We start from the raw sequence: 576716 nt of genomic DNA on the forward strand, positions 1-576716 counted from the left end.
AAGAATCTACACATGCACATGTATGCCCACAATAGAACAATTTGAGAAAAATGGAGCCTAATGAAAAATGCATGGACTGAGTGTGAGAAGAGCTGTTTTGAGCCTCAGCCCACCTCTTTCGAGCTCTGTGACTTTGAGAAAATCACTCAGCCTCTCTGGCTTCCACTTCCTCACCCTTAAAATGCAACTAATTATGCCTTTGGGTCTGAGCATCCAATTAATCACATTTCTGAAAGAGCTTTATAAATTGAGAAAGAACATTCAAATGTTAGTTTACTAATAAAAGCTGAAACGGGAAATATGCATTAAAAATAAGAATTAAAGTTCACTTGTAACAAGCCATACCATCCATTTATAATCGTTCATCGATCTTCTTGACAATTTTTTAAGGGTCTATTATGTGTCAGGTGTCCCTCCAGGAACATGTAGCAAACCAGACAGGCATGGTAAAGCTCTGAAAAGGAGCACAGACAGTAAATGATAAAGAGGACAATTTAGACAGTGCTAAGTGACATACAAAGTGAGAGGGAAAGTTGAGGTACAGAGTTGGATTGGAACCACGGGAGATGAAGAGGTACCACTTGGGCTAAACCTGAATGGTGATGAGGGGTTGAGCAGGTGAATGAAGAACTGAAGAAAAACATTCCAGGCAGAGGGAACAGCTTGTGCAAATCATCTGGGGTGGGATATGGTCAGATCTTGAATGCTGCATTTCCCCTTTTTTTTTTTCTCTATCTCTGTGTTTACCTGTTTTATATGGGACTTTTATAATACCTTCCCTCGCATGAGATCTATCTGATTCTATGGATCTGGAGGAAGACCACCAGCTTGAAGAGGTCTGGACTTATGTGGCTTCTTCAAGTCCTGAGCCTCTGGGAGCCCAGGGTCTTCTCTCAGGGGCCACTGCACTCTTCCCAGCAGAAGAGGAAACCATTGCTTCATGGGAAAGAAAAAGACAAAAGGATGGGGACTGGTGCATGTTCTCACTGGGGAATCAGGGGCAGGGAATGATTTATACCTGGGCTTGGGATCAGGGGAGGAAGTAGGAGAAAATGGGGAGGTCTCAGACCTTCCCCCCCAAAAGCAGAATAACTCCTCAGGCTTTCCTGCCTTCAATTTGTTCAAGGCCCCAGAACAGCTGCAGCTGAACCCAGGGTCAAGGAGAAGGGATGCACAGGAGTGTGGAACCCAAAACTCAGGAAAGCAGACATATCATTTTCTTCCAACAAATCAACTCACTCCCTGTTCCCTCCAATGTGAAGCAGCTGCAGCACCCTGACCCTGCCCAGGTGTCTGTGTAAGGGACTGTGTGAGTGTGTCATCATCTCCATGGTGACAGAGAGTCTTTGCTTCCCACCAAGGTGTTGCCTCTGGACCAGTGCAGGGGATCTCATTAGGGAAAGTGCCTGTGGGCATCTTCTCCCTTAGGGTTTACCAGGGTCTACTCTGGCCACAGGACAGCTGGTGACTGGCAAGGGCTGTGGACTGGCGTCCCTTGGCATGATGGCTGCAAGAAACTGCTTGGTGTAGGAAGGACACACAAATGCATTCCAGAATTCGGAACATTTCTCATAAAAGTGCTAGACTCTGTGGACCAACGCTGGGATGATTCTAACACGGAATCTCATTCCCAATTTCCATGCTGTGGAAGAACTCGATTTTACCCATATCTATCCACCTTGTTATGTTTTTTGATCAGGGAAAACAAAGGCTATAGAAACAAATCAATACAGCCAGAAGGAGATTGAATTAAAAACATAGTGTCCCTCTGCGATGTTTGCTTATACATATATTTGATATATGTATTATCTATATGGGTTCATCCTGATTTTCCCAGGAGGAAGGATTTTTGTTAATATTCACCTGGAGTGGGGAGAGGGAAGAGGAGGAGAGAACAGGAGGTGAAGCAGAGCTTGTTAGAAAGTATAATCTGGTTATTTATTTATAGTTTATTTCCTCAAAGGGACCTTTAAAAAGGCTGTGATAAGAGTGGCCAAAGTTTCTTAAAGATTAACTGGCATTCTTTAAAAGGGCATTAGTTTTTTTTTTTTTTTTATGCAGGTGTTTGGAGAACTCAGAACTGGGTGTCCATCAGAATATTTTGCTGGTCTGTAGATTCCCTAAGACACACTGCTGACATCATGGTCTCCTTTCTCAGATTCCTCTCTCTCTCTCTCTCACTTTCTCTCCTTCCCTCCCTCCCTCCCTCCCTCCCTCCTTTCCCGTTCCTCCCTCCCTCCGCCCAATCTCTCCCAATCTCTTTCTTTCTCTCTTCAGTTTCTTCAGGTAAATCCTACTCCGACTTGTACCAACTTGTTTTTGACTGACTGTGCACAGCGAGAGCGTTTTCTTCATTCTGAGAGAACCTGAAGACCTAGGCTTCCCAAGGCGACCTGCGTGGAAGGCTCATCTCCTCGCCTTTTCGTAACCTCACATCTAGCCAGGCGCCTGCATTCACCAGTCCTCGCAGGTAAGAGGCACAGGCTTAGGTCAATTCTGGACCATGCTGCTCGCTGGAGGGATTTCTGAAAAACTTTCCTTCGAAAGGTAATGAAAATGTTGTGATTCTTTTGAAACTGACTTAAATCCTTCAAGACTTCCAGGCTTATCTGGGGGAATTTACAAGTGCTGTTTGCCGGTGGAAAACGGGTTTTTACTTAATGATGGGGCAAAAAAAAAAAAAAAAAAAAAAAGCTTTATTCATGCCTGTAAAACAATATCCAGATGTTGTCTTGTTTGCTCTGGGTGTAAGTGATCTAGATGGAGGGAGAAGAATTACTCTGTTTGCAAGTGTTTCTTTCTCCTAGTGTCTGTGAGAGCAAGTTTGTTATTGATTTTTAGTGATTACATGGTTTTTTTGCGTTGTTCTTCAGCAGTTATTTTCCTTCGTCTGTGCAGAAATCAGTTTAGGTTGGCGCAAGGCGAAACCTCGCCGGCATATTTTAAAATCTGTTACCTATCCTTATAAGAAAAAAGTAATGTAAGTTTTCCGTGGTAGGTATAAGGAATGTAAACAATTCTGACTTTAGAAACATTAGGAACCTGGTTCACAACCCATGGCTAATGCGTTTTATAACCTGTGTATAATTCATGGGGGTCTAGACGGTTCTCAGTTAATCAATGTTATACTGGGTGAAATTTCCACATTGTTCCTGTGAAGCTAGTTTTTTATCTCCTCTCTGCACTTCCGCATTTAGTTGCCTGAAGGAAATAAGAATGTGCTCTTCAACAGAAGTCTCTTGACCTCATGATTTCTTTAAGTCACAGGTTAGGAAACTTACAACAAATGCGATGTTCAACTTGGCAAAATTAAAGACCAAAATTAGTCCTACTCAATTCAAATCTTTAGATTTATTTCGTCTTATCAGAAAATATCTTAATCTTTTTGTTTGTTTGTTTATCTAAAGAAAGGATTTTGAAAAAAAAATTACAAGCGATTCTTGAAGTTCTTTTTTTGAAACCTCAAAATCACACTCACACACACAGCTGCTAATCCTAGATCCTATTCCATTCTGTCCTCTCTCATAAATGTTAAAACAAATATGTAATGATCTACAATAGCCTTAGGTGATAAATTCTTTCAATTTAAAATTGTCCTAAAAATCAAAAGAGAAGAGTCAAATACAACTATCATGCATTTTTAAATGCCATCATTTTATGACAACCAAGCGCTTACCTTACACACATCTCCCCTCAGCACTGTTTTCCCCAGGTTTTTTTTTTTTTTTTTAGCAGTTTTCTTCCTTCCCTAGTGATAAATACAGTAAATGGCCAGGCAGGGAGCAACCCAGAGGTCGTATGACAAGTCTTTGCAAACGTCTGGAAAGTAGAAGAGTTTCACCAAATCGCCAGTCATATCTCAGAAACGCTAATCAAATAACGGGGCTGACAGGTCCTCACTGAATTAAATAAATGCCTAAGTAGTTTGGGGGTTTTCTAGAAATAGACTTAGCTGAATTTGGCGATTCTGGTTGCTTAAGGAAAACACATTTTTAAAAACTCCTCCCACCCTCTCATCACTCCTTCTTCCCATCAACTGTTGTGGTCATTTTACGGAAAGTGCTATTTCCCCAATTTCCTCTCCTGACACTTAGAACCAGTGCAGACAGCCCGTGTTTGGGGGGAAAGAGACAGAGCGAGACCCCAGGCTTCCCACGCCTGCGGTCCTGGAGAGCTGACAGAAGCAGGTCTGCTGGATCTTTCTACTCTCGCTCTGCCCTTGTGTGAAGGAAATCTTAAAAGGGCTGAACTTTCTCGTTTGGGTGTGTGTGTGTAATTATGTACCTGAATGACAACGTGCTTTGTACAAGAAGAGCCACCAATGTGTGGCTTTAGGCATCAAAGACAAACATTTTCGGACTTAATCACTAAATGTCAAGCATTTGAAATCTCCTTTCCTGCCACACCCCCTCTCATCTGTCAGAGACACGGGGCAGCCCACTGACTTCCTTCCTGACTCTGCTTCAGAGTCCAGAGATGTTTGTGGAGAGTATTTGCCTGGTGGACGCATCAGAATCTTGGGACCAGCACAGGAGTCCGCAGAATGAACCGTAAGCATGCTAGAGCTGCTGATGACCAGCCCCAGGGAAGGCTTGTTTAAGGCATATAAAGCTCCTTAGTCATGCCCTTCAGCCTTTACTCTGTAAGGAATTCAGCTACCGTCTTCTCCCCTGCAACCATTCAAGCACGTCACGCCAGAGTAAATCAGGTGTCTCCAATTGTGCTGTTTCAATTCTTCTTTCAAGTAAAAAGAATTCTGCTCCAAAAATAGTCAGAAAGCTATGGCCAGAGTTAATCTTAGCTTCCATGCTTGCAAAGAAGAGTGTATTGCTTATTAATGGGTAAGTGAAAGCTGCATGTCAGACAGGGGTGATTCTTCATTCTCCTCTCTCCTGCCCCTCACCTTCATCTTGTAGACGCACCTTGGGAGTGGGGCTTGGGTGCAACTGGAGTGGCCGGGCTGGGTACGGGGAGAGCAGAGGAGCAAAGCGATCCAAGGTGGGTGTGTGGGGGGCTTGCTCTGTGCCCCTCAAGGATGCAGTGCCATGGAAGGGGGCAGATCTGACCCCAAACACCTGGCTCTTTGCTGCCGCTCAGGTGGCCTCCTGCTGCCAGTTTTACAGACAGAGAAAGCACTGTGCGGCCAGAAGGAGCAGCTCCAGAAGTGCCGAACCTTCCCACAGCTAAAGGAACTAAGGGCAGCCCACTTCCCCACCTTGAAATGGAGAATTGAGAGAAGAGAAAATAACTTAAAGTCTAAAAGCAAAGATTCTGGGAAAGAAGTTTCATTTGCTAAGCATTACTTTGTTAAGATAAAAGGGGGAAAAAAAAAAAAAAAGAGCACATAGACGTTCCTGGTAAAAGACAAAGCAATAAAGAGGAATCTGAAAATCTGCCTTCCCTGCAAAATGCTCCTTGGGCCAATGCAGACAGTGATGTGGGCACCTCTGCTCACAATGCAGCTGAGTCCACGTAGAAATTCCCACTGTATTCCCAGGGCTTTTTAACCAAAAACATTTCTGCTTTTCTCATAAACAAAGGTCAGAGCTGGTGAGGGTGTCTGTATACCTGCCTTCCCTTCATTTGGTACCGTGACTTATCTGGTGAAAGGATTCATAAGCCAACAGTCACTGCAATCCAATTGGACTTTAGAAATTCACACCTGGCCTAATTCCAGAATAGTCTGCGCTCCCACACCTAAAATTCTATAGCACAGAATTCCAGATATTTCAGTCATGATCTGAAGATGAACTAGGGTTGCCTGACCAGGCTCACGGAATCAGAAGATACACGAGAAGGACAAGGTGTTGATTTGTGGTACCAAAACACACTTGTCCGTAGGAACCTGTCCATAGGAAACAGTGAAGTAGAAGAGCATGCTTGTGTTACCTGGGGGCTGAGGACCCAGAGGGGCCGTTGAAAGGAATTAGCAATAGAATAAGCACAGTTTTGTTTTGTTCTTCCGCATGACCCTACAGCTCAGATTCAGAGCAATCTAGAAGTGTATTGATCCACGTTAAACAAAGCAAGCAGTTCCTTCCATGGTGGGCTGATCTGTGGCCACCACAGATCAATCAACCAATGGCTGCATTGGCTACTTAGGTTCCCATTCAGGGTTCCGAGTTCAGGGACATGACATCCATGGCCTGACTGTGACCCTGGGATTACAAATCACACTAACCCTCAGTCACTGTCAGGGCCATCAGAATGAATACAAAAGAAGTGGCTCAGAGGAGGAACATTGCAGAAAAGGATCCAGTTCTCAGGGCCCAGGTTTGGGTTTGGGTTTCAATCCACATCCTGTTTCAGCCGAAGTTGCCCTGCTGTGGGACTGATAACTATGAACTTCTTGTGAGTTTTCTCCAGTGCCGGGACCAGAGGCCGATCAAGATTTTATGGCGCTTGAAGATTATACAATTTTAAGAGCCCTCTTTAAGGAAAAGGAATGCAAAATTATGACTATAAAATTAGGTACAAAGCTTTGGAGAAGGTTGGTGCAAGGGAGGAGCCCTGAAGCTTGCATTTCATTAACTTCATGACAAATCCACTCTGTGTCCTACGTAATAAAGGCCCAATACTTGTTTCCTGAAGGAATGGTTGAATTAATTTATGTAAATTTTAGCTGTTGGCTGCCCTCTAAGTAACTCTGAAAACTGATAAGTGAAAATATCAAATAATTGTGCTTATACACATCTAATGATTGGTGATATATGGAAGACTGATGTGGGTGATACCTAGAACATTTCTCATTTCACTGGCACAACGCTGTGAAATGTAGATCCTTGTACTGTGGTCAAAACGTTAGGTCATAACTACCCAGTGGCAAGATGCTAATGGTAAGATGCTATCAGAACTCCTACAGCAGAGTATGTGGGAACTGAAATTCATGGTACACTTTTTCGATTTGAAAAGTCCTCAAGTTAAAAAGCGAAGAACTTCGCGCTAGTCGTGGGCCTAGAACCTAGAAAGATATTAAAGGCATCAAGAGCACACTTCTCTTTTAATAGGCTTGAGGCCTTGCCCAGCGAAATATCTATGTGTCTGGCAAGGGACAGCCTCTTCTATTTCTATGAGTGCTGTTTCCAGTTCCAATCGCAGTTATCAGTGTCATTTCTCAGTATGAATGCTGGCTAAACTCATGCCTACCAGGCCAAATAATGCTCTCACTCAGTGATATTTATGTCTTCAAATATTGCAGATTGGTATCTTGCTCATCCTAGTCTCCTGCCAAAGAATGCAAGGTTGGCTCCCCGAATGAATCTGGCTTTCTTACTTCCTGAGTTACCCCTTTGTCTAGCCCTACCTTCCAAGAATACATTTGAGAAGCTTATCATTTGCTTTGAAATATCATGAAATTTGACATCATCTCTACTTTTCCTACCAATCCTATCCCCACATACCTGCTACAAGTTAAAAATATTACATATGAGCCCAGGAGCGCCTGGCTCCTTTATCAAGAATTCTGTAAATACTAAGGAACGAGAACCTGCCCTGTCCTCGTCCTATTTTCAAAAGTCCATGGAAAGAATTTATGTATAAACCAATAGTGAGCTACATCACATGCAGACATATATATGCAACTAACAAAGGCAGCGTGGATGTGTATTTAGCCATAACGTTAATAATGACACTAACTGTGTAGGTATAGAGGAAATATTCCAACGCCAACAATGTCACAATAAAATGCTGCGTTATTTTCAACATCTTGTCTTGTGTAGTAAATTTCAAATCTGTAATTTACACTTAAGGTCCATAGTAAAGATTAAGTGTACAAAAAATTGCCCTCTAAACAGTGTTGCCATGGTGACAATGATCTTAGCATCACCCTTTAACAAAGGAGGTGGGTATCATATTCATGTGACTCAATTATTGTCCACACGGATGTCGTGATAATCTGATCAAGGAACACTCAGGGTTTCACCTCTTAGCACCACAACCCACCTGATCCCTACTGGCATGGGGAGGTGAGGGGACTGAGGGCTCCACTCCAGTGCCTTCATGACTCAATCTCTTGGGAACTGGGGGAAGACCCCTTGGAAGCTGGCCCTCTACTTCTTGTCTTAGGGGTCCAGGGGCAGGAGCAATCCCCTAGCCAGAAGGCTGAAGGGAGCATCCCAAAACACAATCAAGTTTGACAGTAAAGCAGTATCTCTCCTGGGAAGCTCTGCTGGCCAGCAAGTGGTCCTGAGGAGAGTTCTGTGTAATTCTTGCCCTACAGGAAATAAGAAGGTCTATACTCTGATAGGTTTGGGAAATCTGTCATAGTCTAGAATTCCCTCTTGGAATGTCCCAGTTATCATTACCATATCAAAAAGTCTAAGAAATCCAGCAGCAAAGACATCCTTTAACTTTGAATCCCAAGTTGTTTAAACCATGCTGGACTACAAAACTGTCTGCCGCCTCCTTCCGCCTCCTTGTAACTATTATTCACTCCTCTGACTAATACTTCATGCAACCCCATGGAGGACACTTTTGCAGGCTCTGATTGGAAAGTTTTCACATACTCCAAGAAAAGAACATGTTACGAGTTTTATACTCCACTTGGCTGTGAGTTGTACTTTTGGGACCTATAGGTGACTAGCCAGCCTTTGGGATTGCAAAGTGGCCACCCACAGTCAGCTGCAAATAATTTATTTCCTTTTTGCCTCTTTGTTTCTTTATGTACATCTTATTCCCAAAAGGATTCAAGTGAATTTACAAAGACCCATCCACATACCCTCACACAAATACAATACTAATTAAAAGTAGATGGAAAAGAAAAGTAAGAGTAAGCCTCAAAGAAGTAATTTGATGAAATCATTTACTTATATGAGTTTTAATCTATTTTTAAAAACCACAAATTAATGTACCCTGACCCACAGCAGTGGAATCTTGTTTGTGACTTTAGAATTCAATGTATGTTTTAAAATATGCTTCATATTTGACCCTGGAAATCAATTAGGCACTCCTTGAATCTAGTTTTATGTGCACCATATTTTATAATTCTTTTAAAAGACAATGTTAATTCTGCCTCTCGAGATCTTTTTCTTTTTTTCTTTTTCTCACTATTTCTATAATTTAATTGTCTGTAAGTGAGGTTATAAACTTTCTCCATCAGGATGTAGCTGGTTCATCCCACTTGGTCCTACTTTGCAATCACCTGTCTACTTGTCTCTCTCCCCTACTGGGTTGTAAGCTCAATGTCAATGGAGATTTTACCTGATTCTTCCTCTGTGCTCCCAGAGTTTGGCCCAAATAATTCCTTAGGCAATGCTTGTTGAATCAACATGCATTGACACCGAGGCAAAATTTCTGCTGTAATTACATCTCCAGTTGAACCATGACCTACATCCATCCCATCCTGCAAACATAGAGCATAGGACTTTGTATGTGAAGTGTTTTGAAAATACATGTATCTGAAAACTCCTGACTAGTGCATTTTCTCCCTTGATGACCGTTACAAAGTGATAGATTGGCTGTTAGAATCACTTAAAGGGGGCTCTTAAGGAGGGAGACATATTTGTATGAGTGAGAAGAAACAGGCCACCAAGTACCTACAATGTAGTAGTTGTGTGAACCCCACGGAGGGAAAATAGGAAACACGCAGAGTATTTTGGAAAGAGGGAAATGGAAATAAAACAGAAAAAGTGAATGCAGAGCCAGCAGGGTTTGGTGTGGCCTGAATGTTTGATCCTGGAGAAGAAAATAAAGGAAAGAAAGGAATGAAAGAATTCACTGCAGTCTTGAGGAGGAAAGAGTGATTTGATCCATGGCGTGACCTATCCAGGAGACAAGGGAATTCACATCATTTCAGTCTCCCTCAAATGCTATGTTTAGATACAGTCTGTGTTAGCATACCTGCGGCAATGAGGGTATTTGGCTCACAATGTGTTTTAAATTTTAAGATGAAGAGAATTTTCTAAGATTTGCCCATTTTAAAGATGAAATATTATAGGACTAAAACTTATAAGAGCCACTTTTCTGTGATTACAATCAAATGCATTTCATTCCAACTAGGAGTAGTGGATACCAGTACATGGTGTTTCAGAGTCTGAGGCTGCACGAGGGTTGTATAGTTAAACAGACATTTTACAATTGTGGATTTTAACTTGTCTAGTCCAATATCCTGGGAATGGTCTCTTAACTAGCCTTTTTTGCATAGCACTTTGTTTTGTATTCAATATCCAAAGAAACGGTTTGTGACTTCCTAGTGCTATATTGGTCAAAATGTATATTTAATGAGTTTCTTAATCAACTCCCGTCAGGAATTTGGCTGGTTAGCCTCTGACCCTCAGTTCTCTCTACCTGGTACACATGTGCCGACAGCTTGCTCTGCAAGAGGCTGGAAGGCTGTGTTTCAGAAGATGCAGGAGGAGAAGACTTAGTCTTTAATCTCAAGGAACCTCCATCCCACCGTTGGGAGGAAGTGTGGATGGGGATGCAGGTGGAAAAATAGTAAGAAATACTCAAAACACATCAACGGCTGTGGTGCCCGGCAGAATATGATGAGCATTACATGAGACCTTAACAAAAGTCTGAGGAGAGGCAAAGAGGGAAAGATCAGATCTGTTTGGGACAGTTGGGAAAGGTCTTGGAGAGAACCTTGGAGAATGAATAAGACTTCGAAAATCAGGATGGGGAGGAGAAGCCATCAGAGGTCAGGAGAACGGCAGGCACAAAGGTACACCTGAAGGAAAGGGCAGGGAGGCTTGCAGTGGGCAGAGGGTTAAGTGTGCTGCAGAGAAGGAGTCAGGGAGTGATGACAAGAATCTAGATGATGCTGATGATGGTGGACACTGCTGAGTGCCCGCCAAAGGCCAGATCATTCCAACCGTGTCTTAATCCTCACAACCACTGCCTATCTGGGAGGCTTTCTTATTAACCTTGTTTTAGAGATGAGGAAAGCAGAGAGCAGAGGTTCAGTAACTTGCTTACAGTCACAGGTTTCAGACGGTGTGATCCTGGGCTTTGAAGTGAGGCCATTGGTCTCTAGAGGCCACACCCTGAAGTTTTGCTCTCTGGGAGATGAGCCTTAAGGGTAGGCTCGTTGGGAAGGGTTGTTTGGGGTTTGATAAGCAATGAGGAGCCACTGAAGGTTTTGCTTGAGCTGCATTTTTGAATATCAGCCCAGTAGTGAAGACCATGTGACTTGTCAGAAGGGTATTTCGAGAGGCTGGGCAAAGGGACTGGGGAGTTGGAGCAGAGCAGGGGCAGCAGGGAGGGAAAGAGAGACACACACACGAGATGCACGAAGAAGGTAGGACCTCTGGGCTCGCTCTAGTTGGGCAGGAGTGAGGGAGTGTCAGGACACACAGGCGGGAGAATGAGGGCACCATTGTTTGGAACCAAACATCAGGAGAAGTAGCTGGATGTAGGGAGAACAATGTGAGTTGTGTTTTGGACGAGTCAGTTCTGAGCAGTTCTCTATGGGAGGTGAACCAGGGGACACTGGAAACACAGATTGAATCTAAGAGGGGCCACAGGTAAAGAAATGGGGCCAGGACTGGTCGAGGGAGTAAGGTAGAGGATGCTGAGAGAGAATAAAGAGAAATAAAAGGGGATGGCTAAAAGACCCTGGGGGATATAACTGGGGGTGGGAGAAGGAAGAGGGAAAGTCCACCAGGCAGAAAGAGCATGGATAATCAGGGAAACAGATGGATAACCAAAGAGTCTTCTGACCCAGTAGCAAAAGGCAGAAGGAACTTTCTGAAGACACTGCTACTAATACCTGCCCTGACTCACACATCAGAGAACTGAGAAGCATGTTTGGAAGCTGAAGAAGAGAAGCAGCAGAGAGTCTAAAGGTGCCAGCAAGAAAAGATGTTGGAGGAGGGCTTGGTAGCCCCGTCCCAATTTACTCTCCAGGTAAAAAGTCAGAGGAATTGAGAGATTATCGTTTGGCTGGCCAATCAGAGTCTCAGAGGCCGGGAGGATGGCTAATTCTAATCGTGTTAGTGGCATGAGTTTCTTTTCCTCTATTGCCTGTTTTAAGTATGATTAATCTGCTCCCTTTCCTCTTTAAAGTCAGTCAAGTTATTCCATAGATTAACATCTATCATGATTTTAATAGTCTGTGCTTAGCTCGGAGGGTGGTTACATGTATTCCCAAAGGAAGATTCCAGCAACTCAGGCCCCTGGGAACTGGCTGAATATCTGGTCTTTGCAAGTTATGTGCTTTAGTTTTCTGAGACACTCTAGATAAACTACAAGCCCATTCTTTTTTGTTTTTTTTTAAAATAAATTTATTTATTTATTTTTGGCTGCATTTGGTCTTTGTTGCTGCATGCGGGCTTTCTCTAGTTGCGGCGAGCGGGGGCTACTCTTCATTGCGGTGCACAGGCTTCTCAATGCGGTGGCTTCTCTTGTTGCGGAGCATGGATGGACTCTAGACACACGAGCTGCAGTAACTGTGGCACACAGGCTCAGTAGTTTTGGCTCATGGGCTCTAGAGCACAGGCTCACTAGTTGTGGCGCACGGGCTTAGTTGCTCCGCAGTATGTGGGGTCTTCCCGGACCAGGGCTCGTACCCATGTCCCCTGCATTGGCAGGCAGATTCTTAACCACTGCACCACCAGGGAAGTCCACAAGCCCATTCTTGAATGTGTTTCCAATAAAAAGGGAAAGATAATGCAGCGTCCAAATTTTCTAGTTACTGACATGATTAAAGCAAGACTTTTCAAGTTTATTCTTTTATAAGATCGGAGACCTTTTGAACACAGACAGGATCTGACAGATAGTCTTAACGATGGAGAGAGAGAGCAGGCTGGGCCAGTTCCTTCAGAACAATTCGTTGTTGGCTTTGAATCTACAGTTTCAAGTTTGTTTTGCTGGGACTATCTTCTACTTTTTCGGTGTTGTAATGGGATTAAGCAAAACTTCAGCAAAACCTAAAATGCTATATTATAGTAGTTTTGAAAAATATGTAGGTGGATTTTTAAAAAAGTCACAGTCTTAATTTCTTAGCAAAAGTCAAATGAGTAGTCTTTTGGAAACTTCTGTATAAGAGAATATGAATATCTGATGAGTTCTTTTTTTCAGCTTACTATTGAAGTATAGTTGATAATTACAATGAACAGCAAAAGGATAAACATGAAGATGTAAAAGAGGACATAAAAATCATACAGTGTGGGGAAGGAGAGTAAGAAAATGTCGATTTCTTTTTTTCCAGAATATGTTTGGTAAGAGTTCCTGAAGCCCTAGAGAAAAAAAGTTGGGAGAGGAATGAGAAAAGCCTCAAGGTAGATAACGGTGGAAACTTGACAAACAGAGGGCCATCTGTGAAGAGGAGCAGGTTGGTCTCAGGAAAAGACTTTGGACTTGGGAGCTGACATTCCTGGATGTGAATTTCAGGTGTTCAGACTCCCTTGGGTGAGATGCACTGACCATCAGAGCCTCAGTGTGTACTGTAGAGTGTATGGGAAGCAATCAACAGAGGTTGGTTCTTTCTCTCCCCACTCCTGGTCGCCACCCTCCCCCACTGATTCCTCACCATCACCCCCACTCCCAAGGGCAATGCAAGGCTTTTCTTTAAGGCAGCTGGTGAAAGAAAAAAGTTAAACTTGGGAGTGGAATCCCTGGATTGGAGTCTTCACTTCTGTGCTGTGTGATCCTCCGAAAGTTATCTAACTTCTTAGATTCTCATCAGAAAACTTGAAGAAATTCCTACCCGCAAGAATAAAACAGGAGTGCTCGATGAGCAGATTTTTGTAAAAGTGTGGGGAAGTCCCTCCTAGTTCTATGAATCAGCAGGGAACAAACATTCTCAATATGACCCAAAGCAACCCTCCTTTCTTCCCTGAGGACCTAATTCCCTTTTTATACAATTCTGCTTTTTAGAAATTACTTTATAAAGAAACTCACAATTCCAGAGTCTAGGTTACCACCCTTACAAAATCTGCAAGCAGCTTTTTAAATATTTTTAATTTTTCAAAGGGATTATACCCCTGTAGCTACTCAAACTTTGATGAAGGAGAGTTTAGTTTTGGCAGGACTAGCTTACTGGGTTTCCCTCTAGAAATGACTGTAGTTCTCAATGCAAATTGAATCAGAAATTACCCTTGTAATTTTTTTTTTTTTGGTCCTTCATTCTTTTCTGTTAAAAATACATAGAAGCATTAAAAGGTAACTTTCTCCTAGGTCTTATAAGGAGAGAAGAGTGACAGAGAGAAAGACTATGAACTTGGCATACCATTGAACCATGCTCTGGAATTTGGGTGGGTCTAGGAAAAAGTACTTCAGTGGAAAGCATATATGGGTGTGGGAGAAATCCCTGTAAACTATAAATTGACTACGTACTGAACAGGCTGGTGTGGAAAGAAACCACAAGTCTCCCAAATTCAGAGAAGAGGAGACAGAATCAATTTGGCACCAAGAGAACACCAGGTGCCCTTGGGAGCTGGGGATGTTTGCAATTAGTAGCAGTCTTAACTAGTTCCATGGAACTCAGTAGTCGTAAGCATCTACTGTGGTGTCCTGCAGTTACCCGTACCAGGACCTGCTTATCGTCAAGTTTCTCCATCACCTGACCTCAGTTACCCATGCTCTGTCCCTGCCCACTCAGGCCCCCTGCTCTGTTGCTTCTGGATTCATCCCACCTTGTTGCCTTTGCCTGCAAGGTCTCTTCCCTAAAAGCCCTCATTTCTTTCCTTTTCCTATCAGAGTCTCATTATCCATCCTTTGAGACCCTTCAAGGCCTGTTAGGCTTGGGTTTTCCCTTCCCTTACCACTTCTGCGCTTTCTGAATTTCATTTTCTCGAGGCTGAGTTAAACCTAGAATGTGTCTGTGCCCCTAGGAACTAATCATATATTGTGTCCCGATTTGGACCTTCGTTAGGTACAGGTGTTACCTATTTCCCCCCTCATATTACCAGCTCCAGATGGTGGAGGGCACATCACACTTGACCAAGTGAAAACCAGCTAGCTTCCCTCTGCAGAGTCCCACTTTGCACCTTGAACTGGGTGCATTCAGCTCACTGTTTGCAATCCCAGTCTAATGCCAGGCGAGCTTTATTATCTCTCTTTTTCAAAAGAAGGAAGCTGAAAATCAAGGAGACTAAACCTCTTGTTCAAAGTCGCCAGCCCAATTACCTTTCACAAGGCATCTTACTTCATCAGCAGGGTGACCCCATTAGGTTGGCCCTGGCACCAGCCTTCAGACTTTAAGTAACTTGCACCCCCAGTGTCATAACCAAAAGATCTGAGATTTGAACCCAAGTCTGTGTGTGGCTCCAACCCTATACTTTTACACTCTATCATATTGCTTCCCTATCACCAAAATGCTCAAGACAAAGTTGAGCCTGGAATAATATTAAATAAACACATGATTCATCTCATTTTGTCAAAACCAAGGGAATACGACAAAAACCTGCAAATTTGACCAGAGCAGTAGTATTCTCTCTCTATAAATAGAGAGAGAGTATATGTATATGTAGAGTGTATATGTATATATGTGTATAAAAATATATATAAATATATGAAATATATAAAAATGAAGTCAAAAATAATATAAATATTCAAAGCGTATATATGTATTATTTTTCAATACTTTTTTTAGAGCAGTTTTAGGTTTACGACAAAATTGAGAGGAAGGTACAGAGGTTTCTCATATACCGTCTGCCACCACACATGCACAGACTCCCCCATTATCCACATCACTCACCAGATGGTAGAGTTTTCTTACCAAGAGTGAACCTACACTGACATCAAAAGTCCATAGTTTACCGTATGGACTCACTCTTGGTGTCGAACATTCTACGGGTTTGGACAAATATGTAATGACATGTATCCATCATTATAATTCCATACAGAGTAGTTTCACTGCCCAAAAAACCCTCAGTGTTTCCCTATTCATCCTTCCCTTCCTTCTTGATCCCTGGTGACCACTGATCTTTATCTGCCACCCCAGTTTTGCTTTTTCCAGAACGGCATGTAGTTGGAATCATGCAGTAAGTAGCCTTTTCAGATTGGCTTCTTTCACCTAGTAATATACAATGAAGTTTCCTTAGTGTCTTTTCATGACTTGATAGCTCATTCTCCCTGTATATTTATGGGAAGACCAAGACAACACTTGACTCCTTGTTCTTTGCTTTATAGTAACAGGGTAAAAAGATTTATAAGCAAGTTAATGTTAAAGGGAGTGTGTAACTATTTTATCACCCGGGTCACAAGTACTTCCATACATGCCACATGTCTTATAAAGAATTTTAAATGTAGCAGGTAGGTCTCTAGCACAATTTCTTGAAGAGCCAAAGATATTTCCGAGTGACAGCATCACTCATCTCGTGGAGCCAAGTCCCCCGAGGTACCAGAAATCACCAAAAGCAACAGGAGTCTTAGCTGCAGGAACTTCCATCTTTCTAAATCTTCTCAGTGACAAAACTGGACGGGGCGTCTTCCAAGACAGATGTTCTTATAAAACTGCCATACCTGCTTAAATAAGCTGAAATTTGGAGTCTGGGCTCTGTGCTTTTTCTTGAAATTACACTTCATAGAAAGTTAAAGCTTAAAGGGGTTTCAGAGAAGTGAGTGTGACCCTCTCTCCCATTACAGATGAGGACACTGAAGCCCGGGGGTCATATGACTTGCCTGGGGTTTTGCAGCACATAGAGAAGCTGGTTCTTCTGACGGTGCTTGAGACCCCTCACCAGCGCTCCTCTTATCCCAGGAGGAACCCAAGAGGAAAAGATGAACCCCAACTCAGGGGGATGCCAAATAACTGAACCGTCTTATAGTTTGGAAACTGATGAGAGGAGCGAATGGGAAGAAATAGAAAATCAGTTAAACATTTGCATGTTTTAAAAAGATAGAGGATTCCTGGGACTTCCCTGGCGGTCCAGTGGCTAAGTCTCTGTGCTACCACTGCAGGGGCCAAGGGTTCAATCCCTGGTCGGGGAACTAGGATCCTGCACGCCATGCAGTGTGGCCAAAAAAAAAAAAGAAAAGAAAAATAGCAGACTCCTACTTTTCCTAAACCATTGACCTTTGTCAATAGTTCCTTCTCCGAACTCTCATTCCTAAGGTCGGTCCTATAAGGAAAATCTCTGGGAACTGGGCTGAGTGGCATGTTAGTATTTTTCTCATCAGAATGTGGTGAGCCCATGTACTATGCTGCTTACACTATAGAATCACCCAGGCCCTGGCTGCCAGACCTGGTCATTGTTACGACGTGCAGATTGTCCACATCTTGTCCTGAGGTCATTATGGGAACAGATTGCGCAGGGAAGAAACGTCTGCAGAAATGAATGGAGAGGTCATCGCAAACGAAGGTGCACGAGATCCAGCCAACGTCATGGGAAGTTTCTAGTGGGTTCCCATTTGTTTGTGATAATTATCCACCACAAGGGGCTGCTTAATTACCTGACATTTTAAAAACAAACCACAAAACCTGTGACTTGGTGCCACGATCAGACCCACGAGGGAAAGTGTGAAGCCCCAGGATGGCATTGAGAGCTTCTAAAATGTGAGGCTTCCCCAGATAATTTCCCAAGGTCCCAGTGCCCTTTGGATAGAATTCAGGAGAGAGAAAGACCTTCCAGTGTCCCCTAGGACCTCTGAAGAAGAAGAAAACACTGTGCTGCCTCCCAGGCTTCTGTGGTAATTCTGCTTGGCAGTTTTTTTTTTTTGTCCAATAGCTTTAAGAAAAATCTGGAGCTATATCAGATATAATTATCTTATGATGCAAGGGGACAGTCTTTCATGCATAAAAACCAAGTCTTGTGCTAGAAAGCACTCGTGGCACAAGGGCTCTATCCTTGGAGGTGTGTGAGGGCTGCTGGGGTAGGGACAGAGGCTCCTGCTCGATGCCCAGTTTCCACCTCCGGGTGGAGGGCGCATCTGGCCCACTCTCTCGGCTGTCACGTGAGCACAGAGCCTACAGGTGTGGGTTGCAAACCAGTCTCCCAGCACCTCGAGCCTCTTCCCTGCAGAGCCAGCCTCCTTCATCACTTCCCCAGATGGCTGGGATCTTCAGCTGAGCTGGGCCCCGGCCCCGGGACTCCAGGTAAGACCCCCAGAGCGCTTCCTGCTGTTCACCCTGGGTGGTAGAGAAGGAGGGGGGAAAACAAAACACCCAAACCTCAAAGGCCCAGGGAATTTCTGGAAGGTCCAACCAAAGTGATTCATCTTGACCTCAGGCATGATTTTCTTCTCTACTCTCCACTCTTTTCAATTTCAACTCCTATATATCTTATTGATTTGAAGAAAACTCCAGTGCTTAAAAACGACTAAGCACTGCTCAATGACATTGTAAATAAAACAGAATATTCACTTGGTCAGAAAAACAAGCATTTAAGACTTGTATCTTATACTGTAAGACTGAAACCCGAATTTATTTGCATAAACAAAGGGCTTGGTATAAAACTAAAATGCAGGGGCTTCCCTGGTGGCACAGTGGTGGAGAATCTGCCTGCTAATGCAGGGGACACGGGTTCGAGCCCTGGTCTGGGAGGATCCCACATGCCGCGGAGCAACTAGGCCCGTGAGCCACAACTACTGAGCCTGTGCGTCTGGAGCCTGTGCTCCACAACGAGAGAGGCCGCGATAGTGAGAGGCCCGCGCACCGCGATGAAGAGTGGCCCCCGCTTGCCGCAGCTAGAGGAAGCCCTCGCACAGAAACGAAGACCCAACACAGCCAAAATAAATAAATAAATAAATAAATAAATAAATAATTAATTAAAAAAAAAAAAACTAAAATGCAGTTCGTTAGGCCAAAACCTCCTTTCAATAGTAATATATTGAACATGCTTCTGTAAATAGCAATTAGCTATTAATCCAGATGAAATTTACAAGCAAATATCTTGCAGAGTTAGCGCTGAGTTTTGACCCTTAAAGGCCTTGATTTCAATGACAAGATGTATAAAAACGCAGCTTTTTGAAAAAGCACATGTACTTAGGTTCATTTCTTTCAAGATCATGTATATTATTATTCACAAGTCACAGTGCCTATGGAAAGTGATACGATTTTTCAAATATTAAATGATGGTAGCTCGCTAGCACCCCAGTGATCACATTTTATCTTAGGTTTTCAGAATCTACCCAAGGCCTGGTTAACTCTTATTCACATATTTTGAGAGGGATAAGAAAAAGGTCTTACATATAGCACAAGGAACTCTATTTATTATCCTGTGATAAACCATAATGGAAAAGACTATGAAAAAGAATGTATATATGTATATATATATATGTATAACCGAATCACTTTGCTGTACAGCAGAAATTAACACAACATTGTAAATCAACTATACATCAATAAAATAAAATTTTTTTAAAAAGGTCCTACAGATATTACTCTAAATTAATCTTAGCTCTGTGAGAGAAGTCACGTTTGCATAACTGTATCTAATATCCCTACCTACTCTTATCCTAATATTTGAAAAGCTCCTTCCCTTCCCCCCATCCCCTGAAACCCTTTGACCAATATCTCTCCCTTTTCTCCCATCATTCACAAAGCAATTTCCCAGGCTTGCAAATATTAGAACCCATTCATCTCTAATCATTTTCTAGTCTGTCTTATCAACGTCATATCAATGACCTACCAATTACTCTGCTCAGTAACCCACGACACTTGAGATTTCTCCCACCAGTATTAAGTTGTACATTTTCACAGGGCAATTTATTTTAAAATCAAGATGATCCGTAAAACTAAGGGTTTTGCATGCACAGAGTCCTGTTTGTTCTGCAGCTGCATTTCTGAACGCTAATAGTTAAACATTAGATGTAGATGTGAAGGAAGCAAATTAACTCAGAATTTCACGTGTGCCCTCAGGTTCAGCACTAACCATGCTGGGAGAGAACTTTGAGGTCATTTTGTCCAACGCTCTCATTTTACAGATGAGGAAAACAGGACTAATTGATAGCTAGTTATACCAAATTACAGCTCTCCTGAAACAAGATAGCAGAGTTAGTAGGCTTCTTAATGTGCTCAATTACTATCTGGATTCCATAAGCTGATGAGGCTGCTGTGACCTTGAGCATTTCCATTCTGTGGTTTTCAAATGTTTACATTTCTAATGTGGTATTTGTCATCCCGAGTCCCGGGCACCTTTTACCATAGGCAGTCTTGCCAATACCTAACTCAGAACAGCCCACCTCTTCCTTCCTCAACGAGTGGTTGAACTTCTTTCTTCAACTCTTATCACTTCGCCTCTGTGCTCCTCAGGAGCCAGCATAGGTTTGTTCGACATTTTTCAGCCTTGTTCCTCTTACACCAAAGGACTGAGACATCAGTCCCCAGACCAAGCACAGAGTTCCTCAAGTTTCATCCTCAACTGCTCAAAAATTTTTTATAACTTATCTTTTTTCCTCTGTCCCACAACTGGAACAAGCATCTTGCCTGTACTCTTGAATCCCAGTGTCTAGAAGAGGCTGGAAAATAGTAGGTGCTTGACACATACATGTGTGATGAATGTAACCTTTGCTCTCTTAGGGAATCATTTGTCTCCCTCCAGTCTAAGACTTATGCCCCTGGGAGCAACAGTGTCCCCTTGTTCACCCTCAAATCTCTGACCTCTGGATCATGTCCTCGCTCTCAAAATCGTGCCTCCTTAGTTGTCCACTCTGGTGAGTCTACAGAGCTGTGCCTTCTACTGGTTGCTCCTCCTCAAGCTGCTTTGCTAGAAAGTTCTCTCTCTCTTCAGTACAGGCAGTCCCCAAGACTCTGCCCTCAGCTGCCTTCTTCTCTCTGTATTTTTTCTTTCTTGCAAATCTCATTGACTCATAGGTGGTCAACTTCTACTTCTTGGGCAGTGATCCCCAAATCTCCATTGCCAGCCTCCAATTTATTTCCTAGAGATGGACTCCTACCGTCAGAGCCAGAGCCAACCTCATCGCATTACGGTCAAAACCCTCTGCTTTTCAGGCAAGGCGTCCTCTTCATCCAGGCACCAAAGCCCAGAGTCATTTCAGCTCTTGCTCTCCACCCCCCACTTCACATCTAAGAGGTGTGTGAGGTTTACCTGTTGGTGAACGTAGGTGTTGATGCCCTTAAGTTCGTGTGTTGCTTAATGAATACAGCAGCCTCCTAAATAATCTCTTTACAGCTGTTCCCTCCTTCTCAATCTATCTAGCCAGATGAGCCTGGCTTCTTTCGGCCTGTTGAAAGACCAAACTTTCCAGTTTGATCTCCATGGCCTTTTATTTTATCTTATTTTTTAAACATTTTTATTGGAGTATAATTGCTTTACAATGGTGTGTTAGTTTCTGATGTATAACAAAGTGAATCAGCTATCCATAAGCATATATCCCCCTATCTCCACCCTCTTGCGTCTCCCTCCCACCCTCCCAATCCCACCCCTCTAGGTGGACACAAAGCACCGAGCTGATCTCCCTGTGCTATGTGGCTGCTTCCCACTAGCTATCTATTTTACATTTGGGAGTGTATATGTGTCCATGCCACTCTCTCACTTCGTCCCAGCTTACCCTTCCCCCTCCCCGTGTCCTCAAGTCCATTCTCTATGTCTGCATCTCTACATCTGCATCCTGCCCCTAGGTTCTTCATAACCATTTTATTTTTAGATTCCATATATATGTGTTAGCATACAGTATTTGTTTTTCTCTTTCTGACTTACTTCACTCTGTATGACAGACTCTAGGTCCATCCACCTCACTCCAAATAACTCAATTTTGTTTATTTTTATGGCTAAGTAATATTCCATTGTATATATGTGCCACATCTTCTTTATCCATTCATCTGTCGATGGACACTTAGGTTGCTTCCATGTCCTGGCTATTGTAAATAGTGCTGCAATGAACATTGTGCTACATGACTCTTTTTGAATTATGGTTTTCTCAGAGTACATGTGCAGTAATGGGATTGCTGGGTCATATGGTAGTTCTATTTTTAGTTTTTTAAGGAACCTCCATACTGTTATCCATAGTGGCTGTATCAATTTACATTCCCACCAACAGTGCACACCCTCTCCAGCATTTATTGTTTGTAGATTTTTTGATGATGACCATTCTGACTGGTGTGAGGTGATACCTCATTGTAGTTTTGATTTGCATTTCTCTAATGATCAGTGATGTTGAGCATCCTTTCATGTGTTTGTTGGTGATCTGTATATCTTCTTTGGAGAAATGTCTGTTTAGGTCTTCTGCCCATTTCTGGATTAGGTTTTTTGTTTTTTTGACATTGAGCTGCATGAGTTGCCTGTATATTTTGGAGATTAATCCTTTGTCAGTTGCTTTGTTTGCAAATATTTTCTCCCATTCTGAGGATTGTCTTTTCATCTTGTTTATGGTTTCCTTTGTTGTGCAAAAGTTTTAAGTTTTATTAGGTTCCATTTGTATATTTTTGTTTTTATTTCCATTTCTCCAGGAGGTGGGTCAAAAAGGATCTTGCTGTGATGTATGTCATAGAGTGTTCTGCCTATGTTTTCCTCTGAGAGTTTTATAGTGTCTGGCCTTACATTTAGGTCTTTAACCAATTTTGAGTTTATTTTTGTGTATGGTGTTAGGGAGTGTTCCAATTTCATTCTTTTACATGTAGCTGTTCATTTTTCCCAGCACCACTTATTGAAAAGCCTGTCTTTTCTCCATTGTATATTCTTGCCTCCTTTATCAAAGATAAGGTGACAATCTGTGTGTGGGTTTATCTCTGAGCTTTCTATCCTGTTCCATTGATCTATATTTCTGTTTTTGTGCCAGTACCAAACTGTCTTGATTACTGTAGCTTTGTAGTATACTCTGAAATCAGGGAGACTGATTCCTCCAGCTCCGTTTTTCTTTCTCAAGATTGTTTTGGCTATTCGGGGTCTTTTGTGTTTCCATACAAATTGTGAAATACTTTGTTCTAGTTCTGTGAAAAATGCCATTGGTAGTTTGATAGGGATTGCATTGAATCTGAGATTGCTTTGGGTAGTAGAGTCATTTTCACAATGTTGATACTTCCAATCCAAGAACATGGTATATCTCTCCATCTCTTTGTATCATCTTTAATTTCTTTCATCAGCGTCTTATAGTTTTCTGCATACAGGTCTTTTGTCTCTTTAGGTAGGTTTATTCCTAGGTATTTTATTCTTTTTGTTGCAATGGTAAATGGAGTGTTTCCTTAATTTCCCTTTCAGATTTTTCCTCATTAGCATATAGGAATGCAAGAGATTTCTGTGCATTAATTTTATATCCTGCTGCTTTACCAAATTCATTGATTAGCTCTAGGAGTTTTCTGGTAGCATCTTTAGGATTCTCTATGTATAGTATCATGTCATCTGCAAATAGTGAGAGCTTTACTTCTTCTTTTCCGATTTGGATTCCTTTTATTTCTTTGTCTTCTCTGATTGCTGTGGCTAACACTTCCAAAACTATGTTGAATAATAGTGGTGAGAGTGGGCAACCTTGTCTTGTTCCTGATCTTAGTGGAAATGGTTTCAGTTTTTCACCACTGAGGACAATGTTGGCTGTGGGTTTGTCATATATGGCCTTTATTATGTTGAGGAAAGTTCCCTCTATGCCTACTTTCTGCAGGGCTTTTATCATAAATGGGTGTTGAATTTTGTCGAAAGCTTTCTCTGCATCTATTGAGATGATCATATGGTTTTTACCCTTCAATTTGTTACTATGGTGTGTAACATTGATTGATTTGCATATATTGAAGAATCCTTTCATTCCTGGGATAAACCCCACTTGATCATGGTGTATGATCCTTTTAATGTGCTGTTGGATTCTGTTTGCTAGTATTTTGTTGAGAATTTTTGCATCTATATTCATCAGTGATATTGGTCTGTAGTTTTCTTTTTTTGTGACATCTTTGTCTGGTTTTGGTATCAGGGTAATGGTGGCCTCATAGAATGAGTTTGGGAGTATTACTCCCTCTGCTATATTTTGGAAGAGTTTGAGAAGGATAACTGTTAGCTCTTCTCTAAATGTTTGATAGAATTCGCATGTGGAGCCATCTGGTCCTGGGCTTTTGTTTGTTGGAAGATTTTTAATCACAGTTTCAATTTCAGTGCATGTGATTGGTCTGTTTATATTTTGTGTTTCTTCCTCATTTATTCTTAGGAGGTGTGCTTTTCTAAGAATTTGTCCAGTTCTTCCAAGTTGTCCATTTTATTGGCATATAGTTGCTTGTAGTAATGTCTCATGATCCTTTGTATTTCTGCAGTGTCAGCTGTTACTTCCTTTTCATTTCTAATTCTATTGATTTGAGTCTTCTCCCTTTTTTTTCTTGATGAGTCTGGCTAGTGGTTTATCAATTTTGGTTATCTTCTCAAAGAACCAGCTTTTAGTTTTATTGATCTTTGCTACTGTTTCCTTCATTTCTTCTTCATTTATTTCTGATCCAATCTTTATGATTTCTTTCCTTCTGCTAACTTTGGGGGTTTCTTTGTTCTTCTTTCTCTAATGACTTTAGGTGTAAGGTTACATTGTTTATTTGAGATGTTTCTTGTTTCTTGAGGTAAGATTGTATTGCTATAAACTTCCCTCTTAGAATTGCTTTTGCTGCATCCCATAGGTTTTGGGTCATTGTGTTTTCATTGTCATTTGTTTCTAGGTATTTTTTGATTTCCTCTCTGATTTCTTCAGTGATCTCTTGGTTATTTAGCAGTATATTGTTTAACCTCCAGGTGTTTGTATTTTTCACAGATTTTTTTCTCCTGTAATTAATATCTAGTCTCATAGCATTGTGGTTGGAAAGATATTTGGTATGATTTCAATTTTCTTAAATTTACCAAGTCTTGATTTGTGACCCAAGATATGATCTATCCTGGAGAACGTTCCATGAGCACTTGAGAAGAAATTGTATTCTGTTGTTTTTGGATGGTATGTCCGATAAATATCAATTAAGTCCATCTTGTTCAATGTATCATTTAAAGTTTGTCTTTCCTTATTTATTTTCATTCTGGATGATCTGTCCATTGGTGATAGTGGGGTATTAAAGTCCCTTACTATGATTGTGTTACTGTTGATTTCCCCTTTTATGGCTGTTAGCATTTGCCTTATGTATTGAGGTGCTCCTATGTTGGGTGCATAAATATTTTCAATTGATATATATTCTTCTTGGATTGATCCCTTGATCACTATGTAGTGTCCTTCTCTGTCTCTTGTAATAGTCTTTATTTTAAAATCTATTTTGTCTGATATGAGAATTGCTACTCCAGCTTTCTTTTGATTTCCATTTGCATGGAATATATTTTTCTATCCCCTCACTTTCAGTCTGTATGTGTCCCTAGGTCTGAAGTGGTTCTCTTGTAGACAGCATATATATGCGTCTTGTTTTTGTATCCATTCAGCCAGTCTATGTCTTTTGGTTGGAGCATTTAATCCATTTACATTTAAGGTAGTTATCAATATATGTGTTCCTATTACCATTTTCTTAATTGTTTTGGGTTTGTTATTGTAGGTGTTTTCCTTCTCTTGTGTTTCCTGCCTAGAGAAGTTCCTTTAGCATTTGTTGTAAAGCCGGTTTAGTGGTGCTGAATTCTCTTAGCTTTTGCTTGAGTGTAAAGGTTTTAATTTCTCCATCAAATCTGAATGAGATCCTTTCTGGGTAGAGTAATCTTTTTTTTTTTTTTTTTTTTTTTTTTTTTTTTTTAAACTTTAGTCTTTTTTTTAATGTATTTTTTTTAAACGCAATGTTTACTTTGTTTATTTATTTATTTTTGGCTGTGTTGGGTCTTCGTCTCTGTGCGAGGGCTTTCTCTAGTTGTGGCAAGCGGGGGCCACTCTTCATCGCGGTGCGCGGGCCTCTCACTATCGCGGCCTCTCTTGTTGCGGAGCACGGGCTCCAGACACGCAGGCTCAGTAACTGTGGCTCACGGGCCCAGTTGCTCCGTGGCATGTGGGATCTTCCCAGACCAGGGCTCGAACCCGTGTCCCCTGCATTGGCAGGCAGACTCTCAACCACTGCGCCACCAGGGAAGCCCGGGGTAGAGTAATCTTGGTTGTAGTTTTTTCCCTTTCATCACTTTAAATATGTCCTGCCACTCCCTTCTGGCTTGCAGAGTTTCTGCTGAAAGTTCAGCTGTCAACCTTATGGGGATTCCCTTGTATGTTATTTGTTGCTTTTCCCTTGCTGCTTTTAATATTGTTTCTTTGTATTTAATTTTTGATAGTTTGATTAATATGTGTCTTGGCATGTTTCTCCTTGGATTTATCCTGTATGGGACTCTCTGTGCTTCTTGGACTTGATTGACTCTTTCCTTTCCCATATTAGGGAAGTTTTCAACTATAATCTCTTCAAATATTTTCTCAGTCCCTTTTTTTTCCCCTTCTTCTTCTGGGAGCCCCATAATTCGAATGTTGGTGCATATAATGTTGTCCCAGAGGTCTCTGAGACTGTCCTCAATTCTTTTCATTCTTATTTCTTTATTCTGCTCTGTGGTAGTTTTTTCCACTATTTTATCTTCCAGGTCATTTACCAGTTCTTCTGCCTCAGTTATTCTGTTATTGATTCCTTCTAGACAATTTTTAAGTTCATTTATTGTGTTGTTCATCATTGTTTGTTTGCTCTTTAGTTCTTCTAGGTGCTTGTTAAACGTTTCTTGTATTTTTTCCATTCTATTTGCAAGATTTTGGATCATCTTTACTATCACTACTCTGAATTCTTTTTCAAGCAGACTGCCTATTTCCTCCTCATTTGTTTTGTCTGGTGGGTTTTTACCTTGATCCTTCATCTGCTGTGTATTTCTCTGTCTTCTCACTTTGCTTACCTTACTGTGCTTGGGGTCTCCTTTTCACAGGCTGCAGTTTCGTAGTTCCCATTGTTTTCGGTGTCTGCCCCCATTGGTAAGGTTGGTTCAGTGGTTTCTGTAGGGTTCCTGATGGAGGGGACTGGTGCCTGTGTTCTGGTGGATGAGGCTGGATCTTGTCTTTCTGGTGGGCAGGACTGCATCTGGTCGTGTGTTTTGGGGTGTCCGTGACTTTATTATGATTTTAGGCAGCCTCTCTGCTAATGGGTGGGGTTGTGTTCCTGTCTTGTTAGTTGTTTGGCATAGGGTGTCCAGCACTGTACCTTGCTGGTCGTTGAGTGGAGCTTGGTCTTCACGTTGTGATGGAGATCTCTGAGAGAGTTTGCCATTTGATATTACATGGAGCTGGGAGGTCTCTGGTGGACCAATGTCCTGAACTTGGCTCTCCCACCTCAGAGGCTCAGGGCTGCCCCCCAGCCACATGGCTTAGAAGAAAAGGAGGGAAAAAAAGAAAGAAAGAAAGAAAAATAAAATAATATAAAATAAAGTTATTAAAATAAAAAATATGTTATTAAAATTTTTTAAAATAAAAAAGTAATTAAAAAAAGAAAGAAAGAAGAGAGTAACAAAACCAAAAAACAAATCCACCAATGATAACAAGCAGTAAAAACTATATTTAAAAAAAAAAAAACGGACAGACAGAACCCTAGGACAAATGGTAAAAGCAAAGCTATACAGACAAAATCACACAAAGGAGCATGCACATACATAGTCACAAAAGGAGAAAAAGGAAAAAACATATATATATATATATATATATATATATAAAGGAAGAGAGCAACCAAATCAGTAAACAAATCTACCAATGATAATAAGCTGTCAATATTAAACTAAGATAAACATAAAACCAGAAACAAATTATATGCAGAAAGCAAACCCCAAGTCTACAGTTGCTCGCAAAGTCCACTGCCTCAATTTTGGGATGATTCGTTGTCTATTCAAGTATTCCACAGATGCAGGGCACATCAAGTTGATTGTGGAGATTTAATCCACTGCTCCTGAGGCTGCTGGGAGAGATTTCCCTTTCTCTTCTTTGTTTGCACGGCTCCTGGGGTTCAGCTTTTGATCTGGCCCCACCTCTGCGTGTAGGTCGCCTGAGGGCGTCTGTTCTTCGCTCACACAGGACAGGGTTAAAGGAGCAGCTGCTTCGGGGGCTCTGGCTCACTCAGGCCACGGGGAGGGAGGGGTACAGAGGAGGCGGGGCGAGCCTGCGGCGGCAGAGGCCGGCGTGACGTTGCACCAGCCTGAGGTGCGCCGTGCGTTCTCCTGGGGAAGTTGTCCCCGGATCACGGGACCCTGGCAGTGGCGGGCTGCACCGGCTCCCGGGAGGGGCAGTGTGGAGAGTGACCTGTGCTCGCACACAGGCTTCTTGGTGGCGGCAGCAGCAGCCTTAGCGTCTCCTGCCCGTCTCTGGGGTCTGCACTGATAACCGTGGCTCTCACCTGTCTCTGGAGCTCGTTTAGGCAGCGCTCTGAATCCCCTCTCCTCACGCACCAGGAAACAGAGAGGCAAGAACAAGTCTCTTGCCTGTTTGGCAGCTGCAGACCTTTTCCCGGACTCCCTCCCGGCTAGCTGTAGCGCACTAGCCCCTTCAGGCTGTGTTCACGCCGCCAACCCCAGTCCTCTCCCTGCGATCCGACTGAAGCCCGAGCCTCAGCTCCCAGCCCCGCCCGCCCCGGCGGCTGAGCAGACAAGCCTCTCGGGGTGGTGAGTGCTGCTCGGCGCCGATCCTCCGTGCGGGAATCTCTCTGCTCTGCCCTCCGCACCCCTGTGGCTGCGCTCTCCTCCGTGGCTCCGAAGCTTCCTCCCCACCATCCCCTGTCTCCAGCAGTGAAGGGGCTTCCTAGTGTGTGGAAACCTTTCCGCCTTCACAGCTCCCTCCCCGAGGTGCAGGTCCCTTCCCTATTCTTTTGTCTCTGTTTTTTCTTTTTTCTTTTGCCCTACCCATGTATGTAGGGAGTTTCTTTCCTTTTCTGAAGTCTGAGGTCTTCTGCCAGCGTTCAGTAGGTGTTCTGTAGGAGGTGTTCCTCATGTAGATGTATTTTTGATGTATTTGTGGGGAGGAAGGTGATCTCCACGTCTTACTCCTCCGCCATCTTGAAGCTACCTCTCCATGGCCTTTTCAAATCTCTTGCCAGTATAGCTTCCAATCTGGCCTCGTACTACCTTTCTACAGGTACTACAGTGATGGTCAACCATGGATACACATTAGAAGCAAAGGGGGAGCTTGGAAAAAGTACCCAAACTCAGTCTCATACTCATATGTCTCCCCCTCAGCCACCTCCTTGAGAGATTCTGATTCAACTGACCTATAGTGGAGCCAAGGTATTAGGGCATTTTAAAATTTCCCCAGGTGCTTCTTACATGCAGCCATAGTTGAGAATCAGTGATATGCCCTTTGATCCAATCAAATGAGTGTACTTAGCAAAGTACTTTACCACCACCCCATACTTTTGCCTGAGCAATTCCCCCTGACAGCAGTTCTCTTTGCTCTATTCTTCTTCCTACAGAAAATGCAAGAAGACTTCTGTGATTCTTCCCACTGGAAAGAATCAATCCTTTTCCTGGAAATTGTTAGTACATTTTCATGTATTACATTCATTCATATCAGCAGGGAAGACTCTGTGTTAGATAAGGACAATACAGAGTGTTAGAATAAGATAAGGTCCCTGTCTTTACATAGCTGCCCATCTTGCGGAATAAGAGAAACACATGAACCAACAAATATCATAAGTTTTATGATAGCAATATGGAAGTGTCCATGAGATAGTGTTTAGGCATAAAAGGCTCTATTCTTCCTGGTGCAATAACAATGTATGTATATGTCATCGGTGTATGTTTGAGGGCAAGGACCATGCATCATTCACCTTTATGTATTGCAAAGACCACATTTCTCTTACAATAGTGTTAAATGTTTGCTGAATCAATGAATGAGTGAGTGAGTGAATGAGTAATATGTTGGTGATTAGGAGTCATTGGGAAATAGTGTCAGCTTCAAGGGACTAATGCCATAGTTCAGTGCCTGCCTATGGTGGACGGTGTCCCACTGGAGTTCAAAGACTCATGTCATCGTTTTCAGTCCGAGCTGTGTGTGAGTTCTGCAATTTCCCTCAACTCTCCATTCCATAGTTTATTTTAAATGGTCATAAGAAGATCTTATTAGAAACTAGGTCCATTCTCTCATGACTAGAAGGTGGTAATGGTTTGTCCAAAATAATACTTAGCACCTTTGATTTTAATAAGCAAATCCTAGAGATCAGATGGGATGGTTTGATGGCTGATGGGAAGAACTGGGGGTGGGGGGATTAGAAGAAACACCTGCCCACCCTACAGATCCATGAGACTTCCTCCTTCCCTCTTGAACTTGCCATGGTCTTCAAGTTGTCTTTGGGCCTCTTAAAGATATTGCTGAGAAAGCTGCTAAAATGGCCACCAAATAAATGAAGACGAATAGGGCCCTGCAATAATTTCCAGGCTGATTGGGGTGGGGCTAACAAGTGAAGAACAAATGCACATGTGAAAGTAATTGTGATTCTCCAGTGGAAACCTCTAATCCTTGAAGCAATTAATCATACCCTAAGAAGTAAACCGTTCTCGGGGAGAAAGCCATCTCTGAACATCCACGTACTTTGAGGACACTGGTGAACCATAGCGTAAGAGTCATCAGCCGAGTGAGCTGAAAGGGTTAGCCCAGCTTCCGGGAGAGTCTGAGTCAGGAGAGATAAAAGGAAGTGTTTCCTAATCCAGAGGATTTCAACACCATGGAAACTCATTTCCCACAGAAATACAACAATGTGCAAATATAAATCATTTCCAAAAAAGCCGTTTAGAAAACTTCACATGTCATGATAAATGCGTTGAAACTGCTCACATGTTTTTGGCCATGTCTTTGACATTTATTCATTCTTTAATTTATGGATTGAATATTAATCCATTTATTCATTTATTCGATGACTCATTTATAGAGTCATGAGTATGAGTTATTATTTTTTTGTTTGAGCATCTACTATATGCCAGGGGCTGTGTTACTGTGGGTACAAAGATGAACATGGCCTAATCCCTGCCCTCAGAGAACTAGCCATCTGTAAGGGAAGAAGAAACATGAAGAGAAAATCATACTGTGGTGAGTGTATTGATATTACCGTTTATAATGGTAAAGGAGAGGCAGGATCTTAAATGAAGATGCAGGGGAGGAGTGAGCCAGGGGAAGAACCACGGGGACAATTGAGGGATCTGGTTCTAGGATGGGGTTTTCAGGCAGGGGAGACATTGGGGGCGAAAGCAGGTAGAAAAGTGTGGGACAGCGTGCAATGTGTGGAGAAGTGGAAGCTGCTTGGCATTGTTGTAGCGTGGATGGTGGAGAGAACATCCAGAGATGTGACCAACATGGTAGCCAGAAGTCTTGGACATTGGGTAAACAGTGTATAGGCTTTATCATGTGAGAACTGAAGAACGATTTGAGGGTTGGCACAGGGAACCGACACGGACAAATTCTAATTTTTGAAAAGTTATATTTGCGGTTAGAGAGATTGGCTCTGAAAAGGGGTCAGAATGGAGAGGGGTAAGGAGGGGCCAGGGATGCAGTGAGCAGGGTGAAGCCATAAAAGGGCAGGGGAGCAGGGGGTGGAAACGAAAGTTATTCGGGAGATAAATCTGGATGACATGTGGCTGTGGTCATGAAGGAAGGGGGAGGGGAAGCAGACTCCAGCATCTGGGTTGAGTGACAGTGGAGACACTCACAGAAATAAATGATATAGGACCAGGAGCAGTTTGCAGTGAGGGTTGTAGGCAGTGCAGCACAATGTACCCCCAGGGAACACTGACTTTGTATGCACGATACCATCCATGTCTTCCATTGGTGAGCAGCTGCGTGTGCTACAGGAGACTGAGTCAAAGTGATTTTCCCTCAACTTAGCTCATCAATACAACCAGTATGTAGGAGATTTTCTTTGGAGACCCCAGACTGCTTTTCCAAAACTGGAAGAGTCCAAGCTCCCTTTGCTTCCATTCATGCATTCACTTATTCATACATTCACAAACATGAAGCCCCTGCTAGAACCTAGGCACCAGCATAAACCAGATAATATATGGTAGCCCACATTCCAATGAGAGGCAGTGGGGTATGATGGATAGAGAGCTGGCTTTTGAGTCAGACATACTAGGATCTAAATGTTGTCACCGCTGCTGACTAGGTGTGTGACCTTAGGCACACTCTCTAACTTATCTGAGCCTCCATTTACTTGTTTTGACCAGTGTTCCTCTGAAGTTTGGAGTTCAGGTATATGAACTACCAACACGATGCTGATCACCTATGTTCTCCACTACTGGTAGCTGTTAGTTTGATAATTATTATTGCAATTAGATATATACAAGTAAACAATTCCACTAGACTGAGATAAATATTCTGGGAGATAGAACCACAGGGAAAGCACCGAACCCGTGAGAACAAGCAGAGAAAGCACCTACCTAGAATGGGCCATGTCTCAAAAAAATAGATATGAGAAAGCAGGGAAAGAAAGGAAGAGGGCTTCCAGCAGATGGCTTGGTATATTTCAATGCCTTGAATCAATCAATAGAGGACCAACCCATCTGGGCCACTGAAAGTCATTCATCACGGAGCAGGCTGCAGAATGGCTGGTGTCAAGGCTAAAATGTAGGCGGGGCCAGTTCCTGAAGGTCTCACATACCATGTTCACAAGGTCAGGAGCTGAGGCTTTGGTTTGTAGATAATGGGGGCGTCACTGGACTGGGCAGCTGGGGAGTATTCAGGGAGATCACAGAGGCTGCCCTATGGGGGATGCTTTAGAGGGAGGACAACTTGCTGGAGTCACTGAAGGAAGGATGTGCATCTGAACCAAGGAAGTAGAAGTGGGAAGGGAGAGGCGACAGCTTCAAGGGATATCGAGATAAACCAGGGGGAATTCAGTATCTTTCAGTGCCTGAGGGTCTACAGGAGGAGGGGAGCTGACCTAGACAGTAGATAATGAAGCTAAGCTGCGGTCAATCAAATGGGACAACAGAATCATTCCTTGACTTGCAGTGACGTTCTTGCAGGGGAGAGGGAGACCTGGGATGGAGTTGCAAGGTCTGGGCTTCCTGAACAATAAAGGTGGCATCTCAAGCCATGGGAGTGGATACGGGAGTGTGTTTAGTGAGAAGAAAATGATTCGGAGTATGGGGCCACAGGAAAAATACCATTTTAAGGAGCTGATGGGAGAGGAGGAGTCTAAAATAAAACTGAAAAAGGGCCAGAAAAGTGGGGAGAAGTTGGGAGAAGACTGTAGCAACAGTCTGAAATGCTATGGAAGTGTCAAGTAGGTGAAGAATGTGCCCACCTGCCCACCGGCTGCGCTGGTGGAGCAGAGTGGTGGCCGAGGACTATCCCCCCGGGTTGAAGAGTCATCACACAGCCACCAAAGGCATGGAGGCAAAGCATCACTTCCTTCCTTCTTAAAGCTCTTCTCCATAGCCATCCATTCTGTTCCCCGAAGTCTGGCTTTGTGATACAAGATATACACCTTGTCTCTCCCCACAACCCAAAGAGGGGTGTTTTGGCCTTTTTCATTTCATGACCTTTATCACCAATGATCAAGAGGAAACAAAAGATGGCGCACAGAACAAACAAGAGGGTCGTGCCCAGGTCTTTCAACCACGGTCCCGTTCCCAATTTCACCCCCCAAAAATTGGATCTCTCACCTGAAAATAGCGCTGAAGATAGATCCAGGATAAAACATTAAGAATTGGCCAAGAAATCTAAATTCAGGGGCCAGCTCATCTCAAGCGGACAACTTAAAGGCCTCTTGGAATTTCCTCTTCCGTCCTCTTGTCTCCATTTTCTTTGTTAATCTTGAACATGTGTCCTTAGGTGTTGAGGTGGTTAGAGGCTGAGTCCTGTTGGGCTGCGTTACGTTTGTGTGGAGAGTGGACCTAGAGTCAGAAGAAGTGTCTTTCTAATTCAACTATACGTCACTTTTAGTTGACACCAGTTACACAGTGGAAAAGCTGTTAGATATTCAAAAATGCATTTGTAACCACTATTGCATAGTAAACCAGCTCAGAAATTAAGCTAAGGCATATGGTTCAAATTAGACCAAAGTTGTCTTTCGAAAGTTCTATGGGACACACAAACATGAATTGTTGGGTAGACTTTGCAAATTAAGAGAATCATTTTATTTGTCAAAAATGTGTGTGTGTGTGAGAGTGTGTATATTCACTCACAAATATTCATTGGGGGCTGTATGTATGTGTTTTTTTTCTTCTCTTCTTTTGGACAGAGAGCATTTGTAACCCACTGACTCCCAACATCAGGGTCCCATTAGGGTGAGGGTGTATGGATTTTGCCATTATTAGTCAGAAACTCCTGACTTAGCGCTCTGCCACTTAACGTGAGCACCCCAGGATCTTTGACCATTAGAAGTGGTCAAGACCTTGGTTTCCAGCTATGCTTCTTGTAAAGGAAGTTCCCAGATAGAAGCCAAACACTGGAAAAGAATTGCTGACTCCAGGACTGTTTTGTAAGACTGTACGGTGATTTATAAACAGTGGGGGTTCGTTTGCTATTTTTTTTTTTTTTTAATGAAGTCGTCTAGTGCCCTTGAACTTTCTTGCACAGGTAAAGCCATGTGACAGCATGCTCTTTGGAGGCCCTTTCTCTGTGAGAGAAGTCAGGCTTCATGTCCCCACAGCTTCCTTTGCTTGGAATGAGTTACCTTCTCTCCTCTGCTCTCGAGCAGTGCTAGCTACGGCTATCTGTGGGAGTCACCAATAAACAGTTATTGGAACCACCTTTTGTGTTCCATGCTGTGTGGTTCAGATGAGGAACCAGGGCTGCAAAAGGCTGATTGCAATCCAAAGTGTAGCCACCTCCAGCCTCAGCATCACATCACCTGGGAGTTTGCTAGAAATGCAGATTCTCAGACCTCAGTCCAGATCTTCTAAATCAGAATCTGCATTTTAACACAATCCCCAGGGAACCTGTCTGCACATTAAAGTTTAATAAACACTGGTCTAGAGCAGTGGATTAAAAAATGTACAGTCCCTCTCTGTGTGTGCACAAACACACACACACACACACACACACACAAGAACACTTTGGGACATAAGTGCATCATATATACATTTTTTGTCCTTTACTAATATATGATGTACATTTAAAAATATGCACAAAATGCAACCATTTAAAAGGATGAAGCAGAAGCTAAATGTGAATAATTCTATTACTTTCTTATTGTACCCTCTTAGGTTATTGGGGTACAATACTTTGGAGACCCCTGCTCTAAGGATGCAAATAGAGAGCTGAAAGGAATCTTAGAACACTTTATATATGATGGTCAGGGTTCTTAAGGCCTCAGGGAACACAAAACACACATAGAAAGTAATTTGTTGGGCTAAATTGAATATATGTATGCCACCCATAGGTAAAGCCATATCCCCAGCATATGCATTTATATTTAGTGTTTATCGATTTCATCAGTTTGAGAAATGTAAAACCCATTTTTCTCTTCAAAGTAAGATGTTGTAGGATGTTCTTTGGGCTATGAATCAAAATAGGAAGTCTAAATCTTTGTTTTTTAGTTTAGTCATTCAAGTCAGTAACGTATTTGGTATCCTCTCTGACGCACCTAGCTTTGGACTAGCTTCCCCTCTGACCTAGAACATCATTTAAATGAGTTACATTTGTTACTAAATCTGGATGGCTCTGAGTTCATGTGAACAGCATCTCTGACCGCCCTGTTTCTTTCTTACCATGTAGCAGGTCTTCTGTTGGCATTGGGGTTAAAAGACAAATTGATCACCCCACAGAGCCTGGTTTAAGGAGAAAAAGAAGCTTCACAACAAATCATTACAGCAATACATAAGTCTTATCTTGCAGTGTGGACAACTTGCAAAAGGCAGAAGAGAGGAGTAAGAGGAGATTCCTCTGGAAGCTGAAGGAGGTGACATTTGAGTTGGGCCTTAAGGGATGAATAGGAGTTTGCCAGGCATAGGGCACAGAGAAGGAATTTGGGGTAAAGGGACCTCCCTGAGCAAAGGCATTGGGCAGGAAACCTGCTTTATCAGCATTCCTCTTGGATGAAGTGCAAACTCTTCTAACTCAGTCAGTTAAATGAAATAATTTAAATTGACATGAAATAATAACCCTGAACACTTACTGAACAGTAGGCTCTTGGGTTTGTACAATCGAAACGACTCTGAGAGTAAGTTATTTCATATGGTTTGGCCACGACAGTGTGTGGAAAGTTTCTCAGCAGAGCACAGTAAGTACTTCTCATTTACAGTAAAATCTGGAATGTTTGGGAAAGGTCTGTGCTAGAGAAATTGAATTTTCAGATTAACTGCATAAAAATGGAAAGTCTGGTTTAAAAAAACCTTACTAATTTTGTTTTCCTTTGAAGAGATAACTGCTGTTAATATTTTAGGGACATTTCATTTTAATCTTATCTAGTAAGAGAAAAGCAGAGCACTTATCCTGTCTTTTCAGCTTTACATAATGCCTTTTTTTGGGGGGTTGGCCATGCCACGCAGCATGCGGGATCTTAGTTCCCTGACCAGGGATCGAACCCGTGCCCCCTTCAGTGGAAGCACGGAGTCTTAAACACTGGACCGCCAGGGAAGCCCCCCATAATGCCTTTTTAAAATTTAACATTTTAGCACTTTGCCATGACTTAAAGACCACATAAATATTTCAGCTTATAAATATTTTGTACATTTTAAATCATTTCTATGTTATTGATGATCCAGGTTGGTTTGGAGGTTTTAATATTATAACTAACGCAGAGAACACTCTTACACATAATCCTGATGCATATTTCTTATTAGTTCTTAGACATACATTTGCTGGGTCAAAGATTATGAATAATAAATAGTTTTAAACTTTGGTTATACATTGTCAAATTGCCTCCGAAACAGCTTGGCCAAATTACTCTATCTGAGGCCATGTATGAAGCCATTCGTCTCTGCATGCTTGTGGATACAGAATGTTGACGTGTCTTTTAAAACCTCTGATTATCTGATCAGTGAAAAGCTGTGTTTCTTGGACCCCTGGCTCCTTCTTGTTCTCATTTGCCAGTGTCTCCTGCTCTGCCTGGCCCTGGGGCTGCCCACGACTCAGTCTGGGACCGCTTCTCCCACACCCTACGTCTAGGAGAATCTCATTCACTTACATATTTCACTTTCTATTTGTAGACTTGAACAGTAAAGGCATCTCTCCTGCCCAGCCCTCTCTTTTGAACATCAGACCCATCAGGACAGACCCCATATCACATCTGAGGCAGTCCTAGTGCATTCCCTCGAATCTCACCCCCAAGGCTGGATCCTGTTTCAATATTGGGATTATGTACCAGAGCAAGCTCCACACTGATATAACATTAAGACATTCTAACAACGTGGGTGTCTGATAACGGATGAGTGGTTTTTAGCTACAGAGGAAGTTCCAGTGTCCTTGGAATCAGTAACATACCCACCTCCAATCCATCTCTTTTTCATGCCAGAAAGTCAGGAGTCATCTCTGAGACCCCGTCTGCCTCTCCACCCATGCCCCACCCACCTGTCAGAGACGCCTACTGACTCCATCTGGAACGTGAAACTCAGAGCCCCTGGCTCCTCTCCTCTGATTGCAATCCAAAGTGTACCCACCTCCAGCCTCAGCCTCAGTCCTTGTCCGCACAACCCTAATTTTAGCTTGGATTACTGAAAGCACCTGATAACCCAACTTCCAGCATCTATGTTTGCCTCTTTCCAATCCATTCCCCGTGTCATGTCACAGAAGATGACTTTAAAAGGCAAGTCTGATCCTACCTCTTCCTTGATTGAAACCCCAAGATGCCGCTCGTTCAGCTAAGATGGTGCTGATGGTCCTCAAGGGCCCCACAGAGCCCTGCATGGTGTGGCTCGGCCCTAAGCTCCTGTTCCACCCCCTCCACGCTCCCCAACTCAACACCCTTCCTCACTTCCTGGAAGGCAAGCTCCAGGCCTTTGCAAATGCCATGTAGCCCTGTGCCCAGAACACTCATCCTTCTCCCAGGCTGCCTCCTTACCTGCCAAGTGCTCGTCCTTCTTTATGTCTCCACCTTAAGGCCACCTCCCCAAGGAAGTCTTCCTGGAACCCCAGGCTAGGACATGTTGTACACCCCATGTTCTATTCTAATGATTTATTAAATACCTCTCTTCCCTGCTCTACTGTAAACTACATGAAAGTGAGGACCAAGCCAGTCTTTCTCCCTGCTGGATCTGCAGGCCCCTGCACACTGCAGCGCATAGTAGGTGATCAGTAAACTCTTGGTGTACAAATGAATGAATAATTATTGAAATATCTTCAAGTTTTTTTACCTTTTAATTTCTTTTTGAATTGTTTACTTATAAATGTTACTGTTTGGGGGGAAAACAGTAATTTATTGACTTCTAAGAACTTTCTGTCATCTGTGGTAAATTTCCTTTGGGTAAGTCATATTTTGTGTGTTTTGTTTATTGTAAACACATAACGATAACAGCTAACTCTTATATAATTATTAGTGTGAACAGGCAGAGTTTTATGGTGCTTTATATGTTTTAACCTCACACCACCCTATGAATGGGCATGATTATTAGCACTAGTTTGCAGAGGATGAAACTGAATCTCAGAGGGGTTAAGTAAGTTGTTGAAAGTCACACAGCAACTAGTAACAGAAGCAGAACACTGTACTCTTAACCTTTACACTATGCTGCCTCTGAAGAAGTGTTTAATTTTTTTTTTTTTTTAAGTACAGAGGAGGTAATATTCAACCTGCCCTTTGAAGAACAGGTGGAATTTGACGGAGAAGGAAAGAGCAGGACGAGCACCCTCAGGAAGGAGCAGCTGCTGGTCATGGAGCCATGAACACATTGAGCAGTCGGGAAAAGGTAAGTACACACCAGGCTAAATCCTGGAGGCAACAAAGCTGAAGAGGGTACGAGAGCCAGGGCTTAGAAGAGCCTTTTGCTTTGCAAAGGGGATGAGGATTTGTCCTGTCAGCAGTAGAGGCTGCTGGAGGACTTATAAAGGGAAATATTGTCTGCATTACTCTGTAGATGAGTATGCTTCCTTTTTTCCTGGTAAGAGATATGATGAAATCATGGTAATACAAAGTTGCATGCAACCGAACAGTGTATTAACTGTAAAACTCCAGCTTCACAGTTCTGAGAAATGCAGCCCTTGAGGCTGTGAAGACAGAGGATTACGTGTGTACCTGAGCTGCTCTTTCCTCCTTTGTTTCCATGTAAGAAACTGTACCATCATGTCCAGAGGAGGGCGTGTTGGACTGTCTCCCCATGGGTATCGTTGCTCCAATGACGTGAACACCAACGGAATGGTCACTGCCAACACTAGTGCCCCCAGTGATGTCCTAGTGGAAAGGGAGTTAACTGCAATTCTGTGAAATATCTCAACTATTCTTCCAGAAGTAACAGCATCTTTGTTATCAATGGCAAGGGAGTGTTTGTAGGGAAATCAATCAAGAAGGATTCAGTAGGTTGGCCCAATTTCTGTGACCTTATCAGAATTACTGTATGTAGAAGCCTCACTCACAGCAGGGTTTAGACCCAGGTGCACGGAGCCTGGAGAGATTCGGGGTAGATTCAGGAGTGTCCATGTCCTAGGATGGTGGGCAGGGGTGGGGGAAGAGGAATTGTTTATTCTCAATCACCTCTTGGACTTTTTCTTTTTTACTATGAATGTGTAACACACCACCATCATTTTAGCCCCAACTGTGACTTAGTCATAGTAGAAGTCACAGTATTTCAACATGTAGTTGCTTCAGAAATCTTGAAATAACATTTCTGCTCACCACCCTTTCAAGATGCTAGCTCTTCTTAATACTTGAAAACAGAGCACAATTTTGTTTTTAAAATATTTTAATGAGTGCATTTTAATATTATTGGTGTCTTTTGTAGTCATATTTATTTTATTTTTATCTATTTAAACACATTCTGAGAAAGCAATCTTAGGTCTTACCTGTCTGCCATAAAGAGCTGTAACACAAAGAAGGTTAAAAATCCCTGAGCTACACAGAGAACAGACTTGTGGTTGCCAAGTGGGAAGGGGGTGGGGGAGGGATGGAGTGGGAGTTTGGGATTAGCAGATGCAAACTATTATATATAGAATATATAAACAGTGAGGTCCTACTGTATAACGCAGTAAGCTGTATTCAGTATCCTGTGATAAACCATAATGGAAAAGAATATGAAAAAGAATATATATATATATATATATATATATATATATATATATATATGTATGTATACAATGTATATATATATATATTCGCGTCTGTGAATCACTTTGCTGAACAGCAGAAATTACCATAACATTGTAAATCAACTCTACTTTAATAAAATAAATTTAAAAAAAGAATCCCTGAGCTAAAATATTAAAAATGAGACCAGCTTACTAGACTTACTAGACTTCCTGACACCCTCTGATGTACCATGCGTGAAAAAGCTTTCATCCCATAATGGTTAGAATTGTTTCCAGGAGTCCTAGTACTGGGAAAATCTGGGTTGTTGTTCTTCTAAGAAAGTTGTCTGTATATTGAACCTTGTCTTTGAGTTTTTTGACCTTCTGAGCTACTGTTGAGCATCAATCTGCTCTTGCCTAGGGATGCCAGATTTAGCAAATAAAAATATGGGACTCCTTTGTACTATATCTATATGGTACATATATATGGATTTCAAATAAACAGCGACTGATTTTGAGAATAAGTATAGATCAAGTATTGCATGAGACATACTTCAACTAAAAATTATTTGTTGCCCACCTGAAATTCAGTTTTAACTCAACATCTTGTATTTTACCTGGCAACCCTAAAAACACCAAAATTGGGCCAGTATCCCCCAACGAATTAACTACAGATTGTTAGAAAGTGTTTTCTTACACTGTTTACTGATGGAGATTAGTTAGCTGCCAAAGGTCTCAGACTTTGATTAAATGTGAAGGTATTTTGAAGTTGAAATTTTCTTATTATCACCCAGTGATCACAAACATCTGTATTTTCAACTTTGGGACAAGCAGACAACTCAGAAATATTACCAGTCCTTAAAGTACATTTACCACCATCCAAGAATTTTGGTGTTAACTGTGTCCCCCGAGATCCTGTGATAATCCAGTTTCTGTATCAGAGAAATGTGGTCAAAGTTTAGACTGACAGTGAAACTGAATTTCCAAACCTTTTGACACTCATCCCGTTGTTAAATATTTTGGTTCCAAATCAAGCAAAAGTCATAATTTCCTTTGTCTGGGATGAGATTCCAATCATGAAAATAAGGAACATAGAAATCACTAAGGAGGAGAATTTCACCCTCGCATCCAGGTGAATCACACCAAAGCCCATTAATCATCAATTGATCGAGGCCAACAATTCCAAATTTATTTTTAACAGAAGAAAAAGTAGTCAGCATGAAGCCAGAAAACAAACCGGCCTGAAGTCGGTATGTATATTTATAATGTGATATACTTTCTGTGTTTCTATGCCTTCATCATAGTAAAAAATATTATAAATGTGAGACAAAGAAAGATAGATGTGAGTGGTTAAAGGCAGTGGGTTCAATGTCTTAGTGAATGAGAGACTTATTTAGGGAAAAATCAATCTGAGTGTTGCAAATTATATAATGATGCAATGTAAAAATGCAGTGATCTAGCCTCAAGCAACTTTTGAAGGACAGAGATGCGGGTTTGAGAACACAAACTTGCTTGCTTGCTTTCCGTTTTTTTCTTTGTCTTTTAGTGCTCTGACTATGCCCAGTTTGAAGTTTCATTAAATAGGATATACTAAATAAAATACTTGTTTCTCTGCAAGTACCATCTGCAAAAATAGATCCCTTCCGTTCTGAATTATTTCCAGCTTCCGGGTTATGATCAGACAAACCCAAATGCTCTACATTTTCATCTCCTTATCTAAAGGGAACAATGTGGAGCCGTCTTCTCTGTGTTACATCTGAACTAATCCAGACTAGAATAGTAAGTAAGATTCCACGAGCTAGTTAAATCTCTTCCCTAAAGAGAAAATTGGGGGCAGTGCATTAGTGAGGCTAACGCAGTCCAATCCGCCCCGTTTTATTTCTCCACTCAGACATAAATTTTCCTGTTTTACCAGTCATCTTACAACAATGCATGTCCAAGCCATGCTGTGATTAGAGGGGAGTATATGCTTATTACCCAAGTTCTTCACATGTTGGAGCACGGAGAGACCAAGGGTGGTAAACCAAAGGAAATTTCCATTTGCTTTTTAGCTGCTGCGCATTCTTACTCTATAGGAAAGTTAGCTGTTATTAAGTAATGATGTTCAGCTGAAGTTGGTCACTCGTAACAACAGACAGATGTAAAATGTTTTATTTGGGTTAGCCAACTCTCTCCCAAATAAAGGGCCTGAAATTGAACTGTCTTTACAAAAATATTCAGCAAATGATACCTTATTCCAGTGCTCGAATTCTTTGCCATGGAAAATGGGAAATGAGTCTCCTAGTGAACCCAGTATCTGTTTAAACTTGTCTTTGCCCAGAGAAAACCTGATGTTCTATGGAATGAAAAAAATTTTTAATGAATCTACATTGAGGAGTAAAGGGTATAACTATGCAAACCAAAGGATTTTTTTTAGTTACTTATGGAATTTGAAACAATAATAATGAAATGGAGACATAGGAAAAAGGCTAAATATTTGACCACAGAGGCAAATTGGATCATTAGATGCTCACATGCAATGTAAAATGTGGGATTTGTCTTTAAAGCAGTACTTGTTGCTTTTCCAATGTATAATAAGGCAAAAGAAAGACTTTGCCAGTTCTCCAAGCCATCACTTACAACCTCCAGCCACATAATCCTTTAGGAAGTTGGGTGTTTTTAAGACACTGGTTCTGATTCAGTGGCTCGAGTGTGGGACCCAAGAGCTGGGATTTCTTTTCTTTTTTTTTTTTAACATCTTTATTGGAGTATAATTGCTTTACAGTGGTGTGTTAGTTTCTGCTTTATAACGAAGTGAATCAGTTATACATATACATATGTTCCTGTATCTCTTCCCTCTTGCGTCTCCCTCCCTCCCACCCTCCCTATCCCACCCCTCTAGGTGGTCACAAAGCACCGAGCTGATCTCCCTGTGCTATGTGGCTGCTTCCCACTAGCTATCTGTTTTACGTTTGGTAGTGTATATATGTCCATGCCACTCTCTCACTTTCTGATTAACATTATTAAGTGATGCTGGAGCTGCAAGCCTTTTATTATAAGCTGTCCTGTCTTCAGGGTCCAGGGAGATGGATAGTTCATCTCAAGGTATTTCACGACCACAGAGAAAGATATCTGCCCATCAAATGGACTCATAAAGCCTTGTTTCCATCCCTACTCCTGCCACTGGCTCAGTGACTTTGAATAAATCACTCAACCTCTGTGATCCTCTTTTTCCCCAGATATAAAGTGCAAAGTTTAAACCAGATCAGCACTCCTTGGAGTGTTCCCACATGTCAGATAAAGGCCAGATTTACAGAGTTAAGCATGTTTCTTTGCTGTAGAACTTCTCAGACCCTGTAATATACAAATGTGCTGTGTGAGTCTCCAGTGGGTGGGGACAGTGGGGTGCTTGGAGGTTCTGTAGGCAAAGCTTCCCCAAATTACCTGACCACAAATTGCTTTATTTGTGGAATACCTATACCACACACTTAGGGGAAGCCTGAGCAAGAGAACTGCTAAGGTTCTTCTATTAGCTTCAGTTCCCTCAGCCCTGAAGTCCAGGATCTTTCTTCCGGCCTCTGATGTTCTTAGCCAGCGAACCCCGAAAGCAACTGTAGGATGATATCCATCATCCAAGGAAGAAAACTTAGAGCAATTTTAAACCAATTGCTTTCCTTTTCTCCCAAATTCTCATTTTTCCCTTCAAGACAATTCACCTGAACTTTTATCCCCTGGGACACCTTTCCTGGCTAACTGAAAACTCCACCCGACAGCTACCATATTTGTACATTCAGCCCCACTGATTTTCTCTTCCTTCTCACACCGAAGGGCCCACTCCTTGGCTTGAAAGTAATGAGGCTGAACTTTTAGGCAACGCAGTTTACCTGCTTGTGAATTTCCCACAGATTCTATATAACTCTAAGAGGTGAAGAATGTAGATCATGATCTCAAGGTGTGGTCTCAAGACCGGTAATCTCAGCATCACCTGGGAACTCATTAGAAATGCAGGTTCCCAGGCTCTGCTCTAGACCTACTGAATCAGAGACTCTGGATCCCAGCTATCTGTATTTCAAGACCTCCACGTGATTCTGACACTCGCTGAAGTTGGTGAATGCATGTTATAGAGACGAGAAGCGAGGATTACAGACTCAAACAGACCTTGTGCTATATCAGTTTCCTTACCTGGAAGACAGGAATAATCATATTAACTCTCTCAGAATCTAAGTGAGAGTTAAATTAATATACGGCACCTTGTGTAGGATCTGGAACAGGATAAGCAATAAATCAAAGCTGTTTATTCTATAAGGGCTACTAGCATGTAATGAGCAGGAACTTATTTTACGATGCGTTGCACTGCATCATTAGGACTGATGTTCTTGAGTTCGTTGTGAGGACAGAGGTGCCAAGTGGTTAGATAGGAGACAGATTTGCTTTGCCAACGAGGTCCTCTGTGTATTAACTTTATGAACGTGTGTAAATTATCTAATCTCTCTAAGCTTAGTTTCCTCATTTAGAAAATCAAGAAAACTCTTTCTTCACAAGGTAAAGAGAAGGATTAAATAAAATACTGTCTGTAATTGCACTGAAAAGGGCCTAGTCCTTTTTAATGACATAATGTTTAATTAATGACATAATCCCCTATGTTTATCAACAGATTATGAGGCCACGAGAACCTTAACCAAGGGCTTCTTGCTCCACAGGAATAAGAGTGACAGAATCTGAGGCCCTTATATCTTGCCCTGAAAAGTTGTCTTGCCATGATAAATTTAAGTACTGATTTAGAAGTAATTGAATGTGAAGAATTATTCACTTTTTCTATGCTGTCCTTAGGGATCAGGCAAGTCTTCCTTCCCACTGAAATCCTGTGAGATTTGTATTTATTTTTCTATTCAGTGTTTAGCCATAAACTAACATTTGAAGTTTACCTTGAGGGATATTTCAAGACTTTACAGGTTTTCTTTAAATACAGTACCTTTTAGGTCAGATATTTAATCCTAAAATACAAAAATGTGTAGTAAGAGCATCACGGCGGTCAGACTTTCACTAGGTTTTGCCTTAGTCACAAACAAGTCCAAGAATTCAACCAGGCAACAAGAGTGTTTTTCTCACCTGGGTTGCAAGTCACCTTTGGTTCAGCTGTAGCTCAACTCCAAGTGTCCCCCACCTCCCCCCTACCCCCCACTGCCATCCAGAGGAAGGAGCAGCCCAATCTGAGCCTCACTGGAGAGCAGTGACAGAACCGTGTCATTCTTATGCCTCTGTTCAGGTGAGGCTTGAGTCACTGCAGCTCACAGGCCATTGGCCAAAGCAGTCACATGACCACATCTGACACAAAAGGGTGAGAACATACTTCCCTGCAGGGACAAACCCAGGGAAGGAATCTCATGGATGGACCCCACAGAGAGGGGCAGTTAGTAGGTGGAAGCAACAATCAGCCACGACAACCAAAACTGACCACGGCTCTACCAATGAGGTTCCAAGTTCAAAATACAGGTCATTAGGATAGAGGAAACTAGATGGTGAATTTGCCATAACCTTGACTGGTGCTTCCCCTCAGAGCCTCTTGTTCCGCACAAAGAAGAATGTCCAACTCCACAGCCTCCCAAAAGCTGCCACTCCTTCCAGCCAACCTCAGTCCTCAATGGTCCGAGAGAAAAAATGGGTTTGCAGAAGGAAAGAGTAATTTCCCCAGCAGACAAAACCAAAGGGCCACCCTTTGGAATCTGCTGAGAGTCAACTTTGGCCACCTTGTTCTCTTTAATGAACATGTCCAGTTCTGAGGCCACCTGGGCAAAGCCATCTGTGTCCTCAGCTGACACGGATGAAGTCAAGAAGTGGATTCAGAACAGGGAGCCCAGCCATTGAAGCGAGTCCTAGGCTGCTTTGAAGAGCAGGTAGAAGATGGCACGAGGCCAGTGCCAAAGGCCCCAGTGCATGTGTATGTGCGGCCGCAGTCACAGGACCCAAAGAAAGGATAGCTAAGCCTCACTGAGTTTATTTTCCATTATTTTTAAACCTTTTGAGTTCAGTGAACCCCAACTAGATTCTTGTCAAGCACTTTTTTTCTACTTAATATTTAATCCCATGTACCCTTAAAGTGAAATTTCAGCCAGGTATTTCAGATTCATAGCAAAAAGAGAGATCATTAAAAGATTGTTTTGTCAAAAATATTTGACATCCAACAAAGCTTTAGAAGCAACTTTTCTTACAAACAGGGAACTGTTTTGCCAGAGTTTTCAAGTCAAAGTCCCTCAAATTCTAATTTTAGTCTGGAAGTCCAGAGTTATGGTTGGATTTGGATTTCATTCTTCCATGCCTCACCCCCCATTTGAAGGTATGTAGAATGACATCACTTGAGGCCTGGTTGAGAAATTCCAGGTTTAGGGAGCCACTGCCTCCCCATTTTTAAATTATTTTTCCACAGGTGCATATACTTTGTTAGCCCACCATGGAACACAGAAGGTTTTCCCAGCATGGGTGAACTGAAAACTTCCAAAATTTGACTCAACAGAGCTATCCGTTTTTAGAAGGTCTCAGTTTTGTACTAACTAGGAGGGGAAAAAAAATCATTCTTAAAGCATATTTATTTTTTTCCCAGCCAAGCATCACATGAAAGTTAGCTGTATTATCACATTGTTGAGAATTAGATATCCTGTAAATACAGGTTGGCTAGAAGAATGGTGGGTGAAAGTCTATTGTGGAAATGAGAGACTTATCTGTGCTTAATTTTGGCTAATATATCTACTAGCATTATTTATATTATATATTTAATATAATATGAATAATATGTCATAATATCTATGTGTTTACTGTAAATGTTATATAAGTTAAATAATATATAATTTGTACATATCCTATAACTCATAATACTTACATGATATTTATATGCTAAATATAAATAATGTGTTACAGTTTTGATCAGATTCTCCATATATTGCTGCTTTAAAAAAGTAATACTTAGCCTTGGGCCACTGGGTCATTGACATTCATTTATCTGTAAGGATGGTGAAGATTCTGAAAAGTAATAAACGGATGTTCTCCATGTCTGTGTGCAATAGCGTTATTTTGGAAATGCTAAGGGCAAGTGGGGAATCGGAGATTTATCAAGGGGAGGGGGAAGCCGTTAAGCTTCTGATATGATTCAACACCTATATCCCAGTGTGGTTGTTCTCATTGTGTGTACCTGCAACAGCAGCGTCACCTGGGAATTTTTAGACATGCTAATTCTTGGACTCCACCCTAGACCTACCGAGTCAGAAACTCCAAGCCTTCCAGATGGTTCTGATGCAGCTAAAGTCTGAGCACCCTTGTCAGAGAGGTTGAGAGTGTAGATACAACAGCTTCACACACTGCTAGGTGCCAGCTGTTGAGAACTTGGGTGAGTCACACGACCTCTCTGTGGCTCCATTTCTTCCTCATGGGGATGGTGTGAGGGTTAATTACATTCACACATGGAAAGCACCTAGAATAGTGGCTGGTACATGGCTCTAGCGTTATCTATTTATGATGATGATGATTGTTATTAGTGATCTGAAGCTTTAGTATTATTGTCACTTATCTGAATCTTTATTTTATTATTGTCATTTTATTATCTGGATCTTTCCCACTTTGGACCATTTCTGGCTCTATCCTGACTCTGTTCTTGCTTAGTATTTGCATATGTATTTCTCCTAACTGGTCAGGGACTTTCTGTCCATTTACAGGTTGATTTCTCTCTGACAGGACAGTGTGCTCCAGCTCACAGTAGTTAATTTCTTTGGTCTTCCATTCTTACCAGATCCCCTTTCTTGGATAGAATTCTTCCCCTTCCACTGACGATGGTGATGGGAACTTCCTTTCCATTTCTTCCATTCTCATTGTTTTGTTCCCAGCACTAGAAGTTTGGTTCTTCATATAGATAAGTGTCTTTTTCAATGTGGCTACTGTTTAGTTCTGTTTCCAAAATGTGTTTTTTCCCCCTTTATCTCCAGAAAACAAATGCTACACAGCCTAAGCACTAAGTGACTTCATTCCATGTATATGTTACTGGCCTGAAATAGGAGAGTGTAATATTGACCTCTCCATTCAGTAGTTTCAAGGACTTCACTTCAGTAAAGGTATCACCATTCTAAGAATTACAATCCCAACCCACATGTTGGAATCATATGATGAAAGCTGGAGAAATAAATACAATTTCCAGAGACTATAGAAAACTACTAATGGTTCATACAGAATATTGTTTCTTTGTGGGATTAGGAGAGGGAAAATTAGAAAAGAATATATTTTATTATTCTTTCCATCCTTTACTTTTGGGAAATGGTTATGGTCCCTTAATATTTTAGAAGTGAAACCAGGTAGATTGCAGAATCTAAGGGAAAAAAATCTAAAGCAGTAACATAAAATTATATGAAAGAAGAGTGTGCAATGAAGTAAATTGCATTAAAGAAGTCTGCTGAGGAATGATATACTATAAATTAAGAGCATATAATAATGTGTAAAAGATAAAGCATACAGGTAAAAAGAAATGGGTGCAAAGAAGGAGATGCTGGATCTTAATAGAGCAATGATGTAGATGTCGTTTGCCAAACATACTGTGAACACACTGGGAGAATCCAGTATATAAAAGGCTATACAGACTGATAATTGGGACTACCTAAATGGTAAAAGAGTAATTATTGTAATTATTTACAATAATTAGTAGATCATAAAAGAAGTGTGAAGTGTACATAAGCTTCTGTGTATAAGACAGATAAAAATGTGGGGAGATATATATGTATAGTTTAGGAAGAAGTATTTCAGAAAAGTAGCATGCAAAAGAATCTAGTGGAGTTAGAACAGATTGCATTAAACTTTGGAGGTTTAAGAGGGATTTGTGTACTGACAAGAACTCCAGTCTAGCTTCCAAAGACTTTGGACCTCGTTCTTTCTGCTATGGGCCATCTGTGTGATGAAGACAAGTCACTGCAACCTCCCAGGTCTCCTCGTTTGAAAAACGTGTGTCAAATGCCTTGGTTTTGACATTCTTTTTGAATCTAATGTTCTATGACTCAACAGCAATAATGCATTTCCACAGGCGGTAAAAATATTCTAGACTCTTCCCTTCCAATTCTCACTGTTTACTTCCTCTGCACTTCCCCTTCCTGCCTCCCGGTTTGCTGGTCAGTTGATAGTGGGCTTCAGTGGGGGTGAGTTAACCCACTCTTTCCAGGGTGTTTTGCTATCGAGCTCCCTCCAGAGGGTGGGAATTCTACAGTGAGGGCTGTGATTGGGGCTTCAATTTCATTCCTAAAATACTCCTTGAGCTTGGATCTATTCTGGGCACCATGCCAGATCACCAGGGGTTGGAAGGTGAATGCTGGGGCCCTAGCACTTGGGGGAATCAGTAAGGGTCAGTTTCACTGGGTCAGTTTCTTAGTAAACAGCTGTGAACTCCATGTGTCCCTCTTTCTTTCAGGAAGTAGAAGAATCCCATGGTAGCCAGGTGGGCGAAGGGGAGCGAGGACGATACACCTGCTTTGAAGAAGCCGCCATTTGACCTGCCGAGTGAGTGACCAGGTAGCACCCAGTTCTGAGGGCACAGGAATGTTGAGAGGGAGGGAGTGTGTGTTTAACCTTTGAGTGCTGTCCACCAGCCGCTCTTTTCCACAGAGAGATGCTAATCCCAAGACCCCCACCCCACCCAGAGACTCTAAGTTTTGTTCCCCCATATATGCCCCTCATCCTCTGATAGCCATTGGTGTCACTGATTCCAACAATAGTTGTGCAAAAATGCAGCACAAGAGCTTTCAGCAGAAAGAGAGGAAAGATTCAGCTCATCGCAAGCCTGGCCCATTGCCCCTTTGAAACAGAGGTTAAAACAGAAGCTTCATGGCATTGCCTTCATAGAAACAGGGCCAAGTTTCCCAGAACCTGGTGGAAGGCTGAGCCTGGAGCTTAGCTTGTGCTGCAGGACACTTCTTCATCATTCACACAAGAAAACTTAAGCTTCTGTTTTTCTTTCAGTGGGTTGAATGGCATGCACTTTCCCCTACCAGTTTCTTTTTTTTTTTTTTTTTAAGTGCATGCAATTACTTGTCCATAAGCTACATTTGTCTTGGCAAAGTGTTCTGAGCTTGACTACGCATTTGGGCATGCCAGCATGGCATTGACCTTTTCAAACTTTCATTGTGGTCGCTTTCCTCTTGGTTACTGAGAAGTGCTGCATAAAGTGTCTGATAAAGCCCAGGCTAAATTATATCCTGTACTTTTCATCTAAATTGATCCCCAAATAAATGGAATAGGCTTCAACAAGTAAAATAAACTCTGAATAACTTAGGGCCCTTCTTTGCAAAGAAAATGAAACAGTGACTCTCCTTTCTGAGAAAAAAAATCATTTCAAGGGGCAGTCAGTAAATGACACACTCTTAATAACATAACAGGAAAATTAAAAAGCCCAACAGATTTACTGCATCCTCAACAGGTGTTATCCTATAATGGATACAGTTTCAGATTCCTTGAAGGGATTTGCCCAAAGGATTACTTTAGAAACTTCTATTGAGATAACACTGCTCCAACAGCAAAGATTATTGCATGAATCACAGACCACCATATACCAGTTCCTTTTGAAGGGGAGAAATTTTTTTATTATTATTCTTAAAATGCCGATGAGGTGGAAAAAACTTACCAACCAGGTAGAATTGCCCTATAATCACTCACATTATGTTTTTCAAGGAATGTAGGGGTAATTTATCTCAGTCACCAGGCAGGTACTATAAGATGTTGTGTGGTCTCACACCCAGCTTGTCCCGATCTGTAAACAGAGGGCAGAGCATTGCCCAGGGCTCAGTGTGGGACCCTAGTGCTTCTTCTAGGTAAGTCTGTTCTGCTACAATGTTGGATGCCTGTACTTATTTACCTGTTCATTAGCTCTTTAAAATAGATTCCTATGCTGGTTCTACTTAGCTCAAAAGAAGTAAGGCCGAATTTTTGCAACATACCTCACTGTCACACCTAATATTCTATATTGATAACACTTTTCTAAGAATAACCAACATATTGATCAAGCCGTTAATAAAGCTTAATTATTCACTCTATGTTTCTTTTTGGTTGTTTGATAACTTGCTCTTTTCCACTGTAATCAAGAACTAGGACAGGTCGTGGATTCCCAATTATTCATTGGACTAGGGGGAAACTGAATTGCTACTACAGGGAATGTCATGCAAATGGTAGCTTTTTAAAAACGTTTATGAGTACTACACAAGGTTTTAAATTTTGTATTAACATTTCCCATCACTGTATCAAGAAGTATCTTATGGATGGTGCATTTTAATTATATCAGTACTGGCCCTATGCTCAGTCAACTTATTTTTAAATTTTCTATACTCGGAAATCCATAAGAGCTGAATATACATCAATATTCATAATACTCCATGGAGTGGATTCTTGTGAGTGTGATATCACAAGGAGAAGATTAGCGTCACTTTTTTGAGTGTGAAGCTCTGTTTTGGCACTTTATAGCCATTATCTCATTCAACTATCACAAGAATCCTGAGAAGTAGACTTTATTTCCATATTTTACATATTAGAGATTTGAGGTCCAGAAAGGTTAAATAGCTTACCCCAGGTCTCACAGCAAATAAGTTGGAGAGTCAACATTTAACCCAGGTTTCCTTGTCTCCAGTCTGTGCTCCTCACTCCATCCTACTGCCATCCTCAAGTACACATTGATTAATCTTGCCCTCAGAATTATCCTTTCTTGTAAACGTCCATGTACATTCGTATTTATCTCACATGATTATCCTGTTTCTGTTTTCTGGGCATTCTACCTCATGTGACAACAATGGAACGTCTTTCTTTGTCATTTCCTTAGGTGGTCCCAAAGCCTGACCATGGACCCGATTAACATCAGCATGGCCAGTGCTCCCCTGGTGAAGCACACTGCTGGAGCTGGCCTCAAGACCAGCAGACCCCGAGTCATGTCCAAGAGTGGACACAGCAACGTGAGAATCGACAAAGTGGATGGCATATACCTGCTCTACCTCCAAGACTTGTGGACCACCGTCATCGACATGAAGTGGAGATACAAGCTCACCCTGTTTGCTGCCACGTTCGTGATGACCTGGTTCCTTTTTGGTGTGATCTACTATGCCATTGCCTTCATTCATGGGGACTTAGAACCCAGTGAGCACACTTCAAATCACACCCCCTGCATCATGAAAGTAGACTCCCTCACGGGGGCATTTCTCTTTTCCCTGGAATCCCAGACAACCATCGGCTACGGAGTCCGTTCCATCACGGAGGAATGCCCTCATGCCATCTTCCTCTTGGTGGCTCAGCTGGTCATCACCACCTTGATTGAGATCTTCATCACGGGCACCTTCCTGGCCAAAATCGCGAGACCCAAAAAGCGGGCGGAGACCATCAAGTTCAGCCACTGTGCCGTCATCACCAAGCAGAACGGGAAGCTGTGCTTGGTGATCCAGGTGGCCAACATGAGGAAGAGTCTCCTGATTCAGTGCCAGCTCTCGGGAAAGCTCCTCCAGACCCACGTCACCAAGGAGGGGGAGCGAATCCTCCTCAACCAGGCCACCGTCAAATTCCACGTGGACTCCTCTTCCGAGAGCCCCTTCCTCATCTTGCCCATGACATTCTACCATGTGCTGGATGAGACGAGCCCCCTGAGAGATCTCACCCCCCAAAACCTTAAGGAGAAGGAGTTTGAGCTGGTGGTTCTCCTCAATGCCACGGTGGAGTCCACCAGCGCTGTCTGCCAGAGCCGCACGTCTTACATCCCAGAGGAGATCTACTGGGGTTTTGAGTTTGTGCCTGTGGTTTCTCTCTCAAAAACCGGCAAGTACGTGGCTGATTTCAGTCAGTTCGAACAGATCCGGAAGAGCCCAGATTGCACCTTTTACTGCACGGATTCTGAGAAACAGAAACTTGAGGAGAAGTACAGGCAGGAAGATCAGAGGGAAAGAGAGCTGAGAACGCTTTTGTTGCAACAGAGCAACGTCTGACGGCAGTGGTGTCGCCTCGACTTAACTCTGAGCTGCTTCCACATCTGAGCTCCCTTCAAACCCAGAGGCCACTGGGAAAACAAAAATGTGTGGACACACTCTGAAAAACCGCACAGATGTACAGACCTGTTCCTTTGATCTGGTGTCTAAACAAGCATTCCACCTGTGGTAGGGTTCCTTTTTTAAATGCTTTGTGTGAAGCAAACTCCCCAAATTCAAATTTTCTAAAAGGGGGCTGCATTTCCAAGAACTTGGTGGAGGCTACTTGAAACAATCTGGATGGACAGATATTTCACAATGCTGATATTGAAAGGAAATGCATTTCCATACAAGGATGTCAGCTATAACAAAATGTATTTATTCAATCCAAGTATCAAAGACGAGATGGCCGAGAGCTGAAACGTGGTTCAGTATCCACTTATATCATTGCTCTAAAACACACTCATTTTTTCAAGCAGAGAAAAAGGTATTTATAATGAAGGCTATCTGGTAATACATAAAAAGGGGCAAAGGGACTCTGTACTCACAAAATATAATAATTCTGTTTTTACCTTTTTCGGTGAATGTAATTGTACAGAGTGACATTGATCAAATCAGGAATGCATCGTTGTGAATACATGTACAGATGGAGCTGATGTGATTGTTCACACTAATTTGTTTTGGTTGGAATGTACTAGCCCCTTTCTATTCAAAATGGGTTCACAGGCCAGCAGTATCAACAGCATCCAGGAGCTTATTAGTAATTTAGCCCCACCTGGACTTAGAGAATCAGAGGCTGTATCTTAACAGGACCCCCACAAGTCATTCATGTAAAAATGAAAGTTTTAAAACTTCACTCTGGACAATGTTTTCAAAGTAACTTTCTGAAGCCAGGGGACTCTGTGGGTCCCAGGTCCCCAGTTCTTTATTATGGACAAATATTCCTTTCAGTGATTTCATTCCTTATTAAAATACCTTGTCCGCAAAGGAACTGCCACAGGTATTTCAAGAACAGAATAACACTGTTGAGAGTAATGGTTGTCTCTCTCAAGCTAAGCACATGCTTGTTGATTACAGTGAACACAAAAGAAACATTCAGCTCCATAACAATCGGAAATGTGCTCCTATATTGAAGTCCAGTCCGTGAGGTTGGATGGGACTCCAAGGAACTTGTGGAGCTGAGGATAAGGAATTAAAACACAGACGATTACTTGAAGCATGAACAAAATTTGATACTCTGATAACATGTAAAGGATGCCCTCAGTAATGAAATAAATCTCATACAACTCAGTGTGACACAGGTAACGTTTGGATTTTGGCAGAATTTAGAGCGTTTATTTGGGGCAGAGAATAAATGGGCTAGGATTGGCTAAATGTGAAAAAGGTGAATTCTCATTTCATTCAAACCAGGACAGATTTGTACATTCACTCAAGAAGAATGTGACTTTGAGTGTGTAGACACGGCATGGACGTACACATGAGCCCACATATATGGATACACTGACCTGACCTGCGAGCGTGCACACCGCATGCATGCACACACACAGAGGCGTGCTCGTCCTGGCTCTTTCATCACAATTGTGGAAATTATCCATGAAGACATTTGCAATTAAAAGAGCAAGTCCTGGACAAGTGTGCTCACGTATATTTTGTTCCATAAGAATGAAAACACTGGGGCAAGTAATCTGGATTCAGATTATCTGTGAAATGGTGTCATATCATGATGTTCCCACATTTCAAGTCTCCTTCCGTTAAACAGAAAATGTGGCTAAAACCTCTGACCCAGAACTGAACCTTTAATGCAGCTGTAAAAATCATGGGGTTGAAGCTGTAAAAGTTTAAAATACAATCTCCGTGCACAGGAAATTATCGTCTTCAATTATTCAGGAAGTTTTTTCTTTTTCTTTTTCTGTTGATCATTTTATGGCAGGTTGTTTTAGATCTTCATTCTCTTTTTAAAAAATCACATTAGGACTTCCTTGGTGGCGCAGTGGTTAAGAACCCACCTGCCAATGCAGGGCACACAGGTTCGAGCCCTAGTCCGGGAAGATCACACACGCTGCGGAGCAACTAAGCCACAACTACTGAGCCTGCGCTCTAGAGCCTGCACGCCTAGAGCCCATGCTCCACAACAAAGTGAAGCCACTGCAATGAGAAGCCCACGCACTGCAGAGAAGAGTAGCCCCTGCTCACCGCAACTAGAGAAAGCCCACGCGCAGCAACGAAGACGCAACACAGCCAAAAATTAATTAATTAATTAATTTTTAAAAATCACATTAATGTAGTTAGATATTAGTCGTTTTAGTTATTAAACCTTTTTTTATTGTATAATGTGGTAAAATTGACAGGAAAATAATGCCCTGGCATGTTTACAGTTTTTCTCTTGCACTATTACATTTTTCCACAGTATTTACATCAGTGCTAATTTGAATGTGATCAAAATTAAGAATCTTGCATACTTCTATTGTATATGGTACAATGATGTAGCATAAGATTGAGAAATCTTACTGTATGTTCATTTCGCATACCTATTTCAGCCAAATTTGGAAGACTCGATCATCTGATCTATTGCACTACACACAAAATAAATATGTAGTGTCTTAAAATCCAATACTTGTACAAGTCAATAAATCATATTATAACAAAATATTCCATAAATAGCTCTAAAGTTGCTTCTGGTTTGAAACTTCGCATTTTCTAAGCACACTTATTATTACTCTGTACAAAATGCTCTCGTGTTAACATGCTAACAAAAGGATCCAGGCAAAATTATTTGATTACATCTGGGCATGAATCTGACTGAAACAGATTCATGCTCAACACCCAACTAACAATTGTTAAGCTAACTGAGGATTTTGACCCAAAAATGTTTTTTGCATTTTGAAATATTTCCAATGCATGAGACCTTCTCAGTGCAGCCATTCAAAAATGTCATGTTCCATTTGAGAAACCACAACGTAACGAGCAGCAAATCAGTGTAATCTGCAAGCCATGTCTTATTTAAGTGATAAAATACATTGTACTGACACAGCACCCGGTAGCCAATGGCTCCAGACAGCATAGCAAAGATTCACTCATTGATCCTCACAGCAAGCCATCTTTGTTTCTCTTTCCCACTTAACAGGAAATTACAGCCCAGAGATGAGATTCCAGAAACCTAAAATTAGAGGTTAAAAGTAAAAAATGCCATGAATGAGTGGGTCAGGTATTTAGATGCATTTAAACAACTATTTTGTCTGATTTTTCTTTGAATTAAATTTTCAGTTTTAATTGACTGATTTCAATCCCACCGAAATGTAAATTGACAGATTAAAAAAAAAAAAAAAGGGACACTTCTACTGCAATATGATTCTTTCTCCCTTGCTTGGATCCTCAGTACTCAGACATCATCTGGAGAACGAAGAAAAGAGAAAAGAAAAGCAAGGAAGTCACGAGGCCTTTGCACTGGTAGCTGAGTAAAGGACCACCTCATCCTCGGGCTTCGTTCTGTATTTGGTCCCTGTGGTCAAAGGGTCAGACATCCAACCATGTGGCATAACAAAGCCTTCCAGCCTCTCAATCTTGGCTTTCATTCTTGCTAGACTTTTACTGTTAAATATTAGAAATAACTAGTTTTGAATGCAGGTTATTTTATAATCGTTTTCTGGGATGGGATTTTTTTTCAAATGAAAGGTATTAGCATTTTAAGTCTTGATTTCCAAGTTCTGTAGTGTACACTCGAATTCCAGCATTGGGCTCTGCATAGGTCCAAGGTGTCCTTAATTTTCTTCCCCTGGGAAGACTTACCCCTGAAGGTCTAAATTTAACATTTCACTCCTAATTGACTAACTACACACGGTTTGCCTTTTGTGAATTTCAGCTTATCTGTAATCAGGATGAGCTGCCAACCAGTCCTTGGGTCTCTGGGTAGCAATGAGCAGTTTCTGCTCTCAGAATGAGGTAACTTATGAGCAGAGTTTGAGTCTCCAGAGTATAAATTTGCAATGAAATGGTATAATCAAAATTCAACTGGAATTTTAAAGAATAAAGGAGCTGCTTAATTTCTTGAGGAATTACTATTTGTTGGTAGACTTTGTTTTTATTGTCGTTGTGTTGTTTTGATTTTTTTAAAGAAATCTGAAACAAAGTCTTTGTCTTCAAAGTAAGAAAGGCAGTGAGAAACGTGTAAAAATAAAAGCTAATAGTTGATCAATTAGACTTCCACATAAAAAGACTTCTACCAGTGGAAAAGAACTTCATTGCAGGGGAAATATGGGTCATTCAGTCTCACATTACAACAGACTGTGTCATCATATCCTTCTGGCTTCCCAGGGGTAGCAATTTTCCTAGCCTTTAAGAAACACTGATGTATTAAGCCCCACTTTTTCCCAAAGTTTTTCTACTAGATATTTAATGAAAAAAACACATGAGGCAGAAATAAAGCTCCAGTCATGTCACTTCATCTTGATCTTCTGTCAGTTCTCCTGTTAGACTCAATTTTCTTTTCAACTTGACATGTCCTTGGCTGATTATTCTTCATCTTTGCCACCCATTCTAGCAAGTCAAATAAGCCTGTGGGTTAAAAATAATCAATCAATCCAAATTAGTAATTTGTGGACATTTAGATGCCTAAAAACTGAGGATAGGAACTTTTATCTTTCAGTTAGTATGTTGCTAGTGTGTAAAAATAGAAGACCAAGAAAAACCTGTTGATTTGAGTGAATAGTTAATTCCTAATAAAATTACAAGAATTGCTTATGGAAATTGAAGGACATAATTGGCATATGAGTATAAATGTCAAAGATGTCATATATGTAGATAAAGGACATATAACTAATAAAAGTAAATTTCAGCCAAACACAGGGGACTTTGGTAGATTCCATGCACATTCTTTGAGCCTATCACAGAAGGGCCAGCAACAATGGGCTCTAACTCTTCCTCCACATGATGTACAGGAGCCCTGACTCCCAACCTCTGTTGGAGAATCAGGCTGATGGCTTTGTATTCCTAACCAGCACGGGATGGGCAAAGCCAAAGATGAAGGCATCAACCTAAAAGCCCATCACCAAGTTTTTTGTTTAGCAGCTCCAGCCTTATGAGGTACTTAACTGTGATCTTATCTTTACTCAAGGCCAAATCTTATATAGTATCCATGCCTTCCCAACAACTTAAGATATCCAATTTCACCCCTTAAAAATATTAAAGTTAGAGGTAGAACCTACTCAAAATTAGACTCCAAGGGAGCTACTACAATTGATTGCATAGTTACCCATTCCCCCAAAAAAATCAGAAGTTGTTGATTCTGAGCTAAGAAATATGACCTCTTAGCTTATTATTCCTATGATTGTTATTGTTGCAAATGCCCTTAATATTGCTGAAAAAGTAAAGAACTTCCAAGAACGTGATTGGAGAGAAATTCAAAGGAATGATTTTTTTTCATTTACTATAATATAACCATATTCTTTCATCTGCAATCAATCTTAAGACTAAGGATGTTGCATTAAATCAAATCATTACAGGAAGTATGACTGTATCAGGGACTTTTTACAAAAACAAACTTCCAGATCATGAGAGGAAGCTGTGTTTGTGTGCTGACACAAAGTATTCAACAGCAGTTAGGAGGGGAAGGCAGGATGACAGCCAACTTGGATCTATTTTTGAAGAATTATTTCTGTAGGGTATCATAGCATTGTCAGTTATGAAAAAGAATGCTTTGGTAAACAGTCATCTCCATTCCAAAAGGACCCACTCCAAAATACCACTTAATGAAATTCACGGGAATGGTATGAAGATGGAAATCCCAGATGACATGAGATTTTACAAGCAAACAGTTCTGCTTTTCGTAAATACTGGCAGTGTGCATTTACCAAAATCTCCATCATGCCTTGTTCTCTTGCTATATATAGCGCTCCATCTGATCACTACACCATGCCGCAAGATGCGTGTCCTTGTTCTCCTCTGATTTTTAAACTAGTCTTAGGCTTAAATTTACCTTAGCATAGTAGTGACTCCTGTTTCTCAAGGTTGAGCTACTACTTGGTGCATGTTAGAAATCTCAAACTAACTGAGGTGTGTGTACTTGGTCACTACTGAACCCAATCATGCTATGACCAATCAGCTTTAAATAGGTCCTTTTATGTTCTATGAATTCATTCTGCTATTTGTCAAACCATTTCTTGTTTCATATGTATCTCCATCACCTTTCTTTTTTTATATATATGGAATCACTCTAATCTGTGAAACAGTAGCAAATACAATAAAGCTACTTTTACAGTCTTGAGTTTCTTCTCATTTCACTGGAAGGGTAATGATGTTACAGCTGGTGCTCTGATGGACAGGACTTTAATATTTTCTTAGAGACCTCAGAGATAAACTCATTTGACACAGCCTTTTCCAATGATGGTAACTACAATAATTCGGGGATGACTAGGTCCTTGTTGAGATGGTATTTTCTACCAATGTCTAAAGGGATGTATTTTGTTTCTTTTCTAATCAAAGAAAAGAAAATGAAATTCCTGCTTCTTCTCTTTCTTGTGCCGTGATGCTCTACTTGCTCATTTTATTTTAGTCAATGATTAAAGATCAAGTTAACAGTTTAACAGCATCCTTTCAGCACCTTATTCCTTACCAAAGTCCCTTGCATTCCATTGCTCTTTTACTTTGATGGATGAAAAGAAATAAAACACATAATTATATAAGCCTTAAAGGTATCAGTATGGGTGTGACTGCAAAGCAACACAGCTATTTAAGATCCACACTGCAGAGATATGCACCCAAGAAATAGTCATCGTCCTCCTGTGGGAATACCACATACAGGCATACAACAAAGTAGCCACCAAAGCTCCAAACCCTCTACAGGTGTCTCTTTTGGAACCTGCTCTTTTGGAATCTTGGTTCGTTCATTGCGGTATTCTCATTGCGGTGGCAAGACTAGGTTCTTTGAGAATGTGACAGGTGGAAATATAAAAGGCTGGTGCATATGGTAGGAAGTCAAAATGGAGGATGCTGTTTCGGCAAAAAAGCCAAAATGTTTTCCAGAAAGTGCACAGTAATCTGAAACCCAGTAATGAGGCTCGTCAGTTGGGATATATTTTATTAATTTTAATTTGCATGAAATTTCTCAGACACATATTATTTTCTACTCCATTATCTCCCAGCATCTGCTTGCCCTTGTGGGGTGACCTTGGCTGAGAACTGAGCTGTCCATGTCCAAGACATGAAAGAGCTTTGACTCTACCACACCATGTCTTCGGGGCAGTGAATATATGGGACTTTGTCACAGCAGCATGGGAAGCTTTGGTTTTGGGCAGGAAACAGAGCATCCTGGCAGCCATAATTTCTCAGAAATCCTTGATTTCATTCACCTGGCTTCAAAAAGTCAGATATTATGGTTTTCTCAGGGTAAAGAGTCATGTACCAAAATGTTCACTGCAGCTCTATTTACAATAGTCAGGACATGGAAGCAACCTAAGTGTCCATCAACAGATGAATGGATAAAGAAGATGTGGCACATATATACAATGGAATATTACTCAGCCATAAAAAGAAATGAAATTGAGTTATTTGTAGTGAGGTGGATGGACCTAGAGTCTGTCATACAGAGTGAAGTAAGTCAGAAAGAGAAAAACAAATACCATATGCTAACACATATATATGGAATCTTAAAAAAAAAAAAAAAAAAAAAGGTTCTGAAGAACCTAGGGGCGGGACAGGAATAAAGACGCAGATGTAGAGAATGGACTTGAGGACACCGTGGGGGGGTAAGGGTAAGCTGGGACAAAGTGAGAGAGTGGCATGGACTTATATGTACTACCAAATGTAAAATAGATAGCTAGTGGGAAGCAGCTGCATAGCACAGGGAGATCAGCTCGGTGCTTTGTGACCACCTAGAGGGGTGGGATAGGGAGGGTGGGAGGGAGTTGCAAAAGGGAGGAGATATGGGGATATATGTATATGTATAGCTGATTCACTTTGTTATACAGCAGAAACTAACATACTGTTTTAAAGCAGTTATACTCCAATAAAGATGTTTAAAAAAAAAGTCAGATAAACAAGTTTTATGGTTTAATTTTTCATGCAAAAGTCCATATTCTTTCCAGAAACTATTAGCTTGTTTGAGGGTTTTTTCCCAAAATTTTCTATCCCTTTACTTGAATTTAACACTTCCACTATAGTGCTGAGTGTGTAGTATATTTGAATGTCCCAAATGTGTTTCACCAGTCCCTAGGGCCATTTGTTTTGTATCTTTCTTGGTTGGCCTCTACTGAGTCTGTCAAAAACTCTGTTTACATATGGTTTAAAGATCTGCATGTGATTTAAAGATCTGCCGTTAAGTCTGCTATAAACAACAGACACACAGTTCTACACCAACACAGAACAACGTGTGCTTTTCCTAACCCACACCCCCACCATGAATCTGGCTGACCTGCTACATGGGGAGTATGTTGTAGCGTGTCCTGTTGCAACATGCCTTTTCTCCTCATACAAGCAACACACACACACACGTGCGTGCATGCAAGCAAGTCCCAGGACTTCTGGCCACACCTTGGATTTGCAGAGAACAAACAGTACACACACTTGTAATGTTCTTAATGCTTTAAGCAACTTCAAAACAGTTAATGGCCTATTTTATACCCAACAAAGGAAGTAGGATATGTTTAATTCCTATACTTTACAGAAGACCCTACTGCTCACTAAGGTTCAGTGTCTCACTCAGTGTGACCCAGCAAGCAAGTACAGTGATTCAGGTCTCTCCCTTCTGGTCTAATGTTCCATCTCCTAAATTTACAGCATAGGAATCTCACCATGGAACTGATTTCTACGTGTGATGGGTCAAAATCAGAGCTAAGTGATGACAGAGTAGATCACCCAGGGAAAAGATGAGGCTGGGAGCCTGGAAGAATTACACGGAGGCCTTGCATGCTGCCAGGGGTCTGTTTTTCAGGGGCTGAGCACACAGGATAAGTATTCAGAAGGTAGAAATGATATGAATCCATCAGCTGAAAGAAAAGAGCAGAGGAATATGAATGCTGCTCACTAAGATTTAAACAAAATCTGCAACCCTGCTGTTTATCTATGTAGGGATGAACATTTGGCCGAAAAGTAGACATAAGGGTGACCCAAAATTAAGCAATCCCAAAGGAAAGTCTCGGTGGCTAAGTGTACGTACCCAGTTTAGTTCGAAGTTCCTTACGTCCATTATGATCAAGTTGTATCTCCTTGAAACAGGTAAGCATTGTCAGGATCCCTATTTTATAGACGATAAAACTGAGGCTCAGAAAAGTTAAGTAACTTGTCCAAAGTCGCATAGTTAGGAAGTGACAGAACCAGGAGTAAAACCCAGGACTGACCAAAGTGAAAGCCCATCTCCCTACGCAAGCTCTCTCCTGACTCCTGGATGGGCCATTCCACAGAGCATCCAAAGTAGCCTAGTGGATTTGGTGGTTGATGTTCTTGGAGCAAAGCAGCTGTTGTTCAGCTCTCGTGTGTTTTTGTCAAGTGAAAACAAACCACGGTTGAGTTGCTATGTTGCCATAGACCTGACCCCTGGGTACTGAATTAATACTGAAGAGCAGCGATGCAAATAGTAAGGGATTTGCCAGAGTGCTGCCAATACAGATGGAGTGGTAAGTTTCCAAGAGATTGTTTTGCTGATCTCTGAAAACCTGATTTGCAAGAATTTATACTGGGTTCTTCAGAGAAACTCTAAGAGAGGTAATCATTTTAAGATCTTGGCTAATGGAGAGACAAAGAGAGCTTTATAGAGATGAGCAAACACTACAGAACCAACAGAGCATGCTGGAATTTGATCCTGAGTGTAGGGGGCCTAGTGGGGACAAGTGAGTGGCCCCAGCACACACAGTCACTGCTATAATAATGACCAGGGCTAAGCAGGCAAGATCAGGACCCAGGTGCCAAGAAAAGCTAGAAACACAGGGCAAACACACAAGAGAGTCCCTGGAAGCTGACTGTAGATGGAGGTCCTGACAGATGGGTCCTGATGCTTGGGGAGACAGGACTGCAAATCTCCCCATTTCATGGGCAGATGGGTAAAGGAAGGGGCCAAGGAGAGAGACATGGTGAATGAACCCACCACAAAGAGTGGAGATCAAGAGAGTGAAGTTTCAGGACCCAAACCCAATGCAACCAAATCAGGGGCAGAATCTGTTCCTAAGAGAAGTCAGTGAAGAAGTGAGACAGACAAAACCTTATTTCTGGGGCAAAAATTAAGGCTGGAACTCAGGCATAAATAGGCTGACCATGACAGGAGTGGAACTGGGTAAAATATTGGGAAGAAGGGTTCAAGGAGAACAGGACCTGGGGTAAGGTGGATTGGGTGAGGAGCCAATGGCCCAGAGCATCTTCATTTCCCCTGAGTAGGAATCTGAGCTGGAAACCACAGCTCAAGCCTCAGTGCTCTCCAAGGCAGAGGCTGGAGGGCAGGAAGCAAGCCCATCCTCACAGCCATAGGTGTGTGGTTCACCATCAGATAAAGTGGTTGCTTTCTTCACTTAATTCTTACCCAGCCAAATTAGACACATTAACAATCGCCCGATTACCACACCAGGTCCTTAGAGTGTTGTGGTCTCCACATTAATATCGATTTGGCAACATTTATTATATTAGGAGATAAAAGCAGATTCCTGGAAAAGCCATGCTATTTGTATTCTTTCCCTAGGGCTGCCGTAACAAATTACACAAATTTGGTGGTTTAGAACAAAGGAAATTTATTGTCTCACAATTCTGGAGGCAAGAAGTCTGAAGTCAGCGTAGGCAGGGCGGTTCCCCCTCTGAAACCTGTAGGATAGGATCCTTCCTGGCCTCCTCCATCTTCTGGTCGCCCCAGATGCTCCTTGGCTTGTGGCCGCATCACTCTAATCTCTGCCTCCATCTTCCCATGGTCTTCTCCCTGGGCCTTCATATCGTCTGTCCTCTCTGTCTGCCTCTCATCACTGATGTACGTTCTAATCACCAGGGAGCTAGTTAAAATGAAGATTCTGATTCATTAGATCTGGACTGGGTCCTGAGATTCCACATTTGTAACAAGCTCCCAGGTGACACGCAAGCTGCTGGTCTGAGTCCGCACTTAAAGGAGCCTGAACTAAACTATCCAATTTAGATGAGATGGAGCTGAAGAGCTTTTTAATAAATCCTCTTGCCATGAGTGATTAACATCACCTCCCTCATTCGTATAGAGCTGGGTCATGTCCCACAACTTCCTCTACAGTGTTATCTATCCATGTGGCTGTTAATGATACTAACAATCATATCTGGCATTTATTAAGCACACGTTGAGTGTTGGACACCGTTCTCACAGCTGCACATGAATTTATTCACTTAATCCTCAGTGTAAAGGCAGGTACTCTTATTATCCCATAACAATAAATGTAAAAAACCAAAGCACAGAAAATTTAAGGGACTTGCCCAAGGTCACGGTTGAAACCCAGAGGAGACAGATTCAACCCCAAGCATCACACGCTTAACCATTGTGCTCTATGGCTTCTCCTCAGAGCAATTATCATGCTCCAAATGTCACAGGTTCTGGCCCCAAAATCAGAACCACTAATCCCTGTCCAAGAATCTTCCCACTTTGCCGTTCTTTATGGAGAACCTTATTGTTTCAACATCAGATATGTATTCAGCACTTGCCCTGTATCAGCCTTTGTCCACAAGATGGGCCAGCTCTTCTTATGTTCTCCTGAAAGCGTGTTATCCTTTGCCAACCAACCCAGCATCCAAGCAGTGTCTACTCTTTGAGCTGTTTACCAAGAATGCTGACTGGTGCTCCCTACCACCCTCCTCTGTCCTCGCAGTGGTGGTGTTTTGTTCCAGCAGAACCAGACCCACACGTTGCCCTAGTGTCTCCTCATACCAGAGAGTCCACACCATGAGAGAGTCATGCTATGAGCTTCTGGGGACTTGGGCTGCCATTTTGATCTCTGGCTCCAAGGAGAAGGAGTATTGTTCAGATATCCCTGCAACTTGCAGAAATTCATTGAGACTCTAAGTGGAAGGCAGGGGTGACTCTGACATTCTCTCCTATTGGCCCATCAAACATTCCCATCCAGCCGGTCTGTGGGGAGACAGCTGATAACCTGGGTTCATCATCCATCCTCCAAGAAGACTCTGATTGGTAGTGCAAAGTTTTAAAACTTCCTATTTTCCAGTTGCCTCAACATCCCCACGAACAGGCCGTGAATATACCACCCAGGTGACCAGGTGCACCAGGGTGATAAGGCTATCTATCCCCTGACACAAGTTTCCCTTCTTGCGCTCCCCTGACAGTGACCTGTTGACCTTCAAACACACCAGTGAAACCCACTCCTGCCTTTTGCTTGCATAGTCCACGTGACCCCCATAAAGGCACTGGCCCAGGGGTCCTCAATCTCTCCCACCTGCCTGGTTGAGCCCACTCCCTGGATGCTCTGCCCCAGTGGCTGCTGCATGCCAAGCTGTGCCTCCCTCCTCTAGGACCTGCAAGTAGAATAAATCTCTTCTGTTTTCATATGTTTCTCTCTGGTGTTATTCTATGTCCATATCAGACTGAGCATCAAAAAAAATTTTTTAAGTAACATAATTATTCCTTACAATACATGATTCCTCCCCTAAGCTGAGGGTAAGAAAGCTTCAGGACCCCTGGGGGAGCCTCTGGCAGAAAAGCTTACACAAGTTGGGAGGTGGGGACAGAAAGCTGGAAAAAGGTGTCCCATGAACAGGCACATGAAAAGATGCTCAGCATCACAAATTATTAGAGAAATGCAAATCAAAAGTACAATGGGGTATCATCTCACACTGGTCAGAATGGCCATCATAAAAAGTCTACAAATAATAAATGTTGGAGAGGGTATGGAGAAAAGGGAACCCTCCTACACTGTTGGTAGGAATGTAAATTGGTGTAGCCACTATGGAAAACAGTATGGAAGTTTCCTTAAAACACTGAAAATAGAGTTACCATATGACCCGGCAATTCTTCTCCTGGGCATATATTTGGAAAAGACAAAAACTCTAATTTGAAAAGTTACATGAACCCTAATGTTCACAGCAGCACTATTTACAATAGCCAAGACATGGAAACAAACTAAATGTCCATCAACGGATGAATGGATAAAGAAGATGTGCTATATATATACAATGGAATATTACTCAGACATAAAAAGAATGAAATAATGCCATTTGCAGCAATGTGAATGGAGCTAGAGATTATCATACTAAGTAAAATAAGTCAGACAAAGAAAGATGAATATCATATGATATCACTTCCATGTGGAATCTTTAAAAAAATGATACAAATGAACTTATTTACAAAACAGAAATAGACTCACAGACATAGAAAACAAACTTATGGTTACCAAAGGGGAAAGGGGGGAGGGGTAAATTAGGAGTTTGGAATTAACAGATACATACTACTATATATAAAATAGATAAATAACAAGGACCTACAGTACATATATATACACATATATATATGAATCAGTTTGCTGTATACCTGAAACTAACACAACATTGTACTGTAAATGAACTGTATTTCAATTACAGAAAAAGATGTCCAAGGATCTATGAGTGATGCATTAACAGTGTCCAGTACAGTATACAAGCCTTTCAGGGAGGCTAGAAGGAGGCACTTCCTGAAGGGCAAGGTTGTTGATGAAAAGGATGGATTAGCAAAGAAGACAGAACTAAACTGGAGTAGCAAGGGCTCTAAATGTAGATCTGCCCTGAGGCAGGGAGCTGGACCATTGACCTCTCCAAGCCCTCTCATGTCTATGAGTCTACCTCAGCGAGTTTCAAGTCCATTAGGACTTTGTGGGTTCCATGTAGAAGATCAACCGCCAGCGAAGCTGATGGCCATTGGCCAAGCCCACTTCCCAGTTGAGGACAACAGTGAAAAATAGGCTGGGCAGCTTCCTGGTCGGCCCATCACTCTTACCAAATAGTATTTTGGTGAACTGAGTGTAAATGAATGAGAAACACATGGGTTTAATTTCCCTTGAAATTAGGGACGGGTGAGCCCAGCCACAGTTTGGAATTGCTGAACGTCTCCAACTATTTTTTTCAAATGCTTTTGGTTCAGAAAATCCAAAACGATGGTTCTGGAAAGCACATTCCCCCTCATTTGTATGAGTATTCACATTTTTTAACGGGAATTTGATCTGCATATTTCAACTTCTTTACACTTCACTTATCAAGATGTTTAATGCAATTTCCTGGAAGTCTGAGAAATATTTTATAACTTTTTTATCAATCTTTTTTTATTTAGGGAAAGGAAACAATGAGGAAGGTTGGAAAATTCATATGCCAGAAAATGTGGGTTTGGGTGAAAGTTTACACTTTTGGGCAGTTCTAGGGCCCAGAATTACACACACATGAGGTGTGCAGTCATAATATGCTAAAGGAATGTATTTGAAAATCTCTTCGAAAGTGAGGAAAAGGTGGCTAAGTTCAATAAGTATAGGCTCAGGGGAAGTGTGGAAAATACAATACAGTTTTAAAGAAATGGTCCAGATTTTCTCGTCTCTAATACTCAGGCAGAGTACCCCTAGTAGCCATTGTAGAGTGGAGCAGAATTGCAGCATCTTGGCATCACGTGCCAGTCAGGATCCCCACCATCCTCCATGTATCACATGTCATAAGACCTGTGATAAAGGAGTTACTATGGAATGCTTAGGAGTGGATGGATGACCGGAGAGGGTGGAAGAAATGTGTCACAGGAGGTGGGCACGGGTGGGGCAGGGGGAACCCCCAGCGCCATCTTTGTTTCAGAGATATGGAAACAAAGAGCTATTGTTAAAGAGCTGTTTTCACTTAAAGGTCATCTTCAGGTTCCAGGGGACAAAGTAAGACCCAAAAGGGAAAGAGACAGTTGTCCCCCCACCCCTCACGGAACATTGTCTAGGAAGCACAGAACTCGTCAAACCTTAATGGACCCACTTCTGTTCATAGTGGGATGGGCAGTTAGTGGAGCAATGAATGCTGTCCAGCAGGAAAAAAGAAGGAAATGGCGGGTGTCTGATAAAGTTTGTCTCAGGTGCCTGGGAGACATACCCTGGGGATTCCCAGAAAAACAATTTGTGGTGGGGACTTTATGCAGGAAGCAATAACAGAATAAGGTTTATTATGGTCAATATATCTCCCATGTTAATCCCCAGGCTGCTGTACAAAGAGCAAACATAGATTACACATCTCTTTAAAACTATATTTATTCTGGTTTTGAAATTAGAAGGCTCAAACAGGGCCATGTGGCAGTGAGCGCAGCAGTGATCAATATTCCTTGGACTCCCAAAGTTAGCCAGTTTTCTTTGTAGCTAGGCTGGGGACATGTGATTGGTTCTGGCCAACAGAGTACAAAGAAGAACTTAACCTCTATCCGTTAAGCCATTGGGATTTGTGGGTGGAGGGAAGATTGTTTTTTACAGTAGCTAGTGGTAACCATCCTGACTAACACATGCTGTAAACTTTGAGTTACTGATTTAAAACGTGTCATTGTAATTCTCTGATAGTAATGAAACTGGTGATTTTAGGTTAGATTCTTAGAAGTTTTTGAGAATGTAATGGTACCTTGTATTAGCTTTCTTATTGTTGAATAACAAATTACCTTGAAAGGTGGTGGTGTATAACAAGCACTTCTTATCTCAGTGCTTTTGATGGTCAGGAATGTGGGAGTAGCTTAGTTAGGTGATTCTGACTCCAGGTCTTTATGATGTGCGAGCAAGGTGTCGCCAGGAGCTGCAGTCATCTGAAGGCTTGATCGGGGCTGGAGGATCCGCTGTTGATAGGAGGACTCAATTTCTCACTGGCTATTGGCTGGAGTTTTCAGTCTTCACCACATGGGCCTCTCCATGGTCATTCTCATGACATGGAAGCCAGCATCTTCCAGACAGATTGATCCAAGAGAGAAAGCAAACAGGAATCCACCATGTCTTCTATGACTTAGCCTCTGACGTTGCACTCTGTCACTTTTGCTTTTTTCGCCTATTCTTTAGCAATAAGTCAGTAAATCCAGCCCTTACTCAAGAGGAGGAGAATAGGCTCCAGCTTTTCAAGAGAGTGTCAAAGAATTTGTGGACATATTTCAAACTACACACACCCCATCACCCCAGAACAAGTTTGTTGGTAGCTGAGGGGAAATAGAATGATGGGTTGCACCTAAGGTCGGGAAGAGGGGCTTCAATGATCCACCATAGATCAGGCTGTTGGAGTGTAATTATGTAACTGCTCCTTTCTTACAATGTTCCCTGGTCTCATGAGCAAATGAAGGGAGCACAACCCATTCTATTCAAATGAAGTGGGCCAGGCCGCTGACATGAAGCTGCATACTGAGATGTCAAGGTGAGCATAAAAGCCTTCCTGGTCATTTACTGCTGAAAATTACACACTCCATTATACATGATGCAGAGGAAATTAATTCTCATGAAATAGAGGCCCTGGTTGTGTAGGCAGGTGAAGATTCAACATCCTCCTCTGATGTAACCACCTCTTGCTGACCTCCCAGTTTGCCCAGTGTGGTACAGCATGCTGATTGCTGTTACACACTCAGGGAGTTTGCATAGAAGATTAGGATAAAATAGGATAGACTAGGAAAGATAGAATAAAAAGAGAAACTCTTCCCTTCGTATAAAACATAGTGGACAGATGAAGATGGTCTTGATTTAAGCCCAAATGGTAGAAAATGGCAATAACACTGGAAATGGAAATATTGGTTCTATGAGGGTTGGGATTTTCCTTCTTTTCTCCTGTATCCATAGTGTCTATGAAAATGTGCCCTATACAATAAGCACCTTGCTGAATATTTTTCTTTAATTTATTGGATGAGATAGCACTCACCATAGAAAAGAAAGTAGTGGGACTAGAGAGTGGTGGGAATTCTAGATTTAAAATTTAGATTTTAGGTTACTGATGCCAGAAAATTCCATCCTTGGGCTGTGCTGGTGATAGGCTTGCAGCCTGAGGAAGTGATTGTGTAAATGCCTATAAATGTATCATATTGGGGTCCAAGCCAATTCTGGTGTGGCCCACCCTTGGCTGATCCCATGGTAGGATCTACACCAAGCGGCAGGGCAAGAGCCAGAGATGAAGACTCAGTCAAGCCACACAGTCTTAGGCTGATGATGTTTCAGTAACCAGACAACATACTTCTTGCTTCAGCAGCCATTGAGAGCAGCCACTGCAGACAGCTGTAGAGTGTGGTCAAGCTGAACATGTCACAGTAGCCTGCCAGGCCCTAGGAGCTATTAGCAGCAGTGAGAAGAGGTATCTATTTAGGTCCCCCACCACCGCCATATTTGGGTGGCAACCTCAGGCAGTGCAACAGCACTTGCTCTGAGCTGCAGTAGCTGGGCTGTGAAGGGCTCCAGCCTCAGGGAGCACAGCTGAGTTTGCTCTCCTCATTCTAGAAATAGACAGATAAGGAGCCAGGGGAGGAGTAAACTTCTTTCTCATCTGGGCATGACATCACACTGTTGAAGTAGGGCATCCCTGTTTGAGTTACAGCTTTATTTTAACTTATAATGGACTTTTATTATTTTTATTTTTATTTTTTTGAATATCAAGAGGAGAAAAAATGGAGTATTATGTCACAGAAGCCAAGGTCACTGTCAGCAGTCTCAAATGCAGCTGAAAAGCCAAGAAAATGAGGACTAAGAAGTTTCCTTTGAATTCACTGTCATGGAAATCACTGATGATCACAAGAGAACAGTTTTGATGAAGAAATTGATGGGTGATGTGGGTTGAGTAGAAAATTAAGGTTAGGAAATGGAACCAATGATTATAGATAACACTCTCAAGAAGTTCTGCTATAAAGAAGACCAGAGAGGGAGTTGAGTAGCTAGAGATTAAATAGGTTTTTGAGGGAGGGTTTCACTTCATTCATTCATAAATTCCACTTTTTACTATATAAACATATATATAAAGTAAATGTTTTGAATATGATTCAAATTTTCTGTGTCTGTTTTACATCAACTTCATTTTTGTTTTCTTTTTACCTTTTGATCCCTTTCATCCATTTCTCTCACCTCCTTATCCCCTCCTCCAGCCACCACCAATCTGTTCTCTGTATCTATGGGCTTCTTTTTTTGTTTGTTTGTTTGTTGTATTTTTTAGATTCCCACATATAATAGAGATCATACAATATTTGTCTCTCTCTGTCTGACTTATTTCAGTTAGCATGATACACTTGAGGTCCATCCATGTTGTCAAAAATAGCAATATTTCATTCCTTTTATGGCTAAATAATATTTTATTATATATATATATATATATATATATATATATATATATATATATATATATACCACATCTTCTTCATCCATTCATCTATCAAGGGATACAAATAGTTTTCATATCTTGGCTATTGTAAATGATGTTGCAATGAACATGGAGGTACATATACCTTTTCAAGATAATGTTTTAGTTTTCTTCGAATAAATACCCCAAAGTGGAATTGCTAGATCATATGGTAGCTTTATTTTTAATTTTTTGAGGAACCTCCATAGTGGTTGCACCAATTTACATTCCCACCAACAGTGCATGAATGTTCCCTTTTCTCCATATCCTCACCAACACTTGTTATTTGTTACCTTTTTGATAATAGCTATTCTAACAGGTGTGAGGTGATATCTCATCATGGTCTTGATTTGCATTTCCCTGATGATTAATGATGTTGAGCATCTTTTCATATACCTATTGATTACTTGCTTGCTTTCTTTGGAAAAATTTCTATTCATATCTTCTTCCCATTGTTTAATTGGATTGCTTGTTTTTGTTTTGTTATTGAGTTGTTTGAGCTCTTTATGTACTTTAGATATATTTTAGATGATCGTATATATGATTTGGAAATATTTTCTCCCATTCAGTAGCTTGCCTTTTCATTTTGTTGATGGTTTCCTTTGTTGTGCAGAAGCTTTTTAGCATGAAGTAGTCCCATTTATTCATTTTTTATTTTGTTGCTTTGCTTTTGGTGTCAGAATCAAAAAATCATCACCAAGACCTATGTCAAGGAGTTTACTGTCTATGTTTTCTTCTAGGAGGTTTATGGTTTCAGGTCTTATGTTCAAATCTTTAATCCATTTTGAGTTAATTTTCAGGTATGGTGTAAGATGGTGTTCGAGTTTCATTCTTTTGCATGTGGCTGTCCCGTTTTCCCAACACCACCTATTGAAGAGACTGTCCATTCCCCATTGTGTATTCTCAGCTACTTTGTAGTAAATTAACTGAGCATATACGTGAGGGTTTATTTCTGTGCTCTCTTTTCTGTTCCATTGATCTATGTGTCTGTTTTTATGCCAATACCATACTGTTTTAATTACTATACCTTTGTAAGATAGTTTGAAATCAGGAAGCATGTTACCTCCAACTTTGACCTTCTTTCTCAAAATTGCTTTGGCTATTCAGGATTTTTTGTGATTCTATACAAATTTTAGGATTATTTATTTTATTTCTTTGAAAAATGTCCTTGGAATTTTGATAGGGACAGCATAGAATCTTTAGATCATGTTGGGTAGTATGGACATTTTAACAATATTGATCCTTCCAATCCATAAGCATGGAATATCTTTCCATTTATTTGTGTCTTCTTCAATTTCTTTCATTAATGTCTTATAGTTTTCAATATAAAGGTCTTTCACTTCCTTAGCTAAACTTATTCCTAGGTATTTTATTCTTTTCTATGTGATTTTAAATGGAATTGTTTTCTTTATTTCTCTTTCTGATAGCTTATTAATATATACATATTCAATAGATTTTTTAATATTTATTTTGTATCCTGCAACTTTACTGAATTTATTTATGAGTTCTAACAGTTTTTTGGTGTAATCTTTAGGGTTTTCTATGTACAATATCATGTCATCTGCAAATAGTGACAGTTTTATTTCTTCCTTTCCAATTTGTATGCCTTTTATTTCTTTTTCTTTCATAATTGCTCTGGCTACAACTTTTCAATATTATGTTGAGAAGAAGTGGTGAGAATGAGCATGTTTGTCCTGTTGCTGATCTTAGAGGAAAGGCTTTCAAACTTTTCACCATTGAGTATGATGTTAGATGTGGGCTTGTCACATATGGCCTTTATCATGTTGAGATACATTCATTCCCTCTAAACTCACTTTGTTAAGAGTTTTTATTATAAATGGATGCTAAATTTTTTCAGATGTTTTTTCTGCATCTATTGAAATGATCATATGATTTTTATCCTTAATTTTTTTTTTATTGTGGCGTATCACACTGACTGATCTGTGGATGTTGAACCATGCTTGCATCCTTGGAATAAATCCCACTTGATCATAGGGTATGATCCTTTTAATGTATTGTTAAATTCAGTTTGCTAATATTTTGTTGAGGACTTTTCATCTATATTCATCAGGGATATTGGCCTATAATTTTCTTTTCTTGTGGCATCCTTGTCTGGCTTTGTCATGGTAATGCTGGCCTCATAAAAAGAGTTCCCTCCTATTCTATTTTTGGGAAGAGTTTGAGAAAAATTGGCATTAATTCTTCTTTGATTTTCAGTGTGGCCCTCAAACATGCAGCTGTCACTTGCCCCACAGGCACACATTAATGTGTCTAAATATTAGCTGAGGTGGGATAGAAAGGTCCAGAAAAATTTCCTGAAAGAACCTAAGACTAACGCAACAAGAAAACACACTCACCAATCAAACTTCATTGAAAGAAAACCAAACTATCATCATCCTTCACAATAGCAACAGCAATAGCTACCACTTGCTGGGCTCTAAATGTGTCTCACAGTTTCTGAGAATGTTACAAATGGGTTTATTTGCCTCTTATTCACCCAGATGGTAAGGGAGAGATTCCCACCCTAAGGTTATGGGGATGGTCAGACACACAACACCCAAAAATGGAGAAATGAGATCAATAGTAGTTTATCAGACACATACACTCACAGCCCATGGAAGGAAGATACTGCAAACCATACAGGGGTTGCACGTGGGCACAGAGGGAACAAGCTGGGATTGTGGGGCAGGCTTGGTAGTAACAAGAGGGTAGGGGGGCCCTGGCTCTCACAGGCACCAAAATGTGGTGGTTTACTTGAGTAATTCTGTAGGCTGGCAGGGAACTGAATAAAACCTGCTACTAAGGGATTAGCAAGAACTGCACTTGGTCCATTTTATAAGGAGGGTTGCTTGTTTAGGAGGACTTCATCGGCAGGAGCAGCATTTGGAGGGAACTGGATTCAAAATTTAGGTCATTTGAGGCCCTCCTGATTTGAACAGATGTCAAGGAAACATATAATATTGAGCCTTAATTTTAGGCCTAACATCAAAACACTTCACCATCAAAACACTCATGAAATATTATCACACCATTCTACACATGGTGGATTCAAGGCTGAAAAGGCTAATAGATTGTCCAGTGTTGGCCAGATGATAGGCGACTGAGCTGGTATTAAAATCTGGGTTTGTTTACCCCATAAACCATTGCTCCCAGGGTAGATGTAATAGACCACCTTAGAAGTGGATTAGCAGAGGGGAAGAGAAAGATATTAAGGATATCAGCAAATACACCTCACCCCATAGACAGAAAGCGCAATTAAACAAACACGGTCACTTTTGTTGTTTACCATTTGACTTTCTGAGTCCCATACAAACTTCCCCCAAGGCAGCTGGGTTAATAACACAGCCCCACCGACCCCTAGCAGCCAGGCTCTGACTCTGATGTCCAACCTTGTATTTTAATCAGTGGCTCCTGAAATGCCTACAAGCCCAGCTGCTCCAGACACACTTCTGATTACACAGCCCACAGGAAAGAACCCAACCAAGCAGATCACGTAGCTCCCAGGTGCTTCAAAATCCCAAGCCCAGGATGGCCCTGAATTAGTCACCCTCCTGGATAAGCATGTTGGGCATGCCAGTGGGGCTTGGACTTCTACAATAAATTCCTTTGCACTGAAAGAGACCTTATATCTCATCCAATCCAACCTCCTCACTTCACAGTTAAAGAAACTAAAGTTAAGTGGCATCCCCAAGGTCACAAGCCTAGTTAAGGCAAATCCTGCTTGGGTCCCTTCCTTAAACCCTTTACCAACTCCCTCCTCCCTTGCACCCCTTCCTTTATAAAGGTCTTCGTAGTTAAGGTGACACTCTGACCCATTTCCAGATGTTGTGCCATGAAGGAATCTGCTGGAGGGAATCGGGGAGAGAATTTTCCTCCCTGATAGAAGGCAAGAGACATGCAAAGAGAGCTCTATTGTTTCCCTAGCCTCCTGTTATGGGCTGAATTGTGTCCCCCAGTATGTTGAAGTCTTAACCCCCCAGTACCTTGGAAATTGACTGTAGTTGGAGATGCAGCCTTTAAAGATGTAATTAAGTTAAAATGAGATCATTAGGGTGAGCCGTAGTCTAATATGACTGGTGTCCTTATAAGAGGAGATTAGGACACAGACATGCACAGGCAGAACACTACACAGGGAAAAGATGGTCATCTACAGGACAAGAGGAGAAATCTCAGAAGAAACCAACCCTGCTGACACTTTGATCTTGGAGTTCCAGCCTCCATAACTGTGACACAATAAGTTTCTGTGTTTAAGGCCCCAGTCTGTGGTCCTTTGTCATGGCAGCCAGAGGATGAATATACCATTCCCTGCTCCCTGGCTCCTGTAATGGCCCGGGAGAACATGAAGCTTGAAACCAGAGAAGGTGTCTTTCAACCAGGAGGGGAACCCCCAGAAATGCTGACAGAGCAACATGGCCTGAGACTCTGCATTTCTGAAAGCTCCCAGGGGATCCCCATGATACGGATGGTACACAGACTGCACTTTGAGGAGCTCTTAACCTCTGGGTGTGTTCCCTGCCTGTCCACCCTTCTAGCTGGTGGGTCTGCTCTAACATCACACCCAGACCTTCTCACTATACTCCTGTAAATCCTGGGGTCAGACTGTCCTGACATCCTAGCAGCAACGCCATCAAACCTCAGCTCCTGCACCAAATCCATGATTCGCACCTGCTTCCCCAGGTCTAGGGATTGCCACAATCCCAATGTCACCCTCAATGTTTCATGGTTTAGTCAAGTCACAGGGAGCTTGATTTATAATAAGACAGGAATTTGGAGGCAATGTGGGGCTCTATGGAGATTGAGTTCAATGCAGAGGAGAGGAGTTCACACACTCCAGGATTCCTGGAGCAAGTTGGGGACCTCCCAGCAGGACCTTGATCCCAGGATGGTCCATGGACCACAATCAATCAGTCCCTTTGTTCCAGCACTGTGCCCTAGCCCTGCCAGCTGCTCAAAGCCTTCCCTGACCCCATTCACCAGCCTGACTGCACATCTGTCACCTGTCTGTGCCAGCCACCCCATACCCATCCCTCCCACCCACGGAGAAACCAGTGCCCATTGAGAGCCCCACTCCCTTCAAATACCAGCCTCTGTCTGGTTAAAACAGTGGATAACTGAGACTCTGTGCTTGGTCTCCCCCTACCCTTCCTCCACCAAACTGTGGGTTTGTGCTGCAAGAGTCCTGGTCCTGGAATTTTAAATATACTTAGCAGACAACCCAGTCGTATGGTTTACAATACTTAGAGATACCTACGTACGCACATCTTATGCAGTAGAGACTCCTAAGGCTGCATATTCAGTATGCAATTAAGAATGTATTTTAGATGATGTGTTTAATATAGAATATACTTTAGCTCAGGACTTGGCTAAGATAACAACAAGTGCTGAATGTGAGGGTCCAGTTCATGTGCCTGTCCTGAGCTGAAGGCTGCTGGGCAGATGCCAGGCAGACAGAGAGGCCAAGCCCATGCCCCAGCTCAGCCTCAGGGTCAAGTCCATACCAGGGGTACTCTTGGTGTGGTCTCCCACATAGTAGAGATTGTTCTGAGTCCAAAGTCCTGCCAGGAGGCTCCACTTCCTTCCAGGAGTCCTGGAATTTGTGAAGCTCTGTGCCCCACTTAGAACTAAATCTCCACAGGGTCCCGAATGCCTGTCTTACCATAAGTCCAGCTCTCTATCACCACTAAGAGTAGTCAAAGTTTAGCAAGGCTTGTGGTGTATATAGGGCAACATTTCACAGAATTTTCTACCGAGAACCTCCAGCTGCCAAGGGGGTGAATATGTACCCAAGATCTGGAGGATAGACTGGAGCAGCCCCATGTCAGCATGGAGTGTCTTTGAAGTCTTGAATTTATCCTACTAATTCATGAGCATTTTACATTCTGCTCCAAAATATGCCATATCTATTTTAAATTAAATATAAAATTAGTGATTGTCTGAAAACTCAAAAAAAATATTGATGTCCCAGGAAGCTGTGTCCACAGTTCGCCTGCGGCTTCAAGTCACCTTGGGTGCAGGGCACTGTGCCTTGGGGGTTAAAAAATGCCCCCGTTTGAGAGCACAGATGTAAGTCATTTACCTTACTAACTATTCTAGAACCTTCTCTGGTTCACACTTAGGAAAACCACAGGCCGCCAGAGGCTTGAACTTAAGAAACATGCACGTAAGGTGAAATCAACTAGAAGGCAAAATTTCCTGGAGATATTTGCACATAGGTCCAGGAGACCTTCTAGGGAACCCCTCACCCCCACCCCATGCTGCCAAAATTAAAAAACAGCACCTCACTGTGAGGCAGTGACCCCTAACATTTTGGGGTGTCTGAACACTGCTGTAGCTATGGAGACCCTCCCCAGAAAAGACACACAGTTTCTCAGGTCCATGTGTCCTCTGGAGATTTCCAGAAACCTGAAGCCGTCCGTGGGTCCCTAAGAATACAGGAATCTCGCTGAGACACTTTGTCCTATTCCAGTTGTGGTAGGCATGGGTTTCCTTAAAATGTTTTAGGCCAACATTTAAAAATTGAGAAAGTTCACATTAATGTCTGGAGATTAGGGCCTGACAGCCTTGCAGTTCCTTGCAGGTCCTTGATGATAAGGATCGGCTGCCCCTGTAGCTGGGGCTTTCCCGTCCCCTCCTCTACTGCATCTGATCTTTCTCCATCACAGAAGCTGCCCGTTCCCTGGGGCAACTGTTAATGCACTGCAGCCCCACTTAGGGTGGCCCTGGAAGACTACGGTGAGGGAAAATTCCACCGCGTGGAGATTTGGGCGGTGCCTCTGGTCATCCACTTCATGTAGAAGTGGTTAGAATATATACAGAGTCATGGGCAGTGAGGGATGGCCTAGTTGCTGGTCAAGGAGAAAGATAAGATTGAAAGATCAGGAGATGAGGCGGCCTGGGTATGATGTGTGTGGACTGACACATGTGGGTACAATGTGAGGATATTTGTATGGCGTGTCAGCGCTCTCCAGAAAGCACTCACCACGGAAGATACAATGTATTCGTCTGCTTGCACTGCCATAACAGACTGGGGAGCCTAAATGACAGAAGTTTATTTCCTCACAGTTCTGGAGGCTGGAAGTCCAAGGTCAACGTGTCAGGTTTGGTTTTTCTTGTGACCTCTCCTCTTGCCTTGCAGACTGCCACCTTCTCACTGTGCCCTTGTGTGGTCTTTTCTCTGTGCACATGCATCTCTGGTGTCTTTTCCTCTTCTTATAAGGACACCAGTCCTATTGGATTCGGCCCCACCCTTATGACCTCATTTAACCTTAATTACCTCCTTAAAGGCTGTATCTTCAAATACAGTCACAACGAGGGTTACAGCTTCAACATATGAATTCATGGAAGGAACAATTCAATCTATAACAAGCACTAAGGCACAAATAGGCAGAGTGACTCACCCAGCAGATCATCAACCACTTCAGTTCTGACACAATGGGCTCATGGACAGAGTAGCCATGGTGGCAGGGAAGGAGGGTACACATAGACCCAACAGCACGGCTTCCTACTCACCAAGGCTGATCTAACTCCTACTTCTACTGAATGTTCAACCTGACATATTGGTCCAAGAAGTGACCAACAAGCCACTTGTTGGCAACTGATTACCTTGGCCCATTTCCATCAGGGAGAGGCAATACACGTCTTTTTCAGGAAAAGACGTATATTGAAAATATGGGTTTGTCTTTCCTGCCCACAGCGCCCAAACCAGACTCACTGTCTGAGTATTTCTGAAGGTTTGATCCATCAACAGGGACTCTCAAGAAAAGGCAGTGCTATCCCCAAACCCAGTGCTATACAGCCTCCTCCCAGGAGCCACTGGTCTGAAAGACAGTGGAACGGTCTCCTAAAGATACACCTGAGGCTTGGGGTTAGGCATGACATTCTGTGGGGATAGGGTGCCATCGTACAGAATGTGGCACACTCTAAAGGATGATCATCATATGGTTCTGTGTCCAAAATAGATAATTGATGAGGGTCTAGGAACCAAAGGTTGAAAGTAGAATTTGTCTTGCTGATCATCACTACTAATGACTTACGGAATTTTTGTTTCATGTCCCTACTGTTTTAGGATTTCTGGGTCTAGAGGTCCTAGTTCCCAGAGTGGGGAAATGCTTCCCCCAGAGGGGGCACATCAAGAGTCTCATTGAAATTTAAGTGATGGCTGCCTTCCAGTAACTTCAGGCTCCTTATGCCCAAGGGACCTATGGGTGAGGAAGGGGGTTGCCATGCTGTCAGTGGTGAGGGACCCGATCTTCAGAAGGTGGTCGTGCTGCTGTTACATAAACAGCATAGAATAAAGTATGTTTGGCCCTTGGGGAAAAGACTAGGACATCTCTTTATGCTCTCATGCCCAAATTAAACAATGAAAGTAGCCATGGCCTAAAAAGGACATGGGAGACAGGGACTCAGATCCCTCAGAGATGAGAGTCTGGGTCATCCCATCAGGCAGTCTGCCTACACCTGCAGAGATGTAACTGAGAGAATCGAGGCTGGACAGTTGATAAGGGGGATGGTAAGTACCAGTTTAAGACCCACTGAAGCAGTGGAAGTGGCAGTTGTTCTAATAGTGCTTCTCATATAATTGTCGGGGAAATAAGACCAAACAAACTCCTACAGAAGTTCTTTCCACACAGGGCAAACCTACTGTAAGAAGCAAGTAGATCTGGACAGTGCAAGGGGTAATGACGGTCTTAGTCCGTTTCAGCTGCTGTAACAGAAGACCATAGACTAAGTGGTCTATAAGCAATAGACATTAATTTCTCACATTATGCAAGTTGAAAGTACAAGATCCGTGTGCCAGATGGTCAGGTTCTTCTGATAAGGAACCTCTTCCAGGTTGCAGACGGCCAACGACTTCTTGCTGTGCTTCCACATGGTGGAAAACAGGCTAGAGAGAAATCTGAGGTTGCTGTTATAAGGACACAAAGCCTTATAAGGGCTCCACCCTCATGACCTAATTACCTCCTAAAGGCCCCACCTCCTAATACTGTCAACTTGGGGGGGTAGGATTTTCTTAAACTTTTTATTTTATATTGGGGTATAGTTGATTAAAAATGTTGTGTTCGTTTCAGGTGTACAGAGAAGTGATTCAATTATACGTATACATGTATCTATCCTTTGCCAAATTATTTTCCCATTTAGGTTGTTACATAAGATTGAGCAGAGTTCCCTGTGCTAGACAGTAGGTCCTTGTTGATTATCCATTTTAAATATAGTAGTGTGTACATGTCAATCCCAAACTCCCTAACTATTCCTTCCCCCTACCCTTTCCCCCTGGTAACTGTAAGTTCATTCTCTAAGTCTGTGAGTCTATCGGATTTGGGAGGTAGGATTTTCAAAATAAGAGTTTCGAGGAGACACACACACTAAGTCCATAGCAGATACTATAGGGTTTCATCCAGACCCTGGGTGGAGCAGATTTACTCATCTCCCAGGGGATGGTTTGGCTGCTGATGGCTCACAGCTGCATCCATTGATGGGAACTTCCATCAGCCACAGGGACCTGCGTTGCCTAATCTTATACCTCCTCCCAGGGGACAACTGTTGTCAATGACTGGCTTCTGCAGGGACACATACACTCAACCTCTCTTCCTCAGTTTGGGACAACTATGAAGGATCATCCCAGCCGCAGAGCTCCTGGAGATCAACTGAGGCTCCACCTGTGGCTGTGCTGTAGGCCAGCTCCTCGCTCTGCCCACTCTGCCTCCCTCACCTCCTTAGATGTGCACATTCCAAGAGCACTCCCCGATGAACTTCGCCATCCAGCTCTCTGAGTCTATTTTCAAGGTACCTATGACAGTACCCTTTCCTAAAACTGATCAGTCTGAGAGTGAGACTGCATTCAGAATAGCCCTTTTCCCACCTTAGAAAACGTGTGTCTCACCCACTTCTAATATACTGTGGCTCTTTGTCCTCAACTGAAATACATCCATGGCACCATATAAAAGGTGCCGTACAAATACCATACAAAAAGGTATTTATTTCTTTGATTAAACAAAGGCCATCGAACCATATGGCTTCCTGTCTTTCCCTGCCTGAAAGATATGTCTGTTAATTGGTGAAGCTTGGTATTAGGAATAGTGTATTTGGACCTATATTGTGATATTTTGAATATAGAACAGTCAAAGCAGTTTAGGTCGTTGTCACTTGTTCTTATAAATGTAAACAGAATGTGAGCTTATTGAATTCTTCATGATACATTATATAAAATGTGCAGATAAAAATTTTATGAGATTCCTTCTAAAGTTGGTGTGTTTTATTCAACAAAATAGTTAATGCCATTTTATCAAGTCACATCATATTTAGTCTAATCACCATCCATCATCATCTTCTTATTTCATCTTATAGAGTATTGTATGTTTGTCTTATTTATTACCAAGAAGTAGACTTTTTCAAGTTTATGATGAAAACATTTAGATAGTAACTTATAAATACACACAGAGGTAGATAGATTTTTCAACCTTCTTTTAAGATGTGTGTGAACAATATAAAGTGTAACTATCACCAGAAGAAAAGGGTACCACTCATACATTCCCATATTCTCAAGAATTCAGTAAATAAAGAAACAAGTAAGACAAATAGGAGGCCAAAGTACGTAATGGGTATCCCTCCACATGGGGTAGGGAAGAAGCGTTACCTCCCCCCAGAAATAACAGCCACATAATTTAGATTTTCGGGGTAGACCCCAGACTCCAATACTTTGATCTGTTTTCCTTAGAGAGCATGTACGGCTGTCAGACAGCTTGTCTTCTTTGAGGGAGGAATATGGAACACATAGTCCCTGTGACTACACACCTTGCCCAGCCTACAGAGCCTTGAAGCACAGAGGCTGCAGTGTCCTTGGCTTCCTGGCCAGGTGCTCCTGGCTGGCCCTTTCCCCAGCAGTTCCCAGCAGACCTGCTTCCTGGCAGTTATGCCTTCGCTTTCCTTCCAGGTCTATTTGTGCCCAAAGTTGCAGACTCCCCACCACAAGTCTCCATTCCTTTTCCCCAAGGACCCTATCGGTTTTCATAAAGGAGGGTTTTCCTTGCCCACTCCTGGTGCCTCTGAGTCACAGCCAGCATCTTTGCCAGTGGGCCGCCAGCTCACTCTGTTAGCTAACCAGCAACGCTGTTTTTCCCTACGAGGAGACATCCCTAGTGTGATCATCAGAATTTCAGCCAGAGGACACATGTGGGCAGAGCTTAGACCAAGGGCCAAAGGCAACAAACCCCAGGTGAAAACAGATGTGAAGTCATCTCCAGTGACTGCTGAGGCTCCAAACATACCTCTGGTAGAGGCTGAGGTGTCCCTGGGGTGACCAGGAGTCCTCATTTCCTTGATATAGTAAAGTCAAGTGTCTCAGCCTTGGAGAGGTCAGGAGGCTTAAATGGATATTTTCTATGTTGAGCCTTCACTCCTGTTTCTTGATCCTTGAGGTTATACAAATAGTTAAGCATGAAAAGTCTCACACTCAGATCTCATATGTTCTCCACCAAAAGGTATAAAGCCTGTAGATCCAGAAAAATGTGCACCATCGTCTGTGGTAGCCGTGTCTTCAATTAACTTCTGTTCCAGGGAATGACACTTTAGCTCAGTGAGGGCAGGGACAACCCTGTCTTATTCCTTATTTTATCTGTGATGCACAGATCATAGTGCTGACACCTAGTAAGTGCTAAACAAATATTGATGGAATGAACACTCACTCTGATTGGAAAGGGCATTTATCAAGATTCTTACTCCATCAAACACAGGACGTCATTGATGATGACCCCTTTTGCTCTAACTTTTCAGAGTTTGTAAAGATTTCTTTGCAGGGCTTCATCACCACCCCAACAGGATAAGAGGTCAGCCTTATCCAGCTCACCTGTACTACTTTTCATCCCAGGCACTCATGCTCTCCAGTGCTTCTAAATGAAGGCCCTTTTCTAATCATAGTGAGGTAGACTAGGATTAGAAAATCCCACACTCTACTAGGTGAGCCCATTTCTACTAGGTTCATGAAAGGATGAAGTTGTACTCATCTGAATTTTTTCTCCCTGTCTTGCCCCCCACTTTCTGATAGGCCAGCCTCGGAATATCTCCAAGAGCAAATGTTGTCAGGTCTTTGCCCAGGGAGAAAACTTCAGCTCCTTATTACCAAGGTTCTGTCTCTAAGTATGTTATTCATTAACTGCCTCACTCTCTCTCACCCACTTGTAGGACATGGATTGGAGCTCTTCTATTATCTTACTTCTGCAGTTGATCTCCAATTGTGATCAGGAATATAGGGAAAGGTTCAGCCCAGGAATTCCTAAGCTGGCAGGGAGGGAACATCCCCTCCACAACCATCTTCGCAAATTCCTTTTCATCTTCTGCACCTCAACATCCTCACTTCCCCAAAACAGTCATAAAATAGAACCACAATTTAGGATTAAAAGGTCTCTGAAGCACCCAGGCTGTCTACTATAATACATTGTCATCAACATATTTATAATCATATTTACAACCACAGAGTTTTGGTCTTGCATTTGCTCCAGAGATGCTGACCTCAAATGCCCCAAAAGCATTACAGTAGACTAGAGCGAAGTAGGTCTTCTGAGAATGGCAGGGATTGTGTGAAGATTAAAGAACCAGCCCCTTTCTTCTGACAGTCTCAATAACTTGGACTGTGAGACAATCGTTTTGTTCAGTCTTTCCCACTTCATAACAATCAAATAGTCCTCAACCTCAATGAAGTCAAATGCAACAGCTTCACACAATGCAAAAGGCCACCATTGACTTGAGTGGGAAATGCCCTTTCCTATCCATGAAAACAGCCCGGGAGGGAGCAAGAAACCTACCACAACTGACACTGGCGCAGTTATTTCTGCTGACACTGCTGTAAACCTCTCTCCCCAGAACACTTCCTCTGTTATCAAGTAGAGCAAAGCCAGGAAAAAGTAAGTGAATCAAGTGTTTACTTGGCTGTTGAGTGTTGATAAGATGTTGGCCTCTGTGTGGTTCTGGACCAGGCATGCACTCCACAGCCCTGCCAGCCCCAGGCTACAGAAAGAGCTGAGGAGCAGGTGATAGCACTTAAACAATACCTACTTGCGGTTTTCAGCCCAGCGTTGGTTCCCTTATCCTGGATGCTTGACTCAAGAGGGACAGTGTTTATGCTGAGTCCGCCTCAGGGTCACTTTGGTTGAATGGTGTCCACTGGTGCGGGTCCCACAGCAACAGACTGAGCCCTGATTCCAGGAGAGATTAGGAAACTGCTGACATGAAAGGAAAGGACACAGAGAACAGCCCCAAGTCACAGAGGCTGCCAGGTTGCTGAGCTGATGGGAACTTGTGTCTACTTGCGGAAAATGAAAATCAGTCTCGAGTCTAGTCAACATAATCTTCCAACTGTCTGAAAACCATGGATCGTGGCATGGATTTATAGGCAGCATTTCAGATTGGGAGCCCAGGAGAGCAGAGAGGAGTGGAATAAAAACCAGAGCCAACTTAAAATTTCACTCAGTTGAGACTAGAGCCCATCTTTCCAGAGGGGCAAATACTGATGATAAAGGTAATTATTATTATAATTATTTATATTATTATAATGATAGTACATTACATAAACATCCACTGAGCTGTTTGCTAACTTCTGCTGGTGTTGACGCTTTCAGGCTACCTTGAGGTTCACAGGAGCAATGTGGCAAAAAATAGACTCTTGCCCTTCTGACCCCAAAAGGAAAGCAAATTATCTCAAGTTTTACAGCCTGATTAATCTAATTGAAAAATAAAGAGAATCTAGATATTTGCAACAAAATTAAACCATCATACAAAAGGATATTCTCCTTGTGACTGACCTTATTAAAAACCAGAAGAGTGAAAAGATCTGTGTGTAGAGAGACCCGTGTCTTCCTCCTGGCTCTGCAGTGAATTGGAACCATGGCTTTGAGCATGCTACTGACCTCTGTGTGTCCTCTCAGGTCCAGGACAGTGTTGCTACCTGCTGTGCCTGCCCTGATAGAACTCAAGCAGGTGGGGAAGCCCTCTGAGTAGGGCAAAGTGCAGAACAGAAGCAAGGTCCGTGGGATGTAGATCCTATCACTGCTGGGCCTTTTGCAAGGATATGCATTATGTAATCATTCAGTTTTGTAGAAATTAAACTTACTGGAATAGGAACTGTAGGTTGGAAAAGAACTCTAGTGGAAAAGGCCAAGTAAGTTCCTTTGACCTTTACTTTTTATTTTTGATTACTTAGGCCCCACGATCACTCTAGTATCAGATATCACAGATGAAGAATCCCACACATTCAGACACACAGCCACCCCCAGATCATTTGGTCATATACCTCTAGAGACTCATTTGGGAAAATTCTTTCCAGACTGCTCAGTGATACAGGAGGAGTAGGAGTAGGAGCAAGGGAGGAGCCATAAGTTAGGCATAGAAAGCAGGAACCTTAGACAAGCTTAGTAGAGTGTGGGATGCCTGCCCACACTCCCCCAGTGAAGGACATCTTGCCCCAGCTGCCAGGAGGGCTATCAGCTCCTACTTGGATGGCCCCAGTTGCGGAGAGTTGCTTGACCAAGGTGGCCCAATGACAGATCAAGGAGAGAGTATAAAGGCCTAGCATTTTGGCCATTTTAACCCCCAAGGTCCCCATAGGGTCAGCTGAGACCGTCTCTCCTCATCCCACTCATGCTTTCCTTCTCCTCCCTTCCACGGGTGTCAATCTCAAGGGCATTCTTTAATAAACATCCTGTACTTTAAACTCCATTTCAGAGTCTGTTCCCAGGGAACCCAACTTGTGACAACTAGGAAATAGAACAGATGAAATTCCCCAAGACAAAGAGGAGAATGAAAGGGCAAAAGACAAATCTGCTTTCTTTTGTACTGTCATCACCTTTCCTTGTCTGGGTTTCTGCAGCAGTCAGACTCTGGGGCACAGTGGAAAGGATACAGGAGTTAGCTTCCTAGGGCCACATTCTCATCTGAGCTCTGTCAGTCACTAGCTGTGTGATCTTGGATAAATCAATTTCACAGAGACCCTGTTTGCACACTGGAAAATGGGGAGACTAATGATCCTACATGAGAGTTGATTCATCGTGAGGGTCTATTAAGGTAATGAATGTGAACATGTATGGGGAACCATAAAACTCCATCAGCTGGTGACCACTTCTCTTCCCTCCAACCAAAACTTGGAAAGCCAGTGGCAGCTTGAAAACAACAGCCTGAAAGGAAGAGTTTCTACTCTGCTCTTCAATCCCCCAACTGGTGGAGAGATTGCAGGGAAGAGTTAGGGGCCAGAAGTGATGGGAGGGGGGAACATGTCTCAGTAAACCTTCGTGCAGTAGGTAATTGAGTACCTGTTATATACCAAGCACCACGTTAGTCCCTGTCTTCAAGGTACTCACATGGGGGGTCGTGAACATTAACTAAAAACATCCCACAAACAAATAAAACCTCCCACAGGATATAAGTCAAGTAAGAACAGTCAGCGAAAGCCTCCCCAAGGAAATGATGCTTGAACTGAGAAATATATGATGGGTAGGAGTTATGTCAATATAAAGGAAGGGAAGGTGATTCCTAAATCTGAGAAAATGCAAGTGCAAACTAGCCCCCGTGGTAAGGAGATCAGTGAGCACAAGGCCTGGAAGCATGAGGGTGAAGCCTGGAGAGTCTGGGGAGTGAGGGGTGAGACAGGTCTGCAGAGGTGGGTGAGGGCCACGGCGATCAATTCCTGGCAGATCAGTTAAAGGCCATCATCTTTATCTTAAGTGCAATGAGGAGCCATGGATGGGCTCTAAGTAGAGCAGTCAGATGATTATTCTGGCTGCAGAGGGAAGGACAGATAGGAGGGAGGACAGAGTGGATAATATTAATGACAGCTTGCACTGATTAATTTACTATGTGCCTGGCACACTTGTAAGTTTAAATGAAGTACAGGCACCCAATAAAACAGGTACTCTTGTGATCCTCGTTTTAACCATGAAGGAATGAAAACACAGACAGAATAAATAACCAGGATTCCAACCATGCTGTCTAGCTGCAAAGCCACACACTTAACAATGACACAATACTATACGAGAGGTAGATCAGATGGACGGTTATTTCAGTAATCTAAGTTAGGTGGTAGCAATGAAGCTGGGGAGAAGTGGATGCATTTTGCAGAAGTGTGGGAGATTAAAAGGCAAGACAGAATTCAGTTGTAAATTGGTCATAAGGACGTGAGGGAGACAGTCTCAGGGATAGTGCTGGGGTGGAAGTGAGAAAGGGGGTACCAGTCACTGAGATGTGGGGCACTGGAAGAGAACCAGGGTCGTGGTGCAAGAGGGCTGGGGCAAGAGGCTGAGAACAGCATGAGTCCACTTGGACCTACAGAGCACTGAGGCACCTTGGTGACATATTTGGTTGTATTGAATTCTTGGAAGGAGAAATGGTTCTATCCTCCCACAGGACTGCAGCTCCTTCTGCTTGGTTCTGATCCATCTGGCACATTCATTTGTTAACATGGTTTACCTACTACACACACAGGGGAGAGGGCCACTACCTCCCTTAAAGTCTCTTTGCAGAGGCCAGCAAGTACCCCATCCCTCCTCAACCCTGGAAATTAGCACCAAATCATCCTATCAAGCATGAAAGCATCTACCATGAGGTCAGGTGAGTATGGGGGATGGTTAAGAGCATAGATTTTTAAGTCAGATGCTGTATTGGTCTGCTCAGCCAGCCATGACAAAACACCAAAGACCGGATGGCTTAAAAAATAAATATTTATTTTCTTACAGTGCTGGAGGCCAAAAGCCAAGATCAAGGTGCCTTGATGGTTTGGTTTCTGGTGAGGTCTCTCTTTCTGGCTTGTAGATGGCTGCCTTCTCCATGTGTCTTCATGTGGACTATTCTCTGTGTGCATCAAGGAAAGAAAAAGATCTCTGTTGTCTTTTCCTCTTCTTGTGAGGACACAAGTCCTATCAGATTATGGCTCTACACTTAGACCTCATTTAACCTTAATTACCTTCTCAAAGACCATATCTCTGCAGACAGTCACATTGCTGGGTTAGGGCTTCAGCATATATTCCAAGCCCTATCATTTGTGAGTGTTGAGATTATGCCTTTGCACAATTCATTAATCTTTCTAAAGCTCAGTTTTTCTATCTGTGAAATATGGTTACTGGGAGAATGCAATGAGATAATATATATGTAAGATGTAGAGCACCCAGAGCCTGACATTCAGTGGCCGAGCAATGGTAGCAATTATTATCTCTGGTGGTGATTGTAGTAGATGAACCCTCGAATTGTTGCTCGTTTCAGAGCTTGAATCCCTAGAACCATAGGAATCCCCTCCAATTGCCTCCTGTCTTTAGTCTTTTCATCCTGTGCCCTGTCTTGCAAGGATAGTGGTCATGAGCCATGCAGACAGTGCTGAGATGTCTTCTCAGACAGGGATCCTCATCATCTCAAAAATGTTTTGTCCCTGTTCAGCCATTGCTTCCTTGCATGAAAAGGAAGTCCCACATATGAAGTTTGCTTAGTGAAAGCAAGTGGGGAGGGCAGAGGGAAAGGAGTTTATCTGAAGACAGTCTTGGAAACTGAAAGATAGTTTTTTAATGTGAATAATGGATGGAGCAATCCTCTTTGTAATGAATCCTTCTCTTTCCTCAAGGTTGGTTCCAAGGAAAAAATGTCATCACTTCCTGTGACCCTGGAGGAGTCTTTTCTTGAGATGGAGGCAGGAGTGGTGTCTCGTCTCCACTTAGGAGCTTTCTTCACTGAGGCCTCCCAAAATACAATCTGTCTTGGAAGGCAGTGGGTCCCATGTTCTGTGGCCCCTCATGGGGTGATTACAAAGCAGGCAACTGAGTCATACACTTTATAGCCACTCAGGACACTGGCAACCTCTCACCCCAAGGGTAGGACAGGAAATGGGGCGGTTGAATCCCTTAGACTCTGATTTCACAGTCTGATGGTTTGGAGGTAAGAGGATTCCTAGATACCCCAGATCCTGGGAGGGAAAGTTCTCTGCTTATGAACCTTTGTGGGGCACAATCATGCCTGATTTGGGGGCAGGACTTCATGGGGGAGGGAGACTTTTACAGACAGGTCTCACCCCCTTCTCTGCAGCCCATGGCACCAGCAAGCCACAGGGAATAATGCGGTGTCTTTGCTAAGATGCCTTGAGATTCTATCACTGTTTGCATTAGAAATAAGTAGCTAATTTTCCCAGTAATTATCACCATCTGCACTGAGAGAAGAAAAACTCAAGTTAGCATGCTTTTTTTTGTTTTTTTCTTTTTGTTTTTTTTTAGCACTTTTTTAAAAAAAAAACAATAGTTTTCTTAAGAGAAAAGAGAAAAACAAACACACAAAAAAGTAAACTCATACTTTTGTGTGTACTAGGAAGAGGAAACAACAACAACAAAAGGCACCTGACCCCCAGCTACCCTTTTTCAGGATGGGAGGATTGCGTCTGGAATCTCACAAACTGGGGCTTCGCAAGGCACCCCTGCATCCCTGTTTCCTGGAATCTGCTGAAAGAAAATGGCAAACCAGCCAAGATATTTGACTGAGGTTTGTTAAGAACACACATCTCAGTTTGGGTGGTTTTCTGAGAGGAGAGTCAGAGAGACATGGTTTAAGTAAGAAAATTGCTAATGGACAGTTTCAGAAATTATGACTCTCTCCACTGTCCTGCACGTCGCTGGCTGTAGTTACAGGAAGCAAAGTGGAGCAGTGTTTACAAATTACCTGGGGATGTGGGCAGGATGTACAACTGATTGAGAAGGTGGAAGGCGGGAAAACATCTTCTGTGTCAGCTATCAGGGAAATTCCATAGCTGGAGCATGCGTTTAGTTACTGAAGTGGAAGGAGGGAAGGTTCTGATATCTGGACCCTGGCTAGACTTTGGAATGGAGTAAGAGAATCTACTTCATCTGATTTGTGTTCCACACTCCCCAGAGAAAATGTAGCTCAGGTCTCTGACATCTACCCATTGTGAACCTCAAAGGACCAATCTTCATGCCCTTTTAATGTAAGTCTATTACATGTTAACCGAAGTCTAAACTCTTTGACTTGACTTTGAAGATGATTTTAGACAGTTACAGCCCATAGTGTAACTGTATAAATGTAACTCAAAAGTGGGGTTATTTTGGTGGGTATCAAGCCAATAGACACAACCAAGCCAAAGATCGGGAGAAGGATTTATTATTACTTGCAGCAAATAAGGAGCCATCAGGGATCTTCTCCAAAGTGGTGTCTGCCCAAACAGCAAAATTGGGGAAGTTTTAAGCTAAGGGTACATGCATATTCATGAACGGGCTTGAGCAGAGGAGAATTCAAGTTGACTTGGAGCAAAAGTTGATAGAGTCCAAGCTTTAGTTGATTGAAATCAGGAGGGTCAACATCCTTCCATTCTCTACCTGGATGGGGGCCTTAGTTCCTGCAGAACTCAAAGACGTATTATTATGTATATCCCTTGAGGGGAATAGGACCCTGTTTTGTCATTGTACTATTGTTTGACTGCCTTTTCTCTGTTCCTGCATTCCTTTATTCCCTTAAGATCACTGATTACTGAAACCTGTTCAAGGGCAAGCATTGTGGCCAGGCTTAGATCACAAAACGGCTTAGGCCAAAAATGGGTTCTCTTCTGTCAAGAAAGCCATGCCTGATTCTCTTTCTTTGGGGACCCCCTACCCTGTCTGTTTACATGAACAGTTTCCATAGCTCTGAATCAACCCAATAAATAATAATAACAATTCTAAAAAGCAGATAATTTTCGTTGTTTGACCATCAGAATTAGTTCTTTCTCTCCGGTGTATCTTTGTGGTTACCCTTTGCAGTATCGTGTGTCTGTTACCCTCTATCTATTTGGGGAAGGATAAACTGAAGTTGTGTTACACTTGATTTTGCATTTTGGGTTAAGGACTCAAAAATTCTACCTAACTACCTTCAGTAATCAGTGGAAAATCTTAAATTTCTAGATCATGAAACTCACATATCAGATCAGTCATTTATACGTGGTCATTTGTTCAAGAATTCGTTCATTCCCTCAGCCTATCAACATGTGGTCCATACCTGCAGAAGCCTGACCCCACCCTGAATGCAAAGAGCTTTCCAGGGACACAGCAACATCTGTAACACCATGGGAGGTCAGGGGAGGGCGTGGTTACTTTTCAGGGATGTCCCCAGAGAGGGAGAATATTGCTGTTGGCCTACAAGGATGGGAAGGACTTTGACAGGAAGAAATAAAGGGCTTTTAAGAGGATGTAGGTAGATGATTTTCCAAGTCTGAGCAAACCGAGGAAGCAAGAAATGAGAAAAATTGAGTGATTAAAATGGCGGTTGCCTGTGTCGACTGAAAAAAAAGGTACAACCTAAAAGTTGAGAATTATGTTTTATTCAGCAGACTTGCTAAGGACTTAAGCCCGGGAAACAGCCTCTCAGATGGCTCTGAAGGACTGCTCTGAAGAGGTCAGGAAGGATCCAGGATATACAGGAGTTTTTGCAACAAAAACCAGGTAGTGAGAACATCAAAAGATCACTGTTAATTAAAGAAAACCAGACATCTCAAGTTAATGACTTTAGCGCTTTTCTATGTATGGGGAGATGCAAGAGTCTGGGCTCATTGAAATCACTCCTTTGATATGCACCTTAACTATCTAGGGCCGGTATCCTGCTTTTCTCCACCCTGAATCGTTCACAGTGCACAGTTGTGGGCGGCTGCAGTGGCTGAGGGCTTGACAGGGGGCGGCCCTTTTGTCTCATCCTGAGTTCCCTCAGGGCTCACCGATGGGGTGGCGGTGGTAGCGTGATGGCTGCAACATCCTTTGTTTACTGATATGGACGGTGACATTCTTCTTCCACACCTGGAAGATGCAGGATGGAGTGTCAGGTGGCTATGACAGCAACAAGTGGATGGCAAAACATAGAGCATCTTCAGAAGATAGGAGTTTGGGTCTTTTTTTTTTTTCCTTTGGTAGCGGCTGGGAAGCACAGAAAATGTGTGAGTAGGAGCAGAAAAAATAAAGGATCTGGGGAGAAAGCGTAGACTGCTGTCAGCGTGAAGAATGGATTAAAGAGTTGGATGAGAAATGCAGGGACAAGAGACAGGCCAGAGCAAGAGCCCAAGAGAGAAGGAGTGAGGAGCTAAGTGGGGCATTGCGGAGGGAAGGGAAAGAGGGGGTGGCTGAGGGAGGAGCTTTAGACTAGGGACCCTCAGCCCTGGGCTTAGTCCTGGCTCTACGCTCGGCAGCTGGGCCACCAAGAGTTAATGCTTCCAGACTTCAGTTCCTCCAAAGTGAAGGCAAGAGGCTGGCTGAACCCCAGCCTCCTGTACAGCAGCCCCTCCTGTGAGCCTCTGGAGACATCGTAGGGAGGAGAGCTTGACTGGTTGGGAAAAGAGAAACTTTTAGAGCCGGAGGCGACCTTGGTGATGCTGGTTCCCAAACTTTAGTGCAGGTCAGAATTACCTGGACGGTGTGTCAAGAGGCCGGTCAGCCCAGGACCCACCCCTGAAAATTCAGATGTAGTCTGAGGTTGCCTTTCCCACTGCACGACATTTTGTGAAACGCTAATCTCACAACGGGAGTGTTGTCCGACTCTCTCAGACTGGAGGAATTTGAAGCCCAGGGGCGGCTCAGTTGGTGTCCAGCCCGAAAGGGGCACCTCCCGCCTCCCTCACCATCTAGCCAGGGGACCCCCACCAAGATGCTGCCACTTCTATGGCTGGCTCTCCCTTTCCACCTGCTCCATCTCGCCAGGACACAAGGAGAGCCTGCTGAGCTCAGAAGACCCCCAAGAGCCGAGACACAAGGCTGCGGATTTCAGAGCAGCTTGAGGTGGCCCCGGGGCTGTCCCTGTGCTGCCAGCTGCTCTGCGCTGGCCAGGCCTCATCACCATCAGTCGTCAGAGCGAGGAGGCTCGGCCGGCACACTCACTTTATCCTTTGGCAACTCTTCATGCCTTGCTGTGCAGACCATCACCCAGCAGCGGCTCCTGGAAGCTTATTGGAAATGCAGAATCTCAGGCTCACCCGAGACCCATTATCTGGAGTTTTACAAGATCCTGAAGTGATTTATTTGTGTTGTGTGCACATTAGAATTTGAGAAGCTCTGGTTTCTGCCTCTTCTGCCTCCTGTACATTGTTCTCCCCCAGCATCCCTCCAAGGTAAGGAAAGAAGAAAATGGGAGGGGAGGGGAAGGAGAAGAGGGGAGGAGGGAAGGAAGGAAGGGAGGAAGGAAGGAAGGCAGGAAAGGAAGGAGGGAGGGAGGGAAGAGAGGGAGGGATGGAAGGAAGGAAGGAGGGAGGGAAGAGAGGGAGGGAAGGAAGGAAGGAAGGAAGGAAAGAAAGGAAGGAGGGAGGGAAGAGAGGGAGGGATGGAAAGAAGGAAGGAGGGAGGGAAGGAAGGAAGGAAGGAAAGAAGGAGGGAGGGAAGAGGGGGAGGGAGGGAGGGAAGGGAAGGAGGGAAGGAAGGAAGGAAAGGAAGGAGGGAGGGAGGGAAGAGAGGGAGGGATGGAGGAAAGAGAGGGAGGGAAGGAAGGAAGGAAGGAAGGAAAGAAGGAAGGAGGGAGGGAAGAAGGGAGGGGGGAGGGAGGGAGGAAGAGGGGAAGGAAGGAAGGGAGAGAGAGATTGAGAATAGCTAGAGCTGGCCTCTTAAGGTCAGTCCAGCCACAGGACACATCTTTTCTTTTCTTTTTTTTTTTTTTTTTCACATGTAAGCTTTGTTGATGTCAAGTAGGACCAAACGGTGGGGAATTTAAGAACCCCGAAATCAAAGACCTCTTATGTTTGCTTCCCACTTCCTAAAAGGGGAGGCCTTGGTCCCCGTTCCTGTAAGAGATATTAAGCCACCTAGATTACGGCTGATTGGTCACACAGCCACTTGGAGCAGGAAGTACCTTAAACCCTGGAGTTAGTCGGCACGCATCTAATTGAAACCCTCAATTAATCGGATTAGCGTCCACCTTTAAGAGAAAAGCAAATACTAAGAAAACAAAGCAGCACCTGGCATTTATCTACTACTCAGAGCCAGTGGCTCCGTGCACGGGCAGGCACCCCCCGCCATCCTCCGAGGCAGGGTGGCGCGGTGGAAAGGGAGCTGGCAGTGGCAGCAGGGCTTCCATCCCAGGGCCACCGGGCACAGGTTGGCAAGTTATCTCACCTCCCCGAGGCTTGATTTCGTGGCCTGTGCACTGGGGACTAAAAAAACCAATAACCTGTTCAGTAGAGTCACCGTGGAGAGGATTAAGGACTTTGTGGAACTGCTCACCTGATAGCTTCTCAATAGGAATAAATTCTCCTTTTTAAAAAAAATATAATTAGAAACAATGTACGTCAACAACATGTGTAAAATAAGCCGCAGTTCAAATTAAAGCTGAACCACGAAATCATGAAAATTACCCCAACTAATATTTGCCGTTATATAGAACATGGCACATATTGTCAATAATTTAAAAGTGAATGTCTATTCTTCACATCTCCTAATCCCCCCAGGATCAAGTTCTCTGTCTTAATTCCTGTATCAAATTGCCCTTGTCCAACCCAAAGGGGAGCCCTAGGCTGGCCCCAAGGCCTCACAGACCTGCACAAAGCTGGGAAGGCTTTGATTATGGCCAGCCGACTGTGGTCTCGCTAACACCAGCAGAGCCGGATGTTTCCCACTCTGGGGAATCCCAGTCAAGGTTTCCTCTGTTTTGAAGCAACAGCGCAAACAAAATAAGAGCCTGGAGACTTGACGGGGAGCCTTACTGTGAGAAGCAGGGACGAGTTCCGCTGGGTCTCTTTTGGGAAGCTCCAGCGCCATCTGCTGGTCAAGAGCGGTATTGACTCGAGTCCCTCGTGGGTTTGGCGGGTCTTTTCATTCCCTCAACTGTACTTTCTAATTAGAACCGCAGGGTTTCTTCCCTGAGACACGTTCTTCATTATTTCTTTTTAAGAATCTTGCATATTTCTGGTTTTTGCCTCTCTTCCATCTAAACAGTTCTATTTCTCTCGTTTCACTGGCTCTTTGACCGGACTCTTCCAAGCTGCCACCCTAGTTCCTAAATTTATAAATCAGTCCAAACCTTCTAATTCTCTAAGAGGATTATGTTTATCCTCTTAACACAAAAGGCCTTCCTTCTTACATCTTAGCAGAGGCAGTGGGCATAGCAGCTAAGATCCTGGACTCTGCTGCTGGCGTTAGGGTCGCACCTCCCCTCAGACGTCCGTCGTGTGACCTTGGGCAACTTACTTAACCTCTCTGTGGCTCAGTCCCTCATCTGGAAGACGAGGCTGACTGCAGAAACCACCTAGAATGCCTGGTGTAGAATTAGATGAGTTAATACCTAAAGCACTTAGGACAGGTCCATGACGGATCGGGAGCTAGGTGTTTGCCATCCTTGGTTTCAGGGCGATTCTCCCGCCTCGCAGCACTAACCTCACCGGCTCTGATTTCAGCCACCAGGCAAGTGTTTTCTGCAGTGTGTGCGGTATAAGCAGATTAGGTCTGGGCCACAATCGGGAACGGACATCGTTAACACGCAGGCACAGGGATTCAGATGCACACTCACCTGTGAGCCCCACCCCGGGCAGTGGCTGCCCCTCATCATCTGCCCCGCCCCATACCTGTGTAGAGTGAGCACCTGGCCCCTCGGAACTGCTCTGCTCATGTTGGTTTCCTTCTCCATCTCTTCTGCTACAGGGTTTTTGAATGAACAAAAGACAGACTGACTGGATATTAAGTTAAAATAACAGGACATCTCAGGGCAACTTAGAGTCTGAGTCCTGCCGGTTGTTTTCTCCATGAAGAATACACATGAACACACTTTCCCTGTTAGATCTGAGCCGTTTTTATGAACGTTATCCAAAAAGGAGACGAAATAATAAATAAGTCTCTCATGACACAAATATACGGAAACAAGTTATTGGTGAAAATGGCAGGGATTCTGGCTCTGAATTTAATGATGTTTTACTGTAAAGGGATGCCGTTTCCCTGGTGCATCAACCACCAAACACATCTTTAAACTTAAGGACATCGGATGGAGAGAAGAAAAAAGCAAAACCATCCCTCCCAGACGTGTGTTGCTGAGTTACAAACGCACCGCCTTTTGTGAAGGACTCGCAAGCAGTTACAATGGGGAACGGGGATCAAGTCTGTGCTCTTACCAAAGAGCCAGAGAAGTTTTCTCTGTTTTTATTCAGAAACATGGCCGCAGCCCTCAGCGGTCACCCCTGGCCACGCTGGCCCTGTTTTTGGCACCTGACACCACCCTGTGATGCCATGGAACACACAGCCCTCGTGCCTGAAAGGATTCAGATGCGCCCAAGAGGACCACGCCTGGGTCCTGAAAGTCACGGCCAGGGAAGAATCTGCAGGAGGCTCCGGGGTTCATTGACTGGAATGTCCCCACACCCCAAGGGACATCAGTAGCTCTGCTGACCCAAATCTTCAACGCTGGCTCTTCTCTGGGGGACCTACTTAAATGTTCTCCCCATCAGTATGAACTGATGAACTGAAAGGACATTTGAAGAGCTCTGAGGTTGCAGCTCACAAAATCTAGACACACACACACACACACACACACACACGGAGTTTTAAAAAGAGAAGTGTGTGCCCACAGATTCATTCCCAAGATCTCTCTCCAAGCCCTGCCCAGGCTCACGGGGGAGCCAGCCCGCAGCACGCTGGAGGTAACCTCGCAACTGACCTCTAACTTATTCTGGAGAGATGAGTGATGCCTGAAAAAGAAAATGATCAAAGTTAAAAAGGCAAATGGTGAAGTAGGAACTGGGTCTCAGGTCCCCGACTGCAGTAGCCGTGCGTGCAGCTCCAGCGCCACCTAGTGGATAGATGGGAGTCGTCCCCGCGCTTTCACATCAATCTACCAAGACTTGCCGCCACCTCCTGCCTGGCCCAGAGGTCCCTACGCTTTGTGACAGCACAGTGTGTTCTAGAAGTACTTCTAACCTTGGATCTTCTTTGGGGGGCTCCTCCAGTAAAGAGGGGAACAACTGCAATCTTCTCCCCATTGCTACGAACTGAAAAGATGTTTCAAAGGAATTAAAGCTCTGAGACGGCAGCTCGCAAAACACACACACATACACACAGAACAGACACACACACAGACACAGATACACACACAGAGACACATGCAGACACACAGACATGTACACACAGGGACACACACAGACACACACACACAGATACACACACAGAGACACATGCAGACACACAGACATGTACACACAGGGACACACACAGATACACACACAGAGATGCACACAGGGATACATGCAGACACACAGACATACACACAGACACACACATAGTCACACACATACAGGGACACACAGACACAGGGGCACACCCACAGATACACCCACAGGGACACACACAGACATACACACAGACACACAAACACAGGGACACACACACAGACATGGACATTCAAAAGAAGTGTATGCCCACAGCTTCAATGTCACAATCTCCCTCCAGGCCCTGCCCGGCTCATGGGGGCAGCCTCAGCAGACTGGCTTCCCCAGATCTTGCCAGATTCCAGAGTGGGGAAGAAATATTAAACCCGTAAACCCTGGTGGCCAAAGCTGCCTTATCAAGGTCCTGCCCCTGTTTTGTTTTTGTTTTTGTTTTTTTAAGTCTCCTTTTCTGCCAACCCCAGATAAGGATGCAGGTCTGGGCGTCCCAGGAGAGGGAACAATGGAACAAGCTGGGAATCTTCCGGTGGGGGAGAGATGGCCAATGGTTTACACTCACAGGCTGGCCCTCCTCGGGGCGACGGAAGGTCCGGGGGTTGGGTCACACACCGCCACCCCCTGCCCTCTATCAGGGACTGCTAGCCCACCAGGCTGTGGAGACCTTCCTGGTGAGGGTTGGTGAATCGGGGGCTGGTACGTGACTTAGAGGCTCACGGCCTCTTCCCCAGAAAGAAAAAAGAAAGTGAGTGATGATCTGCGCTTCACAAGACACAAGGTTTACCCTGCTGGAGCCGATGTAAAATAAGTTACGAGCGGCCAGGGAAAGAGGATTTAGAAAAGATGAAGGAAAACGAACAAACAAACAGAAAGTGACAAAAGTCTGCAAGTCCTGACAGCTGCAGGAAAAGAAATCGGCTCCCTTCTGGCAGGAAACCTCGGCTCTCCGACGTGGGTGTGAATATCCTACTTCTGAGCTGTGTGACCTTGGGCAGACCACTTAACTTCTCTGAGCCGCAGCTGCGTCATCCACAAAACGAAGATTCGGATAGCGTGTGCCTCATGATGGAGACCAGATGAGTCAACAATATGTGTTTATCTCAACAAAAGTGGCTTCTTTTAGGGCCACCCTACATGGTAATCTGTCCAAAAGACCCGGAGTTGAATCCATACTCTTTGAAAAGTAATGTGGGCCTTTACTGATTGTCATTTGAAAGTAGGTGGGGAGGCAGAGCCACAGAATACACAGAAGCTAAATTTACTGAAACCAACCAACCAACCAAGCTTTACCAACTTACCTCGCCGAAGTCCCTGGCAGCGGTCAGCTGTCCCAAACCTCTCCTCTCTCTCCCCTGAAAATATTATCATCTTTTCCAAGCATTCCCCCACCCCACACTCATGGTTCCCAGCCCTGGCTGCATTTTTAAAATTCTTATTCATATAGGATAAATACATATATATTCTAATATATATGTATAACTGAGTCATTTTGCTGTACAGCAGAAAGTAACACAACATTGTAAATCAACTATAGTTCAATAAAATTCAAAAGGAAAACCTTTTTAAAGGGCCAACCCCTGGGCCCCACTGCAGATGAATGAAATCTGAATTTTTGGAAGTTAGGTCTTGACATCAGTAATTTTTAGATGCTCTGGGGTGATTTTATTTGCATCTAGGGCAGAAATCGCTGTTCTTAATATTTTTAAAACTGTTCCTTTCAAATGAATCAGTTGACCACCTCTGGCTTCTGTCAATTCTCCTCCGTGTGTCTGTGATCACTCCCTTCAGTGTTATTTGCATAACCAGTGGGTTGAAAACAACCCCAAATCCCTTCGACAGGGGACAAGTCAAATAAAAATGGCACCTCTAAGCAACAGAAAACCAGGCAGCTATGAAAAATGAACCAGGAAGCTTTCTCTGAATGGATGGGGAAAGTCTCCAGGGTACATTTTTAAGTGGATAAAGCAAGATACCCAGCAGGTACCTGTCCTGCCATCTTTCAAATAGAAAGTGAAGAAGGCAGGAGGTTTATTTGTTGGGTTTTTTTGTTGGTTTTTTGGCCACGAGGCATGTGGGATCCTAGTTCCCTGACCAGGGATCGAACCTGCACTCCCTGCGTTGGAAGCACGGAGTCTTAACCACTGGACCACCTAGGGAAGTCCCAGGCAGGAGTTCATATTCATGTTGTCTTGCATATGCATTTTAAAAACTATAAAAGATACACAATTGAACAATAGTTATTATATGTTGAGGGGAGCCTGGGAGGGGGGAGGATAGGGTGAGAAATAAGGCTTTTCACTGTGTGCTATTTTATATTTTCAAACATTTGAGTCATGAGATCATGTTACTTATGCAAAAGTTAAGATAAAATGAATTAAACACAAGAATAAATCAAGGGAGGGGGCATGTCTAAAACTTGCTCTGACCGTCCCATCAGGTGTGAATTGAAAGCAAGACCGAGTCCCTTCCCTAGACAGCTTCCCTTCTGGTGAGGAAGACACAGTAAACATGCAAACAAGTAAATGTAGTGGAGGTGACAGGTGCGATGGAGGACATAATGAAGCAGGATATGAGGAGAGGTGCCCCCACGGGGGGCAGGGGGTGCAGGTTTCAGCAGGGTGGATCTGAAGGTGGTGGTATTTGATCAGGGCCCTGAAGGAAGTGAGGGATGTGAGCCTTGAAGATATTCAGGCAGAGAAAACAGCAAGTGCAGAGGCCCTGAGGCCAGGATGGGTTTTGAGGACCAGCAAGGTGGTCAGTATCCCTGGAGTGGAGTGAATGAAGGGGGTAGTGGGTGATGAAGTCTCATAGGTGGTCAGATTCTACAGGGCATTGTTGGTCACTATGAGGATGTTGGTTTTTACTTTTACTCCCAGTGGGCCAGGCACCACTGGAAGATTTGAACAGAAGAGCAATATGATTGGATTAAGGTTTTAAAAGGAATTTTCTAACTGCCAAATTAAGAATGGAATTGCAGAGTAGGTGGGGAGAATAGAAATAGGGAGACAAGTTAGGAGAGATGGTAGATTGTCTTACTGTCCCTTTACTCTCCCAGGAGTTTGCATCCTGGGCTTACCTGCCTCCCCCTGGCAGAATAAACCCCCCCACCCTGTTGACTGTACACTTGACTGTGTGACTTGTTTTGGCTCAAGGGGCCTTGGGCAGAAATCACATCTGAGTAGAAGTTTAAGGGGCCATTGCCTGACTGGCTCTTACTTTTTTCCCCTCTTCTAAAAGAACAGACATCCCAAATAGGAAGAAATAGAGGATTGTCCTTCAGCCCAGGTCCTTGAACTAGAAAACACAGAGCAAAGCTGTAAGAACTGAACACAGGCACTGACATGAAGCATGAATGAGAAATAGATTGTTGTCAAAAGCTTCTGAGGTTTGGGGATGTTTGTTAATCAGTGGAGCTGACAGATACAGGGCTTGTTAAGGTATGACATTGCAGAGGTATTGGTGGAAGTAATGTGAAGTGAGCTGATTTTTATACATTTTCTGTAAAGTTGAGCCAATCAGATTTCAATTTGACATATGGCATGCAAGACAGAGTTTGATTTTGTTTGGGGACATGTTAAGTTTGAGATCATTAGGCGGCCAAGTAGAGATTGGAGCCCATGGAAGATGTCAACTAATTACAACTTGGGAGTCATCTTTTTGCATTTACAGCCTAAGAACACAGAGATAGTCCTCAAAGACATGAGACTGTGTGGGATCAACCAAAGAAGAGTTCTGAGGACTGGACCTGGGGAGCTCAAAAATGTGAAAGATGGAGATCTGAGATGGTCCTTGAAGGACGAGTGAGCACCGAGCAGGTGGTAATGTGGGGGAAGCACTTCAGGGAGAGGGAGCATGTGTGTAAAGACCAGGAGGGTGAGACAGCCCACTGGGGAGGTGGGCAGCCTACGATTCACCAGCCTACCTGGGCTCATCTCCAGGACCCTGCCCTTCCTTATCTAAAAGGCTTACCCTCCCATCACTCACATCCCCAGTCACCATCCTCTACTTGAAAGTATTTCACTGGGTTCACTCATGGTGGACTACTTCATGGACCCCAAGATTTAAGTCTCTACAACCAATGACAAATAGCCTTTCCCTGTCCTGGCTCAAGCCCTGGTCATCCTTCCTTATTCCAACCTAAACGGAGCTTCATCTCACCCAGCTACAATTTGGCAATGTGGCCCAGCCTTGACCCAGCTTCTACCTCTAGATTGCTTTTGTCACCAGAGAGGTTTTATCTTGCCATGAAAGGCATGCAATTTGTTCAAGACTCCTCTTCTGGGTCAACGTTCCCTGCCCTCAAGTTTATCATTATCTCCCAACAATCTGGCCAGAGCACCCATCAGCAGGTCCTGCCCTAAGGACAGTTGGCTCCACTTCTGTCCAACACTCCAAGAGAGTTAATCAGCCTGCAGACCCACAAGCTGCTCCAGTCACCCTGCAGCCAGTTTCTCCTCCCACCCTGACCTTTCTCCGCCAAACCATCAGAGCAATCCTCCTAAGATGAGAAGGTTGCCCTTCACTTCCTTCCCTTCTGCATCTCCACCAGGTAACTCCATCACAGCTGCTCTCTTCATCACTGGGACCTCAAGTCCCTTGACAGTCCCATCCCTGCTAAGATGCCTGGAATGTTCAGGAAATATTAGGAAAAGTGTGTCTTATTCTTGGAGTTATTGGGTAGAAAATGAACACTGTATGTTCACATATCTTTACTCTATCCCTGACACTTTTTCTGGAATAGGAGAGGAACAAGGAAATGGATGGAGTGGGGGATTAAAGAAAGAGGGGAGAGAGAAGACAAAGGAATACCTTGGGAGGCTGGGGAAGAAGAAGCAAAGCCATATGACCCAGTGGCAGGGACTTTGGCATGGTTGTCTTGGGAAAATTACTTAAACTCACTTTGATTCAAGCCTTCAGATACACGCAGAGATTATGGTGATAATTATAGCACCAGTAAAGAGATGCCAGAGGTCTTCCTCACAGAAGGAGGCACAGAACTGGTCCTTCTAGTGACCATACAAAGGGCAGACATTGATTTTACCCCAATCCACTCACAGTGTATCCCGGGAACCCTATGAATCCAACCAGGTCCATGTGTAAAACACTCGCCATATGGTGTCAAAGACGTCATAGAGCAGGACCAAGTGGCCACATGAGTTCAAAATCATAATGCAAACCAGTAGCATGATGGCATCTGACCCCACCATGATCTTCATTTCATGGAAGGTGCTACAAGGCTGTTTCTCAAAAGGAAGTTTTGTTGACTTGATGCTTGCTACTGCTGGGACCACTCACTACCTGGATTTCTCTAGCCTTTCAGAACAGAAGCAGGACCCCGAATGCTCATTACCTTCCTAACCAGTGCTCTCTGCATGAAATCACATCTTTAGGCTCACCTGATGAGGACAGTCATAAACATTAAGGTTAATATCATCTAGTTTTAATTTCTTGGCTTCATTAGAGAAATTTAGGAACCTTGATTAATAAACTCACAGAGAACATTTGGATTTATCTAAACTAGTATTTCCATTATCTGCAAATGCATAGTCAGTTTAACGTAAAAGGAGTGTTATTTGGGCCCAAACCAACAGATTTGGGTATGTGTTTAGGGTCATTCAATAAAGCACAAATAGCTCTTCCTAGGTTTGTACTTGATTCACCATTAAAAGGCTTGAAACAAGGTCAATCTCTAGAGCAGTTGTTTTTAATATTTTAGAGTGATAGTAAACTTTGGGGATTTGATGAAAGCAATGGGCCATCTCACCAGAAGAATTCCCCAATGCAAAAAATTTTGCTATGCAATTTAGAGCATTACCAGCCCCAGTTAAGGATTTCTGCTTTATGGGTTAAAATACTGAAATCATCTGCACTTTCTTAGAGCATGAAGACTACCATGACATTGGCGTGAAGTGGGCCCAGCACAGACCCCTGAATGTATGAAAAGAACGATGTGGACTCTTCCAAAGAGAATTCCTTCAGACTAGTGGGAAAATTTTTCCCTTTTGGTCACAATTCCCTCATTTCCCTTTGGGTGACAACTCCCCCTTAACCATCAAAGGTTTGGCTGTGATTGAACCAACCCTGGCTCTAGGGTACATGACTCAGGCTGGTCAATCAGTGCATTTTATTTCTTTGGCTATAGTGATGGGTTCAGGGAAGGGCATGTGACCAAAGTCCAGGAGTGACACTTAATTCCAGGTCTCCTCTTTGAACTACTGGGGAAAAACAAATGCTTTTCTGTTGGAGTGGTTGAAAGGCCATGGTGTAGTTGGTGATTCTCAACCAGTGGTGATTTTACTCCTCATGGGATATTTGGGAATGTCTGGACACCTTTCGTATTGTTATGTCCAGGATGCTGGCAAAATGGTGGGTCAAGGCCCGGGATACTGCTGAACATCCTACAAGGCACAGGACAGCAGCCTCACAACAATCATTTGGCCCCAAATGTCAATGGTACTGATGTCGAGAGATCTTCTGTAAGCCTTTACCTGGAGTTTTGTTGTGGCGACTATGTTGATATGACACAAAGCAAGCCCACCCAAAACCAAAGCCTACAGAGAGAAAATAAAGCTGAGGGATGGAGGAAAACCAAGTCATGAAGCCCCTGGAGGCATCTCTGCTTGAAGTCTAGCTCTGAACTTTCCAAACAAATAAAAACATCCTTACTGCGTCAACCTGCCAGGTGCCAGGACACTCCTTCATGGAGGTTTCGACAACAATGATGATGAAAAACAAATATGTAAAAGAGGAGAAGGCCAGTGCCAAGGGCCTTGACGGAAGTAGCCCTGGGGATGTGGGATTGTGCGGAAGGCTGAGTTAGATGTGGTCAGAGACGGCCTTGCTGAGACCCACAGGACAAGACTACTGCTGCGTGAAGATCTGGAGAAAGAGCGCCCCATGAAGTGGGAGCTGCTAGTGCAAAGGCCTGAACTCGGAAAAGGCCATGGGTTTGAGAGAGAAGGAGAGCAAGGGGAGAACTGAGCCATGAAACTAGAGAAGGCGGCAGGGGCAAAGCCTGCAGAGTCTGCAGACCTGGTGAGGAGTTTAGTTTTATTCTCAGCATGATAGGAAGCTTCCACAATCGAAAGTCCCCTGCAGCTCCCTTGTGAGAAGGAACTGGAAACTGAACAATCTCAGTTTGTATCCCTTACAGGCCAACTAGATAGGAAAATATAAAGGATAAAGTACGCAGTGTTCGGCTCTCCTTATAAAGCGTGGCTGCGGTCATGGTCATCGGACCCTCTCAGCATCTTCACGAGGTCTCAAGTTCAGAGCCCCTCGAGGACTGCTATTGTAGGCACCTGTACCGGACAGAGTGCTTCTGACCTCCGAAAAGAGATGCAGGATTCTGCCTTCAAATGGCATTCTATCCCCAGCTGGAAGCACAGGGCATACACTTGTTACAAAGGATCGCCAGCACTTACCCCCGTGTCTGTCCCAGTTTCTGAAAGGACCTTGACGCATTTACATTCAACAAAAAACCACTCAGGTCAGCAGAAAGAACAGACTGTTCTGAGCAGAAAGGTACACGGCTGAGGGGCAGGTGGAGGCTGACGCGGAGTCCATGCTCCCATCACCAAGACCTGCGCCCTGGCTCAGGGATGTGTTGCCTAGAGACCGGGCCACATTGCTGTGAATCGTTCACCCACATGGCTTGTCGGTCCAGAGCATGCACCTTTCCTGTGTGCTGGTGGCGGCCCTGCTGGGAAAAGCTAATAGTTACCCAATCTCCTCTCTCACTCAGTCTCCATGTGAGTGAGCAGCGCGTGCATTCTTCAGACTCCTTGCTGCTACGTGCTATCAGTGGGAAGTAAGCACACTTCGTCACGTGCTTTTTTGTCCCTCTTCTTTATCCTTCCCTCACTGGCGCGAGCTGGATTGCAGATGTTACTCAGCCAAAGACGCATGGCCTGATCTCTCTCACACACACACACACACAGGACCTACCGGGAAGCATTAATCAGAGAAAACTCAAGGGGTCAGAATCAGAAGTGGGCGTATGGGTCGCCTGTGGACACGTTGTTCTGTGGCTGCTAGGGCGCACAGGGCTAGCAGGGCCTGACATCAGGCTGCAGAAGAGGGCCCTACCCTTAGAGGGGTCTAAGCTTGCCTCTTCCAGCAAGACGAGGAGCCGGGATCCAACAGCAGTAGGGGTGGCCAGACTTTCTCTCGAGCCCTGTCCCAGCAGCTTCAGATTCATGCCTGGGGAGCACTGTCCCTTTTCTGGAGAACCAGGGCTCAAAGTCCAAGCCTCGGAGATGCAGTTTCTATGATGTGGCAGAAGGGACCTGATTTGCCACCTCCAGCAAGCACTCAGCTGTAGCTGTTTTTCATGGAGCTTTGCAGGAGACCGGCTGGTGGGAAATCAGTCTTAGACTGGACTTGTAGCCTGAGATGGGCAGTTCCATGTGCTCTTGGCAGTTATTCAAACATTAATCTAGGTGTTATTCTAAGGTGTTTTGTAGATGTGGTCAACATCCATAATCTGTTCACTTTAAGTAAAGGAGATTATCTTTTAATAATCTGGGTGGGTCTCATCCAATCAGTTAAAAGATTTTTTTTTTTTTATAAATTTATTTATTTATTTTATTTGGCTGTGTTGGGTCTTCGTTTCTGTGCGAGGGCTTTCTCCAGTTGCGGCAAGGGGGGCCACTCTTCATCGCGGTGCGAGGGCCTCTCACCATCGCGGCCTCTCTTGTTGCAGAGCACAGGCTCCAGACGCGCAGGCTCAGCAGTTGTGGCGCACGGGCCTAGTTGCTCCGCGGCATGTGGGATCCTCCCAGACCAGGGCTCGAACCCGTGTCCCCCGCATTGGCAGGCAGACTCTCAACCACTGCGCCACCAGGGAAGCCCCAGTTAAAAGATTTTAGGAGCAAAATTAGGGAAGAAAAAATTCTGCCTGTGGACTGCAGTGTCCACTCTGGCCTGAGAGTTTCCATCCAGCTGATTCACCCACCAGATTTCAGCCTCACCAGCCAGATGCCACAATGGCAGAAGCCAATTCCTTGAAACAAATACATACACACATTTGTACATACATACATACATTAATACAGACATACAAGCATACAGACATGCATACTCTACCAGTTCTGTTTTTCTGGTAGAACCCTAGCTGATACATAGCCCAAGTCCAACTTTTGCTTTGCCGTGAATATTTTGGAGTTAGAGCATCAACCTTTGATCAGAATAACCACACATAGTGGAACAACAAGAGACAAAGATCCTGGATTTCCTGACATCACAGATGCCACATCAGCCCTAGACCATCTATCTACTTTTGGATTTTGACATGGAAGAGATGCAAACTTCTATCTTGATAAAACCATTGTTTTTCTTCTTCCATAGCCAAACTTAATTCTAAGTAACTATTATTTGACCAACAGAGAAGGAAAGAGAACTTCTGAGAAGCTAAATGCTATAACCAAGTTCAAACAGCCAGCAAATGGTAGGACTCATTGCATGCCCATGGGGTTTGGAAACCCACACTATTTCAACTACAATCTGCAAAACCCAGAATTTTAGGGTCCTAGGTGTTTATAATACCCCTTTTACATCTGTGGGAAAAGTATTTCTTTAAGCAATATCCTTCAGCCTCAGAAAACCTGAGAGTTGACACATAATTTGTCAACGGAATGACAGAAGAATCAGCCCAAGGTATTTCAGAATCAGAGGGATATCCAGATCTGAGGTCAACCCAGGCTATATCGGCTTAGCCATTCTTAAAGTCTAAAGCAATATGGTAGGTCGGGAAGAACTCATAGGCAGCAAGGTTGAGAAAGCAAGTTGTATTCTTTATCTATTGCAGTGTAATCAATTTGCCCAAAACTTAGTGGCTTAGAACAACAAACATTTATTATCTCACAGTTTCTGTGGGTCTGGAATTCAGAAGCATCTTAGTTGGGGGGTTCTGTCTCAGGGTCGCTCATGAGATTTCAGTCAAAATGTTGACCAGAAATGAGGTCATCTGAAGGCTTGACTTGGGCTGGAGGATTGGCTATCAGCAGGAGGTCTCAGTCCCTCATGGCCCTGCCACTGGGCTTCTTGAGTGTCCTCCTGACATGGCAGCTGGCTTTCCCCAGAATGAGTTATCCAAGGGAGAAGGCAAGGAGAAGGTCACCATGCCTTTTACCATGTAGTCTCAGAAGTCGCACACTGTCACCTCTACAACTTTCTGTTTATTAGCAGGTCATTGAGTCCAGACTACACTGAAAGGGTGGAATCTTAAACTCTACCTCTTGAAGGGAGAAGACTCACAGGAGACTCATCTTAGAGAGAGACAGAATGATGTACAGATATTCATCAACAATAACTAACCAACAGAGAGCATTTGTCACAGGAAGAAAAACCTGGGGAATACCGAAACCCAGTGTACCAAAAGTGAACTCTCAGTCACCTCACAAGAGGAAACGGAGCATCCTCTGCAAGGAGCAGTCAGAGGGCAGCATGTTTCTCAGTGCTGCTAAACATTGCTCCAACAGCACACTGCTGGCGGGTGGGAAACTGTGGCTTCATATGTGTTTATCCTCTTTGTGTCACAGCATTTAAAAAACATTTGAATTGGAAGATACACCATAGGTACAGAGAGTGTTTAAAATGAATATACATAGCAAATAAAGAAATAGCTTTCATGATGGAAAAAAGAACATGGCCAGATTTTTTAAACACCTGAGCATCCCTCCTTGACCCCATCTCTCTTCTTCCCCCTGAGAAGTAATCACTATCTTGGCTTTGAAATCATCAGTCCCTTGCTTTTATTCCTATTTTGGAACACTTTTGCATAATCTCCGAACAATATATTATTTGTCTTTGCCTGCTTTTGAAATCTAAATAAATGAAACCATATTGTGTATGTTTTCCTGATATTTATTTCTTTGGCTCAATATTAAATTTGTGAGTTTCATTCACCATTGTCTATATTTCCATTATGTGGATATGCTAAAACTGGCTTATCTAATCTAATGTAGATGGATTCCTGGGTTGTTTCCAGTTGTTATTATTACAAGCATGCTTATAGGGACACTGTGGTTCATGTATCCTAGTGGACTTATGGAAGGTTCCTGGTTTCCTTTGGAATTTCCCTAACAGGATTTTGGGAATACACTTTGTCTGTTCTACAATGAATGCCAAACTGTTTTCCAAAGAGACTGTACCAATCTCTGCTCCTACCAGTAATTCATGAGATCTCCCTTTGTTTTACATCACCACCATCACCATTCTTAATTGGACTTTTTAATGTTTGCCAATATGGTGGGTATAAAATGGATATCATTTTGGTTTTAGTTTACATGTCCTTGATTACCATAAGCTTGATGACTCTCCATACATTTATTGTCTATCACATTTCCACTCTTGAGAAGTGAGCCATTCAACCCTTTTACATATTTTTCTATTGCTTTTTTCTTACTGATTTATAATAGTTATACATTCTGGATACTAGTAATTTGCAGATTATATGAGTTACAAATACCTTCTCCCAGAGTGTAGCTTGTCTTTTTGCTCTCTTGAATGATATCTATTAATGAAAAGAAGTTCTTAATTTAAACACAAAAAATTTTATCAATATTTCTTGTATTTTTTTTTTTGTCATGTTTAAAAAATTCTTTTGCACCTCAAGTTCATGAAGATATTTTTCTGGAAGATCTTTGAAAATCTCTGTACTTTTGTATTTTAAATTTTAGTCCTTAACCACATGTAACTGATTTTTGTGTGGTATTATATAACACTGCATCATATTTTTTCCCAATATAGATTTCTAATTGTTTTAGCTGTATTTATTAAAAAATCCATTCTTTCTGCACTGATCTTCAGTATCATTTATGATTATATCAGGTATTCAGATATGTTGGATTTGTTTATGGACTTTTCTTCTATTCCATTGATCTATTTGTCTCTTTTTGAGCCATCTCACACTGTGATTCTTAATTACTATAACTTTATAAGATTTAGTATCTGGGAGGATAAAACCCACAAAATATGGACTGTGTTTTCTTCAAGAGTGTCTTCTGTATAAATTCTAAAGTCAGCTTGTACAATGAAAAAGAAAAAGACTTGGGAGTTTTTGATAGGGATTGCAGTAAATTTCCAGATTTTTGCAAATAATAAACATCTTTATAATACTGAATCATCAACTCCATGAACATGATTCACCTCTTTATTTATTTAGATCTTCTCTGATGTCTCTCAGTGAAGTTTTATTATTTTCCCATAGAGATATTGCATATCTGTATTAGATTTATTCTTAGGTACTACATATTTCATGTTATTGTAAATAATATTTTAAAGTTTATTTTTCTAAGTGTGTGCTAGTTATGTAGAAATGCAATTGAATTTTTATTTCAACAATTTTGCTAAGACTCTTATAAATTCAAAAAACTAACCTAAGGATTAATTTGGATTTTCTACATAACAGTCATATTTTTTGTGACTAATGAAATATTTGGTTTTTTTTCTTTCCAATACTTATAATTTTTACTTCTTTTTTTCTTGCCTTAGTGTTCTGGTGAGAACGTCCAAAATTATGTGGAATATAAATGGTACTAGTAAACATCTTTGTCTTATTCTTGACAACAAAGTAAATGTTTCAATTTTAAATCTTTAAGTCTTGACATTTGCTGTATGTTTCTATAGATGCACTTTAACAGGTTAAAGAAGTCACATTCTATTCTTAATTTGCTAATAGTAACATATACCTGTTTGATTATATTAAACACATTTTCTGTGTCTATCAGATGATCGTGTTTTACTCATAATGTACTCATTATGTGAGTTACATTAATTGATTGTCCAATATTAACCCAACTTTGCATTATTTTGATAAGTCCAACCTGGTTATAATGTAAGTGCTTTGTTATACATGGCTGAATTCTATTAGCTAATATTTTGTTTAATATCTTTGCATCTCACGTTCATAAGTGTGATTGTCCTTTTTGTACTGCCTTTGTTGACTTTTGTTATTTTGTACAATTGGTTACCTTAGCATTACAAATTGTATTGGGTCCCACTATTCCCCACGACGCACGTTTCTGTGGAGAGTGCTTTCCCCACAGTTACTCTTGCTTGCTCCCCACCCCTTCCGGTGTCTCCTACAGGAAGAGACAGGACTTACCCTCCCAGAAATCTATTCTGGTTGCTCTCTCCCTGGGTATCACCCTCTCTGAAGAAGGCAGGTCGCTCCATACTCTGCTCACCTTGTGCTAGCTTCTTGGAATATCCTGGCCTTCTAGTCAAGAGATCTTCCCAACTGGCTTCATCACTTCTAGCCCAAATTCTTACTTGCATATTTAACCTCGGCTCCCATCCCTTCCTTAGCACCTTAAGTGGAAAGCCAGCCTTGTCTCCCAGCCTCCGATGCCTGCTGGGAGGTGGAAACGGTTTTAGTCTGAAGCTGGGTTGAGGCTCCCTGGGGCTGCCCTACACTCTTTTAGCTGACCCATGACTAATGCTGAGCAGGCTGGGACCAACAACCCCACGATGTGTGCCTTTATGGAAGAGTGTTGCAGGGGGCGGTCTTCCCGTTAAGTGAGAAAATGTGGAGGGAAACTTCAGCGGTCCTACCAGGCGGCCGCCTCTCCCCATTCACCAGGTCCCTGCGGTGCTGAACGGATATGTACATTTTAACCTCCAAGCAAAGTGGGCTCAAATCAATCTGGAGACATAAAGCCACAGGACAAGCAAATTTGATGGATTGTAATGTCTACATAATGTTTAATCCCCAAATGTGCTCCTGCCCCTTAGCTCATTAATATTGTATATTCCACACATCACTGTCATCATCTCCAAAACCCTGATGTGCTCTTCACATGTGCTTTTGCTCAGTCCCACTCTCAGGTGCTTTGAATGTGATGCAGTTCCTAACATCATTAAGCTCCAGTAAGCCTGGAAAACTTGGCCCATCCCTTTAGCCTCCTCTTTCGGATCCTGAAATTGTCATGTAACCTATCTTCCTTTCAGCCCACAGCACCTGGAGTTGTCTTTGGTGTACCTCCTATATCTTCACCCTAGTGAGGTATAAATGAGTAAGGTCAAGGGCAGAGGCCTGGAGTCTGTCCCTGGGACTTCTCTTCCAGATGGGTATTGATCTTTTAATCAGTACTCTTTGGCTGTGCTCAACCAGTTATGACCTTGCAAAATCTCTAAACTGTTTTATGAAGTCCTCTCAGAATGAAATCCTGGTTACCATTTGTGTATTATTTTCTTTAGGGAACATGCTATGTGTATCTATGAGTCATGAAAAACTCCTATTTCTTTTTTTCATAAAGGTCTTACATTTAACATGCTTCCTGCGTAAGTCTGTAATTCAACATGTTCTGACACAAATGATAATCAAGTAATATTAGGGCTTGCCTTGACAAAATACTATCTTGTCAAAACTTTTTATGAGAAAATGAATGAAGCCATTTCACTTTATAAAATTAATTTAAAATAAAAGTTATAAGTTAGAAGAGTTTGCACAGTGATTTCTGTATAGAATGAAGTTCGGCTGCTTTTTCAATAGAATCAAAAGAATATGTAAATACTATGAAAAAGTTAGCATGAGCCCTTACATTTTCAGCACAAAGGTTTTCAGATTGGTCAGATTAGACCAACAGACTTGTTCAAAGAAGCCCACATTGCCAGTGGGAGAGGCGGCCATGGAGCCCAGGGTGTCAGTGCTGCTGAGTCGAGCCTGGCCTTTTGAGCAACGTGCATTAAAAAGTTTTGACTGGCCAAAGGGTTTTAGAAAATGCTAGAAGACAGGTAGTACATCTATGGTGTTAAGCAGAATTCTAAAAGATGGTCTCTAAGATTCCCAACCCCTGGTGTACATGCCCTACAGAATCCTCTCTACTTGAGTATGAGCAGGACCTGTGAACATGCTGGCTTATCACTCCCATGATTAGGTTACATTCTATGGCAAAAGGAATCTTGCAGATATAACTAAGGCCCCTCATCAGCAGACTCTGAGTTAATAAAACAGGAGATTCTCCTGGGTGGGCCTGACCTAGTCAGGTGAGCACTTAGAAGAAGTCAGAGAAATTTGAAATGAGAGAGGTTCTCCTGCTGGCCTTGAAGAAGCAACTTCCTTGTTGCTGAGAAGGCCACAGAGCAAGGACCTCAAGTGGCCTCTAAGACTTGAGAGTGGTCCCTGGTGATGGCCAGTAAGGAAATAGGACTTCAGTCCTACAACCACAAGGAACTAAATTCTGCCAACAACCAGTGAGCTTGGAAAAGGACCCCATCCTCAGAGGAAATCACAGTCCTGGCTGATTCCTTGATTTCAGCCTGGAGAGACCCTGAACAGAAGACCCAACTAAGTTGTGCCTGCACTCCTGACCCACAGAAACTGTAAGATAATAGATGTGTGTTGTTTCAAACTGCTGAGCTTGCAGTAATTTGTTAGTCAGCAGTAGATAACTAATACACATGAAGGTGAGTTAACAGTAGGGAAGAGAGTTGTTCAGAGGGAGCGTAACTCAGGATGACACTTCCAGAGTAAACTGGCTTACCTGATGGTTGATTTTCATGTGGCCACAGACAAAAATGTTATGGGATTGAGATTTCACACTGAACATTCCACACATAGACACAGATTATCTTTTCCTCTGCTGCAGTGGTTCCCAAACTGCAACATGCTTCCAAATCACCTGTAAGGTGTGTTAGATCTGATGGCTGAGCCCCACCCTCCAGAGTTTCCAATTCAGCAGGTCTGGGGTGGGGCCTGAGAATTTGAATATTTAACAAGTCCCCAGGTGAGGCTACTGCTGGCCCTGGGACCCCACTTTGAGCACCATTGCTCTATGATAAATGAAGAGGTTCCAGTTATTTTTAATATTTGATTTCTATAGCCAACCTTTTCCCCATTTGACATGAAAACATTTCACCAAGATTTTTTTAAACCAAGGTTAAACCAAAAAACCATCTTGGTTTTTTAAACCAAGATAAAAAGAAGGAATGGAATGTGATATACCTTTGAGCAGTCCAAAATCTTTTTCATTCTCCCAGTAGTCATCCAAGAACTTCTATTTGGGTAGCATGATGGAAGACCAATAAACATGATGCTCTTTTCTTTAACCATAGGTTACAGGTCAATCCGGGGGCTTGTGGGATCTCCATGTTTCCCCTATTTGCCATCACCGCCCCACATCCCAGGTGTCAGTGGTCCCTGCAGCATCTTGCATCCATGGCATGCCCCTCCAGACCCTTGTTCCCAGGTGGCAGGGGCTGCAGCAGCGAAGAGGTGCTTTGGAGGAGCAGAAAGTCCTCTACCTGCATCAGTCCTGACAAGTTGCTTCATCATGAACCCCTCTGTCACATAACAAGGACATCAAACTGGGAGCAAAAATGAAGTCTTGACTGAGATTTGGGAATCCGCAGAGATTCCACCATGTACAAATCCCAAAAGACTATTTAAAACAAGAAGAGGGCCCATCTCTTGCCAGCAGAAGGGAGATCCTGCAGGGATCTTGAGTGTACATCAGGGCAAACCGAGAGATGGGAAAAGCAGAGAGAAAAAGGTTCTTGATGTCACTATGAATACGAACTGGAGACTGCTTTGGAATTCGATTCTGCAGGAGCAGAGAGTGAACATTATTTTAAGATATAATTGAATAATTATTTATTTGGGAGAACTCAGCATTATCACGTTATCCAAAATAATCCCAGTTGCTCATGCTTGTCATAAAGTTTGCTAATAATCTGGATGGCAGGGGGAGGTGGGACCCTAACTGAAAACATCTGTTAAAATTGAAAATGAGAATTACGCCTTGTTTTTATTATTTTGTTCATGATACAATCCTGAAAGAGGGGAATTGAGTGATTATCCGAGTAAATGTCTATTTATATGCAGAATGTAGGTGTGCTTCAACTTTGCATTGCAAAATAAAAATGACTGATCTTTCCCATTAAAACAGTGTGGGTCACCCCAGCTGCCAGCTTTTATGCTTTTACTTATTTATGTCTTCCCTAAGGAGATACAGGCACTTTGCGGGCCCTTCCCAAGCTGCTGTAATTGATGGATAGTTGGACTTCTTTTAATCCAAGTAATGCCGAGTGTCTGCAACTTTGGTAATCGGATCCTACCAGCTTTAGAGACCACTGCCAAAATATCCAGAGCACAGAGGTTTGGCAACGTCATTTAATCATCGCAAAAGGATTACAGAGTGCAAAACAAGCCCCCAAACAGCTAGGAGATGGGCCAATTCAGAAACTGACTCAGGCTAGGGAGCTGCTCAGGCTCGCCCCCTCTCACACGGCCTTGCATCCTAGCTCTCGAGCTGCCTTCACCTTGGCCAAGGCTGGCATCCTTTGTGGCACATAGGAGAGAAAAGATGTCAAGGGGAATTGACTTCGGATCAGAGAAATAAACAGTGTCTGATCATCTGTCAGGCTCAGGGTTGGTGAATCCCAAACCAGGGTACCCAGATTATTCTGGTGTGGGAAGGTCAAGGCCACAGTCAACCTGGTAAGAGCCTCTGATGGAGAAGCCAAATGGCAAATTTAGAAGCTGTCACTTGTCTCGTTAGAGTGAGCCATTGCTGCTATCTGTGATGCTTTATTTATCAACAATAATACAGTTTACATGGAGAGCAATAGCTTGTTTGCCGTTCAATGGATGCTTTATAGCAGGAATTAAGGGTGATTCGTGACTAGGTGTGGATCTGGCATTTCTCAATTACAAGCCCAGCTTTAGAGGCCTCTTTCCATTCTGGGTCTAAATCTGGAGGCTCCCAAATGAAAACCTTTGGTCCTTCTGTTCCAGACGGCTCCAGCTGGCAACAAGGCCCCGGAGAGGCCACCACTGTTTGCGTGCCAAGCGTGCCATTTGCTTGGCTCTCCCTTGCACGAGTTCCTGGACAAAGGAGAATTCTAACACAAAACCCACCCCTTGCAGCACAAGTTTCTAAAAGGCAACTTTAGTCACTAAAAAAGTGCAAATGCAGACTCCTGTGTAAATCTGATTTGCCATGCTAGGCCAAGCTTATTTTATTACATACATTCTGCATTCTAAGAACTAATAACTTCATATTGTAAACATTAAGCATACAGAGTTAAAGTTCAAGGCCACATTAGATCATTGATTGTCCCTTTTGTCGTGTATCTTTGGCTGGCCGAGATCAACTCGTAGTGTATAAATGCATAAGTTATATAATTATTATATAAAAAGGAAAAAAAAAACCATTGACTTGTATACTTCATTCTGACAAACGCACAGCGTTCGCGACTCAAAAGGAAACCTGGAGCCCGCCTCGCCCCGATGCCTAGGTGATTTCGGATCACGGTAGCCCAGAAGGCTAGCTCTTACCTGACCCTGTGGAGAGCAGGGTCCCCACCTAAGGATGAGGTCCTGAATGTTTCTTTTAAATATCAGACAATTCCAGTTACAATTTTTCTGTTGATAAACGAACAAAAAGAGAGATGCATGATTTTGTTTCCGAATTCTACTACTTGCCCTGCCTCCGTGACGCTGTGTCCTTCCTCGTAACACTGGATTTGGTACAACACTGACCGAATGGAACCTCAAGTCTCCATGACTCAATTCTCTGCAGAACCGACACCGTCCTAAGTCCAGTCTTTACTGCTCGAGAAGTTTCTTTCCCAGTCCTTGCCTCCTCTTCTGCTTCCTCCTCTCCCACTTCGTCCGTCTACACCCACACGCTTGCCCTCCAGACACGTTCTCAGTCCCTCCCTTCGGCTCCGAGTTCCTGTCCTATCGTAAAGGAGTTGGAAGCTTTGGGTTGTCTTCACAGTTGGAGAGAGCTGACCGCTCTCCATCAAATGGAATGAATCTGATTTCGCCCAAAACTGCAAGTGCTGATGAGTTCCCTATCAATGTCCATTGATGGGCCACAGTCTCTTTTCTTTTCTTCTTTTTCTATGTTGATATGTTTCTCTTTTTAAATACAGGTAGTTTTTTTTTTTTTCCTTCAAATGACATTAGAAATGGCATGTTAGGTCCAGACTGTGTTATCTCTATTGCTTGAGTTTAATCCCAGTTTAATGCATGAGCAGGATCCCAAAGGCTACTCTAAGGTTTACACACTTCTTCAGAACATTTTCTTTGGCACTTCGTTTTTATGACTTCATGCTTCTACTTGCAATGCCTTTTACAAGGTTGGTCCACAGATGATCTGTCCACGTACATTACATTTGTAGCATCCTCTTTATCTCTGTAGTAATATTTTAGTAATTCCCTCCCACTGAGAGTCTCTGGATCTCTTCCCCGGCTTCCTCCCCCTCAGCCCCAGTCAAGCTTTTTCATTCCTCTTGAGGCACTTCTGATTCATGGTCTCCGATAGAGCTTGTGGCAATTGGTTGGCGGTTGCATGTTGCTGGGAAAGGCCTCTCTCGGGTCTTTAGTAGTAAGTGCCCAGATGCGAAGGCATATGGCTGGCTGGGAGCCTAGTGTTAGGGTAGATCCCTCCTGTTGGTGAATTCCAGTATGGGTTTGGGGCAGCAAAAAAACTGGACGATGTCACGGGGAGGGCTGGAGGGTGGGGGGCCACAAAGTTCATCTTCTGCGGGTGGGTGTGATAGGAGCCCATGTAAGGGAGGTCCGAGGGGTACTTGTACAGGGAGGACTCTGGAGGGTGGGGCTGCAGGGCCTGGGCGATCCCGTGGAAGTCAAACTTGTAGGCGTAGCGCTTCCCGTGGACTTTGGTCATGATGTTTTTATCATAGTAGTAACGGAGGGCCCGGCTGAGTTTATCATAGTTCATATTGGGTTTGCTTTTCCGTTCTCCCCAGCGCCGGGCCACCTCATCCGGATCTGTCATCTTGAACTCCCCGTTGGTGCCCTCCCAGGTGATGCAGTTGGAGTTCGAGCTGTCTGACAGGAGCTCCAGGAGAAACTGCCACAGCTGGATCTGCCCGCTCCCTGATGAGGTGGGAAAAGAGAAGAAAACCCCAGTGAGAACAGGATCTGAGCTAAAGGGGGTCTTTCTTCAGCGATAGAAGAGGGGGCTGTGGTGTCCCACCCAGAGTTCCTTTACCAGGCTGGGCGTCCATCCCTCAGCGGCTGGGGTATTGGCTACTCTTGTCCCCCAGCTCCCCCTGCTTGTCTCCAGAGAACGGCCCTTGGCTGAAGAGGAGCTGCCTCATCCACCCCCAGGTAGCCCACAGCCTGATGGGCTGACACAGGGTACCAGAGGCCGGCCCCCTTGCCTCGAAGAGGGACCAGTTCTGTGACGCTGGTCATGCCCCGGGCTCCGCATGGGATCAGACTAAAGCAGGGTTCCAGCTAAGGCCACAAGCTTCCTTCACTTTCCCCTGTCCGATCCTGTGTCCTCACTCCCTCTCTCCTGAGAAATACCCTTAGTTAATCACTTGCACAAGTATCCTTAGCCCAAGCTCTGTGTCTAAGGAACCTGACCTAAGATGATGATCCTTGGTGACTACCAGCCTGATCTACAGATCCAAGTCCTTCCTGGAATGCAAAGAGTTCCTACAGGTCAGAGTTCAAGTTTGTTCCATCCATTTCTGACTTCCTTAGAAGAATAGCCAAGTCAACTTTGTGTTTTGGGGGTGGAAGGGCTTACTTTTCCTCTTTTGTGAGGCAGAAAGTGCTGTTATGTGGCTGGCAATAATGACTTAATACCATTTATACTGGTTAGGTCAAGTAAAATAATAAAAGTCAGATTTAGGAAATGAACTTCAAAAAGTTTATGGAAAAAAATCGAGAATGGAAGTAAACACCGTTATTTCTAACATAACATTTGGCTGGCATGCAGAAAGCCATTCTGTCAAAACTTTTCCTAGAACAGAATTAACCCACTCAAAATGAGGAAGTTTAGAAAAAAGTTGGCTCTGTTTCAAACCAGATCACCCATTTCCAGTATTTAGGCAAATGCATCTTAACGGAAATCCACGTGTTGTCCCTGCGTTGCAATGCCAATTGTGTTAAGCAGAGTTTCCAAAAGAAAAAACTGTAACAATGAGTGATTGCAAGCCCTCTTGGGGCTTCCAACAGAGTCAATGGGACCTCATTTGACTGGGTGGACACAGAACTCTCTTGATCCCATTGGAGACCTATAGATGTGGCTTTTAGGTTTTATTAAATTCAGAGAAAAATCCAGGCACACCATTCTAGACTCTATGCTACAATACTTTAAGATGATTGCTGGCTCCCTAAAAGACAGAAACATGCAAATATCAACAGTCATACCAGGAGTAGCAGAAGAAGTACCAGGAGAGGCGAAGTACCAGGAGTATCTGGTCCTGAGTACCAGGAGAAGCTAAGATGCTTTAAGCAGATTTTAGAAGCTTTGAAAATGGATACATGAGGCAGGCCTTTCCTCCCAAACTCCCAAGCACTGCCTTGGGCTTATTACCAAAAAGATTATCTTGTATTATACTATCAGTAAGTATCAGTAGATATGATAAAATCTTTAAAGGAACTGTTGACTATTCAGGGCATTGAGGAAATGTAAAACTCAATTATAAATGTGTTTTCTCTAAATCCTCCCCACTAGCTCCCTATATAAATTGTCCAACTCATAAATCTTTGTTTCCATGTTGGCTACATGGAAATGGATATGTTTGTGAATTTATCCATACAATAGCAACGTGAGAAAGGTCAGCCTTTTCTGAATTTGTTCTGGAAAATTAGCATTTTCAGTCTAGCAACACATTTGAAATGTATTAACAGCTTGTAGTTCATCGCAATGGAAGCCTTTGCTTTTTCGGGACCACATATTCAAACTGTTCTCAATCAAGTTTTCTTGCCCCCAACATTTCATTAATATGCATTTAAAAAATACAAATAATAGTTTGAGAAAACCATATGGTTTCAGTATATATATTGTAACCAAAGGATTACTACTTGAAAAAAAATTCCATATATGACCTGGGAATAGGGAAAAACATAGATTTTTGATTTAACAGTGTAACATATGTTTCAATATAAACACATAGAGTTGTTTGAAAATAAATATTCACTGTCAACCTCCTCCCATACAGAGAACAATCCCACAGATTTTGTATAAATACACAGATCTTCCTAAACAGTCAAACTTATACTTGGTATCTATTCAAGCCTTGGCATTGCCTCTTGGGAATTTGTCCCTCACCCACTTCCTTTATAAACATGTATAGGAGAGAACCAGTGTACAAAAGTGTTTTCCCATCTCTCCTGTTTCTGAAGAGCTAATAAGTCAGGGAACTAAATTCATGGCTAGAAATTCAAAGTTCAGAGGATGGATGAGGAATTTCTCCCTAGACGATTCTACCCATCAGCCCTTGTACACAGGGTTCGGGCCTCTGAGTATTTCAAGAGTCTATGGGAATAAGACACCTGTAAACAAAACTCATCAGCTTCCGAACCTGAGAACAAAACCATAAATGCAAATCAATTAATGTTTAAGTAGATGTTATAAAATGTAACATTATGTCAAGCTCGTTACTTGTTAAATTTAATATGACAAAATCCACTGCGTTCACGGTCTACAGCAGATTTTCTCCCTGTTCGAGAATCCTCAAGGGGGCACAATGTTTGCTGAGAAGTTATAGTCAGTGGTAAATTAAACGAGTTACTCGTGGCCACTAATTTCGAAAGCAATTTATTAAATTCTTCGTTCACTGTCGAAACAATAACACTTACTGTGCACTGAAGGTACATTTTAGAATACAGAATAGGGATTCCAGAACACGAATGCCTAAGATTTGGAAGCCTAAGAGTGGCTTGGGTATTCCACTGGTCAAACCAACAAGTAAAAGGAGAAGCTCTTGTAAGACCAAACCTTCCACCCAAATAGACTCACCACCTGCACCTCAAGAATTACCTTCTTCGGAAAAACTCTTCATATCTATTTTCTCTCTCTATCCTGATAACCTCCTTTGGAACATCCGTAAGGAGTAGCTACTTTTGTCCTAGTTTTGTCCAAGGTAATTAACTAAAAAGGCAGGACGGGGAGGGGGGGGGGAACCAAAGATGTCGGCTGCCCACCTATAGCAGAGTCCAGTGGGGTGAAGGGGCGTGGGGCGTGGCTTCAAAGAAGATAGAAGGCAATCCTTTCATTCTGGGGAGGAAAGTGGTCTCCGAATGCAATTAGAAGAAAAGAAGAGAAACATACTAGTGAAGAGGTACAGACCGAGCAAAAAAGGGCAAAACATCTAAACGGTTTATAAACCACAGAGAAAAGCACAGCTGTGAGTGACTCAGCAGCTGTGGGTCAAGTAGGAGGGGTGTCCCCAAGCAGGGCACTCAGTAGCCAGCTGATGGAGGAACAGAGCAGTAAATAAAGCAGAGAGGGTCTTTAAAGCAGCAAGCACCACGGTGGCAATCACTTGGGCTACTTTCTACAGTAGCTGGAGGTGCTGCAGAAAAACCCATGTGCACAGCCTGGACCCCTCAGCACATTAGGATCAAGGCAGCAGGCATGTGTCTCAGACGGAAGGCTTTGTCTGTGGCTCAGACAGGACTTGTTGGGGGGTGGGAGGGGCAGGGCAGTATGGTGGCCGGAAGCACCCCTTTGGAGTTGGCACTGTCGCAGCTGAATCCTGGCTCTGCCACTTATGGGACGTGGGGCAGCTCACCCGGCTCTCCGTGCCTCAGTGTCCTCGTCTGCAAAATGCAGGTGATAGTAATACTATCAAGATGGTGGTACTATCTTGTAGGATCACTATGAGGATGAATTCGGTATGTGAGTGCTCTTATCATGGTTTGTTTGAGCTGGAAAGCAGGGTTTAAAGAAAGATACATCCCTTGCCTAGAGCCAGGAGATGCCAAAGGAAGACAACCACCTTCCCCCAAAAAACCCCATGCTGGCCGGGCAAAAGCTGGGAATGGTGGTATTCTCAGGGCTGGCCAGCATCATTGAATGCTGACTGGTACCAGGCATCATTCTGAACATTTTCCATGTGTTTATTTAATCCCCTCCCCCCAGAATCATGTGATAGCCCATTGTAGGGATGAGGAATTAGAGCCCAAAGAGGTAGAGTGACTTATCTTGCCCAAGGTCAGGAAGGGTTGGAACCCAGAGTCTAGGCCTTGGTGCTGAATCACTGCACAACAACACTGCTTTTGGGCCTCGTTTCTGCACACACCTCTGCAGTCTCCTTCAGTCATTCCCTGGGCCTGGAGCTCGGTGGGTTCCCAGTAGAAGACTGGCCACTCCCACCTCCTAACCAATGGCAAAACATCCCTAAAACTGGTCTCTGGTTCTGCATGAAGCAGGTTACACTTTCATGCCCACCATTAAAGACTATCCAGTGAGCACCGAGGGAGCTACTGAACTCTTGCTCCCAAGAAAGCTCTTTCACGGAAAGGCAATTTCTGTTCATCACAGAAGCCACATTAAATGGTCAACCATTCTGACGGGATATAAAGGGGCTATGTCGCTAATATCTGATCCAGGACATAATAATGCAGGGACACACTCTTCTCGGCAGAAGAAATACGTCCAAAGTGCACCCCAAACGCATATTTTGGATGGAGATGTTGCGAGGCTGTTATCATCTTGTGCATTCATACTATATGATGTCATCTTTCCATTTAAAATGGTTTAAAAAAATGTCTGCATTGTGAAAAGAGGAGAGGCAGCAGTTTAAAGTGGTGAAGGATTTATTTATCAGAGACTGGGAAACTAGAATCAAACAGGAGGAAGCATTCTCATTAATAGAATGACAAGACATTCTGGTTTTAGCGGGAAAGGCCACAGGAAAGTAACTGACACACAGCCTAAGGAGAGATGGAGAGAAGGCCTAATTCATTATAAACTAAGTAAAAGAAATCTTTATCTTTGAGTCACAAGTTGGATGTTGCCACTTTCCCCGGGCCCAGTGGGCACAGCCTCAGTGGGATAAAGTGCAGTCTTTGCTTACGATGCCGGTGCTGCTGACCTCTTAGGTACCAAGACATTTTCCCAGGCCAGTGATGGGTCTGCAGTCTCCTCCTTGCTCGGTCCCAGGTCCTTCTACCCCACCATGGGCAACCCCAGGCCGCTGGGCACGGCGTGAATAGACACTAAGCCCTCTGCTTAGGGGGCCAGCAACTCTCTTTGGCCCCAAGCCACCAACCAAGCCACACCTTTGAGCTGCGACAACATGGGCACAGACTTACGTTTCACTTAACCAATTTGTGTGGGTGAAAAGGTCGGTTTGGTTTTGTTTGGAGCAGCTTGACATGTTCCTCCTCTTCATCCCTGACCTCAGCCTCATCCCAAGTATTGAAACAGTTGTTAAACTGAACGGAAATCCTTTCTTTCTATTCTCTTGGTCCTCATTCTCCAAGACCTCCCTCTTCCAGGCTCACTGAGTAGCACTGGAGAGCCAGAAAATGTCAATAAAAGCAGATTTTGGAGACAGAGAGTCAGGGTTCAAACCTGGCCTCCCTTCTTATGGGCTGTGTGACCCAGGAGAAGTTACCTAATTTGTCTGGACCTCTGATTCCTTTTCCGTAGGATGAAGATAATGACCTCCCAGGGCTGTTCTGAGACAGGCATTTGCCCAGGCATGATATGGGGGAGGGGTGGGGGGAAAGCTATTGAATTGTTATTTCACATTATTGTATTAACTTTCCCAGCATGTTCCAGCTTCCGTCCTGTTCCCCTTTCTAATCTATCCTGAACATTGCTGCCAGATCAGTCTTCCTGAAGCCTGACTAATAATAATCATCTCAAAACATAGTAACCGTTTTTATGTGAATGGTTATAAAGGCAGTTGCAAATAGAAAGCTGAGCATAGGCAGGAGGACGGACCAAGACCCAGGAGACGTGGCCACCAGGTGGATGCTGGGGTGAACCTGTGTCCATCTCTCCACCGGAATGGAAGCTCCTTGAGGGTCAAGGATGGTATCTTGTTAGTCCTTGCATTCGTTTATTCAACCAATAATTATTTAGCACCTGGTCTAGGCCCAAGGGGTAGAACAATAAACAAAACAGACCTTTCTCACTTCTAAGCTGCTTAAAAAAATATTTGCTGAATTAGTTAACATTAATCAAAATTTAATGTCAAAGACGTGGATGCCAAATAATGATATTTTATGTTTTCAAAAGTATAGATTCCCTGTGGGGATGTACACTGATTGAACCTAAATTTTCCCATTTCTAACCCCATTTTGGCCTCAATGTTTAGGAAATATACATTCCAGCTTGTATTTGCAATACGCCTATGACATCTTGGCATCTGAATTTGCTGTTGAGAATATGCAGCATATGCTGTGAATTTCTGAAGTGGATGCCAGCACAGCTGGTTCTGATCTGAATACAAACAAATCAAACAATTTGGTTGGCACTGAAGCGTGATGACAGGTAACAATCCTTGGCAAGGGACAGGTTACAAATGGGCCAATTAAGAATCTGCACTTTCTCCTGGCACCTGAGTTCAGAAATAGACCATTCATTGAAGATGATCCTAAATTTGAAGTCTTGTGGGTGTCATTATGGTTCTTTTTTTTTAAAGATATTATTTTATCTGCTAGTGTCATGGGTTGAATTGTGGCCCTCCCCCCCAAATTCATATGTTGGATTTGCCCAGTACCTCAGAATGTGACACTATTTGGAAATAGGGTCTTTAGAGAAGTAATCAAGTTAAAGTAATATCATTTGAGTGGGCTCTAATCCAATATGACTGGTGTCCTTAGAAAAAGGGAAATTTGGACACAAAGACACATATAGAGGTAAAGAGATACAGGCAGAAGATGGCCATCTATAAGCCAAGGAGAGAGGTCTGGAATAGATCCTTCTTTCATGGCCCACAGAGGGAAATAACCCTGACCACTTGATTTTGGACTTCTGTCCTCTAGAACTAGGAGACAATAAATGTCGATGTCTAAACCCCCAGTCTGTGGTACCTTGTTAGAACAGCCCTAGGAAATGGATACAGTTTGGATTAGGTAATGATGCTCTTTGCTGAAGCTAAATCTTAATTTATAACCCGACCCATTTTTTTCCACTTAGGCAAACAGTACAGTGAGACCTACAACTTCAATTTGTTCAGCGGAAGGGATTTCTTGTCTATACAAGTTCAGTTTCAAAATAGCTACAGCCCAAAAGATAACTTTGTAAGAGCAAAATCATCAGCAGTATCTCACCTGGATTTGCAAGGCGGCTACTTGTGGGTCCAAGAATCTGATAAGGATCTATAGCAAAAAGAAAAGAAGTCAGATCCCAAAGACATAGTTGTGAGCAGGTAGGATGTAGCTCCAGCAATAATGCTGACCCGCTGGTGTTTCCAGATTTCAGAGTTGAAAATGTCCCCCACGCCAAAGTCCCCCAGCACCACGTCTTGTATTAGAAAAGAGGTCACATGGATCTGAGTGATGCTTCTTAGTAAAGGTCTCCTAGCTGGTAGCCGAGCTCAGATTTGGCCCAGGGTTCCCAACACCTAGCCCAGCGCCCTCTCCATCCCAGGATTTAAACAGGGCGGATGTATTCTGCCCAGGGCCGCGTGGGCCGTGCGGCTCAGCACACCGGCAGCAGCACCCGTCCACGGTGTTTCCGCACTGGACTTGGCACACACGCTGATGTTGCTGCATGCGACCTGGAAGGTGAAAATCAAGGAATTGCTAGGCCGCAAAGAAGCTGCCTGTGTGCACGCAGCATGTTTTTTCCATATTTATTGCATGGGTTTTGGAAATGTTTTAGCAAAATCTCAAGTCATTCCCAGTTGAGTAGACTGATAATTTAGTCCCTGTTGTACATATGGAGCAGTCCTAAAGAAGACAAAGGAACATGAGTTTAACTTAGAAAGTGACACATTTTAGAAAGATGCTGCTAAACCTGTTTCTTCTTTTATGGCCACCAAGATGCTCTGTGAAACATACCTAGCTGAGGACGCTGGTCTTCAGTTTTGGGCACTGTGGAAGGAGATGGCTGAGCAGCTGAAGATCCGAAAAACAAAGAGACAATTAGTTATAACTTGTATTTGGCTACTAGACTTTGCTGCTGTTGTATCATCATTCCATCATTTACCTTAGTTATTAACATAATAGCCTTACTCTTATAATAAGAAACATGGTAAGAAAAAAATTTCCTTTCTAATGAAACCAAATGTAAATGTGGTAGCAAAACGAGGGCACTTTAACTTATTTTAAACATTTATTTTTACCCCACTTTTTGCAAAACTAAAAAAAAAATTGAGATGGTTTACAAAACAGATTAAAATGAATCAACTCTAAAATAAAAAGATAAAGGGAAACCACCAGGAAAATATAAAGTACGGAATACTTTAAACATGGCCAAGATTAGGAAATCACCCAGTATTTAATCTGTACTCAAGCATCCTATGAGACATGCATTTGTCCAGAAATGCATTACATCATTCATTACATCATTCATTTCTTTTTGTTATAGAGATATATTACATCATTCATTTCTTTTTGTTATAGATATAGGTATAATGCCAATAGAGAAAGAATCATTGCATTTAAAGATCAGTTGTGCTTTGTTGCCAAAGGGACAAATGTATGTTGAAAAAGCATAGTTTGGCTACAGAAATTATCATTTACTGCATCAAGAGTTATCCACTGCCTTGTGATGTGAGGATTCAAGGCAGTGGGAACCAACACTGTACCTTTCGACTGGGGGGTGGGGTGGCCGTGACTGGTCCAGGCTGATCTCCTGGGTGGTTCGTAAGGTAAATCTGTAAAGATAAATAAATTGACTAAAAGATCAATAACATAACTTGATAACAGCTATTTTGTGTGCTTTTTTTTTGTTTTGTGTTTATTAGAATAAATATTGTGCAAGAAAACCCAGTTATCCAAAGTAATATTCAACCTGGATTCCACGAGATTTGGGTTTTATCTACAAATGATAACTTTGCATCTTTTACTAATCTAACAGTTTCACCCATTAATCTGAAAACTCCCATGGACATATTCTCTAGGAGCTGGCTGACTCTTCTAAGGTAATTTCCTGCAATCGTAGGTCAAGACCATATCAAAAGTTTCTTACAATCTAATTTGTCCTGCTTCCAGCTGGAATTGACATAAGTCCATCACCCCTTTATCATCTTCATGACCCGTCTGAAACACAGCCTACAACATTGATGAATCAACCGATTCCTACTTGAGGTCTGACACTAAATCCACCAAATGACATTCACATTCCTTCCTTTTCTTCTTCCTTGGAAACGAGCACTGCCTTCTCTTATTTGCCAGCTGCCTCTCTCAGCCATCCCTCATTTTCCCTCATCCACTTATATTAAATCAGTCTTAAGGGTCGGTCTAGTTATTTTTCTTTTTTTTTTTTTAATTAATTTTTATTGGAGTATGGTTGCTTTACAATGTTGTGTTAGCCTCCACTGCACAACAGAATCATCCATACACATACAGATATCCCCTCCCTTTTGGACTTCCCTCCCATTTAGGTGGGTCTAGTTATTTTTCTACGCAAATGTCTACTCTTTCTCCTTCTCTAAATGAATTTAGAATTTCTCTAAAATGAATTGTAAGACTGAAATAGTACTGCCCCTGCAATACATCAGCTGAAGTATATGCCAATGATTTCTTTTTGTATTTATAATGTATTGCTACTTGTCCCATAAAACTTAATCACACTTTGCATATGCAAATTTAATAATTATACTTCTGCATCCTCAGTGCAAGTTCTATTAATGACTATGACTCTAAGTCATTTCAAGTTTCCTTTAAAAATACATTCCAGAAATGTTATTATGCATGTTCTTACAAACTGTGCCTACATAAAGCTGGGGAGTGGGGTGGCCAGCTACACGCAATTTTATTACAGAACGATTTCAAAACTACGACTTCTTGGATTGACGGGTCTCGGTCCAATGCCATGTGTCATTCTGGGCCAGCTGAAAGCCATAGCCAGGTACTTCAGCAGGTGTTCTGCTGCCAGTCACCTGGAGATGACTATAAAATCTCACTTGGAGAGATTTTAAACTTTGTTTAAAATTGGCAGTTTGGTGGGTCAATCTTGAAAAAGCTTGTTGACTGTGTTGCAGAAGACATGTCTCTTCCTAGTTTCATATCCCAGAGAGAACAGCAATGAAATGCAACGTGAAATCCAACGCAGAATTGCCTTAATTTATTTGGTCTGTTTGGCTACAAGCATCTCGACTAGTGTGGTCTGTGAAATCCTACCCTCCAGAGCTTTGGTTGAGTTCGATAATTTTTCTTTTGAAACTCTTCTATTGCTCACCACTCCCTCTCCACTGGCATTTCTGTATTTTTGGACTGTAAGCATTTCCCACCCAGTTCCTCAGATTCTCACTTTTCTGGTGTTGAGGTTACACATGGGAATTAAATCTGCAGTCGCTATCAATTTACAACTAACTTTCAACTTAAGTCGCTGGGAGCACTTGCACATAGATTCTCATCTAGTTGCATTTTGTCTAGAAAATGGTTAGGCAGAGTTTCAATTTGAGAATTGTTTCAGAAAGAAAAATCTACTAGCAGGGCAACTGTAACAGCATCTCCCCTACTTTAGGAGCAGACAGCCGTATCAATGTGGGGCTTCTGTCTACCAAGTGAAAAAGCAAGAGAATCCAGAAATATGTTCTAGGTCCTTGCTTCTCCGCAGACCAGCAATATTGGCAATGTCTGGGAGCTCATTAGAAATGCAGAACCTCACTCTAGATCTACTGAATCAGAATCTGCATTTTACCAGATTCTGGTAAACAAAAAAAAAAAAAATAGAGCTACCATATGATCTTGCAATCACACTCCTGGGCATATATCTGAAGAAAACCATAATTAGAAAAGATACAGGCACCCCCACTGTTCATTGCAGCACTGTTTACAATAGCCAAGACATGGAAGCAACCTAAATGTCCATCAACAGAGGAATGGATAAAGAAGATGTGGTACATGTACACATGGAATATTACTCAGACATAAAAAAGAATGAAATAATGCCATTTGCAGCAACATGTCTGGACCTAGAGATGATCATACTAAGTGAAGTAAGCCAGACAGAGAAAGACAAATATCATGATATCGCTTATATGTGGGATCTAAAAAATATGATACAAATGAGCTTATATACAAAACAGAAAACAACAAAAAAAATGATACAAATGAGCTTATATATAAAACAGACACAGAAAACAAACTTATGGTTACTAAAGGGGGGGAGGGATAAATCAGGAGTTTGGGATTAACATATACTCACTACTATAAATAAAATAGATAACCAACAAGGACCTACTGTATAGCACGGGGAACTATAGTCAATATTTTGTAATAACCTATAAGAGAAAAGAATCTGAAAAAGAAAAAATATATATACATATATATATATATATACACAGTTTTATATGTATATATAAAACTGAATCATTTTGCTGTACATCTGAAACTAACATGATATTGTAAATCAACTATACTTCAATTAAAAAAAAGAATCTCGGGGCTTCCCTGGTGGTGCAGTGGTTGAGAATCTGCCTGCCAATGCAGGGGACACGAGTTCGAGCCCTGGTCTGGGAGAATCCCACATGCCACGGAGCAACTAGGCCCGTGAGCCACAGCTACTGAGCCTGCACGTCTGGAGCCTGTGCTCCGCAACAAGAGAGGCCACGATAATGATAGGCCCGCGCACCGCGATGAAGAGTGGCCCCCGCTTGCCGCAACTAGAGAAAGCCCTCGCACAGAAACGAAGACCCAACACGGCCATAAATAAATAAATTAATTAATTAATTAAAAAAAAAAAAAGAATCTGTATTTTAACAAGGTCCCATTTGACTTGGGTGTACACTGAAGTTTGAGAAAGCCTGTTCTAGACAATTTCCATTATTCTTTTCTAAAAATATGTGTTCCTACAGATAAGGATTTCAGAAATGCTGTCTGAGTGTGTTAATACAAATAAATGTGTGGAAAGAGTTCTAGATTGAATGCTTTTACCTGAAATATGAGAAATGGAATTAATAGCAAGTGTCAGTAGTTAGTCTGTTACTACTTTAAACATAAAGACATTGCCCATGAAATGTGACTGGAAGAAATCAAACACCAAACTACTAACAGGAAAATATTTTGAAACTCTTAATTCATAAAGTCCTTCTCAGAGTGTGTAACCTCATCAAAATGTTGAGTATTGTGTGTCTCATCTTCCCTTGAAAATCAGTCAGGACCTAAACAACTCCAAGTCTGATTTTTTGCCAAGAACTGGAGATGTTTATATGAACAATGATTAATGTGTTCATGAACATATTGCCATGGAAGATAAGTGGGCTTTTGTTTTTGTTCATGGAATTCTGCTCCAGTGTTCTCTTATCAGCTACCGATCACATGCCATGGGCACCAAGCCCCCCCCCCCGCTCCTGTGGGATGTGACATTGGGGAATGTTGAACTAAGGCTTGCTGAGATGGGTGACAATCATCTCAGTGACCCTGTCAGCAGCTACAACACCTCAAAGCAGAGCCAGCTTTGAGCAGTTCTGCTTTTTGGCTCCTTGAAAAATTATTACTCTGTGTACATTTGCTATTTGCCCCTTATGGAGAGTAGATCATAAGACTTCTAGTAAGAACACAGTTTACATTTCATTTTTGGTGGTCATTTCAATCCACTCTCCATTTCTCTTCAACTTTAATCTTCAAGGTCATTAACTCATACACTTGGCAGAAGGTCCTGTGTCAGGGAAGGCTGCTTTCTGGCATGGGTTCTGCTATTTTTTTTCTGTAACAGACTGTGTTTTAAAACTGAACTTTACAAAAGTCATTTCACAGGCAGCTGAGGGTTACCAAAGAAGTACGCTATATGCCATGATCTAGACCAAAGACCATGAAAACTACAAATAGGGAGTTTGACTGGTGTTGGCTCCCTCCACCCCAGCACCTTCGTTTATTTTCTGGGAGTCAAGATCAGTTCCTGATTCTGAATGAGACTCCTTCCCCCAACCACTCCCTTCCCTAGACATCAATGATGTAAGCAAGCATCCTTGCTGCCCTTCCTGCAGGATTACGTTCACCAAATTTTACACTCTCCTTTCATCAGGATTACTGAAGAACAGCCCACTAGCCCTCTTGACATCCACCCACCACTTTATTTGTTTGAAGGACCAGAACTTGGATCATGGGAGAGCTTATCCTCATGTTGGGGATCCATGCCACATTTTCAAAGTAACTCTAGAGGTCCCTGGTCGCACTGGATGTGAAAGGTTGAATTTTGCCAGCTCTCAATGAACTTCGATGCTAATGGCAAAGACAAAGACCGAGAGCTATTGACCTAAACCAATCTATAAACCCCTATTTAATGCAAGCAATTTTCAGGGTCAAGCCTACTAACATGATTAAATCACTCTCCCTTGTTTTCCTCCAGCTCTCCCTACAGTCTTCTAAACTCCTCTGTCAAAGACATGGAGATCTGGGGGCCTTTTGCCTTCCCTTTTCAACTAGGGGTACAGATGTACAGATCTGTGGTTAGAGTACAGTTAGGGCAAAGCCAAGAATGCATTTTCAGCCACTTGCTGTGATACAGGCTTTACTTAACTGAGGAGACAGTGCATCGGCTGTGTCATCTTGCTATGACTGGAGATGCTGAATGGCACTGAGCTGCAAACTCCAAAGGAGGAATCATTTCAGATTCCGAGAAACCCTTGAGGAGCACCAGCTGAAAAGGGAAAGTCAAGGCTGCACTTGCAGACCCAAGTCTCCAGTCTCCTTCGATAAAATCCTAGATGCGTATCATGGTGCGTGGATTACCACGGTGATGGAGGAGGAGAAGGCGGGGTTACAGATCGTCCTGGGCACACACCAGAGCTTTCACATACACTTCTCCTAGGATGCCAGGCACGGTTCACATCATGAGGTCAAAAACCAGCTTGCACGTTTCTCTGAGCCAGACCTGTCTCTGTTTATGCCACTTGAGGCCTCAAGGGGCCATGGCCATGTGTTCATGGTCAAAAAGCATGTGTTCAGCAAAGAAGGAGGGTGTTTACAGGGGAGATGGGGAAAGGGCTTCTGGTCATAATAACTGACTACCCAAGAAACACATGCGACACCATGAAATTCGATCATAAAAAAAGAACGTAAACGGATCTGCCTATGTGCTAGCACTTTCTAAGAGGAGAGGAGAGACTCATCTAAATGCTAATTCAACAAAGGGATCATGAAAGAGGGTGCATTTTGAATCAGGAAAATTTGGATAAAATTAATAGGAACAAGCATAGAGGGGATGAGGCATGAACAAAAGAGTATATTGTCCATCATGTGTTATCCTGTAAGGTCACTGAACAGTCCCAGACAATTGGTGGGGGGGCGAAACTGAAACGACAGGGCCGGCAGTAAGGGGACTCTGGAATAAATGATCTTTTTGGGAAGCTGGGCCATGACAAGAAGAAAAGGTAGACGGGGGTGGTTACTTGAGGAGGAAGGAAAGGAAGGAAGTGGGGAGGGAACACTGGGAAGCTGGACTCAGCAGGATGACACAGGTGGGAGGAAGGAGTCCTCTGTCTCCGTGGACGTGGGATTAGAGAAGTGGGTGGACACCAAGAGTGTCCATCAGCAAACCAAGAGTGCAGGGGAACGGGAACTTGGGTCTCTGTCCCCAAGGACCCAAGGACCTCTCCCAAGGAAAGTCAGCAACCAGCTCTTCTGAAAGCAGTCAGATACCCACCAACCAAAGGGACACAGTCAGATTCCCAGTGACCCCTTCCCCCCATGATCTGCAACACCCATCCCCCCTGACCCATCACAAACTTCTCCAACTGCACCGTTATAAGCTTTCACACTCACAAGACCATTCCTGCAAGGTTGATCACTGGTCCACGCAAGGTATACAAACAAGTCTATTCTCCAAGTTTGAATCCCTCAGTCTGGCTGACAGCAAACCGTTCTCTGGCTCATTCACTCTGATGTTCAATTCTTTGTAGCTCAGACACTAATATTTGTATCCTCTTTCAGAATCACAGCAGCAATCATCAAAACACATATTTTAGTACAAATCAAGTCTCTTCCAAGTCACACTCGAATGACAGACCCAAGAAAAGAGCATTATCAGGGCTTTGCTAGGTGAATTAGCATTTGCCACCCTTGTCTCCCCCTGGGCTGAAGCACAGAGCGGTGTCCCAGCCAGAGTCCTCCAGGCCACTCTCCTCTCTGACACCTGGACGCGCCGTATCTTCCAAATCCACCATATCCTCAAATAGGGAGGAAAGGAGCTCCAGGACCCATTGTTCCGTCTATGAAGCAACAGGCAGCCGGCCGGCTGCTCCGACCATCATGTTGAACGAACTCATGTGGCCACACAGCCCTGACACCAGCTCACAATCCCTGGCTTTTGCAACTAGAGGCATCCATGAAATTGCTTCAAACAAACAAACAAATAAGCAACCCATGGCCAAATGTTTCACAGATAGCTTTGACTTCTGTGAGTATGTATGGAAACTTCTTTAAAACACTCACAAAACCATTGTGATTTTCCTACACTTCCCATGTCCTCCCAAGGGACCATTTACTGGCGGTAAACTCAGGAATGTCTAGAGCTAGTGTGACACATGCACTTTCATTGTCCTTTCTCAGTACCCACGGCGGGTTTCTTTAGGGTCAATCTAGTTCACTCCAGACCCTGGGTCTTGTCCACGATCAAATGGCCTGTGTCAGAGGTAACTAAGCACTATCGCCAAGACTTTCCACTATGCTTCCCAGGAGGAACGGTGGCAGACTTTATGAGGTTAGAGGATAGAAAATCGCCAGCCTGAAGTCGCAGTACCAGGGCTGTGTCGGGGTGAGAAAAGCTCCGAGAAGCATCTTCACCCGGGCTATTTAGCTCACTGGCCCCCCTGTCTTTTTCACTGGGAAGAAACAGCAGCGCCAAGCTTAGTGCCTGGGACCAGTTCAAACTAGGACTTGGGCAGCCTGGACACGTGACAGACGTCCAAGAGCAACAGCTTGGGTCTAAGAAGATGTCAGTTCTAGATCCACGTGTGAATAGCGAAAAACCATCCCACAGCCCTAATCACGATTCCTCAGCTGTGAGGCTGGCATGTGTCATCCAGTTCATGGGGTTGCACATCCCAGCGAGGGGACAGATGTTTGAGCCATGCTTGCCCAATGTCACCCCCTCCTTCTCCACCTGGCAACACCTAATCCTCCTCTGGCATATGGTCCTTCCTCTGCAACGCTTCCTTCCCCCTTTCATGGAGGGATGAATTCCTTTCCCCTCCTGTTCCCACAGCCTCTGTCGTTAGAGGTGTTGCCTCTACTATAAAATCAGTGCTTTAGGTTAAACATCCATATCTGTCTCTCCGGCTCTAGGTACCTAGCCCGTAAGGTTAAATGTGTATGTGTGTGATGTTTCTGGCTCTAGGTGGCTTTACATCTAGAAACATCTAGAGCTTTAGGTTGTGTGCCTGTGGGCTTGTCCTCTGCTGCACCCCCGTGGCTGGCACTCAGGAGGCTCCATGGATAACTGTGGAATGAACAGCCCAGCTTTCTGAAGACAGGAAGCTTTCTAAAGTCTGGTTCATCCTTAGATTCCCAGAATCTAACATCGTGCTTGGCACTAACAGACACTTGATAAATAGTGATTCTTTTCGTGAATGACGCGTAAATTAATAACCTAATCAAGTCATCGGGAAAGACACAAAGTAAGACTCAGGTGTAAATATGATTGATTACATGCTTCTGCTCTGAAAGACTGGCTCTCGTGACAGCTGGGAACCAGTCACTAGTGTTAGGGGGCTGCCTCCTGCTCTGTGCTGTGCCTTGAGGACGGATAGATTACACTTATGTCCTTCTGTAAACTCGAAACCGGATGGATTCCTTATCGCCAGGCATCCAGGATGCCTTCTTGGCCCATCTGTCTTTGAGAGCAGCTAGTGAAGGGGCTGACCTGCTTATAATCCCACAGTTCAGGGACTGTTCGCGTGAGCTCTGAATGGAACGGTCTGATTCTAGGCGCCAGATCCACAGAGGCAGAATAAGACTGTTTAGAGGTCCGATCCAAGATCAGCTGTCTTTGTGTCTCGTGACGTAGGTCACGGATCTCACAGGACATCCTGGGATGTCTCTCAATAAAGAGATTACACAGGGGTGTTTTCGTACCTGGCCTAGTTGTAATTCTTTGCGTAGCTTCAGGATATACTGAAGTATTTGGGAAAATAAAAGCTGCACCCCCTGCAGACAAAAGGAAAGACAAAACATGTGAAGGTCTTTTGCTGTGGTCGTTGATCTGATCTCAGCAACAGCGCCTCATCTACTTTGCCCCGTGACAACCAAGGGAGGTGGCCTACTAGAACCTGCCACGCCAGACTTCGGGAGAAGGGACTAGCACACGGGTCAGAAACAGATGCTGAAGATGGAAGAGATGTGACTCTCTCTGTGCCCCACTTGGCACAAGGCGTCTTGTGTTTTGATTTTACAGCTTCCTCCTGAAGCCCATCTGTGGGTCTGCCCATCCCCCTGCAAGCTCATTTTACTAAAACAATTCTATGGTGGATGTTTTAATTTTCAAATTGTATAAAACCCATAAAACACTTAACAGAGCCCTTGGAAAGTAGTACCAAAGAATGATAAATATTTTGCCAAAGAATCTATGGATCTTTTTAAAAATTAATCCGTATCTCTGTTCAGATGCACATTTTCCCTTTCTCTCTCTCCATCAATTCTCAAATTGTTAGTGGAAATGATTCTCTTTTCACAGGTCAGTCCGTTTGGAATTTGTTGTCCTGCTTTTCGATTGCTTCTATGTTTAATAGGAAAAATAATGAAGTCAGAGCTTTCCTGACACTTCCATCCTCTGCTAAAAATTTTTTAAATGACTAAGAAATTATCAGAAAGTGTGTGTATCTCCAAGGCATTTCCTAAGGGAGGGGAATTACTTTGTCTAAGGTGCTTGCTATTTCTGGCCACAAGGTCATTAATAGGCTGATTGTGTAACCTACATTGAAAAAGTGTATTACTGACTCAAAGCAATTTTTTTTTAAATTTCAGATTAAAAGCACACCATTCTGGCTATTGGAGATCAACTAGCAATCCCTCTGTAATACTCAAGCCTGGACTCACTCACATCATACATTTAAAAATAACATGGCAAGTATTTGGAAAATGGCTGTATTCCTATGTGAGGGCTGATCATGAATTGGCTGGCTTGCCTATGAGGGGTTACTGAAGTCTTTCCAACACTAGATGGTTTTCTCCCTAGCCTGGTGGTGGCAGACGGTCCCTGCAGGCTGATAACAGTGGGGTGAGCAGCCTGCGGCCATGCTTCTGTAAGTGTCTCCATCACCAGGGAGGAAATGGGTGTGACCAGGACCACATTCATCCACAGAAAGCCCAGCCTCTACTCTCAGCCTTTACTAGGAGGGGAGGGAGGAGGGTTAGCCAGGAAGAAGCATCACGTTAAACTCTATCAGGCTCAGGCAAAAAAAACCAAAATAGATAAATAAACAAAATGTAGAATCAATGGTTAGACATAGAATAGCAGGTATTTAGTTAGTCACTAATTTCAAATCTTCCGAAGTCATAACACAGTTTCCCTCACAACAAAAGCTCCCCAAAAGTAACCGACATTCCCTCCTACTGCCTTTTGCAAATGTACAAAGACTGTGCAAGAGGATTCAAGTCAAGTTGAATGGCCTAAAACTTTAGCAAAAAGGGGAAAGCAAAACTCCTGCTTGTCCTAGTAAACATTCCTTTAAGAATAAAAATTTTAAAAGGAAAAGAAGAAAAAAGGAGCATGCTAAGGGCCCCTTTATATGGAACATGCTTTTAGTTTCTACAGTTAGCACAGAGCATATTTGAGGACTAACAGCAGCAGACTGTAATCCAGCAAATGTGAGCTAAGGCTGTGGCTGAAGGCTAATTCTGCACATCTCCTGGTTGAAAGAAATCCTTTGACTGGCAAGGGAAGCGAGGGAGTGTTCAGAGACCAAAGAGTGCCTCCTGCCTTGAGGCTGTGGTACCGCCAACACACAGCCTCAACCTACCAAGGACCCCTCAACCATCCACCTCTGACTTCTGCCTTCCTGATGCACTGACTGTCCCACATTCTACCTGTAAAGCATGCAACCTGTAAACAAAGCCCTACACTTGTCCTGGGGGGAAGGGGCAGGGCCAGCATTACCTGTGTTTCTAGCATGCATTAACCGTGGAGAGTTTTGTAAGGCTTTATCAACATCATCTGAAGTCAAATGTGGAAGAGGTGCTACAAAACAAAACAAAAAGCAACATCCAAATGAAAAAAGAGAGAGAGAATTACCTTCCTTGAAAAAAAAAAAAAAAAAGAAGAAAAAGAAGGAAAACATCCACCCCACTCCCCACCCTATTATCATGGGCTGCTTGGAAATCTCTCCATGGCCCTGCTACTGGTTAGCATGTTAAAACCTAGATGGGGATCCATATTGAGTTCAGGGAAGAAGTGGTTGGGATGCCAAGCAAAGCATTTACACCAAAGAGTTCACACCACCCACTGTTGCACTATCTCTACTATCTCCTTCTGATCATGCTTGACATTGGAAATATTAAAGCATGCAGCAGACTCTGTGGATTCATGCCTCTCATTGCCAAGACGCCATTCCCATTGTGACAGGCTAAGCCACATCTCAAGATACCAAGTGAAAATGTTCCTCATTTTGTGTTCCAGTGGGATACGAAGGGGAGCTTGGTTTGGCTTTAGGGAAGATAAACTCCACAATTCCCATCAAGTAGGAGCCTTTCCATAATGTTTCTATTTCTATTTGGGCATCATAGAGATGAAATAATGTGTGACCAGATAAAGCTCTGTTTCCCTTTGGCATATGATCTTCTTGGCTGGGGGACCCTGGAGGAGGCAGCTGAATGGTAGTTGACTTTGCCACTTCTCGTAAAAGCACTGACTACTTCTCATTACGCAATCACCTAAGTCATCACTTATAAGCATTCTCTCAGATCCTAATGGGAATTGGGTTAGGGCAGCAAGATGCTGTCGGCAACTGGGCTGAACCCTCGCATCTTATGTTAACAAGGACCTCTTTGCTCTCTGTGGGAGCAGGGACTGCCTTACTCTCTCTGAGGTAGTGGAGATGCGACAGAAGGATGTCAGCGTTGTAGCTCGGGGTGAGCCTCTGAAAGTCGTCTTTGGTCATCTTGCACAGCTCCTTCCCGTCAATATTCTGGAACAATAAGATGTCGACGTCCGGAAGGCCATATTCTTTCACTGCCCACTCCAGCCACTGCCGGACATGGTCCGTACTCCATAGCATAGGATCTGAAAGGGGATGGAAGCGTATTTGGTCAACTCCGGAAGACAAATTTCTGGGGTAGAGCCATATCCCAGGTGGGATCTCCCACCAGCCATAGCTTTCCAGAGCATCCCCTCCCACTCTTCCAGAAGCACAGCCTCAAGCCAGGCTCAGGGACCAGTCCAAGGAGAATGTCTGGGGAAGACCAACTGACTCACAGTCAGAGATCATTGTCTTTAAAGTGAATTGTTCTGGAAGTTTAGGATTATTCACACCACCTGCCCTTTTGTTGCTCAGATAATCTAAAGTTTCCTGTAGGGATGGGATTTTCTTTTTATTAGTTTCTTTTAATTTTTATTTATTCATTTATTCATATAAAAATATGTGTGTGTGTGTATATATATATGAATCACTTTGCTGTATACCTGAAACTAACACAACATTGTAAATCAACTATACTTCAATTCTAAAAAGAATGGGATAAAATGAATAAGAATAAATGAAAACTTTCTTTCCTCAGAAAACTACTGGTATCTTTATATGAAATAAGAGCAACACATATCAGGAAGATGTTAATTACAGATTACCAAAAAAAAAAAAACCCATACAGTATTTGTATGAAATACTGAAAAATACTGACCACAGAATTGGAGATGATGTGTAGGTCAACCAGAACCCTAGCACTTCCCAGGAGCTAGTGTTTCTAAGAGAGAGCCGTCAGTTACATGCTTTTCCAGCAGAGAACTTGGTTTTGCAACTAACTCACACCTGCAGGAGGCAAGCTGGCTGGGGGGCTCTCACATTCCACAGCTGGGGCACAAACACCCCACAGGATGCAGGCGGTGTCATCACGCTTTGCTGCCACGTATGGGAGGGGACCCCTGTATGACCAGGAGAGCAGGTCTCTGGGGAAAAGGAGCAGGTGATCCCCAACGGAAACACAAGTTGGGACTACCCCACACAAACAGCCTGGGTGGAGGGGTACCCAGGGCGCCTCGCCAGCAGACGGGGCTCCTCCCTGGGGTCCCTGAGCACAGAGACACCTGGGCAAAGGAGCAGGAGCCCAGAGTCCTGATCCCAGGGTCTCTCAATGCTGCAGCCTCCAGAGGCTGCTTCTCCTTTCTGTGTCTGTTTCCCATGTGAAATGAAAGCCTTGGTCTGGGTCCTCTGGACAGGCTCATAGAAGGCAGGCGTGCCACGATACTCAGATCATCGTGAGTGAAAATATCTGCTGTGGGAATACATCACCCTTTTGAATTGCTTTCTAGCTAATAGTTTTAGAAGCTTGTTTGGTCTTACTAATGTTTCAGGCTGCTCAAGAATGGGCATGCGATGTGCTGTTGGGATACATTTTCGGTTTCCAGGGTCAGTAGCAGTAACAGTGAGAAACAGCCAGCCAGCCACGGTCACCAGAATTCTCCTCCCTTTCTCCCTCCCTCCCATCCTTCCTTCTTTCCTTTCTTTTTCTTTCTCACTCTCTTTCTGCCTCCCCCTCCCTCCCTTCTTTTGTTCATTCCCTACTTTTTCATATCTTTTTTAATAGAAAGAAATTCTTTCAACTCCAATACAATGCATCCCTAACCTATTCCCCTCCTGGACACTCCAGGAGGACCCACTATCCTGAAATGATACATGCATCATCCCTATACACATCTGAATACTTTTACCATATCCCCTGTATATATATTGTTGTGTGCCTTTAAGTTAACATAAATGGTATCTGATTTGCTTTTGGCGTTCGGCACTGTATTTTCAAGATGTGTCCAAGTCAATCCATGGAGGTATATTTCATCATTTAAGCCTCTCTCGGATATCCCCACCCCCCCCACAAATATACCCAACTTACTTATCAATGAAGACCCCTGTGTCTCCCTCCCCACCCACATGTGAAGCAATCTGCATTGGTCCACAGCCTGGGTTCCACATTAGAATCATGGGGAGATAAAAAACTACTGATGTCTGGTCTCACCCGCGAAGATTCTGAGTTAATTCTGCTGGAGGGCAGCCCGAGCACCAGGGTTGTTAAAAGCTGTCCAGGTAATTCTAAAGTGGTTCAGACCATCTACCCTGGGGCTTCACTACTCAGAGTGTGGTCGTGGGATCTAATTAGAAATGCAGAATCCCAGGTGCTGCCACAGGCCTACTGAATCAGAGTCTATATTTTCATAGGATTCTCAGCTGATCTGTGTGCACGTTAAGCCTGAGAAAGTGCTGGCCTAGGTGAGTACCTAGATGTAGAATCGCTGGTCATAGGCCCCATGTGTAGAAGCTATAAACTAAGAACTCTGGTTCTGCTACAAAGCGCACAACATCTACAAAAGCTCAAATGGCAGTGTTGACAGAAAGCTGTGCATATTCCTTTGTAATCCAAACACATGGAAACATTTTGTTAGCCTGTGAAAACCGAATGTGTATTGGGAATGTTAACTCTGTCCAAGTCACTGAAGTTCAGATGGCTCTTTGCCATTGGGTCAGCATTCTGCTTTCAGGGATAAAATGTTCTAAACTCCAGAATGTTTCCATAGAAAGTCCTTTTTTTCCTTTTTCTCATGGTATGTCATGACTCCTCATTATTCAGGAACAGATCATATATTGGTCTTAGGATGCCCTGAATTCAAGTCCTCTTTTCCTTGGTTCTCTGCAGAGGACAGTTAAACGGCCCTCTCGGAGAGAAGACCCTCCCTTCCACAGGGGTCCCCAAGCCATTTCCTATAAATTCCACCACTAGGTATTAGCCAAACTCTTCTTTCTGTTTTGTTTTGCCTTTAACAACCTGGAAGGACTATATTTTGGTGTAACTACTTCCTAGAAATCAGTTCATTCTAGGAAGGCATTTTCTTCTCTTAATGGTGGAAACAGATATTCTAAAAATGATACATAAACATCTTCCTGAAAGTTCCTGGGTTCATGTAAAAACGGTCAAATGACATCTTAGGAAGATAGCCCAAAAAGAAGTCCAGTCTCTCCAGTATCCCTTGGTGTGCCTGTTAATTGGTTTCCCTCGCTAAGCCCAAGGTTGTAATGGCTTATTCAATTTTCCTTTAAGGGAATCACATGCAAGACCCCAGAGACCAATTCCTCCTTGACCTGCCCTGTTATAATTCTTAAATTCTCACTTTGGATTGGTCAAATGGCCATTCTCTTGTACTGCTGGCCTGAGCGTAAATTGCTACAACCTTTCCAATGAACAATTTGGCAATACATTTCAAATGCCTTTTAAAAAACTGTGTGTATAGTCTCTAAACTAAAAATTCCACTTCTAGAAATTTATCCTTAGGAAATCAGAGAGGAAGTGCGCAATGATTTATTTTCAAGGATGTTCTTTGTAGTGTTGTTTATAATAGCAAAACATTGGAAACACCCTAAATGTCCCACAGAAAGAAAACTAGTTAAGTTGTTGTACATTTAGGAACAGTCCTGTGATATTTAGAAACTAAAAATTACACTGCTGAATGTAGTTATTGATATGAAAACTGTTCAAAATAGATTAAATTTAAACATTTGAAACATTATGGTAGAATAATTATATTTTGCAAAGAAATATAAACATAACCATGGAAAGAATTTTGGAGAGATATACAGTGAAATGGCAACTACTGTCTCTGAAAAAAAGGAATGGAGATTTAAAAGTTTTCTTTTCACTAAACTTTATCTTCTCTCTTTCCTACAATACACATATAATACTTGGGTTAAAAAGTTATTTATAAAAAAAAGTATTCTCTATGTTTCAAAATCAAAACAAGGTTTTATAAAGGATTATATATATATATATAATATATATACATTTGTTAAAGTGTTTTTATAAAACTTTCAAGAGTATAATAGTTTAATGTTACTTTCTCATACAGTTTGTTAATGGAAATTGCTTCATTTGAAAAGAATAAAATTACACAAAGTCAGGTTACTCCTGTATCCTTTTGGAATTTGATCTCCATACCTCTGCCCTATACATTTATAAGCAAAGAATATTAAAAACAAAATACGGCCACTTGATAGAGTAAATGAGATGTTCCTTTCTAACCTGTCCCTGGGGCGTCATTACTCTGGACCTACTCTACAGGTGTAAAGAGAACAGTCTGGGGGCTTCCCTGGTGGCGCAGTGGTTGAGAATCTGCCTGCCAGTGCAGGGGACACGGGTTCGAGCCCTGGTCTGGGAGGATCCCACATGCCGCGGAGCGACTGGGCCCATGAGCCACAACTACTGAGCCTGCGCGTCTGGAGCCTGTGCTCTGCAACAAGAGAGTGAGAGGCCCGCGCACGGCGATGAAGAGTGGCCCCCCCACTTGCCACAACTAGAGAAAGCCCTCGCACAGAAACGAAGACCCAACACAGCCATAAATAAATAAAATTAAAAAAAAAAAAAAAAAGAGAACAGTCTGCAAGGGGCAAATCCAAACTCTTCAGCCTAAAGCACGTGACTCTTAGGTTTCGGGGCTCACCGTCTTCATAGGTATCATCCCCAGTCCTTCCCCAACCCCTTCATCCTACACACATCCAGCTGGCATCTCCTGAACCCACACCCCCTGCCTGCGCCCACACACCACCCACTGCTTGAGGACGCGCCCCTTCTTGCATCCTCACCCACACTCACTACCCGCTTTGGGTGTCTGTCCTCCACGCTCTTAAGGTGTAAGCACTTATCGTGAATCTCTGGGCAGGGAACTGATAACAAGACAGGAGGCCCTGTCCCTGCCCTGATGGCAGAGCCCACCCTGGGCTCCCCACAAACTCCCTGGACCAGGCATGGATGGTGTCACTGTAGACAGTGTTGTTTAGGGTTCAGGTCAGTGTGTGGGGTCCCAGCTCACTCCTCAACTCCACAGAGTGCCCAGTAGAAGCTTCCAGGTCTCCTCCATGGCCCATGACAGGTCAGCAAAGTTTTCTTGCTTCTGGCCCACCCACCGTAACAGAAGGGAGTTCACAAGGTCCCACAAGATTCAAGAGGCCTTTTCTCTTTCCTCAACTATGCATGTGAAGGAGAAAGGGGAGGGGGCAACAGGATGAGCTCCAACCAAGGGTCACCTTTGCCTCTGTTCAGGGGTGGCATCCCACACCCTCTGCCCCAGGAAGTGATGCAGCTCAGAACCTGCCACCTAACCTCACGACTGAGTCTGGATTTTTGTGGTTTTTTGGTCATTTTATTATTATTTTTTTAATTGGAAGTATAGTTGATTTACAATGTTGTATTAATTTCTGCTGTACAGCACAGTGATTCACTTATACTTAAATATACATTCTTTTTCATATTCTTTTCCATTATGGTTTATCAGAGGATATTGAATACAGTTCCCTGTGCTATACAGTAGGACCTTACTGGTTATCTATTTTATATATACTAGTTTGCATCTGTTAATCCCAAACTCCCAATACGTCCTTCCCCTAGCTCCCTCCCCCTTGGCAACCACAAGTCTGTTCTCTATGTCTGTGAGTCTGTTTCTGTTTCGTAGATAAGTTCATTTGTGTCCTATTTTAGATCCCACATATAAGTGATATCATATGGTATTCGTCTTTCTCTTTCTGACTTACTTCACTTAATATGATAATCTCTAGCTGCATCCATGTTGCTGCAAATGGCATTATTTTGTTCTATTTTATGGCTGAGTAGTATTCCATTGTATATATGTACCACATTTTCTTTATCCATTCATCTGTTGATGGACATTTATAAAACAATGTGTAGACTCCAAGGACCCATAGGATAATGACTAAGCTGAATTTAACTGAGTTATTGAGCATTTACAACATACACAAGTATTTCAGGGATTCAGAATTGGCCAAGACAAAGATGCTGAGAATCTACTGAGGTAGGCAGCCATGAAGACAACCCACAAAGCAGAATGAAATCTGTGTTATCCAAGCAGGACGGGAGTACAGAGAAGTAGCAACTGATCCCAACCAGGATAAAAGGGAAAGGCTTCACCAGAAGGGTTTGGCTTGAGCCTGCATTAAGGATTTTGACAGAAGTAGGGTGATAAAAGCAGAGAAGACCTTTAGTTTAGGGGAACAGCTTGAGCCCAGCTTCACACCCACCGAGGCATGAAATATCTGATGGTTTTGAGGAACATGTGAGAAGTTTGGTGTGGCTGGAGTGGAGGGTTTAAGAGGGAGCACAGAGACATAGGAGGATGGAAATGAAAGTTGGAGACAGATCAGGAGAGCCTTGAGGATCTTGCTAAGAAGGCTAGACTTTATGATCTAGGAATTTCAGAGTCATTGAAAATGTCTGAGGAATCAAAGAATGTCTTAAATTACATCAAGCACAGCAAAGTTGGTGATCAAATAAAAGGCTTTATTGGGAGCCAGAATACCCATATTTGGACTCTGATTCAACTGTTCTTTAGATGTAAAAGTTAACCTCTCTAGAATTTGTTTTCTTTTTGCTGTGGGTAATTAAGTGAAATGTTAGGGGAAAAGAAAAGTAAATGAGATAACGTATGTGAAAGCACTTTGCCAACAATAACACATTACAGAGCAATAATGCATCCACGCACTGGATTTTGCATTGCAAAGTCTGCTAAAATGAAGTAAACAATCTATTATCACAGGGTCAGCCTCTTCCTCTAAACACAAAAGTCTGATTTATCACTTTATTTTAAGAAGTTTTCGGAGGTGCTTCTGTGAGATGAACCAAGAGCCACTGCAGATAAGTTGTTTTGTTTTCAGCCCTCCAGTCCAATTGTTTTGAAAACATCTGTGTCATCACTCCACATTTCGTGGACATCAAAATGGTAAAGCCCCATAGTACAGGGTAAAAGAAAAAGGAAGCCATCTCTCTCTCTGCAGTTTCTTATTTGTATCTTAGATTACATGGTTAATATCCAAAAGTTTTACAAATGCTATTCCAGTAAACTGGGATTAAAACAATAAATAAAAGCAAAGCAGAGTTGCACCGTTTAAGGTTTGGGTGGGGAAGCAGGGGGAGGAGGGACAAGCAGTGGGTGGGATTAGGGTTGAACATTTTTTTTACATTTCCCTGAAACTGGATTCTGCCCTAGTAGAGTTCCACTGCTGCCAGGAAAATATTAAGTAGATATTTAAATTAAGCAAAAGGATATTGCATTGCTGAAGACATACTGTGCCTTCTTGAAACAAAATACCTCATGTAGGCAAACATCCTATTTCAGAGACCCCCAACCCCACCCCAGAGGAATGAATAAAAGCAAGATTAAGCAAGAACCAAATTGGTGATAATATAAGCTCTGAGTGTCATTTTTCTTGAACAGTATCAATGTAAAATACTGGCTTCCAGAAAGAAAAATCACCCTTGGTAATGAAAAAATACCAACAAAAATAAAATGTACTTCTAAATCATATCAAAATCCTATGAGGTCTTTGTTTATAAAACCAGACCTTGGTGAGTCTGCCAGTCTGCTGTCCCACACACTCAGAAGCCTGCAAAAATAAGATTTAGCATGTTGCCTCCTCATCGGAACAGACTTTACATTTATAAAGAAGCTTAATAAAGAGAACTAGCTCACATTTGAGCTTCACTCCACAAGAACTTGAACTTTGAGCTCAAGTAAAGAGCCTACATCAAGGTTACTTCTGAACCTTTTCATTTCCATACTATGAATGGGGCTCAGTTACTGTTTTGATAATTACTGATTTCTAATTTTACGGCACTTTGGCCAGTGAAGGAGGTATAAGATACTGATTTTTTGAATACTGGTTGTTACTCCTTTGGTGGCCAATTTCTGCAGATTGACCATGCTTAAAAAGAAGGCTTATCTTCTAATTGTTGAGTGCAGGTTTCTATGAATAACCACTAGATCAAAATTAGTAATGCATATATAATTTTCATGTCATTGATCTATCAGAGACTGAGAAAGGCAAATTTAAATCTCTCACTAAGGTGGATTTGTCTATTTCTCTGTACAGTTCTTTATGTATTTTGAGGCTATGTTATTAGGTATATACAACTTTATCATTGTTATATATTCTTCATAAATGTAAACTGTTTTTATTATGTGATAACCCTCAATTTTCTCCAGTAATGTTTTCTGCTTTCTGTTTCCATTCTTGTCAGCTTTATTTTGACTGAAATTTAACTACTATATCTTATCCCATCTATTTGCTGTCATTCTTTCTCTGTGTTAGATGTTTGTGTAAATAGTATATACATAACTAACTTTAGAATATTTTTTTAAAATCTACTTCATCACTTTCTGTCTTTAATGGCAAGTTTGGTCTACTTACATTTATTGTTACTGATATATCTGATTTCTACCACTTTATGCTTTCTATTATTGCTATGGCAGTTCTTTATTTCTCCTTTCCAAATACCTGATTGGATTGATCTATTTTTCTTTGTTCCTTTTTTGTTTCTCTACTTGTTAATCTTTAAACATAATCTAAAGTTAATCACCAAATGTCCTTTTCCCACAGAATGGAAGGAATTTAGGAACCCTCCACACTAGTCATTCATTCTTATAAGATAATGTTGGCCAATATTTTTATTCCACCTTATTAGAGTCTGTGGCAGGAAAAAAAAGAAAGGTTAAGAGCCCAGAAGATAACTAGAGTTTTGTCAGTTTCTCCCAGCTCACTGGAGATTTTCTTCTACTGCCCTCTGTGCCCTGTTTTGTTGTTGAGAAGTCTGCTGTCCTCATAACTGTCATTATTTTCAGATAGTCTGTCTTTTTTCTTTAGTACTGGCTCTAAAGTACTTTGTCTTTGGTGTTCTTCAGTCTCACCATAATGTAATTAGAGAAGATGAATTCTTATTTATCCTTCTCTGACTGGTGTTTCCTGTACTTGGAGAATGGTTTTGTCCATCAATTTTGGGAAAGTCTTAGTCTCTTCCAATATTTCATCTCTTCCGTTCTCTTAATTTTCTCTTGCTGGAACTTCTATTAGATCTACATAAGACATTACTATGAGTCCTTCCCAACTGTTGACTTTTTTTCTCATTTTCCACCCCTTTATCACGTGCTGCACTCTGAAAACAATCTCAAGTCTCCCTCCTCTAATTCTCTCTTTGATGTTTTCAAATCAACTGTTTAATCCATCTACTGAGTTTTTGGTATTTTTTGATGCTGAATTTTGAATACTGTTTTGTGTTTCTAGGAATTCTACTGTTTCTTCCTCAAGATTATCTATTCTATTCCATAATATCTTCTTCCTCTCTTTTTTGGTTCCTTCTTTTATGTATCTAGTCACTTTTATATCTATTCACTTTATATTCTCTATCATACTTCAATTATCTAATATTCTTGAGGGTTTAATCATATTGTCTGTTGTTTCTGCTGAATCTTGGTCTTGGTAGATTGTTTCTTCCTGTTTTCATAATTTTGGGTTGCAGAATCATTTTCTGTGGGTCTTTGTAGGAATTCTGTAAAGCCTGGATTGAAGGCAAGCTTCTCCAGGAAGATTTTGTACTTACTTCCGCCAGGTGCCCAAGGTTATCACTAGCTCATAACTACTTTTCAATGGTTAATTTCTCAGACTCAGGATTGTTGGACCACACAGTTGTGTGCATGTGTGTATAGAGTAAGGGGAGGGATCAGGTCCAACTCCTGCTTTGTGCAAGACCAAGATCTCATTTCCTGCCCCTAATTAACCTTTAAAACCCACATCTCTGTATTATAGACATTGGAACCCCACCCCCATTCATGCCACCTAAGACAACCAGGTGACAACATGAGAATGGGCTGCCCTGTTCTCAGTTCCCCCCTTTTTTTTTAGTCCCTAAGAAATTCACTGACTTTCTTCTCAGTTCAGCTATGCATTTAAAAGGATGTTAGATTCTATGCATAATTTCCAGCTGCTCCACATGAGATCCTTTTAAATTCAATATTTTACCAGAACCAAGAGTCTTCTCTGCATATTTTTTACCCATTTACTTTAAAACTTTTCCATTTTCAATGCACCTGTCAACCTAGCTCACACTATGCTCCACTTCATTCATTAATTAATCAATTGTCAAAAATTAATTGTACATATGAATTGTTCAATACCTTACAGCACAAAAACTGTAAAAAAAAATGTGCCTACTTTAAACTCTCTGAGAATCAACAATTCCATTATGTATTTTATTCAAAACATACATGCCTACATTATTTTTGTTGGGCTCTGAAGATACCTTTGAAATTCTGACATGCCAAAATATTTCAGTGGATGGAGACATTCTTGACTCCTCTTGAGTGGATTATCTAGCTTGGGGATTTTGCTTTTCTTTATTTGTTCCCCCATTACCTCCCTTTAGTTATTCCGTGACAACGCTGCTTATGCTTATCATGTTTTAGAAATGGAGTGACTTGTTCCATTTCCAAGTCTCTCCCTGCTTGGGTTTTCTTTCTTTGCCCCTCTTTACACGTTGGTGTCCCTGGAGTTTTGTCCTCGGTCCTCCACTCTCCTCACTTCATATATATCCCTGGGCGTCCAGGCTCTCACGTTCCAACTACAACACGCACGCTGTATTGGTTTCCAAGGGTTGCCATTAACAGAGGACCACACACTAAGTGGCTTAAAACAACAGGAATGTGGTCCCTCATAGTTCTGGAGGCTAGAAGTCTGAAATAGAGCTGTCAGGAGGGCTATGCTCCCTCTGGGACTCTGGATAAAATTCTTTCTTTCCTCTTCCATCTTCTGGCGGTGGCCGGCAATCCTCAGTGTCCCTTAGCTTGCAGCTGCATCTTTCCAGTCTCTGCCTCCATCTTTACATGGCCTTCTCCCTGTGTCTTCACATCATCTTCCCTCCATGTATGTCTGGGTCCAAATGTCCCCTTATGATAAGGACACCAGTCGTTTTATCAGGCCCACCTTTGTGATCTCATCTTGACTTGATCAAGTCTGAAAATACTCTATTTCCAAATCAGGTCACATTCCAAGGCACCAGAAATTAGGACGTCAACATATTTTTTTGTGGGGGAACAATTCAACCCATAATACATGCTTATCCCTTGAGCCTAGGGCTTTCTCCCAAATGCCTGACCAAATATGAAGAGAAGAGCTGCAATTTTTGGAGGTATCACTATAACCCAAGCACTGTTGATGCACTTCACACATATGTTTTATTTAAGCCATACAGCACCATATGAGGTAGGCATTACTATCATCCTTATTTTAGTGCCAAAAAAACTAAGGATCAGCAAGATTAAATGACTTCCCAGAGCCAGAAAATGGCATCGTTTAGAACTCACCTGCAGTGACCCATGATAAAGAATTTTAACCCTATGCTCTACATGGGCACACTGAACTGCCTTGTGTGTATCCCGTGGGTACCTTAAGTACAGGATGAACCAAACCAGAATCATCTATCTTAATTTTTTTTTCTACATTTACTAACATCCACCCAGCCATTCTTGCCAAATCAAAGCTATTTTCAATGCGATTCTTCTCTTGGTTTTCAGGAAAAACAGAGAAATCATTATCATCATGGAAATGTAAAGGTTAAGGGCTGAGCAACAGACGATCTTGAACATCTCCTTTATCCCTTGACTTATCACTTACATCTCCTTTGAAAAGGCCATTTCAGAATCTACAACAATTTAACAAATTTATTCCATCATTCTATTACCTTGTGTTCTTCCTGGACATTTTTGATCATGTAGGATAGGAATAAGAGCTCAGACTATGGATTCAGACAGAACTGGGTTAGAATTCTGGCTCTCCACATCATTGGCTAGGACATCTTGGGCTACTATCTTATTTTCCCTAGTTTTAGTTTCTTTATCTGTAAAGTGAGAATAATAAATAGTCCCTAGACCATAGGATAGTTGTGGGATTTAAGTGAGATAATCCCTTTTTAATAAAGAACATGGCCAACTGCCTGACAACAGCGTGCACTCAACAGATGGTGACTATTGCTATTTCTGTCTTTATCATTTCAGTCACACGTATAACCCAATGGCAGTTTCCTCAATTCAGCTCATAGTTTTAAAATATAATTAGTTTTGACTTTAGGATTTAAGTTTTAGTTGGTTTGGTTGTTTAGTTGCTTGACTTAGCATAAAAAATTGTAACCAGAAGCTTATAGAAACACATTCCATAATGCAGACATAATGGGAGAGATCTTTGGAAGTGTTTAGAGGCATGACAAAGTAAAATAAAGAAATGTATAGTTTATAGGAAACAAATGTGTGGTTACCAAAGGGGAAAGGGAAAGGGGGGTACAAATTAGGGGTGTGGGATTAACAGATACAAACTTTTATGTATAAGATAGATAAGCAACAAGGATAGACTGTATAGCACAGGGAATAATACCCATTATCTTATAATAACCTATCATGGAGTATAATCTGCAAAAATACTGAATCACTGTGTTATACACCTGAAACTAACACAATATTGTAAATCAACTATACTTCGATTTAAAAAAAAAAAAAAGAAATGTGTAGCTTTACCAACAAGTTCTTTAAGTATAAATGAGCACAGGCCTGGGAGTTGGCTCTGGTCTCACCCATCTCTGCGTGTGTCCTCGGGAAAGTTGTTTCACCTCCCTAGGGCTCGATTTTCTCATGTTTCAGAGTTTTATGATAGTTAATTGTATGTTTCCACTTGACTGGATCATGGGATGCCTAGATATTTAGTTAAACATTATTTCTGGGTGTGTCTGTGAGGCTGTTTCCAGAAGATACCAGCATTTGAATTGTGAGACTGAGTAAAGCACAGACAGGGAGATGGGGACAGAGAGAGAGAAAGATTGGTTCTGCTTCTTTGAAGAACCCTGACTAATACAAAGCTGAACGAAGATCATCAAGAATCTTGTACATCCATCTCCTATGATTCTGTTATTCCCACTAACTAAAGCTGGATTCCCATTCACTCGAATAAATGCATGTTTACTGACTTCTGCACACGGGCCACGAGCTTGCTGCTTTGTCTGGTGGTGAAGAATATGCAAAAGACATAATCACCAACTCACGATGCTCACAATCTAACAGAACAGACAGGCTTATAAATAACTAACTCTAATAAGATTAAATTGTAGTAATATGTTGGTCATCTGGGCTTGGTTGGAGAGTGTATTCTTCTATTGCTTGTTATTCATCTGCTTTCAAGCCCAGCTTGGAGATGTCATATGTAGAAAGGACCCTGTGCAGGTGATGAGAGACTTCTGCCACTCTGAAAACTCAAAATCCTGACTTTCTAAGAAACCAGATCAGCAAAGACTCACACTGGGCATATGCTCTCTGCCTGCACCGAGCTGTTCGCTAATGTAACTCACTCTGTCCGTGGAGGATGTCACAAGAAGCAGGCTGCCGCTACATGGTACTGCCACTGTGGCAGGAAGGTGGCCATGACTGTAGCCTCAGTGAAGCCCGAACATAAAGTCCAGGGATCCTGCTTTTAGGATTCTGCACCAATAAAAACATTGCCTTCCCTGTGAAACTTTTTTGAAAACAGGCATTAATTCCCCAAATGGCTCTTTTTACGTTGGCCACCAGGAAGCTCAGAGCCATACTGGAAGCTTAGCTACAGCATCTTGGCCAAGCTTGTGGCCAAAATGGCTGCATTCCTCCTTCATGTGACCTTGGTTTTCCATTAATATTTGTAATTGCCTTAGTACTGATCTCTAATTTCTAACTGATCAGTAGCTTGGTTCACATGATTATCAGTAGTTTAGTTCACAAGGCATCTCAAATCCTTCATGGAATTAAATGCTATATCCAGTATACAGATGCATTATAGAATATAATATAAAACCAAATAAAGTGTGGCGATGAAAGAATTGGTAAGACGTTGGCAGAGAAGCAATGAAGGTGCCAGCAGATCAAGGATGGGTTCCTAGACAGGGTGGATTTCAAAGATGCCTTGAAAAGTGAGAAGGATTTGTTAGCAGAGAGAGGAAGGGCATTCCATCAGAGGGAACAGCATGGGCGAGGACACTTGTGAAAACGCAGCACAGGAGTAGAATGATGTGACTGGAGGGCAGGACAGGGTAGGGTGGAGGTTGCAAAGGGATTTAGAAATCTTGTCATCAGGGAACAAAGGAAGCTTTTCTTTACTAGTCATGTTTATAGTCATCTTGTTCCTCAGCTATTTTGAAACATTTGTCTGAATCATTCATTTGAGCTCTTAATCATACTCTCTGCTGTCACGAATTACTTAACTTCATGTGGCTGGGTCTTATCTGCTTCTCACAGGCTTTGGTCATTTCCTCTGTGACTGGTGTGAGAGTAGCAAGTACTCAGTAAATACCTCGCGCATTGAGTAGAAGTTGCCCTGCAGGGAGGGCCTGAGGAAGACACAATACAAGAAGTTCTAGCCATGTGTGTTTGGGGGCCAGGAACAGGGGGTTTTAAATCATATAAGAGCTTTTATTCTTGGTGACTAGAATATTCTAAGTGCTCAGTAAATGAATGAATGGATGGATGGATGGATGGATGGATGAATGAATGAATGGATGAATGAATGAATGAAGACAGGGAGCCAGTTAAAAGGTGAATGTGGCAACTTTTTGTCTCTGAGACTTCTGACTCCCATGAGCATCTGTGCTCAAAGTGGATATTTAGAAAATAAAAATGGAAGTGTTTGAAAAGCCCCATGCCTTAGCACCCATTTTAGGGAATAAAAATAAAGAAAAAGAAAAATCTTCTCAAAATGATGTAAGCTGCTGAAACCAGAGGTTCTGTTGCATTTTGGTCAGCATTTTGCAACTCTGAAGAAAAGTGGATGAAGACCGTGCCTTCCTCTTTGCCAGCTCCCTCAGTTAGCACATCGCTGAGCATATTGTCAAGGCCAAAAAAATAACAGCGACGGCCGGAGGCCACCTGGCACACAGAGGGACAACATCACTGCTGCAGAGGCTTCCTCAGACATCGCAAAACCTACGTTCTCTAGAACATATTAGTTCCACTGTACAAGGGGGACCCATTCTTTCTAAACATCGATCTGTGTTCACAGCCTTGGTGAACAAGAATTGGAAATACCACCTGGAAGTCAGATTCCCGGGTTGTCCCCGAGTTGTCTCGGCTGTTGATGGGAACACAGTAAAATGTATAAGGCTGAGTACTGCACTTGATCTGATCTGTCTGAACGGAGCTCAGCGCTGCCACCAATGAATGGAGCCGCGGGGCTTCTTCCTCAGCTCTCACACTGTGTTTCGTGCCTTAAATGGCCCTGGATTGCCCTGTGAGGGCCTTGATGCAGGACCTTTACAGAATTTATTGTGCCAACCAATGACAGCCCCCAAAACCCATCTGAAGGGAAAAGCTTTAGGACAATTCTTTCTTTTGCCAACTTCCTTTTCTAAATGATGCCTTTATTTCAAATAATGAAGGTGTAGGAAAGCAAAATTTATTTAGTGTCTTCTATCTAGCTTAGAGCACCTCAAACCTTAGAATTCATGAAAATCACACAGGAATGTGTTAACAAGGTAGAATCCTCAACCCCACACCGGGATTCATAAAATTTAGAGACGGGCGTTTTTAAATCACAAGTCTCCCAGGGAATCCTGGTGCAAGTGGTCTGATCATACTTGGGCGAAACATTCCCCAGTCAGCCTCCAAATTAAGCTGAGCCAACAAAGAGCCATTTAACTGGGTCCCATGTCTAGGGCCCCTCTTATTAAGACTGATTTCACTGAATGATACTTTGATCTACAACTGTGAACATAAGAAACAGCCCAACCCCCTGAGATGTAGACCTAGATATACAGATATTCACACCAAATAGATAGATAGATAGATAGACAGACAGGCAGGTATGATAGATAGATATAAATGATAGAGACAGACAGATAGATAAATGATAGATAGATATAAATGATAGATATACAGATGATAGAAAGAATAGATGATTGATAGATGATGAAAGAGATAGAAAAAGAAAGAAAGAAAGAAAGAAAGAAAGAAAGAAAGAAAGAAAGAAAGAAGGAAGGAAGGAAGGAAGGAAGGAAAGAAAGAAAGAAAGAAAGAAAGAAAGAAAGAAAGAAAGAAAGAAAGAAAGAAAAAGAAAGAAAGAAAGAAAGAAAGAGGGAGGAAAGAAGGAAGGGAGGAAGAGAGAGAAAGAAGGGAAGAACAGGTGTGATGTACTGTCCAACCACTACACTTTGAGGCAGAGGGGCACAATCACCAACCTTGCCAGGATGACAGGTGTAAGCCAGGGTTTCCCAGAACGTCTGGCATCTCTACTGATTATTTTTCTTGTGCCTTCCCTGTTACCCTCCTACAATAAACCAAGGAACACATTTATCTCTAGACTCAGAATTAATACCTGGGCCGTCTTTCCCACATTTGTTTTCTTTTTATTCTAGGGACACTGAGGCATGTATTGATTGAGGCATCCCTTTCACACAGCCTGCTGACACCTTGGACCCAAATAACACCCGCTTTTTGCAACTGTGCAGGATTTAAAAGTTTGTGTTAAACATATATACATATATACATAAACATACAAAACCCCCTCTTGGTATCACTGTCTGTTAAGTTCTTACGTTAGCCCATGTTCTCTATCTGTTTACTCTGAAAATGGATTCTGTCTTGTTCCTTTATTTATATTTGTGTGAGCTTTCTTAAATCCATTTGGAAACAAGGAGAGAGTGTAAATATATCCAATGAAGGTATATATTTATTCATTAGGGTTATTTTATGAGTTTCTTTAAAGCTCTTGAGTTAAAGACAGTGAGTCTCAAAACCAGGAACTTTGAGAAGTGAGGAATTCAGGTACAAGAGCCCAATCTGAACACAGACAATATCCCAGGTTCTGCTTTTTCTTCTCGCTAACACACCAATCTTCAGGCCAGTGTGTATCAGGACCATTTTTAGGTCTAGGACATGAATGTCAGTATGTAGGTGATTGATGGTGCAAGTGCTTCGGAGTAAATAATGGGTTTTTTTTTTTGGTTTTTTTTGGTTATCTTTTTGATTTGCACTTATGAGTGCCAATCAATGTGTTTAAGTAGTAGGAACAATATGAACCAGTCAGAACCAGGTTTGGAGAATTCTACCTAAGTATGCAGAGTTCTCTACACCCAAAACGTGCCTGAGTGAGGTGCCTGGATCCCAGAGCTGGGGCCTAAGGTACAGAGGCAGCAGCTGACAGAGTGGTCCCCACGTCCTGCCATCTCTACACTGGGGGATTTTCTGGATTGTGCAACACAGCTCTGTGTGTGTGTGTTCATCTGTGTGTCTGTGTATGAACACACACACAGGAGGCTTGACCAATAACTGAAAGACTCACAACTTGCAAAACCAGCCACAATGAGCTCTCTTACAAACCCTGTTAACTGAATAACTGCCTCTGCATTGGCATGAAGCAACCAAAGGAGGGAACAGCTGAAAGAGGACTTTCTTCAGGAGATGAAACCAGCCTTTACACAAAAACTTAATATGAGCCAATCTGTGCGACCAGGCTTCCACCCAACCGACTGACGTTTAATGAGCACCTACTACATAGATCACAAATGGTGGATGCTCTGACTTGATTAAATTGCTTCTTTGCCTCTTTCCCATGTAAATATGTCTCCTGTTTTCTAAACAGTTTACTTAACATAGGAAGCCGCAAGTCTGGCCCTACTGGAAAGGATATTGATGACATCAAAGGCTATTGCTGGCGGGACAGAAATAGGACCTCGTCAGTTAAAAGGATATAATGGCACCAGGCTTAGCTCCTGGGTCTGCGATTCTACACGGAACCCAGATAAGCATCTTTAACGTGGGCCTCTCCTCAGATTGATTCTCTCACCTTAGAGGACTAAAGACTTTGTTTTGCTTAAACTGAAGAAAATACTTTCTTAAGGAGGAAGGCAAAGGGCGAGATGGGCTTGGGCGGACATCCTCTGGGTTTCTACGTCATCCCGTTCAGCTTCAGCCAGTGTCCGAGGCAACAGAATCCCTGCCTTCCCACTCCTCTCCAGGCACATATCTGTTCTCAAGCCTTTTTTAGGTACCACACATCCAGGATGGGCATCTCGGACATCTGCCCTTCCATATTTCTTCCCATTCAACAGGAAATGCCTCCTGTTCTAAGTCACAGTAACAAGTAATGGGTCTCAGGAATGCAGCTTAGTTCCCATGATCAAACCAAATACATGCCCTCTGCATAAATGTCAACTGTCTCTCAAGAAACACGAAAACCAGCTTTGTCCCTCTCCTAAGGCACACTTGAGACTCTCTCCACTGTCTCCTATAAAAGCCGTACAACGTGTGCTTCGAGGTCAGGGATGGCTGACCCCTTTCGTACCTAACTAACTGCATCAAATCATTTTGCTGCAAAGCCACAGTGACAACCCTGGAGGGAAACCCAGTCCATGAACCCAAGTCAGATGTTTTGCCAAGGACTCTGCACTCTGAACTCTCCTGTTTGGAAAGCAATGGGAACACAAGTCCACTGGATGTGATCTGATGCAGAATAAAGGGCAGGGGTGGCAATCATGGCACGGAGGGGATTTGAACCCGTCTGCCATCACACTTCATGGAGGTGAATAGAGGTGACTTCTGGGGCAAGGGAGAATCAAGTTTGCACCAACCTCACCCATGCACACCTCTTATTACTCCGGCAACAAGGAGCAGACCGGGCAGTACTACCCAGTGGCTAGGCACCCCTTCATCCATCCCTCCCTCGGTTAATATGCATTGAGCACCTAGTACACACCAGGTACTGCACTTGGCCATGGAGGTAGGGCCTTTGTGGGGCTTACATTCTATTGAGGGAGGAGATAATAAGAGAGCTTTCACATAAATGTCCACTATAGTGACAGCTGGGGATAAAGGCAATAAAGGAAAATGAGGCAGGTGGGGGGTTGAGAGTCACTGGGTGGAGTGGGGAGGGGGCGACTCTGGATGGAGTGGTCGGGAAAGGCTTCTGAAGAGATGTTTGCACAGAGCCCCGATGAAGGACAGAACTCCCTGGAATCAAGGGGGTTTCGGGCTGAGGCGACAGCAAGTTCAGCCCCTGAGGCAGAACAAGAGGGGGACCAGGTGGCTGCAATGGGTGATGGGATGGCAGGGGCTACTGCAAGGGGCTGAGATTCATTCCAACCCCCCGAAAGGAAGAGAACGAAGGAGCCAGAAGGGCCTGAGCTCTAACTTGGCCTCTTATGAACTGCAGGCTGACCTCTCCAAGCTTCAGTTTCCTCATCAGGGCACTTGTGACAAAGACACTACCTATTTCCCAAGATTTCATGACACCAAAATTTCCACGTCTCCACATCGCTCACCAAATACCTCATATAGAGTCAGGACCCACTGAGCAGTGATGGTTGTCACTGCTGCTATTGTTGTGGTGATATTTTTGGTTTTATGTAGTGCATTTCCTCTGAGGGGGTTTAAGGCATCCTTCCTATTACCTTTAGTTTTGCTAAATACATAAATTCCTGGCATTTTCCTCAAATCCAGAGCTATTGTTTTGGCTTGGGTTTAGAATTACTTCTGGTAAAGAATTTTTCTGGCTCTCAGAGTCTGTGTTTATAGGTCAGTGATAGCTGGAATTTCAGAGTTTGAGATCAAACAATATAGGGCTCCCAACTTTTAATTTTGCCAGATTAAAAAAAAAAAACTTTTAAAGCCTACCTTCTATTATGAATAGCACTTCATAAAAGGAAGGATATTTAACACCAAATAACCTCAGAGAAAAGCCAATTCTTCCTTCGAGAGGTCACTTTTCATGGATTCTCTCTCTCTCTCTCTCACACACACACACACACACACACACACACACACACACTCACACACACCCAGAGCAGTGAACATTTCGCTGTGGGTGGACCAACTTCTGCTGGCTTCCATTTACAACCACTGCTCCAGGCAGTGGAGGGAGACCAATGCCAAGGGCGAGAAGAGAGAGCCTGAACAAAGCTCTAGGAAGGCGTGGGTCGCTGACCGAGCCTCTGACCTGCTGGCACGATAACTCGGCGCTCGTTCGTGGTCATGTTTGGGGGCGGCATGTGCTTCTCCTCCATGTAGCCGCTGTAATTCATCGCGACAGTGTCCGTGCTACCCACCATCTTCCCTCCTTTGGCCATGCTGCATTCATCGGGGGAGTTCCTGGAGGGGAAGAAGACACATCCTTCCATTACTGCGGCAACCCAGAGCCCTCCTCCCTGTCTCCGCGTGATACCCAGAGAAGCAAGGAGGGGCAGGGTGGAGGGGCATGAGGAAGGGGGAGGAGACTGTGAAAAGACAAATGCAGTGTCTCTGATGAACTGAATGGCTGTGTTTCCTCCAAATCTATATTTGGAAGCTCTAATCCCAACATGATGGCATTTGGAGGTGGGGCCTTTGGGAGATAATTAAGTTTACACAAGGTCCTGAGGGTGAGGCCCCTATGATGGGATTAGTGGCCCTTATAAGAAGACGAAGAGACCAGATACCTCTCTCTCTCTCTCTCTGTCTCTCTCTCCTCTTTGCCACTGAGTTTATAGTGAGAAGGTGGCTATCCTCCACCCAAGAAGAGAGCTCTCTCCAGACATCAACCCTGCCAGCAACTTGATCTTGGACTTCCAGTCTCCAGAACTGTTGTTTAAGCCCGCAGTCCATGGTATTTTGTGATGGCAGCCCGAGCAGACTAAGACAGTGCCCTTGCTCAGTGGAAGCAGAGGGCAGGCACGTGGGAAGCAAAGCTGCCACCTGGTTTCTATTTCTCCAGCCAGCTCCTTCTGAAACTGTCATGTCAAACCCTCTTCCGTGACAACTGATTGGAAACACTTGCAAGGAGCAGGGAACTGGCGCTTGTTCTCCCCGTGTGACTGTAAACAGGCCACGCACACAGATGCTGGGAGACGACCCTCAGCAAGGTCTACCCTAGAGTGCATGCCTCTTCACAACCTCAGAACGAAATCCTTGCACTCAATTTCAAATCCCTGCAGCCAATCTTTAGACACAGAGTTTGACGGCCCCCAGTGTTCCTGGCTTAGGTGCAGGCAGGAAGATCAGAGGAGGGGGCAGGACAGGGGACCCCAGCAGCCCTGTAGGACTGGGATGGGGGGTGAAACCAGCTATGTGCCTGCAGAAAGGAGTCAGCTGCTGGGCCTTGGGGAACAGCTCACAGGGCTGCTGTTCATTAAGACAGCCACGGCCTCTTGGATAAAGACAAACCTGCCTTTTTAAAAAAAGAAAAAAGGGGAATATAAATTTTTAAGTGAGATTTGAAAGTTACTGGACATGGTGAAATCATACATAATGGGGAAACTCCAAACAGAAAATGCAGCTTAACCAGGAAACAGAAAAATGTTTTTTTTTGAGGAATCTTGATGGTTGGGTTATGTCTTCTAAGGTGGATTTCTGGAAATTTCCTCTCAAGTGCTACCCAACACAGTATTTTTCATACTCTTGGGAATCTATGCATCTCCACTGGATTTTAGATTTCCATCCCAATGTCTGAGGCCCTGATGGTTGTGGGCTCCACTCCAGTGAGCCTTCCTTTGTCTCCTCCACGCTTTGTTTGCTGGAACTCTGCAGCCAATTTGCAGAACCTTGGAATTATAGGCCTGGCATGGACATGATCTTCAAGTCAGAGATGGTCTGAGGCATTGAGGCAGAAGGGCACTCTCTGGGTGGGGCAGGACTGAGGTGTGGTGGAGAGGGTCATTCTGACCCAAGAGCCGTGGCAGGGGTGTGGACAGGAAGAGCAGACCAAAGGCCCTGGAAAAAGTTTGTTCAGCGTCTGGTAACTTTGAAAATACAGATGTGTTCTCAGCGTCCCTTGCACATGTCTGGTGCTGATGGAGGGAGCTTAGGGCTGATGCTGAGGGAGAAGCAGGTATGTCTGTGGATGGAGGTTATAGTTGCGGTCGTCCAGGACTAAGTTCCTACCATGGGCCTGGAAATACACAACCCTGTTTCATGGCATCCTCACAGCTGTACTAACATGAAGGAAATTTAAAAATAATAGCAGTCGGAGTTCCCACGGTGGAACCCTCTATATTTCCAATGCTGCCTACACGTGCATTATTTCCTCTTGATGCTATTTTTCCTGGCTTCCAACATTTATCTCTAAAAGACCCATCCTAATATCAAAACACTGAATGTCTTCACTTGAGACTTAGTTTCCTTTCCCTTTGGAAAATTCCATCAGTTGAGTGGAGTATGTATGTTTTGGTCTATTGGTCTCAAGGAGAGAAGTTACTAGGGAAGAGAGTTAAAGGGGTTTGTTTCTTTAGGAAAAAGACTTTAGATGCTACTTAGGTGATGAGTGTCACTCAAGTAACCTCTGTAAGGTCTAAGATGAGCACTGTTCAGATTCATTTGTTCACTCCTCCATTTAGACCATTTTTTATTGAGGGCCTGCTGTATATCAGGCACCATAAATTCTTTCTTCTCCAGCAAGGCAGTTATCCATCTAAAAAGTTAAAAGTCAAAGAGATGTATAGAATTATAGAAAGAGGAAACATGGGGGATTATGGACCCTACATTCCAACTCTCCCATTTTCTTACAATTCTATTGTTCAATTTCCATCTCTGAGGACTAAAGCTCTAGGAACAAATCAGTTTTCCCATGGCATTAAAATAGATCCCTCATCAAATACAGAGATATAATGAGCTATTAAATTGCATTTTACCAGAGCTTTCCAAAAATATGTGTAAGTATTTAAAACAGGGGCAGTCTTCAATAAGGTTACTTTGTCTTCATCTTATAACCAGAAGACATAATTCATCTCATTAAGCTTTTCCAGCCAGCTTTCATTGTGAAAAAAAAACAGCAGAATGAAACCCTATTTCCAAATGTTGTACCTTCAGTTCAATAAAAAAATTGTCTTTTTCCCACTGTATTTTGTTTTAGCTTCAGAGGAAGACAGAAGGGAATCATGTTTGTGATCACTTCAAATAGTTTTTGAATCTAAGTAATAAATCTAACAGAACTCCAACCCCAAAGAGGGGAGAGGTCACCCCATAGGGCCACTGACATATAAGACTCAAGGCAGGTATTCAATAAATACTGGTTAAAGGGGCCCCAGGTGTTCTATTCTCACTGTTCAGTCATTTCGCCTTGTTTATTCTCTTGGAAATTTTAATAGCAAAAGGGTAGCATATATATATGTCGCCGTGTTCTGAGAGCTTCACAGTTACCAATCCTCACAACAGCCTGGTACAGCGGCCGCTGGCATTAGCTCCATTTCTCAGAGGTGTAAACTGAGGACACAAAAGAGAAGGGAATTGCTCCAGGTCTCAGAGGCAGGAGGAGGCAGAACTGAGGCTTGAAGCTGGGCAGCCTCTACTCACTGGCCACACTCATAAGCCCCGCACAGACAGCCCCACCCAGTAAAGGTAAGACGGCTAGGATGGCGGCCCTTTAAGAGGTAAAACAGATCTTTATTTCAGAAAGGAATCAAGAAGGCCCTGCCCCACATGTTACTCTGGCTTAAGGTGTGCACTGTGATACGTACACGCTTCATAGTCTAGGCCACCATCCTTGCCCCTGGACTGTTCATTCCCCAGCACAGCAGATGTGTGACCCATCCAGAGCGCATCTAAAAAGACGGAAATAAGAAAGAGAGGGAAATCCTGGGGGAGGATTTTTTTTTTTCATGGAATTTAGACACTGCTATTTTAAGAAAAAGAAATCTTAACATGATTCAGAGAATTGCAAAGTGTAGGTTGAAAAGTCTCCCAATAAATGCGTTTTCAGCTCTTTGCCCAGCTGTGGTAAGAAAAGATCCACACTGGAAATCTGCCCCTTGCTTACTGCACTGTTTAGCTCTACCTTCATTGTGCATTCCGAGAAGTCACAGGGAGAAGCTTCCCACAAACAGCCTGGTATCCTACCTGTACCAAGCCTAGAACAGAGGATCCCATGTTCTCTATTCTAACATGGTAAGGGTTTGGGTATTCAGTACATTACTTTGAAATGCACGTAGCAAAGAACATCCCTTTAAATATGATATTCTTAGTATTCACATATGTGTTCTTTAACAGTTCCTGTGAACGTTCTAAGGCAATTCATTAGATGCCTGCTAAATGGGTAATTAATTGGTGAATATGAAAGTTCGCTGTCTTATTATTTGGGGCATAAATTTCTTTATTGCTAATAAGCATGGTTCAAGATATTTCTCTCAAAAACTCTACCTTTTAAGGGCATGGAAAAGTGATTATGCAAGTCAAACCACAGTGAGATATCACTTCACACCTGTCAAGATGGCTATTATAAAAACAAAAACCAAAAGATAACAAGTGTTGGTGAGGATGTAGAGAAATTGGAACCCTCGCATACTGTTGGTGGGAATGCAAAATGGTACAGCTGCACTGGAAAACAGTATGGCGGTTCCTTGAAACATTTTTAAAAAAAACAACCATATGATCCAGCAATCCCACTTATGCATATTTATCCAAAAGAATTAAAATCAGGCAAGAGATATTAGCACTTCTAGGTTCACTACAGTACCATTCACAATAGTCAAGATGTGGAAACAACCTATATGTCCATTGATGGATGAATAGATAAAGAAAATGTGGTACACTCATACAGTAGAATACTATTCTCCTTAAAAAGAAGGAAATTTGGAAATAGATGACAGCATGGATGAACCTTGAGAACATTATACTTAGTGAAAAAAGCCAGTCACAGAAAGACAAATACTGCCCGATTCCCCCTTATGTGAGGTATCTAAAAAAGTCAAATTCAGAGAATCAAAGAGTGAAATGTTGGTTTCCAGGAGCTGGGGGAGGGAGAAGTGGTGAAGTTACTAATCCACCAGCATCAAGTCTCAGTCAAGTAGAATGAAAAAGCTCCAGAGATCTGCTGTACTACTTGGTACCTTTGGTCAACAATAAGGTACACTTAAAAATTTGTTTAAAAGGTAGATCTCATGTTGTGTTCTTACCACAATAAAATAAATAAAAAATTATTGTGTCTTAACCATATTCTCAGATTCACATTTTCAGGTCTGGGTTCTATTTATAACCCACAAAACACTGGTCTTGACAACCCCATACAGTATGTGGCACCAGGGAGAGGGAACAGATGGCAGGAAGACCGCTCACAGCAGGAGAAATCCCACATTGGGCTGGGGCTGCCCTGAGAGGGGGAGGCTGATTCAGACTGAAGAATCTCAGGAAGGCATTGGACAACAGCTGGGGTGCCAAAAAGTTGGGTGTATCGGCCTCCAAGTCCCTTAAAACATCCTTGGGGCCACACAACTTTAGGAGTTTAATCTCTGCAGCAATCTAACAGATTTCCATGCCACTTGTGTGTAATTGCGGTCACTCTAGGAAATAGAGAGATAATGTAGAAAGACCCCCTCAACCTTCATGACGAACAAGATAGGGGGTTGGTGTCCTTCTGGTAACTGGAGACACATGCCCAACTAAGATGGCCTGTTGAGCCTCAATTAATTAATCACTCTTAAGTAGCATTTGGAGAATTAAGGTGAGTTGAGAACATGATCATTGACTTCTTAAAACATACTAGTATTATGAATTAATGATGAAAGAACACGGCAAAGAATATCAAATAAATTGGAAAATCTACTATATTTAAATTAAGGTGAGAAGGCAGACATGCTGCCAAACTCCACTGGGTTCTCGTAGGGTTACAGAATCAGAGGGCTGGGAAACTCCATTCCCAAGCCCCCAGGCAGGACTCTCCAGAAGCTACTTGGATGAACAAATGCTTAGCTTATATTAACATTTTTCTAAGGAGGAGAGGCCAACATTTCCCTCTGCAACTCCAGAGTTATATTTATGTGTATGTGTTGTGGCTCTGAATATACCTTCTTCCCCTGTCCTTCCTCAAACTATGTGACATTTGAGGTGAACTGCAAAAACGCACACAAGATATAAACGATCAAAGGAATGGAAGTGAAGGGTATATGAGGGCAGAAAAGCAATTCACCGAGAGATAAAATCAGCACATTGAGTAAGCTTACTATTTATAGTTGTTCAAGGTAGGACATCAATCTATCTCTGAACTTTCTACTTGCCAAAGCAAAAAAGGAAGTCTATCCTGTGACAATTCAAGGTGTCAAAAAGATACACATGAACCAGTCATTCAGCAGAAGCAAGGCTTTTCCTGGGCTGAAACTTGAGAGAAGTTTCTCTCGTGGCTTCTCTTGAAGAGAACTGGGGGATGCGGCAAGCGGTATCCTTCCCAGCATCCCATAACAGACCTGAGAACATACCACACATAAAGCAGGATGCTCCAATCACACAGCTCTCAGCTGCTTCAGCTACAGGAACTGGGAGACTGTATTTCCTCAGCCAGTGCTCCATGCTTACCATTTCTTGACACTGATTTTGGAAAGAACCGGCCAACCAGAAAAATGGGTGCAAAAATACAAAAAATAAATGATTAAAAAATGAAAACAATCTTGAGAGATGGAATGCTACATATTCCAGTTTCCACAGTCTTCTAATTTATATGTTTTAAATTCAAATTTGCCTCTGGGAAATTTACCTAACGCATGGTGGGCAAACAAATATTTACAGACCTTATTTGGTTCATCTTCTATCCCGTATCTGACTGCTTAACTCATGCTAGGGATGGCTCCAAACACTTTTTATGTATTCATGTTATAGTGAAACATTCAAAATGGTGCTTAACACACAACACAGTAAATGCTATGTGTTAGCTGTTATTATTCATCTCATCCACACAATTCCACGAGGTCAAATACCAACAAGCAGCAGCAATATTACACGTGACTTGCAGAGAGGATGGAGGCAGGTTGTGTCCAAGGTTACACGACCAGCAGTGGAGCAGCTGGGATTTGAACCTACAGAGTTGGGGTCCTGAGTCCAAGGACTTGACCACCATGCTATAGGACCTCCCCTGGTAACTCCACACGAATCGTCTTTCACAGACATAACACATAATGGGATGGACCCTCAGAAGACTCAAGGTCATCACTATTGGGTATTTTCTGAAGAATATCCTGGGAGTGGCCCTGAAGACAGTCATGGATAGGGCGGCAGATGTGAGATGAGTAGGGCCAGCCCTGTGCAGACAAAGGCAGAGCCTCCTGGGAGACGCTAAAGGCGGCAATGTTTATTTGGACATACATACGAATTTTGATAAGTCTGGTTTAAAAAAAAGGTGGCCACCTCGATTTACAGTTCAACATCATATGTTCCTCCCGAAACCTTCCTTGAGGCGCTCAGCAGGGTGCAAGCTCTGCAGAGATGATGGGTGAACATTCATGAGTGTGAGGAAATCAGACAAGAAGTGTCTGTGCTCAGAGAGGAGAGTGGGAATGCCTGTGAGTCAGATCGTGGGTCTAAGAAGACAGAACTGAGGACCAGGACAGAAGCTGGACCACTGAGAAAGTAGTCCATCTAATTTTTTTAAGATTAAGTGGACCCCAGCCCAAGACAAAAGCTTCTTTTCGCTGTTTCCATACATAATCCCTTTCTTTGAAAAGGGGTAATGTGCCTATAAAAATGTACCAAGACATTAAAATTGGGGCTTTGGTTTTTGAAAAACAAAATAAACTTGACATCTGACATTGGTTTTCTCACATCAGCGTCTACTTACAGCAGGGCAGATTCCATCACAGAAACAGCCCGCAGTGAAATGGCCTAGATGCGACCGTTAGCTTGACAAGGATACACTAGGCCCTGAGCTGAGTGTGAATGGACCTCATTTATCCAGGAATGTCACTGAACGCAGCCCCAAGTGACAGGGCCGAGCTCACCAGCCACCTTAAATCTGTGATCCACCCTCACTTCACAACAGTCAGTGGAGGCGCTCAGGCCTGAGAGAAAGCCCAAGGCAAGTCAACATCGAATTTGGGCGATCGATATAACTTCTCCTAGTGGGTGAATGCAACCCTGCCAGTCCTCTCGAAAATCTACCCATTCTTCAAGCCCCCTCCTCCTTCTCGTTCCTGAATTCCTCTTGCACTTGGAGACGGCTTTCCCCTGCCTTGCTCTCCATCACATGCTGGTGGAGTATTTTTTTTTTCACATTTGAAATGCATATTTTTTTAAAAAAAACTTTCATTGGAGTATAGTTGATTTCCAATGTTGTGTTAGTTTCGGATGTACAGCAAAGTGATTCAGTTACACATATACATATATCCATTCTTTTTTAGATTCGTTTCCCATATAGGTTATTACAGAATACTGAGTAGAGCTCCCTGTGCTATACAGTAGGTCCTTATTAATTACCTATTTTATATATAGTAGTGTGTATATGTGAAGTAATTCAGACAGAGAAAGACAAATATCATATGGTATCGCTTACACGTGGAATCTAAAAAAAATGGTACAAATGAACTTATTTTCAAAACAGAAATAGAGTCACAGATGTAGACAACAAACTTATGGTTACCAAAGACAAAAGGGGGGGAGAGGGATAAATTAGAGGGTGGAGTATTCTTGAACTTTACTTCCAGAGAGTCTGCTTTCCTGCTACCAAAGTCATCTTCCACAAAGACAAGTCCACGCTGGCCACGTGCAACCCAAGCCCTTCCTCGGCCCATAGAGCCTTCCGACAAATCCACACTCCCTAGATTCTCCTCGGCCATCTGGCCCTGGGCCTCCTCAACTCATTCATTAAAAAAAAATTATTAAAGTATTGTTGATTTACAGTGTTGTGTAAGTTTCAGGTGTACAGCAAAGTGATTCAGGTATGCATTTTATACACACACACACACATATTTTTTTTCAGATTCTTTTCCCTTATAGGTTATTACAGAATACTGAGTACAGTTCCCTGTGCTATACAGTAGGTCCTTGCTGTTTATCTATTTTATATATAGTAGCGTGTATATGTTAATCTCAAACTCCTAATTTATCCCTCCCCTCCCGTTCCCCTTTGGTAACCATAAGTTTGTTTTCTATGTCTGTGGGTCTATTTCTGTTTTGTATTATAAATAAGTTCCTTTGTACCATTTTTTTTAAAAAGATTCCACATATAAGCAGTATCATATGATATCTGTCTTTCTCTGACTTACTTCACTCAGTATGAGAATCTCCAGGTCCATCCGTACTGCTGCAAATGGCATTATTTCATTCTTTCTTTTGGCTGAGTAACATTCCATCGTACATATGTACCACATCTTCTGTATCCATTCATCTGCGTAACAAACACTTACAGAGCGAGTCTACGCCAGGTACTGTCCCAGGTGCTGGGGACCCAGCAGTGTCCCTGTTCTCGTGGTGCCTGCGTTTGGGTGGGTGAAGCCCCTCTCCCCAGCCCCACATACTCTGCCCTGGAAGACCACGGTCCATATCCCATCCAACCCTTTTGTGGACGAGCAAGCGAATGTCTACTCCCGTGCAGTCTTCAGCCCATTACAGTTTATTAGAATGGCACTATCTTCCCAAATATTCTTTTCAGTTTATTAGGTGACTTCATGTTAAGAACTTGATGATGAAGCTAGACTAGAGAGGCTTTCTTTGGCAGCTCCACCCTGAGAGTCCAAAGAGGTCAGTTCTACGAGAGGGTCCTAAGGAGGCTGGCCAGGGCACGCATCCCAAGTCTGCCTTAAACCTGCATAGGAATCAATCCCTCCTCAGGTGGCTTTCTTCATAAGAATCCTAAAAGCACATACTTAGTCCTAATCGACCGAACCAACTCCTAATCAAGTTTCACGCCATGAATGGAGGTAGTCACCACAAAAGGTATTTTTAGGACCCCAGACAAGGAGGGGATTGTCTGGAAAGCGCCGGGGTAATTTGTAGGTCTGGTTTATTTCTGAATCAGAGGCAGTGGAAAAGCTGCTTCAGAGCCCATGGCCTGAGTAGCGGGTGGAGCTCGGCAGTGATTCACGTAGCACTCTGGGCTCAAACTGAAACTGGAGATGTTTGTCTTCACAGCTGTGTGTTATTTTTACCCTTACTAAATATTCTCTCTTACACCTGGAATTTCAGCCTCTTCCCACCAGGCCTGTTCCCTTCTCCCTTCTCCGAAGCAGTTGAAGACGAAATTAATTTAAAAAGTCACCACCAACAGTTAGTTCTTTGTCCCCAAAAGGGGTTTGAAGTTTCCCTGAGAAAGTTTCATGGTTTAAATGTATATTTCTCTTAACAGCCAAAAATGGGTATCAGCAAGATCACAGCACATTTAGATCTTGAAAACTGAGGAGGAAATGCATCCTTTGGGGACTCATCCTTTAGAATAAAGTATTCTGTAGAATAAGATGTCTACAAATAGTTACCTGACAAAGATGTGGCATCTTTTCTATCTTGTGTGCCTGTGTGTGTGTTTTTCTCAAAACACTTTCATTTTTCAGAGAGGAAAGAATTAAGCCCGATAGCCATTATGGTGCTTCAGGGTTTTATTTTCCTAAAAGGCTATGTAAATTCTGGTTAACCAAGATGATTTTCATTTCAGGATAGAAAATGCCAAGCAGTGCCCTTGTCCCAATGTCAATATCCACAGTGACCCGATGGGATTCACTTACATCATAAGGAAGAGCACGGCTCTTAGGCTGTTCTACAAAATGGTGTCCATCCGTTTCACGCCCCAAGAAATGGCAAAGATGCTCATGAGTGCTACTAAGGAAGGGGGATGAGAAAAAGTCTGCTCCAGACAGAGAGGGAGCCCCAGAGAACTTGGCTCTCTCACTAAATCTTCCCCAAGTGAGGCCCTTTCAATCCATGTCTCAGCCCTGCAGCCCAATGAACTGATGTCTGCAAAGACTCAAGGCCCCTTACAAGTAGGACAAAAGATTACTACCCGACCTCACTAGCACAGTTGGGAAAACCACTAGTTTTCCAGTCTCCAACACTGAGCCGCCCACAGCTTGGAAGGTTTGGAAGGTGGCCAAGCTTAACTAGGAAACATCTTTTATGCCAATCGGATTCAGAACCTTAAGGCAGAAAGGAACAAATGTGATTATAGCTGCAAATTTCACTGTCCTAAAAGAAGACATAAAGTCTTCTAGAAAACGTAAGGAAATATACATGAAGTCAAATCTCAATGCATCAAAGTAGAAAGGCATGAGGGAGACCAGTCCCAGGGAGACGCTTTCAAATGTCAAATATTGACTATTCCACGTAAAATGAGAAAACTGATGTTAAAAGACCTTCAGCCAAGATCTTGTTCTGTAGGCAGGAATTGGGCAAAGCACCTCTTCCAACACAATGACACATAGGGAACTGGAATAGTCACTATCCTAAAACTGAGAATTTTTTATTTTTAATTTCAGCCCAATGAGTATTTACTGAGAGCCACCATGGGGCTCAGACCATAGGTCTCCCATCAAGCTAATTATTTTTTAAATGTGGTTCTGTTTGGAATCACCTCATGAAGGGAATGTAAAGATGAGTGCAGTTTAATTGATCTGTTATAATAAAGTAAAATGAGAAGAAAGTAAATTTTTTTAACTGTGTAATATATACAAGAAATCAAAATATGGTTGGTGTTTGGATTTAATGCCTCTCAGAAGACAAAAAATCGGACATATTGCTCATCCATCACCTGGAGAAACTCCACCGTCCCTGCCAACACAGAGGTGACATCTGGCTAAAGAAAGCAGCCCTGAGGGAGGAAGAGGAGCACAGGCCTGGGGTCACATGGCCCATGGCAGGTGGACTTAAGTTATGGAGATGCAATGGTCTCCATGTACAAAATGGGTATAATCTTAATGCCATCTCATAGATTTAATGAGGAAATTGGATGATATGTTGTATCCTAAAATCTATTAATAAATCACAGTGTGTTGTGGAAATATTAATATCACTCCTCTGGGAGTCTTTCTTTCCTGCCTGGAGAAACTGAGTCATACTCTCACATCCCTGCTATGGCCAGGCCCAGAGCATCCCTCTGAACTTGTACTTGTCATGCGACCTCACGGAATCTTTTTCACCTTTGATGGACCGTAAGCTTCTCTTAACTCATCTTCATAGCGCACACAGTCTATGATGAAGAGTAAACACCAAATAAACGGTTTAGTGCAGAGTTTCTCCACTTCGAGACTACAGACCTTTGGGGCCAGATGATTCTTTCTGGGGGCAGATGCCGTCCTGTGTGCTGTAGGACGCTGAGTAGCACCTGTAGCCTCAGCTCACTAGATGCCAGGAACGCCTCACAGGTGTGACAGTCCAAACTGTCTGCAGATGCTGCCACATGGCTCACTGGGGGCACAGTCACAGTGGTTGAGAACCACTGGTTTAATGAGTAAGATCCCCTGCACTCAGGCCAGGAGTCCAGAGCTCCTCCTATTTTGCCTGGTGCTTCTTAGAGGTAAGTGCAAGCCCCCTGTGTCTGGGCTGATACTTAGAGTGGCCTAGGCTCGATTCTCAGGAGGATTCCAGTTGTGGTTTGTCCACCCCTCATTTGGGGTACACCCCCCAAACCTGGGGCTCAGCCTCACTTCCCTCTTCCTCACTCCATACCCATCAGCAAAAGACATCAGTTCTACCTTCAAAATATATCCAGAATGCAATCACTTTTCCCACCCCTGCATCGCAACCACCCTAATGCAGGCCTCACCATCTCTTACCCTAACTCCTGAAGGGCCTCCTAGCGGTCTCGGCTTCAACACAGGAGCCAGGGAGATCCGGCTAAATCTGAGTGACGTCACGTCCCTCCTTTGCTTACAGCCCCCAGCGGTCTCCTAGGTCGCTCAGAGTGAAGATCAAAGCCCCTCACTGGCCTCACCATCACCCAACCTCATCTCCTATCACTCTTCCCCTTGGTCACTGAACATTAGCCACAACTGTCCTCCAACACTTCAGGCTGACCTCAGGGTCTCTGCACTTACCACTCCCTTTGCCTGGAATATTCTTCTACTGGTTAACCATGGGACCTTCTCCCTTACTGACTTTGGGGCTTTACTCAAATGTTACGTTCTCAGAGATGATCTTTTCAGGCTGCCCTTTCCAGAACTGCCACCCCTTGCCCTGCTTTATTTTTTTTCCTTAGCATTTACCACAATCTAACCTGTTAGCCTTTAATTAGCTATCTGGTTCACTGGCTGTCTTTCCCATTAGAAAGTGAACTTAGAGAGGCAATATTTTTGTGTATGTTTTCAGACTGTATGTCAAGTACCTAAAACAGTGACTGCACATAATAGGTGCTCAGTACATACTTGTTGGATGAATGAATGACTCCGTGCATAACCAGGACGTCTGACACCAAGAGGGACCAATCAGGTAGCCCCCTTTTCTGTCATCTTCATCACACTCCAGACGGCATGCTTTTTAAATATTACATCAAAAGCATCCTGTCATCTGATCCTAGGCTGGAGTTCTTCACAGCACACAGTGAATCTCCTTCCCAGACAAGAGAGAGAGGCGAGGCCCAATCTCTCACCTCACAGGCTCAGCCAGACAAAAGCCACTGCAGTGAGGGGCCAGTGGGGTGCTCCTCCACCTAGGCAGACAGACTTCCTGAGAGCGAACCCTCCTCTGCACTTTGTTCTCCCAGATTATCCACTCTATAGGCCACCTTTATCCAGCTCCGGGGATTCTCATTTTTTTATCTCCGCGGATGCTGCAACGGGGCTGTGTTTCTCAGACCAGTGAGTGTCAGAATCCCGGGGTAGGGGAGGGGGGCTTGTTAAAGCAGGAGTGCTGGGTCCCACTCCCAGAGTTTCTGACTCAAGCAGGTCTGGGCAGGGCCTGAGAATCTGAATCTCTAATGAGCTCCCAGATGGTGCTGATGCAGCGGATCTTAGGGCCCCACTTTGAAAATCAGCTCACCAGGGGACCTCTCACCCAACAGACTCCACCGATAGATTAATGACTCCAGGTGGCTTGGGTACTGGGCTAGGAGCAGGACTCATAGTGTGGCACACAGAGTCATTCAATTCCAGCCGCAGCGAGCCTCCAGGTGGGCAGCACGGAACTGCCGCGACTTCCTGGTGGGCTACCAGGAGTTTTTACTGCCTGTGAAGGATGAAGGATGCCCAACTCCACCCGCCTGAGCGTCGACTGAATCTCCGAGACAGGGATGCTGAGAGAGAGTAAAGGCTTGCACACCATACTGCCTGCTTGTGATGGAAGACAATTTTCTTGTGGACCATATGTGAGCGTGCGTGTGCATGTGCGTGTGTGTTTCTTGATCTATCTTGCCCGTCTACAGTGGCTTGAGTCTTAGGAACCTCCCATAGAATTAAGGCCATCAGCAAGGGGCTCGCTGGAGGCCAGGCAGTTCTGAAGCCCCAGCAGGGCCCTCTGTGAACAGCTGTTCCAGCTGGGCTGCACTGACACGTCTCCACTGTGTGAACACTTGGGGGTTTCTTGTGTGTGAGGCTGGAGTGAAGAAAGGGGAAAGGCAGGGTGTCGGGGACCACCGAAGCTGAGAAATGATGTCTTGTGTCCACACAATGTGCAATTGGATTAGTGTCTGCAAGAATCATGTCTTCTGATACGGCAGCCGCCAAGCCAAACCCACAATTACATCCCTGTTGGCTCACAAGGCATGGTTCCTTTCTCTCCTGTTTTCCTTTTATTATTTTTTATAGAGCTCTGTTATAATGGCAGTAGATCTCATTTCACCACTCGTATTTCATTTCAGGAGCTTGTGTGCGCATTGGGGCTAAGGTTTTGCAGAATTCCATCACTTGCTAGGGAAATTCAGTTCCTCCCTCCTCCAAGCCTTGGCCTTTTCCTCCCAGGGTAATGGATCAATAGGGACAGAGCTGACCATTCCCCAGGGACCGTATCTTATGCGGAAGGAGCTAGGTCATGTTCTGGCAACACCCAGGCTGTACAGGGGGCTCTTCCCCCCGGGGGGTGTTTGCAAAAGAGCAACAAGGGGCCACAAAGGTAACAGCCTGCACGTTCCAGCCAAAGTCCGATTTTTGACTTACGTAAACTCCCCCTGAACTCGACTTCAAGAGGCAAGTGTACTGTGTGGAAGTCCACCACACAAAAGCTCAGAGCAAGGCCAATGAGAAGGAGCTACCGGGCTGGGGGCCGGGAGATCCGCTTCTTTTCCTGCCGCAGTCCCTAACTCCGCAAGGCCAATGAGAAGGAGCTACCGGGCTGGGGGCCGGGAGATGCGCTTCTTTTCCTGCCGCAGTCCCTAACTCCGCAAGGCCAATGAGAAGGAGCTACCGGGCTGGGGGCCGGGAGATGCGCTTCTTTTCCTGCCGCAGTCCCTAACTCCCAGCACCCCTGGCCTGGGGCCTCCAGGTGGTGGGTGAGGCAGCCACCGTCTCCGGAAAGATGCAGGGAGGAGGCACATTGAGGAGCTGCACCCTGGTCCCTGGTGCTCGACCACGCTCACCTCTGCAGTGTCTCCGCCGCGAGCCCCTCCAGGGAGGATCCCTGTCTCCATGACCTGGGCCTCTGCCCCCTAACACCTTGGGCAGAGCTGGTACAGCCAGGTGACCATTCAAGGTCTCTAGAATGAAAGCAGAGTCAGTGCAGGTCCATGTTCCCTTTTATGGAACTGGAGCTGACACGTGTAAAGATCACGCAGCGAGCTGGCAAAATCTGCGGATCTGATCCCGGGCAGCCCTCTATCTGTCTGCTGACCTCTTCTAATCCTCTAGATGAAACGGGTCTTAGCTCTGCTGATGAATTTTGAGTTTTTCCTTCCTCCATGCCCCTTCAGGCAGCCCGTTATGTGCTGAAGGGCAGATTGTGCCTCACCACCCACCTGCAATATTCCACAAGGTCACAGCCTGAAGGGCGGTCCTGGTGATCCATCAATCTGATGTGCGACACCCCCCAACACTTCCCATCCAGCCAGGCTGAGCCCCTTCAGGGACAGGGAACTAGCGACCCCAGGAAATGCTGATTTGGAAACCTGAAAGGAATGGCCCCACTAACCACTGACCAGCCAAGGGGCCAGAAGCACCAGGTGTGGTCAGTTTCCTGTGTCCACCTGGCCTGGCCACTGCACACAGTGACTTAATCCAATGCCAATCGAGGTGTTGGTCTGAAGGTATTTCATAGATGCGGTTAACATCTACCATCCATTGATGTTAAATAAAGGTGATTATCTTTGATAACGTGGGTGGGCCTCATCTCATCAACTGAAGGTCTAAAGAACAAAACCTGAGCTTCCCCTAAGGAAGAAGGAATTCTGCTTCAAGACTGTTGCATCTGAAATAGAGACACAGATGTAGAGAACAAATGTATGGACACCAAGGGGGGAAAGCGGTGGTGGTGGTGGTGGTGGGATGAATTGGGCGATTGGGATTGACATGTATACACTAATACGTATAAAATAATAACTAATAAGAACCTGCTGTACAAAAAAATAAAATAAATTTGAAAAAACAAAACAAGACTGTTGCATCTACTCCTGCTTGAGTTTCCAGCCTGCTGGTGCACCCTACAGATCTCAGACTTGACAGCTTCCACAACTGTGTGAGCCAGTTCCTTACAGTAAATCTCTTCATCGTGCTTTCCATTGGTTTTGTTTCTCTGGAGAACCCTGACGGGCACACCGGACCAGCCCCACTGAGCTGGATCCAGCAGACACAGAGCTCGGAAAAGACGGGCAGAAGCCTCTTCTACAAAGAGGTTCAGTACATGTCTGCCTCCTGTTTCCCCAGAACATTCCACAGTGGGGGGCAGGAGGGCACTCGGTGACCAGTTGACATCAGTTCCACAAGCTGTGCTGCTCCCCCCTTGCTCCACACCGGGCTTGCCATTTCCCATCAAGTTCCCAGGCAAATGCAGGCAGCCATGCCCCCCTCCCGGGCAGCGGCTGCTGGGCCAGCACCACCGGACATCCAGGAGCAAGACGAGGGCCACGACAAGGCTGACTTCCCTCAGTGGCCACCACCAAAACACATCCCAGGTTGCTCCCAAAGCTGGAACTGCCTGTAACGATCCTCTGAGGGGACCATTCTGAGCATCTCAGGATTCCACGAGGGCCTGAGAGTGGAAGCTACTGACGCTTCCATTGTCCCCTTGCAAGAAAACGGTCCAGTTTCTCCAAAAACGATTTCCTTTCCCAGGAAAGAGACCCTCAGCTGAGTCTGCAGCTTCGCACCTGCCTGACAGAGGAACGGCCAAGAAGCCTTCCAAGGTCAGCCGGCCGAGGAACGCGGGCGAAGCTTTCCAGGGGCCTGGTCCGTGTCTTTCTTGGGGACTTGAAGCCCCTAGGCCAGGCTCAGGGTCACCTCAAGTCCCCCCGCCCATCCCGAATCCCTGTGGTGACCACCTCGGGCTGGGAAGGCGGCCCCAGGGCTTGGCCAGGAGGGCAGGTGGACATCAGCTCCTGAAGGGAAGCACAGGCCGGCATTGAAGGAACCGGTGTTCACACTTCTCTCTTATTTATTTATTTATTCATTCATTTATTTGTTTGTTTGCTTACTTATTTATTCATGCATTTATTTAAATTCAGCGAGAAGGAGAGAAAGTTTTATTTCTGCAACGTTGTTCTCACCTCCTCACTCAGTCTCCTTTCTGAGGCTTGCTAAATCCAGACTGGCACTCCTGGAGCTGGCCCTGGGCCAGACTCCGCAAATAAGGGCCAGGGCACGGCTTGCTCTGCTAGCTGCCAGCTGGAAACCATCTCAGTGCCCTTTGCCCGAAGTGCTTTTTCCCTCTCTCTCTAATTATTTCTCTTCCTCTCTCTCCATCTCTCTCATAATCTCTCCCTTGTACACACAATCTCCCTCTCTCCCTCCCTCTCTCTCACACAGACACACATGCACACACACACACATATGCTGATGTATTTCCCATAGGTAGAAACTAGCCTTGGAAGAAGGACACTTTAGAAATCGATCTTGCTCTCGGTGCTCCCACCGTGACTACCCCGGCATGTATGGGATCACGTGACTCCATCAAAAAATAGAATCCATCAATGTTTACAGGGTTGGCTCCACAACTACCTTTTTTTTTTTTTTTAAGTATTTGTTTTTATTTATTTATTTATGGCTGTGTTGGGTCTTCATTTCTGTGCGAGGGCTTTCTCCAGTTGCGGCAAGCGGGGGCCGCTCTTCATCGCGGTGCGCGGGCCTCTCACCATCGCGGCCTCTCTTGTTGCGGAGCACAGGCTCCAGACGCGCAGGCTCAGTAGTTGTGGCTCACGGGCCTAGTTGCTTGGCGGCATGTGGGGTTTTCCCAGACCAGGGCTCGAACCCGTGTCCCCTGCATTGGCAGGCAGACTCTCAACGACTGCGCCACCAGGGAAGCCCCACAACTACCCTTTTATATAAACACTGCTGCCTTCTTCAGAACAGGATTAACCTGCATGCCTCCAAGTCTCAGAAATAGATACAGTGAAGAATGGTCAGTGGAACCATTCTATCAGATGGATAGGATTTACCTGTAACATATTTACATGTAATGAGGAACTGGCCGGGACTCTGGCATCCTGGACCCTATGATTGCCTTTTCTACCATGGTCCTTTCAGAAGTCTAGGAATTAGTCCCTTGATGAGGTCTAAGATGGGTCTGCCTTGGCTTGAATTCCCTTTAAAGGACCAGTGTCGTAGCAAATAGGCAACATCAGAATTATCATTCCCCCTTTCAAGAAGAAACTCGACGCACAGAAGTGAACTGACTTCTCAGGGCCCAGGGAAGTTCTGGCCCCTCCCATCCCCCTGTTTGGCACGTCCAGCCTCACGGTTGACATTCCCTCTGAGGGCTGTGACTTGGCACCTTCACGGACACCACACTAGAAGTTGATGCAATGGTTTCCAGCACTTATAAAACATGACACTTATAAAAAACATATTTCGCATTAAAATATATATGTAGCAAAAAGGGCCTATTATAGCTGCGACAGAGTGGGAAAAATGCACTGGGTGTGGAGTCAAACACCCTTGATTTGAATCCAAATTCTGAGTTGCTTTAAGTGCTGATTTGGGTTAGCCAGAAAATGCCTGAGTCTCAGTTTCCTCATCCATCAAATGGGGATAGCCTTCCTCACAGGGCTGCCTGGAGGACTGACAGGCCATCAGATGTAAAAGGGCTTTATACATAGTAAAGCACTAAAAATTCTGAGCTGTTCTTGTGACTCTGGGCAGATCATGCAAATTTAAATGAAATTACTCTTTCTTTGTCCTGAGATGTGATACGATTCTTTCTGAATATATATGGGGTATTATATCATAATTGAAATCAGCCTTACTCTTCAAAACTACATCCAATGAAATGCTTTTGTGGGCTTCCCTGGTGGCGCACTGGTTAAGAATCTGCCTGTCAGTGCAGGGGACATGAGTTCGAGCCCTGGTCCGGAAGATCTCACATGCCGTGGAGAAACTAAGCCCCGTGCGCCACAACTAATGAGCTTGCGCTCTAGAGCCCGCGAGCCACAACTACTGAGCCCGTGTGCCACAACTACTGAAGCCCGCGTGCCTAGAGCCCGTGCTCCACAGCAAGAGAAGCCACCACAATGAGAAGCCCGCGCACGGCAACGAAGAGTAGCCCCCGCTCGCAGCAACTAGAGAAAGCCCGTGCGCAGCAACGAAGACCCAATGCAGACAAAAATAAATAAAATAAATACATAAATTTAGAAAAAGAAAAAGAAATGCTTTTGAGTGCCAGGGATAATACATTCGATAATTTGCTAATACATTCTAGGTGACTGCAGCATTATCGTGACAGACTCAGGAGAGTTAATACTTACGGGTGACACTGGTGCTTGGTTTTAAGTGTAAGTAAAGATGAGAAGGAACAGCAAGCATTCAGAGAAGGTGACAGAGGAGGGAAGGTTGGGAGGCGGGGGGCTGGAGGACACAGGAAGTAGGTCCATTAGCAACGTCATATGGCTTGGACATATGCTACACTGCCTGGCCACTAGCTGACACTCTCCCTCCATGAAAACAGAAGACAGCTTTACTTTCCAGGCAATAAAAACCTCAGAGACGAATTCTGCCATATGTGGGCAAGGCCCCCTCCCACAAAGCCCTCACGTCTGGGAAATGGAATTGAACATGTCATCTTCAAAGCGAGTTCTTGGTAAATGTACTATTGGTTTTACGACCTCTGTCCTCCACGAAAACCACTGGAGAACACATTTTCTCAGCATTGCCCGGTGTTACCGTTCAATGCCCTCAGTTTCTGAAACCATCTCGGGGGAAGTGTGATCAATTTCCACTTTGCCTTTTCAAGGGGTGGGGAAACCAGAGGTGTGGGAGAGCGAGAGCTGGCGGCCTCCTTACCTGGAGCCGTTCACCTGGTTGGGGTTGCATTCCATCTTGATGGTGACCCTGGCTGGGGGTGGAGACAGCCAGTCCTGCTGAGGGACACGGGGGCTCATCTTGGATGTCTGTCCATAGTCGCTGGAGGAGGACGCGGTCATGTCCGTCTTGGCCAGGTGCGGCGTGCCGTATGCGCACTCAAACAATGACTGGTCCTCGCTCACGACAGATAACGCTTCCTGAACACCCAAAGAAACACACATTCAGGACGTTCCAAGGGACAGGCATGCTTCAAAAAGCTGCTAACTGTACAGTCATTTCTAACTGGGACCCCCTTTTTACGGTATCCATGTCCACCTTTCAGCAGGAAAAAGGAGCTGGCTTTCTTTCCCCTAGAGACGGTAAGAGTTGGAACTGGCCGACCTAGAAAAACTTTTGTGCAGGTCTCCGAACATCCCAGCCTTGACCACAGCCGTGCAGATAATACCCACTTTAATCTCAACTCAAGGAAGTTGAATTTCAAAGGTCTTAGAAGACATCCAGTTGCATGTGTCATTATTTGACAAATGCAATCTATAATTCAAGCAGACAGGGTACAGAATGGTCGTGAAGATTAAAAAGACATGTGACGGCTAACACCTAAGCATCTGGCAAAACTGCCACATTCCCAGGAGATTTTAAAGAAGAGCTACTTAGAAGAAGAGTGAGGGGGAAATGGAGCACCAAAGGACAAAGAGACAAAGATACGAATTTTTCCACTTCTAAGTTACTAGCTGAAATAGAGTTTCAAGTGGCGCTTCCATGATGGTGAACATCTGGATGATAAATGAACCAAAAAAAAAAAAGCTGTGAATTAGCCATAGGCCTCCAAATACAAGGATGTTTAAAATATCTAGATCACTGACTAGCTCTTTTTTTTTTTTTTCCTTACTTTCTATTCCTATCTTTGCTCATTTTGCATGATTTGGTGAGAAGAAATAGAAATGTGTCATTGTTGGAGCATTCTTCTGTGGTTTTAAGTCAAACAAGTGGTTAGCCTATGGCTAGGCTGACATTCTACAGCCAAATCAGCAAAGGCAAATTCGATTGGGAAATTTCAGCTACTTGAATGACGTATTGTGCAGCAACTACACAGAATAACTACGAGACCATCTAATTTTGCTTTCTATAACCAAACAGAAATCCATGTGGTAGTTCATGTTTATTTCAGTCCTTGGGCACCCTCGGTACTGCTATGCAGCTGGTGAGAAGCAAATGCTGTCTGGGTCACACATGTTTTTTAAATGGAAACTTTGGAGCCAGTGGGGACTGTGGAGACCTGCTTGTCCAAACTCCTCATCCCCCAAACGGGAAAATCTGAGACCCAGAAAGGTCGAGACCTCACCTTGAGGTGAGCTGCCCAAGGTCAAGCAGGGAATTAGTGAGGACATTGGTGAGTGTTTTATCTTCTGCTCTCTCCTATGCCCACAGTCTAGGATGCCCTTCTTATATTCCTTGGTTTCCGATAACTGTCTACATTAGCACTCCTTTCTTATTCTTTGAATTGATACTTAAATAAGTAAGGGTGCTCCCCCACCCCCGTTAATAATAGAGCCTTATGAAGCAGCCTTTCTAAGACAGAAGCCCCCCCTCCTTACGCAGAAGTGTCCGAATCTTTAGGGAACACATGCAATTTCACAAAGCACCCCCCAATCCAGTGTGTCCTCTCCCGCTCCATCCCCCACCTACCCAGGGACCAACTTCTTCATCAGTCCCCCGAGTACATGAACTTCACTGCCAGGCACACTGTGTTATGAACCAGTGAGCAGGGAGAATCAAAAGGAACAAACTCAATGCTCTGCCTCTCAGAGTGGAGGCCAGGTGTCTGTGCATGGATAACCACCCCCCCAACCCCGCCACCACCCACCGCCACGGCATCTCTAAAAATCTCTTAGAATCGCAGCCCTGTGACAGTTCGGGAAAGAGTGACCTGGGGGTTTAAACAATGACTCGAAATGTACAAAAGGATGGGTTGTGCCAGCCAGAGAGCCAGAATCAGGCACAAGGAAGAAAAAAAAAAAGTAAGGCATCTTGAACTGCCAGCAAAAGCAAACACATCAACAAACAGACGGCAACAATCCGAGAAATGGGCACGGTAGATTCGGGGGAGCCTGAGTCACGTGGCTCTCTCTTCTGGTCACAAACGGAGTGAGGGGATGTAAGGAATCTAAACTCATAGACGTGGGTTTAAAAGTCAAATCGGGGCTTCCCTGGTGGCGCAGTGGTTGAGAATCTGCCTGCTAATGCAGGGGACACGGGTTCGAGCCCTGGTCTGGGAAGATCCCACATGCCACGGAGCAGCTGGGCCCGTGAGCCACAACTACTGAGCCTGCGCATCTGGAGCCTGTGCCCCGCAACGGGAGGGGCCGCGATAGTGAAAGGCCCGCGCACCGCGATGAAGAGCGGTCCCCGCACCGCGATGAAGAGTGGCCCCCGCTTGCCGCAACTAGAGAAAGCCCTCGCACGAACTGAAGACCCAACACAGCCAAAAATAAATAAATAAATAAAGTAGCTATAAAATTAAAAAAAAAAAAAAAAAAAGTCAAATCGGCACCATGGACTTAGTGCCGTCCTGCTAATTAATAAAGGCAGAATTATAGCTTCTTCAATAAATTGTGCAAGACAGGGTCTCCTTTCCCATCGCAGTACTGGATGGAATGGTTTTACGCACTCAGAGCAAAAAACAAGGCTCCGCTCTCCCGCCGGGTCTTGCAGACTCCACCAAGCCTTGGAGGGGAATGCCATTCTATGTAATGTCAGCGTTGGCTCACCGGTGAAGAGAAACGTGAATAAATGCGCGATGTGTATCAGAAATTGGCAGAAACAGGTTAGATATAAGGTGCAGGCTCACCTTTAAATCACAAATGAGAAAGAAAATGGCTTTCACAACAAAAAGAGTAACAATGTTAAAATATGAGTATCTCCCCAAGATAAAGTAGGATATTCTCACAAACACAACCAATGACCAAATAAATGTAGCGTAAGATTTAAAAACTGGACCAAAATACTAGAACTGAAACAAGGCTTCAGTGTGTGCTTGGAGGGGGAGGAACCCCTTCTCACATCTGGCAAAGCATTTTTTCACCACATGGTTTTCTAAAGAAAGAAATCAAAGTTAATTGAGATCGATTTAGGAAAAAAAAAATCTACAAAAGCTAGAGATAAGGGGGGGACACACATCTTTTCTCCGTATCTTAAAATTCTCCTCCAAGTTAGTACTGCATAAAAATGAGAAAGGCCATATACTTCAGAATATCAAAAGTTGCTTTTGTTCGCTAGAGGGGAAGCAGTCTAAAAACGAGGAGGCTTCAGGATAAACGTTTCATTTCCAAAGGGGTGAAACACAGTCCATATTCTGGAAAGACAGCGCATGCCCCAAAGTGATGCTAATTAAACCAAGGCAGGCAAGCACCTAGGGTTAAGTACAAGTCAGGAAAAGGAAACAAACAAATAAATAAATATCTCACACACACACATGCTAACTTAGCACATCTGAAGAATGGAGGAGTAAAAAGAAGCTGAAGGGTGGTCTTCAGAGACTGCTTCAAACAAAGATGACCACGAAAATTAACTGCTGTTCTTTAGAAGCAAACAAATGCTATGTACCAACAGCATGCCTTTGTTCACCCATTTGGCTTTGTATGTTACACGTAGGTTTCATCATCCCTCTGGTTGCAGTATGAATGACAGAGGCTGATGCACAGGATTCTCCCGCCCCAGCAGCCCTGGGACTTCAAAGCAGGGAAAGGATCTAACCTAGTAGGATTAAAACCAGAATGGATCGTTACACACAGGCTGGTAACCAGGAACACGTGAGTCCCTCAACTGCAGCTCTGCAAGTGACTCTTCCTGGCCTCGACGGATGCTGTCCCAGCTTCCCTGCCGTCTGGCTTCCCTCCTTGTCTGTGGCCATCTCACCTACCTACCTGCCTACCTGCCAAAGCTGTCGGCAGATGCCTTAGTTAACACGTGTGGCTTATTCCCTCAGCACCTTCGGCCAGCCGCGGGGACTTGCGAACTGCTTTGGCTGCTTTATGACAGAGAATTCAAAAAAAAAGTCCAAACCTGGCAGAAATGTGGCATAATTAATTAATATGCCTGCCTCTGTGTTACTATAAAAAGACATGAACTTTAGATTGGTGTGTGCTTGTGTGCGGGGTGTTTTTTTCTGTAGCTCCAGGAAAGCTGGGATATTCTGATGTGCCCAGTGTCAGGCTACCAATGCCATTTTTCATGAACTTGTGAGAAATGCATAAATTCTAAGCGAACTGCCCCCAAACCAAAGGGATCGTCGTGTTAGTATACAATGTTTATTATTTCATTTGAATACTGAATGCACCAATAACATGTGAGGACCACTCCTTCGGATTTTGCTCATCACAGCTGACTGACAGTTCTAGAAAGTGAAGAGAACTCAACTAGATTATATTTCACACGTGAGACTAAAATACGATTCTATTTTTAAGTAACTAGATTTGGGTACAACAAAGGTTCCAAAATGCTTAGATTTTTAAAAAAATTAAAAGTCGAATGCACTTTTAAGCATACTGACATCTCCAGCAAATGATTTCAGAGAGCCTAAAATAGATGAATTTTTTTTTTCTGTAACAGATGAATAGTTTGAGAGGCTCCTATGTTTCCAGCAAAAGAATTATAAAATAAGGGTCTGGGCTCAATTTTGCTCTTAACTCTTGATCCCCATGGTTCATAAAAACACTGAAATGTCAATCCAGAGAACCCAACATACTTAAATTTTCATGAAAATCTGGGCGTGGTAAAATGCTGAAACTAAGAAAGTCTTAAAGAATGATCGGCTCTCTTCCACAGCTGGAGCCAGTGAAGCATACAGAGGGAAATGATCCTTACGTTGTTTTCAAAAATCCAGAGGACGGCCAGAACTAGGTATCCAGAGAACAGGATTCCCAAATTGACCCTCAGTTTCCTCAAGTCTTAGGTGCCTCAAATAGTTATGAAAAACAAATGGAAAAACTAAGTGGAACAAGCATGTTAAGATTATGGTCATGCTTTAGAAAAAAAATTCTTATAGAAGTCTTTGGTATCACAATACACTTTAGGAAGCCAAGGTCATCTTAAATCAATAGTCTGCCTTTCCCCCCCCCCCCACATGTAACCAATCAGAATCTGGAAACATCACATAACTGCTTACACTGCGATGAATAAGACATCTTTTAGCCACATTCTCTTGACTCATAAACAGCTGATCCATCACATAATAAACCAGGTTATCTGGGTAAGCGCTTCATATGCAGTATCCCTTTAAATCTCATGACACTGATTTTAAGATACACCTTTTTTCACGTTTTACGAGCGCTGAAACCTGGATGCATCTCACCATCGATGGCATGTCATGGGTTACTGGCAGCATTTCTTCTCCTTCGATGGCCGGTAAAATAATGGTTCGTTTTATCATCAGTGACATCTTAATTTTATGAAATACAGTCCTGACAATAGTCTTATAAGGTCAGGTGTCATTCCTGCTCACAGGTGAGAAAGCAGGATTGGGAAGAAGAGTAATGTCAACATGAGGACAAGGTAGCAGCAGCGTTCGTGTCGGGGAGTGGAATCACTCCCTGAGGCTGTACACTCGCCACTCTGGGTGTGACGCGGAGAAAGAACAGATTGGGCTGATGGAGGTCAGATGCACAGTGCTTCACCGCCTTGTCAGAGCTGTGGAAAGAGCAGAGCTGACAGCGCAGGTAAGAGATGGAACCACCTAGAAAGAGAGAGGCTGGTGGAGGGAAGAGGTGGGAGAAGGCTGAGGGGATAAATGCCCAGAATCCCAGGACTTCGATGGAATTAAAGGATCAGGAGAGTAAGTGGAAAGCCTGTTGGAAACTAGGAGGGAAATTTCTAAGTACAACACGCTCTCTTATGAGGCTAAAAGCTATGCAGCAATAGGTCCCAGATACATTTAATTAGTCTTTCTTACTTAATAGTTTAAATCAACAAACCTGTTCTTTTCATTGGTTAATCAGATAATTCAGACCCAAACTGATGGCCGTGTATTGGGGTGTGCTCATTGCAGGTGGTTGCCTGGCTTCTCAATCAATACTGCAAGGGAAGAATAGGGCAGGTAGGAACACCATTTATAAATATGTTAGAGCCAGTGCACGTGGTGGCCTTCAATGGATGTCTGCAGACCTAATGATACTGGAAAACTATTTATTAGGCTGTCTCAAGCCCAGCTGTTTATAGCTTCTCTTCAAGGCAGAGTGCATGCAGTAGATGCTTCTGGAAAGTCTACTCCTAATCACATTTAGAGGAGAAAAAGCAACACAAATAGAATAGACAATGTCTCTAGGAAAGACCTCCACTCCATGTGCCCAACAAAAGGCCAATCCTTCCAGAATTTTATTCTCAACGTGTATATTTTTGCATTCGAATATTGCCAACATCTCATGGGACGAGAAACTTCCTCTGACCGGTATCTTTTAATTACCACACAAAAAAAGCCAAACATTGTGAGTTAAAAGATGCCTTGTCAGGCTGAGTGGGAATCATTTTGCCCCGTCTTGATATTATTTTCTTTCCTTAATTCTTCAGTGGAGGAAACATTAAAATCATATATTAAATGCAGCATCTAGCTTTGTGCTCACGTTTTTCTCATTTAACACATTGCTATTTTAGTCCTTCAAAAATATAAAAATCTTGGATTAACCTCAAAGGAAAAATGTATGTAGTCAAATGAAGTCCATCTAAAGAGAGTGTTTCCCCAATGTGGTATCGCTTCAGTATCAAACACGTTTACAACTGCAGTACCATCCCAGCGCTAAGAGAATGAAACCCAGGACTGGTGCAGAGACACAGACATACAAATATATTCATATACATGCATACACATACATATTCATACACACATATATGCATGTTCACACACACATACACATATACATACATATACATAGTCATACACACATACGTGAATTTCCATATACATGCCTATACATACATACACACTTAAATATATTCATATACATATATTCACACACATACATGCATATTCATATGTACATGCACATACATATGTACATACACGCATACATAAACATAGACACATGTATTCATATTCATACACACATGCATATTCATATACATACACAGACACATATAGTCATACACATATTCATACACACATATTCAAATATACACATACACACATACATATTTGTACACACATGCATATTCATATACACACACATTTACATACACATACATATTCATACACACATACATGTATATTCATATACACACATATACATATATGTGCATATTTACATACACACATACCTATTCATATAGACATTTACATACACACATAATACACATATATATATCCATCTATCTCTCTATCCTTACTATCTTTGCTCATCGAGCACTTTAGAGGACCTGTACACAGTCCTTATTGGTCAGCAGACCCCCTAGGGAAGATGTTGCCTAAATGATGTAGAAAACCAGGATTCTTCCCTTTTTGCCTTGATTTGTTTCTTTCTCAAACTCGAAGGTGCTTTTCCTCCCCTCAGCAAATCCCTTCAAGAAAAGACTGATCTGGAAACCAGTCTCCTTATGACCTTCAGACGAATTTCCCTGCTCTGAACTCACCGGATTTCTCCTTGGCTCTGAGCAGCGTAGCCAGTCCTGGGAATTCTCTTGCTCACATACTTCTCCCCCAACTGCTGCCTTTATGAAGATATGAGCATTTCCAGGGCAGGATCGTGTGTGTGTGTGTGTGTGTGTGTGTGTGTGTGTGTGTGTGTGTGTGTGTGTCCCTAGCATCCAAATAGCTTCTTAACATCACATTTTGTTGATGCTCCTATTAACCATAGAACTAAGTCATGAAATTATATGAAAGCCCCATCATAATGCTATAGGTCCAAAAACTTTTTTCACATCAGAACAAAGGAAAATATACTTGTGAAATGAAGTGTGCAGCCAGTGACCAGGAGTTTGGAAGCTAATCGCCCTGGCACTATATCCTCAGTCATATGATCCTGGAGCACATTATTGCAGGGTTTTACCTGAAATCTACGTAGGCTTGAACTAGGGACTCTGTGTAGTTAGGCAACATATGAAATAAATAAGACTTACTAGAAAATGAACATTAGCAAAGCAAGGAGAGAAGCATTCAATGGCTAAGCGCAAATCCTAGAACTCTTGCGGAGATTGGAGCATTGTAGAAAAATGTCAAGGAGAGAATAGTTAGGTTCCACATAAGGAGAACTAGATTTAAATGAACCTCAAAAAATTAGAAACCCAACAAACATAATTTTAAAACAACCCTTCTGTTTACTTTCTCAGTTCTATGCAGATGCTCTTTGAAACATTTGAAAGGAGGGTGAGATAGGAATATTCAGCCTGGCAATCAGAGGGTACAAGGGTTCAGGCATGCAAGATGAGTTAAGTCCCTGGGTTCTATAGCACAGCATCCTGCTATAGTTAACAATTCTGTATCATATACTCACAAATTTGCTAAGAGAGTAGATCTTATGTTAAGTGTTCTTATCACAAAAAATATATAAAATAAAGAGGGAAGGAGGAAGCTTTCGTAGGTGATGTATATGTTTATGGCATTGATTGTGGTGATGGTTTCATATGTAGATACTTATCTCCAAACTCATTAAGTTATAAACATTAAATACTGTACAGCTTTTTAGTATGTCAATCAAGCCTCAGTAAAGTCATTTTTGAAAAAACAAAAGAAACAATGTATAAGTGATGTTAATAGCTTCTTTGTTTTCCTACAAAGAAACACATTTTCCCCCCATAGGCTTCTTTCCTTCTTTAGAGATGAATAAAAAAGTGTAAAAACATGTGTGGAAACATCCTGTTTGTGTGTTTTAAGTCGGAATGAGTGCAAAGAATGCAGTCACTACCCCCTTCAGATCCTTCTGCACCCTCTTGGTTTTGTGGGGGGCGGATTCTACTCCTGACTTTCCATACTTGTTCGTGTTTTTCTAATCACTGCCATCACGTGACACTCAGAGAATATTCATCAAAAGCCTTCATCTTATTTGTATCTCATTTGAAATAATTCATTTGAGATGAAAAGATGATCTGCTTTTCACTTTGATCACCAAATTTAGGATAAACAATGGAGATGCACCAAAATGTCGGAGACAGCACGGTAGAGCATGGTGGCACTGGATTGGGGCTCCAAAGACCTGAGGTGGAAGCTGCCCTTGGTCACTGGGTCACCCTGGGACTTCCACAACCCCACTCTGCTCCAAATTTAGTCCCACATGAGCTGCTGAGGGCTTGTTACAGATGCAGAGTCTGCGTGTCTGCAGCCCTGCTGAATCAGAATCCATTTCATAACATCATCCCCAGGTGAACCTGGCACACTCGCATATTCAAGTTTAAGTCCTGCTGCCTTATCCTTGCTTGAGTCTCAATTTCTTCAACTATGAAGGTGATGTTGATAACAGCTGCCCCAATCCCAACCAGGGCTCCCAATGGGCCAAATGAGCTAGTGTATGTAAAAGGTTTTATAAGCCTTAATGTTGCATTTCAACTATTATCCCATCCTAGAAAGTTGATGTGACTGACCCAAGTTCTCCACGTGGTTCAAGACAATGGTTTGGACTATCCATTTCAAGTCCTATTCTTCTAACAAGCCACATGCCAGGAAAAGTACATCGTCTCTTGTATGCCATTAGTCACTCATTCTTTGTTAAGTACTAAATTTAAAAGTCAGATATCTTTATCTAACATGGGGAGAAAGATGAGCTGGCATCTTTGCTTTTATTGTCGAGAGCATTTAGTCCAACATGATTTAGCCTTTATGGCGCCCAGTCCAGTTTGTACGTGGGTTTTTGGTTGCAATTCTACATTAGTTTTGTTGGATGTCAATTAAATGTAAGTTTTGTGTGGGAAGGGATCTGGATTCCCTGTTGAAAACTGTGACCTCAACAGCTGGTACGTTCCCTGGCATGCTGTTGTTCTCTATAAAATGAGTGGATGAATGGATGAATAGATGAAGGGATGAATGGATGAATGAATACACCACGTTCTCATAACACAATTCCCATTCATTTCCCTAAAACTGCACACGGCACACAGCTGATGTTCCTCAAACCCCCCAAAAAAGTCTTCTCTTCCAGGATGTGGGATCCATGATGCTTTTCATCTTAACTTTCCCTAAAACCTCATGAGATTTTTAACAAACTTGGACAAGGAAGTGATTCTATGACAGTCTTGCTAAGAAGCTCACGGAACTCTTTTACTCTTCTGATTTCTGAAGCTCACTCGCCCAGGTTGGGCTGCAAGTGATTCAGGTTCCAAGAGGCACAGAGGACCCTCAGAAGGGCACCGCCACACCCACAGGGTGACAAAGTCATTAGCAGTTTTCCGCTATTGGAACAGCCCTCTCTAAACCCCAAGGGAGAGATGGCACATCATACCACTCACCTCCAGGAGCTCCATGAAAACAGGCAGCTCTATGCTTGGTCTTTTCAAAACATACATTCAGACGCTAAGAATACAGTGCACTGCACATCTGGAATGTGTCTCACCCATGAATCTCTGACACATGGATTCATTGTTTTCGAGAAAATTCCAAGAATTTTATTCATGAGAAAATTTTGGCACAATGGGAAACGCTGGCAAGCAGAAGATAGCAGCAGCAGATGTGCTGGCCTCCGCCCCCAGGCCTGCGGCTGGTTCAGCCCGTTTGCATCAGGTACCTATCTCGTGCCTTCAAACTTCCAACTCAAACTTCCCCATAAAAGAGGGAGGCCTTAAGTTTATTAAGTGACGCGGTTCCCCCCACGTGGGTGCACAGTACCAGACGCGCTCTGCAAGTGTCGGGCTGGGCACGTGGGAATTTAAAAGGAGCAACAGGAACGCAGGGTCACTGGTGTGAGATGCAGCTGCTCCCTGTGCCTCGTGTCCTACAGCCACGGCCTCCTCATCTGTTAAATGAGGGTCTGGTCTCCTGATGTTTCCTGAGGTCCCTCCTTGCATCAAGATGAAATCTATTGTATTTAACTAGTGACATTCTCTTCCTGCCGGGGCCAAACCACAGGCCCCACCTTCTCCATCTTTGAGCAGCTATGTGCCTAAGGGGAAAACCTATCACCTGGGGAGCTGCCGAAAGTTCCTACGAGTTCAGGTTCAAAGTGAACTGTGGGCTCTTTCCAGGCTGCCCTGGGTTTTAATTTCCTCTGGATAACTTCTTCCACGCTCGTGGTGGGAGGGCAGTCAAGACTCTGAGAGCTCATTTCATGTCTTCATCTGCCATTAGGACCTAATCTCCTGCACCGGAACTCTTGGGTCTGTTCAGAAAATACATCAGCAACAATAAAATACATAAAGTCTTACAGAGACTGGGCCTCTCGTAGGGGGAGGGAGCATATGTAAGAAGCCCTCACTTTTCCCTAGGTGCTCCAGGGACCTCCTTCCTCTCCCTTCCATCCTCATTCCCAAGTAACTGTTGTCAAGGGCCACGCAACGTATAAAGCAGACACGAACACGAACACTTTCTTTTTCTTAGACGCAGCTCCCACTGTGGAAGGAGCCGAGAGCTCACCCACCGTGAGGGTCCAGCCCTGCCAACTCTCACTTCGGCTCCACGAATGATGACGCCTCTGTCCCCGGGGCTGGGAGGCTAAGCCTGTGCTTTGCACCCGATCTTCCAGCACATAAATCCGTGCTGGTGGCTGCGCAGGAAGGGGACCCAGGAGCTAGGGTATCATGCCCTTTGTTCCCGCTCTGCGCTGAGCTCAATCTCCGCCTATCGTGTAGTTCAGGGCACAAGAGAGGGCCCTGTCCTCAGAACACTTTTCATGCACCAACAAGCTGGTTGCCAGTGAGACCTGATTTTGACAACTCTGGGAGTGTTGATCTCAAAACCTAATACGTTTGAATTATGCACTGTAAACTCGTCCAACAATTTTAAACTACGCATACATATATCATACGCAACGAGGCTCTCCTGAGCCCCTCTGTAAATTGGTCTCTTTAAAAATCTGTTGATCCGTTCCTACCAAAACCACTCTAACCTGCAGAAAAGCTTGGTGGCCTGAAAATCTTCATGATGTCTACCCCAGGGTCTAAACTTCGGTTTTTAGATTGCCTCTTTACTTGGACCTCTTTACTTATTATGCTGAATCCCCAGGGAGGAAGCAGAACCATGAATGTCCATGTCTACCCACCTTTTCCAGGAGAAAGAGGAAGTTTCCAGGGCTCAGAACTGTGTGCAGTGTCATATACATGTACAGGCACAAAGAGAGCTGCTGGACAGGTGAGGGGTCTGTGCAGATGTATCTCCTTTCCGAGGGGGTGGAGTTTCCTGTCACCCACCCACCTAATTTGCATAATGAGCCTTATGGGGCGGGGTCACATGGGGGCACAGCTACTTAAAAGGGCAACTTACTTAGTACAAAAGATGATTTGCCGTCCTGTCTTCCAGTCCGGTAGACTTGCACTGATCACTATGTGCAAGCACAGGGACACTTTAATTTAAAAATTAAAACAAGGTGTAAAGAACTGTGAATCAGAACCTTGCTTTTCAGAGTCTGATCCTTGGACCAGCAGCACCAGCATCACCTGGGACTTTGTCAGAGAAGCAAAATCCCAGGCCCCACCCCAGAGCTACGGAATCAAAACCCTATTCAACAAGATTCACAAGGGGAAGGGCAGGCACATTTAAGTGTGGAGAACTGGGTGAGAAGGTGGTAAGTTTCCCAAAAGAAAGAAAAGGCAGGGCTGGGTGAGGAGGGGGAGGAGGAGAGGGCAGACTACTGTTTTTAATTAGAGTAGTCAGGGAGGTCTTCTTGGAGGAGGCGAGCCCTGAGCAAACTTGAAGGAGGCCCAGCGATAACAGAACAAGGCCAGAGGTGGTTTGAGGGTGCGTTTGAGGGTGGGACACAGGGATCAGGAACAGCCAAGGAGGAAGTATTGTCACAGGAGAGGAGGGGCAGGAAGTGCTAGCAGTGGACAAGGAGGTGAGCCAGTTGAGGCTGGGGGTCGTTGGCAGGACCTGGGCGGTACTGGGAGTGAAATGGGAGCCTCTCTAGATGTCTTGGCTAAAAGCCCAGGGATTGTCTTCTTTCCTAAGATATACTAATATTTTCTACCTCGTATGGGCTCTGCAAAGAAAATACTTTCTATCTTTTGAGTTTTATTATTTTCTTTTTTTAAAACTTTTTATTTTATATTGGAGTACAGCCGATTAACAATGTTGTGATAGTTTCAGGTGCACAGCAAAGGGACTCAGCCATACACATAAATGTATCCCCCCCCATCCAGGCTACCACATAACACTGAGCAGAGTTCCCTGTGCTGTACAGTGAGTTTTATTATTGGGTTGGCCAAAATGTTCGTTCGGTTTTAAGTAAAAATAAAAGACATTTTTCATTTTCACCAAGAATTGTATTGAACAATGGATTCACTAACAGAACGAACTTTCTGGCCAGCCCAGTATTTTCAAAGCTCAATGTGACCTGCATGCATGTATCGTGCCCACCACGTGTACACCAAAAGCCACACCTCACAAAACGTTACGGCCATCCTTTGCTCCCCATGCAATGGGGGATCCTGTTCGTCATCATACAGAGAAACTGTGGGAATTCAGAATATGTGTTTTTCATTCAGAGAGCCTGTAAATGGCCATGACCGCTGTTAAAAGGTTTTGCACAGACAGGAAATACCTCCCTGAGGCTCCTCTGCCCGCACCACTCTAACGGGCAGCCTCAGGGAACCCTACCTCTGGAATCAAGAGGAAACACAGCACCAAAGGGATCCCCTGGTCCCAAGTCAGCTGTGTGAGGCCCGCAGGTTCTGGCAGCTCTGGTGGCAAATGACAGGCCAGAACATCACTTCCTGCTGCCCCCACCCCCGCCATGCTGGACTGAAAGTTTCAGGGCTTGAGCAGGGATGCAGATGACCAGGTATGTCCTCTTTAAACACAATGATAAGCTTGCTTCAGGAAGGAGGCATTTAGAAGAACTGTTTATTGTCCTTGCCGGTGGAGAACCCTAATTCTCCAAGCTCTATCTGGTGGAAAGTGCCTCCTGGTTAATAAAGGGCGACTTCCCTTCTGCTGCGGAATTTTCTCAAGTCATCAACATAGGCCTCGTAGCCATCTCCGAATCCAATCTCAACATTCAGTGTATAGTCTGTGTATTAGTTTTCTAGGGCTGCGAAGCCAAATACCACAGACTAGGGGGTCTTAACCAACAGAATCTCATTCTCTCACAGCTCTGGAGGCCAGAAATCCAAAATCGAAGTGTGAGCAGGGTTGGTTCCTTCTGAGGGCCATGAGCTGCTCCAGGCCTCCCTCCCTAGCTTGTAGACGGCTGTCTTCTCCCAGGGCCTTCACAAAGTCTTCCCTCTATGCATGTCCATATCTGCATCCAAATTCCCCCTTTTTATAAGGACATGGCCATACTGGTGTCAGGCCCCACCTCACGACCTCATCTGGATTACCTCTGTAAAGACCTGATCTCCAAACACGATCACATTCTGAGGTTCTGGGGGTTAGGACTCCCACATATGAATTTAGGGGCACACAATTCAACCCTTAACAGGGCAGAGAATGTGTCCATTTTCTTCGGGGGGCTGCTGGGCGGCTTGCGGGATCCTAGTTCCCCGATCAGGGATTGAACTGGGGCCCCAGCAGTGAAAGCACAGAGTCCTAACCACTGGACCGCCAGGGAATCCCAAGAGAATGTGTCCATTTAATTCACTGCCTAGCACGGTGCCAGGTATCAGAATAAGAACAATAAGTCAGTGGTTCTCAAAGTGTGTTCCAGGAACCCCCTGGGGTCCCAAGACCCTTCCAGGGAATCTGCTGCTCGACAGTTTTCACGACACACTAGGACGTTATTTGCATCTTCCCGGCTCATCCTCTCACAGGTGAAATTTTCCAGAAGCTACAGGACATGTGATAGTACAACAGATTGACTGCAGGGGCAGATATGAGAATCCAGCTGTCAGCTGTTAAGCCAGACATTGAAGAGATTTGCAAAAATGTAAAACAATGTGACTCTTCTTACTAAATATCTTTTTGGAAAATATAGTGATTTTTCATAGCCATGTGTTAGTTAAATTAACATATAATGGGTTTATTACTGTTATTTTAAAATGAATTCATTAATAAATATTTTAAGAACATCTCAATTTTTATTTCTAATTCAGTAAACATCAACAGATACAACCCGTATCAACCACTGCCCTTTAGTGTCCTGAGGCATTTTTCAGGGTGTCAAGGATCCTGAGACCACAAGTTTGAGGACCACTGCTGTACAGAGGTAAACTGGCTAGGACCTAATCTTTCTTCTCTGAAGTAACCCACAGTCTTAGGGTGATAAGACGCTTTATGAAGAATGTATTTTTAGTAGCTAAGTGCCACAAAAAAGGAAGTTTGTTGGCCATCCCCTTAGGTTGACAACAGAGAGTTCTCATTAAGAAATAAAGAAGCTGATCTCGACCTAGTGATGTGTTCAATTTGGAACATAAGCACTTAAAACACCAAGAGTTGGACGGATCAGCATTTTTTTGCTTCTCAACTGATCTGCTAAGTGTTGGCCCCAGATCCCTTAACACTGGACAGAATCTACTAAAGAAGCAGGTTGCCCACCCCCGCCTAGCTACAAACTACCTACAAACATCTATTTCCAGCTGAGCCTTCTTGAAAGTGGCGTGCCTTTTGGCAAAACGAGAGGAGGTCCATGAGGGACCCCAGACCAGCAGGAAATCAGCGGAGACTGAAGACCACCTACCCACTACCACGCTGGCTGTGCTTTGGACCCGAGCCAGCTTGGGAAACTGGTCCTGTGGGCAAGGGGCTGCAGGGCCCAGGCACAGACTCCCTGCCCATCCCCCAGCGACCCCATTTTGGCACACCTGGTGCATCTCCGGATGCACAGGTGGCACTCTTCAATTAATGCTAAGGACCACTCTCCTTTTTTTTTTTTTAATGACCAGGTTGTTTTAATTTTTAAACTTGTCTCTTATACTTGGGAGAGCCTCCCTGTTTATATCCTTGCTAGGGATTGCACATAGCTATTCTCATTTTAAAACCATTTCTCCAAGGTATCTGATTCAAATGACAAGTAGTTGGGTACCCACCATGTGCAAAGCAACTAGGGTGGGCACTGGCAGTAGTGATATAAGACGGATCATCCTCAAAGTCTGTTATTCTAGACAGACTGTAATCACTTTAATAGAAGGACAAAACACCTGGGAGAACAGAAGATGCATCAGGACTGGGGGAATGCAGGCTCCACGAGGGCAGGGGTGTGTTTTTCAGTGATTTTTCACCAGTGTCTGTAAAAGTGACACACACACACTGAGTATCTATTGCATAAATTCTTAGTATGTAGGTGCTAAGTGTGGTGCTGAGTTTGTCTACTGCTTGGATGATGGAGGGAGGAAGGAAAGTAGGAAGGAGGAAAGGAAAGAATGAGGGGAGGGAGGGAGAGATACTCTCCCTTCTCTATTGGAACAAAAATCCTACTGTGTCACTCTCCTGCCCTAAAATAAAATCCGATTTCCCAACATCTTCTGGCCCCTAGAAACTCATAAATCCTGCAAAGAGGGGTCTACAGCTTGTTATTCTTGTAAACTATTTCTGCATTCACTTGCTAGTGACCTGAGCAATGAAGATAACTTCCGATCAACCAGAAGAGGCAGGTTAACTTGGCAAGGCACGACCTACATCATTTTGACTTGGTGGGAAAATCCTCCTATTCTACTAATTCAAGAAACATTTGGATGGGCTGCTGGGAATCAGGATTCAATCTTGGGATTCAAGTCACTTGAGTTAAGGACCTTGTTCTTTATCTGGATGAGGTCCCACTTTGCAGTTAAGAGAAAGACCAGACAAATGAAAGCAGAAAAAAACATATCACAGCTCAAGTTCATGAGCAAGAACACATTACTGTAGAATTCTTGTGCTGCAAATGTTTCCAAGGAAATAAGCACACTCCCGGCATGTGCACCGGAGGGAATGAACTGGCTTCTTGTGCTGTTGCCCCGAACAACCCTCTCTCCTCCAAGCTGGCCCCAGATCTTCTATACATGATACTGTTTCCCAACAAGCAGTCGGACATCAAAATGTGAAATCAGAAACACACATTTTGGGCTTCCCTGGTGGCGCAGTTGTTGAGAATCTGCCTGCCAATGCAGGGGACACGGGTTTGAGCCCTGATCTGGGAAGATCCCACATGCCGTGGAGCAACTGGGCCCGTGAGCCACAACTACTGAGCCTGCGCGTCTGGAGCCTGTGCTCCGCAACAAGAGAGGCCGCGATAGAGAGAGGCCCGCATACCGCGATGAAGAGTGGCCCCCGCTTGCCGCAACTTGAGAAAGCCCTCGCACAGAAAAACTAAGACCTAACACAGCCAAAAAATAAATAAATTAAAAACAAAACAAAACAAAACACACATTTTCTGGTTATGAAGAACCTAGGGACAGGACAGGAATAAAGACGCAGATGTAGAGAATGGACTTGAGGACACGGGGAGGGGGAAGGGTAAGCTGGGATGAAGTAAGAGAGTGGTATGAACATAAATACACTACCAAATGTAAACTAGATAGCTAGTGGGAAGCAGCCGCATAGCACAGGGAGATCAGCTTGGTGCTTTGTGACCACCTAGAGGGGTGGGATAAGGAGGGTGGGAGGGAGACACAAGAGAGAGGAGATATGGGGATATATGTATATGTATAGCTGATTCACTTTGTTATACAGCGGAAACTAACACACCATTGTAAAGCAATTATACTCCAATAAAGATGTTAAAACAAAATTTCTTTAATAAAAAAAAAAGAATACACATTTTCAAAGAACAAGTGCATTATACTAACAAGTTAGATGCAGCGGGGCAGGTGTATCTGTGGGGTTGGAGGAGCAGAGGAGGAAGGAGTTCAGGAGGAAGTGTGTTGAGATTTGAGACGTGAAAATAAGAAGAAGGAACCCCCAACAGGCACACAGAGACGGGTTCTGTAACTGTCAATGTGCTCTCATCAAATCGCCACCTTCAAAGGACTTGGATCTGAGGCCAGATAGAAATCCATTAATTTGCACTTTGACTTTAGGGCTTCCAAGAATTACTCAGTAGTTACCATCTCAGGGCTCAAACAGGGGAAAAGCAGTACATATGCAAATCACACAATCACTTGGTTAATTCCAAGTGAAATCTGCATACCAAAAAACAAAAAGTTTGCTTTCCTGGCACGTGATGTAGAAACAGCCTGGTTAACAAAATGTAAAGCACACTTGCAGTGTGTGTGTGCCAGTGTGTCATCCGTGACCACGGGCCACATGCACGCCCAACACGAGTCACTCATGCCATGGCCTGTCACCCACTCTGGGAGGTACTGGAACCTTTGTCTTTCTCCCTCCAGCTTCCTGCCGTCTTAAAACATCTCACTGGCCATCAGCCAATGATCTGCAGCTGGGTGCAGAAAGGGGGAAAAGGTGAAACTCCTCCTCTCCATCCACATCGGGACTTATCTGTGCTTCAGGGGAAAGGTCTGTTGGTGGAGAGCCAGGGATAGCCTGTGTGTGGATGAGATTTGTTCTTTACATGGGTCTGCACCTTCCTCATCCCCCACTGGTCAGTTCATCAGCAGTGCTTCTCTCCTAACTGGGAATGGTCCACCTGCCTGACTTCTTCTCTCCTGTTGGCCTGTTAAGATGCTCTGAAGCTCTGGGCAATGGAAAACACAAGTGCTTCCCTGGATACGGAGGTGGAGGGGGTGGAAATTGGGGTTAACATGGCAAGGATACTGTGAACTTAATTGTTTTCTAAAAGCAAAAATTAAATTTGAGACAAGCAAAGCTTTGCAAAATTCCCATAGCATTGGCCTCAGTTCCCAAAGACTTTTTTCACAAGAATCACGGAATGACTTTGAAGTTCTGGCCACCCTAATCAGCACAGTTAATGATGCTAAAACATACGCCACAGCAGAGGCAGGGATGCAACATTCTAGATTTCCCTTTGTCAACTGTAGCTCAAAGGGAGCCTTGCAGAGTCTTTGGTTCACTTCACACCCCATGAAGCCACCCCAAATAAACCAGCTCTCTGGACAAATGCAGGGTCCTCACGAAGAAAATGTGACGTGAAGACCACACCCCCAGGCCCTTGTCCAATCAGATCATAGCTCCCCGAGACCTCTGATGGAACTGAGGTTTCCATTATAGAAGCATTTCTACCAAGAATAGTTTCAGTCAGAGAATCTAAGAAATCTGTGAAGTTCAACCTCCTCTTCAGACTTTGGACAAACTTGTTTTTAATATTATACTTATCACTCATGAACTAATTGATTCACTCATCAAACATGTGCTGACTCATTACTTTGTGCCGTGCATTGTGATACAATTTCAACATCTCTTACGAGAAGATCCAACAGTTCTATCCACCTGCCATTTGTATGCCGTTATCTCATTAAAAAATCAGCCACAAATGCTCATACACGTCACCTTTGTGAGCTGGGCTCTATTGCTTTGGAAGATCCTGCCGTCCTAGAGAAATGAATGACTACATATGAACATAATTAATTGCATCCTCCCCCCAGAATCATTTTATTTTATTGCTTTGGGCTATTCTCTTTCTTTTTAGGATATATTGTGAAATGTTTCCTTTTAATATCTTTTAGGCAATATTAATTTGTAAGAGACACATTTTATGACAAATTATTTTTCATGTTTATTTTCAACTAAACTGAGTGAAAAACTGAATTTATAGGCAGTTTGTAAGTTATGTCTTGCTTTTACTTGAAAAAAGAAATAAGTGTACAGGCTTATGTTTGTGTTAGTAAGGCAACACTGGGGTAGGAATTATAACTCCTTATATTCCCTCCTGCTGTACGGCGTATGTGCACATACACTATCTCACTTGGATCTAATATAATCTTTATACATTATGGGTATTAACACTTGAAATATCTGGTACAAAGATTTCCCCAGGAATTTGTCTTTTTAATTTTATCATATGTATTGCATACAGATGTTTACAATTTGTGAATGACTTGATTGCATAACCATGGTTTATTTGTCTGTCTCAGGCTATTAAACTGCAAGCTCTAGGAGGGCAGGGAGGTATCAAATTCACTTCTGTATCCCCAGGCACGGAATGAATGCAGCCCTCCTTGGTTACTTAACCTCTCTGTAGCTGTGTCCTTAGCTGTGAAATGTGGATAACGACTGCCCCTGTCTTATCTGTTCTGATCAACAAAACACTTAATACAATGTCTGGCATATAATAAGTACTGTATAAGTGTTCTCCACTATTACTGTGGTTATTATTTAGAGTTGATTGAATGAAAATTCCTGTAGGTGAGCTAACTTGCACAAGTGAATGTGATGGATAACTGGCAGACAGAAAGGAATATCGGGGATTCTCGATCCTGGTCCATAGCTTTGTCTAGTCTACCAAAGTTGTAGGATTTTTTCTCAAAATTATTTCCATTCATACAGTAAAAAAATAATTTATTCATAAGGGTTACCTGTGTCTCTTTTCCTGTCATAATTCCAACGACCTTACCCAATACACATTGGACATTAACATGCTGGTTAGCAGAGGGGATCCAGAAATAGTAAAACCCGGCCTCACTCTACAGTGCTGTCTCTTTTCTTCCACATATACATCTCATAATTACATTTGTCAAACAGCTTCCTAAGCAAAACCTTGTACCAGGAACCAAATGAAATTGACCCAGCTTTCAGAACCTAAAAAAAGGAAAACGAAAAGTATAATCCACTTCGTCACCATTAAATTCTATTTGTTTCTTTGCCTAAGAGTCTATTAAAATCCCCCCACAGTGATAGTAGAATAGACTACACCAAGTACTAACAAGAAAGGCTAAAGTGGAAGACGCTTTGTAAACTGTCTCGTAAGACTGGACGACGAGCTAGTCAAGGCGATGCTATTGGCAAACCTGCAGAAATTGATGCTGTTTCTCTGTACTCCAGGTAGAATGCCCTACATCCTATATCGACTCTCTGCTTTATATATTTAGCATATATATTACAAGCTTATAATCAGCTTGTATATTCTGCTTTATATATTGCAGCTTAGTTCACCATAGTGGAGGCCAGTGAACGATACATAAACATCAGAGAATTTTTTTAAAATATGTTCATTTGTATGAAGGCTAAAATTAGATTATGAGATTCAGTGATGAAAGCGGGTAAACAGTTCCGTCACTTGATTGAAATATTAGAATAAGGGAAAACAAAGAAAGCTCTTACAGAAATGACTGCATCTGGGTTCTCAGCTAAAGGCAAAATGCCTCTTATCTCCAGGCAGGAGGCTGTTTGGGAATATGTGGAGCCTTTTGGGTTGTCATGGCCATGGAGGGAGCATCTGGCAGTCAGTGGGTAGAGCTGAGGACACCTTCAAAATATGGTTTAGTTCTACATAATCCAAGAAGACTGTTGGCCCAAAATTCCAACAGTGCCTCCTGTTGAGAAGGGCAATACCTACAGAGCTCATCAAAGGATGATAAATTTCTAGAATCATTAGAGGCCAAAGTCTCATTCTTTCTGGATATATCCAATCACATTAAGCCTTTATGCTTATCCCATCTTACTTCTCCGAGTAAACTGGCCACACCTTCATCATGAGTATTAAACCTAATTAAAGATCCTAAGCTGATAATAAAATTACTCAATGACCAAGCTATAACTAGTTTTCTACAAGTTAAAGAAAAAGAGCTTAGCATCATTGATTGTTTAATTTTGTTTAATTCCTCTTTTCCTGAATTTGAACATTAAGATAAAACATTCTGAGAATTCATTAGCCTGCAAGAATGAATGAATATGATTCAAAGCCCCATCTATCTGTTAATGAAGAAAAGCAATTCCTTTTCTGATTACACTTGGAAATAGTAGTATTCAATAAACGTATTGAGGAAAAGAGGGATTGGGCTAGTTTTTCAATGTCTAAAAAGCACTTCATGTAAGCAATATCATACGATATTTGTCTTTCTCTGTGTGACTTACTTCACTTAGTACGATAATCTCTAATTGCACCCATGTTGCTGCAAATGGCGTTATTTCATTATTTTTTATGGCTGAGTAATATTCCATTGTACATATATACCACATCTTCTTTACTCATTCATCTGTCGATGGACATTTAGGTTGCTTCCATGTCTTGGTTATTGTAAATAGTGCTGCTATGAACATTGGGGTGTATGTATCTTTTCAAATTATAGTTTATATATATATATATATATACACATATACATATATATATATATATATATATATATATATATATGTTCTACTGTATAGCACTGGAAACTATTTCAATATTTTGTAATAACCTATAAGGAAAAAGAATCTGAAAAAGAATCACTGTGCTGGACACCTGAAACTAACACAACATTGTAAATCAACTATACTTAAAAAAAAGAAAAAAGACAATAAAAAGCACCTCAGACCTAACAGGCTCAGAACAGATCACTTGATTCTCCTTCCAAAACCATCCTTCTCCTTATCATTCTCTTTTGCCTGCCTTCTTTGATTGCCTAGCATGTATGATTAGTGTATAATGTACATTTGTGTATTTGATTATTATCTGAAACACTAGGTACACAAGAATGTAAAACCCAGAAGAGCAAAGACTGGTTTCCCCAGAACCTGAACAACTCCCGGCAAATCCCAGGCACTGAATGTTTGTAGAATGAAGGAATGAATGACGTGAGGTACTATTACAGGCCACCTTCAGGTGCTCATATAACACACGATGTTCTAATGAGCTATGAAATGGATTAGCCATTATGCACAGTTGTTTACTGGATTATATGATGAGCGCTTTACAGTTTAATAAACACGTTTTGATCATCATCTCATTCGATCCTCTTAACCACTCCCTATTTGACAGAGGGGAGATTTCATGATATCTAGTTTATAGATAAATACATGGGTTGTGTTGCAAAAGTTTGCTTGTGAGTCTGCTGCCTGTGAACTTCTAACGCTCTGACCCTCCCATAGAGACGTGTCACCTTAGTGGTGAGTTTGGTGAGGCGCCCACGTAAGATGCTGCTGTCTGGTACCCGCTCTGAGCTAAGCAGCCTGTGCAGGGCCCCTCAGAGAGCTGGAGTCCTAAGGTGCAGGGGATGCAGCTGACGCTCAGGAGGGAAAAGAAAGAAAATGAACGTTCTGAAAAAGGCATTCCTAAATCGCAGTGGCAGGGGGGAGGAAAGAAGTCGCAGCTCCTAAGTTCGTTTCTCTTTTTCCTGAAGAAGGAAATGACTGCCCATGGGCCAGCCTTGAGCTCCACGCTGCAAGACTATGTAAGTTTCTCTGCCAGGTCTTGGTGTGGACTGTTTCCATTTTGAAGAGCCCCCATAGGGCCCAAAGGAAATAAGTTTTGCAGCCCCATCTCCACTCTTGAACTGGGCTCCTTGTGCTGACCCCCAGCGCCCTGCCTACAGACCCAGCACCAGGCAGGCAGCAGCCACAGACGGGGAGCAGGGCTGGGGGGGCGGCCCAGGACCTGCACAACTGTCTCCTCCCTTCTGAGGTGGGATCTTGAAGTGTAGCATGTTTCCCAAGCACAGAACAGTCTACAAAAAAAGTACTGCAAAATGAAATGAAGGAAGTTCTCAACAAAGTAAAAAGAAAGAGGCCAAGATATGTCAAAAGGACAGAGGAACCAATGAACTCACGATTGAGAGAGGCAGAGAGAAAGAGAGAGAGAGAGAGAGAAAGAAGGGGGGAGGGTCCAATGGCCAAAGCTTGGACAAGTTCAGCAACAAAATAAATAATGAGAGTACTGGATTATAACCCAAAGAATCAGACAAATATCAAATGCCTCTTCTGATCTAAATAAGTGATGGAATTAAGTGAATATATGGGGGAGAAGAGACAACTCTTCTTTACAGAAGAATCCCAAATACTAAACATAGAAGGAGTGAGGGAAATAGAAGATCACCCTCAGAGTCACACAGTCCAAATTGCTGTAGGCAAGATGTACTGATGGGGCTCCAATTAGTGGGCGATACTTTAAGGAGAAACAGGATATCTGAATGTCCTCAAAGTATCTCCTTCAAAATATTTATTAATAACTGTTGTTACATTAATGCATGTCCACAAAATCTTTGATACTTCCCCCTCCAGAAGATGGAGCTTAATTCCCCTCCCCTTGAGTGTGGGCTGAACTTAGTAACTTGCTTCTAAGAAATAAAGCATGGAAAGGGGGAAAGCAGTGACCTTGTGGTGAAGAAAAATGGCAGACACCACCTTCACCAAGGGATCCAGGTCAATATTGCCAGCAAGAAGACACAGCGGTGTCATGCACTGCCTGCTGTGATGCAACGAGATGGGCGCATAAGCTCTGTGGCATTTTCTTCCTAAGAATCTATAACCTCTGCCTCGGCATGACAAACCCCCAATGAGGGACATTGTACAAAATACCTGAGCAGTACTCTTCAGGAACATCAAGGTCATGAAAGACAAGGAAAGAACATGAAACTGTCTTATATAAAGAGATATGACAAGAAAATGCAATGCAGCTTCCTAGATCAGAAAGGGAACATCAGTGGAAAATTGGGAGAATTTGGATAAAGTGTGCAGTTTTTTTAAAAGGAGGAGGTGGCAATTTTTTTTCTATAAAGAGGCAGATAGTAAAAGTTTTTTCTCTTTGTAGGCCATGTTCTCAACTTTGAAACTACTTACCCCTGCCCCTGTAGTGCAAAAGTGGCCCAAAACACACATCAGCAAATAGTCGTGACTATATTCCAGTAAAACTTACATACAAAAATGGGCAGTGGTGAACGAAATAATGCCATTTGCAGCAACGTGGATGGACCTAGAGATTGTCATAGTGAGTGAAGTAAGTCAAACAAAGACAAATATATGATATCGCTTATATGTGGAATCTAAAATTATGGTTCAAACGAACTTATTTACAAAACAGAAATAGAGTCATAGATGTAGAAAATAAACTTATGGTTACCAGGAGGGAAGGGGGGAGGGATAAATTGGGAGACTGGGATTGACACATACACACTACTATATATAAAATAGTTAACTAATAAGGACCTACTGTATAGCACAGGGAATTCTACTCAATACTCTGTAATAACCTATATGGGAAAAGAATCTAAAAAAGAGTGGATATATGTGTATGTATAACAGATTCACTTTGCTGTACACCTGGAACTAACATTGTAAATCAACTATATTCCAACAAAAATTTTTTGAAAATGGGCAGTGGGTTGGATTTGGCCTGTGAGCTGAGTTTGCTGACTCCTAGACAGTAATACTGTACTGATGTTAGTTTCTCAGTTTTGACCATTGTGCCCTGGTTATGGAAAATGTTAACACAAGGGGAGGCTGAAGGGGATATGGGATCTCTCTGTACTATCTTTACAACTCTTCTATAAATTTAAAGTTATCTCAAAAACTTTTTTAATAAAGTAGAAATAATTTGGGGATTGTGTGTCATTTTTAGATGGTCTTTGTTACCCCTACTCTACACCTTCTTTCCCTGGTGACTATATTTATTCAAGAAATGGTCATATATACAGATCACATGCCACAGTCATGGCCAATTCCAGGAACTTTCCTGTGTCTGTTCTGCACAGAATGAAAGACAGCGGGCTCATTACACCACATGAGCGTTGGAAGAGGCAGCAGGAAGTACATCCTGAAATGAGGCTAAGCCTCAGGATGAATCCCCAAAGGGGGCTAATAGGGGTGACTTTGGATAGCAGTAGCCCCACTGTGCCTCTGTTCATAAAAATGGCTGGACAGATCCCATGGAAACCTAGGTCATGGTGCCATTTTTCAATAACCCAGAACAGCAAATGAACGAGCTCCCCATCTTCCACTCCAAACCCCTCCTAATAAAGATGAGAAGTTCTTTGCTACAGCGAAGGAGAATGACCAGGACTGGAATTCATACCTCTGGGCGCTGCTCCTTGTGTAATGGAGGTATTAAAAACCATCCTATAGTCAAGGGGCCATTTTTTTAAGCACGTCTTAGGCAGGACGGGAATGAATAAAGAAAGCAGCCTCACAGTGAAATGACATTGGGGCTGGGCCTCGGAGGATGGGTAGGGCTTTGCCGGCACACGTGAGCAGGGCCCGGAAGTCCCCACCACGTTGGAGAACCCTAAACATGGCCCCAGGGTTGCAGGTAGTGGAACACAGAGTGCCCTTGGGCTGAGACTCAAATGGGCCTGTCTGCCACGCCAAGCAGTGTGGCCTTTGTCACTTGTGATGGGGAGCTGGAAAGGGGTCTTCTGCAGGTGAGCAGTCAAGTCTGTGTTTTGGAAAGATGACACCAAAAGGGGGAGGGGGATCCACTGCAGGGTACGTACCACGCCCGTGATCCAGGAGGATGAGCTGTGGACCCACATCCCGAGGCTCCAGGAGCAGCGGCCAGAGATGCAGGTGTTGGACCTTCTTAGCGAGAAGGAATGAGGTCCTGACCCTGGGGCTGCAGCCATTTCAGGGGGCTCTGAACCCATGAGCTGACACCTACAGGGAGCTGAATTTTCTCCCTCTGTGTGCACCCCAGGCTGCTCAGAGTAAGTAAGGAGGTGCTAGTCGCCTCTGAAATGTAAGTTCATAACTCAGACTTCGAAAGTCACAGGCACAACACAGGCACTAAAAGCACACTCTGTACTGAACTCAGCCACGTTGAGCAATTTCCCAAGTTTGATTTCCAATCACTTCAACCCCATCTTGACATCACTCACACTGTCTAGGCAGGCGAGGGTTGGGTGAAATCATTTATCTTTAGTAAATCCTTTAGTTTATCTTGTTCAGCTGTTCATTGTTCTTTGGGACACTGAGCCCATTTTTTTTTATATGAACATGATCCTATACTTAATTCTATATATAAAAATCTTTCTCTCTCTCCTTTTTTGAAGAATACTTTAAATAAGAAAACAATTATTTTAGATACCAGCGAGCGGTGAAATTGTAATGATTCAAACTTAAGCCTATGTTGATGTATGGGAAATTGACTCAAGTTTGGGAGTGTTAAAAATTCAGAAGCATTTATAAATGCCAAGGAGGAAATATCTTTCACTTTGTGGCCAAGAGAAAATAGTCAAGGTGGGTGAGGGAGATGTAGTGTGGGGATATTATTACTTTGTGAAATGACATATTTAAATGTATGGTACAAATATTATTTTAAAGTTCACTTACATTCTACCTATGTAAAGTGGGTGAGTTTGGATGTAAACAGGTATACTTATTTTATTTATATTTATTTATACATATATATGACATCAAAGGAGGAAATAAGTTGGAAAGATAAGCCTAATGATTTCTTTCCTCAGATTGGCATGAGTGTGGGACTAAAGAAAAATGGTTAAAAGTTTACTCATCAGTAAGTCTATCTTTCAAGGCCTTCCCATAAACAGCAGAGAAATCTGGGAGGGGCAGTTCTTGCCCACGTATGAGTCATCCATGGAGTAAGAGGTAAGACCCGTTGCTGGTCCTGGAATCCACGGACAAAAATGGTCATGCCTGAGAATCTCCTCTGTCCTCTCAACCCTCCCCCCACCCAAGGCACTCACTGCTTGTGTATTCCTTAGAAGAATTCTCAAATGGAAAATGAAGAATTTATCAGAAGGAAAGCCAAGAAATAAGGCAGCACATGCAAACTCAAACACCATTCGGTGCAACCTTCACAGGTGTTCAGGACCACAGAGTGGGCATGTTGGCTCAGTATCCCTGGCTACAGCATCTTCTGTTTGCCTCAGGTGACCTCCCGCATCAGAGCCTGCTGGTCCACGTCCCCTGCCCCTCAGTGGCACAGACTGTCAGAGGCCCCAAAGAGACAGTGCCCCAACGATGCAAACTTCTCTCTCTTCTCTGCCTCAGCTTTTCACCCTGAAAATCATGTGCTCCTTGTGGGTTTAAAAATCTCATTAAGCCACGTGATGGTTTGTGGGACAGATAAAGCACTTATTCTTAAAAAACCACTGAAAACCCATGAGATTCCTGGCTGTTTGGAAGGTGGTAACTATGCATCCCTTATTTACAGAACTACAACAACAACAACAACAAACAGGGTGAAATGAAAAACTCAGCTCAGCTGATTTTTTTGGGGGAGAAAACATTGTGACAAGAAGTCTCCAACCAACAAAAGTATCTCTAGACTTAATGATAATTTATGCTCCCTTTTTTTAAAACCTTTTATTTTATATTGGAGTATAGTTGATTAACAGTGTTGTGTTAGTTTCGGGTGTACAACAAAGTGATTCAGTTATATACAATTTATGCTCCCTTTTCTCAGCGAAACAGATGGCTCTAAATAAGGGAAACAGACGATGTCGGATCTTCATAACAGCTTTAATGGATCATCAAATCGTGGCTCTCACTATGACAAGTGCCTGTGTGAATTCATGCCTCTAACCTGCATGTCAGCTTTTTAAAGTAGGAGCTACCATGATCCCATTTTAAAGATGTGGAAACTGAGGCTCACCTGATTAAATAAGCTACCTAGAGCACATGGCTAGTAAACACCAGAGTTCTAGCAGCTGCCAGATTCCAAAGGGCATGTGTTTAACCACTGAACACGCTGCATCAAATAGTCTGGAACTGAAGCGGCTGCAAAGGCACTTTGAAATGCAGGAAACAAGAGAGTATTGAAAACTAGCCCAGCCAGTGAAAAGAGACAACATATCAGAGATGCCGTGTAAGAAGAAGGGAAGGTAACCTAATCATTTAACTTTTCCTTCATGCCTTTAACTCTGGGCTCCTGAAAAGGGTGCCCCCACTTCACTGGTACCCCATGGCAAAGGCGTTCCCATCTTTTCACACCTAATGGAGAGGGAGCTGGTACAAGACGGAACCTGACCACAACTGAAGCAGGTGGACCTCTTCTTTAGGTAGGATGCTCTTCTTCGCGCGTCCTCTGAGAAATCACTTTACAAGAGGCGTGATGCCCACCGCCTGTACACAGGCTCCGCCTTCCAGCTGCACAAGTTCGGTCGCTGCTCCCAGACACCCAAGCCTGACCCTGCCTCAGGGCCTTTGCCCTTGCTGCTCCACTCAGCCCACGACACTTCCCCAGGATATCCAGCCCTTGTCCGCACACTCCCTTTGCATCTCTGCCTGACAGCCTTCCCCAGCCACCGAGTCCAGGCCAGAGCCCCTGTCACCCCTGCCAGCACACTCTCTCCTGTTTGTGGCCCACGCTTCCCACCTCCTGATACATCATCACTGTTCCGCTGTGTTCCATCTGTCAGACCTCCCCGTCCCCACTGGACCAAGAGCACCGCGTGAGCTTGCCCGCCCTGCCTCACGCCCCCACAGCACCCAGAGCCACGGTGGGTACCCAGGAGCTCATCAGAATACACAGATGAGTTGACGCCCACAAGCCAAACGCAAAGGGATAAGATGACGCTGCTCTTTTGCCATGCTCCTTCTTGGAGGAATTTCTTGAGACAAACCAGAAGTCATGAAGCTACCTGTCACAGTAAACTAAAATCTGCCTACTGTTTCTAGGCACATACATGAAGACAATGTCTATGAAATCCCAGAAGTTAAACGGAAGCTTGAAATGTGCACAGGAATTAAATGAAGTGTCCACTGCCCCAGAATTCAGTGTGGACGCAGCAAACAGAACTCCTCACCACTTAGGTGGGCGCCTTAAGAATGAAGACCTGATCATAACTGTTTTAACATCTTCAGCAGCAAACAAAGCCCTAAGTGTCACTCGGCATCCATCCTAGGGGCAGGGTCCTGCGGGGGCGCGGGGAGCAGCTGCACGGACGTTGTGCCTTTTCACTGAAGCCTGGGTGTAAGGGGTTCGATTGTCCCCACTGTTTATGAGCCTCGGCCTTCGTAACGCCCCCTGAAATGTGTTCTCCTAAAGATGTTCCCTGAGATATGACACCGCTCTGCATTGTTTCGCTGCATACCAGCGTGAATATCCCAGAGTAATCCACCCTTCTTTTAACGGCCGATGACAGCGCCAATGGCTGGGCAAAAATCAGTTGAAGGAAAGGGAAGTCTTGTCGGAAATGAGATTAATCTTGTAACGAGTGTTCAGCCCTGATAACCCATCTGGGCACACAACTGCTTCAACTGGAGAGCAATTAACCTTCACCCGACAAGCTCTGTCCAACCGTTATAAACATTAAAGAGACAGAATCCTTCCCCCCCCCTCCTTGTAGACTAAACAACCAGATTTGAATTCCACATAAATGGCCTCTTTCTGCAGATGTGCAGTGATGACAAAGTCCAGGGCGCAGGTGGGTCAGGACTGCGCTGATAACTCAGGTAACTTTGGGCTCAGTTTGCTCAAATTGAGGTTATTAGCGTGAAAAATCACTAGGGGCATTTTTCAATAAAATCTCTAGCTTTAAGGGAGTTGGACAGAGTTCCTTTCATGCAGGAACACATGTCTGCTAGGAGAAACACAATTTGAGTGTTTTTTTCCTTTTCTATTTCTTTTGTCCAACAGGAGGAATATTTGCTCGGAGCTGGCCCCTCGCTTGCATTCAATTCCTCTCTTCCAACCAATGCGGGCATTTGCATGAGTGATGCAGCTTGTGGTCACCAAAGGGAGATTTTTTTTTTTTTATCTCTGAGAAGTTATTAGCTTTCATAGGGCACAAACCTGTGATCTTGCCTTTATCAGCATATGCTGTAACTGATTGAGCTAACCAAGCCGGCCCATGTAAATTATGAAGTGGTTAGGAAATCTACCACCTACAATTGAAAATAATTTTTATGACACTGAAGAGAAATCTCTGACATCATTTAACTCATCTCTCAGGCAACAGCTCTCTTTAGCATCAGTTTATACTGGGCCATTGGGCTGTTTGTATCCAGGATATTAACAATGAATAGATAAAGGAGAAGGCCCCTGAACCTTAGAACTGGTGACAAACCAATGTGGGTACATAATATACCCCACTTATGGCATTTAAACAAGAAAAATATTTAAGTACATATACAAAGTAATATGAGGGACAGATGTTCTATGTAACTAACCTCTCTGCTAGTGTGACTGTAACTCAGATTTTTAAAAATAATTAGAAAATAATAGAAGGAAAAAAGGAAAAGATTCATTTAGCATGTTCTAAGCAAATTTATCTCTCCAAGATTTTAATCCAGTCTTCACGATGACCAAAGACAGCTCTCAAAATAGTTCATCTTAACATTGCATCTTAGCTCTCCTTTGAACCTGGTTTCTCTTTTTCCAGTGGATAAGTCACGATGTACCAGGCCTCAGGGCTGTGTTTGCATGTACACAGCAAAGCTGAGTCTCCAGGGTAAATCTCACCCATGCTGGTCTCTGGACCAGCCTCTATTAACAGCATGAGAGAGTGACATGGCAGAGGGTATGCGTCATATCGGGAAGTGTTATGCAACCAGAACAAAATATCCCGGCCTCAGGGTCTTGCTTTCTGAGTTTGCATTCATTTGCTTCCCACAGTGCCTCCTCCTGCCAGGAGTGGGTAAAAACCTGCTTACCCTCCAGAGCAGCAGCTGTGAGAGGAAAGCAAATGGACCAACTCTTGCATCACAGGGATTCAGACCATCTCTGTATTTGCAGCCAAGTTGATGCCAGCAAGGGATTCCACTGGGCCAATTCTCCCAGTCACCCGGCGAGCTTTCTGGTGACTTAGCCTGAGGCAAGGTGGAGATGGGCTACAGTCACTCGAGCTGGACAACTTTTCATCCCACAGTGAACATTGGGTGTACTTGAAGTAGATGAGGGCACACACAAACAACATGACCAAAGTCCCTGACTGGTTCTTGATTTAAGTTTGCATTTCTTTCCCAAGAAAATCTTGCAGAGCTTCAACGTCAGTGACAAGATGAAGTTCAATTTTACTTACAGTCAGATTCATTTCATAAGACATAAAAGCAGAATGTTTAGGGGCAGTTCATGTTTCTGGTTCCAAATCCTCTACGTATATAACCTCGGCAGATATACAGACCAAAGACAAAAAAGAAATCCTAGTGCCTGACAGTCACACAGTTTATGACACCATTTTATGCCTTAGAACAGTGCAGTTTCAACTCGAGGACATTATGAAAAAAGCCACAGGAATCATTTTTTTATAAGATGTAAACAGCACACCCAACCATTAGTCTAGACTGAGCAGATAGGAGGAGGGTGACTTGCTGCCCAAGTCCCCACGTGACTCTGATGAGCTCTGATGCACTTCTTGACATTTACCAAGGAAAACGATGAGATCAGGGAAACCACAACATCAAACTCAGTATCTTGTGAAACTGAAACGGTTGCAGAGTAAACACTTTGCCTGACACTGATTTTTGTTTTGATCATCATACTGGGTGGAACGATGGGATGGTTGACATCTATGCTGTGCAGCTGTATGTTTTTTTCAATGAAACTAACTGCATTACACTTTCCAATACGGTACTGACACCCGGGTGATTTCTACCTAAGCATGAATGTAAGAATCCCAGCATCAGCACTTCAGTCATTAGGCTTTACCAATGAGTAGCGCCTTGCTCTTCTAATGGGCAAGAAACGTGCAGAAGAGAAGATCCACCTTGAAACCTACTTTGTCTCCTCCCTACCTGAAGAGCGGTCCCCAAGCCCACCTGGAACCTCAGAATGTGACCTTGTTATAGGGTCTTTGCAGAGGTAATTAAGGTAAGGATTGAGATGAGACTGGATTAGATTAGTATAGACCCTAAATCCAAGGAGAGCATCCTTATAAGAGACCAAAAAGGACAGACAGAGACTCAGAGAAGAAGGTGATGTGAAGACAGAGGCAGAGATGGAAGTGATGTTGCTACAGCCCCAGGAAGGTAAGGATTGTACGAAAACACCTGGAGCTGGGAGAGAGGCATGGAGTGGATTCTCTTTCAGAACCTCCAGAACTAGCCCTGTTGACACCTTGGTTTTGGACTTCAGGCCTCCTAAACTCTGAGAGAATAAATTTCTGATGTTTTAAGCCCCCAGTTTGTGGCTATTTTCACGGGAGCCCTAGGATACTAATACACTACCTATAGATGCTGTTTTTAACAGTTTACCATCTCAGGGCATTATATGGCCCACTAATTGCCTTATAGAGTTAGTACAGTTTCCAAAAGTGCTTGAAGGTAACTCCCAGATTACAGCAACCAGAGAGCCTGAATTTTTAAGAACAATACTAACTTTGCAAAGCTTTTCTTGTAAACTCCTTTGTCTGACCATGCCCTGATTTTTCTGCTTAGGAAAATGTGTCTCTTGTACCACTGGGGGAGAAATGTCTGATTCACCTTCTAATGAATGTCATGATCAGGAGGGGAGGTGTTTTAACAAACATCTTTAAATTTCTCAACATTTGTTTGAAAAGACTGTTAGAAGTTAAAATAAACCAAAAAAAACCAGCCAATGGAAATTAAAACCTAATTTTTTAGTATGTTTTTCCAGCTAACATGTGGGCAAATTTTTCAAATTATGATTGCTTCATATATATATATGGAATCCAATTTTATCACCTGACTTAGATAAGTTGGTTGTTAATTGCTATTAAAGTTATTTTTTCTCATAAAGCAGATTATCTTGCAATTGAATATAAAGAACTTAGCTATTTATGAAAATGTTCTCCCATATATATATGTATATATATATATGAAGCAATCATAATTTGAAGTATATGAAGCATAGTGAAGTATATGAAGTATAGTGATTTACAATGTTGTGTTAGTTTCAGGTGTACAGCAAAGTGATTCAGTTATGCATATATACATATATCTATTCTTTTTCAGATTCTTTTCCATTATAGGTTATTACAAGATATTAAATATAGTTCCCTGTGCTATACTGTTAAGTCCTTGCTGTTTATTTTATATACAGTAATGTGTATTTGTTCATCCCAAACTCCCAATTTATCCCTCCCCGCTGCTTCATGTATATTCTTTCCCTACCACAATCCTAGTTCTCTGAGGAGTTCCTTTCAATTATCCTAAAGAAAATTAAGAATTTCCTGACCCAAAGGAAAACTGGGTTGAGAAATACTGGACTCCTCAATGGCCAGTCAAGTTTCTTCCAACACTTTGACTCCCAAATAAAAGTTGTTTCCTTCTCTTCAACTCCTTAAAAACTGGATCATAGTGTTTGTTAGGAGAGGGACAAAGTCAGACCTCTTCTAATGACATATACTGCCAAAGACATGGTTCCCTCAGGGAAAGATTTTGGTACCCATTTATTGTTGTGTTCATTCATTCAGCAAATATTTATGAGTCAGCACTTTATGTGCTAGGCACTGAAGAAACAACAGTGAGCCAAATATTTGAATTATTAGATTGAAAAACTAGTAGATTGGAAGTTCATTTTAGAACTCTTACCAAGATAACCAAATTCTGTAGGTTTTATGAAAGATCACATTTTCCTTGGCTTATATATAATACTTTGACCATAAAGCTCATTAAGTTAATAATATGTTTGCTAAATTTGAACTTCAGTAGGGAATCCAATTTTACTACCTGGCTTAGATAAAAGTTGGTTGTTAATTGTTATTAATCTTTCTCATAAAGCAGATTATCTTGCAATTAAATACAAAAGAACTTAGCTATTCACGACAATGTTGTCCCACATCATATCCACTGCAGATGTTAACTATATAATAATTACAGTACTGGAAGGGCTGCCTGATTCACCAATGAGCACGGAAACCCTCAGTGTGAACCAGTACACTGTATATCAGCACATGTGTTTAAGGGATCAAGTTACAGCTTCACTGAAATTTCTAAGGAGTGACTGCAGTTAACAAAAGAAGAAAATCAAATGGTGCCCATCATAATCCATTAAACACAACTTTTCATGACTTTGTGCCCAGGAGGACTTTTTGCATAGTGGATTGTTAACAGCTGAACATTTAGATAAGCCAATGCAAACCTTGGAGAAACACCGGTAGGTGTTGCCACTCAGTAAAAGCAAAATTGCTGCTTGGTTTTGCCTCATCCAAACAAGTGTCATGTAACAAAATTCAGGCTCTGAGAACTGTGTTTCTGCTTTAAGTTTTCACGTGGAAGCATCTCCAACCACGGGCCGGCACAGACACATGCATTTATCGGGCACGTGCTCATAAATGTTCAAAACCCCATTAGGTTCTGGGAAGCCCCACGATCATCAAACCTTCCCAAGCCCAGGCAGGATCTTTAAGATAACACACACTTATGTCTAACACCTGGCATTCAAACTGGACACAGGGGCACGCAAGACATTGGTCCCAAGACATAGTAATAATTCTGTCTTCTGATCAAGAAGTACAACTTCTCTCCTAACCTCGCGGGGGGCGACTTTACGATGCTTTGCGTATAAGAAATCGGTAATTGCTCATTGAATTAAATGAATTAATTCTCTATGATGTTATCAGCCACTAATTAATGCACTCGTTCATGCATTTATCATCCAGGCAGATATTCATTTACTCATTGAACAGACATCATTAAAGGCCTGCTGCTTACCAGGCACGGTCAGCACAGATAAAAGATTACAAGACCCCAGCCATATAACTTAGGGCATAGAGGGCTGAACTTTAACAAGCAATGTTCTGAGAGTTTCTGTTGTTCAATGAGGTTCCATAGATTCCTAATCATGAACATTCACTGGCAATATGGTAAATCAGTAGACGTCTGCTTGCCTCTAAAGAATGTGTCAGCCAAAGTAGTTGGTTCAAAATAGCACTTGACTCCTTCCATGCTAGGACCACTCCAGAGACCAGCTGTGGCTCCCCACTGCAGAAACACATTCATTCATTCAATCAATCATTCATTCATTCATTGGCAAAGGCCAGAGAAAAGGCAAGGAAAGAGACCGTATCCTGCAGCCCTCCATCTTGGTTTTCTTTTTGGATCCTCAAAACTATTGGATTTCTGGGCTCAAAAAAATGCAGCTGAGTTCAGCTGCTGAAGAGTTTGGTTAATATGTTGCTTGAACTCCTAAATGGACTCACAATGGTAACTCTGTTATATTTATCCTACTATCCTCAAATGAATGGCACGAGAAAGAAACCAATTACATAGAGGGAAACACTTTCATCTCTTTAGAAGAAGTTATAAATATCTAAAGGGTATTGGAGGAATCCATTCAAAAGATGAACAGTAGAAACAAACACAATCAAGAATTGATTACTTCAAACAAAGCAAATAAGATATGACAGTAAATTAAATAATAAGAATGAGACTAGGATTAGTAACCAAAAAGAGCTCATATTAGTGAACATTTTTTGCACACAAGAACACATTACTGTTCAAGCATGGACATGTATTAAGCTGTTGGATCCTTGAACCACCACCAACAAGCAAGTGTTATTATCACTACTGAGTCTATTTTACAGATGAGGAAACTGAGGCACAGAAAAGTGAAGTGCCCTGGCAACACTCGTTGGAACAAGGGTCAGCCCTAGGCAGTCTGGTTGTGCTCCAGAATAAGACACTGGGTCCTCAGGAAGGGATATGGGGCCTTAATCTCTAGACAGGGTCATCAAAGTTCAGCCCTCATTCCTCTTTTCTTCACTATCCTGGAAGAAAAAGGGAATGAAAAAGGACTACTGAAATGAGTTTAATTTCTCCAATTCTATTATGCTTTTTAAAGAATATATCTGTGTGCATGGAAAACAGACAAAACAATTCAAAAAGAATCAAATCTTAGCAGACCCCTGATGGTGTAATATCAATTAATTTAACTTCCTTTTCTAAAATATTTTCTAAGCTCCTACAATAATTGTTTTGGAAATGGGGGAAAAGAACAAAGTTTTTATTATTATTTTGTTGTTTAAAAGATATTTTATCCTGTGGGTTTATTAAACCTGTATTCAGGTTGAAGAAAACAAAACAGACCAAAACCAACCGCCATCCTCAGGGAGGCACCGGTGATTTTCAGAGAGGATGTGTCCAAAATGGGTCTACCAGCTATACGGCCCTGCACCAGCACCAGACGACCGTGATTCCCGTGGCATCGGAACCAATACAGACTCAGGAGACCAGAGAAGGCATTTTGCAAAAAAGCAGAAGTGGCAGGAGGCAGCATCTGGAAGGAAACACGTAGGGAGATGCCTCGTGGAGTTTCACTAAAAGGTAACAAAACTGCACAATGAAGGGGGAGGGGGAGCAAGTACAGAGGAAGAAAGATCTTCATTCAAACAGGAGGCTCCTGAGATGCTACCCGTGTCTTCCAACAAGATGAGCAAAAGCATATAAACAAATGGGTCTCCAAAAGAAAAATATCACTTTGGCAGTTTCATGTCAATTCCACCAAAATACTGTGCCTTGAGTGACTGTGTAAATAAAATCATTGGAGTATGTTCATGTGCCAGCACCTTCATGAGACAGTACTACATCTAACCATGTCTGGCAGCTTCTCAGGGTCAGATATAATCTCTGCCTCTCCCTGGACAGCCACCAACATCTATGGAATACATACTGGACGGAGAATCTCTATTGGACACTGTCCTCTTGTCCATTTCGATGCAAAGCTCATAGGCACTTTCTGATCATCAGAGGAGGCACTTCAGCATGAAGTGACCTGACAATTAACAGCAGCTCAGTCTTCTGATTATTTCAGGGACCCGTAGGAGATCAGGGTGGAGCTGTAGGTTTCCATGCTTAGAGTAAGTAAACATCACTCTCTGGAGTTTTGCCAGTGCTTGAGCTGAGTGGCTTTCAGGTGCTATTTATTTTGTTTAGTTTATTGTTCAGTGTTACTGTTTGTTGACTTGATATATTTTTCCCCCCACAAAGGGGCCATTCGGTAAGGACATATCCTGTAGGTGGAAAATTGATGATTCCCTATTGTTCAGTGTTTGTGTGTGGTGGTTTTATTTGCTTTGGTTCAAAAGACCTAAACAATGCATTCATTGGAATTTAACAACTGGTGTAAAATCAGCACAGAGAACAATCTGTGCGCTGAGATTTCTGTACTCAAATCGGGTGATCTCTGCTTGACTAAAGAAAGCAAAATCTAAAATGACCTTTACATCTAAATAACCACAGAAAAGAAAACCACTGACTGAATCTCAAAGAGGTGTATTTTTCAACAAATACAAAAACAGACTTATGCATCATTCTCTGTGATTCCAAGGAGACTAAAGTGCCCACAGGGCACAAGTCTTACTCATGGACATGTCTAACCTAGTTACCCTCCTCTTTGTAAAATCCAACCAGCAGACAAGACCAAGGATGAGAACAAGGGTCTAAAGCCATTACCTTAGAAACGTCGTATTTTCACCTACTTCAAGACAGTGAATTCTGCCAGAAAATCTGTAGCGATAGGCTCATTCCCCTTGGAGGGCAGCGAACGCGTCACAAACTGTGCATTCGCAAAGGAAGTTTCCATCGGGAGCTCTTCCTGCATTGGTGAGTCTCTGGTGGGGTTGGCTATCTGTGTAGGAAGTGGACGCAGGAAGTATCTGTCTACAAACCCTTTATCCTCAAGGTAATTGCTACAGCAGCATTTTACTGTTTACTAAAGCAGTAAACATGTGATCTAAAAAAAGATGTTTTCCATCTCCAAAGAACAAGGCTTAAAAAAAATGTATGTGCGCTTATTTCATAACCAGCTTCTTATCAAAACCGTCGGCAATATGACTGTGCTTCCAAGAGTGAGTGAGTCAATGGGAACAGCTTTTGGGGTAGAACAGAAGCTTCTCTCTCAGGGATGCCCAAAAAACAAAGCCTGGTTTTCTTTACTGAGATGCTACTCTAGCAAAGTAAATTTTATTTCTCTTCTAAGCTTAACACAGGCTTAACAAGAGTCAGGGTCTTTGGCTGAACAGTTAAAGTCAACAAGACTTTCCATGTTAACTCAAACTGGGAGAATGGATAGCCCATAAAATCACTTGTCTTTGACCTTGGGCAACATTCATCTTTTTTATGTGGGTATAAATATGCTTCTGGTCCTAAGAGTTCACACAAGAAGAAGTTAAAGATAGAAGTCAAACGTGGACGTGTGGCTGCTGCTTTTGATGACTTTTACCCGGGGCAGGCAGAGCCTCCTGCCAACCTTCTCTTTATTTCTTTACTCCAGATGAAAAGCTTGTGAGCCTTCACTGTCCCAGGTTTCCTGGGATGACAGGAGTGACTGGATATCTGTGAGGGGCAGTGCGGGGCGAATGGAAACAGCTCCGAGGAGGACCCTTGAGCACTGGAGATGTTCCAGGGGGTCTCCCCCCATCATTACTGTTGTCCTTTATGTTTTGAAAAGCCCTTGTTGGGTTGTTAACTATTGCAGAGAGGAAGAAAGAGGAGGGAAGGAGCATGGGAGTGAGAAGTACAGAGAGAAGCAGAGCGTAGCAAGGCCCCAGATTTCTTCTCCAGGGCCGGCCATGCAGGGGCTCAGGCACATTCCTCAGCAAGCACCTCTTAGCACTGTCTTAGGTCATCTCCAATACAGATAAAGCACTGTGAATCACTGAGAACTCACTGCTCTGCAAGAGTCTTTATTTCTTAATAAAGAGAAAAGAACATGTTAATCAGAGGAAAATTGGCTACTTGAAAAAAAAAAGAATCAATTCACAACCTGTTGTAGAAATTGGAAAAAAAAAAAAAAAAAAAAAAAAACCCTTCTATGGATTTCCTGATTTTAGTCCTAGAAGGAAAATTGATTTGACTCGAGTGAATAATAAAATTAGCTAACAAGTATTAAGTACCTCTAATGTGCTCCATACAATTCCAACTCGGTTCATCTCCCCCTAGCCCTGTGAAGTAGAAACTGTGGTTACTGCTTTTTACAGATGGAAATACCCAGAGATCGTGAGGTGAGGGACCTGTCCAGGGTGAAATGCCAGGAAGACCATTTCTATTTTCCCGAGAAGGAACTAAGGCCTGGAGAGGTGCCTTCACCTGCCCAGGCCCTACGGCATCAACTGCAGCCTCAGCCAGCCTCTCTCAGGCCAGCCTCTTTCCACTGCCCTTCCCCAGCCTCCACATCTATGCCTCCCTTTCCTCGTGAACCAGATAAGACCAACCCTTTCCCCAAAGAGGCTATTTTAAGGATGCCGTGAAGAAATAGAGTCTTCAGGGCCTCCCTGGGCATAAGATAAACATGGCTGGGCTAGCTCTCTTTCACCTTCATGCTTCTGACGCTCTTGGGAACATCAGGTAACATCCACGTACAGCACAGATCCAAAGGGGACTTCGCAATATAAAACCACACACACTTTTTTTTTTTTTTTTTTAAACTCGGAGCAACATCTTAGGAAATCTACCTCAAATTGAGACACAAACTAATCGTGTTGACAAATTCTCAAGTGTTGTTTCAACAGTTTCCTCTTCCTCAAAGGTGAGCATCACATGCCTACAGCTAACTTTAAAAAATGAAAGTCAACAAGACCCAATGGGATCCAAAGGGAACGAGATGGTAAAGTCCCTATTGGCTGATGATTTGAATTAATGGACTTGGGGACATGTGGATGGGGGCGACGGTGGGGGGGGAGATTTTCTCTTCAGTGGTGACTCTGTTTCAGTACTTGCTAAATTAAAAAACCCCATCAGTTTGCTATACTATAATTTTATAATGGAAAGACAGAAGTGAAATCATCAAGGTAGAGTGATTTAAAGGTCACTGTGTTAGATTCAGGAGTGCGAGTTCTTTGCATATGTTAGAAATGTTCTTTATTTTATGCTCCAGAAATTGACGTGCATTGTCTTGAACAAAATCATTTGAAGTAACAGCCCTGATGTTAATGTTATGATTGGATTATGATGTGGCTTTAAAAATAAATAATTTTGCTTGGCCTTGGCATTTCTTTTCTAAATGTCTCGGCACTTATCTGTGCCTAACAGCAGATTACCGTTCCTCCCAGAGTCTAATTCCATGAACACCCCTGCGGAAAGACTTGGTAAGGCCTGATGGAAAACTCAGAGACGTGGGCAAGGAAGTTGATACTTGGGGTGAGGAAACTGAAATCAGCAGCTGATCTGGGATCTGCAAGCATGGGCCCCTTGGATATTGCCAAATATGGAAAGAATTCTTGGCACCAAGCAAATGGAGAATGGGGTGCTAGAGTTTTAGCTGTTCAGTTTTCTAGCGCTTTATCTTAATTAGCCAGTGAGAGCATAATAATTGTTGGCTGTGGGGTGTTTCACACAAGAGTGGTAACGTAAGTTAGCCAATTATAATAATTTTCATTATTGAATGTATCACTATGTCATTTAATAAACCGTTTTTTCTCCTGCACAGTAATTTATTATTTGGAGCTAAGGCAAATCGCAGGGAAAAAAGATCAGATGATGATAAATTGAGGGGAAACAGATTTGTGTGCCTTGAGCAAGTTTCCTAGCCTCTCTAATCCTCTATCCTTATCTGGACAAAAAAGCACCAGGATGCAGGCTGTGGTGAACACCTCAGGAGATAACGTGAGCATCCAGCACAGAGTCTGGCCTGGAATAAGCCGTTACAGGGATGATATTAATTTGGATTATGAATTCAAGCTACAGGATCTACCTTTGAAAAACGTTTTTCTCTATGATCTTTTCAACACAGCAATTTAATTCTATGTAGGTTAATTTGTATTTAAACTAGGAGAAATGTCTCTAAAGAAATACATCTATTTAAAATCTGCAATAATGATTATCTTACTAATATCTTAACTTTCTCTTGATGACCTTAAAGGATTTTAATCAAAATTTATTTTTCAACAACTATTTATTGAACCCCTATGCTTTGCCAGGCTCTGTCAAGGACACAAAAGAGATGGACAGACTATCACAAAAAAACAGGTTCTATTGTTTACACAGGTAGACAAAAAGTAGAGTCACACAAACACAAGCAAAGCTGGGAGCATGTGTCGCCAAGAGAGAAAACAAAGCAGGAGAGAGTGGACAGAATGAGGAATGTTCTTAAACTTCATAAAACATGCCTCAGCCAAGTTCAATAGGGGAAATATGTGCGAAATAAGTTTGCTCAAACAGGGAATGAAAGTGTGAATAAGAAAAAGATCCAGAGGTCACAGTGGTCACTAGTTGAAATAGGTTCACAGCAAAAAAAAAAAAAAAAGGTAATGAAATGCTGTAATTACGGAAATACAAATAAAAATGAGATTCCATTTTTGCCTGTCACAATGGCAAAGATTCAAAGAGTGAAATATTCAGAGTTGTTATGAGTGCAGTGGAACTGGCCTTATCTATGGCTACAAGTGGGAACTGGTACAACCCTTCTAGAGAGTAAAGTGGTCATTTTTTTTTTTAACTGGCAAATATTTAAATTTGGCAGAGACTTTAAAAATATGTACACCCATTGGTCCAAGGATTCCTCTTCTAAGCACTAACACTAATAAAATAAATTTTTAAAAAATTACATAAAGGGTACATTGCAATGTAATTGGTGAAAAATTGAAAGCAATATTATTTCCTACAATAGGATATTGGGTATATAAATCATAATACTTATTTTAAGTGGAATATAATTAAGCATAAAAATTCTGCTTATTAAAAAATTGTAGTGACATGGGGAAATGTTTGTAAAACAATGTTAACTGAGATAAGCAGGACAGTCAGGGAGACAGAAGGACAGACAGAAACACACAGTAGGAAGACACACACCAAATGCTGGTAATTTTCTCTGACTGGTTGGGACTAGGAACAATTTATATTGACTTTGTAATGATTTCTTTTTTCATTTTCTCTACAGTGAGAATGTTTTATTACTGTAATTTGTACAAAATAACAAGATGCATTTTTCAAAATTAATGAGAATACAGGACAGTGGAGGATTCCAGCAAGCCTGTTCCTGCCCTAATCAGGAGCAAGAGGCATTGCAGGCCCCCGCCCTCCTTCAGCAACGAAGCAAACAGCCTCCATCCTCAGAACAGGACTAAACCAACCCTCTGATCACCCATGCCTTGAGGGACCCCTGGACACTCCGCCTGCCCAGGTGTTTGGTACCTGCCCTGCTACACCCTTATCCAGGGACCCCTGCGAGCTCCTTGCTCCTCACCTCTCCAGGCTCCCGTGTGCCCTGCCCTGGCTGGGAGGCCGCAGTAGTGACCTGTGGAAGTGACCTGTTATTCTCCCTGTCTCTTCAAAAGCGTTAGCACAGAGTCTGTGTGCCTCTGGGCTTCACGACTGAAGCCGGGTAATGGAACACACAGAGAGAATTCAGAGCAGGGCCAGAAAGACAGTGCAATTTATTAGCGAAGGTCAGATGGACTTGGATTGTCTGATGGCATCTGCCATTTACTGAGCGCTTACTAAAGGCTCTCCCACCCTGGACTCCCATCAGGACGGTCATTATAATCCCACCTTATAGGTGAGGAAACGGAGCTCAGACAGGTTAGGGCCCTTGCCCAGGGTCACGTGACTAGGAAGGGTTCAAATGCAGGTGTGTCCGTGGCCACATAAGTAAAGAAATCTCAGAGGTGATGGGGGGACAAAGTCCCCCGAGAAGAGAAGAGCCGTCCTCCATCCTGTGGGGACAAAAGGAGGGGGTGGGTCCCCTGCTGCATTTGAGGCGTTCCCTAAGCCCCAGGGAAAAATCCTGCTGGAGCAGATGTGCCACCACCACTGGAAAGGCCTGGAGACGGTCTCTGTCAAAACCCCTTCTCGGAAGATTTTACACTGCAGAGAAACTCTCTGGTCCTGGCTTTCCAACGGCCTCCTGTATTGTGATTCTCTTCTGTGTCAGCTGTTAAATCTGCCAGGGTATTGGGATGCCAAAGCAGAATGCTCTGCTTTGGGTCTCCCCTCCCACAGAGGGAACCTTATTCTGAAATTCTAAACGCAGAAGTAATATTTTCCTGAAAGCATCAGGAATGATTGTTTCATTTATTTATTTTATTTCTACGTATGGTTTTTCAAGAGACATCGACAAGCATATGTATGTGTCGGGGTAGAGGAGAGATTTAAGCAAAGATCTGTTTTGCAAAAAAAAAAAAAAAAAAAATTTAATGAAATAATCACTTTAAAGAAAATATAGATAATTAAAAAACAGTTCAGACTTCCAGAACATTCTCTGAGAGTACTGCAGTCCTCCATAAGTATATTTCATGGGAAGAATGATCCACGAATTCTATCCTTTCCAAGGCCACTGAGGCAGCGTGCCCAGCCTCAGAGAGAGCTGTAGGGGTAAGGGTGCTGTGTCCCCTCCAGAGGGGGCAAACTGTGTCCAGAGCCACCCACGGACGCAAGCAGCAAGTCATTTTAAGATAATGGCCCACAATTCCACCTTTAGGCCAGTGCTCTAGAAACATGACATTCACATAGTCGTGCAACAGTATTTTCCGTTTTCTACTCCTTCCACTGTCACAGAGTCCTCTAAAGTAACAAGGGATGAAACAACTCAAATTCCACCTGAGCCAATGAGTTGTTGAACATTCATATGCCCTAGAGCTATTAAACTCATTCACCACATCCCTTAAAATCCTATATATGAAGGAGATGAACTTCCTTCATATAACCCTGAGCTTTTAATTTTAAACAAGTTTGCTTCACACATGATAGCAAATATTCAGCAAGAGCCTGCTATGTGCAAGGCATGAAATACGTAAAAGAAGCTTCATGTTTTTAAGTTAACTTTTTTTTTTTTACTGAAGTATAGTTGATGTACAATATTATATAAGTTACAGGTGTACAATATAGCGATTCCCAATTTTTAAAGGCTCTACGCCATTTCTAGTTATTATAAAATATTGGCTATAATTCCTGTGTTGCACAATATATCCTTGCAGCTTATTTTATATATAATGGTTTGTCCTCTTCATCCCCCACCCCTACGTTACCCCTCCTCCCTTCCCCCTCCCCACTTGTAACCACAAGTTTGTTCTCCACGTCTGTGAGTCTGCTTCTTTTTTTTTATTTGTTGTATTTTTTAGATTCCACCTATAAGTTATATCATGGTGATCATCAAAACCCTCCAAACTCTGTCAAATCAAAGAAAGGAACTTCTTTAAACAGCTCACTGAAACCGTCATCATGTTCTCCCTCAGCAAGCCTTGTTAGTAACTTTCCATCCCCTGTCTGATTCTAAGATGCTCTCCACTCAAGCTGTTTGCAGCTTGCTCTCTCCTGGTCTTCCAGTGCCAGATCTGTGATAAAGGAAAATGTCCACAATCCCATCTTAAAGACTAAGGACCTTTAAACTCTAGGATCAGGGGCTGTAACCTGGGGTTCACGGACCACCCAAGGAGTCCAAGGACAGAACTGGATTTCAACAGTATTAGCTTCCGTCGTCACTCTATGTATTGCCTTTCCTGCGTTTTCAAAGCATTAATCTGAGAAGGGATTGCAGGCTTCATTAGACTTCCCGAGTGGCCCAAGGCATAACAAAGGATCAGGGAAGTAAGTCTTTGGGAGATTGGATTAAAAATCCTAACCGAAGCAAAATCAAGTTCCAAGGCTAACAACTGGCTCCTTGGAGTCTGTAAGCAAAGGCAGCACTGTTTTGTGGAGAAGGAAGGGAGGGGGTGTAAAGCACCCCCCCAGTATCGTCAGGTGGCCCCAGAAGCAGTGGAAGCACCAAAACTGATTCGTGAATTACATATGGGAACATCACTCTTGATGCTTACGTTTTTATTAGAACTCTTAATCTGATCTTAAAATCCACGGCCCTTTAAGGATAAACCAACTGACACACTCACATAAACTCATAAAATTCCTTTACTTCTTCCCATGGAAACACTTTGTTACCATTTCCAAAATACCAAGGGAGAATGATGGTGAGAATCATAAAGACGGGATAAAAACATTGAGCTTTTTCATAGTGCCTCATAGGGTCTTATAGATATTCACGCCAAAAAAAAAAAAAAAATCCACTGAGATGCGGAGACCAACTTAACAGATTCTGTGCATCTGATGCTTGATGGCCTAATTGATTTATTTACTGAAACAACAAAAAACAGAGTGCGTTTGAGACTGGAAATTGCCCGTATGACAGACTGTTTCCTAATTCCAACGGACAGCCGTAATTTTCCCTATGCTAATTTGAGCTTTGCACTAACATAATTAAAACTGCAGTCAACAGACTCAGGCCTCCTTTTTTCCACTCTATAAACAAGTCTGTAAAATCATCTCATTACTTTACCCAGGAAGCCTAGCAGAACATTTCTTAAAGGAAGTTACCTATAAAGAGGGGTTATTTTATTTTAACAGAGGATTAAAAAGAGTCCACTTGAAGTCATTTTGAAAGTTCACTTAAGCTATATATGATATACAGATAATGCAGTGTAATCAAATGTTAAAGTAAGCATAGTATTCTGGGTAAGTGGAAACTGTTTCCCAAGATTCATCCTGAAAAACACAAAACGTTCAAGCTCCAAAAATATCTTCATCTTTTCAGAAACGTATACTTTAAATTAAACAGTATGACACATTTGTATTCTATGCAAAACATACCCCACACCCTAAAGGATTGTCTGTTATTTCAATGTCCTTTAACACACTGATTTTTTTTAAACACACACACACACACACACACAAATTGTACCCAAGCTATTCAAAATTTACAAAGAACATTAGATTCAACTGCTATGAAATATGGACACAAATAAGGGTAAAAATAAGAATTAAGAGGGCAGCATTTGGGGTTATAAAATCAAATAATTTCTACTCATATAGCTCAAAGCAGAGTACATCAAACCTTCAATTTTAAAATTCCTTTCTATACAGTTATACCTCAGCAGACTTCAATCCTTGAAGCCAAAGAAAGAAAAATCTCTGTAAGATTAAAATCTTTGATACATGATTTTTTATATGTATTATTGAACATACCTTGAAAAGCAAAACCTATCTTGAGAAATAGAAACTGAACAGAACTTATGAAACATAGTTTATGCAACGGGTATTAATTAAATCCTCTCGCACAAACATTTCAAATTCCAAATCAAAGAGGCTTTTAAAAATTGTCCTGGCCCAATTCTGGGCAAACTTCCATATTCATGAGCTTTCAGATCAACTAAAAACCCTTGATGAAAACACAACCAAATGCTTCTCACCTACATGCAGCAAAACTGAAGACATGCAACCAATAAAACTTGCTTTTTCCTCCTTTCAGTATCTGTTTTTGCTCCTGCCTTTTTCTCATTTCTAGAAATGTCACCAAGGCGTGTTGGCCTTGAAAATATTGTAACAGACCACTTCATGGGCTCTATGCCGCCAACTTGCACTAACCATCAAACTGGCTTCAGTTCCAGGAATCAGGCTACGTTCACGTTTCTACCTCTGTGCGTTCACCTCCACCTTAATCTCTATTTGCAAGAAAAACAAAACTTCAGACCACACACCCCAGAGCACAGAGAACCAACCGGCAATTCCCTCAAAGCAACCATCATGGAGAAGAAAGTCTACTCTTAGTGCACCGAGGAGTAGGTACTTTATTAAAGATAAATACATAACCGAACAAACAAATTACCACCATTTGAATTATGAGAACGCTCTGTTCTCAGCCTGAAGGTTCCAAAAATCAAGTCAACATTGGCATGTCCCATGACCGACAGCCACTTGCCAGGCATCTCTTCATTTCCACAGGGACCGGCTGGCATCCCTGATGGTAAGGAGGCCTTCAAGAACATCCAAAAGTTCAACATTTCCAAGCCCATCTCCTTCTCCGACCCTGCCCTCCAAACTCTCCAAGTCCATTGCCTTCCAGCGGATACACATCCAGGCACCGCTAGAGATAGTTAAAGAATATGAAAATTCGGACGCGCTCTGAAAAGCTTTTGCAAAAAGTCATCCACAGCCCTCAACCGTGAATTTAGAAACCCCAATTTTTTTCTGAGTTTGAAGTTTTTAAGCCTTGCGGATGGTTGGAGTAGGAAAAAGGAAATTTACTAGGCAGTGCAAAGGAAATCTTGTTGTCCTCTATTGTGGCAGCGGGGGTGTTGCCCAATGCTAACTTATCTGCGTTGATAAAGGAAACCAAAGAAAAGAGTAACAAGCACAAGATTTGGTCAAATGAAAAGGAACCCTCTCCTTACCTTAATAGTGCTGGCCATAATGCAATCAAGTTTATTGATCGTTAATAAATGTTAATAATAATTATTGCTTCTCTCTGACCAGAAAGTAGTTTTGATCAGGTTGTTTAGAGCGGATGAGATTGTGCTAAGTCTGGGAAATGAAGTCAGTCAATGGCAGGAAGAGGTTTCTATTGGTCCTGGCCGCCCAGCCCGAAGAAACAGGATATTTGGGAGTGGAGAGATAAGAGACCCTGAAAACAATGTTGTTTTTCTTGATGATATGCAGCCAGGAGATTTTTTTTTTTTCAATTAAAAAAAAAAGACATCCATTGCCTGGGCCTGGGATGACCACAGCAGGTGTGACCCAGTATGCCGCCGTGTGACACACCGCCCCGGGCAGGATGCAGATGTGGCGGGACTCCGAGTGGCTTCACGTGGGCGGCGAGCTCCTCAGGGTCCCTGGGTGTGGATAGGACTTCTGGGCCTCCGTCTCCCCGGATCTGCCACACGCCTGGGTCACGGGGCCTAAGGCCCCTACCCACTCCCTGCTCCATTCTCTTCAAAGGAAACTTTGCAGGTAGCACTTATTTTATGTTAATAGGTGACGATGTTTAATAATAGCCATTCACCTGATGATTTTTAACAACCTCCACTGGTTCAGCATCTCAAGTGAATGTTCCAGAACAGTTTCATTTTCTCCTTCCAAACATAAGTAATTGCTATCGGCTCCACGATAAAGTAGTTGAAAATGCAGACTCTAGAATGAAAGTAGCTAAGAGAAATAAAGAGGAAAATAAACCCGTCAAATCCTCATTTTCAAATATTTATTTAAAATCCAAAGCACTTAAATGACTACGAATGCTTTATAATGGCAGCAAGCTGGCCCCCCCTCTGACAAACGTCCAGGTTGCAGACAACAGACCCCAATAGAACTCTTGGCTACACAGAGATGCCACATCCTCATTAAGTGTTTTAAAATCTGAGCTGTAAGTTCAGGGCCACACGTCTGTTTTCCACTCAGAGGAAATACAGCTAATGTAGGCCTGAACATTCCTTAGAGGATTTCAGGCCTTTTAATTACTCATTTTCAGGAAATTACTTGTTCTCTGGAAGAAACAACATTTTGCTTTGAATCTAGCTACACGAAAGTTGGGCCAGTAAAGAGGCGTGGTCTCCACAGCGGACCCACAGAACACAATAGACCGAACCCTGAGTCATCCAGCAGCTCTTGGTTTCAGAGGCAGACAGTCAGTGAAGTGATTTCACTCAGACTTAGGCCTGTCTACATCAGAGCTCTAGAAATGAGCCCAAGTTTCTATATCTTTCACTGATCCCAAGATTTCCCCTTGTGATGAGGAGAAGGAAGGGGAGGAAGGAGAGGAGGAGAAAAGAAAGAGAGAGAGAGGTGGGGGGAGAGAGGAAAGAAAGAGAGAAAGAAAGAAAAGAGGAAAGGAAATGAAGAAAGAGAAAGAAACAAACAGAGGGGGGAAAAGGGAAAACGAAAGAAAGAGAAACTATAAGAAATCTCATGTAAAAATCAGAACCTGACAAATTCTCAGCATCTACATTTTGAGGGGATGTTGATTTCCGCTCTTTTCATCTCCAAACAATAAATGAGATGGCAGGCTGATTCAAATTGTGTTTCCCCTAAAATTTCAAAGTACTGAGTTGTTTTATCTGGGCAGCTTCCACTAGGATTCAGGAGTGCTGGGAAAAACGCTCTTTCAGCTCCACTGAGATTCCTTGTTTTTTACTCTCCTAAGAAGCATCAATGTCAAATGTGAACTGTAGTACCCTAATAAGCAGTGTTCTATTATGAATTTCCCAAAGAACAGCCTTAAGTAGGGTGCCCCCTTGCTAAAAAAAATAGTCATGGAAGAAAGTTCTGTGCGGTCCCATCTCACCACTGCCTCCTGGTTTCTGACACAGCCCTTGTCCTCTACAGCAGGAAAGCATCAATAATTTTATGGAGATCTAATTCTTCGTTGAGGGTCTGCCCTGAACTCCTTGGTTCTTGTTTAATTCAAATCAGTGAACAGTAACATTTTTTTAACTCTTTATTTAGAAATAACATCAAACTTCAAATACCATATGATATCACTTATATGTGGAATATAAAATGACACACCAATAAAAACTTTTTTTAAAAGCTCATTTTAATTAAAAAAAAAGAAAGCAATAAAACAAAATAAAATACGATACAAATGAACATATCTACGAAACAGAAACAGACTCACAGACATAGAGAACAGACTTGTGGTTGCCAAGGGGGAGGGGTGTGGGAGAGGGAAGGATTGGGAGTTTGGGATTAGCAGACGCAAACTATTATATATAGGACTGATAAACAACAAAGTCCTACTGTATAGCACAGGGAACTATATTCAATGTCCTGTGATAAACCATAATGGAAAAAAATATGAAAAATAATATATATATATCTATAACTGAGTCACTTTGCTATACAGCAGAAATTAACACAACATTGTAAATCAACTATACTTCAATAAAATAAAAAAGAAAACAGAAAGAATGAAACTTATAGAAAAGTTACAAGATAATACAAAGAACTCCTAATATCCTTCACCAGTTCCTCCAACTTTGGTAATTTACATCATTTGCTTTGCTATCTCTCTCTCTCTCTCTCCCTCTCTCTCTGTCTCTCTCTCTCTGTCTCTCTTACTTATGTCTAACGCATATATATGTATATACACACATATTTTATTCTTTAATAAAATTTTGTTAGACTAATGTACTTGCTTGGAACTTACAAACAGAAAACTCTATGCTACTCTTTGACTTATTCCCTGAAGATTCTATCCATAAGTTTCATTGTGTCTAATTCTGAAAATGCATATAACACAAAGTGATGTAATAAAAATCCAGTTTTGAGATAATGAGTTGTAAACCCAGTTACAAAATTAAAAAGGCAAATCGTCCTCATTTGTAATGACAAATGCTGACTGATGTCTATCATCTTCCAAGAGAATTATTCCTGATGCCTAGGATGGCATAATAGCATCCCACTTCAGCATTCTCTGACTATTTAATGCAAAGTTCTAAAAAAAAACAAACGAACTTCAATTGGCTATTGACAGCATAAGGCATATCTATTAATTAGAATATATTTAGTAATGCAGAAATCATTTCCCAAACCTCATTCTGGGGGAAATCATCTGAAGATATAGGCATCACTCTATGCTCCTGTCACCCACAACCAAGCCTCTACCATTAAACGGCCTCAGCACCAGATCACTCAGCGGCCTAAGGACCGGACTGCCCTTCCAACGAGACACCACCGCTCCTTGGGGGAAACCACCCTCAGGTCACTATACAGACCCATTTTGGGGCAACTGCAGGTAACCTCCACCTGGGTCACCCTGCCATGAATGTGTCAAGACAGGGTCCTTTTCCACCCTCCTTGGGACTCAGTAAACACCATGCTGGAACAGTGTGGCACCCCCAGCATATGTGTGAATAAACTGCACATTTCCATTCTGTACTTATCCATCATGGACCCATTACCCATGAATTTACCATAGCCCTTCAAAAGCCTGTTCATATCTTACTCCAAATGAAAAAGGAAAGAGTGTAACATAGACTCTACCATTACGGTAACTATAAAAGGAGCACTGCCATTTATTTATCCTAAAACCACAACTTCCCATTTTCTGAAGTCAACAAATTCTCATCCTTCTTCTCCTACTAACTTCTCTGCGTGGGATCTACAGAGGAAGGTCAAGGGCTGAGAACACTTTTGGGTGAAGGCAACATAGTTCTAAAAATCATGTATGAGCGTAGCAAAGAGATAATGAGCCAGAATCTTAATTGGAGACACAACAGAAGATTCACTCATGATTGACTGATTGATCCCTGTATTCAACATCCATACAACGACATACTTATCATCATTGAAAATACTACAGGAAAATGATGTAGTAGATGAATACTTAGTGATATGGAAAATTATGGTACGATGTCTGTTAAGTTAAAAATGAGGTTATAAAGGAGAATTATATCACAGACTCATTTTGTTAAAAATAAAAAGGCAAAGTAGAAATATTAGTCAGCTACATACTACAATACTAATAGTAGAGAATCTTTTCTTTTTTGTTTTTCCCCCTTTCCCCCTTGGTTCATCTATATTTTCAAAACAGTTATAATAACTTCAATAAAAATAAAGAAATAGTAAAATAGAATAAAATTTACTCACCTATTCTACAAAATATGTAGAACATATTGCTTCATATGTTCAGTAAGCCAATATTATAAAAAAAAAAGTGGGGAAGAGGGGAGGAGAGTTCTAGATTCAATGGAACTTAAGAAACCCAAAGCCCAAATGCAAATGATGGTCTACAATTAGATACTGATATGAACAAATTAGAAGTCAAAGGCTTTTCCAGGGGTGCTAGAGAAATCTGAATATATAATGATTGTTACATCATATTATAGATTTATTGTTAACTACTTATAGCTTTAAGAATACTTTGTAGGAAAACGTCCTTACTAAGAGCTGTGTTCCAAAGTATTGAAGATGAATAGGTAATAATTTGTGTAATTTATTTGAAAGAATTCATGAAAAATGACATAATGAAAATATGACAAAATTGTACAATTGTCAAATCTCAATCATAACTTACATGAGTGTTCATTGTATTATCTGCACTCCTTTGAGTTCTAAATTTTTTATAATATAGTGTTGAATAAAAGTTTTTCATAGATGTCTTTCTTTAAAAAAGTTACAATAAACATGTTACATTGTAATGAAAAAGTTATATAAGCAACATGCAGTGTTCTATTTTTTTTCCTAAATATCTGTATAACATGCAGCACACGATACCTATTTGTCAAACTCTATATGTGTGTGTACCAAAATGCACATTCTTTTATAAACATCTACAAGAACAGAGTAGCTCTTTTTCATTAATTTCATTAAGGGAACCCTGCAGACACTCATGTGCTTTGTAATGGTCAGCTCCCCAGTATTATTCCCTCCAGTCAATGAGTGCCTTTTCCATGCCCACTCAGCGCTCTGGTGGGCACTAGGAAACAAGGATGACAGGACTCTGGGTGTCCCAGACACCCAGTCCCTGGGTGTCTCAGCATTCAGGAAGTCTCTGTTCGGCAACTCAAATTCCGCACACATAAAACTGCAGAGCGTGGGACCAATCCATGAACCGCAGACTCTTTATGGGCAAAACAATAGGATAAAAGTGCTGTATATTTATTGTCCCTAGGATGATACATGAATCTTAAAATGTGTAATGTTTGGATTATTCAAGAGAGCCCGGCAAGAAGGATGTCCCAAGGATTTTTGGCAGGGACATGCCTGAGATTGTAGATAAGGATCAAGCATCTGGAGCTGTCCCCACAATGGAAAACTACATCACTCAGTGGAACTTTTCCGTCTCTATCAATTGGAGGATTTGCCTGAGAACACAGAGAGTATAAGGCACTCTTAGCCCCCAAGGTCACCCATCTTACACTGGTTAAGGACCATTTTTCTATTCAAAGCAGACTTCGTGAGGACAGTTTCACTCCATTGGGTAAGACTCTGTGTGTGTGTGTGGCGTACCCTCCAGCCGCTCATGAAGAAATAATCCAATTACAATTTAAATAACTATTGTTTCAACACTTTCTCTAAGTGGTTAATATATTCTTCAGCGTCTTGGTGGATTTGAACTAATCTAAACCAAGGAAATTGTTATCACACACTAAATCCTCAACTTCTCAACACCAAGTTGCTTAATTTGGAAGCATGTGTCAAGTTCAGTTCTATAGGCTCAGATGGAGCAATGATTTCAGTGCACACGATTTCATAAGCATCACCTATATCCTCACATTTTGCCAACTTTGCCTCTTACCCAATGGTTCTAAAAATGCAGGAGTATTAAAACCCATAACAGGAACACTAAGTATGTCAACTTAATACTCGTGGCTGAAAAAAAACTTTTTTAATTAAAAAGCAGAAACAAAAGAAACAAGAATACTTATTTTGACACACTAATTTAGTATAAAGGAACATTTAAATTTCCTTTTTCAAAGATCATGTTTCTATATATAACTTGTGAACCATAAAATGCATTTCAAGGTCTTCATCCATCTAACTGGGGCATAAATTAGTATAAATGTTATAGTCATCAGATTGCCACTGGTTCACCACAGGACAGTCTAGCACCCATGTCACATAACTGGAAGGCACACAAAGGCACATGGCCCTCTGCCTAAAGGCTGTCCTGTTCCTCTGCCCGCTACTCAGATCTAGGGTTCTGTGTTCCAATGACTATCCTCAGCCATCACCCCTGGCCACCCCGAGAAGTTATCTGGAGCTGCTGAAATTAAGTTAGATTTTGATCACTAGTTAGATTTTTAAATGTTTTTTTTTTTAAAGTGTGTCAGTCTCATTTATAAGATACTGGACATCAGCATTTATTTTTGTCTTGATCTGTAATGATTTTGTAAATTATTTCTTAAAGAAATTATATACTAGTTCTCAAAGAAACAGCATTCAAATCGCACCATCATGTCACGCAATTAATGGAAATTTACAGAGAAGCCTGCATTCCACAATTGCTCCGTCTGTTTATAAAGGCGTTTTAGTTTCAGATTGAGATGGCCTTTCTTTCCACATCACTTAATTTGTTTATGTTTTTGCTGATATATTTCTATCGCAATTGGAATCAGAAAGGAAGCCAAGGAACAAAGTGCTGTGCCATAAATAATGCATTTAGATTTGCATGCGTGTAATCAGGCAACCTGCAGACTTAACTTAGCCCTAGGCCTACACCTTGAATGCAGGTATGTGAAACAGGGTCTCACTATGGCAGCCCCGCTAGGCTGTATTCTCCCTGCATCGTACCCTCTCTGCACTGTGCTCTTTCTCTGCATCGCATCCCCTCTACATGCCCCCTCTCTATATTGTATCCTCTCCCTCTGCAAAGTGAGGTACAGAACTGTTCCCTCTTGGAGGTACAGAGTACAGGCCAGTTTTTTTCCAGTTCACCTTCACAGAAAGAAAATTTGTTTACTTCTATTTAAATACACTGAATTGACTCGAAACTATGATGTAGGTTAATTCATAGGTTGCATCTGATCCCAATACAAATCTCAGCACATAATTTGGGAAAAGTTGCAGTCTCCGGGGACAAGTGGAAGCCTTCTTTCTGAATGTATTGTCAATGAAGGGCCAGAAGAGAAGCGGCGGTTTGCCTAGAGGATACTATTTTATCCTTTATTACAGCTACAAAAATAATCCTGCCTCAAGAATTTCAGGAAGCAACCACCTATTGACCAAAAAACTAAAGTACTTTGTTTATTTGCTAGCTGGAAACCAGAAGTAAGCTTTGCAGGGAATTTCTTTTTGAACTGCTTGATTGTTGTCACTAGAGGGCGCTAAATGTCCCTCTAAAAGGTCCTTAGAGGGGAGATGAGTACGCATAATTCTTGCCTCTACGTTTCTTGAATTGATATTATTATCCTACAAAGTTGTCTCATTTATCCACTAAAATCAAAGTCCAACATTCAAAATGTAGAACATTTTTGAAAATTTTAAATTTTTCATTATTATGGAGCATAAGGAAATATAAATTATATGCATCTGCACATAAGACGGAATTCCCCATAGGTCCAGTGGTTAGGACTCCGCGCTTTCACTCCGAGGGCACGGGTTCTACTCCCCGTCGGGGAGCTAAGATCCCACAAGTCCCACCGACACGGCCAAAAAAAAAAAAAAGATCTGCACATAGGACTAACGGCATCATTCTGGGTGAGATTTGACTATGGAAATTGTATAATTGTTCTACATCACTATTAATAATTTCAAACCCTGAAAATTATTCTATTTCACAATAATTCTAAAGGGCTCAATATGTCCCCAGTGCAAGTTTCATCAAGTATATGATAAGTTTTGAGGGCATTTATTTTCTGGTTTCAGGGTTAAGCACTTTGCCTGAACTCAGATATGAGTATACCCTTTCCAGACATGAGACCTGTAGGAGGGATATGGATTATACTGTAACATGTGAGAGACACTTTGTGGTCCCTTCATTTAAAAAAAGAAACTGTAGTCTCTTGGGATATGCTTATAATACAACACTTACCAAAATGATATACAATATGAAGGTATATATAAATATAGTTGAAATAAAATAAGCTTTAAAACTAAATACGAGAGTTTTCTTGAAAATAACCCTATTATGCAATTACACTGACTTTCAGGTCATCAAAAACACACTTAAAGCAAAATGCAGTGTCTTGGAAATATTTACAAAACCAAAAAAGTTAACTGATTTTGCAACTTTCCTCTTTTTGTCTTCACTTGTACTTAAACATATCTGTAGAATTTCCTTGTTTTTCTTCCACTTTGGTTCCTATACCAGGGAAGAGTGAGGGCAGTAGATGAGGGTTGTTTGGGCTCCGGGCTGCCCAGAGGGGTCTGCGTGGGGATGGCTCCCACGGACATCTGAAGAGGCCCCAGTAACTGCAGTTGACGATGGATTTTCCTCTCGGTCTGCCAGTGGAGCAGAGGTTCACATGCGGTGTGTTCTACAGAAGGATAGTTAAGGCAGTATTTCATCTGTCCGTCTGTGATTTTTTTTTTTTTTAATAAATTTATTTATCTATTTATTTATTTTTGTCTGCCTTGGGTCTTCGTTGCTGCGCACGGGCTTTCTTTTTAGTGGTAGCGAGCTGAGGAGGCCACTCTTCGTTGCGGTGCACGGGCCTCCCACTAAGGCGGCCTCTCCCGTTGCAGAGCACAGGCTCCAGGCACGCAGGCTTCAGTAGTTGTGGCACATGGGCTCAGCAGTTGTGGCTCACGGGCCCAGCCGCTCAGCGGCACGCGGGATCCTCCCGGCCCAGGGCTTGAACCCAATGCCCTGCATTGGCAGGCGGATTCTTAACCACTGCACCACCAGGGAAGCCCTGTGATTTTTAAAGGGAACGACAACTTTGACTTGGGCACGTAAATGGCGCAGAGTAGTGGGGTGAGGCGTTGAAAACTGTAAGAGCAGGGAACCCCTCATCTAGCTTCACACTGACACAGCTCCAGATACAGGACGTCAGCAGCTGAGGAGAGCTCAGACAGCACCCACAATCCTAACTGCCAACGATAAGCTGTCTCAGGTGGGAACTGAGGATGTGAGCGCAGGGCTACCGCCTACGTCCGCAGGTGAAACAGACCTGCACACGCTGGCGGGGGAGCCTGGGGACATCCCTCAGGGAGCACGAGCCCAGGGTGGCACCCTGATCCCAAGGGCCTAGGCTTAGGGCAGAGGGGCCTCAGCCTGGCCTCATCCTCAGCCTCCTTAGTGACTTAAGGAGGCATCTAATGCACCTGTTCCAATTTTCCATGTGCACATCAATGAGTAACTCTGCAGGGCTTGTTCAAAGGAGGAACTAGCACACATTGAGTATGCTGCTCTGTGCCACCCTCTGGCACCCCACAGACTGAGAGCAGCAGCCCCCAGGGGGCCCCAGGGCTCTGTCACAGCACTAGGGCTCAGCAAGCCTTTGCTGAATGAATGAATGAATGAACGAATGACTGAATGAAGATGTCTACAGAGCCAGGAGCCCTGGGAAGGGCAGCATGGGCTGTGCCAATGGGCAGCCCAGGAGGGACCAAAAGTCAAACTTTGGTCAAGGGACCCTGGGTAAGAACTTTGGAGGTGCCTTTCCTGAGCCATTGCCCCAGATCAAGGTGCTGGGAAATGAAGAAGGCAAAGGGTCTCTAAGAGATCTTCCAACTCTATAAATTATGGGATTTCCATCTCAGTAAGTGACCTAAATACCTGGCAGTGAGTAGATATTCAATCATAAATAAATAAATACTGAATGAATGAGCAGGCAAAAAAAGACTGAACGAGTGAGTGAGTACATGCCCTCTATTTTGCCTGCACCACATTGTATTTACAGCAGATTTACCCGACCTGCAAAATGAAATAATGGCTCTCATTTGTACGCTCCATAGCCCTTGCCATTTTTCAAAGCAACTCTGACGAAAATTATTTCCAGCTAAACTATTTCAGCAACCGGGTTGGCTTCACATGCACTGAATGACAGATTCATTGCATTTCTAGGCACTTGTTGTATCACCCATGACAACTATGTTTCCCAAGACAGTTCAATAAGATGTCCTGTCACACAATCCCATCTTACAAGGTGACACTGACATTGCTCCCATCCAAGCCGGTGGGCTTGTGACTATAGCGTAAGTTCAGCTACGTGACTTCCAAGGCTACCTGTAAAGATGACACAGTTTCCACCTGGTTTTCTGGGGAACAGCAACTCCTACACCTCAACCACCATAGTGAGAGGAAGTCCAAGGCACACGGAGAGGCCATTTGTCGGTCATCAGTCAGGCCAGCAGCCCGCACCAACCTCCAGCAGTGTGAGGCAACCTTCAAGGTGACTCCAGCTCCAACTGCCACTTGACTGCAACCACCCGAGAGACCCTGAGCGAAAACTGCCTCTCTCAGCCCTGTCAACCCCTGGAACCACGAGGAGTAATCAAACGATCATTGTGATTTGAAGCCACTAAGTTTTGGAGTGATGTGTTAGCAGCCATAAGGAATGAGGATGCCATCAGAAGATCCTTTATCTTCTGCAGCGTTGTTACAGCAGAAAATATTTTTGCTATGTGCTTATTCATCCATTCATGAAACCTTTATTGGCACCCACGATACGCTCGGCATTGTGGCGGCCACTGGAGATGCAGGAAAGAAGAGACACAGTCCTCAAAAAAACGAACAAAAAACCCTGTATATTAGTTGGAGAGAAAAAGATGCCAAAATCACAACAGCATCGTAACCCAAGAGAAAGGACAAACATTGTGAACATACAGCTCTTTCCTCTCCGCTTCTACCTTCTTCCTCTCTCTGCTCATTAAATGTAAATGTGCCTCAGGGTCACTGGACCCCTTGGAGATGGAACCCCTGCTGCTCTGCCCCTGGCCTTCACCCTGGGTCCACACCCAATGCCAGCAGCTCCCCAGGCTTCATACGGCTGGTGCCCCATTGCCATTTGTTAGAAACATCTCTGCCCATCGACCCCAGATGACTCTCCCAAGGAGACATGGGAAAACTTTAATTTCCCCCTCTGTGACTTCACAGAAAAGGGGGTGGGAAATGAGAAGCAGAGGGAGAGGATTCATTACCTCGAGTTACTAAGAAGAAAAGCCCTAGTGTTTAGAAGGTGTTGTTATTGTTGTCCCTGAAACATTAGCTCCTAGAAATCAGGGGCTCTGTCCCCATGGCCGTCTCGAAGCCTTCCAGGACGCCTTGGGGGCTGCCGTCGGTCAATTTTTGACTATAATGAGAGCCATCTGGAAGACGGCAATGGTGGGTCTGGGACGAGAGCTTTACTACGAGCAAAGGGACACACAGTAGGTCTGCGTCTCCAAGAACCACAGTGCCGCGTGCGCATGCCCCAAAAGAGGACGAGGAAAAGCGCAGTCCTGAGTGGCATTCTCCCTGAACATCTGAGGTTTAATTAAAGAAGGTCAGTTACCTTGCTTTTAACCCCTCACGTTGAATTCTTGTAGATGAGGCATTGCTGTTCCTCTCCTCAGGCAGCTGAAGCACCCAAGCCTCACCTCCCAGACTGAGCTAGGATTTGAGATATTTGATTCCATATCACTTAAAGCTGTCTCGAGCTTTTCATCAGGAATGGAAACCATTAATGTGTCTCACACGTCTCTCTCTGTTTTATGGAATTCTTGCACTGGGGAGCTCTTTTTCTTTTACTATTTTCTTTAACAGCCAGAAAACTGGGAAGTTCACAAAGAAATTGTTCGACTGCCTTAAATGATCCTTAACCTAAGAGGTTTGGCCTAATCTGTAAATTGGAGTTAAAAGTATTTCAGGACCTTTGGAGTGGGAAGCTCTTTGTCTTTAAAAGAGCCCGGAGACCCCTAACAATGGGGCTACACATACCTTGGGCTTCTTTGTTAGTTACTGCAAACCAAAACCAGATGTGAAATATCAGTGGCTACCTTGTACTGACCCAGGGAAGTTGAGGCTAATCCAGATCACTCTTAATAACTCAAAACTGCCACCCTTTAACTATCTAATTTTTTTCTCACTTATAAATGCAAAAAAGAATCGACAGTACACGTTAAAATCCATTTCCCTCTGAACACATACAGATTTTCTCTGATAAGAGCCAGAAATGAAAGCTCTCTCCACCAAACTGTGCTGTTGTCATCTGACTAGGTTTTAGGTTAGGTGATCATCACCGTTAACAAAACAAGATCTGAAAGGAGAGAATTTATACTGAAAATGAGATATTTGTCTTGTTACCTTTTCCCAAGACTCAGTAGATGCACAGTTCCTTGAATTAGCCAGAGTGCTTGTAAATGTAAGAAACTAGGTTTAAGGCAAAAAATCTAGCAACCTAAAATGTTTCTCTAACATGGAAATCATTTGAATTTCCAATCGTTTTCCCGAATTTTAAAAGTAATCGATATAAGTGAAAGGGAAAAATCAGTAGAAACAGGAATGATTCAGAACCTCCCAAATGGAGAAATCAATCACTCTGCACTAAATTTGAACATTCTATCAATATTGTCTATTTACTAAATCCAAGAGGAACTATTTTAACATAAAATTAAATATAAAATTGTTTTAGACATTGAATATTGTTTTTTACCTTAAAGCAGGCACAGAGCAGAATGATTATAGGTACAAGGCTAGACATTGATTTTTAATGCCTGTAACTATGGCAATTATACTGTCATGCTACATAGGACTTCTAGTCCTACAGTGAAATTAGACTGGTGCATACATATAAATAAGAGAAAGACTAAGACAGAGTCATAATCACATTTCATCAACATAAGACTGTGGATGAGAAGATGTAAAATACACCATGATTTAATGTATCACTCGGAAAGAAAAAAAAAATTCAACCAAACAAAATTAGCCATAACACTTGCTTATCCATCAACTGCAGACACATCCCAACTTTTGGAAACCAGTATGTGCCTTAGCGTAGAGGTAGTGTGGTATACTCACAGAAGAACAAATCATGAGAGCACTAAAATGTTATTCAGAGCAGACTGCAGGGCTTCTCAACCTGTGGGCTACTGACATTTGGGGGCTGGGTAACTTTTTGCTGTGGGAGCTGTCCTGTGCACTGTAGGATGTTTGTTAGTATCCCTGGCCTCTGCTCACTAGATACGAGTAGCATCTTCCATACCCTCGGTTATGACAACCAAAACTGTCTTCAGACATTGCCAAATGTCCCTGAGGGTAGAGGCAAAATCACCCCAGTTGGGAAACACTGGAACAGAGCAATTCAATTTGATCAGCTTAACAATATAATTTAGTTTATGTATAAATGAGAAACTGGAAAGCCAACTGGGAAGTGTACTGTTAGATGAGATGTACTGACCTAAAAAACATTACATAAACAAATAGCTGGTGCATGGATAAGAGTGCCTGTTGGCCATCCCAACCAATGGGATGTAAAAGAGTTCTGAAAAGTGCTCAACATCACCAATCGTTAGGGAAATGCAAATCAAAACCATGATGAGATGTCACCTCACACCTGTTAGAATTGCTGTTATCTAAAACAAAAACAAGAAAAGGAAATGGCAAGTGGTGGTAAGGATGCGGAGAAAAAGGAACCATTGTGCACCGTGGGTGGGAATGTAAACTGGTGCAGCCACTATGGAAAGCAGTATGGAGGTTCCGCAAAAAATTAAAAATATAACTACCATAAGATCCAGCAATTCCACTTATGGATACTTATCCCAAGGAAACAAAATCACTATCTCAAAAAGATATCTGCACGCTCCTGTTCATTGCAGCATTAATAACAGTAGTCAAGACATGGAAACAATCTAAGTGCCCATCAACAGATGAGTGGATAAAGAAAATGTGGTTTATATATAAAACGGAATATTGGTCATAAAAAAGAATAAAATTCTGCCATTCTCAACAGCGTGGATGGACCCTGAGGGCATTACGCTAAGTAAAGTAAGTGACACAGAGAAAGACAAATACTGCATGATCTCACTGATATGTGAAATAACAGTAATAATAATAATAATAATGAACTCATGGATACAGAGAACAGATTGTTGATTGCCAGAGGTGGCAGGAGAGGGGTGGGCAAAATGGGTGAAGGGGATCAAAAGGCACAGAGCCCCAATTATGAGATATTTATCTTACAGCCCCCGGAATGTAATGTACGGCATGATGACTATAGTTAACAATACTATGCTGTATATTGGAAAGTTGCTAAGAGAATAAATCTTAAAAGTTCTCATCCCAAGATAAAACAATGTGTAACTGTGTGGGAATGGATGTTAATTAGACTTACTGTGATAATCATTTCACAACACATACATATATCAAATCATCATGTTGTACATCTAAAACTAATACAATGTTATATGTCAATTATATGTCAATACAATTTTTTAAATTAGAAAAATTAAGTAACGTGCATGAGGCAAGTCACTATCACAAGATGTCACTATTTATACAGACTATCCAATAACTATGAAAAGAATTAAAGAAGATCAAAATAAGGAAGAAATTAAAGAAAATCAAAATACAGCATTTTGGGCCTATCCATATTGAATATTTTCAAAAATGAAAAAATTTTAATTTTTGCAACACTGGCAAGAATGTGGAGGAAAGAGCACTCTCATTCACACTTATTAGGAATATAGATTAATACCTTATCAGAAAGTTAATTTATCTTTTGACTCAGCAATTTCTATCCTAGAAATCCACCTTTTAGAAATATTCACAAGAGACAAAGACAGGTGCAAGAATGTTCACCTGTTTAGCAATCGTAAAAATATGAGAAAAAATTGAATGCTATCAATCAGAGACTAAATAATAGACTACACAGTATTAAGAAGAATGAGATCTAAATTCACTGCATAGAAAATGTTCAAGGCATAATACGTTTTAAAAATTACCAGATGTGTGTTACTAAATGCAGAGAAAACATCCTGAGGTATAAAACTCAGTTTAGAGGTTGGGATCATGGGATAATTGCCTCTTTTTAAGTCAAACATTTGTGGAAAGTTGAGCTATAACACATGTGTGTTGCTTCTGTAATCAGAAAAAAATTTAATTCATATTCTGATAAATAAATATTAAAATGTCACAGAATTTAAATATATTAATAAAAACATATAATAGGCTACAGAATAGACTTTACAAAATACATAACATAAATACAAAGTAATATAGATACAAAGAGGTAGAGGTTTAATCTCTTAACCCAGAAATATTTGAGCATCTATTTTATTAAATTAATGTTAGTAAAATAATAAGTGAGACTCATTAATAAAAGCTCCTGGGAAAAATAAAATTTTAGTTGAGTCACACAGGATTAGAATGTGTTCAGACTGTAGGGGGAAAAAAGTGTCAAAGTATTTTAGGAATAAGAAATTTAAAAACTCAGGTAAAGGAGTTGGTTCAACATGAAAGGAACAAAGAAGCTGCAGGTAAGATTATTCCAAGAAATGTGTCAAAATGAGGGAAATATCTTGTCATCTATAGACAGATATTTATTATTGATTCATTTTGGCAATGAGGATTCACAAGACTAATTTAAAGGACACACATAAAATGCTTCAGATTAGAACACATTTTAGAACATGGCATGAAGAAATGGCTGTAGAAATTATTTATATCCTAACTTGAACTAGGTTTGGTTCTGCAAATTAAAAAAGAAAAGTAAATATGAAATGGATTAGACAATAATGTTACCGTTTCTGTGGTTAATCTCTCACAGGAAACAAACAAGGGTATTAATCTTAAGAAGTTACAAAAACCCAGAGAAAAAATAAAAAAGATATGAACAAAAATTTTTAATTTTTTTTTTTTCTTTTTTGGCCGCACGGCATGTGGGATCTTAGTTCCCTGACCAGGGATAGAACCTGTGCCCCCTGAATTCGAAGTGCAGAGTCTTAACCAGTGGGCTGCCAGGGAAGTCCAAGAACAAAATTTATAAAATAGATAATGAGCATACAGTGGAAAAAGACTAACAAAGCCCAATCTGGTTCTTTGATAAGATTAGTTATTTATAACTCCTTGATGAGTACAAATAATGAGAAAAGAGGGAAGGTTGAAATAACCAAAGTCAACAATAAAAAAGGGGGACTTCCCTGGCAGCCCAGTGGTTAAAACTCCATGCTTCCTCTGCAGGGGGCATGGGTTCGATCCCTGGTGGGGAACTAAGACCCTGCATGCCGCAAGGCATGGGGGGAGGGGGAGCTAATAAAAAAGGGGCCATTATTACAGATCCTACAGACATTAGGAGAATTATAAGAGCACATTATAAATAATTTCTTATCAATACATGTGAAAATTTAGCTGAAATTGATAAAATTCTTGAAAGATATAATTTACCAAAACTCCCAAAGAAAAAACAAAAAATCTGAACTACTGTAACTAGTAAAGAATCATCTAAAACCTTCAGAAAAATGAAGAAGGAACATTCCAAGCCCAGATTGATTTATCAGCAAATTCCAACATACACTTAAACAGGAATTAATGTCAGTCTTACACAAACTTGTCCAGATAATAGAAAAAGAGGAAAGTTTGATATCAAAATGTGACTAGGACATTATGAGAAAGGAAAATTATAGACTAATCTCACACATAAATGCAGATGCAAAAAACTTGAAAATAATCCCAGAAAACCAAATCAACAGTATATAAAACAGAATCATATGTACAATGATGAACTTGGCTTTATTCTAAGACTGCAAGGTTATTTCAATCTATATAAATTATTCAATTTGCATCATAAAGAAGAAAAATCATATGATGATCTCAAATAAAAGAGGATAAAATTCAGTATCAATTCATGATAAAAATTCTTAGTAAATTAGAGATAAAAGGGAACTTTAACAATATCATAAAGGGCATTTACCAAACCCTACAATAAACCACATACTTTAATGGTGACATTCTGAAATCTAACTTTTTAAAGTTCGGAAAAAGATGAAGAGGCTCACTATCACCACATGTGCCACAAATTGTATTGGTGGTCCTAGATGGTATGTAAGGCAAGAAAATGAAATAAAATGCCAAGGGATTGGGGAAAAATAGATAAAACTTTAACTATTTGCAGATGATATAGTTTTTTGCATAGGACTTCCAAGAGAATTTAGAAATGAGTCATCAGAATGACTAAGTTTGGGAACTTTGCTGGTTAGGTCAATATAGATAATTCAATTTTATTTCTATGCATCAGTAGAAAATAAATTTTAAATGATAGTTTTTGCATTAGCATCAAAAAAATCTTAAAATATGGGAATAATATAAGATGTGCAGGACCTTCACACAGAAAACTACAAAATATTATTGAAAGAAGATCTAAATAAATGGATAGCTATACCATGTTCATGGATTGAAAGACAATACTGTAAAGATGTCAATTCTCTTCAAACTAATCAACAGATTCAATGTAGACTCAATCAAAATTGCAACAAGATTTTTGTAGAACTTGACAAATTGATTCTAAAATTTGTATGAAAATGCAAAGGCCAAAAATAGACCAGATATTCTTAAAGAAGAGTGATTCTTAACGACAACTTGCTCTAAAGTAGTATTCATGCAGGTAAAAACAAACAACGGAAACGAAAAGAGAGCCTAGAAACAGATTCACACATATATGGACACACTTAATTTCTGACAAAGGTATCATGCAGAGCAGTCAAGAAAGAAAGAAATTCTTAGAAAATAGTGCTGGTGAAAAGGGATATCCATACAGGAAAAAGAAACTTGACAACTAACACCATCACAAAAATCAATTCCAGGTGAACTGTAAATATAAATGTGAGAGGAAAACAAAGTTTCTGGAACATAATATAGAAGAATATATTTATGATTTTGGGATGGAGAAAATTTTGTAAAAAGGCACAAGAACACTAACTATAAAATTAGACTGGTAAATTGAACTACATTAAAATTAAGAAAAACATTAAGAACTTCTTTTCACCAAGAGACACTATTAAAAGAATAAAAAGGCAAGCCATGGAGTAGAAGATAATACTTTTAACACATCTAAACTACTATTCATATCAAGAATATGTAAAATACACCTATAAATCAATAAGACACACAACCCAATGGAGAAACAGGGAAGAAAGTTGAACAGGCACTCATAAAAGAGGCTATCAAATGCCCATTAAATATAGGAAAAACTCTTCCACCTGGTTAGTAATCCAGGAAATGCAAATTAAAACCACAATGAGATAATACAACATATACATCAGGATGTCTAAAATGAAGAGGAATGACATTTTTGGCAAAGATGTAGCAACAAGAACTTTTGCACACAGCTGGAGTTTGGAAAATATCTTTATTTATGAGTCAGTGTTCTTATAGGAAACAGATACAGAGAGTTTAATGAAAGAACTTATAAAGATAAAGGCAGAACTGAGTAAAAACTAGAGGGTGATGAAGTCCCAAAGGCCAGCAAGAACAGGAAGGCATTAAGATCCTCAGGCTCAAAACAGCAAGGGAGAAGGTGGTTATTAGCACCTAGAAACAGATGCAGCTGTAGCTTTAACTATAGGCGAGGATAAACAATAGGAGCTGTGGCTTTCCCTAGAGAGAAAAAGCCACTGCCAACCTGTGGCCAAAGAGAGAAACCTGGGGAAGTTAGTATGTAAACTCTCTCTCCTCCTCCTCTCTGATTTCCTCCTGGTGCTTCTCATGAGCTGAACTCAGTGGAAGACAGAGGACCACGGAGCACCTCTGACGTAGTCCACAGGTGTCCAACTCCCAGGTAAGAAGCAGGGCAGAGAAGGATAGAGAGCAGACTGGAGAAGTAAACGGAGAAAATCCAGTACATCTATATCATTAAAGACTTTGCAATTCCACTACTTAATACATAATCAAATATATGCACATGTGCACCAAAAGACGCATACGGGAACGTTTTCAGCAGTATTCACTGTCATAGCCTGATGCTGGGAACAGCTCAAATACCCTTCAGTGGTAGAATGAATCAATAAAGTGTGGCCTATTGTGGCACACTGGACCCTCTACAGCAATGAAAATGAAGAAACCACACACAGCAATACAGATAAATGCCACAAATGTAATGGTGAGTGAAAGCCCAACACAAAGGAATACAAGGTACAATTACCTTTATATAAAGATTGAAAAGGAGGCAAAGCTACATTCTAGTGACTTGGTATGCATAGCTAGATGAGAAAACTACAAAGAACAGCAAAGAAGCAATGATCTAAAAATTAAGATAATATCTACCTTCAGAGGAAAGGAAGGAGGAGCAAGGATCGGGGAGGGGCACGAGTGGGGCTGTTCCTGGAATTATAATTAACCACGGTGCACATTTATCTTTCAGGTACTTTTCTCTCTGTGTTACACTTCAAAATTTTTTAAGTTAATAAAAAGGTTATGTAACCATGAAATATTAGATGCTAGGAATCCATTCTCTTGTTTGCTCGGTTAAACAATGTAACTGGCTATGTAATAGGGAAGAAACTTTGTATTCTATTTCAAGTTAATCACTAAAGGGATGCTGCCGATAAGCTTAAATTATACATAATGGCCCTTCTCTGGGAATCCTGCCTCCCAGATAATGAGCATTAAGCTACAATACCTTTGTTTAGCTCACAGGAAACATCCTGACCAGGCCCACCTGTGAATGGTTGCAGGAAGGAAGAAAGTAACACATCCCCTCCAGAGGCTGTTCGCAACCAGGACTTTACCCCTCCCCTGTTAGTATGAAAGCTGCCTGAATTCTAACTCGGGAAAGATCTCAGTCTGCTGGCTTTCTGAATAAAGTCGCTATTCCTTGCCCCCAAAACTCGTTTCTTGGTTTATTGGCCTGTCGTGTGGCGAGCAGTACAAGCTTGGACTTGGTAATGGCTACGTGGGTAAGATGTAAATTCGGACAGAGACCCTGATCTGGGAGAAAGGAACAACTGAGAAGACTCTGCCACCCAATTAGCTTCCAAATAAGGGGAACTCAGAGCAGGTCATAGAAAACATTTTATGTAAAATACCTTTTGTGTAATCCCCCCTCAAAAAGAAAGGAAGAAAAAGAAGGGAGGGAGGGTGGGAGGGAGAAACCTCCAGGGCTAACTCTTCTCCTCAACTCAGCAGATCAGAATTTTTCACGTAGGGAATACTTTCACAGGCAGCCGGATGAAACACGGGATTTGGCAGTGAAAAAGGGATAATCGTGACTTGCGGTAATATACCAATTCCACCTTTCCAGGTGGGAGGAAGTGAAGATCAGTAATATGAGGGATAATGAATATTTCTCCTGACCCTCACCATTCTTCAATGAGGGGCATCTCCTTGGTGAGGGTCCAGGAACTGGAGAGAGTGGCCCTCAGTGACATGGGGCCCTCACCAGGAGGTGGCGTTAAGTTAAAATGTACACAACAAATAGGGGCCATTTCCAGATGCAGAGGAGCAGCCCTCCAGGTGAGAGACCAGCTACTTCAATATTCCTGAGTCAGGCTGTTTGGCACATCAGAGAAACACAATACTGGAGCGCCATGAGCCAGGGCCCAGTAATTTCATCCAGTGTCTGCAAAGCGGGCAAGATCCAGATCATACTTGGGAGTTTGGACTTATCCCCAGTATGGCGGGAAGCCACCGGGGCTGGAGATGAAATAAAGATTGTATGATCTGATGGACGTGCTCTAAAGGCTCCAGATGCTGCATAAAGGAGAAGATTGTCAACATGCACAAAGGGAAGCTGGGAGAATGCAGCTAAGATGCTACTGTGTCAACCCAGGTGAAGGATGATGGACCAGGAGCCACCAGAGGAAGAGTTGACAGGATTGGCTGATACACTGGAGGCAGAGAGCAAAGAAAAGAATCAGAGATGATTTGTGGCTTCTGGATGTTGTTTTGTTTAATTGCATGGCCTTTGCAACTGGGAAGATCGTGTTTCCACTTTACAGAGATGGGGAGACTTGGAGAATACAAGTTTGGGGAGGACAGGTCAGGATTTGTATGTAAAGTCAAAGTTGCTTATGGATATGCATGTTGAGATATCAATTAAGAGATGCTTATAAACAGGGAGGTAAGATTGGGAATCATTGAAATTGGTGGTGGGGGAGGGGAGTGAAACCATGTGATTGGACCACATTTTTTAAGGGGGAGGTGGGTGTGGACAAAGTGAGTAAAGCTGAGCCTTGGGACTGTCCATCACTTAGATGCTGAGCAGAGATAAAAGAGCCAGCCTATGACTCAGGGCAGTGCAGGAGGATGTCGATGCAGCCTTGAATGCCTGTCGGAGATCTGTGGTCACAAATGCCGAGTGAAAGCAGCCAGCACAGTTCTGTATGTTCTCTCAGGTAACGTTCAACGGCTCCAAGTGCAGCTACTATGAGTGGAGCCAAGCCCAGGGCCAATCATCACAAAACCTTACTAGGTATGTCTACTCTTAGCCGAACTTTACAGTGGAAAGTACGGAGGCCCAGAGAAGTTAAGTAACATGCCCACCGTCACAGCCATTAGGGGATAGTTATAATCAGGACGGCAAGAATGGGAATCATCGACTTTGAGGCAAAGTCTTTCTCAACCATATGTCATATCCTTAAACACTGTTCTAACGCTACCTCCAAAGGAAGGGGGAGAAAAGGTACTCTGGGACCAAAAAAGCCCACAAAAAAGGAAACTGACAAGAAGAGCCAAAGTGTGGAACTTAAGAACAATGTTCAGGGTTCTTGGGAAAGGCATCCTCCACAGAAACACAATAGGGTTCATCACAGTGCGATGAATAAAATGAGAGAGGAAAATGATGCAAATGAAGTTCATTGAATTTGTCTGCAAGAAACCATAATTCAGGTTTTGAATTTTGGAAACTAAAATAAGATGGGGAACCACTTAGGAAATGTTTTAGAAATCTGCAGCCCAGATTAGACACAACGATGACAAAGCTCCTCTGAGCAGGCAGAGTTAGACTACCTGGAGTTCCAAATAAAAGAACTCAAACTGGCAATTACGATCAGACAGGCATTAAAGGGGCTCTGGGGGTACATTTTCAGATCCAGACACTCTTATTTGTGATGTTCTTGAACATATATTTGCAATGTGTGGTTTGAATATTAAAAATATGATGTGAATGAAATTCAGTTATTTCTGGGTATAAATTTGATAATCAGCCCTCTCATCAGCTAAAGTTCTCAGTATGAAGGGTTATAATTTGTGTTACGTGCAGTAACTACAAATAGTACCATATGAAAATGGAGAGTTTTCTATTATGGAAAGAATTGCTTAAATCTAAACCTAGAGTAGCATTCATAATTTTTCATAATGTGTGGTCCCCTCCCTATGAATAAGTGATGGCAAAAAAAAAAAGGTTTGCTTTCAGAAAGTGGTATAAGTGTGACCTGTTTCATATATAAATTTTGGTAAAATATAGTCAATTGAATTAAAAGATGTAATAAAAAGATGTACTTTTTCTCAAATGAAAGGAACGATTTACTTCTGAAGTAATGGTCTTTACAAAATATGCATTTTTGGTTTCCTTTTTCTTAGTGTCTGTAAATTTACTAATAAAAGGTTTTGTCTTGATTTACTAACGTTTGAAAAGATGCATTATATTGGTATTGCAAGAGGATATCATAAATTAAAAATCCATACACGAACTCTATTCTCTTATTTGCAATATGACAAATGATTATACAAAGTCACAATCAATAAAAGCTGTTTGAAAGTTATAAAGTGGATTTGGCCATAACTGCTCTACCAGCAATGTTAAAAACACCCCAACTATTTTTAATTATCAGTTTATAGTGCAGATCAAGCATGTCAAAATATGTCATTTTAATCAAGCAATTATCTATATGTGGCTTCATTTTACAATGTGAAAGTTCAGTCAGATATTTCCAAGGTATTTATCAAAGTTCAACAGTGGTCCTGTCTCATAAATCAATTTCATGCTAGACAAAAGGAATAAGCAAACTCTTGTTTGTTTCAGTATTTTCCAAGCCATCCCAAAAGACACAGTTGTTATTCTCATGTGAATTTCCAGTAAAAATCTGATTAATCTTGCTCTGACCATCTGTTTAGATACGATGTGATGGGAATAATACAAAAAAAGAAGGTATAAGCTCTATTAGACTATTTCTCTTGGACATAAAATGTGTTTTGGGAAGAAATGAGTTGTTCCATATGAGCTAGGGGCAGTTATTTCTTACGTGGGAGCAACTTTGGCTGTGCAAAATGGTTTATCAAAGGAGGCTTTGTGTTTGGGGGAGCTGAGCTTTCCACTCAAAATCATTTCAAGTAATGCCATTGGATCCCACACTTCCAGGCTCCCTCCCCGAAATGGGGCCTATAGTTCTCAAAAAACCCACACAGGTGGCAGAAAGGGCAGACTAAAAATAATGTGGGTTAATGTTTATATACTGTCCATGGTTGTCTATTGCAGATAAACAGTCCATTATGTTCTCCCTGTACCTTTTCATAGAATCCAGAGTACTGTTATTGTTGCTATCTTATATAACACCAAGTGTGTATTTATAGTAAACATTCTAATGAGTACCTATCACTGACATCTCCCCAAAAACACTCAGAAAAAAAATATTTAAGAAAACATCTCTTTTCTATTTTATCTAAACAGTGGTATCGGTTCTTAAAATAATGACAAACACTACTAATTTATCATATGCCAGGAATCCCTGTAAATGCTTCATGTACATTAATTATAAGCCGTTAATTCTTAACCATAGTCCTACGAATGAGATGCTATTCTTCCCATTTTACAGATGAAGAAACTAAGGCTTAGACAGGGTAAGTCCTTTATCCAAGTTCAGAAAGTAAGAGGCAGGGTCAGAGTTGCAACAAAGAACTCTCTAACCACGAAACTGGCGGTCATCCTGACCTGCTTCTCTGGGCTTCCACCCCGGTTAATGTTCTGTGTCTATTCTCACTCCATTCATTACTGTAATTCTCAATTAACATCCCAGTACCCATGTGGAATACTCATCTACATCTAGCCCAATTTGCTACTGGATTTCAATGTTATTTCATATGAAAACAATCAATAACTGAAAGGGCCTGCCTGGATCTGGTTTCAAAAACATAATTTGAAAGGAATTCACTCTGAAAGCTCCAAGAAGCCCAGTGATCTCCGACCAGCACCCTGGAAGGGCTTCTCAGCCACCTTCACTCTCCGCTGGATGCCTCCATCCATCTAAAAATACATGTCTGGCTTCTCCCGCTCATAAACAGAAACAGAGTACTAGTCTCCAAAGGCAAAGTTGGGCTTTTAAGAGGCCCTCTGTTTTTGTAGGTGTTCAAGGATTTGGAATCAAAGAGGCAGAATTGTTAAAATTAATCCAATTTTCTTTCATTTATTTTGTTAGTTCATACCTCGAAAAGATATATTTTGGAAGGCATCGTTCAACCCAACCATTTACAAATCAAAGCTTTCTTTGGAATCCCAGAGACCTAACCCAAGCTAGGCAGGGACCTTCTGCCAGCTCTGGAGCCCTCCCCACTGTCAGGAATATGGCAGCACTATTTGATTTGTGCTCACATTTAATTACAGTGTCCAAAATCTACCTTAAATGGCTTTAATCAACTGCCAAAACTGTGAGTCTTTCTGGCTTGGATTTCTATAAACAAAAAATAAATTCAAGTATGTCACGAAGTGGCAGCAACTTGGTGACCACTGGACTAGGAAGACTTATGCAACCAATGCTGGCTGGGAAGAGAGTCCATGTCTTCATATACATGACTCTTGGCTGATCATTTCAAATAACTAATCAACAGAACCAGCACAAAACTAAATGAGCTACTGCCCTGAAATCCCGCAGCCTCAGCCATCCAAACTGGCAGAGTCTGAACAACGCTGTCAATGACTTTTCCTGCTCCCTTTCAGAGCATTTTTAGAAACATCATTGCATGTTTAAAATATAATAAACAAAAGAATCCTTGAAAACAGAACATTCTGTTATGAGAAACTCCCAAATACAGAGAGAGGTGAGAAGAGGTTAGGTTTTCTTTATTGAAGTGGAGAAGACAGGAACCTGTAGAAGTACCCAAAGCAAGAAATTCCAGAGCCAGAAACAGCACCCTTTATTTGGGAAACATTTAAAAGTCTAAGGAGTGATCTCCCAGTTCAACCTGAGCACTTCTGAAATTTTCCTGCAGAAGAATTCTCAAGACTCCTCTGTTTGAAATTCTTCCCAAAGAAAGTACAAAACTAATGCAAGAGGCAAGAGCTCGTGCTAATTACAAACAATGAGACCAACAGTCATAAGTTAGGACTCAATCCATCACAGAAAGTATGCATGCTGCTTTCGACATGAAGCCACTGTTGGAAGGAGTGGAGGATGATACAGAATTAACAGCATTTATAATCATAGAAAAAGATCAGAAAATGAATTTGAAAAAGGAAAAGGGAAATTTATTCCAGATATTCCCAGAAAACGAGTCAAGACAACGTAAGAGGAGTCTCAAGACCCATCTCTGCTGGTGTGATGTGAGGATCATGGCAGTGGAGGTGACACCACTCACATCTCCTTCCTGGCTCCGGTTCCACCACCTCCCCTGGGCATTAGTCCTCTAGCAGGTTCCCGCCCACGTCCTCTGTGAAAGGCCACGTCCCCACACACCTCTTAGACCGATGCCTTCACAGCTACCCCAGCTCTGCCCCCCTCCTGATGCAGATCTGTACATCCAAATGCCTGCCAGACACCTCACCTGGATGAACACTAGCCCTTCAACAAAACCTGATTCCCACCAAATGCAGAGGTCTCCTCGGTGCTTCCCCTCCACGTTCCCCACCACGCCCCAGTCTCCGGAGCCAAGATACAGGTGGTCCGTTTGCGAGCCATCTCATTGCTTCATCCCCACCGTCCCGTTCACCCCCGAGATTCCACTGACTTAACCCTAATCTCCTACGTGTTGCTATTTAATTGACTTCAGCCAGAACAGCTTCTTACGGGGCAGGAGAGGCATATTTACATCAGTGGGAAAGCTGATTTCTGTACAGCTCCCGTCAGATCCTAGAACTGGCAGAGGAGAGGGAGAAAGCAAGCTTGAAATCGCGGTTTTCACCTGTCCTTAGCGACCACACCTTTGGTTGAGACATGGGTCTGTGAGTTTGAAAAGGTCGACTGGAAGCCAAGTGAGCCGATGAGGGAGGGGCTGAGCAAAACATCAAGCTCATTTTTTTCTGTAAGGCGACGAGGCTCACAGGGATACCTGAGGAATCCATTTTTTGAATAGAATACTGTTTCGACTCTTGGGAAAGGTAACTTTAGGGTTGGGGGGAGGAGCGTGAATTCAAAGACAGGTGGAACTGAAAAAGGAGTCCTGAAGAAGAGAGGATGTGGTCTGTTACACCCGGATGCTTTGCCCGAGGGAGGGGCTGGGGAAACTCACGGAACTCTCTCCTCAGGGGCGTGGCTGGAGGACAGGGATTGGATGTCAAGGAAAGTATAAAATAATCCGTGAATGGACCAGCTTCTGGGAAGCAGGAACCCAGTGCCAGAGGTGATTAAGAAAAAATTTAAGCTCCACTCTACACCTCTCTCTCTCTCTCCCCTTCCCTCCCTCCCCCACCTCTCTCCCTCACCAAATAAATCCTAGAATTTTATAGAATTTTATACTAGATGAATTAGATGTATTTACTGTAATATTAATCACAATTTTGTCTGTGATAGCGAAAAACTAGAAACTACCTAGAAGAGTCAAAGTTGGAATCTAAGAATAGATGAGAGTCTTTACTATGTCATAGGAGACTATGTCACAACAGAAGATACTCATGATTCTACCAATGAACAGCAATTAATAAAACTCTAAGTTAAATATTTTTAATTTCAGTTACTTAAATCATTTGAATTTTACTTTTTAAATAAATTTACATTATATTCTTATATAAATGTGTATATTTTAATTAAGATAAATTTTATGTATTAACTAGAGGACCACTACTGAAAAATAACATATTATTTTTGAGTGATGGGGCTAGGAAGGTTTTATTTTTCTTTTTACTAACTATATTTACTAAATATCTACCATTATTAACTTTGTAATAAAAATGTTACTTTTTCAAAAAAGAATAAGAAACACAGTTATAGAAATATTATCAGGACGTATGAAAGAACAAAATGAAGCAGCAGAATTGGAAAATTAGGAATTCTGAGTGAAGCTGTAGCAGTTGAGAAAAATCCTCATTCTGAGCCTCTTATTAGACAAAGTAATGAGAAAAACAGAATGACAGAATTTTTTTATTGAAATATAGTTGATTTACAATGTTGTGTTAGTCTCAGGTGTACAGCGAAGTAATTCAGTTATGTGTATGTATATATATACACACACATTCTTTTTTAGATTCTTTTCCGTTATAGACTCTTACAAGATATTGAGCATAGTTCCCTGTGCTCTACAGTAGGTTCTTGTTGGTTATCTATTTTATATATAGTAGTTTGTATCTGTTAATCCCTAACTCTTAATTTTTGCCATCTACTAAGAAGCCCAGCAATTTATAAGAAGAGAGTCAATTTACCTACATCCTCAGACTTGAGGGTAATTTTCCACGAAGGACACCCAGCAACAAAATGAGCAAAGCCCTTGAGAGGACTTCTCTGAAATGGCGACAGACACCACAAGCGTGGTCTACCCCACACTGTCTCTTGGTGAAATTCAAGACCATAATATCCAGTTGGAGTTGTGAGAAGAAAATTCCCCATGGACTGGGGACAAGAACATGGTCCAGTCCTGCGAGGTCAGAGCTACTCAAAACATGGTCTCCAGACCAGCAGTATCAGCATCATTTCGCTGGATGGAAACGAAAGGCATGGGCCCCTGCCCAGGACCCCAAAACAGCATTTCTGAGGTAGCCCAGGAAACCATGCTTTAACATGCCTTATAGTTTGAAGACCCTCGTGGTAGACAACTTCCTGCTTGCTTAGTAGAGGGGCAGTGCTTAGTGAACACCAAGGAACGACCCCTACATCATTCCTTAGTCTATCAAATTCCCTCCTGGCCAGAATGCTACACAGCAGATGGCAAACGGGATCGTGGTGACAAGGGAGGGCCTGAAGAGGGGGCACGGACTGCTGTTGACTGAAAGGCGACCCATGGTGTTTCCTGCTCCTGCCCCACCACCAGCTCTCTTCTCTTGGAGGGTCACCAAAGACAGAGCAGGAGCTTTCCATTAAGAGCAGGGTCTGTTAAAGACCAAAGGGCGGCTCACTATTCTGTGCATGGCCTTGCCCAGAAAAGGTCTGAGATCTTCAGTGTTCCCTGGCTCGTATAAGCCTGAACAAGAACCCTACCTTCATCTTCACATGGTGTTCTGCCTGTATATGTGTGTGCGCGTATCTGTCTCCAAACTTCCCCTTTTGATAAGGACACCAGTCATACTGGATTAGGGCCCACGCTACTTCACTATGACCTATTCTTAACTCATTACATCTGCAATGACCCCATTTCTAAATAAGGTCACATTCTGAGGTCCTGAGGGTTAGAACTTCAACATATAAATTTTGTGGGGACACAATCCAACCTATAACAGGTCATTTAGTATTATGTACTAGGAAGCTATAGAAAACTTTTCAAAAATGACTATTTATTGAGTTTAGTAGAATTAATATTTAAATATCTTTCCTGACAAGATTTAGCTAAAATATTCAGCTTCATTTAGAGTACCATGATATGGGATGGGCACTATTAATAGAATGATCTTTTAATTATAAAAAGATCCTACACCTGCATTGCAATTAATTCATAGTCAATTTTTCAGGTATAAAGGAAATAAGAAAATCACTGTCAACCTTTTGAGTTATATCCTTGTAGATATTTTTCTAAGTATATGTTTATAAATAGCCATGGGTAAAATGTTTCAGCCAAAAATAATGGGATTTTCTATGTATATCATTTTAAAATTCACTTTGCTTTTTTCACTAATTATATATCACCGTCTTTCCCTGTGAATACATATAGGTCTAGGTTATCATTTTAATGGCTGCCTAGGAGTCCTCTGAATGGCTGGGTCATTGGTTTTCCCACACGTCAGGAAGGCTCCCACCTTGGAGCCTTTGTTCTTATTCCTTCTGCCTGGAAGGCATCTCCCCCAATTCATCCATCCGCCTCGCTCCTTCCCTCCTTCCAGTGTTTGCTCAAAGGTCGCCTTCTCCGCAGCCTAGCTCATCTCTTCATGAAACACTACAGTTCCCGCTTCCCGGTACGTTCTGTTCTTCTTCGCTTGGTTTTTCTCCATCTCACTTATTTTATTACGTATTTTATTTAATTACCCTGGTAACTGTCTTCCTCCTCAGAATGACAGCTCTCAGAGAATAGGGATTTCATCCTTTGGGTTTGGTCAAGAACAGTGCTTAGCATTTAGCACACACTTAAATAAAAACTGTTGAATAACTGAACTACTTTCTTAGTAGTAGAAAGTTAAGTCATTTCCAATATTTCAATATTGAGGACAAAGTTATTTTTAGAATTTTGGTAGGAACTTTATAAATTTATTTATTTATTTATTTTTGCTGTGTTGGGTCTTCGCTTCTGTGCGAGGGCTTTCTCCAGTTGCGGCGAGCGGGGGCCACCCCCCATCGCGGTGCGTGGGCCCCTCACTATCGCGGCCTCTCTTGTTGTGGAGCACAGGCTCCAGACGCGCAGGCTCGGTAGTTGTGGCTCACGGGCCCAGTTGCTCCGCGGCATGTGGGATACTCCCAGACCAGGGCTCGAACCCGTGTCCCCTGCACTGGCAGGCAGACTCTCAACCACTGTGCCACCAGGGAAGCCCTCTTTCTTTTTTAATAGTTTGATCCTTTCGGATCTTTTAAAAATTATTTTGGCAGCACTCAGAAGCACTTAGTCTAGGGCTAATTACTCCCCATATTCTCCAGTACTAAGGCAAGACCTTTCTTTTTTTTTTTTTTTTTTTTTTCTTTTTTTTGGCCTCACCCCGCAGCGTGCGAACTTCCCCAACCGGGGCCGGAACCCACACCCCCTGCAGTAGAAGCGTGGAGTCGTAACCACTGGATCACCAGGAAAGTCCAATAACAAAGGTCTTTTTAAAAATGCCCAATAATTCACTTAGAAAAATAGCCTAGAAATAGTTATTAGTCAAAGGATACAAACGTTTTGAAAGTGTCTGTAATGGTGCCAAATGTGCGCCTCACACTGGATTATCAAGCTTACAATTTATAAATTATTTCCAGATACATGACCACATTTAAATCACACCAATAATCTAACAGTAGTCAATGATATAATAACTCATCCTAAAATCTATCCATTCTTGAGGTTAGACATGTAATTGAGACACCCTCATCTGAGATTCACTAATGAGAAATCAGATGATGAGTTTTAATCCAGCAGATGAATGGACTTGACATTCAGTTCTCAGAAGCAAATGCTTTTAACGTCATGTATACGAACCATCTTATGGGGATGGTGTCCAAGGATTCAAACGCTGAAAAACAAATTTTCCAGGGGTCTTTGTTGGGCTTAATACAATTAACCACACGTCACATAAACAGAGGCAAGACTAGGTCACAATTAGAATCCTGTGGTTTGGGGGTCTTTGTTCAATCTCTGCTACAGACAAACCAGTGTCTATGGCTGGCATTCAGATCTCAGTTCAGGGATTAGCACTAAAATCTTCAGTCATTCAAGTGTTTGTTTGTTTAGGAAATAAGCTACCTGTAGGCGGTTACTAAGAAATTCACTATGCTTAAAAAAATTAATGAATTTCTTAATAACCATTTTTACCATTTATTTTATTTTTTATTATTTAAGAAAAATATTTTTAAGCTTAAAAATTCCTATATCAGAAATTCTTAGTAATTATTATTTTTTTTACTGTTTATTTATTTACCACTATTATCTTTTTTAAAAGTTTTTAAGCTTAATGAATTTCATAGTAACTTCCTGGACACTCTGGAAGATTCCCAGCCCTTGCAATTATTGGGACCTTGCGAGAGACTCTGGCCACCGGATTATAAACACAAGTGAAGGATGTCACCGGTGCTCCAGGGATCGTCTAGAACAGGTATTAGTTCTGTGTGTCTCTTTCCCCTGCTACGATGGGCCTGGAAGCCACGTGTTGATGCAACAAAGTCATAAGATGGGGGGACTTCTGTCAGTCTGAGTGACTGTGTGGGAGCTTGTTAGGTTAACCCCTGGGATTTGGAGTCAATTGGTTACCACAGCTTCCTCAGAGCTCCATCAATGGGGTCGCTGGCTTTACCAACTTTATATCTTTGTGAATTATTTGCACTTTTTAAATGAGCAGATAATTATTTATATAACCTCACACATACAAACATAGTGAAGTTCTCCAGTAAAGCTCTTCTCATATGGAAAAAAAAAAGTTCGTGAAATCAGAATAGGGAGCAATAGGCCCTTGTGACACATTGCAGGTCACTCAGAGAGAGCACCCCACAGTTGAAGAAACTTTGCTGGGCTTCCCTGGTGGCGCAGTGGTTGAGAATCCGCCTGCCAATGCAGGGGACACGGGTTCGAGCCCTGGTCTGGGAGGATCCCACATGCCGCGGAGCGGCTGGGCCCGTGGGCCACAACTACTGAGCCTGCACGTCTGGAGCCTGTGCTCCGCAACGGGAGAGGCCGCAATAGTGAGAGGCCCGCGCACCGCGATGAAGAGTGGACCCCGCTCGCCGCAACTAGAGAAAGCCCTCGCACAGAAATGAAGACCGAACACAGCCATAAATAAATAAATAAATAAATAGACTTTAAAAAGAGCAGAAAGACAATGTAACTTATTCAGCTCTCTTAGTTAAGAAAAATTAAAGAAAAAAAAAAAAAAGAAACTTTGCTGCTTGGATAAAATCAGAAATACCGCATTGACCTTTAGCTTTTTTACTTTTTTTATTATAGTATAATTGCTTTACAATGTTGTGTTACTTTCTGCTGTACAACGAAGTGAATCAGTTATATGTATACATATATCCCCTCCCTCTTGGACCTCCCTCCCACCCCCCGCCCCCCCCCATCCCACCCATCTAGGTCGTCACAGAGCACCGAGCTGAGTTCCCTGTGCTATACAGCATGTTCCCACTGGCTATCTATTTTAACACATGGTAGTGTATATATGTCAATCCTAATCTCCCAATTCGTCCCACCCTCCCCTTACCCCTGTGTCCACATGTCTGTTCTCTACACCTCTATTCCTGCCGTGCGAATAGGTCGCATTTGCTTTTCGTTTTTATTTTTTAGTTGTAGTCTGACAAGCACAGAGTAAAGTGACAGAATGTTACAAAGTGATGCTAGTATAGGAAGCACACCCATGGGAGAGCAGCCAGGATGATACAGGAAATAAAAACCATGGGAGAGAACACGGGAGGAAACCAGGGGTGCTGTGTTGAAAAAGAAAAAATAAGGATCAGAGGGAGACATGAGTGTCTTGTCCTCAAATATTTGAAAGGCTGCATGTGAAAAAGGGATTCACTTATTCTTTGGGCTTGAGTAGTTCTGGAGGGTCTATCTAAGACGAAGGGGAGAACTTTTCCAAAAGGCCAAAGGGTTCCTCCAGTAGAAGAAATAGGCAAGAAAAGGTGGCATAACATCTTTCAGGATTCTGGGGGGGGAGATTCCTCCACTGGGTGAGGGGTTGGCAGGTACAGCTCTAAATTTCTCTCAATCCATGATCTACATTTTTAGGTTTCTTGGAGAGGAGGTGATGCCTTCATTTCCCTAAATCTCTCATACACAGACAGTTACATATTCAACTAGCACATGGCTTTTCCCGATGACAGTGACACAGGCTAGAAAAGCAAGCTTTTTCCAGATAGTGAACCTCACTTCAATAGCAATCATTTTATATTTTTCAAGATTCTAATAGAAAAGTTGAAAATGTAAAGATCTGCAAGAGTGATGTGATCTTCAAAGTCCCTTCAAGGTTTACAATCTAGGGCTTTGTAGTTATGTCTAAACATAAAAATTCCTGTATCAGAAAATGCTCATAGTATTTAATATTTAGCTCAAAAGGACCAAGAGAGTTCTACTTGGGCAGCTGCTGAGCTACAGCCAATGCCCGACAGTCATGCCCAAAGAACAATTACTGGGCCCAAAGACATGAATATTAATAACAAATCACTGTAAACTAGAACTTTCTTTAGTTGGGAGAGTGGGTTTCAGGTTTGGCTTTCCTTCAGCAGGGGTAAATGGAAAGCAGTATCTGGACATGTGCAGCTCACAGGACAGGTCTGAAGCTTGAAGCAGCTGCCCTAACACATCTGGTGACCAGTAGTGTGGATTCCCCAGGGAAGGGATGTCAAGGCGTCGTTATTCAAAGGACCCCCCCTCCCTCAATTGGGATAATCAGAAACAGTTCACAAATCAAATAAGCCATAAGATTCTTCATCTTCTCTTGGTGCCCTCCCCCACCTGGTGACATCATTCGACATGTGGCCACACAGTTTTTCCAGGACTTTTTTTCCTCCCCAAGATTGGAATCTGGCTGCAGGCTAAAATTACCACTTAAAACAAGGATTGACCCTTCCTTGACACTTTGAAGAAGGATCCGTGTAAATAGTTACCCTACCTCCTTGGACTCGCCAGAGGGAAAAACCTCTGCTTTGCTTTGGTAAGACATGCTCTACCTTAACTGGTAAAAGATTTTTTTAAAACCTAAATGAATAAAGAGATGCCATTTTTAATTGTTTTGTAAGTCTGGCATGGCCATATTAAGGCAATTGCTATTTTATATGTAGAACAGGGGCAAACAAATCTCAAGGGATTAAAAACCATGTTCTTGTGGTTTGCTTTTAAAAGCTGCAAATTTGAATTCAATTAAAAAAAAAAAATCATGGCACAGGGACAAAATAAGAACGAACAAAGCTGGGAAAAATGTCCGTACCATTCTTCAGAGTCAAGGGCCACTGTGAACGTACATGTTTCCAATTACACATGTTCAGACAGAACCAAAGTGCAGGGTGTTAAGCAGAACCCCCATCCAGAAAAAGCTTCCCAAAGTCATTCTTTCATCTGAAACAACCACATAGACAATTCAGTTCTTTAAAGAGAAAAACATGTAAAAAAAAAATATTATCATATGATTTCTCTCTTTTGCCTCTCAATACAAAGCCTAGTCACGTCAGTGTAAGAACCAATATTTTGCATTTTCTTGGTTGCTTTCAGAACAATTGTAAGTAGCAAAGAGAATAAGTATGAGAGAGAAAGCTCAAGCCTTGCCCAGGAGAGCTAGCAAACAGGGAGACCTTCTCCCATTATTCACAGACGGACAACCAATGCTAACTAGATGCATGGAAGTTTTGACAAGATGAGCTAATACTTGAGTCACAGGTGTTCATTTCTGGCTTCATTTGAGCTGCAGGGAAAAAAATACCGATTTTTTTTTCACATAAGAAAGACCCAATAGCTGGAGATGAAGAGAGTATTTGGGGGGAAAATGTGTCTGTGGGCTGCCATTCCAAGCGATGGGAAATCATTCCTGAAGTCACTTCTAAAGGTTATTTCACAAAACTGAAAGAAGCCTCCACACCTGTGTTCTCCCTTCATCTGGAACAATTCTAGTTTGGAAAAGGGGACTCTTTGTAGAGGATTCCAAAGGAGGAGCTTTACGGAAAAGCCTGGAGGATCAGGAGAAGCTTCAAGGACTGAAGTGAGGAAAACAGCTGAAAGCAAAGATCTCTGACGCTAGTCTCCGGCTGTGTTCAAGCTGAGAACAGACCATCTGTCATCTCAGATTATTCTGATGAGAAGAAACCTTCAATGATATCGCCTTGAACACACACTCTCAGCTCCCCGTCCCCCAACTCCTCTTACCTGGAATTCAACGGTCTCTACAGATAGAAGCCATGATCACCCGAACATTCTCATTAGTGGTTTTGTGTGAGGTAGACTCGAAAGAAATATAAAGATATCAAATAAGAAAGCTACATCACTTGACCTAAAAAGCTTCCCAGTGCTGTATCAGTCATCACCTGTCTTCAGAGACTTTTGGTAAAAATTAACTGCTTAGTAAGCTACAGAGCTTCCTGAGGGCACTATTTCTTTTTCATCTCTGTGTTTCCCGAACCTGAAAGTCAGCAAAATGCTTTTTGGATGAAAATGTAGGAGAACACTTTGAGATTTCAGATTTCTAAATTAAAGGATATACACAAAAATGTATTTTTTTTCAGACAAGGGTTATTAGAACCCAGGAGTAATACCCAAGCGAGGTCACAGAACACCTTTTTCTAAAAACATTTCCAAACGAGATACACAGAAATCTAACAAATGACTGAATGTGAACCCAAGTCGGCACGTGGTCTGGGCAATGGAACAGCTGACCTGGAAAGCACAACCCCATGTTCTTATTCTGGAATTCCTCCATCGTGTGTCTGCTATCAGTAAATCGGCCATGCCCTTATGTAAATGCAAAGAGGTCAACACACTTAAAATTGCATCTCGGGCTTCCCTGGTGGCGCAGTGGTTAAGAATCCGCCTGCCAATGCAGGGGACACGGGTTTGAGCCCTGGTCCGGGAAGATCCCACATGCCGCGGAGCAACTAAGCCCGTGCGCCGCAACTACTGAGCCTGCACTCTGGAGCCAGTGAGCCACAAGTACTGAGCCCATGTGCCACAACTACTGAAGCCCGTGTGCCTGGAGCCCGTGCTCCGCAACAAGAGAAGCCACTGCAATGACAGGCCCATACACTGCAGTGAGGAATGGGCCCTACTCGCCGCAACTGGAGAAAGCCTGTGCACAGCAACGAAGACCCAATGCAGCCAAAACTAAACAAGTAAATAAAAAAAAATTTTTTTTAAAAAAGCGTCTCCTCTTATTTGAGCTTCTTTGTGTCAAACTCAAAGAAGCCTCACATAAATGATCAAAGACTTTTCAGTGGTTCCTCCAAATGCGCGGATGGGCAAAGGCTGCTCCACTTCAATAATTTTCAGTGAATCCTCTAAAATGAAGGTTTTGAAGATGCTCGCCAATGGAACGTCCTGCCTCACAGCTATAATATTTTTTAAAAGGCATTCAGTTTAAATTAATATATTTGGCCAGACAACGGTATTAAAATTCTTGTTATTTTTTCTGTTATAATGGTAGCCTGTGGTATGACTAGTCTTCTTCAAAAATCTGTAGAGTTATTGCTTCTCTCTTGCCTGGGGTACATCATATGTTTTTCATTTGCGTGTGCTACATGGCAATACCTCATTAAAACACTTAAGCTAAACGAAAGTCTTCATATCGTGCCACAAAGGGCGTACGTAAACTCACTTGGAAAGTTTCAGAGCCTCATAACTCATTGCAAAGCTCTCTTATACCAGCGGCTCAACTGATATTTCACTCTGCTGGATGATGCCACAGGATCCATGCTCTTAAAATTGCCTGCCTTTGGCAAGTATATATTCTTTCTCATACAGAAGGCAAGGGGAGGTTCAGGAGTAAACAGAGCCATTTTTTTCCTACACAAGAAACACCCCCTCTCCCTTGGCCACACACACACACACACACACACACACAGGCACACACAAGAGCACACACCAAACACTTCACTTCTACTTGCGGTGCAACAAAAAGTTGTAGTACATTATGTGCAAATAAAGCCTTGCCTCTCTCCTGCTGGACAGCTCCTTCACCCACATATTTCCCAAGACAGATAATACCATAGAGTCCACTCTGATCTCATTATCTGCGTTCAATCCTGGGATGACTTACCTACTAATCTTAAGCTTTGCGTGGGCCCGAAAATCATTGTTGACAGAAGACCGATCTGTGGCTTTTCATAAACAATTTCTACTATTTTTAAAGCTTTGGGAGAAGAGGTTGTTTTGGGTGTTTCACCAAAGTTGCAATTGCCAAAACAACACTTGATTCAAAGAGTTCTCAAAAGTCACACATAGGAAGCTTATGACTTCAAAATATAGTCTTCTTTGAAGAATGATTTCTTACAAGGTACTGACTGATAGAAGACAAGCAGGTGGCACTCGATAGCTTCATTCATTAATCTTAAAAAAAGAGTTTTGCACCTCAACACATAAGGATGGCTATTATGAAAACAAAAACAAACACAGAAAATAGCAAGCGTTGGTGAGGATGTGGAGAAACTGGAACCCTCCGACACTGTTCATGGGAGTGTAAAATGGTGCAGCTGTCATGGAAAACAGTATGGCATGTCCTCAAAAAAATTAAAAATAGAATTACCCTATGATCCAGCAATTCCACTTCTGGATATATACCCAAAAGAACTGAAAGCAAGGCCTTCAAGAGGTATTTGTACACGAATGCTCACAGTATCATCATTCACAATAGCCAAAAGATAGAAGCAACCCAAATGTCCATCAACAGATGAGCAAATGAACAAATGTGGTATATCCATACAGTGGAATATTACTTAGCCTTAAAAAGGAAGCAAATTCTGACATCTATCACAGCATGCATGAATCTTGAGGACATTATAATGTGCTCAGTGAAATGAACCAGGCACAAAAAAGACACATACTCTTCTGTGAGGCTAGTCTGTTTGACTAGAATAGTCAAATTCATAGAAACAGAAAGTAGAATTGGTGGTTGCCAGGGGCTCAAGAGAGGAGGAAATGGAAAGTTGTTGATTAATGGGTACAGAGTTTTGGTTTTATAAGATGAAAAAGTTCTAAAGATTGGGTGTACAACAAGGTGAGTATACTTAACATTACTGAACTGTACACTTAAAATGCTTAAGATGGTAAATTTTATGCTTTGTGTATTTTACTAAAATTAAAAATAAAAATGATTTTTCAGCACCTATTACAGACAAAAACCATTTGATATCTTACACTGGTAACTATTTCATGATTTTCAGAGCACCTTTTCCCATTCCCTCATTCATTCCTCCATATACCCCGTATTTATAGATAACTCACAATGTGTACACCTATCAGCTATTCGACCTGAAAGACCCAAAGGTGAATCAGGGGTGTGCCCTACATTTCAAGATACTGCAGGGCCATAAATACAAAGTAGAATGTGTTCACTGTTGAAAGCTGCTGTGTTTCCAAGATTTTTTCGATGCAATGGCAATTTCAAATATTCTGCCACGTTGGCCCCATAAATTCACTAGTGTTTACAAATTAATGTGCTTGATTTTGACACAGCTTTCCTTTTCACCAAAAGGATACAGATAAAATGCTATGGGATTCCAGGAGTAGAAGGTACTTCCTGTTAAATCCACATCTTCAACCTTTAAGAAACACACACATAATTGTTTTGGGTTCTTTTAATCAACACTACCTTCTTGGTGCTTTTTCATATCTCATCCTCTCCGCTGCTCTGTGCTGCCTACACAAGCTGTCTCTGGACCCAATCCTAGGTTATTATATCTGATGATAAGCATTACATGGGCCGAAAGCCATCAGCTCCTCTGCACCCCTAGGAATGGAGCTCACGTGCGGACTTCCATCAGACCAGGATTAAATATCTTGCTGGAACGTTAGCCCTGAAATTGAACTCTCCAGGTAGACACTGAGGTAGTCTCCAACCAAACCCAACCTATGCACAGGGGCTCTGGGAGCCACCAGAGCTGTACAGTAACATGGTAACATCTCCATCTAGGGTGCAAACTAGAAAGCTGGTCAGATAATGCCAAGGGTGAGCCATGGGGAGAAGCAGCCCACATCAAATAATTGTGGTTTCTAGAACAGCCATTTGCTCCAGGTCTAAAATAACTCCTCCTCCTTTTTTTTTTTTTTTAACTAACACAACATTTTATTTTTTATTTATTTATTTATTTATTTATTTATTTATTTATTTTTGGCTGCGTTGGGTCCTCGTTTCTGCGCGAGGGCTCTCTCCAGTTGCGGCAAGCGGGGGCCACTCTTCATCGCGGTGCACGGGCCTCTCACTATCGCGGCCTCTCTTGTTGCGGAGCACAGGCTCCAGACGCGCAGGCTCAGTAATTGTGGCTCACGGGCGTAGCCGCTCCGCGGCATGTGGGATCTTCCCAGACCAGGGCTCGAACCCATGTCCCCTGCATTAGCAGGCAGATTCTCAACCACTGTGCCACCAGGGAAGCCCCCTCCTCCTTCTTTTTAATCTACCTTGAGAACTCCTCTCCATCCCTCTGTACCAGATCTAGCCTCACCTCCTAGTGAAGCCTTCTCCTGGAAGTCACCCCCGCTTCTGTGTTCCCAGCCTTTTGTGCCTCGTCTGTCAAAGCTCCTGCTTGTACAGCTGTAGCCAGCATTACATGTGGAGGCAAGAGGCCACGCATTTGAATGTTCAGAACCCAACACAGAGCCTTAGACTCTGTGTGTGGTGGATAAAAGGATGAGTGAACACACAAGGCAAGGGGGTCTCATCAGTATTCATATTTCAACACACTAGCTAAAAGTTGTGCAATTAGCCATGACTGATCTGTACTTAGAAATGCCAAACTCATATGCCTGAAATTATTTCAACCCCAAAATTTCTTTTTGCAAGTGAAGTCTTTGCCTAACCAAAAAAAAAATGTTTTGATAATTTTAACAGATGCACTTTTGTGGGGGGTCAGTAAAATCTCAGGAGTTAGCACTATGGAAGGAAAATAGAATTCAATGTGTCCTTGAGTGTTCCTGGATCCAGTAGGTCCTCCTTCCTTTGCAGCTCTTGGACCACAGAGAGAGAAATATATCCAAAGTGAGGAAGGGGTCCGAGAACTGGGCTCCCATCCAGCCACTAACCACTTTACTACCCAACTGAGAGGCACTGGCTGGGGGCAATTCCAGATCTCTGGAATTGGTGTCTGGCCAGAGCTTGTCCTAGGGCTAAGTGGCTAAGTCAGTGAACTAGGCTGTTGGTTTCCATGTTTTCAACAGAGTGGTGCAATTTTGCAAGGTACCACAACCCTTTGCTTTCAGCCACATGGCCAAGTGTGACTGATACTGACCAGGAGACAGGGATAGGAAGTGCCCTGGATTTCTGGTTGTAACCAGCAAGTCAAAGGAGCTCTCCATGTGGCTCTCGTTCAATGTCCACTATTGGCTCTCCTGAGACCACCAGGATAGCTACTTTTCTGCTCCGAGATTCACACTTTAGTCTGTAAAACGAGATTGAGTTCCTTTCACAGTTGCATAAACCCTTTCCCCCAGAAACAGAGACTTCTCAAGAGTCTATCCAGGACAACCAGGAAACCAGAACGGCAGTTCAGCCTTCCTAGGAAGGAGTAAACAAGCTTCATTAGGTCATAAGAATCTCAGATTCCTCACCTACAAAATGACAAAGAATAACGCTTCTTTTACCTCATTCACAAAATTGTGAGATCAGGAACTGCCCTATTTGTAAAGGCACTTGAACGATAATGATGTTGAAGCCCTAATGTGCCGTGTGATGGTCCTCATCTCCACCTACGGAGCGTCTCTGGAGCCCAGAGAACCCAACAAAAATAGTAACTTCTAGATCCGCACCCCCTACAGCAGCCACTTAGCCACATGTGGCTTTTGAGCACTTGAAGGTGGCGAGTCCAAATTGAGATGTGCCGTAAGAGTAGAATACACACCAGATTCTGAAGACTAAGTGTGAAAAAGGAAAGTGAAATATCAATCATTTTTATATTGATTACATGTTGAAAGGATATACTGCACTCTCTAGGCAGATACTGACACAGTATTTAAAGAAACTATTTAAAGAAAATACACAATTAAAATTCATTTCAGGGACTTCCCTCATGACAGAGCAGTTAAGAATCCACCTGCCAGTGCAGGGGACACGGGTTCGAGCCCTGGTCCGGGAAGATCCCACATGCTGCGGAGCAACTAAGCCCGTGCGCCACAACTACTGAGCCTGCGCTCTAGAGCCCGCGAGCCACAACTACTGAAGCCCGCGTGCCTAGAGCCCGTGCTCCACAACAAGAGAAGCCACTGCAATGAGAAGCCCGTGCACCACAACGAAGAGTAGCCCACGCTCGCCGCAACTAGAGAAAGTGCGCATGCAGCAACGAAGACCCAACGCAGCCAAATATAAATTAATTAATAATAAAAAAAGAATACAAAATTTAAAACAAAAATAAAATTCATTTCACCTGTTTCTTTTTACTTTTACTTTTTTAATGTGGCTACTAGCAAATGTAAAATTACATACATGGCTCACATTCTTATTTATATTGGACAGCACTGCTCTAGACTGATGAATATAACTTTTGAGTTATTTTTAAGCATGGGAGGATAGAAAGAAATCAGTAAATAAAGCCCAAAAGTTAAAAAATAGAGACATTTAGCAATCATGACTATATTTTTTGAAGCGGTGATTTCCTTGAAGCGGTAATTTTTTGAGCATATTCCTGACCACTGAGGCCGATGACTGCCTGACTTCCCGTGTCCCTACCTTTCTTTTCTGCTAACGAGTCCAGCTCCTGTGCAGACACGCTCAGGCAGGAACAGCCCTAGGACCCGGCAGGACGTGCGGTAAAAGCACGCGACATCCAGAAACTCCAGCACAGCTCTAATCCCTGTGGACATCACAGGGAGCAGCATTTTTCCAGTTCTTCTTTGACTGTAGGTCTGACGGGCAAAAGCAGCACCTGGCTCACCCCATCTTTTAACATCATTCAAAAATATTTCGTTTTCTCCTGCCATTTTTTTTTTTAATTGAAGTGAAATTCACATAGCATGAAATTAACCGTCTTAAACAATTCAGAGGCATCTAACACATTCACAATGTGTGCAGCTACCGCCTCTATCCTGTTCCAAAACATTCCCATCACCCCAAAAGGAAACCTACTCCCCATTTCCCCCTCCAGCCCTACTGTTTTGTGCACAATTGATTTGCTCTTAGCTATTAAGTTAAAGATGATGAGTAAACTACAAGCCCATGGTGAGTGAACTATTTAGTATCTCTCAATATCCTGACATGGAATGATTCACCTATAACACCATGGAAGACACTGACAAGAACATATATATATGGTGGATATATATATCCACCCCCCTACTCCAATGAAACCCCCTCCACAGAGTGAGGCCCAGCCAGGGGTCAGGTCCTGTGACTCCACAATACATCAACACACAGGCAAGCACCAGACCCTGCCTTGGAGAGCTTTCCAATGTCCCCTGTCACCTCAATCTAATCCTTCCATGAATTAGGCTCTTCTGAGCGTTGAAACTTCTCAGTCGGCCTCCATACAATACTTGCCACATGCCAGCTGACGAACCAACCTCCAAGATCTAAGGGAGAGGACCTGTGGTGATGACAAGGGTGGGGGACACACTGGGGAGGCTGATGGAGGCGCCTGAGGATGGCCAGGCCAGGATCATGTCTGGACCTGTCTCTCAATCCAGCAGAATTCACAAAGAAAGGGCCAGCTCTTGAGGGTCCGGGGCGAGAGCTCCTTTCTTTAGCTGTCCCTTCAGCACTTTGGTGGTTGTGAGAAGTCTGGGGGGAGGGGGGATTTGTAAACTTCAAATTTCTCTTAACTGGATAGCAACCGCGAGTGGTAAGCACACCACTGTGTATCTGTCTTGCCTTTCTGTGCAATGTTTTTAAACCTCGCACAGAACCCATCTGGATGAAAGATGCCCTCCAATTATAAATTCTTATTACTCTTTTTATTGCCTTGTAAGCGTTCTGATGCTGGCTTTTCCACGCCCAGATGTTTCTGTTTAAGGCGCTTCATTCAAATGAAATTTGAAGAAAAGTCCAGATTACCCAACCACAATGACCTGAGTAAAAATCCCCTCAATCATTTTGGTAATCCAAATAAATTCAGATCATGAAGGTGGGTTGCCTAGATAGCTCTGGCTAACAAATGCTTTGTCTCCTGTTTCACTTTTCATTATTATAACACACTTAACTGCACTCCATTTATAGTAATGGGAAGGACTTGTTTTATGCCGTCGATTGATTGCCACTCGCTGTAGTAGAAAACAAGCCTTAAACGGCTGACATAGCACTAATATTAACTGAAAAAAGCAATCATAACATGCACTTTAAGGCAATACGTCAGGCTTAAACAGAATCAAACTATTTGAAATTTATTTTGTGAATGACTGAAATTGAAATGCCATCAGATTTATTGCAAAAAAGTTTTATTTCAAACTGATTCAAAATATATATGGAATAAAACGTACAATTTGTAATGTACTAAACAGAGCAACTCAAGAAGAAATCATGTCATTCTTCTAAAAAATAATCTGAAAAGATCAACAGCTTCAAAGCAAAAATCCTATATACTGTTAGTTCTATCACCTCATTTATAAATCCATCAAGATGCCCTGTGATTTTTCCAATTAAATTACTCAAATTACCGACTTTTCTTTGTGTGTATTTTCGAATGGTTTGTTTATGAATTCTGATAGGTCTGCTATGATTCCCGAAAGCTAAAAGATGTTTACAGGATACAGGACAAATGACATCATCACCATGACAAGCCTGACCGTGTTTATACCAATTGGCTTTAGAGGGTCTTCAAAACATAGCTTTAAAATCTTAGTTACTGTGTAGCTTAATGTGTTCCTGATGTTTCCGGAATAATAGATTTCTAAAAATTGAGATATAGTTTTGTTAAAAGAAAATCAATTACTTGTCTGATCTATCGTGTGCAGAACTAATTCAACACTCTTCTCAGATAATATGACACTTAAACTGTGAATACAAAGGAGTTTATCACAGAAAAATATATAAGTAAATAAACACTAAATAGATATTTCATACAAGTCATTATTTTATAAGAAATAATTCGGATATTTTATAGAAAAGGAAAAATATCCACAGGAGTATAAGAAATTTCCTATTACTGTATGCAAATCTACTGTTACCATTTAAAACTGTTAATAGTTTTTTGAATTTGTTTTGCTGCTACCTGAGATTCTTCAGATGAAAGTCCTCAAGTAAAACATGTGGCCATAGACTTTCTTTTTTTGGAGATTTTTTTTTTTTTTGATGTGGACCATTTTTAAAGTCTACTGAATTTGTTACAATATTGCTTCTGTTTTTATATTTGTTTGGTTTTTTGGCCACGAGGCATGTGGGATCTTAGCTCCCCAGCCAGGGATCGAACCTGCACTCTCTGCATTGGAAGGTGAAGTCTTAACCACTGGACCGCCAGGGAAGTCCCAGCCATAGACTTTCTATCTGAACTTCCAGTGATGGAAAATTCTGTCCTCTAGAATTTAGTCCCACTGGTGTGTGACCAATGAGAGAGAAATGATCTTTCTATGGAGCTGAAATCACCCTTTCTGTAGCTTTCCCCATTAATGTAGGTTCTGCCTAGTCTAGATTTATGTAAAGAAGTATAATTGGTCTTAGACACCGTAATATCTAAAGCATCCATCATGCACCTCCACAGCCTTCTAATCTCCAGGCCAAACATCCCTCAAAATGTCCCTTTAGCTGATGTGATTTCAGATCTTTATCTTCCTGGTCATATTCCTGCCATCACCTTCTATTTATCAATATCCCTATTAATACATCAACTATGTATGCATAGGTTAAAAAAAAGAGATTACACTGAAATATTAATGGAGATTATTTCTACATAGAATTATGGACTATTTTTATTTTCTTCTTTATGCTTTTCTGTGTTTTCTCAACCTTCTACCACGGGCATATGTGACTTTTGCAGCCAGGTAATTCAATATTCATTCATTCAACGACCATTACTGAGCACCCATTATGTGCCAGGAACTGTTGTGTGAGGTGAGGATGCAGCCACAAACAAGTGAAATGAAAACCCCTGCCCTTGTGAACTTACCTTCTCACTGAAGGAAACACGAAGTTAAAAAAAAAAGAAGAGTAAAACTAATAGCATGTTAGAAGGTGCTATAAAATTGAGAAGAACAGGGGTAAAGTGAGGGGAGCACTGCGAAATAGGATGGACATGGAAGGCTTTACACTAAGTAAGTCTCCTACATACGAACCTTCCAGCTGCAAACTTTCACAGATGTGAACGTGCGTTCGCATGTCCAATCACGTAAGTTAGTTCACGTGTCTGGCGTATATTGTCCTGTGAGGGCATCCTCTACAAGTGGTTGTACTTTTGTGTACTTTACTGTACAGTACTGTATAGGGTACAGTAGTACAGTGTCTTTATTTCTTGCCTGTTCACTCAATGCCAGCCCCTGTATGCCAGATGCTGTACTGTTCTACTGTACTTTTCAAGGTACTGTACTGTAAGATTAAAAATGTTTTCTTTATTTTTTGTGTTTGTTTGTTTTTTATGTATTATTTGTGTGGAAAGTATTATAAACCTATTACAGTACAGTACCATATAGCCGATTGTGTTAGTTGGGTACCTAGACTAACTCTGTTGGACTTACGAACAAATTGGACTTATGAACGCACACTCAGAACGGAACTCGTTCTTATGTAGGGAACTTACTGTACTATGAAGGTGATAAAGACCTAAAAGAAGTGAGGGAATAAGCCACTCTATGTGGGCAGAACATTCCAGACTGAAGGAGCAGCACCTGCAAAGGCCCTGGGGTAGGAACAGGCCTGGGATGCTTGAGAAACACCTAGAAAGCCTGTGTGGGTGGAGTGGAGAGAACAAAGGGTCAGGCCATAGGAGATGAGGTCAAGGAAGGATCTGGTCAGATAGCGCAGAGCCTCAAGGACCAGTGTGAAGACTTGGGCCTTTACCCCCGGGGAGGTGGAAGGCCCTGGAAGGTCTGACACAGTGGAGTGACGGGGTCTAGCTTAGTGTTTTAACAGGTCACTTTAGCTGCCTGGAGAACAGACCCACGGAAGGTTAGAACAGAAGAAGGGAGGCTGGGAAGTAGAGCAGAGGCGTGATCCCCACACAGGACAACGGTGGCCCAGACCAACAGCAGCAGAGAAGGGGTCCTGTTCTGGATTTCCAGGGTTCGGTCAACAGGATTTGTGGAGAAAACACAGTTAAAGGTCTGGAACTAAACACCACACTCCAAATGTGGCCTCACCATGGCAGAAGAGGGAGACGATTTTACGTTTCCTTTCCCAGGGTATCCTATTCTCACAAACACCCTAAAGGCGAGCCAGCCAGCGTGATGAAAATGATTACATAAGGTACACAGCTCATGTGGGGTCTGACCTGATGAGGGCAAAAGCATCTCTAACTAAACTCCCACTAACCACAGCCCTCTCTCCTTCTATCTTTCCCTCTCCGGCCCTCTTTCTGAAATGTCCTTTGTTAAGTTCCGTCTTCCATATCTGGACTGTTTTCCCAGATCCCTTATCAACTCCTGGTTTCACTTACCTCCCTGTGGTCATCTCAGTATCATCTTACTGGTCCCTTGAAATCTCTCATCTCTTAATAACCAAGAGGCCGGGCGCCCCCTCTTCCTTCTCCACCCTGATCCCAGAGACTGAGCATTGCTGGGGAAACCATGCAACTGTATTGGTCGGGTCTACCACAAATTCCGTAATTTTTCAAACTCATTTGGAATTTACATCTACTCCTTGACTTTTTTTTTTTTCATTTCTAATTCACCTTCTAGGTAATACCCAGCACAGCTCTTGAAAACCTTCTATTTTTCTGCCTCTTACTCCAAACCTGCTTTCACGTCACTCATAGATGATCTTGCTTTTTATTTTGTTGAGAAGAAGGAAGCCACAAAAAGTAAGTGCTTTCAGTGTGAGCCTCTAACTCTCAAGGTTTCTCAGGAGAGTCACCCATACCCTCCCACTTTTCTCTTGACTCAGAGGAAAAAAATCTCCTTTGTGCCTTTCCCAATTTAACCCCTCCTTCTGTGCCCTTGAAACAGACCCGCCAAGGTTTGCTAGCATGCTGTCTTATCCACTGTCTATTCCCTTTTGTACCTTCCATCTTTCTTTCTGCAATGGATAGTTTCTCTGTGCAAGAGAAATTTCTTTTATCCTAAAACAAATAATCCAAAACATCTCTTGACTCCACTTAAGCCAACATTCAATATCTCACTTTCCCTTGTTTCAACAAAAGCTAATTAAGCCAGGAAGGTGCTAAGATTCTCAGACACAAAGACAAACATGATGGGGTTCTGGCCTTCCCCATCATATTTCTCAAAAGAAAGAACAGTCAACACACCTTGCTATGTCGCCCGCTTTCTCTTTAATTACTTGCAAGATGGCCTCTAGTGAACTCCACTGAGAGATCTTTCATATGGGACCACACCCATTCCCAAGGGTGAAACTCTCCCCTCCTCAGTGATCTTCAAAACCCGCCAGCTCCGGGCTGTCCCATTAGCTCCAATCTACTTCCTGCACAACACCTCTACTTAGCCAAAGGTCAGAAACCAAATTCTCCACACTTCTCCTCCTTTCTCTTTTCCATCCAACTCCATCCTTGTCTTCCTCATGAATGTTCCCGTTCCTAGAAATGGCATCCTCATCTTCCAGGCCTCCAGGTCCAGCCTCCGGTCACCTTTAATTCCTCCCTTCCCAGGTCCCCAGCCCCAGGCAGTATTAAAGGCGTTTGCTCTATGTGGAGCCTCCCATCGCCCAGCTCCATCTTCCATGCCCACATCTTGTCCCTTTATCAGTAAAGCCTTTTTCTACCCCAGATGTGAGTGGCAACCCTCTCCCTTAAAATCCCATAAAAGTTTTGATTTTTTTTCTGTTACCCCATCCACTCATACTAGAACTTTTTATGTTATGTCTGACCTTCCCCTACTCACACAGAAGTGCTCCAATTACGGGCCCCCTGTTCTACTCCCTTTCCCATCCGCCACAGAACCATGTGCAACAAGGGCTGTCCTAGGCTTCCTCCGGTCTTGGTTTAACACGTCCTTCCCTATCCAGGTGTGGGTTCATGTGATGCCACCACATGAACTATGCAATAAGTCTTTGCCACTATCACAATCTTGTGATATGAACTCACTTCCAGGAGTTGGCACAAGTGCCCACACTCCTAAGAGAATGCATTTTTCCCATTCTGTGATATACAGTTTTCAACAGCTCTACTCTGGGGCCAAGGTCCTTTTCCTCCTAATCTCTGTGTCCCCATCAACAGAAACACAACGAGGAGGAGGCTGGGGGTGGCACTAAGAAACAACCTAGTCCAGACCCAGCCCGCAGCCACCACAGAGATGCTTGGAAGATGCTCATTAGAGGTACCAGCTCCTGGACTCAACTTCCCAGAAACAACTGCACATCTTCTGGGGAAACTTCTGAGTGGGCAGTGCAGAATGCCAAGGTCAAGCTTCCTGCTGACCTTGGTTATCCGTCTCCCTGTCGAGCTCCCTCCCTCAGCTGGACATTTCTGAAGAATAAGAATGGTGTCCAGGTTAATCCAAACATGTTTACTGGCTGGCAAAATGAATCAATGATGATTTATTTCTTGTTTGGATGGATACATGAAGTGGTTCGCAACCCAGCTGACAACCATTAGGAATAACATTCCTCTCCTAGGCCTCGAAGGTGATTTTACCTGTCTGCAGGCAGTCTGCCTTTCTGTAGAATTGCTTCTTATAATTTCCTTTGCGTTGGAGTATGAGCTAGGGTGTTGGAATAAGGAAGAATCTAAGGGAGACCCAGGGAATTTCCCATCTATTTGGTCTAGTCTGTCCTGCATAACTTCTGAGCCAGTTCACAGGGTTAAAGGAAGAGACGTGGATTTTCTGCCGTCTTCTCGACCTCAAATGCCCTGATTTAGCATGAATATTCAGCTTCCCACGTATGTGGCTATGGGTTTATTCTTGCTAAAATATTTAGAATTGAGTTAGTGACGGAAGAGGGTATATTCTGCATGCACATAAGATTAGCCTGGCTGACCATCGCCACATGTTTGACTGTATATGACGTTACAAACTCCACTATCAATGCACTAAAATGAAGAGGGTATCAAACTTATTCTTAAAAAAACAAGAGGGAAGGCTACCTCTCGGTGGGAATGGAGCCACGATCTGGGACCCCTGGAAGTGATTCTCCTAACAATGAACAAGAGAGAAGCCAAAGTGAGTGAGCTTTTAACTCTGAAAGAGGACAGCTAGATCCCAGGCAACGTCTGCCCTTAGTGCCAAAATGCCACTCAGGTTGTGCTGGCTCGTGGATGTTTTTTGTTTTGCCTTGTTTGTTTTATTTACTCTGTGGACATTGACTTGCATTTCATAGGCAAAATAAACGCAGCTATCACCACATACCTTTACAAAAGAAAGATAAACAGTGCCTTCATCCCATTCAGCTACACTCTTGGCCCTTGAAATACCTTCATGAATCTAACAGGCCAGGAACAGCCCAACACCAGAACCTTTGTTACCCCAGCCAGCATTTGTAAGACTGCACCATTGTTATTTAATTTGAGGCAATTTTTAATGTGTAAGGTACAATCACATGTAATAAAAAGCACAAAATGCACAAAACATGACATAATCCTTTACTTCTTGTCCAATTCAACACATAGATTCTAAGCAGGAAAGTATCTAAGATACCTAAAATTATGCAATCATAATTGTTCTGCATCAAAATAACTTTGAGATGTATGATAATATTTTTCTCCAAAAAATGTTGCCACATCATTCTCCAGGTCTTTCTCCGGCCCTTAAGGTCTAAAAAAGTGGAAGAGCTAGACAGACACAAACTGCACCTGTTGGCAGCTCAGTGAAAGCAAAACCTAGCAAAAGATGCCCCTCCTGTCTCCCTGAGCAATCTCTGATTATCTCAGAGTGAGGACCATATCCCACCTGGTTTTGGACTCAAGCCATCAAGAGATCTATGACAGCTTATTTTAAAAATTGTGACACCATATATAACTTGACAGTTATTCATTATTCGTTTAATGTTTTAACTTATGTTAAAAAATAAAGCCTCTTAAACCAATGCAGGCAACCATTCTGAGATTCCTAAATTTGCTTCCCCTGAACAGAGACCATTCTCATACAAATTTTTAAAGGAAAGTTAAATGATAATTTTTTAAAACCCTACATAGCATGACTTTGGAACAGTATTTTTTATTGTTACTATTTAGAACAGTGGCGTGGAAGCACATTAGAATCACCTGGAGGCATTTTTTTTAAAAGACAGACAAGCCTACTCCTGACCAATGAAATTACAATCTCTGGGGATAGGGCCCAGGCATAGGCATTTTTTAATGCTCCCTAGATGATCCCTGGGTATCTCAGGTTGTAAACCAGTGTGTTAAAAGCGTCATGTGACAGCTCCTTAAGAGTATTAGAGCAGTTCTGAATTAAGATGATGCTCTATTGCACGTCCTAACACTAACCAGCCGTGCCGCCAAGACAGGGCCATATCCAAGCAGCTAGTTTAGCTACCTTACAAAAATCTACAACTAAAAATGTGTCTCCATCTAGGAAAGCTTAGGCTCCCCTAGCCTAGATGTTCAATAAGCTTTTCTGTGATTTGATATCTCTCTTTCCCTCTCTCTCTCTCTCTCTCTCTCACACACACACACACACAGGAAGGCACAGTGGAGTGACTGCTAAGGATTGTTTCACACTCGTGACTCCTTTAGTTGTATAATAGGACAATGTCATGGGAGATGAGTCTTTCGAAAGAGGCTAGTTTGTGTGCATATATTTATTTTCATGGGGAAAAAAAAGTACAGAGAAAAAAACATGCCAGAAGTAATGTTTGTTCATACAGGGTGTTTTAGCCTGGATTTCTTAGAACACTTAGCCTGAAGGGAAGCCTAAGCACCGTTGCTTCATTTGGGAGGTGCAAACCCAGGGGCGGGGAGAGTGAGGGGAACGGAAGCAGTGGGGGGAGGGAGGCACGGGGAGCAAGGCAAGGTGCCCCGTGTCTGCCAGCTGCACAATGAGCCATGGACAGACACAGCAGCCTCCGCGGAGACCTGCGGATGCCTTCTGGCAGAAACCCTGCCTCATGGGAGCCCACGGGAGGGAGGGAGGGAGGAGGGACTTCAGTTGCCTATGTTATTTCTGCATCTTGTGTGCCATTAGTCAGAGTTACCACTCCCAAAGTCAGATACTACAGCCCGTGTGGGGTGCTTTGTTCAAGGGCAGAAATGGCAAGAGGATCCGGAATCCCTTGCACTTGGTTGCTCAACCACGGGGCGGAAGGCTCAGCCCTGCCCAGGCTGGCCGGCTCCTGCCAGGGGAAGCAGGAGGAGTTAGTCCGCCGATGCGGCGTGGAGGCAGGGCGGGGGGCTGAGGGTCTCGGCGGGAGGGGATGTGCAGAGGCCACGCGATGGGCTTCCACGCGCGCGCTGTACCGTCTACCGTGTGAGCAGCTGACTTGTAGAAACTGAGGACGCAGAGACTATACCTAGTGACACAACTGGCCAGAGATGGGCCAGTGCAAGTGGGACTCAGTTTCACACAAAGTTTGTGAGGTAAGAAATAGGAGGTAGATGAATCAGCAAGGCCAGCAGTCAGGAATTAACATACAATTAACGCGTTGATGAAACAAACTACAAAATCTGGAAACAAACCTCTGTATCCATAAGAATTTAGGAGGAAAGGGGACAACAGTTAGGTTAAAATGAGTTATTCAATAAATAGCACTGAGACAATCATTTATTTTTTAAAAAGCTACCTTATATATCTAAAATCCAAATTGATGAAAGGTGTAAATAGTAAAAATTAAGCCATTAAAAAAGAAATTTTGGGGGCTTCCCTGGTGGTGCAGCGGTTGAGCATCTGCCTGCCAATGCAGGGGACACGGGTTCGAGCCCTGGTCTGAGAAGATCCCACATGCCGTGGAGCAACTGGGCCCGTGAGCCACAATTACTGAGCCTGCACCTCTGGAGCCGGTGCTCCGCAACAAGAGAGGCCGCGATGGTGAGAGGCCCGCGCACCGCGATGAAGAGTGGCCCCCGCTCGCCGCAACTGGAGAAAGCCCTCGCACAGAAACTAAGACCCAACACAGCCAAAAATAAATAAATAAATTTATAAAAAAAAAAAAAAAAGAAATTTTTAAAAGATAAATATTTGTATAATTTAGGGTGGGTGGGTACAGCCTCTGTCATGATGAACTAACAGTCCATAAAGGAAAACACTGAGAGATTAAACTACATTTAAAAAAATTAAGATACCCTGTATGTTAAAAAAAGACTAAATTAAAAAGCAAATAGTTTTGTTCATTCTCAATGACAAAAAATATATATATTCTTTATAAAAAAATTAGAAAATTTTCAACCACCTGGGGAAAATATTTGAACTACCTGTGACAGCTTTTTAACATCCTAAACATATTAAAAAAAAACCTTCCCACTTTCCTTTGTTCATTTAACAAATGTTTATTGCCTGTCTACAGCAATAGACACTGGCAAGATATTTGAGGAACTGCAGAAGAAATATTCAAGACCACATGGAAAAAAATGGGCAAAGGATATGAAGAAGTATGAATGGCCAATAAACATTTTAGAAAAATTAATATTAAAGAAAGTGAAAACAAAATGACATATCAATTTTTTGCCATTTACATTGTCAAGTTAGAAAGATTTAATAAATATTGGCAAGCACTGGGGAAAAAAAGTACTCATAAAGCGGTGCATGCTTAAGCTGGTACAAGTCTTCAAATGGCAACTTGGAAATTCCTGTAAAATACTAGAATTTTGTGTTTTTTTGACTTAGCAATTCCACTTCTATGATTGCAACTTTAAAAAGTTATCATAGGTCTAAGGAAAGATACAGGATATTCAACACAGCACATGTAAGAGCCAAAATTTGAAGCCTAAAAATGCATCAATAAATATTTAGTTCAGAATTTATGGAATATGCATAGAAATTCCATGAGGTCACTAAACAGTGTTTAGGACATGCAAAACCATCAATGCAATATTTATGGATGATAGAAGAGCAGTTTCCAAAAATATTTACTATGGCCCGTTTTTGGCAAAAATAATTATGTCATTTTGTTCATGAAACAATAGACTGGAAAGATGTCCATCAAAACATTAATTGTGGGTATCTGAGTTGGTGGGGTTTTATGTAATTATTTTATCTTTGTAAGTTGTTCACAATGACATATAGAGTTTTGTCATGAGAGAAAAGAACAAAAAGACGTTTATTTTGTAGCCATAGAAGGAGACAGACAGGAAGCAAAGAAAGCAACATATGGAGAGAGGAATGTGAAATGACGGACCTGCAGCTCCTCTATGATTCAATCAGGCTTCCACGGCACTTTGCAGGCACAGGAGAAACTGGCTAAGCATTTGCTAATGTCCCTTTTCCTCCTGGGTACCCAGGTAGACTATACTTCCCAGCCTCCTTTGCAGTCAGGTGTGGTCATGTGACTGATTCTGGCCAATGGGAAGTGGATGGAAGTCTGGTCTATGAAACGCTCCTACACTCAATCCGCCATTCTCTTTCCCACCCAGTGGCTGAATGGAAAGGCTTCTGGGGACACTGAGAAGAGCAAAGTCTAGGCAGAGGCTGGGAGGGAAAAAGGCTGGATCCCTGAGTCACTGCTTACAAAAAAGATACCAGGAGAGCCACCACACCAGGTACCCCTGAACTGGACTGAGAAATAAACTTTTTTGTTGGACCACTGAAATCTGGGGGTTCGTTAGAGCTGTCAGTATTCCCCAATTAACTCTGAGGTAGTCCCTCACTCCCGCCAGCACCCCCAGCAGAGCAGCCATCACTCAGAGTGACGGGATCTTCCTGCACGTGCCACTCAACCCCATCCCATGCTTTGTGACTCTGCACTTGAACACTCACAAAGCACATGTATTCAGCCACTCAAAGCTACAGGTGCTCATGAAGAGGAAGTTCTGTTTCTGTGACCTGGTACCAGTGATGTCATGGATGACATTCCTTGGAGGGCCAAGAAAAGTGTTAAATCTCTCCGAGAACTATGGAAAAATGAGAAATTTGGGACTTTATTTTTAGTTGCTAACTTATGCATTTCTGAACACTTTATTTAAAACCAAAGGAAACATTTCCATATTGAATTTCAATAGTGCAATATGCTGTTTTAGAATAAAATTAAAAGATCCGGTACATGAAGATCTGTAAAGTTATATAATCCCTGCTGGTTTTCACTCTCATGGTGTACCTCCAAGTTGCAAGTGGATTGGTAAGACTTTGTGTCACCTGCTATTAGGAGACATCTCCCATATTTCTAGGGCCACACTGGGGGTTTTAGGGATCTGTGAGGATCAGTGACCCAAGATATATTAGCTTGAGAAAAAGCTACTATTTTTTAAAATAATAATGGTTAAATGTTTAACAGCTTAGTAGTCTCGGGGCTTCAACCAGCAAAAACAGCAGAGTGACAATTTACATGGAAAAGCTCTTCAAGGTGCAGATTAAATCCTAGCCACATGAGAAAAACAATATGTGTTGTGGACAATTTCCCTTGTTTCCTCAGAAGACTCTCAGAATGTTCTAAAGTATGTCTTTTGGGATGACTGTTCCATAAAGATGCACGTCTACACACCATCTGCATATTGACCTTTCTTCTTTGCTCCTAAAGATGCAGAATTAACTGAGACTGGGGAGATGTACAAGGTTTTCCTTGTGTGTCAAGAAGTGAATAAATTTTTTTTAAATTCTCTATGGCTTGGAATTGTTTGACATATGCTATTGGCAACTGGCATTTTATATTTAACTTTACCATGTTTTCTTTTTTCTTTTAACTGGAGCAGGACATTAAATTCCTGGTGGAACTTAAGAGTTTTGGTCTCAGACTTGCAGCAGAGGCCCTCATTATAAAGTGAGGGACACGACTACTGAGTCAGAACATGTTTAGAGTTGCCCTAAACCTGGTCTGGTGAACTCTGCCCATCACTGATTTCACGGGCACAGGAGGGGGAAGATGACAGGAGAAGTGGGCAAGTAAGAGGGACAAGAGGGGACTGACCACACCCTGCTTCCACTCTGAAGTTTCTCACCCTGAAACAGGTCAGAACCAAGGAGGGCAACAAACCTGAAACTGAATAGGAGATTGAAGTTTGTTTAAGAATTAACTGGATTTCCCAGGACTTCCCTGGCGGTCCAATGATTCAGACTCTGTGCTTCCACGGCAGGGAGCACGGGCCCTGGTCGGGGAATTAACATCCCACATGCCATGCAACGTGGCCAAAAAAAAAGAATTAACTGTATTTCTCAATACCTGAAAATAAAATTGTGTATTAACAATTATAAGTGATTATAAAAACTCTGGATGCATCTGACGTATCATTTGAGAGAAGAAGAGGATTTTTACTCTAAGCAGGTGGGAAGGAGCAGTGGTGAAAAAAGTAAGATTTTTTTAATTTATTTATTTTGGCTGCGTTGGGTCTTCGTTGCTGCACGCGGGCTTTCTCTAGTTGCAGCAAGCGGGGGCTACTCTTCGTTGCGGTGCGCGGGCTTCTCATTGCAGTGGCTTCTCTTGTTGCGAAGCACGGGCTCTAGGCGCGTGGGCTTCAGTAGTTGTGGCTCGCAGGCTCAGTAGTTGTGGCTCACGGGCTCTAGAGCACAGGCTCAGTAGTCATGGCACACGGGCTTAGCTGCTCCGTGGTATGTGGGATCTTCCCGGACCAGGGCTCGAACCCGTGTCCCCTGCATTGGCAGGCGGATTTTTAACCACTGCGCCACCAGGGAAGTCCAAGAAAAGTAAGGTTTTATGCACACTTTACTGAGTCCAGCTCATTCATAAAAATGGTATCACTCTCCAAATCCTCAAATGGTAAATAGTGAAGGCATGGAAATAGAAGATAAAGTGGTGTTTAATGTCGCTCCAACATTCCTGCAGCCTGGAATAGCCCTTCCTCAGGAGCTTTATTTTCCATCATATATCAATAAAGAAAGTGGCTTTAAGTACGCCAAAAGTAAGATGTGAAGAAACCTCCTGGATATACTTACCACACACAGAGGTGACAAAAATTACACTGCAAAATGAAAGGGAAAGTAAATGACTCCAATGAATCAACTAAGAACATTAAGGCACATTTAAAAGAAATGAAGCATGATGGCAGTATTTGTAAACAGCTTATAACATCAACACAGGGGAAGGTGAGAAATGTACAAGGTCCTTCATCAAGATGGAGGGAAACACACAAAATAATACCAAAATTACTGACTAGATAATCAGGATGTAAAGAAAATATCAGACAGCCAAGAAAGGGAAGAGAGATGAAGATTCAGTCTCCTATGGGGATACAGGACAAACAGAAGTGCCACAAGGATGAAGGCTATCGATAGATGCCCCACAGTAGAGAGAAAGCTTTGCCCAGCGCTGAAGCCACAGACCTTGCATGAGGAAGCCTAGAAGGAGCCTTGTGTGGAAACATCAGGAGTAGAACAAGGAAACCCATGTGAGTACCCTCCCCCAATTTTTTTTCTGGTCCAGAAATTCCCAAATCTGGTAGAAGCAAAAGGCTGGAGCAGGAGCATGGCAAAAACATGGGTAGAGCTGCCTCCTGGTGCCCGCATGTGAGGGGAGACCTTTCTTTTTTTTTTAATTTAAGTATAGTTTATTTACAATATCATGTTAGTTTCAGGTGTATGGCAAAGTGACGCAGAGATATATATATTCTTTTTCAGATTCTTTTCCCTTATAGGTTATTACAAAATATTGAGTATAGTTCCCTGTGCTACAGTAGGTCCTTGTGGTTATCTATTTTATATACAGTAGTGTCTATGTGTTAATCCAAACTCCTAATTTATTCCCCCCCACCCCGCCTTTCCCCTTGGGAACCATAAGTTTGTTTTCTATGTCTGCGAGTCTATTTCTATTTTGTAAATAAGTTCATTTGTATCTTTTTTTTTTTTTAGATTCCACATGTAAGTGATATCATATGGTATTTGTCTTTTTCTGTATGGCTATTTCACTTAGTACGATAATCTCTAAGTCCATCCATGTTGCAAATGGCATTATTTCAATCTTTTTTATGGCTGAATAATATTCCACTGTGTGTGTGTGTGGAGGGGGGGGGCCACATCTTTTTTATCCATTAGTCTGCTGATGGACACTTAGGTTGCTTCCATGTCTTGGCTATTATAGTGCTGCTATGAACAGTGGGGTGCATGTATCTTTTCAAATTATAGTTTTCTCTGGATATGCCCAGGATTGGGATTGCTGGATCATATGCTAGTTGTATGTTTAGTTTTTTAAGGAACCTCCATACTGTTCTCCATAGTGGCTGCACCAATTTACATTCCCACCAACAGTAGGAGGGTTCCTTTTTCTCCACATGTGAGAGGACCTTTCTGCTTTCTAGCACCATACTTGGTAGGAAATCAACTCCCTCTCCTTGAATCTCATTTCATTTCAAGCACTGAAGATCACAGAGGGGCAACCCAGGCCCAAGGTAGCATTAGAATAAAGCCCCAATTACTAGGCTTAACTGTTGGGGGGCAAAAGGTTACAGAATGACCAACATGATTCAGGTGTTTAGACCTGGGATCTGAGGAACCAATAAATGACTTAACCAAAAGCCCAAAGAGAAATTTAATGTCAACTCTGAATTGTAACTGAAGAGGAAAATAATACAACACACAGAGTAAAAAATTGTTTATCCAGAGGTCTAAACCCAAGAAACATCCAAACAATAGCATTAATAGTCAAAAAGGATTTTTTTTTAAATCATCTATTTTTCTAAGCATTCCGATTTTCCGTCTTGGTGGTACTGGATAAATGGTGGAACTACCCAGCAGTGAAGTGCCCCAATCCAAGTACTAAGGACAAGAGGCTATCCATGTTGTGGAAATCACACAGATTTTGTGAACAAAGGGCACTTGCTACTCAGCAGAAGATAATCCTGCAAATGGTAAATTTGCACCCCACAAAAAAGGAAAAAGGATGGAGTAACAATGTCAAGCAAATGATGACCCCGCCGGGCTTTTCAAAGCAGGTGGCTACTTCCTGCTCTTGCTTCTGCAGATGCTTGTGGCAGCCCCAGAGGTGTGCCCCTCAGCTCTCCCTTCAGGAAAGAACCCAGCATTCACCTGAACAGCCTCCAGCTGCTCGCACCCCCTCTGCCTCATCTCAGACACCAGAGCCAATAACCGAACCCAGTGGGGTGCAAGAGGCTGGCCGTTTCTGCCCATCACTGGACGGCTCCAAAGGCAATGTCTGCCCCAGAGCTTCCCACCGGGCTGGTCCAACTGTCCAATCTGCATCCGGGCTGAGGCTGTTCCTGCCGAATCCCGCTTCATCCTCATTTTATCGTTCACAGGAGTACCCTCCCCCTCAAATAAACTTCATGCGTTCCTAATTCTGTCCCAACATCTGCTTCCCAGGGAACCCAACTAACACAATGCTCCTAAAACCAATACTAGTGGAAAGTGACTTTCCACGCCCCAGTCCAAAGACCAACTTTCCGGAAATTAAAATTTCATGCTGTAAACTACTAAATACAGGATGGATAAACAACAAGGTTCTACTGTATAGCATAGGGAACTATATCCAATATCCTGGGATAAACCATAATGGAAAAGAATGTAAAAAAAGAATATACATATGTGTATAACTGAGTCACTTTGCTGCACAGCAGAAATTAACACAACATTGTAAACCAACTTAAAAAAATTATATCATTTCATACCAAAAAAATATTTCATGCAATTCCCATTAACCATGTTATTTGGCCATTTCAAAGGGAATAAACAAGCATCACAAATTTCAATCGTCAGTGAGTAAACCGATGATTGAAATGTTGTTATTGTCATAATGACACAAAATAATTAGGACTGCATGTAACATGCTTTTACATGTTCAGGTAAATCTAAATACTGTTATTTGATGCAAAAATAATAGCAGATACTTACTAAATCCTTCAAGTGATTTACATCGTATCAATCAAAAGGTTTTCTAAGACACATATTTTAATACTGTAAAATGCATTTAAAAGAAAAAACCTGGGAGGGCATTCGGCTAAGTGAAATAAATCAGATAGAGAAAGACAAATACTGTGTGATTTCATTTAAACGTGGAATCTAAAAAAGCCCAAACTCATAGAAACCGAGAGTAGAATAGTGGCTGTCAGGGGGTCGGGGTGAGGGAAATGGGAAGATGCTGGTCAAGGGGTACAAATTTCCAGTTATAAGATGAGTAAATTCTGGGATCTAATGGACACCATGACTAACAACACTGTACTGTATACTTGAAAGTTGCTAAGAGAGCAGATCTTAAATGTTCTCACCACTAAGGAAAAACGAGAGAATTTTGTGAGGTGATGGAGACATTAACCAACCCTATTATAGCAATCACTTCACAACATGTACCTGTAGCAAATCCTCTCATTGTACACCTTAAACTGACACAATGTTACATACCAATTGTATCTCAATAAAGCTGGGGAAAAAAAACAAACAAAACAATACTTGCGTCATTTTTTTCTTATTCATAGCCACATTTCTTCACCAGGTATGTCTTATGTCACAGAAGGTTTTTTGTTTTGTTTTGTCTTGTTTTTATTGATTATCAATCCATTTTATTGCAACAGCCCTAAGATCAAAATCACTTTGGAAAAATGACTGTAAACTTGATAAACTAGTAGTATCAGAGCACTGCCCTACTTTTTTTTTTAAATTGAAGTATAGTTGACTTACAGTATTGTGTTGGTTTCAAGTGTACAACAAAGTGACTCATATATATTTTTTCAGATTCTTTCCCACCATAGGTTATTGTAAGATATTGAATATAGTTCCCTGTGCTATACAGTAAATCCTTGTTGTTTTTATTTTTTTAAATTTCACTTTTGAGGAATAAAGTAAGGGGTTTTTTAAGTCCTTTTATTGAGTATGTGTGAATTTTCCATTCCTAAAGCCTAAGGAATAAGAACAGCAGCATATTGTTTAAATTATTCAAAAGACAAAAACATCTTCTTTCTTTGGGGAAAGAAAGTTTTTGTTCTTGATGCCTTTGTTCATTGCTAATATTGCCTATTTTATGTATAATTCTCCAGAACAACCTCCCCCGATGGCCAAATAGGAAACTCACTCATCACCTCTCCTTTCACCTGCAGGCTCCTGATCCCTTCTGTAATGTGTACGGAAATAGGTAAATTTGCATAACTTTATTTTCAATTAATAATGGAAAGTAAGAATTTGAATTGTGGGCTTTTCAAACAACATAAGTCATCAAAATTTTGACTTATTTTTGACTGTTGCTTTAGTCATACCCTTTTAATTTGTGATGATAAACTTAAACATAAAGACATTTTAAACTTGGGTTTTAAAACAAAGGATATGAGAATCACGTGGTTAGAGTTATATACTTCTGTCAGCTTCAAACTGAGTTGGAGCAATAATACCACTATCATAAAATTTTATGGGGCTAATTTGGAGGTCCATATAAATTGGTGTTATTGTTTATTTTTGGATACTGATAATAGCAGAGTATTAGCAGTTCATGTAGAATGCAAATGAACAGCCCTTTTCAGAAAATCCACAAAGAATCACTAAAAAATTAATAGCCATGCTTCAGTTCCATTTGTTTACTTTTTTAAAGTACATTCTCAAAGGTAACATGTACTCTCAATTAAGCCAAACACAACCAGGATTTTCATTTAACCCTGGAATTTGATCTTTAAAATAAAAAAAAAAAAAAAACTTTCTCTGCTATTTACAGTTCCTGCTTTGGGATAAATCCCAACATCTGGATACCAGAATCAGAGCAGCAAAATCTACGGAGACACATGTGCAACTTTATGCTTGCAAACCCACTATTTTTTCGGATAAAACGACTAGGGAGGTGCTTCCCCCTCATTTCTTATACCACAGAAATCTTGAGGAGTGTTTTCCAAATGTACCCAGAGTAAAAAATCATGTTACATAACACAAGCCAGTATATGCACCTACGCATATATAACTAAAAAGGCTTTCCAAAAGAATACTTTTCCTTTCTATATGCGACACACCCTGATAGTTTCCATCCTATTCCATTCCATTCCATTTCCTTTGGTTAATACTGGCTTTGACTCGCTTCCACACATGGGTCTTGACCTGTAGTTTGAAAACCAGGGCTTCAGGGCCTTGCTGTAAAAATGCTGGTCCTTGGGCCAGCAGCACCAGCAGAGGCCTTGTTTGAAGTGCAGAATCTCAAGGCCCATCCATCCTAGTCTCCAGGTGACTTATGTGCGCATTAAAGTTTGAGAAGCTTTGCTCTAGAACACAAAACTGCAGAATAAGGATCTGTCATCTGAACTGAATTTAGACCAAGAATGTGCCTCGAAACAGGCTTTGTTCAAAGAAGCTCTGTCATTCCACCGACTTCAAGAGGCAACACATTTTCTGGCAGGCCAGTTAGGTGCAAATGAAAATTTATTTTCAGTTTTATCAACTGCGTCCAATGGGGTTTCCAATGCCAGCACAGAGCTCCCAACCTGGGATCCCTGGGCTTCCGAGGGCTGGGGGGCACGGGTGCTGAATTGGCTGAAATAGATCTGTGAGCATATAAGAGAGAGAGAGAGAGAGAGAGAGAGAGAGTGTGTGTGTGTGTGTGTGTGTGTGTGTGTGTGTGTGCTTACCCTGAGGGGAAAATATATAGCATTCACCAAATTTTTAAAGAGTTCTAAGATTCAGAAAAGTTAAGATGAGCTATCAGGCTATGACAAGACTTACAGGAAACGTAAACACGTATCACTAAGTGAAAAAAGCCAGTCTGCAAAGGCTATATACTATATGATTGCAACTTTATGACATTCTGGAAACCACAAGACTATGGAAACTGTAAAAAATCAGTGGTTGCCAGGGGCGGGGTGGGGTTTGGAAGGGAGGGAAGGGATGAACAGGCAGAGCACAGAGGTTTTTACGGCAGTGAAAATACTCTGCATGAAACTACAGTGATAGAAACGTGTCATTATACGTGGGTCCAAGGCCACAGAATATACAGCACCAAGAGTGAACCCTAATGTAAACTTTGGAGTCTGGGTGATAATGACGTGTCAGTGCAGGTGCATCCACTGTTAACAAATGTACCACATTAGTGGGGCATGTTGACAGTGGGAGGGGCTGCGGGTGTGTGGGAAGAGAGGGTACTTTGCTCAATTTTCCTGTGAACCTAAAACCGTTCTAAAAAAACCTCATCAAGTTACATATATAAAACTATACAAACAAAAGTTAAGACACACTGCCCTTGAGAACACATTGTCTCTTCTGCAAATGGGCTGTGTGGTTACAACCATACCTGCAAAGGAGGAGAGAGAAGGGTAAGGAGTAGGTGACCACTGAACTGGGCCCTCGGTCCCAGAACAGAACGAAGTCCCTGGATCACTCTCGCTCCCCTGTGACCACTGCTTATTCCGTTCCATCAACACCTCTATGTTAAGGATCTGCCAGGCACAGGGTACCATGAAAGACACTAAGGTGATTATAGGACCACTTCAAGTAATGTACAATCTACACGCAAAGAAAACAGGCACAAAAATCATCAATATATGGTGAATACCCGTTCCTCTCTCCAAATGTCAAGGAGCAAAAGTCAAGATTTGGAGGATGAAAACAAAAGCAAGAGGCCAGAACAGCCTGGAGGAAGAGGTTCAGTGCCCTGGCACGTGGGCACTCAGAGGAAGGATAGAAACACTTCGTCAGAGGCACCAGGTGCTTCCAACCGTGATCTCTTCTGGTTGGTCTGCCCCATTCCCACTGGTGTGCCCGTGCCAGTTGTTAAATATTATATTTTGATTATCCTACCCTCCAGGGGAAACTAGCAGAAAAAAATTGCTGCCAAATTAGGCTGGGTTCCTTGTGCACAGAACGCAGAACTCAAGACCCTGGGTTTGATGCTGGCAGCAATTCTGCGTGTCTTCTGTGAACCCTGAACGACTTTCTTGGTGGTTTTTAAAATAATATACATTTTCTTTTATTTCTATTAAAGAAGCCATATAGAAAACTGGGAAATACACAAGAGTAAAAGCAAGAAAAATAGATAGGCACTTTTTAGGTTGTAAAGTGAAGGGAAAGATACCAAAGAAGAACATCAAGAGGTGTAAGCAAATAAAAATATTTATCTCGTGGAGGTAAAAATTAAAAGGCAGAATAAACACCAAAACCAATCTGTATGACAAATATGACATAGCTCGAGGTAGATATCATTAAAGTATAATGTATACAAGTTGTTGAGGAAAGAACAAAACCTCCTAAATCCCTGAAAAGAGTCGCCTGCATGAGCTGTCTGCACTTGTTCATTCTCCGTTTTGGGTTTGAACCAGTCCAATGTGGCTTTTGACCACTCCATGCAAATCCCTCTTCCCAAGGCCACCAACCAATTCCATGTTGCCAAAGCTGATGGTCTTCCCCTCTACGGACCTGGAAATCTCTCTGTTCTTCTTCGACCCACCGTCTCTTCCTCTCGGCCTCTGATGGTTCCTCCTCCTCTTCCCAACCTCTGTGTGTTGCAGGGACTTCAAAGCTCAAGCCTAAGGCTCTTCTGTACCTTGGTCTCCAGGTGAGCTCATTAGTCACCCAGCCTCAAACACAGGCCGATGACTCATAATGTAAATGACTCAACCAATGTACATTATATTATACTTCAATGAAGCTGTTTACAAAGTCAGAAAACTTCAATCAGATCATGTCGCCCATCCTACTTAAAACCCCCCAATGGTCCCCTGTCCCCCAACATGCAGAATAAAATGTAAAAGTCCCTGTCCTTGCATATCAGAACTTAACACATAGCCTCACCCTTACTCTACACCAGCCCCAATCCCCCTGCTGTTCCTTGGACATGCCCACCAGGCTGCAGCCTAATGGCCTTTGCATGTGCTATCCCCTCTCTCTGGGATACAATTCCCCAATCTGATCACCACTCCCCTCAGGTCTCTCTCTGAATTTCAGCTCTTCCCAAAAACCTTCCTTAATCTCCTGGGCGAAATGGCACCTCTCGCCTCCATCACTCTCTTGATGACCTCTTGCTTACTTTTTTATTCTAAAAGAACAATAACCAGCATTTTAAAATACATACACACACACACACACACACACACACACACACACACGTTGTAATGCTGGTTGTAATGCTGTAATGCTGGTAATATACTATCTATATTTGAGCTTCATCTATCTTACCCCCTAGAATGTAAGCTTCATGCAAGTGGGGATCTTATCTGTTTGGTTCATGCTATACCCTCAGCAATGTTGAATGGTTTCATTGAAATGGGTCCAAAAAAATTACAAAAGAGATATTATAACTTGCTGATAAGCATATGAGATGACCACTTGCAAAAGTTTCCAAATGAAATAACTTTGATAAAACTCCACTCATCAAATCAGCAAAGGTTAAAAATCACAATAGATTGTGATAAAATGGCATTTTCAGATACTCCTTGGAGAAGGAAAAAGGGCACAACTGGGTGGGGAGATATTGTTATCGAAAGCCTTAAAAATGTTCCTACTCCTGGAATTAATCAAGGTTTCTGATCAGAAAGGTGTGAAGGAAGCCGTCTTGTAGGAAGATTAACCTGGCAGCATGAGATAACAAGCACATAAGGAAGGCTGGGTGGAAAAAAGCAGCAGGCAGAAAAATAGTCAGGACAAGAGATAAAGCAGGCCTGCTATGAAAAGGTACTACGAATTAGACACAAAGTGAAAAGTGAAGGAGAGAAAAGCGTTAAAGATATGCCCTAAATTTTAAGCCTGGCAACTGGGAGAAGTGGCCGTGATGAAAAAAGGAAAAGGGGGGATTAACAAAAAATTTAAATGGTGACAATTATGATGATGATGATAGCTAACCACTATTCACTAGACACTGTTCCAAGACCTTCACATGAATCACCTCATCTGATCTTCCTACAACCCCAGGAGGTAGACACCACTCTCATTTTACTAATGAGAGAATGGAGGCTCAGAGGGGCTCAGTGACTTGCCCAAGGTCAAATAACAAATGTCATGCTGGGGATTATAAAGCAGGAAGTCTAGCTCTACAGCCTGTCTGCTCACCCATTACTCTGGAGCTGCCTTGTCCCAAAGGGGAGTGGTTCACCAGAAATGACATGATATCCTAATGAATGAACCCGGCCTTGGAGGAGGCTGGACTCTCTGTGACCTGGACAAACAAGCTAAGCTCTGCATTCAATGCACCAGAGTATATGAAGATGCTCCAGGACTCGAAGCATCACACAACGTTAAGTATGGCTCCTCTGACTGGTTGCTGAGTTGAAGGCACTAATACCCTTATCCAGGTGATGTGTCCAGCCTGCACCTAGAAACGTGAGGCTGGAGCTCGGGAGAGAAACCAGAGCCAGAGATAACAGAGTCCCCTGTATGAAGGTGACAACTGAAGCCATGAGAGTTTGAGGTCAGAAGGTAAAGAAAGTACAAGAAGAAAAGCCGAAGGTGGAATTCAACCATGGAGAACCTGTAAGTTAAGTCCCGTCCCCACTCAGGCAGAGCGTTAGGTGCGCCCGTTGGGAAACACACATGTCGCATCCTGGACTCACCGTCCCCACTAAGCTCACCTCCAGCTCACGCCCCCTCCTCCACATCAGCAGTCCCAACACCAGTCTTGCAACAAGGATACCGATGCTCAAACCCCAAATGCACCAAAAGAGCCACACAGGCAACATCGGCGTCTGCCACAGAGGCTGACGACTCCAAAACACTCAATTGCTGGGGGCTGACCTGAAACATTTCTTGATTCAAATTCTTGATTAGTTAATTTTCCATAAGGCGGAAGAAGGGGGAAGGACACTTCTCTCCCAGACTCTCATTACACCCAATCACGGAGCCCAGGAAACCTGCTGGCATTCTGAAACCCGAGTCCAAATAATGTTCTCTAAACCCTTTCACGTGTGACTCAGATATTCAGAGCAGTGGTGCAGAACAATGCAGCCGCCAGTGTAGACAGAAAAAAAAATCAGTTGCTTTGATAAATATTTACCATAAGGCTAGGTTAATAATTAGTAATTATTCATTATCTAAAGCAAGGTCGACAGAAACACCTTAGGTGCTTGCTAAAATGAAGATCACTGAGCCCAACCCAAATTTACTGGAGAAGCGGCTCTGGCAGACAGCCCAGGAATCTGCATTTTGATTAGAATTCCAGGATACCTTTTGAGAACCACTTCTGGAGGAAAACTGCCCCAGAGGGGCTCTAAGCCAAGCACGGACAACTTCTATCCATTCTCCAGGGAAGTGAACCGGAACCTCTTCTGGCCCCCGTTTACACCTCTCGGTAAGGCGGGTTCCCTCCCTGAATGTCAGCGTCACTGAATCTTAATGAGGCATTGCTAGTTTGGGAAGGAGCACGCCATTAAGGCCCCCTGCACCCACCCTGAGCACAGCCTCTAGCAGGTGACCAGGCTCAGCCCCGAGGGGCGCAGGAAGCCAGCGGGGAGAGACAGAAAGTACAGCCCTGCTCCAGCAAACCTCACCTAGGACACCTGCAGGTGAGAAGCTTGGGTGTTAGAAGTCTCCACAGTTGTGCCATATGGAATGTCCTGAAATTTTTTAAAAATATTACCTTCTGGTTATAAAAAGTAATACGCATTCATTGTGGGAATTTTCGCAGATTTGCTCTTCTGTGTTTCATTAAGTGCCACCATCTCGCAGAAAAATGAAAGAGCAAAAAATGAGCTGGCAGCTATAAACAGCCAGTCACCAGGCTTATTGGGATGTGCTAACCCCACTGGCATCTGATCAAAGCTGATCTACTGAGGAAAAAACAGGCAGCGTATCAAAGGCTTACATCATCTTCACAGTACACAGATTTGGGGAGGAAAACTCTGGCCTCTGTTGAGTATATCATCGAAAGGATAAGCTGTCCACCTTCCAGGGAAGCAAAGTCACTATAAATCAGATTTGCAAGATGTGCAAAATGCTTACAATTCAATGGGTCCTTTGTCAGTCACACAGGAGCTAGGTACTGAGATCCACTCTTCTCCAGGGCGATGGGATAAGTCACCGCCAGCCACAGAAGCCACCTAATTGCTTACTCGGGATGCAGATCAGGGCACTTTTTGTATCTGCCTCGTGTTATTTTAAAAGCATTCTGCTCATCTTCTGGGTTCTCAGGCCTCCCAGTGACCTTGTGCTTAATACTGGCTACTTCTTAAATCTTTTTCAGACCCTTCCTTCTATGAAATGCAAACAGGGTTTAAGTTTAGCATCTTTTATAGTCAGAAATATTTAGCATTACTTCCAGAGGCAGCCACAGAATCATGTGGGAAAGAAGTCAGTTCAGCAGTTGGCTTCTTGGCAAGTACTGACCCTGTTATCTTTCCAGTTCTTTCCAGAATATTCCCTCTTCTTCCTTCTCTCCTTCTACTGCTATTATGTAAGAGCATGCTAATATATAGTATTATATATTAATAACATAACTTTATATTATACAACTGCTTTAGTTTTTAGTAATATAATAATATATTGCTATATCATTAACAATAATAATATATTAATATATAACATGTTAATAATATATTAATTATATATATATAAAATGTTAATATCAGTAATATATAAACAATATAAGAATATATTATATAATTACTATAACAAAATACAATATATAGCATCATATATTAATACATTATATAATGAATATGATATTAATGACATTATAATATATTAATAATAATAGGTAAAGTTATAATAAGTGTTAATGGGAGCTGGGCACTGCTCTGAGTGCTTTAAAAGCATTAACATTAACTAATTTAATCCTCATGATCCTAGGAGGTAGGTACACTATATACCCCCATTTTACAGCTGAGGAAACTGAGGCAACTGATAAGAAGTGGCACCAAGCTTCAAATCTAGACCATCTGGCCCCAACCCTAAAAATGGGCAAAAAAATATAAAAGTTAAAGGGGAAAGGAACAGGAAGGCAAAAAAATCATTAGAAACAAATCCTGAGTAAGCCGATTTTTCAGTCCTTTTCCACAAGTGGAAGGAATCAACTAGAAACCAGAACAGAGAAACTGTTTACCCCGTGGTCAACTGTGACTGATCCTCACACGAAACCCTGGGGAGCAGGAGCTGGGATGAGCTAGTCATGGACACCAGAACTGAGCCCGGTGTCCTCCTCAGGACGACAGAGGGTCAACAGGGCAGTGACAAACTCCAGGCATTTCTAGACACAGAGGCATGTGAGCTGCACCTGGGAGCCATCAGGCCCGTGAAGTGCACTCCAAATCGCGTGTGTGCTCTACCTGAAATACCCGGCAACGTGGGACCCCCCAGGAAGACCCTGGAGACACCAGGCTGTCTCCAGGCAGAAGCAATGCTGGCCGAGCACAGGGCTAGGAGCGCGACGAGGTGGGATGCGTGAGGTGGAGGCAGGGGGGAGGCCCAGCCTCTGCCCTGTGCCATGTCCCAGAACATGTGTTTGGGAACATGTGTCCTGTGCCCCGGATGGCAGGTGCTGTGTCTTTATGATCTCTTATTCCCACACCCACACTCCCAACCTGTTTTGAGTACAGGGAAGGCTTTGATACGTGTTTGCTGAATGAATGAACGAGTGAATCAGAGACAAGATTCCTTGCTGCGAAAGGGTGCAGCAGAGCCACCCACAGAGCTACAGGCGGGTGGAATCACTCAACTCAGAAATGACCAACAGACTCACCAACAGAGAACAGACCGTGGTTGCCAAGGGGAGGGGGAGAGATGGATTGGGAGTTTGGGGTTAGCAGATGCAAACTAGTATATATAGGATGGATAAACAACAAGGTGCTACTGTAGAGCACAGGGAACTATATTCAATATCCTGTGATAAACCATAATGGAAAAGAATATTTTTTAAAAATGTATATATATATATATATATATATATATATATGTGTGTGTGTGTGTGTGTGTGTGTATGTATAACTGAATCACTTTGCTGTACAACAGAAATTAACCCAACATTGTAAATCAACTATAGTCCAATAAAAAAAAATAACCAGAGCTGCCTGGAGAGCTTCGTGCTCAGCTTCCGTGTAGACACAGCCCCTCACTGCAGTCCCTGCCCAGTTGTCACTTGACCAGAGCTGGCTCCCACCCGCCTCAGCAGCTAGACCAGCACTGGACGGAGCGATCTCTAACACTGACGATCTGCCGCAGTGCAGAATGGTTTACAGTTAGAAAGGGTCTTCCCAAATATCATGCCACCTTGAGCTGCCCACCTTGATCTTCCCTTTCTCTTCTTTTAGTATCTTAAGTTCTTTACTGTAAATATCACTCTTACACAAATATGACATGTGATACTTGTGCAAGTTAAAGAATAAGCAGCAAACGCTCTTGCATGCATCCTCAGCCCACAACAGGCAATACCAGGATCTCAGAAGCCCCCTGAGTCCCTCCCCAAAGTTCTCCCCTCCCCCACAAAGCAATTTCTATCCTGAATTATGTACATATTGTGCCTTTGTTCTTCTTTTTGCCACATACGTGTGTGTCTATGAACAACATATGTTTTGTAGTTTTGCCTTTTTTTTGATCTTTATACATGGAATCATACTGTGTATAAAGTATGATACTTTATTCTTAAATAAATACAGTATGATAAATACAGTATGATACTGTATTTATTCTTCTGTGACTTTTTTTCACTCAACCTTGAGAATCATGCACGTCGATGCACAGACACAGGTAGATGCTTGTAGTTTTTTCTTCACTGCTGTATAGTATTCCATTGGAGGACTAGACCACAAGTAACTTATCTGTTCTCCTGGCATTTAGGTTGTTCTAGTTTTTTGCTTATGCATGTTTCCTGGCACCTGTGTGCAACAGGGCATATACCCAGGGGTGGACCTGCTGGAGCACCGTTAGCTTCAGAAGGTAATGCCAAACTGGTACCAAAGCACAACTGGTATTGTACCAACTAACCACCAGTGTGGAGGAGAAGACCCTCTGTGTCCCATGCAAACCTCCATGGTAGGAACTGACATTATCTGTATATTATTCCTATTATTTCCCTTATCTCCTAACCACCTCTCAGAGCAACTAGCCAACATGTCCCATATATGCACTCATCTCCTCTGATGTGGTCATGATATGTTTTAGATACATACGTATCCATGAAAAGTACATGATGTCTTTTGGGAAGTGTACATGTTTTCCTATGTGTAAATAGTATTGTGCCACAGAGCACATCCTCTTTTAGATTTTTTTCATTCAAGTCAATATTTTTTAAGACATACCCATGTCGCCCTGTGTATATCAGACACGACAATATTCTGTCTTCAAGATGGATATGTTATCCTCATTTTACAGACCACAGGAGCTCTCAGCAGGGTGTTGGTGCATTACCCATAATAATAGCTCACTGAATCCTCACATTAACCCCCAAAGTAGGTGCTTCCACTTCAAACAAGAGGAAACCAACGCACAGAGAGATTAAGGAACTTGTACAGCATCACCGAGTTAGTAAACGACAGGGCAGGATTTGAACTGAGTCCTAGGACACTAGGACCCTCTCTCTTATCCATGATATGAACCTAGCTAAGAACATGCAGCTCGGAGAGTTTTGAGAACCAGCATCTCTGGGTCACACAGCCATTGATCCATGGAGTAGAACTAAACTTCAGACTCTTCCCCTCTCAGTCCCATCCTCCTTTGGCCAGTTCCAAAATGTCTAGTATTCCAAGTGGAATACTATACCCAAGTGGGTAGCTGATGAATGGCAAAGGGAACAATTACAAACTGTACAATCAGATGTTTCTTTAAAGCTGGAAACTTGACTACTCTCCACTCTGCTCATCCTCTTCGTCTCTAATGTTAGTAAATGAAAATATTAAAATAGAGCTCTTATGAGGAAATGCAATGATGTAAATCGAGAATTCCGATGAGAATTCTCATCGGAATGAGAATTCATGACCAAAATCTTTGTCAAATCCTAGTAAAATGGATTTTCTAGTCTTTTTTCCCTGCTTGGGATGGAACAGAGAAGAACAAACCTGACTCCCTATTAGATCCATTCTTTCAGCTCTAACCCTTGCGCTCTGTTGCCTGTGCTTAGTCATGCTGGCTCTGCACCTTTTGTAAAAGAATGTTGCCTAGAGCCTGAAATATACAGGACAGCCCATTCTCAAGGCTCTGACTTTTAAAGGTGTAACACTTTTCCAATCATATAGAGATAACAAGTTGCAGAGCAGAAAATAACAATTGTCTTGTTGGAGGTTTATAGGACAACTGTGACCAGACCCACGGTGGATAGCTGTAAGAACAAAGGATTCCGGCACCAAGAAGTCTGCAACAATCAGCCACGCCCCCTCCCCTTTTAGTATAAAAGCAGCCTGAATTCTAACTCGGATAAGATGCTTCTTAGGGACACTAGTCCACCCTCTTTTTCAGTCTGCTGGCCTTCTGAATAGTTACTATTCCTTCCCCTCAACAACCTGTCTCTTGATTTACTGGCCTGTCATGTGGCAAGCAGTTCGAACTTGGACTCAGTAACAGGGATAAGAGTCTGGGTCTGTCTTTGGCAGTGAAAGGTGCTACTCCTTAGCAGAGCAGAGGCATGGTCACATGGCCTAACTAGCTCAGAGCGTACTGGTGTGACACTCACCATAATTTCTATGATAAAACAGTGCTTGGAAGGACCGGCAAAGAAAGACAAATCAAAACGTGCTTAATAACTTAATAGTTTCATCAATAAAGAATAAGCTGAAATACGTTTAAAGTTCTGTTCATTTTCTTTGTAAATCAATTGCCACAATTGTTACATTATTTAAATCAAGAATATCTAATATTTCACAATTATTTACCATCCTTCCTTTTTAAAAACTATTTCCAGCTCCTTAAATATATGAAAGGGTAAAAGTAATTTGCTCTGGCAGAAAAGAACTATAGGAAATTTTGCGGAATACATTTCCTAAATAAAAAGGAACATTTCTTTCCTACAGATCAGCCTATGGAGGAATACGAAGGCCACATAAAGTCTTTATGGCTGTCTCCTTGCACACCTGCCAGGTGAAGTCAATTCTGTGGAGAATTCAAGTCCTTTTCAGATGAGAAAAACATTTCTGTAGCAGTGAGCCAAAGACAAAATCTTCCACTATCTACATTAACATAGCAAGTGGAACCTGTCACGTGTCATTTATAAGAACTTCCTCTCCCAGAAATAAGAGCTGCATTCCTCAGCCCACAACCAGAAACTTCTCAGCATAGAAAATTTTACTGAATAAATTCCCCAAATCGAGTATTTTAAGGGAACAGTGGAAGGCAAACTATTTTCCTGACTGTTGTCAAGGACACCAATTTCATATACAAAAAAAAAGGAAGTCCAGGAATAATTATTCAAATTCCAATAGGTGGAATTTGATAGCTTTACCAAGGAAACAAATGTCTTTAATGCAATTCTCTCTGCCTCAAAGCCAACATCAGCTATTAGTATATGCAACTCTAAATTACCAAATCATCTTCAAAAGACACAGAAGCAATTTTAGTTGAAATTTGTTTTTAAGAGACTCTCAGGGTTCCATTTCTTAAAATTATCTGTCACTTATATTTACGTTAACCAATGTGAGGATAATAAGATAAATCAGAGCTAAAAACATAGCTCATTCCTGAGATCAAATACAGAACATTTCTACTAAACACTTTTTCAGAGATCATGTTTCTCAGATGTGTCTGTTTGCACTTGATGAATTAACTTTTAAAAATCTGCAATAATTTCTTGCTGACTTCATCTTTTCCTTCTGGTTGGTTACGAATAAAATGCCAGTCAAAGTGGATTTCAGTTGTTGTCGCTCATACTCTGAACTACAGAAGATATTTCTTATATCAGCTTCTTTCCCTGAGAGCTTTTCTTTGCATCCTGCAGCTTCATGGTCAACAGAGACTAAAAGAAAAAAGTCCCCTCCCCCCATCTGTGTGTAGCACAAACACATTCCAGATATTTCTGAAGAAACCTTATCACATCCACAAGAGTTTTCCCACTTGCATTTCTGTAGACATAATGGCCATGCCCCAATCAACTATCACACAGAAATCAAATGATAGTGTCAACCCAGAGGATCTGCCCCTGTCTGTCCCTGGATGAAACTCAGAATGCGCCACACCCCTGGGATTCCCCGTATCTCTGACACTTGCAGTAACACCCACAAAGCTCAGAAAATGCATTTAAACTCTTATTACTTCTAATTCCACTTTCAAAGAAATTAAACATGTATGAATGTGAGTTGTACATGGTACATATAACACTTTCGCAAATATACTGCTTTTAAAATGCACGTGAGTCTGTAAATGTGTGTGTGCACGTGTCATTTTGGAGGGCGTTTTATATTTTAGTCCAAAAAAAAAAAAAAGATAAATTTTTCAATACCATAAACTTTCCTCTCCTTTATAAGCCACTTTTCCATTTTCAATACATGTTTTAGGTAAAGAGTAAAAATTAGTAAAACCGATGAGGCCATTTGGGGAAATGAATTTATATGGGGGAAGCCAAGAACTGGCAAGGTAGTGAGTGAGTTGGGCCCATGTAGACAGCTGAACCAATCAGCACAGGTGTAGACAGCCTATCTGGATCATGTAGCTCAAGCCCCAACTTTTTCTGTAACTTTTATTTGGGTCAAGTATATGAAAACCATCACTTCATTTCTCCCGGTGGCTATAACCATGTGTACGCGGAGTACTGAAAGGAATGGGCCGGCTTCCTCTCAGGGACTTGCCTGGGCTGGAGTCTCCCTTCCCTGTGGTTCTCTCACCTCCAGAGCTCCAGGAAGAGCTGTCAGTGAGCAGGCGGGGCAGGTGCGGGGTGACAAGCTGCTGAAGTGTCAGCACGCCCAGATAAAACGACACGGCTGAGCACTGGAAACCCTCTCGTCTCTCCCTAGGTAACCCCAGGAAGTGTAAAGGAGATGAACTTACAGAAGTTAGAGAATTTGGATGTGGTTTTCAATGTTAACTCAGGGGTCAGCAATCTTCTTCTGCAAAGAACCAGATAGGAAATATCGTCGGCTTTGCCACCCTATGTTCTTTGCTGGAAGGACTCAATTCTGCCGTGACAGTGTGAAAGCAGCCCTAGACAGCATGGAAATGAGTGTGTGGCTGCAGCCCAGGAAAACTCTCCTTCTGGACAATGAAGTCTAAATTTCCTATAATTTACATGCACTATGAAATACTATTCTTCTTTTGATTTTTTTTTCAACCACTGAAAAACGTGAAAAGCGTTTTCTTAGCTCATGGGCTGAATAAAGACAGGTGGAGGTGGTGGACCGGGTCTGGCCCATGGCTGTGGTTGGCTGACGCTTACATTCGCTGACAGGTGGGCAGGCATCCGCAAAAGTCCAGCCAAGGAGGAAGCCAGGGCAGCTTCCTGGCCGAGATGGAACCTACCTTGATATGAGCTGCCGGGTCTGGGACAGTCTGAATCATGTCCTTCAGGAGGCCAGCACGGTTACCATCTGTTCAGAACCTGAGGCAGCTAGAAGACACAAAGGGGCAACACAAATAGGAATAAACAACCAGGTTTCTTTGTTTGGTTTTCCATTAGGACTGAACACAACACACCAATGGTAAAATAATCCCAGCTCTGCACTAAACATTTGCTTTTAGATATGCAGAGTAAATGAAGTGACGAGAAAACCCAGCTCTCTCCCGTTGGGAATATCACTTACTTTTAGTCCCCAAAACCCTAATACGACAAGTCCCCCCAAACCGAAGTCAAATTCAGTTCACGCACATCATTTTACACGGGCAGCATCTATGAGTGATCATTTAAAGGAAGAAATGAGACCCCCAAAATGATATTTTCTCTTATATTGAGAGAACTGGACTTTTGAACTTTCTACTGAAACTAATGCCATCTACACATCTGTAAGCCTCATAATTAAGCACTTAATAAAAAGCACAGATACTGGTCATCGAGTGCTGAAGTGGCAGCCCTGGGGCTAAGGGCTCCACACACATTTCTCATTTAACCCTGACCACCACTCTGAAAGCTCACATTCCCATCGTCTAGTCGGGGATGTGGACACCCAGGGAGGTTGCTAATTTGTCCATGATCACCGGATTAATAAGCAACGGAGCCAGGATTCAAGCCAGACTGGCCTGACTCCAAAGCCCATAAGAAACTTTGGTTTGACATAATTAACAGGTTTCACCCTGTATTTTGAAGATACTTTAATTCATTTGAAAATTTAATTTAAACTTAAATGAATGAAATATTAAGGTGCCCATACTCTAGGGAGAAATAACTTCATCCAAAATTTTCCTTTCTTCAGATTCTGCACCAGTGCGTTCTGGTTCTTGTCTGCCTGCCCCTCCCCATCCCAGATTCTCCACCCCCGCCCCATAGCCCCCCCAGGGCTGACCCCTACAGACTACCTCGGCTGGGCTCCTTCGCCTTCTGGCCCCCGTCAAGTTTGATCAACATGACACCATCTGGAGATCACGAGGCGGGAGGAGAGAAGAGTAGGGACATTTTGCCCCCAACCCTTCCCACCATCCACTGGAGGCTCCCTCCATTCTTGGCCACGGTCTGGCCATAGCTAGATCCTATGGGGACCCCTCCCATCCTCGGGACCCTCCCCCAGGGCTCCAGGCTCCAGGAACCATTCCCCAACCCATCTTTGGTTCTCTGTAGATCTTAGCCATCAGTTGTTTTCTGGCACTGAAAATACCTCTTCTCATTTACATTTTAAGGGGCCATGACTTTTTATTAACTATTATTTTTGTGTGTTTTCTTCTTGGTAAATCTGGCCTATGACTCTTAGCAGTAGGAAACGACAAAACAAAAATTCACATCTTCATTACAGGACTACAGACACAAAAGCTGACTTCCAAGTTTGCTATTGAACACATTACTCCAGGGATCTGCCAGGGCACTCGCCGGAGTCCCAAGTACATCTGTATTCTGGGCTTTCCGACCCTCTCCAGGTGCAAACACATCCACCTCCAACATAGACGGGCTTCTCATGGGAAGTCTTCGCCTCCAGGTCTGTGTGTGGGGTGGGTCTGTCCCCCAGATGGCTCCACGGAGTCCTCCCAAGATCAGGGGAAGCTTGGCCGTCCAAGATGACAAACTTGGAACCTCAGACATTATTTTTTCCTATAGCCAAAATTATTTTTTTAATTATTTTTTTTTAATTTTTTTAAATTTATTTATTTATTTATCTTTGGCTGTGTTGGGTCTTTGTTTCTGTGCGAGGGCTTTCTCTAGTTGCGGCAAGCGGGGGCCACTCTTCATCGCGGTGCGCGGGCCTCTCACTGTCACGGCCTCTCTTGTTGCGGAGCACAGGCTCCAGACGCGCGGGCTCAGTAGCTGTTAGCCAAATTTCTTGATCTTGGAAAGTAGGCAATATCCCCCCCTAAGTCTAAAGCAAGTCCTTTAGGGGGATAAGAGTTGCTAAAAATGCACAAGGAATGAAGCACTGTCTTGAAATTGAATTGGGCAGCTCTTGAAGGTAACCCACGCTCCTGGTGCACAAGGGAGAGGACAGAGGATGGCAGGCAACCTGGACAAAGGTCTCTCGGAGCTGGCTCCTCTGGGAGCGGGGTGGGTGGGTAGTTCCTTCCACTCCTCCAAGACGGCCTCCTCAGGGCAGCAGAAGTCACCCCAGGAAAAGACCACTCTGCTCCTAGGGTCATTCAGCCCAGAGAGGTCCATCCTGGAGGTTTCCTGACAAAAGCAAGTCCCCCCACTGCAGGACCCCACATTCAGGAACAACCGCTTTTTCTGTAGGTTTTAGCGTCTCTCTAGGGTAACCCAACCCACACAGTCGCTCCCCCTTGCACCCACATGCTGCTGCTCGAACCACAAGCTTGTCCCCCGCCCCCTCCAAGCCCAGCTGAGTTAATGACTGCCTCTGATCCGGGGAACGCCGCGGAAGGGACGCTCTGGGGTCCTGAGCTCAGACCTTCACAGAACCAGAAGCTTTCCCTTCCTGCCTCTGGGAACCCAGTCCCTGTGCCCCAGGGCAGCACGCGGCAGAGGCCTGCAGTGGGTGTCCAGCTGACACCTGCTCCATGCGCCAGGCCCACGAGGGAGTCATCCTGGACATTCCAGAACGGTGGTTTCTCAGATGACTGCAGCCCCTGCCGACACCAAGAAAGGAGAACTACTGTCCAGCTGAGTCCAGTCAACCCACAGGATTATGAGAAATAGCAAGTGGGCTCTTGTTCGAAGCTACTCATTTTGGGGCTAGTTGATTACACACATAGATAATCGAAATACCCTTCATGTGTTGTAGATACACAGGGAAGGTAGACTAAATAGCTTACACTTTCCTGTCACACTAGGGTAGATTAAATGATGGTTCCAATTCTCTACTCCTCCCTGGGTCCATGCCTTTTGCCATGTGACTGTGGTTCCTCTCACTAAGTAGGGTTCGCTTCCCCAAGCCTTGCTTTTGGGCTGCCCATGGGACTTGCTTCATCCAACAGAACACAGCAGGACAGCCCAAATCTCAAGAGGCATCAAGTGTTTGCACTTGTAACCTTCCAGCTCCATGGGAACACACCCAGGCTGGTGTGCTGGGGATGAGAGGCATGTGGACAAAGCCCAGTCATCCAATCTCTCCACCCAAGACCACTCTAGATCATCCATCTGAAAGACTACCAATCCCCAGGCTTGTGAGGGAAACTACAGAACCAAAACTGCCCAGCCACGGCCAACATGGCCGACCCACAGGCTCAGGAGCTGAACAAATGCTACTTGTTTTAAACCGCTGAGACTGGAGGTATATTGTTACACAGCATTTTTGTGACAGTCAATTACTAATATACACAATACGCTCTTAATAACCAGGTTACCAAGATGCCCCTTAAAACTTTCCTAGCTAGACAGATAAAAGGAGACTCCGACAGAAATTTCAAAGGAAATTCATCCCAACCCACAAACAAACCATTTCCATCCAAGAGACACGATCTCAAACCCTTATCCCACCCTCAAAATGAGTTTGGAAACTGAAGAGTAACCGAGAAACTCCAACCAGAAGACTCTGGGATTCTCAGAGCCCTTCTCAGCAACAGCTGAATTCTCACTTAACATGATGGGACCCTGTCAGCCTGCTGGAGATTCCAAATATAATGAAACGGAATCAACATTCTGGATATCCAAGACCACAGAAACATCACAGAAGTTACAAAGGCCACTCAATCTGTAACCAAGCAAGACATAAACCTAATAACAACTGTTTACGTCTCATGTCTTGTATGGGGAAGTTTTGGGCACTTTCAACGCATAAAGATGAAACCGTGGGGAAGGGGATATATAGATTCCAGATGCAGCACTGTCGCACCGCTCCAGGGATAGAGAAGGGGAAACAATTCACACAGATACCCAGAGGTCAGTCCTGAGAGCGGACGGCCAGTGGCAATGCCAGATGAGGGACGTGGGTAATACCTAGGGGAGGGAAAGATCTGAGTGATACAGAGAATCAAGGAGATGCCATCAAGGAGACTTAAAGAACAAGAGGCATGTACGTTGGCAGGAAGGCAGGGAAGCAGGGAACAAAAATTCCTCCCAGCTCCTCCACCTTAGGGAGCCAGAGTCTATGACCCTAACCCACCACCACCATCAGGATCATCATCAACTCAAGGGATCTACTCACCAGTCAGTGTGAATGGTGCTGCCATCCTCCAAACCAGATCAGCCAAGAAGCAAAGTCCCTAAAGCCCAGAAGGATGAAAGTTCTACCACCTTCCCCATGCCTCTTCCCGCCACAAATACCCTTGACTGTTTCTGCAGTCATTTGGTGTCTGTTCTTTTTGCCATTTGAGGGGTTTTTATGGATTTTTTTAAGAGCACTTCTAATTTACTTTTGTGTTTCTAATGAGCATTTCTGAAATATTTAGTCATTGATGAATGACGTGATGCTTTTATATCACTGTGGGAGCCTTCTATTTTCTATTTTACTTGCCCTTGAAGCCTTGCAAAACCTGAATCCATGTTATCTAAAAACCCTTTCTTTACTACCTATTTCTTGCAATAAATTCCTTTGGTAATGTATATGTTTATGACTTTGGATTTCACAATCCAATATTATTTTATTACTGGGTATCTTGAAAAATGAAACGCTCCCTTCTTCGTTCTTGTTTTGCAAATGCCAGTGGCTTACTATACAGAAACACATATTTGATTTGGATTGCTTTAGCTATAATTGCATCAAGTGTGGACTGGCACACAGGGCCAAAGGGAAAATAAGCATTTTGTAATTAGGGAGGCAATACTGTAAAAATGGTTAAGAGAAGACCTGAATATCTGCAGGGCTGGGGCAAGAACAGAAATGGGCGCTCCCTACCCCTCTTCTCTTCCCAAGCCAGTTCTGGCCTGTTTGCAAGGTCCCCACACAGTCATCGGGACACTCCAGCCCACTCAGCCATGCTGGCCATCCTTCAGGCCTAGAGAAGCACACACAGGACCTGCCCAAGGAGACGGACTGCAGGAAAGAGGCCTGTGTAGGCCCGGAAGATGCTCAGGCCAGTCTGGGCAGGAGCTCTGGGTTCCCAGGCCCCTCAAGGGCAGTGTGGAGTGGGAGATGGGCAAGAGAAGGCCCTAGAAGGCATGGGGGCAAGGGCTCTCTCTTAGTGCATCCAAGCAGAGGTGCAGAGTCAGATGGAAGATGGAAGCCAGATTCGGTTTTCCTCCTCAGAAACCTAGAAAAGGTCACTCTACTCTCTATGGTCTTTCGTTACCCATCTGTAAAATGGGGATCATATTACCGTGGTAGAATAAAAAACACACTTGGCCTTTGTTGCCAGTTCCTGGCACAGAGCTCTTAAATTTCCTGAGTGCTAAGGGTGACAGGACCATGTTTTGCTCCAATGAAGTGACTCTTGGCAAACCCCTAGAAAGCTTCAGGATGGTCTCAGAACCACCAAGCCTGGATGAGAGGCCTGGAACTTTCAGCCCCACGCCCTTCCTTTGGAGAGAGAGGAAGAGCTGGAGATTGAATTCATAATTGATCTTGCCTATGTGATGAAATGTTCATAAAAACCCCTAAACGACAGGATTCGGAGAGTTTCCAAGTTGGTGAGCACATCTATGTGCTAAGAGGGTGGTCCCCCCCGACGCCTTGGAGACAGACGCTCCTGTGCTCGGGACCCTTCTGGACCTCGACCACAAACCTCCATCCATCTGTTCATTTGTATCCTTATTATAATAACCTGTAACAGTAAGTACAGCATTGTCCTGAGTTCTGTGACTCCTTCTAGCAAATTACTGAATCCTGGAGGGGGGGGATTGTGGGAACCCGCAACTCTGAAGCCAAGGTGGACAGAAGGGTGGGTAACCTGAGGACCTGATGCTTTCTGCTGGCCTCTGAAGTGGGCGGCAGTCTTGTGGAACCGAGCCTTTAGCCTGTGGTGCCTGGGGCTAACTCCAGGCAGTCTCAGAATTGAATCAAACTGTAGGATACTCAGTTGGTACTGGAGAGTTGGAAGACTGGTGGATGGTATTGGAAAAGACACCACCTATTTGATGTCAGGAGGGAAAATACCCTCAATTACCACCTCCAAATTGATGTTCAGAGGTTCACACAGGTGTGACGCAAGATTTGGCCAGCCTCTACTGCAACTGGTTAGTCCCTGAGTAGAACCACTGTTTGGCTAATCTTCCCTGCCTACTCCATAAGGCCTTTGTGAGGATTAGACTGAATCATGCCTCCAAAACCTCTCAGAGTGCTATGTACAGAGTAAGCACTTAATAAGTGATAATCATTTTGGGGAAGAAAGCAAACGTTCTGATATTGTATAAAATCTTGCACCTTTGAGAAAAACAATTCTCAAGAAATAAATTGCCAGTTTTTCATAAGGGCCCTTTGTCTTTAATGTTAAAACTGAATTTTTAATTTTAAGCTAACTAGTGATTAAGTGAAGACATTTTAGACAAAATGGCTCTGAGCAGACTCATCATAATGAATCCATTCACCAAATGAGCCGATCACGAGACACACTCGTTCTAGATGAGTGGGTATTAGGCATGTCAGTCCCTTAGCAGCAAAACCTACCCTAAGAACTGCACAGGGCTGACTCAGGGCTGACTCTGCTCTGGGCAGTGGTCTCCTAAAGGGAGTGGGAGGAGGGGGAGGCCAGTGAGACGCCCACCTGGGGCCCACGATTTAAGGAGGTGCCCCACGCCCGCCCTCAGGCTCCTGCAGGTGCCCAGCCAGCACCTGAGAGGAAGCACCTCCTTAAACTTTGTGCCTCACTTGGCTTACCCTGGCCCCAGCCCTGGTGCCTGCACTCCCCAAGGTAAGCAAGAGAGACCAGTGGGACGTGGAAGAATGACAAACCAAATGTACCTCTATATTTGTCTAAAAATAAGAAACTGAACTCCTTCAGTAGGAGATGGCTTATCTTTCCAAATGAATACAAATAACTACTGCAGTGCGTTGAACTGTTTCCAGCATGCAACCCTTCATGGGTTGGAGCCCAAACACCCAGTAGCTCAGAATGTGACCTTATTAGGAGACAGAGTCTTTCTAGAGGTAATGAAGTTAAAATGGGGTTATTAGGGTGGGCCCTAACCCAATATGACTGGTGTCCTTATTTTTTTTTAAATAAGGGAATTTTGAAACAGAGACCTGTGTAAAGGGAAGACAACGTGAAAACACAGGGAGAATACAACCATCTACAAGCCAAGGAGAGGGGCCTGGGAAGACAGTCCCTCACAGCCCTCTGAAGGAACCAACTCTGCCCTCACCTTGATCTCAGACTTGCAGCCTCCAGAGCTGGGAGAGAAGAAATTTCTGTTGCCTAAACTCCCCCAGTCTGTGGTACTTTGTTACAGCAGCCCTGCAAACTAACACATCTTTATTTTCAATATTTTAACTGATGAAGAATACAGGCCCTGATGGGGGGCATGGCCTCAAGAACCACATCCAATTTAATTGCACTGTTTCTTACTGGACACGAACTCTGCTCAAGGCCCGTCCCAGGCACCATGGACTGTTGTGGCATCTACTCATCACTCCTGGCTTAATGTCAGCAGAGGAGAGACTCTTTTAAGTTCTATGGCCTAAGTGAGTGTTATACAGGGCCCACCATAATCTCTTCCAAGCCCTGGAATGCTTTTTGGAGGGAAGCCTGACAGTCCTGAAGAGCTAAGGGGCATGTTTTGTAGATAAAGTGCTGAAATCCTCCACCTTTATTATTTATTTATTTTTTTGCATAGCTAATGAATGCGTAGACTCAATCCCTGCGTGTGCCTCTCGAAATGAGGTTCCAATTGAATTCAGGCAAAATAACTATAAAATAACTATGAAGAAAACCTAGTAATAGGACAGAAAAATATAGTTATCATAAAAGCACAGGGCTGTGGACATTGTTCTTGGTCCTATGGCTCTTCTGGAAGGAGCAGGAGAAAGCGGAAGGCAGTGTAAAAAGGCAGAGTTTTGATGACTGCAGTACCTAGAAAGCAATGATTTTAAAAACTCTACAGCAGAGATCTTCAAGATGGCGGAGGAGTGAGACGCGGAGATCACCTTCCTCCCCACAAATACATCAGAAATACATCTACACGTGGAACAACCCTACAGAACACCTACTGAACGCTGGCAGAAGACCTCAGACATCCCAAAAGGCAAGAAACCCCCCACGTACCTGGGTAGGGCAAAGGAAAACAGAAATAACAGAGACAAAAGGATAGGGACAGGACCTACACCAGTGGGAGGGAGCTGTGAAGGAGGAAAGGTTTCCACACACTAGGAAGCCCCTTCGCGGGCAGAGACTGCGGGTGGCAGAGGGGGGAAGCTTCGGAGCCACGGAGGAGAGCGCAGTCACAGGGGTGCGGAGGGCAAAGCGGAGAGATTCCCGCACAGAAGCTCGGCGCCGAGCAGCACTCACCAGCCCAAGAGGCTTGTCTGCCACCCGCCGGGGCAGGCGGGGCTGGGAGCTGGGGCTCGGGCTTCGGTCGGATCGCAGGGCGAGGACTGGGGTTGGTGGCATGAACACAGCCTGAAGGGGCTAGTGCGCCACGGCTAGCCAGGAGGGAATCCGGGAAAAAGTCTGCAGCTGCCGAAGAGGCAAGAGACTTTTTCTTGCCTCTTTGTTTCACGGCACGCGAGGAGAGGGGATTCAGAGCGCCACCTAAACGAGCTCCAGAGATGGGCGCGAGCCGCGGCTATCAGCGCGGACCCCAGAGATGGGCATGAGACGCTAAGGCTGCTGCTGCCGCCACCAAGAAGCCTGTGTGCAAGCGCAGGTCACATCCACACTGCCCCTCCCGGGAGCCTGTGCAGCCCGCCACAGCCAGGCTCCCGTGATCCGGGGACAACTTCCCCAGGAGAACGCACGGTGCGCCTCAGGCTGGTGCAACGTCACGCCGGCCTCTGCCACCGCAGGCTCGCCCCGCATCCGTACCCCTCCCTCCCCCCGGCCTGAGTGAGCCAGAGCCCCCGAATCAGTTGATCCTTTAACCCCGTCCTGTCTGAGCGAAGAACAGATGCCCTCAGGCGACCTACATGCAGAGGCGGGGCCACATCCAAAGCTGAACCCCAGGAGCTGTGGGAACAAAGAAGAGAAAGGGAAATCTCTCCCAGCAGTCTCAGAAGCAGCGGATTAAAGCTCCACAAACAACTTGATGTGCCTGCATCTGTGGAATACATGAATAGACAACGAATCAACGTATATTGATATATGTATATTTTTTTCCTTTTTCTCTTTTTGTGAGTGTGTATGTGTATGCTTCTTTGTATGATTTTGTCTGTATAGCTTTGCTTCTGTCATTTGTCCCAGGGTTCTGTCTGTCCGTTTTTTGGGTTTTTTTTTTTAGTATAGTTTTTAGCGCTTGTTATCACTCGTGGATTTGTTTTTTGGTTTGGTTGCTCTCTTCTTTCTTTCTTTCTTTTTATTACTTTTTAATTTTTTTATTTTTAATAATTATTTTTTATTTTTTATTTTAATAACTTTTTTTCATTTCTTTCTCTCTCTCTCTCTCTCTCTCCCTCTTTCTTTCTTTCTTTTTCCCTTTTCTTCTGACCCGTGTGGCTGATGGGGTCTTGGTGCTCCGGCTTAGTGTCAGGCCTGAGCCTCTGAGGTGGGAGAGCCAAGTTCAGGACACTGGTCCACCTGAGACCTCCTGGCTCCACGTAATATCAAATGGTGAAAGCTCTCCCAGAGATCTCCATCTCAAAGCTAAGACCCAGCTCCACTCGACAACCAGCAAGCTACAGTGCTGGACACCCTACGCCAAACAAATAGCAAGACAGGAACACAACCCCACCCATTAGCAGAGAGGCTGCCTAAAATCATAATAAGGTCACAGACACCCTAAAACACACCACCAGACATGGTCCTGCCCACCAGAAAGACAATATCCAGCCTCATCCACCAGAACACAGGCACTAGTCCCCTCCACCAGGAGCCCTACACAACACACTGAACCAACCACAGCCACTGGGGGCAGACACCAAAAACAATGGGAACTACGAACCTGCAGCCTGAGAAAAGGAGACCCCAAACACAGTAAGTTAAGCAAAATGAGAAGACAGAGAAACACACAGCAGATGAGAAGCAAGGTAAAAACCCACCAGACCAAACAAATGAACAGGAAATAGGCAGTCTACCTGAAAAAGAATTCAAAGTAATGATAATAAAGACGAAACAAAAACTTGGAAATAGAATGCAGAATATACAAGAAACGTTTAACAAGGACCCAGAAGAACTAAAGAGCAAACAAACAATGATGAACACCACAATAAATGAAATTAAAAATTCTCTAGAAGAAATCAATAGCAGAACAACTCAGGCAGAAGAACAGATAAGTGACCTGGAAGATAAAATAATGGAAATAAGTACTGCAGAGCAGAATAAAGAAAAAAAGAACGAAAAGACTTGACGACAGTCTCAGAGACCTCTGGGACAACATTAAACGCACCAACATTCGAACTATAGGGGTCCCAGAAGAAGAAGAGAAAAAGAAAGGGACTGAGAAAATATTTGAAGAGATTATAGTTGAAAACTTCCCTAATATGGGAAAGGAAATAGTTAATCAATTCCTGGAAGCACAGAGAGTCCCATACAGGATAATTCCAAGGAGAAACATGCCAAGACACATATTAATCAAACTATCAAAAATTAAATACAAAGAACAAATATGAAAAGCAGCAAGGGAAAAGCAACAAATAACATACAAGGGAAACCCCATAAGGCTAACAGCTGATCTTTCAGCAGAAACTCTGCAAGCCAGAAGGGAGTGTCAGGACATATTTAACATGATGAAAGGGAAGAAACTACAACCAAGATTACTCTACCCAGCAAGGATCTCATTCAGATTCCACGGAGAAATTAAAACCTTTACAGACAAGCAAAAGCTAACAGAATTCAGCACCACCAAACCAGCCCTAAAACAAATGCTAAAGGAACTTCTCTAAGTGGGAAACACATGAGAAGAAAAGGACCTACAAAAACAAACCCAAAACAATTAAGAAAATGCTAATAGGAACATACATATCGATAATTACCTTAAATGTAAATGGATTAAATGCTCCAACCAAAAGACACAGACTGGCTGAATGGATACAGAAACAAGACCCGTATACATGCTGTCTATAAGAGACCCACTTCAGACCTAGGGACACATACAGACTGAAAGTGAGGGGAGGGAAAAAGATATTCCATGCAAATGGAAATCAAAAGAAAGCTGGTGTAGCAATTCTCATATAAGAAAAAATGGACTTTAAAATAAAGACTATTACAAGAGACAAAGAAGGACACTACATAATAATCAAGGGATCAATCCAATAAGAAGATATAACAATTGTAAATATTTATGCACCCAATATAGGAGCACCTCAATACATAAGGCAAATGCTAACAGCCATAAAAGGGAAATCAACAGTAACACAATCATGGTGGGGGACTTTAACACCCCACTTTCACCAATGGACAGATCATCCAAAATGAAAATAAATAAGGAAACACAAGCTTTAAATGATACATTAAGGGCTTCCCTGGTGGCGCAGTGGTTAAGAATCTGCCTGCCAATGCAGGGGACACAGGTTCGAGCCCTGGTCTGGGAAGATCCCACATGCCGTGGAGCGACTAGGCCCGTGAGCCACAACTACTGAGCCTGTGCGTCTGGAGCCTGTGCTCCGCAACGGGAGAGGCCGCGACAGTGAGAGGCCCGCGCACCGCGATGAAGAGTGGCCCCCGCTCGCCGCAACTGGAGAAAGCCCTCACACAGAAAGGAAGACCCAACACAGCCAAAAATAAAATATAATAAATAAATAAATTAAAAAAAAATGATACATTAAATAAGATGGACTTAATTGATATTTATAGGACATTCCATCCAAAAACAACAGAATACACTTTCTTCTCTAGTGCTCATGGAACATTCTCCAGGATAGATCATATCTTGGGTCACAACTCAAGCCTTGGTAAATTTAAGAAAACTGAAATCATATCAAGTATCTCTTCTGACTACAATGCTATGAGACTAGATATCAATTACAGGAAAAAATCTGTAAAAAATACAAACACAAGGAGGCTAAACAATACACTACTTAATAACCAAGAGATCACTGCAGAAATCAAAGAGGAAATCAAAAAATACCTAGAAACAAATGACAATGAAAACACGATGACCCAAAACCTATGGGATGCAGCAAAAGCAGTTCTAAGAGGGAAGTATATAACAATACAATCCTACCTCAAGAAACAAGAAACATCTCAAATAAACAACCTACCCTTACACTTAAAGCAATTAGACAAAGTAGAACAAAAAAAAACCAAAGTTAGCAGAAGGAAAGAAATCATAAAGATGAGATCAGAAATAAATGAAAAAGAAATGAAGGAAATGATAGCAAAGATCAATAAAACTAAAAGCTGGTTCTTTGAGAAGATAAGCAAAATTGATAAACCATTAGCCAGACTCATCAAGAGAAAAAGGGAGAAGACTCAAACCAATAGAATTAGAAATGAAAAAGGAGAAGTAACAACTGACACTGCAGAAATACAAAGGATCATGAGAGATTACTACAAGCAACCATGTGACAATAAAATGGACAACCTAGAAGAAATGGACAAATTCTTAGAAAAGCACAACCTTCCGAGACTGAACCAGGAAGAAATAGAAAATATAAACAGACCAATCACAAGCACTGAAATTGAGACTGTGATTAAAAATCATCCAACAAACAAAAGCCCAGGACCAGATGGCTTCACAGGTGAATTCTATGAAACATTTAGAGAAGAGCTAACACCCATCCTTCTCAAACTCTTCCAAAATACAGCAGAGGAAGGAACACTCCCCAGCTCATTCTACGAGACCACCATCACCCTGATACCAAAACCAGACAAAGATGTCACAAAGAAAGAAAACTACAGGCCAATATCACTGACGAACATAGATGCAAAAATCCTCAACAAAAAACTAGCAAAAAGAATCCAACAGCACATTAAAAGGATCATACACCATGGTCAAGTGGGGTTTATCCCAGGAATGCAAGGATTCTTCAATATACGCAAACCAAGCAATGTGATACACCATATTAACAAACTGAAGGATAAAAACCATATGATCATCTCAATACATGCAGAAAAAGCTTTCGACAAAATTCAACACCCATTTATGATTAAAAACCCTCCAGAATGTAGGCATAGCAGGAACTTACCTCAACATAATAAAGGCCATATATGACAAACCCACAGCCAACATCTTTCTCAATGGTGAAAAATTGAAACCATTTATACTAAGATCAGGAACAAAACAAGGTTGCCCACTCTCACCACTATTATTCAACATAGTTTTGGAAGTTTTAGCCGCAGCAATCAGAGAAGAAAAAGAAATAAAAGGAATCCAAATCGGAAAAGAAGAAGTAAAAATGTCACTGTTTGCAGGTGACATGATACTATACATAGAGAATCCTAAAGAAGCTACCAGAAAACTACTAGAACTAATCAATGAATTTGGTAGAGTAGCAGGATACAAAATGAGGGCACAGAAATCTCTTGCATTCCTATACACTAAGGATGAAATATCTGAAAGAGAAATCAAGGAAACACTCCCATTTACCATTGCAACAAAAAGAATAAAATACCTAGGAATAAACCTACCTAAGGAGACAAAAGAAATGTATGCAGAAAACTATAAGGCACTGATGAAAGAAATTAAAGATGATACAAACAGATGGAGAGATATACCATGTTCTTGGATTGGAAGAATCAACATTGTGAAAATGACTATACTACCCATAGCAATCTACAGATTCAATGTAATCCCTATCAAAGCACCAGTGGCATTTTTCACAGAACTAGAACAAAAAATTTCACAATTTGTATGGAAACACAAAAGACCCCGAATAGCAAAAGCAACCTTGAGAAAAACGGAGCTGGAGGAATCACACTCCCTGACTTCAGACTATACTATAAAGCTACTGTAATCAAGACAGTATGGTACTGGCACAAAAATAGAACTATATATCAATGGAACAGGATAGAAAGCCCAGAGATAGACCCACGCACATATGGTCACTTTACCTTTGATAAAGGAGGCAAGAATATACAATGGAGAAAAGACAGCCTCTGCTATAAGTGGTGCTGGGAAAACTGGACAGCTATATGTAAAAGAATGAAATTAGAATACTCCCTAACACCATACACAAAAATAAACTCAACATGGATTAAAGACCTAAATGTAAGGCCAGACACTATAAAACTCTTAGAGGAAAACATAGGCAGAACACTCTATGACATAAATCACAGCAAGATCCCTTTGGACCTCCTAGAGAAATGGAAATAAAAACAAAAATTAACAAATGGGACCTAATGAAACTTAAAAGCTTTTGCACAGCAAAGGAAACTATAAGCAAGATGAAAAGTCAACCCTCAGAATGGGAGAATATATTTGCAAAGGAAGCAACTGACAAAGGATTAATCTCCAAAATATACAAGCAGCTCATGCAGCTCAATACCAAAAAACTAATCAACCCAATCCAAAAATGGGCAGAAGACCTAAACAGACATTTCTCCAAAGAAGATATACAGATTGCCAACAAACACATGAAAGGATGCTCAACATCACTAATCATTAGAGAAATGCAAATCAAAAGTACAATGAGGTATCACCTCAATGATACCAGTCAGAATGGCCATCATTAAAAAATCTACAAATAATAAATGCTGGAGAGGGTGTGGAGAAAAGGGAACCCTCTTGCACTGTTGGTGGGAATGTAAATTGATATAGCCACTATGGAGAACAGTATGGAGGTTCCTTAAAAAACTAAAAACAGAACTACTATATGACCAGCAATCCCACTACTGGGCATATACCCTGAGAAAACCATAATTCAAAAAGAGTCATGTACCACAATGTTCTTTGCACCTCTATTTACAATAGCCAGGACATGGAAGCAACCTAAGTGTCCAGTGACAGATGAATGGATAAAGAAGATGTGGCACATATATACAATGGAATATTACTCAGCCATAAAAAGAAATGAAATTGAGTTATTTGTAGCGAGGTGGATGGACCTAGAGTCTGTCATACAGAGTGAAGTAAGTCAGAAAGAGAAAAGCAAGTACTGTATGCTAACACATATATATGGAATCTAAAAAAAAAAAAAAAAAAGGTTATGAAGAACCTAGGGGCGGGACAAGAATAAAGACGCAGGCATAGAGAATGGCCTTGAGGACATGGGGAGGGGGAAGGGTAAGCTGCGATGAAGTGAGAGAGTGGCATGGACTTATATTACCAAATGTAAAATAAATGGCTAGTGGGAAGCAGCCGCATAGCACAGGGAGATCAGCTCAGTGCTCTGTGATCACCTAGAGGGGTGGGATAGGAAGGGTGGGAGGGAGACGCAAGAGGGAGGAGATATGGGGATATATGTATATGTATAGCTGATTCACTTTGTTATAAAGCAGAAACTAACACACCATTGTAAAGCAATTATACTCCAATAAAGATGTTAAAAAATAAAAAAATCTTAAAAATAAACTAAAATTCTCCCACCTAAAAATAAAATAAAATAAAATGATGCATGAAGAGCTTACTAAACACTAAATATAGCTAACTATACATTCATTTAGCCATTGATGTATAGCCAAGGTTTCTTTCCTCAGTGTAGATCCACTAAGTCATTGCTATTCTATGCTGCATAAATCAAACATCATACATCATCTATAATATCCAGTTTTTGTTTACTTAAATAGTTGAGGGACTTCCCTGGTGGCACAGTGGTTAAGAATCCGCCTGCCAATGCAGGGGACATGGGTTCGAGCCCTGGTCCGGGAAGATCCCACATGCCGCGGAGCAACTAAGCCCGTGCGCCACAACTACTGAGCCTGTGATCTAGAGCCCACGAGCCACAACTACTGAAGCCCACACACGCAGAGCCCGTGCTCGGCAACAAGAGAAGCCACCGCAATGAGAAGCCAGAGCACTGCAACAAAGAGCAGCCCTTGCTCACCACAAATAAAGCCCACGCACAGCAACAAAGACCCAATGCAGCTGAAAATAAACAAATAAAATAAATTTATGATAAATAAATAAATAAATAGTTGAGAGTCTTAAGACACCTGTGAAATAAGATTCCCCCCACTGATTTTTGCAGGGGTTTTTTCTCTTAAAAAAACAACAACAACAACTCTACAGTGTTGAAGGCAGGAACAGGTAGTACTGGGCGAGGGGCATCTTATTTGTGCGGGAGAATCAATGGAACCAACATAAGTCCTCTAAGTACACCAAAGGACCCAAGAAGAGGTCTTTGGAGGTTTGGGACCACAAATATCAAATACTGAAGATATAAAATATTTACATTCACATTTTTCTAAAAATTCTTGACTAGGAAAGGTAGGGTTTTCTGGGTTTTGTTGTTTTACCTTTAATTGCCCTTGGCTCCCCCATCTTTTCTCTCTGTGAGTCATTTGTCTTGCTTTTGGTCAACACGGCTTTTTCCTGGGTCTTCAAAGATCTTGGAACAACCTGAAAGAGAATTTCAATATATTAAGCCCTGGTTTTTTCCCAAATATTAAAACCAAGGATAGACTATACATTTAGTGACAAATCCTATTTCTGAAACATTACTTTAAAATATCCTAAAAGGGGAATGAACTTAAAAGTCTTACTTTAAAAAAAAAAAAAAAGTGAGGGGGGGAGATGGGGCACCATTTCTCCCAGGGAAGTTCAGCATTACGAAGCAAAAATCAGGAATGAAATGAGGGCCAAGCCTGAACGGATATACTGAAGCCCACGTATACTTTTGCAAAGAAAATATTTTGAAAATGTTTTCCTTTCCTCACAGCCCACAGCTTTAGTAATAATGGTTTCCCCAGATCATTACTTTAGCACTTTTGTCTCCTCAAAACAAAGAGTAATGGGGTTTATTCAACATCCTGAGAACTGTAATTAGACAACTGTTTTAGTCCCAGGAAAGAAACAGTCTTTTTAATTTGTAGATGCCACAAGGATCCATATTTTTTAAAGAGATTAGAGAGCTACCTTATTAAAAAAATAAAAAATCTTCCTCAGAATATGCCTGTCGGTACAGCTCTAAAATCCAATCTGGTTTTTTTTTTTTTTTTTTTTGTAGATACAGGAATTTCTGTGCTTATGCAAGTTTCCAAATCAAATATCCAACCCCAAAATATTTAGTACATTTAACAAAATCCTCACAACATGACAAATTGCAAACGGCAGCTTTTTCAGTCAAAAATATTTCCAAGTTAGAAAATGCCTTAAGTATTGCATCAAAATCAATATTTGCAATGGACAATATTATTTATAAATGGTTCCACAGACCAATTCAGCCTCCCACTCCACCCAAGAGGCCCCCAGCCAACTCCACCAGAAGGCTGCGGGCCTGTGCATCGAGATATTTAAACCAAATTGCCCAACTGGTGGGGCAAAGGGTTTGGTAGGATATGGAAAATCGAAATTCTTGGGGGAAAATTAGGATACAAAACCATATATATAGTCTGATTCCAATATCATAAACAGAAAACAGATGGATGAAAAACAAGAGGGGAAAAAGGGTACAAATGAACTTAGTTACAAAACAGAAGTAGAGTCACAGATGTAGAAAAGAAACTTACGGTTTGTTTTCTACAGGGGATAAGGGGAGGGATAAACTGGGAGACTGAGGTTGACATACACACACTACTATATATAAAATAGATAACTAATAAGGACTTACTGTATAGCACAGGGAACTCTACTCAATGCTCTGTAATGGCCTATATGGGAAAATAATCTAAAAAAAAAAAGAGTGGATATATGTATATGTATAACTGAGTCACTTTGCTGTACAGCAGAAACTAACAACATTGTAAATCAACTATACTCCAATAAAAATTAAAAAAAAAAAAAAAAAAAAAAAACCAAGAGGGGAGATAGAAAGAGGAGGAAGGAAGGCTCTAAGAAAGTGCAGCAAATCGCTACTGGAAGTGGTCTTTGGGTTTCCAATGTGATTTCTGGGGAGTCTTATTTTCTTCTTTATAATCATGGGCATTTTCCAAATTTTCAGAACCAAGAATATTCATCTTGATAATCAGAGAAGAACTACATAATAATGCTTGTATAATCCTAAACACATTTGCAAAATGTTTTCTTCACAGTGATGTGGGATAAGCATCCAGCCTCATGGAACCATGGGGCCTCCCATGCTCAGAGACAGGCCACTCAGGAGGAAAGGAGGGGAGAGCAGTGAATTAGGTCATGCTTTGCATGGCCGCACAGATCTTGAGTTAATTAAGGTGTTTCCAAATTTCTTTTTCTCTAAATCCAAAAGTCAATATTGACTATTATTTGGTTAAATGCTTTCCACCGACAAGTGGTTAAAATAGTATTTAGTTTCCAATTGCTGCAAAGGGAACATGGGTTTTAAAAGCCTGGGCTAAAATTTCCTATACTGTGTCATCCTATAGTACATTTTCGTGCCCAAACCTCTTCTATGCCAAAAGAAACACTTGATTTATGATTGAATATTATTGGACCTGATTTAAAGACAAGAGCAAAGGCCAGAGAAGATTCTATTAAATATGTGCAATGGGTATTTTTAAATTAGCGTTATAATGTTATTAATATTTCATCTATCCAGAGGGCATTTATCTGACAACGTAAATTATCCGTAATGCAGCTGAAAAGCCCACAAAGGATCCAAAAAGATGTCACGAAGTCTAGGGAGAGAGAAGCTTTGCCAGAGAAAGGCACGCTACCAGCCGCGTGAGGTAACAACCGGCCCAATCAAAGCAGAAAAGTCAGAAAATTATGCAAACCAGACTCAAGAAGTCAAAAAACACAGCCATTTGAGAACCTTGGTATGAGAGCAAACTGCTCACGCCAGCTGAACAGCCCTTGGTCCTGCAGAAAGCAGAGGATGAAGAACATGGTGCCCAGCCCTGCCAAGGTCAAGTGCTCTGAACCCCGTCACCCCTGGATCCAATGAGCCCCCTGATCTACGCAGTAGGAGAACACACGTGATCGCGATCATTGGAAAACTCTCACTGGAAATGGTCAAAGTTAAACACACCTGAGCATCTCAAGGGCAAGTTTAATTTGCAAAGCAGTCGCGGTGCACAGAGAGACCGGGCTCAGAGCCAGATGGGTGCTGACCACCAGCAGCCAACAGACCGCTCTCCGCCTCAGTCTGCCCATCTGCAAGCCACGGGTTAGAGAGAGATGGTGCGAGTCCAACGAGACAGTGTTTGTGGCAGTGCCAAGCGAAGAGACACAAGGCATCGTATGTTCAGGGACATGCAGCGTCCTCGTTCCATGAACACGTGGACGAGAAGCCACTCCCTACGCACAGATTTTCCTGGCCACCTGTGTCAGCAACAGTGAATGTTTCATACGCTGAGGTCAGCTACTGGGAAGACGGAAAACTAGATGTCCTAGAGAGCTGCTGCCTTCTCGACAGAAAACACCCCAGACCTTGAGTGAACAACAGCCGTCTTTCGCGAAGAGGCTCCATTCCCACCAGCGCCACCAGGCACAGTCACGGTGAGCTGTGGGCCCGCTCGTGTGTTTACCGCCCCCACCCCACAGGTGGCAAAGGCAGCAGACACACCGGCTGCCCCCTTCTCCTGAGAAAGGAAACCCAACTTCGCTTGGGTATGTAGACCAGCCCCCCGACATGCCCTGGCGAAGGCTGATCCTGCCCCAACTTCAGGGGCAAATCTTGTCACTGGGCACCCATTCCTCTTGCCACTGAGTGGTTTAGGGATGAGCATGAGGTTGAATTTTGGCCAATTCAACCCTGGGGGACATAACAGGAGGACTCCTGGAGAAAGTCTCTTGGCTGACAAAGAAAGGTCATGTGATATTTTCCTGTCTTGGGGACAGCTGGAACTGTGACAGCCATCTCAGAACCATGAGAGGAGGGGGCCTGAGGACAAAAGCAATATGTTGCGATGTCAGGCGTAAAAAAATGAAGGCAATCCCCTGGGATTCTGCTTAGGGTGGGGAAGAGCAGGATTAATCAACCCTGAAGACACGAAGCATCCTATACACTACGGTGTCTGTGTTCGAAAGAGCCACCTTCCTCTCTTTTATTATCTGTGTCCAACTCAAACAGACATGCTGAATACACTTTTCTGTTCTAATTTTTTAAATAAAATGATCTGCTAGAAATTAGCCCAGCCCATAAATCTTCCTACTTATAACATTATATCTAAGACTTGAGAAACAAATAACTATTATCAAGATTAAGTGATCTAACTCAGTCTATATATGTATTGAGTGTCCAGGTACTAGAGGTGACACAGAATGGTGCCCTCAGTAAACAAAGGATTTGATGGGGGGATTACACTTCTGGTTCAATGACTGATTGGAGGCAGAATGTGGTGAGGGTCATAAGAGAAGTACAAAGGAGGTGGCAATTCCATCTAACCTCATGGAATGGCAATGCCTCTTCAAAGGAGTGAGTATACCATAGGCACTTAGTATTCAATAGATGGGAACAGGGAGGAGAGTATACAAGGCAGAGGAGACAGATGAGCAAAGGTATGAAAGTGAAAAAGTACGCAGGAGAGGCACACTGTAGAGTGTCTTTTACTCTCAGAACACAGTTCAGAAATGTTGAATGACTTGTCTCTATAATTAAGAAGTTATGTTGATACTTGTTTCTTTCCACAATCTAAGTTCAACCTACCCTTCAAATCCATTCATTCATTCAATTGTTCCTCCATCCATTCATCCATCACCCATTATCCATCATCCATCCATCCATGATCCACCAATCTATCCATCCATCAATCTACCCATCCATCATCCATCCATCCATCCATCATCCATCCATCCATCCACCAATCTATCCATCCATCATCCATCCATCCATCCATCCATCTATCCAACATTCACTAAGTCAATTTCCTCCAGGTGCCATCACTGAGCTAAGCACTAACTAGGGGTGGGCTCTGCCATGAGTTCAGAGTCTAGTGGGAAAGACAAGGTTGTAAAGGAACAATCACAAATACCAACTCCCCCATTACCACGCTTGACCCTTAGCTGCAGAATAACTCGCACAAGGAAGGTATGCAGGCAGAATCCAATCGAGCAGAGCAACTGAACTATCTGAGAGACTGAAGGAGGAAAACTGGACAACCAAGAACACAGGAGGAGCAGTCAGAGAATTAGGAAAAAGCTAGAAAGGACCCACGTCCTGGATGCCAAGGAAGGACATTCAGCAAGGCAGAAACAGTTCACAGCGTCGATCTCCAGAGAGCTGAATATGAATGAGAAATTCAATCAACCAACCACACAAGTTGATAAAAAGGTATTGGATTTGTCAAGTCAAAACCTCTGGGTGACCTCCAATAATGTTGCCAGTTTCCAAAGGTTTGCTAGTGGAAGGTTGGGAGGATATGGGAAGGTCAACATAGGCTATTCATGAAAGGCACTAAGCAACAAAGAGAGCAAAGGGGAGAGTAGTTTAAGAAAAAAAGAAACACGTGTTCACTCACCCAACATTTGTTGCATGCCTACTGTGTGTCAGAAATTGCCAGCAGCTAGGAATGCAAGAGTGCGCAAGACTCAGTCCTGCCCTCAAGAAGTTTACAATCCAATTAGAAGAAGGTTTATCTTATTTGTCTAGTTGGTTTGTTAAGGATGAGAAAGCAGGTACATTTATAGGTGGGATAAAGGGAAAGGTGTAGTAGCAGAGAGAGATTCTAGAGACAGAGGATCAGGGACAGTCCAGTCTGGAAGAGACAGAGGAAAGGCCAGGCCATAATGTCAGCTCTGGCGGGTGGAAGGGACCCCAGTGTCTCAGAAGTGGTGTGTTACTAAATGTTCAGCAACCGGCTCTCCAGGGGAAATCCTCTGATTTGAAGCATTTGGCAATTCTTGTGGAGTAACTATCCCTATCACGGGCAATTTCAAGAAAGTAACAGAAGTCCCTGAGTACAGAGTTGAATAGAGATATGGGCCATCTTTCTAGTAAGTCCGAGGTGCCAGCCCTGGCACACCTGTGCTCCAGAAGCCAAGCAGAGAAAAAAGGCCCCGAAATTATTGTGAAGTTAAGAGGTGATGGCGAGGAAATCTGTGAAGACCAACCAAAGCAGCTGCTCTTCCAGTAGCTGAGTCCCTGAGACATGTCACTTGTAGGCAGGGCAGAAACTAGGGAGCTGGCATTCCAGAGCTAGAAAACATGGCAGTGCTCTGAAATCGCATCCACATCAGCTCTTCTGCCTCCTGAAGCTGCTCAGAACCCAAAACGTCGTATGCTGTTCCATCGTTATCATGCCTCAACTTGACATTGTTCGTGCGCACACGTGCATACCTTTCCACTTGTAAGTCACTGTGCTGACTTATCCGCTCTAACTCAGAACTCAGCGAGGCAATTCTTGGCAGCTTTTCAAATTCCCCAAAGGGGGTCCTTTGACTCTCCATCTTAGAGAAACGTGGTAAAAATATACCAGAGCAGTTCTGCCAGAAGAAAATGGCAAGAGTCTTCAGGAATCACGCCTGTGCCACGCATGGCCATGCCTGGATGCTGCTTGTCAGTTTTGTTTTGTTTTGTGGTTGTTTGGTTTCATTTCATTTTGCTCCCTAGGGTCAGCCTTTTTGCCATTCACAGCCTTAAATCAACCTCCATCCTTAATGCTTCTTCCCTTATTCTTTTTGCAAGGAGAGAGCAAAACGAACCTAGACATTAATGCTCCTTACAAGCCTGTGATGTCCTTGGAGGAAGGGACACTGGGTCTTTCTCTCCTTCTCGGCCTCATCATGCGCACGTGAAAGCATTCAAGCTTTCATGGCGGGATGGCCGCCGCCTTCCACCACGACAAGACGCGCAACCACCAAACGGCTCCACAGCCCCTCGGTCTGGGGTCCACGGTCTGCCTCGAGGTCCCCAGTAAAAATGAGACATTTGAAAGAAAACAGGCTGCGTTTGAAAGGCGGGTGACATCCAGAAAAGGGAAAACAACTATAAATACTACTTCTCTCCCGTTTTACACTGAGCCTTCTGTTAAAGGAAACACATTTACCAGAGTTGTGTTTTTTTTTTTTTTCCCTAAGTTCAACTGGAAAAACATAAATATTTAGTCATTTCATAATGGCAGACAACTGACAAGCAGGCCACAGATTAAAGGGACATGATGTATTTCTAAGAAAGTTCATCAAACAAAATATATCTTTGAGAACAGAATCCCAAAGTCTGTTTTAGAAGCAAATTTGGCCTTCAAAATGAATTTTGTCTTGATGTAATCACAAGGGCACATCTTAGAGACAGCAACTGCCTCAATAGCCATCTATGCAAACAATGAGGTCTGTTTCATATTTTTAAATTAACACTGGGCAGAAAAAAGTAAAACATTGTTAATGCATAAACTGCTTTAGAGGATGCATATAAAATAACTAATTGCTAGTTAAATTAATCAATATTGTATTACCATCTCAATATTATAAATGCAAAATTCCTGAGCAGCAAGTTCTATAACAGAGCAAAAATGAAAATAACTTAAATTAATAGAGATATCCTACGTAAGGGACCCAGAGAATATCACAGAGCATCTCTTTCAGATGAAATTCTTCTTTCAGCATCCCTCTAATGTGTTTATTTTGAATACAGTATGGAGAGGCAGGTCAGGAGAGTTAAAAGCTTTTCCTAATGAAAATCAACTGGCCTAAAGGCAGAAAGAAAAAAATACTGAGGCTCTCCAATAATGTAGATAATTCTCTACATTATCTGCCATTAAAAAACAAACCAATGGCCAAATACTTACAGAATATTAACTGGGAAAGGTTTCCTTGTGCTCTTTAAGAGTGAGGAATTTCAAAGAACCTTGAACTCATCCTGAAAGTAGTTCTGTGTCCACTGGCTTGGCTGAAACACTTTGGCCTCCCTGGTGATGGGATTTTCACCACCAGGAGCACTGAAATCAGCTTTTCCATTTCTGCTGATTTTGATTAGTTTAAGAGAACTGCGTCAAAATTGCCTCATTTGTACTGGACGCAATCTGGAAATAAAGATTTTTCACTCTTCTTATATATTTAAATAGAAATCACGAGCCTCACCACAAACGCCCTTCGCTGATACAGTGTAAGTCCCCTACATACGAATGAGTTCCATTCTGAGAGCGCATTCGTTAAGTCCAATTTGTTCGTAAGTCCAACAAAGTTAGCCTAGGGAACCAATTAACACAGTCAGCTATATAGTACTGTACTGTAATAGGTTTATAATACTTTTCACACAAATAATACATAAAAAAAAAAAAGAAAGAAAAGATTTTTAATCTTACAGTACAGTACCTTGAAAAGTACAGTAGTACAGTGCAACAAGCTGGCATACAAGGGCTGGCATCACGTGAACAGTCAAGAAAAGTCACTGACTGGAGGAGGGAGAGGAGGTGGGAGATGGCAGAGCTGAAGGATCGTCAGCAATAGGAGACGGAGGGCAAGCTGCAATTTCACTCACGCCTGACGTTGACGGCACAGGTTCTGGTTCCTTGCTGGATTCAATTCTATCTACCTTCTTGAAAAAGCGATCCAGCGATGTCTGGGTAGTAGCTCTTTTTTCTCATCATAGATGACACGGTAGCACTGGACTGCATTCTGAACGGCTGCTGCAACCTCTGTGTACTGTTCTACGTTCGGGTCCTGTGCCTCAAAAACTAACAGTGCCTCCTCAAATAAAGAAAATCTCCTTGCCATTTCCTGCATTGTGAATCTCTCTGGTTCTTCAATTATTCTTCTCCTCTTGTCTCCCTTTGTTCTTTCTCTAGGACAAAGAGAATTCAGGAAATTCCCAGGCAGCTACCATATCTGCACTCGCTGCCTCGCCAGTTTTACGTTGTGAAAGTTGGCTCTAGCCTTGAACCGATGAAACCAGCCGTGGCTGGCGTTAAAAGATGTGCCCTCTGATTCTTCGCCGTGTTTCTTCTTCAAGTCTTCACAAAGGCTTTTAGCTTTCTCTTGAATTAGCATTAAGCTGAGCGGGACTCGATGCTGATTCTCATCCTGCATCCACACACGGAGAAGTTTCTCCATCTCCTCCATCACTTTTCCACTCTTCTTCAATATTATTGTCAACACCTCCTCCATCACTTTTCCACGCTTCTTCGATATCATTGTCGACATCATCAGCACGGCAGACTTCACATGTTCCATGATCTTGTCTTTGTTCTTTAAAATCGCGCCGATGGTTGAACGTTTCATGTTATAAGAACAAGCGACATCTACCATCTTTTCGCCTCACTCCACTCTCTCAATTATTTTCATTTTTGTTTCCATCATTATCGCTTGGCGCTTCCTAGCAGTACCAGCTACATCACTGCTGCTTTTACGCTTGCTTCCGAACATCCTGGGCTTGAAATAAAGATACTGTACTACTGTACTCTATACAGTACTGTCCAATAAACTACACAAAAGCACAACCACTTGTAAAGGATGCACGCACATGACAATGTATACCAGATACGTGAACTAACTTATGTGATCGGACAGGTGAACGCACGTTCACATCTTTGAAAGTTTGCAACTTGGAGGTGCATACGTAGGGAACTTACTGTACTCAGGAGGCGAGGTTTGTAATGTGCCTCTGGCTGTACAGTTATGCATTCCATCCATACAGAATCTTCCATGAAATACATCATTAGCAAGTCCTTCTATAAGTATTAACTGATGACATCATGCAAACAGCTGTGTCCAGGGGTGAGGCAGGATGAAAAAGTTCCAAGGTGTGTCTCTCATGCCTTGCAGGAGAGTTAGCATGTGGCCTAATGTTTTATGATACAGAATAAGGGGCAACATATAGCAGCTTCAATAAGATGCACTGGGACAGCTCAGGGAAGAGGAAGAGGGAGCTTCAGCTTTGGGTGGTAGGATTTAAATCAGATGATGAAAAATAGGAAGAATGTTATACAGACATGAGAGAGGAGGGCAGCCCAGGCAGAAGGAATAAGCGCCGCAGGCCATCAAGTGCAATAGGGCTGCAGAACACGAGCCCGTAAAGGGGGCACAAGGCAGCCACCTCTGCATGTGAGTAAAAGTCTCTGTGAAACAGCATAACAACATCCAAATCATCTTTGCCATCACCTGAGGTGGTCAAGGAGGGCTTTTCAAAGCAGGACAAAGGCCTCGGACAGAGGGTGTGGAGAGAAGCGGGGCCAGTCCCTCATGCAGATGTTCCAGAAAAGCAGGAAAGTGGGAGAGCCCAAGGGGGGGATGGTGGGCACCGTGGCTGGACCAGGAAGGCTTGTGTGGATCGCAGAGGGCCAGACGGAGCCACCGAGAGAGCCTCAAAGTACAGGCTAGGAAGTGTGGCCCTTGCTCTGAAAACAGCAGCTGGGGATTTTTGAGCATCTGTAGAATGGAGTTTCCCAAAGAGGCTTTTGGGAAGATTCCCAAGGCAGCTGACTGCAGGGAGGGAAATGTTACCATGGTCCAGCCAGGAGTGAAGGCGGTCCAGCCAAGGAGCAAGGAGGCAGGACGGAGGGGAGGGGAGATGCTAAGACCTGGGGGCCCATCGGACACCAAAGAGGAGGGGGAGAGAGAAGGAGAAAGGATGGAAAATGGGAAAGTGAGGTCTTGATGAAGATGGGGCACTCTGTTCCAGTCCCAGGGATGAAAAATTTCATCCTCAGGCCCCAAGCCATGAAGCTGGGCAAGGTGAACAGCTCCAGGGCTTGGTCCAGGCAGGGACGGGGCTTGGACTCTCTCGGGGCCGCAGAGCAATGACAGAGTTTCCCAGGGCAGGGAGGGTGGCTAAGATGGGGGCTGGGGGAGGGGCTGCAGGGAGATGGAAGGGGCTTGTCGTCCTCCTGCGGGGCCAAGCCTGACCTTCATCCTACACACACCCGCCTGCTGAACCCACACGCTGTTCCGTTCGGGGATTATCTTCTCGCTTGAAATTTCTCTGAGTTTTCTGTTTGCAGCATTCACGAGATACAATGATAACGTTTATTCAGCACTTTTTTTTCCTCTTGCTGGGAAAAGAGCTATCAAGTACCTGGACTTTTCTTTGCCAGTCTAACCCTCTGAAATGTGACCAGGTTTTGCAGTCTCGAAACCAGATCTTCCAGGCTGGCTCTATCTCTCTAAAAAAGAGGAAGGAGGGCCCTTCTCCCTTCTCGTTTTATGGCGGATAGAATAACTTGATCTTTGTGTAAAAAATGCATCAGAAGCCAGTTAACCCAGCAAGGCTGCTGCAATTCCCCTGAGTGGTAGTAATGGCCTCGTTCATCACCCAAACTGTGGAGCCTTTGATGGCACTCATCATCAGCTGGTGTACTGAGAGCCTGGGAGATGGTTATCACTCCCCTTGTTTCTCTGATAACGAAGTTGAGGTCACAGATCTGCTAAGTGGATGAGCAGGGATTGGAACTCAGGATTCAAACCCTGCCTCTATTTATTCCGTGAACCTTGCTGTCTTTTCCGTGGAGGAAAAGTCACACTCTGGTTTGACGGCAGAGAAGACAAAGAGGAGGCACGCGTCCCTGAACCGTCTCTATGTGTCATTTCCACCGTGGGGCGCCCTCCCGAGATCCATGATCCTCTTTTGGTTAAAACCCAGATTGCGTGGGAAGATGTCCCTTAGAGAGCTGAACGCTGTTACCCTGGTCACTCAGAACCAGCTCATGCCCCAAAGACAGAAATCCACAGGTAGGACACATGCAAGCCAACCTTTGCCTTAATGCCTCCCAGTTTCTCCTTAGCTTGTCTCTGAAATGCTAAGTTTTGTTCGTTCATTCTCTGAATCAACTTCCTAAAATCTCACCCAGCCACTGTGGCCTTCTTGGGAAGGTTCAAGAATGTCATTTCAGGCTGAGTGGGTAGTGGGGACGCTCCCAGAAGGTGTTCCCCTCGCTGGTGTTTCAGACGTGGCGTGAACCCAGACATCACACCACCCGCTCTCCACCCCATCGTGTCCGTCCCCATTTACCAAAAACAAAGGCAGCCGAACAGAAAGCCTTGAGACCTTGCAGAGGGAAGCTGAGCAGACACCCATGTATCAGGTCTGGGAGGAGAGCTCAGCTGCCCTCATTAACAACATCGTCTTCTTTATTCTCCCCGTGACCACCAGCCTGCTACTTGCTCTTGAGAACTTTCCGCCAAAGCAGAGAACGAGGCCCTGGTCGCAGTCCAATTCACAGCTCTCAGTCTACCTGGGACCCAGAAAACATTCCAGCCGCCCCTGGTGCTGAGGAGGATGAATGAACCCAGGACAACCCCATCACCTCCCTTCCATCTACCCCCGCTTTGTGTTTATACCTTCCTGAGTGAGAGAAGGACAAGCTGTGTGACCCTGGGTGAGTGACTTGGCCTCTCTGTGCTTCCATTTGCATATCTATAAAATGGATACAATAGTAATATCTACTTATAAGTCTGTTGGGGGAATTAAATGAACTAACATATTTCAAAAGCTTAGAAGAGTTCTTGGAACGTAGCAAGTGCTCAATAAATGTGAACTATTGAACTAGTTGCATAAAATGGTTTATGGAGAAGAAGTTCCAAGGAGTTTTGGGGGATTACTTGTGAATGTTAAATACTTTGTCCACCGGAGTCACAGAGGTCATTTAAAGGTGAGCGCGTCCAGTGAGTGTGAATTACACACCCAGGGTAGGCAAGGCGGGGCATCCACTCCTGTAGCTCAGTTTTGCTAATTAACTGGTTTTGCAGGATGGGTTCTCAGGGGAGCAAAACCTGAGTCAGAGGTAAAGGTGGAGGGCATTTGACAGGGTGTATCCTGTAGATGCAGGGGGAGGAAGCAGGCGTGGACGTGGGGGGAAAGGTGAGTTGTCAGGCAGCCCTAGGAAAGGCCTCACACATGCCCCTGGGGTACTCTGCAGCTGATCTGGCCCTTCACAGCTGGGAGTCAGGGGCAAGGGGCCAGGCCTTGAACCCCTGCTGTGTGGTTACGTCTATGTGTCAACTGGGCCAGGCTCTGGTGCCCAGCTGTTTGGTCAAACACTAGTCTAGGTGTTTCTGTGATGGCATTTTGAGCATGTGGTCAACATCTACAATCGGTTAACTTTAAGTAAAGCCGGTTATCCTCCCTAATGTGGGTGGACCTCACCCAATCAGCTGAAGGCCTTAAGAGAAAAAAAAGAGGTTTGGGGGGGAGAAGGGATTCTGCCTCCAGACTGTAACAGAGAAATCCTGCCTGAGTGTCCAGCCTGCCGGCCACAAATTTCAGCATCAAGACTGGAACATCAGACCTGGAGATCTTCATACTGAGTGAAGTAAGTCACACAGAGAAAGACAAATATGAAATAATATCACATTATGTGGAATCTAAAAAATAATACAAATGAATTATTTACAAAACAGAAACAGACTCACAGATACCAAAGGGGAAAGGCGGGGAGGGATAAATTAACTGTATGGGATTAACAGATACACACTACTCTACATAAAATAGACAAGACAGGGATTTATTATATAGCACAGGCAATTATATTCAATATCTTGTAATATCCTATAATGAAAAATAATCTGAAAAAAAATATATATATATAACTGAATCACTTTGCTGTACACCAGAAACTAACACAATATTGTAAATCAACTCTACTTCAGTTAAAAAAAAAAGACTGGAACATCGTCTCTTGCCTGAGTTTCCAACCTGCTGGTCCATCCTATAGATTTTGCCAGCCTTCACAGTTCTGTGGGCCAATTCCTTAAAATAAATCTCATTAAAATAGATATAAAAACAGATAGAGATGATATAAACCAGATATATAGATGTAGACATAGATCTAGATATAGATAGATATCTACACATATATATCTAAATCCATCCTATTGGATCTGCTTCTCTGGAGAACCTGACTGGTACCCCTGTGCTGAGAAGGCATTGGCTGCCCCAGGAAGGAGGCATGACCTTGGGCAGGGCGTCATCTGCAGCTGGTACTCCCCAAAGGGGGTCGACAGCTGAGACATCTTCCAGCCACACTCCCAGCATCTGAGGCAATAAGCCCTCCACTCCTGAGGAGGGCAGCACATTCCAGAGTCCATGCTAACCGGGCAAACTGAATAGGTACAGAGTAAATGACCAGAACTGTCAGGGAAAAACCAGGATAACATCACGTAATTTAGAGTTGGGGAAAAACCTCAGACATCACTAATTTAGTGTGAAATACTCCGGCACAAATGGACAGCATCCGATGATCATGGTACATTGAGGCCGATCTCAGCAGACCAAGGCTCTGCACATGAAGTTATGAGACCTCTGATAGCAGGTGGTCCAGGACCTTCCCGCACAGCAAGGATGAAGCCTGACCCCCACCCCCAATCACAGGAGGGAGGGAGCGTCTCTAAACCCCAGAGTCAGGGCGGGGAGGGTCTGCTGATTTCCGTGTGCTGTAAATAGGACCCCGCCCGCGGTCTCCATGGGCCGACGGGAGCTGTAGGGAGAGCAGCGCACGTGGGTCCTCACAGCTCTCACGTGGGGCACTGCGTGGGGAGGTCAGAGACCCCGCATTCCTTTAGCGGGAGTGTTGCCAGCGTCTGTGCGGTGTCTCCCCCACCCCAAGGGGTGAAGGGAAAAGGGACTTAGATGGTGAAATTGCACAAGCATACACACGCACACACACAGAGCTCAAAGCTTCAGAAGAACCATTTGGGGGGGCCTCACGGGACCCCCAGGGTTCCAAGCTGCCGGGGCAGAGGCACTGGTGCCTGACTTCCAGGGGAAGAATCTCTCAGAGAGGCAGCCTGGAGCCACCTGGCACAGGTAGGTAGACGGGCCACGGTGGGAGAGAGCTGAGCTGCCATCAACGGCCTGAACATCCTCTAGAAAGTTGGATGCCAGACTTCCATGAGCAAGTCAAGCCTGAGAGAAGGCGGCTGGAGGTGTCCTAGGGGTGGAGAAGCTATGAGGAGGGCGTCATAAACCACGCCACGGAGAGCTGTGGTCCCTACAAGACCCCTGAGGAACCTGCCAACTCGCCCCACGCAAGACAGCCGGTGCTTGGACCTCAGCTTCACAAATCACAATGCCCTGGGGAGCAAGCCTTCCAACAGCCCCTTGCCGCCCTCCCCTTCCTGCTCCAGCCCTGGAGGAGCAGAGACAGAGGGCAGCAGAGAAGGGGGAGAGGAAGGGCAGGGCTGGGAGACAGGGGCCCCAGAAGTCTTTCTGATTCTGAGACAGGCTCAACACGCAAAGGATCTTTAAATAGACTGAAAGACAGACTTGCATTGATTAGACTTCTCAGTACTTGAAAACTAGACTGTTACTTAGCCCCTGGAAGTTCTGGGGAAAGTCTGGCATCTATGAGACTGGGATGGGGGTGAGACGTGCTCTAGACTTGAACCGTGAGTTTGGGGGAATAAAGTTCATCCCGCACTGCGTCCCACTGAGTCCAGCGCATTGGAAACACAGATGCCCGGCTTCTCACAGCTGTGGTGCAAGAGGTGAAATCACGGAGGAGTGGAGGCCGACCTCGGGGACAGGGACAAAAAGTGAGACACACATCTGGACAAACACCAAGAGACAGAACGGTCTAGAGAGGGTGAGTGACCCAGGCCAGTGACAGACCCACACTCCAAGCCCCACCCCGTTCATCCCACCCTGGCTTTGGCTCACCTGGGACTGCAAAGTAATGAGTGAAAACACCTGGCTGGGAGAACGGCTGTACATCAAGGAGCTCTGACAACATCACAATCAGAAGCACCTGCCTGTAGGCCAGTGGCTGGAAGAAATGTCCCGATATACAGATTCTAACATTTAGAGAAACACAAATACCGTATGATATCACTTATATGTGGAGTCTAAAGAAAAGGATACAAATGAACTTATTTACAAAACAGAAGCAGACTCACAGACACAGAAAACAAACTTATGGTTACCAAAGGGGAAAGAGTGTGGGAGGATAAACTGGGAATTTGTGATTAATGGATACACACTACTGTATATCAAACAGATAAACAACAAGGCCCTACTGTATAGCGCAGGGAACTATATTCAATGTCTTGTAATAACCTATAATGGAATTGAATATGAAAAAGAATATATATATGAATCACTTTGCTATACACCTGAAACACTGTGACTCAACTCTACTTCAATTTAAAAAAGAGAACACTTCCAAGAAAAACACACACAAAATTAATTAATTAATTAAAAAATAAAGTTCCCAGGTGGGTTCACATATTGCCTGCGGGAAGGGTGGGTGAGACAGAAAATGTCCCCCGAAGGACAGGACACAGAACAGCTCCAGTGCAGTGTCACAGAGGACCCCCTCCCCTGCTCCACAGAAGGCAGCCCCCCCAGGGTGCGATGAAAGGGTCCAGAGGGGACACTGGAGTGACGCCACCCTAGGTGGCAGCCTGTCTCATGACAGGACTGTAGGACGTCATCAATCCTATCAACCACCCCTCCCTGCTCTTGAGAGGAGTGAAGAAGAGCAGGGAGGAGAAGTTCCATTTTATTTGACCAGAAATGCAACAGTAAGAAATCTTAATAAGGAGGAAATCATAGCACCAGTAGAACGCAGAATTAAACAATTAAGAGACACTTCCAGCTGAAATATGCCAAGAGGTTTTTGTTTCTTTGTTTATGTTTTAATTTTTTTAGACAACCGGTAGCTAATATTGAGTATCTTCTATAGGTGAGCCAACAAGACGTCAATTGGAGATTTCAGGCAATTCCTAAACTCTGACAGAGCTCACGGAAAATGAGAGGCAGCCCGGCGATTCCAGCGTGTCCATGTGTCTGGCCCCACTGGGAAATCCTTGGCTCTGAGACGCCCACGTTGTCACTATTAGTTTCTTCCATCTCTGGTTACAGCAATCAGGTTTACAGGGAACGAAGAGACAACCAGAAACATCACCTCTACCTACAGGACATAGGGTTCATCAGCTTGTATTGTTGGAACTAATAGATTTCACATAATTCAGAGAATCACTGGGTTCCAGAATTGGTCCCAGGACCTCCACCCGCCACTCCCCATTCCCACCAATTCAGATGATATAGCCTAAAACACAACAGCCATATGAGGCGGAAATCCAACCTAATGTTTAAATAACATGAGTGAGGGGAAGGCTCAACTGCGAGGATACCACGGTCTCGAAAGATATGCAAAGTTTGGTAAAGCTCAAAGGAAATCAAGGCAAATCTCGAAGTTAATTTATGAAGCAATCCAATCCCATATTATTGTACTAGACATGCTCAACTGGAGAAAATCAGAGAGATAGATGATAGGTAGGTAGGTAGATAGATAGATAGATAGATACATAGATAGATAGATAGAGAGAGAGAAAGAAGGATGATAGGTGATAGATAGACACAGATAATGGACAGTTAGATACTGATATCAATATTTTCAGTTTTAATTGCCAAAGGCTAACCAGAGAATTCAGGATGGCTATGGGCGTGGTGGGGGGCGGTTAGAATCACGACTAAACATTGTCCCCGTACCAGAGGAATTTCTCCCATTTTAATTCTTAGATGACCTGACTCCCCGAGTTTCTCATCCCCTTGACTTGCTCCCATGAGCATTTTACTCCTATTTCTATTTTTACTGACCCTCTTATTTCTGCGAGCATTTCCAGTCACCACTTTAAGGAGAGAGGATAACAGTTTTCTCCTAGAATAATAATAGAAGCAACTTTAAAATAAATTCATAGGCATAAAAAAATTAAAATGAGAAGAAGTCAAAGCTTACCAAACACTTTTTGAAAAGGAAGTTATTTTACGAAAAGCGTTTTGAACTTGGGAAGACTTTGAAGGTCCTCAGAGCCACTTGCATTGTCTTTCTGACTGCGTTGCATCCTGTTATTCGCACTTGGCATAAACGTCCTACTTCTTGATTTAATTTCGGCCTTTAACTTTTGACACTTTCATTGCAAATGTAGGAACTTTGAAAAAAAGAAACCAAAACAGCTGTGCAAACATCAGACATTCGAAAATGAAATGATTTTTGATAAATATTGACTTTAAATGGGGAGGAGAGGTGGTGAGGAGTGAAAAGGCAGCAAACTGATATATTTACAGTAATTTAAATCCACCCTTATCATTAAAATGTTTCATTAAATTATCATATATTATACAAAATTATCATTAAAAATGCTTCTGTGTTTTGTAACTAGCAGCACAGAGAAACGGCACTGAAAATAATGCTTAATAACACACTGATGTGTGGGCTTGCCCTTTTTCTCTTCTTTCTTCTCTCAAGCCCTTTTGAAGGATATCTTTGAACACCTCACACTGATTTGATGCTTAACGTTCAAGTCCTTTCAGCAGCTGGAAGTTTCCTGAATAAAACACATGAGCCTTTCATTCCTGAAACTCTAAGATCTGGTGAAAGTCCTCAAAAAATTATGATCCAGTTGGGTGGAATTTCCTCCTGAGAAGTGAAAGATAAACCACATCAAAAAAGGTACTGAAGGGCTTTCTGTCTCTGCTGAGAACGGGTGAGCCTGGCCATGGTCAGAGCAGGGGCCCAGCTGTGCTGTCGAGGCAGGGGGAGCTCAGCCTTATTTCAGGCAGGAGCACAGGCAAGGTGACATTGAGAACCTGTCCCGTCCAGGGCACCAGGAGCATGCCCCAATGTCAAACTGAGCCAGTTCAAAAGTGTTAACACTTTTAATTTATATCCTGAGGGTATCTCTGCCACAGGAAGAGATCTGAAGTGTGTCCAAATCAGATCCTTTTTCAACAAAATTGCATATAATTTTGCAAGGTCTCCAGCAATGGGCCTTAACTGAACATTGTTCAAGATTTTCAGACAAAAATCGTATTAAAACTGACAGATATCAGAGCCATCCTTTGTGGTTTCTTGCTCTGGGACTTTGGGGGAAGCTCCACCTGTGTGGAAAGCGGTGGATTTGGGGTCCGCCATTTGAAACACCCAGCTTTCTCACTGGTTTTACTGCATTAATCAGATATTTTGCAAGCAAAGTCACAAACTCAGACATGAAGAAGTTCCTTCAGACATCGCCCAGGTCCAGGGAACCCTTGACCCGGTTTTTGGATCAGGAAAGTTCCCTGATAAGGTTTTCAACCATCCTTGGAGAAATAGGGGGAGAAGTGGAAGAAGAGTAACTTTACTCAAAAGGCTAAATTAAAGGCATTTTCCTTTCTTTTGAGATTATATCCTTTTTTGATGTTAAAATGTCCTTTATTTGTGGAAATGCTGTGAAATTACAGAATAGGTTTTGTTTGTTTCTTCTTGGTTTTTGATTTTAATGTCCTTATTTAACAAAACAAATTGGAAATCCTGATTCCCTTTCTTTTTTTTATTTTACTAGTCCCACGTCTTAATCACAAGTCTCCATCTAAAATGTCTGCAAAATTATGAGAATTTAATTAGATACCTGAAAACATTTACCATAATAAATAGAAGAAAATGCAAAATATTATATATGGTATGATTATGGCCAGGAAAGAGAACACACAAATGTGATATAAAATGCAAAATGAAAATAGTTGCAAAAGAATGGTATAATTGGGACAATGTAAAATTTTTTAAATTTCTTTTTAATATTCCTATAGAATTATCTTTTAAATTAAAAGAAGTTTCGAGTGAACACATACTATCGATTGAAGCATACACAATTCTCTCTGTAGCCACTGGAGTGTGTCTTTCCAAAAATATTGACATAAGTGTTAGTTCTTTTGTCACTTTTATAATTTACACATTATGAGTATTATTTATTGGACATTATCTAAGGACTAATCCAGTCTTCATGTCCATTTTGGGTCCTACAGAACAGTCTAGGCCATATTCAAAGACTCTTCTCTGATAGGGTCAGCTTGAATAGGAGTGATTTTAAAATCTTCATAAAAGTTCTGTTAGCCTCGTGCCACTACAAGATTCAAAATCCATTTGCTCTCCTACTGGGAGTCTGAAATGTTAACTAGAAAGTGTACATCTTTCCTCTTTTCTTTCCCCATTCTAACTGAAGGTTCCGCTTTGGTTCTCCTTAAAACAATCTTTGCATTGCACCTATAGTTAACAATAACGTACCCTACACTTAAAAATTTATTAAGATGGTAGATCTCATGTTAAATATTCTAATAATAATAATATTATCAGTGCTTAACAGATGAAATCATTTTCTCTATTTGTCCTCCCTTCCAACTTCCTCTTTCCCATAGTTGGAAGGTTTATTTTCTTGCTGAATTCTCAGTTTTCCTACCAGATGAATGGTATGACATTTATTTTCTTCCTCCCCACTTCTTTCCACTGTTTAAACCATTAAGAAGTTATCTATACTATCCCAATGCTTTCAACACCAATAATAGAAAATTATATATAGCAAATCATCTTTGGTACAGTAGCCACTGTCATCCAACAAGTTTTTAAAAAATGATTTCTCTTGTTGAATACCCATTCTGCCTCTGGGCTTAACTAGAAGTACAGTAAATATTCTTCCTAAAATGCTACCCTAGGTCACCACATGTCAGACTCACCTGACACAGTTAAGGCTCTATTCCCATTACAAACACAGTGAAATACTATAGAACAAATAACAACCAATACCCACCACTCAGAAAAAGAGTCTGTATAATACCTAAGAGCAAAAGAAAGAGAAATCCACAAACTCCAGAATCAAAGAGAAAAAATAAAGCAAGAGTGGTAAGTAATAGCTGAAATCACCAAACCCCATAGGAATTTGGGCCACAAATATAGGTCCTAAGAACTTGGCGGGAGGTAGGGGGTAGATTCTAAGGCTCAAACAGGGACAAAACATAGCTTATGATTCAGGGGAAGCAGGAGACCTAGAATTGGGACTCTTCCTAGCAAGAAAGCTTGCTAAGTGCCCAAGGCCTTGTGCAGAGGGGAAAAAAAAAAAAAAAAAGCTATCTGTGAGAAATCAAAACCACATTTCTGTTATCTGTATAGAGTATATCAGCATAGCTAGATTAGACAGATAGATAGATAACTGATCCATAACCATCAAAACCCCTAGGACTCTGGCAGGAGCAAACAGAAAACCTACTCTGTAGGGACACTTTCACATCTTAGGTTACAGTAAACTTACAAAGAAAAATTAATTCCCACTGAAGACGAGCTCACAAGAAAATATTACAAAGTACATGATGAAAAAACTAAAATGAATAGATTTTAGTTGATGTAGATATGCAAAAAGAAGGAAGAATAACACCCCAAAAACAGTGGATAAAAGATCAAACCAAAAAAAAAAATCTGTAAAATAAATTTAAAATAACTTTTTCAAAAAGTATCTAAAACCATAATGAAAAAAGCAGGACAGTATAAACCAATCACAAGCAGAGCTGAAATAACTGAAGACACTTCCAGAAATAAAAAATGTAATAGATCATTTAAAAAATAGTGTTTCATAAATGATGGAAAAATTAGTGAACTACCTAGAAAGTAGGAAAAAGAGAGAGGGAGACAGAGAGAGGTATTAAGGAGCGTGGAGGCTAGGATGCAATGTCCAGTGCCTACTAGGATTTCCATGATGAGTGAATAGTGAAAATGGGGGGATAAAAAATATTCCAAAGAGATAACTGGGAAGAAATCATAACCAGGTTTGAGGAAATAAGTGAGACTTCAAAAGAAAAAAGATAAAGAAGTCCTGTGCAAAATATATACAACTAAATGCACAACTAGTCGTAGCATGATGAAACGTGGAAGACAAAGAGGAAATACTAAAAGTGACCAGAGAACAGAAAAGAGATTAACCACAAAGGAGCCAGTGTGAATTGATACAAGACTTCTCATCAGCAAGAACAGATACCAGAACACAATGAAACAATATCTTCCAAGTGCTGGTAACCCCTAAACAACTGTCAGGCAAAATGATCATTCAAGAACCAGGGGGAACTGAGAAAATGTTGAGGGAAAGACTGACAGATTTTCCACTCGTAGACATTTAATTAAAGAACTACCAAAGTATGTCTTCAGTAACAAGAAAATTAAGCCCAGAAGGGGAAAAAAATTAAATTCAAGAAGCAAAGGCACACAAAAGGAACTAGTTAGCAGTTGAGAAATCCAGATAAATGTCGATACAATAAAATGTCGATAAAAATACGGCAACAATGGTCCATTTTAGAAGGATTTTAAAGCAGCGTAGAACTAAGGAATTTGGTGACAATAACATGAGAGATGGGAGTCAGAAGCCTTGTATTTTGTAGACAGAGGATAGAGATACCATTTAACTTTGGACTCTGTTAGCTAAGGAATACTTGTAAAATTGTAGGAGTAGCCCAAATTGACTAAAATTAGAATGTATACATTCCAAAAACAGTAGGTGGGGAGAGGAGGAATAAATACATTTGATAAAGTCAGAAAAGGAGTAAAAATGAGAAGCTGAAAAAAACAGTAATAAATACAAATATATATAGTAATAATATTATAACTATATATATTTTGTCGATTAAACTCAGTTATCAAAACATACAAATCCTCTTTGGGTTTTTTTTTTTAAATCCGAGTTATATTCTGTTTACAACAGATAAATTTAAAATGTAAACAGGAAAGTTTAACATAAACTTGTTGAAAAAGATATACCTGATATAGCAAGAAAAACTTCACCTACTAACAAAAAGAAAGCGGGAGTAGCGATTTTGTATCAGGAAAAGGCAGATTTTAAGACGAAAGTCATAATGAGGGATAAAGACGGGCAATGCTGCATGATAAAATGGGGTGATTTACCAAGAAGATATAACAAATCCAGAAGCTCTATGCCCCTAACAAGAGCCTCAAAATATTGATAGATAAGCAAAAATTAACAGAATTATAAGGAGAAATAGACAAATCTATTATAGGTTATGGAAAGAAATTGTCACTTTCTCCAAAACTACTGTATCAAAAAAACTAGTATGCATGGTTCTCAGAGGATGTTTTGTGAGACTAGCTGTCACCTGAGATTTGGTGGCTAAAAGCCAAAACTGAGGATGAGAGAGACATGAGGGGCTTGGGCTTATTAAGAGGCGGGTGCAGGGCTTCCCTGGTGGCGCAGTGGTTGAGAATCTGCCTGCTAATGCAGGGGACATGGGTTCGAGCCCTGGTCTGGGAAGATCCCACATGCCGCGGAGCAACTAGTCCGTGAGCCACAACTACTGAGCCTGCGCGTCTGGAGCCTGTGCTCCACAACAGGAGAGGCCGCGATAATGAGAGGCCCGTGCACCGCGATGAAGAATGGCCCCCACTTGCCACAACTAGAGAAAGCCCTCGCACAGAAACGAAGACCCAACACAGCCATAAAGAAAGAAAGAAAGAAAGAAAGAAGCTTTAAAAAAAAAAAAAAAAAAAAAGAGGTGGGTGCAGTGTCCCTCGCCAGTTTATGTAGGGGATGGGGGCCAGTCCAGGATGTTTCCTATGGACGCTGTAAGAGACAGCGAGTCTTGAAGCCTCTTGCTGATACAGAGATGAGCTTGGGAATCAGTAAGAGCCGCCTGCCCAGCAAGAGGCTGCCAGGGCAAACAGAGGGATCCTGGAAGCAATCAGGCCAAAAGGGGTCTCCCACTCCAGGGAACCTTATAGATCCCCCTGATGCCCTTACACATGGGCTGCCACCCAGAGGGCCTCAGTAGGACAGTATCAGACACACAGCGACAGCCCAGCTTCTCCTACAGAAGCAGCCGGACAACTCATTTCACCTTATACCCACCCTTATACCCACCCCTGTACCCACCCTTATACCCACCCCTGTACCCATACACTGGGGAGCCAGAACCAGGTGGGGGACAGATAACAGAACAGACCTCCCCCTCTATATCCCCGTGACCTGCCCCTCATGCCTTGAAGGGCAGTTTAGGGAGGACGGAGGGGTAAAATCACGTAAGAGTTTTTAATTAGTCTAGACCAGACTTTTACAAATGGCTGAAGGAGACTGGAAAGTTTGAATCTACCAGCGAGTCAGCAAGAAGGGCTGTAAAAGAGATTTCATCTACACAAGGATAAAAACAGAGGGTGAAAAAAAAATCGCTGAATGTGCCTATTACAGATAGATTTGAAAAACACAATGATCCAGCTAGATCTAACAGGTTTTCAAAGGATCCTGCACAAAGTAGAAAAATTACACTCTTTTCATGCCCATGTGGAGGATTTATAAAAATTGACTAGGTAGTAGGTCCCAAAGAAATAATCCACAAATGCCAAAGAATGAATATCCACACTCTCTCACTACAATGAAACAAGATTAGAAATAACAAAAAGACGTCTCAAAAAAAAGACTTTTGAACTAAAAAATAATCTAATTATGAGTCAAAGAAAACTATGAAAAAATTAGAACTGAACCACCAGAAAAATCGGTATATAAACTAGACCTACACATACCAATATTGATAAACCTTAAAACATAAAGTTGAGTGGAAAAGCAAACTGCAGAAGAATATGTATGGAATAACACAATTTGTGTAAAAAATGTTTAATGCATTTACAGAATACACTTGTGTGCGCCTGTGTGTGAATGTGTGTGAGATGCGTGGCACATACGTGCAGAGTGAGGGGAAGAATACACACACCCATTTCTGGCCACTGAATGGAGATGGGAGAGCCGAGACTGGGAAGGGACGTAAATGAATCACTGACTATTTGAAGTATTTCTTTCAAAAGAATCTGAAGAAAATAACAGCTAAGTGTTAGCAAATGTTAAACTGGGTCAGTGAGTACATGGATTTTGTTTGTCTCATTATGACCGGTCTTGGCGTATTTCAAATACACACCATTAAAGAAGAAAAGCCACTCCAAACACGCAAAGCCTGTTTCTAAGGCAGCTTCTGCTTCTCTGAGTATGGCTCTGGCTGGAGCCCTGCAGGCGGGATGGACCAGAAGCCACGATGAAGGAAGGAGGGAGGTGCGAGATCACAGCGGGTTGTGATTCAGCACAGAAGCGCTGCCATCAGTATTCAAACACACAGCAAGTAACTGAGAGCAGCTAATGCTTCACTTGCTCCTACCCACAAAAGCAAAGCTTCCCAGGAAGGAACGAGAACTGAAATGTTTTCCTAAACATGCTGGATTGTGACAAATCGGCTCTGAGCTCAGATCCTGGTGGGGTGAAGGGCACACCTTCAAAGCTCCTGGCAGCTCCCGGCCACGCCTGCTTCTGTGCAATGGCAAAGGTCATGACCCAAAAGCTGCCCATCCGTGGCCTCAGCCTCCCTTCTGTAACAGGTCAACCTGGCCAGCGTCCACCCACATCTCCGCCTTCCAGCCTCCCCCGTCTTAAACCCGATCCCCGCCCGTCAGTGCGAGTGCCAGCAGGAGGGGGCTGGATTCCTCGAAGTTTCGATGAAAACACAGCATGCAGACCGAAGTGGGCGATATTGAATTGCAATCATACCGTGCTTACGGACAATGAACTTTTGATCCGAGCCATCGTTCTGCTCTGCGGCGTGGGAAAGGAAACCTCAGGAATGATACCCGCCTTCCTGTGACCACACAGCCCAGTGCATCTGGGCAGCCTCTCGCCATCCAGCGCCTGGTCCTGCACACAAAGCAGGGACGCGCAGGAGGAGGAGAAGTCCACGGAGAGGTTGAAAAAGGACGACAGTGCTTCCCATGAAGGAGGACAGACGCTTCGAGTAAGATGGCTCAGCGAAAAAGCCCTCAGCTCTGTTCCCCCTGTGCTGCCACCAGAAACTCCTCTCGCCCCAGAACCACCGAGACCGGCCGGCGGAAGGCGGGACACAGACATGCCAGCTGCTCAGACCCCAAATCGTCAGCTTCGTCCTCACTTCCTCTCCTCCTCTCATGCCCAAACCACAACCAGAATGCGATACACCCACCCCCAGACCTCCAGGAAAACCACCCTGCACCAAACCACTATCATTTCTCATCCGGATTCATCCCAGAGCTTCCTGTGTTTTCTGCTTCGAACCAAAAAATACTGTCCACACGGCAACCAGCGTGATCTTGTAAAAACATACATGATATCATGTCACCCCCCCCCACCCTGCTCAAAACCCTCAGTGTTGGGCTCCCATCTCACATGGATTAAAAACTGAAGACCCACGTCCTCACAGCGGCCTGTCAGCACCCTCCATCCTCGGCCCTCCCTTGTTTCTCTGACCTCATCTCCACTCTTCCCGGTCCCTCTGTCCCCCTCCCACACTGGCCCCTTTGCTGCTTCTCAACGCAGAAGGCACCAGCTGTCCCCTCTGTCTGGAATATTCCTCCCCAGCTAGCTGACGGCAGCCCCTCACCTCCTGCAGGCCATTCACTCAAATGTCACTCCTTCCATTACCGGTCACTATAAAATCCTGACCCTCAACATTCTCTATTCCCTCGTCCCTGCTTTATTTTTCTTCTTAGCACTAATTTCTACCCAATCAGGCCTTTTGCTGTTTCTCTCTTTTTTTTTGGACTGTCTCCACGGGGAGAACGGATGCTCCAAGGGCAGGGCCCTTAGTCTGCTCTGCTCTCAGTTGTATCCTCAGCACCCAGAGCAGGGCCTGGCACGTAGGTCATGAGCAATAAATCTCTGTGAACTGAATTACACTGAGAGTCTATGACAAAATAGGAGGGTAGGGAAGGCCGTACTTCTGTTTTCTGGTTTATGAAACTCCTGCTAAGCAGGAAAAAAAAAAAGGTGTTCTGTGTGATTCTTCTTTCCTGAGTCAAAATGTTAATGCCTTTGATTTTTAAATAAACTAAATTTAGTCGGAGATATTTTAAATGAGTTTTGTCATTAAGTTATATGTACTCTAGCTTGTAAATAGGAGGAAGAATGTGGGTGACATTTCCAAGACTGTAGCAAACGCCAGCCAAGTAAAAAACATACAAAAATGTCCTGAGGGTCCAGCCATGTCCTGCTTGAAGAATTCCTCTTTACAAAATCATGGTCATAAAATGTTTAGAAAAGTTTAAAATACTACTTAAGTGGGACCTTAAAATTCTGCTCAAAAATAGCTTCCTGAAAATGTGATTGACTCGGATTGATTTCCCTCTTTTTCTTCCTTTTTTTTAAGAAATAACATAATAGGAATAGCATTTTGATTAAAGCATATTAGTAAAACTTTGATATTTTATTTGGTTATAAAATGTTTTTCATTTTCTATCATTACACATGGTGCCTCCCTTATAGTCTATTTTTCATAAGGCTAAAATCATGTGTCATGGGAGGATTCCTTTTACATCAAGAGCATTTGCACATACTAAATCCTATACGTTCCTTTTAGAAATGTCCCCTTGCCTTCCTCCATCTTCCATTTCAACTGGAGAATTATTTAAATGTTTATGAATAAAAAGATGAAGAAATAAAACACAGCAACAAGGTACCATTACAGTTATTTGCTTTGACATTTCTAAGCAGCAAATTATATTTGCAAACCATGTTAACTGTTTGTAAAAGATATACAGCTCTGAACAGGGAGAACCCTCGAAGTTCCAATTCATCTAGTTTGCTCGCTGGTTCTTATCGGCATAACAAAATATTCATCTTGCCAACTGCATTTCAAGCACACAATTGGATCAGTGTAGCAGGGACTCTGGATGTGTCCACCCCAGGGCAGCCGGGGACGCATTGATCATCTTATTTAAGACTGTTCAGTAAACTCACAAGTGAGTCCAAGATGCTAAACTGCCATGAGTTTAAAAAAGAAATCACAGGCCTTTAGTCAGGCTTAGTTTCCAAAATAAAAATTAGAACAAGCAGCTACTTTCTAGTATATTGTTGATGTGTGTTCTCTAAGAAGTGACCACAGTATAAAATTCAACGATCACAGTGTCATCAGAGCTGTTGGATGAATTCATGAAGCCCAGACACTAAAGCACACATGACCACATTCCAACGAAAACGAAACACAGTCATGGAGAGCACCACTTCCCTTCCTTCCCTGTTACAGTGGGCTGCCCATGATTTTCATACACTGTCCCTAGAGCGCCAACTTCAGCAAACAGCAGCAGTCAACACACCTGCAGACCAGAGTTCTTCACTGTTCACTATGGGGACAAGCAAGAGACAGCGCCACTTTTTTCCCCTCTGTCTCCTTCAATCCATTCCCACCAACTCCCTCACCAGCAGACAGACTGCTGTCCTGGTAAAACAGTGAGGGTGACCAATGGCCCTGAAGTTGCTCCATTCCTTCCCATTAGGAAGCAGAGAGGCACCATGAAATCCGAGATACCTGGTTAATTCTGCACTTCCCTAAAGCAAATAACCTGCTTGCAGAATTTAACCGGCAATACCAGTGTTACCCACACAACCCACTGCTACCTCGCCGGTAGATAAAATGCCGGGTGATGTCAATTTAAATTTGAGAAGTGCTGAATTATCTAGCTGTGTAAAACGATTATCTGAATAAAATGTCCAAAATGACTTGACTTGGGGCCTAAAGGTCCCCCAGTTCCTACGCCTTGAAGTGAAGCTACCGTACATGTGGACGGCACCTGTTAAGATGCCTGTGTGGTCCTCTGGAAAGGTCTTCTGGAAGGAAGCAGGAGAGCACGATGCTGGGCCCCATGGGCTTTGAGGTCACGGTCAATTCCGAGTCTGGCTCCGACGTTTACGATTTGTGCGACCTTAGTTAAATTCCTAACCTCCCCGAGCCTCAGTTTTGTGGTCAATGGAAACCATCTCAGAGGTAGTTGTAAAGATATTGAGACAAGGTCGGTAAAACAACTGACATGCAGAGAGCCAGATAAATAAATGGCTTCTATTATATAAATAATAATAATGATATTAAATACAGGCACACCTCAGAGATAGGGCGGGTTTGGTTCCAGACCACCACAATCAAGTGAGTTACACGGAATTTTCGGTCTCTCAGTGCATATGAAAGTTATGATTACAGGATACTGTGGTCTCTTAAGTATGCAATAGCATGATACCTTAAAAAAAATGTACATGCCTTAATTAAAAAATACTTTATTGCTAAAAATGCTATTTTTTAGCATTCAGCGAGTCGTCAACTTTTTGCTGGTGGAGGGCCTTGCCTCCGTGTTGGTGGCTGCTGACTGATCAGGGCGGTGGCTGGGAAGGTAGGGGTAGCTGAGCCAATTACATACAATAAGACAACAATGAAGTTGCCGCATCCATTGACTCTTTCTTTCCCTTGAACACTTAGCAGCCATCGTAGGGTTATTAAGTGGCCTAATTTCAGTATTGTTGTGTCTCAGGGTAGAAGGGAGTCTGGAGGAGAGGGAGAGAGATGGGGGAACAGCAAATTGGTGGAGCAGTCAGAACACACACATTTATCAATTAAATTCACCGTCTTATATGGGTGAGGTTCATGGCGCCCCAAAACAATTATAACGGTGACATCACTGATCACAGATCACCGTGACAAATATCATAATAAAGAAGAAAGTTTGAAATATTGCAAGAATTACCAAAATGTGACACAGAGACATGAAGTGAACAAATGCTGTTGGAAAAATGGCCCCGAGAGACTTGCTCGATGCAGGGTTACCACAAACCTTCAATTTGCAAAAAACACAGTATCTGTGAAGCACAATAAAAAAACGAAGTGCAGTAAGACGAGGTCCACATGTAACAATACTCATAATACATGATAGTTGATTATCAGAATGTAAGCTTGAGGCAGGGGCGTGCTGGTAAAAGTGTTGTCTGTTTCTTAGAAAAAAAAAGCCCCAATTTGTAGCCATTACCAATTCCCATGGTGCAAATACTCCCACTGGGGCCAGCTTCCAGCTATCAACGTGATGTCACTGAATGCAGACTTGGGAAGATAAGTTACACTATCAACTCCTATGAGTGCAAGAGCTGACAGCAGCTCAGCACTGGTCCGGCCCCGTAGTGATTCCTGTTGTTCATTGTGGGGTCCCACGTGTGTGGCATAACACCTGGCATGTGGGCACTAAGAAACATTAAGTGAATGAATGGATGGTTGATTATGATTCTTCAGGCACTCAGCTATTTTCATCTCTTAATCATCTGGCATAGATTTGACCTGGGACTCAGAAAAAAAATGTTTTGATGAATATCAGAATAGGGAAGGGATATGTTTAAGAGCTTGGGTTGTGGCCCACACTCAGCTGTGAGCACACCAAATAAGGACCGTGCTTTCCCATCACCTCTGTCCGTCTACATTGATATCAACCTATATATGGAGCCAAAGGATTCGGAAAACCAAGAAATTCCCTGAAGATTCCCAACCAAGGTCCATCCATACATCAGAATATACTGAGAGAGACAGCATCTCATCAAATTATCTGCCTGGATTTCTAGCAAAGAGGCCTAAGGAGTCACATCACATTCTGCTTCCCCAAACCCAACTTCTAAATGATCTCCACCTGGAGATAACAGAGTCGCATTTAATAACACTGCTGTGTCTGGGTAAATGTCATTTTTTTCCCTCATGGATTTTGGCAGAGATGGCTTCAAGCTTCTTCCAATTCTAAGACTCAATGGTACCATAAATATGTCTTAACTAAGGAAATTTAATGAAAAATTCCCCTGGAAAGAGCTGTTCATGGGGAAACACGGGCCCAGCACACCTCAGGCACAGATCATGTGCTCTTTTCCAGCCCATCTCTCCAACCACAGCAGACCTGGAACGGCCTGCCAGGAGGATCCTGCAAACAGGCCCATGTTCAGCCTTCCCCCAAACCAAATGGAAAGGGCAGGCGGACCGCTTGCCCAGCACGGGGAACTCTCCGCACACCATCAGTCGCCCCTGACATTTAGGAGAACATTTTATTTAATAAGTTTAGAGTTGTCCTGAAAAACGTCTCTCTGCCTTCATTTTAAGTGGCCTTGATGGATTTTTTAAAGAAAAAATAAGTGTAGCGAGGCACCCTGTTCGCTTCACCTCCTTCCTCACCTCTTCAGCTTATGACAACATTCACTAGACAGGAGACAGTGCAAGCCCTGAACCCATTTCTATTCCACATAGTGACTCAAGCAACTGATAATGTTTCTATCTCATGGAAGTGGTATGCAGATTTCCATCAGTTTCTGTATTATTTCCATTTCATCCTGAACACTTGATACCAGGTGTTCAGACTGAAACTGAACGCCGTTTGTTTCCTAAATGGTTTGTTGAGAGTCTGCTGCTGAGGAAGCACCAGGAGGAATCCGTCTCCAGAGGAGAGAGGCAAGGAAGGCTCTCTCTTTCCCATAGGGATGCTCTCACAGGTGACAGCAAGCAGAGCGGGGGAGCACCCAGTGGCCCCAAGTCAGCCTGGAGCCGCCCCTCGGAGGAAGGGCAGCCTGGAGCCGCGGGTGAAGGGATGACCAGGGGCATGAGGCCATGCGTGTCGGGTGCAACTTCTGCTGCTTCACGGGAGGACAGGGGGATGGAGGCTTCCAGACCATCAGCAGTCAGATTAGAAAGTCAGACGACATCGAAAATCAAGGCAAAGCCATAGGTGGGAAACTGACAGAATCACCTGCAGCAACCCAGCTCCCAGCCCCACAGAAGTCGGGGGCCAAGCCTGGAGTAAGACCCCATCGTGTAAGATGCTTTGAGCAGTGAAAGTGGCCTTGCAGGCTGTGCAAAACCAGGGTCAAAAGAGCAGCTTAGAATAAACAGATTCTCATTCAGGAGATGACAGGAGTGGAAAGAGCAAACATCAGGATATAAATTGGTGAAAATTTATATACAGGCCCCTTAGAAATCATAGTGGACGATGAAAAAGTAACACAGAGTGATCATCATAAAGCAACTTAGATCAGGTTGAATCTCAAAGACATTCTTTGGCCCCCAAAGCAAGAAGCTTGGCTGGTAACATTTTAAATCGCCATAACTATAAGGTTAGCAAGAATGATCAAATCCCCTCACTTGGGGAAAAAAAAAAAGGAAAAGAAAGAAAATTTTTTTAAAACTTTAAAAATTCATAACTTAATAAAAGACAATAGTGGGCCCTTCAGAAAATTCCTCTAGAGAAAGGCCATGACCTCTGGGCAGTGCAGCTGTTCTGTCACTAGAGCAGTAATGGCCCCACCTCCCCCAAGACATGGGGACATTCAGGACCAGCCAGCACTGAAAAAACTGTGCATCCCCCCCGAGACGGGGAAGAGAGCACATGAGGACTAAGCCCGCTGAGGTGCATTCACGCTCCCCTCCACCACTCACTGGCAGTGTGACACTGGTCAAGTTACAACTTTGTGCCTCAGTTCTACCAGTTATCAAAGGAGAATAAAATTATCTAAGCCCCCTGGATTGTGGGGACCACTAAGTGAGTGACTCTGTGTTGGAGACTGGAACCCAGTTCCGAAAACTTAGCGAGTACTTAATAAAACAAAGTTAATGACTAAGGAAGGAACTGAAGAGGAACCTAAAATACTAAGGAGATGTCACGGTAAAGAGTCATGGGAAGCTGGGTTAAGTGGGAAGCCTATCGGGTCCGCCAGGTATTTCCAATCAAATCAAATTCACTGGGTTCTGCTGCCATCCATCTCCTGACATCTCCAAGATGGCGCCAATGACAGACTCTACCTGTAGACTCCATCCCTTCCTCATACCCAAGGCAGTCCAGATACTAAGCTGAAAGTATTTCAAGGACTCCAGCTTCATGAGCCAATGGAGTCTGGTATTGTGGCCCACAGATCTGGCATCCAGAGAACCAGAGAAGAGCCTTGGGCACTTCTAGATGTCTCCTTCAAGACGTGACATTTCCTCCTTCTCCCTCTCCCCCTTTTTCTTCCTTCTTCCCTTTTTCCTCTCTCTCCCACTCAATCTCACTGCAATCCCAGCTTACCTCACCCCCTGGCCTCACAGTTCATTAACACCGTGGCCCTCAGTCTTACCTGGAAAGAAACAAAATGGCACACGGGGTCTCCTAGCAAACCCCAGAGCATTGCTTTTCTGAGAGTCTAACTAATGGGGACAGCTCAGGAGGCCCTGCACAATGTACTAGGTGAATCTACTATATTTCAATCTACACTGCCTGACACAGTTTATAGAGCCAGAATTTATTACCAGCCTTATGGCTTCATAAATCAGCTAGTCAAGCCATTGCCCCATCTCAGTGCGCTCTTGTATCCGTAAATTTATGGTATGCTGGCTTCACGTAGCATTACTGCCATCGTTTTCCAGTACCATGAGCATTAATTTTATCCTGGGACATAATTCATCACAGCTATTATGAAAATACCAACAAAAACACAAGAGGAAGAAAAATATGTAGGTTATGGTCTAATTGCCTGAATCTATCCCAAAAGGAAAGGAGATACTTGATAAAGTTTGGATGATTTTTGAATGTGCTTAGTGTTATTTCAACTCAAAAAGCTTTACACACTTGAATGGGAAAACATGGGGTGAAGAGACCATTGACAATCCGCAGAACGCCAGCCAAGCAGAAGTGCTGCGTTCTGTTGAGATATCTGGGCTGGGTTCCCTCTGTAAATCAGTATTTTAAGTGTTAGATAAAGAGACTCCATAAATCAGGATTATATTCCTTCCACATGATCTGGTGTCTTCAGCAAGGATCTTCTGCTATTTGGCTGTTTGGTCTGGTCAGGTTTTACGTGGTCAGTTGCGAGTTTGGTTTGGTTTCGGGGTTGGAGAGGTTGAGCAGTGGAAAAGCTATGACTTGTTCTTTTGTTCTACTTCATTATTCCAAGGACTAAGAACAATGCCAAGTCAACTCTCCTGCCCATGTGTAATAGCCAAAACGAACCTTTGGCTTCTAGCTACAAAATCCCCAGTGTGTTCTGCAGCCCTGCGGCCAGCTTGTCTGCTTAGGAAGGAACAATACTGTAATTTGAAAATGACCAACGAAACAGAACACTGGTTCTATTTATTTTAAAATACAGCTTACGTTGTCTCATGCATAAGGAATAGATTTTTTTCAATAAATTAAAAAATGGAGATTCTGAGCCATTAAAATCTGAGCCATCACTAAGATTTTAAGGATGCCACAGCAGCTGACTTTATCACGACATTGTGTAGCAGAAAAAGCATGGATTTAGGAGACAGAAAGATATGGATTTGAATGTGGGTGCCACCATTAACTATTATCCAAGGACAGGCCTTTCTCCCCACCAGTCCAGAGCTAAATCGAGTTTCCCCTTGCAGATGTGGTCAGGGGTCATCAGGTGGGGAGCAAAGAGCTGGTAAATTTGGTCTGAGGAGCCTGGAATGTGGAATCTCTTTGGAAGCTGCTTACCCACACGCACGGACACACAGACTTGTTGAGTTAGAAGGGCCTTAGCCATCATCTAGCACACTTCACCCCTGGTCTCCGGGGAAAAGCTGAGGATGATGCCAAGGGTTTTCACCATTTATTAAAAAAGCACAGACTATTGGAGGAACGATTTTAAAGATGCCCATTAGGCATCCAAGTAAGATGTCAAGTCAACAGTTGGATATAGGAATTTGAGTGTGGCGGGACCATCAGGGATGGAGATGTTTGGGAGTCACCGGCCCATGGGTGGTGCTGGAACCCAGGGGGACTAAATGAGGTCACTCAGAGAGTAACAGACTAACCCCTTCTGTGAAAAAGGAATTATGGCAGATTATTGTGGATTATTGTTCCAACTCGTAGCTCTGTCCCTCCTGTAAGAAAGAGAATAATGCAGCCCCACTCGCTGTCTGTGACTTACCCTGGCCTTCCTATGGGCACAGGGCACTCACCTCCTCATTAATTTTGGTCTTGCCCATGCATTTGGTTCTGACCAATAAATGTAGGCAAAAGTGAAAGTGCACCCCTTCCAGGAGGCAACTCTGAGAGGAATCACAGGACCCTGCTCACCCGTCAGCTTCTGCCCCTTCCACCCGGGACCCAGAAAGAGCCCAACAGAGCCACCTCTGACCTGTAGTCTTCCAAGTAAGAAATAAATATCTGTTGTTATAAGCCACTGAGAGTTTTAGGACTGTTTGTTACTGCAGCAAAAGCTAACTAATACATAAATGAAAATTATCACCGCCAGTAGATACTTCCCAAAAAGCAGAGTAAGTCTACCTCAAAGATGCCAGGGCCCCAAGCCTGAGAGTGATCCAGGGAGCTGTGCAAGGTCAGCCCAAGGCCAGACGATGAAATGGTCCATGTTTACCATCAGAACTTCCAGACTTCCCTTAGGTGTTCTCCATCCCACTTCCTACCAGTGCCTTTCCCACAGGGAAAACCTGCCCTGAAGAAAGGTTCTGATATGAGCCATTGTGGTAGCTCATTTCAACAAACAACTACAAGATTTATGAGCCAGCAGAGTTGCTTACATACAAAGACGAACACAAGACAATCTTGGCCTTAGTGGGTTGACATCCAGTCTACTCACTGAGTGCAAAAGACTGGGAAATTGACAGAGGGCAGAGACTGCCTTGAACCTCTGGGTAAACAAGCAAGCGACTGCTCCGTAATGCAGCCTGACCCAGCACCTGTGGGACTCTGGGTCATGCCCACACTGCTCAGGTGCAGCCCCAGGTATGCCAAGCCACAGGGAAGAAGGGTGGGCACACCCCACAGTCGCCACCACCTCAGGTGCCGCCATCCACTGTGCCAGGACACAACCTGTCACGAGCCTTCCATTCAGGAGGGGCACTGGATATGCCCTCATTTTGACCACAATCTGGGCTTTTCACTCTCCACAGGTCAATACAACTCACCAAAGAGCATTCCTCTTTGCGTTCTCAGCCAAATCAATGGAGGAGATCGAAGGCTGGCTGACATCTAGGAAAATGAGACTCTGCCATTCCTGAATGAAAGGTTTCTTAGGTCTCTTTCAATATCAAATAGCTAACACACACACACACACACACACACACACACACACACACGCACACACAGTCTGCATGAAGTAAACAGAAAGCAAATGAAAACACTGATTCATTTTTCTTGCAGCGCAGATTAGATTCAAACTTAGAGAAGACCAGCCAAATGTAAGATCTTTACACATTATCTCTGAACTATTTGTCATGCTCAAAATATGATTCCATTTATCTCTTCACCTGTCGGGTAGTGTCTGGGGGTTTTGTCACCTGAACTATAACAGCACGTTTTGCAGTATCACAGTGCAACAGAGCTTTTACACGTGTTAGCTTGTTTTACACATCACTGTAGCAGAAAATGAAAGTCCTAGACTCAGATGTGTTGCTCCCTAAAGAGAAGAAGCACATGTGTTGCTCTGCACGGACAGAACACCTCTGACAAAGGCAGAGATGATCACCTACCTGGGAGGAATTGAACTTGAAATGAATCTATGCATTTGGGCCCCTTGCCTGTGACACACAAGAAACCTTCCATAAGGAAACAAGGCAATTCGTAACATTCAGTCATTAGATTTCTTAAAGGACATCCTGGCTCTATCTTCACTAAAACATAATCCAAGGGAGCCATTTCTTCCCCAGCAAATTTTTTACAAAAGAAGTTTTAAAGCTCTCAGAGTTGTTGTTATCACATAGCAAATAAAAACATTCTTGAGATGCTTCTCATTTTGAAGAGAGAAACTACTTATTAAACAATCTCAGCTTTCTTCATCCTTCAGGCTGCATTTGAAGCCTTAGGGTAAAGCTCTGAGCTGAGCCGACCATGCGACTTAGACGACCTCACTCCTACCTTTTGGGTCACCTCTGGCCATTCCTCACTGTCCATCGGATGGTCCGGCCTCGGTGAACCGCTGACTGTCACCAGAACGCATAAGCACTAGGTGGCATGCTTTTGCATATGCCTCCTGGAAACTTCCTCCCTACTCAATCCAGCTAACTTGTGTTTGCCTTTAGACCCAGTGCACGCACTGGCTCTTCTGAGAAGCCATCCTTGACCCCCGGACAGTCTTGGTGAAACCGCACTTCCATGGGTCCTTCTAGAGCACTTGTCTCCCTCCATCCTCGTGTAACAACCTGGGTTTGACTCTCAGCTGCACCACTGGCCAGCTATGCGATAATGGTATGACCCCTCACAGAGCAATCAAATTCAGCTACATAGCCATAGTCAGTAAGAAGAAGTGCTAAAAACACTGTATGTCATTTGGAAAGATGCACTGGCAAACGAAACAATGAAACTATCAAAACTTAAGCAGCATTTTACATTCAAAACATTGTTTTTAAAGCTCAAAACAAAACAAAAAAAATATTTGCAAGAAACAGCATTCATTGAAAAGCAACAGAAGCAGGTGTTCAATATTTCATATATAAAATGAATGCTTTTGAAGACTTCTAGTGAAGAGGGACTTGGGTTGCAAAAACTAAGAACAAACAAAAACAAAAAAATTGTCCAGACATCCATGTAAAACTGCATCAGAGGAGTCTTTTTGGGAATGTTAGGTGAATCTGTGACAAAAAAAAAAAACAAATAGGTAGATCAAATACCACTTCGCAATGATATCCTAACTCAATGTTTTCAAGACAGGACAGAGAGCATAGCTACAATTCCAGGGATCTAGCATGAAATAGTTGCCCAGCTTAAGGTGCATACACTTGAATATAAACTCAACAACTGCCTCCTTTCTAGAGAAAGTCTAGTGCTACAAGGAAAAAAAGTGTCAGCTGCATAACACACTTAGTGACATAGGACCTGAAAGCTAATGCAGTACATTCAATATTTCTGTCTTCCTCACATGATATTATGGAAGACGAGCAGAAATGAACTCCAGTGTTAGTCTCTAAGAAACCAGTATTTTCCCAGCTTTTTAAAGATGTGAACTAGACAGACTTGCTTATTCATCTGATCTCCTCAGTATTTTTACTTTTTTGTAAAAAGGAACATTTATTTATTTTTGGCTGAGTTGGGTCTTCGTTGCTACGCACGGGCTTTCTCTAGTTGCGGTGAGTGGGGGCTACGCTTCATTGCAGTGTGCAGGCTTCTCATTGTGGCGGCTTCTCTTGTTGCAGAGCACAGGCTCTAGGCACGCAGGCTTCAGTAGTTGTTGCACGCGGGCTCAGTAGTTGTGGCTCGCGGGCTTTAGAGTGCAGGCTCAGTAGTTGTGGCGCACGGGCTTAGTTGCTCCGCAGCATGTGGGATCTTCCTGGACCAGGGATCGAACCCGTGTCCCCTGCATTGGCAGGTGGATTCTTAACTACTGCGCCACCAGGGAAGTCCCTCCTCAGTATTTTTAAATATCATAATACTCCTAGGCATAGAAGGGATGCAGTGTTTTTTCAACGTGTATCTTTATATAACCATGCATAAAAGAGTCTGGAACTATATAAAACAAAATAGTAACAGTGGATAACTCTACAGGGACATTACAGAGAGTTTTCTTCTTCCTTTTGCTTCTCTGTATTTATCATCTTTTTCTACACTGAATTCCACTCATGCCATTAAGAACTAAAGACCACAGAGTCATAAGAGGGTGACATGAGTTCAGCCATTTAAAAACATCTTTAAGAGCTTTGCCTGTCTAAGGGATCACGTGAGCTGTCTATCACTGATGGACCCCACACGTCACCCAGAACCACAAACACAACCAGTATGAATGTGATGACCTTAGGATGCGGATGAGGAAGAGTCAGTTAAACACACAACACCCCACCCCTAGCTACTGGGCCAAGCAAAGCGTTAGAGCATTCATTCCAGGATGTATCTATAGCAGAATAACTGAGAACGCAGCACAGTCTGACAGTTGGGCAGCTCAAGAGTCTACCTGGCCACCTCCGTCCCAGGGTCTTGTTTCCCGTGGAAGTGGGGCCCTCCCGGGGGGGGGGGGGCACAGCACCTCTAATTTCCTTCCCATCAAACCTCCCACCTCTTCCGTCCACATGCTCCAAGCTCTCAGAATAACCCCTGTTATCCACAGAGCCAACCAGGCTAGGTCGAGCACTTTTACACAATTTCTCATAAACAATCACTGTTCATGACATCTGTATTATTAACTTTTCTCTTTTATCAAAAGATAAAGAGAGCAGTGATACACAGCTTTTGCTTATAAATGACTAGCGTCCTCCAAAGTGTCCCCCTTCTACTGAAGTATCCTAAACTAATTAATATTATCATTATTATTATTGTGGTTATTACTATCACTATTATTATTAATGCTAAGTAATGACCTGTTTTTAGGTAGACAACATTTACAATTCAGTAGCAAAGTTTCCCATGCTGAGTTCACAATCACAGCATCCTGCAGCCCCTGGACAGGAATATAGAAAGCTCAGAGATGCCTGCTTGTAGACCTCTCCAGTGGGAGACAGTGACAGGTAAACCCTCAGAATAGGAGGTAGGAAACCTAAGCCCCCCCATCCCTGCTCAAGCTCTAAGCAGGGAACCTGAGACCAATCAGCCACTCTCTCTGCCATAGACCAGAGGCGATTATAACTGACTTCCAGGACTGGTACACCAGGACCCTAGGACCTCCTCCACCGGGAGGTTCACATCACAGTCAAAGCAACAGACAAGTGTATTAGTTAGGATTCATTTTAGTTGTAAGCAACAGAGATAACATTGACTTCTTTTTATCATTGTATTTATTGTCAGTTGATACTTACCCTGCAACCCTCATTTTCTTCTATAGTTACATTTGCTAGTATAAAGAATCCATTTTGCACCAGACACACTTACACATGTCAAACATATCTTTTCTGTTCATTATTACATTCTTTACATCCTTCCTATATGAGCCCCTCAAGTGAATATGGACAAACAAGATACTGGGCACATTTTGAAACTTTCATTGTCACAGAGTCTCAGGAAAATTGAGAATAAGCTGGATATCTGAATTCAATATTCCATTAGCTTCATCTATGGCTCTGTGATTTAAGAGATTAACATTGACTTTTAAAAATGGTAGCTTTTCAAAACAAGCAACCTAATTTAAAAATGGGCAAAGGGCTTGAACAGACAGTTCTCCAAGGAAGATAGGCAGATGGCCAATAAGCACACGAAGAGGTGTTCAACACCATCAATCATTAATGAAATGCAAATCCAAACCACGATGAGATACCACTTCACAGCCGTTAGGATGGCTACTATCAAAATAACAGACAGTAACTAGTGTTGGTGAGAATGTGGAGAAATTGGAACCTCTGGGCATTACCAATGGGAATACAAAATGGTGCAGCCACTGTGGAAGAGTGTATGGCGGTTTCCCAAAATGTTAAGCATAAAATTACCACGTGACCCATTAATTTCACTTCTGCGTATATACACAAAAGAATTGAGAGCACAGAATCAGACACTTGCATGCCAATGTTCACAGCAGCACTACTCACAGCAGCCAACAGATAGAAAGGACCCAAATGTCCATCAACAGATGAATGGATAAACAAAATTCCATATTATTCAGCCTTAAAAGGGAATGAAATTCTGAAACATGATACAATATGGATGAACCTTGAAGATATTATGCTGAGTGAAATAGGCCAGACACCAAAAGACAAAAATACTATATGATTCCACCTATATAAGGTCCCTAAAGTAGTCAAATTCATAAAGACAGTAAGCAGAATAGAAGTTACTAAGGGCTAGGGGAATAGAGGAATGGGGCGTATTATGGACTTAATGTTTGTGCTCCCCTAAAATTCACCTAACTGCCAATATGCCAATTCCCTAACTGCCAATATGATGATATTTGGAGATGGAGCCTTTTGGAGGTAATTAGGTCATGAAGGGGAGCCTTCATGATTGGATTAGTGCCCTTATAAGAACAGACAAGAGAAAGTTTGCTTCTCTCTGTTTCTGCCATGTGAGGACACAGCAAGAAGGCAGTTGTCTGCAAGCAGGAAGAGGGCTCTCACCAGAACATGACCATGCTGGCACCCTGATCTTGGACTTCCCAGACCCCAGAACTGTAAGAAATATATGTTATTTAAGCCATCCATACTACAATTTTCTTATAGAAGCCTGAGCTAAGACAGGGAGTTAGCTTAATGGGTTTCCAAACAGAGATGGGTTAGCAAACAGAGTTTCCGTTTGTGATGATGAATAAGCTCTAGAAATGGACAGTGGTGATGGTTACACAATATTGTGAATATACTTCATACCACTGAACTGCACACTTACAAATGGCTACAATGGTAAATTTTGTTATATTTCACCAGAATATAATTTTTTTAATGGTGGCTTAAATCATATCAAAATAGTTAGATAAAGACTGCTATGATTTATCACAGACCCAACTCCTTCTGTTTTGACGTTCTACTACCTCAACACACAGCTTACTTCTTGTAACAAGATGGCTGCTCCAACTCCAGTCATCACATCAGCAATCCAGCAAGTAGAATGGGGAAAGGAAAGGAGAAGGGCATACCTCTCCCTTTAAAGACTCTACCTGGAAGGTCAACTTCCTAGAAGTTGCCTGCAGCCCTTCTGCTCACATCCTGCTGGCCAGAACATAGTCACATGGCTGCACTCAGCTGCAAAGGAAGCTGGGAAATGTAGTCTTTGTTCCAGGCACCGACCTTCTCAGCTAACATTCAGGAGTTCTGTTACTGAGGAAGAAGGGAAGGATGAGGACTGACAGAACACAAGCCATCTCTGCATAAGTTGAAAATCACCTTGCAAATGTTTTTTGGCACAAAGCTGCAAATCTTCAAGATTTCCTAGGATCACAACGCAGAAAGGGGTAGCTTTAAGACATAGCTGTGACCAAGTGAGTACTTTCTTCTTTGGTAAGCTCACTTGGCAACATACAAGGAATCTGGAAACTTATAGGGATATGCAATACAGAAGTTGTTATTCACCATGTACTCCAAGGAATAAGTACAGCTAAATTGAGAAGCAATTAAAGAAAGAAAGAAAAAAAAGCAAAAGAAAGCAAGAAAAAGGTATGGAGGGAAGGGAGGGAGGGAGGAAAAAAGAAAGAAAATAAGAAAAAATTTTAAACAAAAAGATGAAGATAAAGAGTTACTTTCCTAATGCCTCACCCCATCCATTTTGTAGAATTTCAAACACCTGGAATAACTGAATACAAAGAAAAGCCCTTATGACCTGGGCTGTGTTCAGCTTTGGCAGAGACCAGGAAGCACCCACTGGCACATTCATGACATTTCAGGTGGGTAACAAACACTTGCCGTTTCCAGGGCACCCACCTCCCTCAACTCTGAATGCCTCCTGCCCTCAAGGAAAAAGATTCAGCACCTTCAAAACGCCCCCTCCCCTACACTTTGTTTCCCATGAAGGCTGTCTTTGGTTGAAAATTTCAGAGGCCAAGTACAGGGTTTCACATATTCACACAGTTAAGAGAGAGGATGAGAGTTCTTATGAGTCATAGAAAGTTTGGTTTCAAAAACAAATGGCATCAGGAAGAATCAGAAACACTAAACGCCCACATGTCTCGTCTCTTTAAAGCACATGGGGGGAAATTTTGCTTTTAGTGGTAACCTAACATTCTGTTGCTGTTATATATGTCACTTTCAGCAGAGGCGAAATAGCTAACAGCCTGGGAAGACTTTTATAGCCTTCTCATCCTTTTTAAGGGATGGCGTCGTCCCAATTTTGACCTTCCTCTTACTACTTTCCTTTCCTTTGGACAAAATCCATGTAATCCTCAGTAATACTACAACAACTCTGTGTGACTGCGTATGCACACCTGATTCCCATGCCTTTCTCGCCCCCTGTTTTGGAAGAGATCTATCTGTACATAGAGGTATAAAGCCCCCATACCCCTGTTCTGGCAGCCACAGCCCTTATCCCAACTCAGCCCTCCTGGCATTACCTGTCTCCTGCCACCGATTCAAGTCAGGAAGCACTTCAGACCCAGGCTTGCAAACAAAATCCCGTAGACAGTTCTAGAAGGTGTGCTTGGCTGAGGAAGCCAGCTTAAATGGCTTCTGCTTGAATCATCCCTCCATCAGCATCACCCCTACAGAAAGCCATCTCTTGAGTTTTAGAACACTTTAAATCCTCCCTTTTATTTTTTAGCATTTATTATCCATCTCATATTACAGCTTTTCATATGTCATCTCTAAGGGAATCACACATTCTAGTTCGTCCAAGACAGTTCTAGTTTGGCCTGTTGTCAATATAATTATTCATTGTGTCTTCTTTCACTTCAAGTTTGGAAGAAAAATTATACGGACACCCAACTAATCTCTCCAGTGTGTGCGTCACCTCCCTGATAATAGGAAAAGATTCTGTCCTGGCAACCTTTCCGTTCTCCAAGGAGTCTCCCCTCATATAGCAGCTGACCCAGGTGGGTACAAGTAGTTATTTGTTGAAAGAAAGGAAGGGAGGGAGGGAGGAAGGAAAGAAGAACTCTCTCCTACTTCTCCTCTTGCTCAAAATCCAGCCATGAGCCCAATATAAGGATAAGTGTGAGAAAAAATTACTTGAAAGAGCGGCATTCTCCCCTCATAGGGAGGGATATAACACAGTGGATGAAAGTAAGACTCTGCCTGACTGTCCAGATTCAAATTCTGATTCCATAATCTACTATCTATATGACTTTGAACAAGCTGACTAACCTTTGTTGCCTCCATTTTCTTATCCCTAAAATGGGTATAGTAAAAGTTGACTCCCTACACACAAATGGCCATCACACACATGAAAAGATGCTCAGTATCACTAATCATTAGAAAAATGCAAATCAAAACCACAATGAGATACCACTACATACCCATTAGGATGACTAATATGAAAAAGAAAAGAACATGTGTTGACCAGGATATGGAGAAATTGGAACCCTTGCACACTGAAGGTGGGACTGTAAAATGGTACAACTGCTATGGAAAATAGAATGGAGGTTTCTCAAAAAATTAAACATAAAATAACCATACGATCCAGTAATTCCACCTCTGGGTATTTAATCAAAAGAACTGAAAGCAGAGTCTTGAAAAGATATTTGCACACTCATGTTTATAGCAGCCTTTTTTTTACTGGCCAAGAGGTGGAAACAACCCAAGTGTCCATCAACAGATGCACGCATAAAGAAAATGTGGTATATACATATAATGAAACATTATTCAGCCTTAAAAAAGAAGGAAATTCTGTTACATGCTATAACATGGATGAACCTTGGGGACACTAGGCTTGGTGAAATAAGCCAGTCACAGAAGGACAGATACTGTATGATTCCACTTATATGAGGTACCTAAAGTAGTCAAATATGTAGTATAATGGTGGTTACCAGGGATGGGAGGGAATGAGGATGGGGAATTAGTGTTTAATGGGGACAGAATTTTACATATGCAAGATGAAATAGTTCTACAGATCTGCTTTGAAACAATGTGAATATACTTAACACTACTGACTGTACACTTAAAAATGGTTAAAACAGTCAATTTTATATTATGTGCTTTTTACCACATGGACAAAAAAATTATTAAAAACATGCTGTCATATGGATTAAGCCAGTTCATACATGTAAAGCACAGAACACTGCCTGGTACAGAGTGAATGTTTTGTAAATGTCATCTTCATCAATGAATCCACATATTTTGTTCCACACTACATCAACGTGTGTGAATTATTTTAGGTTTGGTTTGGTGTCTTTTTACTAGTTTGGGCTTTTGTTTTCTTACTTCTTTTCATCTTCTCGGTTTTCCATATCATGTATTGCCCTCTATGGCTAATTGTTTTAGAAGCTTTACACATTCTATGTTAAAATTATTCATTTTAGGATAACAATAAAAAGTATAATATGAATTTTTTAAGGAAAAAATCAACCGCCAATTATTCAATTTCATAAGATGCAGTCTTAAGTTTGGGTTATTCTCTTTGCTTAGACTTTTTGAGAGCCTTGCTATTTACTATGAGCTTGCAGCAGTTGATCAAAAAGAGACATGGTTGTTTTCAAAGGCAGTATGATGGGGTTGCCCCGGAGCTAACACAGTTAGAAGCATAAAGCCCAGATCACAAAATATAATGGTCCCAGATTTCTTAGGGACCATTCTGGACATGAATTTCTAAGAAGAACATTGATTAAAAAATAATATATCCAGAAAAATAAAACTAATATATGATAGCTCTAAAAAATGTATTATATGAAATAGGAGTTTAAAAATTAGTTGTGTTTTATCTGAAAAAGAGAAGTTTAAGGAAATACTCATTTGAAATATATGAAGGTCAGTCAAATGTTCACACATTCACTTGTTCAGTTTTGAGATTATTTGGTAAATATTTATTGTAAGATTTTTAAGAATCAGGTACTGTGCTAGGTGTTAACAGTACCAATCATGAGCAAAAAACAGCCACTTTACTGTGTTATCCTAGAAGGCAGAAGTAGACAGGATGAAGGAGAAAATCTGAGGTCACTCAAAGGAAACACATACTGATAAACAGCTATCTTGCAGTGGAAAGGGCTATTTAGTGAGGGAGTGAGGTCCCCATCCCTGGGGCTACGCAGGCAGGGGCAATATGAGCATTAAGAACGTGGAGAAGAAACTTCTACACTAGGTTCTAAATAGATGTAGTGAAGGTAACAATCTACCTCTCCTCCAACCAGAAACTCTATGAAATCCAGTTTTAAAGCACACTGAGCGGAGAGAATGCCGGTACATTCAGAGTGACCTCAAGATAAAATGCTTAGAAAAGCTTCACTACTCATTCCCCATGACAACCTGAGAGGAGACCTAAAATGACGTAGACCTATACTGAGTCTGCGACATTTATTGTATCAAATATAACCATGTCTCTTCACATGGGCACATACTGATCATCCATTATTAGCATCTCCATGTAAATTACAACAGCACAGCGGTGCCTCTGCAGGTAGCATCCTTCCCTCACAAATTCCATGCCAGCTTTGAAAGCAATCATGAAAGTGACTGCTACAACTTGGAAGTAACCGAGATGCCCTTCAATAGGTGAATGGATAAACCAGGTGTGGTACATCCATATTGTGGAATATTATTTGGCTATGAAAAGAAATGAGCTAGCGAGCCACAGGAAGGTGTGGGGGAGCCTTAAATGCATATTACTAAGAAAAAGAAGCCCCCTCAAAATCACAGTACTGTGTGACTCCAACTATATGACGTTCTGGAAAAGGCAAAATATTGAGACAGTAAAGAAGTCAGTGTTCATCATAGGTTCGAAGGGATGAATTGGTGGAACACGGGGGATTTTTAGGACAGTAAAACTATTCAGTATGGTACAGTAAAGGTGACTATATAGCATTAGGCGTTAGTTAAAATCCATAGAAAGTACAACACGAAGAATGAACCCTAATGTAAACAATGGACTTTAGTTAATAATAATGTATCAGTATTGGTTCATCAATTATAACAAATGTACCACACTTAAAAACAAACAAAAAACTACACTGAGATGGAAAAAATTTAATAGATTCAGAGATAAGTAAATAGTAAGTAATTAAAGAAATGAAAAACTCATGAAACTTCACAGGCCTGTCTTCCTTTAAGGGGAAAAAAAATGTTCTCATCTCTAAAACACAAAAACTATTACAAAAGAATTCAATGTGATATTTTTAAAGCACAATTATTGAGTATAAAATGCAGTGTGACAACACACAACTTTGCAATAACTTTCTGTGTTTAGGTAAGGTCAACTGTATAGGTGAAGGCTGAGCCGTAGATGTTTGTGGTCACAGTGACAGAGATCCCCTCTGGCTATTACCACACACGTTCAAACGTGGTTGACCCCAGCAGGACTAAGGGTGGAATGAGATGCAGGAAATAAGATACTGGGCAGGGTCCCCACTTTGCCAATCACTAGTTCTGCAAAGTTGGGCAACTGACTTTGACGGGTGTCTATTTTCTGACACAAGAAGTGAACAGAACAGACCAGCCAGCAGTTTTGATACTGGTCTCCAGTGGAAAAGAGGGGCTGGGTACAGTGGGGATGGGAGGATAGGGAGGGGCAAGAGGGGACTGGCTTCCACCGAAAGAGTTCCATTCTTTTGGGGGAGGTTTTACTGACTGGGCTTTTGTGTACAATTTTATTTGAACAGAGACCTCCTTAGCTAAAAAAAAAAAGAAAAAGAAAATTAAAAGAGACATCTGGTTCCTCTTCCCTGAAGGTATTTGCTCACGCCAAGGAATGAAGCACCTGTGGGTGAGGAGCAGATGAAAGCTGGAAATATAAAAACTTGAGAGAACCATTTTTTCATTTCGAAGGGGATTATCGAAGGCAGAATGTACTTTGGCTCCTATAAACCCGTCCAATATCTCATCTCCCACCTTGGCCCACTGCTGCAGTTCTGCAGGATGTTATCCAAAGTGTTCCTCTCCCATTCCAATGGCCTAAGGGGGGAAGATTCTACCTGAAATACTGGGGCCCATGTTTGGAGGGATGGGTGAGTGCCATATGAGTATTTGTCCTACTTAGAAGGAAGCAAATATTTATTCAAAATCATTTATTAAATAATAAGACAACAATCAAAAAGGAAAGGGCAAACACCCATTATAGTTTACATACAAGAATCACGGACTCTTAAGTTATAAGAGACTTTAAATGAGAAGGGAAATAAAGCCACAGAGGAGAAAAATGTTGTGAAATGTTACATAATAGGAGGTAGACTTGGGATCCAAAGCTGGTACTGCCCGTGATGATCTACTCTAAGTGAAGATCTAGATGAAGATCCTTCTACTCAGGCACCAGCCTCTCTGAGTTTTCTAGTCAGTGTAAAAAGCATCTCAAATGTTTTGCCTTCCCAGTCTTCTGAAAGCCACATAGGCATGTCTATGCCTTCATGTCTGTGTGTGTGTCATTGCATATATGCCTGCCTTTCTGTTGAAGCTCACAAAAGGATATGACTTACCTGCAAATTGGCAAACGGAACCTGACTGAATGAAGAAACACTTGATTGAGAGTTTAAGAAACAACCATTTGGGGCTTCCCTGGTGGCACAGTGGTTAAGAATCCACCTGCCAATGCAGGTGACACGGGTTCGAGCCCTGGTCTGGGAAGATCCCACATGCCATGGAGGAACTAAGCTCATGCGCCACAACTACTGAGGCTGTGCTCTAGAGCCCGCGAGCCACAACTACTGGAGCCTGCCTGTCTACAGCCCGTGGTCTACAACAAGAGAAGCCACCACAATGGGAAGCCCGCGCACCACAACGAAGAGTAGCCCCTGCTCACCGCAACTAGAGAAAGCCCACGCACAGCAACGAAGACCCAACGCAGCCAAAAATAAATAAATAAATAAATAAATAAATTTTTTTGAAAAAAAGAACAGAAAAAAGAAGTTGAAGAAACAGCCATTTGGATTTCTTACTGCCATCAAAACTTGAATGTTAAAAATAGTCTTTACTTGACTCAATTTTTAGAAGGATACCATGGTGTAGTGGAAAGAACCCACAATTTGGAAAAGACCCTGCACTACTAATTAGATGTCCATAGGAAGTGACTTAATATCTCCAAGTTTCAGCTTCTCAATTTAAAAGGAGGATTGGGGACCTTCAAGATGGCGGAGGAGTAAGACGAGGAGATCACCTTCCTTCCCACAAATACATCAAAAATATATCTACTGTGGAACAACGCCTACAGAACACCTACCGAACACTGACAGAAGACCTCAGACTTCCCAAAAGGCAAGAAACTCCCCGCATACCTGGGTAGGGCAAAAAGAGAAAAGGAAAAACAGAGACAAAAGAATAGGGATGAGACCTGCACTGCGGGGAGGGAGCTGTGAAGGAGGAAGTTTCCACACACTAGGAAGCCCCTTCACTGGCGGAGACGGGGGGTGGCGGGGAGGAGGCTTCAGAGCCATGGAGGAGAGCACAGCAACAGGGGTGCAGAGGGCTAAGCAGAGAGATTCCCGCACAGAGGATCGGTGCCGACCAGCACCCACCAGCCCGAGAGGCTTGTCTGCTCACTGGTTGGGACGGGTGAGGGCCGGGAGCTGAGGCTTGGGCTTCGGAGGTCAGATCCCAGGGAGAGGACTGGGGTTGGCTATGTGAACACAGCCTGAAGGGGGCTGGTGCGCCACAGCTAGCCAGGAGGGAGTCCAGGAGAAAGTCTGGATCTGCCTAAGAGGCAAGAGGCCACTGTTTCAGGGCACGCGAGGGGAGGGGATTCAGAGCACCGCCTAAATGAGCTCCAGAGACGGGCGCGAGCCGCGGCTATCAGCGCGGACCCCAGAGACAGGCGTGAGACACTGGGGCTGCTGCTGCCGCCACCAAGAAGCCTGTGTGCGAGCACAGGTCACTCTCCACACCGCCCCTCCCGGGAGCCGGTGCAGCCCGCCACTGCCAGGGTCCCGTGATCCGGGGACAACTTCCCCGGGAGAACGCACTGCGCGCCTCAGGCTGGTGCAACGTCACGCCGGCCTCTGCCACCGCAGGCTCGCCCCGCATCCGTACCCCTCCCTCCCCCCGGCCTGAGTGAGCCAGAGCCCCCGAATCAGCTGCTCCTTTAACCCCGTTCTGTCTGAGCGAAGAACAGACACCCTCAGGCGACCTACACGCAGAGGCGGGGCCAGATCCAAAGCTGAACCCCAGGAGCTGTGCGAACAAAGAAGAGAAAGGGAAATCTCTCCCAGCAGCCTCAGAAGCAGTGGATTAAATCTCCACAATCAACTTGTTGTACCTGCATCTGTGGAATACCTGAATAGACAACGAATCATCCCAAAACTGAGGTGGACTTTGGGAGCAACTGCAGAATTGGGGTTTGCTTTCTGCATCTAATTTGTTTCTGGTTTTATTTTTATTTTAGTTTAGTATTTAGACCTTATTATGATTGGTAGATTTGTTTATTGATTTGGCTGCTCTCTTAATTTTTTTTTAATAAATATATGTTTTCCTTTTTCTCTTTTTGTGAGTGTGTATGTGTATGCTTCTTTGTGTGATTTTGTCTGTATACCTTTGCTTTTACCATTTGTCCTAGGGTTCTGTCTGTTAGGGGTTTTTTTGTTTTTTTGGTTTTTTCTGGTATAGTTTTTAGTGCTTGTTATCATTGGTGGATTTGTTTTTTGGTTTGGTTTTTTTTTTCATTTTTTTTAAATTACTTTTTTTATTTTTAATAATTTTTTTCTTTCTTTCTTTCTTTTCTTTTTTCTCCCTTTTCTTCTGATCCGAGTGGCTGACAGGGTCTTGGGGCTCCGGCCAGGTGTCAGTCCTGAGCCTCTGAAGTGGGAGAGCCGAGTTCAGGACACTGGTCCACCAGAGACCTTCTGGCCCCATGCCATATCAAACAGTGAAAGCTCTCACAGAGATCTCCAATCTCCATCTCAACGCTAAGACCCAGCTCCACTCGACAACCAGCAAGCTACAGTGCTGGACACCCCATGCCAAACAAATAGCAAGACAGGAACACAACCCCACCCATTAGCAGAGAGGCTGCCTAAAATCACAATAAGTTCACAGACACGCCAAAACGCATCACCAGACGCGGTCCTGCCCACGAGAAAGACAAGCTCCAGTCTCATCCAACAGAACACGAGCACCAGTCCTCTCCACTGAGAAGCCTACACAACCCACTGACCCAACCTTACCCACTGGGGGCAGACACCAAAAACAACGGGAAATAAGAACCTGCAGCCTGTGAAAAGAAGACCCCCAAACTCAGTAAGTTAAGCAAAATGAGAAGACAGAGAAACACACAGCACATGAGGAGCAAGGTAAAAACCCACCACACCAAACAAATTAACAGGAAATAGGCAGCCTACCTGAAAAAGAATTCAGAGTAATGATAATAACGATGATCCAAAATCTTAGAAATAGAATGGAGAAAATAAAAGAAACTTTTAACAAGGACCTAGAAGAACTAAAGAGCAAACAAACAATGATGAACAACACAATAAATGAAATTGAAAATTCTCTACAAGGAATCAATAGCAGAACAACTGAGGCAGAAAAACGGATAAGTGACCTGGAAGATAAAATAGTGGAACTAACTACCACAGAGCAGAATAAAGAAAAAAAAAATGAAAAGAATTGAAGACAGTCTCAGAAACCTCTGGGACAACATTAAACGCACCAACATTTGAATTCAAGGGGTCCCAGAAGAAGAAGAGAAAAAAAAGGGACTGAGAAAATATTTGAAGAGATTATAGTTGAAAACTTCCCTAATATGGGAAAGGAAATAGTCAATCAAGTCCAGGAAGCACAGAGAGTCCCATACAGGATAAATCCAAGGAGAAATGCACGAAGACACATATTAATCAAACTATCACAAATTAAATACAAAGAACAAATATTAAAAGCAGCAAGGGAAAAGCAACAAATAACATACAAGGGAATCCCCATAAGGTTAACAGCTGATCATTCAGCAGAATCTCTGCAAGCCAGAAGGGAGTGGCAGGACATATTTAACATGATTAAAGGGAAGAAACTACAACCAAGATTACTCTACCCAGCAAGGATCTCATTCAGATTCGACGGAGAAACTAAAACCTTTACAGACAAGCAAAAGCTAACAGAATTCAGCACCGCCAAAACAGCTTTACAACAAATGTTGAAGGAACTTCCCTAGGCAGGAAACACAAGAGAAGGAAAAGACCTACAATAAGAAACGCAAAACAATTAAGAAAATGGTAATAGAAACATACATATCAATAATTACCTTAAATGTAAATGGATTAAATGCTCCAACCAAAAGACACAGACTGGCTGAATGTATACAAAAACAAAACGCGCATATATGCTGTCCACAAGAGACCCACTTCAGACCTAGGGACACATACAGACTGAAAGTGAGGGGAGGGAAAAAGATATTCCATGCAAATGGAAATCAAAAGAAAGCTGGTGTAGCAATTCTCATATCAGAGAAAAGGGACTTTAAAATAAAGACTATTACAAAAAACAAAGAAGGACACTAGATAATGATCAAGCGATCAATCCAAGAAGAAAATATAACAATTGTAAATATTTATACACCGAACACAGGAGCACCTCAATACATAAGGCAAATGCTAACAACTATAAAAGGGGAACTCGACAGTAACACAATCATAGTAGGGGACTTTAACACCCCACTTTCACCAATGGACAGATCATGCAAAATGAAAATAAATAAGAAAACACAAGCTTTAAATGCTACATTAAACAAGGTGGACTTAATTGATATTTATAGGACATTCCATCCAAAAACTACAGAATACACTTTCTTCTCAAGTGCTCATGGAACACTCTCCAGGATAGATCATATCTTGGGTCACAACTCAAGCCTTGGTAAATTTAAGAAAATTGAAATAGTATCAAGTATCTCTTCCAACCACAACGCTATGAGACTAGATATCAATTACAGGAAAAAATCTGTAAAACACACAAACACAGGGAGGCTAAACAATACACTACTTAATAACCAAGAGATCACTGCAGAAATCAAAGATGAAATCAAAAAATACCTAGAAACAAATGACAATGAAAACACGATGACCCAAAACCTATGGGATGCAGCAAAACCAGTTCTAAAAGGGAAGTATATAACAATACAATCCTACCTCAAGAAACAAGAAACATCTCAAATAAACAACCTAACTTTACACTTAAAGCAATTAGAGAAAAAAGAACAAAACAACCCCAAAGTTAGCAGAAGGAAAGAAATCATAAAGATCAGATCAGAAATAAATGAAAAAGAAATGAAGGAAATGATAGCAAAGATCAATAAAACTAAAAGCTGGTTCCTTGAGAAGATAAACAAAATTGATAAACCACTAGCCAGACTCATCAAGAGAAAAAGGGAGAAGACTCAAACCAATAGAATTAGAAATGAAAAAGGAGAAGTAACAACTGACACTGCAAAAATACAAAGGATCATGAGAGATTACTACAAGCAACTATATGCCAATAAAATGGGCAACCTGGAAGAAATGGACAAATTCTTAGAAAAGCAGAACCTTCCGAGACTGAACCAGGATGAAATAGAAAATATAAACAGACCAATCACAAGCACTGAAATTGAGACTGTGATTAAAAATCTTCCAACAAACAAAAGCCCAGGTCCAGATGGCTTCACAGGTGAATTCTATGAAACATTTAGAGAAGAGCTAACACCCATCCTTCTCAAACTCTTCCAAACTACGGCAGAGGGAGGAACACTCCCAAACTCATTCTATGAGACCACCATCACCCTGATACCAAAACCAGACAAAGATGTCACAAAGAAAGAAAACTACAGGCCAATATCACTGACGAACATAGATGCAAAAATCCTCAACAAAAAACTAGCAAAAAGAATCCAACAGCACATTAAAAGGATCATGCACCATGATCAAGTGGGGTTTATTCCAGGAATGCAAGGATTCTTCAATATACACAAACCAAGCAATGTGATACACCATATTAACAAATTGAAGGACAAAAACCATATGATCATCTCAATACATGCAGAAAAAGCTTTCGACAAAATTCAACACCCATTTATGATAAAAACCCTCCAGAAAGTAGGCATAGCAGAAACTTACCTCAACATAATAAAGGCCATATATGACAAACCCACAGCCAACATTGTTCTCAATGGTGAAAAACTGAAACCATTTCCACTAAGATCAGGAACAAAACAAGGTTGCCCACTCTCACCACTATTATTCAACATAGTTTTGGAAGTTTTAGCCGCAGCAATCAGAGAAGAAAAAGAAATAAAAGGAATCCAAATTGGAAAAGAAGAAGTAAAAATGTCACTGTTTGCAGGTGACATGATACTATACATAGAGAATCCTAAAGAAGCTACCAGAAAAGTACTAGAGCTAATCAATGAATTTGGTAGAGTAGCAGAATACAAAATTAGGGCACAGAAATCTCTTGCATTCCTATACACTAAGGATGAAAAATCTCAAAGAGAAATTAAGGAATCATTCCCATTTACCATTGCAACAAAAAGAATAAAATACCTAGGAATAAACCTACCTAAGGAGACAAAAGACCTGTATGCAGAAAACTATAAGACACTGATGAAAGAAATTAAAGATGATACAAACAGATGGAGAGATATACCATGTTCTTGGATTGGAAGAATCAACATTGTGAAAATGACTATACTACCCATAGCAATCTACAGATTCAGTGCAATCCCTATCAAACTACCAATGGCATTTTTCACAGAACTAGAACAAAAAATTTCACAATTTGTATGGAAACATGAAAGACCCCGAATAGCAAAAGCAACCTTGAGAAAAACGGAGCTGGAGGAATCACACTCCCTGACTTCAGACTATACTATAAAGCTACTGTAATCAAGACTGTATGGTACTGGCACAAAAAACAGAACTATATATCAATGGAACAGGATAGAAAGCCCAGAGATAAACCCACGCACATATGGTCGCTTTATGTTTGATAAAGGAGGCAAGAATATACAATGGAGAAAAGACAGCCTCTTCTATAAGTGGTGCTAGGAAAACTGGACAGCTATATGTAAAAGAATGAAATTAGAATACTCCCTAATACCATACACAAAAATAAACTCAACATGGATTAAAGACCTAAATGTAAGGCCAGACACTATAAAACTTAGAGGAAAACATAGGCAGAACACTCTATGACATAAGTCACAGCAAGATCCTTTTTGACCCAGCTCCTATAGAAATGGAAATAAAAACAAAAATTAACAAATGGGACCTAATGAAACTTAAAAGCTTTTGCACAGCAAAGGAAACTATAAGCAAGATGAAAGGACAACCCTCAGAATGGGAGAATATATTTGCAAAGGAAGCAACTGACAAAGGATTATTCTCAAAAATATACAAGCAGCTCATGCAGCTCTATATCAAAAAACCAAACAACCTAATCCAAAAATGGGCAGAAGACCTAAACAGACATTTCTCCAAAGAAGATACACAGATTGCCAACAAACACATGAAAGGATGTTCAACGTCACTAATCATTAGAGAAATGCAAATCAAAACTACAATGAGATATCACCTCACACCAGTCAGAATGGCCATCATCAAAAAATCTACAAACCATAAATGCTGGAGAGAGTGTGGAGAAAAGGGAACCCTCTTGCACTGTCGGTGGGAATGTAAATTGATACAGCCACTATGGAGAACAGTATGGAGGTTCCTTAAAAAACTAAAAATAGAACTACCATATGACCCAGCAATCCCACTACTGGGCATATACCCTGAGAAAAACCATAATTCAAAAAGAGTCATGTACCACAATGTTCTTTGTACCTCTATTTACAATAACCAGGACATGGAAGCAACTTAAGTGTCCAGTGACAGATGAATGGATAAAGAAGATGTGGCACATATATACAATGGACTATTACTCAGCCATCAAAAGAAACGAAATTGAGTTATTTGTAGTGAGGTGGATGGACCTAGAGTCTGTCATACAGAGTGAAGTAAGTCAGAAAGAGAAAAACAAATACCGTATGCTAACACATATATGTGGAATCTAAAAAAAAAAAAAAACATGGTTCTGAAGAACCTAAGGGCAGGACAGGAATAAAGACGCAGACATAGAGAATGGACTTAAGGACACGGGAGGGGGAAGGGTAAGCTGGGACGAAATGAGAGAGTAGCACTGACATATATATACACTACCAAATGTAAAATAGATAGCTAGTGGGAAGCAGCTGCATAGCACAAGGAGATCAGCTCGGTGCTTTGCGTCCCCCTAGAGGGGTGGGATAGGGAGGGTGGGAGGGAGACGCAAGAGGGAGGGGGTATGGGGATATATGTATACATATATCTGATACACTTTGTTATGCAGCAGAAATTAACACACCATTGTAAAGCAATTATACTGCAACAAAGATGTTAAAAAAATAAATAAAAAATAAAAGGATTAAAATGTCCATCTTGCAAGGTCGTCATGACAATGAGCTAGTATATACAGGGACCCAAAAAGTAGCAGCTATCATTATGTTAATATTATTAATGACTTTAATTATTAAAGTCATTAATAATGATAAAAAATTTACATAATTCCACTGTAATGACTTATTGGCTTGTTTTGTGCTCAGTCGTTTATTCTGCATGTCTTTTTCTAATCGGTGGTGTTATCTGTCTGCTTTACATTGTGTATTTTCACAGGTTTTGTGTGTGTGTGTGTGTGTATACACACATGTAAGTGCTCCAACAGTAGTTTCCATTTTCCCATTAGAAATTTTCCTCTGGAGTCTGTACAATTATAAAAGCAAAACATTCAGCACTGCAAAAATGTTAACTGAATGGATTCAAGACCAGGAGAGTTCTCATTATATCCATAACCCATGAACATACCACCTGGACATATCCACAGAAAACAAATGTCTAAATGCTAAGGGATGGGACATGGTGCATGTGACTTTGGAAATAAATGTTGGGGATGGGGTGTGATCCAGGGGAGGAACTGTGGCTCATGGGACTCTTCAAAAAGAAAAACTAGTGTGGAATCTGAGGTTTTCCTCAATACCAGGAGGAGAGTTTTGAGAGGTTGCCGGAAACACCCCCCTTCCCTGCTTAAGGACAGTGTTGTGGTCCAGGTCTCAGCCTCTGGATGAGCCAGCCTGAGTCCAATATCCAGCTCAGCCACTTCTCCCCATGGGACCCTGGGCATGTTACTCAGCAATTCCAAGTCCCAGGGTCCTCCTCTGTGAGTTGGAGAGAATGGGTCTTCCCCCATTGGGTTGTGAGGATTAAGTGAGTTAATACAGGTAACGTGTGTCACAATCAGCACTCTGTAAATGTTGGCTTCATTAGGATCGTGTTATCATTTTGCATGGATCTAGCCCTTCCCACTCACAGCTGCTGTAGTTCATGATGAAACACAGTCCTTACCTGTGAACATTTGCAACTTACTTCATCGCTAAAACATAGCACGTCCCATTTAAAAATGGCATGTTGGACCCATAAGCTTACCTTCAGACTAATATCACAAAAAGTAGAAACCCAGGCAGACAGAGGAAAGAAAGAGGAGACATCAGCCTAAGGGAGATACCCACACAGTTTGGAAGATGAGAAGCAAATGGTTAAGTGGCAGCTGATGGAGGGGACCTCTGTGCCAGCAGAGAAGGAAGCCAGTAAAGGGACATACGAGTCACACCACAGAACCCTAGAGAGGTCCAGACGTCTGAGGGCCCAGCACATGGTGGAGGGGGAGAGGAGGGGCAAAAACGCGAGTTTAAGGAAGTTGGCGTAAGGAGCAATTCAAGTGCCCTCCTCTCTTGGGCATACCCTGGCAGGAAATTGGAGGTCCCACTCCAGGGATGGTGAGGCTTCCAAGCCCTGCAGAGTGTGGGGATGAGGCACTGGACTGGAAGGAGAATTAAATGAATGGCGAGGCACCCCCCCTTCCAAGGACCTTCTCTCTACTTGACCTTCAGCACACTTGCACCCAGGCTCTCACAACCCCCAGCCTTGCTCCACTGCCCTTCCCAGGGTAGAAGGTTGCAGCACCCTTCGCTGGAGATACTGACCAGCCCCAAAGAAAAAGCTCCAAAACAGCCACGTGTTCCCCAATGCCATGGTCAGGACCCATCCCCATCATGGCACACACGACAGCCAACAACCCCACCTGGGCTCGTTCTTCATCAGAACAAGCATCGAAGCACAGCCAGATGGGAGAAAACTCCCAACATGAGAGACAGTGACCAAAAACCAACAAACAGAAACAAAGAAAAACGTAAAGCAAAAAGATGACATGAAGCAGAGAAAAATATTTTAACTTATAAAAACTATCATTTAGATACTAGAGGTAAGTAAAGATGCTGCCTCCATTTTTTTAAAAAAGGATGCGGAAATAACAAATCAGAGAAGAGATTCAACTCCTAATTGATGAGTTCTAAGAACAGAGCACATGAAAAAATGGAAGGAAAATTATCAAAGAAATAATACAGGAAAGCTTCCTATAACTGAAAGGCATGAACTTCTAGACAGAAAGGGCCCCCTGAGCACCTAACACAATAAAAGGAAGCAAACTCTGACTGAGGCACATCAGTGTGAAATTTCAGAACACCAGGAACAAGGAGAAAAACCTGAAAGCATTCAGAGAGAAGAAACAGGAACCATATAACCCGTAAAAATTGTGAATCACTATTATACCTGTAACTTATATATTGTACGTCAACTATATACTTCAATAGAAAAAAGAAACAGGAACCAGGGGTCAATGAAGCATCACTTTCCAAATCGTGAGGAAAAGGTTTTCTGAAGAGAATTGAATGCCTGACCAAATGGCCAAGCTGATGGCCACCCGAAGAATGAGAAGGATGGGGTAATGGGGGCACAGGGAACCCCTCACAAGAGATCCCCAGTTCTTGGAAGCATCCAATTCACCTAGAATCTAAGAACACAGGGCTCCCAAGGTCATCCTCTCCCTTCCCTCCAAAAACCTGAGAGATTACTGAATGTATCCTCCCACCCTGGCGGGAAATGCCAGTTCTGCTGGGGAGTTGACTGGCGTCTTACTGATAAGTACATAGAAAAACTAAGGCAACACTCAAATCCCAGGTATTAAAGACAAAAGGCAAACGCAGCACACCATATGGTTCACCTTTAATAATAGTTACGTAGTTATAATCACTTAGAAGTGAACATTAATGTAACTGACATCATTGCTTAACTACTTGGAAGGTTGGAGGAACAGGGAGGGGATGGGGTGGAGGATGAGCAAATTCTGCTCTTCCTTAATAGAAAATCAATAGTGCCCAAACGGAAAACTCATAAAGGAGCAGCACAAGCCCATGATTTATAAACACGGAGGTAAATGACAGAAGAACAGCTAAGACGAGAGGAGTTACCTTTGGGAGGCACTGGGCAGAAAACTGCTATTTTTCATTATAAGCTTGGAAATACTATCTGACTTTTAAACTTAGATAGATAGATAGATAGATATGTATTATTTTGAGAACAATAACAACTACGTTAGAAAAGGGATAAAATATGTAGGGGACCGTCAGAGTGAATAAACTAAAGAAGAGGCGGTTGTGAAGCAGATTTCTGAGGATGGATCAGGACCCTAGAGGTGGTATAAAGCACTTCCTGCAGGACTGTCACACGCTCACCGTCAGGGCTGCGGCATCTGCCTGGTGGTTTGACCAAAGCTCCATGCGGAGAAAGTGGCACCAAACACACCCCTCTTCATTACTTTAGTAACACTTGTTTGTTTATTTAGGTCGTGTCACTATACCAAAAACTAGCAGAAGCCAAACAGCTCAGTGTAGTTACCTGGTGTTCTACAAACCTCTTGCCCAAATCCACACACAAATTTTTTCATCCTTCACCTTTTAAAAGCCTTAAAGCTTAAGGTGAAAATTAGTTTAACACAAAAAATACTTCTGAATAGTAATATGGCAGGACACATCAAAAGATTAAAGACATACACCCTTGACCCCAAAATTCCACTTCCAAGAATGTATCCTAGTCTTTGGTAAACTAGACCACTGGCTTGCAACAGTGACCTTAAACCCTAAGAGAATGTGAGAATACTGATTCCTGGGCCTCGCCCCCAAGACAGCCTGATTTAATTGGTCTGTGATGGGGCCAGGGCATCTGTATTCAGCAGCCAAGATGGGAGAGCTCTTGGTTTATAATAAAGAAAACTGGAAACAGCCTAAATACTCCACAGAGAGGATGGGTGAAGTCCATCATGATAGGGCCATACAATGGAATCCTAGACAGTGTTAAAATAATGCAGCAGAAAAAAGATATTTCATTAAGCATATTTATTGATATGGACAGATACTTACAATGTTAAGTAAAAACACGAGTTATAAAAGTATACGTGATATGATCCACTTTTGGAAAAAAGTGTATACAAAAGAATTGCCACTATTCTGGAATTAAATGCAACATTGTCAGTAGCCGTAATGTCTGAGTGTGGAAAGATTTAATTTAAATATTTTTGTCTATCTGTATGTTCTAATATTTCCACAATGAAGAAAGTATTATAGAGACTGCCTATTACAGACATCACCTTCCGAAGTTCAAAAACGCTTAGACGTGTCATTTGTAAGTTTTAAACATTTTAACACTGTTCACATAGATTTCACCCCGCGCCCCACTCCTGGTCAACCAATAAATCTGTATACACACCCAAACTCTCACCCGAGTCTTTCGGGGCACACTGCTCCCTGCCAAGTCTCCAGGGTGAGAGGACAACTTTCCATGAGTTTCATCTCTCCTTTGTAGGTAATAAAGTTTGGCTGCCTCAAACCCAGAATATCCTTGTTAACCTCCTTACACCCACTGACCTTCTAAATTCAAGGGATGAGAGGGGAGCTGTTTTTACTGTAATAATATCAGGAAACCAGAGAGTGGATTTGTGACTCTGAGAGAGACAATGAGGAAGACACAAGCCCACCACCAAATCCCCCAAATTCTAGCCCTGCTAAACCATTCGTGTAATAGGGAAGAACAACTCTGACTCCGTACTGGATCTGTTTCTTTTACTTTAACCTTTGTATTCTATCGCTTTTGTTGCAAGTTAAGAATGTTGCCCATAGCCTGAAATATACAGGACAGCCCATTCTCAAGGCTCTGACCTTTAAAGGTGTAACACTTTTCCATTCATATAGAGATAAAAAGTTGCAGAACAGAGAATAACATTTGTCTTGTTGGAGGTTTACAGGAACATCATGACCTGACCCTCATGGACAGGGGCAAGAATAAAGGATCTGGCACCAGAAAGGTTGCCGCAAACAACAAATCCCCTCCCCTTTTAGTATGAAACCAGCCTGAATTCTAACTTGGGTGAGATGGTTCTTTGGGACACTAGTCCACCATCTTCTCGGTCAGCTGGTATTTCGAATAAAATCGCTATTCCTTGCCCCAATAACTCATCTCTCGATTTACTGGCCTGTCGTGCAGCAAGCAGTACAAGCTTGGACTTGGTAACATTCAGGATCATTGGTGGAAACTGTTGGGAGAGGCAGGAAGGACGAACTGGTCCCAGGAGGCATTCAGAACACGCGTGTGTCTTCCCAAGAAGCTTTGAGCGTGAGGAAGGGGCCGAGTTACAGATCACAGAGCATGAAACACCTGCAGGGGACAGACCTTCATATTCTGAGCAAAAGTTGCAAAGGCCTTCACCCTTCACTTTATCCACCCTGACACCCACTGCCTTCTCCGTGCCCCCTTCCCTCAGTCTCTGCATCAAAGTTGTCCACTAAAAAAGAACCAAGTAAGCTGCAGAGTTCTGCAAATCGCTATCTTCAGAAGTTTTTGAAACTCAAGATAAAAGCAGTCGGGGAATTAAGACCAAACGCCAAATATGTGAGGAAAAGGCTTGAACATGTGGTGCAGCGTGAAGCGTCTGCTCCCCAGGCCCGGCCTTTTGCCAACTAGTAGCAATCAAGCAGGATACTGCAGCAAGCAGGAAATCTAAAGTTAGGTTTTACTACCTCTAATGGAGGATTTATTGAATGCTTTAATTGGTAGTCTCAGGACTAAACCCCAAGGGGGGAACAGAAACATCTTTCTGGACATACCTGGTGAGCCCGCATGCACTCCACGAACCTCACCTACAGCCCATGGACCTGCAAGTCTGCAGGGGGACAGAGCCAGGACACAGCTCTTCCTTCCTCTAACCTTAACACATCGCAGAGCCTAGAGCACAGTAGGCCCTGGTCCTTTATTTAAGAGGCAAAATGCTTTCTTATGGTAGAACAGGCCTTCAGACCACACACAGAATCTCAGGTGTTCTGCGGAACAAAAGGACCCGTTTGATCAGCCCGCTCCTGAAATACCCCAACCCACGAGAACAACGCTCAAAAGGTCAAAGGTAGATTCGACTCAACCAAGACTGTTCCTTTTCAGGGCTGGCAGGATCATTTGGAAATTTTCCCAGTTCCATTTTTGGTCAATGTAGAGAATCATGACATTGTGTGTTTATGTAAATCCCATGTGTTCAGAGAGATTTCAAGTCAGTATGAGAAGAGAAGCACAAAGGCCTTGACTGGGATGCTGACTGGTGACGCAGGGCAGGTAACAAACCCTCCCCTGCAGGAGGTGACTCACAGCCCAGCACCCAAAGAAACCAGCCACTGCCGAAGGCTGGGGTCCCCAGGGACTAGCGTGACCATAACAGTCCCTTCTGCCACCCTTCTCCCTTTCTGTCCCATCAGCTCAACAAACGTGAGTGAAGCTGTCTGTCTTCCCTGGAAGGGTCTTTCCAGCCACACTCACCCCCTCTCTGGGTGGCACCCGTGGATCCACTGTGGATGGACTTGGAGTCGACAGCCTGAACCAAGGCCAAGGCATAAAGAGGGGAGGGAAAAGCAGGGACGGTGATCTGCTTTTCTGACTCCAGTGAAAATGGGGTTCCATTTTCTAGAGCGGCATTCTGTCTGCAAACCAACGTGATGTTATTTTTACTCAGTATAAGAATCCCTTTAAAAGAAGCTTCCATTTATTACAACATACTATAAAATAATGGGAAGACATCTTTGCTTTTAAAAATCTTATATTTTTAAAGGGGATTCAACTGTCCAATGTTAAAAGAACTTTCCCCAGGTTCCACTAGTCTTGTGAAGGCTTCCGTTTAGGTGTGGGGCCTTCCCGTACAAGGGCAGCAGATGCCTTGACCTATAGGAGCCCCACAGAAGGAGATCACATAGAACATGGTATTTTTCTACCTGAGTAATTAGCAACAGAGTGAAATTCAGTAAGACTGGGGTCCTCCTCGGACCTCTCTGAATGTGGTCTAAGAAGAGACAACTTATCCTGAATTCTAGGCTCTGGTGAGAGGTTATCACAATATTTACAGGATTATTGCAATATTGTAATCTATGCAATAGATTATATGTACAGTACACATGAAATCTATGTACTAGATTATATATATGTGTGAATGTATGTGTGTGTGTATATATATATATATGTGTATATATATATATATATATATGTAATAGCTTATGTTTATTAAAAGATTTGGGGCGGGGGAATGCCATGCAAAAATCATGTTAAAGACAATTGAGCCAAGCAGTGAAACAATGCTGAAATGGCCTAGAAAACCAAATGGTATTTGATATTTATTTTTCTGGATACAGACGTGGACTTCGTGTTATCACTGACCCTGGTTGGTTAGGATCCTCAATGTTTTCTAAATTCCTAGACTGCTGTATAGTCAACAGTCTCAATTAGTAAGTTCAAAGGGAATTCCCCAGAAAAGGCAGAGTGAAATAAGTGTGAATGATGGCTGCAGAAGATCAGATATATAGCTTGTAATATAAATAAGTGTTTAGGCATACACTGTGGTGCGTCATCTAATCTGGTCCTATTACCAAAAAAAAGTAAATAACAACGTAATTTTACTATGGCATGTACTGTGAGAGCAGTCATAGCTTGAAGAGGCATTTTGAGCGATTTTTAAGGGCAAGCACTCATCAACTTCCAAATCTGTTCTTCGTGTGACCACGACATAGCACTTGGTCAATTCTCCTGTTTGGTTTTCAAAATTCTGACTGTGGATCACCACTGACTCAAACTATTTGTAAGAAATGAAAAACAAGCCTTATGTGAAGAAGAGGGGGAAGGGTGAGGAGAGAGAGCGCTTTCATAATTAAATGTTCCTTGCTTGGAGGTGAGCACCTCTTGGAAGACGACAAAGACAAACAGAATCCATGAAAATGCACCTTTTGCCTTCCAAATGCACAGCACAGACAGCGTCAGGGCAGGGACAGACGGAGAAGCCGACTCTGCACCACATCACAGGCTCAGAGATGCTCAGGCCCAGATACCCGCCTGGATCGCCTATCTCAACAGAAGCAAATTTCTTGGTGACGTTCCAGAAAGAGGCATACTCCCAGAAAATACCATAACTCCTCCTATACCATGAGCTGGAGGTAAGCATTTTTTAAAAACTTATAACCTTTGTGCGTTCTGCACTCACAGTAATGTTATTTATCATTCGATTATTCTAGAAGGAAAGGGACGCTGGATACTCTTACTGACTTTGAGAACCAGAGGATCTGGCAGGACTGCTGGTGAGGAGGGGAAACTCAAATACAGTCTGAGCTTCTTACCAAACCGCTCTGGTTTCACAGCTCGCACGTCTCTCCCTTCCTAAGAATCTGGTTTTTTCCCTCATCCGGTTTTTCCTATTTTCGGTATCACTGGGTCCCTTCTAGTAAGTGTCCCGTCAGCTCCGGCCGCGGGCTGGCTGCTCGGACCCTGCTCAGAACACTCATCCTCCGCCTCTGAGTCAGCTGCCTGTTCATGGAAATACTATTCCGAGATCATTTTCATAAAAATTTGTGCTGGCTTGGTTTTGTTTCTCTTGACACTGGCCCAAATGTTTTTCTCTGCTGATTGATTTTTGGTTTCAACTTGGCGTGTTTTGGGGGGCTGTTTATTGTTTAATATATTTCCATTTTTACTGGAGGGGAAACATTAGCGCCAAAGGGATCCAGCTGCATCCAATCGGCCACACAACCTGTATTTCTACATCCAAGACATGGGGAAGTGCTGTCTGCAGAAGCAGAGGAGGGCCGCTCCTGCCCAGATGGGCAAGTAAACGTGGCCTTTCTGGTCACTGACACGCAAGGGTGCCCTGGCCTCTTGGGGACTTGTTTTTGCAACTTGGGTGTTTCTGAAGACTTGCTGATCGTGTATACCCTAAGTCTGATAAGCACCCCATCACCTGTTCTCGTGTGGAGAGTGTGTGTGGTCAGCAGAAATGCATGGTCAATGGAGCCCTTTGAGAAATACACAAGGAGCTATCAACTTCCTTTGCTTGAAATTAACCCAACACTGTAAATCAACTATACTTCAATAAAAAAATAAAATTTAAAAAAATTGCCCTTGCTTTAATACTGTCAGTTTTCAGGCCACTCTGGATACAAGGGAGAACGTAATTCCCCAGCATGATGTCCTGAGTCCCTTTGGATTCCCCCCCCTCTGTCAATCCTTTCTAAGATCAGGGACTGGCATTGGCCATCTTTTCTCTAAATAATCAGCATCTCTCGAAGTTAAGCCATGCATTCCCAAGGAGGCTAAAATCTGTTCTTGGAGGAGGAAAAAATGTCTCACTCTTTTATGTATAAAGCATAGACACACCTAAATGTAGATATACATGTATATGTATAATGTAAGATTCCTAAACCGATATGCTGTGTAACTGTGGTATTAAATTTTCATGTGGGAGAGGGGTGATTAGGAGAAAAAATGTCTGAAAAGACTCCTTAGGGGATTGGTTATAAAAAAAGGTTGAAAAATAATGTAAGCCTAAGGGTAACTGCATCACAAAATATTATGACTTCTTGATATGTTTAGCACTGGTGCTTCAGTGATAAAGAAATCCTGTTTGCATTTACTCCAGTCTGTTTACGATGTGCCCATAATTATTTCTTTGTAAACTGGGAATAGGAAGAGTTATGTTACACTGAGATACTCTTTCACCAACAATTCACATACATGTCTCCTCTTGTTTTAGAAGCCAATGGGCATTGAGCGCAAGAAACAAAACCAAAGAAAAAAACAAAAACTAGAAAAGGAAACAAAGAGCTAATACGCTGATGCAAATGAAGCAGATGCTTGTACTTATTTGAAAACAATAACCTATTTTTTTTTAATGTCTACAAACTAAAGATCTCTCAGAATATCTTCTCATTCCATATTAAATATCCAACGCAGCAAACAATCTTTGCCTTGCCTTAGTCTATTAAGAACCTTACTTATTCCAGAAAGGAAGCATGCGTTTATCTTTCTCAAACACATGATGTGCAATTCTTTTTTTTACTTGCTTGGAGCGAAGACTAAAAAACGGTGTTTTATCTTGCTTCCTTTGCCAGTGCCAACGTAACTGATTCTCATCCTCATTTCCACTTTTTGTATCTCCTTTCATCTGAGTTAAGCCAGAACTCATTCCCAGCCCTTTAGAGATTTAGCCTATATTTCCAACAGGGCCGTCCACAATGCTACATGTTTTCCTGACCTGCGCTGCCTGTGCCCTTGCTGGAGAGAGAAACGGAGTCATTTTGACTCGTCATTTTGACTCATCATCTCAGAGGTTACGTAAGCCAGCATCACAGGATACAGAAGTAACTCTGTGATGACCTCAAAGTGTAATTTATGGACAGTAAGTGGGGTATGTTTTTGGTGCTAAAACTCCCAGACTAGGGCAGACTTATGAATAATTTTCAAATATCAGGAAGTCTGCGAAAATCCTCCCTGTCTGATAAAGATTGCATGGCGCTCGTTGACTCTCCTAAAGCCTCTGACTCCCTCCCCTCTTCGGAAGTGCCTGGACCACAGTCCTGACAGCCGGGGCCAAAGAACGCAGTCACCTGCCTCCAGCAAATCCACTCCGATTCCCCCTCATTCCCAGACACAAATTTCCATGAAAACCAGACACAGGACAGAAACCAGGGGCAGGATATTTCAAAATCGCTTCACATCTGCAGCCTGATTTCATTAGACTCCCTGCCTTGTTTCTTTTAGCCCCTGTGCGTGTCCACTGCAGGTGACACTTTGCTGACGCTGACCTTCAAAACCGTGCTATCCAGACACTTAGGGAAATAAGACCCGTGCAGGAGAGACAGGGGCTCTGGCTGCAGAGAGGGGGATCAGTGAGTTTAGAGACCACAGGGACACGGAAATGCTTAGCAACGCCTTTACAAGGTGACTCTACTGGGTGTTACTGGTCCTGTCACTGAATCCGCCCACACATCCCTAGAGCATATGAAAGCTGTTCATCCCGAAGGGAGGAAAGAAAACACTCCACAGTTGACATTCTTAATCCAAGTTTACCTAAATACAGCAGTTTCCAAGAGCACATTTTAGCCATTTCACACCCACAGACATCCAACCAGAGAAGCTGGTGGAGAATCCATGTGGGGACAGGGCAGGCAGCCCCACTGGGTCCCTGTCACCTTCTCTGTGCCCCAGCCCAGAGCTGCAGCCACGAGCTGTCAGAGCCGTTCAGCAATTTGCCTGTAAGGTCTTGTTTGAGGATGTGGCAACTTGCAAGGACCCCACACAGAAGCAACTGGACCTCAACTTTCCCCGCCGAGCCACGAGGCCAGTCGAAGGCTCTGGGTGCCAGTGCTGACACGGTTTTTCCTCCAAGATTTTAAGCACATGTGGCTCGCATCAGTGTGGTCTCGTATTCGCTCTGTTTAGACCACTTGCCTCGCACGTTCTCATATTTACGCATGTTCACTGAACATAACCCCGAGTGAATTATTTAAGAAGGTTTAATGTGCTTCAGACTTCTCAAATATAATTTAGACTTTAAATTAAATTTGTACTCCCGTGGGAAAGTGGTGCATTGAACGCGGCGTATGGCATCGAGCGGACATGCAGTAGGTCTCAGAACAGCATTGCAGTTACGTTGACAGGATCTCACCTGGCGGCCAATGCTCTGTGTTGAACGAAACAGGACTGAGCTACAAGATTTAACGTGTTGCCTGTGTTTGAAAGCAGCAAAAACATACACCGCACAAACCCTCTCGCTTTTTGGTTTATTCCTTGCTGACCTAAAATGAAGCATCCCGACAATGAGACATGCGGAACATATAGACCAGCACACAAAGCCACATTTGTTAGTTCTGAGTTCTCTGGGTTTTTTTAATAAATCGCAAAATCCTTTCTCTCTGTGTTTGGATGCCAATAACTGCCCTGAATTAGGTGTTAGATTCTGCACAGCAAATTCGAGTTGAGAAAAGGCACACATATCTTATTTAACACACTTTTGTTTCGTTTACAGTAAACACTGCCCACCAGCAAAAATAAACCAGAACAAGGGAGTGAAATTCCCTCCTGCACGGGTGGTAATGAACACAAACTATCTAGAAAAACGTGCAGACAAGGAGTTCGCTGCAGACTGGGCCCTGAACTGAACACAAACTTCTTATTCAGGGGAAGGTGAATGAGTAAGAATCTATAGGGAAGGTTTTTACTTTGCATAAAAATTAAATTAAATCAGCTCTAAAACATGCATACAGTAAAAGGGCTAAGTTATTCAATGACACATTACACATAGTACACCGGCAATAATAAGCAGCATGCGACTGACTTGGCCATGAACTTCAGCGTTACAAGAGAGGGAAAGGCCCGCATTAGATGCAATCTGCCATCACCAAATTGTGTGAACGTGTGCTCTGAGAAGTTAATTCTGTAGCAATCCATCTGATGGCTATCCTTTTTTTCCCTGGGATTCTAGCACCTCAAGAACGCTATTCCTCAAAATGATAAATTGTATTATCCTCAAGATACTGTCCACGGGCAAAATAAGAAATATGTCATCCTGCCGGGATTACCCTTAAACAGGGAATACTCAAATAAGATGTTTATACGAGAAGCTGTCAGAGCATGATTCCAACAAAAGCAGCACTATTTGTCATCAGGCATATGAAGTTTCAGTCTGAAAGTAGATATTTGGTTTTGCCTCTTAAAAGCATGAAATGAGTCAACAGGAAATCATACACACGTGATCCCTCCAATCTGAAAACTGCAGGTTTGATACTGAACATACCATGTTAGCATTCACTTTTTTATTGCTATCATTTCTGGCTCCATCGTGATATATTGGGCGATATTGCCAAGGGGGACACGAAGTCACAAAAATTCTATTACTGTGATCAAGCTATATAGTAGACTTCACGACTACTAATTATACGAACTCTGAATGCCTATGCTAAATAGTCTCGACGTGCACTGTCCAATACAAGAGCCACATGTGGCCACTGAGCACATGAAACGTGGCCAGTCCAAACTGTGCTCTGTGTAACCCACACACTCGATTTTGAAGATTTAATACAGAAGAAAATGTAAAAGAGCTCATCAATATTTTTATATAGATGACACTTGAAGTGATAATATTTTGGACCTGTATTACATAAAATAATTATTAATTTTTAATAATAATTTAATAATAGTTAGTAATTTCATGTTTCTTTTTCCTTTTTAAAACTATACGTGAGACTCACATTCTATATCCCCTGCCCAGCGCTGCTCTGACCTTCCACCCACCCTGCCTCCATGTCACCCTGCCCCCTTCTTGTCACTTCTGTAAGTGGACCCTCTGTGCTGACCAAGAGAACTCCCTGTCGCAGTGGGGATGCAGAGCCGACCCCCAGCTGGGTTCTGACTCTGCTCTGGCTCTGACTATCTGCGTAACTCCGGGCACATCACTCAGCCCTCCCAAGCCTCACTTTGCTACTCTGGAAAATGGGGCAATAAAGCACCACCTTCACAGAGCCGTGGTGAGGATGCCCTGGGGCAACAGGGATCCCATGTCTGCACCGCCTGGTGGAGTCAAGGTCAGTGACCACGCTCTAAACATCACATCTCGCTTCCCCTTTGCAAGATTACTTTATTCCCTGCCTTTTAACTTCACACTTGGGGTCTAGCTTGGTCCTTCCAACACCAGGGGTTGGGCAGTTCCTGTGCTGTGTCCCCCAGCTCCCAGGGGGCACTTCCCACACTCCGAGCACCGCAGTGCCTGACTCCGCCACGCGGCTGCCTGCGGCCGCCCTCCCACCCCCATCCCTGCCTATCTAGAGCCAGGATACGCCATGGTGCAGGCCCAATGCACCAACCTTCGGGAAGCATTTTTTGGTCTCCCTCTGGCATGGTCTAGATCCCTTTTTGATTGTATGATTCTTAGGAGGTGGACTATTTTATTTACACTCTTATCTTGTTCCGTAAAAGGATTAAAAGTGATCCACAAGGATACAGGTGATATAACAAGGTTTTTTAAAAATTCCAAAGTAGATGCAAATTAAACAATAGAGATGAGGCTAAAGGGAAACAAGGGGAAGAACGGGAAGAGGAGCTAAGAACGCGGTAGCCCACCAAGCAGGTCACAGGATCCTGCACCCGTGCCGGATCTGGGGCACACGCACACCTCCAAGCTGGAGGAATGACATCCAACTCAGACAACTACTCCTGATGCTGAGTCGACCCCAAGTCTTGAAGAGAGAAGGGCCTGTGTGATAAGTTAACAAGCTTGCCCAACAGCTGACCTACAGCAGGCATGGGGATGGTCTCTGTCATGGCCCCGAATGCAGCACATCAGAGCCCCCTAGGGACCACTCCCTCCATCACTGCACAGCCTAGGACCCTGGCTCACTGTCACACAGGCCTGGTTCAAGCAGGTGGCACTGATGAATGTGCCATTTTCGTTGGCCTGCGCATTCACCCCCTTTCTAGAACCCATGGCCTGTGTGTTCATCTCCTTTCTAGAACCCATGGCCTGTGTGTTCATCCCCTTTCTAGATCCCATGGCCTGTGTGTTCACCCCCTTTATAGATCCCATGGCCTGTGTGTTCACCCCCTTTCTAGATCCCATGGCCTGTGTGTTCATCTCCTTTCTAGAACCCATGGCCTGTGTGTTCACCCCCTTTCTAGAGCCCATGGACTGTGTGTTCATCCCCTTTCTAGATCCCATGGCCTGTGTGTTCACCCCCTTTCTAGATCCCATGGCCTGTGTGTTCATCCCCTTTCTAGATCCCATGGCCTGTGTGTTCACCCCCTTTCTAGAACCCATGGCCTGTGTGTTCATCCCCTTTCTAGATCCCATGGCCTGTGTGTTCACCCCCTTTCTAGAGCCCATGGCCTGTGTGTTCATCCCCTTTCTAGAGCCCATGGCCTGTGTGTTCATCCCCTTTCTAGAGCCCATGGCCTGTGTGTTCATCCCCTTTCTAGATCCCACGGCCTGTGCTTTCAACCCCCTTCTAGATTCGGTAGCATGTACACTCACTCCCTTTCTAGATTTCAGCTCCGGAAGGCCTGACCCGAGGCTTCCCCACAGTGCCTTGCACTGAAAGGTCAGCTTGCCCTTCTAGTCTCTTCCTGGCGCTTGCCCCTCTGTGGCTCAGGATGCCCCTCCTCTGCTGGAGTCCTGAACCTTCCAAGCCTGGTTCAAATCTGACCTCAGACAGGTCTCTCCCTGCGCTCGGCACTCCCTGCGTCCTCCTGCGTGACTTTCCACCTGTGGATGTTTATCCCAAGGACGTTGCGATCACAGTGAATGCTATTAGCTCTTTGGAGTGGAAGGGGCTATAGTTTTGTTTACATGTTGTCAATGCAACTAGTTGAGCAAAGAATAATTGAGGCAGGCCACTAATGGCTGGAATCAAACAGGCAGACAGGCAAGCTCTGAAATGTTCTGGCTTTTCCATTACATGTGCAGTTGCTTTTCTCATCTCTAGGTATGTCCAGTGTCCTGTGTGATCCACATTCCCATCTCTCTTTCAGGGCAGTGCTCTCATTTAATAGGTGACCAATAAATTTTGATGGAGAAATGTGTTTCCAGGTTGCTTCAATTTAATAAAGAAAATTCAACATGATTTAATGCTTAATGTTTGCAAAGAAAAACTTATATGGATGCAAAACATAGTTACAAATGCGATCTTAAAATTAAAATAGATATAACCCCTTTTCTGCCTCCCAGTAGTTTACTGTGGGTTCTACATACTTATGGGACGATTTTTCTGGACTTACCTCCAGTTTTACAATTTGGGAATAAAGTGCGTAGGAGAAACTGGTCTTGTGGGATGTTCTGTTTAATCACCTATATTTACAAGTCTTAGAAAACTGCAAAAATCCATCAAATTTTCTCATGAGATAGGATTATAAGGCACTTCAGACCTGATACTACTTCAGCTGTAAAACCCTCTCCCTTTGACCCTGCAAGCAGCAAGCAACAATCTCTTTCTCTGCTTTAATGGCAGGGTTTTGGGTGGGGTCTCAGAACTTAAATCCTGGTAATATGCTGACCTAACACCCCTTCTCCAGAAAAGACTCGCAGTATTCCCTGGATTTCATCTTCAGTGTCATTATTTCTATTTTAAAGCTCTGTAGAGAAGTAAATGTTCCTGCCAGGGTCAAATAGACTAGAAAGTACTTTTCGATACTGAAGAAGCAAATTTTTTCCTCCATTTTTGCTTATTCTGTCATCTTGCTACTGTAACTTGCACTCCAGAAAGAGCCAGCCTTGCACAAGGCACGTTTAAATTTTGAGCAATTATAGACCCAGATTTGTAAACCCGGCAGCAGGCCCGCATCAGCTTTGTGAGATTGGATATGATTTTAATGAGATTCCATTCTTCTTAAAATGCGATCTTCTTAAAATGTCCCTAAGACGCCAATTGGCGTCTTGTTTCCCAATAAAAAGAAATCTCGATTTTCTGATATATTTAATTTCAAGTTTTATGTTGAGATGGCAAGTGTGCGTAGTTTGTGTTTCCAAACATTTCACTTTACTAGCACACACTTCAGCTAGTATTTATATTCAGCTTGGTTCTTTGTACGTCCCATGGAAGAATCCTGAAATCGTCCTTCTTCACTCCCGGGGTCCCAAGGTGCCACTGTGATCACCTCCCTCCCGTCAGCCTCCTCAAAACAGCTTCTTTCAATCTCTACTCAAAAGCCTGAGCTCTCCATTCTCTCCAGCACAAGCAGAATTCCAAGCACCAGGAGCACAGAGAGGAGGGAACAGTGCTTTTCCATTGCCTGTTCCAATCAATTGATTATATTAAGGCAACGGGTCGCTAACAGACATAGTAAGATCTTGGGTTTCTCCTGTTGTTCAGAAGAGCACAGAGCCTGACGTCCAGATTAGTTCAGACGCAAAGGTACACAACACCAGTTAATCCATTTCCGCGATGCTGCTTATGACTTTTCACAAACTAATCCTTCCTCAAGGTGGTGCCACAAACCTCCCTGCCTGGAGCACCGAAAAACATGCACACGCATCTCTCTTTTACTTTGCAACTTAACTACTTTCGTAAAGCCCCAAGGATCCGTAACCCACATTTCCACTCCCTCACGGAGGAAACGAATCTCTCCACCAAGAACAGAGAATCGCTCAGTGGAAATATGACCAAACGAGTACATTACCGCTCAAAGCTGAGCCCCTTCACTCCCCTGCACGCAAACTAAGGGGCAAACACTCTTCTTCACTTTTAAATGAAGGGTTTGGAAACCTCAGCCAAACCCTTAATCAAGTGAAAGTAAGGGTTTCCTGTTTTTGAAAAATCACCGTAGACGTGCCTGTTTTTCTTTTTTCTTTTCTTTTCTTTTTTTAACCATTCTTTAGGTTTTACTTTTCATTTATTTACTATTTTTTACAATATATGTTTTTCTTCCTATCTGTTGCAGGGATGTTTTTCTCCCCCAGAGTAGGTTTTCCTGGGGGAATAATTATTAAAATAATAGTAGCACTAAAAGGAATCCGATATGAGACACTAACGTGTGAAAATCTCATTCCCACTAAAACAGTTCAAAATTAGACGGTATGTTTTAACTACAGATCTAGGTTTTCAAAACCCTTAGACATGCTAACAGTTTGCTCTAGATCAGATCTCCCGTCTAATTCTCTAGGGTTGTGATTTTCAAAAGTGATAAATTAATTCAAAAGGCCTATTGTACACACTTTTAAGGATATTTTAGGCTTCACCCACAGCCATTCTGAAATGGGGAAAAGTCACAGAACTAAACTTCCTTTGCTCCTGCTTCTGACCATGCGCTGAGTCAAGGTAACTGAACCCCTTACTTTCATTGTTAAATTACTGCTTCTCATACGCAATCAGGGTCTTCCAGATTATGACAGGCCACTGTCAAAATAGAAGAACTTAAAAGTTACTTTAAATCTAAAACTCAGACCCAGTGCTCCATTTTTAGATGCACCCTTTAATTACTTGGTGGTGTCTACATCTTACTTACGCTTAAATTTAGCAAAGTAATTTTAGATCACTCGCCTTTAGATCACTTCACTACCTTCACTAGATCTGCAATGTTACAAACATAGAGCACCGAATCCTCTCTCTTCTAAATACTAAAATGTTTAAAATAAAAGGTAAAAAAGTTAAAAGGGCAACATTTCCCCCTGGCTATTTTGAAAAACTGGTGCGAATGACAGCCCAGCCATCGGAGACTTCTGTTTTTTTAATCTACAGAATTACTGCTTTGAATCTATCAATATGAGAAGGTGTATACTGACAAAGCACAATGTACAGATAATTACCTGTTCCTAAGCCAAGTGAGGGTGCAAACAAGTACCAAGGAAGATGCCATCGTCACATCAACAATACAGGGGCAGCTACGAGACCTCCTGTGTGAGTGTCACCAACTACGGCAGGGACTTTCAAAGTCCCCCCCCCAAAACTCACACTGCTACCACCATGTATCAAAATTTTCTGAAATTGTGTCCAAAATATTTGATCCCTCTGCTGCGTCAGCTTGTTTTTCTTACAGATGCAACTCGAAAGGTTTGAAGAGTTTCAAATTCAAGGTGCAGATCATAAACACAGGCTGTATTTTGAAGGACGATATACCCTGGGAATGCCCAAGTATCCTTGCACTTTGGAGAAAGAAAATGGAACCCCTTTGGCATTCTCCTCCTCACTGGAAAAGCTTGTCCAGGAAGTAAAGGGTGATCAAGCCAGGAGGTGACAAAGAGACCTGCATTTAGAGAGATCGACCCCCAGCTTAAACGGAGGACGGACTTGCAGCATCACAAAGCCGGGATTCTGCTTATAATGACTTCCTTCTGATCTAAGTTACCTGGACCACTTCTTGCTTCCCAGGCTCCAGCAGTCTCATTAGAAGTGGGTGTCTCTCTGTCGACACCTCCTGAATGAAGTTCCATGAAAGAGTGGGTGGCACCGACATTTATTCAACACGACACTGTCTCCCCACCCTCCATATCATCTGACTGATGCTGACCTGCTCTGGTTTTTCACTGGGGAATAGCAAAAGATCCTAGGAACATTAGTTCCTCTGTCTTGTGAAGAAATGAATCCCCCTTTCATTATTTTTGTTGTTGTTGTTTAAGGACAGGTTACAAGGAAAGACCAGAGCTAATACTAATTTTAGAAAAAAAAGTTGAAAATTTCCTATTACCTACTTACAAAATATGATATATTCCATATACTCACAACATATAAAACTTTAGAACAGTATGTAAGTTAAAAATCAAGGTTGACATCTTTCAAAGAGGCTTTACTTCTTACTTATATATCCGGCAGTCCACCGGGATCTCAATCCTTACCACAAATAAAATAGCTGATTTTATGAGATGAGAAACTCAAGATTTTTCTTTAATACCAAAACAAAACAAGGGACTTCCCTGGTGGCGCAGTGGTTAAGAATCTGCCTGCCAATGCAGGGGACATGGGTTTGAGCCCTGGTCTGGGAAGATCCCACATGCTGCAGAACAACTGAGCCCGTGCACCACAACTACTGAGCCTGCACTCTAGAGCCCGCGAGCCACAACTACTGAGCCCATGCACTGCAACTACTGAAGCCCGCACGCCTAGAGCCCGTGCTCCGCAACGAGAAGCCACCGCAATGAGTAGCCCGCACACTGCAATGAAGACCCAGCACAGCCAAAAAATAAATAAAATTCAAATAAATAAATAAAAATGAAGTTGCTTTAAAAAAAAAAACAAAGAAGTGGAGGAGACAATGGTTATAAACACGTGTACATGCAGCCCCATTACATAATCCAATGGTAAACAAGAATTCTCAAAAATTTACCTAAAGAAGGCGCATCAGAGTAAATCACCAAGAACTCATCATGAGAGAATAGATACATGGAAAATAATATATCACAATGCTACCTCAAATATTTAAAAATAAAATGAAGGAATTATAAAGTGTTAGAAAAAAGAAACCAAAATTTTAAGTGTAACTGAAATTATACATTCTTAAATAACTCAAAAAGATATAATACCCATTTGCTGGTTTAGCGTAATTTCCAAAAGTCATTGAGTCAAATCGAAGCTGGGGTTACCAGACCGCAAACAGTATTTGTGATATGTGTATAACTCATAATGCCTTTCTTCAGAATTAGAAAACTTTGCATAGTAACCACAAATTTGCACAGCACATCCGGTTTCCACTAGAATTGTAATTTCAATGGTATAATTAGCTCATTCATAATTTGATACATAGTGAGTTAATTTATCTGGTTGGATTTTTAAGTAACTTCTATTGCCTGGTCTTCCCACTGATGAACCAGTGCAAGCTGCTGCCAGCAAAGCAAGGGTTAACCCCAGGAATGTGACAGTTCTCCTGGTGATAAGGTGACGGGTAGCTGAGGCCAGGTCAAGGGCTCTAAGCTATTTGGAGAGAATTGAAAATACTCAAAAATAATCTCAATGATAAATAAACTCTATGCCCTATGTATGTCACCAGGGGAAGACTAAAAATTTTTTTAAATCACATTGAAAGTTTTCTGAACTACAGAAGCTCCAGAAACATGCACAGTGGGAAATCCGTGGCACATATGAATATGTTCTTTGGAAAGATAACGAAATTATCCCAACGAATAAATAAACAACTCTATGTATTAAGTTCACATCGGCATTAAAATTGTTTATCCATTTTATTGGGCAGTTTAGTCTGCTATTGGTAATAGCATCTAACTGCTTTAAAATGTTAAAAATAATTTTATGCAGTACCTTTTGTAAAACCTCTATACAATATATAATAGCGATACATAGATGTTGGATTTCAGGTAGAAACCAAGAAGGCTAGCTGATATATATATATATATATACATAATTTTTAAACATGCCAAGTTTCCCAATTAAGGTGGTAAACGGGAAGCATATAAACATAACAGCTGCAGGCTGAGATGTCAGACGGTGAAAAGACAGAGACAGAAGTGCAGAGAAGAGACTAAGCCCAGGTTTAGGAATGCGCGGTGAGAGCGCCGTCGGAGGGCGATTCCACGCACAGAAGGACCGACCCGGCAGTGACAGCCAAGCTCACACCTGGTCTCGACTTTCAGCCAAGCGTGGGCTTTAATTCAAGCCTTATTTCCATTCCAGACAACAACAAATAACCTCTTTCTCGGTGTCCCAGACGAGGCCCCCGCGGTCAGCTTTCCCGGCCCTCGCCTACTGCGGGGGTCTCCACTCCTCTCCCTCCGTCCCGGGCGCGCGCGCCTTCCGAGGACCCGGGCAACGATGAGCCGTCCCTCCCGGCGTCCCCCACCTCACCTGTCCCGGCGCCGTCGGAAGAGCGAGGTCACCCCTCTGCCGCCGGGCAGAGCGCGCGGGGCGCGGGACTTACCGAGAGGCGAGCGCCGCCGTCGGGGGAGGGCGTGTCCTGCACGTGGGGGTCCGCGCGTGTCCGCGCCCGCGTGTGCCCGCGCGCGTGCCTGGCGGTGGGCGCCGAGCCGGGCGGCACTGAGTCCCTGGGCGCCGACGGGCTCAGCCCATGGTGTGGGCGCCGGCCTCCGGGAGGCTCTGACTCCCGCCAATCGCCGAGCAGGGCTGCCGCCCCGACGCGCTGCTCGAGATCCGGGAGTGCACGCCGGCCGGGGGCGGGGCGGGGCGCGGGGGCGCGAGTGTCCCGGGGCGCGTGGGTGCGGGTGCGCGCGCGCGCGCGTCCAAGTGCGCGTGGGTATGTGGGCGCGCGTGGCCGTGAGCGCGCCCTCGGGCCGAGGAGCGCGGGCGGCGCGGGCAGGTCTGGACCCTGCTTGGCTTTGAGAAGCAGCTGGCGGCTCGGAGAAGGAAGAGGAGGAGGAGGAGAAGGAGGAGGAGCGGAGCCTGGGACGGAGGGAGCCAGCGTCCAGGCCCCGGCGGCGGCGGGAGAGAAAGCCGGGAGGGGAGAGGAGCGAGGACCGGAGACCAGGCGAGGGGAGGGGAGGGCCCGGGAGGTGGGGGACGCCGCGGAGGTGCTTGCTCCTCGGAACTTACTGAGAAGTAACTTTTTACCCAACCTTGGCCGTTACACACGTTACAAATAATAAAAGTTAAAACTGGTTGTTTCGGGAGAAGTTTAAAGTGACCATCGACTGCCTGGGATGCTGATCAGAATTAAGACGACGTCGCCCTCAGCTTAACGAAGAGACGCGATGCCAGGTGCCACCGGCTTTAGTAAGACCTGGAGTCACTACCCGCGCGTCCCGAGAGCCGTTGGGACCCGATGGAGGAGGCTGAGGAGAAGCGGGACGCGGTCGCGAGGATGCCAAGATGTCCAGGAGACACCCTGGTCTGATGGACAGACGCGGTGACAGCGGCCCTCCTGAGAACGGTGTCTGCAAGATACGGCTTCCAAAAGGGGGAGCCGCGAGGTTTGGCTCATCGGCCCGGGGGGCCTGCGAAGCCCCTCCATATGTTTTAGTTTATAAGTGATTTCTGACATCAAAATTGCGCTTACCTGACTGCTGCTTCTCTTCACTCATGTCCCGCGGGGACCGTCCCGACCGTCCCTGCCTGATCGCTGGGAACCCATCCTAGAGCGTCCTCTTGCAGACTCTCCCCTTTCCGACCAAGTGAAAGCTACTCGTGTCCCTCCCTCTCCAAACTTTAACAGCCAAGAATTTCAGCAAACAGCCAGAAAGAAAACTAAGCCCCCCCCACCACCCGCCACCCCAAGGGAAGGGAGGGAATAAGCACTCCTTTAATTTGAAAAATAATAATTAAAACTCCCTCAACTTTTAAGGCCGGGCAACATAATCTATTAATTGGTCGCTATTAACATGCAGTTTTATTGACCATAGCACACAGAAGTCTGATTGTGAAGGAGGAGTGTTTTCAATGAAAGTGGAGTTATTTTAGCTGCAGACGTGTTTACATTTCTGTGGTTTAGTCTATAACTTTCTCTTTTTCTTGCTTCAGAATTCTGCTCCATGAAGCAAAGCCCTTAGCTCCCAGACATTCCAAAAAGTCTGCCAAAATAATAGAAAAAAAAAAGAGAGGGAAGAAAAAACACACAGAGACCCCCAAGTCTGGGTCAGGCTCAGGGTTGTAAGTGGGCATCACCCGTATGCCCCCTCTCCACACAATTTCCAGTTTAAAGAAAAAAAAAAAAGAAAAGCCCTTCAGGGCTCCATTTCCTGTTTGCTGGGGAAAAAATAGGATGGGTCTAAGCAGCTGAGTTTAGAAACCGCCTTCTCCAGGACCTATAGATTCCAAGAGGTTCTTTAACCCTAGAGATGCCAAAATGAAATCATTGATATGAAAATCTACCATTCCACACTCTCCAAGGAAGTACCTCTCTTTTAAGTGGATGACCTTCACAAACTACAAATGCATTCCTAGGAAATTTCTTGAACAAACAGACACACCATGGTAGATGGGATGCAAGCCCATCTCTCCATAGGTGGCCAGGAGAAGATACCAATAAAAATAAATATCGAAAACAGATTAAGTTTCTGAGAAGCATGCAATCCTTTTCTTTCTGAGGATGTGGTACAAAAAAGCAGAATGCATATTAAAAAGTGCATATTTAGTAATAGGGTTATGTCAGTTTTCACAACCTGTGCTAGAATCAAAATTGGCAGAATTGTTTGACTCCTTTGAATTGCTCGCTAGTATCGCAGAAGTCACAGTATTGCCATTCACGTGATCTTAAAAAATATTCAACCTGCCTCCCCCCTAAACTATCAAGTGCATATTTCGGTTCCTATTCTTCAGAACTATTCTCCAAAGATTCCAGATCCAAGAAACCTCACTGTATTTAGAAATCTTCCTCTTAGCCACTCATGTCCAAAACTCACCACAGAGAGCCTTTGTGGTTTAGGGGAGTGCTTTAAAGTGAATATATTCTCAACCTGACCAATGAGGTCCGCAGTCCATGGCAATGACTCTGCTTTGTAATACATTACCCTAGCAAAGTTCCTTCAACATCATCACTTGTACTGAATACTCTAATAATATAGAACAATGCTGAAAGTAATATAATGTGTGCTAACTGACAAAGGAGCTTGCTTTATGAATTAAGAACTGTACTTTCATAGTAGAACATGATTTCAACAGTCCGTTACCACTGTTGAGAACAGAAAAAATGAGTTCAGAAAAACCACAATATTTGAAACAATGTCATCTGTGGCTTGTCCTTGCTACTCTCTCCCATTCCCCCAAATATACCACACAGAGAGAGGAGGAGGGGTGGGGGGGGAGGAGAGGAGAAGGGAGAGAGAGAATTGCATAAAAGACAAAATCACATACTAAGCCCACTCTCAAAGCTGAGGTTATTAACGTTGAAAAATCTTAGAACCCAGAATCCCAGAGTTTCACAAAGTTAGGACACCATCTCCTCCAACTGACTGTATCTTGCAGTTGCAGTTAGGAAGTTCTTTCTATTGTCTAATGTAATCCCCACCTTCTACCACAGCATTCCGTTGAGTCCGGTCCATAATCAAGGTCAAGTAGTGGGAAGTCAATTTCAACTAGTTAAATCAATTGAGTTAATTTGAGAGGCCAACAGAACACAAGTAATGGAGATACATTCACCATCTATCTGTGCTGCAAGACAGATAGGAAATATGGTCATTCTAAGTTCATAAAATACAATATAAAAGGAAGGATTTTATAAAAACACCGCTTGACACATTGCACAAGAATTAGTATTTTTAAGTATTTCATACATGAGATAATCTTTCTATGTAAAGTTTTGTGGTCGACTTAATTCTTTTTGAAATCCCTTTTATCCAAAAGATGTTTTGGATTAATTTAAGTATTTGTTACTGGAGAATGTCAAGCTCTTGTTCAATGAAATGTCCTGAATTGGGTTGTCACACCTGTTAAATATAAGCCTCCTTTTCTTTTGATATTCTGAGAAGGGCCTTAAAAGGTTTACATCCTTCAATATGGAGATTTAATTGCTTTACCTATAATAAAAAATAATCCCTATAAAATTCAGATTGTGGATATTTCAAAGCTGAAAGAACTATTGGATTGGGATGTAAAGGTTGCAGTTCAAAAAGCCTTCCACGTTTAATATCACGTGCGTGGAGTTATGAGTTATAAACTCCTGGTTATCATTTTGTAAGGTCTGGCCTTTGTAGTCCTCGCAGGGAGCGTCTTTGAGCTTACTTTATGGCTTAGCAGTTCTGTGTGTGCACGTGTTAAATATGGAAAGGGGAGCGTATCCCCCTGCGGTAAAGGCTCTCAAGGGAGGAAGTCTCAGATTCAGTTTTAAATGAGGTACTGGAGTGAGGTTCGCCACACTGACACTTTTCACATCTTGGGTGAGCTCAGACCTGGCGAGAAGCCCTTCTGAGGGACAGCCCTGGTTTGAGAAAGGAGACAGTATGTGTGCTTCGGCCACTGGCCATTTCCCACTGTTCAAGCCCTGAGCATCTTCAGTGTTTCTCGGGGCATCCAGAGCCCACCCCCAGCCCCCCCGCCATAGCCTCCACTCAATCAATTGGGACCTTCTTTTCATCCTGGAGGTGGGTTGGATGGGGCTCCTACCATTCCCTTGGGGCAACCCAAGACAGGAAAGGGAGGAGAATAAGCGTTAGAATTCTAGAGTTAGGGTCCTAAATGTAGCTTCCCTGGGAGGCCTCCCCCCACCACCATCCTCATCCCATTCCCTGACTTTCTTCATTATTGTAAGTGAACACGAGAGGGCAGAGATGTAAATTCTCTTGGGAGAGTCTTCAACCCACCACAAAAGCATCCCCGCTATCACCAGGATCTTTTATCATCAGCTGCTAAGAAGTCAGTTTTATGCGCTCCTTACCCTCCTAGACAAACTAATTTCATGCAACACTCTTATCCTCTGAAGCACTTTTTCAATCGCCGTCAGATGTAGTTTAAGCCTGCAGTATACACAGCAGTTCTTAATAACACGTGGTGACCACAAACTGCTCCATAAAATTGCATAATGCATAATTCCTATCAACTTGCATAATGCACACGATGAGTTGATATGAAACACATTGTACATCTGTCAGTGAGCTTTGGTGACAAAGGTTATACAAAATGGATCGGGAGACTGTATTTGCATTTTTAAAATGGAATTACATAGGACACATCAGGAGATTCGCTGCAGCTCTTCTGATGATTATACTTACACTTATTTGCTTGTGAGCTTCACATACATACTGTGACACTAATTCTGTCAATGAATAGTTTCGTCATGTACGTTTTCATCAATGGGATTACTCATGAGTGCAAAAATAGTTGCATTTTTAGAAAATGGACACAACTTCTCAGTGATTTTTTTTTGTATTGATAATGACCTTAGCATAACAGTGCCTCAATGCAAATAAAATCCATGTCTTAATGACTTTCTTTTGTATCCTAGAAAAGAAAATTATTATTCTATGATTATGGGTGACCTGATATAATTTAAATGGGTGAAAAGTCTATTTCAGATAAAATACACAGACAATTGACAAGGAATGAGTGAGAAGAGGAATCCAGCACTTACCAGCCTTATGACCTTGGGCAAGTCACGGCCTCTTGATTGAAATCTCAATTTTCTTATCTATTAACTGAGGCTATTGGAGTGATGACCTCAAATAGGCTAAACAAAGGAACTCCCAGGGGAGAATTTGGGTTATTCAGCTTTATCTCCCTGCTTTTTGCATTGTGACTAACTGATTAACTGAGGGCACATATTAGAAATTACACCTCTCTTCAATAAGCCCTGAGCACACACCTCCTGCTTCTCTCCCGTGCACCCACGCAGGGAGAACAGCACCCTCTGGGCAGAGGTTCCCTTACATGTCAGTCCAGGCGTGGGTGGAGAACTGAGGTCTACACAGCAGTGATCAGAGCCCTGCCTCTACGTCAAAACCACCTGGCAGGGCTTCCCTGGTGGCGCAGTGGTTGAGAATCCGCCTGCCAATGCAGGGGACACGGGTTCGAGCCCTGGTCCGGGAAGATCCCACATGCCGTGGAGCAACTGGGCCCGTGAGCCACAACTGCTGAGCCTGCGCGTCTGGAGCCTGTGCCCTGCAACGGGAGGGGCCGTGATACTGAGAGGCCCGCGCACCGCCATGAAGAGTGGCCCCCGCACCACGATGAAGAGTGGCCCCCGCTTGCCGCAACTAGAGAAAGCCCTCACACGAAACGAAGACCCAAAACAGCTAAAAATAAATAAATAAATAAATAAATAAATAAATAGAGTAGCTATTAATTAAAAAAAAAAAAAAAAACCACCTGGCAGCTTCAAAAATAATGCCATCCTCCTAACCCCATCTCAGACCGTGCGAATCAGAATCTTGAGGGACAGAGAGGTCTATGGCACCAATACAGATGTTTGAAACTCCTCAGGTCGTTGGCATGGACCTCCAGGGTCAATGATCACAGCTGTTGAAATGACAGTCATTCACTGAATAAGGAAGGAAGTCCAGACTCTCTATCTAATGAGATAATTCTAGAAAATGCGCTTCAAAGATGAACTCTGTCCCCCAAAAACAGTTGTCTGGCCAGACTGCCCTCCTTCTGTGTTTAGTGTCAATCTTCACTCAGTCCCCAAATCCTAGAACCTTAGGACTTCTTCCTCATTTTCCCCTGTTTCCTGGAATGTTCTTCCTTTCTTCATTGTGGTCTACCATTCAACAGGCATGTTTATCATGCAGGTGCCTTTCAGTCACTTATGCAGTAGGAACAAGGCCTGAGGCACTCCAAGTTCAAAGGGCTCCAAAGTGAGTCAAGACTCAGACCCAGATCTTGGGAGTTTTCACTGTGTGGCCAGTTCATCACCCTTCCTTATTCAAAGTCTCCTTCTGGACCCCTCTTGGCCAGCCCTGAGCCTAATTTAATTCCCGCCCTCCAGCAAGCCTTCCCAGCCTTGGGACAGCACCAATTTCTTGTAACTGCATCATTCACACTTTGGAACTCAATAAGAAATACTCAATAAGAATTGACCTTTGAACCTGCCCATCATTTGGCCCCTAGCTAAATGGTCACCATCGGCCGTACTGAGTCACCACAGCTCCCATGGACAGCTGCTTTGTCTATTCCCAGGGTCCAGGCCTCTCACTTGAGCTTTTATAGCCTCTGGCCACGGAGGTTGTCTCCTAACTGCCCACCCACTCCCTGGCACTATACCAAGTACCATCTGGCCAAAGGGCCTTCACCTCATCACACCACAGCTGGCTTCAGAAACTTTCAGGAGCACGTCTTGCCTGTTGGGTAGATTCCAGATGCATTTCTAGCACACCAGGTGAGAATTTGGAAATCATGGACAAGCCTTGCAGAGGGCAATCTCTTCACCTCCATGTCTACCTACCTGCATGGAGGGGGAAGGGGGATTAAGATTTGTTGCAGAAGAAACTAAAGGTAGAAGATGCTGACATGCAAGTAGGATTAAGGGGCAGGACAAGAGCTCCCTTCTCGAAGACCCTCGGCCCTTATCGGCTCTGCACAGGCCTGAAGGACCCCGCTCGGGGAGTGCTCCCACAGTGGCCGAGATTAGAGTTCTCTTGGCCATCAAGATTTAGCTGGGCATTTGGATTCAGGAGAGTAGAGCATAATATAGGGGAAAGCCCACCCCCTTCTGAGGCCCACGGATTGGTGAGAGATAAAGGGAGGAGTCGTGAATAAGAAAGTCTGGGTCCCTATTGCCTCATTCTTTTTCTGTGCAGAGATGCAGGGATGTGAGGCCAACGGTGGGGAAAAGGGGGTTCTGACACCCAATCCCTAATGAAGGACCTGGAAGCTCCCACACGCCAGAGTCCAGGGCGACAGAGGGGGACTCACATGTCCCCCCCTTGTGGCGTGGATTCTGAGTTGTGATCCCCGGAGCCCACGTGGTGACGTAAGATCACTGTCGCCATGGGAAGTTAACCTCTGGGCTCACAGGCCAGGTGGAGGTTTCCGCCAAACCTCGGAGGTGCCCAGAAGGGGTCTGAACAATGGGCCCCACCAGCCACAGGCTCTGGTCACAAGGCTGCCAGCAGGGTGAGTGACAACCAGGAGGATAAGGGGCCTTCCCCTGAAACCTGAGGGTTTATGTCTGAGAGCCCCATCTCTACCAGAAGACAGTGCTACTCCAAGTGTGGTCCCTGGATGGGTACCAGTCTGTGAAAGACTGGATGAGTACCAGTCTTTGGGAAGACCAGGGAGGCCTAGCCCTGCCTAGAGAAACTGTTTAATTTATTGGGTCAGGCTAGAAGTGCTAAACCAGACCTACTCATAAAGCAAATATTTTTCCCACTAACCAGCAGGTGGGACAGAGGAGGGAGCTCAGAGTCACTGAAGAAATCCCCTTTCTCTGAACATGTAAATCGTGGTATGAATTAAGATTTGCGGTTCCTTGACATAGGTATTTGTTTTACATAGATATTGACCCACAATCCGGGTCCAGGTTTTCTTTGTGATTTGATACCCATCACTTCCTTACATGAATCTCTCAATATACCCAGTCTCCTCTCCCACTCTTTTTTAACTGTGCACAGCCTACCATTTTCATTTTCGTAGCATCAAGCACAGCGTTGGAAAGATAGTCCATCTTACAAATGTCTGTTGATTCACGCACCTTTAGCATCACATCCTAAATCTCACACACTTGTGACTTAACTCACCTCCCGGTACCTAAGTATGATCAACGCAGTCTACGCCCTGCCCTGGACCCCACCGGCCCCTCGAGCTCACCCGTAGTGTGGTGGACCATTTCCTCCTGCATCCACAGTTTCTGTCTGAGCCTCTCTGGCTGCTTGGAGAAGCCTTCTCTGGGGTGCCCAGAGCTTGCTCAGCCCTTGTGCAAGGCAGCCCAGAAGTACCGGGGAGGCACAGATCCCAGCCCTCAACCACGAGGGGTGGCACGTGGTGGGCCAATGTCCCAGCTCAGAGACACAGCTCTGAAGCATAGTCTACACGGCTCCTCAGATGGTTTCCATGCATTGGGCCCTAACTGCCCATTGGTGCAGAGACCACCTCCAGAGCACGTTCTTTTCATTGGTTTGCCCTCCCCCATCCCTCTTGCCCGCTCCCTCACTCTTGCTTGCTGGGATCACTTTCCAGATAAACTTCTTGAAGCCAAACCCCTGTCTCAAGTCTGCGTTTGATGGGAACCATACAAAAACATCACCAAGGGGCCGTGTGTTGTCCACGTGTGCCCTGACCCTCATCCTGCCACTGTCAGTACAGAGCAGACCTGTGGACCTGATCCAGGGGTGGACCGAGGCCCAGGCGGTACAGCCAGCACTCGGCTCTAGATCCCAGAATGAGCCAGAAGGCCACGTCTGTGGAGAATTGGACCTTGAGAGACTTGGGGCCTCACCCTCTCACAACCTGACTGGTGAGGATGCTGATGGCAAAGAAGGTGGCATCTCTGCCACTGTCTAAAAATGCCCAAAGCTCCCTGTTATCCCGGAGAACCTCACCCTTCCAACCATCACCACCAAGGCAAACAGCACAACCCTCTCCCCTCACAGAAAGAAGTCCTGGGAGGTCAGGGTAAAATGCACGCGGTGTCACCTGCATCGCCCACGGGTGACCCGGACCACATGACTCATGGTGTCAGAGGAAAAGAGCCCCACCTGGCACAGAGCACAGCTCACAGGGCAACACAGACCCACTGGGCACTGAGAACGTAGGTGCTCATCTCTCTGTGAACGTCAGAGAGAACGTGCTGGCAGAGAGCATCGCACAGGGCAGTCGGCAGTCGTGGCTGTTTCCCACGCCGCCCCTCCCACAGGCCAGGCTGCACCGTGTCCACCTTGGTTCACACCCTCGTCCACTATGGAGCTCAGCACGGGACACTGATGACATCTGCCTCTGTCTCCTGCCAAACAGGCAGGCTGCTTGCTGCTTGGTTTTGTCGTATTTATCTTAGTACTCTCAGAGCCTGGCACATGGCAGATATTGAATAAATGTTTTTTAAATTGGGTTGAAAGGAATTAAATTGGATCTGCTTTGGCTTGGATTAAAATACACTGGAGCAAAGAACAAAGCACAATGTAGTTTGTGTGAGTTGTTCGAGAGATAGATAGATGACGATAGATAGATAGACAATAGATAGATGATAGGTAGATAGATGATAGATATGATAGATGGTAGATAGATATGATAGATAGATATGATAGATGATAGCTAGATAGATATGATAGATGGCAAATAGATATGATAGATGGTAGATAGATATGATAGATAGATGATTGATAGACATGATAGATAGATATGATAGACAATAGATGATAGATATGATATGATAGAATAATATATGATAGAATAGATGATAGATAGATATAAATGACAGATAAAAATATAGAAAGATAGATAACTGATAGATTGATATAAATGATAGATAAAAAGATAGAAAGATAAATGATTGATAGTTGATAGATATTTATTAGATAGATGATTGATAGAAAATAGATGATTGATGGATAAATAGATGATGATAGATAGATAGACAGATAGATAGGAAGAATAAATACTTCTGTGGGAACACACACTCTCTTCCAAATGTGTCTAAGTTGAGGCAGGCCAATTTCTGTTCATTCCATTAATCAATCAGGTCCAGAGTTGTGTTCATTGATGACGAGGTTCAGCAGACAATCCCAAATCATCATCGTGGAAAGACAATCCCAGAACCCCGGGCCTCACAGCCCAGTTCCAAAGAAAAGAAAACGTGAACCTTTTCTCCAAAGCGTTCAGTTCTAAAGAGTGGTTTTCCCTGTGGGTATTGTTTCTAGGCCGGCACACAAGAGCCAAATTGCTAATGAATAGGCAGCCTCAGCTGTCCATTTACTCTTGGCAATTAAGATGAAAGTTACATACTTTTTATGATCTCCCCCCGCGAGCGGGTATAAGCCCGCCCGTGGCAGCTCTGCCTCCCCCCAGCCTTGCCATTTCCCACCGCCTGTGCGGCCACTCCTGGGACTGAGCCCCTTTCATGAGCTCCAGCGGAGCCCCGCCAGCCCCCAGGTCCCACCGCGGGCCACATTGCCTCAGACCAGACCACGTCTGTTGAGCTAGCTGTCTGTTTCTATGGGGGCTATCACCAAATTAGTTACATTCTTTCACCACTAAAGTCACTGGGATTTTTTTTTTTTTTTAACAATCCTTGGAAATGATCCCAGTTTAAGAAGGAATGAAACTCAACATTCAGCCAAATACAACTTTTGAATAATTTAAATGAGTGCTACTTAAGTCTTCTGAAAACAACTCCAACCCTGTGTTCTCTGATGTGAACAGAAAAAAAAAAAAAAAATTATGCACCAGCATGCAGAATTTGAGCCCATGCAGATGGCATGCTTTGCACCATAGGCTGTTGTTCCTGTCTTGGCAGAAGTGCTTCTATGACTGGCACTGCGGAGGGCTCCACGCCCGTCCGTTTGGCAAATTGGGTCTCGGGTTTTGCCGTGGCGAGATCTCTAAATTCTATTACAGTTAAATGCATCATCAGACTTTCCTGGGGTTTAGTTTCTCCTCATTTTAAATGAATACATCAGAGTCTGAGTTACAGCCAGAAGCCATGTTTCTCAGCCTCTGTTTGGCCAAAATGTCCTCTCACTTCCAGGACAATCTGTGGTGGTCATTTGACACGTAAAGACAGAGTAGAGCATTTAGATATTTTCCAGAGAAAAATAAAGCTTAATCAAAAATTGCCTTTCTCTCAGCCGTGAGCACAGCGCCGCATAAAGAAACACCCAACAAGATGACTTGCTTCCCATGCACTTGCGACGCGCTGGGCAGACGTAAAAGAGAAATTCAAGAGATTATTGCCCCCTGTGCCCACAACACACGCTTTCCCATGCCTGGTGCAATGCGCAGTACAAAGATGTAGAACTTAATGATCCCAGTTTTCCCGAGCTCACTTCCTTATAAGGAAATTAAGTCGCCTACACAAGAATCTACAAAAAGGATATGTAAAATAAGGGCTATAGAAGTAAGGCAGAGTATTATTGCAGGGTTTAGCTGCAGGCGAAATCTTTTCTGACCTCGGGAACCTAGGTGGGCTTCCTGTAAGCGGTTCAAACTGAGATGTATTGCCTTTGTGCTTTCTTCATTCCACTGAAAGCGGATTAGGCACCAATTGGAGAAGCACACATCCATTTAAGCACCTAGTGAGTGAATGCATCATGCCAGGCACTAAGGATGAAAAGACGATATGCCTTCTGCCCTCCAGGAATTCATGGTGTGATGGGGGAGAGAGGTATGCAAACTCATCCTTGCAGAGGACTGTGCTAAGTGTAATGAGAGAGAGAAATGAACTCAGTTCACAAGAGTCACTTGGGTGAACTCAGATGCAATAACAGATTAGATAAGATCTCATTCGATCATTCAGCAGAGCTATTTAATTTTAAGTAGATGCAAACTATAGCCATCTAGGAAGCTGTATTTAGATGTCCAGGCAAAATCACAGCAAGGCAGATGACAACTATTGATACAAACATTATAAATAAAATCACTGTGGGAATGAACAGGAGTCAAAGCAGATAAATCTTGGAATACAAATTCCATAGATTAAAGTTAAACCCTGCTTTATAGACATATTATTATCCTAATCAGATAAAATCCAAACATACACATTTAAATTAGGAGTAAAGGAATAAAATGTATTTGACACAATGTATATGGCACATATTTGGATTTTTGTTGTGTTTATTGATTCAAGATTTGGGAATTCAACCCGTGTTCTATAATCTAAGCATGAATTTGCATGGTCTTCCGTAAAAGGCCAGCAGGGCCTCCTAAAGAGTTTATAATGTTTTTAAGGAAACATTTAGTGCTGGGGTCTAGCACTATTAAGAAAATTGGTTATAAATTCAAAAGTGAAATTATGTTGTGGGGTGTTCCCGGACCTCCTTGGCCCACAAAAATCTCTTATTCAAGGTGTCAGAAACCCCCTTCTTCTCTTACTGTTTGTCTCTTGCTGCCTCATACAGCTGGCTTTTCATTTCTCAGCTGTAAGGACTTTGGTCTTTTTGCTGAGGTTGAGGAGTTTTCAAAATCTAGTCAATTCTCCCCCTTTCTCTAGTTCTCAAGTTCTCTGGAACACTGGTAAATGCAGGAATTTTTAAAGTGTTGTTGGATCATTCATTTCAGCTTAGTGGCTGCTGAATCGCCTTTGAAACAATTAAGATACAGTTGATTTTCTACAGCCTACATAGTACCAATGTATAAAGCAGATTTTTTAAAAAGTCAGCAAATTAACCAATTCTGAAGATTTGAAAATTCTACCCAAGTTCTATAATATAAGGATGATTTTGCATATTTTTAGTAAAAGGCTAGCAGTAATCCCTAAAGAGTTTATAACACAAACTACAACTAGGTTCTCAGGTTTTAAACCTCTAGTTAACAGCCCCATGGGTACCACTCTGTGGGGTGTATTTTAAAATAGACTAGAGAGGGGAGATAGAAAAAGAAAATATACAGCAGTATTTGAATTTTCTTATCATTTACTTATTTGAAGCTTATTTTCATACTGTGTGTTCACTACTTCTGTTTTGCTTTGTTTCAGTGAAAACTGAAACCCATCTTCAGCTTTCTGAGAAAATATTATTTTATTTTTGATACCCAATAAACAGCACTATTTTATTCATCCTTTTCTTTAAAAATGATTTCCTATATTATTATCTTTGTCTGTTAATCACATACGGAAGCAGCTTGGTAAACAGAAGAATATGAGCTTCATCTCCATAGAAACTGCAGAAGTTTTGGATAAGATTAAACAAGGCAGCTTTAAACAACCAAAACGTGAATCTATCCCAGCCCTTGTTGGTCAAATCACACGGACCTTCAACTACCTGTCTCATGTTTTTAATAAGCATCTCATCTTATTAAATAAATTCAGTAATAATATGGTTTTTTTTAAGTCTAAGTTTTAAAAAATGACTTTTTTACTCCCCCCCCAGAACAGGATACATAAAAATTCTTACAATTAATAAATGGCATTAGCGTCATAAGAATTTCTCCATTTTCTTCTGTTAAGTGACTAGATTTTAACCTGAGTTATCAGCACACTCAACAAGATAGGCCCCTGGTAATAGAATGAAATGATTTTTTCACTCCCCAAAAGCCCTTTTATAAGACAATGTACATTTCAGCAGCGGCGTCAATAACGGCGTTGTTGTTCCCCGCCTCTCTTCCTACCCTTCGCTGCCCCAGCTCCAAACTGCACCACACCTCTCTAGAAATACTCTTTCTTAATGAAAACCATATTTAAAAAAAAAAAAAAAAAAAAAAAGGTTTGCATGACCCGCTGAAACGCCTGGACAATCTTTAATGCCAGCTTCAGATGACACGTGTCTTATGAAAGTCTGGGGCCCCTGCTTGTCTGGCAGAGCGAGCTCTGTCCCACATCTTTATGAGAAAGAGGGACAAAACTTCTGTTTTTGGCATTTTATGTTGGAGTCTGTTTTAAGCGAGGAGGAAAAAAAGTAGCAACGTAGAGTCTAGACAGAAGAGATGGGGGTGAAATCTGGAAGCCATTCACCCGACGAGGGCAGTGGCAGCCCGTCGGCAGCGGGGATCGCCTTACACTGCCTAATTACACATGAAAAATGTACACATCACTTCTCTCAACTGCTTGGAAAAATAGATGCTCAGATGGCGCTTTTGGACTGTGGCGACTGAACCAGCCGTATATATTCTGGACGTGGGATATCTTCCTCCCTGCGTCTTGCAATGTGATTTTTTTTTTTCAGGAAAGTCGGGATCCCTCTCAGCCCTCCCCCCCCCCAAAAAAAAATGTTCATCGTGTTCTAAATTTGGCAAGTGGTCACATTCTATGAAGAATATTTAGATGTGAAAGTAGGTTATATGTGTGATGAAATGAGACACATTTCTATTCTAAAGACTTGCTCAAGAGTAAGATGAAGACTCTTGAGGTCCGAAGGCTTATTTTAGGATCTAATTTACGGTCTGAGTTGATTTGTTGTTACAATGATAACTTCTAAATCATTAGCTTGGCCTGCTCGCACAATCACAGCCTTCTTGCTGGGCATGGTTCTACATTTTAGGCAGGGTAATGATTTTTTAAGAATCCTTTAATATAGTGTCTTTTCCCAAGACTTCAAAGCATTTTTCAGATATTAACACTTGGTCACATAATATTCTTGGGACCTGAGGACGGAGATGGGGCTGTAGCCAGGAGCTGAATCTGCAGAGGGTGCTGTGTACGGGCTTTGATGCCGTGGAGTGTCTTCATGCAGAGGAATGAAAAGGGGAGTGGGACTGAGACCTTATCCTTACCTAGTGTGTGTGTGTGTGTGTGTGTGTGTTAAAGAGAGACAGAGAGACAGAGGCAGAGAGACAGACAGAGACAGAAACAGAGACACAGAGAAAAAGAGAGATACAGAGAGAGAAAATGACTGGCTCATAAAATGAGAAATGAAATACGTTTCAGTGACTTGCCCAAGTTCACACAGTGGCCTTCATGACCGAGACCAAAATAAAGTAATTCCTATGGTCTCCTTTACATTCTCCAGCCTCCACTAAGGAAACTAAACAGAAGAAAGTATTTCGTGAGAATAACAGGATACATGATCTGCCGACATGGATAACTTTTTTTTACTCTTTCTACATTTTCCTTCCTACCAGCATCCTTTCTGCAAATCTTTGCTTTGGACTTAGAGACTCATTCGTCACTACAGTTTAATGTTCTGTTTGAACCTGATAGGAAAATTTGATCATCTGTCTTTATGAATTTAGTGTTTGTCCAAAATAGGAAGGCTCTGTCTAGATTAGGGACTTGGGTGCCCAGGAGTGGCAGCTGGCTTTGTAACCACTTCCATGCAGGTGTCCTCACCCTGACAACCAGGGAAGGGCAAGGTCATGTGTCTCCCTCTATGACAGCAGCAAATCCTGGGAGGATACAAGGGGCCTTCATGGTGTTTAGTAGGAAGAGTTGGGGCTGGAATGGAAAGAGAATTGGAGGGAAGGGATGGGAGAGCTGACGGAAAGGCCTGGATAGGGGAAAGGTTTAGCTCCTTCATGCCAAGGCCAAGGTCACCTTTGGCCCAAGTCCCAGGCCCTACCTGCAGCAAGGTTGAATGGGAGGGACCGAGGCTTCTGGTCTGAAGGAGACCTTTTCCTCCCCACAGCCAAGGTTCCATCTTCTATCTCAATGGGACCCTCAACCCCATAGACAAGAACCCCTTCCTCTGTGTGTTGTGGATCCCCTCGGCTCTCTGGTGACACCTGTGGACTGCTCCTCAGGAAATGTTTCTAAATTCATAAAATAGAACACATAGGATCTCAAAGCAAATCAATGACATTGCCATCAGATATCAAAATAGTACAAAAATAAATTTGTGGTCGACATGCTTCTTTATTAACTTGTTAAATAAAATGATCTAGTGGTGTCCCTGATAGTTATAATATGAGCAAAAACAGATACCAAGATATCTGCAACCCCTATAATATGCCCTGAAAACATGTGAATGGTATCAGTGACAAAATCACAAGTCCTGCTAATGATCATGGGGAGAGCTTAGCTCATGTATAAGTCAACAAAATGCTAAACATCAGTGAGGCCGTGGTGAAAATGGGGATCATTTTGTTCGTCATCCAAGTTCATCAACACCAGGTTACTAACCAGAGCCTTAGGGAGAGCTCTTCTAAAAATCCCTCGAGCAATAGCCCCACTCTGACACCCCCCTGCCCCGAGGAGGGGGCAGTAGAGAGTCACACGCCAACAGCCTCCCCCAGCAGGCCCAAGAGGACACCCTCACTTTCAGCCTCAGGCAGCCTTCTTTTTCTTTTTTTTTTTTAATTGAAGTATAGTTGATATACAATGTTTCAGGTGTCAAGCAAGGTGATTCAGTTATACATAACTTCTTTTCCATCATAGGTTATTACAAGATATTGACTAGAGTTCCCTGTGCTCTACAGTAGGTCCTTGTTGGTTCTCTATTTTATATGTAGTCGTGTGTATCCCTAATTAATACACCCCACACATTTCCCCGCTGGTGACCAGCAATGGAGAAAACAAATTCTGGCTCTTGTGGAGTGTGTATTTGACGTTGCGTGGAGGGGGAGATAGACCACAAAGTGATAAACAGGTGCCAGGTGAGGAACGCTGAAGTAAGACCAGGCAGGTGAGGGGTCAGAGAGGCCGTGGAGGGGCAGAGATGAGGGAAGCCCTTGGATAAAGCGACTGCTGCACAGAGCTGAAGGAAGGAAGGGAGGATGGCAGAGAGATATTTGAGGAGGGGTCACATGTGGCAGGTTTGGAGAACGGCAGGGACCCAGGAAGGGTGGAGCCTTGTAGACAGTGGTCAAGGTGCCAGGTGCGCTGGGTCACCTCGTGGAAGGCTCCCTGGGGATTGCAGGGAGCAGGGACAGTGGGGCACCGAGGCGGACGCTGCTGCAGCGGCGCTGGCAGAGTCGGTGAGTCTGGACCAAAAGGAGGAAGGGTCTAGAAACACTTCCCTGACTCTGATTCAGGACTGACTCTGTTACCCCACCAGGACTCAGGGGTGATGCTGGTGGTGGCAGCGGCAAAACACCAAAGATGAGGAGCCCCTTCTAACATTAGATTCTGTGTGCCCTGCAGTAAGGATTGTTGAGTAAACTGGGGCAACCCCTGCCATTGACCACGCACTGTGTAGCCACTGGAAACACACCGGAGGGTGATACCCATATGGGTGCTGCACTGATCAAAATTCATCCAGCTGCGCACACTTCATTTTTGCTTACATAGATCATGCTCCATGAATAAATAGCAAATTGATTAATTTAAAAATTAAGTCTAGTCCAAGCCTTGTGCAAGCCTCTGAATTCCCCTGGTCCTCTGTTTCTGATTTCAGCAACAGTAATAGCTAACTCTTACATTGTCTTTGCAATGTGACCACCACTCTTCTGAACATTTGCATAGGTTAATTCAGTTAATCATCAGATAGATACAATTAATATCTTCACGTTGCTGGTGAGGAATCGGAGGCGCAGAAATTTCATGAGATTCAGCCAGTTTCTGGCAAGAGAGTAAGTGGCAAAGCCATAAGCATCCTTGCCCTCCCTCACAAGGCAATTCCAAGAACCAAACGAGAAGCAGATACCAAAGGGCTCTGAAGAGCGCCAGGGGCCTGGACCAGCGAGCAGTAACCACATCTGGCCAGAATGCCCCCTTCGAGGACAAATTCCTATTTGTCTGTGGAGTTAGGAATCGCTGGTCAGTGGTCAGAATCCAACCAAGGTACTAAGAATGATAGCCACCCCTCAACTTCCCTCCAGGAAACGTATAATTACCTTAATCCCCTGTCCTAAGAGGTCTGTTGTCCATCCTCAGAATCATTACTTTTGTTCTTTTCTGAATTGTATCCAATTTTCCTACACCCCTCTACAATTTTTTTGGAACACCCTTGACCTTCAAAGAAAGTTTGAAATAGTTCACAATGAAAGACACCTGCAGTAAGACCTGCAAAAAACAAGCCAGTTTATCAGAAGATTTTGACACCCAGGAGTGACATGTTCATTTTACCAAAACCCTGGCTTAGATGCCAAACTTAGATCCCAAGTGTTGAAGACACCAATGCTGAAATGTTTCTGTTATGAGACCAGAGGTCCAGCGGGCTAGGGAGGTGGGTCAGTGATATGGAGGTTGCCGTCCAGGATGGTTTTGGAGGTCGTGGCCCCCTGAAGTCTCCAGGAGAACCCAAGGCCTCCAGCCTCCTACCCCAGCTGGGGGCTCCACTTTCTAAGTGACCACTGGCAGGCTTGACTCTGGCCAGGCAGCTGCCTTAGGGCCACACGGCGTCACTGCAGAGGCCAATGCCTCCTTCACCAGGTTGGCAGGGTGCAGTGTGAAGGGCACAGGGAGACCCCAGAAGGAATTCTGCTTCTACCATGAAGCTGTGCAACGTGGGACAAGTTCCTTAAGCTCTCTGGGCTTTATTCTCCTTTTCTATAAAATGGAGATAGTAATACCTCGCTCCTAGGGTTTCTGAAAATCAGAGGTGATAAGAAGTAAAATGCCTGACTGTACTAAGATTTCCCCAACAGCACCCTGTGTGATGATGGTGGAAACTGACACCCCGTGTTCCATCCCAAGGTGTGCTTTCCAAGGGCCAGAACTTGGGTTTCCACAGTTGTCACTTACAGGCAGACACAGAGAGAGTGAGCCGACATTTCAGGCCTTTCCCACAAGCAGATTTTCACATCTGAGAGCGACAGAGATTGGATCACTCAGGCTGGTGGGGAGGAAGAGGAAAGAGCATCACAGCACGGGAGGTACAGAAGGCAACTCGGCTGAGCTGACATCCTGCCTGGGAGAACACGCCCCCTGGCAGCCCTGAGAAATAGCTCCCATGACTGCTGCTTTTGGGCATTTACTGAAAAGCTCCACCTGACCAGGGGGAAGCTGGTGGGTTTAGCCAGAGATAACCCTGCAGTTCTCTCTCTGGACCCTCAACAGTGCCTCAGTAAATCTTAACAGTGCTGAAGTCTTAGGATCAATCATGTTTTTTTCTTGTACTGTTTTAATTCCAGTACACATAAGCCCAAATTAAAAAAAAAAAAAGAATGAAATAGATGTTAAGTACTGACATGGCAGTGTATCCACTATTTGCCATGAGATGGCAAATAAAATTAGTGAGTTGCATACAAAAGACGTTATCCGTGTTTATGTGTGGTATGTTTCATATGTTTGACTCTGCGTATATATTTTTTTTAAATATATTTATTTATTTTTAGTGCGTTGGGGTCTTCGTTGTTGCATGTGGGCTTTTCTCTAGTTGTGGCCAGCAGAGGCTACTCTCCGTTGCGGTGCACGGGCTTCTCATTGCAGTGGCTTCTCTTGTTGCAGAGCACGGGCTCTAGGCACACGGGCTTCAGTAGTTGTGGCACGTGGGCTCAGTAGTTGTGGCTCGCGGGCTCTAGAGTGCAGGCTCGGTAGTTGTGGCTCACGGGCTTAGTTGCTCCGCAGCATGTGGAATCTTTCTGGACCAGGGCTCGAACCCATGTCCCCTGCATTGGCAGGCAGATTCTCAACCACTGCACCACCAGGGAAGCCCAACTCTGCATATTTTTAATGTGGAAGAATGAATGGATATATCCCCAATGTTGAACACTGATTATCGCCCGGGAATGGTATTAAAGATGGTACTCTCCTCTGTTCTTTATACACTTCTGAACTGCTGATTTGTTTCTTACATGTTTGAATTTTATAATTAAAAAAAAATTTTTTTAATGACACCTATCAGAGCTCCAGTCTTTTTTGTTCAATCACAGAACCAGAGGTTGTTATAGAGTTGGAAATGACCGTGGGGATTGCAGTGCATCTACCTTCGTGATTTCCCCCTTTCTCTTCCTGCTGGAAGGGGTTTTATCTCATTGTTGGGCAGCCCCGCTCTCCCTGGGTGCAGAGTCTAACTCAGTGATCCTGGAGGAAGAGGGGCACCCTCTCCCAGGAAAACACTCAGTACCTGAGCCCTTACAGGTGGAGAGATGATGTCTGGGGGGTCGTACGCCCCAGCTTAAGAACCTCTGGCCGGCTGTCTTGGGGGAACTGCACACTGAAGGGCCCTCTGTCCTTCTGTCCCTCTTATTCCAAACCTTGGGGGTTATTGCTCTGACCCACTGGAGGGCATCCTTCCCAAGCTGTCTGAAACCATCCATTTCAAATGCCACTTTGGCTTGCTTGTGGAAGAGCCATTGAAAACTTCCAAATGTTGGGTGACTAGCCAGTCTGCTTTTCAAATGGCAGTCATACATATAGGATGGGGCGAGGGAAGGCCCGCAGGGCCAGGGACCAGCCTGCAGTAAGAATAATTTACAAGTTCTTCAGAATGTCCTTGGACTTTTAGCTCTGCCCTGTCCCTCATACTATGCTTCTCTGACTTAATCTGTGGGTCCTGCTGCCCTTTTTTTGAACAGCCATCCAGCCTGTCTGTACATTCCTCTTCATTCCCCTTTCCTCTGTATCTCTCCCACTCCCCCATATCTCTTCCTGTTTTCCCTTTTATCTTCCTTTCCCAAACTCTTTACTAATGAGAATGTGGAATGAAAACACTGGTTTCTGTATATTGGATTAAAAACAATGCTTTTAATTTTTTAACTTTTCAAAATTATTTTTCCAACATCTCAAATGATTCGAATTTTTTTTTCTCCTAATGGCCCTTGATGGATTTTTTTGTAACTATTGTGATTTGATTGCTCATTGCATTTCTTTCTTTATTTTTAATCCACCTTATCTCAAAATCTTCATTGGGTGATTTTTAAAAATCTATATTTACGCCTTTCAAAAAACGATTCTTTACTCAAGGCTTAAAGATTTAGTAGAACAATAATGTGTGACATCCGTTACTGAGAATAAGAATAAGAAAGGAGAATTGAAGGCTTCCAGGAGCCCAGACCCATCCTGCAGGAGTCTCCCAAGCTGTAGCTCACCTACGTTTAACATGCTGGGTAAAATCATATTTCGCCATTTGTCAGGCTGAGTGGTCCACAAAGAAGGTTCACTGTCAACCTGTGGGGTCTTTGAACCCTGTTCCCTTGCCCAGATAGTAAATCGAGTGAAGGGTGCCAATGACCTTCCAGAATTGATGCACACTAATGAGACCATGTTGGAGAAAACACAATCTGTAGACACCAGGCAAGGCTCAAGATTGTCATAATTATACTCATCTGGTCATACCATCGTCTAAGAGAAGCAAATGGAGTCTAGGATCAAGACCAGGTAAAATGGTTTGGACCATTGTGAAAGGTTTGCTGAAACTGGATTGAAGCAGACCAAGGACCACCGATGGGAACCCACGCCACCAACGTGAGCCCCCATCATCTCCCCAAAAGCAGAGGGGAAAGTGTCTCTGCTCTAGTTAAAGTCCAGTTTTATCAACTGTGTCAGATGCACGCCAGAGTGAAGAATCAGGTTCCCAGAGTAGATGTTAAGCGTGATCCCAGACTTCAAAGACATACAGCCTGGGTGGCAAGTAGAAGCACATCCTAGATTGGGTTAGTCACTGGCAGAAATAAGCATCAAGAGATGGTGCCATGACTTTCCAACATGAATCCTTCCATTATTTGTATTTCTCTGGTCTTGGTAGGTGTCAGAGAAACCGACCAGAGGAAGTGAATCACTTCCTGTGGTCATTCCTCTGCCCACAGTTGCACTATTTTTAACAATCTGCATAAAAATAATAAATCCAACCCTGGGCGTGTATATTATTTGCTTAACAAGTACCCAATAGGATGAGGTGGGAGTGGAGACAAAAATGGGCAGAATCGAGACAGTGAGGAGGCAGCAGTTCAAAAAGTCCCTCCAGATAAAGACAATCTTTTTGTTAACTTCTTTTGGAAAACTTGGCACAAAGAATGAGAATCAACTTTTTAGAATCACTTCTCAGAGTAATTTTCCACTCCCTATGGAAGAAACTAATGTTTAAAGCAAAACAGCTGCCCAACTTTCACAGTGTCTATAGTAAATTATTCAAAATATTCCAGCCTTCAGCCGGGATGACTTTTGAAAATCTCTCTGCCCTTTATCAGTGCTATTTCCTTCACTTCAGATATGTACCATCATTTATACAAAATCTGTGAATAATTAGACAAGAAATGTGAAATGATTTATGAAGAAATGTTTACATATTAAAAGGAGAATTTCACTCTAACATTGAATGAGGTGGTATATTCATTTGCTAGGGCTGCCATAGCAAAGTACCAGAGACAGGGGGTTTTAAAACAACAGAAACTTATTTTCTCACAGCTCAGAAGGTCAGAAGTCCAAGATCAAGGTATTGGCTTGTAGATGCCATCTTCTCTCTGTGTCTTCATACCATCTCACTTCTGCATGTGTCTGTGTCCTAACCTCTCTTCTTAGAAGGACACCAGTCCTATTGGATCAGGACCCACCCCAATGACCTCATTTTAACTTAATTACCTCTGTAAAACCCTATCTCCTAATAAGGTCAGATTCTGAGGTACTGGGGTCAGGATTTCAACATATGATTCCGGGTAGGGAGAGGGAGGGACCACAATTCAGCCCACTACAGATAGAAAGTCCAAATAAGAGCTAAATGTCTCTGTTACATTGTAATTTCAACACATACCAGGGTTTCTTAGTCATTAAATATCCATCTAACCCCTCTAGGCTCTCTGCTTCAACATTTAGCCCCCAAGTAGATGTAGAGAGAGGAAAACCAACGTGAATTCTGGAAGGGGTGCTGGTGCCCCATCCTGCCCACTGCAGACACCATAATTCAGAGACCAGGTCTCCTCCTGTTAAACCGGATGCAGGTTCACGTGCCCGATGCACAGCGAGGCCAAACAATACCGAAACATTGGAATCTGGAGCAGAGAAAGGTTTACTGCAGGGTCATGCAAGGAAAATGGCTGGCTCATGCCCCCCAAAACCCCGAACTCCCGGAAGGGTTTCAGCAAAGCTTTTTTTTTTTTTCACACACACACACTGTATTTTATTTTTACAAGAGATAAATAAACTAACACCAAGCATTGTAAATGGATGGCCACAACAAAAGCAACAATGATTGCAATTACCAAACACGAAACACACTCATACTGTCATAATATTGACATTCAGTCCAGTAATCCTCCACTGTAACAGCTCCTTTACTCTACAGTGAAAATTGATTTGTATATTTTTTGCCTCTGAGTCCTTGTGGGATTGTTTTTTTTTATTAAAAAAGAAAGTCACAAAAATTATAATCATCCTCATCAGTTCACTCAGTCCCATGTAATTAATTTGTTTTTCATCTTGATCTTTTGTTAGCACGTTTATGAGTTCATCAGTTTTTCATCAGAGTTCTGAAAATGCTTATTCATTCAGTTCAGCAGTACAGTCAGTTACCAGAAACCTGTACTTGTCAGAGTCTTTTCCATGAATTCCTTGAAGATGAAACCCTTTTATAGGAACATATTTGCGAAAGCATCAGAGTACACCCAGAACTGTCTGTAAATGACAAAAGACTTAAAAATGACCACGGTTAAAGATTTGATGAAAGTTCATAACAATGCAATTGACAAGGAAATTTAGTTATTTCTGAGATATACATTTTAATGTAATAACTAGAATTACGACTTATAACATTATACCAGAACATATAAAATTTTTAGAAATTTCATGTAATGTCTGAAACATTTATATTAACATATTTCCATACAAATAACCCAAAGAAAGTTTAGTATTAGTTGTTTTTTTTGTTTGTTTATACTGCAGGTTCTTATTAGTCATCAATTTTATACACATCAGTGTATACATGTCAATCCCAATCGCCCAATTCAGCACACCACCATCCCCACCCCACCGCAGTTTTCCCCCCTTGGTGTCCATACGTTTGTTCTCTACATCTGTGTCTCAACTTCTGCCCTGCAAACCGGTTCATCTGTACCATTTTTCTAGGTTCCACATACGTGCGTTAATATACGATATTTGTTTTTCTCTTTCTGACTTACTTCACTCTGTATGACAGTCTCTAGATCCATCCACATCTCAACAAATGACTCAATTTTGTTCCTTTTTATGGCTGAGTAATATTCCACTGTATATATGTACCACAACTTCTTTATCCATTTGTCTGTCGATGGGCATTTAGGTTGCTTCCATGACCTGACTATTGTAAATAGTGCCACAATGAACATTGGGGTGCATGTGTCTTTTTGAATTATGGTTTTAGCTGGGTATATGCCCAGTAGTGGGATTGCTGGATCATATGGTAATTCTATTTTTAGTTTTTTAAGGAACCTCCATACTGTTCTCCATAGTGGCTGTATCAATTTACATTCCCACCAACAGTGCAAGAGGGTTCCCTTTTCTCCACACCCTCTCCAGCATTTGTTGTTTGTAGATTTTCTGATGATGCCCATTCTAACTGGTGTGAGGTGATACCTCATTGTAGTTTTGATTTGCATTTCTCTAATAATTAGTGATGTTGAGCAGCTTTTCATGTGCTTCTTGGCCATCTGTATGTCTTCTTTGGAGAAATGTCTATTTAGGTCTTCTGCCCATTTTTGGATTGGGTTTTTTGTTTCTTTAATATTAAGCTGCATGAGCTGTTTATATATTTTGGAGATTAATCATTTGTCCATTGATTCATTTGCAAATATTTTCTCCCATTCTGTGGGTTGTCTTTTCATCTTGTTTATGATTTCCTTTGCTGTGCAAAAGCTTTGAAGTTTCATTAGGTCCCATGTGTTTATTTTTGTTTTTATTTCCATTACTCTAGGAGGTGGATCAAAAAAGATCTTGCTGTGATTTATGTCAAAGAGTGTTCTTCCTATGTTTTCCTCTAAGAGTTTTATAGTGTCCGGTCTTACATTTAGGTCTCAAATCCATTTTGAGTTTATTTTTGTGTATGGTGTTAGGGAGTATTCTAAGTTCATTCTTTTACATGTAGCTGTCCAGTTTTCCCAGCACCACTTATTGAAGAGACTGTCTTTTCTCCATTGTATATCTTTGCCTCCTTTGTCATAGATTAGTTGACCATAGGTGTATGGGTTTATCTCTGGGCTTTCTCTCTTGTTCCATTGATCTACATTTCTGTTTTTGTGCCAGTACCATATTGTCTTGATTACTGTAGCTTTGTAGTATAGTCTGAAGTCAGGGAGTCTGATTCCTCCAGCTCCATTTTTTTCCCTCAAGACTGCTTTGGCTATTCGGGGTCTTTTGTGTCTCCATACAAATTTTAAGATGATTTGTTCTAGTTTCGTAAAAAATGCCATTGGTAATTTGATAGGGATTGCATTGAATCTGTAGATTGCTTTGGGTAGTATAGTCATTTTCACAATATTGATTCTTCCAATCCAAGAACATGGTATATCTCTCCATCTGTTGTTATCATCTTTAATTTATTTCATCAGTGTCTTATAGTTTTCTGCATACAGGTCTTTTGTCTCCCTAGGTAGGTTTTTTTTTTTTTTTTAATAAATTTATTTATTTATGTTTGGCTGCGTTGGGTCTTCGTTGCTGCGTGTGGGCTTTCTCTAGTTGCAGCGAGTGGGGGCTACTCTTCATTGCGGTGCGTGGGTTTCTCATTGCAGTGGCTTCTCTTGTTTGCGAGCACAGGCTCTAGGCACGCGGGCTTCAGTAGCTGTGGCTCGCGGGCTCTAGAGTGCAGACTTAGTAGTTGTGGCACACGGGCTTAGTTGCTCCACGGCATGTGGGATCCTCCTGGACCAGGGCTTGAACCCGTGCCCCCTGCCTTGGCAGGCAGATTCTTAACCACTGTGCCACAAGGGAAGCCCCCTAGGTAGGTTTATTCCTGGGTATTTTGTTCTTTTTGTTGCAATGGTAAATGGGAGTGTTTGTTTCCATAATTTCTCTTTCTGATTTTTCATCATTAGTGTATAGGAATGCAAGAGATTTCTGTGCATTAATTTTGTATCCTGCAACTTTACCAAATTCATTGATTAGCTCTAGTAGTTTTCTGGTGGCATTTTTAGGATTCTCTATGTATAGTATCATGTCATCTGCAAAAAGTGATAGTTTTACTTCTTCTTTTCCAATTTGTATTCCTTTTATTTCTTTCTCTTCTCTGATTGCTGTGGCTAGGACTTCCAAAACTATGCTGAATAATAGTGGTGAGAGTGGACATCCTTGTCTCATTCCTGATCTTAGAGGAAATGCTTTCAGTTTTTCACCATTGAGAATGATGTTGGCTGTGGGTTTGTCGTATATGGCATTTATTATGTTGAGTTAGGTTCCCTCTATGCCCACTTTCTGGAGAGTTTTTATCATAAATGGGTGTTGAATTTTGTCAAAAGCTTTTTCTGCATCTATTGAGATGATCATATGGTTTTTATTCTTCAATTTGTTAATATGGTGTATCACATTGATTGATTTGCATATACTGAAGAATCCTTGCATCCCTGGGATAAACCCCACTTGATCGTGGTGTATGATCCTTTTAATGTGCTGTTGGATTCTGTTTGCTAGTATTTTGTTGGGGATTTTTGCATCTATATTCATCAGTGATATTGGTCTGTAATTTTCTTTTTTACAGCAAAGCATTTTTTTTTAAATTTATTTATTTATTTTTGGCTGTGTTGGGTCTTCGTTTCTGTGTGAGGGCTTTCTCCAGTTGCGGCGAGCGGGGGCCACCCTTCATCGCGGTGCGTGGGCCTCCCACCATCGCGGCCTCTCCCGTTGCAGAGCACAGGCTCCAGACGCGCAGGCTCAGCAGTTGTGGCTCACGGGCCTAGTTGCTCTGCGGCATGTGGGATCCTCCCGGACCGGGGCACGAACCCGTGTCCCCTGCACTGGCAGGCGGACTCCCAGCCACTGCGCCACCAGGGAAGCCCAGCAAAGCATTTTTAAAGGCAAGGTGAGGGAGGGGTGTGGTTGGTTGTTGCAGACTTCTTGGTGTCAGAATCCTTTGTTCTTGCAGCTTTCCATGTAGGTCAGGTCAGGATGCCCCTGTAAACATCCAACAAGACAAATGTTATTCTCTCTGCTCTGCAACTTTTTATCTCTGTAGGAATGGGAAAGTTTTACACCTTTAAAGGTCAGAGCCTTGGGAACGGGCTATCCTGTATATTTCAGGCTCTAGGCAACATTCTTAACTCCAAACAAGAGCAATAGAATACAAAGGTTAAACTAGAAGAAGCAGATCCAATGTGGAGTCAGATTTGTTCTTCCCTCTTACACTTCTGCCAACATCTCAGATGCTCTAACACTAGACTCCAGAAAGATCACAGACCATACTCTGAGGACTGTTTCTGATTTAACGTACATGACATCCTGTAAAAGCCACACAATGAACTGGGATCGTTCACGGTCTCTTTGGTGATGCCCTGGATGAGGAGTCAGCAAACTTCTCCTTGAAAGTTATTTCAAGGAGAAGATCAGGCGGCAGATATTCCAGGCTTCGAGGGTCATTCTGTCTCCTCACAACTTCTCCACTCTGCTGCTGTCCCATGAGAGCAGCTCTGTGCAAAAGAACGAGCGGGATTGAGTTTCAGTAAAACTTTTTAAAATAAACACTAACATTTGACTCGTATACACTCTGCACGTGTCAGATTCCTCATCTGGTTCTCTTCCAATCATTTAACAATATCAAACCCTTCTGAGCTCACAGGCCATTTGAAACCGTGGTAGTCGGACTTGGCTGGGGCGTCTTCGTGGGCTGACTCCATCCCTTTTTGCTCCCGGTGAAACACAGTCATCTTCACCTTATGTCTGTTTCTTCCTTTCACGTCCTGATTTATGCCTTTTGGTCCATATTGACCTGTTTGTCCCAACACAGCCCTGCATCCTTTTCAACTGATTTCCGGAAAGGTGTTGCTTCCAGTGCATTCTGAGAGATGACAGCTCAGGGGGAGCCTCCACCACCGTCTTCCAAGTCCTGGCTTCCCTTGACCAGACTCTCCCTTAGGATCAGGATTTTTCCTTGCTCTGGCCAAGGGGTGGTGGTGAGAGTTGAAACCTCTGGTTGTAGGCAGGGTCGTTTTTTACTTTGAGAGGAGCTGAGAACAGATCTGCTACGGAGCCAAAACACAAACGCCGTGACACTTCCTATGAAACAGCCTCTAATGCCCTCCCTCCACCGCCTGCCCTCCTCCAGCAGCAGCCCTGGGCATCCCTCTTTAGCTGTTTTAGGCTCAATATTATGTCGCTGGTTGGCCAGCTTAGCAGAGTTCTGGGTATACCTAGTGAACCTTCCCTGAACATTGCCGGAGTGGGGATTGAAAACCCACAGTGTGATGATATCTCTTTATTGCAAAAACCATTTCCTGAACTACAGGTTCCCCTCTACTCTGTGCTGAAGGCAAATCCAATCCTCTGTTTGAAGGAGAACAGTTATGGAAATCTCATAGGTGCGGAAGAGTGGCTCGGATTTGCAGGCTATAAACGCAGAGACTGGTGATGTTATTTTTCATTCTAGCAATTAATTAATCAGCAAGTGCACCTCTGGTAAATACACACGAGAGGGCGACTGCCTTTCAGAGGAAGCATAAGGCATCACGAAACCCTTGTTACGGAGATAAGTTACAGATTGTACTTGTGATGTGTCCCATGACAAGGAATTTTCAAATGGCATTAGAAACTTTGGTTTGGATGTTAAAATTTGCCTTGTCCTGTTCATCTTAAATCATGGTTTTAATTATGTTTTCATCATACTCACACGCTGCCCATATTTGAAAAATGACGGCATATCCATGGGATATTTTCCCCAAGTACGAAGTCTAGTGGCGAGGATGAGACACTGCCTGACTCTGCTCAGACCTGGCGTGTCGGCTCAGACCTGAGACAGGTCATCGCTTCAGCTCCATCTCAGACTCAGAGGGCAAGGGCTGTGGGCTGAAGATCTCACTCAGGATGCCCAAGCCAGCAGATTGCAGCAGATGCAGTGATGTGGGACGACAGCTCTCTCTGCATGGGAACCAAGTTTGGCAACTGTCCAGGGCAGGTGTGCCCAGCCCCATCAGGACCTCTCCCGGCCACGAGTCCTAGGCAAACCTTAGGGTTGCTTGCTGGCAGCTTCCCACTTCATCTGTTTGCTCGCTCGAGTTCCCTGGATGACTTTGTAACTGGATAGCAACTTTTTTCACAAGGTCACGGGTTCAAGAGCAGCCCAGGTCCTCTGCTGCTTTCTTCTCCCCACACCCAGCGTGCACGGTATCATGCAGACACCTAGGGCTGCTTGTCCCTGCTCTGCCCGTTTCCCAAGGTGGGGCATAAGCTGAGCTCAGAGCCTGCTTTGAAGCACTGAGTTTCCACAGAGCTCCATGGTGTGAAGCTACCATGAGGGGCCAGACCACAGAGACAGGAGTAAAACCAAGAGGTAGCAGGAAAATGACATGACCTGTGGGAATCCGACACCTCCTGGCCTCCAGGCAACCAGGGCCATCTCCGCCAACAGCACCCCACAAATGAGAATGGTCCTGGAAGGTCAGCACGGGTCACAGAGCCTTTCCATCAGAGAAGGAGACCAAGAGGGACTTGTTAAAAAGGAAAGGGTACGGACTGGTAACACAAATATGAGTTCACCAGGGGATAAGATATTTTCATTCTGAGACTATAATCATTGTTCCATCATCTTCACGATGCAACCCCATCCTCACCTCTGACTCCCTTAGATTCATTTTTAAAAGATAAATAACATTCAGTGTTGCTGTTCCCAGGACGTGAAACTGCTCAGGATGTGAATTTGGGGTGCTGCCCCCTAAGAGGGCTGTGTGAAATGGTATTGTTCTGATTCCAAGAACTAAAAGGAAACTTTAGTTTTCCTGAGTTACTTGGCAGTTTTCCGCCAAGTGCCCTGGTCCTAAGTTTGATCTCATCTAAGGGAAGGGTGTGACCCCTGTTACTCCAGCCCTGAGACCACAGCCCTCTGCCTGGCACATCAGCTTTGCTATTAAGAGAGAAGTTTCTCATGGTTTATGGATAAAATGAACTGAAGAGTTCTCACCAGGGACTGCTAACCAGCCAGCTGTTAGAGGCCAAAGAGAGCTGATTCTAGAGTCCACATTCCAACTGAATTCCAGGAGATAGACAGTCTGCTCTGCCTGCAACACAACATAGACAGGGAGGCTTAAACAATGGAAATGTATTTTCTCACAGTTCTGCAGATGCCAAAGTCTTAGATCAAGATTCTGGTGGGGTTGGGCTCCTGGTGAGGTCTCTCTTCCTGCCTTGCAGATGGCCACCTTCTTACTGTGTCCTCATATGGCCTCTCCTCACAGAGAGACAGGGACAGAGCTCTCTGGTGTCTCTTCTTATAAGGACACTAATCCTATTGCATCAGGGCCCACGCTTTGACCTCATTTAACCTTAATTACTTTCTTCAAGGCCCCAATGCCAAATATAGCCACACTGGGAATTGGAGCTTTAACACATGAATGGGGTGAGGGGAGGCATTAAGGGGGACACAAAAGCTCAGTCCTGAACAGTTATGTGAAAAAAGCACTTTCCTGGACCACTTTCACTCTTCATTCATTCATGTGTTTGCTCACTTATTTAATACCTGTTCACCAAAGTTTCCATTCACCAGGACCTGGGATTACAGTGGTGAGCAAACAGCTGCCCCCCCAAGGAGCTATCATCCTGGGGCAGGGGTCAGATGAATAAACCTATAAAGAAACAAGAAATTATCATGTAATACATCCCACAAAGAGAATACGTTGCTTTTCATTTGTTCTCAACTTTATGCCAGACCTGAAATAATCTGGCTTATAGTTTCTGATAGAAAGTCTGTCCTTATCCCTTCTTTAAACTTTGCCAAACAGGATTAATATCTTTCAATTTTTGGAAGTGATGCCCTCAAACTTTTTAGACTACACATCTCTCCTCTGCAGAATTTGAACAATGTCTCTTGCTGTTCTGTGTTGTTCACAATAAGTCATAACAGTCATGGCCACAAGAACTGGGTTTGAGCACAAAAGTGGGTATGATTTTAAAAATCAGGGTATGAATATATTTCCCCTCTGAATAACTATAAATTATCACAAAGAAGCCATTGTTTCTTTCTTTGCTAATATCATTTTAATATGTGGATCTCTATGTTTTCCCCCCAGATTTGTTGCTCTGGAAAAAAAAGTGCCATAAGAAGGAAGAGACACCAGTGGGTACAGTCATTAGAGACTTGACATTTCTAAACTGGGTTTGACAGTGGAACTTTGAAAATATTTATCTATCAGAAAATAGTTTCAGCCGTGGGCAATTTGGCGAAAAGGTTTAGTTGATGGAAAAACCATAACTCAGTGTGACTGGCTTTAATGTAAGATGTTCTTGAAGGCCACAGGATAACCAGCATTTCCAACAACCTGGAAAATTTAGACCAGCTTGGAAAAATAACAGGGGGCTTGGGGAGGTAGCCAAAGCACTGTACAGGATCAGATAAATTTATGTGCTTTAGAGACTCAAATTTTAATATTAAATTATAAACGAAAGCAACATTCAGGCTAAGTGTTTAAGCAGGTCTCTCTGCCTATGTCCTATTCTTCCTCCCTCTAAAAGACTGGGACAATTTTTCAGTAAAAGGTGTTCTGCTACACCTACATGTAATTCTTTTCCATTTGCATTTTTGTGTACTTTTATGGCTCCTTTATATAGTTAAGAAGGACTCTGCCTTGGGGCGCTGGCCTGTGTCTTGGTATTTTTGTGTGGCTTCCAAGCTCTAGGCAATGGCTTGCCATCCTTGCCATGGCTGGTGGCTGGACAAACTGCCCCACAGCTGCCCTGCACAGCTACTCAAAGAAGCTGTGCTGACTATCTGAGGTCCTCCCTTCTGCCGGCCCTGGCTGGTCCACTACATAGGCAGTGGGCTGGGTCACTTGAAGCTCTGAGGCCATTTCTTCTGCCTTTTTCACCCACAACTGCCCTGGAACAACTCCCTTCCTGAACTGTCTCATGAACATGATCAGATTTTCTCCATCTTTTTTCTGCTTCACACCAAAATTAAATAAAGTGACTCCCCCAAGAACAAACAAACAATCAACAGAACAAAGGAAAAGTACGCCCTGGCCTTTATCCCAGTAATCCTCCCTGGCACAACTCTTGCTCCTCCTTCTAGCCCTCAACATGGGTACAGAGTGGCATAAACTATGCTTCAGTTTAAAACTCTCCTCCCCGTTACCCTGGAATCATTTCCAAAGCCGTATCAAGGTTTACACCCCCCCCACCCATCTTCAGAGCCTCAGAACTCCCCAACGCCCCCTTTACACTATTTCCACCACAGCCAAGTATGTTCTGTTCCCCATAAACCACCGCAGGCCTTGGAACATTCCAGAACAGAAGTGTTATTCTTACAATTCCTGTTCCTCCTTCAGTTGGCCAACTTCTACTCCTTCTGCAGGGTCCCTGCTTTCCCTAAGTGTGGCCCCAACTCTGGCTTAAGTGCCCCACCGTGACTTCTCTGCTGTTATTACCTGTTTGTACAGCTGCTCCCCATCAGGGTCTTGGAAGGCAAGGGCTCTGTCTTATTCCCTGTTGTATCTTCACAACCTAGCACTGTGTCGGACACAGGCATGATAAGTGTTGAACAGCTACTTGACTTATCGATGAATACAAGAACAAGAACCAATGTTTAGATTAAGCCAAATGAAATTGCTGATATTTGATGAATTTTGACCTACCAAAAAATGGCAATTTTATGGTTCTATCTAATATACAAACTCTCTTAGAAATACTGTCCCCCAGCACTAAAAAGTGCTAAAAATTGCTTCCAAAAGACAGGGGTTTAGATGCCTTGAAGAGAAGCTTCAAATAACACAGAAGGGGACAAAGGTGAAAGTAAAAAAGGATATTGCTTAAAGAAAAAAGAAAAAAAAAGGACTGGACAGGCATTTCCAATCAATTATATGCTGGGAAGTTTTCCTAATCTCCCAAATATTATCCCTCAGCCTTCCAAACCATCTGGAAAGTTCTTTCTTCTGGATGAAGCATAATCATGCCAAATGTGAACTCTGCACCCTCTGACATTCATGAGGAAGCCCGTCAAATTATGTAGCACTATGGGAAAAAAAAAAGAAAATCTTTTCTAAATCAGAAAATGATTCAATCTTGTTCAGTCTTCAGAGAGCTCAATAACAATGGGATTAATATGCTGAGTGTGTAGCATATTGTGGGTTTATAAAAACTAATGTTCTGAAAAACTGGATTCTAGAAGGAAAATGAAGCTCAAAATAAGAAATGAGAAAACATGAGATGGTCTAATTTGGGTGGAAGTTGAGAACATGTCACTCTTGTCATGAGTAATTGAGAGTTTGATGGTTAAAAAGAAAAAGGATCTGACACGTTTCTCCTCCCCTGTAGGTAAGGTAGTCAAGGACATAAATCCCCACTCAAATCCAGTCCCTCCGACTGCGATCCAGGGGAAGCTGAGAGTGTTCGAGCAGCAATCACAGTTCTCCAGGGTGGGAAGTTCTCCAGGTAATCAAATGACACAGTTTTCGAAAATACTAGGAAACCGACCCCAAAACTAAACTACCATGTTTATGCATAGAACTCATCAGAGTAACGTGTGTTCAGGTTGCATAGATTCTGTTTTAGAAAGATGCTTCTAAGAGCTAGGGTGTGTTCAACAGTGTCACCGACAACACCACCACCCAGGGAATATCATTCAACCACCCACCAAGGAATCCTACCAAAACCATTTACCAAGCATCCATCAAGAACTTGGCTGTGGGGCCAATGGGCACACAGATGAAGGAGGAATGACTCCGGTCCTCCAGGAGTTTGTCCTCTTATGCAAGAGCTGCACAGACAGAGCCCCTGAAGCCAAGTGGAATGGGCAGGTGCAGAGCAAGGATGCAAGGAGACAGGCCGCGATTAGCGACCCAGGGTGAGTAGTGGACCTGGTGTGCTGAGAGTCAAGGAAAGGATGGCAACCGGTGAAGACTGACAAGTCTGGGAAGACATCTTGCAGGAGACAAGCTGACCAGTGTTGAAAGGTGATAATTGATGTGAACCATTTCTCTGATACATCTCTTAAAGGAGCATCCTCGAAAAGGAAAAGGGGGGTCCAGGTGCCCTATGCTTTGGACCTAAATCAGGGATGAGAAATACAGCTGGTGTTGTGAAATCTAATACCCTCTGCATTGGTATGAAGCCAGTAAGAAAGTCCAGCTTTGTCTAACATACAGGCACAGTTATCTGTTCCAGTTTTTTTAACTGTTTTCCTTTTATAGCTAAATTCATCTCATTTACTTTTATTAAGATGTTTAGAATTAGTTCTATTTTTTAAATTTCCTTGTTAGCTTTCTGAATTGTTTTTTGACCTTTAATTAACGTATAAGTGCAGAAAAGTGAGCAAATCAAAAACGTACATTTGAAGGATTTTCATAGAGTTAACACACCTGCGGAGCCAGCACTCAGATCAAGAAGCTGAACATGACCATCACCTAAGAATCTCCCCCTGGTGGCCCTTCCAGCCACTAACTCTCCCCCCACAGGTAACCATTAACCTGACTTCTAACTCCATAGATTAATTTTGCCTGTTTTTGAACTTTATATAAATGGAATCTTATAGTATAGACCTTGCTCAATATCATGTTTAAGAGATTCAATAATATTGTTGCATATGGTTGTATTTTACTCATCCTTATTGCTGTGTAGTATTCCGTTGTGTGAATATACCACAACCAATGTATCCATTGTACAACTGAAGAGCATTTGGATAGGTTCCTGTTTGGGGCTATTATGACTACTACCACTACGAATATTCATGTACTTGTCTTTTTGTGAACATGTGTATGCATTCCTGTTTGGCACACACCTAGGAATGGAACTGCTAGGGTATAGGGCTTGTGGATTGTCAGATTTAGTAGGTTCTACCAAGTAACTTTCCGAAGCAGTTGCACAAATTTATATTCCCACCAGCAGTCAGAAAGTCAATAAGATTTGGTTAACAAAAAACTTCTAATGCTACCTCAGGCAATACATGTATACTGAAGAAATCTCTTCTCTACCAAGTCAGCGTGGCCTGAGAGCTTAAGTATTAAATATTTTTTTGCTTTCTTAGAACAAAATTAAGAGTTAGCTGTACTGTTTTTAAAAGGAAGGAGACTAGAAAGAAGGGTGTTCTGATAAGCATTAAGGACTCCTTTTCAAGATGAATGAATAATGTAAAATAAATAAAGGTTGATAAAATGGCACAAAATAACAGTTAAGAGTAACCAAGATCATGCCAGACGGTGGTTAGAGAGCCAGATGTTTCCAGGAAATTATGGTTCTTGTTTTGAACTTAGCTGGCTTAAATCTGGGTAAAATTGTACATGTCAAACTCTCAGGGCTATCTGACAACAATGCTTAGCCCATTTTGCAAAGAAAAATTTCCTTGGGTGCATCAGGAAGAAAATGCTGATGAAAAATTTAAAACTCTTGGGATAAATTTTTAATAATTTTCCAATTTTTCTCATTGATGCATCATTTTCTAGCATCGTTAGCTCAAAAAAAAAAAAAAAGGTGGGGTGGGGATGGTGGTGTGCTGAATTGGGCGATTGGGATTGACATGTATACACTGATGTGTATAAAACTGATGCCTAATAAGAACCTGCAGTATAAAAAAACAAACAAAACAACTAATACTAAACTTTCAAAAAAAAAAAAAAAGTTGAAGGAAATTGAAAGTGAGCATCCAAAGTGGCTGGAGACTTTAAAAGGTGAAATCTCTTTTAAACTGCAGGAAAATACAATGGAACCACAGTTACAGAGACACACCTTTGTGATGATTTCCCATAGATTTACAAAGGGTGTACAGTGTAGGCGTGCAAACCTACATACAAAGGCGGAAAATATTTCCAGAACAAGATACAAATCTCACCACATTTGTTCTCTCCTTAAAATCCCCAGTGTTTTCTTCCCATTGCCTAAAATCCCAGCTTTTTTGGCCTGGCATCCAAAGACCTTGATGAGCTAGCCCTTGCCCCTCTGCTCCATCCCCTCGTCACTGCCATTCACCCCCTCCCCCCTTGCAATCTTCTCTGCCATTTCAGAAGCCTTCTCTGTGGAGCCCACTCTGACCTGGCTTTGGTTCGCATTGCCCATCTGATTGTCCTCATCGAGGTCACCAGGAACCTCCGTTTTGCCCAAACATGTGGTCCTTTCTTGGTCCTCCTCTTACTTGGTCATCCTCTTTCCAGTATATTCTGGGAACCTTATTGTCCAGGCTGTCCTCCTACCTCACCGGCCTCTTCCTCCTCTTCTAAGCCCTGAAAGTCGAGGTGCTCGAGGTGCCAGTTCTTGAGGCTCTGCCCATCTTTATCCGTATTACCTCCTGACTTGATCTCAGCTGGTTTCATGGCTTTCATTGGCACAACATACACCGCTGATCCCCTAACTTTATATCCCCACCCCAAGTTCCTTTCTGAGCTCCAGCTGCCCCTTCCACACTTCTACTTGGTGGTCCACTAGGTGGTGTCCTAGACCTTCACCAGGCCCGTGTGTCTCTAGCCCAGGGGGCTGTTGGCTGCTAATAGCACACAGCTGCACCCTCTCTGGAGTGTTGCCTTGGCTGATACAAGGTGCTCGGGATGATGAAAAACCCCTCACCCAGAAATGTTGGGGGGATTATACCCTAGAAGGGGTAAACGGGCGCCCTAGCCAATGACTGGTTGTTACAGGGATACAGAAGCCCAGCCTCTGTGCATCCAGGAGGGACAACTCCACAGTGCCGTTCATGCCCCGGAGTTCCCTGTGGGACGAGACCAGACTGCAGCCATGGCTTTGCCCAGCTGGTTCTCCTGCCATATCCCGCATCACTTTCTGTGGAGAGCTCCTCCTCTATAAATCACTTGCACAAGAATCCCCAGCTCAGGCTCTGCTTCCAGGAAGCCCAATCTAAGAGCTACGTTTCCCACTTATTAGCCCAAACCGTGCTACCGATCAACTCCTCCCACATGGGTCCTATGACCCCTGGATCCTCTTCATGGCCATAAATGGCACCTTTTCCCAGTTGCCCGGTACAGAAACCTAGACCTTGTCCCTGTTTCTTCTCTTCCTCTCATGCTCCAGATCCAATTCATCAGAGAATCCTGGTATCCTCACCTTTAAGAAACATCCTGAATCTGAGCCCTTCCTGCACCACTGGAGGAGCCTCTGTACAGGTCTGTACCTCCCCATTCTTCCCAAAATGTAAATAGAAGCAAGTCTCTCCTCCGCTCAGAACCCCCAGAGGCTTCCCGTTTAGACCTAGAATTGCCTGACCCCCACTACTTGTCTCCACACTTCACCACCAGAGGGAACATGACATCTCTAGAACGTTTTAAAATCCCTGTTTAAAGTGCAACTATACATATTAATTTCATGAACTTTATAAAGATACATGATTACTTCTGTTACCATCACGACTCAATGTTCATCCTTTAAAAATTCAAAGTGAAAAAACATTTCAAGAGGAAAAAAATAAAACAGTACATATCCTATCTAAAAAATATATTAATTAGCAATGTCACCTGCTTTATCTTTAAAGGAAAACAGAATAACAACTGGCGATGGATGAAAGTAAAAAGTGGATACTCACAATAGTGTTAGAATCAACATGTCCTTTTAATGTTTCCTGGATCTAAATAGGGTGTGGGAAGTGTATGCTGTGTGTTTTCTTGTGTCATCCTCTCTTCTCCACTAAGGAGAACATCAACCGCACATGTTGAAAAGATTCTCAGTCAGGAATGACCTTTTAAAAAAGCTGAGTGTGATACTTATGCAATAAGCATCCCTTGGCCCTACGTCAGATACTGCTATACCTCAACGCCTCTTCAAGACCCTATTCAAAAGTCACTTCCTTTTGCAGCAACACGGATGGACCTACAGATGATCACGCTAAGTGAAGTAAGTCAGAGAAAGACAAATATCATATGATATCACTAATGTGTGGAATCTAAAAAAAATGATACAAATGAACTTATTTACAAAACAGAAATTGACTCACAGACATAGAACACAAACTTATGGTTACCGGGGGGAAGGTGAGGGGGAGGGATATATTAGGAGTTTGGGATTAACAAAAACACACTACTATATATAAAATAAACAACAAAGCCCTACTGTAGAGCACAGGGAACTACATTCAATATCTTGTAATAATCTATAATGGAAAAGAATCTAAAAAAAGAATACATGTATAGATGTATAACGGAATCACTTTGCTGTACACCTGAAACTAACACAACATTGTAAATCAACTATACTTCAATAAAATAAAATTTTTTTTAAGTCACCTCCTCTGGAAGCCTTCCTGACCTTCAAAAGAGCCCAACTTGTTGCCTCTGCATTTCCATTTGATTTTGCCCTGTTCATCTTCTTCTCCTTAACAATAAGCCCAGGCCCTGTGCACAGATGGTGTTAAATAAATGTTTGGTGAATAAATAATTGAATGAAAGTATTAATCATCTAGAAAAGTGACTGTGGAGTGGGCTGCCCCCCTCCTCATTTCCCCACTTCCTTATGAGGAGATGAGGTGTCGAAAATCTAGGAAGATTAGAATTTGTTCACACTGAACTGTTGTCAATGAGCATGAAAGGAAGCTCCTTCTGTGCTCTGCCTGGTTCAAAAAACACATCTAGTTCAACACTCTGCGGGTACAAGAACATCTAAGCAAAAGCAAAGTTTTGACATCTCCAGACCAAATGTACTATTGCCTGCCAAGAGATTCATTCAGCACACTTGAATAAAAACACCTTTCTAGAAAGGCTGTTTGCCCACCTGCTTCTGTTTGCAGCACCAAATATCCATCACGTGTGTTTTCAGGAATCAGTGAGGACGAATAATAAAAAAAAGTGACTCAAACGCTCCTCTGGGCAGGTGCTTGTGAGCGGCTCACTCAGAAGGTTTGCTCTGGGGGTGAACATGACCCACCACCTCTCGCCAGGTGTCCACACCCAGACAAATAGGGAAGAAGGGATGAATCTCTCCGCAGTTCTGGAGATAGATTCTGGGTGTGCAAGCCATTTGGCCAAGTTAAGCATTAAACATTTGGAAAGTCCGGTTTTGAGAGAGTCCGACGGGTTGCATTTCCATGCACCTCCCATAATTTCAAACCAAAAAGAATAACGAACAATTCAAATTAGACAAAACATCGGAGTCTTGTGAAAATGCCAAAGAGAAACGTCTACAAAATTGTTCTTTCTTTCCCTTTTAAAAAAAAGATAGACCCTTGTAGATGCTGGTCCTCTTTCAAAGGCACTTTGAACGGCATGGGGTGTCCTACAGAGGACCGCACAGGAGCCTCGGAGAACCCTGGGACCTTGCAGAATGGCAGTCAGCACATTCATAAAGCTCTGCTTTTAGGTTTAACTACGGCGTCTCTGGCAAGCCACTCGGTGACAAGAATTGAATAATGACAGAGGAGATTTGTGTTCACTCCTACCTGCAGGTACAGAGAGCCCTTCCCCCGTGCCCACACCCTAACGGGAGCACAGCTGTTTGCCCCCTCCAGGTGGCCTCCCCGACCACCGTCAGCCTCAGCCCACCTGGCTCATCCCCTATGGAAAGCGGCAGCGGGAGGTCTTGGTCCACCTTCTGAAGCTGGAGAAGCTGTCAGTAAACGTCCAGACCCTTTCTGCAAAGCTCTGGTTGAACTGGTCCCTGTGGATCGCCATCGAATCTGACCCCAGGGGTGGACCTTGAGATCCATGCACCCATGGTAAGTCCTCAAAGATTCAGAAGAACTATCCTTCCCCAAAGCCTTAGCCACAAGAGCAGAATATCCTGTGCCAAGTGCTGTGCTAGGTGTGAGGCATGATGCTAAAAATTAGGATGAGAGGAACGTTTCCCTCAGACTCCGGGGAACTTCGTGCCCATCTCTGTCCCACCAACTGGAAATTAAGGAGCAGCAGCCCTGACTTCTCTTAGGTGACCCCCTTCAACACTGGCTGTCCCTCAGACCCCACCCTATCCCACCCACCCCTTGTCTCCTCATCACCAACCCCCCAGGATGCTTCCTACCTCTTGACACCTAGGAGAGTTTAGAGAAAAACATCCTGCTCTGTCTTCCAGAAGGTAATACCAAAAGCCGTGTTCCCCATCCTCAACAGAGTGAAAATTAAACAACAGGAAAGTATAATTCAAATTGGCAAAGATTAAAAAAAGAAACTCACTAACTTAATATTGGTGAAGTTTGAGCATATTCTCCTATGCTGGGAAATATAAACTCATTTAACCTTTCCATAGAGCTATTTGGTTACAAATATCAAAATTTTAAAACTTTTGTAGCCCCCTAATTTCACTTCAAGGAGTTTATTAAGAGGGAATAACAAAACATCTAGGCAGAGATGTAGTCACTGGCATGATTGTCTCAACCTTGTTTATAACAGTAAAAATTTGGAAACAATCTAATTTTCCAATAATAGGGAATTGGTTAAACAAAGTAAGACTTGTGTATATAATGGGATCTCATGCAGCCATCAAAAGTGATGTATAAACATCAGCATGGCATATTATCAAGTAAAAATTAAAGCAACTACCAAACCAGACATGCACAATTACATCAGTCTTGTAAAAATCAGAATACATCTACAGGTGTACCTCAGAGATATTGTGGGTTTGGTTCCAGACCACTGCAATAAAGCATATCTGGTTTCCCAGTGCATATAAAAGTTATGCTTACACTATCCTGCAGCCTATTAAGTGTGCAATGTGTTATGTCTAAAAAAACAATGTACATACCTTAATTTAAAAATACTTTATTGCTAGAAGATGCTACCCATCATCTGAGGCTTCAGGAGGTAGAATCTTTTTGCTGGTGGAGGGCCAAGAGTACCTCGATGTTGGTGTCTGCTGACCGATCAGGGCGGTGGCTGGGAAGGTAGGGGTAGCTGAGCCAATTACGAACAATAAGACACAATGAAGTTGCCGCATCCATTGACTCTTCCTTTCACTTGAACACTTAGGGGCCATTGTAGGGTTATTAATTGGCTTAATTTCAATATTGTTGTGTCTCAGGAAATAGGAGGGCCAAGGAAAAGGGAGAGAGATGGGGAACAGCCGGTCGCTGAAGCAATCAGAACACACATAACATTTACTGATTGTTTGGCATCTTATACAGGCAGAGTTCATGTGGCCCCAAAACAATTACAACGGGAACGTCAAATATCATTGATCAAAGATCGTGTAACAAATATCATAATAATGAAAAAGTTTGAAATATTCCAAGAATCACCAAAATGTGACACAGAGACACAAAGTGAGCAAATGCTGTTGGAAAACTGGTGCCAACAGACAAATGTTGCCACAAACCTTCAATTTGTAAAAAACACAATTATCTGCAAAGCACAATAAAATGAGGCACAATAAAATGAGGTTTGCCTGTACTAGCAGAAAAAACAAAATCCTGAAGAATCATTGTTGAACTTTAACAATGATATCTGTGTCTGGAAACATTATAAAAAATATTTTGCTCTTTGTACTTTACGTTTTTCTTATTTTAAAGATTAACGAACCTACAACACCCATTAGAATGGCCAAAATCTGGAACACAGACAACACCAAGTGCTGACAATGATGTGGAACAACAGGAGCTCTCATTCGTTGCTGGTGAGAATGGAATACTTAGTAGGTGAGTGGATAAATAAACTGTGGTACATGCAGACCATGGAATATTATTCATTGCTAAAAAGAAATGAGCTATCAAGCCATGAGAATATATGGGAGAACCTTAAATGCATATTACTAAGTGAAAGAAGCCAGTCTGAAATCGCTGTAGACTGTGATTCCAACTATATGACATTCTCCAAAGGCAAAACTATGGAGACAGTAAAAAGATCATTGTTGCTACGGGTGAGGGAGTGGTGACTAGGCAGAGCTCAAGGGGTCTGAGGGCAGTGAAAACACTCTGCGTGACACCCTAATGACGGATCCATGTCACTACACATTTGTCCAAACGCATGGGATGTGAAACACCAAGAGTGAACCCTAATGTAAACTATGGATTGGGATGATGATGGCGTGTCACTGCCGGTTTATCAGTTATGACAGATGTCCCCCTCTGGGGGGGCATGTTGACAGTGGGGGAGGCCATGACATGTGGGTGCAGGGGGCATACGGGAATTTTCTATACTTTCCCCTCAATTTTGCTATGAACCCAAAAGTGCTCTAAAAAATTGTCTTCAAAAAAAATCAATGAATCTCTAGTCCAAGTCATCAAGTAAAATGTTAAATGATATCTTCCAGGGCTAATGACAAATTTTCTCCCAGTTTGCTCTGTGCATCAGTACTCAGGTAGGAAATGCTCTGCTCCACCGTCAACTGTCCTATCAAGACATGGAGAGAGAGGGCACATAATTAAATAAAATGGTAGCAAAGTGATACCATTTTGTCTGTGAATAATGTACTCTGGCACAGAACCCATTTTAGGAAAATTGTTCCACTCTGCCTCTCCAGCACATTCTTATTCCAATATATTGATTGATTCTTTCATTCATCAAAATTTTTGAGCCTACTGTGTGCCAGGCACTGTTATAGAAGAACAGGACAAAACCCCTACCTTTGTGGGCTTACATCTGAGTGAGGGCAGGAAGGAGGAGGGAGAGAGAATGGCAGTAAACAAGTGAGCAATGCTATGAATAAGATAATTTCTGGTTGTGGTGTCATGAGAGATATAAGGCAGGTGATATGATGGAGAAAATAGTAGGGAAGGGGGCTGCTTTAGATCTGGAAAGGGCTCTCTGAGGGAGTAACTATTAGGGAGTAACTGGAGAGAAGAGCAGCGGGTAGCAGAGGAGAGGAGGGGAGGGGTGTTCCCAGCAGGAGAGACGTCAGGTGCAAAGGTCCTGGGGTGGGAAGCCTTTGGCATGTTTGAGGATGGGTGGAGACCAGTGAGTTAGGGTGAGGGGGGGATGAGGCATGACAGGAAGTGGGGCAGAGTCTAGACCACAGTGAGCCTTGTCTGGGCCACCTCAGCTTAGAGATGCTGACGACACATCAGAATGGAATTAAGTATTAGAGCCTCATGTCTGGAGCTCAGGGGAGAGACTAGGGCTGCAGATATAAATTTGTGGAGTTTCCAGCATTGGGTGGGACTTAGAGCGACCAGCTCATACCAGTTTGCCTGGGACTTTCCTGGTTTTCAGCACTCAAAGTCCCACGTTCCGTGAAACCCCTCAGTCCCAAGCAAACCATGGTGGTTGGTCACTCCAATGGCATTAAAGCTATGAAAAGGGATAGTATTCCCTGGGAAAAGAGTGTTGATGGGGAAAAAAAGAGGCCCCAGACGTGGTCCTGTGCATCTCAACACTTAGAGGTCAAAGAGAGGAGAGGCTCTGAGTCCGTCTTGCTGTGAGAGCTGCCAGCGACCTCTCTTAAAATCAGATCAGACACATTCCCCGCAGTGAAGTGGTGGGCAGAACGCAGAATGGGCATGAATTGTATTATACTGAGGGAAGAGGGCTTGGAGAGTTGAAGCCCCCAACATCATCCAATGGGGATCACGGAAGTGGCGTTCACACTGAGACCTGGAGGAGCACGAGGTTCGCCCTGAGGTGGTGGGCAAGGGTGGAGAGGGTGGTTTTCCAGGCACATCGAGAAGGGCACAAAGGTCAGAGAAAGAAGTTCAGAGACACGTGGGTCCAAGGGGAGGTCGTTAAGGCCGGGAGGCAGGGCCATGACTTTGAACTTCATCCTGTGGGCGAAGGGGCACAATGGATGGCTTTTTAGTGGGAGAGTGATGGGATCAGATTTGCATTTTATTATTTTTTAATTTTATTGAAGTAAAGTTGGTTTACAATGTTGTGTTAATTACTGCTGTACAGCAAAGTGACTCAGTTATACTTATATATACATTCTTTTTCATATTCTTTTCCATTATGGTTAGTCACGGGATATTGAATATAGTTCCCTATGCTCTACAGTAGGACCTTGTTGCATTTTAAAAGGATCAATGGCCTAAGTGCAGAGAAGGAATTCATTCGAGGAGGGTAAGGATGAGAGGGGGGGACACAGTCCTGGTGAATGAAAGGTTAACATGCATGTGACTTAGGGCTTTTACTTTTGCTTCCCTCTGCTTTCTAAAATTTCCCGCATGAACATAAATTACTTTTTAGAAAAGAAAAATCGATAAAATGCCATTTTTAAGGGGAAATTGTACAGAAGTCAGTGAAAAGGAGAGAACGTGATTGAAAGATGAACACGATGTCGTGGGTGTGAAAGGCCACGGGGAACCCCACCGCTGTCCCCCAGGCACACCTGCTAAAGACAGGCATTCGTTCACCCCTGGACTCCCCACTTTTAACTACACGCAAGATGAGTCTCTTCAGATGAGTTTCCTTTTCTGGAAGCTTCAGCCCTACATCATGCTGATGCACCCACAACCTAGAACCTTGCCCCCATCGCCATCCTGGTGCATCTATCGCTTTATCCTTTACCAGGATCAACTAGACACCATCTGTGTGTGTGGCAGGGCGGAGCAGAGAGGATGGAGAGGGGCCTTTTATACCAGCCGGTCCTTTTCTGTCTTTTCACCTTCACAGCTAACGGAGTCTCATGCTCCTGTTCAGTTTAGAAACTGAGACTCATATATATCAAGTCGTTGGTCCCAAATCACAGAGCTAGTGAGTAGCAGGACGAGGGTTTGTACTACTGCCTCCCAGCTGGCAAAGCCATTGAAATACAATATGGTAAATTGCAAGGTGGACTCAGGAGTGGGACTTCCTGTTTTCAAATTTCAGCTCCACCACTTATGAGCTGTGTGACCTTGAGAAAGATATCGATAACTAACATCGACAGACCTCCGTCTGTGCAGTGGGTTGTCAATGAGGGTATCTACCACATAGATTTCTTGGGAGAGCGGAACTGGGAATTCATGGAAGGTGCTTAGGACCCGCCTGGTACAACACAGACTTATAGTTGTTTCCACTAACCCACCCTGCCTTCCCACCTACCCCAGACCCCCAGCCTTGGGAAACTTTTGGGCATCTTGCTAACCAGCTTCCTCAGAGAGGCTCCAAGATGGCAGCTTCCCTTGGTGAAGAAGACACCAGCTTACAAATTAAAGGTCAGTTAAAGCTAAGCTCTCTACTGTTTCTGCCCTTTCAGGAATATTTCTCATAACCAGAGACGTTGGAATCATCCACCTCGATTCTTCTCAACACGTGTTGATAAGCCCCAGCCTGAGCTCTGAACAGCCCTAGAATCTCGCTGAGTCTAAGTGACTTTATGTCACTGAGTCACTGATAATCTAGTGACAGAGACGAGAAAACTGTTGATGAACAGGGACTGCTTGAGGCAAAGGAGAAGGAAATGCAACCCGAGAGAAATGGGTGGAGGAGGAGGCAACAAGGGTGCAGAGCCGGACGCTGCACAGCCGGGGGCGGGAGAGAAAACGGAGCGTCTTGCTGCGAGTGCAGCGCTTACTAAGCTGCGGCACCTAAGTTTCCACGTCCTTCCAGAGGTTTGTCAGACGAAAGCGTGGCGTGATATTGATGAATTCATTGCAAGGAGAAGCATAACTGTCAGGTGGCTGGGCAGCGCTGCTTCGCCCCCTCCAACCCTACTCAGGCAGGTACACGAAAGAAGACAAATTATGATGGAAAGGCAGCTTGACCAGCCTGAAATCGCAGCCATGGGCTGTGGTCATCAGATTAGGATCCTGATGTGCTTTTCTCCCCTGAGGGCCTTCCCTGTGGCCCAGAGCCCACACTTAACACTGTGGTCAGGGCACCGTCTCACTAGGAGACGTTACAACGTATTGCCAAGTTGTGGAGCTGATATTACGTGGGATGCTTTCCCCGAGGCACCCAGGGGTGGTAGATTTCAGGTTACAAGTGAATGGCAAAATCGACTTCAATGTCAATGTTTTAAATAGTCAAGATCTAATTGGAGAACTCACCCACATCAAGGTTATAAAGAGGTCAGGCTTGGGAGATGCAGGTTTTGTGACAAGGATTTCCCTGGAGAAAAGTACAAAACACCCCTGTAGGGGTGGTACATGGAAGTGTGTCTTTCTCTGCCTGTCAAACTTCTGTAGGATGGATTGGAGATGGGGCTCCATGTGCCCTGAACTCTGGGAGGCCTGGTGGACTGATGTCTGACATCTGTGCAAAGAACCCAAAGATGAAAAGTTGTGGGCTGTGGGTTTGCGGCAGCAGCAGGGCAGGGAGAGGGGGACGGGACGCAGGGGGCATGAGGTCACTCCCATCGATGGGCGCACGGGACTCCGGGCTGTTTCCCACGGACCAGGTGTGGGCCATGATGGAGAGACAGCAGATCTTAAAGTGTGCTCAGGGGAACATCCTGGAAGGGCACTGGTGCCACAACAAAGAGATTCTGGGAGAGGGGAACTCCAACAACCAGGGGCAGGGCCGAGCTGCACCAGGGGAGCCTACGTCACCTGCCTCGTGGAAAGGGAGCTGATGTTCGAAGTGGGGCCTCGGAGGTTCCCCCGAGAAAGGGCCAGCTGCAAACAAAGCCACGTCCTGCTCCGCCAAAGGCTCGGTTACATCAGGAAACCAGAGTTGTGGGCCGGTGCCTGGGAGAGACAGTGGTCACTGCTCAGGTATCATTTCAAAATCTATGAAGACAGGGAAATATGGAAAGAATCCAGAATTCGATCAAGCAACAAAGAATTGAGAGAAGGAAATTAGCTGGAACCTTAATGGGCTGCCTTGTCCACGCAAATCAGATGGAATCATCAGACAATGGAATGACTTCAACCCGAGGGGTATCTGGAGAGTGTACCCCTGGAGCTGCCTGTTACATAAAAAGCTCAGTGGGTCCCCATCTAGTCTTGCAAATAGGATCATGCTTATATCAGTTTGATCAGAGAAACAGAAGCACTTAGGAAGTGATAGATTCAACAAGAGATTTAACTGTATACAGTTGTGGGAGCTGGTGAAACAGTCTCCCAAAGGCTGTTGCCTTTGTGTCTGGTGCTGGAGCTTGAGGTCTGCAAAGCAAGCAGTCAGATTGGGAGACTTAAAAATGGTCTCCTAAATCATAGCTACACAAAACTAGAAAGAAATGTAGTGATGTTGTTGGCTAATTTTGTCTGCAAGAATAAGCACAGAGAGTTCTGTTTTGGGGGGGCGGTTTGGGGGTGCCTGTTGTGGTCTTCATAGATCCCCACAAGGCCCCTGGCCACGAAATTCTTCCTGGAGGTATAGTTTGATAGGAAAAAAAAACACTTAGATTCTCATCCACCTTTTCCAAACCCATTATCCATCATTAATGGAAATAAAGGACCTAATTAGGGGCAAGGGAATGAGTTGGAGGGAAAGAGGACCCAGGTCAGGAAGTGGAGAAAAGAGCTTCTGATAAACTGTACAGTTGTCAAGACACTTTCACATTCCTGTCCTGTTTCACTGGAGCCTCAAGTCACCCCACAGGGCAAAATAATCAGGCATTATTATCCTCCATTTATAGAGGAAGGGACAGAAGCCCACAGATCTCACCCGAGGCCACACCACTGAGGGAGGGAATACACGGATGCTCGTCTGGGCCTCGGGGTCCTGACTCGCAGGGTCTCCCCTTCACTCCGAAACTCTCAGCCTCCCAGCTCATCAAACTGGATATAACAATGCCGGAAAATGACAGGCCTTGGTGAGATGCGTCCTGTCCCCCAAGGCCCCCCGACACCCCAGCACCTCTCACCCTGAATCTAACTTCACATGTACACGCTCCCCGACCCCTGTGTCTGCCAGCACTGCCGCTCACTGCGTGGTTAAGGAACAGGACCCGGGCCTCAGCATCCCAGGCAGAAGTCAAGTAGACCGAGGCCAGCACAAACGGTGAGACAGGGTGTCATCTGCCTCTACCCTCGTCTCAGAGACAACAAACCGTGCAGAGACTTGGAGTCTTCAGTACAGAAGGGATCCCGCACGTGACCTCTGTGGTCCTCAACACAGTCACTTATGGAGATAGTTCAAAATGCAGATGCCCAGGGCCCCACTCAGAGCACCTGATCCAGGAGGTCTGGGATCGGCTTCAGACTTTGCACTTCTAACAAATACCCCTGCAGGAGTCTCAGGGAGTACTCAGGGTCGTTATTCCTGGTATCAGACCAGGGAGAGGGAACACAGCTGGTGTAATGACGGGTCCCAGCACATTCCCATGGCTCCACCCCTCCCCCACTCCCTCCGTCCAGGTGAGAACCGCATCACCGTCCCCTGTGCCCCGGGCAAATGGCATGGACCACATCCAGGCGTACTGCTGTGCCTCCATCCGGGGACAGAGGCAGGTACCAGAATACACATTTAGGGACATTGGTGGGTAGCAGAAAACACCAAAGGCGAGTGAGCTCTTGTGTGACCAACTCATGGTGTTCTGCCCCCTGGATGATTGTTCTGAAAGAAGAATGCCTGTATCTCACTGTGTTCATTTTGAAATAGTCACTCTTCACCAAGACTCTGGAAGGAACAGACAAATGACAGGAGTAGAGAATAGGCATTTATTTTCCTCAGCACTGCTTCCCTCGCCTGCCCTGGGCAGGCTCACGGGGTGAGAGCGAGCAACTAGAAACGCAAATGACACTTCACAGTTGAGACACATAGTTTGGTGTCTTAATTGATTCCATCTTTGCTTTTTCGGTCAAGCCAACAGACAAATGGACTTTTTAGCTTTCATCTCCCCGGCCCCCAGAATGCAGAGAGTCTTTATTTTCATTCAGGGAGGAGATTCAACCTCCACCTTATCCTCCTATGACAGTAGGAGGTGATGTTTCCCTGACGTGTCCAATTCAGTTTAAACCAGTTCGACTGATTAATTGAAGAACTCTCCCCAAACCTGACAAAAGACATCTGCAGGCTGTGATACCGTCTCACTGCTTCTGCAGGGAGATGGTACTGCATTCAGAACACGTTTATCAGAGAGCCAGGGGCTCCCAGAGGGCCAACCTGCCAAATCCAGCAATTACACTTTGCAGTTTCCCCGATTAAAAAGTGTTTAAACATCTGCTACTTAAAGGATACTTTAAAAGTCATAAATTAAAAACAGGGGGTAAAGGAACTCAAAGTGAACAGAGAGTGAAAAGTTCTATGTAAATAGAGAAGCCCTATTTTTTCATTTCTGAAGGTATCCCTTGACAACTTAAAAATAAGCGCTGACTCAGGTGTCCATAGTATAAAATAAATCTGAATAAGCTTAACAAAAATCAGGTAGTCGTCCACAATAAAATGTAATATCCTCACTCTCTTATTTCTAATCGCGCAGTTTGCTTTGCATTGGCTTTTACTGAGAGATGGGGGCCGCCTAGCTAGTTAGGGCAACTGTGGGCTCCAGGAGCCCAAGCCCATGCAGGAAGTGGGCTGGAGCATTGCAAACTTGACACACAGAAGATAAGTTTGTTGAGCCTGGTTAATTTTCAAGAAACTTGCCAGCTTTCCGTCATGTATGGTTCAGTTTTAAAGAACCCTATTAACTATTGCTCATAACTGGCAGACTCTATCACTGCTGCTTCATACTTTGGCATTTATTTTCATCTCTTAAAAATTAGATAACATTGTATTGGCCCTTGTAGTTTAAGCATCTCTTTCCTACACATGACATTATTTAAGAATATTCTACTAAAAAAGAGTGGATATATATATATACATCTACTTTGCTGTGCAGCGGAAACTAACACAACATTGTAAATCAACTATACTCCAATAAAAATTAATTTTGAAAAATAACATAAAATTCTGGGGGAAAATATAATATTCTAACCTACAGTCTTTTCAGTCACACCTATCTGTAAAGGAAAAGTTAATTTCCAAAATGAAAAGTTTGGCCGTGGCACCCCATGTACATGGAGAGAACGGGAATTAATGGGAATGCAGCCACTTAAAAATTCTGTCCATCATTTATATAAACCCAATTCTGTGGGTCTTCTGGGTCACACACAATTTCGATTCCCATACTCTTCCAAATACCCTGATGGAGGCCTGAACAGTCTAATGTACTTGTAGTTTATTCTCTTTTAACAATGATTGATTTGGTATTTAGCTCAAAAATAGATTTCTTTTTTGCATATTGGTTACGTGATAGTCGTGGGTGGATGGGTTTGTATAAATAAGCATTCAGAGTGTATATAATCTGTGTAGCTGGCAGTTGCCTCCCTCATCCTTTTCCTGTCTGGATGTAAAACCAGGTTTTCTCCTTGGTCTCTTTTGCAATTACAGGGAACTTCAGCTGTGGCCCTCACTGGGTGTGTGTTTCACCCATGCAGGATAGAAATCCTGGTGTCAAAACGGAGCTCAAGGTTACAATCAGCCGACCTAGGTCAGGTCCTGCCTCCGCCTCTCACAGGCAGACTGACCTTCAGGAAGATACTTGGTTCCTTCCTTTCCCTTTTCAAAAAGTACAATGGGAATAATAACATCCTTTCATAACTCCCAGAACCAAGTGAGTACATGAGCGCATGCAATCATACCCAGAGTTTTTTTATATGATGACTCTGTTTAGTATCTCAGTAATAAATTTAAAAATAAATGAAAAGAAGGACTTGTGGTCAAAGACCTGTGAAGATGCTTCACTCTTATTTCCACAAAGGACAGAGACTTGAGCATTCAGTGGTATTATTCTTTTAAATGACTTCTGTTGTATATTCCTAATTCCAAATGAATACATGTTCTTTCTTAAAAATTTGAAAAAAAAAGTCACTAAGAAGAAGAGATAACAATTCTTAACATTCTTGTACCCTTACCTAACAGTCTACATCTATGAAGATAATTTTTTTTTCTTTCTTACAAAATTTGGATCATAATGCATGCAAATCTGGGTTCCTGATACTATTTCCTTTGGACAGGTTCTCAAGAGTGAACTTACTTGGTCAAAGGATTGAAAAATCTTTGAAGGCTCTTCATAAATTCATCCACATCTTTTGAAAAACTCTGTACCCGTTTATAATGGCACCAGTAGGGAACAAGAACACTTAGCTTGCAGCAGCGTCCCTAGCACTGTGTGATCATTATTTCAAAATTTTTGTCAAATTTCACTTATTTGATTATTATTGAAGCTGAATTTTTTTCATATCCTACTGGCCATTTGTGATTCTTATTTTTCACATTGTGTTTTCAGGAATGCTCTGAGCTGCAAGTAAGAGAAAAATCTGACTTACAATGATGCAAACCAATAGCGTTTTTCAGAATTCTGCAGAAATTGGCTGCCATTGTTGGTTCAGCAGCTCAATAGTGTCAATGACAGTGTTTCTGCCAATCTCATGGCCTCGTACTCATGGTGGCAAAATGGCTGCCCCAGATCCAGCATCACATCCAGGAAGAAAGGAAGAAGAACAAGGCAGCCATATCCGTTCCTTCCCAGAACCCTCCCCATGAAGATTTATGCTTATGTCCCATTGAACTATGACACATGGCCATGCTAGGCACAAAAGAGCCTGGAAAAGATGATCAGTTTTTCCAGCTCCTATAATGGAGTTGGGCAAAAGTGAAGGGGGTTTGAAAATGAATGTTGGGTTAGCCAACAGTCATGGTCTTATTTTTATACACCACCACTATAAGATTTCTAAATGGCGTGTACAATGCCAGCCTTCTCAGTAGTCCTTAGAAGTATTAACTACCATTAAATAAATAAAATTGCTGATAATCACCTTAGCCCATGCTACACAGGTTAATCGTGTGAGAGGCAGCTGGATCACAAACCAATGTCTGCATTCTCAAGGCACTCTCCATGTGACTCTTTGCCTCATTGGAAACCACTATTCTTTTTTCAGTCCATGACATCTAAACACATTTGCCATGTTTCTTCAATGAAACTTGCTTCTTACAAGATGGCAGCTTCACTCACAATTCACACTGTCACCATCCAGTGGGAAAAAGGAAAAAGGGTAACCAGATGAAAGGCAAAAAAGTGATTCAGGAGGGGCTGCCTGTCCTGAGACTAGCAGCTACTTCTCCATGCCTAAGCTATGCCCGTGGCTTCCTCAGCAGCAGAGAAGCCTGGGGAAGTGACTTTTCCTTAGCTAGTGGTTGGATTTCTGGGCCATATGAAGGTTCTGTTAATAAGAAAGAAAGGGGAAAACATGAATAATTGGGTGAGCTGCTGGCATTATCTACCGCAAACATATACAACTACAGCACCAAGAATCCTCCTTATTGATACATTGAATTTTTAGTCTCTGCTTTCAAATGGGAGAATGGCTATCGGCCAGGGTTCCTGGCCTTCCCCAATCAACAGAAATTGATTAGAGGCCAGACAGGAAATTCAGGCAAGGCTTTGTTGGGATCCCCGCCTCAGCAGGAGGGAGTGAAAACAAGTAACAGTTTCCCTTGCTCGCTCCCCAAGGTTGGGGGCAGGGCGAGCTGTTTCCTTATACGAGGTGAGCGTAAGGGTGTGTGGAGGGGTCAGGCCAGAGGGGTGGCTTAGGTGTTTTGCCCGCCCCTTTAGTGGTGTCTGGGGTGGGGTGGGTCTTTTTGTATCATTTTGTCTATAATTTGCCCCAACTGTGCATGAAGCGAGTTATTTTTAGTCCCTTATAGTTTCTTTGTATTTTTTTGCTCCAGGAGATGTTTGTCCAGGTGCAAGCACTGCAGCAAAGGGTCCCAGGTCCCAGGTCCCTGGTCCCAGCCTGTCTCAAAATGAATACAAACTCCTAGATACTGGCTAACCATCACCCACCCTACTCCGTTTTCAGCCTGTTTCCTTATATTAGGCACTCCTTTCTTCAGCCCTCAGCCCTCTCACAGACAAGCCTGCAGAGGTGCAAAGCCCCCAGGGGCCTGTAGGTTCATTACTGGGCCCTCAGCGGCTCATCAGTGGAGAGGCATGAAATCACCCTTTCCCACTGTTATCTCCCCCATTCCCGGGAGAAACAATTTGTATCTGCAAAGACTGCCTTCTGCCCTTTATTTGATGAGCTATATACCCTGCATTGTTTGTGTGTATGTGCGTGTATGTGTGTGAGAGACAGTGTGTGTGTGTGTGTGTGTGTGTGTGTGTGTACACAGGCATGCACACCTCACGGCTCCTTAAAGAAGTCCCCAAATGCAGACATGAGGCTGTCTCCCTGGTCCCTATGATTTTGACTCACCTAACAGGACCACTTTCGATTTCTGAATGGTTCCTCCATTGTACCATGGAATTCTGCCAGGTATTTCTTAAATGGTTCCAACTTTCTTTCTTCCCTGAACATTTTAACAACATACAGAGCAAACAAAACATGCATAATCTTTAAGTAAACTCAACAAAGCTTGTTTCATAAAAGCATTACCCTTTCCAAATGTTTTTCCTTCCCCCCAATTCCTCTTCAGTATTATGAATTATAGATGTGGAAAATTAATCATATAAGGTCTCTATATTTCAAGCCTGCCAATGACTTCATTTCTCAGCGGTGGCCAAATTTACAAATGAAACTGGGTGCATATTGCTATATGACAACTGGACACAGGTGGGAGTGCCCATCCCCTCACACAACTGGTCCTTTCCATCACCTCCCAACGAGCTATCTTGAAGGTATTTTTGGGTATCCCCTCACTAATTTAGCAGAACCTGAGGCAGAAGTTTCTGAGAATTGTAACACAGGGACCTATGCCAATGAATTCTAAAGCGCTAGAGCTGAGAAATGTCCCTAGGAATCCCCTGACTAACTTTTTAATTTTAAAGATTAGAACTCCAAGGCCCCAAAATGTCAAGGTTCCCAGACCTCTCCTTCCAATTTTAATTGCTACGTTACATTAAAAAGTGCAATTTGTTCGTGCTCTCTCTTCCTATGTTGGGCTACAATTGGCCTAGAAATAAATACCAAAAAAAAAAAAAAAAACACTGGTGCATTTATGAGTTTTACACTCAACCAACCTAAAGATAATAAAACAGAAAGAAAATAAGATCAAAGTAAAATATTCCCCCACTTGGTCACATGCCTTCCCCACCACCATCACCACACCAGTCCCAGCCCAACGTCCAATGGTCCAATGTCCATCTCTGCTCACCTTCACTCTGCCAGCTCTTAGTGCAAATTTCTCTCTACCCCACAGTGGTGTTTGCCATTGCAAGGAGAATGGGAAAAGTTTATAGAAGCTTTGACTTCCAGTCATCACTTGTAAATGTTCCGTGCATGTTCATGTAGCCAACCAAAATCATGTGAACCCACAGGTTCACACTCTCTCACACCCCTCCCCAGAGTCCTAGGGGTTATTTCAAGGGGGCTGGATGGAAAGCTGTTTCTGGTTCTGGTTTTGGTTTAGGTTTATATTTTTATTTTTGTTTTAAAAAGGCAGCTCAAGGAAGCAGTTGGCTAAATGTCTCACCTAAAATTAAGACTGAGAGACACAATGAGTGACCTAAAGGAGATAACCATGTAGTAGAGATTCTAGAAAATACTCAAGATCGGAGAGAAGTCTACATAGAATTAAGCCCAAGAAATACTGAACTGATTTACAGCTGATCTAATATATTTCAGAGAGAGGAATAACTTTCCTCTCACAACTCTGCTTCATGAATTTGCAATGCATATTATAAATGATGCAAGGAGGGAACTCATCTCTATTTCCTGGTGTTAATTCCTGGAAAAGAATGTAATCATCTAAGGGTTCCAAAGGAGATTCTCTATCTCCACATGAATATCTAACGTATTGCAGTTTCTGAAGTTGTAAGACATTTTTCTTGTTAAAGTCGTTTATTATTAATCATCACCACCACCATCATTGTCATAATAAAAGCCACATTTCTTGAGTGCCATATGAAATTAGCCATCACATCCATATCACAAAGCACGCTGACTATGTTTCATGTGGTCTGTTGAATGCACATTTCAATTTGCTTCTACACCATGTCACCAGTGTATGCACCCTGCAACAAAAGTGTATTTGGGGCAAGGATAAAAGCAAACAAATAAACACAAATGAACATAAATTACTAACAGGGAGATACCTCCCACTATCATCTCAAATGTATCCATTTTTAATACAAAATTGACCTGAGCTACAAAAGGCTACAGTCTGGAAGAGGTCAGACTGTGGTGGACAGGTCGCAGGGTCTAGAATCGGGAGACAGGTGTTCTCAAGGGGGACTGACAATGCTGGTGTGCAACCAACAGCAATTCCTTGCATTTGTTTTGCCCTCAGTTTTGCAATCTATGAAATTCACTGGATGTTCCCTAGGCCCCACTCAGGCGTCCTGTGTCATACAAGCACAGGTGCATGCACCCCCATGTGGCGGGGCTTGAAGAGGGAGCAAAGAAGAAGAAAGAAGAGACGAGATGTAGTTGATATTTGTTATTGGCACTCATTGCTGCACTCATTGCTGCCTCGTTGTTATTGGCACTCATTGTTATTGGCACTCATTCCAGCACTCATTGCTGCCTCGTTGAGTAGACTCCACTCTGAGTCCATGAAGCCTGGGTGAGGCTCAACCCTCATTTCCAGGAGTAGAGGATGCAACTCGGGCTTAGCCAAGTAAAACACAACAGTCCTCCAGCCTTAAGGATCAGGCGAGGGATAGACTCATGACCTAAAGAAGTCAAGTTAGAATTTATCTCACAATGTGAACAGAAGCTACTCTTTCCCCATAGAATTGAATCTGGAAGGTTGTTGGCTTAGTTGGAGTTACCTTAGCCATTGTGCCAGCTGTGACAAAGGTGCTGAGAGGAATAGCCAAGGGACACAGGGAAACTAAGTCCTGATGATGCACTGGAGTCCCCAGGCCAGTGGTTCTGAGTGTCTAAAATTCCCTTTTAGACAGCATTTTGGCTTGGATTTCTGCACAAGCAGACTATGAGATAAGACTTCTAGTGCAAGTAGTTAATTTGGGAGATGGTCCCAAGAAAGACCAATAGGGAAATGGGATAGTGAGACAGAGAAGGAGAGGAAGCCAATAAAGGGTGCTCTGGTAGGAAGAATAATGGTCCCCAAGGATGTCTGCATCTTGAGATCTGTCCATATGTTGGATTACAGGCAAAGGGGAATTAAAGTTGCAGATGGAACTAAGTCTGTTAATCAGCTAGCCTTAAGATAAGGAGAGTATCCTGCATTATTTGGGTGGGCCCAAAGTAACCACAAGGGTCCTTAAAAGGAGAAGAGGGAGTAGAAGAGAGAACCAGAGATGGTAGCAGGAGAAGGACTCAGCCCGATGGTGCTGGCTTTGACGTTAGAGGGAGGGACCACAAGCCAAGGAGTGTGGGCAGCCTCTAGAAGATGGAAAAGGCCAGGAAATGGATTCTCCCCTACAGCCTCCAGATGCACCTGCCGGCACCTTGATCCTCAGCTCATTTCTGACTTTTAACCTCCAAAACCATAAGATAATAAATATGTGTTGTGTTAATCACTAAGGCATGAAAATCTGTAGCAGCAGCAATAGGAAACTAATACAAGCGTGTTAGGAGTCAGCTGCCACGTGGGCAGCTGGAGCCCAGGCACACTGGGGGCTTCTGGAAGATGGTGGACAGCATGCTTCCAGGTCGCCCAACCAAGGGTGAGGAGCTGGGGCATCCACCGCTGATCTACAGCCAGCAGGGGAACGCTCCAGCATTTCCGGTTGTTCCGTGCATCTGAGAGGACTCTGTAGTCGTCCAGCAACAAGCCTGCAGGCAGGAAGTCTCACGTGTTCACAATAAGCAGCCGTTTGTGTCAGAGATGACATCCAAGGACACCAACAGCATCTGCGACAGATGACTTTCGGAGATAAAGCGTGTGCATGTGACGGGGAGTGGGTTTTACTTGTCACAATAATTGGGGGTTCCTACCTGTATTTACTGGCTGAGGCCATGCTTGGGATGATTCTGCACCAGCAAGAAATGTCTCACCCAACATGAAGAAGCACCCCCTTAAGAAATGCTGGCTGAGACCAACTGACTTCTACTCTATCCTGTCAGACTAGCTGGCTATTTCCTCCCCGCTTGGCTAATTTGGAATGAGCTTCCCTTCAGTTAGCCCAATGGCTCTCAAGATATACACAGAGGACAGGGATAGACAGAGTTACATGGGAAGATCTAGGTGTTGCTTTTTGTAAAAAAGACCAACAACAGTTTCTGAAGAAAAGAGAAGGATAGCCAATAATTCATACCAGCTGGGACTCAGTTCCCACCCATTCTTTACACTTTTTTGCATAGTGTTGAAAGGAGCATAAAATCAGCCCAGCCCAGTTAGAACATTCTGTCATAATGTAACAGAGACACATTCCAAAAAGAAGGAAAGAGGATTGCAGTGTGCTTTCCTACTCCCTGAAGGCATATAGACAATAAACCAGTAAACCTTTAAAGATCAAATGAGAGCCTGAACAAACTGCTTCCTAATGTCTGTCTAACACCCCTGTCAACCAATAACGTACAGGTAAGGGAGGAAGAATTGAAGGAAGTTTACAAAAGGTCAGAAGGAAGGGCGGGGTGGGGGGAGGGAGGGAGGGAACTGTTTCCTTTTCTTGTCTTTCTTTAAAATACCCTGTGGAGTTTTTTGACTACTTGAGACTTTTGATAGGCCTTCCACCTGCCCTCTGGAATGGAAAGCTCTGTTAGTAGCACTTGTTTCAGACACGGGGGACCCCGGAGGAGAGGAACAGAGGGAAGAATCTGGAAGTTGGGGGGCAGGCCCAGAGCTACCCAGGTGTTAATTCTCTCAGACAATCACCTTTGCTAGATACCTCCTGGATGAGCGCCCCCCCCCCCGGGCTGCCATAACAAATGATCATCAACTGGGGGGGCTTAAAACAACAGAAGTATGGTCCCTCCCCGTTCTGGAGGCCGGAAGTCCGACATCAAGGTGTCGGCAGAGCGGAGCTCCCTCTGAAGAATCTAGGGGAGGGTCCTTCCTGCCTCTTCCAGCTTCTGGTGGATGCCAACAGTCCTTGATGGTCCTTGGTTTGTAGACACATCACACCAATTTCTGCCTCTGTTGTCACATGGCAACTCCTGTGAGTCTGTGTCTCTCTGTGTTCAAATTTCCCTCTTCTTTTAAGGACACCAGCTATTGGGTTAGGACCCACCCTAACCCAGTACAGCCTCACTTCCATGTGATGACATCTGCCAAGACCCTGTTTCTGAATCAGGTAAATTTCACAGGTATTGGGCGGGGGGGGGGGGGGGGGGGGGGCGGGCGGGGGTGGTTAGGGCTTCAGTGTATCTTTTTGGTGGACACAATTCAACCTATAATACCTCCTCAAATCACACTGGGTAAACAGCCCCTCAGTCATACAGCTCGGACATAAGAAATATTTTAAGTTATACTTGTGATGTCAAACGACCAAGACCTTGTGTAAGGATAACAGAAGGTCCACCCCTACCATTGTGTCCACACCGCAGTCTGCTGCCCAGAGTCGTGTGGCCCCAGTGGACCTGATCCTCCAATACCTGCAGCCACCAGGACTTAGAAGAATGGCTCTTAGAGCACATGGAGGGAATGAGGGAAGGAATTTACCTGCAATGGCGCTTTGACCAGGTCGTGGTCCTGTCTTTCCAAGAAGCTCTTTTTGTCGACGTCTTTCCCGGTCTTCATCTGGCAGGGATGCTCTGGACATTTCTTCCAAGTTTCCTGCCTCTGAGTGGACCCTCAGCCCCCTTCTCCTGCTCAGCTCTGCAGGCTGGGCTCGCCTGCCCACTGCGCTCCAGCTGGGTTTGCCTGGGGGGGAGCATAGGCAGGAAACTAGTGGAAATATTAGCTTAACCATATTAAATCACCAATACTTGTCCGTTTCGTACCTGCAAAAGCAGTTTCATATCAACTTCTCATCATTTCTGTTTTGCTGATGGGGGTCTCAGTGATGCACTGATTAAGCTCAACTGCAAAAAAAAAAAAAAAAAAAAAAAAAAAAAAAATCCACCTTGCTGGAAAGATTGGCCAGCAAAGCTGCAAGTCACTTCCAAAGTCAGAAGAGGCAAAACTATCCATTTTTCTTTCAGCATGTGCTTATTTGTTGATCATATCCTTTAATTCCCTCCAGGACAAATCAGCCTGTTTAAACTTTGCTAGGAAAGGAAACAATAATTGTCAGGAGCAGTGTGAAGGGAATATTAGTTTGAGGTATAAGAATCTTCAATAATGGTTTTTAACCAATAAGACCTACGAATAAAAATACAATAGAGGTCTCAGGCTTGAGAAAACCTGAACGATTTTAAATCCCAAGATTTAACCTCTAAATTCATGTATCCCTCTTCAGAGCTGTCTCTCTGAAAGACTGTGACCTTTTTCCAGGGTTAACGTGAAGGGATCAAGACAGCTCTCAAGAACCTCTTTGACGTGGCTTTTCAGAACCACCTTTTTATTTATATAGTAATTTCACTCACCCCGACAACTCCCTTTATTCATCAAGTTGATCACTAACTGACTTCTGGTTGTTTCAAAAGATCCAGCTCATCTTTACGTGGGATGAGTTGCCGTCACTTACTAGATTCCAAACGAGGCCTGTGAAAAGGTACTGAGACTTGCTGCGAGGTTTCCTACGGGTAAGTGTGTAAGCCCACAACGTGGCTACTTAGAAAAGGTCTGTTTTTTATTTAGAAATTTAAGTTATACATTGATTTGTTTTTAAAGTACCTGGATTGTATAATCCCACCTATTTGTGACAAAACCTCCCTGTTATTCAAAGGAAAAGCGAAACTCATTTAGGCAAAGAAGCGTGGGAGTGAGTGTAATCCCGCTCCAGCCCAGCTTCTGGGGAATCCAAAGCCACTTGTTCCCTAGGGGACTCTGCAAGGCCCTAACTGGTGCCCGAGTGGCTTCCTAGTGACCGTCACAGAGCCTGAAACTCACGCTGTCACTGCTCTGGGTTTTCATTGTCCCCAGAGGTCCTGCTGAAAGATACAGATGTAAAATGATGAAATGACCTAGTAACACTTTGGAATCCACTACAAAACGGGTATTGTCTTGGTTTGATGAACCATGGGAAGCAGAGAGCAGGAGACTATTTAAAGGGACATAGGAGGGGAAATGGGGGGGGGGGCAGGGAAAAGTTAGGAGTTTGGGATTAACATATACAAACTACTATATATAAAATAGATAACCAACAAGGACCTATTGCATAGCTCAGGGAACTATACTCAATATTTTGTAATAACCTATAAGGAAAAAGAATCAGAAAAAAATAGATATATATATGTATGTATAACTGAATCACTTTGCTGTGCACAACATTGTAAATCAACTATACTTCAATAAAATTTTTTTTTAAATTTTTTTAAATTAAAAAAATAAAGGGACCTGGGTGGAGGATAGTTTCAGAAAAGGAGGGAGCATTTAAGAGTTAGGTGTTGAGCTTTTAGCAGCTGATACGGACCATTTTATTGAATTTGTTACAATATTGCTTCTGTTTTTATGTTTTGGTGTTTGGTCACAAGGCATGTGGGATCTTGGCTCCCCGACCAGGGATCGAACCTGCACCCGCTGCATTGGAAGGGGAAGCCTTAACCACTGGACCGCCAGGGAAGTCCTCTGCTGAGCAGTTAAGAGGCAGAACAAGGACACGGGGTCCATGGCTGAGTCATGGGAATGGAGAGAGCATAGCGTTGTGGACGGCTTGTGGGCTGTTTCAGTTGGGCGGGACTCAGGCAGGGGAGCAAGGTCGCTGTGAGTGTCACGGGATAGAGGAATTACAGGAATTAGACCTTCCACGATTGTGGGAGGAGCTGAGTTAAGCCAACGTTGGGCGGGGTGGTGATGATCAGTGTTGGAGACCCCAGTCCATCAACTTGAGAGTCAATCTTCACACTGCTAAAATGAGAGCACAGAGGCAGATCTGGGGAGAAGGCAGCTATCACCTCTGCAGCCAAGAGCCTGAGAAAGCCAGTGGTCAGGGTCAAGAGCCGGCGGGGAGCAGAGAAGGGAGATGATGACTGAAACCCACAGGACCTCTGCGTCTACCCACCTCCACGTCCAGATTCTCCAAAGACCTCAGAGAGTAATGGCCACTACTTCACTGCCTTTCAAAAATTACACACATTTCTCTTCTGGTTAACTCTAAGTCAGACCCACACAGGACCATTCAACTGGACATTCTGGTGAAACATTTTATAGAAACACAGCATCACTGGAATGATTGGGGAGTGGAAAGATTAGATTATTGATCAGACGTATTCACTCTCCATCCTTCTATTAAAAGGTGGAGTATATTTCCTATCCCTTGGCTTTAAGTTTATTCATTGCCTTGTTTCATCAATGGAACCGGGAGAGATGAGTACCAATCCTGAGCCTCAGCCTTAAGAGACTTCACGTGTTTCGGGCTTCCCTGGTGGCACAGTGGTTGAGAATCTGCCTGCCAATGCAGGGGACACGGGTTCGAGCCCTGGTCTGGGAAGATCCCACATGCTGCAGAACAACTAAGCCCGTGCGCCACAACTACTGAGCCTGCGCGTCTGGAGCCTGTGCTCAGCAACAAGAGAGGCCGCGATAGTGAGAGGGCTGCGCACCGCGATGATGAGTGGCCCCGGCTTGCCGCAACTAGAGGAAGCCCTCGCACAGAAACGAAGACCCAACACAGCCAAAAAATAAATAAATAAATAAATAAATAAAGTTAAAAAAAAAAAAGAGACTTCACGTGTTTCAATGCACCCTCTTTTACTTCTGCCACTGGCAGGAAACTAGACCGCTAGGCTGGACAGTTGACTGGCCAAAGGGGAGGAGGAGAGACACATGGAGCAGAGCTGAACCGCCCCAGATGAACCAACCACAAGTCAGTTCATCACTAGCTGACCCCCAGATGTGTGAGTAAACCTGGCCGAAATCATCAGACCTGCCTGGCCAAACCCAGCCTAGATTAGCTGATCCCCAGCTGACTCCAAGATGCATGAGTTAAATAAATGCTTACTGTTGTAGGCTACTGAGAATCGGTAGTTGCCTCTTACACAGCATTGCTTTGGCCACACAAAACCAGAACAAAAATTGGTACCAGAATTGGAGTGCTATTCTAACAAAACCCAAGGTATGTTGAGTGGGTTTGAGGGATGAGTGGCAAGAGGTTGAGAAACATAAAGAAGGTAAGAAAATGGTTAGAAAACAGTTTTAGGGGGCTGAAATAGTGATGATGCATGGTGGGAGTAGAAAATGGAAAATGTACCTAATGAACTTGTGAACCTGGACAAAGAGATCTCCAGGCAAAATACCAAAAGTGTGAGTTGGTTGCTTTTAGCACATGTGATGAGTTACTTCAAGAAAGAAATGAGATCAGGAAGAACCAGCCAGTCTACAAGCAGAATTTGGAGGGAATATAGGAATTCAGAACTTACTGAGTTAGAAAATAAAAGTGTCTCTCATTTCCAGCCTTTCCGGGTAGCAAAATATTTTCAAATCAGGATACAGACTGGCAACAATGATTAATCCAACAACGCCCCCAGTAAGACCTGGCCTCAGAGTAAAAACCAAATTAAGCATATGGATGTAAGAGCTTTTGTTATGAATTTTGTAAGTCTGATGTACTTTCTCAGTTGGACAAAAAGACTTTCAGAAAACGTAGGGTGGGGTGCAAGGGCAGCCTGATGTGACTATAAGAGCAGTAAGTACATTGAGAGATGAATATCTCAAAATGAATTATGTGTGTGGTTTTTGGTGCATGGAGTAGACTGCAGCCAAATATATATAAGACACACAACATTTTCGAGGCAGCCACATAGACAAAGTGTTGGCAACCAGGGGTAAAAGTGATTGTTCAAAACACAGAAAAATTTCTGGGACTGTGTACCAGTCTCTAAAAGAACAGAACCAGTAGAATCTCTTGACAGAAGATAGATGATAGCTAGATAGCTAGATAGCTAGATAGCTAGATAGATAGATAGAAAGATAGATAGATAGATAGATAGATCCTTTATTTTGAGTAACAGGCTCACATGATTTTGGAAAGTAGCAAGTCCAAAATCTGTATGATAAGCCAGCAGGCTGGTGACCCAGGGAAGAATTGGTGTTGCAGCTTGAGTCTGAAGGCTGTCTACTGATAGAATTCCCTCTTCTCTGGAGGAAGTCAACCTTTTTCCTACTAAGGAACTAGTTGGATGAGGCCCATCCACATTATGTAGGGCAATCTGCTTTACCCAAAGTGTACTGATTTAAATATTAATCTCATCTACAGAATATATTCACAAAAACATCTAGGATAATGGTTAATCAAATATCTGGGTACTGTGGCCTAGCCAAGTTGACCTGTAAAATTAACCATCTCAGCCTCCAACTTTCTCCTAACAGAAAGTAGACCAAGAAAGTTTCTGAGTCACCAAAAATAGCTTGTTTTCCAAAGTCCTCTTCAGAAGTGTCCCAGAAAAGGGATGCAAAAGAGAGGACAGCTCAGAGAACATAGCCATGAGCCATAGTGAACAATGGAATGAGGAACCACACCCAGTGAACTGAATCTGGTGTTAATCAGGGAAAACTCACCAACCCCCAATGTCGTAGGGCATGGAAACATTTGCCAAGCAAGACTTTAAAATTGCTAAGGACCAATGACGGCCATTCTTCCCTCTTTTAGATGGACATATTTACTGTGCTTATCCTGTCTGTTTCACTGTATTATTTTGTATATGTGTAGAGAGAAGGGATCAACTTGTTCTTTAAAGCCTCCAAGAAAGAGGAATTACATCTGGCCCTGATGTAGATCATGAGATCTTGACCTTCAAGTCTTGACCATGACTGGATGATACTTTGGGGATCTTTGAATAGGGTTAACATATTTTGCATGTTGAAGAATTATTAATATTCATCAAGAAGAGGGTGATTATTACTTAGATTATTGTTCACAAATATTCACTTCCCACCACCACGAGCAACACACACACACAGACACACACACACTAAGGCAGAATATGTTTTGCTGTCTCTTGGCTTTAGGGATAGCCACGTGACTTGCTTTAGCCAACGGAACAAACATGGGAGTGATGATGTATCAGGTATGAGCCTTTCTGAGGCTTCATGTGTTTCCACTTGCCTTCTTGAAGAAACAAGCCCAGACTAGCTTGCTGGTCCCACAAGGAGGATGAGAGTCACAGGAGCAGAGCTGAGCCCGGATCAACTGAACTCCAGCCAATTCCTAGATGCATGAGTAAGCCCAGCCAAGATCAGATGAGCCTTGATTAGGCCACCTGATCCCCGGACATAAGATGCAAAATAAACCCTCTTTGTCGTATGAAGCTGAGACTTTTGTTTGTGACACAACATTATTGTGACCATAGGACACCTATACAAAAAGTAAGCTGGGAAAATGAATAGGGTAGGGAAAGTAATACTTACTGAGAGCTCATAACACTGTACTGATTCTTTTAATTCCCAGAAAAAAAAAAAAGATGAGATAGAGTACTAATATATGCCTCCAATTGAATAAATGAAAGCCAAACTCCTCTTTCTCACTCTTCCCCTCCCATCATCACCACCCACCGCCATCCTCACCATCTTGAAAAATGGCTACTTTGTTCTACCAGTTGCTCAGGTCAAAACTTTAGAGTTTCCTTGATTCCTGTCTTTCTTTCACTTCTCATCCAATTCGTCTGCAAATTCACTTGACTCTTTGTTTAAAATATATCCAGGATCCAAAAGTATATCTCATGCCTATTGTTCAAGTTCAAATCGCAATCCTCCCTGACCTGGACTTTGACTGTTACCCCCGACAGTGTCCCCACTTCTCCACCCACTTGCCCTCCAACACGCTGCTCTCCACGCAGAACCCAGACTGTCCTTCTAGAACAAGTCAGATCATGCCATTCTTTTGCTCACAACTCTACAATGACTCTCATATTACTCAGAATAAAATTCTTTACAATGGCCCACAGCACCCTAACTGATCCACACCCCCATCCCTTACCTCTTTGGGTGGAACTCCTGCCACAGTCAGCCTTGCTGGTTCCACTGTAGCTACAATGGCTTTTGTGGCAGATGCTGGCAATATCCAGAATCCATCCCTCAGTACTCAGCTCCTCAGCCCGGGTGATGACTTCCTGTTGTAAGAACCTGTGACTCTCGGCTTCAGTGCTTTCTCTGGTGCTTTCTCTGGTGATTTCTCTGGTGTGAGGGGCCCGTACTCAGCGAAAGCCAGCCCTCGGCTAACGACAGACTGGATTTGGAGGCTCGATACTCCTGTTTCCTCATCCCTCAGGTGGCACAACACAGAGGGCGTATTTGACACTCCCTGTGGTCCTGACCAGTTGTCTCCAGTGACAGCTCACTCATTAATGCCCCTCAGATTTTCTTCCTTCCCTTCCCTATCTCACTTCCCCACTTGTGGGATCCATCTTTCTGGGATCACCTTCCAAGCAGTCTACTTGCACTTGAATCCTTGTCTCAGAGTCTGCTTTGGGGATAACTATCTTATAGAGTTTCCTTACTGTTCCTTAAACAAGCCGAGCATACCTCAGGACCTTTGCACTGACTTTTCACTCTGCCCCTATTGTTCTTCATCCATATACCCGATTAGCTCACCCCAGGCTCACTCATTCTCTCAATGTTACTTTATCCAACACCTCCCTGAGGAATACACCTCTCCCATTCTTTCTCTCATTATTCTTCTGAACACTCTAACTCCCCTGTTTATTTGTTGTTGTCTGTCTTCCCCACTAAAACACAGATCCATGAGAGCAGAGTCATTGCCACATCGATCATTCCTAGACTGCTGCATATCCAGCACCTAGGACAGTGCCTGGCACAGAGTAGGTGCCCAATAAACATTTATTGAATTAATATTAGTTTTTCCACTTTACAGATGTTAATGATAATAACTAACATTCATTGAGTACTTGGTATGGGTCAGGGATTTACATATGTTGACCTTTAATTCTCTCATCAGGTACTACTACTATCCTCACTTCACAGTTGAAGAAACCGAGGCACAGAGAGGCTAAGGGGATCACTCCAGCCACACAAACAAGATGAAGGGCAGCCAGAATTTGAACCCAGGTAGTCTGGTTCTAGAGTCCATGGTCTACAGCACTTTCCTACTCTTCCTCTGAGTCCCAGAAACGTCCACAATCACACTAGTCACAAAGGTGATCAAACCACAAACTCCATGTTGTTTTGAGTTTGGAATTTTACTTTGTGTTTTTTCTAATTATAAAAAAATACATATTCATTGAAGAAAATTTGGAAATTCAGGGGAAAAATAAGAATATTAAATCACCTAGGAGCACTGTTCTCATGTGGTTGTTTTTATTCCAGACTTTTTAAATACCAATGTATGTCTCAATTATTTGATGAAAAATTAGTACTGTGCAATTCGACATTCTGTCTTACTTTTTACAATCATAATTTTATATAATGAACACTTGTTGTGCTAATATGCTTTGAAACATAATGTGTAAAGTCTACACAATATTCCATTGAACAAGTTGACTTAATTTATTTAGAAATGCCCTTACTTTTAAACATTTAGCTTGTCTTAAAATTTTGGGAGTAAATGAGCATGTACATGAATCTCTGTCTCCATCACTAGACTATTTCCTTAGGACGAATTCCTAGAGGCAGACCTGCTGGGTCAGAAAGCGTGCATGTGGCTAACAAGGCATGTGATTCATGCTTCCAAATGGTGCCCTCAAAAGGCTTGACTAATATTCATCCCCACCAGGGCAGATAAAACCCTAGAGCCCTGTCGCTAGAGGTTTCTTGGATGAATCATGCTGCCCTCTCAATGCACGCAAACCCAGATTTCACAGATGAGGAAAGAGGGCCCAGTTTAGCTGGGTGCCTTGCCCAGATGCGTGGCAAAACCAGGCAGGCAGGAACAACGAATAGCATTTCCTCAGAAATAGGAGAAGGTAGACCAAGAGCCAGGTGAGATTCCTCAGCCTGGGATGTTACCTCTCCACCCCTCAACTTTTGGCCACCCACATACTCTCTTGCAAAGCAAATGACACACTACGTCTTTAGTGATTCCAGAAACTGCGTCTCTTGGAAACTGCCAGAACATTTCCAAATCATGGTCAAATTATAATTTCTCTCACCCACACAGTCACCAAATGACCCATGTGATGAGGAACTTGCTATTCACTGCAGACAAGATCCAATACCAATAAAATATCCTGACCTCAAGCTGTTCAAAGGGAAGCCTCTGTTTTCAAATCTAAAATAAAAATAATAATAAATTTGACAGCTGTCAGCAAGTCATAGGTAAATGAAAAACACAGGTCTTTGTCTTTTGCCTTTCTCTTAAAATAAGACAAGATTTCTGTCCAGTACAGTGCTTTGGGTCACGTCAGTGGGACCATACTGGTTTTAGAGTTTAATCAAAGCTGTCACTTGAAGAGCAATTTACATCACCATTCCAAAGCCAGGGCTGCATATTAAAATATTCCCACTTATCCTTTTAGAACTGGAGTTTCTAGTTTCTTTGTCCAAACATATAACAAAAATGATCTTTGAGAAATGGCAATTCAGCCCTTGGATCATTAATCCTGTTTTCTCCAACCACTTTTTGGGAAAAAAAAAAAAAGATATAGTCACAGATAGATATAATGCAGATTTATCACACAAGATTCTCATTTTTGTGTGTGCTACTATTTTATTTTTTAATTGAAGTATAGTTAATTTACAATGTTGTGTTAGTTTCAAGTATACAGCAAAGTGATATATATATATATATATTCTTTTTCAGATTCTTTTCCATAATAGGTTATTACAAGATAATTGAGTCATAAGGATCCCTGTACTATAGAGCAGGTCCTTGCTGTTTATCTATTTTTTATATAGTAATTTGTATCTACCAATCCCTAACTCTTACTTTATCACTCCTCACCCTCTTTCCCCTTTGGTAACCATAATAGCATAATAGCAAACCATAAGTTTGTTTTCCATGTCTGTGAGTCTGTTTCTGTTCATTTGTGTCATATTTTAGATTCCACATGTAAGTGAAATCATATCTGTCTTTCTCTGTGTGACTGACTTCACTTAGTATGATGATCTCTAGGACCATCCATGGTGCTGCAAATGGCAAAATTTCATTCCTTTTTATGGCTGAGTAATATTCCATTGTAAATATGTGCCACATCTTCTTTATCCATTCATCTGTCGATGGACACGTGGGCTGCTTCCATGTCTTGGCTATTGTAAATAGTGCTGCTATGAACATTGGAGTGCATGTGTTTTTCCGAATTAGAGTTTTTTCCGTTCTAATTTTTTTAATTGGTAAGGATATTCTACACAGAGGGCACCAAACTTCTGTAAGCAAATGCAGGGTCTTCAAGAGCTTGAGAGGTCTCTATAATTCATCTTCTTTTAGGCATTTTAGATCCTTTCCTTTTAATCTTGCTTGTACCTTTATTTTGTACTTTCATATAACTTTTCAGTTCAACCAAAAGTTAGCCTTGACTGCAAACGCCTCAAGATAAGCGCCATCTCCTGTCACCTATTATCTTCAAACCACCCACCCCATCTGGTGCCCAACACTTAGCTGATTCTCTTTACACATTTGTGTAGCAAGGGAGAAACCTCACGGTTGTGAGATGATTTACCCAGGTTTCATAATGAGGCTGTCAGAGGCAGGTTCAGAACCCCCTTCTGAGTCTAACCTCATTCTAGATCCCCACCCAGAGAGAGAGGCTGGCTACAGGACCTGCAGGCCAGGCCCCATTCCAACTGCCTGGATATCCATTATGTTGTCTTGTAATGCCAGTTAGGACTGTTTTGAAATCATCCTTAATTGTAATGCATTTTTAGACATATAAATTGTTAATGCATTTTGGTCACAAACTTCTATCAATAAGACATTTAACCCACACTCTTAATACCTTTTAAAATGCTGATTTGTAAATGATTTACAACAACTGTTCTAATAGTTTTACATATATTATAAAATAGAAATGTTGAAGTTTGAGATACAAAATAAATATAAGTAGAATTCCTAAATTTTCTTTTAGCACCCCAGGGGGTCAACTCACAAAGCATGTGCACACACACCACACACACACTCTGGGGTGTACACACTTCTTAAAACCTTCCAATCCAGTTCATTCTGGAGACTGGGTCTGTAAAGTCAATGCTATGACTTGGCCATCAACCAGCTGTGATGCCAGGTGATTTGGCTACCATGGGGGGTGAGCCATTTCCATTTAGATCTATCCCAACATAGACAGAATGCTGAAAAAATAGGTGAAAAAAAGAATATTTCCTGAATGGTCCTGTTATTGTATTTTTACATCACCAAAGCATATCATATCCACCCATTTATAAATAATACAATTTATATGATTTTTAGTTGATGGTGCAGATTCTTATTTCAGTATCTTTAAACTCAAATTATTGCAAGAGAAATGTGTAGAGTTATTCAGAAGAAAACTACCTACATTAGTAAGGAAGAATATCCATCATAGTCACTTTACAGAAAGTGGGTAAGGATGAGGATTGTACAAAAACTAGAAAAGCGACCTCAGCAACTTTCCAAGTTGATCCTCGGCGATGGGCGGAGGTCGTTCCCGTTTCGGCCAGGCGGTGGCACTCCAGGCAAATGGTGCTTCTATATTGGCCCTGGAAGCGCGGATCCTGAAGATGCTCTCCAAACAGGATCGTCAGAGAATGGACTTGAGATGGTCAGAAACATCGCGTTGGGGTGAATGGGAGAAGCATCTGGAAGCCATGCCGGGAAGACGAATAAAAGGGCCCCAAAAGAGTGGGGCGCCTCAGAGGGAGACCACGCTATTGGATATAAGGAAATGCCAGAGCAGCCGGGACCAAGCGCAGCACCTGCTGCAGCTGCAGGAAAAGAAAAGGATTGCCTGAAAACGACTGCCCCTCGGCGGCAAGAATGCCAGGCCCTGCCCTGGGAGTAAGAGGGCGCTTGGCAGGGTCCCTGCGAGCACCCCGCAGCTTCCGGCCCAGAGTGCAGCCTAAAAGCCTTTGTGCACGTAAAAGCTAGGAGCAAAACCCAGATCTTAGAGAGACTTATTGGGACTAAGCATTTGAGAATTAACCCCCATTTCTGCCTTTCAGATGTAATAAGAGGCCTTTTCAAGTTACGTTTGTTCTTCTTTCATATGCAAATTAATTCAAAGTGATTGTTTTTCCCCCCCAGTGTCTTATCACCTTACAAAATTATGATGGCCTTTTGCAAGTAAAAAGATCTGTCCTTCCGATGACTGTTAAAATATGGGTAATTCTTGTCTCTATTTAAATAAACATAGGAAAATAAAATAGGGCCAAATAGGCAAAAGCTCATTTTAAGGAAGGAAGTTCTCCTAAAAGCTAGGACTGTACATTTAGCGTAAGTCTGCTTATTTTTTCAAGAAAATACTTCTAAAATGGAATGTTCCTGAAACCCGGCATTTTCTAGTCTTTTCAATAAGCAAATCATATTCTGCAACCCTGCCCTTTACAAGAATAAAGTAAACTTTCTAGAGATGTGTACATTTGGATTCATTTCTAATTTCTAAATAACCTCTAACTGGAGTCATAATTGTAAAAACTTCATTCAATTCCTTGAAAATTTAGGGAAGGACAAAGAGAGAGGCTTGTGGCTCAAAATGATGCATTAAGGAAGAATAATGAAAAGAATGAGAAAAGGCCAGCATCCTCCAGGGCAATAACCACTTTTTATGAGGCTAAGCCGTGAAATAAATTGACCAGAATAATCACACACCTCTTCCAGAAACACTGAAGTTCAAGATAGACTTTTTAGTAAGAGAAGAGAACAAGATCTTCTGTCGTGTCATTTCCTATTTTTCTGTTTCATTTTGTCCCTTGTCCCTTGCAAATTCTCTGTGACTTCATTTTCCAACTCACGAGGCCTCTCTCTCCTGGGAGGAGCCAAGTCCTATAAGAAAGAGAAACTAAGACTTTTTTCCCCCAGTAAACACCCTTTGAATATCTGTGCACGTGGAGTCTCTTCCCAAACTCAACTCACCTATAACCACCAAGAGTGTACACAGATGTTGAGTTATGACCTATTCATTGTGCAATTTGAAGAAGTAGGCAGAAAAATGGAAAGCGTGTTGTTCAAATTTGTTCCGGGTGGCTGATTAGAAAACACCTATGAAGAAAAGACAGTCGATGCTCTATTTTTTACAGCTGCACACATTCTTTACAGGAGATGTACACTTCTGTGAAATACAAGGTCATGGTTGGTTAAAAAAAAAAAAGAAAGAAATGCTTATATGAAGACAATGTAGTCTTTTCTCAAAGTTATACCATAACCCAATTTAAAATAGGAAGGACGCAAATGGAAATCAAAAGAAAGCTGGAGTAGCAATTCTCATATCAGACAAAATAGACTTTAAAATAAGGACTATTACAAGAGACAAAGAAGGACACTACATAATGATCAAGGGATCAATCCAAGAAGAAGATATAACAACTGTAAATATTTATGCACGCAACATAGGAGCACCTCAATACATAAGGCAAATGCTAACAACCATAAAAAGGGAAACCTACAGTAACACAATCATAGTAGGGGACTTTAACACCCCACTTTCACCAATGGATAGATCATCCAAAATGAAAATAAATAAGGAAACACAAGCTTTAAATGATATATTAAACAAGATGGACTTAATTGATATTTATGACATTCCATCCAAAAACAACAAAATACACTTTCTTCTCAAGTGCTCAAGGAACATTCTCCAGGATAGATCATATCTTGGGTCACAAATCAAGCTTTGGTAAATTTAAGAAAATTGAAATCGTATCAAGTGTCTTTTCTGACCACAACACTATGAGGCTAGATATCAATTACAGGAAAAAATCTGTAAAAAATACAAACACAGGGAGGCTAAACAATACACTACTTAATACAAGAGATCACTGAAGAAATCAAAGGGGAAATCAAAAACTACCTAGAAACAAATGACAAAGAAAACATGATGACCCCAAACCTATGGGATGCAGCAAAAGCAGTTCGAAGAGGGAAGTATATAACAACACAATCCTACCTCAAGAAACAAGAAACATCTCAAATAAACAACCTAACTTTACACCTAGAGCAATTAGAGAATGAAGAACAAAAAAAACCCGAAGTTAGCGAAGGAAAGAAATCATAAAGATCAGATCAGAAATAGATGAAAAAGAAATGAAGGAAACAACAGCAAAGATCAACAAAACTAAAAGCTGGTTCTTTGAGAAGATAAACAAAATTGATAAAACATTAGCCAGACTCATCAAGAAAAAAAGGGAGAAGAGTCAAATCAATAGAATTAGAAATGAAAAAGAAGTAACAACTGACACTGCAGAAATACAAAGGATCATGAGAGATTACTACAAGCAACTATATGCCAATAAAATGGACAACCTGGACGAAATGGACAAATTCTTAGAAAAGCACAACCTTCCGAGACTGAACCAGGAAAAAAATAGAAAATATAAACAGACCAATCACAAGCACTGAAATTGAGACTGTGATTAAAAATCTTCCAACAAACAAAAGCCCAGGACCAGATGGCGTCACAGGTGAATTCTATCAAACATTTAGAGAAGAGCTAACACCTACCCTTCTCAAACTCTTCCAAAATATAGCAGAGGGAGGAACACTCCCAAACTCATTCTACAAGCCCACCATCACCGTGATACCAAAACCAGACAAAGATGTCACAAAGAAAGAAAACTACAGGCCAATATCACTGATGAACATAGATGCAAAAATCCTCAACAAAAAACTAGCAAACAGAATCCAACAGCACATTAAAGGGATCATACACCATGATCAAGTGGGGTTTTTGCCAGGAATGCAAGGAATATTCAGTATATGCAAATCAATCAGTGTGATACACCATATTAACAAACTGAAGGATAAAAACCATATGATCATCTCAATAGATGCAGAAAAAGCTTTCGACAAAATTCAACACCCATTTATGATAAAAACCCTCCAGAAAGTAGGCATAGCAGGAACTTACCTCAACCTAATAAAGGCCATATATGACAAACCCACAGCCAACATCGTTCTCAATGGTGAAAAACTGAAACCATTTCCACTAAGATCAGGAACAAACAAGGCTGTCCACTCTCACCACTATAATTCAACATAGTTTTGATGTTTTAGCCACAGCAATCAGAGAAGAAAAAAAGATAAAAGGAATCCAAATTGGAAAAGAAGAAGTAAAACTGTCACTGTTTGCAGATGACATGATACTATACATAGAGAATCCTAAAGATGCTACCAGAAAACTACTAGAACCAATCAATGAATTTGGTAAAGTAGCAGATTACAAAATTAATGCACAGAAATCTCTTGCATTCCTATACACTAATGATGAAAAATCTGAAAGAGAAATTAGGGAAACACTCCCATTTACCATTGCAACAAAAAGAATAAAATACTTAGGAATAAACCTACCTAGGGAGACAAAAGACCTGTAAGCAGAAAACTATAAGACACTGATGAAAGAAAGTAAGGATGATACAAATAGATGGAGAGATATACCATGTTCTTGGATTGGAAGAATCAACATTGTGAAAATGACTACACTACCCAAAGCAATCTACAGATCCAATGCAATCCCTATCACACTACCAATGGCATTTTTCACAGAACTAGAACAAAAAAATTTCACAATTTGTATGGAAACATGAAAGACCCTGAATAGCAAAAGCAATCTTGAGAAAGAAAAATGGAGCTGGAGGAATCAGACTCCCTGACTTCAGACTATACTACAAAGCTACAGTAATCAAGGCAGTATTTATGGCATAAAAACAGAAATATAGATCAATGGAACAGGATAGAAAGCCCAGAGATAAACCCACACACATATGGTCACCTTATTTTTAATAAAGGAGACAAGAATATACAATGGAGAAAGGACAGTCTCTTCAATAAGTGGTGCTGGGAAAACTGGACAGCTACATGTAAAAGAATGAAATTAGAACACTCCCTAACACCATATGCAAAAGTAAACTGAAAATGGATTAAAGACCTAAATGTAAGGCCAAACACTATAAAACTCTTAGAGGAGAACATAGGCAGAACACTCTATGACATACATCACAGCAACATCTTTTTTGACCCACCTCCTAGAGAAATGGTAATAAAAACAAAAATAAACAAAGGGGACCTAATGAAACTTAAAAGCTTTTGCACAGCAAAGGAAAATATAAACAAGACGAAAAGACAACCCTCAGAATGGGAGAAAATATTTGCAAATGAAGCAACTGACAAAGGATTAATCTCCAAAATATACAAGCAGCCCATGCAGCTCAATATCAAAAAAACAAAAAACCCAATCCAAAAATGGGCAGAAGACCTAAATAGACATTCCTCCAAAGAAGATATACAGTTTGCCAACAAACACATGAAAGGATGTTCAACATCACTGATCATTAGAGAAATGCAAATCAAAACTACAATGAGGTATCACCTCACACTGGTCAGAATGGCCATCATCAAAAAATCTACAAATAATAAATGCTGGAGAGGGTGTGGAGAAAAGGGAACCCTCTTGCACTGTTGGTGGGAATGTAAATTGATACAGCCACTATGGAAAACAGTGTGGAAGTTCCTTAAAAAACTAAAAATAAACTACCATACGACCCAGCAATCCCACTCCTTGGCACATACCCTGAGAAAACCATAATTCAAAAAGAGTCATGTACCACAATGTTCATTGCAGCTCTATTTACAATAGCCAGGACATGGAAGCAACCTAAGTGTCCATCGACAGATGAATGGATAAAGAAGATGTGGCACATATATACAATGGAATATTACTCAGCCATAAAAAGAAACGAAATTGAGTTATTAGTAGTGAGGTGGATGGACCTAGACTCTGTCATACAGAGTGAAGTAAGTCAGAAAGAGAAAAGCAAGTACTGTATGCTAACACATATATATGGGATCTAAAAAAAAAAAAAAAGGTTCTGAAGAACCTAGGGCCAGGACAGAAATAAAGATGCAGACATAGAGAATGGACATGAGGACATGGGGAGGAGGAAGGGTAAGCTGGGACGAATGAGAGAGTGGCATGGACATATATACACTACCAAATGTAAACTAGATAGCTAGTGGGAAACAGCCACATAGCACAGGGAGATCAGCTCGGTGCTTTGTGACAGCCTAGAGGGGTGGGATAGGGAGGGTGGGAGGGAGACACAAGAGGGAGGGGATATGGGGATATATGTATACATACAGCTGATTCACTTTGTTATAAAGCAGAAACTAACACACCATTGTAAAGCAATTATACTCCAATAAAGATGTTAAAAAAATAAAAATAAAATAAAATAGGGTGGGAAGCAACCCGCTGATATTTTGATCCAGCTCTAAATTAGAGTTCAGAAAACCAAACGCCTAAATAGTTTGTTATGTGAAAGCTCGTCTAAATTTTGGCCACTAGATTCAGAACAAGTATCAGTTTACCAAAATTTGCTTGACCTTTTTTCTTCCCAGTAAAGACTAATGAAGGGTAAGCAGCCGTAGAGTGTTCCTGATTAAATACCCAGAATAAAAACCCTACATTAAAAGACCATGTAGATTAGGTGGCAGGGAATGCAGTTTCTGGAGATAGATTTCCTGGGTTCAAATCCCATCTCTGTAAATTCTTAGAGTGGTGCCCATGGGCAAATCATTTAACCCTTCAGTGCCTCAGTTTTTTCATCTGTTAAATGGAGATAACCACCACTCTTGACGTGGCTATGAGGTTCAAGTTAATACATGTAAAGCATTTAAGATCGGTTCTGGGGCAAGAACATATAAGGTGCTCAATGTATCTTACTCTATTACTATTTCTCATAGGAAACACATATTTCCCAATACACAGGTAAAATTTCAATCCCACCATGTCTTAACAATCTTGTGTCTAATACATCATGTTTTGTATGGTTTTCTAAAATGCATGTTACTTTACTAGCAGAGAGAGTAAAACAGCTCTATAGTTTAGAGATAGCTCTATATAATAAGTATAGAACTAAGTTTGGTTTTTTTTTTTTTAATGTGTTTTGATGTTTGGGGAAACACCCTAAGTATCCAACAATAGGGAAATACTTAAGAAAATTATGGAAGGGGCACAGAATGCTTACAAATAATTTAAATAATATAAATAAGTGCAGTAACATGTTAAGTTCAACAAAGGTATGAACATTTGTATAAATAGTATACTCTCAAACAGGTTAAAAAATGAATAGGGAAGGACTGAAAGTCAAATGCTATTTAGTTGGTTCTGTGAGTCGTGGAAAATGGGTGACTTTATTTTCTCCATTGGACTTTTCCAGACTTGCCAAATTTTCACAAGGTTAACTGAGCACTTCGTTTGTGCAAAGCACAAACTTATGTCTAAGTATCTAATGTGTATTAAGTCATTTACTCTCACAAAAACCATTTTACGTAGATGCACTATTGTTCCCATTTTACAGAAGGAAAAAAAAACAAGGGAGTGTGAGAATAAATAAACTGCTCATGGCTACACCCCTACCAAATGGGAAAGCCAGAATTCTCAAGCAGGCTTCTGACTCCTGAGTGCCCTAAACCATCAAGCTACATGGCCTCTTCATGTATCCATCACTTGAAAATCAGGAAAGAAGATCATTTTTTAAAGAATTTAATTTTGTCTGACAAACATCTTGAAAAACTATGGTGTTTACAATACAACCATTCTTCATATAGATTTTGGATTTAGTCTTTATACAGCCCAAAATAGTATCTGAAAAATACTAAACGTGTATGAGTTGTTTTGATTTTTCTAAAATATTATTTCTTTCCAATATCTTTGTTGAAAGTACCTTCTAGAAATACAAATCCAGATTTCTCCTCTAAACAAAAGACATAACTACTATATCATTAAAAGAAATGTGCTTTTAGGAGCGTATTTGAATTGGGGATATCTTGGAATATTTTTCTGCAATTTGGATCTGGAAATGGCTGTATGGAAAAGAGAATTACAGACTGAGCAGGAAATGAAAACTGACTTCCACTTATTTCAGAATCATAAACCTCCACACAATTCCAAAGTTTATTTCATTTTGTATCTTCTTTGAGGATCAAGGTGGAGAATTTGAACATAAAAGTGGGAAAGAAGATATTTGTTCTTCATTTAAAATTAGATTCAATTTGGCATCTTAAGAAAAGCTTAAAAAAAAGGATTGCTGGTTCAAGATCCCAACATTATGGGAGGTGGCAGGTTACAATGACCTAGGCCATTAACTGACATTCCAATATTTTCATTCACCAAATATTTATTGGATATCTTCTATTGTGCCAGTCACATTTTTAAGATTTAAAAGCATTTGGCAAATCCTTTCTGAAATGCCTGCTCAGTCCAGGAGTTTGAAGTTAAAAAAAGAGTTGCAGATGTTTGGATCTCAGGAAAGAGAACGTCAGGGATATGTTGAACCGTCCAATGTCAACTCTGGACAAAGCTTCCTTTTAAAGAAGTAAACATAAAGATTTCTCCTTGAAAGTGTGTTGGTAGACGATGAAAAAGGTGGACAAGGGCTAAGTTGGTGATGCGAGGTGGAAGCTAGCAACTGAACTTGTGAAAGATTCTCGGAAGGCTTTGTTCATCAGTGTGCCAGCAGTAAACCTAAAATAAGCAACATCATTCAAGAAGTGAACTTTGGAGAATTAAAACACGGGTAAGACTCTGAAAGCAGGACACTCCCTCATTGGCTCTAACTGTCATAAAACCATGCCCTCCTGGCTTTCCCCTTTCTGTTTGCCTGTTTGTTTAATCATATTACACTGGCCGTCCTACAATTGCATAATATTGTGACTTCTAAAAGGAAACCATCGGAGTTCACTCTATTTACATCAATCAAAGAAGCTTTCTTACCCTTAAAACTGACTTCCTTCTAGCATTTAAAATTAAACTAAGGGGTGGCTTTTGTCTCCCAGTCTTACCAGGAAACATGAAAATAGAACAATTTCATCTCTCTGTAAGCAGTCTGCACATAGGGATTTGCCCAGTAAACTGCAACTAAATTGTAAAATATTCCTGTTGGGCAGATCAAAAGTGGTTGTGGTGAATTGTGAAGAAGTCTTTCTTTCTTTTTAAAATATAACATTAAAAGGGACATGATGCAACAGTTTTGAGCACAATATGTGTCTAAGAAAGAATTCTTAGGAGATGCATCTAGACCCCAAGAAACAAAGAGTGATTGATGTGCCCCTGGGACCTGGAATCTCAAGGTGCAAGGAAGTTCATGGTCCAGACCCAAGGTGATGAGGAGGAAGACCCTTCACCTCTCAAGCCTCTAATTCCACACCTGAAAAAAAGAAAGTCTGAACAAGAGTCTCCACAAGACTCCTCCTTGTTCTCACATTGTGGTTCTAGAACAATGAAATGTCATGAGCCCAGGAAGCTGCCTTTCTCCGCAGAGTGCGCTGGGCACCGAGGAAGACCTTCCTCCTTTCCACCCCACTGGACTGTACTGAACACTTCGGTTGCCTCTCCTCAGGGCTTTTCTTTCTTTTTTTCTTCTTTTTTTTCATTTTATTTATTTATTTGTTTGTTTGTTTATTTTTGGCTGCGTTGGGTCTTCGTTGCTGCATGCGCACTTTCTCTAGTTGTGGCGAGCGGTGGCTACCCTTCATTGCGGTGCGTGGGCTTCTCATTGCGGTGGCTTCTCTTGTTGCAGAGCACGGGCTTTAGGCATGCAGGCTTCAGTAGTTGTGGCACGCAGGCTCAGCTGTTGTGGCTCGCGGGCTCTAGAGCGCAGGCTCAGTAGTTGTGGTGCACAGGCTTATTTGCTCCGCAGCATATGGGATCTTTCCGGACCAGGGCTCGAACCCATGTCGCCTACATTGGCAGTCAGATTCCTAACCACTGTGCCACCAGGGAAGTCCTCAGAGCTTTTCTTTATCACCCTTGAGCCAACCCACACCCTCCTGAGCAATGGGGCTTGAAGCCACCAGCCGTCAACAGCTCTGACTCTTCTCTTGGGTTTTTCAGTATCCCCTTAGAGCCCCAGGCAACAGGAGAAAGAACTTAATATTCATCCATAAAAATAATGAGTATTGGGAATGAATGAACAAATATTTCATAATCACCTATTATATACCAATTCTTTCATCCTTCCAGCAACCGGATGGAAGCCAATCAACCATTCATTCACCCAGCAAATATTTCAGAGCCTCTTCTTATGTGGCCAGCGCTATGAAGCTCTATTCTCCAGTGGGGACAAAACAGAATTGCACCCAAGGAGGTGACTCTCTGAAGCAGGAAACAAATAGGAAACAAGGGAGCACGCAGACTCACAGATTACTCCATATTCTCATGGTTCCAGAGAGGAAAGGGGAGTGCTCTTAGAGGAAGTGAGGGGGGACACCTTACAGGGAGGGGACATTAAAGAGAAGACCATTGCAGCTCTATTTACAATAGCCAGGACATGGAAGCAACCTAAGTGTCCATCAACAGATGAATGGATAAAGAAGATGTGGCACATATATACAATGGAATATTACTCAGCCATAAAAAGAAACGAAATTGAGTTATTTGTAGTGAGGTGGATGGACCTAGAGTCTGTCATACAGAGTGAAGTAAATCAGAAAGAGAAAAACAAATACCGTATGCTAACACATATATATATGGAATCTGAAAAAAAAATGATTCTGAAGAACCTAGGGGCAGGACAGGAATAAACACGCAGATGTAGAGAATGGACCTGAGGACATGGGGAAGGGGAAGGGTAAGCTGGGACGAAGTGAGAGAGTGGCATGGACATATATACACTACCAAATGTAAACTAGATAGCTAGTGGGAAGCAGCCGCATAGCACAGGGAGATCAGCTCGGTGCTCTGTGACCACCTAGAGGGGTGGGATAGGGAGGGTGGGAGGGAGACACAAGAGGGAGGGGATATGGGGATATACATATGCATATAGCTGATTCACTTTGTTATACAGCAGAAACTAATACAACACTGTACAGCAATTATACTCCAATAAAAATGTAAAAAAAAAAAAAAAAGACCTGAGGGAGTGAAGGAGCCACCATGGCGGGTAAGGGTGCAAGGCCAAGGCCACAGAGAGCCTAGTTAGTGAATTCCAGACTGGAGAGGTCAGTGCGGCTGGAGCTTAGTGGACAGAACACAAGAGGACATCCCTAGACAGGAAGGACCAGTTCCTGCACGGCAAGTGTGGGTTTTATTCTGAGTGCAAAGATCAGCCACATGCAAGTGAGTCTAGTGCAGCTTCCATCTGCAAACACGCAGGCCCCCAGGACCTCCCCACACCCTCCTCCTTGTCCCTAGACAAAGAGGCACCCTCCACACCGCTTCCGCTATCCTCCGCCTGCACGCTGTATGTATCTCAGTCACAACTGCGACTTGGTATTTATGTCTTATTTTTCACTGTAGCACAGAAGGGTTTGGCCTCTGAGATAAAAATTCAAGATCCCAGTCATTTGAGGAAGGAAGGGGGAAGAAGGGGAAACAGGCTAGCTTCCCCTACCTCACTTATGCAATAAACCATCGTGGTCCCAAACGGTCCAATTACAAGAGCTTCCCTGCAGTTGTTTTAGAGACGCTTGGGGTCCACTTTGACTGAATTATTGGATTTATTAAAAGGCAGTATTTCTCCAAGTGTGGATGGTGGATGTTTTGAGAGACGTCAAACTATGTTATATGGAAAGTTTTGGCAAAGATGGAATGAAGAGAAATGAAGTAGATTTCTTGACTGCAGGACTTGTCAGAGCCCTTGACCTGGAATGGCAGGGTGGGTGTCTGTCTGTGTCACCATAGCAATTATATTGGTCTTACCCCTGGGTACCCTGCTTTCCTTCTGTATCTACAGTATAAGCACCAGGAAGGCAAAGACTGTGTCTTCTTAAATATTCTGTGTCTTGGACAGTGTCTCAAACATAGTAAGGTCTCAATAAATATTTATTAAATAAATAAATAAAGGATTCACCAACAGATGGTCGTTTCCCAAACTCATGGAACACATCTTGAGGCAATTGTTGTAAAGAACAGACACTTTAGGAAGTTCTCAGGAACACTGCTTGAGGGAAAAAACAACAGAACTATGATGTTGTCCAGGTTTTTTCACTGCTATGGAAGATCCCAGAATTCATTCTTGTATCTTGTGCTTTTTTTCTCTTAGAGAATTGTTCTGCCTAAAATTTACTTCAACTAAAAATATCATCATCATCATTAGTCAAAATAGCTGTCTTGCTGTTACACCCCCTCCCTCTCCTTCTCTCTCTCTCTCTGTTTCTCACGCAAACATGCAATGATGCATAGCCATCATCATTAAAAATTATTTTAGAATTGGAAAATGCAAAGAAAAAAAAATGGGTAATCCCACCACAGCTAAGATTTTGGCATCTTTCTCTCTTTCTTCTGGACTTCTTTTTTTTTCTTTTTTCTTTTGAACTATAGTTGATTTAAATTGTTGTGTTAGTTTCTGGTGTACAGCAAAGTGATTCAGTGATTTGCATATATATATATACACATATGTATGTATGTGTGTGTGTGTATATATATATATATATATATATTCTTTTTCATATTCTTTTCCATTATAGTTAATTACAAGATATTGAATATAGTTCCTTGTGCTATACAGTAGGACCGTGTTGCTTATCTGTTTTATATATAATAGTTTATATCTGCTAATCCCAAACTCCTAATTTATCCCTCTCCCATCCCTTTTCCCCTTTTGTAACCATAGGTTTGTTTTCTATGTCTTTGAGTCTGTTTCTATATTGTAAATAAATTCATTTGTGTCATATTTTAGATTCCACATATAAGTGATAACATATGGTATTTTTCTTTCTCTTTCTGACTTACTTCAGTTAGCACGATAATCTCTAGGTTCATCCATGTTGCTGCAAATGGCATTATTTCATTATTTGTTATGGCTGAGTAGTATTCCATTGTGTATATGTTCCACTTCTTTATCCCTTCATCTGTTGATGGACATTTAAGTTGCTTCCATGTCTCGGCTATTGTAAATAGTGCTGCTATGAACATTTGGGTGTATATGTCTTTTTGAATTACAGTTTTCTCCAGATATATGCCCAGGAGTGGGATTGATGGATCATATGGCAACTCTACTTTTAGTTTTTTAAGGAACCTCCATACTGTTCTCCATAGTAGCTGCATCAATTTACATTCCCACCAACAGAGTAGGAGGGTTTCCTTTTCTCCACACCTTCTCCAGCATTTATCATTTGTAGACTTTTTAATTCCAACCAGTATGTTGTAGTACCCCATTGTAGTTTTGATTTGCATTTGTTTAATAATTAGAGCATCTTTTGCATCTTTTCACATGCCTATTTGGCCTTCTTTCTTTACTTCTTCTTTTTCCAAATCAAATTTTTCCATACACACACAGACAAAGCCATGGAGGGGACCCCCCCAGTTACCTTCTGCCCCCTCTAAGGAGTCCAGTGTGCCTACCAAGCCCATAGACCCCCTACTTGGGCCAACCCAAAGTGGTTCCTTACGCACAAGTATCACAAGGCTGCCACAGGTCACCAAGGGTCATCACCTGACCAGAGGCACATGGGGGGCACTGAGATGAGCTGACACAAGCCTCCTGCCTGTGTGGGCTGGGGACAATGCTACATGATGCCCCCAACTCCTACTAAGTCTAATGGGAGGCCCAGGGAGACAGTCCACAGAGCCAGAGCATGACACAGAGACCCTCAGACACAAAGCAGAGAGCATGGGTCTGAGAGGGGCTCAGTGAGGCGACAGCACAGAAGCAGAGGAGGAGGGAAGCACCATCCCAGGGTGGCCACCTCCATGGAGGCGGGAGCCGCAGGAGCCTCCATGCACATCCAGGACGCTGTGCAGCTGGGGCCACTGGTCCGGCCGCACCCAGAGCTCCCGTACTGAATGACTTCCACCCTGGTTGCTAAGTGTCTCACCCCAGCTGCCCAGCCACACCAGCCCTTCCCCTGGGACATCCCTCAGCCCCACTTGGTCTTCAGGACCCTACTCCCGGCATATGGCCCAGCAGCTACTCTGATTGGTGGGAGTGCAGGGGCTGATGGGAGACAGGGGTTTCAGGTGGGCGCTGTTTCTCTGTGGTGCAGGTGGAGCTGGGCTTCCTGTTGTCTCCATGCATCCCTCCTCCCCTCCCTGTATCCTTATAAGGAACCCAGTCACTGAGGTCACCCGGACCTCCCTCTCCTCCTCACAGCACGATACCACCTCCCTGGCACAATTACATGTGCGGGATACACAACTGTGTCTGGTGCAGTTCAAGCAACTCAAAACAAAATCTAAAATAAAATAAAGCAAAGCTAAAAAATAACACCATTACTAAGAAAGAGAGGAAGCATTACCCTACCTGTGAGACTTTGTACAACTGAAAAGATAATTCTGTTCTGCAAAAGTAGCTAAATATTCGATCATCTCTTCTATAAAATCAAGCCCTTTTCATCTCCAGGAAGGTGTCACTTGGGGTTCCTAAATCACAGGCGTAGGAGGATGCTGAGGGGTAAATAAGAGATAACCATGCCCAGTAAACAAAGTCTCTTGATCTTCCTTCTTTGAGATTTGATGACTAATTGTACTGCCTAAAAAAACCAAATGGACAATATCGGTATCTCTCTCTTAATTCTATGAAACCCAAAGTGTTGATTGTTGTTTGGTTTGTTTTTTATCAATAGAATCAATATTTAATTAGCATATGTTCAATATGTACCTCCCTTGCCTCAGGCTGTTAGGACAGAAAATCTTTAGCAGGGTAACTAGCAAATAAAGCTATGCTTACAACCTCATACCTATGCTTTCTCATGTATGTCACTGAAATATGTCACAGATTGCACCAGGAAACTTGTACCATTAATTTACCTACACTCTTAAGTAAGATGTTGTGTCTAAAATGTCTAGCCTGGTGCCTGCATGTAGTAGATGTTCAGTAAATGTTAGTTCCTGTCTATTTTATCCTATTTTATTTTTTTATCTTAAGTTATTTTAGAAATGCATTTTTTCATATAACTTAAAACATTTTTTTTATTGAAGTATGGTTGATTTACAATGTTGTGTTAGTTTCTGCTGTACAGCAAAGTGATTCAGTTATACATAATATATATTCTTTTTCATTTTTTTCCATTACGATTTATCACAGGATATTGAATATACTTCCCTGTGCTATACAGTAGGATCTTGTTGTTTATCCATTCTATACATAATAATTTGCATCTGCTAATTCCAAACTCCTAATCCATCTCTCCCCTACTCCTCCGCCCCCTTGGCAACCACAAGGCTGTTCTCTGTGTCTGTGTGTCTGTAGAAACACACATTTTTAAAACTCTTTACAAATATTAACTTGCTTAAGACTCATAACATCCCAGTGGGGCAGTTACTATTACTAGTCCATCTTACAACTGAGGAATCAGAAGCACAAAGAGATAAATCATTTTTAGACCGTGGTGCTGGCTTCCTCCACTCCCTTTCCCAGTTGTGGCTAGAAATCCATGATCCTTTGTCTACCTGGGCTTTCTTACAGGGTTTTCGACTCTCCTTCCATTTATGATCAAAGGAACAAGCATTTAACATGGTGCCTGGACTTCCTCCCTTCCCTCTCATCCTTCCATCTCCAGGACGATCCTTGAAGGGGCCTCAGTGGTCCATGCATTGCCCTTCCCCTCAGCCCTTGGCCTCCCAGGCCTCTCCCCATCCACCACCAGCTCCTAAGAACCAGCTCTGCCTTGGCTGCCATAAAAAAAACACCACAGACTGGGTGGCTTAAACAACAGGCATTTATTCGTTTGCAGTTCTAGAGGCTAGAAGTCTGAGATCAAGGTGCCAGAAAATTGTTCACATGGCCTTTCCTCTGCAGGTGCAGAGCGAGAGCTCCCTCATGTCTTTTCTTCGTCCTATAAGGACACCAGTCCTATATGACCTAATTTCACCTTTGGTACTTCTTTAAAGGCCCTGTCTCCAAATACGTTCACATCAGAGGTCAGGACTTCAACATAGGAATCAGGAAGGGGGAACATAATTTAGTCCATAACAGGCACCATGGTCCAGTGGAACCATGGTGTGAGTCTTTAGTGACATGTGGACTTGTCTTGGGACAGGTCGAAGGGTCTTCCTCAGTCCCTGACTAGGTCAGGCCCCTCACATTACACACCTTCCAAAGACCCCAACGACTGGGGCAAGTGGGCATTCGGATACTTTTCTGCTCACTCTTGAGAAAGTGAACAAGCATGCTTTTTTGTCCCCCTCTACACATTTGAATCCCAGCATTCATAATGTGCAAGCAAGCCTTTCACAGCAAAGCATTATAATCTTATAATGAAATTAGGTGCTTGTGGGAAACAGCACAATTAAAACCAGCAAATAATTTAGAAAGATTAAGCCCATTAGGGTAGGACATTTATTCTTTAGTGGAGAGGAAATAAAATTAGGTAAACTAACTTATTAAAAACACCTACACAGATATCTGAACGTCTCTCAAATGCACTGAAACGCCTTGCTCTCCACGAAACAGAGATTCCACTTCCTTTTTTTGCTAAATCAAATTAGAAAGCCAAACTCAATGGTTCCCCTGGAGAAATATTTACACCTCAAAGTAGATTGAAAGAAATTTAATCTGAAGCTGCCTGGAAATTATTACAGAACTAAGTTATTTCCATCGTTTCAGGGTGGTAAGCTCCGGATTTTGTGCTAAGTAGATCTCTTCTAAGACCTAAATTTATATAAACTTTAAAGAATAAACCAGAAGGCAGAAATCTACTTTTCAGGATGCAGACAGTTCTTGTGACCATGACAACAACATAAGGACATGTACAGATGTGACCTAATTGATTGTACAATAAATAATTGGGGTATTACATTGACCTAATGTACATGCATGTTAACTGTGTATATGGGAAATGTTATCAACCAGATATCCTCAGGGTTTTGACGATTGAAGAAATATAACATAGTGATTAAAAGCTTGGCTTTTCGAGTCAGACAGATTTGAGTCCAATGTGGCCATGGAAATGTTACATATCTCTCCAAAGCTCAGTCTCCTCATCTGTAAAATGGGGGTTCTGGAAACTTCTTTTAGTACTGTTATGAGGATTCAATAAGGCAATGCCTGTAGGTTTCTTAGCATTGCCCCTGAACTCAGGAAATACCCAAAGTGAGCTATTTTTAAAGAATAAAAATAACAGTTCACACATTTACAGCTTGTAGTATGATCCAGGCTCTGCTGTAATTGTTTTATGTATATTACCTTATTTAACCCTCACAAATACCTTGTGAGTAGGTGTTGTGAATTCCATCCCCATGTTACAAAAGAGGAGACAGAGGCACAGAGGGTTTGGGTAACGAGCCAAAGTCGTACAGCCAGCAAGTAGCTGAGCCTGGGCTCAAACCCCTCAATCCAGTAGCATGTTATAAGAACTCAGATCATCTTCAGCAGAAGGAGAAGGTGGTCTCCAGAGCAAGGAAACAGCTCTAGGAACCCCAGCTAATCACCGCATTTCAAAAAGCAGTGTCATCAGTGTTAGCTAGTTAAAGCATGGGGTCCTCATTTTGTTACTATACATACAAACTTCACTCACCATGGTCTAGTTAAATAACACTGGTTTCCCAACAACATGGTTCAAATTTTGGTTACCAGGGTGCATTAACTAACTGCATGAAGTACAAACCTTGATGCTAGCTCTTCACTCCACAAATGGCTGCTTAAATAATAATCACGTCACTTCTTTCCGTCTGTGGGTGACTGGTCACTGCATGTCTGTGATTCAGTTCACACACAGGCAGCAAAATGTGTAGTTGTGTTGCTTCCTTGTACCCCACTGATAAACCCACATGACATTTTACAAAAATGGACAATTGAAAAAGGGAATTGGCCAAAAAAAAAAAGAGAAAGTACATCAAAGGAAAAAGATGGATAATGTCGAAGTGAAATATGAAATATGTACACGGAGTTATAGAAGAAATAGCTGATCATGGAATGTCAACACCTCCGCTGTTCCGGAAACTTCTAGATATGCAGCTAGAGGAACCGAGTGAAAGCCGCTTAATGATATTAATGAGCTAAGTGGTTGTGATATAAAGGCTAATGATGTCCCAGAGGAAGTAAAAATCTTGTCATTAAAGGAACTCGCATAGATATTTCACAACATTGAAAGCACAAAAGCTAAAATGTGGGAAGCTGACCCAAACTTAGAATGGAGTATGCCAATTTGCCAAGGCAAAGGAATGATGCCCTCTCAGTATCACAAACTCTATGATGAGAAGGCAAGCATTGTTCAAACTACCCTCGATGTGTTCTCTACAAAGAAAGAAAACACGTTGATTCTCAATGTTTCTGTTTACATTACAATATATAAAGTAAACGTTAGTTTTATGTTTTTAAAAATTGCCCTACATATTTATAACTGATACTTACAGCTTTTAATTTCTGACAAAACCTTTTTAAGGTCACAGGACAATTGAAATTTTTCCCATTGATTAATAAGATCACTTTGTACAGTGTGTGATCGTTTTCTCTGGTCCTGAACGAATGTGCGAATGCTGTATACGCTAAAGGTCTATACACGTGAAGTGGTTCATTTCTTCCCAAATGGATCATAGTGCTTTGTGAAAGTGTACGCCTCCTACACTCTTGGGATCCTTGTTGTTTCCACTTGTCATTGTGCCTCGGGCTGGTCCCACCTTCAGAAGGGATCGTTCCTGTATCAGAAGCTCTCCTTCCTTACATCTCTTCTCGTGTGGCTTGCCCTACCCCCCTAACCTGTACCCCACCCCCGTCTCCTCCTCCTTCCTCCACTTCCTCCCGATGCCCCCCCCGCCCCGATACATGGGCCCTCCCAGGCTGTCCCCAGCACCCTTCCATCCCATGACAACAAGAACTAACATTTGTTAATTCCTATTTCAAATTCTCCAACACAGGCTCTGCTTTGGTTGGAGGTTGTTTCGTGTAATAAAAAGTAGAATTGGTCAGCCATGTCAGAAAGAAGCAAGATGATAGAAGAGAGGAAACACACACACGTTAGGAATAAGAGGAAAACATGAATTAAAAATCTATTTTAAAAAAACTAGTGTTTGTCGAGTGCATGCTTACTTGTAACTCATTTCACCCTCACCCTCACAAGCCCCTACGAGCCTGGTGATACTAGCATCGCTTCCACTTTGCCGAAGAAACTGAGGCACACAGAGAGAGGGTAACTTGCTCAGGTCACCAGAGAGCCAGGGGTCTGGCTTCAGAACCTGTGGCCTTGACCTCTAGGCCTGACTCCCCTGAGTGGTCTTCACTCAGATCCAACTTAACGATTGGGTCTTCAAGCTTCTTGCACGACTACAAAAAATATTTTAAATTTGGTGAAAGAAAAATACATACAGTCTCCAGAATATGAAAACTGCAGCAACAAAACTAATCCGCTTAAGTGTGTACATAACGCACCATTTATCAACTTAAAAAATAACTAAATTTGGTGTCCAAAACATTCCATTATTTTTCAAAATAATGTGTAGGTTTGATTTTATGATTTGAAAGCATCCCTAAGTATACAGAGTAACTGCCTAGACATCTTAGCCAAGCATAACACAACTCATTTTTAAAGCAAATGGTATAACAAGTCTTTCAAATTATTTTATAGCCAAATACATATGTATGTGAGATGAGATGTGGCTGCATTTTAAAATGTGTGACTTGGGGCTTCCCTGGTGGCACAGTGGTTGAGAATCTGCCTGCCAATGCAGGGGACATGGGTTCAAGCCCTGGTCTGGGAAGATCCCACATGCCGCGGAGCAGCTGGGCCCGTGAGCCACAGCTACTGAGCCTGCGCGTCTGGAGCCTGTGCTCCGCAACAAGAGAGGCCGCGACAGTGAGAGGCCCACGCACCGCGATGAAGAGTGGCCCCCGCTTGCCACAACTAGAGAAAGCCCTCGCACAGAAACAAGACCCAACACAGCCATAAATAAATAAATAAATAAATAAATAAATAAAATTAAAAAAAAAAAAAGTGTGACTTGATGTAGGCAGGGGTCTCCTCCTTAAAGAAAAAGGAGAGCTCAGGGCCTCAACATGGTCTTGTCTTGCCCTGGACCCTGGTTTCAAACACCACTCACTTGTAGATGGTCCCCCCCAGGCCCTAGATCTGCATTTCTCTGCCTGGGATCCCCACCCTGCCCCCAGCTGTACTTCTGCACAGGACAATCAACCTTTGGTCCAAGGCCAAAGGTTTCAGGGCCAAGACACTGGAGACAGGCTGTGTGGGTTCAAATCCCCATTCTCCTGCCAACACAGAAGGCAACCTCAGGTGGGTTACTTAACCTTTCTGCTCTCACATGAAGATGACAGATAGCCTACTTCTAGGGGTTGTTTGTGAGGATTGAGTTAATACATGGCACATGGAGAGCACTCAGTGCATTCATTCATCCAAAAAAATATATATATATATGCAGCAACAACCACGTGTCAGGCACTGTTCTAGGGACTGGAACAGCAGACAAAACAGAAAACTGTCTGCCATTAGGGAGCTTACATCCCGTGAGGGAGACAGATGATAAACAGGAGACGTGGAAGACAGAGCATGTTGAGGGGTGATCAACGCTAGGGAAAGAAGTTAGGTGGGGAAGGCATCGGGAGAGTTGGGGGCTCCCAGTGTGAGAGAGGTCATGGAAGGTGGTCTCTGATGAAGACCTGAAGCAGATAAGCTATGAGGGGTCTGGGGGAAGGGTGTTCCAGGCAGAGGGAACAGCCTGTGCTAAGGTCCTGAGGCAGGAGTCTGCTGCCCGTGTGTCTGAGGAGCAGCAAAGAAGCCAGCATAGCTGGAGTAAACTGAGGGAGGTTGTATTAGTCTTCTAGGGTGGTCACAACAATTACCATGGCCTGGGGGGCTCACACACAGTTCTGGAGGCTGGAAGTCCCAGACCAAGGTGTTGGCAGGGTTGGTTTCTTTTGAGACCTCTGTCCTTGGTTTGTAGATGGCGTCTTCTTCCTGTGTCTTCACAAGGTCTTTCCTGTGTGAGTGTCCCATCTCCTCTTTTTAAAAGGACTGGGTTGGGGCCACTGTAATGACCTCATTTACTTCTTTAAAGACACTGTCTCCAAATACGGTCACATTTGGAAGTCTTAGAGTGGAGGGCTTCAACATGTGGATGGGGGAGGGGGCAGGGGAGGCACACAATTCAGCCCATCACCCAGGGGAATGCATTAGATGTAGTCTGAGAACACGGAGCACAGGATCAGGAAGTACTGTAGGTGAGTCACACGGGGCGGAGTTGAAAACAGGGACGCTTGCTTACAGAGCATTGGATGGACCTCAAGGAAGACTCTCAGAACCACACAGGGCTGACAACCAACCCCACCCCCCAGGGGAGCCACGAGCCACGACATCACCACTGGAGTGATGAGTTCAAGAACACGTACCGATAGGCGCCACCTAGGGTGCGGTGAGGTTTCGCACCTGCTGATTTAACAAGCACAGAAACTCAGCGCACGGCGAGCTGGAGAACCCTGGATGGAACCGAGCTAAGAGCTTGCTTTGCTCTGTTGCACTTTTTCAAGTACCTACCTGTTAACCTTTCTCTTTGTTTCGTTCATCTCTTCCTAGACCTCTTGTTTTCCTTTCATCAAATTCTTGAAAGCCTGCCGGGTACCTCTCATCTACGCTGCTCCTCCTTCTCCAAATCTTTCACATCACCCCTTCCATCTCCTCATTTTTTTTTCCTGCGCCTATCACGCTTGCAACTATCTCCTCCAAAATCCGTCCAGCCCATAGTATCATTTCCAAACTCAGTTCTACTCGGTCACATCCTTTCATGGCTTCTCCCCCCTCCCCTCTGCAAAGAGCCATTTTCTTATTCTCCCAGGAGCCAAGATTGTGGCTTCCGTGGATGGCTGCACCAGACCAAAGAAAATTCCTCCACTGGGAAATGAGAGCAGATGTCTCCTGACCAGGAACGAGGCTGATGCGTCCCACGGGAGGCTGGCACCGAGCATCCGTAAGGCCCTTAGGGGGACCGGACACTGACGCACACCCACGGCGACTCAAGCCAGGTGGGGGGATTTTCACCTGCAGCGACAGCAGCAGATCGAACGCATCACTTAGCTCCCTTCTGCCTCCCGCATCAGGACCACATCGCTCCCCCTCCACCTGGAGGAGCGCACCTCGTACCACAGCATCCCTCCCTGCGCCGCGGCTCAGAGTAGGAGTCAGTCCCCAAGAATCCGGCGAGAAAGGCGGTGGGTTGGCGGGGGCCGACACTGCCCTTGGCCTCCGCGCGTTCTCTCTGCTCCTGCTTCCCCTGCTTTCTGCCGAGCTCTGTCCTGAACGTTAGCAGAACGGCATCTCTCCATCCGGCTGAGCCATCTTTGAAAATGACTCGAGGTGAAAGCCACCAGATTCGACACTGACGACCTGGTGAGAATTAAGTTGGCACGTTCTTTGCATTCCCAGACTCCTCTTTTGTGGGAGGGAACGGTGCCCCGTTGGGGACCACTTCAGACCCCACCAAGCAAAAGGAGCGGTATTTAGGGAAGGAGGGGAGGATAGGAACTTGTGTTTTCCAGCATCTTCTGTGGCTTGGCCCTTTGGTGGGTCACAGGGGTGAGGTGGAGAGAGGGCCCCCAGCCAGCACCTGGGGCACATCACGTAAGTGATCCGGGGTCTCTGGACTCTGATGGCCTCTGCGGGATCCCCTCCCACGAGTCAAAAGGCCCCTTTCCCCCTGAGATCCTGGGCTTCCATCTGTGATACACAGATAAACGCTCCCCCCACCAACCAAAGGGTCAGCAGGCAGGAACACCTTCCACAGAGTGGCTCTCCTTACCCCCAGGACCGTTTCCTCTGTGTCCCTGCTGTCACCCCAGTAAGACTGAAAGGATAGATCAGATCGGGCCAGACTCCCCAGGACAGGACACCGCTGATCTGACAAGATCAGGCCTGGACAAACCTCCACCTCCCCCAAGAGGGGGCCCTTTCTCAGAGACCCTAGTGACAACTTGGCCTCCTGGGGAAAATGGGAAACCACACCAATATGCACCACACAATAGGGCACAGGGGACTCCATGCTTCCTACAGCAATTCTGTTGCTTATATCTCTGGGAAAAAAATAATATACTTTGTTTTTGAAAAAGCTGATGGGCAGTGAAATTAGCAGGGCTGCTCTAACGCATGGAGAGCATGGAGAGCAAGTGGTTCTTCTAAGTGAGAGGAGAAGGGGCAGGTGACCGCCTTGGGGACCAGCCAGATAAGCTGACAGCCACGCAGGCAACTGACACCGCATCTTCAGGAAATGGAGAAGATGACTGATCTCTGCCTTTGCCACACTGGACAATTTCTGAAAACTTTGGGGGGGAAATCAAGTTGATTTTTCTAAAAAGGTAATATCTTGGAGCAACATGGATAGACCTAGACATTGTCATGCTGAGTAAAGTAAGTCAGACAGAGAAAGACAAATACCATATGGTATGGCTTATATGTGGAATCTTAAAAAAATAAATGGTACAAATGAACTTATTTACAAAACTGGAATAGACTCACAGATGTAGAAAACAAACTCATGGTTACTGGGGGGAAGGGGGGGAGGGATAAACTGGGAGATTGGGATTGACATATACACACTACTATATATAAAATAGATAACTAATAAGGACCTGCTGTATAGCACAGGGAACTCTACTCAGTACTCTGCAATGACATATATGGGAAAAGAATCTAAAAATGAGTGGCACAACATTGTAAATCAACTATACTCCAATTTAAAAAGTTTTTTTAAATGTAATATTATGTCATCTCTTTAACTCTCTCTCTCTCAAGTCTTTTTAATGCAGCACTTGCCTTATCATTTCCTTGTCTTAACTAGGATTGGTTAAAGTCTGGGCTAAATTTGTTTAAACAAGCTCTATAATATTTAAAAAAAGAAGAAGAAAGCAAAGTACATAGAGTTTCCAAGTCTCAAGAACATTCCGTTCCCAGTTTACAGCTGAATGTGCTTTACGTTCAAAGACAAGCTATAGCTTGTACAACGAATGTGGAAATAATCTGAAGTATGAGACATCCATTATTTATTACATAATTGGAGAAAATTCTGGCTAGGAGAAATCTTTAGCTGAAAGCCAAGATGATCCATCCTTAATTGTTCTTAAACAAAATTAAAATGTATCTGCTGCTTTAATAATATCTTGTTGGAAGGCAGTTCCTCTTTTATCCGGCCACGTGGAACTTGCCAAGTTGGGTGTCACACATGTAATCGTAGTGATAGCCAAGTGAGAGTTCCTTGGGCAAGAAAGTCAAATATTTTGAGTGCTGATGTTTTGTAAAGCAGGTTTTTTTTAAAGCACACTCAGCGTCTTAAATTTAGAACTATGACATTTTGTCTCCAAAATCAGTCATCGTTAACAGCATCCAACATAATTCTCTTCAAGAACTGTCTATGATTTTAAAGCATTGTGATATTATTCCATAAACTGCCCCCTATTTGCCCCCAATCTCTTCAAGCTATAAAAATAGTTCCAGTTCCATCAAGGTAAAGAAATGCTTTTAATGACTTTTTAATCACTTTCCTTTAACAAAACTGTTTCCCTAGTGGCGCCTCCCTCCTACCGGCCTGGACTTGTGGAGGTCCAACATCCCGTGAATGGATGTTGACTTTATAAAATGATCATCCTGCATCTCTTGCCGCTGGGGCAGGCTTTGTGGAGGGCTGGGGCATTCTCAGCTTTGTGGAGGGGGGCGTCCCCACAATCCTCACCTCCACCACAATCACGCTGTCCCCTAAAGCTGCTTTATTTTCTTCACAACACTTAATACCCTCTCAACTATATTACTACTCAACTCATGTATTGACTTTCTCTTCTGACAGGAAACGAAACTCCAAGGGTACAGGAACTCTTTCTGTCTTATTCACTTCTGTATCCCCAGGTTCTAGAAAAGCACCTGACACATAGTAGGTGCTCAATAAATGTTTGTAGGGCTGCTTAATTAACGAAGAACTATAATGACAAAAGGCACTGTGAATTCATTAATGGCATTGAAAGATTGTGTCTTTTATTACATGCAATAAATACATACATGTAAAAATGGCGGTATACGTGTATGAGTGTATAAGTTATTATTTAATCATTGTTATGGATTTCTGAGCCTCTAGTAGTCACTCCAAGACAATCCATTGAGAATCATTGATGCAAGGGGGCAAGTGATAAATTGAAATGCTGAAGACTTGATCCTATTACCGGTTATGTAACCCTGAGCAAATCCATGTGATTTCCCCAGGTCTTGGTTTCCTTGTGTGGCAGATGGGAGTAATAATAGCAGATCTACCTACCCAATAGGATTGAAAAGAAAAAGAAACTGATGTATGCAAACAAATTCTGTAGGCTACAAAGCACCATATACATATAGCTAATTCTTAGGAAAGTTTATTATACTGAACCATTTGGTCCATGATCCCTGTGAGGCAGAGGACTGCCCTGCTTGCACCTTTTGTCAACTTGGTCACCGTGGTCTATCATCACCAACATTGCAATAGGAGCACTTTCTCTCTTGGAATCTGTTGATCTCCCACATGCAAGAGAGCCCCGTGTAGATTTGCTTTGAATGTAGATACCCCATTTCCCACAGTGGTTGTATACTGGTCTCCTGCTATGTGGATTCAATGACTCATGGAATGTACATCTTTTGTCTTTTAGCCTTGGCAACTGCTCAAAATGTTCTCTCTCGCAGTCCCCCTCAGCTGTTGTAGTATCGTCTCAGTAGCACTGCTGTTTCTTTAGGCCAAGTGAAATTTTAAAGCATGTTGGAAACATTTTACCTCTGACCTTCCTCTTCTGTTTAGTGCCCCCAAAAGTGCTGTGCAAACATAAGAATCATAATGATGGGTTGCTCTCCCTCATTCTGACCAATGTGCTCTTTATCACCATGGTTACATAATGACTAACACACACAGTGGAACCCAGCCTCATCAAGGCACCCTGGTATAGATTATGATTTTCCTCACTGGGGATACCTAAACATTGCCAATACCAGACCCAAATAACTGCAGTTTTTAAAATGTAGAGAGACTGTGCTATGACTTTTCATGTTACATATACTACACAACAGAAAAGTGTGCAAATAAGAAATGAACAGCTCAATGAATAAAACACACACACCTGTGTAACAATGTTGCAGGTCAAGAAAAAGAACATTCGGAGCACCCGGTAGCTCCTAGTGTCCCCTCCTGGTACTACACCCTCCCCACCTCCAAAGACAACGGTTATCCTTTCCTGACTCTTGCTAAACATTGTCTTGCTCTTCTATAGTTTTACCACCTAAGCATGGCTCCCTTAACACCATAGTTAACTTCTGCCTGTTTTTAAAACTCTATGTCTTTGGAATTCTACCACGGATTTTCTTGAATATCTGTCTGACTTCTTTTGCTCATCATTATGTTCGTGAGAGCCATTCGTGTTCATGTGACTGTAGCTCAATTATTTTCACTGCTCTAGAGTAGTTTATCATGAAAACATTTTCGTGTAGCCATTCCATTGTTGATAGACAGGTTGCTTCCAGTCTAAGACTACTACAAATAATGCTGCTGTGAAGACTCTTGTCAAGTCTCTTGGTGAACACAGACAGGATTTTCTTCTGTGTATCTACCTAGGAGTGGAACCACTAAGAAAGAAGGTATGCACATATTCACTTTAGTAGCTCACACCAAACTGCTTCCATCAGTTATTAGCACTGCAGTGTATGGGAGAGAGTTTACATTGCTCCCCATCTTTTTCTTGATGTAGACACTCCCCTTAATTTTACCTACTCTTGTGAGCATGTTGTAGAATCTCAATGTTTTTAATTTGTATTTTCTATTAATAATGAAGTTGAGCATCTTTTCCTATGTTTATTGGCCATTTGAATATCCTTCCTGGTCAAGCACCTTCAAGTCTTGCCCATTTTTCTATTGGGTAACTTGAGTTTTGTATATACACCTCATATCAAGGAGTCTTGCTAAACTTACTTATTGATATGACTAGGTAACCTGAATCCTAATTCATCTTTTGATTCTCTATATACATAATTATATCATTTAGGAATACTGACGATTTTATTTACTCCCTTGCAAACCTTATATCTTGTGTTTCTTTTTCTTGCCTTACCACACTCTTTTGTGTTTCTTTTTCTTGTCTTACTGCACTGGCTAAGATCTCCAATGCAGTGGAAAATAGAAATAACAATAAAGATGTCCTTGCCTTGTTGCTGATTTCAAAGGTAAAGTTTTCAACACTGTACCATAATGGATGAGATTTCTTTATAGGTTTCCTATCTATCAATTGACAAATCAAGGAAGTTCCTATCATTCCTGATATGCTAAGACTTTTTCTCATGCCTGGATGTTGAATTTTATAGAATGCTTTTTCTGCATCTACTGAGAAGACCTTATTATTTTCTCCTTTATTCTGTTAATGTGGTAAATTTACAATGATCTTTTCCCAAATGTTTTCCATCTTATATTCTTGAATTAAACCCAACTTAGTCATTGTGTGCTATCCTATTTCTATATTGCTAGATTTGATTTGTTAAGATTTGGTTTTGGATTTTTTCATCTATATTGCATTCATGAGATTGGCCTGTAACTTTTCTTTCCTGTGATGTCTTTGTCAGGTTTTTGTATCAGAGATATGCTCTTGTGAACAGTCGAGAAGTGGTTCTCTTTTTTTACTCTGTGGAACAGTTTGTGTAATTTTAGTGATATTCCTTCCTTAAATATTTGTTAGATTTGCCAGTGAAGCCCTCTGACCCCAAGAATTTGTGTGTGAGTGGTGGGGAGAGGGGTAGGGAACCAGTGTTAAATTCTGGATTCGATTATTTTAATAGTTGTAGAACTATTCTAACTTTTCTTCTTTTTTTAATTAATTTATTTTATTTTATTTATTCTTGGCTGCATTGGGTCTTCATTGCTGCACACAGGCTTTCTCTAGTTGTGGCGAGCGGGGGCTGCTCTTCACTGTGGTGTGTGGGCATCTCATTGCAGTGGCTTCTCTTGTTGCGAAGCATGGGCTGTAGGCGGGTGGGCTTCAGTAGTTGTGGCACATGGGCTCATTAGTTGTAGCTCACGGGCTTAGTTGCTCCATGGCATGTGGGCTCTTCCTGGACCAAGGCTCAAACCCGTGTCCCCTGCATTGGCAGGCGGATTCTTAACCACTGTGCCACCAGGGAAGTCCTAACTTTTCTTCTTTTAAATGTTACTTTGGTAGGTTGTATTTTTCTAGGAATTTGTCAATTATTATCTTAATTTTTAAATGTTTTGCAACAAAGTTAACCATTGTATCCACTTACCATAGAAACTGTAATGTTATCTCCTTTCTAATTCTTAGTATTGATTATTTATGTCTTCTGTCTTTTCTTTCCCCTTAATCTGTCTTGCCAGAGATTTATCAATTTCATGAATCTTTCTAAAGAACTTTGGCTTTGGCTTTGTTAATTTGCTCTATTAAGTGCTTGTTATATAGACATAAGACTCATTCATTCCTGCTCTTATCTTTAATATTTCCTCTCCCCTCTTGACAAACCCTGGGTTCCATAGTTTCATCCCCGGAGGCTCAGCCTCTTTACCTTTCCGATGCCCTTGCAGGAATCAGAAAAAAAAAAAAGCAGCCTAAGATCCAGGCTACCATCTTGGATTCATCCTCCCCTGCATTTTGGCCGGGTAATTCTTTACTATTCTGGTGGCTTTTTGATGCTCTCAAGAAATTTTTTTTTTAATTTCCAAATATATTGGTCCTTTTATTTACTAGGAAATTCCAAGAAATCAATATTAAGGAACCTTTTTTTTTATTGGAGTATAGTCGATTTACAATGTTGTGTTACTTTCTGCTGTGCAGCAAAGTGAGTCAGTTATACATATACATATATCAACTGTTTTTTAGATTCCTTTTCCATATAGGTCATTACAGAGCATTGAGCAGAGTTCCCTGTGCTTTACAGTAGGTCCATATTAGTTATCTATTTTATATACAGTAGTGTGTATATGTCAATCCCAATCTCCCAATTTATCCCTCTCCCTTCCCCCCTGGATAACCATAGATTGTTTTCTACATCTGTGACTCTATTTCTGTTTTGTAGGTAAGTTCATTTGTACCATTTTTTTAGATTCCACATATAAGCGATATCATACAATATTTGTCCTTCTCTGTCTGACTTACTTCACTCAGTATGATAATCTCTAGGTCCATCCATGTTGCGCAAACAGCATTATTTCATTCTTTTTTATGGCTGAGTAATATCCCATTGTATATATGTACCACATCTTCTTTATCCATTTCTCTGTCAATGGAAGAAAAAATTTTAAAACTAGTTTCACCGAATTTCTGGCTTCCCTGAATTACCTAGCCAACTATTACAATATAAAATTCCCCTCTTAAACTTAAGCCTGGTAAGTGCACAGGAATGCTTGTTTCAGTGGCAAAATAATGTGTCGATGATAAAATCCATGTTCTGAAGTAAAAATTATGCCCATTTTCCTGTTCATCAACTTGAGGATAAGCATATACAATAACTATAAAATTGTACTGTTGGATCGAGGTAGACCCTTCCAGGCTCTGCTTTCTAAGGAACTCCCAGGAACTCCTCATTAGTGAGATTATGAAAATGCTATAGTATTGGCCCAACCGAGATTCTGCTTTTTCCAGGTTATAGAGATCTTCTTTCTATCTTCTTTGGCTTTACTTTGTTTCCTCCACATTCCATGCTGGTCTGCATGGCATTGCTCACATTCCTATTTCAGGACCTTGACTATTTACAGGTTTTTTTAGATTGTGCTGATGCAATTACTCACATTTCACTCCAAAGACTAAGTTTTCATCGATTCATTTTCATGAAAGTTTGTTCTTTTCAATAACAAGTAAGAGAAAGGCCTTGTCCTTGGATGGAGGAATCCTGAGCCTGGTCTTTCTCACACTTCAGTAATAGGAGGGAGGTGGTCGAGTCCACCCTTTTGGCTAAAAAAATTACTTCTGAGTTGGTAGCCAATCTGAAAACTGATTTTCCCAAATGTCCAGAAACATGAGCACCTGCAACCTCCCCCTGCTCCCTGCCCATCTCCAGCCACCCTGTTTCTTGGGATCCAATCTTCTTTAACCATTTTATCTGCATTTACAGGCATTATGCTGCTTTCGCTACGGCCAGTATTACTGTCAGGAAGCACCCTCATGGTATCTTTCTTAAAGATGTGATAACATCTCTCTTCATGAATGTTCTGACAAGTTCATGAACACATTTAAGAAGTACAAGCTCCAAGAGTTCCCGCAAAATAATGACACAGGCCACAGAAATCGTCAGTCTCATTCTTTCATGGCCATCTCCTAAGCACACTTCTTTTGAGGAGGTAGAGATGTCAGGAAGGCGTCTGAAGTTCTTATGCCTCCGTTATTCCTGCAAACTATTTACGTTCACCTGTGTGGGCAGCAGACCCCTGCCCTGCCACAGCCCAAACCGGAATCCTACAAGGCAGCGATAAGCTGTATGTGCTTGTGAATATGTGCGTGTGTCTATAAAATGAAACCATTTTTAAAGGCTAAACAAAGACAAGTGTTTCCCATAATCCTACCATCATAAAGCAACCAATGTTAATACTTGACTATTATTATGTAACTTTGAATATTTTGTCTACCCTATCCTTGACAGTATTAGAGAATAGCATGACATTTTACCCTTTTCTTGTGAATTTCATAGGTTAAAAACTGTTTTTTTCCTTAAACTCCCATTTCCTCCACTGCTAGTGGAACTATTTCTCATAAACTAGGTACTAGTTGCACTTCCTATTTTGTTCACATCCCATGCCCATTCACATGTTTTTGTGTGCCTGTATCACTTACCCAAGAAAGCTTTGGAAAACAATCTTTGGATAATACAATATTTTACGTATCACAGTGTGACATAAAGATGCACACAGTTTCATTGTTTTAGCCCAGACTTTCCACCATTTAGTGGAACTAGAATCCTCAGTTCCCTCAACCTTGTAAGTGTAGGACTCTCGAAATTTGTGTCCCCAGGCTGCCAGGGGATTCAGTCCCTCCCTCTGGGGCTCTCATCTTGTGCTTGTCCTTCTGTTTTGCATTTGTTCAGTCCACACATATTTATGGTGCATAAATATGCTGGGCATAGTTCCAAGTGCTGGGAATGAAGGAAAGTACATGCCTTGGTGGCATTTACAGCCTGGAGAGGGATGGAGACACCCAAAACAGTAAACAAATGAATGTGTAATGTAACATCATGTTCCATATGCTCTGAAGAAAAATAAAACAGGACAAAATAAATCTTTCCTGGTAAAGAATGACCAGGAAAAAAGAGTGGGAAGAGCTACATTGAGAAGAATTATACATTCCACCTTGCCCTGTTTTATGATCAGAAAAGCTATCTTGAGACTGTGTTTTCTGCCCAATGCTACACACACACACACACACACACACACACACACACACATAGGCACGCCCCTGACAACAGTGACAATGTCTGTCTCACATTTGAGTGCCCACAAGGCCTAACACAGCACTTAGACATGACTGATACAATTTTGTTAAACAAGAAAAACTTTTCGGGATGTTTCCATTCATTTAACCTGACCAATGAGCAATTTCTGGAAGTTTCTGGAATTTTCTGGAGCACACCCCCTCCCCCCCATGCACACATACCTTTCTGCAGCCTCTGTCTATGCGGTTGGTAGTTTCTGGGGCTTTCCCACAGCTGTTCATGTTTATCTGGTATTTGCTGGATGTTGCTCTGTAAGATGACATTTGTGGGCCTGGAAGGTTTCACTCCATCAGTTTGGTTGGGTTTCAGCTTTGCATGTAAACAGCTCCCACCACGATGCCAACAAACTTGGACTCTATTTCTCATTAGAAGGCACTCTTTTCCACCCACACAGTCCCACAAAACCTTCTGACTCCAAACACTCATCATTAAACACCATGTTACATGGGAGGCCCTGATAAGCCAGGCAGGCAGAGCCCTTCGCTTCTAAGAAAAGGGGCCCTTGCGCCGTCCACAATAAAACGCCAAGTTTGGCAAAAACGTAAATAAGAGCCTTGTTTCAAAACTGCAAAGAAGCTCAAACTTCCATTTGTGCTTCTGTTTATATTAAACAAGAAGCCCATTTTTCTATGAATGAAGGCTCTTGGTTGGGTAGTGAGAAGGACTGTCGAGACGAACTTCTGCTTCTTACCCTGTGCTGGACCGGACCCGGCCAGCCCCCAGCCAGCCACAAGAGAGATACTGCCCCACCGAATGACCAGGCTCTATCAAATCAAAGCAACAAACCATGAGATGGCACGACGGAGAAACATGATAAGATAAAACCCTGCTAAAGTGGTTTCTGATGAAGAGTAGGGAACAGTTCCAGCAACTTATCTTTAATAAGATTAAGCATCATATAAAATGGGTCCTTGACCTGCAGAAATAATAATTGAGGTACGTTTGGTGCTTTAACTCTGAAAAATATGCTCTTACACACTTTATCCAGCTGATTCTCAAATACCTCCGAGAGCTTGGTACTGTTATTTTGTACATGTTATAGGTGATGAAACTGAATGTCTGAAGGTTGTCTGTCCAGCTGTTATGGCCTAAAATGTATCTCCCCAAATTCATGAATTGAAGTTCTAATCCCCGGTACCTCAGAATGGGATCTTATTTGAAGATAGGTTCTGTAAAGATGTGAATAAGTTAAAATGAGGCCATTAGGGTGGGTCCTAATTCAAGATGACTGGTGTCCTTATAAGAAGAGAAACTTAGGACACAGACACACACAGAGGGACGATCATGTGAGGACATGGGGAGAAGAGAGCCATCCACAAGCCAAGGAGACAGGTCTCAGAAGACACCGAAGCACCCAACACCTTGATCTAGGAACCCAGCCTCCAGAACTGAGAAAATATGTACCTGTTGTTCAAGTTGCCCACTCTGTGGTGCTTGGTTATGGCAGCCTGAGCCGACAAAGACACCAACACAAGGTCTCCCAGGGCTACAGTGGGGCTTCTGCTGTTTCTTGAAAGCTCTTCAGATTCTGCAAAGCTGCGGTCCCATTCTGAGATGACTTCAGTAAAAGGCACAGGGCACAGGCACCCCACCTGCTCATTCCCCTCTCCTCTCATGGCTCCTCACTTTCCCTCCCGTCTCCACCCTCTTCCCTCTTCCTTTCTGCCCCCTCCACACCGGGCTTCACATTTGCAACCATCTGTGGGATGCACATTGTATTTTGTGTAAGCCCTGGTACCTGGTGTTATTTATTTCACTATGTTTCTGACTCTTTTCCTTTAGGACTATTTTGAAGCTCAATTGTTATTGTAGGATGAATACTTAACTTATTGTAATTGTAAATTTCTGAAAATATCTTTATTCTGCTTTTGCACTCGATTAATAGTTTCTGTGGGTATAGAATTCCAGGTTGAAAATCATCTACCTCCAGAACATTCTATGATCTTCTCATTCCCAGAGTTGCTGCTGGGAAAGCTGAAGCCATTATGAGTCTCGATTCTTTGTATGGTGCTTTTTTCTTCACTCCCTGGAAGCTTGCAGAATCTTCTTTTGTCCTGGTTGGTCTGAAATTTCACAACACTGGGCCTTAGTGTGGGTCTATTTTTACCCATCACACTGGGCCCTTTCAACCTTCATTCTTGGAGAAGTTTCTTGAATTGTGTTTTAAAGACCTCTCACCATCTTCCCTGTTCCCTCCTCCTGGACACTTCCATCTGGACACTGCACCTCCTGGACCGGGCCTCCCATTTCTTATATTTTCTCCCCTTTTTCACTCTGTCATTTTGTTCTATTTTCTGATAGAATCGTTCAACCACACCTTCCAACACTTCCACTGGGTCTTCTATGTCTGCCATCATGTTGTTACTTTCCCAAAGCGCCTTTGGATGTTGTTGTTTCCTGAATGTTGCTTTTTTATAGTATCCCTTTCTTGATTCATAGCTGAAAATCTTCTCATCTCTCTGAAGATGTTAAGAGCAGGCACAGTATCTGTTTCCTCCAGAGTTAAAATTTTTTTTTCATTGAGATATAATCCACTAATATAAAATTCATCCTTTTAAAGTACATAATCCAGACTTCCCTGGTGGCGCAGTGGTTTAGAATCTGCCTGCCAATGCAGGGGACACGGGTTCGAGCCCTGGTCCAGGAAGATCCCACATGCCGCGGAGCAACTAAGCGCATGTGCCACAACTACTGAACCTGCTCTCTAGAGCCTGCGAGCCACAACTACCAAGCCCATGCACCACAACGACAGAAGCACACACTCCCTAGAGCCCGTGCTGCAAATACTGAGCCCACATGCTGCAATACTGAAACCCATGTGCTCTAGGGCCCATGTGCCACAGCTACTGAGCCCACGTGCTGCGAGTACTGAAGCCCGTGCACCTAGAGGGGCTGTGCTCTGCAACAGGAGAAGCCACCACAATGAGAAGCCCGTGCACCGCAACGAAAAGAAGCCCCCCCTCACCGCAAATAGAGAAAGCCCATGTGCAGCAACGAAACCCAACACAGCTAAAAAAAAAAAGTACATAATCCAGTTGGTTTCTTTTTAATATATTCACAAAGTTGTGCAACATTTAAAATCTCCTTTTTGGATCTCTAGATTTGTCTGTTGGGGACATTTCATACAATTGAAATCATATGTGACTTGTGTTGTATTTGATTCTCAGGCCCCTTCAGTTGAAACACCCTCTTTAGAGCAATTCACAGCCAAACTGCTTCCAGAGATAATCGGTAGGGATCGCAGGTTTTTCTATTAATCACCCTTATTAACAAAACTAGGACGGGAACTTGGAGACTTTCTAGACCAACATCATCATGTTTCTCCTGGAGAAACTCAAAGAGGCCAAGTGGGAACCCCAAGCGCATGGCAGGTGAGTCGCAGGTTTGGCATCACTTCTGTGGGATGAGAGGAAGGCGTGGGAGAAGATGGCTCCAGCACCTGAAGGGGGACTAGGAAGGGGCTGTGAAATGCCAGCAGAGCGGAAACGTGAATAGGGACTCATCACCCTCCCCAGTCCCCACACCTAGGTCTGACCAGGAAGATGCAGGGTCCAGAAATGAAGCCCGTGGAGGACTCTGTTACTGGTCGAATCTTGTCCCCCCAAATGATGCCTTGGAACATGACCTTATTTGGATTATTTGCAGTTATAACTAATTAAATTCAGAACTGATCATACTGGATTAATCCCTAATCCCACATGACTGCTGTCCCTATAAAGAGAGGAGACTCAGAGACAGAGCTGCAGGGAGAAGGCCAGGTGAAGACGGAGGCAGAGATTGAAGTGATGTGTCTACAAGCCAAGGAGTGCCAAGGATTGCTAGAAACCAGCAGAAGCTGGGCAAAGTAAGGAAGGACCCTACCCTAAGAGTTCAGAGGGAGCATCGCCCTGCTGGCACCTTGATGGGCTCCAAAACTTTGAGAATAGCTTTCTGTTGTTTAAGCTTCCCAGTCTGTGGAACTTTGTTACCGCAGCCCCAGGACACTCACATGGCATCCAAGTCACGAGGGTGAGGCTTGGGTTCAGCTGCTACTCTGCCTTTAGCCTTTTTCCTTATTTATAAGCCTCATCCTTATTTTGATTGATCTTACAGAAGTAACTGCTTTCAGGCCCATTGCGTTCACTCTCCATCAGCATGAACATCCCCAATTGCATTAGTTGATTGCCCGCCTGTGCTCTGCAGGGGTCTCGGACTGTAGGTATCTTAGCTCTGAGCCCTGGGGGCCAGCCGGGGAGGAAATGGGGGGAGGACTTGCCAAGCCTGCTGTGCCCAACACCTCTGCTGCCACATAAAAGGCAAGCTGGACATATTTAGAATGATGTCAAATTCTACCCCCAACACACCATTACACACGTGAGGTAGGCTGAGGCCAGGCTACCTGACTGGTATCCTGGTCTGTAGAGCATTCTTGACTAGTATCCTTGGCTGGTGAAAAATGATGCCCTTATTCAAACTGTAAGGGAAAGATAATGTCATAAGTGGAAGGGGAAAATGGCAGAAGTGAAAACACAAAAGTGCCACTTGTCTAGTAAAAGAGAAAGTGTTTCGCTAATTTAAGTTATAAAGTCAGTACATGATGATTCAAAACACTAAAATTACATAGAAGCATGTAGAGTCAAAACAGAAGTGCCTCTGCCTCTGTTTTCACCCCCAAAACCTGTCCTCCACATTCGGACTCCCCAGGAACTACTATATATAATATGTGCTGAGTCCACCTAGCGGAAGAGTCTCCATTGCCCATACAGACATGCTGTAACACCATCTGTTTCATTTCATTGTATTTTAAAAGCACAGTGTCTGACAACTTCCTTTTTCACTCGCTAGTATGTTATCGACATCTTCCCACATCAACGAAGAGAGACTTATCTCAGAAAGTAACTGTGAATCGGTCTTGGGGTAGCCCTGGAAAATATCTGGGTGATTATAAATTTACAGTGTGCCTTGGGGAAACATACCACATGTTTCTGTGGGTACAATTTGCAGCACGTGAATCTGGCACACCACAAAGGCTGGGGAGAAATAGATTTGAAGGAGATCAACAGGAGAAATGGAAAAAAATTAAGCAGCCAATTTTACCGCGAAGACTTCCCGCCATATATGTGTGAAGTCTTTCTTCTGTGGCTGGGAGAAAGTGATCCCTAAGGAAGCTCCTGAAAAAGTCAGCAGTTATGGATGATTAGACATTTCGTCAATGGAGAAAGGAGTTGAAAAGCCAGGGGAAATGATATATTTTTATCTCGGGTCAAGTAGAAGGTACACCTAATTTACCTAGTGCGAGGATGGCTAATGTACAATTTCATTCCTAAATCTTAAAATTTGGGGAGGTAAATTGCATAGAAAAACAAAGATGTGACCAAAAAAAGTGTTTAAGAAAGTAAAAGACTTTATCTTCTTGAAGAGGATAAACAATCTTGAGATTCAGTAATTCCTTGAGAACCTTAGAAAAACATAATTCAAGATATTTTAGACACTGAGAAGGGCAGAATGAATTTTCCCTACCCTGATAAATCATGTTATATCAGGTTCTCAACCAGGGCAATTTTGCCCCTCAACCCCCCGCAGGGGACATGTGACAATGCCTGGAAACAGCTTTGAATGTCACCCTGGGGTGGGGGGGAGGAAAGAGTGCTACTGACATTCGTGTGTGGAGGTCAGGGTTGATGCTCAACCTCCTACAACATATAGGACAGCCCCCAATGACGAAAAATAATCCAGCACAAAATGTCAGAACCGATGAGGCTGAGAAGCCCTGTATTATAGCTTTTCTAAAGGGATTGCTTTTTGTTTTATAATGGGTATGAAATCCTATTTAACCAACTTCATAAACACATCCAAAACAGATTCATACCATTTTCTTGTGAATCTAAACCAATCTAAACTCAACTCCCCGACTCTCCCACCAAAAAAGTTGGAGTGAGACTTTCGAATGAGATTTACTGCACTTGTAAAACTATGAAGTAAGGGTAAACAGTGGTACCCAAAACACAGAACAGGATTTCTAGGTGGGCAAGACACGAGTTCAGACGCTGGAGGGGAAGGCTGATTCTCAGGGAGCTGATCCGGGCACCGTTGTGTACCTCACAATAAACCTACTCGCAGCTTGAAATGACACTCCGAGCCTGGGGAACATGGTTTAAAATGATTTCCATCGTAAAGGGAAGGAATAGAAACTCAGCCTCGTTTGTGGTTAGTTGCCTAATAGGACACACACACACACACACACACACACACACACACACACACACCACTTATTCTGGATTTTTGTGAATATAATCCAGTTCAAGCCTAGGAAAAAATCACGGCCAGAAAAATCTCCCCTTTTATCACTGGGTACCAGCCATAGGTATTAGCCTCTGGAGTCCTGCATGAGTTTAACTTGTCACCACTCCACCTCCACCCCACCCGGGAACAGCTATGGATTTTGTACTCCTGAAGTCACCTTGGGTATTAGTACAGGTTGGGTATCTCATTGCCTCACACGTGCTTTCAAAGTCACCACTGTCTTTTAGTGAGTCGTCTGAAGCTCTTTAAGCCCCCCAGCGAGGCAAAAGAATGTGGTACATCTCAGACAGACAGCAGCAGCATTGTGTACTTAAACTGTTTACTTAAGGGCAGGGAGTCATAGACAGTGGGTGAACCAGGAGTTTCATCAATAGGTTCACGGTGGCCTTGGAAAAATCCATGCAGTAAACACAGGACCAGAGATGACGGAGAATTAGTTCCACGAGGCCTCTGTGGGAATGAGGGCTGCCACCCGGCGCTGTGCAGTTCAGACCCAGCTCGAAGGCTCCACCCAGGGGTCCGGGGAGGCTGACTCCAGCCCCCACTGGCTGTCCTTGTTCTGCCCCAGGAGCGGGGCTTTCCTCTAACCCTCACAGGACGCAGTATCGACTCACAGCAGCCTGATGAAGACGCTTTGGAGGAAAATGCAGAACGATAGCCATTCTCGGCCTTATAATGAGGGGGTCCCTCCAAAGTGGCTTTGCTCTGTCCTCTGTGTTTCCATTAGAAATGAGAAAACTGCTGATCCTTATTTATTTTTAAGCCTTCATAAACTAAATAATCAGCGCCCATTAATGACTAATTATTCAGCTCCTATTTTTAAATGCTGGTCTTTCAGCATGCTCTAAGTGGGTGGTTTTAGTTAAACCTAATTGCAGATACATCGCATGCAAATATACACCCTACACGAATGATTAACAACGCTTGGAATCTAGTTCATTAAATAGGGGTTTGCAATGGGATGATTGATAGTGTACCTCAAACTTAAACGTATCATATAAATTACCTTCTGGTAACTGTGATGGTGAGAGGGTTGTTTATTAGAGTCATTTAGGATACAGTCTAGCGTCAGTCTCAGACGTTCAATTCTCAGTTGTCAGGTTCACAGAAGCTTTGTTTCCTTGAAGATCTAAGTCGGAATGTACTGGTTTTGATTTTCTTTTGGATTTGTATGCCCAGATATCTTCTTCCAAAAGAATGTCTTCGAACATGGCAACATGATATTATCATTAAAGAAGTACTAATCTTAAATTAAAAAAAAAAAAAATCACTTTCTGGGCAAAGTGCGATCGCTCATCAGCCCTTCCCTAGAAGTCAGCTTTTTATCACTAACAGCACACTCTCACATACTTTATCCAGCTAAATTTCACCTGACTCTGGAATACTTCCAGGATCCCGGTGTTGCTATTTTTTACATTAGAAGTGAGGAAACCAAAGGTGGGAACGGTAATTTGGCCAGCACAAGATCTCTGCAGGCTTGTCTTTAGGTTCACCTGCTTGGAGAACTCACCTGCAAAGGTCCGATTTGTATTGGAGACCTGATTTCCTTGCTCTGCACCGTTACCTCACTCGGCGTTACTCCCCATGGGCAGGGCCATGCAGCCCAGCAGCCAATCAGGGGCCGCCATAACAAGCACCCCGTGACTCCGCCCCCTCCCACCTGCTCATGCAGAGTCCACATTGTACATTCACCATCGAGGAAGGATTTGACATTTTTACCAGAGTCTTTCACAGAACACAGTCAGAGCAAGTAAAAATCATCCTCAGTGCCCGGCTGCAGACTGCCTGATCTTTGCAACAAAGACGCTGCAAAATACTGTTGGAAAGTTCATCAGAAAACCTTCACAGCTGTGATGTTCCTGCAGTGCCTTCGTCAGAGGAGATGTCAACTAGTTCAAATCCAACAACAAAATATACATGGTCTGTAGAGACAATCACTGCCAGGCGGGGTTTCTGTTGTTCTTGGAAAGTTATTCCTTGAGAGAATATGTTTCTGATGCTCTGAAGTAGAGATAGATGGTCCGTGACAGTGCGAGAATTGGACTGGATTATAACAGAGGCACATAGAATTTAAGTTCTGTCCTGTTTCAGGCATGCGTGGCCTATACCAGCTTCCACCATTGGCCTTACCTTTCAGCTGAATTGGGAGGGGTTCCTTTTAGTCCAGGTCAGAGGTTTGGAGGAGGAAAAGCAAAGGCTGGTTACTGTCGGTGGTTAGATTTGACCCTTACATATTTGGCCACTCAGCACAGTTGACTTGGATGAAATGTGTAGAGAAGTTAGGGTGGATATCATCTCCTCCATTATCCACTGTGTGACATCAGGTGCATTAGTTAACCTCTCTGAGCCTCTGATTTTTGCATCTGTAAAACCGGGCAGTCATGCTTAAGTTACTGAGTCATTGTGAGGTTCAGATGAATTAATGGGAATAAAGTGCCTTGCTCACAATAAACACCAACATGTATCAAAGAGGGGTCTTTTTTTAAATCAGGGTATTCCTCCTGAACTTAGAATTAGGACCATGTTGCAGAGCAAAGCCAAATTAATCATAATCCTTAAATATTCTCTAATGAACTTAGAGAAGTAGATGACACTCAAACCCCTCCACACCCCACACCAGTCTTGATTGCAGACTATTGTGTCAGTGTCTACACCAGTCTCATTAACAGACAAATATTGAAACCACCGGAAAACAATGTGCAAAAACAATGCAAACTGATGACAAAGTGGAAATTCAAACCTTGCTTGGGATAATAAGTTTCCTGAAGTTAAAGAACACGACTGAGGAACTACTGGAATTGTTCAGTGTGTGGTGAAGGCTGACGTTGCAATTATTACTTTAAATGTATTAATAAAAAAACAATATTTATTTTTGTCATTTTTTAAAGTTTATTTTCAAGATGATGTCCCAGTTGTCACTCTCCTCCCACGGGTTCTGTGAAATCATGTTCTCCATCCTAATTAAGTTCACTTTAAGTGGCCTTGATTCAGTTGAAAATATCCTCCAAGAAAAGAGGCCCTTGTGTATATAGACTCACATAGGTCATTTCACAGAATAAGGAAGAAATGGCTTCATAAATTATATTCCATCAATAGGAACTCTCTTTAGGCACAAATACAAGACAAACACGTGTTGAATAGGGTTAAATCTCCTGTGTGCCACCGGTGAATGGGATGGATATGGGACAAGATAAAGAGAAGGCAGCAAGAAGAAGAATCAAGCAGACAATACACAGAACAGGGTTCTGTTAGTGAATCTGCTTCCCTGAAAAGCAGTGCAGACCTCCCGGGGCCCCTGAAAGCAGGAAGCCCTCCCACCTGAAGCCAGCAGAGCCCTATGGAGAGGAGACCAGAAGAGTTAGTCTGCTGTGTGCAAGAAACCTCACTGCCTGAGCACGGCTTTCAAATGCAGCGGAGGGCAGTTTCACCCTGGGTCTTTCCTTCTCCAACTCTCCATCAGTGTCTGATTCGTTCGCATTGCTGCACTCCATAATGCCAGCCTCAGCCTCCCCTACCCACTTCCAATCTGCCCAGGCCCCATGCTCCTCCGTGCCAAGGCAGTGGTTGTATAAACATCCCTGGGAATGCAGCTCCCAGCCTTCATGCTGGTCTCTATTTGAATGAGTAATCCCATCATCAGTCTTCTAAGCAAGCCAGCTCCCACAGGAGTACCATCCTCCAGCCCTCACAGTACAAAAATCATTCATTCGTCCATCCATCACACAATAATGTGAGTCGCGAGTTATAAAAGCCGAAAGGATGGATGTCGTGTACACAGAAATCTAAGGTTTGCAAATTTCTAAGATTTAACTTGACTGGGGGAAGGAGTGGGCTAGAAATGAATGCCACATTTCTTCAAAGTGAATTGTATTAAAAACCCACGTCATGCAACATCTGTGTGAATCAGTCTCCCAGGACTCAATGTAAACAGTTGTTGATATAAATAGATGTGCTTTTAAGCAAAGACAGATGTCCCAGACCAAAATGTTAAGAAAACACATAAAACAGTTAAGTTCAAAGACATCTTGGCTTCCTTTTATTTTTTTTTCTCCAATAGGTGAATCTTCACTGGGCTGTGACAGTAAAGGGTGGAAGAGAGAATATTTTGCTTTGTGCCACAGAAGCAGATGTGTGAACAGCACACAGTCGAGAAGAGCGTCTGCTAGCCTGTGTCATGATACGTTCTCCTACTCACACATTCTCATGGTACTCATTGATTAATTTGAAGAACATTCTGGAAGGCTCCTGAACTTGGACTGCCTCAGAATATTATTTCAGGGAGTACTAAGTGGGAGGCATTGGGAAATAAGTTACTGGGAATTTAGGTCAGTCACGCTGACGTCAGTGGAAGAAGAAGCTAGGAGCCGGCCGGATTCTGGAGTGAGAGCGGCCGTAGGGCCACAGTCCTCGCTGGGAACAGGCCTGCCTCTCATTCTCTTGGGGCAAGAACTGATCAGAAAGTTGATAAACGAATCCACATTTCAGTGGGAAGGATACTCTCAGTGAGATTATCAAGAAAACTAGAACCAGGCAGAAAGGTCATTTATAAATAGAGCGATTCACATTTTTTGCATGTCAGGCACTGTGCTAGGAAACATTTTCACATGCATTCCCTCCCTGAATGTGAGCGATGTAGTAAAGCATTTAAAACTCCAAAGGAATTAGAGACGGAAGACAAGTATGGATTTTTGACTCTACTACCCTTTATATGGTAAAAAATTCTACCAGACTCTGCAAAGCAGGTTCCCTTCCCTCCAGGAGCGTGTGGCAAAGAACACTGCCCTTGGATGGAGGTTTTCCCGGAAGGAAACTGTGGCTACTTTTCAGGGGCTGAGGACTGAGATGGGGCCCACAGCTGGAGGGCAAAACAGGCTGGAAAACCCCCAGGGGACGTCTTTGCCAGTCCCCTCCCCATCCAGTCAGTGGACACAGGAGAGAGGGCTGGCACCCCTGACCTTGAGGGCATGGCAGCCTTGCTGACGATATGCAGGTGTGGACACACAGGCTGGCTGAGGTTTAAGGTAGAAAAGCCCCACTTTCATTTCATTAGTCATGAAGCCAAATGACCTGGAACATGGTTCTTTCTCAAACTGTAAGAAAAGAAAGTCAAAACAAAGCCCCAATCACAATACAGATATGGATATAGATATAGATATCTATATTGTGATATATAGATATAGATATCTATATAGAATTTTTCAGATTCTTTTCCATTACAGGTTATTACAAGGTATTGAATATAGTTCCCTGTGCTATACAGTAGGCCCTTCTTGATTATCTATTTTATATATAGTAGTGTGTATATGTTAATCCCAAACTCCTAAATTATCTCTCCCCGCCCTTCCCATTTAGTAACCACAAGTCTGTTCTCTATATCTGTGAGTCTGCTTTTGTTTTGTATATAAGTTCATTTGTATCATGTTTTAGATTCCATATGTAATCTCTCTCTGTCTGACTTACTTCACTTAGTAAGATAATCTCTAGGTCCATCCATGTTGCTGTAAATGGCAGTATTTCATTCTTTTTTATGGCTGAGTAATATTCCATTTTATATATATATATATATATATATATATATATATATATATATATATATATATATACATACCACATCTTCTTTATCCATTCCTATTTTGATGGACTTTTAGGTTGCTTCCATGTCTTGGCTATTGTAAATAGTGCTGCTGTGAACACTGGGGTGCATGTATCTTTTCAAATTATAGTTTTGTCTGGGTATATGCCCCAGGAGTGGGACTGCTGGATCATACGGTAGTTCTATTTTCAGATTTTTAAGGAACATCCATACTGTTCTCCATAGTGGCTGCACCAATTTACATTCCCACCAACAGTGTAGGAGGGTTCCCTTTTCTCCACACCCTCTCTAGCATTTGTTATTTGTAGACATTTTAACGATGGCCATTCTGACCAGTGTGGGGTTTTACCTCATTTGTAGTTTTGGTTTACATTTCTCTAATAATTAGAGATGTTGAGCATCTTTTCACGTGCCTGTTGGTCATCTGTATGTCCTTTGGAGGAATGTCGATTTAGGTCTTCTGCCGGGCAGTATTATTTATAGGAAATTACCTCTGGGTTGCATGCACAGGCTGAGCACGTTGTCAAGAGTTGCAGAAGCATCTCTAACTGTGTTGATATAATACCGTCACCAGTCAGTGACCTGAAGATTTAGTCTCCTTGCTGCTAGACATCTGTGAGTATTGGGATAAAATGTCGTATTAATCAAACATTCAGATGCGGCCACAGGTGATGCTTGGTCTGTGTGGACAGGCTGTAGTAGAGGTGGGCGAGGCAAGATATGCATAGTTGCATGTCCTCGGCCTGGGCACACAGGAGGATGCATTTCCCGGCCTCCCTTGTGGTTAAGTTGGCCATTTCTCTGGGTTCTGGCCAATGGAAAGTGGGCAGAAGGTCTGGGAGTGATGGCTTGGCCTTAAAGCTCCCTGCATGATCTCTGAAGCATGCCCTTCTTCCATCACGACCCTAGAGGTCATGCGTGAAGATGATGGCTTCACAAGATATAAGGAGACTGGATCCCTGGGCTACCACTTGGAGGAGAGCCCAGGAGAGCTGCCCAGCCTGCATCAGACTGTGGAGGAGGGAAAGCAGATCTTTATGATGTTAAGACAATGTTACAGCAGCTAGCATTTATTATCTGACTGATGCATCTAGTTCTGGGAAGTATAGATGGATACCACTGAGCAGGGTGCTTACGGGTAACTTCTTTTTCAGATTTTTTTCCCGATCAGGTGTGTAGTTCAAAATCAGTCCCAAAAGGTCACAGTTGGGAAGAGAAAGAGAAGTGGGGAATGAAAGGGGTGCGGCGATGCTCACTCTGGACCTGATTCACATACATTCCTAGAGCAAAAGTGTTAGTCAGGGCTTCCCTGGTGGCGCAGTGGTTGAGAATCTGCCTGCCAATGCAGGGGACACGGGTTCGAGCCCTGGTCTGGGAAGATCCCACATGCCGCGGAGCGACTAGGCCCGTGAGCCACAACTACTGAGCCTGCGCGCCTGGAGCCTGTGCTCCGCAACAAGAGGGGCCACGACAGTGAGAGGCCCGCGCACCGTGATGAAGAGTGGCCCCCGCTTGCCGCAACTAGAGAAAGCCCTCGCACAGAAACGAAGACCCAACACAACCAAAAATAAATTAATTAATTAATTTAAAAAAAAAGTGTTATTCAGTCCACTCCCTGCTTCTAAATAAACACAGCTGCACCCAGGTCATCCTTGAGGGGTAGTCTGTTACCCTATTCCTAAAGGCAGCCAAGAGTGAGATTCCACAGCCCACCCTAGTAATTCAGTGACCCAAAAGTCGGGGACCAGGGGGTTCATTTTGAAAGCTGACCTAAGCCCATTGGCAGACACACCTTGTTCCCATTCATTCCATTCAATGAAGGACAGACTGCTCACAATTTCCACACTGTATGTCTTCATTTATTTGGTTACTGACACCATATGAATGCCTCATGGCTCTTTCCTCACTAGGTAAAATAATGCGTTGCTCTGAAATTTATTTAATCCAACCAGCAATGGCTGAGGCTCAGTCTCTGCCCTAAAAGAGATAGGACAGAGACATAAAAGAGCTAACAGGATCTTATGTTTACAATGAATGAGAGATATCTGAGGAAAAGGGGGAAGAGATGGGCTACAATCGTCGAAGAGGGATTCCCAGATGACGTGGGCTTCCAAAGGTCCTAAAAGATGAAGAGAACATGGAAAAGTCAAGAAAGGGGTAAGGTTATTATAAGAAAATCTGGAGGCCAAGATTGTGAGAACACCAGCTTGGCTGGAGTGGAAACTTCCATTGGGGGGTAGAGAAGAAGGCTCAAGGGAATGAGAAAACTCAAGAAGAATGAGATCTATTCTTGGAGGGTATGGGTGGTAGAACGATGGCTCCCCAAGGGTGTTCAAGTCCTAATCCCCAAAACTATGAATGTTACCTTCCATGGCAAAAGGGACTTTTATAGATGTGATTAAGTTAAAGACCTTGAGATGGGGACATTATCCTGGATCATCCAGGTGGAACCTACAGGTAATCACAAAAGTCTTTATAAGAGCAAGGCAGGAGTTTCTGTCTCAGAGAAGGACCTATCACAATGGAAGCCAAGGTCAGAGAGAGAGATTTCAAGGTGCTATGCTATGACCCTACGCCTTGAAGACGGAAGAGGGACCATTAGCCAAGGAATGTGCATGACCTGTAGAAGCCGGAAAAGGCCAAGAAACAGATTCTCCACTAGAGTCTCCACTAGGAATGCAGCCCTGCCAAGACCTGGATTTTAGGTCTTCTGACCTCCAGAACTGGAAAAGAATAAATGTGTGTTGTTTTGAGCCACTAAGTTTGCAGTAATCTGTTACACTAGCTGTAGGAAACGAATACCCAGGACTTTGAGTTTGAGGCTGGTGAGACTTTAACCTGTAAAGCAATTAGAGTCTTGGACTCGGAAGGCATGACATCACTCATCCTACACGCGTGCATTGCAGGAGGTCTCTGTAAGCACCACAAAAACAGGTCCTTGCCTGTACTTGTCCCCAAGAGCCCCAGCGTGGAGAGCAGTGCCTGCCACCCAGTAGAATATTTTCTGGATGAATGACAACGTGGACAGTAAAGGCTACAGTGTCTCTAGGAAGTTCTCATGCCCTCCCACCCGAACTATTTCACTATCCACCTTGTCGACTGCTTGGCCTTTGATCTTGTCTCCATTCCAACCTGCTGCCATGTTCATCCTCCAGTACAAGCTCTGGTTCTGTCATTTTCATTCAAATAAAATTTAAATTCTTTCAAATGTTATTTAAAGTGCTCTGTGACATAGCCTCAGATTATCTCCAGGAGCGGAAACATCTACACCCAAACAGGTTCCTGTCTATATGGATGTGGCTTCACTGTTTAGCAGCCCTCCCTAACATGACTGTACCATCCCACTGTGCCCTGGAAAGTAAAAGTTACTAACTTTATTGTTGATTTCAGGAACTTCCCAGAAAAATCCATTTAAATAAACATCAAGCTGTTCCACTCTTCAATAGATAGTATCAAGGATTGTTTATTCTCTGAGACTCTTTTGAGTATCCCTCATCTTGCTGTTCATATTCATCCTAAACCATTATTTCATGATTCTTATTTCATAATCAAGCTTCCTCCCACGTTGAAATACCTGCCAAACCTCCAAAACCTTACAGACATCCTAACTTGGCCTCACCCATCAAAACACTACTTGGACTCTGTCAGGATTATTTGCATAGTACAGAAGAGACACCAAAATGGAACCTGGCTCTCAGACTGATTTATCCACTAGGTATCTTGGGCTTAAACTTTTAGCCGAGAACTTTTTGAGGAGCCTGTGAAAATGTTTGAAAGCCTAGATGAGAGAGGAAAATTATGAAATCCAAATTGTTTCATTGAATGTCTACAAACTGTAACGCTATCTCAATTCATTAATTGTTGAATTTCGAATAGGTACAAATTCCACTATGTTTTAAAACAATTTGTAAGCTTGATTTTCTCAATTTACCAGAATACAGAATTCTCAACTATGCACAATAGATTAAAGTAGCTACTTGTAGCCAGCTCATTTTGGAAGCAATGTTATTTTTTAAAAACATCTTCTCAGGTTATTTTACATTCAAAAAACATTTAAGATGGGAAATGAGTACATTTTAATATATGTGATATAATGCATTATGGCTCCTTCAGAAGTGAGGGAGACCCTTAAAACAAGTCTGCTGGTAGATAAACAAGGTCCTACTGTATAGCACAGGGAACTATATTCAATATCTTGTAATAAGCTATAATGGAAAAGAATCTGAAAAGGAACATATACATACATATGCATGTGTGTGTGTGTGTGTGTGTGTGTGTGTGTGTGTAACTGAATCACTTTGCTGTTCACCTGAAAATCAACTATACTTCAATTAAAAAAATAAAAATAAATGTAAAAACAAAAAACAAAAAAACAGGTCTGCCGGTTATGGGGCAGAAAGACAGCATGCCTGACAGAATGTTAAGGACACTGGTAATAATAACTGTGGTTAATAGTCATCGCCACTTATCATGTACCATTGATTCCTTTCATCTCTTTTTTCAATTGAGGTGAAATTCACATAACATAAATTAGCCATTTTAAAGTCTACAATTCAGTGGCATTGAGTACATTCACTAAATGCTTCGTGGCCACCACCTCTCTCTAGTTTCAAGTCTTTTTCATCACCCCAGAAAAATACCCAGTACTCATCAAACAATGACTCTCCATTCACTCCTCCCCCTCATCCCCTAGAAACCACTGATCTGCTCTCTTTCTTTATGGATTTGCCTCTTCTAGACATTTCATATGAATGAAATCACACAATATGTGACCTTCTGTGTCTGGCTTCTTTTTTAGAATAAAATTGACCTTGAACAACATGAGTTTGAACTGTGCAGGTCCAATCATACCCGGAGTTTTTTCAACAGTAAATACTATAGTACCACGTGATCCTTGGTCAGTTGAATCCACGGAATTGAAACTGTGGATAGCGGAGGAACCATAGATATGAGTAACTGCATATACAGAGAGCCGGCTATAAATTACACTCGGATTTTCAAGTCCACAGAGGGTCAGCACCCCAACGCCCATGTTGTTCAGTGGTCAACTGTATTTACATTACCTCAAGAAAACCTGGTTCTCATTATCTATCACCCCATTATCCCTCCAGTTCCACCAGTCATAAGCAACCATTAATCTACATTCTGCCTCTATAAACTTGCTTATCTATAAACTTGCTTATTCTGGACATTTCATATGAAAAAAATCATGCAATATGGGATCTTTTGTGACTGGCTTCTTTCACTTAACATAATATTTCCAGGGTTCATCTGTGTTGTACTTCATTCCTTTTAATGACTGAACGATGATGTCCCATTGTACGTATACATCACAATTTGTTTATCAATTTGTCTTTTAATAGGCATTTGGGTTGTTTCCACCTTTTGACTCTTATGAATAATGCTGCCATAAACATTCATGTTCATGTCTCTGCATGGACATACTTTTTCATTTCCCTTGGGTACATACCTAGGAGTGGAATTGCTGGTTAATATGGTAACTCTATGTTTAACTTTTTTGAGGAACAGTTCCTTTCATATTCCTTCACAATAGCAATGTGAGGAATTGGAAATAAGTATGATATGTGCCCAGGGTGACACACCAGTAAGATGTAGGGCCATAATTTAAACTTGGGTCAAACTGAGTTTAGAGCCCCCATCCTTCCTCTCCCCTGAGACTCCTTCTTACCTGTGTACAAGAGATAGTGTGTAGTGGGAAGAACTCATGGGCCATGTGCAGGGCAGGACAAGAAGTAAAGACTAGCAAGTATATGATGTGTCCAGGTGCGTCCTGAATAGAGGACTCTGAAGGTGGATGGTGGCCTGATCCTGGGGGGGTACTCAATGTCAGGATGGTAGCCAAAGTCAGGTAGCCAAAAGAAGACAGGCTTTGAGGACCAATGTGGCCAGGATGTATCATTAGGGCCTTTTAGGGACTCGGGTAGTAATGGTGACCAAGAGTGGGCCAGGTTTGAGAGCCCATACCAGGGGACAGACCTGAGCAAAATGAGCAGCACCATAGGCTGCCTGCATTACTTTTATGATTATATTAACAGAGTCATCATCTCTTTCTGAGAAAGAGAAATGAACAACAGTGCAAACACAGAGACACACGTAAAAGAAGTAACCCCCAGAGCCACAGCCACAGTGGCTGCAGCAATTAAGGAAACTCAATAAAGAATTCAGAAAAATCTGTGTGACCAGCCCAGAGAAACTTTGCGAATCTGTTGAGATATGTGGACCCTCTCCCACATACACACAAAATTTGGCGATTTCAGGGGTCCCACTGACTTCTTGAAGATCTAATCTGCAAGTTTGGATCCCAAGTTTGTTTATTTTGCTGTTCTTTCTCTTGTAATATTAAGATGGATATTTAACTCATTTGTTTTCAGCCTTTCCCCCCTCAATGTGAGCATTTAAAGCTATGAATGTACTTCTAAGTTCTGCTTTAACTGCATCCCCCAAGTTTTAATATTTAGTATATTCCTAGTCGTTCAGTTGTGAATATTTTCTAATTTCCATTATGATTTCTCCTTTGACATTTTGGTTTGGTTATCTATTGCTGCATTAAAAAAAAAAAAAAAGCACAGCAGCTTAAAACAACAATCATTTTATTTTCTCTCACCAGTTTGTGGGTCATGAATTTGGGCAACTTTCAGCTGGGTGACTCTTTTGCTCCCCTCAGTGTTGACTGGGGTAACTGATGATATTAAGCTGGTAAATGGACTGGTCTGGAGGGTCCAAGACAGCCCCCCCATACATGTTTTGCATCTTGAGAGGGAAGGGTAGGCTCAGGTGAGACTGGTGGCTGGTATGTCCACACATGGCATCTGCCACACAGTAGTCTCAGGATGGTTGGACTAATTCCAGGTGGCTCAGGGTTCCCAGAGAGAGTGCTCTAAGAGGAGGGAAACTGCCAGTCTAAGGTTCAGACCTGGAAACTGGCCCAGCACCACTTCAGCCATATTTTCTTGCTCGAAACAACCACAGAGACCTCCCAGATTCATTGGAAGGGACACAGATCCTGCCTCTGGATGGGAGAAATGGCAAAGAATTTCTGGTCATCTCTCTGGGCTGAATTGTGTCCCCTCAAAATTCATATGCTGAAACCCTAACCTCTAGTACAGAATGTGACAGTATTTGGAGATAGATTCTGTAAAGAGGTAATTGGGTTAAAATAGAGTCATTAGGGTGGTACTTAATCCTTATAAGAACTGGTGTCCTTATAAGAACAGGAGATTAGGACACAGACGCACAGATGAAGAGGTGATCAGGTGAAGACACAGAAAGTAGGCAACTATTTGCCAGCCTAGGAGAGGGGCCTCAGGAGAAACCAAACCTGCCAACACCTTGTTCTTGGACTTCTGGCCTCCAGAACTGTGAGGAAATAAATTGTTGTTGTTGTTGTTATTGTTTTTTTTTAAAAAAATGAAAGAGAAGGAACTGCTAGAAATAACACTGGGGTAACACTAATGAGAAAAGTAACACCAATTGTATAGAAAACAGTTCTAACAACAGGAATCATAATATTAGTAAACTCTGACATTCTGAAACATATTATTACCCTCCCATCAAGTTTTTATAAACATAAACAACTAATACAAACAACTCTAACAACCGATACAAAAGAGACAAGTACAAAGAGAATAGCTAACAAAGATGGCATCATGAGAGTGACACTCAAAGGGAAAGTTTAAAAAGAACTGGCAACGTATGTAGTAAGGTAAGGACTTTTTTCCCATTTATTCAAATATATTCAGGATTTTGACGGAGTAGTAGCAATGACTAACTGCTTTGTTCTTCTTGAGAGTCAGGTCATAGCAAGAGAGTTATATCATCTAGCTTCTAGGAAAAGAAGTTGTGAATTCCTTGAATTTATGCCAGGAGAAGTTGTCTCTCCTCTCTGGCAATTCTGAAGGAAAGTATAGTCAGCTATTCTTGTTGATATTCAACATAAAATCTAGCTTAGAATCATGGTGCTCATTCTATTGATACATAATAATTATTCCTCTGCCTTATTGAGCTACAGCTCCCTTTTGAGATTCAAGGATGGATATTTCTATTTACATGTTTTGTCTAATTTAATCTTCTCAACATTTTTTGCATTGCTTGTTTTTATTATTATGCTTCTTTTGCAGATAGAAACTTAAATCTCAGAGAGGTTAAGTTCCTAACATGGGGTCATATGGCTATTAAGTGGTTGAGCAGAGATGAAAATCCAAGTTAGTTGTCGTTCTGGGAGTGTCAGTAGCAAAACCAACTCTGGGTAACTCAAGCAAAATAATATGTGTAGTACGCAGGGTTTTCTGGAAAAACAGAACCAATTGGATATATACAGACATATAAGAGGAAATCTATTATGGGAATTGGCTCACCATTATGGAGGCTGAGAAGTCTCACAATATGCAAGCTGAAAAACCAGAAAAACCTGTGGTATAATTCAGTCTGAAGTCCAGAAGTTCTGATGTCCGAGGGCAGGAGAGATGGATGTCCCAGCTGAAGAAGAGAGAGAGAATTTGCCCTTCCTCTATCTTTTTGTTCTGGTCAGGCCCTTAATGGATTGGATGATGCTTGCCCATTGGTGAGGGTGAATCTCTGCTCACTCTACTGAATCAATGCTAATCTCTTCCAGAAACACCCTCACAGATACACTCAGAAATAATGTTTTATCAGCAATCTAGGCATTCCTTAGCCCAGTTAAGTTGACACATAAAATTATGTAAATAAAATAAAATAGATTAAATGTATTTGGATAAAACTAACTAACCAATAGAAGGATGTGAGAAAGGGTAAATTTTTGTTGTTTCAGTCACCTGATCTGTGGTACTTTGTGATGGAAACTATAGCAGACAAAGACACCATCTTTGACCTGTACATCCATAAATTATGTATAACTGTGTTTCTTCAACTCCAATCACATGGGTTTTCTTCTAGTTACCTTTTTGTTATTGATTTCCCATATAATAGCATTGTAGCCAGAAAATGCGGACTCCAATTTACCAATCATTTGAAATTGGTTGAGGCTTGTCTTTTAGCCCAGTATGTGTACAATGTAGGTAAATATTCTGTGCATGCTTGACAAGAAGGTGAATCTATAGTCATGGTTCTGTGGTCCTTCTATAGCTGTTGGGTCAGTCAAGGGGGCTCAAGAGAAGTAAGTGATGGTGGCCAACTTCCTTGCTGCCACCAGCTAGAAATAAATAGCCTTTGCTTTTCTCTCTTGGGCAGTCTTTGTTATTTCCACACATGTTTAGCTGTTTTGGTTATTTTAACCACCATTTTCAATTGTTTTTTAACCTGTCATGTGGTCTGGTACTTCTCAATTGATGGTTTCTTCTTACCAATTTCCACAGTAAAGAACTTGCTCTCGACATGGACTCAGCAATGCCCCTTTGCATCTCCATTTCCCTTACCTCACAGCCCTCTTCTAACCTGGCCTCATGGCAACAAGCTTCCCCCCTTCATCTGTTCTCCACACAGTAGTCAGAAAGATGTTTCTAGAATGAGAGTTTGCTCACCTCACTGCCGATCCACCACCTCCAGGCCAGCCCCGACCTCCACGCCTCTTGCTGTGTACTCAGGAGACAACTGTTAAGACCCCACCCAGTTCATTGTGTTGTGTGTAAATCTGCATTACTTCTCCCGAGAAAGGCAAGAACCTCACAAAGGGTGAAATTAACAGGATCATGGCCGGTTCCGTGTAATAGTTGGTGGTGAGCATCTGAAGCCAGGAATGGAGCTTCACTGAGTGAAGTGCTGGGGTTCAGATCTGTCTCCCTGGCTTTCACAATCTGACATGACGGGAACTAGAAGAAAGGTGTTGCTGTATAACCGAAGCCAGACCTCTGTGGGAAGTTGGCCTGTCAGTGGGCACCACTCATCCATCTGGGGAAAAAGCCAGGATGAAGAATCTGCCTGTAGGAAAAGGAACTAGTATTTGGAACACCCCAGTGGCCCTGAGCATCTGTTCCACCACCCACTGCCAGAAGGCTTCCTGGGTCACTTTGCTCAGAATGGAACCTAGCCTGAGGTCAGAAAGGTCCTCCCTGTAAGGTCATACTTAAGAGTGAGACCTGCAGATAGAGTCCCAGTTAGAAAGGAAAACTCTTGCCCAGAATTTCCAGCTTTACTGACTGAATGGCTGCAGGGCTCTGATCTACCATTTTAAGTCTGAAATCGTAGATAGAAAACTTTTAAATGTAAGGGATTCATTTGGCATCTTAAATTGAGTGTGCATTAGTCAAATTTGGTTCTTCAGGAAAAAGAGAGAGAACCCTCTCTCCGGAAGGTTACCAGCCTGATCAAGTACTTATCAAAGAGGAAGGCTTTCAGGACTGTAATTCATTTTCACATGATGGTCTGCTTTGGGCATGCCAGAAACATCACTCATTGCTAACCAAGCAGCAGGTTCTATTTAAATCAAAATAGTTTCTATTTACATAACTTAAAGAAGGTCTTCTGGGAAGGAAGAAACAGGCTTTTTTAAAGCATTTCCTCCAGCCCGGCTCTGAGCAAACATTGTCTCATCAATCTTCCCCACTACAGTAAAGGGAGGCTCAGAACTTCAGAGTTCCATTTTTATAGAGTAAGAAACTGGCTGTGTGCCCAAGTGGCTACCCATAGCCCGGGGGCCGTAATCGTTTATTTAAAACAGTAGGTTGATTCACTTCACTGTCCGATACAATTAAACTGAACTTTTAAAAAGTCATTTCTGTTCTGTTACACAGCAGTAGGACAGAACAAAGACCAGAAAATAGTACCTTACAGTTTCTTCTCAGTTTTCCATTTTTACCACGTTCTACTAGATTCTCAAACTTCCATCCATCTAAGATGTTCTCAAATTAGAGAAGTAAACAATCCTACTTTACACAAAAGCACAAAATCACAGGGAGGTATCACCTCCCTCTGGCCAGAATGGCCATCATCAAAAAGTCTACAAAAGATAAATGCTAGAGAGGGTGTGGAGAAAAAGGAACCCTCCTACTGTTGGTGGGAATGTAAATTGGTGCAGCCACTATGGAGAAAAGTATGGAGTTTCCTTAAAAAACTAAAAATAGAGTTACCATAAGATCCTGCAATCCTACTGCCGGACATATATCCAGAGAAAACCATAATTCGAAAAGATACGTGCAACCCAATGTACATTGAAGCACTATATACAATAGCCAGGACATGGAAGCAACCTAAATGTCCATAAACAGAGGAATGGATAAAGAAGATGTGGTACATGTATACAATGGAATATTACTCGGCCATAAAAAAGGATGAAATAATGCCATTTTTAGCAACATAGATGGACCTAGAGATTATCATACTAGGTGAGGTAAGTCAGAAAGATGAAACTGAGCAGGAGCCTGTGGGGCTCCTGGGCATGGAAGCCTTCCCGTGTCCCCCGTTCCTTGTTTGTAGGGAATAGACTTCAGCCTCCATGACCTTCCCTGAGTCCCAAAGGGCAAATTGGAACAGTTGCTCATCAGGGAAGGGAGGGGATGCAGAGACAGGGGAGGGGCAGCCAAGAAACAATAGTGCAGCCTTGGGGCAGAGTCCTGGTTCCCCCTCAAGGGATACACATTAACAATATCTTTGCGCTCTTCACAGAACTAAAACCCCCAACAAATGGAAGATGTAGCATTCTTCAGATTAAAGGAACTAGAGAAACTCATCAAGAGATTCCTTGAGACCAGATTAAAGGAGTACAGGCCTTGCACACACCCCAATCTTATCAGCAACCCCGCCCTTGAACCACTGCTATAAAACTCCTCACCAGATTCTCCCAAGTGGGACACACAGTTTTGAGGGGCGTGAGCCCACTGTGTCCCCCTTTGCCTGGCAAAGCAATAAAGCTATTCTTTTCTTCTTCACCCAAAACTCTGTCTGCAAGATTTGATTTGGCACTGGTGCCTAGAGGCCGAGTTTTCGGCATGAAGAGAAAGACATATCATATGATATTGTTTATATGTGGAATCTTTAAAAAAAAAAAGATACCAATAAACTTATTCACAAAACAGAAAAAGACCCACAGATACAGAAAACAAACTTACAGTTACCAAAGGGGAAGGGCAGGGAGGGGAGGGATAAATTAGGAGTTTGGGATTAACATATACACACTCCTATATATAAAATAGATAACTAACAAGGACCTACAGTATAGCACAGGGAACTGTACTCAATATTTTATAATAACCTATGAGGGAAAATAGTCTGAAAAAAATATATATATGTATAACTGAATCACTGTGCTGTACACCTGAAACTAACGCAACATTGTAAATCAACTATACTTCAATTAAAAAGAGAGAGAGAGAGACAAAAGCATAAAATCGAATCATTTTTGGATGCAGTGTAGTCAATGACAGCATTTGTATTTCCTGCACATATTGTGCCAAAACACTGTAGCCTGGTCTACAGACTGTGTGATAGGTAGATAGATAGATGATAGATACATAGACAGAAGATGGATAAATAGATAGATCAATCAATCAATCATCAGGGTGGCTACTTACCCTCACGACACCACTGAGGTAGGTGTTAACGATCGCCATGTTATAGCTGAGGCCCAGAGAGGGTCAACACCTAGCCCAAGGTCACACAGCTAGTGAAAGGCAAAGCCAAGATCTGATCCATACCAGAATCTAATCCACACTGTCTGGCTGCCTCTCAAAATACATCCAAAACAGAACTCACACTTTGTATAGTGCGAACAGTTAATTCTACTGGGTTGCTACTGAATTGAATTACATCTTAGTGCACTGCAAACTAAAATATCCAGTAGCAAAAAAAATAAAAATTACAAAAATAAAAAAATAAGCCAGCATACTGTATATTAGTCTAAATGCGACTGTTTTGGGGCCAACTATTTCTTTTAAAGCTCTGTCCTAAAATTAAGTTTTTATAGGTTTCTAAGCCCAAATGTGGCAGTTTAGGCCCATTAAGTTAATTAAACAAAGAGGCCATTAGTCTGACGTGGCTTGATGCTGTGGCAGCTTCATAAGCAAACCAGAACCTAAGCCTGTAAATGCCTCAAAGTTCCCAAATCAAAAGCTAAGGGCAACCAATTGCAAACAGCCAACTAAGCCTCACGCTACAATCAACCAGTGATTTCCTGTCTTTGCCTCCACACTCTCTCTATATGTATCTTTCTTCTCTGGGAATAGTGGGTGGAGGGCTGAGAACCATTTCCAGTCTGGTACTGCCCGATTTGAATAGATTTTTGCTCAAAGAAATTCAAAACATTTTAATAGGCCTTAGTTCCTCCTTTAACAGGCCCCAAAGGTACTGTTAAAAAATGATTAAAGACAGCTTAGGTGATACAAACAAATTTTACTTAACCCTTCATGAAGCGGACAGTCTCCATTAGGAAAATGGCAAAATGCGGCAGAAGGCAGGAGGCGTTTACAGGATAAAGCATGAAAAACAAGGACTTGAGTGTAGAGCCCAGATTTGGCTTGGCGTTTGGGGAGTGCCTGGCCAGAGACACTGCGTTTCTGGTCAAGCAGAGCATTTACAGGGCCACCAAAGTTATGTTTCGGTTTGCTGACGTGGTACCCCTGGGTCCAGAGCACCTCCACCTGGGGCCTGGTAATTTATTTCAACAATACCTAAAGCTGCAGAGTTTAGTGGTCACCTTGGCCCTCGAGGCTGGGGGGATGGAGGTTCCAGGGGGACTTATCTTTTCCTGTGAGGGCCAAGCCAGATGCCTGGGAACGCAGTCGGGTTATGGTCTCTGTAACTGCATGTTTACTGCCTAATTTTTCTCAAGTTTCTCCTGAAATTCCTGCTCATCCCGAGTATCCACCACTAAGCAACCATTTTTTTAAGTGTTTTTTTTTTTTTAATCAAGATAGGAATTTCCTTGTGAAATTTATGGTTTAATGACTTTGTAATATATATTGTTTCTTCTACAATCTGTTTCTGACATTCATTCAGTAAATATTTATTGAGCATCTACTACCTGCTGAGTGAATTGACATAAGGAGAAGCAGGAACATGCTTCACTTAAGAAGCCTGCATGTTCTCATTCACTATATTATACCACTGGGAAAAACATAGTGCATCTGATTCAGGTAGATCTAGAATGTTCCTATGAACATGCTAAATTGAGTAAGGGGTCCAAGTCCTTAGGATACATGGAAAGATGGGCACTAACTTTGTCAGACACGAACAAAAGCAAAGCTTCTCACCTTACACACCTCCACAACACTGACCCAATGCAGAGAGCTTAATGTCAGGGTCTTTGGTGTGTGACTGTCCCCAGTCATAAGTGATACAGATGAGTGAATGTCACTAATAAGAATGTCCAGCTCTTATAGTGAGAGGGATAAGGGTATTTAAACGTCATTTCAATAGAAATAAGTCAATAGTTCTTTAAACTATTTAACATAGCATTAAATATGGTGTAAAATTAGTTATATATTCTAACTTTTGTCTAGATCATTTCTCTAGATTTTAAAGCAATGACTTTTTTTTTTAAGTTGGCATTCGTATTGAGCCTCTCATGAGACAGTATTTACAGGCCCAGATTTTCTCCGTTTATGCTTAATTATAATACAGCTTTATGAACAGAGTTGACAGTTTGAAAAGGGGAACATGAAAATGAATTATTTTATAGAGAACAGTACATTAAATGTCACCTTAAACTTACCCTAGAGTCTCAGTAAACATGGTAAATATTTAATAATTCAAATTTATGATGGCTCTAAAAGCCTTATCAACCAAATTATTTTATATCAGAAATGTCTGAAGAAAAACAAGGAACTGAAATCTTAAAATATAGATCCTTACTTAAAGCCGTTAAAGGAATAAACTTGAGAACTCTGGAGTTGCTCTTCCTAATTCTAATAACAACCCATTTCTTTCTCTTGCAAAGCCCCCTTCCCTTTCCTCCTTCCCAGAAATGCCTCCGCCGTACCCCCATGAGGCTGGTTTTACATTTTTACATTCTAAAAGGGGTACAGACCACCTTGAGAGATCAGAGAGGTAGTGGACGAACATAACAGGTCTTGGGTCTCAGCTTAGAGATCCCCACCAATTCTCTGGGCCCCATCAGCTGGGTACAGGCGACATTACCTTCCTTCCAGGTGGTGAAATCTTTGCTTGCACAATCCCTGCCGGGCCCATCGGGTGAAGGGCACCATATTGATTTTTCTGCTCCGTTTCTGTTTGTCTCATTGGTCTTTGATGGGGCCCAGTGACTCACTCCCAACCCAGTCAGGACTTTCTACATCTTGATAACACCTAGATGACTAATGCCTACAACACCTGGGAAGCTCGGTGAAGGCACTGTTTGTTCAGACCACACTTGCTCCAAGGGCTTGTCCTTCCCGGAATAGGGATCAAGTGGTGCCGGTTGGTGGCTATGTCCCTGCAGTCCCTGAACAAGAGGAGTTGATCCATTCACTCTAGTTGGCTGTGATTAAGCCGACTTGGGGCCTCCCGGGACTGAAGTCAAGGTGTGTCAAATACACCTGTCCAGAAGGTGAGAAGCGCTTCGAAGTGTGACCAGCTGACACAGAGCAGCTCATTACCTCTCTCCCTTCCATCAAGACGCAGCTTAAATCACCTTTGCTCCATTCATCAAAGGGAATATTTACTGTTATTGTAATGACTCTTCTCACTGTACCCAAGGCTACACTTAAGACACACAGGCCTTTCAGAAAGCACAAAGGGGCACTGTGTAAACCAGAGCCCAGTGAGATGGAGGAAGTAGTAAACATGCCATTGACAGCTGTGCTCCTCTGGCACGTATGACTTACCTTGGGCTGTGGGTGGCCATTGAGTTGATACCGTATTTATTTCAAAAGTTGTGCCTTCATTTTAAGCATAATTAAATACCTAGGCATTTGCTTTGCATTAAAATGATCAAGCAACAAACATTATGCTGGGGAGAGAATCTTGGGCTAAGGTAAGAAGTTGTGCATCTGGTCCTCAGTACGTGGTACTGATCAGCTGACAGGCCTCATAAACTCACATTGGGATCTCTGTTTTCTCATCTAAAAAATGAGATTGGAATACAACAGGGCAGTAGTTCTCAAAGTGTGTTCCAGGGCACCTATGGGTCCCTGAGCCTTTTTCCCAGTGTCTGTGAGGGCAAAACTTACATATTTGCTTTTTTCATTCTCACTCTCTCATGAGTGTCCAGTGGAGCTTTTCAATGACATGTGATTTTGCAAGGGATTGAATTCAGAAGCTGATATGAGGACTTCCCTGGTGGCACAGTGGTTAAGAATCTGCCTGCCAATGCAGGGGACATGGGTTCGAGCCCTGGTCCGGGAAGATCCCACATGCCGCAGAGCAACTAAGCCCATGCGCCACAACTACTGAGCCTGCGCTCTAGAGCCCGTGTGCCACAACTACTGAGGCTGCATGCCACAACTACTGAAGCCCGTGCACCTAGAGCCTGTGCTCTGCAACGAGAGAAGCCACCGCAATGAAAAGCCTGTGCCGCAACGAAGAGTCGCCCCCGCTCGCCGCAACTAGAGAAAGCCCGTGCACATCAATGAAGACCCAACACAGCCAAAAATGAATAAATAAAATTAAAAAAAAGAAAGAAGCAGAGATGAGAATCCAAATGCCTTCCATGAAGCCAGACATTAAGAAGATTCACAAAAATGTAAAACAATTCCATGGATCACACTAATGTTTTGTTGTTTTAGAACATTCAGTTACCTTTCATTAAGAAATGTTATTCAGGTGAACATGTAATAGGTCTATGGTCAGTATTTTTAAATAAATAAATATTTTCGACATGTTTCAGTTTTGATTTCTAATATGGTAAAAATGTATATGATCCATATAAACAAGAAGTTTTAAGAATATAAAGGCATCCTGAGACAAAAAGATTTGACACCCATCGCACTAAGTCATCTTAAGGTCCCTTTGTCATTCATAATTTAGATTTCCTTGCCTTGTTGTCAGTTTTTTTTTTCCTCTTTACCCACAATGCACTTATGGTCATTTTAATTACTCAACACTTTACTTACTTGTTATGCTTCTTGTTTGTCATGTGTATTTCTCTGCTGGTGTATAAACTCCATGAGGGCTGAGATGTTTGTCTATTTTGTTTTAAAGTATCCCAGGCTGCCTAGAACTGGGGCTGGCACGTGGCAGGCACCTGATAAATATCTGTGGATGGGAGGGAGGGGGAGGGGGAGGGGGAGGAGACCGGGGCATAGCTCTTCCAGTATCTGTATAATTGACAGGGCAGGTTGCATTGTCACTGTTTTATGGGAGAAACTGAGGCATCGGAAGTGAAGGTCCCTGTTGGAGGTCCCATGGTGGTGGTAAAGCCCAAACTTCCTGTTGTAGCTTCCTCTGTAACATGGCTCTATAACCCGACCCCAGAAGGCAACCCCTTCTCCAGTCGATCCTGGGGGTATCTGAGCCCCCTGGAGTTGGTATTAACAGAGAGCCTGTGTCCAGTTGACACTGAAAGATGCACAGATTCCCAGGAAAGCACTCAGAGCCCTTCGGAGGAGCTCAGCAGGAAGGCTCAGATCAACGCGGGTGGTGTGAGGAGATCTCTGGGTCTGTGAACAGATCCAGGCTTTGGAATCCACAGAAAGCCTTCCAAGTTCAGTGTGGTGACACAGGTCAAGCCCCGTGCACCAGCCCCGGAGTGTTTCCTGCTATGTGAGGCATGCCCTCTGAGGGCCACACACCGCTTTTGCTCCTGGTTAAGTCCAGGATTCAGTAACCACAGCCACAGACCAGGCCTGGCTGCCTCTTCTGGAAATCTCTGGGAAGGAAGAGGGGTTCTTGCAATCAGGCAGCCAGGACCCTGACATCCACTGAGCTTGTGGAGCCCATTTCAATCTCAGCCTCTCCAGCCTGGAAGTAACCGCCTGCAACTCCTCTAAAAGATCTGATGCTCCCTTCACCCAAGAAGGCTCAAGGCCTGGGAGAAAGGGGAATTTTCTGGACCTTCAGGAAGCTTAGAGTCTCTAGGCAGAAACAGGCAAAGCTGACCGTTACAGCCCAGGGATTAAGACCCAGGAGTCGGCTCAGAGAGCCAGCAAGGCTACTGTGAGGACCGTGTGCAAAATAAGCAGAGACCTCATGATCCAATCACCTCCCAAATCCCCCACCTCCGAATACCATCTCAGGGTGGGTTAGGTTTCAGCATATGAATTTGGGGGCCACACAAACATTCAGATCATAGAAATGATTATTCAAAAAACCCTCAGTACATTTCCATTTTGTTTTCTCCTCACTCTCTTCCCTTCCCTTGGCTGGATCTTGAGGCTCACAGGGTAGGTGATGTGGGGTAGCAGGAGACAAGGTTGGCAATGCAGATGAAAGCCGTGCCAAGCTGTTTAGATTTCATTTTGAGGGCAGTGCTGAGGCACTGAAAGTCTTTGAGCAGGGGAATAACATAATCAGAGCAATGGATTAGGAAGCGTATTGGGCTGCCTGGTGTAGTACTGACCGAAAGGAAGGTACCAGGGGGAGGGCATCTGATGGGAAAACAACTGGCTGACACTACTGTGCTCATCCCTATTAGATCAGTAAGAACAGGAAGAAGAGATTGTTAGGGAAATGTCAGAGCTAGTATCCGCAGTTTCCGTTTCAGATTGATTTGGAGAGGGCAAGAGACGGAGAGCCTGAGGAATGCCCCTGGTCAACAGGGAAATAGCCCAGGGGGAGGGGCATATCTCAGGGATGGATGTAGCTGAGTCTCTGCTTGCCCTGTGGGTAGCCATTCTTATCACAGGCTCATCCAGCCAGAGACTACACTTCCTAGCCTCCCTTGCAGCTAGATGAAGTCATGTGACTCAATCCAGACCAATGGGAACAAGCTGGACTGCCATGTGCAATTCTGAATCGTGCCCCTAAAAGGAAGGGACTCTGCTTCTCTTCCCTCCTATCCCAGGAAGGAATGTGGACATGGTAGTGAGTCATCTTCTACCAGGGGGACAAGGGCTGAACAAGATGGGAGGAGCCTAGGTCCCAACATCACTGAGCCACCAAAACCAGCTTTGGACCACCTTCTCCGAGTGTTATGCCCAGGATCAGTAAAATTCCATCTCATTTAAGCCCCTGTATTTGGTGTCTTGTTTCTGACATGTTTACATGCCACCCTATGTGAAGGGCAGACACATTTGCTTTTGCTGTATTTTAAGGGACCAACAGGTGGAGAAACTCTATCACTGGACTAAAGGCTCTCAGAGCCACCCATCCTCTGCCCACAAGCTCTGCCCTGTGAGGTGTCCACAGCCCATGCCAGCCCGGGAACAGAGGCCGTTTAGGAGTGCAGCAGGCATCCGGGCAGCAGCAGACACTTCACAACTGCTCTGGCAGGGCTGAACCAGGACACACTCCTGACTGAGTGAGGGCCTCAGGGTCGCTAGGATTTCACAAAATCAAGTTCCGTCGGTGGCACCTGATGGGCTTATTGGTGAAGCAGAAAAGGTGAATGTGACATGTTATTTGTTCTTCAGCAGGATATTTCGCCCAATGTCTCATATCTTTAAGGGCAGTTATACAAAATGAGTTAATCATTCCTAGGTTATCGTCACCCAGAGGGAGAGTCCTAGTGACATACTACTGATTCTTAGTCGCTATTTGTTCAACGACTTGCTTATCAAGGTTATAGTTTACTCAAAGTGGTTAGTAATGGAAGATACTTTGGATAACAAAACTTGGGAGTCATAAAGATCTGAGAGGTAGGACTGGTACACTGAATCCAGTCAGATTCATTCATTCATTCACTCATTCATTCATTCACTGAAGGTGCTGGGACCCAGCAATGAACAAGATGGACATGGGCTCTGCTGTCACTGAGCTTGTGTTTTAGTTTGCAGTAGAAAGACAGCAAAATAAAAGAAACAGATTAATGACAATTTTTGAAGTGCTAAATGCTAGAAAGAGTGTTACAAGTGTGATGTGATAGTGACGGGAAGGTGAGGCTCCTTCTCATCAGGGGTCAGAAAGGACTGCTTTGAGCCAGTGATATTTATCCTGGGTGCAGAGACAGGGCAAAGAACATTCTGGAGAAGGGCAAGTGCAAAGGCCCTGGGGTGGGAGCAGTTTCAGGTGTTTCAGGAACAGACAGAAGTAGGCGTGCTGGAGTATAATGATCAAGGGGAAGAATGATGGGCAAGAAGGTGGGGCCAGGTGTTCAGAGCACTGGAAGAAGTTGAGATTCTATTCTACTTAGAATGAGAAGCTTTTGGAGGATTCTTAGGAGAGATGTAGCATTGCGGGATTTACTTTTTCAAGACTAGGTTGACTGCTGTGTGAAGGATGACTCATAGGAGGGCTGCAGTGGAGGATGGTCCACATTTAGGAGACAGATGCACGGTCAAGGTGAGCAAAATGGTGACAAGAGTATAGAAGCAGAAAGAGTGAGACATGGTTAGATTTGAGATACGCTATGGAAGTAGAGTCCACAGGATTTGCTGATGGTTTATGGGGCTGAGAAAGGAAAGAAATCAAGGATGACTCCCAGGATCTTGGCTTGAGTAACTGGATGGTGGTGCTGGTTCCTAAGATGGTGAATCGTTTTCTCCATCTCCACCATTAAGTCACTGGTGGTTCAAGCCACCCTGGACCCTACCTTTACTCCCAGTGCAATCACCTGGCTGGCCTTCCTGAGGCCCCCACTCCTGTCCTCCACAGTCTGTGATGGAGTATGTTGAGATCAGCCCCGGAGTCCCACAGAAACACTCGCACGTGCTAACAGACGGGCTGGAAGGAAATCCCAATGTGGTTCATGCTCAGAGGAGAGACAGACAGGTGGTCACTATAAGGGACTGTCCTTGGATGGCAGAACTTGGACATGCTTCTGGCCAGGGAGGGGACTGAGGACACCAAGCAGGGGAGAAGATTGAACTGAAGAAACAAGACCAAGGCAGAAGCTCCGTCCTGGAGACCAGAAGTGAGGGAAGGAAGAGGTCCTGGTGCACAGAACAGCAGTGACCAGGGGACTTCTCAGGACCCAGCAGTGACCCTGGGTCCAATCTCCACCAGACCACGGGGCTTCCTATTGAGGTACTTTTAGCTGCTATCCAAAAGTCCATGGGGCCAGCCCAGTTCTCTTCCCAACTCAGGAACAGGGACTGGATCAGATCCCAATGTTGAGGGGCCCCAGAGAGCCCAACAAGGAGAAACTAGGAACAAACAGGGACAGGAGAGCCAAAGGCGACCTTCTGGTTTCTTCTAATCTTCGGGTCATTGACCACTTCACAACATTATTAACATGTAATTGATCTGAATTCTAAGCTCTTATTCTTTTATTTTAATGATTTTTTTCACATGAATCATAGACGGTGACTCACTCCCAAGATTGCACTTAAGAATCCAACGTGTAATTGCCACCATAAACGCATGTTGCCCCCACTGGCTGGAGCATTCGAGAAAGAAGTTTCATACACCCCTTTTTCTCATTTTCTTGTAGAGAATGTCAAAGATCCAAGTCACTGCCTAATTCAACTTTTTACTTGTTACCCTATTTTTTCAGTTTACTCAAAACTTCCTTACTGCTGCTAAGACCCCTCAGTTTCTTAGAAAGGTTCCTGTCCCTTGACTTCACCCCTGGCGGCTCCTTTCTCTCCTTTCAGTGTCTTGTCTCACAAAGGGATTGTATTAGTCTCCTGTGGCTGCTGTAATGAATTACCGCAAACTCGGTGGCTTGAAAAAATGGACATTAATTCTGTCACAGTTCTGGAGGCCAGCAGTACAAAATCAAGGTGTCACTAGGGCCACGCTCCCTCTGGAGGCTCTGGGGGAGGGTCCTTCCTGCCTCTGCCAGCCTCTGGTGGCTCCAGATGTCCCTTGGCTTGTGGCCGCATCACTCCAACCCCAGCTTCCGTCTTCACCTGGCCTCCTCCTCTTCTCCCTGTGTCTCTCCTCAACACTTATCGCTTGATTTAGGGGCTGCCAGAGTAACACAGCATGGTTTCATCTTAAGATTCTTCACTAAGTACATCTGCAAAAAACTTTTTTTCCCAATAAGGTCACATTCGTAGGGGGTTAGGACATAGACATATCTTTGGGGGGGCCACCAGTCAGCTCACTTCAGGGATATGACCACTACCTCTCGTGGAGAGTTACTGCACAGGCCAAGAGAAGGGGAACCCACCCAAGTCAAGGTGAAAAGCACACTGGGCAGTGGGGGAACCCCTTCCCCCCATAGCCACAGATAACCCTTATCTGTTATCCAGTCAGTACACAGAGCAGAGGCCTGGTCCTGGCCTTCAGCTTGGCCAACGTCCACAGGGCAAGACGCTAGCCAGGCTGAGTCACAGTTCCCTCACTGGTTAACAGGGATAACAGGGCATGTTCTGCTTCCCATAGGGCAAGGGACGGGCAGCTGATGTCTGTGAAACAGTGTGCAAACTGTCAAGGGCTACACACATGTGAAGTACTATGTACTTTAACGGGAAGACACTCTCAATGAAAACTTCAGGAGATTTTAGTCCTGAATCACCTTGAAGTTTGCTCTGTGACTTTGGACAATTCATTAAATTGGAAATACTAATGGTATCCAAAATAAGTAAGGTCACAGAAGGTAAACCTAGGAAAAGCATAAAGTACAATGTAAATGCAAGGTTCTGTCACTATTCTGGTTTTTACTATTTCAGCAAAGTATTATAAAAGACATTGCTAAAAAACTACAAATAGAGCTACCATACGATCCTGCAACCCCACTCCTGGGCATATATCCGGAGAAAACCATAATTCGAAAAGATACATGCACCCCAATGTTCACTGCAGCACTGTTTACAACAGCCAGGACATGGAAGCAACCTAAATGTCCATTGACAGATGAATGGATAAAGAAGATGTGGCATATATATATATATATATATATATATAATGGAATATTACTCAGCCTTAAAAAAGAATGAAATAATGCCATTTGCAGCAACATGGATGGACTTGGAGATTATCATACTAAATGAAGTAAGACAGACAGACAAAGACAAATACCACATGATATCACATTTGTAATCTAAAAAAATGATACAAATGAACTTATTTTCAAAACAGAAACAGACTCACAGACTTCGAAAACAATCTTACGGTTACCAGGGGGGAAGGTGAGGGCGAGGGATAAATTAGGAGTTTGGGATTGACATATACACACTACTATATATAAAATAGATAATCAACAAGGACCTACTGTATAGCACAGGGGACTCTACTCAATATTCTGTAATAACCTAAATTGGAAAAGAACTTGAAAAAGAACAGATATATGTATATGTATAAATGAATCACTTTGCTGTACACCTGAAACTAACACAACGTTGTAAATCAACTAAACTCCAACATAAAATAACATTTTTAAAAAAAATTAAAAAACGAAAGACATCGTATAATGTATTTATCTCTTTTTATTGATAAAACTTTTAACATCTGCATCCATACTTATCAACCAACATTTTACGTGTTCCTCGGAAAGGTGACAAAAATTCATCCTCGGAATTCATGAGTGTCATTTACTTAACAAATATTTATTGAGTGGTGTGTCAGGAATTGTTCTGAGCACTGTAGAAAAGTAGTGCCCCAAACGGATGAAAGCCCTGCCCTGATGGAGTAGAATTAATGCTAGGGAAATAGAGAATTAGCAGGGTAAAAAAGTAGAATGTCAAAGGAACCTTACATAATGACAAGGGCTTTAGAAAAAAAAATCATGCTGTGTCAGAGGAGCAATGGTTGAAATGTTCAATGGGGGAGGAGCTTTCCCAGGAGAGGAAAGATCCCGCCTGGTGTTTGGGGAAGGCCAGCTGGTGCCCTGAGGAGTACCAGGATTGGGGAAAGAAGAGAATCACAGACACGGAGGGAGGCCGGGTCACAGGACCTCGGGGGTCCTGGTGGGGCCTCAAGCTTTTCCTCTGAGTCACCCGGGGCCACTGGAGGGTTTCAGCTGTTGAGGGACAGGTCTGACGGATTTTTTTTAACAGGATCCCTCTGGCTGCTGTGTTGAAAACAAGCACAGTGTTTAGGTCTTTAGAAATGAGTATAAGTCACACTGAAAAGTCATTTTTAAAATGTCAAATGATGCCAATTAGATCTCAATAAAACTAGAATGAATGAATGAATGAATAAAATGTCAAATAGTTACTTTTTAAAAAATTAAACCAGATCAGGTGGTTCTTGCAGGGAAATAGTTGACTCATTTTTCTATACAAACCTCAAAGTGTAGGGTGAAAATAAAGGAACAAAGAAGACACAACTCGCTAAGTTTCATCAGACATTCTTCTCCCTCCTTACCAAGAAACACATGTGCTAGAGATCAGAGGTGATCTTTAGGGTCACCTCTTGGTCTTCTTGGTCTCTCGTCCATCCCCTACGAGGAAGGCCCGGCTGTTCCTGGTGTGGCCCACTGCCGGGGGGTCCGCTGTGAGGGAAGCACAGATGGGACCTAAAGGAAGCCCTGTGATGGACCGTCTGGCATAGCCCAGGCTGCTCCTGCCTGGACTGGCTTTGCTTCTTCGTCTGCTACCCAGGCTGGTCCAGGAAAAGAACATCAAGGGATCACCCCTCTCTGGGTGTTCAAGATGCTCTAAGACTCATTGATAGGCCAGCAGTTTCACAGGTAGTTGCCAACAGAAACCAGACAATTGTATATAATAAAATATATATTGGCCATAAAGAAAAATGAAACGCTGACACAGGCTATAACATGGGTGACCCTTGAGAACAGTAGGCTGAGTGAAAGAAGCCAGTCACAAAAGACTACGTATGGTACGATTCGGTTCATAGGAAATGCCCAGAATAGGCAGACAGAAAGCAGATTAATGGTTACATAAGGCTGGATGGGGATAGAAGGGCCGATGGGGTGATAGCTAATGGACACAGGGCTTCTTTCTGAGGTGATGAAAATGTTCTAAAATTGACTGGGGTGAGAGTTGCACATATTTGTGAATATTCTAAAAACCAACAACGAATTATCTATACTGTAAATGGATCAATTTTATGGTATGTGAATTATATCTCAATAAAGGTGCTGATGTGCGTTTGTGGAGTGTGTACTTTGAAGAGACCAAGTCAGACTGACACAGAGCCCCAGACCTGCCTCAGGAGCGGGGGACTGATGGCTACACGTCTGCCGTGTGTTCTGTGTGACAGAAGTGCCCGCTGGCTCCCTGCACGTGGGGAAGGGCGTGGGAGAAATGTCCCACCTAGGACCGACTACATAATTTGCAGAGCCTTCTGCAAAATGGAAAAGAGCCTCTTATTTTTTAAAAGAAGTACTAAGGGAATTCCCTGGTGGTCCAGTGGTTAGAACTCGGTGCTTTCACTGCCGAGGGCGCAGGTTAGATCTCTGGTCAGGGAACTAAGATCCCACAAGCCGAGGGGCATGGCCAAAAAATTAAAAATAAATAAATAATTTTAAAGTGTTAAGAATTTCAAGATGGCGACTGGGACCTGGTCCCTTCACTGTCCCTTTCTCCAGGCGTGGAGGGGGAGGGGGGTGTCCCTGCTAGTCAGCTCTGCTTTGTTTTGATTAAGGGGGCGCATAAAGGGATGTTCCTTTGCTAGGAGAGCTGGGGTGCCTCCTGCAGCATTCTGTGAGAACCTTCCAGAAGATGAGCGCTGCTGGTTATCCCCCTTGACAGCTGAAAGTGGAGGGTGGGCCCTCCTCCTCACCCTCAACCAGAACCAAAGAGGTATGTTCAAGGTGACAAGTCTGGAATTTAGAGGTAAAGCAAGCATTAGCTTTAATGAAAAGAGGTGATTTACATAACGGCTATAAACAAGAGGCGCTAACAACTCAGTGGGTCTGAAATGGACACCAAAATTCATAAAAGTGAAGAAGTGAGGGAAAAAATCTTGCAGCAATTGGAAAGCCATTCCTCAAAAGAAGGTGAAACAGGAGGGAAGGGGGCAGGGCACAACCTCTAAAAGAATGACATACCAGTTGAGGATACAACATAAACTGGTTAGAACCAACTAGGTCCAAGGTGGCAGAAGATTCGACTTCCAGTGGACCTTAAGCCTCATTATACGCTCATTGTAATACATCAGCACGTGCTATATGACACGCCCACAGGCGCCATGACTGTTCCAAGGGTAACCCTAAAAGGCCGAAAAGTAGGCGGTGGCCCAATTCTTGGAAATCTCCACCCTTTCTCCAAAATAGTAGGAATAATCCTCCCACTCATTAGCCTATGAAATTACTCAGCCCATAAAAACTAACCACCTCATATTTCGGGGCATCTAGCCTTTTGAGATGCCCCACACCCTGTCTGTAGAGTCTGCCTGTTTCACTCCCCAGGGCCCTTCTTGCCTCTTGAGATAGACCTCATTCTGTCTATGGAATGTGTATCTCTCTAAATAAATTCACTTCTCACCTATCACTTTGCCTCTCGTTGAATTCCTTCTGCGCTGAGACATAAAGAACCTGAGTTTCATTAAGTCCTGCGACCGGGTGTGCAATCTCAATTAAAAGATGGTGAGTTCAAGTCCCAATCTGGGTTTAGGCTGGATTCTAGTCCCGGCCTGTGGGTTCATCTCCCAGCTTGAGGTGTGCGGTTTCAAATGGACATAATATAAATATCCCGTTTTAATGATTTATTCATGTGTTGCTTATGTCTGTTACATTATTGAGCTTTAAAACGCTAATCCAGGTTTTATGTTGTCACCTAAAGTGGCATGAGAATTAGCCTTCCTTAATCGTTTGCTGGACTGACAGGTACAATAGAGACTAAGTCTTCATTTGTGTGAAGACTAGCAGTTCCGCGTCCAGTTTGCAAGACAAATAATCAAGTTGGTGCTCGAAGCATCATTCAGTCCTGTGTGTACTGTGGGAATCATTCTGTGCTTCAGAAGAAACACACACAACTCCAAAGTCCTCTATCTGTACAGGTCTGACTCACACTGCAGACACATTTATTTAGGGATTATCAATCCTACAGAATACAGCAGGTCCCTCTTACTATTTTTGCTGTTCAGACTTGCCTAAAGCATGTCATCACACAGTTTAATATCACAGCGGATTTTGAAGGTGGTTTTTATACTCCAAGAGCACTGCCTTATAAGGAAAAAATGACTGCGTCAGGGAGGCAGTGGGGGCAGTAGGTCTAGACTGAGGCCCCAGGCCCACCAGGAAATAGTCCTATGACCATTGGCAAGGAAATGATCCTTCTTGGGCCTCAGTTTCCTGGTAGAAACAGGAGTTGGTCTCACTTATCAACTCTAAAGACTTTTCCAGTTTTAAAATTCAGTGTTTCATTCCCTGGTCTCCTGCTACCAAAGGCAAGAGAATTATAGTGAAACTGTGAGCTCCAATGGACAGCATTGGTCTTGACCTTATTCCCTGCTGTGAATCAAAATCCTGCTTAGAGTGTAGAAGAAGGCATGATCAGAGGTGGCTGAAGGGGATGGCAGGACCAACTCTGCGGAGCTGTTGCTTGTTTATCACAACCGTAGACTTAATTATGTGCCAGGCATTGTTCTAAGTACTTAAGAAACTTTAACTCACTTAATCGTCACACAATCCTAGAAGAAAAGCAAGGCTATTATGCAAACTTGACAGAGAAGGAAACTGAGATCCAGACAGTTTTAAGTAACTTGCTGGGGCCACAGCTGTACAGCTAGTGAAAGGCTGAGCTGGGATTTGACCCCAGGAAGTCTGACCCCACAGGCCGCCCTTCAGAGGATAAGATTGCAGGCTCTATCTAGTTACCCTGCCTTCATGCCCCAGGAAACACAAGGTTCCAATGAGGCTGCCAAAAGCAGCTGAAATTAACACAGGACATTAGGAGAAGTTTTTGACCTCCCATGGGTAGTCCCATGTTGGCTGTTCCGAGGAATCTTAAAAAAAGGGTATAAACTACCTGCTCATGCATAGTGTGGGACCACCTTGTCCGGGGGAGGGGGCTGGGAGGCTGCTGGATGACCCTAGCTTGACCCGGATTCCAGGAACCAGTGCCAGCCTGTAGATGGGCACAAAGAGAGCGCAGCTGGATGGTATACACATTGTGTGCATATTTGTTGTGTGTGGTGAGAGGAAATGGGGGAGATTATAAAGTTTAATTTCATCTGTTCCTTGACCCCAACATGCATCAGTGGAATAACTACTGCCCTTCATGACCCCGTGACTGCAGGGTGAATGGTCAGCAAAGGAAATGTAGGTGCCAGAAAAATATGCACGCATTAAATTATTTCTATCTCTAAGTGCATTTCCCCCTCCACTGCCCACCCCCCTCCCAGGATTTCCAAAGTCTCACATTTGTGCATGATTTTTGCAGAACAGTGGACTTCATTTTTACTTCTTCAAGGGCAGGGACTAAGCCCTTACTCATCTGTCTTCTCAGCCGCTGACACTGTGTTTGCTAAATGAATAAATGATACATCTCAGACCAGATGACGTCTGTTTAGCTTGCAAGTGGAAACCACCTGTATGGTTTCTACTTGCAACTGTATGCTGATTATTGATTTGGATTTCAAGATAAATACAGACGTGTTTCTAAGGAAAAGTTTTTGTTGTTGTTTTTACAGGATAACTTGGTAAGCTAATCATTTTTAATAATTATGTCTGGATTCTAAAGAACTCTTTATCTGCATTTTACCCTCTAGACATTTACTATTTATAATGCATACATTCTACTGTAATTTCCTCTTTCTTCTTCTCCTCTATGAGCTTCCCTCTTTCTTAAAGGAAGAGTTAAGACTGCTCTCACACTCAGCCTGACGTGGTACATCTGGTCATTTCACCTGATGGGCCTCCTGACTTTTAATTTCCTTCTAACACCTTTGACTTTTGATCTTGAAGCGCAAGGGCCATACTTTTATTGGGTTTAATTTACTGGAAAACCCGATGTTCCTTGTGAATCAAGCCATAATAGTCAATGAATAATCACAGGCTGCAGCCAGGCTGGGTTTTAGTTCTGCTGAGTAACTAGGAAACCGACTAACAACAGGAAGGTAAAAAATGTTAGGAACCCTGATATGGCCCCAGAACTAGGATAAGACATTTTATTATGAGCATGTGACCACCCAAGCGTAGAGGGGGATCAGCCACCGCGTAGGACCCAGGGCAAGGGGGTTGCTTGACTGAGCCCAGGGCTCCTGGGAAGGGGAACAGGCCTGGGTGGGAGTCAGGAGTACCGGCTTGTGTGTGACCCCAGCTTCCTCTCTCCAGCCTCTGCATCTCTTTCAGCTCTGCATTTTGCTCCTGGTTAGATTATTTTCTATCGGGTTTCACACATTTATATCTGAGAGGATAAAGATGATTTTTTTTTTCATGTATATATTTTTTAAAGGATTTTTCATAAAATGCTCCCAGAAGGGAGCTTGGAAAAAGACACTTAATACCTATATCATTTTGAACCTCTTTCTACCATGTGCTGAACAAATTCTTTACAAATTTGGTTCTGTGTCGAATGCCCATCACAGCCTGATGACATAGGTGCCATAATCACCCTTGCTTCTATAGAGGCGAGAACTGGCCCAAGGTTTAGCCAGTTAGAGCAGAGGAAAAGTTGGTTGCCAGGAACGGACTGTCTCCAGACTCCAATGCGGCATCTTTTGACATCTTTCTGCTCAGATGTGTTGGAAACGCCCCTCCCCCTGACCAGCCCCTCAAGGAGGAAAGATGTCTTCCCAAAGAGTCAATGGACCTCAGGGACTCAGGGAGCCCCTGATCACCTAGCACCGGAAACCCACGGGCACGGGAACAGGTCCTATGGACAAGGCAGCCCCACTCCGGGCAACTGAACTTGACCTAATGGCTGTCTGTACCAAGCTTCTCAGATGTTTTCAGTAGCCTGGGGGAAAAGACCCTGTATTAGCTGAAACTGCAGCCCAGATGAGTCAGTATTTTCTGCTACAGTTAAAAAAAAAAAAAAAAAACATACTCTTTATGTCTCCATGGTAACTTACTATGGATCTGTATCCCATTTATGAAACTCCTTCTTGACCTATCTGTGATTTCTGTTCCAGGCCTGAATGTACATGGAGAAACCATCAGAATCAGTTCCATCTGCTGGAAATATCAATCTTCTCAGCATCTGGTTGTTTGAGCCGTGTAGACCCTGCCTCTGACCCATGCAATGGTGATACCTGGAGACCCTCAGGTACCTGGAAACATTAAGGTGCAATAGTATCTCAATTATCTGGATAACTCCTGGTTTAGGGTTGCCATGGAAACCAGGAACCTTGGTAACAGAGAAGTGAGGCCTTTCCTCTCTCCCTTCTCAGCACTGCAGTCCCTGAGATGCACCAAATTTCAGCCCCTGGCCTTGCCTAAGCTGAGCTATTTCATTTAATAACCACTTTTAGGAATCTAAATATTCCTCCAAAATATTGAGAATCTGACCGGAATCTGAATAGGAAATGTGCACGTTTCTAGCCAGGGACTCAAGCATTGAATATTTCCTGCTAAAAATGGAAATGGGGGCTTCCCTGGTGGCGCAGTGGTTGAGAATCTGCCTGCTAATGCAGGGGACACGGGTTCGAGCCCTGGTCTGGGAAGATCCCACATGCCACGGAGTGGCTGGGCCCGTGAGCCACAACTGCTGAGCCTGCGCGTCTGGAGCCTGTGCCCCGCAACGGGAGGGGCCGCGATAGTGAAAGGCCCGCGCACCGCGATGAAGAGCGGTCCCCGCACCGCGATGAAGAGTGGCCCCCGCTTGCCGCAACTGGAGAAAGCCCTCGCACGAACCGAAGACCCAACACAGCCAAAAATAAATAAATAAATAAATAAATAAATAAATAAATAAATAAAAAAAAATGGAAATGGGAGGTATGGGTGATGGTTTTGATCATAGTTAGAAGTCAGATAAACTGGAGTTTCAACCCTGAATTTCCCATTTGTATGTCTTATGACTTGGCAAGTTATTTACCCTGAGGGTCAACTAACTCCCTCATATTTAAAGTGGGGACAATAATGCCTTGGAGAATTATCATGAGGATTAGCCCAGGGAAGCTCAGTCAAGGCTGGTTACTACTAAGGCACCGCTCAACTCTAGGGGGTGCCACTCACACGGAGGCTGTAGGAATGGGGCTTCTCGGAGCAGGGCGACTCCGTGATCCATAAAAGGGCCCATTTTGCATCTTTATCATCTCAGCGTCAGCATGACAGAATGATCAGAAATAAAAATGATCAGAAATCGTAAGTCCACGAGGAGGTCCAAGAATGGGGCCAGAATGAATCCCTCATGACCCCAAGCCCTGCGGCCACTCGGTGGCACCAGCACTACTCCAGTCCTGCCAGGGCGCGTTTGGGGTTAAAGCCTCCGGACCCGGGGAAGAAACCAAAGAAAGACTCTCCTCCTGAGCTCCCGGGACACACAGGGCACGGGGCGCCAGGCCGCGGAGTCCCCGGCCCAGAGCGGCCCTGGAACAGCAGGCGAGGGACAGCAGAGTGACATCGGGCGCCGAGCGAGGTCCCGCCTGAAAGGTCCGGCTCCGCCCCCTGCTCTTCTCCTCCCCCCTCCCCCCCGCTGCCCTCCCCTCCGCTTCCCACCCCTCCTCTCTCTCCTCCCCTCCCCTCCACCCGCCCTCTGCAGTCTCTCCTCCACTCCTCCCCTCCCCTCCCTCCTTTTTCCCCTCCCCCTCAGCCCCTCCTCCCCTCCTCGCTGCCGTCTCCCCTCCCTCCTCCCTCCTCCCTTCTCCCCCGGCTCCTGAAGAGCGCGCGGCGGAGGAGAGCAGCCGGTTACTTCCTCCAGCGGCTGCGCGGAGCGCGGTGTAGCCCCAGCCCCGAGCGCCCGGAGCCCGCCCGCCAGCAGCCCGCCGCCCGCCGCCCCCCGCCCGTCCCGGCCTCCCGGACATCCCCCCCCGCGCGCCCGCGGCCGCGCCCGCGCCCCAGTCGGTGCGCACCGAGGACCCCGGGCCCCGAACCGCCGGCGGCCCTGCCCGAAGAGGCGCGGTAAGAGCGGGATCGGGCCGGGCGGGCGGCCGGGGTCCGGCGGGGAGCGTCCTCCGGCGCCGGATCCTCTATCGGGGGACCCAGGAACCGGGCGGGGGACGTGGGTGGCGCCGAGGTCCGGATCCCGGGGCGCAGCCGGGGTCCAGGCGGGGTGGCGGCTATCCGTAGCATTCGGGGGTCGCGCGTCTGGGATCCGGTCCGCTCGGGGCTCGTGTTCCTGGGGCCGAGTGGCTTTTGGGGCGGCGGGCCGAGCTCGGAGTGGGCCCGGCGGTGACGGGCGGAGCAGCCTGCGAACTTGGGCCGCGGCCCCGGGGTCGTCGAGGTGGCAGGGGCGGGCGGGGCGCGCCGGCTTGTTTCACTTGCTTTTGTTTTAAAAGGAAACGCGGGCGTGGTAGGGGGGCTTCTGCCAGTGGGCGCCCGGCGGACCTGATTTCGCGAAGGGGTGGGGGACGCTGGAGAAGGTGTCCGAGGGGCCCCGGCGCGCCCGGGTTTGCGGGTGACTTACGGGAGGACGCCGGGCCCGGGAAGATCTGGGGTGCCGGGCGCCTGAAACACCTGGGAGGCTGCGGCTTCCCGAAAACGCGCCGATCCCAATCCCCCGGTCACCTGCGCGGCCAGGTCCCGGGCCCGGCCGGGGCGGCGGGCGAGGGAGGGGCCTGCGGCTCCAGTGGGACCCCCACGGGCGCCCCAGGACCTCTGGATCCGGGCCCCTCGGTCCTACGAGGCGAACATGGGGAGCCTGTCGGAAATGGAGATGTGGGTGCACAAGGCTGACTTTATTTTCCCGTTTTTAGAGCATTTTGGATGAAGGGGTAACAGCGTTTGAGCGTGTATGGCTTTTTTTTTTTTAGCACATGAGACTTTTATATTGGCCTGTATTCAATTTTAGGGTATCCGAAAATAGTAGTTGACCTGCTTCTACTGATTTAGAAAGTAAAGAAGTGAGCAGTCCCCTTTGGAGATAGGGGTAATTTATTTTAATTTACCCGTAAGAGATTATGTTTGTTCTGTACAGTGGAAGCGGCTGTGCGCTGTCTGCTTGCCCACATCACCACCAATCAGAGAGAGAAATCTCTAAGTTAAGGTTTATTAAAATTCTGAATAATATCACAATATAGTAAACGCTAGCGCTCTGAGTCCTGCAGGGAAATAGTCAAACACTCATTTCTGGGATTAGTCATTCCTCTCTCTAAATTGATAACTTTCAAAGGAAAAAGCAAACCAATCTTCAAAAGTGCGTTTCAGGTTTGTTTTTGTTTTTCTTTATTCTTGCTTTTTTTAAAGTTACCTAAATGCAAACCTGTGCTCTAATCTCACATAAGCGATCACTTGTTCCCATAAGGGTACTGTTGTCCGGCAAGTTCTGCTTGTTTTAAAATTTAACCATTCTCAGCCCTTCCACTTCTGCCATTTTCCCTTTTTTTTTGTTGTTCAAAAGCATCGATCAATAGGGCAACACCAAAAAGATCTAAATGTGAAATTGACTTAGGTGGAGAAACTTGGCCTGTCTGCCACCTTCACAAGCTGTGTCGAGTAAAATAAGGGAACTTAAATTTGATTAGCTATGTGTTTGTCAGAAACCATTGGTAGAGCATTTTGATTCTACATGGTTTTTACAAAACAAATTAAAAGCCGGACAACAGAAGAATTCTATTCCATAGCTAGTCATTACAGCTCTTTATGTGGGAGTGGTAGACCGCCTCTCCTCCTGGTATTTGTACACAAAAACCAGGCGAGGCTTCTCCATTGCCTTCCACATCTATTCTCTGTCCATCTCCGTGAAGCTGAAGAATGTGGAATAAAGTCTGCAAACCAGGCGAAGAAGATGGGTAACTGACAACACCCAAGGTGTGCTTTCATTTTGGTCTCCTGTTTGAGGCTTGCTGATGTAATCAACAGGTGACAGGACTTAGTTCATCCAGGTCAGTGGCATAAAGCTCTACCTTAAGGAACATTTCACGTCATGAAGCGTCTCGAGCAGGGGCCTAGTCTAATGATATCTGTGTGCCATCTCTGCTCTTTATTGATGTGCTGGGAGGAGGGCACACGCCTCATCATTCGGGTGATCCTGGCTCCTGGAGGAGCTCAGGAGGTAGGGCCATACTCCCCGGGGGTTTGGTCTACCCTGTGCCCCTTAGATGCCCCCGCAGTAGCTGTGTGATCCTGGGCAAGATCCCGAGGTCTCTGTTGCCTCACTGTAAGATGGTATAACATCTGCCTCTCAGGGGTGTCAGACAGTTGAGTGAGGAGGGAAGGTGTGGTGCCCCAGCTCAGGCTTAGCCCTTAGCAAGGTGGGTTCTACCAGGGCAGTGATCATCAGTAATGAGTATTGATTCTTGAGTGCCTGTGGATGACAGGATCCACCAAGTGGAGATTCTGAGCAAACGCGCGAGTCACTTTTGATCCAGGACAACTCCTCCCCTCCAAACCCCTACTCCCACCCCTCCACTCCCAACTATGATTTACTGTCAAAGCTTTCGTGCCTCCACTGGCCCCCAATATAATTACCCGCACTCTGAGGGTTTTTACAGGCCTGTCCAGTGCCTCTGGCCTCCCTGGTGGCTGGGACTCTCCTCCCATACTGCCTTTCTAGCCAAGGGGGTGTGTGTCTGTGTGCTGAGTTGTTGGGAGGTCTGTTTAGCCATAACGTTGACTATAAAGAGAAAACAAGAAAGTACAAACTCGAATTAAGTAGTTACAGGAAAATAAGCTGTTTGCCTCCGCCAGTGAGTCTATCCATTGCGCAATGTTTTAATTACTCAAGGTTCTCAGTTGTAACAGGTAGGAGTGCTCAGTGGAGACCGCAGGGTGGGCAGTTAGAGGTACCCCATAGAGCTTCCTTCTAGACCTCCACTTCAAGGCCATGAAGCAGGAAGGGTGGGTTACTGTCATAGGGGATTCCCAGGTTATTTGAAAATCAGCTTTAGTTGCTCTGTTTTTTTAATCTAACACTAGGGCAGGATTATCTAAGTACCTTTCTCACTTATTAATGTTTAACTTACCCCGCCAAACAATTACATTTTAGGGCCCCAAATAAGTTTTCAGTTGATTACAGCAATCACAGGTCACATATGGAACTGTCCAAATGCCAGTCACCCATGTAGCTCTAAGTTTCCTAATAGCCACGGTAAATATGGTGAAATTAATTTCCATGTATTTCAATTAACCTCGCACATTCAAAATATTACATAAACATGCAGTAAATACAAAATTAGTACCGAGATACTTTACTTTTCGCTACGAAATCTTTGAAATTGAGAGTGTGTTTTGCATGCTGAGCACATCGGACGGAGTTCGCCCTAGCCCAGTGCCAAGCGCTCAGGAGCCCCGCATGGCTGGTGGCCGCCACGTTGGTCAGTGCAGGTCCAGGATAAGCCCAGACCAAGCAAGTAAGGCAGATCCGTGATCAGAATTACTTCCTCTTGAAGAAATGCACAGCTGAGCAACACGCCAAGCAGACGTATTTTGAGCTTGTGTATTCAACGCAGGAGGATCTAGACAACGCCAAGAGGGTTTGAGCTCCAGCCCTGGTTCTCCTTTTTATCTGCTTCCTGGGCCTGTGCTTCCTCACAGCTTGGAGAGGGGAGGGGGCCTCCCAGGAGGGTCTCCCAGCAGGCTTTCCTGGATCTGGATCTGTCTGGGAGCTGCAGTGGCACGTCATCCCTGCGCTTGCCCTGGAGCTCCCAGGTTGAGCTGACTGTCGCCCTTGCGTATGGGAGATAGCCCTCGGCCTGCCCGGCAGGCCCCCCAGGCCCACTCCCCGAGGTGACCTTGGAATTGACGGCGGAAAGCAGACTCTCCCACTCCTGTCCTGGAAGGACCCAGGCCCCCAGCCCAGCTCACCCAGCCAGCCAGAAGGCAACTTTATCCGTATGCCTCAAATCTAAATAGAATTCAGCGGAGAATCAGCATTATTGTTTAATTACTTAAGTAGCATGCCGCTTGTGAGAAGAATTCCTGGCATTCAGTTTTGAATGACCTGTTAGGGCTGGAGAACTTGGACCAACTGTGCCAGAATTAGGTGTGGATGCGCCCATGCAGACTTCTTAAAAATGGACTTGATTTGTTGCCTCTTTGACTTTCTTCATTTCTTTTCTTTTTTTTTTTTAAGATGAATGATTTTGGCATCAAGAACATGGACCAGGTGGCCCCTGTGTCCAGCAGTTACAGAGGGACACTCAAGGTGAGTGAACAAGTTTTAACTAAAACTTAAAAAAAAAAAAAAAATTGGAAAACTCAATCTCTAGGAGAAAAAACAGTGGGTTGGGTCCCAGAAGACCGGTTCTAGCCCTAGCTTTTTAATTAACTGGCTGTGTGACTCTGGACTGTTTGCTTAATCTCTCTGGGTCTCCGTTTTCTAGTCTGCAAAATGGGTGTCCTGGTGCTTGTTCGATTTGTCCTCCAAGATGTGAAACCATTTAATTTGTAGATGGTGAGGCCTTTGTAGTTTCTTTCGGAGGCTCCTACCAGGTGAAAAATCCTATGAATTCTCCAGAGAACAGAGCTGGGGGAGCTATCTGTTCTGTCCCCCCAGGAGTTTTCTTGGGTGACAGAAAAGCTGTTTAAGAACTGAAATGAAAGAGCTTAGAAGAGGCAGGCGGGCCCAACTGCTCCCATCAGAAGGGTCAGTGCCCAGCGGGATGCAGGCAGTCTGTCCTTCCAGGCACAACTGCGCCTGTTTATATAAACCAAAGGACAGATTAAAGATGAAAGAGACTTCTCAGCTGCGTAATAAACATTCTGTGTAGTTTCTGTCTCAATCCCTTTGGGGAACATTCTTTAGCAGCACAAACTGATAATTTCCCATTTACCTTCTACAAATGTGACAATGAGATTTGATGGGGGTTTTTTTAGTGTTGAGTAGTAAACATGTCTCAGAAACAGCGATTTTAAATTGGCCTCCTCCTAGCTTGGTGTTTTGTATGATAATGTGTCTCTGGCATGTTACATTTTTCTCAGTAGATCAGCGTGAGGTTATCGGTCTGATAGAGCCCCAAGAGGCAAAAATTGGCACAGGCCTTTCTAGAGTGTCATGAAATTTATCAGACGTCAAGTCAGCGAGGTTTTCTTTTTTCTGTTCATTTTGGTCAGACGTTTTCAGTTGTTGGCATGGCAGAAACCATACAAGAAATTATGGTATTAAGTTTGAAACGACCCCTCTAGAGAGAAGACTTCTCCTATAAACTAGAAGAGTTTGACGATGCCTGTGCGTGCGACCTCTGGGCTTGGAGAAGAAACTGTCATTGCTGAAATTTGATGTGTTGAAATACGCAGCAGGAATTTGTCTTGTCTTTTGGCTTCCTGGTTTTAAAAAAAAGAACAGTCAGGAAAGGGCAGGCGTTTCTTAGTCACCTGGGCAATGCTAGTGGGAATTTTTAAAATCTATTGACTACTTCACCAAAATTGGCACTGCTGTAAGGTAGTTCATAAGCCGAGATGCGTATTTCACACTCGCAGGATTGGTCTTTCCCCCGTGGGTTTTGGGCAATTGGACATCCTTGCTTTGGGTTTTGGGGGGCTGGGCTCCAACATCATTGGGACATCATTGGGTTGAGCTCCTACTTCTTATGTAATGCGTCATTCATTGTTCTGCATTTCTAAAAAGAAAGCACACAAACTGATTTGTAAATGTGTTACACATTTTTTAATTGATGACTCAACAGATGGATCATTGCATTGCACATGACATGGGATTTCCAGCTTATGTTGGAAAAATATAACCTTTCTTCACTTTTTTCTTCAACAAGTTAGGCAATGATGAATCAAGCCTTTATCTGTTACATGTGTTACTCATAAATGAGTCTTTTTTCCTTTTTTTGACCGTGCCATGCAGCATGAGGGGTCTTAGTTCTCAACCAGGGATCGAACCTGTGCCCCCTGCAGTGGAAGTGCAGTCTTAACCACTGGACCACCAGGGAAGTCCCAGTGAGTCTTACATTAAAGCCTATTCCATTTGTAAATGTTAGATGAGATTATTAGAAATCCTCACAGCTCCAGGCTTATCTTTCTCTGTGTATTTCTCCCCCTCTTTCCCCTAAATTATAGGTAGTTTAACTTTAAACCTATTTCATTTAGAAATCTTTCCCCTTAATAGATGATGGGGGAGGGGTGTCCTTTTCAATACACTAAACTTTTACAAAATTAAGTCTTAAGGAATGTTCTCATATGTATTATTATTTTCTGAACGGTTGGAATAGATGAGGAAAGACGTGTAGTTTCAGTTGCAGTGTTTCATGGTAAACATTTCAGAATAAATGCTTCAACAGAAAAAGTAATGTATTTTGTTGTTTGATTTTTCATTTTCGTTAAATCACTCGCCTTTCATTTTAACTGCAGTGAACCAAGTCGTTTTTCTTATACACACAGCCTAAGCATCTCTCCCAAGTAGCTTAGAGGGCCCAGGTGTTTGGACCGCAGTGGTCTCTGAGTCCCTCTAGGCACTGTTCTAAGATTCTCTTGGTTTTAGGTTTGTTTACTTAATTTATTCATTTAAATTGGTTAGGCCATTAAAAATAAATTCCCAGTCATTCTAGCTCTGTGGTTGATGACAGGCAGACCTTGTTGTGTTGTACTTCGCTTTACTGGGCTTTTTACAAATTGAAGGTTTGTGCCAACCCTGCATCGTAAGTTTATCGGCACCATCCTTCCAACAGCATTTGCTCTCTTCGTGTCTCTGTGTCACATTTTGGTAATCCTCGAAATATTTCAAACCCTCCACCAGCGAAATGATTACAGCTCTCTGAAGGCTTAGATGATGGTTAGCATTTTTTAGCAATAAAGTATTTTTTAATTAAGGTATGCCTAGTTTTTAGACATAATGCTATTGCACAATTAATAGTGTAAACGTAACTTTTACACATATTGGGAAACGAAAAAATGTGTGTGACTCGCTTTCCTGCAATATTCGCTTTATTTTGATGGTCTGGAACCACACCTGCAGTATCTCCAAGGTATGCCTGTAAGTGATCCAGGGTAAAATAGAATCCTTCTGGTCACCTTGACCCTGTCAGAAGTCTACTCAGAGTACTGGCTGGTTGATTCCATGCGTGGCTTTATGACTGGCGGCTTAATCAGGGAGCATCCGTGAGGCTGCCCACGGACCACTTTGAAAATAGGTCATTAAATAAGCTTAAATGTCACGTTTCCGTTTTCTCTCCCTCTGCCTTTGCAGCGCCAGCCTGCCTTTGACACCTTTGATGGCTCCCTGCTCGCTGTTTTCCCCTCCCTAAATGAAGAGCAAACACTCCAGGAAGTGCCAACGGGCTTGGATTCAATTTCTCATGGTAATTTGTTACTCAGACTTGACAAGTTGCGCGTGACGTCCCTAAGTAGTTCAGTTCATAGATTATAATTCATAAGTGACGAATGTTGGTATCTTGAATCTCTGTATGAAAAGTCCGGTAGAGGCTCAGATCTGAGAGAAGACAGTTTTCCTTTTTTATGCGCTTGGTGACTCGGAAGTCCTCACTTGCCAGACACACCCCAGGGAGGGTGGGTGCCCTGCTGGGAGCAAACCACAGGGGGTCTCCCCCCCGACGCCCCAGCTTCTCTTTAGGATATTTCAACGCTGCAGCCAGCCCGGGCCCCATCTCCCAGTCCCCTCTGTGAAGCAGTCCAGTAGACATGAAAATGCACCCCAACTTTTCATCCCGGGTTCGCATCCTTAGCTGGATCTTCCTCCCCTACCCCGAGTTTTGGGGCAACAAATTATTCCTGCTCATCTTTACCCATCTGCGTTTGCTTCTGTAGTTCTTAACGTCATTGTTTATTCTTTTTAAGGGAATAGCACGTCAAGTAATGCCTCTGAGATTACTGTGATAGAGTTATTAGTTGGAAACATTCCAGAAATTACTTTGTCATATGAAGTAGGTGCTAGAAAATACAGCCCAGAAAATTAATTAAAACACACATGCTTGCGTAAGCGTGCCATCACGTGACGGTCATTTATCATTCTTGAAATTGCTGAGGGAATCCAGAGAAGGCTGTGTTTCAATAAAAATTGACGTCACGGGTGCTAAGTGCTGTGTGTTCCTGTTACATCTGATGTTCCTTTGCTGCCGCTTAGTTTAATGGAAGTCGCTTCCAAATTAGCCATTTACAACCCCTTAAGGCTTTTGGACAAAAACCTTGCAACTTCTTCCATTGTCAAAAATGTAAGAATAGCCTTAAATAGAAATGTTATCTAGGCATCACTATTCTATGAAGTTTGGCAAAAAATCAAACTCGGGTTTTATTTTAGATTTTTTTAAATAAGTGTAGTTATGAGATGTATAATATTTTCTCAATTGCAGTCAAAAAAAACCAGTTTTTGTTAATATTTACACTCATCTAAGGAATGATGCGGAAGATTTGAGATCAGAATTGTTCTTCCCTAGAAGCTAAGACTTCCCCCCCTCAATTCTCCCTGTGTTGCTGCCAGCTTGAACTCCTAACATCCCCGTGGGGTTTCTTTTCCAGACTCGACCAACTGTGAGTTGCCTCTGTTGACCCCATGCAGCAAGGCTGTGATGAGTCAAGCCTTAAAAGCTACCTTCAGTGGCTTCAAAAAGGAGCAGCGCCGCCTTGGCATCCCGAAGAGTAAGCGCTCCTTCCTGGAGCTTTCTGCGCCTGCGCTGTACTAGACAGAGCCATCAGGCTGCCATAGCTTGAGATGACTTAATTTCAAGCGTTTGTTTAGGGCGTATTGAAAAGAGGGACAGAGCTGTCATTAAGCTGAGCCAGTTTTTATTTCAAAATCCAACCAAATGAACACTTCATCCAGCACTGCTGTCAGTGCCTCAACATCTTCCTGGGTGTCTCGTTCATTTCCTTGGACTCTGGTGCCCGTCTGGGCTCTGTGGGTAAATCAGGAGTGCTTCTGGCCTTACTGCCTCCTTTTCTTCCCTCCCCTGTAGATCCCTGGCTGTGGACTGAGCAACAGGTGTGCCAGTGGCTTCTCTGGGCCACCAACGAGTTCAGTCTGGTGGACGTCAACCTCCAGAGGTTTGGCATGACCGGCCAGGTGTTGTGTAACCTTGGCAAGGAGCGCTTTCTGGAGCTGGCGCCTGACTTTGTGGGTGACATTCTCTGGGAACACCTGGAGCAGATGATCAAAGGTACCGGTGAGCAACTGGGTTCCCGGGGCGGGGTGAGCGTAGCAGGGAAGAGTGATGGGGGGGGGGGTCATGCTTGCCAACCGTAGGGCTGGCATTTCAGTGATGTAGGGCAGATTGTCTGAAAATGCCACTGGCGTGAGTCAGCTACGTGGCGGTGATTTATGGATTTTGACTCCACTTAAGTACGTGTGTGGGGAGCATTGGCCACAAGGCAGGAGCCTTAGTCACCAAGGTGTTCAGTGTCGCCAGACGTCATGAGTTGGAGTTGGAGGCATACGTGTGGCTCAGGTGAGGGGACAGCAAGAAGGCCCGTGTTTGGGGCTCACTTTACAGAGCCTTAGGAAATAAGTCAGCCTCGGCGAAAGTGAGCCTTTGTTCAGATAAACTGGGAATTTTATAGTAACATTTCCTAAGACCAAATGGAATCCAACAGAGAATTTTTTTGTTTTATGTTTATAAACCAGTGTAGAAGTAATTGATACATATTTACACACTGACATATTATACGGGAACTGGCCTTTGAGCAAAAGAGCTCTTATATAGAAAGTCTTGATTTAGACCTAAAAAGAGCATTGACACCAATGTTAAAAATATATTGAGTTACAAAGGAGAAACGGTATAGTGAGGGAATCCTTCAAGTTAAAAATGTAAGAAAATAAGCCCATTAGAAGAGTTCAGGGAAGTATTCCTCATTTAATTGATTTTAAACTCTGAGTTTCAACGTCTGTTACAGACTCAGAATCTTAAAAAGATCTCAGGGTCGCCCGCCAGCTCTTCTTAGATATGGCTTCTGAGGGCCAGGGAAACTTAAAGACCCTCAAATTTTCCCTGAACTTGGACACGTCTGGTCTGACAAGTTTCTGGTGAATCCATTTGCTGGCCAGTTAGACCTGTTTTGCCATTTCTCGCTGTGTGAGTCTGTGTGGGTCTGGATTTGTGGGTGTGCATGTGGTTGCGTGTTGGTAGGACGTAAGCACGTACAGGGAATGCTAACCTTTTCCCTGTAAGTTCCTGGGCGTGTGTGTCGCCGTTCGGATGCCCATAACGCTGCTTGGACCTCTCTTTCTGTAGCGCTCACCACCTCTGGACACACCTCAGGGTTTGAGGCAGTGGGTCAGAAGCTTCACCAGGGCAGGAACTGTGTCCATGTTACTAATCTGCTGTATTCCAGCCCCTGGTACAGGGGGTACTTTGTAAACATTTAACCCTTTGCCGACTACATAGATGAATTCAATACACCATCTAGATCTCTCAAATTGTATACTAGAAAATTTAACTTTGCCAATGACAGCACTGAGGAGTTTAGAAGACTTATTCTAGTTATTAGAAAAATGCATTTCTGTCTCTAGTGCTTTTAAACAATGTGATGACATGGAACACCGTCGGATTAAGTGGGAAGTGCTAAAATGCATTTTGTTATGCTGAAATAACCATAGAACAGTAATTCAGAAAGGAACTTTTTTGTGTGTGTAGTTTAAACCTCTCAATTTGTAATCTTATGTCTCCTCTGTCTATTTTTCAGAAAACCAAGAAAAGACAGAAGATCAGTATGAAGAAAATTCACACCTCAACTCAGTTCCTCATTGGATTAATAGCAATTCGTTAGGTCAGTGCAATTGATTCTGCCCTTAAGAGCTTCTGAGTCTTCCCGTTAGGTTCACGGAAGGTTCGAAGGCAGAACCTGCACTGTCCCATACGGTGATCGCACACATTCACAAATCCAGAAGTGCGGCTGGTCCACATTGAGATGTGTGGTGAGAATATAACGCACACCCGTCCCATCTGAAAGTCTTAGGATTGAACAGAGAATGTCAATATCTCCTGAATAATTTTAAAAATTCTGATTACATATTGAAATGATAATGGCTCTCTTAGGTCAAGTAAAATATTCAAATTCATTTCGCCAGTGTCTTTTTAGTTTTTCAGTGTGGCTACTAGAAAATTTAACATCACATCAGTGACTTATGTTATCTTTGCTTTGGCCAGGGCTATAAATTGGCAATTTATAGCTCGAGGGGCAGAATGGAGTGAGCCAATTGCTGTGGTCAGATTAGTGTAACAAACAAAGGTGGCAGGCCCAGGAAGTGTGTGGACAGCAATACTAAATGTGCTCTGAGCTTTGGGGTTTAAATAGGTGTCATGGAATTCTGTCCCTCCTCCTGGTGGTTGACACTGGCGAGTGTAGGTTTTGGTGGTCCCCCAGCCAGAGTGGGCAGGGCAACTGGAGATACTCCCTTATGGGTTACTGGCTGGACGGCAGATCACTTCATCTGTCTGAGCCTTAGTTTCCTCAGAAGCTGAAAGATCCAGTGACCCCGTTGTCCCAAGGCTCACATGGAAGCACTTGAAAAACAAAGAGATGTAGAAATATTCACATGAGGCATTGCATCCGGGGTGCAGGGGCTGCAGGCGTTTTGGAAAAGGGCTCACTGACTGAGAAGACGAACAGTTAGAGAAGGGGAGGACACAGTAGAAAACCTGCCCGCCCAAGCCCACACGGCCACTGGGGTTTTGGGGAGGGAGGGCTGGAGCGGGCAGAGCTGCACGCCCTCCGTTTTGAGGTGTGGAGGGTCTCTGGTCGTCGCGTTGATGTCGCCTGACGGCTCCGCCATCTGTGGTCCTGTTGCAGGTTTTGGCGCGGAGCAGGCGCTGTATGGAATGCAAACGCAGAACTACCCCAAAGGCGGCCTCCTGGATGGCCTGTACCCAGCATCCTCAGCGCCCAGCACACTCGGTCCCGAGCAGGACTTCCAGATGTTTCCCAAGGCCCGGCTCAGCACCGTCAGCGTCAACTACTGCTCCATCAGCCAGGACTTCCCGGCCGGCACCTTGAATCTGCTCTCCAGCAGTTCTGGTAAGATCCAGGCTTCCGAGCGCCCTTCTCAGCAGGGCTGTCGGTTTGATTCCCGGAGCCACGGTGACCTGAGCTCAGACATGCGGAGTTCGGCCAGTGGAGGAGGTCAAGGACTGGTCCGTTGGGTCACGGTCCCAACAGTGGCGCTCGGCGAGCTTACTCCTAACGTACCTCGGGTCCCGGGCACTGGGGGTGCCGGGTAAATGACACAGTCCTTGCTCCTGTGGCCAGCATCGTCCACGCAGTGGGCTACTGGGGGAGGCAGTGTAGGAAGGTGACAGATCTCTTTGTACGGGGATGCGTATGTGCTGTGCATGAAGCTCAGGTTGGATTTTTCCACATACACCCCTGCGTGGCCGCCACCCAGATTGACGTGGAGAGGGTACCAGCACCCCACAAGGCCCCCTCACGGCCCCTCCCAGTTAATAGCGTCCCCACCCCAAGAGGATCTCATCGTCCTGACTTTTATCGCCATAGTTCTGCCATTCTTGAACCTGATACAAGTTGTGTTTTCTTCTGTGTTTGTTGCTCACATTGTGCGCGCCTGAGGTCCATCCGCGTTGCTGCCCTTTTCCTTGCTGGTCAGCCCTCTGCTCGGAGCTACATTTGATGCCTCCATCCTGCCGTTGATAGAAGATGCGACTGTGTAGCTTATGTATCATAAGGAATAAGCAGCTCTGTTTCAGGGCATCGTGAAAAGTCTGGGTGATCCTGCACCAGCAGGGCGAACGTTTAAAGGGGGTGATGGCAATGACGCCGCCTCCGTGGGTGGTAGCACCGGACGTTCCGTTGTCCTGGAGGGTCAGAGTCTGTCGTTGTCTCTGCCAGGGAAGCCCGGAGACCACGACTCCGCCGAGACGGGCGCCGACAGCTTCGAGAGCTCGGAGTCACTGCTGCAGTCCTGGAACAGCCAGTCGTCCCTGCTGGACGTGCAGCGGGTACCGTCCTTCGAGAGCTTCGAGGACGACTGCAGCCAGTCCCTCGGCCTCAGCAAGCCGACCATGTCCTTCAAGGACTACATCCAGGAGAGAAGCGACCCGGTGGAGCAGGGCAAACCAGTTATACCTGCGGCCGTGCTGGCCGGCTTCACAGGTGGGTGCCACCCCGGGTCCCCGTCCCCTCCCCTGCACCCGCCCAGCCCCGCGCCCGCCCTGTTTGTCAAGGGCGTTTCTCGCTGGACCGCATTGTGTTGACACCCCACGTTTTATGCGTGGGGTGTAATCCTGAACCCAAGCGAGCTGTCTCCCTGAATTCAGAAAAGGCCAAATTTGCAGGGATGTCCGTGGACACAGGGCTCCGTGGTGTGGATGAGAATCTTCAGGCGGCTCCCTCACCTGGGATGCGCCCAGCCAGTGCCTAGCCGGGCAGCAGCAGGGGACATGGGCCTGTGGAGGCTGGAGCTCTGACTCAGCCGCGCCTGGAATTTCAGAGAATGTAAACTGGCTGGGGGAGGGGCCGCAGAGCCAGCCTCCAGTAACCCGGGGACTGTTTACCTTTTCTTGCTTCTCAAATCCATCTTATTTTGAAGGTTTGGGTAAGAGCTATTCTAGGCCGGGGACAAATATTAAAGCTGTTTTTAGAACCAGATATTTCCAGTACTTTAGCGAAAATATCAGAAAATTTTTTTCGTTGCTTCATGTGTTCTTAAATGTGCTTTTTTTCTTTCTTCATATTTTGAACATATGGAGCCATTGGGGATTTTAAAAAAATACCTACTTTAAAAAATCCAATAGGTTAAAATAAGAATACGTAGGCACCCATTTTTTTCCCGTCATAGAAAACAAATAGCCATGAAAAAGGGTTAAAATACTCAGAGAGTGTGGAAACTACTGTAACTTTCATACATGGGCATCAGGGCCTGATAGGAAAGTAAACAGCCATGGTGTTGGTGGTTTTCATTTTAATATTAGTTACCATTCGTTGCCTGCCAGCTCCGTGTGGTTAACTAAGCCTATGGTCAGTAGACCCTAGGACAGCCTAGCATGGGTGGTATTAACCCATTTTACAGGTGGGGAAGTGGGCTCAGAGGAAGATAGCAGTCTGTGGTCACAAAGGGCACACAGCCTTATCGACAATATAGCCACTGTGCCTTGCGGAACGGCGCTTGGATAAGCGTGTGATCCAGGGAAAGGCACCCGGCCGCTGAGCCCATCTTATCCTTCATCTTTAAAATACTGATACAGTGATACTTCACAAGGTGGCGGCAGTTCTAAGAGAAGGTATATGAGAAGGTATATGAAGAGTACTTTGCAAAGCATTATACCTCATCAAATAGAGGCGGTGAGGCCATGGCTACAACCCCAAATGCCCCAGTGACCTCTGAGTCAACCAAGTCTTGGGTTAAGCAGTTTGCCCATTGTCATCTGGCAAGAAAGCTACGCATGGGATTCGGAGAATGACACGCCTCATCCTGTGTTGAAAGGCTCCTTCCACCGCCCGCACCCCTGTGCCACTGGGTGTTTCTAGAAATAAACCTTGAAAGTTATTACATAAGAAACAATTAAATAGGGTGAGGAATTTTGATGCCAAGAGTTGGTGGCCCAGAATTTTTTTTTTTTTTTTTCCAAAAAGACCAACCCCAGCAATCAAGGGCCCAGTGGCCCCTTTTTCAAGAGCAGGAGGCGTGGAGGAAGCCCTCCAGGATTCTCACCAGCACCCAGAGTCACCTTCACCTCAACACCCAGTCCAGAGCCAGATCTCACACTCCTTGTTTCAGTAGGATGACTAAAGCCATGCTGTATTTCAAATCTAGAAAAACACAACCCACCCCCTATCCCCTCAGGAAGCGGACCTATCCAGCTGTGGCAGTTTCTTCTAGAATTGCTGTCCGACAAATCCTGCCAGCCTTTCATCAGCTGGACGGGGGACGGATGGGAGTTTAAGCTGGCTGACCCCGATGAGGTACGTCCAGAACCTGGGAACTTGCTCTCCAGGCTCTCAAACCTGATTCCATCACTTGGGGTTCACAGATCCAGTTCTCTGGGGTCACCAGTATACAGATGAGAGCACTTCCACAGGAGGCGTCCCTGACTGTCGGGAAATGTGGAGTCTTGTTTCGCTGATGAACAGCTTATAGTGTCCCCTGTTTATGCACCCAGCACCAGGCAGGCTTCACCGCCCTGCTCTGTCATCTAGTTAAAAGGTGAAAGCTGTCCACTGAGGCTCTCGCCTGATCATCTGAAGGTGTTTTAGGAAATTTGCCTTTTCCCTTGGACGGACTGAGCCGTCTCCTCAGCTGAGGTTGGCGGGGCTGCTCCAGCCCCATCTGGAGGAGAAAGCCGAGGGCAGGTCCGATACCAGCCCCTCGAGGACGGTGTAAGGGGGGAGCCCATGATCTCTGGTACCAGTGGAGTGCGGTCTGTCACCTCCCCAGTATCCTGGGGCAGCAGAAGCACTGAGGGATGCAGAATGTCCTGAGGTCCTGATCCCACTCAGCAGCTGTGGACGTGGTGGTCAGAATTCAAACCCGGGAGGTGGGTGGGACACAGCGTTTCCCTTGTCTCGGGACCTCCCTGCTTCTGAACCCTTGGCTCCTGGGGGTTTTGCTGAGTGAGAGGCCTCCGCAGACGGAGCTTTGGGTGGGGTCACCTCGCTCTCGCATCAGCACCTCCCTCCATCCCCCGAGAAACAGCCGGGGGATGCAGAGCCCTGGCATGTGCACAAAAGCAGATGACACCTCTGTGGTCCTTACGTAGTGGTCAAGTGAGCATGCGTCCGAATCATTGCTGGGAAAGTGATGCACTTTTTCTTAATTGCCAAATGGAATGGAACTCTTTTCCATCCGTCCCGCAGGTGGCCCGCCGGTGGGGAAAGCGGAAAAACAAGCCCAAGATGAACTACGAGAAGCTGAGCCGGGGTTTACGCTATTATTACGATAAGAACATCATCCATAAGACGTCGGGGAAGCGCTACGTGTACCGCTTCGTGTGCGACCTCCAGAACTTGCTGGGCTTCACGCCCGAGGAGCTGCACGCCATCCTGGGCGTCCAGCCGGACACGGAGGACTGAGGCCGCCCGGGGCTGGAACTGGGGCCGTGGGGACCCATCCAAGGACCCTGAAAGGCAGGATCGATGCGTCTGGGAACGTCTGCAAGAAGCAGTGGCCTTATTTCATCTGGTACCGCGGTTCTCCGCCGAAAGCAGCACAGTTTCTCGCTTCTAACGCCTGCTGCCAGGAACACGCAACTTAAGATGCTGTTACGTTAGAACGGCCCAGAAAGAAGCGCCGGGCAGCCGTCCTGGCTCTGGGCGGGCTGCGTCGTGACAGGATCGTTCAGGCTGTTGGGTCTTCTCAAAGGAGCGAGCATGTTGTGGACACACACTTTTGAATTTTCTTTTGCCTTTTGCAACCAGGAAACGCCAATGCCAAAGAGGTCTCTGGTTCAGAGGGGGAAGAGAGTGCAAGGAAACAATCATGCCATTTCAGAAGTTAGTTTGTATATATGACTGTAACCTTATAATTGTTATCAAAATCCCCTAACAGACCTATTTAACAGAAATTGTATATTGTAATTTAAAATAATTATATAACTGTATGTGAAATAAGAATGCAGACGGCATTTTGCAATGTATTCCAGTTATCAGGAGCACAGGTGGCATTTTGCAAACATTTAATCTGCCAGGGCAGACTAAGAGAAGTTGTAAAGTGTGTATTATTTACATTTAATATACCTACAGGAATAAGGTCTAAGAGGGTTAATTCCTGGTTTTTTCCGTTTTGTTTTGTCTGGGTTATCTATGGCAAGGACTTTGTACATTTGGGAATTTTTATAAGAAACTTAATGTTATTATCTGGGGGCCCATCTGGCCTCTCTGCTTCTCCTGTAATTGTAATGTAAAAGCTATAAAGCAGTATTTTTCTTGACAAATGGCATATGTTTTCCATTTCTATGCATGCCTTTAAATCAGTTTATATACAAAACTTATTTTTTAGTTCAACTGTTTTTCCCCCAACAACTAACCTCCCCTTGACCAGCCATTTCCTTCCTGTGCCCCAAATTATGCTGTTTGATTAAAATAAGAATACTATTTTTGGAAATATGCGACTCCTTTTCAGAGATCAGGAGGGATTTATGTAGCAGCTATTTTTACTGCAAAAGTAATTCACTGGAAAAAAGTGTGATTTGTAAAGAAAGTTTTATTTTTATCTCAGCTCCATGTAAAGTTGACGTACAGAGCTGAAGGTGCAGGGGGAGGGGAAGCTTTATTAAACCTCCTGAATGTGAGTAAAGCCTGATTTGCCCCATCTTGTTTACCTGTCGAGTCTTGGGCTTTCTGGATACCAAGCTGCTCCTTTCTGTTTAGTGTCCACAGTTTTATTTTCTTGGACGCAGAATGCCCGGAGGCAAAAAGAGGGCCAACAAGATGGGAAAGAGAAGGGATTGGGGTTGTTCCTGTGAAGAAAACATCTTGATCATGATGGAGACTTTTGTAGTTGTTTCAAAGGAATCCCTGGTTCAGCCTGTGCCTCCTGCCTTTTGTAAATGATCAAGTCAAGTTGGTTTCAAAGTTGGACAGCCTTCACTAGCGGCATGAGGAGATACTAGGACCATTGGTGACACCTCTAAAGAAGAATCGTCCATCCATGCGATGAGACCAGGGGCTTGGGTGGTAGGGCGAGCGGGGGAGAGCAGAGCTGGAAGGGGCACCACACAGCCTCAGTACCCACACAAGACTGTATTCCAGTATCACTACGCCCAAGTGTTTTTCTCAAGCAGGACCTGTTTATCTCTCAGACATCTGTTTATAACATCAACAGACATGGGACTGGGAACATCTTGCTGCCAAAAAGAAATCTTAGCCATTGGCTCATTTTATATGGGGTTTGACCACATGAAATTGCCAATGTTTGTCTGTTTCATCTACGAAGTTGGCAGTTGTATGTGGCTCAACCCAATAGTTATGGAAAATCAAATCCATGGTAAACCTTTGGCGTGGTAATGAGCAGGAGTATAAAAGTTTTGTAATTTGGCCTTTTCTTTCTCAAATAATAAAGTATTTTGTTTATATAAACTCCTCCTTTTAAGGGTCCTCATTCTTCATCCCCACCGACCCCCCCGGCATGGAGGCGGTGGAGTCAGGATACTGGGCTCAGAACCGCCAGACACACACCTGCTCAGTCCCTCAGAATTACATCTCCCTTTAACTGATTTCACACACCCATCCCCTAGTAAATTGGGACCAAGCTGGAACCAACTGTGAGCACTTCCTGAAGGAATTCCCCAAAAGTGTTCCTTAAGGCGAAAAATTTTCAAGAAGAGATTAAAATAGAAAAATCCAGGGGTCTAGTCTTTGCCAGGGGTTTGGCAGAGATAACAGAAGAGATTTTAGGATATTTCTAATAAGAGCATTGGGGTTTGAAGTTCAAGGACTTTTGTAACTGAAGCCTTGACTCCCCTGGAGTTCTGATGTTGCCAAGATGACTTATCATAGTTGAGGTTGGTGGTCCCTAGGACACCTCTTCTCAAGCTCATTCTTGGACCTCCTTTCTACTCTCCAAAATAAGTGAGGATTCTAAAAACTTAGGTAGATTGTATCAGTGGTGTGCTGAAGCCGGCTTGCCACGGGCTGGCCAGAGCTGAAGGTGAGGGCCTCTCCCCAACTTTGCATCAGCCAGGTATTAGTAGCTCAAACTTGTTTGGGACGAGAGTAAGTTACACCACTGAAACCAGCAAACGCTACAAATCAGGGCTTCCCCCACCAACCCTTCTCAGGGAGCAGGTTATTAAACATTTAATAGCACACCACTGGTCCTCAATGTTAACCATATTAGAAATTAAAACAAGTTTAAAACTATGATTCATTTTTGAAATTACATCTATATTAATATTTTTATAAAAAATAACTTTTTCCCAAAAAGTGAGAACAGCACTATTTTACATGTTTTTAAATCTCTTTGATGTCTGGTTTAGTGGGAAAGAGCTGGATTCCTATATTGGCTTCTGCATCAGTCTGTTGTGATACATTTTGAAGAAAATCAGGCATCACAGGGATCTGTAATTGGAACAGGCAGGTGTGTTTTATAGCAGTTTTACATAACTGGATATTGCTTTATACTACACCTAAACTGACAAATGGTAGTTTCTTAAATTCCAGTTGGCATATGAAACCGTATCAATAAACTTTCCTATGGTTACAGTAAATTCCATTGGTCCATCTTGCACTTTGAATGGATCTTTTACCCATGTGTGGTTTTGTAACATGCATTAGTCATTGGAAAACACTGCTTCAAAATGTTGACTCATTTCAACATATGATATCAAACGATCACATTAGTTGTTCTCACCACCAGTTTCACCTGAGTCCTGAGCACCACCAGCTTCTCAGAGTCCTGAGAAGCTATCAAGCTCCCAGTGGCAGATACAAATTTTCAAAAATTCAAATTTTCACTTGAAAGCTCAAATTTTATCATCAGCAACAAATATTCAAAGTTGTTCTTTTGGAAGTGACAGACTGATTTCATTTACTTTTGCAGAAATACCTGCCAAATACCCAAGTCTGAATAAACATCATTTGTCAGTTGGTCTTTCAAATACAAATGGCGCTTATGAATGAAATGGTTAGTTTAGCTTGCAACTCAAATCCACAACTGCGTTTCCCAGGACAACCAATCTATCTCAGTAGCACCAGACCTTCTGTGTACTTTTCCATGTTATTACCCAGAAACTAAAAAGATGTGTCTTCACTTATTAAGAAACTTAATTTTTACTGCTTTATCAAGGACATTTTTTAAAGGAAACTAGTATTTTTTTCCTGCAAGTACATGATGAAGAATATCGTGATTGCTAGTACAGTTTAGTGCTAAGTTTCCAGGAGCTTTAAGCACCATCAGTGCAAATGTCAGCACAGTAAAAAAGGTGAATGTTTTAATATTATTATAAAAAATCATTTTGACCTTGAGGATCCCTCTGAAAGGGTGTTGTCTGTGGACCTCACTTTGAGAACTGTTCTAGAAAGAGGAGAAGCTCACCCAGAATAAAAGGGGTGGAACTGGGGCAGGGAGGGGGGCACAGAACATTTTCTTTTTGTCTCTCTAATTCAGTGTCTGTGTTTCCAATCTTACCCTTTCATAGCCAGCTAAGATGAAGCATCTTTTATTTAAAGCAAATAGAATGGCCTAATGTCTTGCATGATAAGGAAAAATTCATTCATCCAGGCTGAGATGGATCCTTTCAAAGTCCTTCTATTAGCCTCACTCTTTGTCCTTTTCCTAGTTCCACTGAAATTCCAAACCTTTTTTTAAATGTATATTTTACCATAATATTTCTTTTTAAATTATTTTTCCTAACATAGTCAAATCTGAGGTCATAAAGAGAAGAGGTTCCTGTGGCCTGTCTTCCGGCTTTTCCACAAGGTGGAGAAGAAGCAGAACTAAGTTGCCTTTAGCTGCCCCCTCCTCCCTGTGTCCCAGCTATTCCTCATATTAGGGGCCTGAGAGCTGCAAACTGTGGGCACTCACAGCGGATAGGGACTGGGAGACTGACGGGTGTGTGAGGGACAGGATGTGGGGCCGGAGGAGGTGGGCAGGGTCCAAGGAGGGGGGCAGGGTGGGCTGTTTCATCATCTCTTTGGAAACATCAAGTTGGCAGTAGGGTTTATTGTGCTTAGGACCAGACCTCAGGTTATCACTCCTATCCGGCCTTTGTGACCATGGGCACGTGACTTACTCCATGCCTCAGTTTCCCCTCCACAAAATGAGGTCCCTGGTGGATGTATCCATGGTTGGTTTAAGACTGTGGGAAGACAGTGGCCTGGGGACTCCATTGAAGTCTCAACCAAAGCCTTCCAGCGGGGGTTCTGCAAAGAACACGGCTCCTCACAGTAAATGCTCTGTTTCCAGAAGCAGCATGGGTGCAGAGTTCAGCGATAAAGCTGACACTGAACAGAACCAGGACTCAAACCCAGGTCTTCTGTTTCCTGATGTTGTTCTCTTGCCAAGATAACCAGACTGAGTTTTGTTGATGTCATTAAAACTGCTACCCAGGGGCTCCCCCAGGCTTCTGTGCACTGCCCTTGGTTTTGAATTTTAAATTATCCAGGAACCTCCTACAAGAGAACACAGAGTCCTTGGACGCGCAGCAGCTGGCGGCAGCTCCGCTCTCTGAGCAGATGAGAGGATCCCATAACCTGGGCCAGAAGTTAATCTGTCTTTTCTGTAAGAGCACAACAGAAGGGTGAGACGCAAGCAGGGAAAGGGGAAACCCCTTCTTGTGTAAACCCTTTTGATACTCCTGGGCAGGTTTAGAACGTGTGATGCTGCTTGAAATCTAATATTAGGGAAAAGACCATTTTTGGTCACAGCTGGTGTGTTGACACCTTTGCAACTGGAATTGGCATGACCTTTGTCCATGTGCTATGAGTTAAGTGACCCCTCCTTGCTTACCGGATTCATGTTCAGATGGCAAAACAGCCCCAGATTGCCACATCTGATCCCCACCAGTTGTTTCTGTGTCTATGGCTTCATACGCTGAGTACATATAACCAGGGCTCAGCACACACCTGTGTGTTTACATGGCTGGGGGACAGACAGGCTGATTCAAGGGGGCCTGTGGCCTGGGCTGGCTGGAGGATGGAGATAGAAATGGAAGGAAAATGGTAAATAGAAAATGAACAAAAATATTGTGTGTCAGCCATGATCCATCGCCATGTAAAGCCCTGCAGAAACGATTGTGCCGTTTGCTGGTAAACTCCACCAAATTGGGTATTGAAGAGGTTATTTTTCATCACAATGCGAATAGGACAGGGCCCCACCACTCTGCACTGACTTGTTCTTTTGCACAGACAAGACATGGCCTGGCCCTGCTCTGACCCCCTAGGTTTGCTGTAGGGCCAGGTGGGGCCTAGAGGGGTCCAGCTCCAGGCCGTGATCAGCACTTTCCACCTCCCCCAAGACCTGTGTAAGTGATTAGATCACTTTCTATTTCAGAGCAGTTAGGGAGAACTGTTTCCTAGAACCTGGCTGGCCTCCCCTTCCCCAGCCTAACGGATCAGCCCTGGTTGTCAGGCACTTGTTTACCTTGGAGACGGAACACTCTGCAGGGTTCTGAGTGGTCAGTTGAGACCCAGAGGACACTGGCCCTCAGAGGCAGATCTGTGGAGCCCGCACAGCCATGGAAGGTCTGCCACCTGCTCCCTGGCCCACTTTCCAACTGATCCTGGAACACCTGTGGGGTGCTCTGCTGGTGGTTCCCCAAAGCTTGACGCACCTCCCAGGTCTCCCTGCGTTTCCCTGCGAGATCCTGTTACGTGCTGTGCTGCTGGTTCTGATAGCAAAGAGACGGCACACTTTAAGAAGTGTGAAGTTCCTAGGGAAAAGGTCTTCTGACCATGATGAAGTCTGTGGAAAATGTAATGAGAATATTGGACCAATAGCTCAGGCTGATGAAGCCCTCAGGCCACCTGGGTGGAGGCCAGTCCTCCCATGTTACAAACTGTGCTTGTTGGCAATGAATGCAAACCTGAGCAGGTCATCATTTTAGGACACTGTGGACTTTCTGGAAAAGGTACACCACAGCCAGCCTCCTCAACTTTCCCAAGTTACTGATGGAAAACACACCTTTAAAGCATCAGAGGAGGATGGAGAACAACCTCAGCAGAAAGAAACAAATGATCTGAATAACAATGTTGATTTTCCAGAGAGTCTAGAACTGTCTGACCAAGAAATTGAGAGAGAAAAGCGGCGAGTCCAGGAAAAGGAGGAGCTGGGAGGAAGCCTGGAGCAGTCGAAGGCACGAAAGGAGCAGGTCCTGAAAGATAAAGTCAGCAGATTAAGATCCATAGCAGAACACCTGCTGACAATCTTCTCTTCACCTGACCCCCTTGGAGATCACATGGATGAAGGGAGCTCAGACATCCAGCCAAAGAAGGAAGCAGAAAATGGCCATTGCCCTGTCCATGGGTCAGAAGTTGACCTGAAGGGCATCACTGCAACGTGTCCCTGCCACGTCCTGAAGAGGAACATCAAGGAACAGCCAGACAACTGAGGGAAGAAAAGCAAATGATCAAAGAGCTTACAGGACAAATCACGAGTCTCCAAACTGAGGAAGCATCTCTGCAGTGTGAAACTTTACTTCTTGACAGTGAGATTCAGCCGCTGAAGCAGAAACTTCAAAGTCTACCTGATACACATGACGACTATGTGATGCAACTTCACAAAAAATTGTTTAAGGAGGAAGCACGCTGCCTAGGAGTGAAGAAACTTTTCAACGTGTGTAGAGCCATGAACTCCATAATCAGAACCGCAACCTCTCCAAGAAGATAGCCAAAGACATGGGCAAAGAATTGGAGAGAACCACTTCCTACTATCACCAGGAGACCTGCCTCCATGAGAAAAAAAGCTCAAGAAAGCTGGGTGGTAGAGATGGAGAGAAAGCTCAAGGAGCCAAGGCAAGAGAGTGACCACAACAGGCAGATGCTGGCCAAGGTCGAGTCCAACATCCAGCCTTTCCCAAGGGGCCGTTGTGCTCCTGCTGTCCCACCACAACCCACAGAGGCCCGGAGGTGTCAGGGGATCCCCTGGGTCATCAGGCACCACCTCCCCCCCAGAAGGAGGAAGATCATGGCATGAGGGATCAGGGACCTGGGGTCACTTGCAGGTTTGACTCAGCTCATAGCAGGCGCGTCTGGACACTCACAACCAGGACGAAACACCTGCATGTGTTTTCCCTTTTTAGAGTAATTTTGATTTGTATCTTTTTAGTTTAGCTTCTATTACATAATTTATTTTTTATTCATACAGATAATGCATTATAATTTGTAAGATTTTTCAAATAAAGTTTTATTTAATACAATTCTTATGAATAATTTATTTGTATGTCTTGCACCGTCTAGAACATGATAGTATAAATAATGTATTTTAATTTAAATCAAAAGTCACTATTCCTTAAGCCATCATTGAAGTTTAACATAGAGAGAGATGTTTAAAATAATAAAGACCATTTCTGTATGCTATGAACTGTTATTAGAAATCTGTACAGGTAATCTAAAATTTGCCCCCAATAAATTAGATGGGTTTTAAAACACAATGCAAACAAACAAAAAAAACCCTTGAATATACTACCACTGAAATGTCGTAATTTTTTATTAAATGGTCTAAATTCATTGAATAATTTAGAGGAGTTGATATCTTGCACTCATTTTTTGTTTTATTATATTTTTAACCTTTGTTATTTTATTTAAAGTATCGTTTGTTGTTTAGACATTTTTCAGGTTTACGAAGTGAAAATAAAAGTTTTCTACTGACAAATCACATATGCACACACACACATACACACATGTACACACAGACATACACAAACACACAAAGACTACAATGTGGGTTAAGACAATTTATTTGTTATTTCAGTACCTAAGGAAAATGTAAAAATAAAGAGAAAAAAATTTTAGTTAAAAAAGGAAAAGTAAAAATCACACATGTGCAATTTGTGTGTATAGGGACAAGATATCTAAATCTTATACACAGAAAAGATAGTTATTAAGGACAGGGGACCGAGGTAGTAATTTTACTGGCCACTCCCACCTGGATGATGGCGTGGCCTGGTTTCAGGGCTGAACGATGCCAAAGGATGTTTGGATAAGGGACTTGTTATTTATGGTCTCTAAGCTGTGACGGTGAGGAAGCCAGGAAACGATGGCAGGAGGTGGAGGGGGTGGGGTTTTTAGTAAGAACGATGCTGCCAATGAAATGATAAACCCACATTTCCCACCGTCTTGAGCTCAGGAATAGGGAGACAAGTGCGGAAAGTCTGGGCTCCCTCAGCGATGTTCGGGTCGCTCTAAAGATGAGAACGCTCACGGAACGAGGTGAAACGATAGGACCATGAGCACCGACACCCCCAGTTTGGTTCCTGTGGGACTGGGGCCAACAGGTGACAAGGGGGCTCAGGATCCTGTGTTGAGAGCTTCAGAGAGGAAAAGTGATGGCCTGCAGCTGGGTTGTCCCAGGTGCTCTGGGGGCCATGACACCATGTCTGGTGCCACAGCTCCTGGCTGGTGGCGGCTGCGGGCATCTGATCCGGAAGGGCCGGGATGGGTTCAGAGTGAAGAGCAGGTGGAGGATGGGGAGAGGGTTTCCATGGCAACACACGGACGGAGATCAGACACTGAAGAACGTTCTGTCCTTGAAGCCCAGGTGAGCAGCAGCTTAAGGTGACAGAGGACATCAGGCCCACATCACCTGCGTGTCCACCGTCTGGGCGCCCACCTCCCTGTCTACATGCAGAGGGGACCACCTCTGTGGTCTGTGAGGTCTGTGTAGGGTCTCCAGTCTCCAGGTGAGAAGCAGGTCAGATTCAGTAGCTGGTGAGGCCAGAGCAGGATGTGAACCCGAGTCTGCGAAGAGCAACGTCTCCACCCCTTCCCTTCTCTGATCTGCCCGCTCCGTCTTTGTCTCCAGTTGCTTCCCGCCTCCCCTCACTCCCCTTCCTGCCTCTTTCCTCCCCTTTCCCACCTCCATCACTCCTTCCCTCCCTCACCTCCTCTTCCACCTCAATCCAGGTCATCTGCCCGACATCCATCCCAACCCCACACAGACTGAGCATGTGATGGGCGCCAGGCACCTGGAGACACATGGAGAAGTTCTCCCCACCCGGGAGCACTTGCAAATATGCTCATGAAATTACAGTGAACAGGGTTGCGTTTAGTGTTTTCCATTGAGAAAGCAGGTGAGCTGGATATTTTACTCATCTCTCCTTAGTTGGTTTCCATTTCTATGCAACGTTCAATAATCATTTCAAGTAAACCCTGCTGATGCGTGATTCAGGGAGAGGAGCTTCGGGGTGGGGAGAGACGTGCTGGGCAGCTGAGGACCTGCCAGGAACCATCAGGAAGGACAGGGGAGTGGAGGGGAGGGGAGAAAAGTCAGCTTCCCCAGCGGGAACTCAGGCTTTCCCGGATGCTCCCATGATCTTTCAGGGAAGCAGAATCTTCTTCATTGAGAAATCGCTCCCTAGTTTTTGGGTTCATTGTGAACTTAAATCCTCTCTGAGCCATTATTTATTCACCGTCAATCATTATGAGCTTTAACTATGAACTGGGATTTTCCAGTTTAAAGAATAAGAAAGAAATGGGTCAAGTCCTCTGTCATCAACAGGGATGGAGAGATCTTGGTGGAAGAGTGAAAATATCACCTCTCTCACTGATCAGAAACTGATAATATTATTACCAGCCTAAAACACTGCACCTCCTCTTTATTGTTTTAAAATTTCTGATGACTCTTTTTGAAAAAAATACCTAAAATCAGATATCTAAGTGTAGGTCAGATATCACAGATAGTAAAATTTGGGGAACACTGCAAGGAGTGTTTGGGAAAAAATCAAGGGTCCCCGAATATAGCCCGAGGCAGGTTCTCTTGTTCTCACCTGTCCTCCCTCAAGGGTGTGCCTTCTAAGGCCCCGCCTGTGCCCACAGGCACCTGCTCTGTTCATACCTTCCTGTGAGCCTGGTTGGAGGATGCACTGGCTTTGGGAACAGGTCTGACACCTGCCCCCTCCCTGGACCAGAGCTTGACTGTCACCTCTGAGTCAAGGAGGCGAGGTAGCTCCCCACCAGACTCTCTGGATTTGAATTCCAACTCTGCCACTTACTGACTCTGAGTCCTGGGGGAATTCATCCACTCTGTGAGCCTCAATCTTTTCATCTGTTAAATGGGGGAATTCTTCATACCTACCTCATAGTGTAGTTGTGGGGATTCTCTTAATAACACTTGTAAAACTCACAGCACGGTGCCAGCACATAGGACGTACTGTGGCTCCCGGTGGCAGGCTGGTGAAGACCATGGGCCCCTTCTCAGAATCAAATTTTTAAACGCATAATATAAAATGCAGAGGATGACAAATGAAACCAGTTACTGTACATTGAAATGCATGTTGAAATATAGTTGTGGAAAAGTGATCTATGTGCTTTTTATTAACATGTTGTAGAATAAGATCAGTGGCAGGTCTAATAACTACTGCAATTTCAAAGCAGTTACGAGCAGAAGTGGTGTTTCGAGATTTCATAACAGCATTAATGCGGTATGAAATATCTGTGATTTCGATTGGTGACAAAATCACAGGTGCTGCTAATGCTGCTGTAACGTGTTGCCTCCATTCAATTAATGAAGAAAATGCTACATTTTAGTTGGAAGCTAGTGAAAATTAAAATGTTGTGGGTTTTTTTTTTTGCCCATCCAAGTTCATTTATGGACCCTGAAAAGTCACGTCCCTGGGTTTTTCCATGATCACCAAGTGGGGGTCAGAAGGGCGGGGATACTGGAAAGAACTCACCCCTGGTTCTGAGCTGGGACCCCGTGGAAGGTGCAGAGTCACAGAGGAGGACTGGTCCTGCTCCCTCCCTGTGCTTCTCCTAAGGAACAGGTGTTTCAGAAGAGGGCATCTTCTCCCAATCTTTCTCTCGATTTACCTGGATATTCAGTTCAGAGACGCTCTAGTCTCTCAAAGGAACCCGGGGGTGGAATACGGTTTAAATGTCAAGTGCACCAGTCCGCTGGCACAGCCTGGAGAAAGCTCTGGACTCACCGTGGTGCCTGTCACCCAGGACGGGGCGGAGGGACTCGCAGCCCTTTCTCCTGTTATTTAGGTGACATTCTCAGGTTTTCAGAGTTGTGAGATGGTCAGCAAGCAGGGGTATTTAGAGGCTCTTTGTCACATCCAGCCTCTGCTGATTGCTGTCTCCCAGGTCTCACTAGGTGCCAGGGAACACATCCCCTCGGGGAGGCTGGTCTCTGAGCACCGGTAGTGGAAGCCTGATGCTGGCTGCCCCGCATCTCTGCCCCCTTCCCTGCCTTCTGGGAGCTGCCCTCCTCCAAGTGGGAATGACCTCCAGCCCTGAGGTACAGGGTGGGCATGTGACCCCTGCAGGCCCAGGCCCAGCCCTCTTTTACAGATTAGTACAGATGTTAAGAAAGAGGGAACTTCTCTCAGTTTGAAATCATGAACACCAAGAATCCTGTAATCCTGGGGCATCATTGGTCATCTCCTCCCTTTTGGAGATCTCCTATTTGAGAACTAAGCTACTGCAGAGAAAACAGTGAAGCCAAAAGACAGACAGAGCCTGAGTCCTGAGAGCTGGACCCTGGATCCAGCTGTTCCTGAAGTCCCATATCCTCCTCTCTTAAATGCCCTGAGCCATTGAGTCCCCTTTGAGGCTTAAGCCAGACAGAACTGAGTTTCTATCAGTTGCATGTGAATGAATCCTATTGGCTATATTTTTATAATCATTCTGCCAATAGCAAACTCTGTCTTAAATAGAACACTCTGTTCAGAGTCACAGCGTCCATCAGAACAGATAAGGTGAGAGAGCTCAAAGGTGCAGTTGGCCACACCTGGGCTCATGCTTTACAAGTACAAGAGCAGTGACAAGCATCCCTGTGTCTGAGTTTACAAGGCATCCTCCCTCTGGGGTCACCCTCTGTCCAAGGCTGTTGCACTCTCCTTGTGGGCCCTCAGGGAAGGGGATTGTTTGGCCCGGCTGCCAAACTTCCCAGGGAAGACAGCAGGGACCACAAGGGCTCAGCCTTCGCCAATGACCCATCAGCTCCTCCAGGGAGCAGGGCTGGGGCTGGGGGCTCCCACTCCTGTGTGTATAGGGAGCACCTCCCTGCCAGGGAAGCTTCTGGGGAGGTGCTGCCACTCTCCTAGGGGAGGAGAGGCCACAAGGGGCGAGACCCAGGTATTCTGTCCCCAACAGTGATGGTGGTGAAGTGCTCTCTGGATTTCTGACTGAGGGTTACTCCTGGACCTTCGAAACCAGACCTGAGGAAGAGGCAGAAGCTGGTCCTGATTGGAACCCCCATCCTTAGACCCCTAGAAGTTATCAGCAATGCCGGAAGACAAGGCACCTAATCGGACAGATCCATGGAGCTCTCATATCATCCACAATCACAGTTTTTCTGCCATTTCATCCCACACCAACTCTGACCTCAACCTTGGCAAATACTCACTGATGCAATTTGGTCAATGAGTGTCAATGATGGCCAGTTTGGGGCTGGTTTTCTATTTGAACATTCTCTCCAGTTCCCACTGCTGGTGAAATTTCAAGTCTGAATCATGAGGTCAGGATGAACAAAACCTGGGAGATTCAAGTAGTTGTAAGATTAGAACTAATGGGCAGGTCTACATCACATGCCTTCTAAATATCTCATTTCAGGCATCACACAGAACCTTTAAGCTGAAATAAAGTCTCTACCCGCCATTGGACTCTCTGAGTGGGAGGAGACAATAAGGCAGTTCCTACCCCATCTATTAAGATTTATTAAAAACAGGCTGCAGGGCTTCCCTGGTGGCGCAGTGGTTGAGAGTCTGCCTGCCGATGCAGGGGACACGGGTTCGAGCCCTGGTCTGGGAGGATCCCACGTGCCGCGGAGCAACTGGGCCCGTGAGCCACAACTACTGAGCCTGCGCGTCTGGAGCCTGTGCTCCGCAACAAGAGAGGCCGCGATGGTGAGAGGCCCGCGCACCGCGATGAAGAGTGGCCCCCACTTGCCGCAACTGGAGAAAGCCCTCGCGCAGAGGCGAAGATCCAACACAGCCATGAATAAATAAATGAATAAATAAATAAATAAAAATTAAAAAAAAAAAAAACAGGCTGCAGATAAATATATATATATATATTTTTTTTTTCTCCTGGGCAAAGTTAATGCCAAGCCATATCAACTAACTTCTGAGACAAAAAGGTGTAGGGAACAGTGTTTGTGGAATCTGAGACTTGAAGGAGTTCCCTTGACCACCCCCCAAACACAGACTACATCACTGCAACCACATACCCTGCTAGAGAACGACCTATGAGATGCAAACCCCCCATCCAGTTCCCAGGTTCATAACATAATGGTGAGGATACTAAATCCTGGAGGCTTTGCCATCAGTTGGCATAAAACTCCACCCAGAGCTCTTGCCTTACCGCTAAAGGCTAACCCCCTGTGTGAACTACTGTGTTTTGAGTTAGGCCCAGAGGGTCCTCTACCCGTTGCTAGGGCGACAGATCTGCGCCCTCACCCGGGGCTCGCCCAGGCAGCCACCCTCCGGGGAGGCGGCCTTTCCTACCCCCTCCCACAGCTACAAGCTGCTCTACAGCTCCATCATCCCTGGACCCCAGACAATCAAGGGAGGAGGAAAGGCTGCAGACCCCTGGGTGCGGGATGTGTAGACCGTGAATGGTCCATGGCGGGAGGGCAGGACCCCCCGAGAACGGGGGGGGCCATGGTAGACGTGAGACACAATCACCATGGCAACCTGCTCGCCAGCCCTGGCCCTCCCCACCTGTGCTCAGGACACATTTTTCCTTCCAGAACGCTTCTCCTGAGGTGGTCTTCAGGATGTGGTCACAGGCGGGTCTTTCCAACCCTCTGCAGTGTGAGGTGACTGATAGACACATTTGATGCCTGCGCTGGGTTGAACAGCATCTCCCCAAATTCATGTCCACTTGCAACCTCAGAAGGTGACCTTCTTGGAAATAGGGTCCTTGCAGATGTCATTAGTCAAGATGAGGTCATACTGGGTTAGGGTGGGCCCCTAATCCTGCATAACTGGTGTTCTTATGGAAAACAGACACTGACTCACAGGGAAGAAGCCACATGAAGACAGAGGCAGAGACCCAGATGCTGGGAGAGGGGCCTGGACCAGTTCCTCCCTCAGGGCCTCCAGAAGGAAACAACCCTGCCGACACCTTGATTCAGACTTCTGGTTTCCAGATCGGGGAGGGAATAAATTTCTGTTGTTTTAAGCACCCCCGTTGGTGGTCATTTGTTTTTTGTTTGTTTGTTTGTTTGTTTGTTTTAACATCTTTATTGGAGTATAATTGCTTTACAATGGTGTGTTAGTTTCTGCTTTATAACAAAGTGAGTCAGCTATACGTATACATATATCCCCATATCTCTTCCTTCTTGCGTCTCCCTCCCTCCCACCCTTGTGGTCATTTGTTATAGCAGCCACAGGAAACGAATACGGTGCCACATGATAATTCAAAATGGAGGCCTTGTAAAACCTCTAAGCTGGGATTCAACTGGCCTGAACCTAGGACAGAATGAAAAATGTGTCTGATATCTACTCCTTATACTTTTAAGGAAACAGTAAAACAATAAAGAAAAATAACACACACGTGCACACGCACGTGCACACACACACACACACACACACACACACACGCCTTAGATATTTTAAAAGTAATCTTCTAGGGAATGTCCTGGGATTGACACAAATTCATCATGACTCGACCAATGACCTTGAGTTCATAGTTTGCACCTGCGTGTAATCCTGCAAATGCTCCATGAAGACAAGTTCTGTTCTGTTTGCTGTGCTCGGCTCCTGGGAGGCCCGTCTCTGCCCCAGGACAGGCAGGAAGGAAAAGTGAGGAGAGGCAGTCCCACCAGTCCTGTGACCTCAGTCATGTCCTCATAAAGGTCCCCTTGCTGGGACGTGTTCACAGTCTATCCCACTGACTCTCCTTCTGTGTGGCTCCTCGCCTTCCCTGGGGGTGAGTGAAGAGGTGGCTTTAAGTCAAACCTACCAGGAAAAGGCATTCGTGGACCTGCCTATCCTCAAGCCCTGTTATGTGAGCACTTCAGCTGAGCAGCGTTTCACATGCGTGCGCAGTGATGGGGGAGGTACCAGGACATTCCCGATGTGACTCCACCCTCCACTACCGGATGATCCAATCGGACCCAAAATCCCAGCCCGTGGGAGACCATTGGGAAACCATTGAGTCTTTCCCAGGGACAGTCTGAGAGCAGCAGACATCATCCCAATACCTAATAGGAAACATTCACCTGCTCTGAGACCAAAAGGTGCTGCCTTAGCTTTCCTTCCTTCACACCTGTGATCCTGCATCCGCCGGGGTCCTATGCATCACGGGGCAGGGATGCTTTCCTGTCAGAGGTGTGGTGGGGGTCCTCGGTATTTGCTCCATTAAGGTGGGGCTTGGGTTCACCTAGAAAGACCATGACCCTTGTGTTCTCCGCCTGGACCCACGATGGGACCAGCTGACCCTGGGGAGGCGCCACCTCCAGCACATCTGCCTTCCAGTGAATAGGACTGGCCTCAGCCTGGGTCCTTGGTCCCCTCAGTATGAGTCACACACACACCCCACAGGTGTCACCTCAAAACACATCTACATCAGGGATCAGACCAGGGCCGTAGCTAGTGTCCTCAGCTTTGGTGGGGACAGGGGGCGGAGGGAGAGAAATGGGTTACCACAGAGGACTTTAGTACATTCTGAAATGTTCGTTCCTTTTAGGGCAAAGCTTAAAAGGTATTACAGTGTGAATTCTAGTTAAAACTTCACTCTGCAGTGGCCACTGCTGGTATTAAGGTTCAAGTCCAAAAGGACTCCCAGTCTTTCTTTTCTTTAATCTTTTTCTTTTTTATTGAGATACCACACTTGCACTGCAGGTGCTTGAATGTTCGGGGTACCATTCAGGGACCTTTAACATACGTCTCCAGCATGGGACACCTCCCCGAGCAATATGCAGAACTTTCCAGGCCCCAGCAGGCCCCCTGGTCAATAGCAACCCCCATCAATAATCCCCAAGCTGGAGATGGCTGCTGTCCCGACCCCCAGCCCCACGTGTTACTGAACTTCCTGCAGGTGGATTCACACAGTACACGCGCTGGGATCTTCTTCTTTCACTTGACACTGTGTCTGTGACGTGTCCTCGCCTGGAACAACTGTTTGCTTGTTTACTGTGTACCGTCCCATTATGTGAATATAGCACAGTTGATTCAACTTGTCCTACAACTGATGACCATTTGGGTTAGTTCATGTTTGGGACTATTATACGTAAAAATGATTATGGACATTCTCACAAGTGTCTGTTGGTGGCCCGAGCCCCCATCTCACCTGAGTGTACACACACCCAGGAACCACTGGTCATGGAAACACGTGTGTTTACCTGTAGGGGATACAGCAGAACAGTTTCCAAGGTGGTATCACTCTGTCTTCAGCCACGGATGTCTGAGAGCCCCAGCTGTCCTACCATTGTCACACTGGTCAGTCTCTGGAATTTTAGCCATTCTAATAGGTGCACGAGGTAATTTACTATGGGTTCGGTTTGCATGTTCCTCTTGGCTGATAACGTTGGGCACCTTTTCATATGCTTAGTGGGCTCTTGGATTTCTTCTATTACAGGATCTGCAGATTTTTCTGAAAGGGGCTGATAGTAAACATCTTTGTTTTACAGGCCACACAGTCTCTGCCCCAACTCATCAGCCCCCCTGCTGTAGAGAAAAGCAGCCCTTGACCACATGGGAGTGAACGGGTGTGGCTTTCTTCCAATAAAACTATTTGTAAACCAGGTTGGGGGTGGGGGGATTTGGCCTGAGGGGCCTTCATTTGCGGATCCTGCTCTAGGACTTTTGCCCAGTACTTTTGCCCATTTTTTAATTGGTTCGCTTGTCTTTTTCTTAGTGATTTGTGCAGGTTCTCTGTAAGTTCTGGATCCCAGTCTTGTGTTGTTAATCATCTATCATGTTCTGGAAATTAGAAGAAACGATGGTACTGTGTTGGACCACTGCTCCAGCCTTGCCCTCGAGGTTTCTACCACAAGGCCCCTGGGGGATGAGATGACCGTGGTCACAGAAGTCCTCCCCTGACACGTGGACCCGGGGGGGCCATCCTCTGCCAGAGTCACCCCGAGGGGCACACCTGATGCACAGCAGCCCAAGCCCGGGCCCCTCTGCTCCTCTTGCTGCGACTCTCTGAGCCAGGACGGGCTGCGTGAAAAATGGCCCTGACTTGTTCAACTGGACACACTTTCCAAAAGGAACACAAACTCAGTGTGGATAATGAATGTATGTGCCACCAGGAATTATTTTCTCATTTGAAGGTAATTTTCCAGTTCTTCAGAGCACAGATGTTCAGAATGAGGGTGGGGGGTGGGACGCCTTTTCCGTTGTGAGCCAAACCTTCTTAGGCTGGGCCTCAGCTGATGGTTCGATTGGAGGGAAATTGCCCACCTTCTGGGTTGCTTCACTAGCAAAATGACCATTGTCTTTGCCCTGCAAAACCTTTTTCACAGGTCAGCTCCCCAGGGGAGCCGCGGCCAGGTACCAGGTACGAGGGCACGTCAGGGGCAGAGCGTTGCTTTGGCTGTGGGATCTCAGTTGAACAAACATTATCATCTCATTTCGCAGCAAGAAAAATAAACTCAGAGAGGTTAAATGACTTGACCAAGGTCAGAGGTTCAATAACTGAGCAGCCCAAATGCTTTACTTCAAAGCCCAGCCCTTCCCCACTGGACTGTACTCAGATCTCCCCTTACAAAGATTGGGCTGGAGGGGCTGTTTTGGGAAATGTGGTCGTTTCCACCCAAGATAAATGAGACCTTGAGGTCTAAAGGGGGAGTCAAAGGACTCATCACTCAGGGTCCCCAGCAAGCTAGCTGCAATGCTGGATGAGAGACCAGATTTTCTAAGTCCAAAGCTTTCCTCACATATTTTTTTTTCTTATTTAAATAATTTTGATTTTATGACATCAGCCACAGTGTAAGCTGCATAAAAACAGCAATTTATTTTGTCTTTTTCTCCACTGTATCTAGTGTCTATAACAGCATTCATGATTGAGACGCTCCATTTCTTGAACAAATGGACCATAAAAAAATAAGTAGTAAGTGGTTTGTTTTCGTCCTGCAAGAAAGTTTTGATGTTGTCCCTCCCTCTGGCTCCCTCTCAGGTCTCCACTCAGACGGAGAGGGTGGCTGGACGCCCAACTACAGCCGGCACCCAAGGCCAAAGGGAAACGCACATTACCAGGCCTCTTTTCCTTCTATCTTACTAAAATCGTAAGCATGCAATCGTTCATTTCCTTGACAGATTCTCTCATTACAGAGATATATAGAAATATGGACAATTCTGCTTGTTTCATCCAAAGTGGCTTCAGATGGCCAACTATCCTTCCTTTCATTTTACCCATTCCAAACCTACAGCTCCTTAGGAACGTAGGAAAGCTGTTCACAGCCCCTAAATGTGGGATTTATCAACTCGTGAATTGTTTATTCTTGTGCAATTAGCAACATCATTTCTGAAAAAAGGACTGAATTTATGTCATTTTCCTAGCAGTGATTCTGCTTCTTTATGCCTGCTCTCATTTCATACCAAACTTGGTTTATGGGAAGTTTGGGTAAACAAAGCTCTTATGAGTAATTAGTATTTAATTAGTCTAAGTTTCATGTCTGTGTGAGTCAAGGCCTCCTTTTCCAACCTCTGGGACGAATTAAGTATGTCAGGCCTCTGTTTACAGAACAAGGCCCAAGACTGACTCCCCTGGGCATTTCCCAAGTTGTTGTTAGTAGCTAGACCTCTAGATTAAGCTACTAAATATTTTTCTTGGCTCTTGCTGCCGGTGAAAGGGCAAGACTGGTGACCCAGTGATCTAGGTCCTTCTTCTCTGTGTTTGTCTTGTAGGAGGTTCCACCGCCCACCAGCATCCCCACCAAGAAGCTTCATCCTGACAGAGGGAAGGTCACAACACTGCCCTCTGGGCAAAAAGGTCAGGACACTGCCCTTCCCACCACCAGCCTATTTCAAGTGAAGAATCTGGAGTGAGAGCCTCTTTGCTAACAAGTATTTATACCGTATTTCTTTTTCCCAATTTCATATTATGAACATGTTCGAGTACACAGAAAAGGGAAAGGAAGAACACAATGAACATTTGTACACCCACCAGTGAGATTCAAAATGTCAATTCGCCAACCATCAAAATTGTGTTTAACCATTTGAAAGTGAGTTGCCCTTCCAATATTTCTGCATGTATATACTAAAAATAAGGACACTCTTCAATACAACCAAAGTAATACTGTGACAAAAAATTATCATTTCATTTACGTTAGTAAAGTAATTGGAGTAATATTACTCATATTTTTTTTATCCTTTTAAAGCCTATAGTGTCTGTAGTGATGCTTCTATTTCATTCCTGAAGTGGTAATTTGTGTCTTCTCTCTTTTTTTCTGAATAAGTCTAGTTAAAAGTTTATCAATTTCATTGTGTATTTTTTTTTCCAAAGACTTAACTCTGGGTTTCATTCATGTTGTTATTTTGTTGTTGTTTTTCATTTCATTGATTTCTACTTTTATGTTTATTATTTCCTGCTTCTGATTTTTGGGTTTAATTTGCATTTTTTTCTTTCCTAACATTTTAAGATGGAAGTTTAATTTAGTTTTTAAGCTATACCTCACAAATTTTGCTGGTATTTTTATTCTTGTTTAGTTCAAAATATTCTTAATCCTCCTTGTGGTTTCTTCTTTGACCCATGTGTTATTTAGAAGTATGCTGTTTAATTTCCAAGTGTTTGAAGATTTTTCAGATATTCTTCTGTTGTTGATTTCTTACTAAATTCTGTTGTTAAGCAAAGGATAAACTTTGTATGATTTCAATCCTTTTAAAATTTTTTGGGTTTCCCTGGTGGCGCAGTGGTTAAGAATCCACCTGCCAATGCAGGGGACACGGGTTCAAGCCCTAGTCCAGGAAGATCCCACATGCCGCAGAGCAACTAAGCCTGTGCGCCACGACTACTGAGCCTGCCCTCTAGAGCCCACAAGCCACAACTACTGAAGCCCGTGTGCCTAGAGCCTGTGCTCTGCAACAAGAGAAGCCACAGCAATGAGAAGCCCATGCACTGCAACGAAGACCCAATGCAGCCAAAAAAAAAAAAAAAATTTGTTGAGGCTTATTCTATGACTCAGCATATGGTCTATCTTGGTGTATGTTCCATGTGCACTTGAAAAGAATGGTTTATTCTGCTGGTGTGGGTAGACATTTTTATGTCAATTAGGTCAAGTTGGTGAATAATATCCTTACTTAGTTTCTGTTTACTTGTTCTATAAATTATTAAGAAAGGAATGCTAAAATTTCCAACTAAAATAGTTGATCTCCCTAGTTTATGAGACCTGTTAGTTTTGTTTTACTTATTGTATATGTACACATTTAGGATTGTTATGTTTTTGTGGTAAACTGACCTCTATCCGTATGAAATATTCTTCTTTACCCATATTAATAATTCTTCTGAAGTCCATCTTCTCTTAAAAGTTAATAAAGCTACTCTTACTTTATTTTGTTTACTGTTTTCATGGTATATCTATTTCCATCCTTTTATTCTTACATATCTTTGTCATCACATTTAAAGTAGATTTTTTGGAGATCACACATAGTTTTGTTTTTCGTTTTTTAATCTTAGAATATCTGTCTTTGGAGTGTAGACTATTACATGTGTTATCATTATCATTATGGTTGAATTTAAATTGGTCATCTTGCTACTTTTTTATATTTGTCCCCCCCCTTTTTTATTTCTTTTTTCTCTTTTCTTACTTTCTTTTGGATTAAATGTATAATTTTGTTTTACCATTCTGTTTATATTCACTATTGCCTGATAGGCTATATTTTTCATGTCTTATCATTATTATTATTTTAAAAAAATTTTTTGGCTGCATTGGGTCTGCATTGGGTCTTTGTTGCTGCACACAGGCTTTCTCTAGTTGCAGTGAGCAGGGGCTACTCTTCGTTGTGGTGTGTGGGCTTCTCATTGCTGTGGCTTCTCTTGTTGTGGAGCACAGGCTCTAAGTGCACGGGCTTCAGTAGTTGCAGCACACGAGCTCAGTAGTTGTGGCACATGGGCCCTAGAGCACGTGAGCTTCAGTAGTCACGGCCCATGGGCTCAGTAGTTGCAGCACATGAGCTCTAGGGCATGCAGGCTTCATTAGTTGTGGCGTGTGGGCTCAGTAGTTATTGTGTGCTAGCTCTAGAGCACAGGCTCAGTAGTTGTGGCATTTGGGCTTAGTTGCTCCACAGCATGTGGGATCTTCCCAGACCAGGGATCAAACCCATGGCCCCTGCATTGGCAGGTGGATTCTTAACCACTGCACCACCAGGGAAGTCCTATTATTATTTTTGAAGTGGACCATTTTTAAAGTCTTTATTGAATTTGTTACAATCTTGCTTCTGTTTTATGTTTTGGTTTTTTGGCCCTGAGGCATGTGGGATCTTAGCTCCCCAACCAGGGATTGAACCCACACCCCCTGCATTGGAAGGCAAAGTCTTAACCACTGGACTGCCAAGGAAGTCCCTGATTATTTTTCAAGTGATTACTCTAAGGCTCACAATATTCAACTTTAACATATCACAGTCCATATAGAAATAATATTATGCCACTTCATGTACAATATACAATTCTTAAAACATTATACAATACTTCTATTTTTTTCCTTGCTATTTGTGCTATTTTGTTATTGTCACATTTTATTTCTCACATATTAAATCCATAATACATTTTTTACATTTTGCTTTCAATATTCAATTCAATTATCTTCTAAAAGAATTTTTAAATGAGGCAAAAAATTTATATTTACCACATATTTGCCAATTTTTTGCATTCTCCATGTCTTTACATAGGTCTAAGCTTTCATGTGGTCACATGTTTCATATTCCTGTGATACAAAGAACTTGGCTTCAATTTATTGTAGAGCTGATCTCCTAGAAGTGAATTATTGCAGTTTATGTTTGTCTGAAAAAGATTTTATTTTACTTCCATTTTTAATGTAATAATAACTTCCATTATTTTCCCTGAATATAGAATTATAGGTTGACAGGACTTATTATCTATCATCTATCTATCTATCTATCTATATCTATCTATCTATCTATCATCATCACTCTATCTCTCTTCCTTTAATATATCATTCTTTTGCCTTCTGGACTGCATAGTTTCTGACAAGAAATCTGCAGTCATTCTTACATTTTCTCCTTTGTACATATGTCCATCTTCTCTCTCTGCTTTTAGAATTTTTCTGTCACTGGTTTTCAGCTATTTTATTGTGATGTTTTATGGTGTAGTGTGTGTGTGTGTGTATCCTACTTTGGATTTGTTGAGCTTCTCTGGCTAAATAATTTTCATCAAATTTGGAGATATTATTTCTGCAAATAATTTTCTGCTTTCTTCTCTTTCAGAGATTTCAATTACCATCATGTTAGAGGGCTTGAAAATTTTCCACAGATAATTGAAGCTCAGCTCATTTTTTTTTTTCAGTTTTTTTTCTCTCTATGCTTCATTTTGTGTAAATTCTATTGTTACATCTACAAGTTCATTGATCTTTTCTTCTGAAGTATTTAATGTACTATTATTATTCCTTCCACTAATGCTTTTTAAATTTCCTCTATTGTATGCTTCACCTCTTTAATTTCCATTTAGTTCTTTTAAATGTATTTCATTTCTCTTCTCATTATATCTTCCTTTAAATATTAAAATCTAGTTATGATTCCTGATGTAATGTCTTTGTCTACCAATTCTATCATCTCTGTAATTTCTGGTTTGCTTCTAAAGACTGATATTTCTCCTAGTTATTGGACTTTTTTTGGCTTTTTGTAATTTTTGCAAGATACTGTAAATTTTATGTTTTAGTGTCCAGATTTTGTTGCTTTCCTGTGTAGAGTGATGGACTTTGTTTTGGAAGGAGAAAAGTTACTTGAAGATCAGACTGATCCCTGTGAGCTCTGGTTTTAAGCTTTGTTAGGGAAGGTCTAGAGTAACTTCACTCCACAAAGAGTTCAGTCCTACTGATATGGTGTGACTACTCTGGGGTCTTCAGTGAAGGCACCAGGTTGTTACTGAGGACCCTCCACTCTGACGGGTCAGAATTTAAATAGTCCACTTCCTTCCCTGTGTGACTCTGATACTCTGTCAGCTTACAACACTTGGTCATTCTTGGCCTATTTCTGTCAAGGTTCACTGTACCCAGAAGCACTCTAATACTCAGCAAACACCTAAGGAATCTCTATGTAGATTTCTGCAGCTCTTTTTCTGAGTAGCTCTTTCCTATTTGGGAATCTGCCTATGACTTCGTGTAGCCCCAGCCTCCTTAAATTCTGATCTCTATCTCTTCAACTCATGAGGGCACTGGGCTCTGTCTTGGTTGCCCCTCTGTCATCTATGGTCTGAAAAATGTCTGGAGGTAGAAAGCTGGGGCAATTGTAAGGCTTATCTTTTTTGTTTTTCTATTAGTAAGGATCATAGTACTATGCTATCTATTGTCTAATGTCTGAAAACAGTTGTCTAATCTATTTTGTCCAGTTTTCAAATTGTTTACAGTGAGAGGGTAAATCTGACCTTGTCTTCCCTCTTGGCCAGAGATAGTTCTCATATATTTTAACTTCCTTGGTTTCATTAATTATTTTCCCCTTGTCATTGTGTTTATAATTGTGTTTCTCCCTTTTTCCTTAAGTAGGTGTTGTCCACTTTGTTCTTTGTTGGGTTTTTTTCCATGAACTACATTTGAATTTATTATTTATACTATTTTTTTAAAGTTTCTATCTCCTCATTAATTATTGCTTTTATCTTTATTATTTGCTTTCTTCTGCTCTCTCTTGTTTTGCTTTTAAAAACTTTTTAATTTGGAACTCCAATTTCTTATTTTCTTTTTCAATTAATATTTTAGCTGAAGCTAAATATGCCATGAGCATATCATGAATAAACTTTGTGAAATCAAATCTCATGCATTACTCTTTTTAAAAAAATTATTTATTTATTTATTTATTTACTTTTGGCTGTGTTGGGTCTTCGTTTCTGTGCGAGGGCTTTCTCTAGTTGCGGCAAGCAGGGGCCACTCTTCTTCGTGGTGCACGGGCCTCTCACTATCGCGGCCTCTTTTTGCGGAGCACAGGCTCTGGATGCACGGGCTCAGTAGTTGTGGCTCATGGGCTTAGTTGCTCTGTGGCATGTGGGATTGTCCTAGCCAGGGGTCAAACCCATGTCTCCTGCATTGTCAGGCAGATTCTCAACCACTGCGCCACTAGGGAAACCCATGCATTACTTTTTTAATAGATGAAATTCACATACCACAAAATTCACCTTTTAAAAGTGTATAATTTAGTGGTTTTTCATATACTGTACAGTCCACCCTTGAACAATGCAATGGTTAAGGGAGTCAACCCGCTGCAACTGAAAATACATGTAAAACTTCATAGTCAGCCCTCTGTGTCTGCAGTTCTGCTTCTGTGGATTCAACCAACCGTGGATCATATAATTCTATACCATTGAAAAAAACCCATGTAGAAATGGACCCATGCAATTCAAACCCATGTTGTTTTAGGGCCAATTGTACTCACAAATGTGTGCAGCCATCACTGTTATTTTGAAACATTTCCACCACCCTCAAAATGAACACTGTACCCATTAACAGTCTCTCCTTTCATCCCTTCTCCAAGCCCCTGGTGACCACTAATCTGTTATCTGTCTCAGTGAATTTGCCTATAATGAACATTTACTATGAATAGTATCATACAGTATCTGGTATTTTGTGACTGGCTCCTTTCACACAGCATAATGAGTTCAATATGCATCCATATTCATGGACTTCCCTGGTGGTCCAGTGGCCAAGACTCCACACCCCCAATGCAGGGGGCCCGGGTTCAATCTCTGGTCAGGGAACTAGATCCCACATGCCTCAACTAAGAGTTCACATGTCGCAACTAAGAGTTCGCATGCCACAACTAAAGATCCCATGTGCAGCAACGAAGATCTCGCGTGCTGCAACTAAGACCCCACCCAGCCAAATAAATAAATAAATATCTTTTTAAAATGCATCCATATTCAGTATGTATCAGTACTTCATTCCTTTTTATTGCTGAGAAATATTTCAATAAATATTTATTTATCCATTCATCAGTTAATGGATATTTGTGATTTTCTACACTTTAGCTATTACAAATAATGCTTATATAAACATTTGTGTATAGATTTTCATGTGGATATATGTTTTCAATACACATGGAGTAGGTCCTCGAATTGCTGGGTCATATGGTAACTTTCTGTTTCAATTTTTGAGGAACTGCCAA

The 576716-nt window shown here is 43.2% G+C and overlaps 3 protein-coding genes across 16 annotated transcripts; 2 read left to right on the forward strand and 1 right to left on the reverse strand.

Moving 5' to 3' along the window:
- The first annotated feature begins 2050 nt into the window (after nt 1-2050).
- On the forward strand, nt 2051-56833 carry KCNJ15 (potassium inwardly rectifying channel subfamily J member 15). Of its 8 annotated transcripts, XM_059921550.1 has the most exons (6): nt 2051-2470; nt 11666-11844; nt 13148-13270; nt 38400-38537; nt 49262-49350; nt 51656-56833. In XM_059921550.1, the coding sequence occupies exon 6, from the start codon at nt 51675-51677 to the stop codon at nt 52800-52802; it is 1128 nt and encodes a 375-aa protein (XP_059777533.1). In that variant the 5' UTR covers nt 2051-2470; nt 11666-11844; nt 13148-13270; nt 38400-38537; nt 49262-49350; nt 51656-51674; the 3' UTR covers nt 52803-56833. The 8 variants fall into 8 exon arrangements, with proteins under 8 accessions (XP_059777533.1, XP_059777532.1, XP_059777529.1 ...); XM_059921549.1 differs by lacking the exon at nt 11666-11844; XM_059921548.1 differs by lacking the exons at nt 11666-11844; nt 13148-13270 and having other exon boundaries at nt 2067-2107; nt 2278-2470.
- A 57421-nt stretch (nt 56834-114254) lies between these two features.
- ERG (ETS transcription factor ERG) lies at nt 114255-392432 on the reverse strand. 6 transcript variants are annotated; one of them, XM_059921553.1, is made up of 12 exons: nt 392324-392432; nt 315184-315286; nt 298753-298840; nt 177035-177252; nt 156967-157118; nt 137013-137216; nt 136095-136175; nt 134075-134146; nt 125641-125709; nt 124892-124948; nt 124160-124207; nt 114255-117007 (listed from the first exon to the last, which is right to left on the reverse strand). In XM_059921553.1, the coding sequence occupies exons 3-12, from the start codon at nt 298789-298791 to the stop codon at nt 116487-116489; spliced, it is 1461 nt and encodes a 486-aa protein (XP_059777536.1). In that variant the 5' UTR covers nt 298792-298840; nt 315184-315286; nt 392324-392432; the 3' UTR covers nt 114255-116486. The 6 variants fall into 6 exon arrangements, with proteins under 6 accessions (XP_059777536.1, XP_059777538.1, XP_059777539.1 ...); XM_059921555.1 differs by lacking the exon at nt 392324-392432 and adding an exon at nt 391232-391347; XM_059921556.1 differs by lacking the exon at nt 392324-392432 and adding an exon at nt 391159-391201.
- A 142261-nt stretch (nt 392433-534693) lies between these two features.
- On the forward strand, nt 534694-552921 carry ETS2 (ETS proto-oncogene 2, transcription factor). 2 transcript variants are annotated; one of them, XM_059921560.1, is made up of 10 exons: nt 534694-534960; nt 539072-539143; nt 542132-542243; nt 543418-543537; nt 543855-544061; nt 545578-545661; nt 546685-546909; nt 547738-548001; nt 549692-549810; nt 550702-552921. In XM_059921560.1, exons 2-10 carry the CDS (start codon nt 539072-539074, stop codon nt 550915-550917), a joined length of 1419 nt encoding a protein of 472 aa, XP_059777543.1. In that variant the 5' UTR covers nt 534694-534960; the 3' UTR covers nt 550918-552921. The 2 variants fall into 2 exon arrangements, with proteins under 2 accessions (XP_059777543.1, XP_059777544.1); XM_059921561.1 differs by having other exon boundaries at nt 534695-534960; nt 543855-544055.
- The last annotated feature ends 23795 nt before the right edge of the window (nt 552922-576716 follow it).

This window comes from Balaenoptera ricei, chromosome 4 (assembly GCF_028023285.1).
Source record: "Balaenoptera ricei isolate mBalRic1 chromosome 4, mBalRic1.hap2, whole genome shotgun sequence".
NCBI lineage: Eukaryota > Metazoa > Chordata > Mammalia > Artiodactyla > Balaenopteridae > Balaenoptera > Balaenoptera ricei.

Bases quoted from the DNA above. Each gene is read 5' to 3' on its own strand.
- ETS2 (XM_059921560.1), top strand. From the start codon at position 539,072: ATGAATGATTTTGGCATCAAGAACATGGACCAGGTGGCCCCTGTGTCC. The intron at 544,062-545,577 runs GTGAGCAACTGG...TCTATTTTTCAG, and splicing joins GCAGATGATCAAAGGTACCG to AAAACCAAGAAAAGACAGAA. The intron at 548,002-549,691 runs GTGGGTGCCACC...CTATCCCCTCAG, and splicing joins CGTGCTGGCCGGCTTCACAG to GAAGCGGACCTATCCAGCTG.
- ERG (XM_059921553.1), bottom strand. From the start codon at position 298,791: ATGATTCAGACTGTCCCAGACCCGGCAGCTCATATCAAG. The intron at 157,119-177,034 runs GTAAGGAGGCCG...CTTCCCCTCCAG, and splicing joins AACCAGGTGAACGGCTCCAG to GAACTCCCCCGATGAATGCA. The intron at 117,008-124,159 runs GTGAGATACTGC...CCACCTCATCAG, and splicing joins TAGCCGCCTTGCAAATCCAG to GGAGCGGGCAGATCCAGCTG.
- KCNJ15 (XM_059921550.1), top strand. From the start codon at position 51,675: ATGGACCCGATTAACATCAGCATGGCCAGTGCTCCCCTGGTGAAGCAC.